General features: G+C 43.0%; 2 protein-coding genes, 1 non-coding gene and 1 pseudogene across 4 annotated transcripts; 1 reads left to right on the top strand and 3 right to left on the bottom strand.

The window, feature by feature from the left end:
* Positions 1-237,121: 237,121 nt before the first annotated feature.
* Positions 237,122-237,239, bottom strand: LOC126428552 (5S ribosomal RNA; annotated as a pseudogene).
* Positions 237,240-291,799: 54,560 nt separating this feature from the next.
* LOC126419073 (uncharacterized) lies at positions 291,800-535,381 on the top strand. 2 transcript variants are annotated; one of them, XM_050086158.1, is made up of 6 exons: positions 291,800-292,079; positions 458,051-458,262; positions 480,819-480,954; positions 494,668-494,801; positions 522,498-522,732; positions 534,499-535,381. In XM_050086158.1, exons 1-6 carry the CDS (start codon positions 292,022-292,024, stop codon positions 534,573-534,575), a joined length of 852 nt encoding a protein of 283 aa, XP_049942115.1. In that variant the 5' UTR covers positions 291,800-292,021; the 3' UTR covers positions 534,576-535,381. The 2 variants fall into 2 exon arrangements, with proteins under 2 accessions (XP_049942115.1, XP_049942122.1); XM_050086165.1 differs by having other exon boundaries at positions 534,456-534,583.
* Trnal-caa (transfer RNA leucine (anticodon CAA)) lies at positions 479,386-479,460 on the bottom strand. Its single transcript has one exon. It is a non-coding gene; the product is annotated as a tRNA-Leu (tRNA).
* Positions 535,382-546,617: 11,236 nt separating the features above from the next.
* On the bottom strand, positions 546,618-558,635 carry LOC126456668 (piggyBac transposable element-derived protein 4-like). The gene is made up of 2 exons (XM_050092413.1): positions 557,787-558,635; positions 546,618-546,737 (listed from the first exon to the last, which is right to left on the bottom strand). The coding sequence occupies exons 1-2, from the start codon at positions 558,633-558,635 to the stop codon at positions 546,618-546,620; spliced, it is 969 nt and encodes a 322-aa protein (XP_049948370.1).
* Between the last annotated feature and the right edge of the window lie 18,081 nt (positions 558,636-576,716).

Below are 576,716 nucleotides of genomic sequence, written 5' to 3'. Positions count from 1 at the left end.
ATACATTTTGCGCAGGCACATGTCACTTGATAGACGCTTGCATTGTGGAGGCAACTAGGTGCATCCGTTTTCCGTTGGAAAAACCTTTCATTTTCTTTTGTGTAAAGAAAGGTGTCTGAATACCATTTTCCTTTAGAATTATGCTTATGCGGTCAGTGACTCCAGAAACGAACGGTAACCTAACGGAGTGACAAGGCGGTTCCTCGTCATTCTTATTAGCGTTATTACTATTCCGCCTAAATAACTATCACAGCCATTTGCCTTCAATGTCCTCTTTAAAAAATTCAACTCCGATTCCAAGTTCTCGTCGTCACTGACACGGAAGACAAGTGAAGACAGAGTGTTGAGCACTGCTTGCTTCTGGGTTGGTTGGTGGTGCGAAGTGGCATCTAAATACCTGTTTCTGTAAGTCGGGTTTCCATACACCCCATGACCTACAGCGTTATCAGACCTTCTGGGTACCAACACATCTAGAAACGGAAGACCGACCTTACTCTCAACCTCCAAGGTACGTAAATTTGATTTTGAGGTGAATTCCATTTAAGAATTTGTGGAACGTATGATGTTCTTCTTCGCCGTGGGGCCATATAACAAATGTATTGTCCACATAGCCGAGCCAGCAAGAAGGCTTCAGAGGAGCACTAGTTAATGCCTGTTGCTCAAAATGTTCCACAAAATCGTCGGCTACGACTGGGGAAATGGGTGAGCCCATAGCAATGCGCCGGCCGGAGTGGCCGTGCGGTTCTGGGCGCTACAGTCTGGAGCCGGGCGACCGCTACGGTCGCAGGTTCGAATCCTGCCTTGGGCATGGATGTATGTTAGTTAGGTTAGTTTGGTTTAATTAGTTCTAAGTTCTAGGCGACTGATGACCTCAGAAGTTAAGTCGCATAGTGCTCAGAGCCATTTGAACCATTTTGAACCATAGCAAGGCCGTCAGCCTATTGACAGAATTCACCATTGCATTTAAAATAGCTCCAACGAAGACATAATTCAATTAAGTCACAAACATTTGGAGCAACATTCTCCGTTCCCCAGTAGGAAATCCAGCTCCTGATTTCATATTAAAGTGTCTAGAAGCTTGGATTGCAGAAAGTGGCGGCTTCAAAAATTGTTCAAAATGGTTCAAAAGGCTCTGAGCACTATGGGACCTAACTACTGTGGTCATCAGTCCCTTAGAACTTAGAACTACTTAAACCTATCTAACCTAAGGACAGGACACACATCCATGCCCGAGGCAGGATTGGAACCTGCGACCGGAGCGGTCGCGCGGTTCCAGACCGAAGCGCCCAGAACGGCTCGGCAACAACGGCCGGCCGTGGCAGCTTCCCATCGTATTGAATTCTAATGGTGAAAGTGCATGGACAGTTCTATCATTCTATCCATTTGTGTATTGTCATGTCCACAATCTGTGGTTGAAATTTCTTTGTAATCGCATCACTCAGCGGTGCTGCAATTTTCTCTAACAGTAGTGTTATTGTATGAAGCGAATACATTATAATTATATGTAAATGCGCAACTTGAAAGGTATAAATCATGAAACTGGAATAGTGGACACCAGATATGGAGAGCTGTGTAGCTGCAACAAGCTGTCGCTTAAAGAGTGGCAAATGTCTGTGCATTTACAGTTGCGCCAGTGCAACCTCCGCTATTAAGGGCGTTCGCTGCGGCTGGGCCTTTTGATCTCTGCCGTGCACCTTAGCGGATTTACGGCCCCTAGCAGAGGCCATTACCTAGTCCCCATTTCTTCCTCGAGGAAGCCGCGCAATTGTATTGTTTTGTTGGGCCAACGAAGGCTGGCAGCAGCCGAGACGTACCGCGTCTGTTTTCGGTGAAATTAAACCACTTTCGCTAATGACTGTGCTCGAATGTTTCTTGGCTGTGGGGGTGGCAGGTCGCGGGAGCGTCTAAGAGCTGCTGGTGGAGAGGGGGGAAAGGGAGGGGGGGGGGTGCGCCGAGCTCCCAAATTGCGCTGCGGACGAGCAGGGCCACAGTAATTCTTGGCGGAGCGGCACGGTGCAACTTCGCTTTCAATTTGCAGCTTGTGCTCCCTCCCCTACCTAGAGGCAGCACGCTTCCGGTTGCTGCAGCATCACCAAGGGTCTAAGTCACTTAACCACAACTAACCCAAACAGTTCACAGCTGTCGACTCTGTCAATATTTTGGAGAAGATACGGATTTTTTCATTCTTCACATTGTCCACGTTCATCATTATCATCATGGATTAAACCACGTTCGGTTTATTCTGCCTTAGGTATTCTATTCTCCGCTCTTTGCTTTGAACTAATCTTTCTTCTTCGTCATTTTTATTGATATTTCAGCGGTGACTGTGGTGCTCTGCATTCTCGTTAATGTTCTTTCCGTTTGTTCATGTAGTTCTCACTTCTTTCATTCAAATCAATCGTGCTGAATTCGTTCCTGGTGCTATTTACTGGAGCATCTTCTATGGGCCATGTAAGGAACTGCCAAACGCCGTGGGCCAAGATTTTGAGAAAATCGCGTGTAAGAAGCAAATACGACAAATTTTGCAGTGATTCACTGTTCGGTTTCCCTAATAAACAGGCACGAGAACATATGTGACTTAGGAAGTCGGGATTAGCATGGAAGGACAAGGCCCCTATAATGTCACTCCTTAAACACAATAACTAACAGGTCAATAAACTAACAATTTATTGAAGACCACATTTATAAAGCAGCTAACATATAATCAACACGCTGCCGTCTTAAAAACAATCCAAAATCACCAATAGCTTCCTTTTTAAGCAAGCAGAAAATTAGAATTACTTAATGAGCAATAAATCTAAAGTAATTTAAAAAGATGGCTCAGATTAAAATTTTTGAGCAGTAACACAACCAGCACAATACGTTACACTTAATATATGAAATTCATTGGCGAGCAAATTAAAATTTTTTTTATATGTTCATCAAATGGGCAGTGACTTAACTTAAATTCGAGATCAGTAGACCAGCCGCCGGCCGGGATGGCCGAGTGGTTCTAGGCACTACAGTCTGGGACCGCGCCACCGCTACGGTCGCAGGTTCGAATCCTGCCTCGGGCATGGATGTGTGTGATGTCCTTAGGCTAGTTAGGTTTAAGTAGTTATAAGTTCTAGGGGACTGATGACCTCAGATGTTAAGTCCCATAGTGCTCAGAGCCATTTGTACCAGCAGACCAGCCGTCCAAACAACACCTAAACGCAGGGACCCAACCGGGAGTCACTTCCCATTAGACGACACGTCACAGCTTCTGTGCACCGAAGCGGAACGTGGCGCCGCACCCACGCATCCCAACTCGCAGAAACTGGAGCAAAAACAGACCGCAGAAGTCACGGCAAACACCAACCAAACATCAACTCAAGAAATGGACAAACAATAAAATACAGAAACCAATTACTGTTGAGTGAGAGAGTTCAATAAGTACACGCATATGAGGAAGTAGATATAAATGACTAGCTTTACAAAATACAAGTTTTATTAACAGAATAACTGGTTGCAATTTTTTTTCTATTTTTGTTCAGTAATGTACCAGGGACGCCGCTTGACTGCAGTAAACCCAAAATCACACGCACGCCTTCGTGCTAATCTGGCTTTTACTAGTCATCCAACCAGCGGACTTCAAAGCAAATTGTAACTGCTGGTCTGCATGCAGTCACACAGACTCTGCCGGTTGCTCTTACTTCGACAACACGTACATTAGTACCAACCGACCAACAAGTTCACTTACTGCAACGCAAATCGTTTGACGAAACGAAGGCATCCAAAACACTTACACGTACGATGGAGAGCGTTGTTCGAGATGGTCTCCAGGGATGAGTCTCTCCGAGAAAACCGGCCTCAAAGCAATGCGTCGAGCAGCGCCCGGAGTTGACATCAGACAGGTCCACCACAAACTCGCGACCGTCTTGCAAGATAGACCGGCCGCGCCACCGCTGCCCGAGCCCGCGTGTTTGCTCCGTCGTCCCCCCAAGCACGTCCTAGCGCCTCGTAGCGAGTCCCACGACCAACTCCCCTACCGCAAATACCCGCCGCCAGATCACAACAGGGGCAAATATCGTAGTACAGCCGGGTAATCGATAGTACTGCCAAAGAGCTGGTGTGCCAGAAAAGGTCACCACGGCTCAACATACATCGAACGAATTTAAAGACTGCTAGAATAGTAACGGGTGAGTGTGATCCATACAAAAATATAACATAAATGCTCTGATACACTTAAATGGGAATCGTTGGAAGAAAGACGAAGTGCACTCCTGTGCAAAACTCAAAGACAGAAGTAACATTCGCCTGTCGTGTCACTGCCAAGTAACACAGCTCAGTGAAAATTGTATCATACACAGAAAGAACTGCTACAGTAAATTACAGAATGTAAATGAAAGAAATACACAGTCAGACCAATAGAAATGACACTTCTATTCAAAGCCAGTAATTACACTTGAGTCACCACACCTAAACACATGGACATTACAGAAGAGAGGCGGTGGTTTTTAATAGGGTGTGTCATCATCACGGATGACATTGGCTTTTTCGACGTGCTCCCATGTTGCTAACAAGGTTGGTAAGGAGTTCTTGTGGTAGAGCGTTCCATTCTGCCACTAGCGTTATTGACAAGTGCTGTATGGACGTTGGTACAAGTGGATGTGGTGTAATTTATTACCCCATTGCTTCAAACATATGCCCGTTGGGATGCAAGCTGCACGAAGGACCAGGCCAGTCCATTCAGTCCATTCACTGAAAGTCCTTTCGTTCAAACAGCTTCACCACCTGTGGTACAGTGTCACAATAACGGTGACTGGTCAGTGTACGACGTTCAACATCATACCTCCCCACACTTTAACACCTGGACCACCAAAACGATTATGTTCGACAATGTTCCTCGCTGCATTACATACCATTACATGGCGAGAAGTGGGCATTCGTAATCCACCGTGGAAAATTGTTGAACATGATCGTTTTGGGGGGGCCAGGTGTTGTGGTGTGGAGATGCATAACTTTGCTTGGGTCAACTGACTTCTAAATCCTTGAGCATGGTACTACCACCAATCAGTGTTATTGTGACACTGTACTCCTTCACCAGTGCGTCTTTTCAGGAATGCATCCGGTTCTAATCTCATTTATATGAATGGCAGTGCACGACCACGCTGAACTGCACAGATGGAGGAGCTAACTGATGGAGGGGTATTTGGTGAATGGTCTGGCCCACCATTTCTCCCAACAAAGATCCCAATGGACATATGTGAAATGCGTTTGAGAGACGCATTTCAGCAAGTACCCATGCACCAACAACCATCCAGCGTTTGTCAACTGCACTGCTGGGGTGAGTGGAACGCCCTAGCACAGGAACTCCTTACCAACTCAGTGGCCAGTATGGCAGCACATCGCAGAGCATGCATTGCTGTCAGTTGTGATCATAAATTTTTAATAAACATAGGACTAGTATAAATGGCATTGTCTTGGGTTATTTCTGTTCATCTCATTGCTTATTCTTTCCAGTTCTGTTCTGTATTATACTGTAGCAGTTCTTTGTATGTTTGGTTGAAGCTTCATCATGCTACGTTACTTTGCAGTGAAAGATCATGAGTGACACATCATGGAAAATTCTTATACACCAGCGTATATTTTGTACACCAATACTGGGTAAATTTAGGGAACCTACATTTGAAGAAGGCTGCAATGTTACACATGTCATTAACATATCAAAGGGTGCAGGAGGGTTATAAAATCGAGGTCAGGAAATCGACAGTTGACCACCTAAAGAGTGTGGCTATGTCACTCAGAGGATAGACGACTGTCTGATGCCTGAAGTCTTTATTAGAAATGCATTACAATATGAAAGACTTCTTGTCTACAAAGTCCAACAGTTGATATATTGACATTCAGGCAGCCAGCACTGTCAGGAGTGGGGGTGTGTTCTGCCGTGAAATATGCCAATCAGGACATGGCACACAGTTGCGTAGCACATCGATTCGGCTACCCGAAGCCAGTCATCTCACCTGAGTTAGCTGGCAGATGCGTCAGTGCCAAGTCAGCCTGCACACAACTTGTGGGAGATGGTGGACAGGGCTCTCATGATCCCGTTATAGACTGCAGATAGGGGGGGGGGCGTCTACCACCTCTGCTCAGAGTACATGTAGTTGTGCAGAGAATGGCTGTGGCCTTAGGTAAGGAGAAAGCGAGAGAGTGGTACCTTCAGTTTGCCACAGGAATGGAAGTGAGGGGCAACACTGGCACACCTCCATGACAATGGAAGATGATCTGCTCTCAGGTCCTGCTAGTTTGGCCTGCAGAAGGCCTGCTTTTGTAGTCAGCTACAGCTCCACATCAGCTGTCACTCACTTGTCAATGTGGCAGCTCACAGTAACCATGGTCTCAGGTGCATCAAAGGCAACTAGATGACCAGAGGGTCGATCGATATAGGCCTCCCTTCTGACAGGTCGGCTGCAAACTGAGTAGGAGTTCATGAGAAAAGAAGTAGCAATTATGCAGGATGGTCTCTTGTGCTCTGATACGGTGATGCAACAATGGTATCATTCACCCTCCTTTTATCGTTTGGTCAGCTCTCTTAGTCGCTTCAGAATTTCACATTTCAGGTACTCTTTCTATGGTCAGTATTCTGATTAGTTACTGTTGTGTCTGACTTAAGCTTTCACGTGTAACTTTGCACAGTCACCATGATGAAAATATCTCACAGTCAGGCCGGCCGCTGTGACCGAGCGGTTCTAGGCGCTTCAGTACGGAACCACGCGGCTGCTATGGTCGCAGATTCGAATCGTGCCTCGGACATGGATGTGTGGGTGATGTCCTTAGTTTAGTTAGGTTTAAGTAGTTCTAAGTCTAGGGAACTGATGACCTCAGATGTTAAGTCCCATAGTGCTTAGAGCCATTTGAACCATCTCACAGTAACCTTGATGTCACTTTGATTCATTGGTTTTGGGTACACAGTTCATTCAGGGTCTTCCAATAAATTCCATTTTCACTGCTGCACCGTACACAAATCTTTCTTGGTGGCATTCCGTCTGGCTATTGAATCATTGTGCTCTGCCTTTGGCGTTGCCAGGGAACATGTTTGAAATTTTTCTCGCTGCACCAGATATACTACTGTGCAGCAATTCATATAAGAGAATACAGCAATTCACAATATGCGTGAATTAACCTCAGAGCCAATAACAAAATTCGTACTGAATAACTTTAAAACCACGGAGTACTGAACACATACACAGTTGTAACAAGATTTTAAATTAATTTAATTTTTACACAGTTGCTTGCGATACTGCTATAAATTGGTTTGTCTTAAGACAGAATGTTTACTTTAGCAAACCATTCATACAATACACAATATTCGCTTATCATGGTCCATTGTTCAACAGCTGCAACTCGACTCCCACAACTCCCAGACAAAGTGAACTACAACTTTGTTCAATTACTACATCTCTGTATGTGGCTCAACTTGAGCACCAGAGCACCAGGATACCAACATTAACATCAAAAGCACTCTGACTGTGCTCCTTGAAACTTCTGAAACAACTTTTCAGTCTCCTGTAATGCTGTGTGTGCAACCTGAATAAACCACACCTACTGCAACAGGTTGGCGCCCACACACCATCGCCACTTGTGCTGACTGTGCCAATCCAATGTTGAGGTGCATGTCAGCTCGATGAGGGGCTTTGACTTGGCTTCCTGCAGAACTGCCTTCCGTTTTTCCTCCAGCAACTTCCATCACTAGACTGTCCACTCCCAAACCTCGACACACCAGTGGTCACAGTGATCACATGTCCAACAGCAGAGGCTGTCTGGCACTGCCAGTGCCACACACCCAAGAACAAGAGTGCTGGCACTCGGAACAATAGCCATACCATTGAACATAGCATATGATGACTATGATGATGAAGACTATGGCGATGACTACAACAATAGCTGGGAAGATATGACGATGAGTATGATAATGACTGTGACAATGACTATGACAATGACTACAACAAAAATTATGAAAACATGACAATGATGTTGATGACAATAATGATGACTATGATGATAACCATGCTGATAATGATGATGACAATGACAATGAAGATGATGATGATAGCACTGATTGTGATGATAATAATGAAGATGACGATGATGAGGACGACGTTGATCCTCCCTAATTTCTTGACAGGTCTGTGTAGTATCTTCACATCGAAACCACAGTCAAATAAAAATTCGAAGACAGGGTCATCAGTGCAGCACAACAGTTAAATTTGAAAGCACATTCATGACTGGCACTAACGCATAGCCAGAACAGAACTGAGCTCTTGCACAGAGATAGAGTGCAGCTGTTTATACAAGTATCGAATATTCCAGAATATACAAATAACAAATTGGTCCATTTATTGATTTCAATTCTCCTTTGATCGAATCCCCCTTGTTCAAGTCTTCTATGATTTTCAGCAGTGCTGGATCTTCCCTCTGTTTAGCAGTCATATCTTTTAGTGGAACGATGAATGAGATTCCAGCCAGATTTCTCTGTTTCGCCAGTAGATTCCCTGAAAGGCGATGGGCGTCTTTGTGTTTGCAGCCACTTTTGTATACCACTGTGACGCCATACTCATGAATGCCCATCGCGCCAGTCACCCAATGGGTCTGAGCCATTCATGGAACTTCTCTGCCATTGTTACCTGGAGGACTCGTCGCGACTGTTATGTAGCGAGTGTCAGCTGTGGCCAAGGTGGAACTGGAGCAGCGTTGGCTAGTGTGGAATCTGAGTAACAGTCCGCCTGTGGACGAAGAAGGCACGGGGGGCTGGGCTACCAATGGGGTCTGTGTATGTATGCAGTGTAGCGTCTGGATGGGTAGTACACAGATACTGGCAACGAATGCAGACTGTGTCCCTGCCATTTTTCGCTACTGCGTGTCGAGTGCAATGCCCAGACGGAGTCTGCGAATTGCAGGCAACAAATGCAGTCTGTTTGCCTGACATCTTCTCGCTGCCGTGTAATGGTATGGCGTTCTGGTTCGTGTAATGCTTGTCACGTTTCGGATGGATGTGGAATTGAAGAGCATATATCAATGTGGTTTGCGGCTGTGGTTGCTTATAGATAGCCACCACGCCAGTGATCGACAGAGTGAAGTCATCTTCAGCTTGTTGCATATCTTCTGTGGGAGGCTATTTGCCTGTGTTTCTCTTTACTGCCGTATGATTCTGCGGCAGTGTGCTGTGTACCTAGAGTGTGGGTTAACAGTGCTTGAGCAGTCATTTGTGGTAAAGTACTGAGTCAATTTACTTGCAAGGTACGAAAGTGTTTTGTACCTTGGTAATGCTGAGGTTTGATATCACAATGCTATTTAGATCCAAACTTTAATTTTATGGTCACCAGGTGACTATATTGTTACCATTCGGCTGTGTTAAGGCTTTTTAGACTGTTTCTTCCACTAGGATTATGAGCGGCATTTATGTGAAATAATTGTACAAAGTTTTTTAAAAAGTGTGTTTTAATTTGTGTGTAGAAGATTATTTGTTAAAAGCATGAAGCACTGTGTTGTAAATGTTTTTATGATTCCCAAGGTCAGAAATTTGTTTAATTTACTGGATAAGGTGACCAAATGCAAATTTTGATTAATTGTGGTCTTGATTGGTGATTACCTTTCTCCATCAAATGGAATATGGTTTTTATGTTCATTAATAAATCATCCAGCACCTTCCATTAACCATCTCAGGGTCCGCTATGACATGCAAAACTTCAAGCATGCACAGTGTGCTCTCTGTGTCAGGGCCTCGGCTCGGCCTGTCTCGCCAATAATGGGTACGTCTCGGCTTGGCTCAGTCCTTCTTGGTATAATGTGACAGTCCATTTAGAACTCCGATGCGACACTTTCTTCCGGCATTTGGTACGGCTTATTTCGCTCGGTACGACTTTTTTCAGTTCGCCAGGACCTTTGTTGTTATGATCTTCAGTCCAAAGACTGGTTTGATGCAGTTCTTCATGCTACTCTATTCTGTGCAATCCCCTTCATCTCCGACTAACTACTGCAACTTGTATCCTTCGGAATCTGCTTCCTGCATTCATTTTTAGGTCGCCCTCTATAATTTTCACCACTCATTCACCCCTGCTATAGTAAACTCTGACCCTTTGATGTCTCAGAGGTGTCCTGTCAACCGATCCCTTCTTCTAGCCAGGTTGTCTTACAAATTTCTTTGTTCTCCAGTTCCATTCAGTAGCTCCTCATTAGTTACGTAGTCTATCCACGAAATCTCCAGAATTCTTCTGTAGCACCACGTTTGAAAGCTTCTATTCTCTTCTTGTGTAGACTGTTTATCGTCGATGTTCTACTCCCACACATGGCTACATTCCGTGATGTGTCGACAGAAGTGCCGACACAGTGTTATTTTGAGGGGGCCGATACGCACGCTATAAGCTCACGCAGAATATCGGGAAGTCTGAAACAGGACGCTCAATAAATGCTATAAAGAAAAGTTCGTTGCTTTTGGGAATACTTAACTTTAATCCATCCTTGTTGTATACATCGTTCTTGTTGAAACATGCTTTAGACGATAATTATCAATTGCTATGTAAGGCTAATGGCGCCTTGCTAGGTCGTAGCCAGGGACTTAGCTGAAGGCTATTCTAACTATCTGCTCGGCTAATGAGCGATGCTTCGTCAGTGTAGTCGCTAGCAATGTCGTCCGTACAACTGGGGCGAGTGCTAGTCCGTATCTCGAGACCTGCCTTGTGGTGGCGCTCGGTCTGCAATCACACAGTGGCGACACGCGGTCCGACATGTACTAATGGACCGCGGCCGATTTAAAGCTACCACCTAGCAAGTGTGGTGTCTGGCGGTGACACCACATTCCTCCCCCGCAAATCGGCGAACGGTCGTGTGATAAGGCTTCCGCCCGCCGTGGGGAGGACCCCATGTTGACGTATGCGATGAGGTGGGGAGCCTAACAACAGGCGAGGCTGTGCCACCCACACCCGGCCATTCGGTCCGAGGGGAGCTAGGAAACGCCTGAAAACCTAGTCCAGGGTGCACGTCAACATGCGGTGTATGCGTCCGTAAAGAGACAGGAGGAGCCGAAGGGTCGACCTCCATTGCGTCGGGGTCTCCGACGCGCGAGGACGCCATGTGGTCCGGAGCGGGCAAGAGTTCCATGGCGGAGGACAGCTGGTCACGGGAAGCGATCGGCGGCGCGTGACCCAGGGAGGCGCTTGGCGGCTGCAGCGAAGCGTCGAATGCGGGCGGCGCCGGCGGGAGAACAGGCGGCGGCGGCGGCGGCTGCGGCGGCGCGTCGCCATGGGGCAAAATGGAAGGTATCGTCGGTAACACCTGGGGATGAGGCGAGCCAGTAGATGGGTCCCCAGGGCGCTGACCGGACGGCACCGTCGCTGAAAGCAGACGAGGAGCGGCAGAACCCGTGCGACGACAGAGGCGCAGCTGATTGAGATGCCGACGCACCTCACCAGAGGCCCCCAAAACCAAATACATAACGCGGCCGAGGCAGCGAAGAATGCGCCTTGCGAGCCAACGCCGTGAACATCGATAGTTGCGATAGAATACAACGTCGCCTGGAGCAAAAGCAGAAGTCTGCCGCTGCACAGGAACCTGATGTGGTGGGTGCGGCAAAGACATCAAGGTTCGATGCGGACGACCGTGGAGCAACTCAGCCGGCGAGCGACCATCTCGGGGCTGAGAGCGATACGATGACAAAAAGAGCAACAACGCGTCCTCCCGAGAATGCGACTCTTTCAACTTCAACATCTGTGACTTGAAAGTCCGGACCAATCGTTCAGCAGCACCGTTTGACTGAGGCGAAAACGGCGCGGATGTCAGATGTTGAATACCATTGGCCTGGCAGAATGACTGAAATTCTGCGGACATGAATTGTGGGCCATTGTCGGAAACAATAGTCTGCGGAAGACCTTCAATGCAAAAGATAGCAGACAACGCTTGGGTGGTAGCAGATGACGTCGTGGAAGACATCCGGACAACAAAAGGAAAATTACTGAAGACATCTACCAGAACCAACCACCGAGCATTCCAGAATGGACCAGCAAAATCGATGTGCAAGCGCTGCCAAGGGGAAGTGGCTTTTGGCCATCCAAAGACTTTCCGCGGCGGTGCGGATTGTTGTTCGGCACACGCAATGCAAGAAGATCACATATTCGTAATCGCAGCATCGATTCCGAACCAAGTACAGTGCTGACGAGCAAGTTGTTTCGTTCGCACTATACCCCAATGTCCTTGGTGAAGAAGCCGTAAAACAGAGGACTGTAACGAACGTGGGACCACGACTCTGGACTGATCATTATCAGAACGCAACAACAAAACACCACGTCGAACAAAAAGTCTCTCCCTGGGAGCAAAAAATCGGCGAACCAACGGATCCTCGATCCGAGACTTTGACAAAGGCCATTGCGTAGCAACAAAACGCAAAACGGTAGCAAGGACAGGGTCAGCAGCTGTGGCTGTAGCTACACGATGAAAATCAATCGGAAACGATTCGACCACGTCATCGGTTTCCGAATCAATGAACATGCAAGCAAGTTCGGAAGAAGCGAATGCTCTATCCTCAGCAACAGCCAAACGGGACAACGCATCGGCGTGTCCGTGCTTAGCAGTGGACCGATACAAGATATCGTAGCGGTACTGCGAGAGGAAAATAGACCAGCGAATGAATTTCTGCGCTGTACGCGGACGTACAGGCTTGTTCGGATGAAAAAGCGATGTCAAAGGTTTGTGGTCTGTGATGATGGTAAAGTGACGACCATACAAGAAATCACTTAGTAAGACCAAATATGAGAGCCAAAGCTTCTTTCTCTATCTGGGAATAATTTCTTTGCGCAGATGAGAGCAATTTGGACTTTGAAGGCAAAGTGATCACATCTTCGTCGCCATGTGATGTGTCGACAGAAGTGCCGACACAGCACTATGGGACTTAACTGCTACGGTCATCAGTCCCCTAGAACTTAGAACTACTTAAACCTAACTAACCTAAGGACAGCACACAACACCCAGCCATCACGAGGCAGAGAAAATCCCTGACCCCGCAGGGAATCGAACCCGGGAACCCGGGCGTGGGAAGCGAGAACGCTACTGCGCGACCACGAGATGCGGGCAAAATCCTAGGCTCATATGAAAATATGGGTGTATTTAGGCTCGTGGGGCACAGGTGTTCCACTTCACTAGTTTTCGCAGTCAGCCAGTTTTAAAATTTTGTGTGTGTATGTGTGTGTGTGTGTAGTGGCAGTGCACTATCGATCACAAAGGAAGACTGTTTTTCACCTTTATAACACCCTAATTACAGAAACCCTAATAAACAACCCTTTGTTGTAAAATAAGTAGGAAAATTAGTCATCCTGACAGTGACGGCAGCTACTGGCGACAAAATTTACACTTCTGATCCAGAATGAGATCTGCCAGGAAGTTTACACTTGTGATAATTTGATCAACAGGAATGTCTTGTGAATAATAATATATATCATGAAATAGAGACTGAATGAAAGAATATGATAGTATACGCAACAAAAACATCATAGAAAGAATTGCAAAATAATTAATAACGAAGTTTAAAGCCCAGATGGTAAATTGGCCAAATACAACATTTACCATAGAAGAGAGTTGTAGCCGCACCGAAAAATAAGTTCGAAGTGACTACAGTGCAACTCTAAAAAAGAAATATTAGCTTCAGTTGCTATCTAGTCGCTCTCTAGTACTATTGCGACAGTAGCATGCATGTAAGCACTGCTAGATTGTTTTAAGCTAATCGGAAGTTTGAAAGTTTTGCGATATAGACTGGAGTATTATTCAGAAGTCATACTAAAGCAAAGTTATCTTTACCGTTAGCAAGATAACGGGATACGGAGATTCGCGACGAAATTAAATCGTGTGAGATTTGTGATGGGACTTAGCCTTCGTGATACCGAATAAGTACGAACATTCAAGGACATTGAAAATGAAAGAACGCCGACAGAAAAACAATTATTAGTCTGGAGTAGGTAACAGGCAAACGCAAACACGAAGAACGTACAATTGCGCCGAGTTGTCTGAAGTTGTCGTCAACGACAGAATTACTGATGCAAACGGAAGCAATTCCCTGAATGAGAAATCGGTGTGCGTGCTCAGCGTAGATACAATTAATTACAAGATACAATAAAATTGGAATCAAACTTTAATTCTTCGTGTCACCTACATAAGTGAATAGACATTATCGTGTGTATTAGTGACAGTTAATTGACTATTAGAATATTATGAAGTGAAAAGTGAATTCACGGTTATTTAACAGTGGACAGTCATCGATTTGTCAGCAGATTACGACGCATTCTGAACATTGCTATGTTATCTCTGGAATTACGTCGTGTAGTTATTGAACACGCGACATAGCGACGTCTTGACGACGGAACAACAATTTATTAACTTAACATCCTCGCAATTCCATAATGTGGCCACGACTTGGGTGATGAATTGAAGATTCAAGACTTTATATTATTAATATTCAACATCCATTGTCTAACCGGGCATAATAAAAAGAAGAACACAGTTAGCCAGTTCGCGCAAGCTGGAAGTCTGTCGCGGACTCACAACAAAAGAAAACTGGTGGTCATCATTTCAGCTCAAACGAGTCATCGCGTCATCGATGGGAACAATTGCCGCGTTTATCAGTGAAGAAGCGAGAGCGGCTACACATTCTGACGCGCTGCTCTATCGAAATATTGACATTAATCACGAAAGACGGTATCTGAAATATGACCAAACCACTCAAGGAGTTTGCCGTTCAACGTCATACCGACTGGGACGACCATCAGCACCGAGTTGTGTCAACTCTAAAGAGACGCCGACGTCACACCTTTTATTTTCGAAATATATGCAACATAAATTTTAATTATGGAAGGGTTAAAGTTGGTACATGATGATGATGATGATGATGATGATGATAAGAGGTTTATGGGGCGCCCAACTGGGTGGTTGTCATCGCCCGTACAAATTCCCAGTCTTTTCAGTGTCCAGTCTCGCCACTGTTAACGAGTGATGATGAAATGATCGGAGAAAATCACCGACCCCACCACAAATCAAACCCGGGACCCCGTGACCCAGAGGCAGCATCAAAGTTGGTACATTGGCCCGGTCGGAGATTGTCTGTCAGCGTGCTCTTGCTTGTGCTTCTACTGAAGTTTTGGCCAGTCGCGGATGCTTTTATTTGCCTTGATGAAGTCACAGGAGACCGATTATGGTGTGAGACCTGTACGGAGGTACGGTGTACTCCGTGTCTATGCGACTGTGACCTTAAACGGGGCCGGCCGATAGAGCCGCTGTGTGCGCTGGAGTTCACGATTCAAAGTAAAACGAGTTTATTGGATTCAGTTTGAATAAATGGAGGAGTTTGCTAAATCCTGTCTTCATGGTTGTCGAGCATTCGCAGTTGTTGAGTAACTGACTCATGGGAGGCATGTATTTGTGGAGGCTGTATCGCTGCATTTTGGTAAGAGTGACCATCGACCTGTTGACATGTAAATGATTTCTTGCCTTCGACATGAGATAAGCGGTAGAAGGTGGTGCTCTCCCTTAACATTATCAGTGGTACGCTTTAGGTATAATGAGTGCTTAGGCACTTGCTTCCGTGTAATGTAATGGAACTCCATTGTGCCGCTTTTGCAGCGTTATTGGTTTTGAAACATTTTACTGTTCCTTTTGAAGTAGCAAATTAGCAGTGTCAAGCCGCGTGCAGCTTTATTTGTCTGCTATTAATTTAAAGTATATTCTGGCTTATTTAATTCACAACTGTGCGTACTCGTAAATTTATTTGAGAATAGAGCGGCTAAAAGTTAGTGCAGCTGTTTAAAATTCCAGACTGAGCCGTTAATTTTAATTGCTGCACTCGCTGACTTGGTTTAAAGTTTCATTCGTTTTACAGACAATTTTTATAAGCTCGTGCTACTTTCTGAACATCTGAGCAATATGTGAAGGCTCAAGCGATGTTTGTTATTTATCCATTTGTTGATTACAACTCTCTTATGGCCACTACCTCTTGTGGGTTATCTTTTAAAGCGGGTTTTATGTTAACTGAGTGTTTTATAGATATATTTCGTGTGTGGTAACTGTCTTATTTTATATGTGTTTTAGAAATTCCTGCCCATTGTGTTGTAAACTATTGTGTAAAGCCGATCACAGACAGCCGGTGTTGGCCTTCAGTGAGGGCCTGTAGCTGGTTGCTTTCGCAACTCGAATAATTTGTTGAATACAGTGTTGTAATGATTTAATTTCACGAATTTCCATTTTTAATTAATTTGCTAAATGTTTTATGTAATTCTTTTTGAATTCAAAGTTGGCTTCCTCTTGCTCGTATGCTTACACTACCGAGCCTGAGAATTTATTTCTTTGGCCATTTTCTGATTAACTCTTTGTTTCTGGTTATATGATTCTATAAAGTAATTTAGTTGCGCTTGTGATTAATTGAAGCAAGCAATTTGAGTCGAGTAATGTAACCAAAGCACAATGTAAGGTAATTCTAAACCTTGTAGCAAATCTCTAGCCGTGTAGTCGATTTGAGCTCTTTGATGTTGTCAACCACAATTAATACATGAAATGATAATTAAATCAAGACCCTACGTGGTCGACAGGCGTTATATACATCAACGGCGACAGCTGAAAATATGTGACCCGACCGGAACTCGAACACGGGGTCTCCTGCTGACATGGTAGACGCTCTATCCAACTGAGCCCCCGAGGGCACAGAGGATAATGCTACTGCAGGGACTTATCTCTTGCACGCTCCCCGTGAGACTCACATTCCCAATGTAATGTCCACACACTACATTCGTAGTGCCCCTGCCCATTACACTCATTACTCGCGGCAGACAATCTTACCGAGTCCCGTAAGAGTTCGCAAAATACGTGTGCATCCGCACAGAAGAAAAAGGTCAATGGCCGGTTAGCCTTAACTATCATCATCATCATCATCATTTAAGACTGATTATGCCTTTCAGCGTTCAGTCTGGAGCATATCCCCCTTATAAAATTCCTCCATGATCCCCTATTCAGTGCTAACATTGGTGCCTCTTCTGATGTTAAACCTATTACTTCAAAATCATTCTTAACCGAATCCAGGTACCTTCTCCTTGGTCTGCCCCGACTCCTCCTACCCTCTACTGCTGAACCCATGTCTCTTGGGTAACCTTGCTTCTCCCATGCGTGTAACATGACCACATCATCTAAGCCTGTTCGCCCTGACTGCTACATCTATAGAGTTCATTCCCAGTTTTTCTTTGATTTCCTCATTGTGGACACCCTCCTGCCATTGTTCCCATCTACTAGTACCTGCAATCATCCTAGCTTCTTTCATATCCGTAACCTTAACCTCGTTGATAAGGTAACCTGAATCCACCCAGCTTTCGCTCCCATACAACAAAGCTGGTCGAAAGATTGAACGGTGCACAGATAACTTAGTCTTGGTACTGACTTCCTTCTTGCAGAAGAGAGTAGATCGTAGCTGAGCGCTCACTGCATTAGCTTTGCTACACCTCGCTTCCAGTTCTTTCACTAGGTTGCCATCCTGTGAGAATATGCATCCTAAGTACCTGAAACCGTCCACCTGTTCTAACTTTGTTCCTCCTATTTGGCACTCAATCCGTTTATATTTCTTTCCCACTGACATTACTTCCCTTTTGGAGATGCTAATCTTCATACCATAGTCCTTACATTTCTGATCTAGCTCTGAAATATTACTTTGCAAACTTTCAATCGAATCTGCCATCACAACTAAGTCATCCGCATATGCAAGACTGCTTATTTTGTGTTCACATTTCTTAATCTCACCCAGCCAGTCTATTGCTTTCAACATATGATCCATAAATAATATGAACAACAGTGGAGACAGGTTGCAGCCTTGTCTTACTCCTGAAACTACTCTGAACCATGAACATAATTTACCGTCAACTCTAACTGCTGCCTGACTATCTATGTAAAGACCTTTATTTGCTTGCAAAAGTTTGCCTCCTATTCCATAATCTCGTAGAACAGACAATAACTTCCTCCTAGGAACCCGGTCATATGTCTTTTCTAGATCAATAAAGCATAGATACAATTCCCTGTTCCACTCACAACACTTCTCCATTATTTGTCGTAAGTTAAAGATCTGGTCCTGACAACCTCTAAGGGGCCTAAACCCACACTGATTTTCATCCAATTGGTCCTCAACTAACACTCGCACTTTCCTTTCAATAATACCTGAGAAGATTTTACCCACAACGCTGATTAAAGAGATACCTCTGTAGTTGTTACAATCTTTTTTGTTTCCATGTTTAAAGATTGATGTGATTACTGCTTTTGTCCCGACTCCCAGGCCATTACAAGTATCCTGTGTAGCCATTTAAGACCTGACATTCCACTGTATTTGATGAGTTCCGACTTAATTTCATCTACCCCAGCTGCTTTATTGCACTGCAATCTATTAACCATTTTCTCCACTTCCTCAAATGTGATCCTACTGCCATCATCATCCCTATCCCATTCTACTTCGATATCTGAAACATTACTGATCGTATTTTCCCCTACACTGAGCAACTCTTCAAAATATTCCCTCCATCTGCCCAAGGCATCCACAGGATTCACCAGCAGTTTTCCTGACCTGTCCAAAATACTTGTCATTTCCTTCTTACCTCCCTTTCGAAGACTGCTAATTACACTCCAGAATGGTTTTCCAGCAGCTTGAGCCATAGTCTCCAACCTGTTTCCAAAGTCTTCCCAAGATTTCTTCTTGGATGCTGCAATTATCTGTTTGGCTTTGTTCCTTTCTTCAACATAACTTTCTCTGTCTACCTGAGTTCTAGTATGCAGCCATTTTTGATATGCCTTCTTTTTCTTTTTACAGGCTGCCTTGACTGTGTCATTCCACCAAGCTGTTAGCGTCATCCTACTTTTACACACTACTGTTCCAAGACATTCTTTAGCCACTTCTAGTACTGTGTCCCTATACCTTGTCCATTCCTTTTCCAATGACTGTAATTGACTACATTCAACTAACTGGTACCTTTCTGAGATCGCTGTTATGTACTTGTGCCTGATTTCATTATCCTGAAGTTTCTCCACTCTTATCCTCCTACATATGGACTTGATCTCCTGCACTTTCGGCCTCACAATCCCAATTTCACTACAGATTAAATAATGATCAGTGTCATCAAAGAATCCCCTGAATACACGTGTGTCCCTCACAGACTTCCTGAATTCCTGATCTGTTATTATATAGTCAATGACAGATCTGGTTCCCCTGCCTTCCCAAGTATACCGGTGAATGTTCTAATGTTTAAAAAAAGGAGTTTGTGATTACTAAGCCCATACTGGCACAGAAATCCAAGAGTTGTTTCCCGTTCCTGTTGGCCTCCATATCCTCTCCAAATTTACCCATAACCTTTTCATACCCTTCTGTTCGATTTCCAATCCTGGCATTAAAATCACCCATGAGCAGAACACTGCCCTTGTCCTTTACTCTAACAACTACATCACTGAGTGCCTCATAAAAACTATCCATCTTATCTTGATCTGTCCTTTCACAATGCGAATATACTGACACAATCCTAATTTTCTTGCTAGACACTGTCAAATCTATCCACATCAGTCGTTCGTTTACATACCTTATTGCAACTACGCTGAGTTCCATTTCTCTCCTGATGTAAAGCCCTACATCCAATTGTGCTATTCCTGCTTTGACTCCTGACAGGTAGACCTTGTATTCTCCCACTTCCTCTTCTTTCTCACCCCTTACCCGAATGTCACTAACAGCTAAAACGTCCAGTCCCATCTTAATTGCAGCCTCTGCCAGCTCTACCTTCTTCCCAGAGTAGCCCCCATTGATATTAATAGCTCCCCATCTCATTACCATTTGTTTACCAAGTCGTATCTTAGGAGTCCCTGGTTTGTCAGTTAGAGGTGGGACTCCGTCACCTCCAAAGGTCCGAGGCATTTTGCTCTGATTGTTGCCAGCATCATATTTAAAGTACCAGGGGAGCAGGTTGCTAGCCTTACTTGCCCCGAGTTCCATTGGGTTTTACCCCTAACGGTTGAGGGACTAACCGGTGGATTTGGTAGTCTTTGCCGTATGAGCACAAAGGTGACCACGACTCAGAATATGTCCGAGATGCCCAGCCTTATTCCAAAGTAACTGGTATCCCGACTTTCGGGCCACTCATACGTTGCCCGTGGTTCATGAACTAGGACATGACTACAGGAACCCATCCCATGAAAGCCTTAACTGTATGAAGAAGATATCTGTGCTTTCGGCCAGATATCTGTGCTTTCGGCCATGTCCGAAAGAACAGATACCATCTTCATATACAATTAATACGTATCGCCTGTTACTGACAAAATCTAAGTTAAAGCATCATTATGGTACTCCTTGATCTAAGACGGACAGCACTTCCCTTGTAGGTAGGCAGAGGGATTACGGAAGTAATCTTAACATTATAGGTGATACTAGAACGAATACAAGAAGTGACCAGGAAGACGTAAATAGCTTTTTATGTTTCAAAAGGCTTTTAAAATGCTAAACTAAGTACTTGCTGTTTTATATCGTACACAGAATTAGAATTTATCCAAAAACATTCAGTCGATATGGAAAGGTTGCAAACAGAAGTACACTTAAACACAGTTTCTATTCACTTTACGGTACCACACCCAAGTGACGTCACGTAGTTATATATTTGATTGCCTAAACCTCTATTGTCTTTAGGTAGTCAGGTTACAAGCGAATATTGGAGTGTCTGATTATTAACATCAACTATCTAATGAAAAAATTTGCTTGGAAATGCTGAAACGTTACAGTAAAAAATTGCGTGGGAGTGCTGAAAACATTTATGTAAACGTCTGAACTTTGGAAGCATATTTACATAGGGATTCTCTAGAAGAATGATTTTCCCATTTCATAAATGATCGTGAAATAATTGAAGATGATCCAACCAGAAAAAGTTTTGACTCCAGTTAGAGATTCTCACACTCGGAAAATCAAGTGTTTAGTGTGCACCAGTCGCTGTCAGGCAGGAATCAGAATACGCCGGAATCACAAATGGTTCAACTCAAGATGTTAACCGAAAAAGTGCACATGTTTTGGGTGACAGCATAATTTCTTCATTAATCCAAGAACAGAGAAAATACTGTGTGAACGTCTATAAAATATAAGCCGTGATAAATGTATGATGGAAAACTGATGCAAGGATCATCACGGAAGACGAGGATTGGGCTTATAGATACATAGCTACAAAGGTGAAATCAGAATAGAGGGGTAGCAAAAGGTCACTACTCCCGATAGAAAAAGAAGAACGACGGTCTTCATCCACTGTTGTAGTTATGACCGCAGCTTTTTAAACCGATTATGTGTTTAAAACTCTAACCTCAACGTCAAAGTATTCCACGTCGTTATTGTACAGGTGTTTTGAAGGTTTTGGGGGAGAAAATTCGCACCGTTGGTTACAAAACAGTTCTGTGTTCTTTCACCCTGACAATGCGTCTGCCCGCTCAGCTCTGTCAGCTCACGTGTCTTGTGCCAAAAATGGGATATTTGCCTTCCACCACTCCTCTACCCTCGGGACACCGATCCACATGACTTTTCCTTGTTTTAAAATTAAAATCAGTGCTGAGGCAATTTCATTTCGACATTGTTATTGAGACTAACTAGAATTCGGCACTTGAACTGAAGGATACTCAAGAAGAAGCTTTCCAGGACTGCATAGCGAAATGGAGACACTTCTGAGACAAGTGAGGCCGTTATTTAGGAGACAACGAATAACATCGTTTTTCGCAACAAGTCTGATTATTTTCTGTACAGATCTAGTGCAGCTATAAATATAAGAAACATTAGAAACGCAGAGTTGTGCCGAAATGAGTCGCGTTAATTTAACTCTTTCATTGATGATGCTGCTCGCGACCAACACTGTTTTGCAATAATCATTATACGAGGACTTGAAGAGTCCTTATATTGGGTTCTATCTGGCGGTGTATCTCACAGTAATCCATTGGTTACACACATTTTGAAAGCACTTCATTGTGTAACCTAGTATTTTGTTTCCAGATAGTACATAAAATACGAATTTCATGAGAAATGTGAGTTGCTGGAAATTATGAATCACATAAATGTGACATGGTTTATGTCAGAAATAACAGGCAGTATAACTGCAACGTCATATTGTATTAAGAAAACTTAATGATCATTTACAAAATAATCTTTATCATGAGCACAGCAGAATGGCATCCGCACCTTACGAGACAGAGACGACGAAACACGAAACACCGAGAGACAAGAAAACATCCGAAGTACAAAAATATCACACGAATAAATTTAGTCCAGCAATAGATACGAGGTTTTAGGATACGATACACTCGTCTAAATGCGAAAATTTAAAGCAAGAGCACTAGTACATCGTTTGCAGAGTTATTTCACAAATACATATACAAAACATATAAACAAAATAGGAGGAAGTAAAAAGTAATTAGCCGCGCAAGGTAGCCGAGCGGTCTGGGGCGTCTTGTCATGGTCTGCGTGGCTTCCCCAGCCGGAAGTTCGAGTCCTCCCTCGGGCATGGGTGTGTGTGTCGTCTTTAGCGTAAGTTAGTTTAAGTTAGGTTAAGTAGAGCGTAAGCTTAGGGACCGATGACCTCAGCAATTTGGTCCCATCAGACCTTACCACAAATTTCCAATTTTCAAAAAGTAATTATGCAGACTGCGACTGTCCCATAAAATTTTCAAAATAATTTTTCAGTTTTAGTAGCCTTTATTTACCAGTATTTTTGGCACACTACGCTTCGGCAGCATGCTGCAATCATCAGCCCATTTACAATTACATCTACACTATTTTTTAATTAGAGATTCCTTTGCTGTGTCCTGAGCACTTTTGTCTGGTGTGTCAGAGAAGATATGTACCGAAATTTGTCCATTTTTGATGAATATATCCATATGTGACACAACAGAGCACAAGAACAAGATTAGATTAGATTAGTTTTTCGGTCCATAGATCCGTGCTGAGGAGATCCTCGTGGATGTGGAACATGTCAAATTTTTTTTATAGCTGAAATAACAACACTAATAATATAAATATATACAATACATCATTTGTTTATGTTAAAAAATTTGTCAATGGAGTAGAAGGAGTTGGTCACTAGTAAGTCTTTCAGACTCCTTTTAAACTGATCTTTATTTGTAACTAAATTTTTTATGTTTGCTGGCAAATTATTGAAGAAGAGTGTTCCTGAGTAGTGGACCCCTTTTTGAACTAAAGTAAGTCCTTGTGCAGATCACTTTTGTTCCTGGTGTTGTATGTATGAACTGCGCTGTTTGTTGGAAAAAGAGATATATTATTTAGGACAAATTTCATTAAGGAGTAAATATACTGAGAGGTAGTAGTTATTATACCCAGTTGTTTGAAGAGATTTCTACATGACGTCCGTCAATTTACTCCACAAATAATATGTATTAGACGCTTTTGGACTCTGAAAACTTTTGTTTCACTTGAAGAGTTACCCCAAAATATTATACGGTATGACATTATGGAATGAAAGTAGGCAAAGTATGCAAGCTTTTTCATTTTTATGTCGCCTATGTCAGCTAACACTCGAATTGCAAATATAGATTTGTTAAGGCGTTTCTGCAGTTCTGTAGTGTGTTCCTCCCAACTGAATTTATTATCAAGTTGTAATCCCAGGAATTAAAGACTGTCAACCTCAGTGAGTTGGCTTTAAACCATTTATTAATATCCATGAAAATATCATTAGCAGATCTTTCTAGAAATACACTCGACATACTATTTATTGCAATACTTGTGTCATCTGCTATAGACCATAACTTCACACATACACATACAGCTGCTTGTCTTCAAATATTCTACAATAAACGCTATAATAATATTTTCTCATAATTTTAATATAGCAAGAATTAAAGATTTACCTGTAAGTAATGGCTGAATTAGTATGCCTTGTTTAACATTTTTCGCTTTCCCGTCACAGATGTCACAGATATAAACTCCTCGTTTTTTCTATCAACAACTGGTGGCGTTAACATGCTTTGAAGCTGCTTTCTGATGGCCGTTCACATTCAACGAACTACAAAAGAATGCCGAGATTGCGACTGGCATTTTGATATTTGAGGTAATACTAACATTCCAGATTTTCATACCTTCAGTGTGGCTTTAGTGATGTTCAAACTGAACGTTCTTTGTTCAGTGAGACGTATAGTATTCGACAACGTGATACAGAATCGAGTTTTCATCAACCCATTCGAATAGTAGGTGTGTTGAGCGTAGCACGTTGCCGTTTATTTAAATCATTCCATAATTTACTAATGTATCTAGATATCTTTTTTGTCCAGCACTTTCTTATGTGGTGGCACAGTATACCATGTACGGACACCTAAAGTCGTTCTTGTATCGGCTATTAAAGTCTGATTCGAAATAGTTAGCAGTTGAAGTTAAGATTCTGTGATTCATTTACATTATACCGTCACTGATTTCATGTTTAAAGGTACGACTGCTTACGTGGCAGTGTATGAATTTTGGGCTCTGCACTTCGAGTAAGAGCTTTCATCCGTATTCTGTCTTCAATAGAAATTCTAGTATATGCGAGCCCAAGCTGCGTTCAGCATAAACTTTTTCGAAACTGAGATCTCCAGAAACCTTTTGGTATTCTTTACATAATTAAAGTTTTCTAAGGTAAGAAACGGCGTGGAGACTCCGGGACGGCTTGCTGCCAACACACGTTCTTGAACGTGGTTGCTTTTGGATCTTCATATATCAGGTTTTTTTTGTAGAAAAGCGTTGGCTCATGAGACAGAACCATGCATGCTCGCTGAACATTATTCACCTACAAGGTTATCATCTATACGTTCGAACCAGCGCATGGACGTAGTAGGAGTAGCTGCGATCAAAGAATTCATTGACGTACTCAGTTTTTATCGTTATGCAAAGTGAGCACTAACTGCGCTTGAATATGTCTAAATGGCTCTGAGCACTATGGAACTTAACATCTATGGTCATCAGTCCCCTAGAACTTAGAACTACTTAAACCTAACTAACCTAAGGACATCACACAACACCCAGTCATCACGAGGCAGAGAAAATCCCTGACCCCGCCGGGAATCGAACCCGGGAATTGAATATGTCTTTTAAAACACGGTCAGAGTGCATTATAAAGCATGTCTTAGGATAAATTTTTTTTCAGGAAGTAGCACTTATTCAGGGCATTTTCCTGGAGGTATGCGAGGGTTGAAAATTTAATAGTGGTAACTATTTGTTTACATCGATACCAAATAGACATATGTGTCACAGTGTTACTGCCCTTCAAAGTACTCACTGTGTATAACCCGTTGCCAACGATGTGGAAATCATAGGAATCGTAGGATACCCTCAGCAGAGCCAGTTGTGTCGATGATTTGAGAGGAGCATTCTATTACCAGAGGGTCCTCACCCGGTAGCTGAGTGGTCAGCGCGACAGACTGTCAATCCTAAGGGCCCGGGTTCGATTGCCGGCTGGGTCGGAGATTTACTCGGCTCAGGGACTGGGTATTGTGTTGTTCTAATCCTCATCATTTCATCCCCATCGACGCTCAAGTCTCCGAAGTGGCGTCAAATCGAAAGACTTGCACCAGGCGAGCGGTCTACCTGACGGGAGACCCTCGTCACACGACATTATTACCAGAGGAATTTTCGCAACAGTTCTGAAGTGAATGTCATGAGGTGCTTCCTCCATTTTAGGAATCAAAGCCACTAGCTCGTACGTGTGGGGAGTTTAGCGGGTGGTACAGCGCTTCCCAGCCCCATCGATCTAACAAACGATTCACAGTTTCCGCTATATGCGCCCGAGGAAGATTATTGTGCAAAATAATGGGCGACTCCTGCAGAAAATGTCACTTCTTTCGCTAAACGGGTGGCAGGCTGTGTTCCAAAAACGAATGGCTTAGAGGAGGAACGGGTGAAACTTATTGCGGAACCCTCCCAGCATTTTGCAGGATAATCCTCGCGCATATGTCGCAAGTTGCTGACTGAGTTGTTCGATCGATTTGGCCGGGAAGTACTTACTGTACCATCTAACCAACTCAACGGACTTAAACGATTGTGACTTTACCTTCATTCCGGAGATGAAGGATGCACTTGAGGGAATTCGCTTAAGAACTGTTAGAGGGAATCGTCGCAATAAATAGCTCCACTCGAACTGTCAACGCAAGGGGCACTGCTAACGGTATCTTACGAGTTGCATTTCGTTGGCAACGGGCTACACACAATGGGAAGATTTATCTCTTTTGTTTAGGTTGTAAAAAAATAGTTGCTGCTATTAAAATTCCACCCTCGGACTTTCTTATACTCAGAGCAGTATACGAAAAGAGTAGTTGGCTTAAAAGGTCTATTCCAGAGATAAGTTAAGGCATTTTCGGTGAATGTAGAGGCCGCAGTTTGCACGACAGGTGACAACAGTGTTGGTACAGCGCTTGCCCACATTTTTCCTTTACAGAAGGGCTTAAGGTACGGTCGACAACGTGGTCATTACGGACCGCGCCGTACACGAGTTCAGGGTCAGATCCGCCGCGAAGGCCGCGCGCCTGGCGGGAGACTTACGATGAGCAGGGCCTTATTGCTCAGTCACTCGAGAAATAGGTGGCAGTAGATAAAGGCCTGCGATACGGGGCGCGCGATACTACCCGCCCGTAATAAACAAGGATATTGGCTCAAGAACAACTTATTGGCGTTCCCTTCCTATTGGCTTGTCCGCTATTGATGGCTCCAAATCCTCTTATCTGGCCGGGTGCTCAGGAATTTTCCGCCCCCTGTCGGAGGGGGTTCAGGAGGGGTGGGGGGGAGGACGGGAGGGGATCACGAGAGGCCGGTATCAGCCAGTCAGCAGCGCACGTGGAGCCCACCGTTACGATTTCTTTTACTGCGTCCAGCAGGTATTAGCGAACTCAGTACAGGCAGCCGCCGTCGATGCCGCTTCCTGTCCACATAAACTGCTGCTGGTGCTTAGGACGGCAGTTCCCTTCGGAAACACGGTACGGAATGGTCTTGCCTGGACCGAATGGAATAAGATCTGCCGTGGCCGAAATTCACAGTGTACGATGCGATACTTACACACCCAGGAGAGTGTTTCCTGTTTTATATTTGTGTGTACCACAAGCAGTCAAAAGACTGTATCACCTACGAAATGATGTTAATGCATTTATATATACACTATCAACTTATTGATGAATATTAATGTGAGATGAGTCCATCCATCACCTTGAACTCCGATAGCGACTGTTTCATTGTGATTTCACTTCCTCCATCGTTGATAGCAGGGACGATAGGACGACTTTCGATAAACAGGATGATAATTATTGAACTAAATAAATTAAAATCGTCATAACTTCTGAATGGTTTGTGTCAGGTCGTTTGAACTGTACGGTTGTCATCACTTCTGTCTGTAAACTGGTCGTGGGTTGTGTTCCAAAAATGAACACCGGAGAGACAGAAGTGATGACACTTTCTGCAGGACCTGACCATCGTTTTACAGGAGAATGCTCAAGCACGTACAATGCAAGCTGTTACTGATTTGTTTGACTGACGTGGCTGCTAAGTACTATAACACCTACTGCACACCCCTGACTTAAGCCGTCGTGATTTCAGCTCGATTTCTAAACTGAAGGTAACACTTCACGGCATTCGCTTCAGGACTGCTACAAATTCGTCGGGCAATAGACGGCGCCGCTCGAACTGTCAACACAAATGGCACTGCAAAAAGTATCCTCTGACTTCCACATCACCGGACATGGGTTATACACAATGCTGGTGACTACTTTGATGGTCAGTAAAACTTTGAAACATATATCTATTTTGTACGAGGTGTAAATAAATAGTTGCCACTATTAAAGTTCCGACCCTCGTATATATTGCCAGAGCTATCACGGAGCCTGGAACATCAGAATCCTGAACCTGGTAGCAGTTGCAGCGCAGGAGTAACAAAAATTCTGTTTTCAGTATTTTGCATAAAATTTTAAATGCTGTAATGAACTATTCAGTGAGAGATATAACCTTAAATTAAAAGTTTAACACGGTACGACAAATATTAGTTAGAAACTGGTGTATTTAACTTGAGGCCGAGTAGTTCACTGCACACGAATACGCGCACTTCATGCATACAATGTTAGAACACGACAGCGTTTAGCGGCTTGCAACAGAGATTACACGTAATTTGAAATCGTTACGGAATTTAGCGCGCAGATACTTGCCACAAAATGATGAAAGGAAAGAAGTTTTCGCTGTTCATGCAGTCAAACTTGAACATCAGAACATTATAATTTATTGTATGTAATACATCATTGAATGTACCTGCAGGATTATATCATTGTCCGACCCATAGTTCAGGTGATATGACGTCATAAGCATTAAGATGTGAGAAAAACTAGCTTTTTCTTCAAATAAAGCGAAAGTCAACCAGATTTATCGAGTGTTTCATTAATAATAGAACTTCTCAATCTCGAACAGACTTAAAGCACAATTATACATCCTTCCTTAGCTTTTTCTCGCTTAATTGCTCAAAGGCATAAATTTAACATAGTAACTGATTTGTAATTAGACTTTAGAAGCTGTTTTATTTGCATGAAATTTGGATTGTTTAAGAAACCTACGGTGCACTGGTGGTGTACTGAAGTGCGTGACTACGTTAACACATACTGGAAGAAAGAGTGAGAGTCACACATTAAGGCAGCAATGGACATGTATCGACGAAATGATTATGAAAAACATATACAGCTCCGTTCTGTGTGCCTATTCTGCAACACAAGGTAATGTGTCTCTTTATTTTACGACCTGCCGAGCTATACTGGAGCAATGTTGTTGCTTAGGCGATGTTATGGAATGAGTAGAAATGTGACAGTAGAGGCTACGACCAATTAATAACAATGAAGTTAAAAGAAAATCTCGTGATTTTATTGCTGTTTCGTTCACTTTATCAATTTTATTTAAATGGAAGCTGTTTTTTCAAGATGGTGGTGTTGGGTAACCATGAGGCTTGCACTAATGTTTGTGGAGAGGTAATTACAGCGCTTTAATTCTATCGAGATTTCAATTGGAGGCACTTCTGCTCTCACCTAATAGTTCAGATGTAAAGCGTTTCTTACAAATAGTAAATTATCTTCAGATTATGGAAGGCAAGTTTGCGTCTAGAGTTTCTTGATAGCAGCTGCTTCGTCACCTCGGTATTGCGTTCCGTGAAAACGTTATATTACTAGGTCACAATCAATAGTAATATACTTAAGATGCAGAAAGAATTTAGGCTGCGTTACGTGTATGTTTCTGTGACGAATCATTCCTGGGGACAGTCTGGTCGCGGAGTAATATTATTTCCTTTGGTCTCTATTGATTTTGCAGAGAGGCCATCATTAACGGCACATTCTCCTGTCAGCCCACAGAATAAGCAGTTCTTACGATTTTTTTGTAGAAACTAACGAACAATCAACGTACATCTTTTTGCACATTATTTATTGATTCTTGCCCAATGTTTTCTGATTCTTTTTTCAGAAATTCAGTCATCATTAAGCCTCATTTGAGGAGTGAAAGTTGCTCAGTAGAAAACAAGGTGTGTCCAAGAAGAAATTCCCGTATCTGTAAATATTATCTGAAATCTAAAAACATACAATTTTATTAATCTACAATGTATTGCAACGAAGTAATAGCATAATTTCTTGAAATTAGGAGAAAAGGTAAAAAAGTGGCGGACGTTTTAAACAAGAATGTAGTTTTCTCTTGTATTTTCCGTCACCATCTTCTGCAATAACTAATGAATAAATCAAAATAAAAATGAGTCTATTAATCCTTGCAGACAGGCCCAAGGCGTAATTCAGCCAAGTTTCAGAAAGATATCTTTATTATTGTGCTCGCAGTCCATTCTGTCAGCTTGAGACACAGTTTATCTCAGTGTGATGGAACCGGTTTATAGTATTTCGTGACTTTAATTATTTATAAATGGTATTTCAGGTAGATTATATATATATATATATATATATATATATATATATATATATATATATAAACCAGTTACCTATTGTCAGCGTAACAATTCGTTTGATCTCCAAAATGATTATCCCGGCTAATATTTGTCACTCTGCTAAAGAAATCTCCACTTGACGTTGTGCAGAAATGTTGTCTGTAAAGTCGTTTGAGTGGCACTAAATTGCACATCATTTATCAGATTTTACACAACTGTTACTTAAGATGGAAGCACTTTCCTCTGGCAAAAGGAACATTTAGTCACAAAATACTGCCCGCGCACAACACTGACGTATGTCTCCTATTGAAATATTTCATGTAAATCGTCAGAAATAATAAGGCTTCATACGTCAGCAAATAAGAAATAGATATTACGTAACGAGCTGTGAACACTATTTTTAAAGATTCAATCTGACTTGAATTGTGTTTTTTAAGGTAGATTCGGGACCATCGGTGCACATTTGTTTCCATTCATTTATATATAACAACATTTATGTTTGTTAAAATTCTCGATTCAAAACTGCCGCGGAGATATTTTTGCTAAGATGGCGGCAGAAAGACTATAGTCAATTTGTCTATTGTTATTCTCGATTTATTTTATATCAAGGTAATATATTTCGATAAAACTCTTTAAGCCTTTTATCTCTATTCTTTAGCATTTAAAATCATTTTCAGTGATAAATACCGTCATATTTTTTATACGAGCTACTAGTAAACTCTGCTGTAAGTTACCAGCGCTAATGGCTGCGCTCCTAATTGCGGAGGCGAAAATTAACTCTTAAAAACGTTAATTAGATTGGATTGCAATTGAAATAAATATAAATCCACGTCTAGACAAAAGCCACTCTATTTTCAAATAATAATTAGCAATATATAGTTACAGGTTTTCTCTTTACAGACCTTACACGTCTCACGTCCGAACTGTTCATCGGTTAGCACAGGAAGAACAATTGAACCACAATTATCACAGATAAAAAAAAAAGATTATAATTGTCGTTGACCATGAATGTAGTTCTCTGATAATAGTTTTAATTCACAAAGAAATTAAATTATTACAGAAATAATGAAATAATTATCGTAATTTTTACACGATACAGTCCTTTTATACGTAGTATCGATAACATTAGTTGAAGTTTGTACACTTAGTTCATTTTAACATCTTGTGGCTAGAACATAGTGTCGTGGAAATTACATCAGCTTGAGATGAATTGTTAATCAGAGAAATTTCAAATGGAACTTTAATGTCCACTGCTACTGCCGAAGTCACTTGCAGTTTAACAGATAACACACGAACTTCTGTTAAAGGGATGGCTAGAGGCGGAAGTATGAAAGATGTACAGGTGAACACTATTCCCTACTCAATTTTTATACACGTAGCTACGTCTTTGTCATTAGGTAAGTTTGAAGCTAAAAATAGGAGATAATCAGCATCTATACTACAAGAGAGAAGACAGTAGTTCATTTAAAAGCAGAAGCTTTCTTCCTAGCTTTTCTTGATTAAATTTAGCTGACATAAACATTAAAAGCATTAAGCAGTATAGTTATAGACTATTGTTAATATAGCAACCAGATTAAGTTCCTAAGATTTATTTCTCTTTTGTTATTGCAATCCTTAACTCGCTCCAAATTCCTGTAGCATCTACTACTGTTTGGTATCTGCAGAACATCAGGAATGGATTAATGAATGAACAAGTCAGTACTTTTGTTTTACTGTTCTCCTCCATTTAATTTCGTTAATACTTGATTTATATGACTCCAAAGGAAATGGAGTTCAGTGGGACATGTAACTGGGCAAATGGATAGAAGATGCATGAAAGAAGAGCTTTGTTGGATTCTGACGCAAAGGGGAAGACTGACACGATGAGCTAATGAAGGTAGAAAACATGACGCAGCAACATAGATCAGTAGAGAAGAGTACTAATGATTATAATGATGATTATGACCATAATGATGATTATGAAAACGATGATGATGATTTCATACCGACTACGCGTGAAATTGGAGAGTAGGTGTGCTAGAGCTTCTTGACAACTAAGTTTAGAGACTTTGTCACTGCAAACCTCAGAGGGATATAAATGTACTATGAGATGTTCAGTACGGTGACGCCTAAAATACAAGCCACGACTCTACCTTGCCGTCGGAGAGGTGTATAAGTATAATATTACTAAACGGAGAACAAGGTTAATGAGGTGCAGTCACATTAAGTCAGGTGATGTGGCTGGAATTAGATTAAAAAAGAAACACTGTAAAGGTAGTGGATGAGCTTTTATTTGTGGACAATAAAGTAAGAGGATGTGCGAAGTAGACAAGATATAATAGGCAGACTTGCAGTTGCAAGAAAAGTGCTTCTTAAAAGGTGTAATTTGTTAACTTCCGAAATAAATTTAAGTTTTTGGAACTGTTTCTCTGATGAAGTTTAGACCTGTACAGAAGTGAAATGTGAATTGTAAGCAGTTCAGACAGGAACAGAATAAAAGATTTTCAAATGTGGGACTACAGAAATACGCTGATCGTTAGATGGGTAGATCGGGTAACTGTTGAAAGGTACTGAATAGAAATGCGGAGAAAAGAAATTTGATGTGTATGTTCTGTACATGGGTTTTTCACTTCATGCGAAGTATGTACGCTTCAGTGGTGCTCTTTACATGACACGTATTTATTTGTTTGACGAAATCGAAATGAGTAATAATTTTCACTGCACCATCACATGTAATGGTGCGGTATTTATAATGGAACACGTTTCTACTCAGGTCTGAAGATGCTCATTACCGACTGATATTAATTACCAAAAGAGATTAAAGAAATTGCCGAAATACACTTAGTTAAAAAGGCAGCTAAAAAGTACCTGTTATGCAATACATTTTATACATTGAAGGATTACTTAGCTAAAATAGAGTAGGGGTTTGATTAAAAATGTTATACATATAAACAATAATAATAATAATGATTATAAATATCCAACATTCCACATAACATCTTCACTATATGTTTTTTCCTTCTTTTCTAGAAATACTGACCCCCAAGCTATGCATAACACAATACTAACACCTCTTCCTCTTTCTGATCTCAACATCTCACTCATTATGGAGGGATGCTGACTCAGTTTTTCAGGATAGCAAATGGGAAGTTGCGGTACAGAAAACAGCCCAGAGATCAGCAGTGTGTGTGTGTGTGTGTGTGTGTGTGTGTGTGTGTGTGTGTGTGTGTGTGTGTGTTGTGAGTGAATTGTTATGAAACAATGTGTGTATAGTGTGTGCAGTGACTGATAGTGAAATATGAGTGAACAATGTGGCATTAAATTATTTAATAAGTTATTTGTAAAAAAAGTGTTGTATACCAGGAGTAAATCTAATGATTGTCTCTAACTAGAAGTATGTAAATGTATGTGTATACGAATTAGCTGTCCGCAGCTCGTGTTCTTGCGGTTGCGTTCCCGCTTCCGCGCACGAGGCCCCGGGTTCGATTCCCGGCAAGGTCAGGGATTTTCCCTGCCTCGAGATGACTGAGTGTTGTTGTGTTGTCTTCATCATCATCATTCATCCCCATTACGGTCGGAGGAAGGCAATGGCAAACCACCCGCGCTACGACCTTGCCTACTCGGCGGTGCGGGTCTCCCGCATCGTTCCCTAAGCTCCTCGGAGTATGGGACATCATCATCATCATCGTCATCATGATCATCATCACGAATTAGCTTATTTTAAATTGATCTAAATTTCTAAGTACTCTGACATGTCCTATATGCTCCTAAAAAGAGATCTACGGATGAATAAAGCTCTTACTACTACTACCGCTACTACTACTATTACTAGATAAACATGTGATCCAAGACTGGAATTACAATAACGAAAAATTGAAATCGATGGCATTCCTGCCATATAAGGGACGCCTATCGTCAAAAATAGAACAGTTCCTACCAAGCACTAAGTAAAAGTGATTTTTCTTCCCTCACCGAAGACCGCAGCGCTCTTGGGTTCCTTTAAAGATGGTGTGACGCCCCAAAAGGCTGGGGTTTAGAAGAGCCTCTGTGAACGTGGCGTCTCATACATCGAACAGACGTTTCGTACAGTCCATGAAAGTTGTACGGCGTTCCGCAGGTACACTTCTCTCTTACAGCCAAGTAAATCGGATGAGGCAGAACAGTGGTCACTCTGTGTTATACGAAAACGTTGAAATTTTAGCGTGTGTATCATCTGCCTGAGACTCGGCGATGAAAAAGTGAAATTCTCTTGGCGACGAATTTAATTAACGGATATAGCAGTTTCGGCTTGTATCCGGTGCTTTCTGTAATAAACTTAGAAAGACGTCGCAGCAATGCAGCTCGAAGTGATACATCGACACCCCAGAGTGGATCGACTGCGCAGCCGCAGATATAATTCATGCACACGGTACTACTTTGCGCCAGTCAATGTTCAAATGGTTCAAATGGCTCTGAGCACTATGCGACTTAACTTCTGAGGTCATCAGACTCCTAGAACTTAGAATTAATTAAACCTAACTAACCTAAGGACATCACACATCCATGCCCGAGGCAGGATTCGAACCTGCGACCGTAGCGGTCGCTTGGTTCCAGACAGTAGCGCCTAGAACCGCACGGCCACTCCGGCCGGCGCCAATCAATGTCTCTGGCGCCCTTGTATCTGTGACTATATGTCCAGTGGGGCGGTCTGCGAGTTTAAAAGGAAGGAGCATGTGCTGAAGCGTCAGTCTTCCGGCTCACTCTGAAGATGGCTGAACGATATGCACCGGAAATATTAGAACAAGAAGCTGAATTTATGTTGCTGCCCACCCGAAATTTAATGGAGCAGTTTTAAATCAGTCTTCGTACTGAAGACTACAACAGTATATGGTACAAATGACTCATGCGACGTGTAATTAGACTAAAGTAAACTAACGTACAGGCCCTTAGGGATTCGGTGTAGCCCTTCCGACTTGACTCATTTCCTCGCATGAGCTGAGGTCGTGTGGCGGGCCTCCCAGCTAAAGATAAAACTCCCCTCCGGCGAGTGGGAGCGCAAGGGTAAGCAACTTGCGGCCACTGGCTAAATATTTGTAAGACCGCACCAAGTCAAACAGCCGAGACTTAATTGATGCGCCAGCGGGGAAAACAAGGGTAGGGGGGGAGGGGGGGGGGGAGTGTTTTCCGGCGCTTGGTGTTTGTTGGCAAATGCAGCGTACACGCTTTATTTAAACGGCGAGATGAGATGTCCGGTAAGGCGGCGCTAAAAATAACGGCCGTCGCCTGTGTCCTGCCATCGGAACGACATCGTCTTCGGAGGACTCACCTCGCTCCAGACCACCGAACGAAAACAACAGGCAGCTTCGCGAGAAGCGTTCAGTTAACTCGTAAGCGAGAACTTACCTGCTGAAGTGTCAGTAACACTCTAAGTGGTGTCACCGCCAGACACCACACTTGCTAGGTGGTAGCGTTTAAATCCGCCGCGGTCCGTTAGTATACGTCGGACCCGCGTGTCGCCACAATCAGTGATTGCAGACCGAGCGCCGCCACACGGCAGGTCTAGTCTAGAGAGACTCCCTAGCACCCGCCCCAGTTGTACAGCCGACTTTTCTAGCGATGGTTCACTGTCTACACACGTTCTCATTTGCAGAGACGACAGTTTAGTATAGCCTTCAGCTACGTCATTTGCTACGACTAGCAAGGCGCCCTATTCTGTTACTATAATTACCATCTTCAAGAATGTATTCTGAACAGATAATATTGTGAATCATGTACCGTCAAGAGCGACGTTCATCATTAATGGATTACAGTTAAGTATCAAACTAATTATGTCCGCTTTTTGAATTCTCATTCCTTGTCATGTTTCAGACCTCACGTCAGTATAGTTCTTCCCTCCTCACGCCAGCCTGCGTGAGCTAAAACGCGTACATTTCGGCCTCCACTCGTAACACGGTGTTGGCTCTTCTGCTAACAAAAAACTCTAAAAAGCTTTCGTTTTGCGTAAGATCAGTGCACGAAACACAGTGATCTGTCACAGTGTTCGTTGACCACGATGACGCAGAAACGGGGCTTTAGCTGCAACACGTGCGTTAGATGCAATTCTGCGCTTACATATTCATTAAGAATGTTGGGTGCTGTGTTGGTTCGATTAGGATACTTCTCAATTTCTAGCCATGGCCTGGAATTAATTAATCTGCTTGTCCATAAAAAAAAAACAAAAAACAAAAAAGGCGTCTTTCCCATGTATCGGGGTTATATTCAAGTTGAAATACGTGTTCATTATGGCAACAAATGAGAATTAACTGGACGCACACACAGTCCAAGATATGGAGTACAATATAGACACACGTTTAGAATTGGCAAAAGTGTGTAGAAATCACTATTATTGATTTTAAATATATCTGCGATCATTTCACAGCGTGAATTTTAATATATACCACAGTTTTTTGCTCCCAAGGACGAAGATACCCGTTACAAGGGTAACAACCGCTTGCCTTTTGAACCTTGACTCCAGGAAGCATGGACCGCTATGCGCTGCGCTCATTTCACACAGTGAACCAACATGAGCAAACAGCTGTCATACCCTACTCCCATCACCCCCTTCCAATTCAGTCTATTTGTTATACTGGACTTGGAATAAACCACATGCTACTGAAAGTGGTCTCATGTGTACAAAAGCTCTGCTCAACGTCCCCAGCACGTGCTGTACGAACGCAGTGGGTAGAGAAAAATGGCTTGGTTCAAATGGCTCTGAGCACTATGAAACTTAACTGCTGAGGTCATCAGTCGCCTAGAACTTAGAACTAATTAAACCTAACTAACCTAAGGACATCACACACATCCATGCCCGAGGTAGGATTCGAACCTGCGACCGTAGCGGTCGCTCGACTCCAGAGTGCAGCGCCTAGAACCGCACGGCCACTCCGGCTGGCTGGCTGGGTAGAGGAAGCTGAAGTAAGATGGTGTTTTAGATATACACTTCTGTGTTGGAATGTGGTGACCACCTGATTAAAGTCTACAAAATTGTGTGTTGGGATCACACTTTATCTCTTCATATAGATACAGGGTGACAATTATTGAACTATATGAAAAAAAGTAAATTAGTTACAAAATATGGCGTGCATATACTTTATTCAACATGTAAACGTCACTACAGATATTTGGATTTAGATTATGACATGTTCGATATCCTTGCCGCTATTTGCAATGGTGTGGCGCAGACAAACAGCGAAATTCTGCATGACCCGCTGAAGTGTCGGAAAATCGATGCTGTCGATGACCTCTCGAGTGGATGTTTTCAACTGAGCAATGGGAGGCCCTTGCCAGTGGCTTCCGGTTGCCCCAGGGCCAGAATGCGGTCCTCAAAGTGCTCCTCCAAGACATTAGACACTCCCCTGCTTCGATGGGGTCGAGCTCCTTCTTGAATGAAGCACATCTTGTCACTTTGGATAATGGGGATGAAATGATCTTCCAAAACCTTCACGTACCGTTCGGCAGTCACTGTGCCATTAAGGATTATCGCACCGATTATTCCATGACTGAACATTGCACACCACACAGTTCTATAAACAGCAGTGATATGCAAATGGACTGTGATAGGCGTGCGCAGAGCCACACTGGTTTGCGCGTAACTTAGGTGCATGAACTAACGCTCTTCGAACTTATTACCCTGCGTTTAACTTAATGACATGCTGCGCGCTAAACCATTAACTGTCGCCGTGAAGATTTTTGACTGTTTGTTTCTTGTGGTACCGTTTTTCGCCAGAACTGTGATTTCGCGATCGTGGTTACCCAAAAAGCTGATGGACTCTAATGTCTCGATCAGCGAGTAAAAGTAGATTACGTCTGTTTTAAAACTGTGTACAGGACGTTAGAAACAGAAATGTGTGTGTGTATGGAAGATTGTCAATCGCGCACATACGAAACTGAATCAACGTAACAACGATTACGTCCGACCAGCCTGTGTTTAAAGGAATGCAACGGAAAATAATCTTACCGCCAGGAGAATCATTTTCTAAGCAAGAGTATGTATTAGTTGCGGTTTCATGGCTGATGGAGATACTTCAATTATGCCGTCAGCGCCTAGGACCCACCAAAGATGTCACAACACATCACCTACAAAAAAATAAGCTGCAACGCCAAACACTCTCGCCCTGTAAAGACACAAAGAATTTCAAATAGTTTCAAATGTAATTTCTTTCTCTTTTGCGACAAGCTTTTCTCAGTGTTTGCTTTCCTTAGAAATAATATGGAGCGTGTTTACTATCATTGTTGACATTGTCAAGTCCACCATAAATGGTAGTTTACTTTTTCTAAATAGTAGTTATTACTGTTTACTTTCGCTGGATTATTCCCGTAATATTTTGTAAATGTCATGGTGTTTTACGTGCTCTTTTGGAGGGTTGTGTATTTGTGTATGTGAACGGTGTTATTACCAGGCGCATTTTACGTGCTTCGCTATGGTATGTGCCAGCCCGTTCAAATGGCTCTGAGCACTATGGGACTCAACTTCTGAGGTCATTAGTCCCCTAGAACTTAGAACTAGTTAAACCTAACTAACCTAAGGACATCACAAACATCCACGCCCGAGGCAGGATTCGAACCTGCGACCGTAGCGGTCTTGCGGTTCCAGACTGCAGCGCCTTTAACCGCACGGCCACTTCGGCCGGGTGTCAGCCCGTGTAAGTTGTGGTGTCCGTCATTAAATTGTGAACGCCACAATTGGGCGGCTCGTGCACTATTGGTGCAAGGCTTTCTACAGGTGAGAATTTCGAATTTGACAGCTGACAGCTACGTCAACTGTTTTTACATGCAATAATACGTCTTATTTTGACATACTCACGATCTAGTGCCAGGTTGTTTGTTCTTACAATCATATACAATTTTGGTAAACATTTTTGGAATACAGTGATCAGTAGATTATTATATTTTAACTAAAGTTCAGTCTTGATCACAACATTTATGTCTCAATAACACAGGTAACCGGTTTCGGTTATTTTTACATAACCTGCAGGGGGCTCCCGTCTTGGGAGTATGTGGGTGGCAACCACACGGGCCCTTAGCTAAGCCTGGCATTACTTCCACTTACTTGTGTCAGGCTTCTCCTGTTTCCTTTCCTATCCGGCCCCCCTCGGCCAACTCTTGGTTTCTTCGACCCCAACTGTATTAGGTTTCCGAGGCCCAAGGGTGTCTTTCACTTTCCTCTCTAGTATCTACTATCTACCCTTCGACCCAACGGCGAAGTGAGCGGAAGAAGAATCTTATATCCCAGGTTCTCAACGATCGTGGAAGCGGAAGAGGTCATGCCAGACGAACTGGCTGTAAAGGCGCCGCTCAGCCATCATTGAGCTCGCGGCAGTTCGTTGCAGTTCTGGTACCGGAAGTCACATGTCACATACATATGTACCGTGATGAATTGTTCCAGAATCATAGTGTGTGTGTCACTTCCTCGCAAGCTGTAATCCACCTTAAACAAATTCACGCAAATGGCAATTTCTCCTGTCATTTTCTCTAAAGACCAATGGCGATGGGATAAGGACGATGGTAGCAGGCTCCGAGTGAGGCTGGAAGCTACTAGTCTGGACCTGCACATTGGCGGCAGGTGTGTGATGGTCGCCTTCCTGAGAACCCGTGTGACTACTCGGGAACCCGGCCCTGCATCTGCGACTGGGCAGGCCTATTTAGGATGACCGCTACCCACCCTGAATGGGGAAGGCCCTAGAAAAGTGGGGTAAACATCTGAAGTCACACTTGAACCTGGTTGGGAATCCGCACCCAGTAGGTCACTCCTTATACTGCGGACGTAAACAAAAGAAGAATGAAATGATTATGACTATAGGGACATGGAATGTCAGGACCCTCCTGGACGTGAACAATTACAGGCCTGAGAGAAGAACCGCTCTTATCACCCAAGAACTAGCCCGGCTAGATATAGACATAGCTGCCTTGAGTGAGACAAGACTCTCAGGTGAGGGACACATTAGTGAGAAACGTTCGGGGTACACCATCTTGTGGAAGGGAAAGGATGCAGGAGAACCACGCATCCATGGTGCAGGATTTACCGTAAAAACGAAAATAGTGAAAGATCTTCGACTTACACCTGTCTCAATTAATGAAAGACTGATGACTCTTAGAGTACCCATTGGTTCAGACAGATTCATCACCTTCGTCTCTGCATATGCCGCTACTTTAGACAGTGATGAAGACACAAAGAATCAGTTCTACCACCAACTGAACAGTACTCTGTCTAAAATACCCATTCATGATAAATTAATTTTACTTGGTGATTTCAATGCCAGAGTGGGAAGGGACAACCGTTTTCGGAGAGAGGTCATGGGTAAACAAGGGGTGGGAAACTGCAATGCAAACGGGTTGTTACTTCTTGGTCTATGTGCTGAGCACGAGCTTTTCATCTCCAATACCCAATTCCGTTTGCGTAACCGCTATAAGAGCACTTCAGCTCACTGTTAAACCGCCCTTCTACTGCCGCTAGAGATTTTCTCAAAAATGTCCCACAGCACCCTCCAAAACCCTGGATGGCTGATCCTCCAACTTTTCAAGAATTCTGCAAGGCACTCAAGAGTGTGAAACCTGGGAAGGCTCCTGGACCTGACAGCATCCCGATGGAGCTTATTGAGGGTGGCGGCTTGCCTCTAAAAACTAGACTCTTCTCACTCACTCTATTAATGTGGGAAACCCGCAAGGTACCAGCTGACTTGAAGAACTCCACAATTGTCACCATCTTCAAGAAGGGCGACAGAAGCGTCTGTGGTAACTACCGGGGAATATCTCTACTCTTTGTCACTGGCAAAATTTTTGCAAGAATCCTTTTAAATCGCCTCCAGACACTTTCAGAGACTATACTACCTGAGTCTCAATACGGGTTTCGACCTTCAAGAGGGACAATTGACATGATTTTCTGTGCACGACAACTACAGGAGAAGTGCAAAGAACAGCAAAAGCCTTTACTATTTGTTTTCTACGATCTACGGCCTTTGATACAGCTCCCAGAGAATCCATGTGGATGGTCTTAAAACACTTCGGCTGCCCTGAACATTTTGTTGACCTGATTGAAGCTCTCCACGATGATATGACTGGACAGGTCCTCTGCCAGAATGAAACGACTGGTGAATTCCCAATAACAAGTGGGCTTAAACAAGGATGCGTTCTTGCACCAACATTATTTGCACTGTATCTGGCAGCTATGCTTTACGAGACAACCGTAAACAATGCAGGAATAGAACTAAAGTACAGGTTTGATGGAGGATTATTCAACCAGTCCAGACTCCATCCAAAAAGGTTCACCAGTACCACTCGTGTGACAGAGCTGCAATATGCTGATGATAATGCTTCTCCAGCTCATTCACCTGCAGAGTTGCAGCTGTCAGTTGATTCCTTCAGCAGGGTGTACGAACGATTTGGTATCTCCATCAATATTCCAAAGACAAAGGTGATGGCGCAGCCAACTCCTGGCTCCTCTGTTCCTGACTTCAGCTTATCCATTTATGATACACCCTTGGAACAAGTGGATCATTTCCTCTACCTGGGAAGCATACTGTCATCTAACTGCTCATCTGGAAAAGATGTAGAGAATAGATTACGTGCTACCCATGTAGCATTTGGACGTCTTACAAAGCGTGTCTTCCTGAATAAAGACGTAACACTGTACACCAAACTGATGGTGTAAAAAGCTGTAGTCATTTCCACCCTGCTATATGGTTGCGAAACCTGGACGTTATATCGCTGTGATCTGAAGAAACTAGAACGCTTCAACCAACAGAAGCTAAGATATATTATGAACCTGAAATGGGATGGCTTCATATCCAACACGGCTGTTCTTGAGAAAGGAAAAATGTATAGCATGGAAGCTCTTATCAATGGGCATCAACTCAGATGAGTTGGACATGTCCAGCGGATGAAAAATGACAGACTTCTACGCCAAATGCTGTACAGCGAAGTGAGCACAGGTAAAAGGCCACGAGGTGCCCCTCTCAAACGTTATAAGGATCAGTACAAGAAAAATCTGAAAAACTTGAACATCGATCCGAGTAACTGGTCCACAATAGCAGAAGACCGAAGTCGCTGGCGCTCAGTTACCTCAAATGCTCTTCAAAACTTTGAGCTAGAACGTCGAAGAATGGAGGATGAGAAACGCCGGAGACGTAAACTCCTCCAGGCTCAGCCACGTCCTCCACCTTCCATCAGCTGTAATGTCTGTGGCCGCCTGTTCCACGCTAGGATTGGATTGCTAAGCCATCAACGACACTTCCACGCCTGAACCGTGACAAAGGAAATCTCAGGAGAGAAATGAAAACTCGGATACGAGTATCAGCCGACGACATAACCATCTTCAGACCTGTGAATTAATTTTAGGAAATACTAGAAACCAATCTTTAAATAAAATGAAAGTGTCAATAATGACGTCAAAATTTTTTTTAATAAGATAAAATAAAATTAATTATACAGATGGCTTCCTTGGAGGATGGTAGGCGGAGCTCTCCTCAGCTGCTATGAAGTCAACTGATGGTTATGAGTGCTGAGCACGAGCTTAAATATGCAGAGGCTCCGCCCACTTCCTGTCACACTGCTTCACAACTGCCAATCAGCGTTCATAATATGACGCCATCGTCAAAGTATAAAAATAGGAAATACACTAATAACATAAAAATGATTCATTTAAAATGTCTGATTAACAGATAGTTAGTATGTGAACAACTTATTTATATTTTAAATAAAAACGGTAGACTACGATGTGTAATAGCTGTGCCCTCTATGGGCAACCTTAATACTATTACAGTGTCAGTTACATCAAAGATGTGAAAGTCCTTGGAGTTGTGGTATATATCGATTATACCGAGTCGCCTGCATCACAATTGCATCTTTGTTGGATGTTGCAGAATCGTCTTACTTTAACTGTAGTGTTCATAGCAACATTCTTTATAGCAGTTGGGTAGCATCCAAGAGTACGTTCCGCTTTATGTACGTCTGAATAACTGACGAGACCGCTGATTAAATATTTAGAACTCCTCGATCTAATAGTTTTTATAATAATCAATGTCAATTTAATAAAATTTTTATATGTTGTACAGCATATTTTACATACATAGCTTTTGTTATGGGTATAACTAATCTTACATTTTAAAACGAAAGAGTAGGTTCTTTTTATTATAAAATTTCGTCAAAAAGTCGTAAAAATATTTTACGCGGAAATCTAATTGTTCATTGAGCAGCATTGATGATTTGGTTTTCAAATGAGCATATATCTCGATTTCTTCTAAGATATTCATAAGTAAGCCTTTATTTCATAATGAAGAACTTGTAAATTCTGCTCTACTGTCCCCTCAGCATGATTATTGAATGCTATATGAAGGCCAAATACAGACTTTGTTCGTGAGGTACCCGACGTATGTTTTTTGTACCTTACTGCAAAATTTCGACCTGTTTGACCGATGTATATTTTCTCACAGTCACTACATTGGATCTTGTACACTCCTGATCTGGTAAATTTTCCATTATATTTACTTACGGTATGTCTTAATTTTTGTTGTAAAGTATTGTCAGTTGTGAATGTATTGTTATTCCAGAATTTTGAATAAATTAGTAATTCTATCTGATATGTTTCCCATATATGTCATCTTCATATATTTTGGATTAATATATGAAGATGACATATATGGGAAACATATCAGATAGAATTACCAATTTATTCAAAAATTCTGGAATAACAATAGACATAAATGTTGTGATTAAGACTGAACTTTAGTTAAAATATAATCTTACAATCATAACTGAACAAAATTATAATCATTTTCTTAATTATTTACGAACTGATCTACGAAAATTTTCGTGATTTATGTTCTTTTGGTGTTTATTACCAAACTTTGACTTCGTCATTTTTGTTACGTTCGGAAGTAAAACGAGGTTTTTTAGTTTAAATAATCAAAATTCACCGCCAAAATTAAGCAAAATATATCTCTGAGAACCGTTTACTTCACATATGGCTGAATTCGTGACACTACTAGGTAACACAACATATTATGCTTTAATTTCACTACACTACTGTCATTTTCTTCACTCTGTCTTCCATTATCAACTCATTAGTGGCGTGTTGATCTAGCTTTGGAAGGCAATACAGCAGCTATTCGCGATGGCACTGATACGACATGTTGTGGGTAGATTTTCGGAAGTAAGTGGCACTAGACATCTAAGCAAATGTCACTCAGTTCCCGTTAATTACAGGCCTATGTTTTGTGAGCTAGGGGTTGGCGTCTGATAGCACCCAAAGGTGCTGAGACAATGTGAGGCGAATCCGGTGGCCAAAATTTCAACGTGAGGTTACTGCCTTCGATTACTCGCGCAGGTCCCACGGAAACACAGGTGATTATTCCCCATAGCATGAAACTGGCCCAACCAGCCTGCGTCCCCGAACATCCGTTCGGCTGATTGGCGACGTATCCGGACACAATCTTCGACCTGGTGTAACAAGGAACCTAAGTAGTGCAGCCAGCCCACTCGTTTGTATTGTTCCACCGTCCAGTTTCGATGATCCCGTTATCTCGGCAATCGTAATTGAGTATGTCGTTGAGTTTACATGGCAGCACGTAGGTGACATCCTGTCCAGCAACGTGCGCTGAACGGTGTGCTCTGAAACGCTAGCGTTGTACTCTGTCGTCAGATCTGCCACAGGTCGCCACCTAACCCGCTTTGTACAACGAGCAAGCTTTCGACCTCTGTGCTGTGTGTTGAGATGTGGACATGCAGAGACGCGTAGTCTACTCGAGGTTTCATTGTCCTTCAACCACTCACAATAGATGCTCAGGACAGTAGCACGTGAAGGGCCGACCAGCCACGTTAGTTCCAAGATGCTCATTCCCAAGCATAGGGCCATAACATCTGCCCTTTGTCGAAGTAAGGACGCCCATATTCTCTGTTTCATTTGCTGCATTTTTAATTTTTCTCAACTTGTCAGTGAAATTCGATATACGAGGGTTGTTTTTTAAGTAAGCGCCGTTTTTATTACTTTAAAAAAAGATACAAATACTTTTGTAAAAAAACTTTTATTTTCTGATTCTACACACTTTTACCTATTTGTCTACATAGTTGCCTTATTTATTTAAGCACTTGTCATACAGTACAACTAAGTTTTTAATTCCCTCTTCAAAGAATTGGGCCGCCTGCTCCGACAGCCGAGAGTTCACGGCCGCTTTCACTTCATCGTCGTCATTGAAGCGCTACCCGCCAAGATGGTGTTTCAGGTACCGGAAAAGGTGAAAATCGCTAGGAGCAAGGTCGGGGCTGTATGGTGCATGGTCCAAAACTTCCCAGCCAAAAGAATCAATCAAATCCCGAGTCTTTTGAGATGTGTGAGGCCTAGCGTTATCGTGCAGGAGCAAAACTCCTTTTGTCAGCATGCCGCGCCTTTTGTTTTGAATTGCTCTGCGGAGCTTCTTTAGAGTTGCACAGTAGGCATCTGAGTTGATTGTCGTTCCTCGTGACATGAAGTCCACTAGCAAAACACCGCGCCGGTCCCAGAACACAGTTGCCATAATCTTGCGCTTTGATAGCGTCTGTTTGGCTTTGACCTTGACGGGTGAGATTGTGTGGCGCCATTCCATCGATTGTCGCTTGCTTTCGGGAGTGATATGGGATACCCATGTTTCATCTCCAGTGACAATTTGACTCAACATGTCATCCCCTTCTTCCTCGTAATGAATCAAAAAGTCCAATGAAGTGGCAAATCTCTTCCCTTTGTGGCCCTCTGTGAGGAGTCTGGGTACCCATCGAGAACACAGTTTCTTAAAGTTTAGGTTTTCAGACACAATTTTGTACGAAACCGATCTTGAAACTTGTGGAAATTCCAAAGAAAGAGTGGAAATTGTGAATCTTCTGTCCTCACGAATCTTTGTTTCGACTGCAGCCACCAAATCATCAGTGATCACAGAGGGCCGGCCAGAGCGTTCTTCGTCATGGACGTTTTGACGGCCATTTTTAAACTCTCTATCCCATTGACGCATTTTACCTTCACTCATTGCATTCAAACCATAAACTTCTGTTAACTGACGATGAATTTCTGCAGCTGATAGGCTTCTCGCGATCAAAAAACGTATCACTGACCGTATCTCACACGCGGCGGGCGATTCACTAATCGTAAACATTATAAAGTAGCACAGCGATGTGTACACGTCAGCTACAGAGCTGCAACTTGCATCAGTGTGAACGGTAAGGATGCGGGCAAGTGGCGCGGTGGCTTGTTTCGGCGTCCGCGCGAACTACGGGACTACACGCGCGAATGGCCCTTACTTAAAAAACAACCCTCGTATCTTGTCCTTTTAACTATTTTATCTGAGCCGTGGTAAAAAATTGCCGCAGTGCGTAGTGTGAAGCAGTCGCCCTCCGTTTCTAGCGGTGGCGCCGCTGTGGAAATCGCAACTTCGGTGTCTCCCTCTGGTGGGAAAGGGGAAAGGTTGCCTGTTCACGTGTATTTAAGGGGCGCTATGAGCTCGCCAGTAAATTTTTATCTCCTTCTGTATGTATCATTTTACTCTTGTTTTAGTTGTCATGTCACCTGACTGAAGAGCGGGGGATTGTGCCGCTGACAGCCCTCCCCTGCCCATATGGGGCAGGGGCATAAAATCACAATAAAGAAAAAAAAGACTCGCCAGTAAACAGTCTGGGGTCAGTCTGGGTCAGTCTCTCGTCCGCATTTGTGAGGCAGTGTTTGTCTGTCGTTCGGATCAACCTTTAAAGCCGGCGAAATGAGAGTATTTCCACTCCACCAGTAAGAGACCTCAGCTAGTGGTCGCCTGGTCGGGGCTTAGTTCCTGCATCTGAGTCTGCACATTAGGCCGCCAGTCTGCTCGAGTTTGCTCAGGCAATGGTCATTGGCGGTTGGATCGGTCGGTTGGTCGTTCGCGCACTGAGACACAAGATGACTGGTCCGTCTTGAGCGTCGGCGCATGTGAGGTCGTCACGTGAGTCCAGTGGGCCGCGCCATATAGCGAGGGGTAGTGGCTTCGCGGTCGACACGAGAGTAACGGGAGTCAACCCACGACATCGGTCTGGCCGATGCGAGCTGCGACGCCGTGAGACGGGAGATTGGCGCGCCTTCCTGCGTCCGTTGAAGCGGCTGGCAGCGGACAGTTCGTGAGAGTGATTTGGGGGTGCTGCGCCAGGTTTTCTCGAGAAATTGCAGTGTATTAGAAGTTAAGTGATTCGTGATATCTTGTTTGATTTACTCTTGTTAAATTATACTTGTTTTCTTGGTGAGGTCACCAGCCGTTTTGTTTTGGGGTCGTCCCACCATTCTTCTCCGTTTGCCCACCCGCGTGAAGGTGGTTGTTTATAAATTGGATGGTCAGTTTTTCCCTTGTGGAGTTGGGGCAGGTTAGAGCAACCTTCGGTTCGGGTTGTTCGGTAATCTCCCTATCAATCTACCGTACATTAGTAGCTGCCTCTGTCATGTTTGTCGGATTTGGTGTGTTAATGAATTTATTGCTTGGAGTGTAATGGCCTAATACCTGAAATATGTTTTGATTTTTGGAAACTTTGATATTATTGCCTATGTTCTTGAGAGGCGGTATCTGTGTACTGTAGAGCATCTTAACTATTGTTTGGCCAACCGTGTAGAATTTAATATAAGATTGCGTTTCATGGGCATTTATTTAAATGATCATTTTAGTATATAAAGTTGCCACCCTTTCACCGTAAGACTTTCCTTAGAAGTTAAAATCAAGTTGCACCTTCGGTGGCAAAGTTAATATTTTAATTTTTATCCCTCCTACGGGGTGCATAGTTTGCGTCCTTGTGTAAATTGTTAAAACTTTTAGTTCAAAGTAATCTGGCGTGTTACAGATTTGCACCAGTGTAGTCTTTGACAGGCTGTTGTGAGCGGTCGTAACTAAGGCCGTGTCAAAAGGGAGCAGCAAGGTTCTCTGCCCAAAAGCTCATACAGTCAAAACTTGTTTCTATCTGCCTCTGAATAAATTGTAACTAGATATTTGGAGGGTGTTTTCTGATTATAATTTTAAATCTGTTTCTTTTAAAAAATGCTTTTTGGAATAAAATTCCCCATTTGTCAAAAGGAATTTGATTATGATTTCATCAGTTACTCCCTGGAAACTACTTCCACGCTTACATAGTTTGATCAAATGTGTTAATCTTCTTGATGAATCGCTAGTAAATAAAATAAATTTTTAAGAATATTCTTTGAAAGTAAATCACAATTCAGTATCCAATTCTACTATCATTGTTTCATTTAGTTTTCTCTTTATTCCTTTCCGTGTAAAACATGTCTAATCCCAGCTACTCCTACCGAACTACAACATAATCAGCTTATTTGCCTATAATTCCATTTACTTAACTTCTTGATATCTGATGTTCTTGAATGACGTGCTGCATAATTTCCATCTGTAACAAAGTCTAGAATCTTCTTACAGAAGGAGCGATTCGTCAAGTTAATCAGATCAAAATGATGTGGCCGGCTTTAAGAGAAATCTCGATTATTGGACGGCAAAGATAACGTAACATTGACCCTACCAAAGCTGGGCAATACTAGCCACACCTCGGTTAGCGTCGCTGGTTCTTGTATATGTTTTAACAATCACGAGAACATGAATTGTTTTAAACAGATATTTTGAAGTTTACAATTAGAATTTGATTTCTTTTCCAAAACAGGATACAAAACTTGGAACTACCATTGGTTAAAAAACTTGTAAACTAATTAAATGCTGAAATATAACGGTTATTAATGCCAAATTACGTGAAATGCGTTTCTACAGTAGCGTTTGAATTATATATGGTTATAAATTTATAAATACGGCTTTGATTTTGATACTAACATGAAGCATGTGTTTTTGTGACTGGCTAAATAAAAATTACTATTGCTTTTCTATGTACGAATTTTGTAAGTACTAGTTGAGATATTTGTTTACAGTAACGTTTATATATTATCAGTTACTGATTAGATGTCATGATCTCTTAGTTATATTTCGTCTTGAATACATTCTAATTTACTGAAATTTATCAATACAGTCGACAAATACCATTACGATGTATGTTCATACAGTTACATAGCTCCATGTAAACTTCGATAGATGGCATCGCATTCTTCAATTGGCTAGGACTCACAGTTTTCGTTAGGTACTCTGCTATTCTGCTACTTTATGCGTGATTCAGCCAGTCTTTGCCTAATCATCCGCATAAATATCTCAGTAACCTGTTGTTATTTCAATTTATGTTAATCCTGTCTTGGTAATTTCTTATCTTTATGTAATGTATTGAGTTTCAGTTTTCACTGTATTAACAATAAATTATGATAGTGTCTACATCCACTCTTGAAAATGTTTTGCATATTAAAATACGGTTCTGAAATCGCTGTCTTAAAACTACAGATGATGTTTCAAAAAGATTCGTCCGATTTCACTTGGCTGTTATATCTTGTACATGAGTAAAGGTAGAAACAAGGGGTAATTTTACTGATAGGACTATAAAACTTTTATTTTTAAAAGAACCATCCGACTCTGCTGTGGTATATCGTTCATATCCCTGCACATACAGTTTTGAGGTACTTCTTACTATTATCTTACGGATCAAAGTTTTGATTATCATTCAGGTATCGTAAAGGGATTATTAATATTTAATTCCGCATGGTTTGAAACTTAAACGGCGCTCTAAAACACTCCATAAACATGAGGAATGGGCAACTCTCAGCTGGTATGACGATTAGACTTCCATGCCCCATCTCGGATACACTCTACACTTTGATTGAGCATGCGAGTATGACTGTGAATTTCCCCTTATCCAGGGTGTTAACTAGTATGTGAGAGATCTTTAGTACAAGGATAGAGGACTTCAAAACAAGCAGAATAATTCAGGTATACATATGGTCAACATTTTTTATTTTATTGGTTAAAACACTATTTCCTGTCGCATATTTGCTTCATTTCCATTTTTTTTCAAATTTTCAGTTAGAGTCTACGAGTATTTTTTTTATTTTCAGTGCTGTTTGGTATGGGAACTATGAAGTCAAAAAGCCTTTTTCTGTTAGTTGTTATGATACTAGTAAATAAGCAAGTCATTTTAGTGTTGATAACACAATCAGCAGTGTATATTTACTCTACAGTACTGGTGTTTGGTGTGTACCTAATATTCTTCTCCCAACAGCTATCGAATCGGCTATTTCCGAGAGGGATGTCATTGAACAGTCGTGCATTAGAGGCCACATCTGCAGTGTATGATTATTAGTCACGGGCGTGACGCCTGTTCAGCCGTATTCGTTCCTACCTCCTGTCTCTCTCTCTCTCTCTCTCTCTCCCTCTCTCTTTCCCCCTCTTTGCACCCCACCTGACCCAAACTCTATCCCAACTTAGTCCACCTGCCGAAATGCTCCATGTATGGATTTATGATGTGTTTTTTGTGTATGTGTGCGTATGTGCATGCGCGCGTGGATATATATATATATATAGTGTGTGTGTGCGTGTGTGTGTGTGTGTGTGTATACTCTACGTCGAGAAAGGGTTATTTCGACAGCTAGCAAATATTCTTTTTTGTGTATAACTCTCGGCTACGCAGCACTTCTGCTTTATGCTGAGTGGTCATCTTTACTCCTACAATACAAAAATAGAACATGTATATGTCTATTATCTTTTTTTGCTTCTTTTTAAATTCTCTGTAAGTTCCCCAGAGATTTCCCATGTGTTCATTAACATCCTGTACAAACAGCCATTGCCTTGAAATTATTCGTGCCATCATCGAATGGTTTGAGCTGTAGGAGGTGAAGTGGCATCCTCTCAACGAAAGTAACGCCACCTGTAGGAAAAGAGAGCGCAGAATGGCTTTTAAGTTATGTTACTGCCATTTCGTCTCGACGCACTTTCGGCAATGAATGAGTGACGGAGAGATGTAGCCTCGCCTTGGAAATCGTTACCGGGAACCATATAAAACAGAGATAACTGGCGCAAGGGTAAACGTTTAGTTTCAATGCTTCAGTTAAAATACACTACAGATTTCAATCTTCATTCCTGCAGAAGATTCATTCTTGTGAAATCGAAAGAATCGCTTAGACATACCCTGAGTAATCAACCTGAAACTTTCTGCCATCATTTGCACATATGCAAAATTTTTTTCCGGTTGTTCAACCAAATTTGCCAAAGATTAGACTTTTCTGTGAGTAAAATTGTACCAAGCGGCTTTTCCATGCTTTCCTTTTTTTCTCCAGTTACTTTAAATCGTCATTTTCGTAAGCTTCATCGTTAATTCCACGAAATGAATGGAGCAGAGGTCACAATCCCCTTGTCCGATATGAGCTCGAATAGTTCCTGACAAAGCGAAATCAGAAAAACTGCTTCTGATACGAAAGCTGGATGATCCTGAGGCTCATTTCGGAAGAGAAAACTGACTCTGGAAACTAAATGGTAGGTAAAACTTTGGCGGTGTTGTGCAGGAGGGCTTTGTTTCCAGAAATTAATATCGCGTGCCGCGGTTATTATGACACGATGTCAGAAATTCCGCAGTAACCGAACACGCGAAATGGCGTGGTCTTTCTACGTTTCTCTGCGTGCTTGATAATTGATTGTTACCGCATTTTTAATTCTTTTTCGTGCCCCAGTTTACGGAGCATAAAGAATTTAACAGAGCTCAACGCTGTAAAATTTAGTATAGCATCGAATCTAATAAAAACAGCTACGTGTGGAAATTTCATGGCAAATGCTGCTTCCGGATGCAGTTCGTTCAGAGTCCCACGTAAGTCTTATCTTGTGCGTCTTCTCTTCAGGGCTTTCTCCATTTTCTGTTGTTGCAGTCTTATTCGTCTGTACTCCTTCATCCTTCCACCACGTGACTTTTTCCAGCCGGCCGAAGTGGCCGAGTGGTTCTAGGCGCTTCAGTCTGGAACCGCGTGACCGCTACGGTCGCAGGTTCGAATCCTGCCTCGGGCATGGATTTGTGTGATGTCCTTAGGTTAGTTAGGTTTAAGTAGCTCTAAGTTCTAGGTGACTGATGACCTAAGATGTTAAGTCCCATAATGCTCAGAGCCATTTGAACAATTTTTTTTTTTTACTTTTTTCTCCTCCTTTGGTTACGCTGCTGCTATGTTTCTGATGTTTCCTACATTCAGATATTTCCTTCCTAAAAGTGTGAAACTGTTTGTCAATTACACTGAAGTATCCTTTTCTATAGCTTATGTTACAAATAGTTTTTAGATCGGACGACCGAGGTTTTAGGATTCTACCAAATTTCCTACAAAAATTTCATTTTGCTCGGTGTTAATATAACAACAAAGACGCATTATATGAAACAGAAATGAAATGTTCACGTCTATATTACGCTCTTTTGTATTAGACGAAGAAAAACAGCCGGCCGCGGTGGTCTCGCGGTTCTAGGCGCGCAGTCCGGAACCGCGCGACTGCTACGGTCGCAGGTTCGAATCCTGCGTCGGGCATGGATGTGTGAGATGTCCTTAGGTTAGTTAGGTTTAAGTAGTTCTAAGTTCTAGGGGACTGATGACCACAGCTGATAAGTCCCATTGTGCTCAGAGCCATTTGAACCATTTGAAGAAAAACAACTCTATAATAAGGTCGAGCTGGATAGGGGAGTTACTTGGACTAGTTAAAAGCAGGTACTTTCGCATGCTCGTCGCTGATTGGCCGTAGCCCCACAAGAGTACATTCCGACATTTGGTTATCTGGAAATTTTTGCTCGATTCGAAGCCGCCTACCCTGAAGTTATTATGAGGTTCCTTTTCTGTACCCCGTAGGCTGAAGTGCAAAGTTACACTGCTTTGGTAGTGCTATAGTAGTTAAAATCTCTAGAGACGAGTATATGTACTAGTGGCCTGGGCCGGCTTCTCATGGCTTGCGCCCAATATCTAAGACAGAAGACTTGTATAGCGGAAATAAATTATATACACAAACATACCCGGTGAATCTGTCTATCTATTAGTGAAAACCGTATTAAAATCCCTACAGTAGTCATTGAGATTAACTTTGACATACAGACTGAAAAACGCGGAGGGGGAAATTAATTCATAGTGTATAAAGATAAAATGCATCATAATGACAGTCCACCAGTGTTGCTTTTTATATCGTTTTTTTTTTTTTTAGTTTCATGCGGTACCTGAATATAATCCAGCTGCCGTGTGCATATATACAAGGTTGTCCATTGATAGTGACCGGGCCAAATATATCACGAAATAAGCATCGAACGAAAAAACTACTAGATGGCTCTGCCATAGGTCAAACGGATGTCAACTGCCTTTTTTTTTTTTAAATAGGAACCCCGATTTTTATTAGATATTCATGTCGTACATAAAGAAATATGAATGTTTTAGTTGGACCACTTTTTTCACTTTGTGTTAGATGGCGCTGTCACAAACGTATAAGTACGTGGTATCACGTAACATTCCGCCAGTACGGATGGCATTTGCTTCGCGATATATTGCACGTGTTAAAATAGACCGTTTACCAATTGCGGAAAAGTTCGATATCGTGTTGATGTATGGCTATTGTGATCAAAATGCCCAACGGGCACGTGCTATGTATGCTGCTCGGTATCCTGGACGACATCATCCAAGTGTTCGGACCATTTCACCGGATAGTTACGTTATTTAAGGAAAAAGGAAGTGTTCAGCCACATGTAAAAAGTCAACCACGATCTGCAACAAATGGTGATGCCCAAGTAGGTGTTTTAGCTGCTGTCGCGGCTAATCCGCACATCAGTAGCAGACAAATTGCGCGAGAATCGGGAATCTCAAAAACGTCGGTGTTGAGAATGCTACATCAACATCGATTGCACCCGTACCATATTTCTATGCACCAGGAATCGCATGGCGACGACTATGAACGTCTCTGGACACAAGAGAAATTACGCGACAATGACGGATTTTTTGCACGCGTTCTATTCAGCGACGAAGCATCATTCATCAACAGCGGTAACGTAAACCGGCATAATATACACTATTGGGCAACGGAAAATCCACGATGGCTGCTACAAGTGGAACATCAGCGACTTTGGCGGGTTAATGTATGGTGCGGCATAATGGGAGGAAAGATAATTGGCCCCCATTTTATCGATGGCAGTCTAAATGGTGCAGTGTACGCTGATTTCCTACATAATGTTCTACCGATGTTACTACAAGATGTTTCACTGCATGACAGAATGGCGATTTACTTCCAACATGATGGATGTCCGGCACATAGCTCTCGTGCGGTTGAAGTGGTACTGAATAGCATATTTCATGACAGAAGGATTGGTCGTCGAAGCACCATACCATTGTCCTCACGTTCACAGGATCTGACGTTCCCGGGTTTCTTTATGTGGGGAAAGTTGAAGGATATTTGCTATCGTGATCCACCGACAACGCCTGACAACATGTGCGAACGTTACGGAACGCGAACTACTCGCTATTGAGAGGAATATCGTTACACATATTGCCAAATGCATTGGGGTTGAGGACATCATTTTGAGTATTTATTGCGTTAATGTGGTATTTACAGGTAATCACGCTGTAACGGCATGCGTTCTCAGAAATGATAAGTTCGCAAAGGTACATGTATCACATTGGAACAACCGAAATAAAATGTTCAAACGTACCTACGTACTGTATTTTAATTTAAAAATCCTACCTGTTACCAACTGTTCGTCTAAAATTGTGACCCATATGTTTGTGACTTTTACAGCGCCATCTATCACAAAGCGAAAAAAGTGGTCTAACGATAACATTCATATTTCTTTATGTACTACACGAATATGTAATAAAAATGGGTGTCCATATTTTAAAAAACGCAGCTGAATTCTTTTGACCTATTGCAGCGCCATCTAGCGGGCCAATCATAGCGCCATCTGGTTTACCCCTTCAAGCTAGACAAGTTTCGTTCTTTGTAGTTTTTTTCGTTTGACGCTTATTTCGTGAGATATTTGGCCTGGTCATGATCAATGGACCACCCTGTATGCATAGAGTAAACCATAATAAAACCGACCAACTGCATGGACGGATTCCTGACTGAAAATGGAGGATCAATGGTCCTATGAACATGTGTCCGAAAATACATCGTTGCTGTGGTGTCACCGCCAGACACCACACTGGCTAGGTGGCAGTTTAAATCGGCCGCGGTCCATTTAGTACATGTCGGACCCGCGTGTCGCCACTGTGTGATCGCAGGCCTAGCGCCACCACAAGGCAGGTCTCCTGATACGAACAAGCACTCGCCCCAGTTGTACGGACGACCTAGCTAGCGACTAGATGTACGAAGCCTTTCTCTCTCATTAGCCGAGAGACAGAATAGCCTTCAGCTAAGTTAATGGCTACGAACTAACAAGGCGCCATTAGCCTTACAGTGATTGTAATTAAAGTCTCCTGTGTATCGTCAAGAGCGATGTACCACAATGATTGATTAAAGATAAGTATTAATCCAGCTACGTACTTTTCTTCATAGCATTAATTACGTAGCCTGTTCCAGTACTTCACGCCCGTCTGCGTTAGTCTAGCGTGCATTTTCAGCCATCTCGATCTACAAGGTGTTGGCCCAGCTGCCGACACATCAGTTGCCACGGTAGATGGCGCTGGCGAATGCAAGTTCCTATGACCACGTGCCGTGTGTTGCTTGTATATTGCAAGTTGTGTGACTGACGCAGCATGCTGTAAGCAGCAGGATGGTCCGGTATTCATGTCGGAAAGGAGCCGAGATGGTGTCTGTGTACGGTCAAGCAGATGGAACCGGTCGAGAGGCAGCACGGCTACAGCAGTACAAGACCCTCACAGAGAGCAACCACATAAATCAACATTTCAAGCCTTTTTTGGACGTGAGTCCTTTCAGACAGACGAAAGTGCAGGGAGGCGGTGGACCGTGTTTAGTGCAGATTTTGAGGACTGGGTTCAAATCAAATGGTTCAAATGGCTCTGAGCACTATGCGACTTAACTTCTGAGGTCATCAGTCGCCTAGAACTTAGAACTAATTAAACCTAACTAACCTAAGGACATCACACACACCCATGCCCAAGGCAGGATTCGAACCTGCGACCGTAGCGGTCGCTTGGTTCTAAACTGTAGCGCCTAGAACCGCACAGCCACTGCGGCCGGCGACTGGGTTCTACAGGACATTACAACAAATCATAGTACAAACTGCAGGCAAGTGGACCGCCAACGCGGTATAAGCCAAAGTACGATTATGTGTATCCTGCATGACAACCACTACTGTTCCTATCACCTGCAACAAGTGCAAGGGTTATCAGCAACTGGTTTCCCCATATGAGGAAGGGTTTTGTCAATGGGTTTTGCACCAGACCTTCACAATTATGGGATTCCTCTCCACCCAACGTTTAGCAGAACTGGCATTATAAATAATCGTCATCTATGGGCTACAGACGACCATAGGGGAATGGTTGAGGTATCTCATCGGAATCAGTTCAGCATCAGTTTGTGGGCAGGGATCTGTGGCGACCACACGCCTGGACCGGTTATTATTCCACAACGCCTCGACGGAGGAACGTACCTGGACTTCCCGCGAGTTACTCTGTCAGGTCTGCTTGAGAACGTGCATTTGGCAATACGACAGGCTATGTAGTTTCTGTACGACGGAGCACCACTCCACTTCCGCATTCGCACTTCTACTTCTGTTATACTATAACCTCAAAGCTGGAGGCAGTTCGTATAGTAAAATTATTTTTATTAAAGCAATTACAGCATAAAGAAGCAGAGCAGTGTTACCCTCTGAAAGGAATTTTGTTATGTTGACCGTGACGTACCTAATTGAGACGTCTTATCGAAAGAGAAAGTCAGAATTACGTAAATATTTAAACAGTAACAAACAATATTTTGCCTACCCACACAGTCCAAATGATAAACAAAACGGTCGCCATTCTAGTTATGCTAAGAATGAGTAACATTTTTCGTTCAAAAACTAAATATGAGTAGCTTTAATGGACAGACACGGCCTCTGCTTTATCACACGAGAGTGTAATGAACTTTGCCACTAACATATGTTGACGTTAAAGAAAGAGCCAACAGTTATGGAAGAACAAGGCTATGTGCATAAGTGCAACAGATCATGACACACACTACTGCCTTCAGTGCTTAGTCGAAATGAACGGTTTCAATAATATTACTATTAATATTTACTATAAAATTATATATTTGACATACATTTAGTATCACTTTGCAAACACTTTCCTATCTGACATAAAATGTGAATAAAGTTCACAGCAAAAATATAAATTGGACATAGGTTTAGTCTCTCTTTTACCAGTTACTTTTCTGTCTGACATGGGAATATATAAAAAAAATTCACTAGCAAACTATTTCTCATTTTCCTCCGAATAAAAGAAGTTACTGTTTTCATAGATACTGGTCTTTCTGTTAATTGTTATCTATCATGAGCACAATGGACAAACAGTGGATCCTGTTACACAATACATATCCACTTTCAATACACAAGAGAAACAGGCACTTAGCAAGCATGAGTATATAACTTTCCACAGTTGCAGTTCTCAACTTATACTGCAATATAGCAACAAAACTGACATTTTTGTAATGTACTGACTCACCTTTTGCAGTTTACAACAGGCAGCACTATAATTATTAACCAATCAAAAGTTTATTGGTCTCAGTTTTAAAAACTTCAAATTTTTAAAAGTAACAGAAAATTGTTTACTGAGCAGAATATTTCATGCCAAACTTAAGTAATATTTACTTTTGGAACTAATCTCAGGATGGGTTATTGCCTGTCTTTATTACCACAGTCTTCTACTTTCAAGTCAATGATTAAATAGGTAACTTTGAGAGTCCACAAAACTTTAAATTGGACTGTTTCAATCACTGGGAGGCTTTCACAAAGCTACATTTACTACCTCCCACAATTTTACCAAATCCATCTAATGAGCTGATCCTTCACTTTACATTTCTACGATTCTTCTATTTCGTTACAGTGATTGCGCAATGTGGTGGCGAGTACGTCCTGGCAGGTGGATCAGCAGTTGATAGTGATAAAGCTCTGTCATTTCTTGGTGGCGACGATAGATACCATTTCCAAAGCAGAGCTAGCTTACACATCCATCCATCCGAGGCCTTAGCACATTGGAAAATGGCACAATCCCCTGTTCTTACATGAGCTGTTGGCGGTTCAGTAGCTCGTCTCCGAGTAACTATTGGTTCCACCTTTCTATCCATGCCATCCACATTTTGCGCGCGCTGCATGATTCTGTTCCCGAAAGGAACCACAACACCATTTATACATATAAAGAACTAATGACCCTAAGTGATGGTTAGAAAATACAGAGTAGCTACAAGATAATTTGAACAAAATACATCGTTTGCATATATTGACAATTGTACGAAAAAAAAATTTACACAAATTACAGTTATATATGATAAGTTTTGTTTCCCTCCAAGTGAGGCAAAGTGTTTAACTAATAAAGACAATACATTGCGTATGTTTTTACCAGGACATCAAAGTTTTTACAAAGAATAAAGCTAACACGCTCATGGTATCGATTCAATCCAACAACATTTACAATATCTTAATGACAGAAGGTAGAACTGACAGAAAAGAAAAATTTATGACAGTAGAGCTATAGAGCTCTGGAATCACAACTTCGTCAGCAACTCAACATCTTCCCAGGACGTTGGATAGGATGAGGAGGCCCTGTAACATGGCCTACTAGATCACCGACCTTAATCCCCCTGAACTATTAGCTCTGAGGGCACCTGAAAAGCGTTGTGTACGCTGAAACTGTTCCTGATATGCGGACCCTTCAACAGCGTGTTCACAAGCCTGTAACGCTTTTCGGAGAGAGGGTGGAACGCTCTAAAGAGTGCAGCAATCCGTGATGCGACGTGTGAATGCGTGCATTGCAACCCATGAAGACTAATTTGAACATGTGTGTGAACTGGATGCGATGCAGCTCTGTACTGTGTTCCGGGACGATTTTTTGTCATTCGACGCACACCGTCCATTGCCGGACACACGTTCAAAGGACCTCTCTTCCTCCACTTCCTCTCCAGAAACCGTCCTTGCCGGTTGTCCATTTTATTAACGCTCACTCTGTATATGTGTAATATTTGGTTGTATGACTATTCCTTACTTACTCAAAAAAAATCTTAAATCATCTTTTTCAAACAATATGTGTTTTTGCACTGTTATATTAGTATATGGTCGTTATATTAACGATCTGTGAGCTAGGGATAAGGTTTGTTTTTAAATTTTATGTTTAATCGAAAAAAGATTTATATTTTCCGTTATATTTAGGTCTGTCTTTTGTTATGAGTTATTTGTCATCGATATAAATTTTATCGAAGTTCTCAAGATACTTTTTATTTCTGAGTTCTCTTTGTTCGTTTACGATATCACTCGTATTTTTTTGCCAGACTCAGGAATAAACAGTATAGTTAAAAACACGTTTAGAACTTGGACAGAATTCTTATCACTGTCCAGTCGATGTCAGATAATTCAGAATAAAAGACAATCCTAAATATTACGTGCGATATAAATCTATTTTCATCAAAGATAAAATTTTAAAATATTGAAAAATAACGTTTACGATAGTGTTGCGTGCGTAACATATAATAGCTTGATTATGTTTAGGTACCGCTTGATAATCAGCTGTTCTCGAAACCAGTAGCAATAAATAAACAAAAGACATAAACACCAGTTGTGGTGGTCCATCATTGCAACGCATTTTACACTGTTTGTAGCTGCAGAATAGGATAAAAAGGAAATATTTATACATAATCATCACACATGACGTTAGTAATTGAAACATACTTCATTAGCTTAATCTGCTGTTTAATTATTATTACTTTTCTTGATACTTCTCATGTACATTGCTCAGCGAAACTGCAGGATGAGACAGACAAAGTAACTTAACATATTAGCAGATGGGTGGAAATGAATTAAAGTGTGGGAGCAAGTTGCCAGAGATCTCCCAACCGTGTACAGAAAGCTGGACATCGCGTAACGTGTGTTCATCGTGATTGCAACACCACATGGGGCTGGCCCGGCAACACGAGGAAGGGTACTGAAAGGAAAAAGACGGTGTCTGTCAATCAGCGAACAGTTACAATGCTGTTCAATACTACATGGCCGGGAGACAACATTTGGATGACTTCGTACGGGGAAGACAATAACCCGGGAACTGGAAGATGGACGAACTGTGACTAGTAAACCCAAGGAGGGGGCAACTGAAACCACATCTAGCAGGACTTCAAGGCGCGCAGTCTCACCCTCCATTGTGGCTCGGTGACTGCATGGGGATGGGATCTTTGCCCGGCGACCAGTACGTTGTGTTTCGCTTACACCTGCACATCGGCGACGATGGTGCTAAGAGAGTAGGGACTGGACCAAATAGGATATGGGACGAATGCTCTTCTCGAATGAGAGCCCATTCAGCCTGAGTAATACACTACTGGCCGTTAAAATTGCTGCACCACGAAGATGAGGTGCTACAGAAGCGAAATTTAACCGACAGCAAGAAGATGCTGTGATATGCAAATCATTAGCTTTTCGGAGCATTCACACAAGGTTGGCGCCGGTGGCGACACCTACAACGTGCTGACATGAGGAACGTTTCCAACCGATTTCTCACACACAAACAGCGGTTCACCGGCGTTGGCTGGTGAAACGTTGTTGTAATGCCTCGTGTAAGGAGGAGAAATGAGTAGCACCACGTTTCCGACTTTGATAAAGGTCGGATTGTAGCCCATCGCGATTGCGGTTTATCGTATCTCGACATTGCTGCTCGCGTTGGTCGAGATGCAATGACTGTTAGCAGAATATGGAATCGGTGGGTTCAGGAGGGTAATACGGAACGCCGTTCTGGATCCCAACGGCCTCGTATCACTAGCATCGAGATGACAGGCATCTTATCCGCACGGCTGTAACTGATCGTGCAGGACGTCTCGATCCCTGAGTCAACAGGTGGGGACGTTTGCAAGACAACAACTATCTGCACGAACAGTTCGACGACGTTTGCAGCAGCATGGACTATCAGCTCGGAGACCATGGCTGCAGTTACCCTTGACGCTGCATCACAGACAGGAGCGCCTGCGATGGTGTACTCAACGACGAACTTGGATGCACGAATTGCAAAACGTCATTTTTTCGGATGAATCCAAGTTCTATTTACAGCATCATGATGGTCGCATCCGTGTTTGGCGACATCGCGGTGAACGCGCGTTGGAAGCGTGCATTCGTGATCGCCATACTGGCGTATCACCCGGCGTGATGGTATGGGGTGCCATTGGTTACACGTCTCGGTCACCTCTTGCTCGCATTGACGGCCCTTTGAACAGTGGACGTTACATTTCAGATGTGTTACGACCCGTGGCTCTACCCTTCATTCGATCCCTGGGAAACCCTACATTACAGCAGGATAATGCACGACCGCATGTTGCAGATCCTGTACGGGCCTTTTTCGATACAGTAAATGTTCGACTGCTGCCCTGCCAGCACAATCTCCAAATCTCTCACCAGTTGAAAACGTCTGGTCAATGGTGGCCGAGCAACTGGCTCGTCACAATACGACAGTCACTACTCTTGATGAACTGTGGTATCGCGTTGGGGCTGCTTGGGCAACTGTATCTGTACACGCCAAACTCAATGCCCAGGCGTATCAAGGCCGTTATTACGGTTAGAGGTGGTTGTTCTGGGTACTGATTTCTCAGGGTCTATGCATCCAAATTGCGAGAAAATGTAATCACATGTCAGTTCTAGTATACTATATTTGTCAAATGAATACCCGTTTATCATCTGCATTTCTTTTTGCTGTAGCAACTTTAATGGCCAGTAGTGTAATTCTGGAAGAACCTTCATTGGCCGAGGGGGAGGGGGGGGGGGAGTGGGGTGGAATGGGGGGTGGGGTGTGGGGAAGGGCACGTTATGCACCGAGGATCATAGACGAACATGGTGGCCCAGGTGTTGTGGTGTTGGGAGACATTTATTTTGCACCTTTCTCCTCAAAGTTATTGTGATGCCACACTCTTTCTCCATGTGGGAGAAGCTCTTGGAACGAGACAGTATTCGGCAAATGGACTGGCCTGGCAGCTCACACGACTTAAAACTCATTGGGAATGTGTGGGATGCGTTGGGGAGACGTACTGCAGCATGTCTACATTCACTGAATAACGTCCAGCGGTTGGCAACAGTGCTGATGGATGAGTGGAACGCAGTAGCAGGAGGACTTCTTACCAACCTTATGGCCATCATGGGAAAACGCTGCAGAGCATACACTGCTGTTCGTGGTGATCACAGCTTTATTAAACAGCATATTCCGTCTTTTATAATGTCCAGGGGGACATCATAAATCGCATTGACTATAGTGTAAGTATTGTTTTTTTAATAAAAATGTCGTTGTTGTTCGTCTCAATGCGTTATTCCTTCAGTTATCTTCTGCACTATAGCAGTCCTATGTATTGTCCACGTTTAATCGAGTTATGTTGCTTGGAAGTATAGATCTTACGAAAGCTACTTTCGTTTTACTCGCCAGTGTAGAATACTAAATTTCTACTGATACTACTGTAACTAACATTAACTCGCCTTAGAAGGTGAGACGTTAGTGGTGGTAGACACTGGACTACCATTTTGGAAGATGGCGGTGCAAGTGTCCTTTTCTACATTCAGATCTAGGCTTCCATAACTTCGCTAAATCACTTAAGGGGCATCCTGGGATTGTTCTTTTGAAAAGCATCTAGCCGACCTTCCCATGCTTCCCAAATCATACACTGCACTCAGTCCCTAATGACGTCATCATCTACGAGACATTGTAAGCTAATCTCCATTTCTCCTTTATAGTTCCTTTGCTCAGCAACTGCTACAAGTAGTTATTTCATCTTATCGCTCAATATAACAACCATTTGCTTGTATAAATAAAACGTTTAAACTCGTTCATGTTTATTTATTACCAAATTACACATCCCGACACTATCCTTGTCAACAGTTACTCTCTATAGGGTTTCTTGAACTAAGTATGACTTGTCACCAAGATTTTCATAATTCAAGTAGATACTGCATTTCACTGCAGTTTTTAGGTCATTATCTTGCTTGTCGACGAGCTCTATTATCTTCTCTACACATGTTCGGAATGTTAACTGCTCGAGAAGGTAACATACTCATTGCTGTTGAATCTATTATGAAGTTTTCCCTGAAAGTCCTTGTCAACACTATGGCTGCAGTATTGTGAAGCTCTGTAAGTTCGACCGGTTCCATTGTTAGTTTGGGGTAGGTAGACGGGAGCAGATTGTCAAAAGTCTCGTGTCTCAGTCGCTATTGCTTCTTAGCAGTCTAAAACCAAATAATAGCGTGATCACAATATTCTGAGTAGATTATACACAGTGTACCTTCCCTGTCGACGCTAGAAGCAGGGGAAAGCACGTCATACCCTAAAAACCAGGGTGAGTTTCAACGTACAGAATCCGCTGGTAATTTAGATACTACTGATGCACTGTCGCGCCGATTGCAACAGACCGCATGAGCTGGACGGACCGAGACGCCAGTGCACCAAAACAACAACACAGGTAGAGAGGTGCCGCGATAATGGTGACCACACATGATTAGGTGATGAGACGTAACTCATACGCAAGAGTTTTCAGTATACTCAACTGCAAAATACGTCAGCTGGCGCGCGGAAAGTATGAAGCTGGGACATACGAAATGCTCAGGAAAGCTTATAAGACGGGAAAAGCAGGCCAAATGATGTCACTGTTGGTCCCACAGTAGCATAACAGAAGTGAGCTACATTGATTCCCGGCGGAAGTATGCTAGTTTGCAGCTGTCCAGGCTGAAGGAAGGATCTATATCTGTTTACCATCTGCTCGTAATATATATATATATATATATATATATATATATATATATATATATATATATAATAAATAAAAAAAATTTCAAATGTGTGTGAAATCTTATGGGACAACTGCTAAGGTCATCAGTCTCTAAGCTTACACACTACTTAACCTAAATTATCCTAAGGACAAACACACACACCCATGGCCGAGGGAGGACTCGAACCTCCGCCGGGACCAGCCGCACAGTCCATTATCTGCTCATCGAGCCGCCTATAAGACCGTGGGTTGGCGAGTACCACACTGGCGACTCACAACCACATGATGTCGCTGCAGTTACCGCCGCCGGGCCACGTCTTGGTTAACGCCTTCTGCCAGTGCAACTACCAACGCTAGCGGCCAGGGACCTCGATACATCACCTGTTGTACTTTGCGAACATTAAATGTTTGGTATCTTAATACTGTTTTGACACGACCCGCCGAGCGTCCAACAGGCATCGATCCACTCCACACTGCACATTTGCAACACCTGACAGTAAAGGTCACACCCCCCTGCCTCTGCAACAATTTCTAAAGGAAGGACGGATATTAGACTTTAATGTTCCGTTGACATTGAGGTCACGAGAGACAGACACACTCGGAATGTTTCAAGGATATTTCAAAGGAACCATCACGGCATTTGCCTGGAGCGATTTAGGGAATGCACGAAAAAACTAAATCTGGATGGTTGGACGATGTCATCCTGAATAAAAGTCCAGTGTGTTAACCACTGTGTCTAATTACTGGGTACAGCCATCTGGATTTTACTGGTGGCTTTGTTGTTTTCTTTCAGCTGAAAGTATCCATATACTGATATTAGTCTCATTATTCATTGTGTAGTCAGTAAATTTATATCCCAACTGTTTTCCATTATTTTTAACCATTTTGCTACATCTAAATGATTGTTCTGCAATTCACAGTTAAGTACCTGGCAGACGGTACATAGAACAACCCTCAAGCTATATGGAAGAAGGGTTAACTCGTAGAAAAGGACGAATACCGGTATTTCTTGTTTTAAATATCTTCGAAGTTGCCACATCAGTCGAAAAGTTAGTTCCCTTCTTTATGTCTCATCCCTAACTCTGACCAACTGCCCAGCACGTAAGCACCTTTATTGTACTATGAGAGGAGCAATTTTCATTTTGGTACTGTTTATAAACAACACTGGCTCATATTGATGGGCGATTTATGCACACAACTCGGTTACAATACTGACTAAAAAAAAAATTTAAAAAAAGTTTTCCGTAATATAATATCACTGGATTGATTATTTTACACCTTTTCAAACAGCACAAAGAAACGAAGGGTGGGTCGCTTTTTTATGGTTGTTCTCCAGCGGGAATGGATGTCATAGTAATCAGGAACAAGCTTAGTAAATTTCCATCACTGTCGTGTCTGTCATCTTTTAAGCAGCTCAGTGTTAGCCCCTTATGTGTGTGTGTGTGTGTGTGTGTGTGTGTGCGTGTGTGTGTGTGTGTTTGTGGTCTTCAGTCCAGAGACTAGTTTGATGCAGCTCTCCATGCTACTCTATTCTGTGCAAGCGTCTTCATCTCCCAGTACCTACTGCAACCTACATCCTTCTGGATGTGTTTAGTGTATTCATCTCTTGGTCTCCCTCCACGATTTTTACCCTTCACGCTGCCCTCCAGTACTAAATTGGTGATCCCTTGATGCCTCAGAGTATGTCCTACCAACCGATCCCTTCTTCTAGTCAAGTTGTGCCACAAATTTATCTTCTCTCCAATTCTATTCAATACGTCCTCATTAGTTATGTGATCTACCCATCTAATCTTCAGCATTCTCCTGCAGCAGCACATTTTGAAAGCTTCTATTCTCTTCTTGTCTAAACTATTTATCGTCCACTTTTCAATTCTATACATGGCTACACGCCATACATATACTTTCAGGAACGACTTCCTGACGCTTAAATCTATAGAGGACAAATGTAAGGATGTAGAGGCGCATATCACTAGCGGTAAGATAGATACTGCCTACAGGAAAATTAGAGAGACCTTTGGAGAAAAGGGAACCACTTGCATGAATATCAAGAGCTCAGATGGAAACCGAGTTCTAATCAAAGAAGGGAAAGCAGAAAGGTGGAAGGAGTATATAGAGGGTCTATACAAGAGCGACGTTCTTGAGGACAATATTATAGAAATGGAAGAGAATGTAGATGAAGATGAAATAGGAGATATGATACTACGTGAAGAGTTTGACAGAGCACTGAAAGACCTAAGTCGAAACAAGGCCCTGGGAGTTGGAACACGTGAGGCAATACTTACCGTACGACTTATCTTAGAAAATAGATTGAGGAAAGGCAAACCTACGTTTCTAGCATTTTTAGACTTCGAGAAAGCTTTTGACAATGTTGACTGGAATACTCTCTTTCAAATTCTAAAGGTGGCAGGGGTAAAATACAGGGAGCGAAAGGCTATCTACAATTTGTACAGAAACCAAATGGCAGTTATAAGAGTCGACTGGTATGAAAGGGAAGCAGTGGTTGGGAGGGGAGTGAGGTAGGGTTGTAGCCTCTCCCCAATGTTATTCAATCTGTATATTGAGCAAGCAGTAAGGGAAACAAAAGAAAAATTCGGTGTAGGAATTAAAATCATGGAGAAGAGATAAAAACTTTGAGGTTCGCCGATGACATTGCAATTCTGTCAGAGACAGCAAAGGACCTGTAAGAGCAGCTGAATGGAATGGACAGTGTCTTGAAAGGAGGATATAAGATGAACATCAATAAAAGCAAAACGAGGATAATGAAATGTAGTCGAATTAAGTCGGGTGATGCTGCGGGAATTAGATTAGGAAATGAGACGCTTAAAGTAGTAAATGAGTTTTGCTATTTGGGGAGCAAAATAAATGATGATGGTCAAAGTAGAGAGGATATAAAGTGTAGACTGGCAATGGCAAGGAAAGCCCATTATGTAGTGTTACCTTAAATCTTGAAGCTTACCTCACCTAAGGTGGGCTCCATATTGTCTTCATAACAGTCGTAGAAGATATTATTCGCAGAGGCGACCTTTCGGACAAGTTCCTTATTTATAAGTAGCAGAATTTTAATTTACATATGACTGTATCGAAAATGTTTGCACTTGTTAAAGGCATAACAGATCGATTCAATCAGTGCCTAAAGATCCTATCGTGGGTCACTAATAACATTACAAGAGAAGACAAGTAAGAGAGCAAGTAAAGATAGAAAAGGCACTTGCAGATGACTGGATTGCATTTAACCTCACACGGTCACTTGAATTCGTTCTTGAAATAGTCTCGAGTTACTAGCTTTCCACAAGATGGAAAGAAATAGATCTACGTGGCAAGCTAGTCAAACACTCAAGGGAATCAAAACATTCGTATTTTTATGATTCCAGCAGAGATACGGAATATCTTTGCTGAACAAACAGAGTCCTAATTAAAAACAGAACGCGATGAAAGCAAAATAAACATTTGGTATTTGTAATGTAATATTTATTTTGTTGCTCAGCTCTTATTTAGCCCGTCGACTAAAATAACGAGAGCGGTTTCTCATTAATAGTTGTACGAACACTGTCTGAAGCTGGGAACCATGAGATCAGCACAAACTGCTATACTTCATTAGAAGAGTCTCACACAATCCGAATTATTTTATTCTTCTCATAAGTTACAAATTTTCCAATCACCCTTGTGGTTCTGTTCCTGCAAACGGTAACAGAAAATGTAGTGCTCTAAAAATATTTCAGTGCTTTGTGTCTTTACTGTGTGTATCCTGTAGAGAATCGACAAGCAATTGCAACACTATTCCCGGAATGCACATCTGTCTCCTTTTACATGTCTCTGTTGTCAAAATAAAACACATTTAGTACACAGAAGTACATGTAATCTTCCTGAAAACAAGAATTTCATAATAGCCTACGAGAGAAATACATGTTCGTAACAGGACATAATTACTGGCAGCCGATGCGATTCTTGAAATATCAAGTGTGTAAAAGTATTCTCTTCACGCTGAGAAGCAACTGCCCTTACACATTCTAATATGCTTACACTTAGTGAGTGCTTTTGACAATATAATTCTCCTGGGTGTGTGAGTGAGTCATAATGAGACGAAGTGTCGGCTGCCATTGCAGAGAGCCGTCATCGGGTTTTTATCACAGCACAACGCGACCATACACTTGGAAGAACTTGACTAAAATGCACTGTGACCGCCAAAGCTGACTCTCTTAAAATTACAACTTGCGTATTTGAGTTATCGGTAGTAGCATGTCTCGGCAAACAATGTCAACTTAGTACAAGAAACATTTACTTTAAGGCACTCCATAAACAGCTTGCAGTTGTCGGTATACTTACCGTCTACAATGATTAAGTGTACCTAGTTACTGGGGAAGACATCAATTCCGAAGAAGAATAAAGGAAATGATGAAGGAAGTGTACAACTATTCGTTAGTATGGCACGTAGATATGTTGCCCTGATAAGGATCAGGAAGTGTACAACTAATCGTTAGTATGGCACGTCGAAATGTTGCCCTGATAAGGATCAGGTGGAAACATGAGTAATTACAAAGATTATTAAGCTATTCAACTATGAGAACAACGAAGTACAGAGTGAAGTAATATGGTCGCCAGTCCTAAACTGAACATTAGTTTTTGATACAGAGTGGGTTACACTGAATCTGAACTTAAAATGTCACTTTCTTTTGAAAAGTGACATTTCCTATACGAATGTGGAAGGCACTTACTATTGTCATTCGCAAAGTAAATCATAACGCAATTATCTTTCAACCAAATCAAGAACAAGCAGTTTGAAATTCTGCCGAAAGAAACTGAGTGTTAACCAGCTCAGTTAATTTCATGCCAGATAGAAAAACAAATACATCACACCATATACTGTCGTGACCACTAAAATTTCTTTTCATGTTAATTACAAATATTCTTGAATAATGATTATTAGGATCAATGGTTCAGGTGTAGTTCTAAATAAGCACAAAGTAATGTATGAATTCAATCTACAATAAGTATCTATTCATTGGAAGACAATATGTATAACTCGCATAGTTGGTTATCGGGCAAACAACAGCAAAAACACGGAAATTGTAAGTTGGCCTTTCACTTTATATAGTATTCTTCGTAGTACAGCGAGGAGGGTGGCAAAGATTTTAAATTATGCTCAAACAGCATCTTGGGATTCTTGTGCGACCGTGGAAAAACATCCCAAACAACACAAACGAAGACACAATATACTACGATGCTTATAATGGGGAAACACTTTATTCACTATGTCTCCTTTCTGATTTCATTCGCTTCACTAATAAATTTCTTGTCATATTTTCCTATATTTTATGAGGAACAAATTCAATTTCATGTAATTTCTTGCAGGTTGATTTCTGGTTTTCCTTTGGTTTATAAAGAAGATATAGATGGCAGCATTGGGAAATAATTGTTTGTCAGTTTTCTCATATTTATGCATACATAAATGATTAACATTGGTATAAATAGTGACCTCATAACAGCAAACCATAAAGATGTGTTTAAAACACAACGCCCATGAGGCTATATGGAACATAGTGAAAGGGAGACAGAACAACTAGTCACAGAATAAGACAACATCACTACTGAATTGAATGAAAGAACTATAAATGTTGAATCACGGATGGAAACTGTATTGAATAATCACTTCTTAATGTAGTAGAAAGTATAGGGACAAACAGCTCAAGAGAAAAAAGACAGCACAAACAGTTAAAGAGAAAAATGTCAGCAGCGCGTTGAAAAAGCAATCCTCATGGAACTCAGTCATACGAATGTATCACTAACTTCTCCTTCTGAAATTAAGGGATTTATATAAACTCTAAAAAGTAAAAACTCATTTAGTTTTAATGGTTCCCATATAATAAGCCCAGTCTCAGCACTAACTTAAGGCATTTTTCTAGAGAGACTGAAACGTGCCGTTGTTGAACCCCTCTTTAAGGAAGGTTGTATAAGAGATTCAATAACTACCTACCTGTTTCACTGCTGATATCATTTTCCAAAATTTTTGAGAACGTTACGTGTTCTAGCATAGCCGGCCGCTGTGGCAGAGCTGTTCTAGGCGCTTCAGTCTGGGACCGCGCCACCGCTATGGTCGCAGGTTTGAATCCTGCCTCGGGCATGGATGTGTGTGATGTCCTTAGGTTAGTTAGGTTTAAGTAGTTCTAAGTTCTAGGGGATTGATGACTTCAGCTGTCAAGTCCCATAGTGCTCAGAGCTATTTGAACCATTTGTTCTAGCATAGTATCTCGCCTGAGCAACAATAATATCAACGGCAAATCACAGTTTGGACTTCAGAACTGTTGCTCTGCTGAGAATGTGCTTTACAGGTTCACTTACTCACCAAAATTTGCAAGCATTAAATAATAAAACAGCGCTGGTTGCTATTTTCTGCAACCTATCTAAGACGTTTGACACTCTGAATCACTGTATTTTACAAGAGAAATTGAATTTTTATGGAACTTATGGTACAGCAAACCAATGGATAATGTCATATCGAACAGGAAGCTGCAGGAAGCTGTACTTAGTAATTCAACCTATGTAATCCAGGGATCTTGTTCTGGCTGGTGAAGATACCCAAGGATCAGTGTTAGGTCCACTATTGTTCCTCATGTATGTAAATGATCTTTCGTCTAATATACAACAAGCAGAATTAGTTCTTTTTGCAGATGATACTAGTACTGTAATTAATCCAAACATACATACAGAAACGAAAGAAATGGTACACGTTGTTTTTAAAATTATAATTGACTGCCAGAATGAGATTTTCACCCTGCAGCGGAGTGTGCACTGATCTGGAACTTCCTGGCAGATTAAAACTGTGTTCCGGACCGAGACTCGAACTCGGGACCTTTTATAATTGACTGGTTTTCTGCGATTAGTCTCACTGTCAAATTCCAAAAGATACAGCATATTCAGTTCTTCTCGTCTAGGGGTACAACACCAATGGTAAGTGTAACACATGGTGAAGGTAGAACGTTCAAAATTCTTCGGTGTACATACTAAAGAAAATTTAAACTAAAAAAAGCACTTATTAGGACTTCTAAAACAACTCATGTTGGCTACAATTCCACTTAAAATCATTTCAAATCTTGAGGAGAGTTAAACATGTGAGGTTGTATCTAGCCTTGCACTTCATTCTAATTATGCACATTTGTCGAATCAGTGAGAGGATAGGTAGATTTCGTTCTCGAGAATGTAATATACATTTAATGTAGGGTTTAATTCTAATGGGGAAAGTGTGATGATTGCTGAGGTTTTCCATTCCTTATTGTAACACATCTTGCTGCACTGAATCTGGAGGCCAGGTGAGCGCCCAGGGAACCATTCGCCTCCTGCAAACCATTTTATAGATGGTGGCGGCGAACCGTTTCACCATGGTCGTTGGAGTGTACCGACAGTTTCTTTGCTTCTCGAACTGGTGTCGCCTGGGCCTGGTGTTGTCCGCCAGCTGCCGCCCCCCCCCCCTTTCACGCCATCGCACTTCGACGAGGCCGCAATATTTTCTAAAGAGCGTCCCCAAATGTCTATTGAACACCCGCATAGTGAGTGGTTGGATGGTGGTAAAAGCAGGTGAGTTCGGGCGCCATGGCAAGATAAGATCGTTTCAAAACGTGGTAGGAGCAAAATCCCACCGTCAGGGTCAGCGTTGCAGCTTACCGACGCCTCTCTGGGGCCGCTATTAAAAACGCAGTCCACGTGGAGTATAGGTGGGAAAGTAAGGCTGAGTTACGATTAGACAGCGTTCGCAAACTATGGAAATGTTGGCTTACCATTCGCTGGCTCATGGAACTTCCCGAAGAAAGTCGTAATATTTTTCGTAGGGATCCATTGTCGAGACTAGGTTTCCCACTGGAAGCGCTAGAGACGTTCCCTTACACTGGCTTACCAGCGGTTTGTGGGGGCATCGTGAAGGCAGTAGGGCAGAAGCGGAGAGCCCTTGATTTTAGAAACAATGGAGGCTGAGTCTTCTTTAGAGAACAGTGACGCAAGAGTCTTCTTGAGAGACAGGAGGTCGTCTGTTTCAGAGACTCTTGAGGACCTTCTGCATTTCTTCTTACCTCAGCTCCGTTTAGCAAGTGTAAATTTGCGCAGCAATTTGGCAAGCAGGTACCACTTGCGAGGAAATGGGTGCATTTTCATCTAATGATAATAATTGGTCAGTCCCTGTTCTTGATCTTTGTCGATGGCGTTGTTGAGGTTCCTCGCATGCTTATCCATCTCAATTTTCAAATCGATGCAATGATCGTGCTCAGAATGACCCTGCAAATAAATAAAATCAGATTCTGCGTGAAGCTTTGTTATCAGAGTAATTTCAGTTCCTTTTTGAGCCACACCGATCACTCCAACAGTTAAAGTGATTACTTCACAACTTAAGGTTCAGCACTATTTTTTTTTCGATAGAGAGATTACTTGTTTTTCTTTTCCAATGCTAATTTAAATCCGACTGAATTATCCATAAATCATAAAGTTTCCCGTTTCATTCCAGTAAAATCGCCACCGTCATACGTGGGTGGTTTGGTAATTCTCTTAAAAAATGTAAAAAAGTCTTTCCTTCGGAAACAGTTCACCTTACTTCTTCGACACAGTCTCCTTTGCGGGATATATACTTAGTCCAGGGATTCTCCTGCTTTTACATTCAATAGGAAAAACAGGTACTGTCGAAATCTGCAAAATACTCATTGACTGCTACCATCTCTTTCCCATTTGATGAAAATTTCTTTCCAGAAACCCAATGGTTCGGTTAGGCAATAGAAAGAAGTCACTTAGGCCTAAGACTGGTAAATAGGGTGAATGAGGAACCAATTCGAAGCACTTTCGTCATGGGAGAGCCTATTTGACGTGACAGCCTTCGTCTTTTTTCAGCCAATATATGTTTCAAACGAGCCAGCAATGAAGCGTAATAGGATCCAGTTATGGTTCTGCCTTTTTCCAATTTATCTATGAGGATTATTCTTTTGGAAACCCATAAAACAGTGGCCATCACCTCACCAGCTGGAAAATTAGTCTTTGCCTTCTTTGGTGAACTTTTACCAGCCTTTATCCATTGTTTTGATTGCCATTTTGACTCTGGAGTGTAATGATTGATCCACGTTTTATCAACAGTCACAAATCGTCGCAAAAAGTCTGGCAGACTCCGATTGAACATCGCCAGATATTGTGTTGCAATGGTGTGCTAGATGAAACTTTGGTCGACAGTGAGAAATCGCGCGCCCACCTAGCAGATGATTTTTCATTGCTTATTCTCCGTGCAGGATGTAATGGACTTGCTCAGTTGAGATGCCTACAGCGTCAGCCGTTTTAAGAATTTTTGGCCGTTGGTCTTGCATTAACATATCATGTTTTTTGTCAGTGGTTTCTCTTGTCGTGACCTTAATTGGACGACCAGAGCACTCTTCGCCTTCGGCACTTGTCCGACCAAGTGTAAATAATGGTGCAGAGTCCATGTGAACTTCATCCAGTTCTGTTGTGACTTCGTATGGGGTTCCAGTCCTTCAAATGAAAATTTTTAATAACATTTTTAATGGCTGTCGACACACTTACCAATTGGGACAACTCTCAACAATGAACTCTATGCTGTGCCTTGATGAAATTCTTTACACAATCCTTGGAATAATCAAGCCTACAAACCATGAAGGTGCAACAAAAATGTTCCCTTCTTTCATGGACGTTTACCAGGCTTATCAAACCATCCTTGTATTTATTAATTTCATACAAGACCTACAGCTATGGTTCCTGTATCAGGGTCATCCTTCCGTTCTGTTTCCTTGTGTTTACATCTTTATCACACCTTTGAATCGTAGTGTGGTGATTTATATGTCTAGAGGGGATATCTGGTGCATATGAAAGCCTCATCTAGTAAACTAGAGCCATAACCCAGGCGTGTCTTGCAAGAGACAAATAAGTAAGTTGACATATTTTGCATATTTTCGTTCAGTAATGTCATATGGAATAATGTTCTTGGGTATTTCATCTTTAATGAAGAAAGTCTTCATTGATTCAAAACGTGCTGCAAGACTAGTATCTGATGCTCACCCACAATCATCTTGTAGACATTAGTTTAAGGAGTTGGGATGGCATTCTAACTGCTGACTCACAGTATATTTATTCATTCAACAAGTTTGTTGTAAATAATCCACTGCAGCAGAAAAGGAACAATAATGCACATAATTACTATACCAAAGGAAAAACGACATTCATTACTCCACATTAAAGTTATCTTTGGTACCAAAAGGTTTGCACAGTGTTCTAACTAAAATTTCTTATAACTGACCCAGGGCAGACAGTAAAGTAAAATTTGAAAACAATCTTAAAATATTTCTGCTTGAGAACTCCTATTCTATAGAAGCATTTCTATTATTATTATTTGTGAAAGGTGATGAGTAGGAATTACAATCTCACACCATACTCAAGAAATCAACATATTTACAAACAAATTTGCAATATGAATGTAAAATGAATTGTACTACATCATTATGATTTATTGTGAAAATGATCTGTCGAATATGAAACTAAGTAACTAATGCAAGAATATCAGTTGATAACTCTTCTGATATTGAATACTGTTTTGCCGAAATTTCTAACACCAGAACCTCATGCTCCTATAATTTTTTGGCCTAGTCGAAAGACATATCATCTTGTTTTTCAGAAATTATTTCAGGTTGTATAGCGTCCTATTTTCGTGAAATATCTTCATGCTCTAAACACATACTGTCCTTTTTTTGTGAAAATTCAGTCTGCTTCTGAAAATCACCTCCACGATTTAGCGCCACTGACATTGTCATAGACAAATTATAATATTTAAGGAGTTCAGTTTATGGATCGGCCGATTGACATCCTTGAGCGGTAGATCTTCCACTGAACGATTCAATTCGACGCGTTTCTCTGTTTCTCTATTTTCACCATAACAAGAATCGAACCAAACTCTCGGAAAAAGTTTCCTGTCTACTAGAATATTTATTGGCAACATTATTATTATATTCAGTGACTGTCATCAACGCTAGCTGGATTGTAATAAGCCTGCAACAACTTAAAGACAACTATCAGGCTGTGCTCTAAGCTACTGCAAGAGATCAACTTGGTAGCAAGTAAGACAGTATAAGAATACGTAAATTTTTCAAACTTGCGGTTGAGCTCCACTGACGAACATACTCCTTCTCTCTTCCGTTTTATCTCTTCTGGACTATGTTCACATTCAGATTTACCATCACATGAAAATCATGGAATGGCAAAAATACACCCACGTTTAGTTGCAAGACAGATCAATGGCTTAAAACATTTGCACTTCAGAATATATGAAAATTAGTTCTGCCACGGCCGCTAGGTATAAAGTGCAGTCTACTTAAAAGATGAGTAACTGATTGAATATTTGCTTAAACAATCGGATAGCATGTGGCACTAAAGCATGTCATTGAAATTGTACGTCGCAACGAAATGGTCTTTTAAACAAAATCAGTTGCAGGATCGGAAAGCAAACGATTATTAACCGTCTCAGTTAATTGTATGCCAGATAGAAAGGCAAATACATCACATATTACAAATTTCCTGAATACTAAGATTCCTTTCCAGTTAATTAAAAATTTTCATGAACAATGGTTATTAGGTTCAGTGATTCAGGGGAACTCTAAAGAAAGCAGAAACTATTAATGAAATCCAGCTACAATAATTATTTCTTCATTGAAAGACAATGCATGTACCTTGTACAGTTGCTTACCTGATGATTGTATAACAGCTGTTTACCCATTTTATATAATATTGTTCGAAATGCAGGGAACAAAAGAGAGCGGTGGCAAAGATTTTAAATTTCGTACACATAGCGCCCTTGGATTCTCACGCGACTGCAGGCAAAGAGAATGATGAAATCAAGATATGATATTCAAACTTAAGTAACAATTTATGATGTGTACGTGGACTGCAATGGTCATTAGGTATGCGGGAATTCAGCTGAATATGCAAGCCAAAGCCAAATTTGGTTCCTCAAGTATTATTACTTTCAATAATTCACAATTGCTTGAAAATAAAAATTGACAGATTTATTGTCTGAATCTACTGGGTAATAATTATGTAGAGCGACGTTAAAGTAATGTTCACCATCATTGAGACTGGCTAACCACTATTTCAATAGTAAAATTTCATTACGATAAACGTATTTAACTATGAAATAGAAGCACTGTACTAAGGTATTGCCGAAATAAAACGGCCAGAAGGTCGATACACGAAATTACTATACACATGAAATTGAATAACATACTAGAATAAGAATGTATAATTACTCTAGTTTGTCAGATTGAATGACTTTATCATTTAATGAACTTTATTTCCAAAAACATAAAGTTATTGTAGTACAATATTTATATAATAATTTTAATTAAGCACAACAATGATTTTTCAGTGTAAGAGAAAAAAATTAGCTTTACTTTCTGGCACAGTTAACATTTTGAAATTTAAGAAGTTCTCTTTTTCATAGTGTCATACTCGGTTGTTATCGTGATAGTCTATGTATCCTGCTTGTCAGTAATGAATTGGGTTAATAATTACCATAGGATCAGGATTAACTTTTACATAAACGACGTACTGTTCAAAAAATAATTCTACAGCGCTATCCAGTCTTTTACAGTAACGGTTGACTACAGTGATACAATCTTACTTGAGGTGAAACAGCTAGCACGTCGTGAAAGTTCGGCGGCAACAGTTTCCTTTACCCAGAGTCATCGTCCACTTGTTGATAACCTCGAACGTGCTGTACTCTTCCGTTCATAGTTTTCTTGAAGCCTCTACTTTAACTAACATTATAATATGGGCCAAAATTTGCATATCCATCCAACCACAAAGCCTTGACAGAAATACACACTCACTTGCGCACGCTATTTCGCGAAGCTACGCAGCGTCCATTCTTTTTCACAGCTAACGTCCCACTCTCTCTCACCTAAGGCCGTAGTTTTTTATCATTTAGCTTATTATCTTTGAGAAAGCAAAGTTCTTGACACTGGCAATGTGTCTACTTTACAGAATTTATAAAAATTGCCTTCAGTTGTTTATAAGGAACTAATATCACATTATAACATTTTGGTTGTTTCGCTAGTAAGTATTTCACTGCCTACGTTACGCGAGACTCTCGCGCATTACAGTAGTGCCCTCTCTCGTTAGATGTTCCAAGCGCAAGCTTCATCCGTTTGACACTAGGACACAGGTAAATTTGGTTCTATATTTCTAGTTTACATAAATGTCTTTAATTGGCGTGATACGCTTTATTTATTAAGACAAAGTTTGAATTAACACAACCTTTAATAATTTTGATGCGCTTATGTATGTATTTATGGATTGTAATATGCGCGAGTCTGGCACATGCAAGTGCCCTCTCTCGGCGAAACAATCTACCTTAGTGCCTTCACACTCGTGTCTCAACAGTTCATAGGCGAAGTAACATTGTTAAACTGTTCGCTTTGATCCTGTACCCATTACACATGTCGTACAAATGGAGATGATATTTTAATTACTGACGACGCCTTTTGGCATAATTGTTTCATTATTCTCCAGTGCATGATGTAATTTTAGTAAGTAGTAAAGATTGTGTGCCTGTATTACTTTAGCAATTTCACCGTTATTTAAGCTTCTGTTTCTCACTTTCGTTGATATGGCTTTTCTAATGAATGTGTCTTTCTATTCAGGAAATGTACTTCTGATGAAGGTATATTTATATGTACCGAAACCTTGGTCAAGAATTTTAATAAAAAAATTCTATCCTGCAACTGTTTTTGGCTGCCATCCTATATTGTGAAGAATTTTAACAGTTGCTGCTGCAGCCATGTTTAAAATCTTGAAATATCACAATATTGTAACTCATCATATACAAAGAAACAATAAAAAGCATTCTTTGTAAATGAAAATCATTGAAAACTAGTAAAGAAATACTGTACCATAATTTGAAATACTGTGTTACAACTTGATTTTAATAATGACATTTATTTCAAGGATCACATATACTTCGCAGTTCACCTAATACGGTACCTAATGTATCGATTTCTACAGCACCTTGTGGAGCTTCTTTGCGCGAGAGCACAGTGCATGCGTAAAGTATAGGTGGAATATACGAGAGTCAGTTTTCTCGTCTGTCTCTTATTGCGAGGATCACGGAAGAGTTTTGAAATAATACTACGGAACTGTCACCATTCTTTTACGTTCCACTAGCTTTGAAGAAGTTAATTGTTCTCCAAATATCTGGAGCATCCGATCTAATTTTGCCTCAAGTAGGAGCAGAATTGGAACGTATTTCTCTTGCATTCCAGCGACACTTAGAGGCAATCACGAAACAAACGGGGTTCTTTCGCCGGCACCTCAGACATCTGCAGTTCGACATCCATCTCAGGCATAAGCCACTGACACAGCCTCACAGAAGTATCTGGGACAGTTCTCACTTTCTGCAGCACAAAGACACTGTTTTCACTATGTGTGTTTAATGCAGTCATCCTTACCTACATAAATCGGAGCACTTTTCAGAAAAGGTCTCGAGGTTCCTTATGAAATTTGGTAACAGACTGAGAGTAAAACAAGCGAATAATTTCTGGTAGTAACACCGAATACGCACCCGCCTCACCACTGCATGCATAAGCTGAGCATTAAGCACGTTTAATTCAAATTACTTGAAGTTAAAATTTTCCAAAGTCATTCTGGTTTGCAGCAAAAGATAATATATTTTATTCTTAATATTTCATTAGCATAATGTATTCAAAGAACTCAGTTATTAAAAGAGCCCAACATAGAGAAAGTTTGTGGACGTCATAAGGAAATTTCGTATACGGAAGCATTTGCGCAATGTCTTAAAAACTCATACACCACCGTATCACTAAATGCAAAATCTTCATCTCTTGTACGTCAGCCATATGGTTCTACTAGTTACACTTTACAACAAAATTTTGTGGACCTGACTTTTGACCCTATTCATGCAGACATTCAAATATACTATTTGTAAGTTAATGCTGAAAAGATGCCCAACTAAGTTAGTTGATTGGAATTAAAATTTCACTCTGCAGATGAAGGTGCACTGTTGTGGTTAATCTTGATAGATTAAATCTGAATTTTGGAAAGTAATTCGAAAAAATGGCTTTCACGAACAACGCTCTTATTGACTAAGTTAGCCAGGCACAACCCATGGCCCGTAACTTTGTTAATGATGCGTTCTTGTTACAATCCATCGATTCTTGTGTGTTTCCTCTCAAATTGGACAATAGTTTATTCACTTCTTTAATACTGTATTGGGACACTGACCATTAGTATGAATAACTCTGTTCCTTAGAGGACTTACAAGGAAAAAAATTTTTTTTTCGTATTTTCGGATTTTTATCTTATTATAAAATTAGCATTTTTCCGAATAAAATGATATATGTATCACTCATAAACTCACATGGGAAGTATTTTATTGTTTAAATATAATCTACACAAGTTGAAAATGTTAAAATTTTTACGTACGTTACTTCAAGATCTAATAAAATCGGTAGTTTTTTTTTTTTTTTTTGTATAGAAGGCTGTGGATTGCTGTGTTATGAAAGTCATGTCCAGAAGAGGATGGACATCAGGTTGAGAAAGTTGAAAAAAAGTTTGAGAAACAAGAAACTTTTTGACCATAAAACCATAACAGGCTGGTTGACTGACAAAATGATTGATGAACTACAACAGTATTATGGAATGGTCATTAGAAATAATACTGTGAGTTTGTTGAAAATGAAGCACATAGTATGGACTACCTTCTTCCAAGGACTGCCAACTGATGAAAGAAAAGTACACCACCTTTGTCCTCCTGGACCTGATTCATGGTGCAATTACCGCAATGCCCAGTACTCATACAGCCATAAACATTCCATCCCAGCAGTAGTCATGGATATCATAAAACAAATGTACAGAAAATCTTGAATTATTGAAGAAGTGTCTGTATGGTCAGACTCAAAATCCCAATGAGTCGTTCAATAATCTTATATGGACTCGATTACGAAAAATGTTATTACTACAGCATATGGGGATTGATCCTGGAGTGAAAATTTCATTCTAATCCTGGACCAAACCGTATCAGAGAACTTGAACGGATGAACAAAGTTCACATTGATAGAGCAGAGTATGCGGCACAATTGGCAACTAAGGAGTACAGAAAAAAGAAAAGAAGAAGAAACTTGGCAAAATATCCAGAATATGGTGCAGGGTGCTTCTGAGTGACTGAAAATAAAAAAAATAAGCAAATATTAAGTGAGTTACAGCCTTTTGAAACTTTAGAAGCCGTTCCCAAAAATTTGCATTTTCTTTTCCATTTTTCCCTAAATCTCAGAAACCACTTCGAGTAGAGTACTAAAATTTTCAGAGAGTAATAACATACATATCCTGAGTCTACTGAACTAAAACAAGAACATAATGTTACGTATAATTAAAATTATTTAGGATAACGTACAAAAAAGTACACACAATTTTAACCGTGCAGTTAAAAAATTGTATTTCCGGAAGCAATGGCTGAAATGCAATTATTGTGGTTCAGTAGATGCAGAATATACAGCTTAATGTCCTGTAAAAGTTGCATGTCAATGGCTACAGTGGTTTCTGATATACAGGGAAGCCAAGTCACTAAATTTAACATTGTCGGGATAGGGCGTTCCAACTTCCCTTGAGATAGAGAAAAGAATGTATTTCCAGGATTGAATGTCATCAAGAGAGTTTGGGAACGCCATATGGCCCTGAAAACTACGCTAGTGGAGTGACGAGCTGTGGGTAACTGAGAGAGTGGCTCCAACTCGATGAAGTTAAACGACAGGGACCAACCACCATTTAGGCATGAAACTAATTTCTATATGAAATATTAATCATTACAACACACTTTTGGCGTTTTAAATGCTAGGAGAGACTGACTATCATTGAAATTTTTCTATCATTATTCTGCCGATCAGTAAATTATTCATGTTGAGAATCCAATAACAGTTATATACAGTGTGAGTCACTAACTATTGCCACCAAGAATAACTCCGAAAGTATGATAGGAGCTGAAAAGTTTGTAGGACAAAAGTTGCATGGGGCAACGGAGGCCTTCATATAACGTTGGTTTCTTTTTGCTAGGTGGGTTAACTTCAGAGATATAAAGGTCAACTTTTTTTTTTTTCAATGAGATGGTCGAGTTTGGTACTTATTTTCTGATAGCGGCTATCGAGACGAATCCAATGATGTGTAACAGTAAGGTCTTTGAAGGTCAACGAAGGTCACAAATGTGGCATGAACGTCCATTTACAGAGGGGGTTCGAAGTGATGACCACTGGTATCAATGCAGTGCTGCAATATTTATCATCGATTGAGTGGTATTCCTTATCACATCGGCACTTACCGAGGCACATGCTCTCACAAGTCTCTCTCGCATGTCTTCATGTGTAGTTGAAACATCTTTATAAACAATGTCTTTTACGAATCCCCAAAAGAAAAAATCCAGAGGCGTCAAGTCTGGTGAAAGAGCCGGCCACGACACATCTCCGCGACCAATCCAACGATTTGGGAATTGTCTCTGCAACACATTCCTAGCCATCAGTGAAAAATTTGCCGGACGCCCATCGTGTTGATACCACATTCTGTTCCTTGTCCTTGTTCCTAAAAGTTTTTCTTCCAATAACAGACCTAGTTTTTCTTTCAGGAGTGTAGTGTACTTCCTACCATTAAGATTTCCTTCGATGAAAAAGGAGCCTGTTAATCTGTCCTCCGGAGTCCCACACCATACACTCACCGACCTCGGCTTTTGGTGTGCAACTTGCCACAGCCAACATGGATTTTCATTAGCCCAATAATACACTCACGAACCTTGGCTTTTGGTGTGCAACTAGCCACAGCCAACATGGATTTTCATTAGCCCAATAATGCATGTTATGAAAATTAACATTTCCATGGTTCGTGAATGTAGCCTCGTCAGTAAATAAAATCAAATTAAGAAATGTGAATCTGGAGTTCAGCCTATCGGCAGAATTCAATGCGACGCATACAATCTCCACCGGTTAATTCTTGGTGGAGACTGATATGTTATGGATGATATTTATGGCGACGCAGAACACGGACATCCTACTCTGGTTCATGCCAGATTCCCTTGCGATTTGACGCGAACTAACACAAGGATATAGAACCAAAGTGGCAAGAGTATCAATTACCGTTTCCTCGTTAGTAAATTTCCTTTGCCAGATATGTTTCCGATGCGTTAAAGATACACTTGTTCTCAGTTCATCATTGACTCTAGCTCTCACGGAATTTCGTTGGCATTCTCCGTAGATTGGAAGCATATGGACTTGTTCTTCGAAGGAATACATCATTCACATTCACTTGATTCGACGGCAATGGTCTTACCGCTCCTATTAGTGCTGTATTGCGAAAGCGTCGAATGGTGTTTACATGTCAATTGCACGCTAGATGGATACGCCGTTTTCGGCGAATATTTACTATTTGCATGATATAGGAGAGAGAATGATCAGAGCATATGCTTCGATAAGTGCCGAAGTGATAAGGAATATCACTCAATCCATGATAGGAGGATTGCAGCACTGCATTGATACCAATGGTCATTACGTCGAGCACCTTCTGTAAATGGACATTCATGCATCTTTTTGACCTTCGTTGACCTCCAAAGACCTAACTGTTACACATCATTAGATTCGTCTCGATAGCCGCTATCAGAAAATAAGTACCAAACTATAAAACTGCAGCATCCATTTCAAGAATCAAAGCTGACCTTCATATCTCTAATGCGTGACCGGGCTAAATATAACACGGAATAGCATCAGACGAAAAAACTACAAACAACGAAACTCATCTAGCTTGAAGGGGGAAACCAGATGGCGCTGTGGTTGGCCCGCTAGATGGCGCTGCCATAGGTCAAACGGATATCAACTGCGTTTTTATAAATAGGAATCCCCTCTATTTATTACATTTTCATGTAGTACGTAAAGAAATATGAACGTTTTAGTTGAACCAGTTTTTTCACTTTGTGATAGATGGCGCTCTAATAGTCACAAACGTATAAGTACGTGGTATCACGTAACATTCCGCCAGTGCGGACGATATTTGCTTCGTGATACATTACCCGTGGACCCGTGGACCGTTTATCAATTGCGAAAAAGGTCGATATCGTTTTGATGTATGGCTATTGTGATCAAAATGCCCAGCGGGCTTGTGCTATGTATCCTGGACGACATCATCCAAGTGTCCGGACCGTTCGCCGGATAGTTACGTTATTTAAGGAAACAGGAAGCGTTCAGCCACATGTGAAACGTCAACCAAGACCTGCATCAAATGATGATGTCCAAGCCGGTGTTTTAGCTGCTGTCGCGGCTAATCCTCACATCAGTAGCAAACAAATTGCGCGAGAATCAGGAATTTCAAAAACGTCGGTGTTGAGAATGCTACATCAACATCGATTGCACCCGTAACATATTTCTGTGCACCAGGAATTGCATGGCGACGACTTTGAACGTCGTACACAGTTCTGCTACTGGGCACAAGAGAAATTACGGGACGATGACAGATTTTTTACACACTTTCTATTTAGCGACGAAGCGTCATTCACCAACAGCGGTAACGTAAACCGGCATAATATGCACTATTAGGCAACGGAAATTCCACGATGGTTGCGACAAGTGGAACATCAGCTACCTTGGCGGGTTAATGTATGGTGCGGCATTATGGGAGGAAGGATAATTGGCCCTGACTTTATCGATGGCAATCTAAATGGTGCAATGTAAGCTGATTTCCTACGTAATGTTCTACCGATGTTACTACAAGTTGTTTCACTGGATGACAGAATGGCGATGCACTTCCAACATGATGGATGTCCGATGCATAGCTCGAGTAGCGGTTGAAGCGTTATTGAATAGCATATTTCATGACTGGTGGATTGGTCGTCGAAGCACCATACCTTGGCCCGCACGTTCACCTGATCTGTCGTCCCCGGATTTCTTTATGTGGGGAAAGTTGAAGAATATTTGCTATCGTGATCCACAGACAACGCCTGACAACATGCGTCAGCGCATTGTCAATGCATGTGCGAACATTACGGAAGGCGAACTACTCGTTGTTGAGAGGAATGTCGTTACTCGTATTGCCAAATGCATTGAGGTTGACAGACATCATTTTGAGCATTTATTGCATTAATGTGGTACTTACAGGTAATCACGCTGTAACAGCATGCGTTCTCAGAAATGATAATTTCACAAAGGTACATGTATCACATTGTAACAACCGAAATAAAATGTTCAAACATACCTATGTTCTGTATTTTAATTTAACAAACCTACCTGTTACCAACTGTTCGTCTAAAATTGTGACCCATATGTTTGTGACTTTTACAGCGCCATCTATCACAAAGCGAAAAAAGTGGTCCGTATATTTCTTTATTTACAACACGAATATGTAATAAAAATGGGGGTTCCTATTTAAAAAACGCAGTTGATATCCGTTTGACCTTTGGCAGCGCCATCTTGCGGGCCAACCATAGCGCCACCTGGTTTCCCCCTTCAAGGAAGACAAGTGTCGTTCTTTGTAGTTTTTTCGTTTGACGCTTATTTCGTGAGATATTTGGCCCGGTCACGATCGATGGACCACTCTGTATATATATATATAAGTTGGGGTGTTAGGTGTATAAGTGCAGATATTGTGATCATTGGTACCTCAGTATGTATCCGCTTCAGTGTCTTTGTTATTTTTGCGCTGCATCTAACAGTCTTCCAGCAAACACGTCACATAATTTACTAACTGATGTCTTGGGACGGTCATAATTGCTCCATTAAATGGTCTACACGTTTCAGTACAGATTAACTATTTGCGTCCACGTCTCCACACATCAACACCGGACCTGCTGCGAAGGGGAAAATCAGCCTTGACGGCTTGTTCCTGCCACATGTGCTTGGAGCTACTAACCAACCTAAAACACACTACGGCGAATAGCTGTAAATATTAGTCTGCAAATAAAGACTGATGTAATGTTGTTCAATACACTATCCTCAGACACCAATAAAAATATCTGCATTTATACGCCTGTAGCAAGAACCGAAAGTGTAGTTCTGCACAACGCAAATTTATATACGAATGCCTTGACTGTTCTTCTTAAAGCAAAATAACACAACGAAGGACAAGACACAAATAGCAGCAGACGGTGGAACTGACAGTCCTTCATTAGAGTTGAAAGCTTGGGTCGTTACTTGGTTGCCAGACGGAAAAATAAAATATTCACTGGACGCTGTACGAAAATAATAACCGTTATCGAAGCACTTCGTCGAAAACGTTTTTTTGTGTATAACGAAATAATCGTCTTCTACATCAAAAGCTTCTGGTGGAAATATGAAATAAAAAAAAAATCATAAACTGGCAGCAGACATTCTCGCTGACATTCGAAGTAAATGTTCACCTCCAGAGTTTACATCCTACTTGGAAATAAAATGCACCTTACATAAAGGAAAGAGAAGTTTCTTTCAGTTGTTAGTCTTAGGCAGTTCATTCAATAGGACAGCCACCTGTTTCCAATTCATAAGGAGACATGTATTGGAATGTGCACCATATCAAAAGTCGAAAACACTCATGAGGCAAATTGCTATGTCTATTTTTCTGTCAGTGCTCTTCTAAAAAAGTGTTACACAACAAAAAAGTCAGCACATGGAGCATAGAAAAGTAAATAACGAAATGAAGAGAAAAAGAGAACACAGATAGTTCCTTATTGCCATACACTCTTTGCAATGGTATTCCCAGGAAATCTGCAAGGGTTTCGCCGTATTTCTCTTGCGTTTATTCCTGACCATGATGAACCGTGGATTTATTTTTCAAAGAATATTTTAAAGAATTTATTTTATTTTCTAGGGATTCATCAAGAACGTTAACACATTTAATCACACTATGTGAGCGTGGAAGTAGGTGCCAGCGAGTAACAGATGAAATCATAATCAAATTGCTTTTAACAAATGGGAACTTTATTCCTAAAAGCGTTTTTTTTTAAAGAAACGGATTTAAAATTATAAGCAGAAAGCACCCTCTAAATATCAAGTTACAATTTATTCAGAGGCAGAAAGAAACAAATTTTTGAGTGTATGAGCTTTCGGGCTGAGAACCCTGCCGCTCCCTTTTGACACGACCGTACTCACTACCGCTCACAGCAACCTCTGAAAGGCTACACTGGTGCAAATCTGCAACACACCAGATTAGTTTAAACTAAAAGTTTTAACGATTTACACCAGCACACAAACAATGTACCTCGTAGGAGGGATGGAAATGGTACAAAACACTGAAACTAAAAGATTAACTTGCCACCGAAGGTGCAACTTGATTTTAACTTCTAAGAAAAGTCTTCCGGTGGAAGGGTGGCAACTTTATATACTAAAATCACCATTTAAATAAAAGCCCTTGAAATGCAATCTTATATAAAATTATACAAGGTTGGCCAAACGAGTTATGATGCTCTACAGTACACATATACCGCCTCTCAAGATGATAGGCAAGATAAAAACATATTTCAGGAATTAGGCCGTTACACTCCAAGCAGTGAATTCGTTGACACACCGAATACGACAAACATGACAGAGGCAGCTCCGAACGACAGACAGACAGTAACTGCCTAACAAATGCGGACGAGAGACAGACGAGCAAGCTGCGGACGAGAGACTGACCCAGACTCCACTCTGCTCAGACTGACCGACTCGAGAGCTCATAGCGCCCCTTAAATACACATGAACAGGCGACCTTTCCCCTTTCCCACCAGAGGGAGACACAAAAGCTGCGACTGCCACAGCGGCGCCACCGCCAGAAATGGAGGGCGACTGCTTCACACTACGTGCTGCGGCGCGCATTTCAAAACAGCAATTTTTACCACGGCTCACATGATGCACTCTAAATAAAATCTTCCCGTATCACCCGGCCATTTCCAAGTATACCGCATCCTCTTGTGATTGCTGAACGGAGTATTCGATGTTGGTAGCTGAAATGTATTACCTATTGCTAGCTGAAATGTACTACAGACCTCAGTTATTCTCTCTCCTCTCCAGTTCCTTGTCCAAAGCCCATATTCTCTTGTAACCTTTTCGTCTACTCCTGCCCCTGCAATTGCATTCCAGTGCCCCATGACTATTAGATTTTCTTTTCCTTTTCAATAGTTTTACTTATTTTCTCCATCTCCTCATCTTCAGCCTGCGACGCCGGCATGTATACTTAAACTACCGTCGACGATGTTGGTTTTCTATCGATTCTGACTAACTGTTCACAGTAACACACTCATCTGCCCTACCTTCCTATTCATAACGAATCCTACTCGCCTTATACCATTTTCTCCTACTGTTGATATTACCATATACTCATCTGACCAGAAATCCTCGTCTTATTTCCATCTCACTTCACTGACCTCTACCATATCTAGACTGAACCTTTGCATTTCGCTTTTCAGATTTTCTGTTTACCCTACCATGTTGAAGCTTCTGATATTCCACGCCTCGACTGGAATAAGGTTATCCCTTCGTTGGTTATTCAATCTCATGGCCACCTCCCCCTTGCAGTCACCTTTCAGAGGTCAGAATGGGGGACTGTTCCGAAATCGTTTGCCAGTGGAGAGATCATCATGACACTTTTCAACTTTTCAATACAGGCCACATCATCACGACAATAGTGTGCCCTGAGTCTGTCCGCTCCTCCGCCCTGTTTGAAAAGGCCGTTGGCAGAATCAGGGTAACCTTTGTGCCAGAAGTATTTGGTCACCAATGCTGATTATTAATTAAAATTTAAGCAGTGCCGGCTCTCTATCCCGGGGTCAAGGATGTTTTAATGAGCAATCCCAGACTCTACGCCTAGAGCACGGCTGCAGAACCACCTCTTATGGATTTGGAATCTTCCATCGGGCTTTCACCGCCGCCGCGACACACATCGCCAACAGAGTCCACGAAATCGCCACCGAGAGGTCAGCTTCTCCTGTCACGGATGGACACTATCTCCATCGCCTGATTATTATAGGGCGACCAAGGCGTCAAATTGAGGACATCGTCCCGAACTCCTGCCACAACAAATGCAGCCGCAATCTACCGCAACCCGGACAACAACAAAGGTGACAATTACCTGTCGAACGTTCGACAACATTATCGCCCCTCCCTCCAACCACCGCGCCGTCACCGTCAGCTCTCCCAGCCACATAATCGCCAGCAACGTCGTCAGCCGCAGCATCTGCAGCATCAGCAACAGACAGACTCTCACCAGGAGCAGCACCAACACCACCAGACACAACACCAGCTATGACACATACACTGATACCAGGACGTAAACATTCACTACCCCCAGTCATCCCACAACCTTCCTTCGAACCAAAAACCATCACTTAAACCAGCAAAAGGCCGAGTACCCGTGATCGACAGCGTGAAACTAAAAAGATCCAGCTAACTCTCCCAGATGCTGACAATATGCAGGTCGAAATCATCCCAGAACAATAACTCCTAGCACATTCTTCTTCCATTTCACTCAGCAGATGTGACTCTAAATTTCTCAGTTCAAAGAGACTCCTAAGTCACATTCTCCGCTACGTGCCAGCTATGCAAAACCAGCAACTCAACCCTAGGAGAGATTCCATCATCCTTAAAACTAACCATCGTTATTGCCATTGATCCGTTTTCGGAATTAACCCCCTTTTTTGGAGGAAATGTTACCATTATGACCCTTACAAGCCCACCGTCTAAGAAATCCGTCTACACGCCATAACCCACACTCATAACACTGATCAAAAAGGTCAGCTTAGAGTACACCGATGAAGAGATCGAAAGGGTTCTCAACTCCCAATCGGGAAACAATGTGCGAAAGGCACTCTGTATTCAAGGTGATAATTGACATCGTTTCTTACTAAGAGAGTTCTCAGAATCACTCAACACCATTGACACACTTATCAAATATGTGGCCTTTATTTACTGCAGGAAGCATCTTGTAGAAGCATCTTGATACACTACACAAGTGTATGGATTTCAGTGAAGCCTGCAATACGATAACTACCTGACAGATACTGTAGGAACCCATCCACCTGTCCTCTGTGCAGGCAAAACCACCTTCAAAAATAATATCCGAACCTAAGCTCCCCAACTTCCCACAGCATGTGCGACCAACCTCTCCCCATCTACTCCCTTAAAAGCAACTCCAAACCCTTTGCCCAAAAGTCTGAACTCATCGTCCCCACATGCACAGTTAATCAACCAATCCACACAAACAACTCCATCCACAGTTGAAGATATAGTCCGTTTCATAACATTCATCCTGAAAAAAATATATCCCTTCAGAAGACCTCACATCCTACAGCAAATAACTCTCACTACCCATACCGATTTCTGTCTCAATACCTACATAATCCAAAAATCAAGCCCATTCCATTTTCGGTCTTCTCGAAACGCTACTGTAACCTACCCCTCGAATTATTCCACGTTTCACTGAAAATGGCGCAGCAGACATAGAACATCATCTACCCATCCCCTGTGCTCCAATAAACGTCTTCTTATCCATGCCATCCAACAACACGAAATCCATGCCCTCTTCCTGAACGATACCATTCTCCAACCCTACCATTCGATTTTCCTGTCTCCTTACATACCTCATCACAATGATAACCCCCATCGTGTTGCCCACAGCAGAGTAGCCATCGCCCATCTCCAAAATATTCCCTCTACTCCCCAACTGCTGCTAAATGATCCACCTGATCTTTTTCCCAGAACTCACTTTAACTCTTGCCACCATTTACATCCGCTCTAATCATCTCATCCCTTACGATTTCCTGAGCCATGTAGATTGAACGTTTACCACATCCATAATTGTCGCCGACCTTAGCTTTCACTCCCCACAAACGCCGAGAAACGGCAGTGGCGTCAGTTTATCAACGTCCTCAATGGCCACGGTATCCATATCCTTGGCCACAGCCATCCTGACACAGGTACCTCCCCCAATCCCTTTATTATCTTCCCCAACATCAACCGATATTCTGACACAGACTCCACCTCCAACGCCATTATTGTTTTCTCCAACCTCTTGAGGTGCACCGCAGTAGAGAACCTAGATCCAGTGAGGAGTGATCACCCACCATTGGTGATCCCAAATTTGATTACCAATGGACCCTTATCTGTATAAACATACCAATGGAACTATCCCACCTCTCGCACCAACCTTCTAATACTTACACAGCACTTCATGAACAAGATTAAAACCGCTAATAACAGCTGAAAACATTTAACTGCGCCCAGTCACGATACAGCTACGAGATATCCACACCTGTCAGCATCTGCTCTCTTTAAAACTGAAATTATGACATTCCTCCTGAAGTCTGAGAGCTATTCATCTGTCTTGCACAGCCTGCGCATCAGGTGACATAGTTTTGTCATAGCTGGCTCACCCAAAGATGGAAGTGGCTTTGTCAGAACGTCGTCTGCTCCAGAGGCGTTGTTTCGACATAGGCTTTCCAGTGTCAAATTACTCTCGAATTATCATCTCTCCCATCTCATCTTCATCTATTTCCAATTTCAATTCTATAATACGAGGATTGTCCAGAAAGTAAGTTCCGATCGGTCGCTAAATGGAAGCCACAATGAAAATCAGAAACATTTTATTTACAAGAGTTAGCTACACTTTCCAGATACTTCTCTGCATGGTCGCCGCTCCGACTTAGACATTTGTCAGAGTGTTATACCATATTTCCAATACCATCGTCATACAAGGCAGCCGAATGTGCTTTCCAATAATTCTCTATGCTCGACTATACCGCGTAGCCTGCATCCAAGTGTTCTTTTTGTATCCAGCGTTTCATGTGAACAGAGATGATACTGAGGACGAGCCAATTAGGGCTGTGTTGTGGGTGATCGAACACTTCCCATCAAAAAGGCTGCAGGAGCGTCTTCACTGCCCCTGCAGAGTGCAGCTGAGAAATGCCCTGCATAAGGAAGTGCGTGGCAGTTGTGTTAGGTGGGCTGCATTCATTACGGCGAAGCCTCTCAGCAAGCGGGAGACACAGTTGTTTGAGGCACTTTTACTCGCTTACAGTGCGCTCACAACTGAAAAGAGCGTCTTGTTGCGATCGACGATCATACTAGAGACACTACTGTAGCCTCCCTCTCACTTATCGACCTTAATGAGAGTGAAAAATTAAACCGCATGCACCTAATGGAAATTTGGGAAAATCGTCAACGAAGTTAATTTGTCGGTAAAGAGGGAGGAAAGGGTTACATCTAAATGAAAGGAAAAATACAAATGAAATTGGTGGAAATTAATTTTGAGAAATGAGTGAAATTAATAAAGAAAGCAAATGTGCGGTCATTACGTTAACAATTAATTGGCGTTAATTAGATACTTGAGACTTGGAGAAAATTACGGTCGCCAGTCCTATGGACAACTACTATAACAACTGAAAATGAAAGATTAATGCACATATAATTAGCACTAAAAGTGTGGCAACTGACAGCTGACACGTGTTGTGTGAAAATTGAATGTTCGTCAGATGTAATAAATTTCGCTACACTCTGACTTAATTTAGCAAAAGAATTAATAAAACCGGAAAATTGAAAGTTAATGTAGTGACTGAAATTAATAGTGAGCTTTGTTTCTGAAGCACTACGAAATTCAATAAAATAAGGTTAGCCTTGGGCTACCTCAACAATCATTTCAAAAGTTACTTGAATCCACGCAATTTAGAAATAAGAGATTTAACTTTGAACTTGAATTAAATGATTCTGAACAATTAAAAATAGTAAAATTTAGTACGCACCAATGTGAGCTGCAGTCACAGGTAAGCTAAAATATGGTAACAAAACTCGCACTCTTAATTTGTGCTTGTGTAATCTAAATGTTGTAGCCAGCTATGAATACTTTAACTTTTAAATTAAAGCAGTGAAATGGAATGATATTACTTTAATGCTGGCGTTTGAATTTCAATGACACTCGGGTTCATTCTGGAAAGGGAAGGAACCCTGCTTGGTAATGCAATTGGGACATTGAGCAACAAAGGTTCATGCTACGTTGCTGTAATTTTGTGAGGCAAATTGAACAGTTTGAAAAGCTGAGTTCTGCCATACAGTTCTAAGACCTTACGTGCTTCCAGTCTCCCTTGTTGGTTGATTGAAGGTCTGAAGTCGTCGATCGAGGAGGTGGCGACAGTCACTCATTGTCGGCCGTCGCTGTCGCAGAAGCTGGATATTGGCGCGCCTTCTTCTCGACACGGTCACCATGCGAAACGGGCACTTGATGTGCGCCAGCTAATGCTTCCCGTCCACGACACCGTGTCAGAAACTATCATAGCAAGTCGAGCGCAATTACATGCTGCCAAACCCCGAAAGCACGGCAACTCGCGGGAGCGTCACACAACACACCTGCTCCACTGCCCTACTCCAGCCAGACTCCCTCCGCCCGCGCTCCATGCGGTAAACACTGCCAAAAATCCTAAACACTTTGGTTCCCCACACGACCTATGGATGTAATCGTTCGATAGCATAGTTTGCCCTAGGCCAGACCCAGTGTAAAAATACAAATAATATTTACAAAACAAACCAATTATACATCGACATATATATATATATATATATATATATATATATATATATATATATATAATAAAACAATTACTGTAAATAAAGACACAGAAATGTCATATCTCATATATTCAGGTAACGAAAAAAAGGACAAAAATTTATAGTACAATATATGGAAATAGGAGGATATGCATTTCCGGCGTTGCACTGCCCCCGACATATCTGTGCAAAGCTTCATCGGGTTTTCACTGTGGCGTCCATCCCGCAACCGATTGGGGCTTACTTTCTGCACAACCCTCGTATTACCTACAAGTTCATTTCCTTTCCATAAAGGGTGTCTCTCCTAAGAGTCGTCAGAAGCATAATCTCTGGTTCCATTTTTACGTTGTGTATCTGGTGTCAGTCCATACCAACAATGCTCATCTCGTCCTTCTACATCTACACCATACTCCGGAAGCCGCCTAACGGTGTGTGGCGGAGGGTACCTTGAGTACCTCCATCGGTTCTCCCTTCTATTCCAGTCTCGTATTGTTCGTGGAAAGAAGGACTGTCGGTATGCCTCTGTGTGGGCTCTAATCTCTCTGATTTTATCCTCATGGTCTCTTCGCGAGATATACGTAGGAGGAAGCAATATACTGCTTGACTCCTCGATGAAGGTATGTTCTCGAAACTTCAACAAAAGCCCGTACCGAGCTACTGAGCGTTTCTTCTGCAGAGTCTTCCACTGGAGTTTATCTATCATATTCGTACCACTTTCGCGATTACTGAATGATCCTGTAACGAAGCGCGCTGCTCTCCATTGGATCTTCTCTATCTCTTCTATCCACCCTATCTGATACGGATCCCACACTGGTGAGCAGTATTCAAGCAGTGGGCGAACAAGCGTACTGTAACCTACTTGCTTTGTTTTCGGATTGCATTTCCTTAGGATTCTTCCAATGAATCTCAGTCTGGCATCTGCTTTACCGACGATCAACTTTATATGATTATTCCATTTTAAATCACTCCTAATGCGTACTCCCAGATAATTTATTGAATTAACTGCTTCCAGTTGCTGACCTGCTATATTGTAGTTAAATGATAAGGGATCGTTCTTTCTATGTATTCGCAGCACATTACATTTGTCTACATTGAGATTCAATTGCCATTCCCTGCACCATGCGCCAGTTCGCTGCAGGTCCTCCTGCATTTCAGTACAATTTTCCATTGTTACATCCTCTCGATATACCACAGCATCATCCTCAAAAAGCCTCAGTGAACTTCCGATGTCATCCACAAGGTCATTTATGTATAATGTGAATAGCAACTGTCCTACGAAACTCCCCTGCGGCACACCTGAAATCACTCTTGCTTCGGAAGACTTCTCTCCATTGAGAATGACATTCTGCGTTCTGTTATCTAGGAACTCTTCAATACAATCACACAATTGGTCTGATAGTCCATACGCTCTTACTTTGTTCATTAAACGACTGTGGGGAACTGTATCGAACGCCTTGCGGAAGTCAAGAAACACAGCATCTACCTGGGAACCCATGTCTATGGCCTCTAAGTCTCGTGGACGAATAGTGCGAGCTGGGTTTCACACGATCTCCTTTTTCGAAACCCATGCTGATTCCTACAGATTGCTAGTCTCCAGAAAAGTCATTATACTCGAACATAATACGTGTTCCAAAATTCTACAACTGATCGACGTTAGAGATATAGGTCTATAGTTCTGCACATCTGTTCGACGTCCCTTCTTGAAAACGGGGATGACCTGTGCCCTTTTCCAATCCTTTGGAACGCTACGCTCTTCTAGAGACCTACGGTACAGCGCTGCAAGAAGGGGGCAAGTTCCTTCGCGTACTCTGTGTAAAATCGAACGGGTATCCCATCAGGTCCAGCGGCCTTTCCTCTTTTGAGCGATTTTAATTGTTTCTCTATCCCTCTGTCGTCTATTTCGATATCTACCATTTTGTCATCTGTGCGACAATCTAGAGAAGGAACTACAGTGCAGTCTCCCTCTGTGCAACAGCTTTGGAAAAAGACATTTGGTATTTCGGCCTTCTGTCTGTCATCCTCTGTTTCAGTACCATTTTGGTCACAGAGTGTCTGGACATTTTGTTTTGATCCACCTTCATGCGACGCACAGTGTCGGCAGAAAGAGGCTGTTTTCTTCCCGTTACAAGCAAAACGATTTTTATAGCGGAATTTTACGTGCCCATTCGATAGAGTGGTCCCAGACTACTATAGTACGATATTTGTTTTATCGATATGTAGTAACAAGGCCTGTATATCTTGAAGAATAACCTGCACCCCAGCTGCGAGGGCATGGACGTGGCCCGCCAAGCACGCAGCGCTACTGAGTCGCTGCTGGAGTGCTAGTTAAATTTCGTGTTTTACTGGCCCTGTTAACATATATCGATAGAAACAAATATCGCGCTAGACTAATCTGTGGCCGCTAGTATGGGCACGTGAATTTCCGCTCCGAAAACAATTTTTTTTGTAGCAGAAAATAAACTGACGCTTTCTGTTTACAGTTGGCGTCGCATGAAAGGAGTCATGAGCACTGTTTGTGTGGGCGACTCTAGCTGCACAATCCAATTGCAGATATCTGGCGAAACACCAAAGAAAGTGCTTCTCTCGACTCTTAAAGCAGACATTCAGTTTCCTTTCACCTTTCAGCATTCCCTTTTTTTCTTCGCTCTTGATATTTGTATGGCTGTATCTCGTTTCTCCACAGATCTCTCTAATATTCCCTCGTCATACATCCGTCGATAGTCTTGAATTTGTTCTTTAGAAGTTACTGATTTGCCACTTTGCTTTTTCTGTCAGTATTTCAGATGTCTGCATTCCCTTTACTCTGGTTTCATTGCTTATTTTTTTATATTTTTTCCTGTCATCAATTAAATTCAGTATCTCCTGTGAGATCCAGGAGTTTTAATAGACCATGTCTTTTCGCATATTTTGATTGGTTTGTTTTCTTATCTGTCTGTCTGTCTTTTCGGTACAAATTTTCCCATTGATTTTAAAATATATTCTCGACGACTTAGAGTATTCGAATTTTGAACGTATCACTGGTCAGAATGGCATTGCATTATTAACTAGCTTTCTCGTCTGGTGTGTTATTTCGTGTACTACTGCCGTCGCCCCCTTTTCCTGTTCAATTCGCAACCGTTTTTTGAGAAAAATGAATGTTGATAAGTCTTCGTGTGAGTGTTTTTACGAGACATACATAGGAGGCACTATCTTGGTTGACTCAGCTGAAGAGAAGCTGAAATAAAACTGAAGTTTCCAGAATTCTGGAAACATCCCCCCCCCCCCCCCCCCTGCTGTGGCTAAGCCATGTCTCCGCTATATCCTTTCTTTCAGAAGTGCTAGTCCTACTAGGTTCGCAGGAGAGCTTCTGTGAAGTTTGGAAGGTAGGGGACGAGGTACTGGCGGAAGTAAGGCTGTGAGGACGGGGCGTGAGTCGTGCTTGGGTAGCTCAGTCGCTACAGCACTTGTCCGCGTAAGGCAAAGGTCCCTAGTTCGAGTCTCGGTCTGGTACACAGCTTTAATCTGCCACGAAGTTTCAGAATTGAAGTTTATCACATCTTTGTTGTAATCTCACCAGAATGAAATTGTCTAAAAATTTCGCACACAGAATACCAAATAGCAGAATATAATTACTGAAAGGAAGTGAATGTCTTAAATCATGCTAAAGAGTGTAAAATAATTTCTCCTGGTCCCTTGCCGATTCCAAACCCCATGCACATAGTCTTGAAAATTTGTGATTGTGAATTTTTAATAGCTATGAAGATATATGTGAGATTTAAAACAAAAAAGTGGGGCACATGCAACACAAGAATAGTTCACCAGCTACTGTTATACTACTTACTAACTGATGCATGAATAATTCACCTCCCTTCTACTATCTACTCAATGCTTCCCATATTTGCTTTAAATCTTACTAGCATTTTCGGAGTTATTAAAAATTCACAATCAGAAATCTTTATAACTACCTGTATAGGGCTAGGAGGAACTGTTTTATACTTTTTAATACGATTCAAAAAGTCATACATTAAAAAGTTATTTTTATTTAAATACTAGCTTAGTGCCCACTGCTTCGCTCGCGTAGGCAGTATGGTCTGCACAGATTTTGTTGTTTTCCTTTGTCGGATTTTTGTTGTTCACAGATTACAATAAATCTAAACTTTTAACGCGTTTAAAGCCATAGAAGCATGGTCTTTTCCGAATGCACTTCTCACCAAAAGTCTAAAGTTTTTCTTAATCAAGCCTATTGCTTTCTTGTGGTTATATTTCCATAGAAATTTTCGTCCCCTAACATATATTTCTTTATATCCAGTCAAGAAAAGAAATTCGAATTTTTGAACATTAAGCTTTAAAATTTTGTTAATGTAACGAAATAATTTCTTAAAAGTTTTCATACCCTGTGTCACCGCATTAGGGACTAAATTTCCAAAATCTGCGAAACACGTATGTTTTTGTTCCTAACAGCGAAGCCAAATACAAATTTTCATACGTATAGCTTCAAATTTCCTTGCATAATGAAAAAGTAAAATAAAAATATCAGACCCTGTTTCGCCCCCTTAGAGCCGAATTTCCAACAGTCCCTTCCTCAACGCTGCCTATAGTACGATTTCCACACCCCTTCCTAAATTTTAAGTTTCTATCTTTAGTTGTTTGAGCTGGACAATGGTCAGCCAGTGAATCACTATGGCGTTATTTCTCCCCCTTAGGGGCTGAATTGCCAAAACCAGTGAAATCGTGCTTTCTCATTTCTAACTTAGAAGCCAAATACTAGTTTTAAAAATGCTTAAAAAACTAAATATTTTCATAAAACACTTCACCCCCTCTTTTACCCACTCAATGGCTGAATTTCCACAAAAAGTATAACACGAACTCTTTTTATTACTAACAGAGAATCAACATACAAATTTTCGTAGATTCCTTTTCGAAAATGCTTGTAAAATATTTCCATAAAAGCTTTCATCTTCTGTTTCAGCACCAAAATGGCTTGAATTTCCAAGAAGAATGAAATCCTGCTTTTTTTTATTTCTAACTGAGAAGTGAAATTCAAATTTTCACACCTTTAGCATTAAAAATCCTTGCACAATGAAGTATTTTCATGGAACACTTCCTCCACTATTTCCAAAACCAACACTACTATTTTTTTATTTCTAATGGAGAAGTCAGACACAAATTTCCATAGATTAGCTTTAAAAATACCTTAGTACTTCTTTAATAATGATTTATTTCAAAAACTTTCAACCACTATTTCACCCCTACGTGGGTAAAATTTCGAAAAATGCTCAAATATACGTATTGATTTATTTATTACCGAGAAACCAAATACCAATTTTCTTAGGTCTAGTTTCAAAACTGCCTTAATAGAGACATATTTTCAAAAACCTCTCATCCCATCTTTACCCCTTATGGATGGCAGAGGTTGAAAATACCGCTTCAGTTGTAAATTACTTTATTTTCACACGACCGGTTTCGGAATGTTATAAGCCCATCCTCAGGTGACCACATTACAGCTACGAAACCCGAGGATGGGCTTATAACAGTCCGAAACCGGTCGTGCGGAAATAAAGTAATTTACAACTAAAGCCATATTTTCAACCTCTGATATAATGCTCACTTCCAGATGTTCTTTCAACAGGATTGTTTGCCTTAGGGATGGAATTTCTAAAAATTTAGCGGTTTGTGCTGAGCGATAATGACTCAGTGAGTCAGCCAGCCGGGACATTGTCTTTTATATGTAGAGATTAACTATATGATCCTCTGACACCTTCGATATTTAACCTACCGATTCGTCCTATACTGTCTTTCCTCTGTTTCAGTCAATCGTTGCCTAGTTATTCTTTTGAAACTCTGTACAACCGCAACTTATGCAAGTTCCATCTCCTTCATTTCCTAAGTTTTTGCAGTTTCTTCAGTATATATATATATGAACTGCTTTCAACGTCCACAGTTCATATAACTATCCATCTGTCCATAAGACAGTCATATTCCCATGAAAAAAAGTTAATAGATGAATTATCTGGCCTGTCATTTGATATTGTTTTGTTCTGTATTGGTTAAAAACAGTCTTGGTTGCAATTTTATTTTTTTTATTTTTCTACTTTTATAAAAATAAAAAAATAAAATTGAAACCAAGACTGTTTTTAACCAATACTGTTAATGACTGGTTTGCCGTATCCCACATATGGATTGGAAGAATTTCTATTGTTCTGTTCTTCCGGGTTGCCACACATTGTATGAGGACATGCCCCCAACTTTTGGATGTGCAAACCACAGGTTGAACATATTCGCAGTACGGTACTTGACAACTCGACGGCTACCCGTCTCCAGCTCATACATACTCCCATCAACTCGTTGTGACGCTACCTAGTGACTGAGTGTAAAGGAGGCCCTCCAATAAAGTGGGTAGCGCAATGAGCTGTTTGTTAACAGTAAATCATCTGAAATTTATTTCATCGCTCACGTTTTTCCCCTTGGGCCATCAATCTGCTAACCGTTCTGTTGCGAGCAACCGCGGTTTTCTTACCTGTGTAACATTTTCACCTGAGACTAGCGCTTACACTTAACTGGGTGTATTCCTATTCGTTGGAGATATTCTAATCTCACACGGATACTGAATTTAGTTGATGAAAGTAGAATAATATGAAAATGCAGCAAATTAAGCAGGCAAAATATATACAGTTATCTGAAAAAATGAGAGCGGCAGAAAGTGCGAAATGACAAAACGTTAATAGCTTGAAAGAAAATGCAAAGTTGTAGCAGCCTTCATGACTATGAGAAAGAAAGATGGCGCTTGGAAGAAAACTAAAGAAACCTTTGGAGAGAGGGAAAGCCGCTGTATAAATATCGAGAGATGAGACGGGAAGTCAGTATTAAACAATAAAGTGAAAGCCGAAAGAAATGTATGAATTAGTTATTTAATCCATTTTGGATATGTTAAACTCTGCGGTCGTTAAGGATTGTTGGTGAAGAACGAAACTAACAGCAAATACTTTTAATAAAGCTTTATTTCAGTGCCTTACGTTTTCAATTACATGAATGTTGTTGCCAGCAATATGTGTCCTCTCCGGCAATGCACAAGAATGTTTGAATATTTAACACTATATATGTTGTTTCGATAGTAAAAACGTGCTGAGGTGCCTACATTCGATTACCCAATAAAACAATACCAATCGTCCTTAGTTAGGTTTTATTTTTAGGCTACCAGTTTCGACGATACTTTCCGTCATCTTCAGGCATGCTTCAATCGAGTAACTTTTATGTTACAAAATACAGCAGCACTTTTAAATGATCTCGCAACGATTATTATCCGTGCTCCTTGGACCATATCAGCAACTGTCCAAGGAGCACGCATGTCCGTCATAATCGTTACGAGACCAGTTAAAAGTGCTGCTATATTTTGTAACACGAAGATTACTCAACTGAAGCATGCCTGAAGGTGCCGTAATGTATCGTCAAAATGGTAGCCTAAAAATAAAACCTAACTAACGGCGACTGGTATTGTTTCATTGGATACTGATCAGCCGTAATCCCATATTACAGACAGAAGATGGAGTTACATTCACTACATTCTATTAGGCAGAAGGTGAAACAGTTGTACACATATACGTTACATTGATCCGTCCGAGGTTTCTTTGAGTAATAGTTCAGGAGCCCACTTGGCGTGTAAATGATTGCGAGAACCTACTTGACCTCTTAGCAGCAAATAATCCAGAGCATCACGACGGACAACGGGAATGGTGACGACAAGAATGATATAACAAGACTGAGTATCGTAACATCCAAACCCACCAAAAATCAAATAAAAATTCATTGACATCTTCCTAAGAGACAGTCTCAACAACTCAAAACTGATAAGTAAGTATAGCCCAGATGCGGCTTGGGTTCGAGGAGACAGTATCTACAGTAATTAAGATATATATCCCCATGGTGCACAAAACAGGAGATTGCACTGTTGCAGGAGCGACGAAGAAAGCATGACACATTTCAAAGAAAGTAATATCCACAATGTTGGCCATGTTTTACTGAAGCACTAAATTTAGCGTGGACTTCAGTCGATAGGATTTTAACAGCTTCCTTTCTGTCTCGATATCTGGCAGCAAATATTTAAAGAGATTTTGGTGATATGTAATGTACACGAGCGAGAAGGCGCAATCAAAAATTCTGCAGCACGATAGCAACGATGATGCTAGCGCTGACAGTGCCACTAAGATGGAGATTCTAAACTCGGTTTTCCGAAATTCCTTCACCAATGATGACGAAGTAAATGTTCCAGAATTCCAGTCAAGAACAGCTCCCAAGATGAGTAGCTTAGAAGTAGATATCCTCGGTGTAGTGGAGCTTCAGATTACCTCCATAATTAGCAACCATATACAAGAGCTTACTCGACCGGAGATGTGTACACAAAGACTGGAAAGCTGCACAGATCACACCAACACTCAAGGAAGGAAACAAGAATAATCCGCTGAATTACAGACGCTTATCACTAACGCAGTAGGATTTTGGATAATACTCTGTTCGAACATTACGAATTACCTCGAAGAGAACAATTTATTGACTAATGATCGGAAAGGATTCAATAAATGTCGTTTTTGTGAAACACAAGTACTTCTTTACTCACATTGAAGTAATGAGTGCCTTCGGCAGGAGATTTCAGATTGATTCCATATATCTAGGTTTTCGAAAGGCTTATGACACCATTCCTGACAACAGACTTCTAATCAAACAGGGTGCCTACGGAGTATCGTTTCAGCTGTGTGACTAGATTTGTGCTTTGCTGTCAGACAAGTCAGAGTTCGTAGTAACTGACGGAAAGTTGTAGAGTCAAACAGAAATGATACCTGGCGTTCACGCAAGATATCCCTATGGTGCGAAACGTGGCAATTGACTATAAATAATGAAAAGTGCGTATTCATCCAAGTGAGTACGAAAAGGAATCCTCTAAATTTCGGTTACAAGATGAATCACACAAATATAAAGAGTGTGAACTTTACTAAATACACTTTTTTAGTCTCAGTCTTCTGACTTGTTTGATGCACCCGCCAGGCATCCTCTCCTGTGCCAACGTTATCCTTTCATGGTTGCAACTGCAACCTGCGTCCTCAGTTATTTGCTGGATGTATTCCAGTCTCTGTTTTCCATCACAGCTTGTATCCTCTACAGCTCCCTCTAGTACCATGGACGTTATTCCCTAATGCCTTAACAGATGTTGTCATCCTGTTCCTTCTTCTTGTTAGTGTTCTCCTTACATTCTTTTCCTCACCGATTCTGCGGAAAATCTCCTCATTCTTAACCTTATTAGTCAAACGTGTGTAAATAATTAAGGATTGCAACTACGAGCCGCGCGGGATTAGCCGAGCGGTCTTAGGCGCTGCAGTCATGGGCTGTGCGGCTGTTCCCGGCGGAGGTTCGAGTCCTCCATCTGGCATGGGTGTGTGTGTTTGTCCTTAGGATAGTTTAGGTTAAGTAGTGTGTAAGCTTAGGGACTGATGAATTAGCAGTTAAGTCCAGGATTTCACACAAATTTGAACATTTTTGCAACTACGAATAACTTGAACTGGAACGAACTCATACATAACGTTGTGCGGAGAGCTAACCAAAGACTGCGATTTATTCGCAGAACACTTGCAAAAAGCGACGGGTATACCAAAGAGACTGCTTACACTACGCTTATCCGTCCTCTTATGGAGTACTGTTTTGCGGAGTGGGTTCCACATAAGACAGAATAGACGGTGGACACCGAAAAAGTTCAAAGAAGGGCAGCTCACTTTGTATTATAGCGAAATACGTGAGAGAGTGTCGCAGATATGATACGCTAGTTGGGCTGGCAATCATTAAAACAAAGGCGTTTTTTCAGTTGCTGCAGAATCTTATCACGAAATTTCATTGAAGAACTTTTTCCACCGAATACGAAACTATTTCCTAGCCATCATGTAAGTAGGGAGAAATGGTGATTGTAATAAAATAAGAGAAATCAGGGCTTCACACGGAAAGATTTAAGTTTTCGTTTTTCCAGCGCGATTTTCGAGAGTGGGACGGTAGAGATATAGTGTGAAGGTGGTTCGATGAACCTTCTGTCACGCACTTAACTGTTAAATAAAAATATGGCGTTTCAGTCTTTGATCGCTATTTTTTATATTCAGTGACCGGTTTCAGGGTAGCTGCCCATCTTCAGATCATAAGTCATAAGTCATAAGTTACTACAGCGAACCGATAGTTATTTACTGACAAGTTACTCTGTAACTGCAATATATGATCTGAAGATAGGCAGCTAGCCTGAAACAGGTCATTGAATATAAAAAATAGCGATTAGAGACTGAAATGCCATACTTTCATTTAACGAACGATCGCGACAATCCCATTAAGACAATCATGTCCAGTTTTGATCAACTTAACTGTTAACTGTAGAGTAGTCATGAACACATAGATGTAGATGTGGGGAACGGAGATACTGTTCACTCCTACAAAGAGTTACGTGAGAGGAGCTGAAACTAAACGGCATGTAGAAGCTGGTATTCAGTAGTGGTACTGCGACTGACGCGGCCGCGGCGATGCCGCGCGATGCCGCGGCTGGAAGTCTACTGACGATTCCAATACTAGCAGCAACAACAGTCGCATAAATTGAAGCTTATTTAGGAAACAGTCTGAGGTATTTTACTGCATACCGACCATCCATTCCCGAACGTATTCTCATATAAACTTTTTGTTCCTCTTCCCGTCAGGCATCACCTCCCGAGGGCTGTCCTCTTGCTTAATATTCACCCTATATATTGTAAGCGCCAAACGTTGAAATGTAACAACAATATTTTCTGCTGTAACATAGTTTCTCTCACCACACAAAAAAAAGAAAAACAAGAGATTATTACTAGAGAGCCAAAGTGAAGCAATTTTTAGCAGGTAGGTTATTTCCTAACCCACGGACTGGAGAAACAAAAACATTTGCGCAGCGGCCCACGCAAGCGCGCTTGCCCGCTGTACGCGTTTCCAGCAGACGGGCCGCGTTAATTGAAAAGAGCCGCGCCCAACATTTATTTGGGCGATATGCTTTTATTTGGTACACTTGTCGTTGGTTATTTACGGCCGTCGCGGCGGCTCATTTCTCTTCATCGCGACGCGTCCCACCGCCGAGCAGCTGACAGGCCCGGCCGCAGGCGATCCGCCCCCGCTGGGGCCTCCTGCGGCCTAATACAACTTGAATTAACTTCCGCCATTCACTGCCGCTGATTTCCCCTGCGACACGTCCTGCAAGAAAATTCCTGTCTACAGATCTTGGCCTCGATCGACGCGGAACAAAAGCCGCCCAGCGTAACCGCAGATTGGCGGTTTTTCGGAAACGTTGTTCGGCTTCTCGCGTGTCATGTAAGGTTACTCAAGAAATAATGGCAACTGTTAGCAGAGGGGTTTCCCTCCAAGAGGCAGGTACATACGCGACCGAATGAGCAAATACTGATGCCCTGAGAACGTGCACAATAGAAACCTATAGGGGATTGACAAAAATGTGGAACACCGCGAGAAATGAATGCTTGAAAACAAATGCAGGTGCTAGCCAAGCCTGCAAGTTGCACTATTGTATACTCTAAGACAAAACAACGATGGGCCACGAAAAAGCTATATAAATTGCTCACAGATTGATACTCATACAATTACCAACGGAAAATGTAAAATTGTAAACTGTACAGTGTTTGTTACCAATGGTGACGATGTGTTCCAAGCCAGCTGGTCCCCTGTTGACACAGCTCAACTCATACGGGGGGATGCATCGTCGCAATTTCCCTGGACACCATGGTCACCAGATCGCACTATTATTCAGCCTTAATGGTATACTTTGCAGCGAATGGTGTGTTCAAATGTTCAAATGTGTGTGAAATCTTATGGGACTTGACTGCTAAGGTCATCAGTCCCTAAGCTTACACACTACTTAGCCTAAATTATCCTAAGGACAAACATACAGACCCATGTCCGAGGGAGGACTCGAACCTCCGCCAGGACCATCCGCACAGTCCATGACTGCAGCGCCTTAGACCGAATGGTGTGTGATTGCTATCCACCTCCATCGTCGTTCTCTGGACTTGCCAATATTTTGGAGGAAGAACGGTGAGACAACCATACAGAATCCGTATTTATCCACTGCGAGGGGACTAGGAGCTATTTTTAATGCCAACGGGTTTCCTGCACCTTATCAGGCACGATAATGTGTTGTGCTTTGGTATTTCCATACTTTTGCGGACACGCTTTGCATGTCAGCACGCGGTGCATAGTGGAGGTCATCACTGGTAGTCATGCCCTTCCCTTTTCCATCGGCAAATAGAGCAACGGAAAAGTGATTGTATGTTTCAGAGGACCCCTGAATTCCCGTGTCTTTATGGTCATTACGTGAGATGTATGTTGTTGGCTGTTCCAACATTCCGCAGTCTGTCGCAAATGCTGACGTCATAATTACCATACGGAATGACAATGGCATCCTCGTCTCATTTCGGGTGCGTACAATGACGTGGGAGATTCGAGTGTGAACCAATATTTAAAATAATTTTATATCGAAACGGTATATCGCTGGACATGTGTTCCTTATCGGCTAAATCCCTCTAACAACCCCCGCCCCCAGAACCGTGTAGTAGGAATCGTGAAACACCCTCTATAAAGGACATGAGTGGTCCTGTCACACTTTTCCGTGGCACTCCTAACGATGTCCGCCCCAGTAGCTGAGTGGTCAGCGTGACGGATTGCCGTCCTCTGGGCCCGGGTTCGATTCCCGGCTGGGTCGGAGATTTTCTCCGCTCAGGGACTGGGTGTTGTGTTGTGTTCATCATCATTTCATCCCCATCCGGCGTGCAGGTCGCCCAATGTGGCGCCGAATGTAATAAGACCTGCGATATGGCGGCCGGACCTGCCCCGCGAGGGGCCTCCCGGCCAATGACGCCAAACGCTCATTTCCATTTCCACTCCTAACGATGCCCTTGTGTCCCAAAAGAGAGTTACAAATGGCTCTGAGCACTATGGGACTTACCTTCTGAGGTCATCAGTCCCTTAGAACTTAGAACTACTTAAACCCAACTAACCTAAGAACATCAAACACACCCATGCCCGAGGCGGGACTTCAACCTGTGACCGTAGCGGTCGCGCGATTCCAGACTGTAGCGCCTAGAACCACTCGGCTACCCCGACCGGCAAAGAAAGTTACGAAATCAGTTTGTTTGTTTTTACTAATACTTAATTTTATGTTCGCAGCTCGTGGTCGTGCGGTAGCGTTCTCGCTTCCCGTGCCCGGGTTCTCGGGTTCGATTCCCGGTGGGGTCAGGGATTTTCTCTGCCTCGTGATGACTGAGTGTTGTGTGATGTCCTTAGGTTAGTTAGGTTTAAATAGTTCTAAGTTCTAGGGGACTGATGACCACAGATGTTAAGTCCCATAGTGCTCAGAGCCACTTCATTTTAGGAGCTAAAATAACGGAAATCAGAGTTCGTACGGAAAGATATAGGTGTTCGTACTTTCCGCGAGCTATGCGAGATTGGAATAATAGAGAAGTGTGAAGGTGGTTCGATGAAAGCTCTGCCAGACATCCAGAGTATCCCTGTTGATGTAGGGATTCGTTGAACTGTGACATATTGACGAGAACAGCACGTAGCACATACCAGTACACAAACAGCAATAGTAATCTAGCAATAGCAATTTCATATTACAGTTCTGCCCACTTATCACGATTCACGATTCCCCGCCAAATTAGCCAAGAGCGCTAATGTGCTGCTTCCTGGTCTCGGGTAGGCGCGCCGGCGCCGGATCGATTCCGCCCGGAGGTTTAACGACGAAGGCCGGTGTGCTGGCCAACCTGGATGTCGTTTTTAGGCGGTTTTCCACATTCGCCTTGGTGAATACAAAGCTGGTCCCCACATCTCGCGTGATTTACACGACTCGCAGACACTTGAAACACGTTTGCATTATTTCATGATTAACAATAGACACAGACAGCTGGGATACACTGATTCTGTCATGGGGGAACGAGTTGGCGGCATGAAGGCCATCCGGCCACCCCTTCGAAATAACCATGCCAGATCCGATTGTAATATTGCAGACCCTGCGGAAACTGCGGGACAAGGCACAAGAAAAAGAATAAGAAGAAGATCACGATTTATGTACTAATTGCTCAATAGCTTAAATAATTTCACAACAGGACAAACATTCTTAATTTTACGCAAGAAAATTCACAAAAGCAACTTCAGCTACACAGCATGAAACGTCCCCTTTGTAAAATTATACAAGACTGTGCTTAAACTGACACACAATATTTTTAGCGCAACGCAATCTGACTTTCAATAATCCCTACAAAAGAATGGCCCTGACTAACATTAACCTATACCTTTCACAAATCACTTACCTCACAAAAATCTTCGTTACTCGAACTACTGCAATACAGCGAGCGCCACTACTGCCAGCTAAATGAAAGATTCAAACTACTGAAGGCACTAACTACTGATAGGCACAGTTAGCAAAAGAAAGATTTTGGTAGAGAACAAACAATGTATTAACTTAATATTGTTCAAAAGTCATATTATATATATCAGTTCATGACATCCAGTCTTACAAATGTACCGTCTCTGATGGGCACACGTCCAGATCATCCGCTCTCAAAAAATCCGCCATCTCAATTCCCCACATCCACCAATGCTGGCGGCTCACCTCCAACTGTGCAACGCTACGCACTGTTAACAGCCAACTGCCCAACACTACAATGGCAGACAACAATGCAAACTAGCCACAGACTGCACACAGCAAAGCCAGTGATTTTCATACAGAGCCCTATGTGGCGTTACCAATAAGAAAATCTAAATAGCCTACTTACATAGCCCCCATGCTCCCCACAAAAAATTTTACAAATTGTTTTGGGCACTGGCCAATACATATTTGTTAAAATTTTTTCACAATTACAATAACAAAGAAATCATATGCACACACTTACTGATACAATGTTCGTCAAAAGCTGAAATTTTCTCACAGTCCATAAAGACAGTCCTGATCGTTCATCACAGTAAAATAGCAGTGTTTTTCTCAAAGTCTGAGCAGTAGAAGAAAATGCACACGGAAGTAGTGGATTTCCATGCAGTCTTGAAGAAGTAGTGTTGGCCTTCGAACGGAAAGACAGTGCTGACTCTCGACATGCAGACAGGTAATGGGCCACAACAGAGCAAACCCACAGCAGAGTCACTCGAAGTTTTGAAGAATATTGGTAGGTAGGTCATCACAGAGCAGACCCACTGTAGTCCTGGTAGAGATTACGGTATTGTTGGGCCACCAGTGGTGCAGACACACTGCAGTCCTTGTAGGAATAATGGTATTGGTGGGCCATCAAAGGTGCAGACCCACTTCAATCCTTGTAGAGACGGCCAGCAGCCATCTGTTGCGACTGTGCAGGTGCACAGTCACCATCGACGAGTCTTGCGGACAATACAGCAAATCCATAAACAACCACTGGTGCACTCACAAAACTTTTTGGAATGTCCTTAGAACCAACAATCCTGTTAACCAGTCCCTTGCTGAATTATCAACAAACGTGCAAGCACTAACAGTCCTTTTTTCACATATTGTACATATACTATGACCAACAGAAATGTGTGCAGTGAAATGAATGCTTACAAGTTACTTAATTTGATGAACTGGTGTCAATTACAATTTTAAATTTATGACATGAGAATACAATTACAACGGTACAAAATACATCATTAAAAACATAATAATACAGATAACATTTGTAGTAATACAGGCTTTACAAAAGAATAGAAATAATCATATACATCAGTGTTATAGGAATTATGACATAAGTAAATATATAAAATAATGACAATAGTTTTCGAGACATTAATTTCACATATGAGCACTGAAACAGAACAGAATAAATATGGTCTAACCATATTTACAAAGTAAATAACATATTATTAATGCAAATTATATTTGAGGATAACAGTATTCCTCATCATAGTGAATGTAGCTGAGTATTAGAAAAATTCTACAACATAAGTCTTATCAGATAAACACATAAAGACAGGAAAAACACAAATACACAAGAGTACACAAACACATAGCAGAATAACACAGGAGGAAAGGTCAGGGTTTGTTTTCAGTGTAACATTTGGTACTGCAGTCCAACCCAAAACTTCATTCCATAGATCTTTCGTCTTATTTCAACATTTGTTTCCACCAAAAATATCCTATCCAAGCATGCTTTCTGTATTTATATATTCACATATTTCTTACCTCATTATTTATTTTCCATTATCTTACCTCATCATTGATTTCCAAGAAAATCCTACCTAAACCTGTTATCCCTAAATCCTACTTTTTTGTTCATATTCTCTTTCAAAAATATTTTTTTGGCCAAACCATTTTCTTATAGCTTCTCAATGCATTTCTTCCAATTCATCACAACTTGTTCTCTTATATAGCCTACCCGATCTTAAGGTAACTTAAATCTACTGAGCTCAGATATATATACTAATTGATGCAGCAATGCAGCAGTACAAACCAATTAACACAAACAGCAATGACAAAAAAAGTACAAATTGGCAAAGCAAGCTACAGTAAATCTAAATTACCAAGCAAATGCAACATTACAACTAATATGAGCCAATGTGCAGCAACAAGAAAAATAAATCAGTAGTAAAACTGGCTTAACAGAGTAATACAAAGTGAAATTTAGTAGCACTATGCCTGGCACACAGCAGCAGCAAATGCAATAACTTATACCTAAACATGACAAAGCTCAAGCAGAAAATATATTAGAATAAAGATGCCCAATACCTATGTCACATCTTAACACTAGAGTGATGCATCACCTTGACTTACTCTAGCAGACAAGTTACCAAATCGTTAAAAAATTAATTTGGCAATTCCTGTGAAGGGAAATGTCTATTTGTGCTCTCTTTTCTAAGAAAGTATATGAGAAATGTATTCTTTGCTGGGTCTGTAGACAGAAAATAGTGATATTAGTACATCTATTAAATTTTATTTTAACCAATGCTGCAGTGCAGCTAGATACTAGATATTAAATAAAATGAGCAATCTCTCAACTACAAAGACAATAGATGTAAAATGTTTCTCACCATTTCATTAGGCATTTCAGTAAATATCATAAATTAAGAGCTCCACAGTGAAATCATATGTTTTCAAGTTCGAGCGTGTCGTATTTGCGCTGCTTTCTACAAAGGAATATCAATAGTGAGGTTAATGTTATCTTTTTTTCTCCACCTAATGGCTTCTCCAGGCGACTCCCACAGCTGGTCGCCCATAACGCATTACATCAAGGTCACTTAGCTTTCTTGCCGAAATATTTATGACACCAGTTTGCACTACAGTGAAAGTCTCATATAAAAAAATTCACAGGTCGAGAATTAGCGTTGCAAATGTGTAGAAACAAAATCATATGAATATAACACTGTCCAAAAAATTTTCGCCGGCATTGTGATTCACGCATATACATACATTTCATAACTCTTAAAGTACGATTCTTGGTTTCCAACATCCTTTTTCACAAGTCAGAGTCCCTAACCACTACTCATTACTGCTTACCTTATTACACATATACATATTCGTCGACACGTCAATCTTGCGACGACACTTCAATATTTCATCATAATAAATACATAGCATAATCAAACTGCTCATATAGCATCAGCTTATTGATCATAAACATACCTCAACAGCATAATACACATTGTCATCATAATAATAACATCATAAAAACTCAGCCAAATCTCCAAAACGTCGTAGCTTTCGCAGTAATTTCAAACCCTAAAAAATATTCTTTGCTCACTTCAATAGTGTCATCTACCTCAAACGTACTTTAAAATCATAATCCCATACAAAACACAAAACACATCATTCAAAGCTCTCATAGTATCACAATGGTTCCGAAAAAATATGAACAGTTCATAAAGTACAAACAAAATACAATTTCATAAGTGTGAAGTTATCCAACTGTGTAATTGCATAAACATGTGTCACTGACGTAGCAAAAAAAATGTTTGTCTCTCTCAGTTAAATGATCAGATAGCTGTGTAATTTATGTTAGAGAAATATGGTGCCGATGTATAAAGTTGTATAAGCAAATACCATATTAGCTAGGGCTCCTTGTGCTTGCCAAACACATGGTACACAAAGCAGGCGTGTACCCCCCTGAGGATTAAAGTAATTATACCCTCAGGTGTTACAGATTACAGCAATGGAATGAAATGTATAACGGAAACCTTTGTGTCGTTGTAATTCAAAAATCTTTAAAAATAAATGTTTTAAGTACAAAATTAATCACTCAAATACGTGTACTGTATCGCTAACCTGTGCGTCTTGTTGTAAGATAATCTCTGTGGAAGTGTCGTAGTTATCGTCCTCCGAAAGCTAAGTTCTGCAGAAGTCAATGTATTTACCTCATGATAAACAAAAATGGAATGCTTTGCGTATAGATATCTTACTTATTACGCTTATTGCCGTGATGAAGAAAGTACTTAAGCTGTAACATATTGTCATGCTACAGAAAAGGCTGTCTCATTGTAGCTATACCACAAATTTACTACTAAAACATGTTTTCCTTTCCAGAAGAATTCAGAAAAACTGTGCAGATATAAAACAGAAACACCGCAAAAGCAACATTGTAAATTGTCACTCAATAGTAGCGTCGTGATAAAATCGTGTAGCTGTCACATAAACTAGCCACTGTGTCATCTGGTATCTCCCAGGAAGCACTTTAAATCCATAATGTATTTTCAAGTAAACCAAAATGTTGCATTACAATGTCTTTAGCAGTACCAGTATATGTTCTAAGTATGTGAGCCTTATAGTCGTTACGTAATCGTGCAACTAACAAACAAGAATGTACACACACAATATCACTGTGTCGTGTGTTCACTATAACAATGGATTCGAAATTACTGTCTAAATATGTTCCATAGGTTCTAGACTGTATAGTTAACTTCAAAATATTGTTGCATGTTAACAATTTCTAAGTCTGACAAAGCATACTAGTAACGTGAAGAGAAAAATATTATGGCAGTGACTAAGTTAAAAAGCAGATTATCTTTCAATAAACGGTTTTACATGTGTAATGTGGTGCAAGCCTTTACCCTTCCTACTATACAGAGCTCCAGCTTCAACGGAATTATCCTATGGTATATGGTACATCGGTAAAGAATGCTCAAATTTTCCTCAAGGTTAGCGTCTATGTTATTTTTCTCTGAGCCAGCTGGCACACGTGGCTGCCTGCGGTGCGAGTCATTGTCTGCTATCTCTTTGTTGCCGTGCGGCGTTATTGCGGTTGGAGACCTAACTTCTACAAATTCAACTTGTCGAGAGGGCCCTGCCCTGTTTGAATCCCGCCAGTTCTGATGAAATTCTGGTCTGTCATTACGATAATATCGTCGTCGTCATGTCGGTAAATTCCATAGTTTCTTTCTTGCCGGTCACGTGGTGGAGAATTTCTCCCTGAATAGTAACTGAACGCTGAACTGTTGCGCCTGAAGTTATTCTGTTTCCTTTGATAATAATTGTTTTGGTTCCCATATTGTCTGTTTCTCTGATTGTCTCTGTGATAGTCATTACCACGGAGAGGCGATCATTCCCTGTAATTATTACTACTCTGCCAACAGTTGTCATACGGGTGGTGTCTGTATGGTCACGATGTACGTTGTAAGAATAGCCTTGTCGTGTATTATTTCTGTCATCGAGGAATTGTGACAGATGTGACTTGTAATTGTTGTGCTCCTGTTTTCGCGTTCCGCGATTGTCAGTGTCAATTTCTAATTCTTGTAAGAGTCCCTGAAAACCTTCAGTGTCGTCTTTGCAACGTCGTGCCAAAGTAATATGTCGTAAATGTTCAGGTAATTTGATTAAGCAAATGCGAATGAGTTCTGAGGGGCTGTATGGGTTTGACAGGTACTGATTCTTGTGCAACATGTCTTCAAAATATTTCACAAGACTGGAAAATTCAGATTGTTCAAAATGTTTCATCATTATGATGCTGTGTTTTACTCGGTCTTGTGTAGCTTGAGACCAATATGCTGAGAGGAAGGCATGAGAAAATTCTCCTTCACTGTGGCAATCGTGTATGACCGATCGCATTCTTTCAGCTGGTTCATTCTCTAAGTAGCCACACATAAATTCTAATCTGTGCTCTAATGACCAGTTGGGAGGAAAACAATGAGAGAATTGATGGAGCCACGCTTGTGGATGAATGTTGTTGCCAGAATTCTTAAATGTTTTGAATTTACGTGTAGTAATGAACAGCTTATAGGCAAAATCATTGTGTCGTCGAGTAGCATATCGGTCATTGTTACGTCGTGTCGGCGGTTCCATCTCAAAATTCGGTGCACCTTGCCAATTTCTTTCATAATTTCCGAAATGCCCTGTGTTATTATTTTGTGGCCTTTCCGTATTTCTAAGTCCCTCTTCCCGTGTTGGAGCGCGAGTGTCCTTTGAAATATGTAATTTTTGTATTACTTGTGCCAACTGATCTTGCACTTCCCAGATTTCTCTTTTGTGTTGCGTATTAATTTGATTCTGATTTTGTTTGAATTTCTTAATTTGTTCATACTCTTCTGTGTCACTGATGGCTACAGGTCTTGTGTCATTCAGATCATCATCTACCTTTGCAGATAAGTTAGTGACCTGATCCGTAAGTTCGGCTACTTTCTCCGATAGTGTACGTATTTCCTCGGTGTGGTTTTCTGAACCAAGTTTCAGAGTGTCCATTTGTGTTGAAATCGTATCTACTGTGTCCTTTAAGTTTTCCTGAGTTTTTGCAACTTGCGTAACCGAATCGGTAGGTGCAACTGAGTCAATTTGGCTTGCAAGGTCTCATGATTTTCATGAACAATACTTTGCAGTTCTTTTATGGCTGCTTCGTGATTCTGTAATGTATTTTCATGCCGCGAAAAAATAGGTTGGAAATTCTCACAAATTTGTGTTTTTACGTCATTACAGACTTTTTGACATTTCGAGTCGATTTTATGTAACTAAGTAGTTAAATCTTCACGTGTTTGTTCAAGCATATGTTCCACTGAGTCTAACTTTTGAAGCTTTTGTTCCATTGCGTCTAACTGTTGCTGTGTTTGTCTCTGGTGTTGTTCCATTGTGTCTAACTTTGGAAGATTTTGTTCCATTGTGTCTAACTTTTGAAGATTTTGTCCCATTTGTTTCTGATTTTGTTCAAGCGTTGTGTCCAACATTTGTAGCCTTTGTCCCATTTGTTGCATTAACTGTAATAACAATGAACTGGTGTCTGAAACATGTTCCTCAGTGCTTTTCGGCAGTGCAGTTGCACCGGCAACATTCACATTTTGACAAGCAGAAAATGTGTCTTGACTTAATTGAGAAAACGGTGAGGACCCAAAATCTGAATCTGCAGTATTTGCAAGATTGTGTCCTGTCATTCCCGATTCCTGAGGCTGGCTGTTGCCGACCGATCGATCGATAACGCTTCCCTTTCACTAATTGTTTCACTGTCTACACCATTGTTTGCCGCCCGCTCCATTTCCCTATGCACAATTACCAAATTACTACGTTGAACATTAGTTAATTCATTACGCGGCTGTTCTAACACACTGCTTTCGTCTTCACTGTCATTTCTCATTTTGCTTTGGACCCTAGTATTACATTTTTCACACACCATAATTGTCTCAATATTTCACACGATAACACAGAAAAGCACAATTTGAAGAGCAAAAATAAGAAAACACATTAACATAGCACTGAAAATAATATCTAGTTAATCGCAAGTGCAGCTGCGAAATACTTCGTGCAAATCTACATCCATGCCACAACTGTTTTACTGTACCACAATGGAAGACTGCAACTACAAAGGAGATTCTCTCTACAATTACACGCTAGCAATAAACAAAAGCTACACTAATTACACAAACTACAAAAAAAATCAGAAGATTCCAGTGAGGTATCCTCGGCTAAGGGTCGACATATGAAACGTCCCCTTTGAAAAATTATACAAGACTGTGCATAAACTGACACACAATATTTTTAGCGCAACGCAATCTGACTTTCAAAAATCCCTACAAAAGAATGGCCCTGACTAACATTAACCTATACATTTCACAAATCAGTTACCTCACAAAAATCTTCGTTACTCGAACTATGCAATACAGCGAGCGCCACTACTGCCAGCTAAATAAAAGATTCGAACTACTGAAGGCACTAACTACTGATAGGCACAGTTAGCAAAAGGAAGGTTTTGATAGAGAACAAACAATGTATTTACCTTAATATTGTTCAAAAGTCATATTATATATATATCAGTTCATGACACCCAGTCTTACAAATGTACTGTCTCTGATGGACACACGTCCGGATCATCTGCTCTCAAAAAATCCGCCATCTCACTTCCCCACATCCACCACTGCTGGCGGCTCACCTCCAGCTGCGCAACGCTACGCCATGTTAACAGCCAACTGCCCAACACTACAATGGCAGACAACAATGCAAACTAGCCACAGACTGCACACAGCACAGTCAGTGGTTTTCATACAGAGCGCTACGTGGCGTTACCAATAAGAAAACCTAAACAGCCTACTTACAAGCAGATCCATCTAAATTGACGTAATTTACGTACCTAACTAATTGTATAAATATCATTATAACTCTGTATTTGTATCTTTTTGCGTATATGTGACTGTGTTATTTCAGGGGCAGAAGTGAGGCATTGCCACATACATATAACTCGTAGGTATTTGTGCAGTCTTATTTGTTTTAACACATCGTAGCGAATGTGGAGGTTGTAATGGCATTGAATGCTTGTGTGCAATACGTTTGTGATGTACGCTATGTCGACCGTATCACTCCTGTCTAAGAACAGTTGTTGTGGTTGCGTTCCGATAAGCGAAGAAACTATCTTAACCAGTGTCTTCCGTATGGTCTTCTCAGTCATTATACTCCTTCCTACTTATCTTCAACCCTTGCACTATTATCTGAACAAAACAGCAGAAATGCTCGTTCCCAATAAAGCATAATCCTCTCTGTGCTAGTACACAATACTGCCACGTTCTCCAAATCATTTTCTGGACCAGGAACCCGGCTTTGGAAGAATCTCCCTCAAAATATTACAGAAATTAAAATCCTTTCAAATTTCATAAGACAGCTAACGGCCCACCTATCACAATAGGTATCTGCTCTTGCAGCTGAATCTCGTCAACCCATCCTTCCACCATCATTTTTTCCCTTCCCTTGTCTACACAGTTCTTTATTGATGTTCCCTTATTTCCTAGCAACCATTAGCATTTTCAGTTCAATGCCCTGTTCTTTCATTATCATATGGTTCAAATGGCTCTGAGCACTATGGGACTTAACTTCTAAGGTCATCAGTCCCCTAGAACTTAGAACTACTTAAACCTGACTAACCTGCGGACATCATTCACATCCATTCCCGAGGCAGGATTCGAACCTGCGACCGTAGCGGTCGCGCGATTCCAGGCTGTAGCGCCTAGGACCACTCGGCCACCCCGGCCAGCTCTTTCATTATCCCTTCCACTTTTTCTAATGTCAAACAAGGTTTCAGAAAGTGCTAAATTAATTAATATCATTAATCATATTACTGCACATTATCACTTTTGTTAAAAATGAAAATTATTATTATTGAGTTTGTTACATATTAACTAATTATTATCATTCTTAATTCCTCCATTTTTATCATCAGTATTAGTGTTACTATTATTGCCATTACTATTATTATTATTATTGCCAAATATTATTTTTATTAACAATGCAATTATTATTATTGTGACTGTTACGTACTTTTTTTGTATTGTTGCTGGTCAGATGTAACAGAGGGTCATAAATCCCTAATTTGGTCAGGCTAAATAAGCAATAAATAAATAATACGAGTGTTGGTCACTGACAGTGACAGCAATCCATCAGTCATTTCTTGCTGCCTCTACTACTGAATGAAGAGCGTTAAAGCATACGTCAACGATATTTGCAATGTTACGTAGTCAGTCAAAGAGTCCAACAGTTTTTATGATTCCAGAAACAAACAAAATATGAGGGTTGGAACTTTATTTACACCTCAATAGATACACCAAAATAGATACTTGTTTCAAAGTTTTACTGACCTTCAGAAGTAGTCACCAGCATTGTGTATAAGCCGTTGCCAGCGATGTGGAGGTCGTAGGATACTCTTAGCAGTGCCAGTTGTGTTGACAGTTCGAGCGGTGAGGTCTGTTGCCCGACGAATTTGTAGCAGTTCTGAAGCGAATGTCGTGAAGTGTTTTCTTCAGTTTAGAAATCGGGTTGAACTCACGAGGGCTTAAGTCAGGGGAGAGCAGTAGGTGGTATAGCACTTAGCAGCCCCATCAGTCAAACAAATCAGTAACAGCTTGCACTGTACGTACTTGAGCATTGCCTTGCAAAATGATGGTCCAGTCCTGCAGAAAGTGTCATCACCTCTGTCTCTATGCTGTTTATTTTTTAAACACAACCTACGACCAGATTAGAGACAGAAGTGGTGACACTTTCTACAGGGCCCGACCATCAATTCGCAGGAGAATGTTCAAGCACGCACAGTGCAAGCTGTTACTGATTTGTTTGACTGATGGGGCTGCTAGTACTATATCGCCTACTGCCCTCCCCTGGCTTAAGCCCTCGTAAGTTCAACCCGATTTCTAAACTGAAGGAAACACTTCACGGCATTTGTTTCAGAACTGCTACAAATACGTCGGGCAATAGACCGCGCTGCTCGAACTGTCAACACATCTGGCATTGCTACGAGTATCCTACGAGTTACACATTGCTGACAAGGGGTTATACACAATGCCGGTGACTACTTTAAAGGTCAGTAAAACTTTAAAACACGTATCTATTTTGTACGCGCTGTAAATAAATAGTTGCCACTTTTAAAATTCTAACCCTCGTAATTAATGACTTATTTCTTCGGGGTGATAAATAGAACCTTATCACTACCCTTGATAATGACGGCATTATCCTGATCCTCTTTCCGATACTCCGTCGCACTTTTGTTTTCTTACCAGCAGAGCGTAGAACCGTCACCTGGCGCCGCTCGGCAGCCGCCCCCGCAGGGAGCGGGCCTGGAGTCTGGAGGCGGCTTAACAGCCTGGGGGCCGGTGTTGACTCAGCGCCGGCAATTGTTTCCAGCAGCCCGCTGACGCTGACGCCACGCCGCGCCGCGCCGCGCCGCGCCGCGCCGCGCGGGCTTCATTATGCCGCATCCTCTGCCTCTGCGGCGGGGCCTCCAATTCCTAAAACTGCGCCGCTGAATGGCGAATAAGTGGGCCGAAAGAACGCCGAGTGCTCCTTACGTGACTGGAATCCGTCAAGCCCGTTACGGGCGCCGCCCGCGTTCATCAGCGCCAACGCCGCCTACCGGGGCCATTGTTCCCCACAAAAGCGCAGACCGCAGCGCCGCAAAACTGCCAAAGTGACAGCTCCGCGCCTCCTCTCAGCTTGTCACTCCATTTCTTCATTGTGTATTACTTTCCCGCAATGCAGACAGATTTCTTAACACATTAAAAACACAAAGAACACCCATATACACCCTTATCTCTCTCTACTACGAACCCCTCCTTCTCTCTCTCTCTCTCTCTCTCTCTCTCTCCCCTCCACCCACCCACACACGCACCCGCGCAGTCGCGCACACACATCGAGGCTACTATCCCCTGGCTGTGAAATCTTAATTTCGATCAACAAATTACTTGCAAGAGACTATCGTGCTTGGTCATTTCACACATATTCGGGGAGCAGTAGGCCTCTTAGACAACCCATTCCAGTTACATCGAGAACGAGTAAATACACTACTGGCCATTAAAAGTGCTACACCAAGAAGAAATGCAGATGACATTGGACAAATATATTATACTAGAACTGACATGTGATTACATTTTCACGCAATTTGGGTGCATAGATCCTGAGAAATCAGTACCCAGAACAACCACCTATGGCGGTAATAACGGCCTTGATACCTCTGGGCATTGAGTCAAACAGAGCTTGGATGGCGTGTACAGGTACAGTTGCCCATGCAGCTTCAACACGATACCGGAGTTCATCAAGAGTAGTGACTGGCGTATTGTGACGAGCCAGTTGCTCGGCCACCATTGACCAGAAGTTTTCAGTTGGTGAGAGATCTGGAGAATGTGTTGGCCAGGGCAGCAGTCGAACATTTTCTGTATCGAGAAAGGCCAGTACAGGACCTGCAACATGCGGTCGTGCATTATCCTGCTGAAATGTGGGGATTCGCAGGGATCGAATGGAGGGTAGAGCCACGGGTCGTAACACGTCTGAATTGTAAAGTCCACTGTTCAAAGGGCCGTCAATGCGAACAAGAGGTGACCGAGACGTGTAACCAATGGCATCCCATACCTCACGCCGGGTAATACGCCAGTATGGCGATGACGAATACACGCTTCCAGTGTGAGTTCACCGCGATGTCGCCAAACACGGATGCGACCATCATGTTGTTGTAAACAGATCCTGGATTCATGCAAAAAAATGACGTTTTGCCATTCGTGCACGCACGCTCGTCGTTGTGTACACCATTGCAGGCGCTCCTGCCTGTGATGCAGAGTCAAGGGTAACCGCAGCCATGGTCTCCCAGTTGATAGTCCATGCTGCTGCAAACGTCGTCGAACTCTTCGTGCAGATGATTGTTGTCTTGCAAACGCCCCCATCTGTTGACTCAGGGAGACGTGGCTGCACGATCCGTTACAGCCATGCGGATAAGATGCCTGTCATCTTGACTGCTAGTGACATGAGGCCGTTGGGATCCAGCACGGCGTTCCGTATTAACCTCCTGAACCCACCGATTCCATATTCTGCTAACAGTCATTGGATCTCTACCAACGCGAGCAGCAGTGTCGCGATACGACAAACCACAATCGCGATAGGCTACAATCCGACCTTTATCAAAGTGGGAAACGTGATGGTACGCATTTCTCCTCCTTGCACGAGGCATCACAACAACGTTTCACCAGGTAACGCCGGTGAACTGCTGTTTGTGTATGAGAAATCGATTGGAAACAGCACGTTGTAGGTGTCGCCACCGGCGCCAACCGCGTGTGAATGCTCTGAAAAGCTAATGATTTGCATATCACAGCATCTTCTTCCTGTCGGTTAAATTTCGCGTCTGTAGCACGTCACCTTTGATGTGTAGCAATTTTAATGGCCAGTAGTGTATTTCGAGAACCTGTTTTCACAACGTTGTAATGGTCAACGTGGCGAATTTTTAACATTTATTGCTGTCGAATTGTGACAATTGCATTTATGTGCTTAATGTAACCTTACCTTACGCTACCTGATCTAAGCGTAAGAGCACCTCCACTTCGTTGTCGACTTGTGAATCGTAGCAGATTTGTTGTTGACAGCAGGTATCCTTTGGATTTTTGTCTTCTCCCTGCTGGAATGTTCTCCGGATGCCGTCGGGCTGCAGGCTCATCCAAGTGAACGTGCTCCTTATGCAAGCAACTGAAAAGTATGCTGTTCTAATCATAGCTTGCCTCTTTCAAGACTCCGAGTTTTCGTTAAGCACCAGTCCCAAAAAGTTAGCTAAGAATTTCGGTGTTAAAAATGTAAATGTTTTTATGGGAATGTGTTATGGAAAGGCCGCGACGCCATGATACCTCTCCCTGCCCCACTGCCTTCGCGCCTGGCAATAGGCTGTGTAACATTCCAGCATCGAAAACCAAGTGACGAAAACTGGTCATTTGCCGTTAGCTGATAAGCGGAATGGATTAATTACTAATAATTTTCTAGCGCGCCAGCTACTGGATGGACGAGTTGGTGGTGGAAATCATACAGCGAACTGCAGCGTCTAGCAGCACATTGAACTGCGTAAGGAACTTTTAGAACAGTATCAGGCGCCCATGCGCACACAGAATGTAAAACTTATTTCAGTTATAAATAATTGTATGTGATTGGCGTTCTCAGGAAACGGTGTGTAGTAGATCACTATAGCCACATTTAAATTCTTTGGTTCTTTAGTTCATCCATTAAAGGGTAAAGATTGTAAAGAACCTTCATTTCAAAGTGGAGTTTATCTAACAAAGTTTTAGAGTGCCACGATACGTAGAACTACTTTTTTATTTTTGAAATGAATTGAGATGAAATGAAATTAAATGATCGTACGTCGTTGTTTGCCCGGAGACACCATCTGGGGCCATTTGCTAGCCAACTCTTTTTATTTGACGCCACGTCGGGGACTTGCACGTTGATGATGACATCACACACAACACCCAGTCCCCAAGCGGATAAAATCTCCGGCTCTCCCAGGAAACGAACTCGGGGCGCCAAGGTCAGGAGGCACCCATTAGTTGCCACGGACGGTAAATTTACATAATTACATAATTAACATAATTACGTAATTAAAAATCTAAATCTATGTTTTCAGTAACACATGAACCAACGACTGCAAATTTGCTGATGGTTCCAAGCGAGAACTTAAAAATTTATTTGGAATTGCAGAGCCTTTGATGATTACTATTGTAAAAGAAGCAGCATATGTTAATTTCTCATATTTTCTGTCCTCTCCCACTGTACCGTTTTGGTTGGTGATCTGACAGCTCTCAACTACATTACCTATCTTTACGAAGTATTTCCAACTTGTACTCTCTGCCACGTGCCCCGAGATAGCTTATGGAGTACCGATTGAGAAGTAGATGTGGACGTAGTGCTTAGTGCTTCTTCTACAATTTCCAGCCTCTAGTTGGAGTCGCTTAGAATACAAGTCTCATCATCTTTTCCTGGCCTGCCTTCATATTTCTCTCCCCACTCTGTTCCTATCTTCTCCTCTCTTCTTCACACACTCCTCCATTCTACCGACCCATCTCTCGATCGTCCTCTAGACCTCTTGTCTCCTATTGTCATTTCATCAGCCTCTCACGATGTCCTACCAACTCCCAATGTTTTAGAATGTCCATATCATCTCGTTTCAGTCTTTTCTATCGTCTTCTGCATGAGCTTCCATTTCAGTGTTTCTCTCACCGTGTCATTCTGTCCATTCCAGGAAGTCCTATCCTGCTTCCTCGTATGCCTGTATCAAAATGGTTCAAATGGCTCTGAGCACTATGGGACTTAACTTCTGAGGTCATCAGTCCCCTAGAACTTAGAAATACTTAAACCTAACTAACCTAAGGACACCAACACATTCATGCCCGAGGCAGGATTAGAACCTGCGATCGTAGCGGTCGCGCGGTTCCAGACTGAAGCGCCTAGAACCGCTCGGCCACACCGGCCGGCATTCCTGTATCCTACTGAACTGTATTTCTTTCATTAACTTCGTTCATATGCATGCAGGAGTACTGGAATATAACGTTATAGTATATCGGCGATATTTTTTATATTTGTCATATATTATATTTCTTCGCTTGATGCGCTTAATTTGGGTCGTTGTCATCCAATAGTGCGGTTCACTGGTTGCTAAAAATTACTATAAAACTTATAATGGCCATTTTAAGTTCCCGCTATTGTGTTACTTTCTTCCATGGCTGAAGAAAATTAAAGGTACATGTTTTCACTGAGTGATAAGTGTGAACTTCCTTCGCGCATTGCTTATTCACTACGTATTTTCCCTCGCTACGATATAAAGAAATCACGGACCACTAAGGGATTATTCGACTGGGACGGAAGTGATTACGATTTCTGAAGAATTAGATGATTTATTCAAGGGAAAGAGCTCCACAAATTCAGCAAGTCAATAACGCGTTGGCCATTATACAAGCAGTTATTCGGCCTGGCATTGAGGGATGCTGCGCCAAATTCTGTCCAACTGGGGCGTTAGTCGTCAAAATTCCGAATTGGTTGGAGTACCCTGCCCATAATGCTCCAAACGTTTTCTGTTGCAGAGAGATCCGGCGACCCCGCTGGCCGAGGTAGGATAGGACAAGCAAGAAGGCGAGCAGTAGAAAATCTCACCTTGTGCGGGTGGGCATTGTCTTGCTGAAATGTAAACCCATGATGGCTTCGCTTGAGGGACAACAAAACTGGGCGTAGTATATCGTCGACGTACCACTGTACTGTCAGGGTTATGCGGATGACAACCAAAGGGGTCCTGCTACGAAACGAAATGGTACCCCACACCACCGCTCCTGGCTCACGGACCGTATGGCAGAAGATATTCAGATTGGCATCCCACCATTGTGCGAGGCGTCTCCAGATGCTTATTCGCCCAGGAATCCGAATAGAGCAAAATTGTCTTCAGTAACAAGTCCCATTTCGAAATCAACTCCGATGACTAACGAAGACGCGTGTCGAGAAGTCCTGGACAGCGGAGGGATACGAAGACGAGTATCGCCCGCCACATGGTGCGACAACGAAGAGTGCTGGTCGGGGGCGTCATTTCACTTCATAGCGGCACCATTACAGCACAGCGGTACTTCGACAATATTCTACGTGCATTTTAACTGCAGTTCATGGCAAGCCATCCTTGGCTTCCATTTCAGCAAGATAACGTGTGCCCGCACACACTGACAGTTTCTACCACTTGTCTTCGTGCTTGCCAGCTCTACCTTGGCCAGCAAAGTAGCCGGGTCTCTCCCCAGTTGAGAATACTTGCAGTATTACGGGCAGGTGCTTCAAACCAGCTTGGGATTTCGATAACCTAAGGATCCAGTTTGACAGAATTTGTCACCATACCCTCAATATAGGAGGGTGAGTCAAATGAAAAAATTAAATATCTTTTTAAAAATATTAGTTATTGTACAGAAGTGGTACAAAACTGTATCACTTTTCAAAATATCTCCCCCACGCTCAATGCAAGTCCTCCAGCGCTTACAAAGTGCATAAATTCCTTTAGAAAAAAAATCTTTTGGTAGTCCTCTTCATCAGAACGAACTTCATTCCTCGCATTGCGTCTTTGAGTGGTCCAAACATATGGAAATCACTTGGGGCAAGGTCTGGTGAGTATGGTGGATGAGAAAGACACTCAAAATGCAGGTCTTTGATTGTTGCAACTGTTGTACGGGCAGTGTGGAGCCTTGCACTCTCATGTTGCAAAACGACACCTGCTAACAGCAATCCACGTCGCTTTGATTTGATTGCAGGCCGCAGATGATTTTTTAGGAGGTCTGTGTATGATGCACTGGTGACAGTGGTGCCTCTAGCACGTAATGCTCCAAAATGACGCCTTTTTTGTTCCAAAAGAGAGTCAGCATAACCTTCCCTGCTGATGGTTCTGTTCGAAACTTCTTTGCTTTTGGTGATGAGGAATGGCGCCATTCTTTGCTCGCTCTCTTCGTTTCCGGTGGAAGTGAACCCAAGTTTTGTCCCCAGTAACGATTCTTGCAAGGAATCCATCACCTTCTCGTTCAAAGCGCCGAAGAAGTTCTTCACAGGCATCAAAACGTCCTTCTCTCATTTCAGGAGTCAGCTGCCGTGGCACCCATCTTGCAGACACTTGTGAAACTGGAGCATATCACGCACAATGAGGTGTGCTGACCCACGACTAATCAGTAAACATGCTGTAATGTCATTCAGTGTCACTCGGCGGTTTTCCTTCACTATGGCTTCAACTGCTGCAATGTTCTGTGGAGTCACAACTCGTTGTGCCTGACCTGGACGAGGAGCATCCTCCACTGAAGTCACACCATTTGCGAACTTCCTACTCCATTCGTAGACTTGCTGCTGTGACAAACATGCATCACCGTACTCGACCTTCATTCGTCGATGAATTTCAATAGGTTTCAAACTTTCACTACGCAAAAGCGGAATAACAGAACGTTGTTCTTCCCTGGTGCAAATCGCAGGTGAGGCAGCCATCTTTATACTGATACTGCGACGGTATGTGTGCATCTGCACTATGCTACCACGTACAGGCCATTCTGCACGCTGTTTGTAGCACGCTTACCAACTTACAGGATAACGGCGGGAAATTTCGATTTGTTACTACCAATTTAAGGTTTTCATTTGACTCACCCCCGTAATACGTCAATGCCAGCTGCTCGCGTAATGGTCAAAGAATGACCAACATGTTATTGACTTGCTTAATTTTTTGAAGCTCTCAGTCTTGGATAAATTATCCACTGTTTCTGAAATTTTAGTCATTTGTTTGTCTGGAAATTTACATCAAATCTGCCGAACTCCCTTTCAATAAAATAAGTCTTTCGTAGTGCGTCGTCTTTTCCTGTACAGTGTTGTGTTTATCATATGTAAGTGAAATCAAATACCAACGAAAGGCAAGGCTCAAAATCGACTGATAGTGTACTATATATTCCTGTTGTTCAAAAAAGATTTCGGGTTTGCAGCCGGTCGTCGTAAACTTCATTCAAACACGAACTCTTTTTGAACAGTTGATTCGCCGGAAAAATTTCAAATTTTACATGTATTCCTGTTCTTATCTGGAAAGGCAGTTACTAGAAAAGGTATACCCTCAGTTTAATTATGGCAACAGTTTTAGCCTGCAGCTTAGCCATCTATTTCAGAGATTACCTTTCACAATGACTTGCGAAAACATCCTTTAAATTTTTGCTTTTTACCACAATATGAAAGAGGCGATTACAATATCTGCTATTTTTGCTTGCTGAATACGTGTGCACATTATCACCTGGCGTAAAAGAACGTATTTGTAAAATGATGCAATTTGTGGAAAGTATTAATGCGGTGCGATAAACGAGTTATATGTGTTTTCTGCGCTTCATGAACACTCGACTGAAGAGCAAACTAGAGGGATACAGAACTTTAGCACACGTAGAGAGGGTTAATTGTCGTCGGTGGAGCAGCAGAGGCAAATTAAAATTTACGTACATCGTACTAACTTGCTTGAGACCAAACCACCGCTTAGAATAGTTTAAAGCTCAGCCCAGGAGTTTTGGAGTAGTTGTTACAGCACATGTACGTAGTAATTAGTAATGTTCTGGAGTTTGTGAGCGAGATCGTCTCACCGACGCAACTATGAGGCTAGCCACCTTTACACTGTTTATCTTTTATGTAAAAATATTACGGCGGATTATTGCATTTTAGCGAATCACATATTAAGTCATACTGTTAGTTATTCTAACATTAAAACTTCTTTCACTTTCGAGCTTTTGACGAGATCCAGTTATGGAAAAGACTGAGAAGCTGAAAACTACCCATCCTGGACAGAGATGCCGAGTCGAATCATGACGTGGAAGAAACTGTCACTTAGGAAGTATGAGCGATAGATCTCTTAACAGAACTTTATCAGAAATTGAAATTGATGTTCTTGGTGGAGATCGAAATTTAAAAAGACGAGTATGATCTGTACTCCGAAATGTCAGAAAATTCAAAAAAAGCAAAATGCTATGACGTACGAAATCTTGGGAATGTGTTCTGAAATACCGAAAATATCAGAAATCGCGAAGAAAAAAGATACACTCTGTCTGAAATTTCTGAAAGGCAAGATACGGCTATGTCCGCTGGAACATCAGCGTTGAGAAGACCACATGCCTGTATACAGAAGGCGGTGCAGAAGCTAACAGACGAGATTTTACGCGTAAAACAAGCGCATTCCGTACTCTGTGAAAATGTTTCATAGGTTGCCTAATATTGCATAACGTTGTTGTAGAGCATCGAAAGAGCTCTGCACGAACTATTTCAGACACAAAGGAATGGGTTTGTAGAAAAGTTCACGGTCCTGGCGTCAGAAAATGACACCCAAATAGCAGAACTGTTAGACAGCAAGGTACAGAAAGCCATCGGAAAAATTTCGAATGAAGGGACTGCAGCTCATAACCGTTCCAGTCGTCAAAGTGAAGGTGAATTGCGTAATGCAACTGACAAATTAGAACAGGATTTATCGTTAAGGCGAAATGCTGTGAAAGAAAAGACCGAGAATGTTATTGTGATTTTGTTGCGTATTAAAAGTGAACGACTAACACGAACAGAATTAGAAAATACGAACATGCATAAACTGACTATCATTGTCATTAACCAGAATGAGATTTTCACTCTGCAGCGGAGTGTGCGCTAATATGAAACTTCCTGGCATATTAAAACTGTGTGCTGGACCGAGACTCGATTCGGGACCGAGTTCGAGTCTCGGTCCGGCACACAGTTTTAATCTGCCAGGAAGTTTCATTGTCATTAACAATTACTTTAATTTCCATATCAAACAGAAAGCTCACGAAGTGAACACTTTCGGCAAACTTCCTTTAACATTCAGTACTTCAAGAAGAAAGGGGAAGAGACTGACTGAAGATTTCCCGAGTTCATGCGTATTACGAAGTGCTTAAACTGACAGTGTCCTAATAGACAAAACACGAGCAACAATACTGAAAAAAGATTAAACTGAAAACACTCCCTAATGACAACATTCGAATGCATAGCCAGATGTTACCTCATTTGATGTGTTAGAAACTGTGGCAACTGCATTCCGAAGTAAAGTTTCCACACTAGCACGGCTAAAACAAGATGACTGTTTGTACCAACGTTCGACAAAGCGCGGGCTGACCGCGAGACAACAATATAAACCGTATTATCCAAAGAGTCTACTCTGTAATTGTACTCATGAAATAAGCTCTCCGTGGAAAATATTATAAACACAAGTGCCACCTCTTATAACGCAGAAAACTTACAAAGTAGTGCGGGCAGGCAGAAAAGATACAAACATGAAATTCATGATTGTAAACATCGTAAGGAGATAATTTCAGCTTCCTTCGAAAACAAGCAGAGGACAGCACCAGTTTATATTACGAGTAATATCAGCTGTAGGAATTGAAGTAAGCGTTTGGGCTCATAGACCACGGCAAGTGATCAGAAGAAGATTTCAGTTCTACTAAGACTAACGGACGCCTACTGTATGACCCTGAATGATGCATTATTTGTATGGATTGGAAATCAAGAAAAGAGGAGACCTAATTTGATTAAAGAAAGGCAGTCCAATGAAGGTACGAAGAATACTGGGAACTGAGGCAAACGAGAAAAATTTATTAGAAGATCGCATTTTACAACTATTGCAAAATGAATGGAACATTTCAGGCAGAAGCAGAGTACATGAATTTCTACCAAACATCGGGTGCAGACTGAAAATGGGATGTTCAGTCGTCAGGTGGACTGACACATTGCCTGACGGGTCACGTCCTTTATGCTACGCATCTGTAGAAAATCAAGAGAGAGTTAAGTGATAGTTGCGCTTGCGGCAGTGTAGGGACTCGGGTGCACACTTTTTGGGACTGGGCGCGCTTGGAAGATCCAGCGGGTAATCGTCATCGGACATTAAGGACACATTAAATACATTGCCAGTTGCGGATGCGAACAGCCATCAACTGTGTGACGGAATGACAACAGTGGAAATTAGTGCCGTACCGGGGCTCTGGAATCCGGATTTCATCGCGATGGCAATCCGTGCACAAGTCACGGGCAGACCCAAACTTCCATTTGTCGTGGATTCCGCCTACAGCCTGTACTCGTATACATTTTATGTAGTTTCGAAACAGAGGAGGACTTCTCAATTGAAAGGCGCTGCCTGGTATCGGCGGATAAATACGATATTACAGTGCCTGGGTTGTTAAGAAGAACGATGTAATGTTCCTTCAAACAGTCGTGCATATACGAGAATTACATAATGTGTGTGTGAGTACAGGCTGAGATGCGTGAACGATGACACATGGAAGTTTTGGTCTGGTCGTGAGTTGTATATGGGTAGCCACAGCGCTTAAGGCGACTGCTTGCGTAAAGTAAGAAATCTTGGTTCGTGTCACGGTCCGGCACAAATTTTCACTATCGCCACACACTTATACAGCTGAAGGTTCTTTGTACTCGTATTTGCAACTGCGAATGCATGTCACATATTTCAAAACAGCTGTAGCCGCCACAGCGCCACTTCCTTCAGCCATATGTGCCTGTTAGCAGGAACACTGCACTGTTCTTATTAACAATACACGCACTGCAAAATCGTGGACATTAAGGACACTGGATCCCAAAGCCCACCTAGTCGACCTGTCGCTTTTTGGATGATACTGCAACCACAGTATCAGCAAGACCAAGGAAGACTTCAGGAGGCATTTAGTCACAGGATAGGATGCTGCCGTTTGTAACGCCGGAAATGCATATCCTTCTATTTCCATCTATTGTACTATAAATTTTTTTCCTTATTTTGTTACCTGAAGATATGACGCTTCTGTGTCTTTATATAATGTAATTGTTTTACTATTTGTATATATATATTTATGCATTTATGTCGATGTATAATTGGTTTGTTTTGTAAATATTATTTGTATTTTTACGCTGGGTCTGGCCTAGGGAAAACTATGCTATCGAACGACTACATCGATAGGTCGTGTGGAGAAGCAAAGTGTTTAGGATCTTTGGTAGTGTTAACTCTGCCGCGTGGAGCGCGGGCAGAGCAGAGGCAGTCTGGCTGGAGTAGTGCAGTGGAGCAGGTGTGTTGTGTGACGCTCCCGCGAGTTGCCGCGCTTCCGGGGTTTGGCAGCATGTAATTGCGCTCGAATTGCTATGATAGTTTCTGACACGGTGTCGCGGACGGGAAGCATTAGCTGGCGCACATCAAGAGCCCGTTTCGCCTGGTGACCGTGTCGAGAAGGAGGCGCGCCAACATCCAGCTTCTGCAACAGCGACGGCCGACAATGAGTGACTGTCGCCACCTGCTCGATCGACGGCTTCAGAACTCCAATCAACCAACAAGGAAGACTGGAAGCACGTTAAGTTTTAGAACTGTATGGCAGACCTCAGCTTTTAAAATTGTTGCATCACAAAATTACAGCAACTTAGCATGAACCTTTGTTGCTCATTGTCCCAATTGCATTACCAAGCAGGGTCCCTTCCTTTTCCGGAATGAACCCGAGTGTCGTTGAAATTCAAACGCCAGCATTAAAGTAATATCATTCGATTTCACTGCTTTAATTTCAAAGATCAGTTAAGGTATTCATAGCTGGCTACAATATTTAGATTACACAAGCACAAATTAAGAGTGCGAGTTTTGTTACCGTATTTTAGCTTACCTGTGACTGCAGCTCAGCTTGGTACGTACTAAATTTTACTATTGTTAATTGTTCAGAATCATTTAATTCAAGTTCAAAGTTAAATCTCTTATTTCTAAATTGCGTAGATTCAAGTAGCATTTGAAATGATTGCTGAGGTAGCCCAAGACTAACCGTGTTTTACTGAATTTCGATGTGCTTCAGAAACAAAGCTCACTATTAATTTCAGTCACTAAATTAACGTTCAATTTTCCGGTTTTATTAATTCTTTTGCTAAATTAAGTCAGAGTGTAGCGAAATTTATTACTTCTGACAAACTTTCAGTTTTCACACTAAACGTGTCAACCTTCAGTTGCCACGTTCTAGTGCTAATTATATGTGTAATAACCTTTCTTTTTCGGTTACTATAGTAATTATCCATAGGACTGGCGACCGTAATTTCCCCCAAATCTCAAATATCTAATTACCGCTAGTTAACTGTTAACGTAACGGCCGCACATTTACTTTCTTTATTAAATTTACCCCTTTTCAAAATTAATTTCCACTAGTTTCATTTGCATTTTTCCTTTCATTTAGATGTAACCCTTTCCTCCATCTTTACCGACAGGTTAACTTCGGTGACGATTGCTTTTCCCAAATTTCCATTAGGTAAACGCGGTTTAATTTTTCACTGTCATTAAGGTCGATAAGTGAGGGGGAGGTTACACGTTCCGGGAAGATAGTATTCCATACAGATGGAGACAAGACAAGTGCTGTCGGCGATCATCGATTGAAACGCTTTTCAAGACTGACCATCGCCTTAATGCAAGTAACTACCGAAATGTGAATTTTGTAATCCATTGGCACAGCTAGAATCCCGCTGACATACAGTCTTCCGCTTAAGGAACTCAGCAGACAATGACTCTTCACTGGGGCATTTTGAGAGCGGATTCAGTAGCGGAAACAACATTCTACGGATTAGATGTAGTATAATGAGAAGCAAACGTGGAAGTTTACTGATTTTTGTCGTCGGATCGATAGGACCAACAGTAGTATAAGTAGCTGAAAAATTGATTAAGAGGTTAATAATATTACTGTAGAGGACAGATTTTTTCTTTTTATTTCTTTGTTGTGGTTATAGGTTTCCAGTAATATTATGAAATATGTTTTTTACTATATACACAAAAGTGATTTGTATGGATTATGTTAGCTTTCCATGTAATAGGGTGCAATCGTGAAGAACGCGTGAATAAATGAGTAACAATAAAATAATAAAAATTGTTTTTCAGCAAAAATGAGCAGGTCATGAAACGACGCAAGAGATGAGCAACACACTGCTCGACTGTGACAGGTGGCTTCATCTCCAAGTCCAGAATGAGTTCGCAAAACTGTGCAAGCTTCATCAACTAAGGGTTTCAAACAGTTGATTCCTGTATTGTTTAAAACCTCAATGTAATTGCAAAACACCAAGCAGGCTAGCCGCGCGGTTTAGGGCGTCTTGTCACTGTTCGTGCGGCTCTCCCCATCGGAGGTTCGAGTCCTCCCTCAGGCATTGGTGTGTGTGTCAACCATAGCGTAAGTTAGTTTAAGTTAGATTAAATAAGTTAGATTAATAATGTTGGGAGGGTGATAAATTCTAATGAATGGGGAGTTATCACAAAGGGAGTCCCACAGGGTTCAAGTTTGGGTCCTCTGCTGTTCCTTATTCGTGTGAATGACCTCTCACTTAACGTTCAACAAGCATAACTAGTGCTTTTTGCAGATGACACAGGTGTTATAATAAATCCCAGTCCAGAAAAAGCACCTGAAGATACTGTTAAGGATGTCTTTCGAAGAAGTGTTAGTTGCCTCTGAGATTGGTCGTGGTGTGTTGATGTTAGTCAAGAATACCTTTACGCCGACAAAGACGCCTTTATCAGCATCTTATTGGCTTTGAAAGAGGCCGTGTAAGTGGTCTACGAGACGCCGCGTGTTCATTCTGCGATGCTGAAGAAAATGTTAGCAGGTACATAGCCACTGTACACTCATGTTCAGGAAAAAGACAGAACACCTTGAACAACTACAGATAGGACATGTACATTAGTATATTCTGCAGATATGATTAGCCGGCCGCGGTGGTCGTGCGGTTCTAGGCGCTCCAGTCCGGAGCCGCACTGCTACTACGGTCGCAGGTTCGAATCCTTCCTCGGCATGGATGTGTGTGATGCCCTTAGGTTAGTTAGGTTTAAGTAGTTCTAGGTTCTAGGGGACTGATGACCACAGCAGTTGAGTCCCATAGTGCTCAGAGCCATTTGAACCAGATATGATTAGCATTTCAGTCGCCACGGTGCACCATGTGTCTTGTTGCGTGGGGTGTACAGTTTCCGCCATGGGCCTTGGTAACTTTTTCCATGTGTGGCGGTACCAACGTGTAGAAGGCGCGAGTGGTGTCCTGTGGTATAGCCATCCATGCTGCATTGACCTGGTTCCAAAGTTCATCTGTGGTTGTTGGCATTGGGTTACAACACTGCACCTGTCATTTCACCATATGTCACTCATTTTGGATTGGCGGCAAGTCGGGTGATGTGGTGGTCCAGGGGATAAGGCTGACATCCCTTGACACCAAGAAGGAAGTTGTTGATGCAGTAACATATGGTCTTGAATTGACTTGTTGAAAAGTAGTGCCCGCATCTCGTGGTCGTGCGGTAGCGTTCTCGCTTCCCACGCCCGGGTTCCCGGGTGCGATTCCCGGCGGGGTCAGGGATTTTCTCTGCCTCGTGATGGCTGGGTGTTGTGTGCTGTTCTTAGGTTAGTTAGGTTTAAATAGTTCTAAGTTCTAGGGGACTGATGACCATAGATGTTAAGTCCCATAGTGCTCAGAGCCATTTTTTGAAAAGTAGTGTCTCAGGTGTTGTGCACAAAGTCTCGCAGAATATCATTCACGGAGATAACACTGGTCGCAGTGTCCTGGACACGCACCAGCTGTGATTTGTGGTTGCACCCAAAAGCACCCCACACGATAAATCTTTGAGCTAGCGCTGTATGTCTGTGTGAACGCAGTCAACGTAATGTCATACCCACTGCATGCGGCCATCATTTTCAAACAAGCAGAACCTGGATTCGTCTGAAAACAGTATCAGATGCCATTCCTATCCCCAGTGATGCCCTTCAAGACATTATTGCCGTTTAGCATTCGTCAATGGTAGGAAGAGAAGTGGACGAGGCGCACTAACCCATGTCGTAATAAAAGGCCACCCACTGTCAGCTCTGACAGTGTACGATGTGTTATATTTGCGCCAGAGTCGTGGAGGACGCAGATCCACCCTGCAATGCCATTCGGATGAGGTGTCGATCCTTTCGGGTATGGTCTACATGGTGCGACCTGACCCGTTGTTCTACGACCTTCCGTGAACCATTCTGCACAAATCCGTTGCGCCCCGAAGCATTTCGTCACACACGAGCAGCAATTTCCTGGATGGGTGCATTACAGTCTCTCATGCAAATAACGCGCCCTCTTTCAAAGTCTCTGATTTGACGATACGATTCATGCATACGTATGTGTCGCATCCTGCATGTCTGCTCAAGTCACACTGATCTACTAATTTTGGTTTGTAGCGACGAGAACCGTCGGCGTCTGTGTGGCATACTGCACGTCTGATGAAGTATCACCGATCCATTATCTTTCATTAGTAGCGACAAGCGGAGCCATATTCAACCGATAGATGATAATTTATCTCTTGCGGGTGTACGTTACTGATAAATCGAACAAATTTCCAATGGTTAATGGTATAAAGTTAATATACTTAAATCGCAAGGTGGCACGTTTCGCCTGCGCGAGAGAAATATTTATTCCTTGACTTAGCGTTGGTCCATGGCAAACGAAGAAAAGTAAGAAAATCAGAATGTGACGGGACTTTGTTCCGAGACAGGATAACGAGAGGACGTGTAGGAAGTGTGTGCAATGAAACAGTCATTGTTAGCCACCATATCGTATAATTTGTGTTTTTTGAGTTTCTCAAGCGATATGTAACGTCAATGTCGAGTTTGGTATCGGCCATAATACAGTCTGTTGCATTTCTAAGGTAACTGCGCGTATTTAATTTTGATCAAGGGAATATGCGATGAACTGTACTACAAGCTTGTATAGGACTTCGAACATCTGGTGGTCGATGTTTGCTGTAGAACCTGCTTCAAAAACACGCTCAAAAGCATAGAGAAAGTTTTCTCTGCTAAAACGAACTCATTTCACTCACCGACAATCATCGAATGACCAAATGCGAGTGGCAGTGTTCCAGTTCGAGAAAATCCTATAAAAGTTTTCTTTCTCTTACATTTCAAGATATTTACAGGCAACAGTCGGAGTCGGCAGCTGCTTCCACCCCACGTGAGTAACTGATCTATGTGTACGAAATTACATATGCTGTGGGGGTAGTGAACGCCGCTCGAGATATTGTCCTTCACAGACATACAGGCAGAGACACTACACACATTAGTTCAATAACATCGAGTTCAATATTACCAGCTTAAAACATTAATTTCTTCTTTTGAGCTGTACTGTTATAGTGACGTTGCAACGTGACATCGATGTAGACCTTGAACCTGCGGGCCACGTGGCTCAAATGCTAATAATTTCTGCAGAACATACTAATGTGTATGTCTTGTGAATATGAACATCTCTAGTCGTTTTTCTGAACATACTTAAGTGCACATGGTTGCTGGCAGCGGCAGTCACGAGTACGTCCGCTCGCAAGAATACCGGGCTACAGACGTCCAGGTGACGCCATCGTGTACAGCATATGGCTCTGGCGCATTTTACTGCGTCTGCAGCAGCAATTTGCGCAGCTGTTGGCGCAAGAGTGACACAACGTCCTGTAGCGTGCTTCCCGCCGATCGCATATCACCGCCGTTTGAGACATCAGTGGTGTCAGGCGAGAGCACATTGGAAGGTCTTTTATGTTTTCTAATGAAAGCTGGTTCTGCCTCGGAGCCAATGATGGCCGCGTGCTGGTTGGAAAGAGGCAAGTTGAGGACCAGCACCCAACATGTCTGCAAGCTACACACACCGGGCTTGGAGTAACGGTCTGGTGTGCGATTTCGTACGACGGCGAGACCACTCTCCTGGATATCCTTCGCATCCTTAACTGCTAATTTGTATCTGAGTCTAGCGATTCGACCTATTGTGTTGCCGTTCATGAACAGTATTTCCACACTGGACTCGCATTCGGGAGGACGACGGTTCAATCCCGCGTCCGGCCATCCTGATTGAAGTTTTCCGTGATTTCCCTAAATCGCTCCAGGCAAATGCTGGGTTGGTTCCTTTCACAGGGCACGGCCGACTTCCTTCCCTAATCCGATGAGACCGATGACCTCGCTGTTTGGTCTCTTCCCTCAAAACAACCCAACCCAACCCAACAGCATTTCAGGGGGTGTTTTTCAACAAGATAACGCTAGCCCACCTGACGTTGTTGCAATTCAACATTCTCTACGGAGTGTCGATATGCTGCCTTGGCGTGCTCGATCACCCAATCAGTCTCTAATCGAGCACATAAGGACTTAATCGGAGCGTCATCCGCAAACAGCATTAACCGTCCCTGTATTGACCGACCAAGTGCAACGGGCATGGAGCTCCATCGCACAAACTGACATCCGGCACCTCTTCAACGCAATGCCTGCACGTACGCATTCTTTGATGCTACACTCTGGCGGTTACACCGGTTATTAATGTACGAGTATTTCATATTTGCAGTGGCTTATCTCGCTCTTACCTATGATCTTGCAATGTTAATCACTTAAATATGTTACCTAGAGAAATGTAGTCCCGAAATTTCATTAATCTGCATTAATTGATTTTTGGTGACGCAATTTTTTCTGCTGTGTGTAATTCAGAGTTAAGAATTACTGCCTCACAAAATTAGTCGCTCCATTTGTGCAAGTGGAACTGCTAGTACACCACTTGTAAAATGTTGCGGCCAATTTTAGCTTGCAAATCGGGCTGTCCCCCCCCCCTTTCTCTCTCTCTTAAAAAAAAGGAGGGGGGCTATGTAGTGTGCCGCTTTTGCAAGGCAGAAATGTGATTCACACCTGTGTTGTCTGTACGTGGATGGCGGGAGTGTGGGTGCAACGGGGAAGTGGGATGAGGGAGGGGAAAGAGGGGAGAATGGAGGGAGCGTTAGTTGCGCAGGCAAACGACGTGGAGCAAAACGCGAATGCCCTGGCTGCCCGCCTTTGACGAGCTGGCCGGTGTGTCGAGCGGAGATTGCAGCTGCGGAGGACGCACAGTGTGTGTCGGTGAATGGGCGGCAGAGTCAGTGGGCAGCCCGCGCGATAAGCGGACAGGGGGGCCCGGCACCAGTGCAGATTGTCGCACTTGTTGCGAGCTGCGCCGGCGTTAAGATCACGCCTCAGATAGCGGCGGCAATCAGCCGGAGAGAGGCGCCCATTCAACCCGCCTGCTAATATTTCATGGCGGCCGCTCGTCTGCGTTCTTTGTACCGCTCGCTGCACGTGCCGCCATCGCGGCGATCCGTCCCTCTCTTTAGGGAGATTTCCACCCGGATACTACCTTGTCGCTGACTAAGTTGCACAGAATAGAACCTGGAGCGCAACGTTTCGGTGCCCGTTACCATCATCAGTGATACAAATGGGAGCAGAGATCGTTACAGTGATTATAGCTGGCAACAACCGGGAATCGGATAGCCTTTGTCTAAGCTCAAGTAATTAATTAATGAGCGTCCCCTAAATCAGTAACCGAATATAACTGTACCAATTATTTGGTAGTAGGAATAGGCTGATCACATGTAATGGCATTCGATTTCAATTGCTAGTGACTACTTCACATGGGAACGATGTTCACGATGAAGATGAGGTAGATGTACATGCGGAAACGACATTTGATATGAAAGACAGGTTTCCGGATACTTTGAACATGCTGTTGCAAGAGAAAGCAAATAATAGCGGAATAATCACAACAGATACATACTGTTCTTTTGTAGAAGACTTTAAACAAGCCAAAGCAAAGCAGAGAAAAGAGAGTGTTGACTATCGTCGTCTAAGAAAATATGAGGTTACTGAAGTTGACGGGAAAGAAAAGCGTATTGCACCTTAACAGGAGACAATGGCGCTATTTTGTACTATTTCCATACAGAAGAACTGTTCGAAACACTGCACGATACTCGCTGGGAAATAGGACATGGAGGTTGCACACAGACGGAAAAAAGAACTGCTGTTGAAGTCCAAAAATGTAACCAAAGAGTTCATTACTTTCTATCTCCGCTTATGCAAACCTTGTCAGACTAATCCAAAGAAAGGTATAGTTTCCAAACCTCTAATGTTTAAAGAATTTAATTCAAGACACCAGGTACATCTGACAGACATGCAAAGTAGCTCTGAGGGAGGAGTACAAGTCCATACACAATTACTACGATCACTTGAACAAATTTATATTTTTGCGACCACTGAAAAGCAGAAAAGCAGAAGAAGTTGCTTAACATTTTCTTGACAGCTTTATCACTATAGGTGCTCCAAGTGCGATGCAGTCAGGTAATGGTGGAGAGTTTTCGAACAAAGTTATAAATAAGCTGAATAACATGTGGCTGGAACTGGTACATGGAAAACAAAGACGTAGCTGAAGTCAAAGTTGCATCGAACGGGCCAGTCGGGGTGTAATAAATATGATAATGATGTGGATGTTCACAAATAACTCAGCACATTGGGCTGAAAGTGTTCGATTCATCCAGTTAATGAAAAACTGTTCTCTTCATCAAGGAATTCAGCAGTCACCACACGAAGCAATGTTAGGGTTGGGGCTGAACGCTTCAAAACTGCCTAAAGAAATTACTGATAACATAGTGACAGACGAAGACCTTCAGAAAGTCCAACAAGCAGTGGAGGATGCTATAAATGTAGGGACTTCTCCCAACAATGAAACTGCCACCGTGGAGGTCGAACGATCGGAAAGTCGAAACCGCTTGCCTGACGGTAACAAGGTGAAAATATTCTGCGAGGTTTGTGAAGAGGACTGTAGTTCGGCTCACGTTGTATTTCTTGCGGCAAAGATGTGCACGCAATTGTGGAAGAAATAATGAAGGAGAGGAATGGTGCGGAGGGAAAATTATTGACAAACTGTGTTTTATAATAATGAGCAAGAAATCAAGAAGAAGAGGGCGTAGCTCACAACAGTTTGGAAGCAGAAGGTACAAAGATGCATAAAAGTTCAAACGCAAAATTTCCATCTGCAAAAGTTGGAGTCAGTGTTCGCATTTGTATACCGGATGTTGACAGAGTCCGCGGAGATCCCAGAAGCTTGCTTGCGGTTGTCCTGAAAGTCGAGGGCACTTTCTACGAGCTGAGAGCAGAACATGGTGTCCTCAAACCGTTGTAGTCCAGAAATGAGTTCTCTATCCTGCACGAGAAACTGCTCGTGCTGGAATCCGTGACCAAAGAAGAAAAATTATTCCGAATCATATCGTATTTTACAGTCAATGACCAGTGATCAAGGATACAATCGATGCAATTGCTCTACTAAATACGCCAAAAATCGCTACAAATGCAGAAATAAGAAAATATTGTGGAATTCCAAACGTCATAGAAGCACAACATGGTGTAAGAAATGAAAAGCTTACATTATTAATAAGTGAGATTGATAACATGAAAATAGATCGCGTACTGCTTGAAATTATACATATTCATCCACTATTTCAAAAATGGCTCTGAGCACTATGCGACTTAACTTCTGAGGTCATCAGTCGCCTAGAACTTAGAACTAATTAAACCTAACTAACCTAAGGACATCACACACATCCATGCCCGAGGCAGGATTCGAACCTGCGACCGTAGCGGTCACGCGGTTCCAGACTGAAGCGCCTTGAACCGCCACTTCTCAAACAGGCCGGCCAGATACCGAAAACCAAGAAAAGATTGCACATTGACCGGTCAATCTGTAGCGATGTTGGCCATTTCGTGACTTATACAGTTTGTTGTATCAAATCTGCTTTGCGTCTTTCTCTGGAGTTCGGCCGATCGGTGCCAACTGCTTCGCCAACTGCCCGGCCGAATCCCGAAATCAGGAAAAGATCGGACGTTGCCTGGCCAATTTAAAGCGACATTGGCCACTTCGCGACTTGCTCGGCTAGTTCTCGCTTTGGCCAATCTCGGTCTTTGACCGTAACATATGCACACTGTCACAGATGAACTATGCTAATTATGTGATGCGCATTTATCAAAGAAGTGGAGTCTCTGTAAAGACGATGTTGTGTATGTGAAAAAAGACGTACACAAGATGACGGGATGATTTGTGATAGTATGTCCGAGGTGTTCGAAGAGGAATAAGTTACTCATATTCTGAAATTAGAATTTATATTATTTTATGCTTTGCAAAAGACTTGTGGACATTTTATCAACCGAGGGACAACGAGAAACAGACTACGACTAGCAGTAAAAGCTAAGTGAAATACTACTTACTATTAAAATCGAGGACTTCCACTTATTGTTGACATGTACTACATATAAACTATTGACTTACGTAGGATTCATAACAAGTGGTTTTAAGTAATGATTCGCCAAGCAGAGAAAGGAAGGGACTCATTTCAAACGGATGAGGAGGCTGAAGATTTCGAGAGCGGCTCTATTGTTGCGTGTGATATTCGCGATTAGTTGACGTTGATTGTAAAAAAAATGGTTCAAATGGCTATGAGTACTATGGGACTTAACATCTGAGGTCATCAGTCCCCTAGAACGTAGAACTACTTAAACCTAACTAACCTAAGGACATCATACACATCCATGCCCGAGGCAGGATTCGAACCTACGACTGTAGCGGTCGCGCGGTTCCAGACTGAAGCGACTAAAACTGCTCGGCCTCAGCGGCCGGTGGCGTTGATTGTGGCCAGTCGGATGATAGTATACCACAGACATTGAAAATCGCTAAACCTAATGATTTCTTCAGGCGGAAGATACGAATTGACTGCATATTTTTTGGTATGGAAGCAGGTTCAAAAAATGGTTCAAATGGCTCTGAGCACTATGGGACTTAACATCTCTGGTCATCAGTCCCCTAGAACTTAGAGCTACTTAAACCTAACTAACCTAGGGACATCACACACATCCATGCCCGAGGCAGGATTCGAACCTGCGACCGTAGCAGTCGCGCGGTTCTGGACTGAGCGCCTAGAACCGCGAGATCACCGCGGCCGGCTATGGAAGCAGGAAGAAACGCAAATTTACTAACAGAATATTCTGTAGCGTAGCCCGAAGCCTAAATTTTGTCGAAAATAAAACACCCAGATGTGCTGACAATCTGTCTCATAGCGTATCCCGTAATCTAGGATAGGTTGTAATGTGACAGTTTGCTTGTAAGGTTCAGAAACCAAAGAATTTTAACTCGAAAATACGATTTCCATACTAGACAGGTATAGCGTAACTCGAGATATATGTTTCTCACTCTAATAACTTTTCTAGATATATGTTTATCACTGCAATAACTCAATTGTATGTCTTATTTCCGATTTTGTGATAATTCCGACGATGTGATGAAATTCTAACTTAATAAGACAAAATATCGGCTAATACTATTTGGGAAAGAAGAAAAGAAGGAAGATTGGCTTCAACATTCCGCCGACATCGAGGTCATTAAAAACGGAGCGCAAGATCGGATGGTATCAAGAACGGGGAAGTAAATCGGCCATGCCTTTTCAGAGGAACCATCGCGGAATTCGCCTGGAGCGATTTAGGGAAATCGCGGAAATGTTATTTACGAACCATAGGAAATTATGAATGATCGTTCTGAATGACTGCCGACAAACGACGATTTGACAATTCAATTTCCCATTATTGATAACACGAGTTGTTCCTGACATCGACAAGTAACGCAACAGCCGCAGATATCGACTTTTAGGTCGAGGTATATCACTGCCGTACTTAGAATACTTGAAGACTTTAAGCACGAATTCTAGGCTCATTATGAATCTATTCACTTCCCTTATTTCACTAGACTAGGAGGCTTATAGAGGTCAAATAATAACACAGCATTATTGGTCTCATGTAACAACTGTTAGTACAAAAAATAAATAATAAAAATGTGTAGTTCAGTCTTTCCATACAATTGCAGTAACTTCGAAAATACATAAATTTTCAATGATGTTCAAAGTAATACAGTAAATGGGAAACTATAAACACCGATGATATTTCAAAAACAAAAAAATACGAAATAAATTAAACACATAATTTCACAGATGTATAACAAACCTGAAATAGTTTGAGAATTAACTAAAAAAGTCTGGGAACTTACGTTAAGCCGGCAGAACGAAGTCTACATTGCTTTCGGAAATCATATGTTTCTTCTACAGCAGAGCCCTCTGATACATTTCGAGCTCCTTCACGATGAACGCTAGAAGTCCTCTCCTATCAGTACTTGAAGGACTCAATGATTTCACAATATCTTGTTCGGTAACAGTTCCTTCGTCAGCTAAATTAAGTCAGTAAAATTTTAACGTAATTTTATGACTATGTCGTAGCAACGTGGTATCATATATTGGCTCACCTTCGTCTTTGAGTGCCTTTTAAAAATTTACCGACGCGATATTTTACGGATTTCTTCACTTGAAACTGAATCAAACAACAATCCCCAATAGCCAGAATGCTGTCAGCATCTGGAGCTACCGGTACTGACTGTGATTCAGAGTCTACGAGACCATTAGTCGTATTCGGTGTTACCCCGTTTCAGGCTAGATAATATGATTTTCAGGTTTCGTAAATTTGATTCGATTTTGTAACCACTGAAGTTACATTCCATATCTTCTCTACCCTTGAAGTTTCATTTCGTTTCCTCCTCTTCTTCTTGCTTCCATTTTTTTTAACAGCTGATGTACATAAACAGGTTGAGGGATAGGGTGAGCAGCCATATCAGATTGTTTAGTGATGGTGTTGTTATTTAGGGAAAGTGTTGTCTTTCAGTAACGATAGGAGGACGCAGGACGACTTAGATAGAATTTCTATTTGGTGTGACGAATACCATGTTGCTCTAAATGCGTTAAGATACAAGTTAATGCAGATGAGAAGAAAAAGTAATACTATTATGTTCGAATATAGTACTTGACACAGTCACGGCATAATGTTGCAAATTAACAACAAATGTAACAGAATTCTAGATCAGTGTAGCTTGTCTACACTGCTGGACATTAAAATTGCTACACCAAGAAGAAATGCAGATGATAAACGGGTATTCATTGGACAGATGTATTATACTAGAACTGACATGTGATTACATTTTCACGAAGTTTGGGTGCATAGATTCTGAGAAATCAGTACCCAGAACAACCACCTCTGGCTGTAATAATGGCCTTGACACGCGTTGGCATTGAGGCAAACAGAGCTTGGATGGCGTGTACAGGTACAGCTGCCAATGCAGCTTCAACACGATACCACATTTCATCAAGAGTAGTGACTGGCGTATTGTGACGAGCCAGTTGCTCGGTCACCATTGGCCTGACGTTTTCAATTGATGAGAGATCTGGAGAATGTGCTGGTCAGGGCAGCAGTCTAACGTTTTCTGTATCCAGTAAGGCCCGTACAGGACCTGCGACATGCAGTCGTGCACTATCCTGTTGAAATGTAGGGTTTCGCAGGAATCGAATGACGCGCAGAGCTACGGGTCGTAACACATCTGAAAAGTAACGTCCACAGTTCAAAGTGCGGTCAGTGTGAACAAGAAGTGACCGAGACGTGTAACCAATGGCACCCCATACCATCACGCCGGGTGATGCGCCAGTATGGCGATGACGAATACACGCTTTGAATGTGCGTTCACCGCGATGTCGCGACCATCATGATGCTGTAAACAGAACCTGGATTCATCCGAAAAAAATGACGTTTTGCCATTCGTGCACCCAGGTTCGTCGTTGAGTACACCATCGCAGGCGCTCCTGTCTGTGATACAGCGTCAAGGGTAACAGCAGCCATGGTCTCCGAGCTGATAGTCCATGCTGCTGCAAACGTCGTCGAACTGTTCAAGCAGATGGTTGTTGTCTTGCAAAAGTCCCCATCTGTTGACTCAGGGATCGAGACGTGGCTGCATGCGGAAAAGATGCCTGTCATCTCGACTGCTAGTGATACGAGGCCGTTGGGATCCAGCACGTATTACCCTCCTGAACCCACCGATTCCATATTCTGCTAACAATCATTGGATTTCGACCAACGCGGCAGCAATGTCGCGATAGGATAAACCGCAATCGCGATAGGCTGCAATCCGACCTTTATTTTCTTCCTGTAGGTTAAATTTAGCCTCTGTAGCACGTCGTCTTCGTGGTGTAGCAATTTTAATGGCCAGTAGTGTACAAAGGTGACCACGTACAGAACACTTTTACCAACTCATCTTGAGTACTGCTCAAGTACATGAGATCCTCACCAGATCGGTAAAAAGGAAGCAAATCAGAGGCATACTGCCAGATATGTTACTAGTAAGTTCTATCAACACGCAGTTGTTACTAAAATTATCCTTGAACGCAAATGTAGCCCCGGGAACCAAGAAGATGTTCTTTTAGCGAAACTCTTTGAGGTCCGCGAAGACGAGGGAAGTCGAAGTGTATGCAGACCGCTTTGGATCCGACATAAAAGTTTTTTGGGTATGTTACCGCGCCATATTCTATAAAATAACTGCTGGAGAAAATCAACGTTTCTTCCACGGTTGCAGCGCCCTTCTTCTGGTGATCCATTTGCCAGTGGAACAGGAGATGGAACGACTAACAGTGGTACAAGGTACCCTCCGCTATCCACCATATGATGGCTTGCGCAAAACAGATGTAGATGTACTAACTGGTGCATCTGTAAATTGTTGTGCAACAGCAAAGGCGACACTACAACATCGATAAGGGGAATACAGCCTGGTATAGGATTCCTAGTTGAAAAATGTATCTTGTTAGTTTAAGTTTCAGTATTATAAAAATTGAATTAATAGTCGTGACACTTAACTATTACCGCAGAATTAGTTAAACGCCTTATTACTAAGTGACAGGTAGACACTGTTTGTTAAAAGTCAATGTTGTTGTTGTTGTTGTGGTCTTCAGTCCTGAGACTTGTTTGATGCAGCTCTCCATGCTACTCTATCCTGTGCAAGCTTGTTCATCTCCCAGTACCTACCGCAACCTACATCCTTCTGAATCTGCTTAGTGTATTCATCTCTTGGTCTCCCTCTACGATTTTTACCCTCCACGCCGCTCTCCAATACTAAATTGGTGATCCCTAGATGTCTCAGAACATGTCCTACCAACCGATCCCTTCTTCTAGTCAAGTTGTGCCACAAGCTCCTTTTCTCCCCAATTCTATTCAATACCTCCTCATTAGTTATGTGATCAACCCATCTAATCTTCAGCATTCTTCTGTAGCACCACATTTCGAAAGCCTCTATTCTCTTCTTGTCCAAACTATTTATCGTCCACGTTTCACTTCCATACATGGCTACACTCCATACAAATACTTTCAGAAACAACTTCCTGACACTTAAATCAATACTCGATGTTAACAAATTTCTCTTCTTCAGAATCGCTTTCCTTGCCATTGCCAGTCTACATTTTATATCCTCTCTACTTCGACCATCATTAGTTATTTTGCTCCCCAAATAGCAAACTCCTTTACTACTTTAAGTGTGTCATTTCCTAATCTAATTCCCTCAGCATCACCCGACTAAATTCGATTACATTCCATTATCCTTTTTTGCTTTTGTTGATGTTCATCTTATACCCTCCTTTCAAGACATTGTCCATTCCGTTCAACTGCTCTTCCAAGTCCTTTGCTGTCTCTGACAGAATTACAATGTCATCGGCGAACCTCAAAGTTTTTATTTCTTCTCCATGGATTTTAATACCTACTCCAAACTTTTCTTTTGTTTCCTTCACTGCTTGCTCATTATACAGATTGAATAACATCTGGGATAGGCTACAACCCTATCTCACCCCTTTTCCAACCACTGCTTCCCTTTCATAACCCCTCGACTCTTATAACTGCCATCTGGTTTCTGTACAAATTGTAAATAGCATTTCGCTCTCTGTATTTTACCCCTGCCACCTTCAGAATTTGAAAGAGAGTATTCCAATCAACATTGTCAAAAGCCTTCTCTAAGTCTACAAATGCTAGAAACGTAGGTTTGCCTTTCCTTAATCTTTCTTCTAAGATAAGTCGTAAGGTTAGTATTGCCTCACGTGTTCCAGCATTTCTACGGAATCGAAACTGATCTTCCCCGAGGTCGGCTTCTATCAGTTTTTCCATTCGTCTATAAAGAATTCGCGTTAATATTTTGCAGCTGTGACTCATTAAACTGATAGTTCGATAATTTTCACATCTGTCAACACCTGCTTTCTTTGGGATTGGGATTATTATATGACTCTCGAAGTCTGAGGGTATTTCGCCTGTCTCATACATCTTGCTCACCAGATGGTAGAGTTTTGTCAGGACTGGCTCTCCCAAGGTTGTCAGTAGTTCTAATGGAATGTTGTCTACTCCAGGGGCCTTGTTTCGACTCAGGTATTTCAGTGCTCTGTCAAACTCTTCACGCAATATCATATCTCCCATTTCATCTTCAGCTACATCCTTCCATTTCCATAATATTGTTCTCAAGTACATCGCCCTTGTATAGGCCCTCTATATACTCCTTCCACCTTTCTGCTTTCCCTTCTTTGCTTAGAACTGGGTTTCCATCTGAGCTCTTGATATTCATGCAAGTGGTTCACCTTTCTCCAAACGTCTCTTTAATTTTCCTGTAGGCAGTATCTATCTTACCCCTAGTGAGATAAGCCTCTACATCCTTACATTTGTCCTCTAGCCATCCCTGCTTAGCCATTTTGCACTTCCTGTCGATATCGTTTTTGAGACGTTTGTATTCCTTTTTGGCTGCTTCATTTACTGCGTTTTTATATTTTCTCCTTTCATCAATTAAATTCAATATTTCTTCTGTTACCCAAGGGTTTCTACTAGCCCTCGTCTTTTTACCTATTTGGTCCTCTGCTGCCTTCACTATTTCATCCCTCAAAGCTACCCATTCTTCTTCTACTGTATTTCTTTCCTCCATTCCTGTCAATTGTTCCCTTAAGTTCTCCCTGAAACTCTGTACAATCTCTGACGCTTTCAGTTTATCCACGTCCCATCTCCTTAAATTCCCACCTTTTTGCAGTTTCTTCAGTTTTAATCTACAGTTCATAACGAATAGATTGTGGTCAGAGTCCAGATCTGCCCCTGGAAATGTCTTACAATTTAAAACCTGGTTCCTTAATCTGTGTCTTACTACTATATAATCTATCTGATACCTTTTAGTATCTCCAGGGTTCTTCCATGTATACAACCTTCTTTTATGATTCTTAAACCAAGTATTAGCTATGATTAAGTTATGCTCTGCGCAGAATTCTACCAGGCGGCTTCCTCTTTCATTTCTTAGCCCCAATCCATATTCACCTACTATGTTTCCTTCTCTCCCTTTTCCTACTGATGAATTCTAGTCACCCATGACTATTAAATTTTCGTCTCCCTTCACTACCTGAATAATTTCTTTTATCTCATCATACATTTCATCAATTTCTTCGTCATTTGCAGAGCTAGTTGGCATATAAACTTGTACTACTGTAGTAGGCATGGGCTTCGTGTCTATTTTGGCCACAATAATGCGTTCACTATGCTGTTTGTAGTAGCTTACCCGTACACTTATTTTTTTTATTCGTTATTAAACCCACTCCTGCATTACCCCTATTTGATTTTGTATTTAAAACCTTGTATTCACCTGACCAGAAGTCTTGTTGCTCCTGCCACCGAACTTCACTAATTCCCAATATTTCTAACTTTAACCTATCCATTTCCTTTTTTAAATTTTCTAACCTATCTACCCGATCAAGGGTATATTCCGGTAAAAGACGAGTGATGAAAAATGAAAAAGAAAAAAAGAAAAGGAATGTGCTAGTTAATCTGTGTAAGGTCTTTTAAAACAGTAGATCCAGGAAAAATTGCTGCTGTTTTGCTTTGAAATTTCGCGCCGTAACTTCTCCATCCCAGTGCTTGCTATGTAAGCAGAAGAGGCTCAGATGACACAGTAATTACTACGCCTTTGTTTACGTGCCCTGTGGAGAATCTCAGTGTCTCTTTCGCAGAAGACCGCTTGTTTGCGTCAACAAGTACTTAAGTCCCATCTACAATGATCCATTTGACTAACATGGGGGAAGCGACGCGCAGCTATCGTTTTCCACTTGTCATGTTTCAAGGGGCACAATCGGGCGTCCAGCAGATAGGTTTCATGACAGGCGGCTGTCGTAAGTTTCGCGACGGAGTTATTTGGCTAATAAGCGAAATGAAGATGATAATATCGAGTTCGTAGAACTTCATAAGGAAAAGGAAAGTACATGAGATTGCAGCTACGGCTACTATAACAGTAGTGATGCACAGAGGTACAACAAGTCTCTCAAACGCTTATGTGCAGGTTATAAGGGTAGTCCATTTAAATGTTTCAGCGCAAATGTATCTGGAAACAATACAGGTGTCTAGTCACACACAATGAAAAATAAAGGGTCTTCTAGTTCCTGTTTTATTGATCTTTACTACAGTACTGGAATGAACGTAAGGGCAAGAGTATACGTAATTAATGGGTGACCAAGGATGTAACAGAGGAGTAAACGGTAGTTGTACGTAGTTGTGTGACTGGACGTATGTATTGTTTACCGTCCACTCAATGATAGCAGTGTTGTTGTTGTTGTTGTGGTCTTCAGTCCTAAGGCTGGTTTGATGCAGCTCTCCATGCTATTCTATCCTGAGCAAGCTTCTTCATCTCCCAGTACCTACTGCAACCTACATCTCTCAGAATATGCTAAGTGTATTCATCTCTTGGTCTTCCCCTATGATTTTTACCCTCCACTCTGCCCTCCAATACTAAATTGGTGATACCCTGATGCCTCTGAACATGTTCTACCAACCGATCCCTTCTTCTAGTCAAGTTGTGCCCCAAGTTTCTCTTCTCCCCAATTCTGGTCTACCCATCTAATCTTCAGCATTCTTCTGTAGCACCACGTTTCGGAAGCTTCTATTCTCTTCTTTATCGTCCATGTTTCACTTTCATACACGGCTACACTCCACACAAATACTTTCAGAAACGATTTCCTGACATTTAAATCTACACTCGATGTTAACAAATTTCTCTTCTTCAGAAATGCTTTCCTTGCCATTGCCATTCTACATTTTATATCCATCATCAGTTATTTTGCTCCCCAAATAGACAAACTCATCTACAACTTTAAGTGTATCATTTCCTAATTTAATTCCCTCAGCATCACCTTTTTTAATTCGACTACATTCTATTATCCTCGTTTTGCTTTTCTTGATGTTCATGTTATATCCTCTTGATGTTCATCTTATATCCTCCTTTCAAGACACTGTCCATTCCGTTCAACTGCTCTTCCTGGTCCTTTTCTGTCTCTGACAGAATTGCAATGTCATCGGCGAACTTCAAAGTTTTTATTTCTTCTCCATGGATTTTAATTTCTACTGCGAATTTTTCTTTTTTTTCCTTTACTGCTTAATCAATACACAGATTGAATAACATCGGGGATGGCCTACAACCCTGTCTCCCTCCCTTCCCAACCAGTTTTTCCCTTTCGTGCCGCTCGACTGCCATCTGGTTTCTGTACAGATTGTAAATAGCCTTTCGCTCCCTGTGTTTTACCCCTGCAACCTTCAGAATTTGAAAGAGAGTATTCCAGTAAATAGCAATAGCAATAGCAATAAGTACAGCGACTGTCGCACCGTAGAACGTCAATTACATCGCGATTACGAGTAACGTGGGGTTTACACTTTCATATCAGGATACGCAAAAGAGGAGCGTTTCATTCATTTCAGGCATTTCTTGGTAAGCAACTGAGATGCAACCAACGTCATTCTTTTTCTGATTTTTCGTGTTATTGATTGTGTTAGAAATAAGGCGGGGTGTCCATTTGAAATAACGTGAGTTGGCGTCGAAAACAGTATATGCTTTCGCTTAAGAATGTCTCATAGTATTTACTTTCACGAACCCCTGCCTTGCTTTCATACACGTGAAAGTCGTTTTTCAATATCTATTTTTGTTCCAGAGGTATTTGCACTGAAAAGTTGATGGTAGGGGCTCCTAATCTAAGTATTGAATACGGGGATTCGAGCGGTGGAAATGGATATATAGCTTTACTGACATCTCCAATTACGTCTTATAACAGCAACTCATTGATCATAGCTACTTTTCAAAGTAACAGCCCCTAGTTTCAAATTATTTGAATCAAATACATTGATGAAGCAAGATATTACGACCACCTGCTGAACAGCATGTTGTTCCACATTTGGAACTCAATAGAGCAACGATTTAGCGTGCTTTTTCATCAAATCCTTGGTAGGTTTCCGGAAACAAAGGACATCAGATGTCCACACACGGATCAAATGGCTCAAATGGCTCTAAGCACTATGGGACTTAACATCTAAGGTCATCAGTCCCCTAGACTTAGAACCACTTAAACCTAACTAACCTAAGGACATCACACACATCCATGCCCGAGGCGGGATTCGAACTTGCGACCGTAGCAGCAGCGCGGTTCCGGACTGAAGCGCCTAGAACCGCTCGACCACAGCGGCCGGCACACACGCATCACACTGTTCTTGTATACTTCGGGCAGGTGGTCTGTGGGTGCGGAACTGGGTCCCCATAAAGTCCCAGATAATTCCCACAATCTTCAGATCAGGCGAATTGGCGGCAAAGACATCAACGTGAGTAACTATAATGCCTCGAAGATCACTGTACCACTATTCAAGGTTCCAGACCCTGACATTTATTCATGTCTCCGTCATCGTGGATAATGTTGACGTAGTCCACAGCAGTCACAGTACCGTCGATTATTACCACACGTCCCACTGAAAATCAGGTGAATATACCCCAGTATTATAATACTACCCATACTGACAGGCATCAGCGGCCCATTGTGTTTGGAGCAGCAGTTTGCCTAGGTGACCATGTAGCCGGGCACGACCAGCGACATTGTGTACACGAGAAATGTATTTCATCCGACCAGGCGACACGATTCCATTGATCTATCGTATAATCTCGATGGTCCTGTGTCTCCTGAAATCATAACTGACCACGTCGTCCAGTCAACGGTCACTATGGATCGCCGAACGGTGCTCCAAAACACTTGCGCCCACACCGGAATTCTACTCTGTCGTCAGGGCCACACAGTTCGCCACCTTTCCTGCATTACAGGTAAGTTTCAGACCTCTGGGTTATGAGATGAGATGTAAACGTCAGAACAACTTGCCGCCTACTCGTGTTATAAACGCCCTTTAGTCATTTTCTGCTGTTATGTCACTGCCTTTCAAACTGGCGTCTGCAACATGGGGTCCAGAAAACAGATAGCTGTACCCTGTAATAAGATGCAACAAGAAGCTGTAGAGGGTCCGAACTGACGTGACGAAAAGATCTATCTTGGTATTAAAGCGAGAGTGGTTACCATACATCCGTCCCCAGTTGCTGATTACATCCGAAAGAGCAGACACCTCGCATTCATATAACTGACTAAGCTCCATGGGCAATGAATCCACCACCTTAACTGCGCATACACAATCATGTTCGACCTCCTGTGGAAAGCTCAAACTAGTGAGCGTGGGACATGGACGAGGCACTGCGGATAGATGGCCCTAGGTGGGAATGTGGGTCGGTGGAGGGGGGTGCCACATAGTCCACGCAATTACGATAAGTACTGTGTCTGATTGGTGAAGTGGTTAACGCAGCTGTCGAGTAAGCAAGAGATCCCGGGTTCGGATCCCAGTCTGGCATACATTTGCACTCATCGGCGCTGATTCCGCATCAAGTTCCGGTGCATCTTAATCCCCTCTATTTCCTTTTCTTTCTCCCTCCTACACCTTCAGTTTACATAATATGTATCACAACTGCCTATTCCGCATGGTGTCTGTTCTTTTTTACATGTACGAATGAACAGACACCACACATTCACTCAACTGATTAGCCTCGACGGGCAGTGAATCCACCACCTTCAGTGCGATTGCACAGTTACTACCGACCTCCTATGGAAATCTCAAAAAATGGTTCAAATGGCTCTGAGCACTATGGGACTTAACTACTGAGGTCAGCAGTCCCCTAGAACTTCTACTTAAACCTAACTAACCTAAGGACATCACACACATCCATGCCCGAGGCAGGATTCGAACCTGCGACAGTAGCGGTCACGCGGTTCCAAACTGAAGCGCTTAGAACCGCACGGCCACACCGGCCGGCGAAATCTCAAAGTAACGAGCATGGAAGACATGGAAGAGGTACTGAAGATAGTTGGCGCTAGTTAGGAATGCAGGTCGATCGAGGTGCCGAGATAGTCCGCGCAATGGCGATAAGCACTGTGTCCAGATGGTGCTGTGGTTAATGCATCTACCTAATAAGCAGAAGACCCCAGGTTCAAATCCCGGTCTGAGGCAAATTTTCACTCGCCGCCGCTGATTTCGAATCAATTCACGCTACAGCTGATGTCAATAATCCCTTCCCTTTTCTTTCACTTCTCCCCCCTCCACCTTCGAGCTACAGGTTATGTATCACAGCTGCATATTCTGCATGGTGTTGTTTCTCAAAGTGTGAAGTTCACAGTCATGATGGGAGATGCATATTGGATTATCTTATCCTACAAGACCCTAAATCATCTCAAGTTCGACTCTGAAAACAGTTCTTTGACAAGAACTTCGACCTAACTTCGGTCGCGAAGCGATCTAGTTTTCCACAAGATTCAATTGCCGGCGATAAATTTCTTCCAATTAGGATGATACCTGTTGCACCTTTTCTGCGTACATTTCTACGACTTTATGGGCGTAACATCATATTGAACTGTACATTAGCTGACGTCTGTAACTTCTTGTAACGAGTGTTATTCCATCTTTCGCAACCACTCATGAACTGTAAACTGTGGTGAACTTCGCTACCAAACGAGGTGGCGCAGTGGTTAGCACACTGGACTCGCATTCGGGAGGACGACGGTTCAATCCCGCGTCTCGCCATCCTGATTTAGGTTTCCCGTGATTTCCCTAAATCGCTCCAGGCAAATGCCGGGATGGTTCCTTTGAAAGGGCACGGCCGGCTTGCTTCCCCGTCCTTCCCTAATCCGATGAGACCGATGACCTCGCAGTTTGGTCTCCTCTCCCAAACAATCCAATCCAATCCAATGAACTTCGCTGTGGTCACATAACAGCCGATGATGTGTTTATTCTGAGGTAGTACTACCAAACTTGATGATGAGAGCAACTATGTATTACGAGACCTCAAACACATTGCTAAACTTGATATTTCCTGAAATACTCATTTTGTCTCATTGGGTCCTCATCTCAAAACACTCAGACCATGGTCTTCTCTCATCTTTGTGACTTTTGACCCTACTGTAATGGGATTGACTGTAGCAGTGCTCAGAGCTAATTACAGAGCGCCAGGACCCGGGCATTGAACACCATTGATCGATGCCCTACCTATTCAGCAACTTCAGCAACAGTGAGCCACTTCTCCTTCCTTAGATTTTTGCGTGTCATTGGCCTAGGACATTGACCAACCTGCAGGAAACTTCTACGAGTTGACCGAACAGCGCGTAACAACGGCTGAACCTCGGTCATAGGCCTCTGTCCCACATAGTTCCACGTGACACACGAACATAGCCTTATCTGCAAAGTTAGCGAACAACAACTGCATTTAAATCCGCTGGTCCAGCACGACATCATTGAACGGCTGGGCATCAATATAGCGTCAAGTATGTGCTAGTCAGCGCCGTGCGGATGACACCGACGTCTCTACCAACACCAAGCCTCAAATCTAAGTCCACCAGCTTAGCATTTGGCCGATAGGGTACCTCAGCGCCCTGCTGCCCTGTCAGGACCGTGACACAAGGGATCCAGAAATCCTCACCTCTGCTATGGTCTCAACGGATGGCCTCTTCGTCGTGTGCCACTGCAGGCGACACAAAGCCGAATGTATTCACAGTGACAGCCCTCTTTGCCAGGACGACCAAGCTACTAGCTGACGCTAATGTGAGACTACTACGACTCAGCCCAAGCTATAGCAGTGTCGCTCTGTTGGCACCATCACCTACAAGGCCAAGCGAGAGATCGGCGTACTGGGAAATGCCGTTACAATTTGCCTTGCACGCCTTCGGCACTAGCAACATCGAAGTCTAAAGATGTAAACAAGCAGTAACAAACGGTTTCTTGTATCCAATAGTTATCTCCTCTGCTGTACTTGCACTCGTATGTGGTAAGAAATCATGGCCCACAGCTAACCAGCCTAAACAGCACCGTTTACTATAGATACATAACAGTAAGGATGAAATCTGTGGCGGAAAGCCCGTGAACGGGATAGTGGGCTGACTACAGGCAGAGTGCGGCTCATTTCTTTGCAGCATTAGTGGAGGGGGAGAGGGGGAGGTGAAGGGGCCCATCGCTTGGCCACCTTTTTCCCCGAGAAAGATCCCCAGTGCCTATTTGATAGCAGGCTGAGTGGACCGGGGTCTATGGCTGTCCCGGAGGAACTGGACGAAAAAGTTCCTGCTCGTATCTGGAACTGAAACCAGGACTCCAGTGCCGGTTCTACCAGTCTGCCTGCTAGAGCGTAAATACGGAATTTGATGAGTTGTTGATGAAAATGCTCTCCAAGCGGAATGGAAGTACACAAAAGAGATACACCGTGAATGACCAGAAAACTGTTGTGAGGAAACGGGAAGCAGATGAAATTTCAGAAGTAAACCAACAGTTTTAATATATAACAGGAAAAGTAACAACATATTCCAACAGCTTAAGAAACGAGATCGAGACAGGGACCACGAACTGTATATGATCCTCATAAATAACGAGAGAACATTATATTCTGATTTTAATGCTGAATTCCCAATCTCTTCCACAGCCGGCCGCAGTGACCGAGCAGTTCGAGGCGATTCACTCGGGAACCGCGCGGCCGCTAGGGTCGCAGGTTCGAATCCTGCCTCGGGCATGGATATGTGGATGTCCTTAGGTTAGTTAGGTTTAAGTAGTCTAAGTTCTAGGGGACTGATGACCTCAGATGTTAAGTCCCATAGTGCTCGGAGCCATTTAAACCATTTGAACCAATCTTTTCCACATCATCTCCAACTTCTTCTATCACGTCGTCAGGCAATTCTTCCCCCGTATATAGGCCTTCAATACATTCTTTCCACTCTCTCCTCTGCGTTTATCAGAGGAATTCCCATTGCACTCTTAACGTTGCCACTCTTTTCTTTTTCATTTCACCGAAAGATGTTTTCACTTTTCCATTTGCTGAATCAGTTCTTCCGCCGATAATTTCTTTTTTAATTTCTTCACTCCTTTTCTACAGCCATTTCGCCTTGGTTTCCCTGCACTCCCTAGTCATTTTATTCGTAAGTGATTTCTAGTCAATAGAAGTCTACTACTACCAAGCATAGGCCTAAATTTCGGGAAGAAATATCTGGGAACGCACGTTTGGAGCACAGCATTCCATGGTAGTGAAACATGAACTCTGGGAAACCCAGAGCAGAAGAGAATCGAAGTATTTGAGAGATAGCGCTACAGAAGAATGTTGAAAATTCAGTGGGTGAGGAGGTTCACCGCTGAAATGGCGAGGAAAGAAACATATGGGAAAAATAACAAGAGGAAGGGACAGGATGATAAGACCTTTGCTAGGACATCAGGGAATAACTTCCATTGTACTAGAGGGAGCTATAGAAGGTAAAAACTGTAGAGAAAGATAGAGAGTGGATTACATTCAGCAAATAACTGAGGACGTAGGTTGCAACTGCTACTCTGAGATAAAAAGGTTGGCACAGGAGAGGATTTCGAGACGGTGCCGCATGAAAGCAGTCAGAAGACTAATGACTCAAAAAAAAAAAAGAAGTTATTTATGTTTCAGTATTCTTGTCTTTTCCTGAACATTTTTGTACTTCCTTGTTTTGTCGATCAAATGAAGCATTTCACCTGTCACCCAAGGTTTCTGTTTGTCCATCATATGTGACTGATCTTTTCAGAGACGTCTAATCCTCTTCAACTGAACTGCCTAATGCGGTATTCCTTATCGCAGTATCCACATTTCTGATTATTCTTCAGTATTTCCTTCCACGCCGATTACCCATACAATTCTCTTAAACTCGAGTCTATTCTTCATCGTTACTAAATTGTAATCTTTGTCTGTATTTGTTCCTGGGTGCTCCTATTCACTATTAATATCTGATATTTACTGCTCAACTCAGTCTTTCTCCCCTCTCAGTCATGGTACTAAGCCCATATCTACCCCAACTCTTTCTTCCACTGTTTTTCTTACAGACGCATTCTAATCCCCCATGAATGTTCGATTATCATCTCCCTGACATACTTAATTACTCGTTCAGTATCCTCATACACTTGTTTATGTTTTCATCTTCCGCTTGCGACGTTGCCATTTATATCGTAATTAGTGTTGTCGGTGTTGGTTTGCTGATGAGTACACTAGCACTGAAATGTTCACCGTAACTCACTCTTTCCCTTAGTTTGCTATTCATAAGTAATCCTTCTCCCGTCAAACTGGACTCGCATTCGGGAGGACGACGGTTCAATCCCGCGTCCGGCCATCCTGATTTATGTTTTCCGTGATTTCCCTAAATCGCTCCAGGCAAATGCTGGGATGGTTCCTTTCAAAGGGGACGGCCGACTTCCTTCCCCATCCTTCCCTAATCCGATGAGACCGATGACCTCGCTGTTTGGTCTCTTCCCCCAAAACAATTCAACTCAACTCTCCCGTCAAACCATTTGCTGCTGCTGCTGCTGATATTACCCTATGTTTGTCTGACCAGAAATCCTTGTCTTATTCCCATTTCACTTGACTGACCCTCACTACATCTACACTGAGCCTTAATATTTCCCTTTTCAGATTTTCTAGCTTCTCTTTCTCGTTCAAACTTCTGACGACTCGTAGAGTGTCACCCTTTCGTTGGTTATTCCATCATCTTCACATGTTCTCCTCCTGGTGGGCTTTCGGGTTCCCCTAAGTAGGTCAGGTGTTCACTACACACAGGAGGCGGCTACACGGGTAGCAGGGGCTGTGTGGCGTGGATTGGGCAGTTTTTTAGGTTAGACAGTCTTGAGAAAGATCAAAAAGGGCTCCAGTCTCAAAGGGCACAGGGCAAAGAAACGACGAGAATCGACCAAGCAACAGTCGGTATTGTAATTGTAAATTGTAGTAACTGTGTTGGAAAAGTACCAGAGCTTCAAGCGGTGATAGAAAGCACTGAAGCTGAAGTCGTTATAGGAACGGAAAGCTGGCTAAAGCCGGAGATAAATTCTGTCGAAATTTTTACAGAGGCGCAAACCGTGTTCACAAAGGACAGATTAAATAAGGTAGGTTGAGGTGTGTTTGTGTCTGTTGGTAGTAGTTTATCTTGGTAGTGAAGTTGAAATAGATAGTTCCTGCGAATTACTATGGGTAGAGGTTATATACTCAACAGCCGTACCAAAATAATAATTGGCTCCTACCGACCCCCCGACTCAGATGATATAATAGTTGAACGCTTCAAAGAAAACTTGAATCTCATTACAAATAAGTACCCCACTCATATAGTTATAATTGGTAGAGACTTCAATCTGCCCTCCATTTGTTCACGAAAATACAAGTTCAAAGCCGGTGGTAGACAGAAAACATCTTCCGAAATTGTACTAAATGCTTTCTCTGAGAATTACTTTGAACAATTAGTTCATGAGCCCACAAGAATTGTAAATGGTTGCGAAAACACACTTGACCTCTTAGCCACAAATAATCCTGATCTAATAGAGAGCGTCATGTCGCATACAGGGAGTAGTGAACACAAGGTCATTGTAGCGAGACTCAAAACCATATCAACCAAAACCACTAAACGCAAAATATATCTATTTAAAACAGCAGATAAAAATTCGCTTGATGCCTTCCTAAGGAGAGTCTCCATTCCTTCCAAGTTGATTATGTAAGTGAAGACCAGATATAGCTCAAATTCAAAGATACAGTATCGACAGCAATAGATATATTCATACCGCATAAGTTAGTGAGAGACGGGACTGATCCATCATGATACACAAGACATGTCAGAACACTGTTGCAGAACCAACAGAAAAAGCATGCCAAATTCAGAAGAACGCAAAATCCCCAAGACTGGCTAAGTTTTACGGAAGCTCGAAATTTAGTGCGGACGTCAATGCGAGACGCTTTTAATAGTTTAAACAATGAAATATTGTCACAAAATATGCTAGAAAACTCAAAGAGATTCTGGTCGTATGCAAAGTACACCAGTGGCAATAAACAGTCAATACAGTCACTGCGCGATACCGATGGAAATGTTACAGATGATGGTGCCACTAAAGCGGAGTTACTAAATACTGTTTTCCGTAATTCCTTCACGAAAGAAGAAGAAGTAAATATTTCAGAATTCGAAACCGGAACAGCTGTTAGCATGAGTGACATAAAAGTAGGTATCTTAGGTGTTGCGAAACAACTCAGATCACTTAAGAAAGGCAACTCTTCCGGTCCAGATGGTATACCAATCAGGTTCCTCTCAGAGCATGCAGACACAATAGCGCCTTTCTTAGCAATCGTACACAACGGCTCACTTGACGAAAGGTCTGTTCCTGAAGACTGGAAAGTAACACAGGTCATTCAAGAATGGAAATAGGAGTAACCCATTGAATTACAGAACCATATCACTGATCTCAATTTGCAGTAGGATTTTGGAGCATGTACTGTACTCGAACATCATGAATCACCTTGAAGAAAATGAGTTGTTTGTACATATCCAAAACGGATTCAGAAAATATCGTTCTTTTGCAACACAGCTAGCTCTTTATTCCCATGAAGTAATGAGTGCTGTCGACAAGGGATCTCAGATCGATTCCATATTCCTAGATTTCCAGAAGGCCTTTGATACCGTTCCTCACAAGCAACTATTAATCATATTGCGTGCGTGTGGAGTATCGTGTCACCTGTGTGAATGGATTCGTGATTTCCTCTCAGAGAGGTCACAGTTCGTAGTGATAGACGGTAAATCATCGAGTAGAACAGAAGTGATATCTTGCGTTCCGCAAGGTAGTGTTATAGCCCCTCTGATGTTCCTGATTTATATAAATGACCTAGGTGATAATCTGAGCAGCCCCCTTAGATTGTTTGCAGATGACGGTGTAATTTACCGTCTATTAAAATCATCAGACGATCAATTCCAATTACAAAATGATCTGGAGAGAATTTATGTATGTTTCGAAAAGCGCCAATTTGCACTAAACAAAGGAAAGTGCGAGGTCAGCCACATGGGTACTAAAAGAAATCCGATAAATTTTGGGTATACAATAAATCGCACAAATCTAAGGGCTGTCAATTCGACTAAGTACCTAGGAATTACAATTACGAACAACTTAAATTGGGAAGACCAAGTAGGTAATATTGTGGGGAAGGCGAAACAAAGACTGCGCTTTGTTGGCAGAACACTTAGAAGATGCGACATACCCACTAAAGAGACAGCCTACATTACACTTGTCCGTCCTCTGCTGGAATACTGCTGCGCGGTATGGGATCATTACCAGGTAGGATTGACGGAGGACATCGAAAAAGTGCAAAGAGCGGCAGCTCGTTTCGTGTTATCCCACAATAGGGGTGAGAGTGTCACTGATATGATACGCGAGTTGGGGTGGCAGTCACTGAAACAAAGGCGGTTTTCTTTGCGACGAGGACTATTTACGAAATTTCAGTCACCAACTTCCTCTTCCGAATGCGTAAATATTTTGTTGACACTCATTTACGCACGGAAAGATTTAGGTGTTCCTTTTTCCCACGCGCCATTCGAGAGTGGAATGGTAGAGAAGCAGTATGAAATTGCTTCGGTGAACCCTCTGCTAGGCACTTAAGTGTGAATGCAGATTAACCATGTAGATGTATATGTAGATGTAGACACTTGGCAGTCCTCTTCCGTAGATCTGAATGGAAGACTAATCTGTAATCTCTTCCCAAAGTAGGGATCATCATGGCGGTTTTTCAACCTCAGGCACCAAGAGCAAGACGCTGCCCTTATCCTGTGTCCACTTCTCCGCTCTCTCCGACGAGGCCGCTGGCAAAGCGAGGCTGGCTTCTTATGCTGGAAGTCTTCGGCCGCCATTGCTCATGATTTTCTGTTCGAATGGCTAGGTTCGAACTCTTGGACCAACAGTCACCGACCATTGTACGCCATTGGTTTCAACCCAATACTCACAGCCACTGTTCTTGTTGGACCGCTGGCTGCAGTTTGGAACTCACGAATGATTCGTTCCGTTGACTTCAGGTGACTTTCTACAACCACCCTCCGCAGTACTCGACAGCCGTTGTCCGTTGGTATAGGTGGTATGACTGGTATCTGTGGCCGTTCCTTCGGGTTAACTTCACAATTACATCACTAAATCGACTTGGACAGCTTTACGGCGATCCAATGTGGCCGATAGATTTGTTGCTCAGGTGAGTTTTAGTTCACACTCTCCGCACCAACCTTTCCTGCTGTCTCTGCTTCTCTAGTGAAAAAACAATATTCACCCCCTCCTTTGGCACTGGCGGTATCTGGTGGTCATTTTTGGATTTGACCACGTAGTATATGTGGGAGTATGACATAACTGTGAAACCAATGAGAAGTTCACTGTATGTAGCTATGACATTCTGTAATGCATACGTGCATTTCCTTCACGTGTTTATGCTAATTATATGCTAATTATTACGCACATTTCTGAACCTTTGTGAGATCTAAAAGCTCGGGAATGCTCTGTAGCAACCAGGATACATGGCCACCTGACATCTATGCGTCAGCATGGAGCAATAACGATAACATCATAAGAGGCAATGTTGTGCAACCTTAGTAGGGACAAGATCCGACTATTTGGGAGATTCGGGAGTAGGATCTTACAATCTGAGAAAGTATTCCGAGGAAAACTTGCGTCATACTGTCCGCAAACGTGAAGTCAGATCTGTATGGCCACTGCGATCTGAATGCCCATTGGCTGAGAGTTCTGATATCTGTATGCGTAAGAGACGAGTGGAGTATCCCTACTGGCTGAGGCAGAAAGATGGGGTCCCTCTTGTGCGTCGGGAAGATGGTGCGAAGTTAGTAGCAAGGCGCCACTCAAAACGCACACGTCCAGTAACCGGAGGTTGCTCCAAAGGCACCACTGACCACAAATATAGACGTGATAAACAAGATGCAAAGTTAAAGTGAACGGTATTAATTATCAGTGAACGCTACGTATTGTGGGCAGTATCTATAACGAGAATTGAAAGTGATAAAGGTGTTGTAAAGTGTTGAGTGTAACGGTGGCAGCCAAGAGCTGCCATATTGGAAAGTCTGTGACGCGTGTTTTAAAGTTTTCTTCATTAAAACGGTTATACGAGGGTCAATCCAAAAGAAATGCACACAGTTTTTGTAAAAATACAGGTTTCATTCTGCATGGGTGAAAGTTTTACAGTGTGTAGATACATCCTTCCCACTTGTTTTCAAACTTAGTTCAACCTGTTCCCATGAGTGACGCCGTCACAGCATGTCTTCAAGATGGCTGCTACACTTGACGTTCGTCAGAAGCAACGTGCTGTCATAGAATTCCTGTGCTGTGAAGACGAGATAGTGGGAAACATCCACAAGAGGCTGAAAAATGTGTATGGCGATGTTGCTGTCGATCGCAGTGCAGTTAGTCGGTGGGTAAGCGGGTTACGTGATGAAAGCAGGCAAGGCATTATTGAGGATTGTCCTCGCAGCGGCAGGCCTCGTACTGCACACACTCCAGACAATGTGCAGAGAGTTAACGAATTGCTGATTGCTGACAGACGCATCACAGTGAACGAATTGTCACGCTACAGTGGGATACGGGAAAGAAGTGTTTGCAGAATATTGAAAGTGTTGGCGTTAAAAAAGGTTTGTGCCAGGTAGGTTCCCAGGATGTTGACAGTGGCTCACAAAGAAACAAGAAAAACGGTATGCAGTGAACTTTTGGAACAGTACGAGAATGGTGGAGATGAATATCTTGGAAGAATTGTGACAGGTGATGAAACATGGCTCCATCATTTTTCACCAGAGACGAAAGCAATCAATAGAGTGCCACCATGCAAATTCACCCAAGAAAAAAAAATTCAAAACCACACCTTCTGCTGAAAAAGCTATGGCTACGATGTTTTTCGATTCCGAAGGACTCTTGCTTGTCGACATCATGCCAAGTGGAACCACCATAAATACTAATTCATATGTGACGCCACTGAAGAAACTACAAGCTCGACTGAGTCGTGTTCGACCACATCGGCAAAAGCAGGATGATTTGCTGTTGCACGACAATGCACGGCCACATGTCAGTCAAAAAACCATGGAAGCGATCACAAAAATCGGATGGACAACACTGAAACACCTGCCTTACAGTCCTGACCTGGCTCCATGTGACCATCATCTCTTTGGGAAACTGAAAGACTCTCTTCGTGCAACAAGGTTTGAAGATTATGACTACCTTGTACACGCTGCCAAACGGTGGCTCCAACAGGTTGGTCTAGAATTTTACCGTGCGGGTATACAGGCGCTGGTTCCAGGATGGTGTAAGGCAGTTGAGAGGGATGGAAATTATCTGGAGAAATAAAAATACTGTTCCTAAAGGATGTATCCACCCACTGTAAAACTTTGAAACATGTAGAATCAAAGATGGATTTAAAAAAAAAAGTTGTATGCATTTCTTTTGGAGTGACACTCGTATTACAAGACACTGTTAACCTTTAACAACTGGCATCCCGACACACCCCTTTTCAGCAGGAGCACAAACCTACAATGAACGTGGCGTCTGAGCGCTATTACTGCGACGAGAGACAACCGAAGCAGCAAAACACCAGGTTTGTAACAAACAAACCAGAGAAGTAAGGCAGAGTCGCTTCCTTTTCGCTACAGTGCCACACATAAGAAGGAGGGCACTGTAGTTCGCATGTATCTTTTCGCGAAAGCACACTGTTCTGTATTTTAATTCTGAAGGAAGGGAGTTACACTACTGGCCATTAAAGTTGCTACACCAAGAAGAAATGCAGATGATAAACGGGTATTCATTGGACAAATATATTATACTAGAACTGACATGTGATTACATTTTCACGCAATTTGCGTGCATAGATCCTGAGAAATCAGTGCCCAGAACAACCACCTCTGGCCGTAATAACGGCCTTGATACGCCTGGTCATTGATTCAAACAGAGCTTGGACGGCGTGTACAGGTACAGCTGCCCATGCAGCTCATCAAGAGTAGTGACTGGCGTCAGTTGCTAGGCCACCATTGTTCAGACGTTTTCAATTAGTGAGAGATCTGGCCAGGGCAGCAGTCGAACATTTTCTGTATCCAGAAAGGACCGTACAGGACCAGCAACATGCGCTCGTGCATTATCCTGCTGAAATGTAGGGTTTCGCAGGGATCGAATGAAGGGTAGAGCTACGGGTCGTAACACATCTGAAATGTAACGTCCACTGTTCAAAGTGCCGTTAATACGAACAAGAGGTGACCGAGACTTGTAACGAATGGCATCCCATACCATCACGCCAGGTGATACGCCAGTATGGCGATGACGAATTCACGCTTCGAATGTGCGTTCACCGCGATGTCGCCAAACACGGATGCGACCATCATGATGCTGTACACAGAACCTGGATTCATCCGAAAAAATGACGTTTTGCCATTCGTGCACCCAGGTTCGTCGTTGAGTAGACCATCGCAGGCGCTCCTGTCTGTGATGCAGCGTGTAGGGTAACCGCAGCCACGGTCTCCGAGCTGATAGTCCATGCTGCTGGAAACGTCGTCGAACTGTTCGTGCAGATGGTTCTTGTCTTGCAAACGTCCCCATCTGTTCACTCAGGGATCGAGACGTGGCTGCACGATCCGTTACATCTATGCGGATAAGATGCCTGTTATCTCGACTGCTAGTGATACGAGGCCGTTCGGACCCAGCACGGCGTTCCGTATTACCCTCCTGAACCCACAGATTCCATATTCTGCTAACAGTCATTGGATCTCGAACAACGCGAGCAGCAATATCGCGATACGATTAACAGCAATCGCGATAGGCTACAATCCGACCTTTATCAAAGTCGGAAAAGTCATGGTACGCATTTCTCCTCCTTACACGAGGCATCACAACAACGTTTCACCAGGCAACGCCAGTCAACTGCTGTTTGTGTGTGAGAAATTGGTTGGAAACTTTCCTCATGTCTGCACGTTGGAGGTGTCGCCACCGGCGCCAACCTTGTGTGAATTTTCTGAAAAGCTAATCATTTACTTATCACAGCATCTTCTTCCTGTCGGTTAAATTTCGCGTCTGTAGCACGTCATCTTCGTGGTGTAGCAATTTTATTGGCCAGTAGTGTAGCTTGTAGAAATGGTAAGTAGTTGTCTGTGCGTCAAACAGGCAGCGCGCTCCGCCCTGCAATTAGTATTATCGAGCTACGTAGACAGAAGCGAGCTAACAGACCTATCTGAAAATATAATTCGAAGCAGGACATCCGATCCAATTCCTTTTTTGGCCGATACTTGTCTCGAAGTGCGGCGTGCGGCCATTAAACAGGCACATTCTCCATGCGATAGTCCGCCTTCTCTCGTCGCGCTCGCTTTTGCCCCGTTACAGGTTTTAAATGGCGGCGTAAAGCACACTGCCGGGGAGTTGGGAACTGCTATAACATGCAAGGGGCAATCAAAAAGTTGGCCGACGTCGTTGCGTCCGCAGGAATACTTGTCTGCGAACGTGCGGTCGCCGCCCGAACTTTGCAGAAACGTTATCTTAACTACAGATTACATTCCTGGCGTCCTGTACGCCTCAGCTATTGCACCTTGTCGAGAGCGGCTCGCCCGGGTGTAATTTCGTGAGACGTTTCGAGCTGGAATACACTTACCTGTGACCCAGTTAGAATGCTTTTGAGATGCGTGATTCGATTCCAAAAAAAGAATTGCGATATCCGGATAAGCTACAGCTTGTGTAGCACAAAAACATACCACATTTCAACATAAATTACTGTCAGAGAAGTAAGTGCGACTTGTATACTCCAAAGCAACAGGTTCTTTACGATGTTTGTTAGTTCTGTGTTCGTAATCATATTCACGATAAACGTTATCTGGGAAATGTTAGCTGAACATCAGTGCAGATATTTTTACTGGAGACTGTGGACAATATTATGGTCAGCATGAAATCAGTATTTACTTCGTTTCCAGACTAATAACAGGGTCTCTTAGGGGTAGTGTATTTTTAGGTTGCTTAATACGGTCAAGTAAGGCTGGCAAGAACAACGCACTAATGCTTATTTTCTCGTGGGAATCAGTTAGGACAAAGCACAGGGAGTACCCACTGATACTTAGTGGTGCAGCTATGACCTTCCATAAAATATCAGATAGTAAATTATTTGACGCATATGTGGAAAGACACTTATAAGCTCAGAAAAAACAAGTAACACATTAAAGTGGGTACATATTAATATCTGCACTAACACCTGGATTATGTATAGTCCACGGTACAGAAGGACTTGTATACACAACTTTAATTTTTGTTCAAAAACAATAAGTCTGTCAGGCATTTCATTCCAGTGGGCGGTTTATCAAAGAGGCTACAGCTGAATATTACACCCGTTTCTGCCTCAAAATTAGATTATTATTTTGTCAATATCTCCGTTATTCGCGTATGGCAGTGGAATTTCGACAACAAATTGCATCGGTAAATAAACGTACTGTGGTTCATATTCAAAATTTCTTTTGTGTAATGACTATTTGCGCCTAGGAGTATCATACCATCGTGCCAAAAGTAGCTGAAGTTAAAGGTTTCAGCAGGTCTACAAGCTTTTCCAGATTAAGTCTACGTAATAGTAGCTTAATTCATCCGTAGATTTCTTTGTACAACGATATAGGACATGTCAAAGTATTTACAAGTATAGACCAATTTAAAATAAGCTAATACTCATACACATACATTTATTGATTTCTAATTAGAAAAAATCATTACATTAACTCGCAGTAAACAATACTTTTTTTACAACTAACTTATAAATAAGGTAATGCCACACTGTTCACTCATATCTCACTATCAGTCACTACACCCACTACACATACGTTGTTTCATAACAGTTCACTCAATACACACAAAAATTCACACACACCGGTGATCTCTGGGCCATTTTCTGTACCACATCTTCCCATTTGCTATCCTGAAAAACTGAGAGCATCCCTATATAGTGAGCGAGATGTTGAGCTCAGAAAGAGCAAGAGGTGTTAGTGTTGTGCTATGCATAGCTTGGGGGTAAGTATTTATAGAAGAGGAAAAAAGAAGGGAAAAACATAGTGTGAAGGTTTTATGTGGTATTATTGTTTATTTGTATAACTTGTTTTTTACCAAGCCCCTACTCTGTTTTATCCAACTAATATTTCAATGTATAAAATGTATTGCATAACAGGTAGTTTTTAGCTGACTTTTTAAATAAGTGTATTTTTGCAATTTCTTTAATCCCTTTTGGTAATTTATTGTAGAGTTTTATTCCTTGGTAGAAAATGTTGTTTTGAGCTTTATGATTATTTTTCTTTGTTAATGTAAGTTGAGTCTAGCTCTTGTTCCATGGTCATAGACAGAGCTGATTGTGCAATAATTACTAATATTATTTTTGTTGTGTACAACTGACTGGTAAATGTATTCAGATAGTGCAGTTAACTACTATTTTTGGTTATTACTCTTATGGCTCTTTTTTGGAGTTCGAAAACAGTGTTCATATTTTGAGACTTTGTTCCCCAAAACAGAATGCCATAGCTAAGAACTGAGTGTGCATATGAATAGTATGTAACTAAAAGACACTGAATGTTACACACTGATGATAGGGTTCTAAGGGCATAACATGCTGATGACAATCTGTTTGCAAGTACCTTTGTGTGTCCACACCATTCAACTGAGAATTAATATTAATTCCAAAAAAATTTGCATTTCTTACACAGTTTATAGAGGTGCCATCTATATTTAATTTAACATTGTCATTGTCCCTCTTCCAACTGAAATTCATGGCATTAGTTTTCTTTATGTTCAATGTCACTTTATTGCTTATTGACCAATCGTAAACTTCCTTGAGAATTTCATATTTCCCTGCTAGGAGTTCTCTCGTTTTCTCAGTGACTTTAATATTGCTGTCATCAGCAAAGAGAATTTTTTCACCATAAGTAACAGTACTGGGAAAGCCATTGATGTATACCAGGAGTAGTATTGATCCTAATATGCTACCTTGCAGAATTCCTATATTAATGTATTTTGCTTCTGATAAGTGTTTTACTAAATGTTTGGCTCTACTTGAAATATGTGTTATCTCTACTCTTTGTGCCCTGTCTGCTAGGTATGATCGAAACCAGTCATTAGCTACCCCTCTTATTCCAATTGCTTCTAATATATTTAATATAGTTTTGTGGTCGACTGTATGAAAGGTCTTACAAAAATCTATGCCTGTGACACACTCATCTTTATCAAGAGCATCAAGCACAACTTTAGTGAATTCTTCTAAGGCTGACTCCTTACTTTTGCCACTTTGGAATCCAAACTTTGATTCACTTAAAAGATTGTGTTCATTAATCTGTCTTTCATAATTCCTTCTATTATTTTTGAAAAAGGTGATGGCAGGGAAATGGCCTGGTAATTTTCTGTGTCTTCTGCATTACCTTTCTTAAGCAAAGATACAACTCTTGCCTGTTTTAAATGCTGTGGAAAAGTCCCTGATGTGAAGGATTCATTTATTATATTTGTTAAGGTGCCTTGTATAATTTCTATGCATTGATTCAATACACACATTAGTGCTTCATCTAAGCCTATTGACTTTTCAGTTTTTAGTTTTTTTACTTCATTCTCTGTGGTTGAAAGTAACATCATTGTATTTATTGCAATATTATTTACTGGTATTATATTTGTTTTGGGCAATTTTTTCCGTAACTTCTCTGCAATACTTGAAAAACGCTCATTTACATAGTTCGCTAAGTGTTGTGGCTCATTTATTACCTCCCTTAGCAGTATGGTATTCTGTGTTTGTTTGCCTCTCCCCATTTCCTTTTTTATAACATCCCAGACTGTTTTGCTTTTATTCTCTGCATTATATATTATTTTGTCATTAAATGACTTTTTTGCAGCAATTAACACCTTACTAAAGATCTTTTTGTATCTATGATGGAAATTTAAGAATTATGGATCATTGCGACTCTTTTGCATGGAAGTGAGGTATTTAAGTGTTTAGGAGGACTTCTTAATACCTGCTGTTATCCATCTGTTTTTGTGTGATGTTGATACAGACATGCATAATTTTGCTAATGCCTTTTCAACGTTCAGTTTAAATAATGTGGAAAATTTAGAGAATTTCTTATTCATATTCGTTTCCTTATACACTTCATACCAGCTTTGTTTTGCTAGTTCTTTTGAAAACTCTTATTTTGATTTCTGATATATGTCGTTTGTAGGCTTGTAGTTTAGGGAATGATTCGATGTCCGATTTTACTGTTGTTATTTGAAAGAGATGGTCTGATAGTCCGAGATCTTTTACAGATACATCAAATTTTTCCTTGACCATATTTGTGACCACATGGTCAATTACTGATGCAGTCATTGTAGTAACCCTTGTTGCACTATTGACCAATAGGGAAATTCCAAATTTTTGAAGAATATTTATGAGGGTGCTGGTGGATTCATTTATGGTATTAGTATCGATGTTAATGTCCCCACACAAAATCATGCTGACCATTGTACTTGAGTCTTTATCCAGAACTTCTGTTAATTCATTGAAAAAAGTGTCCACGCTACCACTAGGAGATCTATATACAAACGAAATGATTAATTTCTTGGTGATATCAACCCCTGTTAATTGAACAGGTGATATTTCAAAGTGTTGTCTTTTACTTACTGTACTGTACTGAGGTCAGGTCTTGATTTGAATTGCGTTCCTTTTATGATATAAATGCATGATCCACCACTCCTTGAAGCAGTTCTGCAGTAAGAGTTTGGCATTTCACACAGTGATAATACTAGATGTTGGATTTCATTGTCTCTACACCAGTGCTCAGTAACACAAACTACTGTGCAGTTCAGAGATTGGAGCTCAACTTCTAATAGTTGTAATTTATTTTTTATTGATTGCATGTTTTGATAGAGGATTGTTAAGTCTGTGAAGTTCTCCATGTTATCCCTTCCAATGGTTTGTTTTTCTTTGCTACAACTGGTATGTGTGATAACTGAAGTGTTAAAATCTGTCTTATGAGTGGTTATATATGACAGTAGTATCTGTTCCCGAAAGAACAGTTGCCGTGGATGACCATGCAGCTTTGCTAGAAATGAAATGATAATTAAATGGACACCCTAGCTGCAAACAGGCGTTGATGTACTTCATTGGGGACATGTTGAAAATGTGTGCCCCGACTGGGGCTCGAAACCGGGATCTCCCGCTTACATGGCACACGCTGTATCCATCTGAGCCACCGCGGGCACAGAGGATAGTGCGTTTGCAGGGACTTATCCCTTGCACGCTCCCCGTGAGATCCACATTCCCAACATGTCCACACCACTACATTCGTAGTGCGCCTAATAGATGTTTGCCCATCATACTCATTACTCGTGGCAGATTAATCTACCAAGTCCCGTACGAGTTCGGGCATAGCGTGTGCGTTCGCACAAGAAGGTCAATGGCCAGGAAGCCATATTTTAACTATATATGACGGTAGTATCTGTTCCCGAAAGAACAGTTACCGTGGATGACCATGAAGCTTTGCTAGAAATAAAATGATAATTAAATGGACACCCTAGCTGCAAACAGGCGTTGATGTACTTCATTGGGGACATGTTGAAAATGTGTGCCCCGACCGGGGCTCGAAGCCGGTATCTCCTGCTAACACGGTAACTGTTCTTTCGGGAACAGATACTACCGTCATGTATAGTTAAAATATTGCTTCCTGGCCATTGACCTTCTTGTGCGAACGCACACGCTATGCCCGAACTCGTACGGGACTTGGTAGATTAATCTGCCACGAGTAATGAGTATGATGGGCAAACATCTATTAGGCGCACTACGAATGTAGTGGTGTGGACATGTTGGGTATGTGGATCTCACGGGGAGTGTGCAAGGGATAAGTCCCTGCAGACGCACTATACTCTGTGCCCGTGGTGACTCACATGGATAGAGCGTCTGCCATGTAAGCAGGAGATCCCGGGTTCGAGCCCCAGTCGGGGCACACATTTTCAACATGTCCCCAATGAAGTACATCAACGCCTGTTTGTAGCTAGGGTGTCCATTTAATTATCATTTCATTATGAGTGGTTGTTTCAGTATTCTTTAAACTGCAGGGAAACCTGTTTTCTGGATTTATCCTAAAAAAAACGCCTACTTCTCCTACTCATGACAACAGGTATTTGATCATGTATGGCCCGAGGTCCAACCCCTATACTTCCTTGAATCAGCTGTACCAATCTTGCTAAGTTTAGGTGTAGGCCACTCCTAGTGAAACCCTATCTGTTGATAGTCCCGACAGGCACCAGAGAAACATAAGCAAAGTTGTTCGCCCTCAGAGCCATCCCTAACCCGACGTTGATTTGCCTCACAGCTCCGTCACGCTGTGGTCGACCATGACGCCGGAACGCCTCTAGAAAGTGTAGATTGCAGCCATGAGTCAGGGAGACTACATTGTCCAGGTCACCAACTATGTCATATGCCCATCCCTGTCCAAACTGTTTCCCACCGCACCCACTATCACAACATGGTCCTCTTGTGTAAAGTCCATACGTAAAGACCATAAGTCCTCAATCACATGACTTAGCCCTGGATTTGGCTTAAAGATACTGGTGGCCTGGTACGCTGCCCCTAAACTTTCCAGCAACTGATGGCCTACACCTCGCCCATGGCTACTACCTAGCATCATCCCTTTCTTCTTTCTATATTCCTATGCTTCTTGGCCTCGGTTGAAGTGTGCTGCACATTTCTTGCTCCTCGTTCTATCTGAGGCTCTTCTCCACCTAACCCCTGCTAAGGAGAGCTTCTGTAAAGTTTGGAAGGTAGGAGACGAGGTACTGGCAAAAGTAAAGCTGCGAGGACGGGGCGTGAGTCGCGCTTGGGTAGCTAAGTTGGTAGAGCACTTGCCCGCGAAAGGCAAAGGTCCCGAGTCAGAGTCTCGGTCCGGCACACAGTTTTAATCTGCCAGGAAGTTTCATATCAGCGCACACTCCTCTGCAGAGTGGAAATTCTCATTCGACTTCAATAATTGTCGCCCTGTATTCACCGAAGTGACCAAAGTCATGGAATACCTCCTAATATCGCGTCGGACGTCCTTTTGCCGGCGTAGTAGAGCAACTCGAAGTTCCAGGGACTCACCACGCAATTAAAAGTCCCCTGCAGAAATATTGAGCCACGGTACCTCTATAGCCATCCATAATTGCGAAATAGTTGCCGGTGCAGAATTTTTTGCACGAACCGAGATTTTGCCACATAAAGGTTCTTTGGGATTCATGATGGGCGATACGTGTGGTCGAATCATTGCTCGCATTGTCAATTATGTTCTTCATGCCGATCGCGAACAGTTGTGGACCGGTGAAATGGCACATTGTCATCAATAAAAATTCCATCGTTATTTGGAGAATCCATGAATGGCTCTAAAATCGTCTCCAAGTAGCCGAACATAATCATTTTCATTCAGTGAACAGTTTGCCCAGACAATTATGGAGCCACCACCAGATTGCACAGTGCCTTGTTGGATATTTCAGTCCATGGCTCCGGGAGCGAGTCTGTGCCACACTCGAACCCTACCATCAGCTCTAACCAACTATCATCGGAACTCACCCGACCAAGCCACAGTTTTCCAGGATCCTATCTGTATGATAACGGGCCCAGGAAACGGGCCGCAGGCGATGTCGTACTTTTATCGAAGGGACTCGTGTTAGGTGTCTGCTGCCACAGCCCGTTAACGCCAAATTTTGCCGTACTGTCCTATTCGTGCGTCTCACATTGATTTCTGCTGTTTCTTCTCTCGTATGACTTGTCTGTTATCATTGACACCCCTACGTAAACGATGCTGCTCTCTGTCGTTAAGTGAAAGCTGTCGGCCACTGCGTTGTCCGTGGTGGGAGATAATGCGTGAAATTTCTCGGCACACTCCTGACACTAAGGATCTCGGAATATTATTACTAATGACTTCCGAAACGGAAAGTCCCATGCGTCTAGGTCCAACTTTTATTCTGCGTTCAAAGCCTGTTAATTTCTGTCGTGCCGGCATTATCACGTTGGCAACCTTTTCACAAGAATTACGTGAGTGCAAATGACAGCTGCGCCAGTACACTGCCCTTATACCTTGTGTACTCGTGTACTCGGCGTTACGCCCATCTGTTTATGTGCATATCGCTATCCCATGGCTATTGTCGCCTCAGTGTACGAAATGCTGTAAGGTGATATTTGAAAGATAAATGCTGATTTAGGAAAATTTCCCCGTTTCGCATACAAGCAACATACTGTATCACCTTCCGTCCAATATTCACTTCCACACGACACAGTGTGCTTGTGTTGTTTGTCAACCTCTGTGAGCCGCATTCTCCGCAAGTTTCCGCGCGTACTGCGATGCTTGGCGACGCTGAAGTTGAGGGCGGAGAACTCTGTGTGATGCGAAAGTAAACGCCGGAGCACAGCGAGAATAAACACGTGCGCGGTTCGCACAACAAACACAAATGAATTATCACTAAACAGGAGTCGTAACCGAGACCCCCGCCGGCGCCCTACCGCTGGCTTATAATATTTGTGTGTTTATTGTTCCCGGTCTGGCTGGCAGGGGAGTCGCTGTTTATTTTGCAGTGGCGGTGGCGACGCAAACGTCGCTTGACTGTCTGGCTTCTGCTGGTAAAGCACCGTACAGTCGCATGTCAAGGAAAAACAAAGTACAGAACTCGTGTGTGGAAGTCCGGCATTGGATAGGTGACTGTGCGTTGTGTTGAGGCACGAGCAACGAATGGAACTAAGCTGTTTCTCAGCCTGGTAGAACAGTTTGCCCTTCGCTGGGTGTGCCTTTTCACGAGTGTATGTCACCGGATTTTACACCGCAGTTATTAGTTCACATTTTTCCGTTTTTGCTGGGAATTTGTATTTCTCGGAAAGCATAAACGAACGCATAGGGGGTCCGCAGCTCGTGGCTTATTTGCTAGCCTTGCTGCCTCTGGATTACGGGGTCCTAGGTTCGATTCTCGGCCGGGCTGTGGATTTTCCCTGCACGGCGACTGTATGTTTGTGTTGTCCTCATCATTTCATCAACATCATTCGTGACTCTGGCTAGGCTGGACTGTGTAAAAAGCTGTGATATTTTGCGGGTACAGCTGAGCGCCTCACAAAACCCAACATCATCATCATCAAATGCATAGAGAGTCTAAAAAGTTTGCCACGTTTCCTTACACAGCAATACTGGTTTCCTCTGCAGAAGTTTGAAAGGCAGTAGCCACTACACCTTTAATACAATTTTGACAATATTGTGAAAAGCATAGACTGCTACTCATTGTGTTGAGGAGTAGCAGACAAGCACAATGAAAAGACTTCTTTCTGAAATAGAAAACACGCACTCATAACCAATGTCTCTATCCACTGTGGCCGGACTATGCACTGCAAATGTGTGATGGGAGAATCAATCTGGAATAGACGCTCGGGGTAAAGAGGCGGCATGGGGTGGGCATGGGGGGGAAGATGTGGAATGTAAATTTGTGATTTTGTCCTGTTCCGCGAAGAGTCTCTTCTCTGCCTGTTTTTTCTCATATTTATCCCATTCTAGTGAGGAAGATCATGCTGGGAACCGAAACTGTGAGTGTTTTATACTCATTGTCATTATATATGAAATTTACCACATCATGTAGCTGTAAACTCGGTTCCTATACGTGGATGATGGCAGGATTGAATGAATGTGGGCGTAATTGCAAACGCACGCAATAAATTCGGGTTTACTTTCTTGGTTCAGCTTTGGAGCAGTGGCGTAAGAACGGCAGCTGAGTTTAATTTTCAAGGTTAGCTTGCGGCACGTTGTCTGTGTGGTCTTCCTTAATGAGTGACCTTGCGTTTGGTTCTTTCAGACCAGTTTAAATTTTAGACGTTTTGAACCGATGGAAAATATTGAGCAAGAGGAAACAAGCCTTGTCTCTCCTGTCTTCTGATAGGAGGAGACGCCTCCTACCACTAAAGAATTCGTCTTGTTGATTGGTCAGTTCGCCCCCTCCAGAGTTTTATGGTCCCGGGCACGGAAGTGGAGAGAATGGATTTTAATGGAGGTAGATAGTCGCGGAAAAATCGCAGAAGAGTTGCTGATTTGGAATGGAAATTAGTTCATGTTTCTCGAATTAGGAACTTCCTGTACTTTAAGTCATCTATTAGAAGATCTGTGTGGTTCTCGCTAGTGATAACTGTGCTAGGACGTAACTACATTCAGATGGTGTCTAACTTGTCCCTCATCTGGTCACAGTGCATTTCATGTATCGTGATGCTCACTGGGTCTTTTTTTTCCTTTCCACTGTGAGTTACAAGCTACTATCGACTATTCAAATTTCTCTAGAATATTGTGAATATAGTTTTAGAAAAATGCTTCAAATGGCGCCGGCCGCGGTGGTGTCGCGGTTCTAGGCGCTCAGTCCGGAGCCGCGCGACCGCTACGGTCGCAGGTTCGAATCCTGCCTCGGGCATGGATGTGTGTGATGTCCTTAGGTTAGTTAGGTTTAAGTAGTCCTAAGTTCTAGGGGACTGATGACCAAAAATGTTAAGTCCCATAGTGCTCAGAGCCATTTGAACCATTTGGTTCAAATGGCTCTGAGCACTATGCGACTTAACTTCTGAGGTCATCAGTCGCCTAGAACTTAGAACTAATTAAACCTAACTAACCTGAGTACATCACACACATCCATGCCCGAGGCAGGATTCGAACCTGCGACCGTAGCGGTCGCGCGGTTCCAGACTGAAGCACCTAGAACCGATCGGCCACACCGGCGTGAATATAGTCTTCCATTATCCTGTGAATGTGTGTGTGAAGACATGGGCTTCCATACTACACCCATGACTCACCATAGTCCTCACTGAATAACGGTGATTAACACAGTTTACCTTATGGGACCATAGTGCTAGGATTCAGCGCATGTTCCATGTTTAGTGACGTTCTGAAGTAAGCTCCATTTCGTGAATAAATTTCCATTAAACATAAATTTATTTCGTTAATCTAGCCCTCAATGTGCATACCAGCACGCTTTCCCTCCTCATGTGCCCTGTGAAGGGAAGTTACTAGGAAGTAATTAGTAATGTTCAATCCCTGATCGGTCGATCTGAGATCCGGTAGTTGTATTTCCGTTGCTCGTTTTCTCCGTGGCAAAACTTAGGGCTAAATTCACTTAATATTTCTGGGAATTGGGAGAATTTGGTAAGCAGGGAAAGCTGGAGGTAGTTAAGGACTGCTTTGTTTATTAGGAAGCTCGAGGGTACAAAAAAACCGTGTTGTATGGCAAAAGAGAGTCCCACGCAATAACCAGCTACCAATATTGAAACTTTTTAAGGTGCTGAATAAACAATGGGCGACTTTTAAGTTGTTTGAGTATTAAGGGTTTGAAATAAAGTTGCTGTGTTGTGCTAGTGCGTGCGGATTCCATCGCCTGCGGAATATAGTGGTCTGAGTGTAACGGTAGCACCGACCACCGTAAACGGCAATCGATGCTAGCGTTATAGCTCTGCGAGAAATTTTTGAGATGTGACCGTGAGATAAGCTAATGGAAACAGAACAATCGAACTGGGATTCGTTTCTGAAGCAGTCCACCAAAGTATAACTAACAGTAAACGATGGGGCAGGAATAGACGTTCTCCCAGCACAAAAGCAAGTTGTAACATTACATATTAAAACTGATCGCCAGCCTAATTAGGCATTCTTGTGTCAAGCAAAACGATAAAGCAGAAGGCAGTGGTAAGGCTAACCTAACTTTCCTTGACACACACACACACACACACACACACACACGCTAAACTCTCCTTCAATCTGTTGTTACTACAAAACAGTAACCTAACCCTGCAGATAAATGTGCTACTAACAAACAAATTGCGAGTGAGATACTAAACAGTAACATATGCCTCTCAACAATACGTACCTTAAACGACCTAGGTGTAACAGTTTATAAAGCCAATTACCGGCACACATGAAACTAGTAGCAATACTAAACAGGACTGAAATGATTCTGAATTTAAATCAGAGGGTCCACTAATGATCACAAGCTATAACTTCATTGCTTAATGGCTCTGAGCACTATGCGACTCAACTACTGAGGTCATCAGTCGCCTAGAACTTAGAACTAATTAAACCTAACTAACCTAAGGACAGCACACAACACCCAGCCATCACGAGGCAGAGAAAATCCCTGACCCCGCCGGGAATCGAACCCGGGAACCCGGGCGTGGGAAGCGCACGACCACGAGATGCGGGCTAACTTCATTGCTTAGTACAGCGTCTCTATGTCTGTGCATTAACCAACGTGTGTTACTAAGGATATCACAGTAAATAATTCTTTCTTAAACTCGGTTTGAAGCAACTAAACAGAATGCAAATCTAACCACACTGGCTCTGAAGAAGCCTTTGCATTTCTTCATTAACTAACTAGCCTAGTACATGAGGGCCCTTAAACTTTCATGGTTAGAAGAACCATGCTCATTAATAAAACTACACCAGTATGTATGAAAATTGGGGGAGTGTTCATATCATTAATTATCAATTAAGTAAAGCACAACAAACTATAGCTCTTTAAATAACAAATGTGCTTTCATAGCCAGTCTTTTGATCTACTCAAAAGTATAATTGGCTGTGCAAATGACAACACAAAATCAAGTTCAACCACTTTCTCATAATGAATTAGGACACTCAGAATTAAATTCACTAGGATAGTATTCCGGTCCAGTTTTGTGACTTGGGATAATCACTTGTGTACGATAGAGATTATAGCAACACCACAATTATTATTACAAAATCACCCAAATGTCACAGATACCTGGTCCATTTACAGAGTACCAAATATAAACAATTTAGTGGAAGGCTGGTGGTACTGATGGCGTAATTTGCAGTGGCTATTAACCTGGTGGCGATGCACTCACAGCAATACCGTTGGCCTCGCTCTGTTACATACGTTCTTGGCCTCGGAATTATATTTATAGGGTCAAAGCCATACCAAGATAATGGTATCACCAAACGCAGCATCTGAGGTCCATAACTACTGCCTTTAAGCTCTTCTGGTCTGAACACTCCAGAAATGTGAGCCACAATGATCCGCTCCTGCTAGCTACGTGTTAACCACAGCACTGCCCAGCCCAGACTCCTTACTCGTCACAAAGGACAAGTTGCGCCAATCACTCCGCCAGGCTACTTTGATAGCTGCGGAGCTTCCCCACATCTTTTACATTCAACCTTGTGTTCCCTAATTATGCACCAAGTATATTACATAACAATTATTCTATTAGTTATATAAATCCACAAGCTTAATTTAAACAACATCGTTCAAAAGTTTCACGTAACTGAAACATTTACACATAGTCAAAGAATTTCCATGACTGATGCAACATTATACATAAGCAATAATACAAATTGAGATAGAAATATCGATACAGATACAAAATAGGTAAAAAATTGATGTTACATGAGGTGTGTTTGGTAATGCTCAACCACAGCTGTCCCCAACTTGTACCTTCATCTCTGTGCCATGTTGCATAACTATTACATCCAACATCCTGTGTGCTGACGTAAGCTGTCAACACCTCACCGGTCAGTAGGTTGGAGGAAGAAGATCGATAGTAGGCGCTCGATAAAGCACGCTTATCAGGAGAGAGGGCCAAAGACAGGCTCGCAAGCAACGCACCACCAACTCCCTCTCGACTGCTCCTGCCGGGATAGCCGAGCGGTTCTATTGCGCTACAGTCTGGAACTACGCGACCACTACGGTCGCAGGTTCGAATCCTGCCTCGGGGATGGATGTGTGTGATGTCTTCAGGTTAGTTAGGTTTAATTAGTTCTAAGTTCTAGGGGACTGATGACCTCAGAAATTAAGTCCCATAGTGCTCAGAGCTATTTGAACCATTTGAACCTCTGGACCGCAAGTATTTAGATCGTCGCCATGGACGAGAGGGTTCAGTCTCAGTGACTAACTCAGTCTCATTCTCAGGCTCAATCTCTCAGTCATTATCCTAGTTGCCGTCTGTCAGTTCACCTCATTGGCTGCGAGGGTATACCAACTGGAGTGGTATTTGTAGTGGGACCTATACTTCATCAGCAGTGAGGCTAACTTGGACTGTTATTTGAAGAGCTTGTACCACGACACATGGACTCTCTTAAAGATAAGTTGTTTCATGATCTTTTAAACAAACAACCATGTTAATACATGTGTGTAGTTGTGTTGCAGAAAGAGGATACTGGCCACCATCCTCTCCCTTGCTTCCCATGGAACAAGTCTCAAGAGTGGCGACGAGGATAATAAAGTGCAAATCGAAGGTAAGCAACATGGTAAAAGATTCTGCTTGCTTCTCTTGTGTTTTAGCTTGCAGGGTTGTTCATTTCTATTTGCACAAATTGTTGTGTTCTTGCATGTATTCCAGTGCTGCAGAACTAATCAAATTTCTCTTTTCAGAGGCTTTGCTTGCTTTTTGCTATAACGTATTTGTGTAAACCATGGATGCCCCGCCCCCTCCTTCCCCTTCCCCCACATCTCAACCGCAGACAGCCAATGTGATGGATATAACACAAGCTTTTCAGTTTCGCCGTGCTGGGTGACGCCTTGTCACGGTCTGCGTGGCTTCCCGCGTCGGATGTTCGAGTCCTCCCTGGGGCATGTGTGTGTGTGTGTGTGTGTGTGTGTGTGTGTGTGTGTGTGTGTGTGTCGTCCTTAGCATAAGTTAGATCAAGTAGTGTGTAAACTTAGGGGCCGATGACCTTTGCAGTTTGGTCCCATAAGACCTTACCACAAATTTCCAATTTCAAATTTCAGTTTCAGAACCAACTACCTTGCTGACAACGGTAAAACTACCGGCTGCACAAGCTGACTCGGTCGTACAACCGACCAACCCACCTGCCCAACAACTGCCCCGACCAGCATACCGACGTTCCAGCAATTTAACGATACTTAAATGGAATGGTTCGAATACCTGACTCAGTTCAAAGCACATTTTCAAGTTCATCATGTTCACGGTACTGTAAAGCTGCAACACTTCCTTTTGATAGCGTGTTCCTTAGTGTTCAGGTCAATACAAAAACTATTCTCAGGCGCGTCTCCCTATGAACTCAGCTATGACTTAGTAGTTATCGCTGCACTAACTCAATATTATGGCCAGCAAGTCCAAGAAGCTGCAGCTAGATATCAATTCTTTCGCTTGCAGAAAAAGCCAGAACATACGTACCGTCAGTGATACACAGAACTAACGAGCATGACTAGAAAGTGTAAATTTAAGCTGTGGTAACATTTAAAGTTGTTTAATGATTAGGGGTGCAATTACATTCAGTGTCCCAGACAGTAAAATACAGGAACAGATCTTAAAGTACTCAAATCCATCACTCCAACAAGTACTGCAAATCTGAGGGCAATATGATTCAGGTGCCATAGCGGCCGATAAGTTTGACCAGGCCCCGATTTGTCGGGTCGAGTCGCCCCTTGCTCGCGACCACCCAAGCAGGTACAACAACGAGCGCGTACACAGCCACCCGGGCAGCCATGTAGAGATGTAAACAGGCCCGTGAATTTAGTGAAGTCTTACCCTAGGTGTTTTGCTCGCCATAAAAGACAGGACTGCCCGTCACGTAACGCAACGTCTTACACGTGTGGAGAACAAGGCCATGTACAAGCCGTTTGTTTGCAACGGCGCAAAACCACCAATTTTTATCGCTCCCAGAGAAAACAGGATCGTGCACATGCAGTGAACTCTGTTTTTTTCAAAACCTGCAACAGGTTCTGACAAAAGAAAGATTTAGGCTGTGCCTTCTTTTCGCCCAAGTATTTTAGTATTGATAAGAGTGTAATAAAATTGAAAAGTACTATGATTGATTTCCAGTTTATTAAGACAGACATTCAAAGTTGATCATTACTGACTCTGAAAGTTAACTAAACAGTTGTCACTGTTACAAATAAACACAAACTGTTTCTTTTGAGTGCCTCTAATGTGACTTCATGTGTTGGTCTTGAGTTTTTATTCTTAGAGTGATTCAACACCATGTTCTAGCCTTATGTTTAGCTTAAGCCATACTTAGGGTATCGAATGAGTAGTTTGAGGTAAATGTTCCACGTTGTAAGTGCAAGTTTATTGTCTTCTTATGTCGTATCAGGTGTCATTTGAAGCACACGTATTACTGTACGGACACCTTTAATTGTTTATAAGCAGTTAATTGAAGCTAAGCATGGAGAGCTATTGTCTTGCGTTGGGTGAAAGATTCTAAGTTTTTCCTGTATTTTTGCCCTTAACCACGGGGTGAAGAACTTTTGTTTTTTTTAAGTCATTTTAATGCAGAATATAACTATGCATATGAACATTATTTGTAAATAACGTAGTTTAATGGTTAGGTGATCAGTGAGTGTGGTGGAACCATGGTAACATTTTCTGTGGAAGTGCGTGAGTAGTTAACTGGCAATGAGTCCTACACAAGTGAGCTCATTAGTCAACGAGAGAGTGAGTTGTGTGTGCTACGTGATGCGTAAACGAACAGAGTAGACAAGGTATCGTGGGGAGAAGGAAAGCAACCAATTTGTGAAGAGTGAGGACAGCAAGCATGTAAACGAGAAAAACTGGTACTTACGTGGCTAATGAGTTCATACTGCTGGGAAAATATTTCCTCCGGAGGTTTCCTGTCTAGCTGTGATATCATGCAGCAGAGGTAGCTTCAAGGATATAGCGCATGATCACGATAGTAAACAATGTCTACCCCTATCTAAATGAGCTGCGCATTTGAAGCAGCGTGGCAACCGCAAAGAGTTGCTTCAAATGGCTCTGAGCACTATGGGACTTAATATCTGAGGTCATCAGTCCCCTAGAACTTAGAACTACTGAAACCTAACTATTCTAAGGACATCACACACATCCATGCCCGAGGCAGGATTCGAACCTGCGACCGTAGCAGTCGCGCGGTTCCGAACTGAAGCGCCTAGAACCGCACGCCGCAAAGAGTGAACACCGACTAATTCTCGCCAAATCCAGACACTAGTACGGCGGTATTCTGGACAGTAACGGTCATGTGATCTTACAGTAAAGATAAATATTTGTCATTGATGGACGCTCTTGCAGCTCATTGATAATTTATTAGCACAGTGATGCACGAATGAAAGACATTTAATAATCTCTTAAAAACGGAGACAATGCATCATGGAACATTTCAACGCTAACAGACATACATAAACGAAACTTACGTTAATTTTGTGAATATAAACGTTATGTAAATGGATGATATGTAGTAGATAAAATGTTTCCTCCGGCACAAAATCTCTATTGTGCTATGCTGGTTTGTTCTAAGTTTAGCAAATGTATTTTTCGTATCCCAGTACCGACGAGCTACTGATTAAGAAGCAAGGATGCCATAGGCGTTTGGAATGGAGTGTCCTGATCAGTGCCACTAAACCATGTCACTGACTGGTCAGTAGGTCTGTTGGTAAACATTTATACAGAATTATCTTTCTGTTACATCAAATGACTAACTACTTTAATACGATCTCTACGTGTGTGGTTATTGAACTGCCACTATTATCAGCTATACTTACCGTACTTGACGCTTCATTGAGGTAACAGACAATTATTCATTGAACTGATCAGTTAATTTTCTATCAGGCTTTAATATAATGAAGTAGATGTATGTATTGTCGAAGTTTCAGTGCCAAACGTTGTTGAAATTGCTTTATTATGCATTACATATCTTTTGTTCTTTGACATGTGTGTGGCACACCACCCATTTCAGTTACTTGCGCGTACCATTCAGTAGGTCTGATGGACTGTAGGGTCCTGTCACAGGTTTTTCATGTTCACTAAGGTTTTTCTTGTTGGCACTGGACAACTGGGGGACTATGCTCGTCACGTTCTTTCCTGAGTTTCGTAACTATTTTCGGGCTATTAAAGTTAAGGAGATCCTCGTGTGGTTACAATAACACTAATGCAAAACGTATATGACCCTATAATCATTACCTAACTATTCTGATTGTCGATTGTATATACCACACATTCTTGATATGAGTCTCTGTGAACTTCACTAATCCAATAAAAAGCGAATTACCGTATAAAGCACAATAAACTTTGCAACAAACACTCAGTGTAATGGTGTTACAATGCAACTATTCGAATGCCTATCAACAATTTAGATTCAAGTAGTATTCATTTAAAATCCATGGTCCTTTCATCAAGAGGGGTCTGTGTAGTAATTCCTCGTGGAACGGTATCCCATTATTCCGGGAACTTTTCACAGTTGAATGATAATAAAACAGTTTCATTTTCACAATGAGTGTATAGTTTTCACATTCGTTGTCATCTCTGAGTTGTCGTAGGCTCCCCACTTTATATCGAGAACAATTTGGACAAAGCAGCTATTGTAAGAAAGTTCTTACATTTTAATCTCAGGCGTGTAGCAGGTACCATGCAGGCAGTTGTATCTCATAGGCTACGTTTATTGGATATGAAGTCTGTCTTGGCTAAGCCTGTAATATATTTAAGTCTGTCTGGTGTTTACAGGCGAAACACTACCGGTAATTTGTCACGGTGGCATTAACTTAAAATCGTCCTCTACCTGATATTGAAGTGTACTCTAAAATACAAAACTCGATCACTATTCCGTGAGCTCGGCTCCTCACTTGCGACTGTTTTATATTCCTTAGATAAGACAACATTAAACTAGCTCTGCGAATGGCTACGATAATATTTTGGAGCTAACATAAATTCATTTTTGTTGCCACAGCAGGTAAAACTATCAGACAATTTGTGCCATAATGTATGCTGCTTGTTCTGTTGGGAAATGAATTTTTCCTTGACTCTACTCTCTCTGCCGTGTCAGGAAAAGTGGTAGCGAAATCCATCATTCAGTATTTCACTTCTCCTAGCTACTTCCTTGACAAGACTTCCTAGATGCATTAACTTCACGTTGATTACCTCGACTTATCTACCAAGGTGCAGAGGTACGTGCTTCACATCCTCGGAGTGAGTGTATGATGCACATGCAAATTCATCCGTAATGCACTGTCTACTGAAATAGTTCTGTGTTAGTTCACTACATTATAAGCACAAGCTCCTAGAAATTGCATCTATATCGACGTTCTCTCGATTTACTCATTTTATCCATTTCCAGTAAGCCATATTAAGTGTGATTCCTGCAATCCCCACAAATGCTAACAAATTAATTGAACTTCATGTCGGTATCTCATACGCCTGTGCAAATATGTTTTAAACTGATATTGTCTTTTGTGGACTAACTGCTTAGGAATCCAGGAACATGTCTGGTTCAAAAAATGACATCGGTTTTCATATGACAACCAAGACAAAAATGTTTGTTTATCTGAATCTGGTCTTCCACTATGACATCTACATCTAAGTGATTAATTCGCTATGCCCAATCAAGTGCCTGGCTGAGGGTTCAATGAACTTCAAGCTGTCTCTCTACCGTTCCACTCTCCAACGGAGCGCGGGAAAAACGAGCACTTAAATTTTTCTGTGCTAGTCATTATTTCTCTTATTTTATCGTGATGACCATTTCTCCCTATGTAGGTGGGTGCCAACAGAATGTTTTCGCAATCGGAGGACAAAACTTCATGAGAAGATCTCTCGCAACGAAAAACGCGTTTGTTTTAATGAATGTCACTCCAATTCGCGTATCACGTCTGTGGCACTACCTCCCCTATTTCACTATAACACAAAACGAGCTGCCCTTCTGTGTACTTTTTCGATGTAATCCGTCAGTCCCACCTGATGCGGATCCCACACCGCACAGCAGTACTCCAGAATAGGACGGACAAGCGTGGTATAAGCACTCTCTTTAGCAGACCTGTTGCACCTTCTAAGTGTTCTGCCAATGAATCGCAGTGTTTAATTTGCTCTACCCACAACATTAACTACGTGGCCGTTCCAATTTATATTTCTTTTAATTGTAATCTCTAAGTGTTTAGTTGAATTTTCAGCCTTAAGATTTCTGTGACTTATCGTGTAATCGAAATTTTGCGGATTTCTTTTAGTACTCATGTGAATAACGTCGGACTTTCATTTATTTAGGGTCAGTTGCCACTTTTCGCACAATACAGATATCTTATCTAAATTATTTTGCGATTTGTTTTGGTCATCTGATAACTTTACAAGACGGTAAATGACAGAAAACATTCTAACACGGCTACTCACATTGTCTCCTATGTCATTAATATACAATAGATCAGGAACAACAAGGGCCTATAACGCCTCCTTGTGGAACGCTGGCTATTGCTTCTGTGTTACTCAATGACTTTCCGTCTGTTACTACGAACTGTGACCTTCCTGACAGAAAATCGCGAATCCAGTCGCACAACTGAGGCGATATTCCATAGGTACGCAGTTTGATTAGAAGACGTTTGTGAGGAACGGTGTCGAACGCCTTCTGGAAATCTAAAAATATGGAATCAATTTGATAGCCCTTGCCGATAACACTCATTACTTCATGAGTATAATCGACTAATTGTGCTTCACAGGAACGATACCTTCTGAATCAGTGCTATGTGTCAATAAATTGTTTTTTTCGAGGCACTTCATAATGTTCGAATACAGTATATAATCCGAAACCCTACAGCAAATCGACGTCAGTGGTATAGGCCTGTAATTAAGCGGATTACTCCTATTTCCTTTTTTGGATATTGGTGTGGTTTGAACAATTTTCCAGTCTTTAGGTACGGATCTTCCTGCGAGCAAGCGGGTGTATATAATTGCTAAATATGGAGCTATTATATCAGCATACTCTGAAACGAACTACACTGGTATTCACGGTGGTCCGTTGATAGCCACCGGGCCAAATATCTCACGAAATAAGCATCAAACGAAAAAACTACAAGGAACGAAACTCGTCTAGCTTGAAGGGGGAAATCAGATGGCGCTATGGTTGACCCGCTAGATGGCGCTACCATAGGTCAAACGGATATCAAGTAACTGCGTTTTCTTAAATAGGAACCCAAATTTTTTATTACATATTCGTGCAGTGCGTAAAGAAATATGATTATTTTAGCTGGATCACTTCTTTCGCTTTGTGACAGATTGCGCTGTAATAGTAACATAACATTTCGCCAGTGCGGACGGTATTTTCTTCCTGATACATTACCCGTGTTAAAATGGACCGTTTACCAATTGCGGAAAAGGTCGATATCGTGTTGATGTGTGGCTATTGTGATCAAAATGCCCAACGGGCGTGTGCTATGTATGCTGCTCGGTATCCTGGACGACATCATCCAAGTGTCCGGACCGTTCGCCAGATAGTTACGTTATTTAAGGAAACAGGAAGTGTTTAGCCACATGTGAAACGTTAACCACGACCTGCAACAAATGATGATGCCCAAGTAGGTGTTTTAGCTGCTGTCGCGGCTAATCCGCACATCAGTAACAGACAAATTGCGCGAAAATCCGGAATCTCAAAGATGTCGGTGTTGTGAATGCTACATCAACGTCGATTGCACCCGTACCATATTTTATATGCACGAGGAATTGCATGGCGACGACTTTGAACGTCGTGTACAGTTCTGCCACTGGGCACAAGAGAAATTACGGGACGATGACAAATTTTTTGCACTCGTTCTATTTAGCGACGAAGCGTCATTCATCAACAGCGATATCGTAAACCTGCATAATATGCACTATTGGGCAACAGATAATCCGCGATGGCTGCGACAAGTGGAACATCAGCGACCTTTGCGGGTTAATGTATGGTGCGGCATTATGGGAGGAAGGATAATTGGCCCCCATTTTATCGGTGGCAATCTAAATGGTGCAATGTATGCTGATTTTCTACGTAATGTTCTGCCGATGTTACTATAAGATGTTTCACTGCGTGACAATGTGACGATGTACTTCCAACATGATGGATGTCCAGCGGATAGCTCGCGTGCGGTTGAAGCGGTACTGAATAGTATATTTCATGACAAGTGGATTGGTCGTCGAAGCACCATACCATGGCCCGCACGTTCATCGCATCTGACGTCCCCGGATTTCTTTCTGTGGGGAGAGTTGAAGGATATTTGCTATCCTGATCCACCGACAACGCCTAACAACATGCGTCAGCGCATTGTCAATGGATGTGCGACCATTACGGAAGTCGAACTACTCGCTATTGAGAGGAATGTCGTTACACGTAATTCCAAATGCATTGAGGTTGATGGACATCATTTTGAGCATTAATTGCATTAATGTATTTACAGGTAATTACGCTGTAACAGCATGCATTCTCAAAAATTATTAGTCCAGAAAGGTACGTGTATCACATTGGAACAACCGAAATAAAATGATCAAACGTACGTATCTTCTGTATTTTAATTTAAAAAACCTACCTGTTACACACTGTTGTGAGCCATATGTTTGTGAATATTACAGCGTCATCTATCACAAAGCGAAAAAAGTGGTCCAACTAAAACATTCATATTTCTTTACGTACTACACGAATATGTAATAAAAAAATGGGGGTTCCTATATAAAAAACGCAGTGATATCCGTTTGACCTTTGGCAGCGCCATCTTCCGGGCCAACCATAGCGCCATCTTGTTTCCCCCTTCAACATAGACAAGTTTCGTTGTTTGTAGTTTTTTCGTTTGACGCTTATTTCGTGAGATATTTGGCCCGGTCACGATCAGTGGATCGCCCTGTACAATCTGGACCGTAGGTCTTGCCTTTATTAAGCGATTTAAGCTGCTTTGCTAGAACGACGATATCTTCTTCTATGTTTCAAATTTTTTATTCAATGTATTTTTTGAACAAACAGACGGTGTGGCTATGGGGAGTCTGTTTCCCCTATTGTCGCCAATCTTTTTAGGGAAGATTCTGAATATATCGCATCCTGGACTTCTTCTCTTCAATTTACATGTTTTTGGAGGTACGTGGATGATATTTTCATTGTTTGGCCACATGGAATGGAAGCTCTTAATTGGTTTTTAGATAATTTTAACTGTTTTTATCCACGCATCAAATTTTCGATGGTAATTGAAAAAGATGACATATTACCTTTTTTGGATGTTCTGGTACACAAAAAAGAAAGCGGTACCTAGGGACATGGCTTATACCATAAGGCCACACTCACAGACCGCTATCTTTATGCTACGAACTGTCATCCACTACATCAGCACATGGGAGTTCTATGTACATTGGTCAAGACAGCTTATGCATTTCTGATTCCGAAAATTTGACACAGGAACTGAATCATCTTAAGGCTGTCTTCAAGCTCAACGGTTACAACCATCATCAAATTAATCGTGCTTTTGAGTTTGAGCCATCAAGTGAATCTGCACCGGATAGTAGTCAGCCAGTTGCTTTTCTATCCTTCATTGGAAGTAATTCTTCAAAAATTTCTAAAATTCCCAGGAAATATGATATTAAAAGTGTTGTTTTGCCATTGGCCAAGCTAGAACCCTGTTTGGATCTGTTAAAGATTATTTGCGATTGGGAAAGCCTGGACTTTATGAAATTCCCTGTGATTGTGGAATGGCCTATATTCGACAGACAATTCGCACTGTTCATAACCGATGTGTGGAACATCAGCGTCACATTCGTTTGCTTCAGCCTGAAAAATCTGCTGTCCCGGAACATTGTCTCAGTGAAAGGTATAAAATGTCGCTTAAAGAGAAGCAAATTATTGCTCCGGCTTCTCGTTAATGGGATTGTGCTCTCAAGGAATCCATCGAAATACAATTATCTGATGACATTATTAATAGAGATAAAGGTTTCCCTTTACACAAGACATGGAACCCTATTTTACCTTATTTCTGGTTTTCGACCCACTGCATCTTAGTTTGGGATTTATCACTTTCGCCCGATTCTACCGACGGCGGCGCTGCAGTTCTTCGCTTCGCAAGGAGCAGCTCTTCCGCTTTTCGTGCAGGCGCAGTTGCCTAGACCCGGGGTATAAAGGAGCCGCCATTTCAGATGTTCGTTTACTTCCGGCGTGATTGTGTACTCAGCGATCGCACCTGATGATGGTGGCCAGATGGATCGCTGAAATATCGTTTAGTGTAGACGATCATATCCGGCAGCATATCCATGAAGAGCATAAACATATAAGAAGCCGGGAAAATAGAGGGTGATTCAAAAAGAATACCACAACTTTAGGAATTTAAAACTCTGCAACGACAAAAGGCAGAGCTAAGCACTATCTGTCGGCGAATTAAGGGAGCTATAAAGTTTCATTTAGTTGTACATTTGTTCGCTTGAGGCGCTGTTGACTAGGCGTCAGCGTCAGTTGATGCTAAGATGGCGACCGCTCAACAGAAAGCTTTTTGTGTTATTGAGTACGGCAGAAGTGAAACGACGACAGTTGTTCAGCGTGCATTTCGAACGAAGTATGGTGTTAAACCTCCTGATAGGTGGTGTATTAAACGTTGGTATAAACAGTTTACGTCAACTAACCGAGGCGATGGATCGGCCGCCAGGCAGCCCGTGACAGAGCACTTCATCACTGGCCTCCAAGAAGCCCTGATCTTACCCCCTGCGATTTTTTCTTATGGGGGTATGTTAAGGATATGGTGTTTCGGCCACCTCTCCCAGCCACCATTGATGATTTGAAACGAGAAATAACAGCAGCTATCCAAACTGTTACGCCTGATATGCTACAGAGAGTGTGGAACGAGTTGGAGTATCGGGTTGATATTGCTCGAGTGTCTGGAGGGAGCCATATTGAACATCTCTGAACTTGTTTTTGAGTGAAAAAAACCTTTTTAAATACTCTTTGCAATGATGTATAACAGAAGGTTATATTATGTTTCTTTCATTAAATACACGTTTTTAAAGTTGTGGTATTCTTTTTGAATCACCCTGTATACGGAATCTCATCAGAAGCATATACTGGGAGAAGATGGTAATCGTTGGTAAGAAGTTTGACAATTTCGCAAGAAGAATGGGATGTTGTTGAGTTCATTCGTACTTTTATTGAGATTCTGTGATGAAGGTATTGTTCCTAAATTTGCTAAATTTTCTCACTTTATTGAAACTAAAATGGCAAAAAGGATAAAGAAACATGCTGGTTTGGCGTTAGTGCGGGCAGAATTCGTTTCAAACACCTCGATCTGATATGCGAATTGTATTTCTTGCATTTAGAACATTCTTCTCGTTTTTCTCCCGCTTCCTGGAAGTGGATTGATGAAACTTCCTGGGCCTATTCGTATTCTACTTGGAAGAATACTATTAAGAAACAATCCTCGAAATTTCTTCGACTTCGCCAACGACCATCCACATCCCATGACATCACTTGTCGTCGGACTGTTATTAATTTAACCGACATGTAATTGGATCATGCTATTTTGTTGGTTTTGGAAAAAGTACGAACTTTGTTCCTACAACAAGGAACCTGCCTAACATTGTTTTTAATTAGTGCGGTTGAGCAGGCCAATGCTCCGTTTCCTGAAGATCTGGCAGAGGAAATTAGGAAATTTCTTATCATCTTCGTCGTACACCGCCACCACAGAGGAATATTTCTTGCAGTGAAAGGAAGGCCATTCGGTCATTGAGGCAAGATAAGGATCTTTTAGTTCTTCTGCTGAAAAAGGAGTAGCACTGTTCTTTTGTCTCGTGAAGTTTATTTGGCTAAAATGACCCGCCTATTGGATGATTCTGCTTACCGTAAATTTTGGAGCGATCCTACAGACTGGATAAAGCGGAAGACCATTTCACGTACTCAGAGGAGCTTCCTGCCAAAGGACACCACCAAGATACCTCATCTAGGGGCGCCAGTACAATGCAGGTTGTATGGTGTACCGAAGGTGCATAAACCTGGAATTCCCATTCGTCCCGTCGATAGTAATGTGGGCTCTCCTACTTATAATTTAGCTAAATATCTTGCTTCCGTCCTCAGCCCTTACGTTGGGAAATGTGAACATCATTTATCCAACTCGACTGATTTTATTCAACGGTTGAAATCTTTATGCACTGAAACATCTGAACTGTTAGTTAGTTTTGATGTAGTTTCTCTTTTCACCCAGGTACCTTTGGAAGAGTCCTTGTTAATTGGTCAATTTTTGGATGATGAAACTATGGAGCTGTGTCGCCATGTGTTGACTTTGACATAGTTTTTATTTAATAACGTATTTTTTTAACAAACTGACGGTGTGGCTATGGGTAGTCCTCTTTCCCCGTTGTCGCCAATCTTTTTATGGAAGATTTTGAGGATATCGCATTCAGGACATCTTCTCTTCAACCTACATGTTTTCGGAGATACGTGGATGATATTTGCACTGTTTGGCCACATAGAATGGAAGATCGTAATCGGTTCCTAGATCATTTTATCTTTCTTCATCCATGCATCAAATTTTCGATGGAAATTGAAAATGATGACAAGTTATCTTTTTTGGATGGTCTAGTTCACAAAGGAAACGGTACCTAGGGACATGGCGTATACCGTAAACCCACACCCACGGACAGCTATTATCATTCTACGAGCTGTCAACCACCACATCAGCGCATGGGAGTTCTACGTACATTGGTCAAGAGAGCTTATCCATTTCTGATTCCGAAAATTTGACACAGGAACTGGATCATCTCAATGATGTCTTCAAGCTCAACGGATACACCGATCATCAATTTAATCGCCCATTTCAGTTTGGACCATCAAGTGAACCAGCGCCGAATACTAGTAAATCAGTTGCTTTTCTATTCTTCGCTGGAAGTTCTTCTTCAAAAATTTCTAGAATTCTCAAGAAATTTTATATTAAAAGTGTTCTTTTGCCTTTGGCCAAGACTAGAACTCTGTTTGGATCTGTTAAAGATGATTTGGGATCGAGAAAGCCTGGAATTTATAAAATTTCCTTTCATTGTGGAAAGGCCTAAATTGGACAGAGTATTCGCACTGTTCATGACCGATGTGTGGAACGTGAGCGTCACGTATGTTTGCTTCAGCCGGAAAAATCTGCCGTCGCCGAACATTGTCTCAATGAAGGACATAACATGTCTTTCAGAGAGACCCAAATTATTGCTCCGGCTTTTCGTTACTGGGGTTGTGTTCTCAAGGAATCCATAGAAATACGATTATCTGATGACATAATTAATAGAGATATAGGTTTCCCTTTAAGCAGAACAAGGAACTCTATTTTACTTGATATCTGGTTATCGACCCACTACATCTTAGTTTGGGATTTATTGCTTTCCCTCGTTTCTATCGACGGCGGCGCTGCAATTCTTCGCTTCGCAGGGGACAGCTCTTCCGATTCTCAGGCAGCTGCAGTGGCGTGGACCCGGAGTATAAAGGAGCCGCCGTTTCTGATGTTCATTCCGTTCCGGCATGATCATGTGCTCAGTGATCACAACTGAAGATGGCGGCCTGATGGATCGCCGAAATATCATGCAGTGAAGACGATCATATCCGGCAGCATATCCTGAAGAGCATAAACATATAAGACGCTGAGGAAAATCTACGGAATCATATCTTATTTCTGGTTGGCTGAATTCCAAAATAGTCCATTAGATTTCGATATTGATTCACACAACCATCTTTAACTAATCCCTATTCCAAGTTGTTGTTGGTGAAATTATCAAATAACATGGTTCAGGAAATAAATAAAAGCAAATTATCTTTATGTTTAAATACCTAGAGAACTAAAAATATGTTTTTAATTCCAAAATGTTGTAAACTGGCTTCTTTACAATCCACTGTTTTCCCTGTGTATGCACTCAGAATCCCACGCCTATATCTTTCACAATTATGCTGACAAATATGGCACATACATACCACAATTATTCCCTGATTCACTCATGCAGTAAAACATGTGAAATGAATATTATTTATCATAAATTATAGTTTTACGAAAAGATAAAGTTATTACGTAAAATTGAGCGTTTTCAAAGAAACTTGTTTTACTGTGTTCTTTCATGAAGGAGGAGTTTTACTGCGTTTGTTTTCGAGAAGTTACATAACTAAGTAAAATTCCTGTGTCTTCAGTGGGTGGCAAGCGTAGTCAGATAATAAATGTAGTATCCCCTCGCTAATGGTGGAGAAGTAGGGTTATTGGCTGAAAATCTTGTGGCTACCATTGTGCACAGACAGGGCTATTGAACGAAATATTACTGATACTAAAAGGAATGATGAGGAACCACCTCCTTACTGTGTTACGTTTCATGTTGTTTCTGGGGTTACTGACCGCATTAGCAGAACTCCACGGAAACAAGTATTTACATACCTCTCCCTTTCATCAAAACAATATAAAAAAACATTTTTCGACGCAACACCGAAGCACCTGAAAACCTTCACACAGCAGGTGTTTATGAAATGACGTGTGGCTGTGGGAAAGTGTATGTAAACGAAACGGAAAAGACCGTTAAAGGAACACGGACGATGGTTGCGACTGAGTTGGTGTGAAACTGAAGAAGCGGCAGGTAACGGGAAATGTGACCTTGGCGTTAATTTCATTGGCGTCCTGTGCTACATAAGAAAGACTGGTTTGATACGCCCTGCCATGAACTCCTCTTCCGTGCCAAACTCTTAAACTCTTCATCTCAGAGTAGCATTTGCAACCTAGATCCTCAATTATTATTTGCTGCTGTATTCCAAAATTCGTCTTTCTCTATAGCTTATGCCCTCTACAGCTCCCTAACTACTATGGAAGTCATCCCCCGATGTCTTAACAGGTGTCCTATCATCCTGTCCCTTCTCCTTGTCAGTTTTCCATATATTCCTTTCCTCTCCGTTTCTGCGCAGAACTTCCTCATTCCTTACAAGTCTGTCTAATTTTCAACACTCGTCTGTAGCACCACATCTCAAATGCTTCTATTCTATTCTGTTCCGGCTTTACCGCAGTCCATGTTTCACTACCATTTTCAGAAATTTGTTCCTCAAGTTAAGGCCTATGTTTGATACTAGAAGAGTTATCTTGGCCAGGAATGCCCTTTTTTTCCACTGGTAGTCTGCTTTTGATGCCATCCTTGCTCCGTTCGTCATTGGTTATTTTGCTGCCTAGGTAGCAAAATTCCTTAACTTCATATACTTCGTGACCATGATTTCTGATGTTATGGTTCTCGGTGTTCTCATTTCTGCTTCTTCTCATTTCTTCGATTTACTCTCAATCTATATTCTGTACTCATTAGACTGTTCATTCTATTCAGCGTATCATGTATTTCTTCTTCACTTTCACTCAGCGAATCGTATCATTGACAGCCTTTCACCTTGAATTTTAATTCCCCTTCTGAACCTTTCTTTTATTTCCATCATTGCTTCTTCGATGTACACATTGAAGAGTAGGAGCTAAAGACTACATCCTTGTCTTATACCCTTTTCAATCCGACCACTTGGTTCTTGGTTGTCCACTCTTATTATTCCCTATTGGCTCTTGTACATATTGTATATTACCCATCTCTCCCTATAGCCTACCATTAAATTTCTCTGAATTTCGAACATCTTGCACCATTTTACATTGTCGAACGCTTTGTCCAGGTCGACAAATGCTATGAACATGTCTAGAATTTTCTTTAGTCTTACTTGATCAACCGCAACGTTAGAATTGTCTGGTGCCTTTGTCTTTACTAAACCAAACTGATCGTCATCCAACACATCCTCAATTATTATTTTCAATTCTTCTGTATGCTATTCTCGTCAGAAATTTGTATGCACGTGCTTTTAAGGTCATTGTGCGATAATTCTCGCACTTTTCGGCTCTTGCAATCTACGGTATTGCGTGGATGATGTTTTTCTCAAAGTCAGATGCTAAATCACCTGACTCATACATTCTACACACCAACGTGAACAGCCCTTTTGTTGCCACTCCCCACAATGAGTTTAAAACTTCTGAAGGAGTGTTATCTATCTGTAAGAATACGCTCTATCATATAATAGAACAGTGCAATTCTTTAAACGTCCCGTTTAGTGTTTTAAGTGTATTTTGATGAAGAAAAATATTACGTTTCCAACATTGTGGCGTTTGTCTAAAGAAGATGTTTAAAGAAACTTCTTAGCACCCATGGGGTCGTAAGAATGAGAAGATTGTTACCAGAATTGTCAGAACTTTACTTCAGTTAATAGAATGTTCGACGTCTTCCTTCGTGTCGTCCTTTTCTTTTTCCAGCAAAAGTTATTTTTTAAATATGACTGCAATTTAACATATACAAGTTCAGCCTCAGGATAAGTTTCGTAATTAAATAAGACGTTGACATGAGAAAGCATGTAAATCAAAAAGTAGAAAGAAATGGAGTCGTTCAAGAGATTAAAGATACAGTAAGCTACGAATAATAAGAAATGGCATTTGTCATATGCGATTTTTCCACGAAAGTTTTGTGGTTCTTATGAAGAGGGTCCTGTGTCACAGTAAACGTACCGAAAATGGTTCTGTAGCTATAATGACGAGTCCTAAACGGACAGGGAACTGTTAGTGTTTCAGTGTATGTCAAGTATACAGTGAGTATATTCACCTATTTCCTCGTTCGGAATTACTGAATATAAAATACGTGCGTACTATAATGTATCTAAACTGTATTTGAATCAAAAACAGCGTAGGGAATGGGTATTTGGGACACTATTAACATATCTATGTTACTTGTATGTGAGTTCTATCCCCAAACTATATTCGGATTAACTTTAATTAAATGTGGAACCGATAATACTAATGCAATTTGGATCGGAGTAGACGGTAGAGGCTTATACTTTACTGTCCGTATTGCGAATGAAACTAGTTACTACTATATTCTGATTTCAACAAAGACTCTCTGGAGGGTCTCCTCAACTCGTAGGGAAAATGCCAGAGCTCGATATCCTCCTCTTACAAATAACCCCATTGGAAAGCGACTGTCTCCTGTTAGGAGATTGCTGTGATGCCTGGGAAAGAGACTTCAGAACGTAAGTTACACATGTTGTCCCTCACAAAGACAAACACGCAGGAGTAGTGGTATATTATCACAAGAGATTACGTATTTTCTGATTTCTGCAGACACCGTTCTCCTACGCTACGGATATCAAGTGTGGAAGTAAATGACTGGAAATGCACTGCAAAGTTAAAGTATGCGGAACATTACGATTTTTGTGGATAAAACGTCTAAGCTGCACAGATGAACCGTGAATTTTTGACAGTATATGGACCAACTCCAATGTCCAGCCGTCATGAAATGGTGCCAACAGTTTGACCAAGGCCGCATAGACGTGGGTGATCCCCATATGTAAGGAAGAAAAATCTCGTACCGTACAATGTCCATTTTTTCGGCAAGCTGAAAAATCATATCTGGGGAAAGACGGTTTTGCACAATGAGAACGTTCAACCAGCGGTTCTTGAATAGCTCTGTGACCAAGGAGAGGATTGCTATCTCTGAGGAACTGAACGACTGGTAAAACATCCTTACCGTAGTTTACAGAGTTATGGTGACTATGTGGGAAAACATTTTGAAGCGTAATGCAGCGTTCAATGAATGTTACTTAGTCTTCTGTAATTATGTGTAACTTACTTTTTGAAGTCCCCAAGTAGCCCCACAAGGAGCTGTTTTCCAGTGCACCAACTTGCTTACGTGAACAATAAATCCATACATATTATAAGACTGGATGTACATATATATGTATGGAATGTATAAATTCTCTACAGACGAATGGAAAAACTGGTAGAAGCCGATCTCGGGGAAGATCAGTTTGGATTCCTTAGAAATGTTGGGACAAGCGAGGAAATATTGACCCTACGACTTATCATAGAAGATAGAATAAGGAAAGGCAGACCTTCGTTTCTAGCTTTTGTAGACTTGGAGAAAGGTTTTGATAATGTTGAGTGGAATACTTTCTTTCAAATTTTGAAGGTGGCAGGGGTAAAATATAGGGAGCGAAAGGCTGCAGCCAATTTGTAAAGAAACCAGAAGGCAGCTATAAGAGTCGAGGGGCATGAAACGGAATAGTGGTTGAGAATGGAGTGAGACAGGTTTGTAGCCTGCCCTCAATGTTATTCAATCTGAATATTGAGCAACCAGAAAATAAAAGAATAGAAAAATTCGAAGTAGGAATTAAAATCTACGGAGAAGAAATAAAAATTTTGAGGGTTGCCGATAACATTGTAATTCTGTCTGAGACAGCAAAAGACCTGGAAGAGCAGTTGACCGGAATGGACAATGTCTTGAAAGGATGATATAAGATGAACATCAACAAAAGCAAAACGAGGATAACAGAATGTAGGCGAATGAAATCCGGCGATGCTGAGGGAATTAGATTAGGAAATGAGCACTTCAAGTAGTAGATGAATTCTGCTACTTGCGGAGCAAAATAATTGATGTAGACTGGCGTTCCTGAAGAAGAGAAGTTTGTTAACATCGAGCATATATTCACGTGTCAGGAAGTCTTTTCTGAAAGTGTTTGTATAGGGTGTAGCCACGCATGGAAGTGAAACATGGACGATAAGTAGTTTAGACAAGAAGAGATTAGAAGCTTTCGCAATGTGGTGTGTAAGTAGGCTGTTTATGTTTTCTTATTGGCAACGTTACGTAGCGCTCTGTATGAAAATCACTGGCTGTGCTGTGTGCAGTCTGTGGCTAGTTTGCATTGTTGTCTGCCATTGTAGTGTTGGGCAGCTGGATGTGAACAACGCATAGCGTGGCGCAGTTGGAGGTGAGCCGCCAGCAGTGGTGGATGTGGGGAGAGAAATGGCGGAGTTTTGAAATTTGTAAGACTGGATGTCATGAACTGATATATATATAATGACTTTTGATGACTATTGAGGTAAATACATTGTTTGTTCTCTATTAAAATCTTTCATTTGCTAACTATGCCTATCAGTAGTTAGTGCTTTCAGTAGTTTGAATCTTTTATTTAGCTGGCAGTAGTGGCACTCGCTGTATTGCAGTAGTTCGAGTAACGAAGATTTTTGTGAGGTAAGTGATTTGTGAAAGGTATAGGTTAATGTTAGTCATGGCCATTCTTTTGTAGGGATTATTGAAAGTCAGATTGCGTTGCGCTACAAATATTGTGTGTCAGTTTAAGCACAGTCATATATAATTTTTCAAAGGGGACGTTTCGGGTGCTACAGAAGAATGCAGAAGATTAGATGGGTAGATTATGTAACTAATGATGAGGTACGGATTAGAACTGGGGAGAAAAGGAAATTGCGGCACAACTTGACCAAAAGAAGGGACCAGTTGGCAGGACACGTTCTGAGGCATCAAGGGATCATCAATTTAGAATTGGAGGGAATCGCGGACGGTAAAAACAGTAGAGGTAGACCAAGAGATGAATACACTAAGCAGATTCGGAAGGATGTAGGTTGCAGTAGGTTGCGCAGCATAGAGTAGCACGGAGAGCTGCATGAAACCAGCCTCTGGACTGAATTCCATAACAACAACATGTACGTTCCATTTCTCCTCCTGTAACACTGGTCCTATTTCAGCCAAACGTGGCACATGTATAACTTACTGTGTAAAAAGGATCGGTGTGGGGATAAGATTCGCCCACCTACAAAGGTGTATCGGTGGCAATGAAAAAGCAGTGTAGCCCAAGAGGTGCGAATACCCTCACTTTTGCTATCCAGCACTTGAGAATGAGTGCACTTAGTGTCTTGCAACTAACTTTGTTCATAATTTCAAATCCTTAAGAAAGTTCTTCTCGCTGACTACTAAAATTATGAAAGGAGTGAAGTTTACCGCTTGCTATATTTTCGCTGATCGTGCAGCAAAACTCCAGCATGAAAAATAACGTTTTAATTTGTTACTTCTTCACTAATGACTGTATTCGCGGCATATTTCGCAGACTGTATTGAAATATTTCACTGAATGTACCAGAAACAGTATTTCATTGTACAACTGATAGTTCAGCAGATATGTCGTCATAAACACTGAGATGCTTGAAGAACTGCTGCATATTGCACGACTTTTTACACTACTTGCCATTGAAATTGCTACACCAAGAAGAAATGCAGATGATAAACGGGTATTCATTGGACAAATACATTATACTAGAACTGACATGTGATTATATTTTCAGGCAATTTGGGTGCATAGATCGTGAGAAATCAGTACCCACCTCTAGGCGTAATAAGGGCCTTGATACGCCTGGGCATTGAGTCAAACAGAGCTTGGATGGCGTGTACAGGTACAGCTGCCCATGCAGCTTCAACACGATACCACAGTTCATCAAGAGTAGTGACTGGTGTATTGCGACGAGCCAGTTGCTCGGTCACCATTGACCAGATGTTTTCAATTGGTGAGAGATCTGGAGAATGTGCTGGCCAGGGCAGCAGTCGAACATTTTCTGTATCCAGAAAGGCCTGTACAGGACCTGCAACATGCGATCGTGCATTATCGTGCTGAAATGTAGGGATTTCGCAGGGATCGAATGAAGGATAGAGCCACGAGTCGTAACACATCTGAAATGTAACGTAACTGTTCAAAGTGCCGTCAATGCGAACAAGAGGTGACCGAGACGTGTAACCAGTGGCACCCCATACCATCACGTCGATGATACGCCAGTATGGCGATGACGAATACACGCTTCCAATGTGCGTTCACCGCGATGTCGCTAAACACGGATACGACCATCATGATGCTGTAAACGGAACCTGGATTCATCCGAAAAAAAAATGACATTTTGCCGTTTGTGCACCCAGGTTTATCGTTGAGCACACCATCGCAGGCGCTCCTGTCTGTGATGCAGCGTTAAGGGTAACCGCAGCTATGGTCTCCGAGCTGATAGTCCATGGTGCTGCAAACGTCGTCGAACTGTTCGTGCATATGGTTGTTGTCTTGCAGACGTCCCCATCTGTTGACTCAGAAATCGAGACACGGCTGCACGATCCGTTGGAGCCATGCGGTTAAGATGCTTGTCATCTCGACTGCTAGTGATACGAGGCCGTCGGGATCCAGCACGGCGTTCCGTATCACCCTCCTGAACCCACCGATTCCCTATTCTGCTAACAGTCACTGGATCTCGACCAACGCGAGCAGCAATGTCGCGATACGATAAACCGCAATCACGATAGGCTACGATCCGACCTTTATCAAAGTCGGAAACGTGATGGTAGGCACTTCTCCTCATTACACGAGGCATCACAACAACATTTCACCAGGCAACGCCGGTCAACTGCTGTTTGTGTATGAGAAATCGGTTGGAAACTTTCCTCATGTGAGCACGTTGTAGGTGTCACCACCGGCGCCAACCTTGTGTGAATGCTCTGAAAAGCTAATCATTTGCATATCACAGCATCTTCTCCCTGTAGGTTAAATTTCGCGTCTGTAGCACGTCATCTTCGTGGTGTAGCAATTTTAATGGCAAGTAGTGTAAGTCAGTACTTCTGTACTACTAATTCCATTCACAATACATTCCGCAAACAGTAGCCACATATACCACTGAGTATAACTGCAAAATTATATCATTGTACGACATAGTTCAGGAGGTATGACGTCATAAAAATAGAGCTGCGTTAAAATGAAACTACAGGGCGTAATTCACTAGAGAAACACGTAAAATCTGTGTTCAGATATGTATGACATATGTTAAATAAATATTAAATATATCTAAAATGTGTGTACATAGGCAAATCCACTGGTAAAAAGGTTATCCTAAATCTGTGTAACGATTTCAACCAAATTTGGTACACATGTTATATACTATCTCATAAGAGATACTGTGGGGCTAAGAACTGCCAGCCTCCTTCCGGGTTGGTGTTGATAACATGAAGAGAAAAGGTGAGAATAGGAGATGGACAGACAGAGTGAGAGAAAGAGTAGATGGGGACTGACAAGAGGGAGGAAGAGCTGGACTGAGAAAGGGCAAGGGCACATGGATTGAGAGAGGAGAGAGGAGGAGGTAATTAGAGAAAGAGATGGACAGATACAAGGGGAGGAAGAGACAGGAAGAGAGAGAGGAGAGGAGGTTCAGAGACAGGGGAGGAGGAATTGGAGAAAGAAAGCGGAGCAGAAGTATAGAGAATGGGGAGAAGAAGAGACAGACATAGGAACCAGAGAGTAGGAGATGGACAGGGAGAGGGGCAGAAGGAAATGGAAAGCGAGAGTTGAAGGAAGACACAGAAAGAGTGTGGGGGAAGAGAAAATGGACAAAGAGATGGGGGAGGAGACGAACACAGGTTGGAGGAGCAGATGGACTGTGAGAGGAGCAGACAGACACAGAGAGGGGGTAGAAGGACAGAAGAGAGGCTCGAGGAAATGGAAAGAATGTTAGGGGTGGTCGAGAGTGTGAAGGGTGAAACAGGAGATGGCCAGAGGCAGGCTGAAGGAGAAGACAGATAGATGGGGAAAGCTGAGACGGATGAAGATGGACTAAGATTGAAATACATGCATACTCAGGCGACACTGGGCACTAAGCTGGTAAAAGATAATGAAAGAACAGCGACACAGGGCGTTGGTCGATCACCAAACAGTAACAACGAAGTGCACAACAGGAAATAGGTTCTGAACCACAAGACACAGATGTAGCTTCAGTAGGTATTATTAAATCGTTTCACATGCAAGGTACATGCATTGAGCCTAAAAATTGTTATGGGACAACCATAGCCGTCCGCAGGGGATGTGGATGGGTGAGAGAGGGATTTTCGACCCCCTACCCCTATGGAATCTAGAGTAAAGGGTATTTATTCATATACTGAATGGATAACCATCAGTTTTCTGGGATATAATAATTTTTGTGTCAGCTGTAAAATATACTTCTGATCACTCGACAACTCTCGTATTTGACCACCTCGTTTTTATGAAAAATAGCAATTTTTTACGTGTTGCCGTCCTCCGCTCCCCCCATCCCCAAGGAAAAATTTCTGTGAACGCCCATGGTAAAAAAACCAACTGGATTATATCCATTCTTTCGTTTAGTGGGCTTTTACTCGAATAAAACTAGTCTCTAGGGCTGGGACATTTCCAGAGAAGTTAAAACAAGGCAAGGGTTGTACCTCTGCTTAAGAAAGGTAATGCAGAAGACATAGAAAATTACCATCCCATTTCCCTGCTGTCAGCATTCTCAAAAATAATTGAAGCAATTATGGAAGTCAGATTAATGAGTTACCTGAATAAATACAACATTTCAAGCGAACCACAGTTTGGTTTCCGAAGTGACAATAATACAATGTCAACCATAGTGGAATTCGCTAAAGTTTTACTTGATGCTCTTGATTAATATATGTTACAGGCATATTTTTGGATCTTTCTAAGGCGTTTGATGCAGACGACCACAAGATTCTGTTAAATAAATTAGAAGCATTAGGAATAAGAGGGGTAGATAATGAATGGTTTCGATCATACATAGCAGATGGGGTACAAAGAGTGGAGATAACACATACTTCAAATAGATCCAAACACTTAGTAAAGCACTTATCAGAACCAAAATACATTACTGTAGGGTTTCCTCAAGGTAGCATATTAGGACCAATACTATTCCTGATATACATTAATGACTTTCCCAGTAGTGTTAATCATGGTGAAAAATTCTCTTCCCTGATGACAGCAGTATTACAGTCACTGAGAAAACAAGAGAACTGAGAAAGCAAATGAAACACTCAAGGAAGTTTATGATTGGTCAATAAGCAATAAATTGAGATCGAACATAAAGAAAACTAATGACATGAATTTCAGTCTGAAGAGGAAAAATGACAATATTAAATTAAATATATATGGTACATCAATAGACTGTGTTACAAATGCAAAATTTCTAGGAATGAATATTGATTCTCAGTTGAAGTGGTGTGAACACACAAAGGTACTTGCAAACAGAATGTCATCAGAATGTTATGCTCTTAGAATTCTATCATCAGTGTGTAACATTCACTGTCTTTTATTTACATAATATTCATATGTACACTCAATTCTTAGCAACAGCATTTTTATGGGGATCAAATGCATGAAATATGAACACAATTTTCAAACTTTAGAAAAGAGCCATGAGAATAATAACCAAAAATAGTAGTCGAGCTCATTGTAAAGATTTGTTCAAAGCAGTGGGGATATTAACTGCTCCATGTGAATACAATTACCAGTCAGTTGCACACATCAAAAATAACATTAATAATTGCTGCACAAACAGCTCTGTCCATGAGCATGGGGCAAGAGCTCGACTCAACTTACATTTACCAAGGAAAAAGAAACATAAAACTCAAAGCAGCATTTCCTACCATGGAATAAAACTGTACAACATATTACCAAAAGAGATGAAAGAAATTGCCAAAATACACTTATTTAAAAAGGCAGCTGAAAAGTACCTGTTATGCAATAAATTTTATACATTGATGGATTACTTAGATAAAACGGAGTAGGGGTTAGATAAAAAAAATGTTAGACAGTTAAATAATAATGATTATAAATTATCCAAAAATCCACATAGCACCTTCACTTAATGTTTGTCCTTTTTTCCTTTCTAGAAATACTTACCCCTAAGCTAAGTGCAGCACAGTACTAACACCTCTTCCTCTTTCTGACTTCAACATCTCACTCATTATGGAGGGATGCTGACCCAGTTTTTCAGGATAGCAAATGGGAAGTTGTGGTACAGAAAATGGCCCAGAGATAATCAGTGTGTGTGTGTGTGTGTGTGTGTGTGTGTGTGCGTGTGTGTGTGTGTGTGTAGTGAGTGATGTGTTATGAAACAATATGTGTATAGTGTGTGCAGTGACTGATAGTGAGATATGAGTGAACAGTGAGGCATTACATTATTTAATAAGTTATTTTTTAAAAAAATATTGTATACCAGGAGTAAATCTAATGATTGTTTCTAAGTAGAGTTCTGTAAGTATATGTGTTTACGAATTGGCTTATTTTTAATTGGTCTAAACTTCTAAAAAGAGATCTAAGGATGAATATAGCTACTACTACTACTACTACTACTACTGGTACAGCTATGAATGTTCGATGTCTCTTGCAGTTACAGCAGACGTATGGATGTTTTCACCTAGTCTCTAGGTTTGAGTGATTTTATTCACCTACATTTTCAGCCTTTTAGGTTAAATGGTTCAAATGGCTCTGAGCACTATGGGACTTAACTTCTGAGGTCATCAGTCCCCTAGAACTTCGAACTACTTAAACCTAACTAACCTAAGGACATCACACACATCCATGCCCGAGGCAGGATTCGAACCTGCGACCCTAGCGGTCACGCGGTTCCAGACTGTAGCGCCTAGAACCGCTTGGCCATCCAGGCCGACCTTTTAGGTTATATGTGAACCATTATGAGGGCTGCCAACTTCCTCAGAAACATACAACCTATCGTATTTCAACGAGAAATGAATAAAAATTACATTTCTAAAAATGAAGTATTTACAAAATTTATGTTTCTGTTTACTTAAGTACCATCTTTTTCATACCTCTGATATTGAATGTGGATCATTGATGATTTTGAAAGGTCAATAACTGGAGCTATATTGTAAATTTATGTTTAATTAATTCAAGAATACTGAACAAATTTATTGCAGTTCTTTCGCTTGTGGTAGTTTGAACCCCTTACTAATTCTCGCCTTTTAGCAAATGTTTTTTTAGCTATTTCATGACATAATCACATTCTCTGTGAAAATATAAAGCCAAACGTTAAGAGCTTTTTCTTGGTAGGTATATTTGTCTCTATTCTTCATTAATATGCTTCCAATATCATCGGTTAATGTAGATTTCTAATATGATTCATCTCTGCAGATACTGTATTTTGCAGTGAATTTATTATGATGATCAATTTTTGTCCTTTACTATGACTTCATTGAATCTCATGCAACTGAGCGTTTCTGCATTTCGGTTCCAACACAACGTTCACTATAAAGAAAACGCCTATTCTTAATCATGAACGATATAGTGAACAAAAAGCCACATATTAGCGCTCAATGGAAAGCAAATAACGGAACGGCAATAACAGAGACGAAAGGCGATTACAGCGTTCAGTCAACAATAATGATTTCAAAATGGCAAAATGATCGATTGCTTCTGCTCAGAACTGAATGTGCCAGACTGAATCCCACAGACAAGCTTCAGTCGAAAGACGTTGATACACACAACCACAACCGACTCATCTGTTTACGTTCTATTGTTCCGACAGACTCGTTTCGCTCAAAAGAATGAATGAATAGTGCAGCCGATGCGTAGAACTACGACCGACTAAATAGACTGACTTCATTCGTCTGCTCCCATAAAGTGATCGCCCTCAGAAGAATGAGTGAATTATGCATCTGAAGGAGTCGGTTGTTTTTATTCGGATGTTCCCATCAGAAAATATAGAGCGTCTCTGCTGGCTGATGGGACGTTCTCACCCGAAACAGCTCGATTTTCGCTTTCCCGTGATCTAGCACGGAGCGCTAACGCATCAGCGCGGAAGGTTGGCAGCCGTGTGAGGCGGACTTCCCCGGCGCGGCATGCACATCTCTCACTGTCGCTGTTGCCTCGGGGCGTGCCCACGCGATCCGCAGCGGTCGCCGATATTTTACGTCTGGAAAAATGGGCGCCACCCACACCTCCGGCCCCTCCCCTCTCCGCCCCACCCCCTTCTCGCCCTCCTCTCCTCCGCTGGGGCGGGCCACTCTGACGCACACCATGAATCCGGCGTCCTGCGAGTGAGCTCTATGATTTATTTAGCGGCGGCCGGAATCTCGTTCCTTTCTGTCAGTAACGAGCAACTCGACCCGAAAAGATTAAAGTGTCCGACCTCGCGGGCAGAGCTCCGTGAGGCCCCGTAGGAGAGTGTTGAGCTCTGACGAACGGGAGCCTCCGCGTCTCCAACAGCGCCTAGCTGAAGCGGACTATCTACATCACTGGAATAGAGGCCACTGCACGAAATTCGAGTTAACTATCTCACAAAGCTTGTAGGAGGTACGTGACAAGTTTTTACCGGCGAGCAGTATTTTGCAACGGCACTCATGAACAAATGGATGGGACGAATGCTGGAGTTGACATGTTTCTGTTTCAAACCACTTGTTGACACTGACTGAAATAACAGCATCATAAACCATAACTACCATCAACTCATTTTAATCTCTGTGGTCAATAGTAGTTTCACCGTGAAGAGTAAAAGCGATTTCTGCAGTGAGTACACAGTATAGCTGGTGTTATAACAGCATAGCTCCCCTCGATCCTTCCCATCATTCCTAATCCATTCACGGAAGCGTAGTTAATTTCTACTGCTGTCACTGGTAACGATTCGTCAGACAAATTACCTTACTTACTGGTGGTAATTTTTGATATAAAACTAAATAGAATTTGGCATAAAATGACACACTGTTGAGTGATAATGATATATATGACTTTTATTTCACTCTCTTGATAGCAAAATTTCTTGAATAAAATTACCGCTTTGTACGAGGGTGAGTCAAGGGAAAATCTTAAATATTTTTTAAAAATATTATTTTTTGTGCAGAAGTGGTACAAAGCTGTATCAGTTTTCAACATAATCTCTCCCATGCTCTGTGCAAGTCCTCCACCACTTACAAAGCGCATAAATTCCTTTAGAAAAAAATTGTTTTGGTAGTCCGCGCAACCACTCATGCACCGCGTGGCGTACCTCTTCATCAGAACAGAACTTCTTCCCTCCCATGGCGCCTTTCAGTGGTCCATACATATGGAAATCACTTGGGGCAAGGTCTGATGAGTATGGTGGATGAGGAAGACACTCAAAATGCAGATCTGTGATTGTTGCAACTGTTGTACAGGCAGTGTGGGGCCTTGCGTTGTCATGTTGTCATGTTGCAAAAGGACACATGCTGACAGCAATCCACGTCGCTTAGATTTGATTGCAGGCCGCAGATGATTTTTTAGGAGATCTGTGTATGATGCACTGGTGACAGTGGTCCCTCTAGGCATGTAATGGTCCAAAATGACGCCTTTTTCGTCCCAAGAGAGAGTCAGCATAACCTTCCCTGCTGTTGGTTCTGTTCGAAACTTCTTTGGTTTTGGTGATGAGGAATGGCGCCATTCTTTGCTCGCTCTCTTCGTTTCCGGTGGAAGTGAACCCAGGTTTCGTCCCCAGTAACGATTCTTGCAAGGAATCCATCACCTTCTCGTTCAAAGCGCCGAAGAAATTCTTCACAGGCATCAACACGTCGTTCTCTCATTTCAGGAGTCAGCTGCCGTGGCACTCATCTTGCAGACACTTGTGAAACTGGAGCACATCATGCACAATGTGGTGTGCTGACCCACGACTAATCTGTAAACATGCTGCAATACCATTCAGTGACACTCGGCGGTTTTCCTTCACTATGGCTTCAACTGTTGCAATGTTCTGTGGAGTCACAACTCATTGTGCCTGACCAGGACGAGGAGCATCTTCCACTGAAGTCACACCATTTGCAAACTTCCTACTCGATTCGTAGACTTGCTGCTGTGAGAAACATGCATCACCGTACTGAACCCTCATTCGTCGATGAATTTCAATAGGTTTCACACCTTCACTAAGCAAAAACCGAATCACAGAACGCTGTTCTTCACTGGTGCAAGTCACAAGTGGGATGGCCATCTTGATACTCATACTGCGACTGCATGTGTGCATCTGCACTATGCTGCCACCTACAGGCCATTCTGCACGCTGTTTGTAGCACGCTTAACAACTTACAGGATAACGGCGCGAAATTTCTGTTTGTTATTACAAATTTAAGGTTCCCATTTGACTCACCCTGGTTGTATGCCGTAGCCATCTTCAGAATCTACAATAAAAGTGAAAGAAAATATATTACTAGCTACTATAGTAAAAGTTTAAAAGGAAGACAGTCGTTACAAGAAAACGCAATATATCTCTCATTCTGTTGCACTGTAACAGGTGATGGCATGTAAAAATAACACAAGCCAAAACGGTCATGCGTACTTTAGGCAGCTGTAAATGGGATGCAAAGTGATCCTAGAGATCACTGGTTCATGCATAACGTGGATCTACTCTCTCTCTCATTTTATTTTATTTAACTTTTTTTATTTTGAGTCATTAGCCTTCTGACTAGTTTGATGCGGCCCATCACGAGCTCCTCTCCTGTGCAAACCTCTTCATCTCAGTGTAGCACTTGCAACCTGTGTCCTCAGATATTTGCTGGATGTATTTCAGTCTTTTTTTTCCCTCTACAGATCCCTCTAGTACCATGGAAGTTACTCATTTCCTACCAACCTGTCCCTTCTTCTTGTCAGTGTTTTCCATACACTCTTTTCCTCGACGATTCTCCGGAGAACCTTCTCAGTCCTTACCGTACCGATGCTCCTAATTTCCAACATTTTTCTGTTACACCACATCTTAAATGCTGAGATTCTCTTCTCTTCCAGTTTTCCCACAGTCCATGTTTCACTACCATGCAATGTTGTGGTCCAAACGTACATTCTCAAAAATTAATTCCTCAAATTAAGACTTATGTAGACTTCTCTTGGCCAGGAATGCACTTTTTACTATTGCTAGTCTGCTTTTAATGTCCTCCTTGATCCGTCCTTCATGGGTTATTCTGCCATCTGAAATCTTCCCGAATGTTCCAGACTATTCATAAACGTTCCGGAACATTCCGGATCATAGTGGAATATTCCGGAACATTGTGGAATGTTATAGAATCCTCTCGAATACTCTCGAATGTTCTAGAATGTTCTAGAATACTCTCAAATGCTCCTGAATGTTCTAGAAATTTATATAGGGCGTAACGTCCAAGTCCTTATATCTTCAAAAGCACGTCCTTCTGGTAAAAACGAGAACCTTCTTCATGGATGGGGGATAGAAGGCTACATCACCACATGACTCCTCTGATCGTACCGTGACTCGTTTCTGAGTTATACTGGCACGTACGTTGTACACTTACTTTTCTAATATATATTCTTTACCCTATAATTTACCCAGTTTTTCCCAGAATTTCGAACATGTTACACCACTGATCACTGTCGAACGCTTCTTCCATATCGACAATCCCACAGAAAGTGTCTTGATTTTGCTTTAGTCTTCCGTCCGTTATCAACTGCAGTTGCCTCTCTGGTGTCTTTATCTTTCCCAAACCGGAATTAACCCTCACCTAATACACCTTCAATCTTCTTTTCAGTTCTTATGTATATTGTTCTTGCAACAACATAGATGCGTGAGCTGTTAAGCTAATTGTACGATAATTCTCCCTCTTGTCGGCTCTTGCAATCTTCGAAACTGTGTAATGATGTACCTCCGAATCTCAGATGGTATATCGCCAGACTCATACATTCTGCACACGAACGTAACTAGACGTTTTGTTGCCACTTCTCCCAATGACTTCAGAAATTCTGATGGAATCTTATCTATCCTTTCTACTTTATTCGACCTTAAGTCTTCTAAAGCACTTTTAAATTATAATTCTAATACTGGATGCACTGTCTCATCTACATTGACTGCTGTTCCTTCTGCTATCCTGTCAACAGGCAAATATTCCTCCTCTTCCCTTCCTTCAGTGTACTCCTTCCACCTATCCGCTCTCTCCTCTACTTTTTAACATGGAATTCCCGTTGCATACATGATGTTGCCTCATTTACTTTTAATTCCATCGACGGTTGTTTGGGCTTTCCTACACGTTGAGTCAGTCATTCTGATAATCATTTATTTTTCGCTTTATTCGCACTTTTATGCAGCCATTTCTCTTTAGCTTCCCTGCACTTTGTCTTTATTTCATTCCTAAGTGGTTGTATTTCCGTGTTCCTGAAGTACACTGAATATTTTAGTACTTCCTTCTTTCGTCGAACATCTGAAGTATTTCTCATGTTACCCATATTTTCTTCGCTGTTACCTTTTTTGAACCTACTTCTTTTCTTTTCGACTTCTGTTATTGCCCATTCTACGGCTGTCCATTCCTCTTCGTCTGAACTGCCTACATAGCTATTCCTACAGGCTCAGAGAACTTCAAGCATGTTACTTCATTCCTTAGTACTTTTGTATCCCACTTCTTTGCGCATTGATCCTTCCTGGCTAGTCTGTTAAACTTAAGCTTACTCTTCATTACTACTAAACTGTTATCTGAGTCTGCTCATGCTACACTTTACAACTCAGTGTCTAATTTCGGAATCTCTGCCTGACTGATGTAAAAAAAAAAAAACCCTCCGTCCGAACAGGTCTTGGAAGGCCCAACGGTACCGACCGGCCGCCGTGTATCTTCAGTCCACAGGCGTCACTGGATGCATGTATGGAGGGACATATGACCAGCACATCGCTCTCCCGGCCGTGCCTCAGTTTCCGCTGCTTCTCAATCAAGTAGCTCCCCAGTAGCCTCACAAGGGCTGAGTGCAGCCCGCTTGCCAACAGCGCTCGGCAGACCGGATGGTCACCCATCCAAGTGCTAGCCCGACAGCGCTTAACTTTGGTGATCTGACGGGAACCGGTGTTGCCACTGCGCCAAGGCCGCAGGCGCCTGACTGATGTAATATAACTGAAATCTTCCCGTATCTCCCAGCCTTTATTACGAATATCTCCTCCTTTTGAGATTCTTGAAAAGAGGACTCTCTATTACTAGCTGAAAGTTATTGTAAAACTCAGTTAGTCTTTCTCCTCTTTCATTCCCACTACCAAGCCCATATTCTCCCCTAACCCTTTCATCTACTCCTTCCCCTACAACTGCATTCTAATGCCCGATCACTATTAGACTTTCATCTCCCTTTACGTACCGAATTACGTGTTCAATATCCTCATATACATTCTCTATTTCTTCATGTTCTGCTTGCGACGTCGGCATGTATAGATGAACTACTGAACTATCGTTGTTGGTGTTGGTTTGCTGATGATTACAATACACTGAACTGTTCACAGTAATTTACGCTATAACCTACCTTCGTATTCATAATGAATTTGATACCCGTAAGACCATTTTCTGCTGCTGTTGATATTACCCTATACTCATCTGACCATGAATACTTCTCTTCTTCCCATTCACTTCACTGACCCCTACTATATCTAGACTGAACCTTTTGCATTCCCACTTCAGATTTACTCACTTTCCTACCACGTTCGGACTTCTGACATTCCATGTCCTGACTCGTAGAACGTTATCCTTTAGCTGATTGTTCAGTCCTTTCCTCATGGTCACCTCACCCTCGGCAGTCTAGTCCTGGGGATCGGAATGGGGGACTAGTCCGAAATCTTTCGCAAAATGGAGAGATCATTATGACACTTTTCAGTTACGGGCCACATGTCCTGTAGATACACATTATGTACCTTTAAGTCAGTTTTCTGCCTTGCGTTGTGTATCCTCATGCCGCTGTTCATTGCTGATTCTTCCGTTTTTAGGTGCAGTTTCCCAGCCCAAGGGGAAGAGACTGCCCTGACCCTCTCTCCACTACTCTGCTGTCTTTGACAAGGCCGTTGGTTGGATGAGGCTGACTTCTTATGCCGGAAGTCTTGGGCCGACATTGAAATGATATTTACTCAAAATCTAAGCCACGGCAGGGTTCGGGAATCGGGACCGAGGTCCTTCTGACCACTAATGAAAGACCAAGGGTGCTTTTCTCAAACATTCATTCATAAATGCATATTTTTAAAATACATTCAGTTGTATGTAATCAAGCAGGATTAAAAAAAATTGTTTAATCGTATGAAACATGTTTTCGACTTCTGACAGTTTAAAGCTGGGCAGTGTCTTCAAGCAAAAGTTTTATTTCGAAATTTATGAAGAGCTTATTTCCTGACATTTGAGTTCTTAGTCAGAAGTGTTACTGCGCACCATCATAAGCTTGCAAAGACCGGCAGTGCCGTAGTCATCTACAGAGCTTTGTGGACGCACGACACACTGGGCAGTGGGCCACTCCTTGCGGGTGCGTCCGCTACCTTGAATAGTACAGCGAGAACTGTAGTCAGGAGAAAGCAACATGGATCTACGATTAACCGGCGCCATCTATCACCCAACAGCTGCATTTCATTATCTTTCTATTATAAATTATCCTTCCTTTTACTTATTTTAATGAAACACTCTTGTAATCTACTTCTTTTCGTTACTTTACTTCTGTTCCCGTTCGATTTCCATTTTTATCACTTACTGTTCGAATCAAACTCTAAAATGGAGTATGAGAAGCAGGATAATATGTACGCCCTAAAGATTTATTCCGTCTTCTTCCTTTACAAACTACAAGGGTTGGAACTTCAATAGCGTCAATTGTTTATTCAAAGCTCGTACAAAACAGATATGTGTTTCAAAGTTTTACTGACCATCAAAGTAGTCACCAGCATTGTGTATAACCCGTTGCCAGCGATGTGGAAGTCGTAGATACTCTTAGCAGTGCCAGTTGTGTGGACAGTTCGAGCGGCGCAGTCTATTGCCGAGGGATTTGTAGCTGTTCTGAAGCAAATGCCATGAAGTGTTTCCTTCAGTTTAGAAACTGAGTTGAACTCTCGAGGGCTTAAGTCAGGGGAGTGCAGTAGGTGGTATAGCACTTAGCAGACCCATCAGTCAAACAAATCAGGAACAGCTTCCACTGTACGTGCTTGAGCACTGCCCTGCAAAATGATGGTCAGGTCCTGCAGAAAGTGCCATTACTTCTGTCTCTATGTTGTTCATTTTTGGAACAAAATCTACGACCAGCTCAGAGACAGAAGTGATGCCACTTTTCTCCTCTGCAGAAATTCTGGAAATAATTTTTCAGCCTCCTTTATATGTACATCAAATGTCGAACTGATGATGAGGGTAAGATGTTACTAATATATGCCACATAACTTTTAGAGTAAGGTTTCCTAGAAAAGAAACAAGTAAAAAGGGAAGAATGAAATATAATGTGGAAGTGTTATGTGAAATGATAGTTTCCTTATTATTATTATTAGTATTAGTGTTGTTTACCTATACATCAGTTTTTACTACACTCATACTCTCTGTTGTATAAGTAATTCTCCCTTGTGTATTAAATTTCTTCCTAACTGCCTTTTTAAATAAGGATTTTCTAGTAATCTCTTCCAACGCTTTGGGAAATTTTTTGGTAGCTTTATTCCTCGATAGAAAATGCTGTTTTGAATGTTATTTTCATCCTTTTTTGTTAAATGAAAGTCTGGATTTGTTTCATGACCATTGACAGAGCTGTTTGTTCAGTAATTATCAAATGTTATTTTTATGTGCACAATTGACTGGTAAATGTACTCATGTTATATTAAATGTCCAGTTATTTGCAGAGACCTTTACAATGAGCTCAAACACATAGCCTTTCTATGTAACTTGAAAACTGTGTTCATATTTTGTGCATTTGATCCCCAGCAAACAATTTTGTAGCTAAGAATTGAGTGCACACATTAATAGTAAGTAATTAAAAAGACAATGGCTTAGAACTCTAAGGGCAAACATGTTGATGCCATTCTTTTTGTAATTATCTTTGTGTGTTCATACTACTTCAACTGATAATCAACTGATAATCAATAATCATTCCTAAAATTATGTTTTTGTTGCGAACCTTCATTCAGATCAAGAGAGCTATTTTACTTCTTGAAACTGAAATTCATAGCTTTTTTTTCTTTATGTTCAAAGTCACTTTACTGCATACTGAACAATTTTGGCTTCCTTGAAGCTTTTATTTCCTTTCTCAGCAAATATTTATCTTGTGTTCTATGCGATATTGTTGTCAACACCACAAAGAACTTCTGCCCCATGACGTAAACTATCGTGAAAGTCACTGACTTATAATAGGAATAGTACTGGTTCTAATATGATATCTGAAGAACATTTACGTTGCTGGATCTGTTTCTGATAGATGTATATCTCAAAGTTTGGCCTTATTTGAGATTCGTGTTACCTCTACTCTTTGTACACTGTCCTCTAGGTACGATCAGAAGTAGTCATTAAGTTCGCTTCCTATTACTATCTTCTAAAATCCTTCGGTCAACAGCAGTAAAAATCTTAACAAATCTAAGAATATTCCTGTGATGCACTCATCCTTGTCAAAAGCATGAAGTATCAGGTTTATGAATTATATTTTGTCTGATTCTAAGGCTGATTAACTTACAAATCTGTATTTCTTCACATAATTCTAAACCTATTTTTCGTAATTGATTGTATCATTTTTAAGAACGGTGTCAGCAGGAAAAGGCTTCTTCTGCATTACCATTTTTTAGCAGAGGCACCACACTTGCCTGTTTGAAACACATTGTAAATTTCCCTAATGCGAGTAACTCATTTACTGTGCCTGTTAAAAGAATTTTTATACACCATATGTACTTTTTTGGCACACACATTGGTGCTTCATTTTGTACGTTCGGTACAGTTTTACAGAATTCCTGGTCTGCACTTGGTAATAACATCACTGTATTTAGTGCACAATTATTTGGGATTTTTGTGTTAAATTTTCAGCAATAATTGTAAAACGCTCTTTCAAACTGGTTTCGAATATTAACTCATCACAGAACTAAAGGAATTAGTTACAAACGGAGACAGTCACTATAAGCTGTGTATTCATCTTAAAACATCTACTACGAAGTGATCAGTTAGCGATTTCGTTCCTTGATCCGTCCTCTTCATTTGATGATGGGTGACGTCCGAAATCAGAACCCCCCTGTAACGTTACGAACTAAAATGTGATCTTAAATTCTTGTCCAGCAGAAAAAATGTTCTACGTTCAGACAAGACTTTAAGCTCATTGAAATCTGAAAGAGGCAACGCTTTGTATTCAGCGTAATCCAGTGGCTATGTTTGTGGAACACAAATTGTTGTGCGTTGTGTGGTCCTGAAGATAGCTTCTCTCTCTCTCTCTCTCTCTCTCTCTCTCTCTCTCTCTCTCTCTCACACACACACACAACACACACACACACACACATTCTATACGTGAATATACATCCCTCCTTTTGCCTTTCTGTCTTTAATTTTTTTCTTTTACTCTTCCCCGATTTTCGGAGTGAGGTAATTTTGACTGAAACACGACTTCTCTATACTGTTAATAAAACTTATGTGTACCGAGATTGTAGTGCAATTCCGTCAGGCTCTTAAATGGTATGGTGTAAAATATCTGTCGATTTACTGTTCCTGTGTAGGGAGGAAACGCACTGAAATAATGTTTTGAAATGGAAACAGTGCCTTAACATTAAAATTTTCTAAGTTTTGATACTGGACCTTTGGAACTTAAAGAAGAAAATGATTCTCCTCCACATTCTCACAGCAGTGTGGCTTTAGTCCAAGGTAAGAATACTGTCACTCCCTCGCCCTTGCAGCAGGTGGGTGGTGCTGCAAAGGTTAATACATTTACATTTTGTGTGCAACATTCTGGTGTAAGAGACACTGTCACATACCAAAACATTCCTCCGTTCTGGCCAAAGCTGTTCCGTCCAGTACTACAAAGAGGAATCTAGCGTATGTTGCGTGGGACCTTGGTCTTCATTTGGCCGTGCTCTGCTACAGCTGAGGCAATTACATGTCGTAGTGGTTGTGCTCGGTCTCTCAGAGCAGTGTTTCGCGGAAGCGCTTGCAGGCCAGGTCCCTTCCTGAGCACCTGTTTCAGTGGCTTCCGTGAATTCTGCTCCTCCAGACACACCTGTTGCCTTCAAGCGCTTGCAGATTGTTTCCTACAAGATATGGAATGTCATTCTGTGGAAAACGAATAGCGTATGCGTTATTTCTGTCACTAATGCACCTGTTCTTAGCTGTAAGCCCGCTTTCATTTCTCTAAAACTGTCGTCTTTGATCTTCAGTTGCTGATATCATTCATACGTAGCTTTCCAAATGGAATTTAACCGTAACTGCGGCGGAACTAGACTGACCACAAAGGACAGGATAAACTATATTTCTGTCCACGAAGCTCACTGCAAACAACCCTTGTCCCCTGATTTCTTAAAGAAATAGAACTCCCATGAATAAAGCAACTAATTTGTTTAAATGAGATAATGTGTGAGTATTCTGCGCAACCTACTGTATATGGCTGAAGTTAGTAAAGAAGTAATAAATTAAAATAACGTACCTGATACTGAAATTCTGCTGCATGAACAGCGAAAAAGTAGCAAGTTACAAATATTTTTAACATTATTTTGTAGAAGATTTCAACGAGAGAAGTTTCGAAATTATTTGAAATTACGGGGCGTATTCGGAAAGTAAATTCCGATTTGGCACGAAATGGAAACCACTGTACCTGATACTGAAATTCTGCTGCATGAACAGCGAAAAAGTAGCAAATTACAAATATTTTTAACATTATTTTGTAGACGATGTCAACGAGAGAGGTTTCGAAATTATTTGAAATTACGGGGCGTATTCGGAAAGTAAATTCCGATTTGGCACGAAATGGAAACCACTGTGAAAATCCGATGAATCTTTGCATAGATGTGTTGGGCAGTGTCTCTAGTTTGCCCGCAGATGCCGCAACGTTACTCTTTTCAGTTCGGGGCACACAATGATCGCGTAGAAATGCCTACAACAACAGTGTCTACCACCAAGTATGTGGATCTGGTGAGAGATTTCGCCTGAAGCTATGCATCCCACATAACATAAATGTCAGCGTTTCTTTCTTCATGAAAATTCTCAGCCGCATTCTGTAGGGGCAATGAAGACACTTCTGCAGCATTTTCGATGGGAAGTGTTTGATCACAAACAATGCATCCCTTAATTGGCTCCCTCCAGCGTATATCTCTGCACACATGATCCTCTGGCTATGAAGACAAGATTTTGGCACAAACAACGAACGGCGGACCAGCACAGAGAGTTGACAGAAAGCACAGGTAGCTGCTTTCTGTGATGAGTGTACTAGAATGTATGTACGACGCTACCACGAATGTCAAAGTCGGGGCGACAACTGTTTACATAGGTGGCTTGAAGGTGTGGCTAACTATTACGAATAAAAAATTTCTGAGGCGTCTTGTCACGGTTCACGCGGCACCCTCCGTAGGAGGTTCGAGTCCTCCCTCAGGCATGGGTGTGTGTGTTGCCCTTAGCGTAAGTTAAAGCTAGATTAAGTAGTGCGTAAGCTCAGGGAGCGATGACCTCAGTAGCTTGGTCCCATAAGACCATACCACAATTTTTTTTTTAAATATCTGATTTTCACTATGGTTTCAATTTCGCGACCAATCGGACCAGATGGAAGTAGGTAAGTAATTTCACTCTCGAACACTGGATGAATATAGTCTGGGTAATGAGTTATGCTGTCTCAAAACGTATTAACAATTCCCAACTTGATAGTGGCTTATTCTGTTAAACTTTTAATGCAAGGTTATACCCTTAATGAGTAGATTACGACAGCATTTGAAATTTTTAAATTCGATGAAAAATTATTTAAAAGATACTGAATATCAAATTTTTATTGCCCCTGGAAGCAGTTACATAAGCTACTTTTTCCTTGACCCAGATGGTGTATCCGTTTAGTAATATCCTATTTTTTCCATGGTTTGATCTGTCGCGAAATGGAAACCACAGGGAAAATCAAGAATGTTTTATTTGCAACAGTCAGCTACACCTTCCAGCTACTTCTCGACATAGTCGTCTCTCGGACTTAGACATCTATCGTAGCGTCGTACCCACTTTCCAAAACTCTCTTCGAAGAAGGCATCAGGCTGTGCTCTCCGCCGATTTTCTACGTTGGTCTACAGCGAGCTGTCTGTGTCAAAATGTTGTCTTCATAGCCAGCGGTTCATGGGAGCAGAGATGAAAATCAGAGGGAGCCAAATCCGGGTTGTAAGGAGGGTGATCAACCACTTCCCACCGAAAAAACTCCAATCGCATTTTTATTGGCTTTGCAGTGTGCTGCTCAGAATTATCATGAAGAAGAAAACGCATGACAGTTACGTTATGTGGGAGCCACTATTTTCGAGTCATCTTTACGTGCTCACTGCACTGCAAAAGAGTGACTTTAAGCGATCAAAGGGTGTACTAGATACACTGTCCAACACATCCGCGCAGAGGTTCATCGGATTTCTCACTATTGTTTCCATTTCAAGACTGATTGCGCCTTAACATCCCCATACATGTGTTGTGTAGTGGTGTTGTGATATTACCAAGGAACTATATAAAGAGGCACATGCAGTAACTGGCGCTGTGACAGTGAGTAAAGGTTTGTGTACGGGATGAAGAAAAATTCACTCTGGTTTTACAGAGTGATTTCACCCAACACGAATAAAAAATTTCTCAAATTTTCTAACCGTGCATATTTTAGGCAGAAAATGGACGTGAAAGGATGACAATGTGGCAAGACTATGCGACAAAAAATTGTTCAAATGTGTGTGAAATCTTATGGGACTTAACTGCTAAGGTCATCAGTCCCTTAGCTTACAACCTAAATTATCCTAAGGACAAACACACACGCCCATGGCCGAGGGAGGACTCGAACCTCCGCCGGGATCAGCAGCACAGACTATGACTGTAGCGCCCCAGACCGATCGGCTAATTTAGAGCGACACACTTTGTGACAAGTGTGGTGTCACCGCCAGACACCACACTTGCTAGGTGGTAGCTTTTTAATCGGCCGCGGTCCGGTAGTATACGTCGGACCCGCGTGTCGCCACAATCTCCAGATGTACTGTCCGAATTTTATAGCTTACAGAATCGCAGACCGAGCGCCACCACACGGCAGGTCTAGAGAGACGTACTAGCACTCGCCCCAGTTGTACAGACGACTTTGCCAGAAGGGGATCACTGACAAATACGCTCTCAATTGCCGAGACGATAGTTAGCCTAGCCTTCAGCTACATTCGCTACGACCTAGCAAGGCGCCGTATTCAATTGCTAATTAATATTATGAAGCATGTATCATTAAGAGCTATGTTCTACAATTATGGATTAAAGTTAAGTATTCCAGAAGCTACGTACTTTTCTTTATAGCATTCATTACGTATCCTGTTTCAGACCTCACGCCAGCCTGCGTGAGTTTAAGCGCGTGCCTTTCGGCTTCCTCTCATTGTGTCTAGGCTGTCTTGCCTAGACACAACAACAAGTATCTTCATTCAATACAGCACCCATTTAGCGCAGTGTGTAGAGTTTGGGTTCGAATGCTCAGCTGTCACAGGAGGTGGACTTAACCACCGTGTCTTGCTTCTGTTGATAGAAATACCACGCCCTATGACACGCCGGCGTGAGGCACTTGGCTGAGAATACTGTAAATACAGGGCGGCCAAAATGAAACTAACCCAGGAAATACACTCATGTTCAGAAAAAGCAGACACATTACACGACTATAGATAGGACGTTCATATTCACAGGGCAAGTGCATTAGTATGTACTGCAGAAATGATTACTATTTCAGTCACCTCGGGTCAGCATGTGTCCTGTTTCCCACAAGGCTCAGAGTTTACCATGGGCTCTGATAACTTGTTCCATGCGTGATGGCATCGATGCGTATAAGGTGCGAGTGGCGTCCTGTGGTATAGTCATCATGCTGCATTGTCCGCAGCTCGTGGTCTTGCGGTAGCGTTCTCGCTTCCCGCGCACGGGGTCCCGGGTTCGATTCCCGGCGGGGCCAGGGATTTTCTCTGCCTCGTGATGACTGGGTGTTGTGTGTCTTTCATCATCATTTCATCCCCATCGACGCGCAAGTCGCCGAAGTGGCGTCAACTCGAAAGATTTTCACCAGGCGAACGGTCTACCCGACGGGAGGCCCTATCCACACGGCATTTCGATTTTCCATCATGCTGCATTCAGCTGGTTTCAAAGATTATCTGTGTTGGTTGGCAATGGCTCACAGCGCTGCACCCGTAGATTCACCATATCCCATACACTTTCGACTGTCGTCAAGTCTGGCGACTTGCAGGGCCAAGGCAAAACGCTGACACCCTGTGACACCAAAAACTCAGGTGTTCGTGCAGCAACATGTGGTCGCGCATTGTCTTGCTGAAAAGTGGCTTCTAGGGTGTTGTGTAGAAAGGATATGGTTACGGGTCGCAGGATGTCATTCACGTAGACCACATTGCTCACAGTGCTCTGGACATGCACCAAATGTGATCTGGGATTGTATCCAATGGCGGCACACACCATAAGGTGTGGCGCGAATGCAGTCACTGTGGTGCCAGCCCCCTGTCTGCGGCGAACCAAAACGCGGCCATCGTTTTAAAACAAGCAGAACCTGGAATCGTCAAGAAACACTATCTGATACCATTCCTGTCTCCGGTGACATTTTTCCAGTCACCGTTGCTGTATAGCATGTTTCTAAACATTCATCAAATGTAGGTAGAGAAGTGAATGCCGCACACGTAAGCCATGCCGCAATAAACCGCGACGGACTGTCATCCCTGATAGTGTATGATGTGTTACACTTTTCCATTGTTGTGCCAGAGCCGATGAGGACGCAGATCTGTCCTGCAACGCCGCTCGGATGAGGCGTCGATCTTCTGGAAGGGTGATCTGGATGGCGCGACCTGACCCATCTCGTTGTATTCTGTGGTCTTCCGTGAACCATTCTGCACACACCCGTTGCACTGCCGAAACACATCGACTCACACGAGCAGCAATTCCCCAGGAGAATACATCGCATTCTCTCATACCAATAATGCGCCCTTTTTTAAACTCACTGATTTGATGGTACGGTTCTCGTATATGTCTACATTCTGCATGTCTGCTCAACTCACGCATTACCTTCCGTTTATAGTGACAACGAGAACCACAGGTACATTTTATCGGTAGGTGGTGTTGCGCCGCGATATTAATGTTGACATTGAAACCAATGGCCGACGTCGTTCAAATGCTAATCGTTTCTGTATATGTATGTGTTCTGTGAATATTGATGTCCTATTTCTTGTCGTTCAAGGTGTTCTGTTTTTCCTGAACATGAGTGTATTTCATGAATCTTAAGGTAGGCAACCCAATTACAAGGTGTGTAAAGAAGGTGATAATGCTGACAGCACAGCGAGAGATCTGGCAACGTTGTGTTATTCTACTTGTGTAGATCGATGTGTTCATCCCTTCCAGATTCTGAGTTCGTGTTTCAGATCCATAGAGCCATCACGTGAGTTTCGAGCACGCCATCAATGAAGTTGTGTGTTTGTTGTGTGTTACGAATATGGAACAGCGAAATTTAGAGCAACGTTTGCCATAAAGTTTTATGTTAAACTTGGGGAGTTCCTCATAACGGAACAGAAGGACAACTGAAGAAACATCTGCGTTGAGGATTGCTAATGGTCACGAATAAAAAAAATATTCAAGTATGTGTGAAGTCCTATGGGACCAAACTGCTGAGGTCATCGGTCCCTAGCCTTACACACTACTTAAACTAAGTTATAATAAGAACAACACATACACCTTTGCCAGAGGGAGGACTCGAAGCTCCGGTGCAGTCCGTGACATTGAGCCTCAAACCGCTCGGCCACTCCGCGCGGGTGGCCACAAATGGTTTAAGTTTGTAATCAAAGGTGACGAATCCTGGATTTTTGAGTAAGATCCTGAAATAAAGCGGCAAAGTAAGAAATGGCACACTGAGACATCTCCTCGAGCGGAAAAAACTCGAATAAGCAAATCGAAGATCAAAACAACGGTGAATCAAGTGATACCGGACGTTGAGGACAACGTCCCATTTCACACGGCCAATTTCATTTTGGAATTTTTGACCGCAAAAGGCATTCTTGTTGTTCCACTCCACGCCCCTAATTACTCTGCTGGCTGCTGTGGTCGACCTGTTCTATCTAGGCGCTTCAGTCCAGAACCACGCGACTGCTACAGTCGTAGGATCGAATCCCGGATCGGGCATGGATGTGTGTTATGTCCTTAGGTTAGTTATATTTACGTAGTTCTAAGTCTAGGGGACTGATGACCTCAAATTTAAGCTCCATAGTGCTTAGAGCCACTTGAATTAATCTGATATGAATCGTCTGACTTGACTTTTTTCTTGTCTTCAAACTAAAATTGTCTTAAAAAGACGTGATTTTGGGGCTCTGGAGAATATTCAAAAAAATGTGACTGGATGTGTTAAAAGCCGTATCAGCTGAAGCCCTTCAGCGATGATCCCAAGACTGGGAACACCGACTCTGCCGGTGAATAGCTGCCGTAGCGAACTACCATGTAGGGGACAATATTGTTGTTTGAAAAGAATTAAAAACTTTCGTTGATAAAAACATCTGTCTCGTTGCTTTTCAGTCCGCAGCTCGTGATTTAGTGGCTAGCGTTGCTGCCTCTGGATAACGGGGTTCCGGGCTCGATTCCCGGCCGGGGTGGGGATTTTTCTCAGCCCGAAGACGGGGTGTTTGTGTCGTTCTTATCATTTCACCATCATTTGTGAAAGTGGCCAGATTCGACTGTGTAAAGATTGGGACATTGTAGGAGCGCTGATGAACCACAAACCAGACATCATCATCAGTATTTTCTGTGACACCTCATATGCCACATGCTAGCGGGGTAGGTGATGTAAATGTGGTTGTCTGTCTTAAGGTGCATGAAATATTTTCCACACCCGTTTTAGTTTGCTCACCCTATAGAACTCGAAATCAAATGTTCAAATGTGTGTGAAATCTTATGGGACTTAACCGCTAAGGTTATCAGTCCGTAAGCTTATACACTACTTAACCTAAAGTATCCTAAGGACAAACACACATCCATGCCCGATGGAGGACTCGAACCCCCGCCGGGACCAGCCGCACTGCCCATGACTGGAGCGCCCTTAGACCGCTCGGCTAATCCCGTGCGGCTATGGAACTCCAAGACCTTACTGAATGTCTTCTCTAATACCACCAAGTTCGGTTTTTCCACACAGCGCTGGCCGCGGTGGTCGAGCGGTTCTAGGCGCTTCAGTCCGGAACCGCGCGACTGCTATTCGAATTCTGCCTCGGGCATGGATGTGTGTGACGTCCTTAGGTGAGTTCGCTTTAAGTAGTTCTAAGTTCTAGAGGACTGCTGACCTCAGATGTTAAGTCCCATAGTGCTCAGAGCCATTTGAACCATTTGAATTTTTCCACACAGCCTACATACGCCGAGAATCGTAGTAATTGACACACTCCTACAGGAAAGGGTAGGTTAGGAGGACAAGGATGTGGCATGTTTACAAACCCTGTCAGTGTAAAAATAAGAGATATCGAGACTCGCAAATGGATCCCACAGCAGTGTAACGGGAAGTACAAGTCATGGCCCATTGTAGTGAAATGTTAAAAATTGACGTAGCTGAGCTGCAAATGAGAATAGGACGACCGTTTTTTTTTCAAAAGTGTCCTATCGTTTATTTAAAACGCAAAAGAAAGAGTCAAATCAAATCAGAATACATTAATCTCCATTGATAAACGACGTATCAAGCAGTACCAATTATTACATGCACACCTAAATGAGAAGCCACTATAAATGCATGTTGCACTTGGCTGTGGAAGAGAGGACACGCTGGGAGGGCAACAGAATCGGCAAGGAACCAGCGGGATTCGCGGTGGCACCGCGCGCTCATGTGCAAACGACCACGCCAGACAGTCGGGCCGGACCGTACTTCGATCGAAGTCATAATGCAGATTATATAAAAGCCAAACGTGCCCGGTGTAAATAAAACTTTTGTTACACTCGCGAAAGATGGAATATTTCTCAATATTACATACGACACTTATGTGGCACTTAAATTAAATGAGATATTGTTATACAGTAAATTTTATATGAAATTTAGGTATCTTGTCCACATTTAATTCTCAACATTGTGGCAACTAAAATGGACCATACGGAAAGTATACTCTATGAACTTTTACCTCCGCAAACTCTTCAAAATTTCGTGCAATGGTTAACTATATTTAATGCTGCATAATAACTGCGTTGAACATCGAAACAAAATTAAGTCATTTATGGGGGGAAGGTATCAGTCAAGAAGATGTGTAAAAATCTAATTTTTGGGCCAAATAGTTTTTGTGGAATCGAATGATAACGAGTGTCAAAGCAGTGGGAACACCATGTGTCAGCACAGGCGAGCAGTGCAGTGACAAAGTCGCGCACAGAGCGGAATGCAGGGAGCACGTCTTTGTAGCAGCGAAAGGGTTAATGCGGCCGTGGTGGCTTTACTTCGCGCTCCCCCCTAAACGTAAGTTTGCGAACTATGCTATACTATGGCGCTGCTTCTCTTGGCGCGTGCGTCGCGTGCAACTGGCAACGCAGCCATCTCCCGCGTCTGGGCGGGCATGCGCGAGCCGCCAAGATAAAAGAATTCAACTATAGCACAACGCAATCTGACTGCTCAAAAAAATTACAACCTGACTTCAAATAATTAATTCAAAAGAATGACCCTAACTAGAAAGAAATCTTAAAAATAACCTATACATTTCATTAAGCACTTACTTCACAAAAATCTTTATTACACGAACTACTGCAATACAGCGGGCGCCAATACTGCCAGCTAAATATAAGATTCTAACTACTGAAGGCACTAACTTCTAATAGGGATATGGTTAGCAAAGGAAAGATTATGTTGCGGAGCAAATAATGTATTTACCTTAACAATGTGGCAACCTGTTCAAAAATAATATAATATATAATCGCCCCTGACATCCAGTTCCAAACGATTATAAAATCATTGACTAATTACATTTCCATGACGGACACACGTCCAGATCATCCGCTAGAGCTAACACTTCAAACCTCTAACCTTCATCACCTCTGGCTATTCTCTCCCCACATCCATCACTGCTGGCTGTTCACCTCCAAGTGCCCAACAGTACTTCCATCACTGCTGACAACTAACATCCAACTGCCCAACACCACTGGCGATTAACTTCCAACAAGGAGTCCAACCAGCCACAGAGTCTCTTACAAAGAAGAGCAGTCAGAGATCCAATGCAAAGCGCTACACAGTGCTGCCAACACAGAAGTAGCGCACTTTCAATTCCACACCACAATATCACCCTTTGAGGGTGAAGAGACTTCTTGATCGCGAGATGCAGATTCTCAGTCTCCCAAATGCTCCAGTTGTGCTTACCCAAATTAAACTGGGCTTCATCGCTAAACCAAACCATATAGCGCATACTAATTACTATCATGCTGCGGACCAACCGTGCAGTTTGAACGTCGTAACACAAACCGTTCAGAAGTAATGACGATTTTATTTCATATATTTCAATAATTTTCACCCAGTAATTTATACATTGACGTGGTACAACACCCAGAATAATTTTAATCGAGAAAGGGATATAAATGCATAAGAACTGTGACATAAAACTGATCACTTATATTAACCTGTTATTACAACATGCGACTAGAAAACTCAAAATTTTTATGAAAAGTTTGAGATCAATTTCGATCGACATAGTACCAAGATATCGATCACAGCATGAACTACTTGCCGTGACTACATAAACTTGCCGTTGGTTTTTTAAGGACGTAAACTATTTCTCTGCACAGAAAATGGCACTCGATTGCATATCAAACTGGCTTAATCAAGGTTAAGTGACTGTCACATTACATCTAACGGTGTTTGAATACCACTACATCTAATGGTGTTTGAATACCACTACATCTAACGGTGTTTGAATATTGGATTCAAGACATTACGCTACAGCAAAATTATACTGTGTCGCTGATTGATAGAAGTTTTCCTTTTTCCAAGACGACTCTTCATCGTTCTACGTTAAGTTTCTGCTGCTTGTGACCTACGACGACGAATTAGAAGTCGCAGTTTAAGCCACTTCTTCTCTCTACGTCGTATAAAACGATCTTTTGCAATATATTCAACGTAATGCTGAATAACAATATTAATATAAAGCAAAACTGAAGAAGAAATAAAACTTCGTATGAGGCTTCGTCCCACTCCTATAAACACGGTCAGTTTCGTCAACTGAAGAGTATTCTACGAAGGAAGGCAGCTTAAGTGTTAATATATCATATAACGAGACGTGATGAAATGTAGCTTCCTATGAGAACACAAGCCTAGCTGTGAAATCAGCCACTCCCATCCGAGCTTGCAAAACTATGTTTAATTGTCTCCGGTATGGTTTATTGGCTGGTTTCGGCGCCTGCAACATTTGAATTCCGTAAGCCTTGAATTGTAGATGCTTGTGCAACACATGCCACACTGTGTTACATTCACTTCTCTACTGAGACGCTGCGTGAATTTTCTGGGGCTTCTCTCGTAGATCGTACGGCTGTTTACCGCCATTCCGTTTTCGATAAATGGCCGCCCTGTCAGTCTTCGGTAGCTGGCGCGCTGCCAAGATGGCCTTGAGCCGCCTTATCGGCGGGGTCAAAGGTCACGCGCTCAGTGAGCTGACGTAACATGCTGTTGCATACTCTATGTCGACAGATCCTAGATGTACCCTTGTCCGTTTTTAAGCTACGCTACAGATCACTTTATTTGTGAAAATACAATGTACAATCTCCAACAAATTTAACATATTCACAGGTACCTTTACCTTTAATCCGTATAAAAACAGTTTCATTAACTGATATCTTACGTCTACTACGTGTATACAAGGAAAAGGGTGAGGGTGACATATATGTTGATTTGTCAAAGTCTTTATTTGCATTTTCGGTGACATGATATGTTCGATAGGCTATGATGTCACGATCAACGAAGCTTTCCAGTCCGGATACATTGGGTACGCCTGTACCACCACGTACAACAGCGACTGTTAACCATCCGTTACCGTGGGTAAACGAATCATTGATGTCAATGCTGAAGTTCAGTCTGCAACCACAAAACACTGCGGGTCCGTCCAGTAGAGAGTGTGCAGCGACAGATTTGATGGTATTCTTTTTCTTGTCGGCGACAGATGTGGTCATGCATCCTGTCTCCTCGAATTGCTGTCCAGTCTGACAATGTTGTGACGGTGTAGTGCCACTTTACCAAATAGTCTTTAAACTTATTAATAATGTTTCTGTATATTCTATGAAGAGATATACCTTTTCTATTGCAGATGCCACCATTTTGATTATGAACGCCAGCGATGAACATCAGTGGCGACTTCCCATTGTTTCATTATTGCCAACCTAAAAAGTGAGAGTTAACTTTCGGTTTATATGTGTATTCCTACAATAATGTTATTACTGGAGTCACAGGAGTACTTTATTTCGTTCCATTTATTTTCAATCTCCCTGTATCTAACCCTAAAATAACCCTTGGAAAATTTACTATTCCACTAGCGTAGGCTGTGTGAACACGACTTAAACTGCTAGAGCAGTTTACGTCACTGTTCGATCTTTTGATCTGCCTGCGATCTAGCGGCTTTTCTTGGTACTGTCAGAGAGACCTGTCTTAGCGTTTTTAATGCGTTATGCATTTTAATAATAAAAATAACTTTGAATCGGAAACTGAAACATCTTTTAGGGTGCGATCATGCGTAATAACGGCAGTAAATAAATAAATAAAATACTGCATCATGAGCCAGTTTGGTTGTCGAGGTTTCTTTCGTCCTGTGATCTAGAGAGGTCTGACAGAATTTTCTCCAAGATGGGCCTCGCCGCTGAAATTCATTTTCGGGACGAAAATTACAGTGACATCATTACGATACATTTCGTTTGTTCGGCATTTGATTCTGGACTGTTTCATGTGATTGTTACCGTCTTGTTTTTAAACTGATTAAAGTCTGGTAGAGTTTCTATCTGTCATACTTGTAATATATGAAAAGGGATTGAACTGCTCATCTGCAACTTGTTTGGTAAATCATTACCACCTATCATAATGATGATTGTTTCATCTGAATATCGCCGTCTTGTTTTTAAATTGATTGAAGTCTGATAAAATTTTTATTTGTTATATTTCTAATATGTGAACAGGGATTGAATTACTCTTTTGCAACGTGCTTGGTATATCATTACCGCCTCTTATAAACAAATAAAATATCATACTGAATATCATTGTCAAGTAATATTTTTTAAAAGAAAAAGTTTTCATCTTTGTCTGTTATCCTTACTTAAAAATCGATGTAAATGTTTATTATCCACACGTACAGGTACTGTATGACAATTCGTATTGTAAATTTGTTCTGACACAATAAGATTTTGTGCAGTGGTAGGATTTTATTCTGTTTCCTCCACTGTTTAACGACATTGTCAAATTTTAGGCAGAGCTATAGCTCATTGCTGTGGTTAGCTCGTAGTTCCTTGTGTATCCCTTGAACTCGCGCCGCTCGAGTGAAATGTCACGTGATTGTTCAAACAAGCTCTATACTGTATCGAACGCTGTGGCGTATCGGGAAAACTCGAGCCCGTTCAAACGCTTCGTTTGCCCAGTCCTACAGCAGGGAATAAAACAGGACGTTTTGTTCAAGTGGCTTTGAGAACTATCGGACTTAACATCTGAGGTTATCAGTCCCCTAGAACTACTTAAACATAACTAACCTAAGGACATCACACACACCAATGCCCGAGGCAGGATTCGAACCTGCGACCGTAGCGGTCGTGCGGTTCCAAACTGAAGCGCCTAGAACAGCTCGGCCACACCGGCCAGCTTTGCATTTAATTTGATATGTAATATACCAATGGAGATTAATAATGGTAATTAACTAAAGCATAACCCATAAATTACCACTTAGTTTGAATAAAATGTAGAGTAGTAAATTTTGCGTTGATTTAGAAGCAATGTAACGTTTTATCCTCTTTTAGGTTATAAATTGCATTAATGATCATGACGCTAAATCAAAAAAAAAGGTAGAAAGCTGCTGCTGGTACCGTGATAAAATGAGTCTATAGAGAAGGTGCACTCTGCCTATGACATATGGTAACTTGGCGTTCAGTGTTGTAGGTGTGGACGTATGTAAACGATCTTCAATTGGATATGCTTTAAAACAATTATCACTGAATTCAGTTCCTGGGGAGTAAATTATGCTGCGTAACGCTTCCGTGTGAAGTGTCCATACCAGAGCATTTTGAAGTGGTGTCGTAATGTCGGCACAAACAAGTTACTTTGATGGTTGCGTGTTATTTCTGTTCCAACGAACACGGCCGCCAAGCGATTAGAGCGCCACGCGGCTAACAGCGGTACTAGCGGCGATGTAAATGCTACCCTGATTGCACCAATGGGCGAGCCCTTTGTGACTGCGCTCTCTCCGCCAGCCATTTCACACGAATCTCGTAATTGTTGCTATTACCGCGGCGCTGCTATACAAACTCTGCGGAAAGTGCTGCGGAAATGCCAATTCGCAAATGTCCCGACAGGCGTAAACTGTTCTGCAAGACCCGAGCGTCGGTCGACGAGCTAACTGCGAAATGCAGCAGCTCGGTGTTAACTCTATATAAACGTTTGTACTCTTAAGTGACCCTCATTATATCGCCTTCAGTATGTTGCTTTTAGGGTTTCGCTATGAAATTAACCAGTTCTGTTGGCATTACAGTAAATCACGGTCAAGACTAAACAATCTGTTGATTAATTAATTTTTTCAATGCTTTCCTCTACTCTCCACTGGTTTTTAAATAAATTATTTTTCTAGATTTTATTTTATCACTAAGGAATTACCTGACGCCATTTTATTTGTTTCAGTCTTGCGTTAGAAACAACAATTAGACCAGTTTATCATGTAAAAACAAAAATGATTAATGGCATGGTGTCTACTACGGTGGTAAAGTCACATTAACGTGACCACCGCCTATAATCGAAACCAGCCTGTAGTAACGACTCACAGACTGTATGTGGCAGCACTAGCAATGGAGAGTATATAAAATGTTTCGGTGGGACGCGGAAAACAGTGCAGTCACTATCGTAATGCTGAAACGGAGCGATATATTTGAGGTCCAGAAGGGTATTATCATTGGCTTTCGGGCCAAAGATGGAAGCCTTTCCGAAACGTCGAAGATGGTTAACTGTTCGTGTACCGCAGTGTTTTAAGTACACCGTGCATGACAAAATGGCACTTACCAAAATCGGCGCCGAGGCAGTTACTGTCCACCACGGGCTATAGATGGCAGTGTGGTGGAAGGCGGCTACGGAGATGTGTACAGGCAAAAAAACGTGCAACTGTTGAGCTACTGACAGATGAACCAAGGGATCAGCAACCGTGTCCCCTCAAAGACGGTTCAGCGAACATTGTTGCGTATGGGCCTCCGCAACAGTTGCTTAGTTCATGCACCCTTACTGACGAAGACGAAGACTGGAATTTGCTCGGCTGAAATACTAAATACCTTTTTCCAGAGCTGTTTCACAGAGGAAGACCGCACTGCAGTTCCTTCTCTAAATCCTCGCACAAACGAAAAAATGGCTGACATCGAAATAAGTGTCCAAGGAATAGAAAAGCAACTGGAATCACTCAACAGAGGAAAGTCCACTGGACCTGACGGCATACCAATTCGATTCTACACAGAGTACGTGAGAGAACTTGCCCCCCTTCTAACAGCCGTGTACCGCAAGTCTCTAGAGGAACGGAGGGTTCCAAATGATTGGAAAAGAGCACAGGTAGTCCCAGTCTTCAAGAAGGGTCGTCGAGCAGATGCGCAAAACTATAGACCTATATCTCTGACGTCGATCTGTTGTAGAATTTTAGAACATGTTTTTTGCTCGAGTATCATGTCGTTTTTGGAAACCCAGAATCTACTATGTAGGAATCAACATGGATTCCGGAAACAGCGATCGTGTGAGACCCAACTCGCTTTATTTGTTCATGAGACCCAGAAAATATTAGATACAGGCTCCCAGGTAGATGCTGTTTTTCTTGACTTCCGGAAGGCGTTCGATACAGTTCCACACTGTCGTCTGATAAACAAAGTAAGAGCCTACGGAATATCAGACCAGCTGTGTGGCTGGATTGAAGAGTTTTTAGCAAACAGAACACAGCATGTTGTTATCAATAGAGAGACGTCTACAGACGTTAAAATAACCTCTGGCGTGCCACAGGGGAGTGTTATGGGACCATTGCTTTTCACAATATATATAAATGACCTAGTAGATAGTGTCGGAAGTTCCATGCGGCTTTTCGCGGATGATGCTGTAGTATACAGAGAAGTTGCAGCATTAGAAAATTGTAGCGAAATGCAGGAAGATCTGCAGCGGATAGGCACTTGGTGCAGGGAGTGGCAACTGACCCTTAACATAGACAAATGTAATGTATTGCGAATACATAGAAAGAAGGATCCTTTATTGTATGATTATATGATAGCGGAACAAACACTGGTAGCAGTTACTTCTGTAAAATATCTGGGAGTATGCGTGCGGAACGATTTGAAGTGGAATGATCATATAAAATTAATTGTTGGTAAGGCGGGTACCGGGTTGAGATTCATTGGGAGAGTGCTTAGAAAATGTAGTCCATCAACAAAGGAGGTGGCTTACAAAACACTCGTTCGACCTATACTTGAGTATTGCTCATCAGTGTGGGATCCGTACCAGATCGGTCTGACGGAGGAGATAGAGAAGATCCAAAGAAGAGCGGCGCGTTTCGTCACAGGGTTATTTGGTAACCGTGATAGCGTTACGGAGATGTTTAATAAACTCAAGTGGCAGACTCTGCAAGAGAGGCGCTCTGCATCGCGGTGTAGCTTGCTCGCCAGGTTTCGAGAGGGTGCGTTTCTGGATGAGGTATCGAATATATTGCTTCCCCCTACTTATACCTCCCGAGGGGATCACGAATGTAAAATTAGTGAGATTAGAGCGCGCACGGAGGCTTTCAGACAGTCGTTCTTCCCGCGAACCATACGCGACTGGAACAGGAAAGGGAGGTAATGACAGTGGCACGTAAAGTGCCCTCCGCCACACACCGTTGGGTGGCTTGCTGAGTATAAATGTAGATGTAGATGTAGACGCTCAATATGGCTCTAAGCACTATGGGACTCAACATCTGAGGTCATCCGTCCCCTGGACTTAGAACTACTTAAACTTAACTAACCTAAGGACATTACACACATCCATGCCCAACGCAGGATTCGAACCTGCGACCGTAGCAGCAGCGCGGTTCCGGACTGAAGTGCCCAGAACCGCTCGGCCATAACAGCTGGCAATTGGACGTCCATTGAGTGGTGACAGGTGGATTTTTCAGATGACTCACGCCATTTGGTCCATCGGTGTGAAACGTTGGGAAGAAAACAGCCTGCAACAATCGCCGGAAGGGTTCAGGCCCGAGGAGGGTGTGTCACGATCTGGTGAATGTTTTCGTGGCTTTTCTTGTGTGATCGCTCCATCCTGCAAGGCGTAATGGAGCAACACTAGTATGCAGTTACCCTTGAAGACCATGAGTACCTCTACATGCAGTTTGTTTTCCGCGGCACGATGGCATCTGCCGCCAGGAAAATGAAAGGTGTCACACAGCTCGTAGTGAATGCACGTGGTTCGAAGAGTACCATGATGAAACTACCAACTCGACCCCCCTCCTCGCCACAAAACTCTCCGGATTAAACCCAACCGAGGATCTGTGGAACCACCTCGATAGGACTGACTGTCTTCCTGCACGTCTCGCAAGAGTCCGCACTGGAAAAGGTAGTTTTCAGGCATTTGACAGATGGTCCAACGCATGTGACTGGACAGTGAACATTCATTAGCCACAGAATTAAAAATATCCATTATTTAATGGAAGTTCTCATTTCTAGCTGTAAGATGGCCATTTAGCCCTTAACAATTTCAAATTGTGTTAGTTATGGGAAAAAAGCTATATTAATTGCTTATTCAGCAATATACGTCACCAGATTACAAAAAATGAATGGCATTTTTACCTCGTCAGAAGATTTGACAAATTGCAGTCGGTTTCGATCATGTATCTAATTCCTTCCCACCTCTATTCTACCGGAGAGGAGTAAAATGTTATTGGGACTGTCACCAATCACACCAGCGAGCCAAGAAATTATGTATTCGACGCTAACGCTGTTTTCAATTATTTTCACATGTCATCCACTTAAACACGAGTTCTAATCCAAAGGGTGCTGTGGTATCTTACCCAAATAGCATTTTTAGCAGATTTGCCGTTTATGGACCAACTTTTACATAATTACTGCAGGCATTCGTGAGATATGCTACCATGTAAGAGAAAGAAAGAGTAACGTTTTACATGTCTTACTATACAGAAAAAAAAGAGAAATCGTGCCGTATCTAAATCTGGATGGACGGACGGGGATTTGAAACGCCGTATTCCCAAACGCGTCGAATGTTATACCTAAGTGATAAGAGGCACTCGCTTAGTCTCACTAGCCCTGCAAGCGCCTCCTCAAATCCCCCCTCCCCTTCCCCCATCCCCGCCACCATGCCACCAATGTATCCAAACGCCGTATGATAGGTTCTAAACAGCTCGTTCCAGATAGAAAGGAATTTTGCAAGCAGCATGGGATACATTTAATATCATAATACCGACCGTGGGTTGCCATCGCTTTCGTCGCTTCTTACAGGGGAGTCCTTATTAATTAAGAACTGGATAGTGGAGACGGGATTCAAAACTAAAAAAACCGGTTGAAGATTAACAATAAGATGTCCGCCCCGGTAGCTGAGTGGTCAGCGTGACAGACTGTCAATCCTAAGGGCCCGGGTTCGATTCCCGGCTGGGCCGGAGATTTTTCTCCGCTCAGGGACTGGGTGTTGTGTTGTCCTAATCATCATCATTTCATCCCCATCGACGCGCAGGTCGCCGAAGTGGCGTCAAATTGAAAGACCTGCACCAGGCGAACGGTCTACCCGACGGGAGGCCCTAGCCACACGACATTTCCATTTCCAACAATAAGATGTACTGTATCAGAATTCACAGACCTCGTAGAGCCGAGAGCAGCCTTCACTGGCGTCCTAGTATCAGTTATATGTGAGGGAGTCACTGAGAAAGATACCATTCAATGAATACAGCATCAACATATAAAATTACGAAATACCTTAGACACCAATATGCGCTATTAGGTTCTAGAAAGAGGTGCAGTCTGCCTTCGGCAGTGCTACGGCACGGACGTCTGTTTACGTCCCTGCCGGACACGTTCGCGCTCGCGCAGTTTATCTCTTCGGCGTACTCGCGCGTTTAGACGACTCGATATAGAATGGCGCATGCATATCGAAAGTCGACTCTCAAGATTAGTTTTTCGAATGAATACGCGAGACCGAAAGCCTACGAAATCGAAAGGTTCCTACGAGACGATGTTAAACTTGACTACAACGAACTTATCGGAATACACCTCTCCATAGTGAGCAGTGTCGTTTACGTCAAGCTGATTAACGATGCAGTATGTGACAGAATCATCCGAGATACTAAACATGGCCTCAAATTTCGTCACTCTGATGGACATGTTGGAGAAGTAACTATTGATCACGCAGGACTGGGCTTACGAAACATACGTATTTTCGAACTTCCCTTCGAGGTTCCGTCTGACTTGGTCGTTGACGCCTTACGCCCATATGGAAGAGTGCTCAGCCACGTTGAGGAAAAATGGTCCAACTTCACGACTTACCCAGTTCTCAATGGGGTGCGTCAAATCAGAATAGAACTGACACAACATGTACCCTCGTACTTGTTCATCGGCGGATGTAGAGCTATAGTCATCTACGATGGACAACCCAAAACATGCTCAGGCTGCGGGAAAGAGGGCCACGTCCGTTCCGAATGTCTGCAGCGGAGGATAGTCCAAGTTCCAACCGGCGAACCCGTGCCTCAGTCCACGTTGACGCCGCTGCCACTAACGTACGCGGACGCGTTTCGAACTGATCCCATCCCGAAGAATGACCAGCTACTGAATACTGACAGTTTACGGCAACCGACTGCAGCAGAGACCGCCTCCAGTGACGAAACGATGCACACTTCTACCGCTCCGGGGACGACGACGCCCTTAACTGAACGGAAAGGATCGGTAGGAGATATGGAAATTGATCCTGCGGTTGTGCCAACAGCTGCTTTCGTCCCTGAGCACCAGGAGTCACTTCCGCACTCGAATACGGAGGCGCACACGCGCAAACAACGATCGCCGAAGCGCCACAAGAAACGACGACTAGCGCCGTCGGATACCTGCTTACTGTAGCCCAAGTCAGACGGACTTGGGTGTAACGTCGATGCAGTGCATCCGGATGCGCAACGAGAGGTTCTACCTCCCACACAACTGTACGACGCGAAGCATGCTAGACAGGTGTTGAATACAGACACACCGGACGAAAAGCCGACGGAAGGAGTCCCTCCACCCACCGGAGCAACGCCACCGCCTTCGGTCAGCCAGGCCGGAGAAACACGGCGGGAGCTGGAACACCAGCACAGGAACTGGGCCGACGAATCCGATACTGACCCACAGACCGACGACGCACCCGCAATGGCGAGTGCTGCGTCCACCGGATGTTAACCACGCAGAAGATGCAGACTGCCGCACAGACAGCATGTCGCCGAGCAGCGGCACACCAATTCACATAAGCGTTCATGTGCGCTTTACGCACTGAGGAACAGCGGCAGGCATATCGAACGGCCTCTATTAATATTAACACGATCAGAACGCCTGTCACATTGCAATTACTACGAGACATGTTGCGTGCGTCGGACGTCGACATCGTTCTTCTGCAGGAAGTATATGTCGAGAGCTTCCCCGAGATATACGAGTACGATACATACATTACACCTACTACCGACGGCGGAAGCGGAACAGCGATACTTCTACGTAGCGGCATAGTAGCCGAGGACGTGGTGTACCTGGCGTCAGCGCGAGGACTGGCGCTCACAGTGCTGGGAGTACGGGTCGTTAACATTTACGCACCGTCGGGGTCCGACAGACGGCGCGAGCGATCCCGATTTTACGCAGAGGAGATTGCAACACTATTTTTAGGTCGGTATGAACATGTCTTATTTGGAGGCGACTTTAACTGCGTGCTCGCACCAAGAGATCAACACCCACGTTACACTTCATGCCCGGAGCTGCGGCAACTCATACAGGACATGAATCTCATTGATACATGGGAGACGATACATGGCGACAGACGTGGATACACCTATGTTACGAGTCACTCTGCCAGTCGTCTCGATCGCATTTACGTAACACGTCGTCTCGAAGCTGCGATCCTCGATGCGGAATTGTGGCCTGTCGCCTTTTCAGATCACATAGCATATATATGCACGGTCTCCCTGAGTCGTCAACAAGTGTGGAGGAGTCGCAGTGTTTGGAAACTGAATACAGCACACCTCAGGGAACCTGAGTGCAGACGCTTAATCGAAGACACTTGGCACGTGTGTGAACGACGCCTCCCGACATATCCGACGACATTGCAGTGGTGGCTGGAATGCGTTAAGCCTGCATTGCGCCGAGCGTTAATTGGATACGGAAGAGAGCAGGTGATGTGGAGGCGACACACGACGGAATTTTATTTCACGATGCTCCACGAGCTTTCTGTACAAGCACCTTCACAGGAGCGTCGTGCCGGTATACAACGAGCACAGGCTCAAATAATTTCAATAACGCGCCGCCGTCTGGAGGGTGTCGCAATCCGTGCAAGGGCCTTTGAACGAGTCCATGGAGAATCACCGTCGATGTATCACATTATCAGAGAAAAACAACGTAGCCGCAGCACCTTAATACAGACGGTCGTACTGCCGGATGGACGCCGTATGACAACGCAAAAAGACATTGCCAACGCTTTCGTGGAACACTACGGTCATCTCTATGACGAAGCGGAACACGATCAGGCAGCCTTTCATGAGGTCCGACGAACGCTCTCTGCGTGTCTCGACGAGTCGGCCAACCTGGAGTTAACAGGAGAAGTCACAGTTGACGACGTAATGGAAGCGATTGATAAGGGAGCGTCGCACAAATCGCCGGGGCCCGACGGGTTTCCGTTAGAGTTTTATCGTACATTTAAAGATCTTATGACTCCACGATGGACTGCCATGTACTGCGAATTGATGTCTCCCAACGTGCCTCTTCCACCCTCCTTCATGGAAGGCATGATCATCCCCATCCTCAAACCATCTGGCGGCACAGGGATACAGGCCTACCGGCCACTGACCCTTCTTAATTGCGACTACAAGATCTACGCCAGGATACTTGCAGCACGCTTTAAACGCGTCATACGCCAAGTGATATCACTCGACCAAACCCAGCTAGGAGGAGATAGCAATATACAAACGGCACTCAGCGACTACCGCGATGTTATCGCACTGGCATCAACATGTCGTCTCCGGTGTGCATTGGTATCGATAGACTTCGATCGCGCATTTGACAGGCTGAGCCATGCTTACCTCACGGACGTGATGAAGCAAATGAAGTTTCCGGAAAGTTTTGTCACCGTCGTCATGCGACTACTCCACGGAGCCGCATCCAAAGTGCTCATCAACGGACGCTTGGTGGGGCCCATCACCATCTCACGATCGGTCAGACAAGGGTGCCCGCTGTCAACGATATTATATGCCATCGCTGTCGAGCCGCTGCTCTGCGGGCTCCGGAATCGACTCCAAGGAATGACCATAAGGCACAACACGTTTATATGCAGAACATACGCGGATGACCTAGTGTTTTTAGCACGGTCAGGCGACGAGGCAAGAGTGGCCTTGCATTGGATTAATTTGTATTGTATGGCTACGGGATGTCGCCTGAACATGGCAAAGTCGGGAGCGATGAACATCGGGAGAGGACTCCCACCAGGAAGTGTAGCACAATTACAGCCGATTAACAAGATGAAATGCCTAGGAATTATCTTCACTACAGACGTTCGATGCACGGCGGCACTGAGTTACAGACATCTTCTGCAAACAATTCGTGCGAGTGTCCGAAGTCACAGGTTAAGGGCACTGGATATGATACAACGGATCACCTTTGCCAACACTTATCTAGCTTCTCGCATCCCCCACCTGGCACAAGTTCTTCCTATGCCGGTGGTGTTGGCCCGTCGAATCCTGGCGGCACTGGGATATTTTGTGAGCACAGATCTGCTTTTTAAGGTCGGATACGAAACCCTCACGCTTCCTCGTGGTCGTGGAGGTCTTGGACTAGTCCACGTACGCGACCGATCAGTGGCTATTTATGTAACCACAATGAGAAAGATGTGGACACGACACCAGACAAGTCTGACGGGCACCTTGATAGATGAACTCGCTCCACCATCACGTTCGGCTCCAGTAGCGGTGTCTCACATCTCACCATCGCTTGCCCATATGCGAACCTTCTTTGTGGAACACAGTTATCTACATCTGGAACTACCGACAACCAGGACGGCAACGGCTCGTGATATATATCAAATCTTAACTCGACGACGGCCGAATAATGCCGTAGAGCGCCGCCAACCATCAGTTACGTGGTCAGTGGTATGGCGTACAGTGCACCACCCACACCTTGATACGGGAACGCGCGCACTGTGGTATCAGGTGGTAAATGGGAAATACGTGACTCGTTCCAGGTTGCATACAATTCATATGGCGGACGAGCCACTGTGTCCGCAGTGCAATGTTATAGACACAGAGGAGCATCGCCTGATATGCGGACCTTCGGCGGACGTATGGTGTTTGGTCAAAAAAATGATGGCCTTCCTCCTTCGGGTGGGGCCGCAAGCAATAGAAAAACGGATACTACTTCTCCCAGATAGGACATATTATCCCCGAACAAAGACAAACGCAGTGACCTGGATTCGAGGTTTGACTGTGCGTTATCTTTTCCGAGACGGCAGTAAGAATGTGCTCGACTTTTGGGCCTTACTACAAGATCATCACTCACAGCTTATGAGACATCCGAGATATCGAACATATTACGCAAATTTTTTAGGGAGTGCCTTGCTTGATCCCCCACCCAGTTGGGGTGTCCCGGGTAGGAGAATGTAATTATTGATTATCAGTATCAGAACCAGAAAGGACCAGGACAGTGGAGAGGATCCATAACCACACGTGAAGACGTACCCGACACCAACGAGAGGTATAACGGGATTAGCGAGGTCCGCGCCCAAAAGAGGAATGTAGACCGTCATTGTTTTGTACTGACAGAAGCAGGATTTTTTTTTTTTTTTTACTATTATGTAAAAAAAAAAGTTCACATATTTACGTTTCCCAGAAATATTTTATTTTATAAAAGTCGTCTTCCTATATATTAAAAAATAAATGCTAGAAGCAGTTTATGTTTGTTATTGCTACAGCGGGCTGCAAACAAAAAAAAAGTCCACTTATTAAAAAACTAGGGGAAAAAAAAAGTTGGTAGAGCACTTGCCCGCGAAAGGCAAAGGTCCCGAGTTAAAAAAAAAAATTGTGGTCAGCGTCAAAAAAAAAAAAAAAAAAAAAAAAAAAGTGGTCAGCGTGACAGACTGTCAATCCTAAGGGCCCGGGTTCGATTCCCGGCTGGGCCGGAGATTTTTCTCCGCTCAGAGACTGGGTGTTGTGTTGTCCTAATCATCATCATTTCATCCCCATCGACGCGCAGGTCGCCGAAGTGGCGTCAAATTGAAAGACCTGCACCAGGCGAACGGTCTACCCGACGGGAGGCCCTAGCCACACGACATTTCCATTTCCAACAATAAGATGTACTGTATCAGAATTCACAGACCTCGTAGAGCCGAGAGCAGCCTTCACTGGCGTCCTAGTATCAGTTATATGTGAGGGAGTCACTGAGAAAGATACCATTCAATAAATACAGCATCAACATATAAAATTACGAAATACCTTAGACACCAATATGCGCTATTAGGTTCTAGAAAGAGTTTCATGCGTGTGTCAATTCTAAGTCGCTAAACAGAGAGCTGAAACCATGAGAAGCAGATTCCATATCTGTAGATTTCTGGAAAGTGTTGATGCAGGTGCCCCATTGTTGACTATTAATGAAGATCCGAGCGTGCCGAATAGGTTCCAGATATGGTTCAAATGGCTCTGAGCACTATGGAACTTAACTTCTGAGGTCATCAGTCCCTTAGAACTTAAAACTACTTAAACCTAACTAACCTAAGGACAACACACACATCCATGCCCGAGGCAGGATTCGAACCTGCGACCGTAGCGGTCGCGCGGTTCTAGTCTGTAGCAGCTAGAACCGCTCGGCCACTCTGGCCGGCCTTCCAGATATGTACATCTACATGTGCGTCTACATAGATACTCCGTAGGCCACCGTACGGAGCGTGGCGGAGGGTACCATATACCACAACTTGTCATTTTCCCTCCTGTTCCCCTCTTATCTCTCCTCTAGAACAGACCATTAAGGCCCAAAGGTACCGACCGGAATCTCTGCCTGACTGAAAAAAAAGTCTGTCTGAACAGGCCTTGGAAGGCCAAACGGTACCGACCGGTCACCGTGTCATCCTCAGTCCACAGGCGTTACTGGATGGGGATATAGAGGGGCAAATGGTCAGCTTACCGCTCTCCCGGCCGAATGTCAGTATGCGAGACCGAAGCCGCTACTTCTCAAGTAGCTCCTCAATTGACCTCACAGGGGCTGAGTGCATCCTGCTTGCCAACAGCGCTCGGCAGACCGGATGGTCACCCATCCAAGTGCTAGCCCAGCCCGACAGCGCTTAACTTCGGTGATCTTATGGGAACCGGTGTTACCACTGCGGCAAGGCCGTTGGCGCACTAGTATGTAAGCGAGGTAAAAACGGCTGTCTGTACGCCTCCGTATGAGCCGTCATTTTTCGTGTATCTTCGTGGTCCTTACGCGCGATACATTTTGACGGCAGCAGAATCCTTCGGCAGTAAGCTTCAAATGCTCTTTCTCTAAATTTTCTCAATGGTGTTTCTCGAAAAGAACGTCGACTTCCCTGGACTAATTCCCATTTGAGTTCACGAAGCACCTCCGAAACAATCAGGCTTTATTCGAGCCTACGGGTAACAAATCTAGCAGATCGCATTTGCTTCGATGTCTTCCTTCAATACGACCTGATACGGATCCCAAACACTGGAACAGTACTCTAGAACAGATCGCACCAGCGTCCTATATGCGGCCTCATTTACAGGTGAACCACTCTTTCCTAAAATTCTCCCAATAAACTGAAGTCGACATTTGCCTTCCGTACCACAGTTCTCACATCACCGTTCTGCGTCTTATCACTTTGCAACGTTACACCCAGATATTTAAACGACTTCATTGTGTCAAGCAGGACGCTTGTAATCCTGTATCCGAACATTACAGGTTTGTTCTTCCTAATCATCCACATTAACTTACATTTTTCTTCATTCAGGGCTAGCTGCCATTCATAACATCAACTGGAAATTTTGTCTAAGTCGTCTTTTATCTTCCAACCGTCACTCAACTTCGACACCTTATCCTACACCACGGCATTATCAGCAAAAAAACCTCAGTCTGGTGCCCACCCTGTCCGCCAAATCATATACGTATATAGAGAACAACAGCGTTCCTATCACATTTCCCTGGGGCACTTCTGATGATACCATTGTCTCTGATGAACACGCGCCGTCGAGGTCAACATACTGGGTTGTATTGCTTAAGAAGTCTTCAAGCCATTCACATGTCTGTGATCTTATTCCATATGCTGGTCCCTCCGTCAACAGCCTGCAATGGGCACTGTGTCAAATATGTGTCAGCGGTTCGAAAACCTCTTAAGTAACAGAACCCAGTATGTTGTCCTTGACGGCAGATATTAATCAGAGGCAAACGTAAGGCCAGGAATGCCCCAGCAAAGTGCGAGAGCATGGCTCTTGGTCTCTCCTGATTTTACGAATAGAGTCAGCAGCAATCTGCGACTGTCTGCTGATGTTTAAGTATAGAGAAAAGTAGCTTCTTCCAGTAACTGTAGGAGAATACTGGATGACGTAGACAGCATTTCTACAAGGTGTGACGAATGGTGACTTGATCTAAATGTAGGAAGCCATTATCTTGGTTAAAAATCTATAAGAGGCAGTTAAAAAGTTTTCGTTTCAGAGCGTTGCTGAGTGTTCATTTCAATTGAAGACATTGAAGAATCTCTAAAACTGCACATCGTATCAAGAAAGTTATAATTCAAATTTATTTGTCTCGGAGGGGGGACTTCGAACGACACTACACTCGCCCCGCCACCCCACCTGGTGCGTGAGTGGCGGGGGGAGGGGGGGGGGGGGGAAGGGATGGTGGAGCAACTTTGATATCTTCAGTGGGAATCCTCGTTTTTCTTGTTGCTGGTTACGGCTCCACAGCAGAATCTCTTTTGTGATTCGATAAGTTCCTCAAAGACCATATTGACTATCCTGTCTGATTCAAATGCTGTTTGTTCGCACCAACGCCTATGGGCAGTGTTCTACATTTTATTTCATTTTGCCTATATAGAATTAAGTGATCAGTAGCCCCTAGTGGGTGTATATTCTGTACCTTGTATGGAGTTGCATATAATATGCTTGGCAGTGAGCTGCAGCAGGGACAGTTTGCGTTCGCTTTTTCGGGACAGCAGCAGTATGGCTCTCCCCACCCCAAAGAACAAACAGATGGACCCCCTACACGTTCCTGAGCGGCCCACGTGACGCTTTCGGCGCACACAAGGCGAAACTTAAATGTGGATTTCCGCTTGTTTTAAAGACGAAACGTTTCATCCGCTTCTCTGGGTTCTTTGTAAAACTACAGCAATTTCTCGTATGTTCTGTAAGGAGGATGGAATGACTTCCCGCAACGCTTTCTCCCAGGCGCTCACTGGTTCCAGCGCATCACCCTTTCGGAGCACAACTACGGATCAGTCACTTAGGACCTACCCAAAAATTTCAGTCGCGGCACTTTGCGTCCTGTGGATTCTAGTTGAAGGCAGTTGGGAAAAGGACACAGGATGGGCCGGTCATGCAGAGGACTTCGGAGAATCGGTCGTGAAAAAGTATTGCTTGTGGGAGATACTAAGTGTAGACGTAAATGTAATCGTAATTCATGTCATGTACGATATTGGGATGTGGTAAATCCTGATGGAATCAACGCGTTCAGGGATATGGAGTGTTCGTTGATATTCAGATTAGCTTTGCGTGAGAGATTAGCCTTTTCGAGTCAAACTTGGTGCCGTGACTTCAGTAGTCGAAAGAAACCACTGTCCACTCGTGTGCAGATTCTTGGTTCATATAAGTCCGTCATTATCTTGTGAGTAGACGTTAAATATAACAGATCTCCGGAATTCCCACTCAAGTTAAATTCCGCGTTCATGCAACCAGAACTCATCCTATTCCTTTCTGCTGTTTAATGTGAATGCATAGCTTCTGCACGGCTAGAAACATATGGTCCATTGGCCGATTGTTCCTTCAGTGCACGGAGACGCACCATTGCCGATCACAATGTAAATTCTGTTTACTTTTCACAATAAATGGGTACTGAACAATCACAGTTACGAACACAATGAAAATCATGTTATTTAATTTTCTTTTTAATGTTCATCATATGTTAATAAATAATTATCTTCACTTTTACTTTATTATTTGCTAGATTCATTCATCTTGTTCCCCCTCCTACTGCCACCTTAGCTTGCTGTATCTGAAATGTTTTGCATTTGAAACTGAATACGAAACCAAGCTAGTCGTCATCATAATGTCATACCGAGTTCGGGCAGTTTCCTTGCACCGGATTTCTTTGTGTATGTATCAGTTTTCCTTCAGAGCTTAGATGCTACATGAATAATTTTGAACGCGTATGGTCATGGCCGGGGTGAACGAACGAACAAGTATACAAGAGAAAAGTATTTGTCGTGAGAGTAGCTTACTAGATACGGAGCAAATATGCAAGTAATCAATGAGAGGGGCAAGCCCCCTTCTTATAATTGGTAACTGTAATCTTAATCTTCTTACGGGTCCTCCCATAGTCGAGAAAATAAAACTGAGTAGACACCTTTCAACATTATAAATAATTTTATTGTCTATTTACTAATAACTTCAGGCAAAGGCTACATTTTATTACGGTATCAATTTCAGAACACCCCAACATTAGCAAATTAATTTGATGATATTTGAGAATCAAATCCTCACTTAGTAAATTAATATTTTCAAAAATTATTCTCATACTGTTTACGGTCTCAGGGTCACTTTTCCTAAGTGTAAATTCTTTTTGGCTTTGAGAGACTCATGTTTATGTTTCTGCATTTCGTCACTACACTGAGAGTGGTGCTGTCTTTTTACGGTTGACAGATGGCTTCCACATGGCATTCCTGCGGCTGACTGTTGGAGACCTGCACACGACACTGAATCTGATAGTCTATCAGCAAAGCGTGACAGTTGCCTTACCAAAGCTCACGACCACTTTTGAAGTGTGAATCAAGCCACAGTCTTCAAAAATTTGTTGGAATGGGGTTTCCATTCCCTTTATTTGAACAAGAACATTAGTTACACGTCGACTGTAGGCTGACATTTCAGCCCATGACAGCATCATCTGGCTGGCTGCTGCTACACAAAGAATGAACACTATGGAGTACTACAAGTCTGTAAATAAAGCTCAAGTCAGTCGTATTCCTCTGAGAAATCCAGCTGGAATCAAACACCAAATACAGACAAAGCTAACATCGTAGGTGATCAACGAGAAAATAGCCAGTGCGCACATTCTAAGCTTGTGGACTTAATACTTTAAGTATGTGGACACTGGCTTGTTGTCACTGCGTGGGCAGCTTGATATCGCTCTGGAGACTTCTAGATGGCTCCACGTCACCTTGTAACCTCGCCCATCCTGATCAGCCTACTGGCTTGCGTTATAACTGACCGTGTTCGCATTTTACAGCGAATAACACTGCTTAGTTGGATGTAAGTGTGCAACAGACTGTTCTGAAGAAAGAACCTAATCTAAATTTAAGCTAAATTTAGATTATAACTTTGAAATGGGTTGAATATAGTGTAATCGCTCTTTAACCACACAGAGGGGAAAGGGTACCACGTAATGTTTACTAGAAAAATCACTGATAACACGAAGGAAACACTGATTAGCTAAAAAAGGGATAATTAAACGATCGCCAGTCCACTGAGGCAATGAATCTCCAGAATCTTGAGAAAGGTAATGACGAAAAAGTTTAAGAAAGTAATCACTGGCGTTGCAACAGAAAGATGCCACGCTTTTCCACAGCACAACAACAGTTCACGGTAAAATAAATGAATCAGAAAGCATTGAGTTTGCAGTTACTTATTCCGAAATACTAAATTTTGAAAGTAACTTTAAATGAAATTACTGGTTAAATAAGTGACTGCTTAACTTGAACTTTGTTCAGTAAAAAAATAACTTTCAGAAGCCTCAGTATAGCTTAATCCAAAATGTAGAAAAAGGCAACAATTTGCTTTTGATTACTGAAAGACTGATTTGAATTTCCTTTAAGCAAGTGAGCAATTGGTTTAACTTTCAAATAACAACTATAAAATACATTCCAAAACAGTAGAAGCCACTCTGTAAGCTGAATACAGAATAAATGAATTTGCGGACTCTTAATTTGTGCTATATCTTTAGTTATTAGTTTTGCCAGTGAACTTCTACTTTAAGTAATCTCTGAACAGTTACTGAGGCACAAAATTTAGACTGAAACTAGTCAGTACAAAATACACAAGACTGGCAGTAAATATTTAATCGATTTTCATGTTCTTACGACACTCGGTGGCCGGCCGCGGTGGTCTAGCGGTTCTAGGCGCTCAGTACGGAACCGTGCGACTGCTACTGTCGCAGGTTCGAATCCTGCCTCGAGCATGGATGTGTGTGATGTCCTTAGGTTGGTTAGGTTTAAGTAGTTCTTAAGTTCTAGGGGACTGATGACCACATATGTTAAGTCCCATAGTGCTCAGAGCCATTTGAACCATTTTGACACTCGGTTATTCCATGGGAATGAAAGGGACCGTGCTTGGTAATAATGTCCCAGTACAAAGAGAACACAGATGCCCTAGTACAAGTTTTATCTATTGCAAGTTATTATTCCAGTTATTCATACTTTATGAACGAAATGTTGCTGGGCAAAGCCTCTAAATTACTGTAGTTGTCAGATGACAGTCTTACGGTGTTGTAGCTGTGCGGACGACGAAGAATGTAGCCAACGATAATGCTGAGCTGCAGTTGTTGCTGCTGCTGCTATTCGGTAAGAAGGACGCCGGGTCGTCTCCAGAGCCACGGATAATTACGGGACAGGCAGTAGTTGGAATTGCAGCTTCCTCCACCTGTCCACTCCTACCGTTCTCTCAATGCTCGCGGGTTAACAAATCAGACGTGTCTATATTATAGGGAGCATAGCTGCAAGCCGCGGCGGCGGGAGCGGCCAACATACACTTCCGTACTCTTTCACGAGCCAAGCCGCTCGGCTTCCTCTCTGCTCGCAGCGCGACAATGACTCTGCATGAGCAAAGCTAAACAACAGCACAGCTAATACCATTGTGTCATTGCTATCGATAAAGTTCTCTTGGCTATTACCCATCAATTTACTATATTTTCATTATAGTTACAATCAGTTATATACAGTTAAAACTAAGTACACTAGCACATCGATCACGTATTAAATATAGTTTCTGTAACAGAGCTTGTGGCTTCACAATTAAAAAAAAAATAAAAAAACATTGCAAGTTATCAACGAATATTGAACGGCGAAAATTTTGGATGTTTTATTTGCATTATCGATGTGCTCCTTGACGTGGAGGAGGAGGAGAGGAGGACATTTCTCAGTTGTGGTCTGGTCGTTTGTAATACCTATATTGATCAGAAGTAGGTTTATACTATGTAACTGTGTATCTGTGATTATGAAGAGTTGGTTCTTTGTTACTTCAGGTCATTGAGTAGTGACAGGAAATTTAAAGTATGTAATTTATGTATAGAAAAACTAAATAATGTTTAAAACAATAAAATTTTATAATATGTGTATGTTTATAAAGAAAACATTGCATATTGGAAGCTGGTTCGTGCTTAGGACACTTGTATAACGTAAAAGATGTAGGGAAGTCCTTCCGCAACGGAAGTGACTTGGAGCGATGTAAAAGGTGGTTTTGGCGGTCGAACTGGGCGGCTCCTTGTTGGGAACGGTAGGTAGTCAGTGGCTAGCAGTTGCACGGTACACATCGAGGGTGCCAAGGGAAGCCTCTGGAAGACAGCAGAAGGTCATTTCCCACAGTGCTGAAAACGACGATGACATGTGGTCTGAGCGGGGCACAGTTAAATGGGGGATGCCCCCGGGATCAGTACTGGGGCCACACCTGTTCCTTATTTATATAAATGATATGCCATTTAGTGTTACAGGTGACTCTAAAATATATCTGTTTGCTGATGACACTACCTTGGTACTAACCGATGTTGTGTGCAACGTTGGCGCTGTTTCAGATAGTGCAATTCATGACATAAGTTTATGACTAGTAGAAAATAAACTAACGCTAAATCACAGTAAGACTTATTTTTTACAGTTTGTAACACACTCTAAAAAACCAGACGTTTTAGTGAAACTGAACAGTTCAGATTTCTAGGTCTGCAGATAGATAGTAAAACGTCGTTGGAAGTCCACATTCTGGGTCTTCTTCAAAGACTTAATGCTACCACTTTTACTATTCGAACGGTATCTAAAGTAAGTGATAGTTCGTCATAAACTGTAGTCCACTTTGCTTATTTTCATTCGCTTATGACGTATGGTATTATATTTTGAGTTAACTCTTCCCATTCTCAAAGCATATTTTTGGCTCAGAAACGGCGGTTCGGGCAATAAGTGGTGGAAGTTCGCGAACCTGTTGTCGAGCCCAGTTCATAGATCTGGGTATTCTGGCATTGGCCTCTAAATACATATATTCCTTAGTGCCGTTTCTTGTTAACAGTATCACCTTATTCCCAAGATTTAGCATCTTTCACTCAGTTAATACTAGGCAGAAATCTAATGTGCATTTGGTTCGCCCTTCCTTGACTCTTGTGCGGAAAGATGTGCAGTATACTGCTGCATCCGTTTTCAGCAAGCTGCCACAAGAATTTAAAAATCCTAACAGTAATCCACGCGCTTTCAAATGTGATTTGAAGAGTTTTCTCGTGGATCACTTGTTCTATTCTGTCGAGGAGGCCCTTGATAAATTAAGCTGATTCCTGTGTTATATTGTTGACTGCGTTTAGGTAAACTTATGACTTTTTTTTTGGAGGTTCATAAACATTTTATTACATCTGTTGTAACTTTTATGTTGCAATTTCATTTACTGACACGTTCCATGACCTATGAGATTTGCTCCTCAGTTTATTGCTACGGAACTAGACGTGTGGAAAAAAAAATAGATAAAACGAAATAAAATAAAACAAAGAATGGGAGCTGTTAGATCGGACGACGTAGACGAAAACTAAGTGCAGATCCGACTTAGCGTATCACACGGAATACGAATCAGTTAATCAAGGCGACTTGTCTGTCGACGAACATACAAAGAAACCGGCGCAACACAGCCCTACCACCTGGGCTGCGTAAGAATAAAGTTCTACTAACACCGATATTTGCGGCAGGTTCAATCGTTTTGCAGGCAAAAGTGGAGAATCTATTATGGCTGCGGCACCGACGTCGGGCACCATCGATCTCCCAGTAATGGCCACAGACCTGTAACTGAGATCAGGGTAAGAACCACGGCCCAACCAGAACGTCACCAACCTTTTGCATACCTCAGGAAACACAGTATGAGTGATGAATGTAGAATGATAGCACCAGATTCTATCAGGAACGTTCAGAAGGGGCGTTCTCTCACAAGTTTCACAAATGCAACGGTAACAACACTGTACAGACTTAAAACATTCAAAAACACATAGTCTCATTTGATAAAAAACAATTCAAATCTAACTTCAGATTTTGTAATACTCAAAAGATTAAACTTTTATCATAGAGTATTAACAAAATATTACGCCATAAATAAAATAATAAAATGGTATGATCTCGAAGAAATAAAATAATTAAATAATTCTTCAAAAACGACAGACTCTCATTAAAAAGAAGAAATTTCAAAACTGCCTATAAATGTTATCACGACTCAAAAGACTGAACTTCAATGAAAGTGCACACTCAACACTATCTGGAAAATAAGGTCCGATCGGGCGCGAAGTGTAAACCACAGTGAAAATCTGATGTCACCTGGCACAGATGTGTTGAGCAGCGGTTCTAGTATGCCTGTTGATCACGTCACATCGCTCTTTTCGGTTCTGAGCTCAGAGTGAGCACATGAAGATATCTAGAACAATAGTGTCTCCCGCCAAGTATGAGGGCCTGGTGAGACATTTCGCCTGATGTCATGCAGCCCACATTACGTAACTGTCATTCGTTTCCTTCTTCATGACAATCCTCGGCCGCACACTGCGGGGGCAATGGAGACGCTCCTGCGGCGTTTTCCCTGAAAAGTCTTTGATCAGCCACAACACAGCCCGTAATTGACTCCGCCTAAGTTTCATCTCACATACACCATTGGCTGTGACGTCAGCTTTTGGCACAGACAACGAGTTGTAGCCCAGGGCAGACAATGGCGGAAAGCACACGCGGCTGCCTTCTATGACGAGGGCATTTGAAAGTTGATACAACGCTACAATAAATGGCTTTGGCGGAGCGGAGATTATGTAGAGAAGTAGCTGGAAGATGTAGCTCATTGCTGCAAATAAAACATTTTTCATTTCTACAGTGGTCTCCATTTCGTGACCGATCGGACCTTAGTTTACGAACAGCCCTCGTATAACATAGAACTATAGTGCCCAGTGCACGGCGCTGGATATATGACGTTACGAGCTACTGTCTCTACATATCCCAAGGCATCAGCAATTGATATAAACTTAAAATCAGGGAAAAGTCCTACTGAGGTGCAAAAGAAAATTCTTATGAGAGTGCTTACAATTAAATTAAATACGACACTCAGAGTGCGTGGCACAACCATGAGAGTTCTCCTGCTGTCATATGAAATCGCTCCCCAGGCCATAACAAAAGGTGTAAGCCCAGAGTTTTCACTACGACCACAGTACCCGCTCATACAATAATAGCTGGTGGTGACTTCAATCTACTCTCTATATGCTGGATAAATTATACGTTTAAAGCCGGCGGCAGGCATAAAACGTCATCCGAAATGGTACTGAAAGCTTTCTCAGAAAAATTATTTGGAACAATTAGTTCACGAGCCCACTGGAAGCGTAAATGGTTGCAAAAGCATATTTGATCTTTTAGCAACAAATAATGATGGACAAATAGTGTGTATTGTGACGAACACAGGGATTAGCGCCCACAAGGCAGTTGCTGCTAGGCTGAATACCGTAACACCTACAACCATCAAAAACAAACGCAAAGTATATCTGTTTAAAAAAGCTGATAAAAATGCTCTTAACGACTTTTTAAGAGACATGCCTTCACTCCTTCCGATCTGATCATGTAAGTGCAGAAAAGTTGTGGAATGTTTTCAAAGAGATAGTATCGACAGCAGTAGAGAGATATATGCCACATAAATTAATAACTGATGGTACTGATCCCCCATGGTACACAAAACGGGTCAGTCGTTGTTGCAGAAGCAACGGAAAAAGCATGCCAAATTTAAAAGAACACAAAAGACCCATGATTGGCAATGTTTTACAGAAGTTCGAAATATAGCGCGTACTTCAGTGCGAGATGCTTTTAATAATTTCCACAACGAAATTCTGTCTCGAAATCTGGCAGAAAACCCAAAGAGATTCTGGTTATACATAAAGCACACCAGTGGCAAGACGCAAACAGTACCTTCACTGCGCGATAACAGCGGTGAGGTCACTGATGACAGTGCCACTAAAACAGAGTTATTAAATACGGTTTTCCGAAATTCCTTCACCAAAGAAGACGAATTAAATATTCCTGAATTCCAATCAAGAACAATTGCCAAGACGAGAAACATGGAAATAGATAGCCTCGGTGTAGCAAAGCGGCTTAAATCACTTAATAAAAGCAAGGCTTCCGGCCCAGATTGTACACTAGTCAGGTTCCTCTCAGAGTATGCTGATAAAATAGCTCCATATTTAGCAATTATATACAACCACTCGCTCACAGAAACATCCGTACCTAAAGACTGGAAAATTGTTCAAGTCACACCAATACCCAAAAAGGAAAGTGGGAGTAATCAGCTGAATTACAGGCCTATGTCACTAACGTCGATTTGCAGTAGGGTTTTGGAACATATACTGTATTCGAGCGTTATGAAGTACCTCGAAAAACGATTTATTGATACATAGTCAGCACGGATTCAGAAAATATCGTTCTTGTGAAACACAACTAGCTCTTTATACTCATGAAGTAATGAGTGCTATCGACAGGGGATATCAAACTGGTTCCAAATTTTTAGATTTCCAGAAGGCTTTCGACACCGTTCCTCACAAGTGTCTTCTAACCAAACTGCGTGCCTACGGAGTATTGCTTCAGTTGTGCGACTGGATTCGTGATTTCCCGTCAGAAAGGTCACAGTTCGTAGTAACAGACGGAAAGTCATCGAGTAAAACAGAAGTAATATCCGGCGTTCCCCAAGGAAGTGTTATAAGCCTCTATTGTTCCTAATCTACCGGGTGATCAAAAAGTCAGTAAAATTTGAAAACTGAATAAATCACGGAATAATGTAGATAGAGAGGTACAAATTGGCACTTATGCTTGGAATGACATGGGGTTTTATTAGAACCAAAAAAATACAGAAGTTCAAAAAATGTCCGACAGATGGCGCTTCATTTGATCAGAATAGCAATAATTAGCATAACAAAGTAAGACAAAGCAAAGATGATGTTCTTTACAGGAAATGCTCAATATGTCCACCATCATTCCTCAACAATAGCTGTAGTCGAGAAATAATGTTGTGAACAGCACTGTAAAGCATGTCCGGAGTTATGGTGAGGCATTGGCGTCAGATGTTGTCTTTCAGCATCCCTAGAGATGTCGGTCGATCACGATACGCTTGCGACTTCAGGTAAACCCAAAGCCAATAATCGCACAGACTGAGGTCTGGGGACCGGGCAGGCCAAGCATGACGAAAGTGGCGGCTGAGCACATGATCATCACCAAACGACATGCGAAAGAGATCTTTCACGCGTCTAGCAATACTTTGTTTTCCTTTTTGGTTCTAATAAAACCCCATGTCATTCCAAGCATGTGAATCAATTTCTACCTCTCTCTCTACATTATTCCGTGGTTTATTAAGTTTTCAAATTTATACTGACATTTTGATCACCCGGTATATTAATGACATAGCAGACAATCTCAGTAACCGTCTTAGATTGTTTGCAGATGATGCTGTCATTTACCGTCTTGTAAAGTCATTAGATGATCAAAACGACTTGCAAAATGATTTAGGTAAGACAATTACAAATAACTTAAATTGGAACGATCATATAGACAATATTTTGGGTAGAGAAAACCAAAGACTGCGATTCATTGGCAGAACACTTAGAAGGTGCTACAGGTCTGCTAAAGAGACTGCTTACACCACGCTAGTCCACCCTATCCTGGACTACTGCTGTGCGGTGTGGGATCCGCATCAGGTGGGACTGACGGATGACATTGACAAAGTTCAATGAAGCGCAGCTCGTTTTGTATTATGGCGAAATAGGGGAGATAGTGTCACAGACATGATACGTGAATTGGAGGGGCAACCATTAAAACAAAGGCATTTTACGTTGCGACGGGATCGCCCCATGAAATTTCAATCACCAGTTTTCTCCTCCGATTACGAAAACATTCTGTTGGCACCCACCTGCATAGGGAGAAATTATCATCACTTATAAAATAATAAAAATCAGGACTCGCACAGAAAAAATTAAGTGCTCGTTTTTCCCACGTGCCGTTTGAGAGTGGAACGCTAGAGAGACAGTCTGAAGGTGGTTCATTGAACCCTCTGCCAAGCACTTTATTGTGAATAGCAGAGTAATCACGTAGATGTAGATGTAGGTTGGTTGAAAGACATCAGTTGGATTCCAACTAACCAACACGCGGCCATCACTGGCACCGTGGTACAATTAGCTTTCATCAAAAAGCGCAATGACCTCCAATGACCCTCGTCTGACACCACTGAAGTCGCAGACGGTGGTTGTTTGGGGTCAGTGGAATGCGCGCTACAGGGCGACTGGTCCGGAGATATCCTTGAGGTAACCGATTTGTAACATTTCGTTGTGTCAGTGTGGTGTCCACTGGTGGTCAAATTGCTGCTGCAGAGCAGCTACGGTCGCAGGTTCGAATCCTGCCTCGGACATGGCTGTGTGTCATGTCCTTAGGATAGTTAGGTTTAAGTAGTTCTAAGTCTTGGGGGAGGAATGACCTCAGACGTTAAGTCCCGTAGTGTTCAGAGCCATTTTGCTGCTGCAGATACTGTACGATGCGACGGAGCCATACGCCTAACACGACGGTTTTCCCTTTTGGTAGTGCCAGGTGGCCGTATGGAGGCAGGTCTTCTTTTGATCGCACATTGTCGTGACCACGGCTGCCAGCGACCATGTACAGTGGCTATATTCTACAATACCGCAGAAGGGACATCCAGTTTCTCATAGGTCTATTACACAACTTCGTTCAAAGTCACTGAAGTACAGATAATGGCGTATGATAATGTTTGAAGTGATTGCTGTGTCAAGCAGAAATCTACAGATACCAGTCTTTGATTGCTGGCCCCCAATTTGACCGGAAACGAGCTTCGACCTGTTCTTGACCTGTGTTGCTGCGAACAACAATTAGTATCATTGGACTACGGTAAGTTGTATTATTTGTTCGAATCTATCAAGGGAATAATAAATTATAAAACCGATTTCGATTAATCGTCATGAGAGAAATATTATTTCACGTCTTCACGATGTTGGGTTCACTGCTCCACAGTTTCAGTCCGAGTGACATCAGAAGACGTGAACAGCTGACACAGCTTTGTGAAGGCGTCAAGTACACTCATACAAATGAACATAGGCTACAGAATAAACTGAAAGTGAACATTCCTTCAATCAATTGAACATTTAGCTTATGAATCTGTCTGAGTATTCTGAGTCACAGTTGTGCCAAACATAGCTAAGATCACCTTCTGCGCATTCTTCGTGAGCCCACTGTTTACAAGTGGTGCACTGAAACCACTTCCCTCCGGGTAGTGCACCATAAGAAGTCACTAGATCGTGGGACGAACGAAAGCTCGAGAATGGGAGAATCATGATTCCAGTCTCTTATTAGTTTATAAGTCGGCGTTCTCACACGTGACATGCACGTAGAATTACTTTTACCATTTAAATGCATAGTGCATTACAACCTATAAGACTGCTCATGGACGTAGTACCAATAACAGTCACCATTCGCGGGCTATTTGAAAAATCGAACAGGTCTCGAACTGTGTGGTAATCTCTTCGAACAGCTCCAGTCGTGTTCGAATTCTGTCCTAGCTGTTTCGGTCACGTAAAATGTTTGTTTGAAGTCTCATTCCCCCAATTTTTTTCCTACACAATTCCCTCGAAACTGAATTATGGAAATAAAAATCCTCATAGGTGATACGACTCAGTTTCTCTCATTCCACCTACATCTACATCTACATGGTTAATCTTACTTACACTTAAGTGCCTGACAGAGGGTTCATCGAACCATTTTCATACTACTTCTCTACCATTCCACTCTCGAATGGCGCGAGGGATAAAGGAACACCTGAATCCTGCCGTTCGAGCTCTGATTTCCCTTATTTTATTATGATCATCTTTTCTCCCTACCTAGGTGGGTGTCAAAAAAATATTTTCGCATTTGGAAGAGATAGTTGGTGATCGAAATTTCGTAAATAGATCTCGCCACAAAGAAAACTGCCTTTGTTTCAGTGACTGCCACCCCAACTCGCGTATCATATCAGTGACACTCTGACCACTATTGCACGATAACACGAAACGAGCTGCCCTTCATTGCACTTTTTCGAGTCCTCCGTCAATCCTACCTGGTAAGGATCCCATACCGCGAAGCATTATTCCATCAGAGGACGGACACGTGTATTGTACGGTGCCTCTTTAGTGGATTTGTCGCATCTTCTAAGTGTTCTGCCAACAAAGCGCAGTCTTTGTTTCGCCTTCCCCACAATATTATCAATGTGGTCTTTCCAATTTAAGTTTCTCGTAATTGTAATTCCTAGTCGAATTGACAGCCCTTAGATTTGTGCGATTTGTCGTATCCCTAAATTTATCGGATTTCTTTTAGTACCCATGTGGATGACCTCGCACTTTTCTTTGTTTAGAGCTAATTGCCACTTTTCGCACAATACAGAAATTCTCTCTAGATCATTTTGTAATTGGAATTGATCGTCTGATGATTTTACTAGACGGTAAATCTGCAAACAATCTAAAGGGGCCGCTCAGATTGTCACCTGGATCATTTATATAAATCAGGAACAACAGAGTCCCTATGACACTACCTTGCGGAACGCCAGATATCACTTCTGTTCTACTCGATGATTTACCGTCTGTCACTACAAACTGTGACCTCTCTGAGAGGAAATCACGAATCCCGTCACACAACTGAGACGTTACTCCATATGCACGCAATTTGATTAATTGCCGCTTGTGCGAAAGCCTTCTGGAAATCTGAAGGAGATGGTGGGTTGTAGTACAGTATAGCCCTCTTCAGCCATTTGTTATACTTTGTGCTGTTGGAACACCATTTACGTAGGACAGTTGATCGATTATTTTATTTTGTAGGAATTTTAATTGCATATGGATGAACAGTTAAGAGGAAGACATTGTTCATTAAGTTTCCTACGTTCCAAATCCCGGCATTTGCCTTATGGCTGAGGGAAAAACATCTCGGTTGAAAAAATCCCAGCCGGGATTGATTGCCCGTTACAGTGAAATGAATACTCCGCAGGGACTTATCTCTGGCACGCCTCCCGTGAGACCCACATTCGCATCTTATTGTCCCGCACTATATTCGTAGCGCCCCTTTCCATCATACTCATTACTGCCGATTCCCGTAAGAGTTCGGGCACTGTTTGTTCATCTGCACAGACGAAGATGGTCAAATGGCCGGTGAGCCTTAACTGTATATATTGTCTGTTCTTTCGGACATGTCCGAAGAACAGATACCATCTTCATATGTATTGATTGCCCGTTGTTCGGCTTTTATATATCTTCATGTGATCTCAGTGGTACTAATAATGTTATGTGTGTGATCCTGGAATTTTGTTTACATAGAAAACTTCCGTCTAATTCTGTGGAAGATGAAAAACATGAAAATCTAGAGAAAAAATGTTCAAATGAGTGAGAATTCCTATGGGAGCAAACTGCCGAGGTCATCGGTCCCTAGACTTACACACTACGTAAAGTAACTTAAACTTATGCTATGAACCGCGCGGTCACTCCACGCGAAAATGTAGTCGATGTAGTGAACACTGTCTTCTTCCATAGGAGTTGACTGAAGTACTTTTGGTAAATAAGATGTTCTTTCTATATGAAGGCAGCAGAAACACGTTCAAAATCCAGCTCCATAATACGACTCCTCACTGTACAGTCAATAAAGAGTTGCAACTCCCCTATAGGTGGAGGCTCGGCCCGCTTCGTACACGTCTGCCAAACAGATAAGATGAGCGACCACAACGGTTCTCAGTTACAAGCCGATTTACTAAAAATACGCGAGGCTTCACGAAAACAGCTGAGCCCCAGCATATCGCGTGTGAGCTGCCTACGCACTCAAATCCCTTGCCGCACCAAGATGACGCCAGCGCTCTAGAAGGCAAGGAAACGGTAGCTACGGAACGCTACGCAAAGAGTTTCTGCAAGCACAGCAATCGATATAGCCTTGCGCACGGCTGTGAATACTGATACTGTTCTTTACGTGTGGTGCACCTAAAGAAAATGTTCAGTTAGGTGTTTGTTTTGTACGATACAGCAATACAGATTGCAGCAGACTGTTGATAACTGAGTCTTAGATGTAGCCTACCACGCGATAACCGCATTGTGGTTCTCTGGCGCCAATAATCTGCTGTCCTTGGATATCGGCGAGCAGCTGCGAGATGGTGATGGCGGTTTTGTTGATTTAGAAAATTGATCACCACACTCGAAATAAAATTTTGTGATTTCTCCGGAGCGTCGTTTGGAAGGAAACAACACTGTAATTAACCTTTGAACTGTTTCTCAAAAGTGTGCGATGGGATAAGTCTGGTTAATGGTACGAACAGATCTCTTCGCTTCGAACACTGTATTCGGATAACAAGTCATCAGTTTATTTCTCTCATTCAAACTCGGAAGCCTGGTCCTCAGACACTGTTGTACACACTTTTGAACGACAAGATTCGCAGTTCGTAGCACTTGACACAACAGGTCAAATTTCAGTTTTAAATGCGTAGGATAGTAAAATAACCCATCTCTAGACCGCCTTAAAGTTCTCAACATTCGTTTTATTTGCCGCCCGAATGAACTTAGATGTAACAACGCTCTTGTAACTCGCATGTTTCTGGTTCTAGGAAGCTATGAAAATTCTTCCTCTTAAAGTATTAGCAAATTGTAGCCAACATTGTGCAGCAGTCGTCTTCTAGAATGTTCCAAGTTCGACTCGTCTTTCCTCGCAAATAATAATGTTCTCCGTCTCACATTTACTGTTCCCGATCTCTTACAAACCTCCCTTACTTGCAACCCCGCAAAAATTATTCTTTTCTGCACAATTTAAATAATTTATCAGCAACTTAAACACTGCGGTCGCGATCGATCGTCTCAACACTTCCACCGTCCCGCCTTGAACTAACTGCTCTTCACCCAGACTGCAAATTCTGTTTTTCCTAGTTCGCCTTCCGGGCAGTACTACCAAGAAACACTTCTCTTTACAAAATATGCCTGTCTTTTAAACCAATAACACTTCTGAGTTCTTCTTTGAACTAACTCACTCAACAGTTGTTCTCTGGCGGTCGTAAAACTTCTATGCAAATATCTTTTTCTGTACTCGGTCGAAGCTTCCAGAAGTAAATAAACGATATACACATGTGCCTTCAGATAAGTATTACAGTTCAGAACAACGCTATTATTTTACAAAAATAACTTCATATGACATTTTACGTAAACATATGGTCAAAAATGACAAAAAAACTTGAAATAAAGAAAACAAAGGAAACACGTACGGCTTTACACTGTTTCCTATTAGTGAGAAAGCATGTTCCACAAGCATCAAAAGGACTAAAATATGCCAGTCTCAATTTTTCGTCAATCTGGAATCCTTACTAAGTTGGATTGTTGTTGTTGTGGTCTTCAGTCCTGATACTGGTTTGATGCAGCTCTCCATGCTACTCTATCCTGTGCAAGCTTCTTCATCTCCCAGTACCTACTGCAGCCTACATCCTTCTGCTTAGTGTATTCATCTCTTGGTCTCCCTCTACGATTTTTATCCTCCACCCTGCCCATCAATACTAAATCGGTGATCCCCTGATGCCTCAGAACATGTCCTACCAACCGATCCCTTCTTCTACCCAAATTGTGGCACTGACTCCTCTTCTCCCCAATTCTATTCAGTACTAAATTGGATTAACAGAGTGGATAGAGAAGATGCAAGGAAAATCAGTGCCATTTGACACGGGTTCATTTGGTAAATGCAATATCATTAGATGCTTACCGAATTACAGCGACGAACGGAGAGGCATCGTGCATCACGAAGAGCTTTACCGTTGAAATGTCGAGTGCACAGATTCCAGAAAGTCAGACTGCGTATTACCTCCTCGCACTTACAACTCGCGAAGTGACCACTGCGGGAAACGAGAAACGCAACCAAGTATGGAGCTGTAGCGACAGTTGTTTAGTCCTCGCGTCGTTCGCTTCATTTGGCATACGAAAGGGAATAAATTATACTGGTACCAGAAATGTCTTCCATCACACCCCGACTGATGGGTTTCAACACGTAGGTGAAAATGTCAGAGTTGCTTAAGATCTTCGCTTGTTTCTTTAAACAGTGGGACCATGACAATGTGTGACATCGTTAACTTCCACTGTTTTTGTCACAGTGGGAATTAACACACACACAGAAAGCGTTCAGAGGAAATTACTGGTACCTCTACTACCAGAGACCGTCTAGCCTATAACACTGTCTCTGTGTGTCTGTTGTGAGACCATCGCACTCCTCTGTTTTATGATGCAGAACTGATGAAGCCCCTGCGTAAGCATGAACTCTGCTTTTTCCTATATGTTTCTCTTAAAATATTAGTTGCCAAACATTTGACTTCGGTTCAAGTTTTCCTCTCGGCATAACACAGAAATTGGGTAGAATACTCGAACACAAATTTTGCTGCTGTTTGTTGCTTGCAATCATGTTCAGACCTCTCTCTACAGCAGTTTGTTGTGTCTGAAATATGCTTTCATGTAGAGCGAGACATCACAGCAACAGACAAGTGATTATGAAAGTCGCAGTGTCCAGAAACAACAATGCAACGATTGTTCAGAGTTGTGATACAAGGAATTTCCGTCAGTGAATTATGAAAGTATTTCCTTAAATTTATGATTCGAGGGGTGCAAGCGAGAGAGATTATAATAATTTACAGAAAAAACAGAATACGAACAGAAAGCAATTTTTATGACCGGATAAACTTGATTTGAATGTTTACATATCACTCTCGGCGGCTTAGATAGATGGGCTTACAAGTATTTGTGTGAACCTCAAGCATAAATATTATTTAAGAGGTGATACATTGTGTGATATAATATGTGACGAATGGTAATAGATAGATTATCTATTATCTGCTGTAGAAGAGAGCTGCAGACAGTAAAACGTGAAACTTGGTACCTATCACCTACAGCATCGCGTCACCAGTATGTCAACTCCTGGCTTAAAGGATATGTAGTTATCGGTATAGAACCATTATTTTAGATGTGAGAGATCTTCAAGTGTAACAACTGCTTCGATTTGGAACACATTCTAAGACCATATTATGCACTGTAAAGTAAGGAAAAGAAGTTGGTGACGAACAACGAAAGAGACCACTGTCACAAGCAGTATATTACACTCCCTGTACCAAACTACCCGAAGACATCGACAACACAGATGGACGGAAACTTCAGAGAAGAAGTGACAGTTCAATTTGAAAACTACGACAGTGTTTTTTTTTTTCATGGACGTGCACCCTGCATACCCGTAAAAGAAACTATACGTAACAAACAAAGTCCGAAAGTTCGATTTCAGAGAGGAATAAGAGCTTGTTGAAGAGGAATAAACATGAGAAACGAAACTTACAACAGGAGATACAAGCAGATCAAATTAAAATTAGATTAATAAATACCCCAACAACTGGTACGAACATATAACAATTCTCAAATGAAAATTAGTTTATGAAGTGGCAGGATGGGGAAATGTTGGATGACATAGAGAAGGATGTGCAGATAATTTGCAAAAGCTAAGCAGGCTTAAAGTACAGGGTGTACCAAAAAGAATTAGCCGACTTTAAATAGAATTATTTATTACGAAAAAGGGCTTAACATCAATAGACTGCATACTAAATTATTCAGAAAAGACAGAAGTTTATAAAAATCCATCATAAATGTTCAATATTTCCTCCATTGGCTGCATGGAGGACTTGTGTCACGAGGTAACGGAGGAACGAAAACACATTGTTTAACATATCCCCACAGGAAGCAATCGAATATGAAACGCCGGCTGAACTGCAATCACTCACTGAGTACGACTAAATTCCATAACACAATACGCCTTCTGTTGCACGGACGCCATATTGCGCGAGACTGGCTGCACACTCCAGATCAGCGCTCGTAGCGACATCTAGCGGATTTTTTCTGAAACTCTAGAGATGCCGATTACATCTTGCGCTGTTCCAGTTACCTAGAGACATTTGTTTCAATATTATTACAAGTTAAAATCGGCTCATTATTTTTGGGACACCCTGTATAACTCTTGAAGTAGAAGGAGAAGAAGAAGAAGAAGGGGACAACACATTTTGAATTATTTCCTGACCTACAATACAAAAGGAATAAGATTTAATATGCTACTGTATGTGATACTAAATGTGAATGGCTCTAAAACAACTATGGAAAATATGACAATGAAACTCTGTAAAAGTATTTCTTATTATCCTGAGAGTAATATATCAGATACTCTTCGACTGGAATATAATGTATCGGATTCGATTGCCATCAAATTTTCGCGCTGAAAGCTCTCTTCCGTAAACGCAGTGAACGAGTGTCGTGGTTAATACAAGGAAGTTGCCTTTTCCAGGACCAACATTCCAATTTCCGTCAATGTGATTAAAATTTTCCGTCGAGCTCCCCGTACGGATGAGGTCCCATAACATGGTCACAGTCAATTTTCTTCCTCGCCTCCTACATCTGAGCTACGGCTCCGTCTTTAAAGGCCTTGCTGTAGACGAAACGTTTCGGTTAAACTGCCTTCGTACCATGTTTTCTCTAACGTGCATGCAACGAGCTGCTACGTTTAGATCAAACTGTACAGTGACCTTTAACTCAGTGCCATAAATTGTGCAGCTCAGACACAAGTGCACGCTCAGGTAATTTAAAGTCCACGGACGTGGCTGCTAAAAGTCATAACGTTAAGTCCTTTATAGCCATTAGCTTAAGTGCATACGTTTCTGTCAGCCATATACTGTCTGAAGTCACGAAACATACAAAATCTGTTGTTGGTGTTATTCTTTCGATAGTTTCGTGACACTAACGTCAAATAGGGGGAAGGGTTGTACTTTTAGGATAATGTAACACGTAGACTATTAAATGCAATGTTGACAAGATATTCTCGATTGCAAAACTTATAAATTCTGGAGGTACAGGACTAACTTGTATCTTGGAACAGTTTCCCACATTTGGAAAAACCTTACTTTTCTGGACTAATTTTTGTACTTTCAGCGAAAGACTGCTGCGCACTTAAATCGAATGTTATTATTTTAAAATGGAATAATAAATGTATTTAAATCCGTTTCAAGGCTAGCAACAGTCAAACGACTGAAAAATATTCCAAAAGACCACAGTCTATCCTAAGTTTTGTATACTGTCTAGTTACATTAATGTGAACACCTATCAAAAGCCTGAATAAATCCCTTTTGCGGCCTGGACCGCTACGAGAAATTCAGGAAGAGAGTCATTGAGATTCTGGAAGTTACCGACGGGGATGTGGAGCCATACAGACTCCAGAGCCGTGGCCAGCTGGACCAGCGTTCTCCGATGAGGAACCATGGCACGAACAGCACGATCGATGTGGTCCGACAAATTATTGATTGGGTTGTAAGGTGGCTATAATTTCTCACCTAATGAGCACCCATCGACATACTTTGCCGTGTTCTACAAACAAAAGTAAGTACCATGCGACAGGTCGTACATCGTATATATGAATATACAGGGTGTTACAAAAAGGTACGGCCAAACTTTCAGGAAACATTCCTCACACACAAAGAAAGAAAATATGTAGGTGGACATGTGTCCGCGAACGCTTACTTTCCATGTTAGAGCTCATTTTATTACTTCTCTTCAAATTACAATAGTCATGGAATGGAAACACACAGCAACAGAACGTACCAGCGTGACTCGAAACACTTTGTTACAGGAAATGTTCAAAATGTCCTCCGTTAGCGAGGATACATGCATCCACCCTCCTACGCATGGAATCCCTGATGCGCTGATGCAGCCCTGGAGAGTGGCGTATTGTATCACAGCTGTCCACAATACGAGCACGAAGAGTCTCTACATTTGGTACCGGGGTTGCGTAGACAAGAGCTTTCAAATGCCCCCATAAATGAATGTCAAGAGGGTTGGGGTCAGGAGAGCGTGGAGGCCATGGAATTGGTCAGCCTCTACCAATCCATCGGTCACCGAATCTGTTGTTGAGAAGCATACGAACACTTCGACTGAAATGTGCAGGAGCTCCATCGCGCAAGAACCACATGTTGTGTCGTACTTGTAAAGGCACATGTTATAGCTGCACAGGTAGAGTATCCCGTATGAAATCATGATAACGTGCTCCATTGAGCGTAGGTGGGTGAAACTAAAATGAGCTCTAACATGGAAATTAAACGTTTCCGGACACATGTCCACATAACATCTTTTCTTTATTTGTGTGTGAGGAATGTTTCCTGAAAGTTTGGCCGTACCATTTTGTAACACCCTGTATAAAGGAGACTGACATTGTCATGTAAGCATTCTAAATAATTGTTAACGCTTATTGCATGAAAGGTGACAGAGTGTTTTTATTATCAGAATGGCGTAATGAAAGATCGCATATACTACACTACTGGCCATTAAAATTGCTACACCACGAGGATGATGTTCTACAGACGCGAAATTTAACCAACAGGAAGAAGATGCTGTGATATGCAAATCATTAGCTATGCAGAGCATTCACACAAGGTTGGCGCTGGTGGCGACACCTATAAGTGCTGACATGAGGAAAGTTTCCAACCGATTTCTCATACACAAACAGCAGTTGACCGGCGTTGCCTGGTGAAACGTTGTTGTGATGCCTCGTGTAAGGACGAAAAATGTGTACCATAACGTTTCCGACTTTGATAAAGGTCGGATTGTAGCCTATCGCGATTGCGGTTTATCGTAACGTGACATTGCTGCTCGCGTTGGTCGAGATCCAATGACTGTTAGCAGAATATGGAATTGGTGGGTTCAGGAGGGTAATACGGAACGCCGTGCTGGATCCCAACGGCCTCGTGTCACCAGCAGTCGAGATGACAGGCATCTTATCCGCATGGCTGTAATGGATCGTACAGCCACGTCTCGATCCCTGAGTCAACAGATGGGGACGTTTCCAAGACAACAACCATCTGCACGAACAGTTCGACGACTTTTGCAGCAGCATGGACTATCAAGTCGGAGACAATGGCTGCTGTTACCCTTGACGCTGCACCACTGACAGGAGCGCCTACGATGGTGTACTCAACGACGAACCTGGGTGCACGAATGGCAAAACGTCATTTTTTCGGATGAACCCAGGTTCTGATTACATCATCACGAGGGTAGCATCCGTGTTTGGTGACATCGCGGTGAACGCACATTGGAAGCGTGCATTCGTAATAGACATACTGTCGTATCACCCGGCGTGATGGTATGGGGTGCCATTGGTTCCACGTCTCAGGTCACGTCTTGTTCGCATTGACGGCACTTTGAACAGTGGACGTTACATTTCAGATGTGTTACGAACCTTGGCTCCACTCTTCATTCGATCCCTGCGAAACCCTACATTTCAGCAGGATAATGCACATCCACTTGTTGCAGGTCCTGTACGGTCCTTTCTGGAAACAGAAAATACTCGACTGCTGCCCTGGCCAGCACATTCTCCAGATCTCTCACCAATTGAAAACGTCTGGACAATGGTGGCCGAGCAACTGGCTTTTCACAATACGCCAGTCACTACTCTCGATGAACTGTGGTATCGTGTTGAAGCTGCATGGGCAGCTGTACCTGTACATGCCATCCATGCTCTGTTTGACTCAATGCCCAGGCGTATCAAGGCCGTTATTACGACCAGAGGTGGTTGTTCTGGGTACTGATTTCTCAGGATCTATGCACCCAAATTGCGTGAAAATGTAATCGCATGTCAGTTCTAGTATAATATATTTGACCAATGAATACCCGTTTATCATCTGCATTTGTTCTTGGTGTAGCAATTTTAATGGTCAGTAGTGTAGTAGAGTTTGGAACGACAGTGTAAATGAAACGGCAGGCGGAACTTACATCCTGGGTGGAAGGCTCACACAGGGCTGGTGGTTCAGTTCCACATAGGAAGTGGCAATACGGACAGTCTGGACACCTGGATGCTGCCTCGTCGATGGATGTGTGTCATTTACTTAGGTTACTTAGGTTTAAGTAGTTCTAAGTTCAAGGGGACTGATGACCTCAGCTGTCCCATAGTGCTCAGAGCGATTTTTTTCGACACCTGAGCGCGAAGACACAACACAGGAGCCGCCGGCCGCTATCGGCCACTATTGTAGTAGGGCCGGAAGGAGAACCGGATAATACTTCCGAACTCTGGAAATCTTGGACGGAGGTGAGAGGAACGAAGAAGCGACACCTCGGAAACCACGCAAGATGGGTTATTTCGAAGGATTTTTACTCAGAAGCGTTCCATTGTACGAGTATAGGTTTTTCCTCGCAAACTTTCCGCGCTGGACGACAGAAGACTAAAATATGGTTGCTCGGCGTTATGAAGAATAGGTAGAGAGGAAGAATATTCCGTGGTTTCGGGAATGTGATCAGTTTTCGGAATTACGACGGTGGGGAGGCCAGCAGTGGGGAGACGAGGTCGGTTTTTCCTCGCAAACTTTCCGCGCTGGACGACAGAAGACTAAAATATGGTTGCTCGGCGTTATGAAGAATAGGTAGAGAGGAAGAATATTCCGTGGTTTCGGGAATGTGATCAGTTTTCGGAATTAGACGGTGGGGAGGCCAGCAGTGGGGAGACGAGGTCTTCCGTTGTGAGCACCCGTGTGTGACGGTCGCTCGATATCAGTTTTGTTTGTACAGACGGACTTGCTGTCTTTGCTCTCAAGAGAGTTTGCAGTTAGAATAGTTAGGCACTGTACTGTTGCGAACCTATACGAATCTGGACTTCACTTCCGGGTTGGAAGTTGTCGTTGAGTACGCAGCGTTCAGTAATTGAGAGCACTTCCTCTGCCTATACTTACGTTGAAACGTTATCTGAACTCCGTCCTTGTGGCTGGGAGTTCACGTTTCTGCTCTGTAGAACACAGAGAGGAGAAGAGAGTATCAGAGTATTTTAGTCGGAGGACCACCTTCGGCCGTCCTAGTGTCTGAAAGAGTTTATATGCGACTGGAGTTCCTCCATCGTTTTTACAGCTGATCACGTTGATTTCCACTGAGATTCCACACCACTGTAGATCATCTTTGAAAGTAGTGTCTTCTAGTTTTTGGTACGTGGATGATTTCAGTCATTTCGCGTTATTGATATTAGATCGCGCAGTCATAATAAGGGGCAGAATTGGGCAATTGATTAGTAATTTTACTTGTTGTTCTTATGGTCTTCAGTCCTGAGACTGGTTTCATGCAGCTATCCATGCTACTCTATCCTGTGCAAGCTTCTTCATCTCCCAGTAGCTACCGCAACCTACATCCTTCTGAATCTGCTTAGTGTATTCATCTCTTGGTCCCCCTCTACGATTTTTACCCTCCACGGTGATCTCCAGCGCTAAATTTGTGATTCCTTGATGCCTCAGAACATGTCCTACCAACCGATCCCTTCTTCTAGTCAAGTTGTGCCACAAACTTCTCTTCTCCCCAATCCTATTCAGTACCTCCTCATTAGTTACGTGATCTACCCACCGTATCTTCAGTATTCTTTTGTAGTACCACATTTCGAAAGCTTATATTCTCTTCTTGTCCAAACTAGTTATCGTCCATGTTTCACTTCCATACATGGCTACACTCCATACAAACACTTTCAGAAACGACTTCCTGACACTTAAATCTATACTCGATGTTAACAAATTTCTCTTCTTCAGAAACGCTTTCCTTGCCATTGCCAGTCTACATTTTATATCCTCTCTACTTCGATCATCATCAGTCATTTTACTCCCTAAATAGCAAAACTCCTTTGCTACTTTAAGTGTCTCATTTCCTAATCTAATTCCCTCTGCATCACCCGACTTAATTTGACAACATTCCATTATCCTCGTTTTGCTTTTGTTGATGTTCATCTTATATCCTCCTTTCAAGACACTGTCCATTCCGTTCAACTGCTCTTTCAAGTCCTTTGCTGTCTCCGACAGAATTACAATGTCATCGGCGAACCTCAAAGTTTTTACTTCTTCTCCATGAATTTTAATACCTACTCCGAATTTTTCTTTTGTTTCCTTTACTGCTTGCTCAATATACAGATTGAATAACATCGGGGAGAGGCTACAACCCTGTTGTAGGGAAGCAGCCTACTCAAGCTGTAGTAAATTCACATCAGTTTCCATTGTGTGCCAGCCAGTCTGCTGTAACTAGCTCTGACGTCATAAATGTTGCGCAATACCTTAAAAATCAAGCAAATGAACTAAAACTTTTCTAGCATGTCAGAAATAATACTACATTAATGTGTGTTAAATATCAGTTCGATAACTTCAGCCATTTTCGAAATTTGGACGTTTTTCTGAAAAAATTATTGGCGCAACAGAAAAGAGCTAGAGACTTCAAAATTTATATTTAGATTCATCTTTCATAATGATTTAATAAAAATAGTACTCTGGATTTCACAAATTAAGATTTTAGTAGAAATTCATGATTTTGTGGTTTTCGTCTCAAAACTGAAGGAAGCAAGATAGATTAAGTAGGCTAGTGAATAAGGCTAGGATGTTTAGATTTAAATAGGTTGGAGGTCCGCTATGATTATGAAGATGTGTAAAGTTTCTTTTTAATACCTATAAAATTATAGCGATAGCGGATCTCAACAGGGCCTGTTCAGAGCTCATCTACTGCGTGCAGGGCAATTAAATTAATTCTCTCGCCTAAAGTATTTAACTTAGCCACGTCAAAATTTTATTATCAATACTTACCTGCGTGCTGAATGCACGTTTAAATTAAGAGCTTCCTCGGCCATCAGCAAAAGAAGCTATAAATTATTATGTAACTTGAAGTGGTGCGTTACTAGCCCAGCGGCTAGTTGGGAGAGCGGATAAGATCAGGCGTTCCCTTCGCTGTCCGCACCGCGGCTTTATACACTCCTGGAAATGGAAAAAAGAGCACATTGACACCGGTGTGTCAGACCCACCATACTTGCTCCGGACACTGCGAGAGGGCTGTACAAGCAATGATCACACGCACGGCACAGCGGACACACCAGGAACCGCGGTGTTGGCCGTCGAATGGCGCTAGCTGCGCAGCATTTGTGCACCGCCGCCGTCAGTGTCAGCCAGTTTGCCGTGGCATACGGAGCTCCATCGCAGTCTTTAACACTGGTAGCATGCCGCGACAGCGTGGACGTGAGCCGTATGTGCAGTTGACGGACTTTGAGCGAGGGCGTATAGTGGGCATGCGGGAGGCCGGGTGGACGTACCGCCGAATTGCTCAACATGTCGGGCGTGAGGTCTCCACAGTACATCGATGTTGTCGCCAGTGGTCGGTGGAAGCTGCACGTGCCCGTCGACCTGGGACCGGACCGCAGCGACGCACGGATGCACGCCAAGACCGTAGGATCCTACGCAGTGCCGTAGGGGACCGCACCGCCACTTCCCAGCAAATTAGGGACACTGTTGCTCCTGGGGTATCGGCGAGGACCATTCGCAACCGTCTCCATGAAGCTGGGCTACGGTCCCGCACACCGTTAGGCCGTCTTCCGCTCACGCCCCAACATCGTGCAGCCCGCCTCCAGTGGTGCCGCGACAGGCGTGAATGGAGGGACGAATGGAGACGTGTCGTCTTCAGCGATGAGAGTCGCTTCTGCCTTGGTGCCAACGATGGTCGTATGCGTGTTTGGCGCCGTGCAGGTGAGCGCCACAATCAGGACTGCATACGACCGAGGCACACAGGGCCAACACCCGGCATCATGGTGTGGGGAGCGATCTCCTACACTGGCCGTACACCACTGGTGATCGTCGAGGGGACACGGTACTTCCAAACCGTCATCGAACCCATCGTTCTACCATTCCTAGACCGGCAAGGGAACTTGCTGTTCCAACAGGACAATGCACGTCCGCATGTATCCCGTGCCACCCAACGTGCTCTAGAAGGTGTAAGTCAACTACCCTGGCCAGCAAGATCTCCGGATCTGTCCCCCATTGAGCATGTTTGGGACTGGATGAAGCGTCGTCTCACGCGGTCTGCACGTCCAGCACGAACGCTGGTCCAACTGAGGCGCCAGGTGGAAATGGCATGGCAAGCCGTTCCACAGGACTACATCCAGCATCTCTACGATCGTCTCCATGGGAGAATAGCAGCCTGCATTGCTGCGAAAGGTGGATATACACTGTACTAGTGCCGACATTGTGTATGCTCTGTTGCCTGTGTCTATGTGCCTGTGGTTCTGTCAGTGTGATCATGTGATGTATCTGACCCCAGGAATGTGTCAATAAAGTTTCCCCTTCCTGGGACAATGAATTCACGGTGTTCTTATTTCAATTTCCAGGAGTGTATATAAGGACGCTACGCGAGGAAGCAAGGCCCCAGTTCTCTCCAGACGCTGAATGGCACGCCATCTGTGTCGGTAGTCGCTTCGCATCAGTGTATCTGCTACAAACAGCCTCGGGTGCCGTATTAAGTTACTAGAGATACGCGGAACCATGAAAACATTTCATGTGAAGTGTTAATTCTGGAATGATTTTCATTATCTAGCTTCAGTTTGCGTATTGTCGTATTTTCACGTGTCGTCGCGGGACAGACATTCTACCAAATACACTCCTGGAAATTGAAATAAGAACACCGTGAATTCATTGTCCCAGGAAGGGGAATCTTTATTGACACATTCCTAGGGTCAGATACATCACATGATCACACTGACAGAACCACAGGCACATAGACAAAGGCAACAGAGCATGCACAATGTCGGCACTAGTACAGTGTATATCCACCTTTCGCAGCAATGCAGGCTGCTATTCTCCCATGGAGACGATCGTAGAGATGCTGGATGTAGTCCTGTGGAACGGCTTGCCATGCCATTTCCACCTGGCGCCTCAGTTGGACCAGCGTTCGTGCTGGACGTGCAGACCGCGTGAGACGACGCTTCATCCAGTCCCAAACATGCTCAATGGGGGACAGATCTGGAGATCTTGCTGGCCAGGGTAGTTGACTTACACCTTCTAGAGCACGTTGGGTGGCACGGGATACATGCGGACGTGCATTGTCCTGTTGGAACAGCAAGTTCACTTGCCGGTCTAGGAATGGTAGAACGATGGGTTCGATGACGGTTTGGATGTACCGTGCACTACTCAGTGTCCCCTCGACGATCACCAGTGGTGTACGGCCAGTGTAGGAGATCGCTCCCCACACCATGATGCCCTGTGTGCCTCGGTCGTATGCAGTCCTGATTGTGGCGCTCACCTGCACGGCGCCAAACACGCATACGACCATCATTGGCAACAAGGCTGAAGCGACTCTCATCGCTGAAGACGACACGTCTCCATTCGTCCCTCCATTCACGCCTGTCGCGACACCACTGGAGGCGGGCTGCACGATGTTGGGGCGTGAGCGGAAGACGGCCTAACGGTGTGCGGGACCGTAGCCCAGCTTCATGGAGACGGTTGCGAATGGTCCTCGCCGATACCCCAGGAGCAACAGTGTCCCTAATTTGCTGGGAAGTGGCGGTGCGGTCCCCTACGGCACTGCGTAGGATCCTGCGGTCTTGGCGTGCATCCGTGCGTCGCTGCGGTCCGGTCCCAGGTCGACGGGCACGTGCACCTTCCGCCGACCACTGGCGACAACATCGATGTACTGTGGAGACCTCACGCCCCACGTGTTGAGCAATTCGGCGGTACGTCCACCCGGCCTCCCGCATGCCCACTATACGCCCTCGCTCAAAGTCCGTCAACTGCACATACGGTTCACGTCCACGCTGTCGCGGCATGCTACCAGTGTTAAAGACTGCGATGGAGCTCTGTATGCCACGGCAAACTGGCTGACACTGACGGCGGCGGTGCACAAATGCTGCGCAGCTAGCGCCATTCGACGGCCAACACCGCGGTTCCTGGTGTGTCCGCTGTGCCGTGCGTGTGATCATTGCTTGTACAGCCCTCTCGCAGTGTCCGGAGCAAGCATGGTGGGTCTGACACACCGGTGTCAATGTGTTCTTTTTTCCATTTCCAGGAGTGTATTTAGCGTGGCGTTTGATGAAGTATTTTCATCAAATTATGGCGAGCATTCTTTTTAACATTTAATTCGGACATTTATAGTTGCATTAGCGCATTAGACTCTGAACTGCTCTGTTAGTTAGGTTGTAGGGATACTTGTGTTTTTTATCAGTGAATTTCAGAATATACTCAACTATTTTGGAAAACCGTTTTTGATTAGAAATCCCGGACAATCTCCTAATTCCTCAGAGCTATAAGCTGCAGCTATAATGGTATCTCAATTGAAGTGGGCACTAGGATCTCTAAATACTGGCTCCATGTTTTATTAAATCACTTTCTGGGTGCCAAGAAGTAAATAGAGAGCCAGTGTTGAGAACGGCGAAAGACAGCATTAACAACATTCTAAAAGCTAGAAACTGATTCAACTTGCAAGCGTTTGTTACAGCAAATTTATTTTTACAAACTTACACTCGCCGCCCCACACTGTCTCACTCCTTTCCCAACCACTGCTTCCCTTTCATGCCCCTCGACTCTTATAACTGCCATCTGGTTTCTGTACAAATTGTAAATAGCCTTTCGCTCCCCGTATTTTACCCCTGCCACCTTCAGAATATGAAAGAGAGCATTTCATTCAACCTTGTCAAAAGCTTTCTCTAAGTTCCATGATGTCTTGACAGACGTCCTACCATCCGGTCCCTTCTTTTTGTCAGTGATTTCCATCTGTTCCTTTCCTCGCCGACTCTCTGGAGGTCCTCCACATTCCTTGTTTTATCATTCCACATAGTAATTTGCAACAATCTCCCATACCACCGCATCTCAAATGCCTCGATTCCCTTCTTTTCCTGTTTCCTGTAGTCCATGTTTCACTACTATACAATGCTGTGCTCCAAAATTCCGTTCTCTGAAACGTCTTCCTCAAATTGAAGCCTGTTTGAAGCTAGCAGTCTTCTCTTGGCCAGGAATGGTCTTTTAAGAATGCTAGTCTGCTTTCTATGTCCTCCTTGTTTCTTCCGTCATGGGTTATTTTGCTGCCCAGGTAGCTGAATTCTTTAACTTCAACTACTTCTTGGTCACCAATCCTGATGTTAAGTTTCTTGCTGTTCTCATTTCTGCTATTTCTGATTACTTTCGTTTTTCTTCGATTTGCTCTCAGTCAACGTTCTACATTCATGAGACTTTTCGTTCCATTAGAAAATCCTGCAAATCTTCTTCAGTTTCAGTGAGGATAGCAATTTCATCGGCTAATATTATCATTAATATCTTTAGATCTTGAGTTTTAATTCCACACTTGAACCTTTCTTTTATTGCCGCTGTTGCTTCTTCGACGTGCGGATTGAGCATTAGAGGCGAAAAACTACATCTCTGTCTTACACCCTTTTGAATCTGAGTACTTCGTTCTTGGTCTTAGACTATTATTGTTTCGTCTTGGTTCTTGTGTATATCATATATTAGCCGTTTTACCCTACACCTTAACCATACTTTTCTCAGAATTTCTAAAATCTTTCATCATTTGACACTGTCCAACGCTTTTTCCAGGTCCGCAGATCTTATGACTATGTCTTGATTTTTCGTTAGTCTAGCTTACAATATCAGCGACAACGTCAGAATTGCCTCTCTGGTGCCTTTACCTTTTCTAAAGCCAAACTGGTCGTCATCTAACACATTCTCAATTTTCTTTTCCATTCTTCTGTATGCTGTGCTTCTCAGCAACTTACATGCCTGAGCTTGTAAGCTGATTGTGCGATAATTTTCGCACTTCTTGGCTCTTGCTGTCTTTGTAACTGTGTGAGTGATTTTTTTTTTACGAAAGTCAGACGTTGTATCACCAGATTCCACACATCAATGTGAACCTTCGTTTCTGATGGAATGTTATGTGTTCCTCCTACCTTATTTGATCCGAGGACTTACAAAGCGCTTTTAAGTTCTGACTCTAATACCAGTTCTCCTACCCCTGTAGACTCCTGTTTCAATATCTATCAAGTCATCAGGCAGGTCTTCCTGCTGTAAGAGGAATTTAGTGTGATATTTCCATCTATCCGCTCTCTCCTCTGCATTTCACAGTGGAATTCCCTCTTGTTGTTACCGCCCTTGATTTCGATGTCACCCAAGGCTGTTTTGACTTTCTTCTGTGCTGAGTCAGTCCTTCCGACAGTAAGCTCGTATTCGATTTGCTTAAAATTTTTCATGCACACTTTTTGCCTTAGCTTCCCTGCGCTTCCTATTTATTTCATTCCCGAATGACTTGTATCTCCGAATTCCCGCATTTCTCTGAACATTTTTGTACTTCCTTCTTTCGTCTATCACCTGTAATGTTTCTTCTATTACCCATGGTTTCCTCGTAGTTACTTTCTTCTTACCTATGTTTATCTTTCCAACTTCTGTAATCGCCCTTTTCAGAGACGCCCGTTCCTCTTCAACTAAACTGCACAGTAAGCTATTCCTGATGTATAGCCTCAGAGAACTTCAAGCGTATCTCTTCATTCCTAAGTACTTCCGTATCCCACTTCTTTCCACATTGATTCTAGTTGAGTTACCTCTTGAACTTCGCCATACTATTATTACTAAATTGTAATCCTGTTCTACATCTGGTCCTGGGTAGGCCTTACAATGCAATATCTAATCTCTGTGCCTGAAATTTTCCCGTGTCTTCGGGCCTTTTCGAAGTACACCTCCACATCATGTGATTGTTGAACAGAGTGTACACTGAAATATTGCACATAAATCAGTCTTTTTTGTCTCTCGTTCCTGGTAGGAAGCGTAAGTGCTCCGTAACCCTCTCTACTACCAGATTAGATTAGATTAGTACCTGCTCCATAGATCAGGAATACGACACGTCGTAATGATGTGGAATGTGTCAGGTTAATAAAAGGTGTCTATACAAGATATTGCATTACACAAAATATTACATGACACTCAATATTTTTAATTTTTTTTGTGGGGATTGGGAAATTACCCACTTACTATATCCAAAAATTCATCTAATGAATAGAAGGAGTTGCCATTAAGAAATTCTTTTAATTTTCTTTTAAATGCTATATGGCTATCTGTCAGACTTTTGATGCTATTAGGTAAGTGACCAAAGACTTTTGTGGCAGCATAATTTACCCCCTTCTGAGTCTAAGTTAGTTTTAGCCTTGAGTAGTGAAGATCATCCTTTCTCCTAGTGTTGTAGTCATGTACACTGCTATTACTTTTGAATTTGTTCAGATTGTTAATAACAAATTTCATAAATGAATATATATATTGTGAGGCTACAGTGATGATTTCTATCTCTCTAAATAAGTGTCTGCAGGATAATCTTGGATGAGCTCCAGCAATTATTCTGATTACACGCTTTTGTGCAATGAACACTCTTTCACTTAATGATGAGTTACCCCAGAATATGATGCCATACGAAAGCAGAGAATGAAAATAGACGTGGTAAGCTAATTTACTCAGATGTATATCGCTAAAACTTGCAATTACCCTAATAGCATAAGTAGCTGAACTCAAACGTTTCAGTAGATCCTCAGTGTGTTTTTTCCAGTTCAGCCCCTCATCAATGCATACACCTAGAAATTTTGAATATTCTACCTTAGCTCCCGATTTCTGATCGAAGTCTATATTTATTAATGGTGTTATTCCATTTACTGTGTGGAACTGTATATACTGTGTTTTGTCAAAGTTTAATGAGAGCCCATTTGCAGAGAACCACTTCATGATTTTCTGAATAACATCGTTTACAATTTCACCAAGAGCTATACTTGTATCATCGGCAAAAGTATCAGCTTTGCATCTTCGTGAATATAGAATGGCAAGTCATTAATTTATATTAAGAACAGCAGAGGACCCAAGACCGAACCTTGCAGTACCCCATTCTTGATTGTTCCCCAGTTTGAGAAGTCACCAGTTTTTTTGCATATTATGTGAACCGTTTATTTCAACTTTCTGCACTCTTCCAGTTAGGTATGATTTAAACTATTTGAGCACTGTTCCATTCATACCACAGTACTTGAGATTATCTGGAAGTATTCCATGATTTACACAATCAAAAGCCTTTGATAGATCACAAAAAATACCAACGGGTGACTTCTGGTTACCCAGAGCATTTAATATTTCATTAGTGAAAGTATATATAACATTTTCCGTTGAAAAACCCTTCTGGAAACCAAACTGACATTTTGTTATAACTTTATTTTTACGAAGGTGTGAAGCTACTCTACAATACATTACTTTTTCAAGAATTTTGGATAAGGCAGTCAGAAGAGAGATTGGGCGGTAGTTGTTGACATCAGACGTGTCTCCTTTTTTATGCAGTGGTTTAACAATGGCATACTTCAGTCTATCTGGGGAAATACCCTGCTTCAGAGACCTATTGCATATGTGGCTAAGAATCCGAATTTCTTGGGAACAAGCTTTTATTATCCTGCTGGAAATGCCATCAATTCCATGTGAGCTTTTATTCTTGAGAGAGTTTATTACCTTCCTAATTTCAGAAGGAGAGGTAGGTGGAATTTCAGTCGTATCAAATGGCGTGGGTAAGGCCTCTTCCATTAACTGCCTTGCTTCTTCTAATGAACATTTAGAATCTATTTTCTTTACAACATTTAAAAAATGATTATTCAAAATGTTTTTGACGTCCGGCTTGTTGTTTATCAAGTTTCCATTCGCTCTGATGGTGATGCCATCATCCTGTACTCTTGGTTGCCCTGTCTCCCTTGTAATAATATTCCAAATTGTTTTGATTTTGTTATCAGAGGTATTGATCTCAGACATGATGCATATGTTTCTGGACTTTTTAATAACCTTTCTTAATGTAGCACAGTAGTTTTTATAATATTTGGCTGTTTCTGGGTCATTACCCTTTCTTGTTGTTACATACAGTTCCGTTTGTGGTTACAAGATATTTCTATTCCTTTAGTAACCCAAAGTTTTTGGCATAGTTTCTTATAATTCGATTTAACTACTTTCTTGGGGAAGCAGTTTTCAAATTCTCTTACAAGTGTATCATGGTTCAAATGGCTCTGAGCACTACGGGACTCAACTGCTGAGGTCATTAGTCCCCTAGAACTTAGAACTAGTTAAACCTAACTAACCAAAGGACATCACAAACATCCATGCCCGAGGCAGGATTCGAACCTGCGACCATAGCGGTCTCGCGGTTCCAGACTGCAACGCCTTTAACCGCATGGCCACTTCGGCCGGCAGTGTATCATGAAATGAGTTATTCCTTGTAGACCTCATCCCAGTCTAACTGCTGAAGATTTTCTCTGAAATTTCTTATTGTTGAGTCATTAATTGAAAGCACATTTTGGAGGGTAGTTTTGAATTACTGAATGGAGCTATGTCATATACTGTAACTAGCTGAGCGTCATGATCAGAAAGCCCATTCTCAACAGGACAAGAATTTATGTTTTAAACCTATCATGGTCTATAAAAGTGTTATCTATCAATGTGCTGCTGTCCTTTACTACCCGAGTAGGAAAATTAATGACAGATGTCAAATTGAAGGAACTGAGCATGACTTCCAGGTCATTCTTCCTATTAGACTCTTTCAGTGAATCAACACTGAAGTCCCCACAAATAACAATTTGCTTTCCCCTATCTGACAGGTAGCATAACAAGGCATCCAAGTTTTCCAGGAATAAATGAAAGTTTCCTGAAGGGGACCCTTATAATGTTACAATTATAAAAGAGCCCTCCTTCAGTTTAAGTTGACAGGCACATGCTTCTATATGTTGTTCTAGACAAAACGTTTTTGTATCTAAGCTTTCTACACAGTGATAACTTTTGACATATATGGCAACTCCTCCTCCCACCTTATTCTCTCTACTCATATGTGCAGCTATTTTATAACCACTGTTATTTACCTTTTCCATATCAAACACAATGTGATGCTCAGACAGGCATAGTATTTCTATCACATTATCAGATTCAATGTCATCTAAACAAACCAAGAGCTCATCTACTTTATTCTTCAATCCTGGAATATTTTGATGAAAAATGGTAACACTATTTTTTAATTTACTTTTGTGATAATCTCCTTTTTCTTTAATCCACCAATATTTTGGTTAATATGGTAACATTATTATTTACTTTCCTGTTGTGAGAATTTTGTGAGTTTTGGACATGTTTAGCACCTGCCTGCCTGAACTTCTCATTGGATACTGATATTAGTCTAAAAAATTAGTCTAAAAATGAGGTACATCCATGAGTACTAGTGCTCCCCCCCCCCCCCCCCCCCCCCACCGCTTATGGATTTCGCTAACAACCCTGCCAGTTTTCCACAGAACCGTACTGCAGTCCCCATGACTATTAAATTTTCATCTCCCTTTACGAACTGTATTACCCTTTCATTATCCTGATATATTTTCTCTACCTCTTCATCTTCAGCTTGCGACATCGGAATGCATCCCTGGGCTATCACTATCAATGTTGATTTGGTTTTCTTCTGATGAGAGGAGCGCTATCACTAAACTTTTCACAGTAACTCCATCTCTGCCCAACCTTCCTATTCACAACGAATCCTATTCCCGTTATACCATTTTCTGCTGCTGTTGGTATTAGCCTGTACTGATAAGACCAGAAGTCTTTGTCTTACTACCATTTTACTTGACTGATTCCATTTTGCTTGACTGATCCCCACTATATTTACAATGAGCCTTAGCATTCCCGTTTTCAGATTTCCTAGTTTCTCTACCACATTCAATGTTCTGACATTCTACGGCCCGAGCTGTAGAACGGTACCTTTTCATTGGATATTCAGTCTTTTTCTCATGATCAGCCTCCCCCCTACCGGAAATTCGAATGGGAGACTAGTCCAGAATCTTTTGCCAATGGAGAGACCATCAGGACACATTTATAACGACAGGCCATATGTCCTGTGGATACACACTAGGTATTTATAATGCAGTGGTTTCAGTAGCCTTTTGCATCCTAATGCAGCTGATCATTGCTGATTCTTCCGCCCTAGGGGCAGTTCCCCATCGCAGGGCAAGAGGGAGCCCTGAACCTCTGTCTGCTCCTCCGCCCTCTTTGACCAGTCCGTTGGCTGAATGAGGGCGACTTCCTACGCCGAGAGTCTACGGCGTCGTACTGCTAGTAATATTTTGTCAAAATTTAAGAGGCGGCGTGGTCGAAGCCGGGACCGAGGACGTTATGGTTACTAATGAAAGGCGCTACCTCTGGATCACGTATCGAATTGGGGTTGCCACTGATCACACGGATAGCTACTTTCCGGGTTCCTGGTTTGTGTAAAAAAATGGCTCTGAGCACTATGGGACTTAACAACTATGGTCATCAGTCCCCTAGAACTTAGAACTACTTAAACCTAACTAACCTAATGACATCACACATCACCCAGTCATCACGAGGCAGAGAAAATCCCTGACCCCGCCGGGAATCGAACCCGGGCGTGGGAAGCGAGAACGCTACCACACGACCACGAGCTGCGGACCCTGGTTTGTGTACACTAGCGTACAAAACGTAAGGGCGAAAGAAACTTTGACATGATGTGTCACTGCCAAGTAAAATAGCTCGATGAAACTGGGACCTATGTAGAGCGGAGTTTGAGGAGATCTCCCATTATCATCCGTAAGAATGAAGTCAGCGCTGAATGCAGTCGCGAAAAGACGCACATGGGGAGGGAACATAGTGTGAGAATAACGTTGACCTTTGAGTGTGTCCTGTTCAAATATTTGGATGTCATTATGCCCATGCAACACCGTCTCCCCGCACCAACAAGTGAACCAGCAAAACAGACAAGTTCGACAATATTCATGCGTGCATTACGTGTTCCCACCTTTCAGCATATGAGGATACGTCCATAATTATGGAAATTGATCCTTTTAGTGGTACAGGTGTCATGGTATTGGGAGGCATAATGTCGTACGAGAGTGCTGACCTCCAAATCTTTCAGCAAGGTGCTGTGATAGTTCTGCTTTATCGTGACATACTCCTTCCCAGTGTTGCATCTACATGTAGTAAACGTTGCTTCACACAGTGGAGAAGGCAAAACAGAGGCAGCCGGCGATCGCGGCATTGCGAAGTAGGCGCGGCACAGATAGCATTACTGGCAGTTGCAGTCTACCAACCGGTTGACGCAAGGACGCACGCAGACCGAGCGCCGAGCAAAGTCTGGAGAGTGCTGAGTAAGGGAAGTGAGGCCTGCACGCTAAGTTACGCTGCAATATACTGCGGGAGTAGTAACAAAAAGGTACCACCGAGGGTAAAAAACGTCCTCCTGCCGGATATAAATAGCGGAGCGCAGGCAGCAGCGGACAGAAGCCATTACGAAGCAGTTCGGATCTGAGGACGGACGTGGTCCGTGTCCGAATGTTCAATCTTCGTAGGTGACGATTCCGAAAGTCTGTTCCAGCTCGCAGGAGTCATCCGTTCGCCGCCAGATGTCAACGTCAGCTCTGGGGGTCGGACCGAGTTCGGTCGGCACCGTGGCTGAATAACTACAGCGAGAACTTGCAGCAGGACCGGCCACAGTGCGGTCTCGGTCACAGGCGCCGCCGGGGACTGACGCCCGGACTTCACGGCAACCTGGCCCCATGACGCGTGGTCCGTCCGTGACGGGAGCTCGCGGACATCGCGACTGACGGCTTCCCAGCCGCCGGTGCAGCAGGCGGTGGCAGCTGACCTCACGGCTACGCGGCTCCGTGGAGGTGCCATACTGGGCTGCTGAGCGGCGACTAGTTCATTAAAACCACAGGGCATCCTGACTTCAGCGGAGCACTGGTGGCGCACTACGCGCGCGTTGTCGGAGAATCTACACAGCAGCAGGCAGGCGGAAGGATCCGCAGGGCTGGGCAGCGACGACGAGGGAAAAATTGTAAAGAAAGTTCAATAAATAATTGTAAAACTCCACGCCGTCTCAGTCTTTCGCGCAGCCACTGTGCCTGCTGCTAAACAGTACAGCAGAAGTCGTAACAAATAGCAAATGGCCATAACAAGTACTGCAGAAGTCGTAACAAATGGCCATCTGACATAGCACCAGGTACACCTTTAAAGCTGTTTATTCGACCCTGACTTCATTTCCTATGGATAAAAAATCACGTCCGCAATGAACCATGCAGGTGGAGGAGCTTTTGGGACGAGAGGATATTCGGCGAATAGACTGGCCTACAAGTCCCACCGACTTCAATCCCATAGAGCGTCTGTAGGATGCGTTGTTGAGGTGTATTGTAGCCCGTCCACTTGAAACAACGGCCACCTGTTGTTAACCGCGCTCGTATAGGAATGAAACGCTATGCCATACGGACTGCTTAACAATCTTGTGGCCAGCACGGGAACACGTCGCAGACCATGCGTTATTGTCCGTGGCGAATACGAAGGTTACTAAGAACAATGTTTCGCATTTTTAAATGTGCAGGGGACCGTCATAAATCGCAATAACTATAATGTAACTATGGCCTTTGAGTAAAAATGTCGTTTCTGCTCGTCTCATTGTGTAATCGCCGGCCGCGGTGGCCGAGCGGTTCTAGGCGCTTCAGTCCGGAAACGCGCGACTGCTACGGTCGCAGGTTCGAATCCTGCCTCGGGCATGGATGTGTGTGATGTCCTTAGGTTAGTTAGGTTTAACTAGTTCTAAGTTCTAGGTGGCTGATGACCTCAGCTGTTAAGTCCCATAGTGCTCAGAGCCACTTCGAACCTCATTGTGTAATCCTTTTTACACTACTGGCCATTGAAATTGCTACACCAAGAACAAATGCAGATGATAAACGGGTATTCATTTGACAAATATATTATACTACATCTGACATGTGATTACATTTTAATGCAATTTGGGTGCGTAGATCCTGAGAAATCAGTACCCAGAACAACCACCTCTGGCCGTAATAACGGCTTTGATACGCCTGGGCATTGAGTCAAACAGAGTTTGGATGACGTGTACAGGTACAGTTGCCTATGCGGCTTCGACACGATACCATAGTTCATCAAGAGTAGTGACTGCCGTATTGTGATGAGCCAGTTGCTCGGCCACCATTGACCAGACGTTTTGAATTGGTGAGAGATGTGGAGAATGTGCTGCCCAGCGCAGCAGTCGAACATTTTCTGTATCCAGAAAGGCCCCTACAGGACCTCTAACATGTGGTCGTGTACTATCCTGCTGAAATGTAGGGTTTAGTAGGGATCGAATGAACGGTAGAGCCACGGGTCGTAACACATCTGAAATGTAACGTCCACTGTTCAAAGTGCAGTCAATGTGAACAAGAGGTGACCGAGACGTGTAACCAATGGCACCCCATACCATCACGCCGTATACACGCTTCCAATGTGCGATCACCGCGGTGTCGCCAAACACGGATGCGACCATCATGATGCTGTTAACAGAACCTGGATTCATCTGAAAAAATGACGTTTTGCCATTCGTGCACCCAGCTTCGTCGTTAAGTACACCATCACAGGCGCTCCTGTCTGTGATGCAGCGTCAAGGTTAACCGCAGCCACGGTCTGGGAGCTGATAGTCCATGCTGCTCCAAATGTCGTCGAACTGTTCGTGCAGATGGTTGTTGTCTTGCAAATGTCATCTGTTGACCCAGCGATCGAGACGTGACTGCACGATCCGTTACAGCCATGCGGATATGATGCCTGTCATCTCGACTGCTTGTGATACGAGGCGGGTAGGATCCAGCAAGGCGTTCCGTATTACCCTCCAGAACCCACCGATTCCATATTCTGCTGACAGTCATTGGATCTCGACCAACGCGAGCAGCATGGCGTGATACGATAAACGGCAATCGCGATAGGCTACAATCCGACCTTCATCTCAGAAACGTGATGGTACGCACTTCTCCTCCTCACACGAGGCATCACAACAACGTATCACCAGGCAACGCCGGTCAACGTACTTTTCAATTCAATACACTTTACCAGCAGCCTCACAATTTAAGATATTTTATTTTATTTGCTGTAACGCTATCGTATGAATCAGCTGCACAACGATTGGGATTCACGATATCCAGTTTTATGGTGCTACACGATAAGTTCGTTAATTCTAAAAAAAAAGCATATGGGGTTGTAACGCCGGAAATGCATATCCTCCTATTTTCATCTATTGTACTATTATTTTTTTCCTTGTTTTGTTACCTCAAGATATGACGTTTCTGTCTCTTTATGTATTATAATTGATTTACTGTTTGTATATATATATTTATGCACTTATGTCGATGTATAATTGGTTTGTTTCGTAAATATTATTTATATTTTTACGCTGGGTCTTGCCTAGGGAAAACTGCTATCGAACGATTACATCGATGGGTCGTGTGAAGAATCAAAGTGTGTAGGATCTTTGGTAGTGTTAACTCTGCCGCGTGGAGCGCGGGCAGAGCAGAGTGAGAGTCTGGCGGGAGTAGCGAGTGGAGCAGGTGTTGTGTGACGCTCCCGCGAGTTGCCGCGCTTTCGGGGTTTGGCAGCATGTAATTGCGCTCGACTCGCGATGATAGTTTCTGACATGGTGTCGCGGACGGGAAGCATTAGCTGGCGCACATCAAGAGCCCGTTTCGCCTGGTGACCGTGTCGAGAAGAAGGCGCGCCAACATCCAGCTTCTGCAACAGCGACGGCCGACAATGAGTGACTGTCGCCACCTCCTCGATCGACGGCTTCAAACCTTCAATCAACCAACAAGGAAGACTAAAAGCACGTAAAGTTTCAGAACTGTATGGCAGACCTCAGCTTTTCAAATTGTTCCATTTGCCTCGCAAAATTACAGCAACTTAGCATGAACCTTTGTTGCTCATTGTCCCAATTGCATTGCCAAGCAGGGTCCCTTCCTTTTCCGAAATGAACCCGAGTGTCGTTGAAATTCAAACGCCAGCATTAAAATAATATAATTAGATTTCACTGCTTTAATTTCAAAGTTCAGTAGCTGGCTACAATATTTAGGTTACACGAGCACAAATTTAGAGTGCGAGTTTTGTTAGCATATTTTAGCTTACCTGTGACTGCAGCTCAGCTTGGTACGTACTAAATTTTACTATTGTTAATAGTTCAGAATCATTTAATTCAGGTTCAAAGTAAAATCTCTTGTTTCTAAATTGCGTAGAGTCAAGTTGCTTTTGAAATGATTGTTGAGGTAGTCCAAGACTAACCGTATTTTACTGGATTTCGATGTGCTTCAGAAAGAAAGCTCACTATTAACCTCAGTCACTAAATTAACTTTCGATTTTCCGGTTTTATTAATTCTTTTGCTAAATTAAGTCAGAGTGTAACGAAATTTATTACTTCTGACAAACTTTCAGTTTTCACACTACACGTGTCAACCTTCAGTTGCCACGCTTCTAGTGTTAATTATATGTGTAATAACCTTTCTTTTTCAGTTACTATAGTAATTGTCCTTAGGACTGGCGACCGTGATTTCCCCCAAATCTCAAATATCTAATTACCGCTAGTTAATTGTTAACGTAACGGCCGCACATTTACTTTCTTTATTAACTTTACCCCTTTTCAAAATTAATTTCCACCAGTTTCATTTGCATTTTTCCTTTCATTTAGATGTAACCCTTTCCTCCCTCTTTACCGATAGATTAACTTCGGTGACGATTGCTTTTCCCAAATTTCCATTAGGTACACGCGGTTTAATTTTTCACTGTCATTAAGGTCGATAAGTGAGGGGGGAGGTTTCAGGGTCTGAAGATGGCAAAGTGAATTGGCGAATCTGGCTGCTTTCAAAAGAAAATAAAATATCTTGAAGCGTACGGGTGTTGGTAAAGTTTATTGAATGGAAACAACAGGTGTGAATGGTCACCTTGGTTATAATTCCCGCTTCAGCTGTATTTAGTCCTTTATTACTGGATCACTACCGATTTCGTGGCAGTAAAAGCCCCATTTTCAGCAGGAGTATAACAGAGCACGCAGCCGCGTCCCCTGTAAACGGTTCCGTATTGATCTAACAAACAGACGGATCCACTGTATTGGAAACCGCCTGTTTTATTCTATCCCATACTGCCTTCCAGCGGTGGTTTGTTCCCACGGACAGCGAACGTTGGGTAAAAAGGTTCCGAGATTTTGCGCTTTAATGTTTTAGTCATGTGTTCACTTGAAGAATGGCTTTTAGTGCGACGAAACCGATAGCGTTCCAATAATAAATGACCAAATACAGGTGAAGTGGTTATTAATACCCAAGAAAGCTTATATTTAGGGAGCTCCTTAAGACAGTCATGTCTACTTACCAAATTCCTTTTACCTTGTGTACTACACTGTAGCTTTTCTTCCTACGTATGATCCAAATTTCATCGAGCTATCTCACTTGACACAAACCTGTAATCGGAAAGTTACTTTCATCCTTATGTTTTGCACATCAGTTTACATAAAAAAAGGGGAGACAGCCCGGATTGCACAGTTGGACTCCACAAGTGGAAAGCTAACAGGTCATCCAAACATTCTACTGCATTCACGAATTTATTCATTTATGAACTAATTTCACATAGTACATACGCCAGTTCAAAATGGTTCAAATGGCTCTAAGCACTATGGGACTTAACATCCGAGGTCATCAGTCCCCTAGACTTAGAACTACTTAAACCTAACTAACCTAAGGACATCACACACATCCATGCCCGAGGCAGGATTCGAGCTTGCGACCGTAGCCGTTACGCAGTTCCAGACTGTAGCACCTAGAACCTCTCGGCCACTCCGGAAATTTGTATGGATGAACATATCTCCACAAGTTCACTATGTTTTTTTCTTCTTTATTTTGTCCGCCACACTTACCGCCGTAGCAGCAGCGCGGTTCCGAACTGATGCGCCTAGAACCGCTCGGCCACACCAGCCGGCAGATACGCCGGCCCTAATTTCTTTTCATCACGTTGAATTTATAAAAATGAGTGTTGTGTGACTATTTTTCACTTATTTTTGAGTCAGAACGCGGTACTGAGTTTATTATCTTGGGCAAGCACTACACCAGGGCACGTATTACACTAGAATCTCTGCTTTCTCACAATAACAGAATTCCTTTACTCATGTGTTTTCTGCATTCTGTAGGTACTGTAGTTCGTAGTAACAAAGAGGCTGCAGTAGAAGCGGTGCGTTTCATAAGAGCCAAGGCAGAAAAGTGCGCACAGCGCTAAAATTGTACGGTTTAGAGCCCATAATTGTTTAAGGGGCTCCGGAAAGGCTCAAAATCATGAAAAGTTCAATTTTTACTTTTTTGCGTTTTCTGAATCTGCAGACTATTACCTTTTAATAGATATATAATTTATTCAATTCCGAAGACTACAACTATTTTTAAATTTTTTTTGAAATGTGTTCTACATGGGCGTGACCCGCTGTGGCGCTGTTAAACTGCTGTCAAATGGTGTTATTATTAACGTCCGCGTTCATCAGGTACATTTTAGTGATGTGAGATAAAGTATGTGTTGTGGCTAACCTGTGATGGTTCAATATATATCGCTGGTGTGATTGTCGATTGTTTCATGTTTATTTACTCTGTCGTTATCTCGAAAATATTCGTAATTAATTCTGTTTCTTGAGTCTATGTTTTGTTGAAGTATAATAATGAGTAAAAGTAAAGTTATTAGAAATCCTCTGAAGGCTTTTAAGAAAAGGAGAAATGTTGGAAAGCCAAAGGTACGTGTTATTACTGTAAACAATAAAGACGATAACCAAGTGAGTGAACCTAACCTCTCAAGTACACCTGCCCATAGCAGTCAAAGTGGGAAAGAAAATACTTCACAGAAGAAGCTTGGTTCAATGAGTGAAAACTACGAATGTTTTATGGGCGAATCGGGTGTGAATGAAATATTTGATATGTCGGTTCTCAAAGGAATTTTTTCAAACTGTGTAAGATGTATTCATTGTAGTGAAGTTGGTCTGGAACTCTCCATAATAAAGCACGTAGGACTTGCTAGTGAAATACAACTGAAATGTGATAAGTGTTCATACATGACCACCTTTTGGAACAGTGTTGCAGTAACTGCAACTGAAGAAAATGGTAGCAAAATCAACGAACACAACAACGAGCGATGATTGCTTTAGACAAGGAACGTCTCCGGGCTGCAGACAGGGCTGTAAAGAGTCTAGAAATACAAGCAAGAGTACACAGGAGGAGGAACAAGAGGAAGCTGGAGGAGGAGTTTGCAGAGGATGAAGATAATCCATCCTATGGACCTGGAATGCACTAAAAAGTTAATCCAATCTTTGTCGCTCGATTCCCAAAACTTTTATTTTCTCATACTAATTACATGTTTTCTAAGGATCTTCCAAACATATTTGTTTCAAACTTTCAGTAAATGTTACACAGTACCTTATACATAATTTAACACAGCCTTTTTCCAAAAAGCTGTATATTTTTGAATACATAAACAAAAAATTGCAAAAAAAAGTTGTGAATTTTCATTACAATTGAAAAAAATCATCTTTAATAACTGAACTAAAATTTTGTAAAAACCCTGTGTTAAGTTGTAGCCCATATTTCAATAAATAATCTGTAAAAAGTTCAACTTCCTACCTCAAATACTTTGTGAGGAAATATGTAATTTGTAAGCGTTATTTTAACATTGCAAGTATAGGGCGTTCCGGAGCCCCTTAACATTGTTATCTTGTTTTCGGTCCATGCTAACACCTCTCAAAAAAGGGAAATGCCTGTTTTTAATACCCGGTATAAATGATATACAGGATAAATCGGAATCCCCGTGATAATTTCCTGCGTACGCCAAGGGAGTGACACACGGCCGCCAAATCAGTAATACAGTGCAGCGGTTCTCAACCAATGCGCCGCGGCCTACATGTTAGTCGCAGACAGTGTGGTACTGGGCCGTGACCGCTGGTTGAGTATCGAAGACAAGCTAAAGTTATAGAGAGCTTCAGGGTTTTCGGTCGTAAAGGTCAGTGAGTACTGAATGATAAAGAGCTGAAGACTTTCTCACTATACTGTTATGTGGAAACTTGCCCTTTTCTTTATACTCACGAAAATAACACATTAAAAGAAGCTGCCAGTATTTTTTTACTGTTGAAAACTACCAATATCATGTGCTACCAGGTGGCTGGGATTGTACAACCCTACAGACTGAGCTACAGTGCTCGCGTGCGGCCTTGGCCAGCGGCTAATGGCGTAAACAAACAACATGCCACAGGCCGACCGTAATTTGTCGAGGTAGTCTCCCGGACACAGCTCCTGACAAGAAGGACACGCTTTAATTTGCTCATTTAGTAACCAGACACAACAAGAAGGAATGAAGGGAGACTTGAGTTTTACGTCCCGTCCACAGCTAAGATTATTAGAGATGGAGCTTTTCTTGAAATTGTTGCTGCATGAGGGAGCTTTCCTCGGATTTATTATTGCTTGAGGGGAAGGATGCGACAATGGCCTTTTTAAGGAACCATCCCGGCATTTGCACAAAGTGTTCTGATTCATAGCAGGAAACCGATACCTTGATGACCAACCAGAGAACTAAACTTTGACAATGGGCTCAAAAAGTGGAACACTGTATCTTCGACTTATATTTGGTTATACATGATATTCTGGAAACCAAAGCAACAGCTGCAGCCGTAAAAAATTACTGCAAATCTTTGACCTCCAGGCTAAGGAAATTTAAAATCATCTATTTTCTTTAATTTTATGAAAATATTTTTAATAGGTCAAATTGAAAACACTAATTTTCTTCGAACAGTAACTGTTCCTAAAACAGCTCATTTTTTCTAACTCTGCGACTTTTAAAACTAACAGTAATTTATTTTAATTACTTGTCTTCTAATGTAACTATAGATTATTTTTCATTAATATGACTATGGAATCTACTAACTGTACTCACTAGAGCAGTATCGCCATTTCATGCGTCTTTCAGGATCTACTTCCCTAAAATTGGGGGCGAAATACAATGGATGAGATGTCCCTTTGAAGAAGATTACTTAAGAAATTACTTTAAACTGAAAAGGTAATCAAATAAAGAAGACTTCTTAATTAAACTCTCATATAGCAAGACTCTTAAATAATTTTATTTTAAACATCCAATGGTCCCATTCTGGACAAGTGATCGCAAAGAGTAATCAGCACCTGTCAAAATGCATAGAGACACTTGATGTTGTTGTCGATAACCTATCTATGTAAACGACCCTTTTCAACTTGAACTTTTTTGAAGAATAAGTGCAGGAATGGATGGACTGTAGACAGTGATTTGAGGATAAAACTAATCAGTTTTAGCTGCGCGGGATAGCCATGCGATCTATGGCGTCTTGTCACGGTTCGCGGCGCGGCTCTCCCCGTCAGAGGTTCGAGGCCTCCCTCGGGGATGGCTGTATGTGTTGCCCTTAGCGTAAGTTAGTTTAAGTTAGATTAAGGAGTGCGTAAACCTAGGGACTGATGACCTCAGCAGTTTGGTCCCATAGTCCTTACCAAAAATTTCCAAACTAACCAGTTTTAATTCAGGTATTGATTCTCCCATGAGAGACAAATTATGTCAAAAATGCAATTGAGTTCTTTTTAACATTGACCACTCGATTTGGAGTTTTCATATAACTTTGAAAGCTAAATGAATACAAGAAATATCTTTTCTTTACTAAAAAATATAAATATTTCTCAGTCCTTCTCAAGCAGTATGTTTTACTAATTAGGCTTGCTGACATATGTGCACATCAAATGGGGGGTGATTCAGCTAGACCTACCACTGAATGTTGTGCAAACCGTTAGTTCAAAAATGTTCAAATGTGTGTGAAGTCTTATGGGGCTTAACTGCTAAGGTCATCAATCCCTTAGCTTACACATTACTTAACCTAAATTATCCTAAGGACAAACACACACACCCATACCCCAGGGAGGACTCGAACCTCCGCCAGGACCAGCCCCACAGTCCATGACTGCAGCGCCCCAGACCGCTCGGCTAATCCTGCGCGGCGCAAACTATTAGTCGTGCAGAAAAAATGAACAGTACGTTTTTGTAGGAAATTTAATGCGGTTAAATTTTATACTGGAAGACGGTTTCTCTGGAGGTCACGGTTTTTATGTTATTCAAGAAAAACATGTTTTAAGGTTATTTTTGTTCGTTTTTCTTTAATAATTCAAAAACTACAACCTCTACCGAAAATGTATCTCAGCATGAAATTTTACTACGTTTAAATTCCTACAAAAAGGTCCTGTTCATGTGTTCTCTAGTACAAATAGTTTTCGCGTAGTGAGTGAGAGAACATGAAAATATTACAGGTGGTATTTGAAGGCGTTGTGGGTTGCATAAAGCACAGTAGAAAGGCCAGCTGAATCACACTGTATAAATAGTTACTTGCTGGGTCCATAATCGTACAAAATAACTGTCTGCAGGGCTGATCTAGTGGATAACGTCGAAATTTCCATGGGACTTCTTGCAGACGATGCTCTAGTCAATAGAAAGTTTGCAACGCCAGAGGACTGATGATCGATGACTGGTGCAGGGACTGGCTGTTAAAGAGTCAACAGCCAGCCTCACTTAATAGAATGTAAAATATTGCCCCTAAAAAGGTGAAGACGTCCATTATTGTTCGATAATTTATTGGTGAAAAATCCTTAGCAACAGTAGCTACCGTAAAATATCTAGGACTAACGTCTGGAACGATCTAAAATGGTATCTAGCTGCAGAAAAAGCAGATACCACGCTGATATTCATTGAAGGACTTACAAAACACTTGATACACCGGGTCTTGAGTATTGCTTATCAGCATGGGACTTTTACCAAACAGCATTAACAGAAGGGGTAGAGAGGATCCAACCAAGAGCAGGGCGTTTAGTATCAGGATCGTTCAGCAGGCGAGAGAGCGCCACAGAAATTCTCAACAAACTCTGCTGACTGTCGTTACAAAACGGGCTCAGTTTCTCACGGAGAAAGGTACTGTTGAAATCCCGAGCGCGTTTTCGAAGAAGAATCAGACAACACATTACTTCGTCCCATGTGGTCGTTGCGAAATAAAATCCACTAGAAAACAAAACCGCTCTTCTCAGGCACCTTTCTTGAGTGGAACAGAAATGGTAGAAAGTGAGAATGGTGTCATACGTACACTCTACCATATGCCGTAACATGGCTTGCAGAGCATAGATGCAGATGTGGATGGAACCTAAGATGGACAGCTCTCTTTTCAGTTGATGCATGGGGAGCTATCGTATTAACTGACTGATGTGGCCCTGTAACATTGTCCACCACGGCCTTGCAGCGTTGGTACTGTGAATCGCTGATGGCAAGATGTTCACGATAGTGATTTATATTTTCTCAAAAATTTAGCTTTATTACTCTACTAGCCTTTTCCTCATGGCTTAGCCCATGCCTGCCTCGACATATATACTGAATACATCTCCTGCTCTCCCTCTCCGCCTTCTCATATTCTTCCCTCAATATGTTCATCTCATCTTTCCACCTCTAATTATCTTCTCCTCCCCACTCATTCTGTATTTTAATCTCCTCCTTCCCCTCTCACTGCCGATTTACATCACCCCCTTCATCTGCCTGTATCCTCCTCCTCTCGCTCATTCCATCTCCACCTCCCCCTCATCCTTTCCCACCTGCCTATTACCCTTCTGCACCTTCCACCTGCCTCACGCATCTCCTCTTCTCTGTCTATTTCTCCCTCCATCTCTCTCTGTCCACCCCCTTTTCAGTCAGTCTCAACCTGCCGTACTCATGTTCATCATCATGTGTAGCACCTGGAATACAGTTTAATAAAGCAGGCCTATCCTACCCCGACAACACATCTGTCATTCAGGCCAGCCTACATGTTTGGGCCCTGAAACTTTTTTTTGCCACTGTCATATAGTTTAACCCGTTGTTTGATTTAGCAGGCCGATACTGTTCCCGCATACCTGTCGTGCAGGGCATCCTGTACGCCAGTGGATATAAAAAACACAAAAACACGTTTAGCCCTTATCTCCACTATTGGAGCTAGTAGGATATAAACATCCTACAGTGCTGACACTCATGGGGCCTGCAATTTCAATGCAAAATTTGGTTGAAATCGATCCAGGGGTTTGGGACGAAATCCCAGCCGTACATCTACATCTAAACCTACATCTATATGGATACTCTGCAAATCACATTTAAATGCCTGGCAAAGGGTTCATCGAACCACCTTCACACTAAATCCCTGTTATTCCAATCCCACACAGTGCGAGGAAAAAACGAACTCCTATATCTTTTCGTGCGAACTAAGATTTCCCTTATTTTATTATGATCATCGTTTCTCCCTGTGTAGGTCGGCGTCAACAAAATATTTTGCACTTGGAGCAGAAAGTTCGTCATTGAAATTTCGTGATGAGATTCCACCGCAACGAAAAAAGCCTCTGTTTTATTGATGTCCACCCCAAATCCTGTATCATTTCAATGACACTCTCTCTCCTATTTCGCGATGATACAAAACGTGCTGCCCGTCTTTGAATTTTCTCGATATTCTCCATCAGTGCTATCTGGTAAGGATGCCACACCGCGCAGCAGTATTCTAAACGAGGACGGAAAAGCGTAGTGTAGGCAGTCTCTGTAGTATATCTGTTACATTTTCTAAGTGCCCTGCCAGTAAAACGCAGTCTCTGGTTAGCCTTACCCACAACATTTCCTGTGTGCTCCTTCCAATTTAAGTAGTTCGTATTTGCAATTCCTAGGCATTTAGTTGGATTTACGGCCATTACATTTGACTGATTTATCATGTAATCGAAGTTTAACGAATTCCTTTTAGCCCTCGTGTGGATGACCTCACACTTTTCGTTATTTAATTTCAATTAGATATCTTAGACATCTTTTCTAAATTGTTTTGCAATTTATTTTGATCTTCTGATGACTTTGCTAGTCGATAAACGACAGCAACATCTGCAAACAACCTAGGACGGTTGCTCAGATTCTCTCCTAAATCGTTTATACTTACATGCGAAGGGCCTGTAAGACTACCTTAGGGAACGACAGAAATCACTATTCTTTTACTCCATGACTTTGCGTCAATTACTACGAACTGTGACCTCACTGACAGGAAATCATGAGACGATATTCCACAAGAACATAATTTCACTACAAGCCGCTTGTGTGGTACAGTGTCAAAAGCCTTCTGGAAATCTAGAAATACGGAATCAATTTGAAATCCCCTGTCAATACCACTCAACACTTCGTGTGAGTAAACAGCTAGTTGTGTTTCACAAGAACGATGTTTCCTAAATTCGTGTTGTCTGTGTGTCAATAGACCGTTCTCTTTGAGGTAATGGATAATGTTCAAATGGTTCAAATGGCTCTGAGCACTATGGGACTCAACATCTTAGGTCATAAGTCCCATTGAACTTAGAAGTACTTAAACCTAACTAACCTAAGGACATCACACACATCCATGTCCGAGGCAGGATTCGAACCTGCGACCGTAGCAGTCGCGCGGTGCCGGACTGCGCGCCTAGAACCGCGAGACCACCGCGGCCGGCAATAATGTTCGAATACAATATATGTTCCAAAATCCTGCTGGGTATCGTCGTTAATGGTATGGGCCTTTAATTTAGTGTATCACTCTTACTATCTTTCTTGAATTTTAATGTGACTTCTGCAACTTTCCAGTCTTTGGGTATGGATCTTTAGTCGAGTGAATGGTTCTATATGATTGTTAAGTATGGAGCTAGTATATCAGCATACTCTGAAAGGAACCTAACTGGTATACAGTCTGGACCGAAAGACTTGCTTTTGTTAACTGATTTAAGTTCTTCACTACCCCGAGGACATCTGTTTCTACGTTACTCATGTTTGAACTGTTCTTGATTCGAGTTCTGGAATATTTACTTCGCCTTCTTTCGAGAAGGAATTGCAGAAGGCTGTGTTCAGTAATTCTGCTTTGGCAGCACAGTCGTCGATAGTATTTCCATTGCTATGCGCATTCATTGTGACTTGTCGCTTGCATGCTGGTATTTCAAGTACGACCAGAATCTCTTTGGACTTTCTGCCATGTTTCGAGTCAAAGTTTCGTAGTGCAAACTATTATAAGCAACTCTCATTGATATCCGCACCAAATTTCGAGATTCTGTAAAAGATCACCAATCTAGGGGATTTTGCCTCCGCTTAAATTTGGGAAGTTTTTTTCGTTGTTTCTGCAACAGTGTTCTTACCCGTTTTGTGTACCATGGGGGATCATATCCGTCGTTTGTTAATTTGTTTGGTATAAATCTCACAATTGCTACTGATACTATTTCTTTGAATTCAAGCAACATCTGGTCTACACTTACATTGTTAATTTGGAAGGAGTGGCGACTGTCTCTCAGAAAGGCGTCAAGTGAATTTTTATTTGCTTTTTTGAAATGGTGTTATTTACTTTTGGAGGAATAAGTATAATCTATTTTTGGAGGATTGGGGGTTACAATCTTCAGTGTCACTATGACAACCCTGTGTTCATTAATTCCTGTACCCGTTTTTGTGTTTGTTATTAGCTCAGGATTGTTTAAAGCTAAGAGGTCAAGTGTATTTTTACAACCGTTTACTGTTCGCATGGACTAGTGAACAAACTGCTCGAAATAATTTTCAGAGAATGCATTTAGCACAATTTCGGATGATGTTTTACGCGTACCTCCGGGTTTAAACATGTATTTTCGCCAACATATGGAAAAATTAAAAACTGAATGAGTCGGGTACATGTTTGAAATTAAACTCAAGTTTTCTTTGAACTTTTCGGCAATTCTATCATATGAATTGGATGGTCGGCAAAAGGATCCCAGTATTATTTTATTCCGGTTGCCAAGAATAACCTCTGTCCATACTGGCTCAAAGGAATTCAAGATAAACTACTTCTAACAGCAACAAACACGTCACCGCCAATTGTGTTTAGTCTATCCTTTCGGAACACTGTTAGGTTCTTCGCAAAAACTTCGGCTGAACTTATCTCTGGCTTCAGCCAGCTTTCAGTGCCTATACCTATTTAAGCATAAGTGCTTTCTATCACCGCTTGGAGCTCTGGTACTTTCCCATCAGAGCTACGACAATTTGAAACCATATCACCTACAATTCCTGCATCTACGTTCTGCCTGTGCTCGGCCTGTACCCTTTGAAACTGAAGCCTTTTTGTGTTTTCGCGAGACCCTCTAACCTAAAAACCCATTCAGTCCACGCCAAGCAGCCCTAGCTACCCGCGAAACCTACTCCTGCGTGTAGTGGACTCCTGACCTGTTCAGTGGAACCCAAAACCCACCCACCCTATGGCGGACGTCGAGGAATCTGCAGCGTACACACATGATTACTTTATTCCAGCAGTTCACTGAGGCCCGGTTTGAAACCATCTTTGCACACAAGTGATTTATCATTTTTCCATCGTACATGTTCACTTGGGTCAGTTTTAGCTGCAAATTTTGATGCGGAATGTATACAAATCTGGCACTTGCATCCCTGGTGTCCGATTCGAGTCCAAGATGGCCGCTACTGATTGTGACCCGTCCCACATAGGAACCTTATAGTTGTTGCGCCCCTGGCAACCCTCTCAGCTTCGTGCGCCGAGCAACAGCTTTTGTCCCTAGGGCTTTAACACTTTCACGGCGGCTTGTGTCGCTAGCGGCTCACACTACAACCACCCATCGGCTCTTGCTAGATCCTCCCATTGGGCGGCGTATCCTACCGGTGGCTCATGCTCGACTCTACCAGTTACGCTACAAGAAACACAATAACCATGATGTACTACCTGTCATCCAGGTGCAACGAACACCTATGAATACAACATCGTGTGACCCTTCAGTGAGAGTACTTCTGAGTAAATGAGATGCCTCATAAGACTTCCTGGCAGATTAAAACTGTGTGCTGGACCAAGACTCGAACTCGGGACCTTTGCCTTTCGCGGGCAAGTGCCCTACCAACTGAGCTACCCAAGCACGACTCACGCCCCGTCCTCACAGCTTTACTTCTACTAGTACCTCGTCTCCTACCTTCAAAACTTTAGCTGTGAGGACGGGGCGTGAGTCGTGCTTGGGTAGCTCAGTTGATAGCCAGCACGGTAGCTCAGCGTGTTCGGTCAGAGGGTTAGCTGCCCTCTGTAATAAAAAAACTGAGTTAATATATCAACAACGGACTTAAAATGGTGTCTTACGACGTCCGCCCCGATCAGATTCAACGAACAAAAACGAACAAACTGAGATTTTAAAAAAAAGTTGGTAGAGCACTTGCCCGCGAAAGGCAAAGGTCCCGAGGTCGAGTCTTGGTACGGCACACAGTTTTAATCTGCCGGGAAGTTTCATATCAGCGCACACTCCGCTGCAGAGTGAAAATCTCATTTTCGAGTTATTTAGTGTAAAATAATTTTGTGTCATCTCCTGTTGTTTTAAAAGGTTGTACTTACGCTATTGTCAAAATAAAAGTTCAGTGTATTAAAATAGCAATCATTTGAATATGACCCTTGGAGCACGGTGATGAACAAGTAAAGCAGCGCTGTCAAATGAAGGAAAGCATGAACACCCACTCCGCCCCATAGCGAGAAACACAATTCTCAACGCCGGTGTGGAATTGTTAAACTGGCTCTGACCACACCAGCTCTTGGATGCCAAATGCCTCTTTGAGACAGTTGCTGCAACTGTCAGATAACAGACTACTTGTCAAGTATAGCGAGCAGAAACGCTAGATAGTAGGGGCTGGGTAGGAGGGGAGCCCGGTGGTGGGGAGAGCGTCGCGCATGCGCGTTTGCGCCTCCGACGGCGTCGAGGCGGCAGACTGCGTGGGGGCAGCGCCGCCAGTGTCGGTGCAGACACCGCCGTGAGCAGACGTGACGTCGACGTCTCCCAGTGGACGCCTACGGTCAGGCGGCGGCGGCGGGCTTCCGCGAGTGGAACGGGAAAAACCCGTGAGCAGCGGACCGGCGTCCTAGCGCGCAGATTTCGGGGGCGGACAGTTTAGACGCGTGGCGCCAGACGCTGAGGAGCCGAAGAAGTCGAGGAATGTGAGCGAAGGTCGTGATGGGACCCATGCTGTCGCCGATCGTCACAGCAGTAGTACTGCTCGCCGCGCTGCAAGGTAAGCACCTCTGCCTGACAGGTGCACCGGAGGGTACCTCTATTCTCTGCAGCTGCAAACTGCCTTTACAGATCGTGCAGGGATGTATGTAACACGACTATCAAGTGCTGAAAGTAAACTTTGATTGTTGGATCAATTAAATTACCTATACAGGTTAAATCAGCAGTGAACCACTGTTAATGATGCTATTCATTCAGAGCAAATAACGCCTTTAATGGTTTCAAACCGACAGATACATCGTCAGACCGCTGTTCATGTTTGAAATTCCATTTATCTAATGGAGTGTTGACCGTTTTTTGCTGTGGTGCAGGTTCCTTGTGGTGGTGCCCTACAACAGAAAACGATGGAAGAAAAGTAATTAAGTTACTGTAATTGAACCTAACCATTAATTAAAACAAAGCATATATTCAGTGTCGAATTGTTAAATCAGCTAAATTATCGACACAAAATCCAATAAAAAACTTCAATAATAATACGATATATTTAGAGCAATAAGCGACGTTACTGGTTTCGTTGTAAACTAGTTGATCATCAGGAGGCCGTTTACATTTAAGCTTACATCTGACTTATACCACGTTGGCTGTTTCTCCTGGCCTAAGTTCCTTGAGGGGGTGGATTACCTAACAGGGGAAACAATTAAAAAAAACACAAATGCAAGAAACGTTTGAAAATGCTATATTTTAGTGTAATTGCACCCGACGATGGATTAAAACAATGAAAACAACTTTCGAAGATAATAGGAGAGTTTAATATTCTCGGAACGAAAATCTTTCCACTTTTTATATCACTGTTGACTGTTTTGGAGCAATAACATACTGTGCGGTTTAGCAAAAAGGGTTCAAAACTTTCCAGAAATTTGAAGATACGTATAGTGCAGATCACCATTCACACACACCTAAATATTGCGATCACAAGGATATTTATGTACCAAGACGGCGATTTACAAAGACGAAACACTGCCAAACAATATTTCTGGCGGATAAGTTACAATACGTACAAAAATGTTAGAAAGTTCGCAAAGCATTAGAGTTTCAGTACATGCAATATACATTGCGTTATCATTAATTAAGAGTAATGTGAGCAAGGAACTTTCACAAACAGCAAAAATCGCGTCTACAACATGAACTGAGTAATTTTAAAGGTCAACAGCCCTTCGGAAATGAACCTGCCCATTGTAAACCGAGAACGGCGTTATTAACGTTCATTAGTCACTGTTTTTAATTTTTGTAAGCATTAACGTCTATTTTTACACGGCAACGGCCTTAAAAGGTCAATTTTCGACACAGTACGATCAAATTGTTATATTTAGATGGTGCATGAGCTGATTAATGGAATTCAGAACGTCAGCAGTTCAAACTGTACATAAAGAGTAGAGAGCCGTTGGAAACGTCGCAATCATAACTACAAACTGACGACGAACTGTAGCAATAGTCCAGTTCTCCATTCACAGGTGGCCTAGCGATATGACACTGTAGAAGAGAGACCAGACTCACAACCGTGTGGAGGGTGGATTTCAAATCTCCCTCCGATCGACAAGATATACTACCTTCCTCGAGTCCAAGAGAACTGTGATGATCTATTTTACTGCCAATTTTTCATTTATTTTCTGTACAATAGCAGTTTCAAGTACCGCGTTAATCCGTTTTCATAAGATCAATATCATATCTTCACTGCAGCACTTGTCAGCTAGTCTTAAACACGGACTAAACAACACACAACGTTTGCTAGGTGCAGTAGCTTAGCACCACAGATTTTTGATGACTCTACAGCCAACAAATGTATGCTGTAAGTTACCGCAACCAACATATAAGTGGCAGTCAAATGAAAATGACGCGCATGGAATAAAGGTAAATAAACTGTTACTTCAAAAGTAATTACCGAAACTCTTTATAGATTTGTCCCACTGTGAGACAACGTGGTCAGTGCCCTCACGGAAAAATGTTTGCGGTTACCTACGGAACCATGGCTACCCACGTGTGGTCCTCTTCGTTCGAGGCAAACCGACGGCCACGAACGTCTTCCTTTAAAGCTCCAGAAATGGAAAGCGTATGAACAGAGATCGGTACAGTATAGAGGATCTGTAGGGCTTCCCAGCGAAACGTCTGCAGCGTAGTCGAACCAACCGTGGCATCGTGTGGGTGGGCATTATTCTGCAACACAATGATGCCGCCCTGGACGTTTAGAATTTACAACGTGCTCCAATTTTTCCAGTGTGTCGACGTACCACTGTGTCTTAATTGTGGAAATGTTTTACAGAACGTCAGTGAGCGGTGGGTTGACGGAAGGCATCATTCGGTTGGAGGATAGTGCCCGCCCAAATGTCGCCAAAGTTGTTTCTGCTGTGCTGCAGACGTTTCGCTGGGAACACCGTACATATCCTCCAGACAGTTCTGATCTCTCCCCAGAGATTTTTATGATTTCGAAGCCCTGAAGAAATACATTGTGGCCGTCGACTTGCTTCGGACAAAGAAGTGCACTCCAGGGAACAATCATAGTCTCGTTGGCACCTGCAAACAATTTTACTTGAAGACATTGACCATCTTGTCCCAGAGTTTCAGAAATATATTAATATTTACGGCAATTACTTTTGAAACAAGTAACAGGTTACTAGCTTTTTTCCATCTGTCTGGTTTTCCTCTTCCGTGTAAATTGTGTTGTGCTTAGCGCCTGCTGGTAATTGATGTACTGAAGCACGAACATTGTTTAGGTAAAAACTTTTTAGCAGGGCGTTTGAGAAAGGCCATAGACCGAAATTGTTTGGTAGTACAGAAAAAAAACCAAATGTGTTAACAACTAGGGGACACTGGTACAAAGGAAACCATGTATTTTAATGTTTTGACAAAATCCTCGTGGTGGACGTACTTTCTTCATTCTACATACAGAAATTCTCATCTGTTGTCGTTGTTCCCACGGCTACAACGGCCGTTCTGTATTTTTATTAAAAAACACTATTATATGTTCTTCGTTCCACAATGCCGCTTGGATCGTAGAGCGCTACAAGCGTTTTAACAGAATTGCTGTGTAATGTCGCTTGATTACGACTGCTAATACAAACAACAATATGTAGCAAAATCTATTAAGCTGTGCTTCAACAGCTGTGCCGTTTTACATATACCATCAAGAGGCTTTATACTGCTGCCACTAGTTCTGACTATGTTTCCATTATCTGGAAGTCAAGGACACAGTCTGTACTACTAAACGAATATCCCGCAAAACGGGGTACGGTACCCTGAGGGAGTTGCAGGTTGCCGATCTGACAGCTTCCAGGGGCATCAAAAATTTTAATTTCAATATTTCGCGTAATTATTGACCAAATATAAAAATTTAAAGTATTTTAATAAACTACCTATCAAGAGGTATAACACAATAAGACAAGTATTACAGGTAGAAAACGTGTGTTTGTTTCGAGGCAAGGTAATTGACGGCTTGCCAATGCCCGGACTTTATATTTACCCCTTTTGAGAATGAAAGCACTTAGCGACTTCCAGCCAACTCTACACATAATTTCAAACTTTTTCTCGCTGATATCCCCTCATCTGCTCTCCTCGTCCACCAGCAAGAGACAAAACGAAAAAAGTTTATCGCTTACAGCTTTTCCGCCGTTCATTCAGTAAAACGGCAAGGTCAGGCATGACGATTTAATATATTACTTCTTTACTACTAACTCCATTCACAACAGTTTGCACATAGTATCCACATACATCACTTAATGTTACGGAAAAATAATGTCATTGTGCAGCACATAGTTCAGGAGAAACAATTACATGCTTGAGAAACTGGCGGCTGCTTGAAATGGCTGGAAAAACAGGCATGAGGTTTTAGCTTAATACTTCTTCATTACTTCTATTCGCAGCACACTATGCAGCCAGATCTACATATATCACTCAATGTTCCTGCAAAATTATATCACTGTACGACACATAGTTCACAAGTCATAAACACTAGGTTTTTCCTTAAAAAGGAGCGCAGGAAAACTTCAACATCAGGCATGACATTTTCACTTATTACTCCTTTTCGCAAAGCACTCTGCGCACAGTACCTACGTCTATCATTGAATCTACGTCCAAAATTATATCATTGTACGACACTTAGCTGAAGAGATACGACGTCATAAACATTGAGATTCGTGCTAAACGAGCTTTTACTTAAACTGCAGCGCAAAATAACCCAATTTGTATTCATCCACTATTTAATAAAGAGAAGACTTAGCGATTTCTGTCAAGCTTGATGCATAATTTTAAAACTTTCCTAAGCTTTTTCTTGCTTGCATGATTAATGCATATTTAACACTCTTACCCATTAGTAATCAGATGTCTGAAACAGTTTATACAACGGAATTCGATTCTTTAAAAAATCAGGGGTTTACTGATATACAATAAGAGGACAAGAAAAAGAGATAAATGGTTTATCATATATACAGTGAAACTTAGCGTGAGTGAAAGTCTGCGATAGTCGTAGTGTAACCTTTCTCTTAACTAAAGGTCGCCAATCCAGCTGTTTACGAGATAACTGCGGATGTGTCGTTACGAACAGTCACTAACGTGAGAAATTGTCTTAGTTAGTGCAAATACATTTTAAATATGAACTCTATGTCTCTATCTTGCTGGGTTCAAATTTTAATCATGGAACATTCTAGAGTAAAGTGGTAGATGGCATAGTGAGGTTTCGACATGTATCGCTATTGATGTAAGAAGATAATTAACGCACCAATAATGTAAACGATGGCTAGGTCTTCAGGTCCTGTCTCTTGTCCTCGAAGACGATATAGTGTTTATCCCTTACTTTTAAAATGTTCATAGAAGTACAGAAAGTAAATATCCTACGTCAAACTAACTATTATAGTGTTTTAGAAGTTTATATAATTTCATAAGGGCAGAAATATTATGTTAGCAGATACATGTTTCTTATCTTGCTACGGCTGTCTGGCTGTCTAGGATGTCGGTTCCTGTTTATGTCTTCCTATTAATAGATCCAAGGTCTTTTTGTTTCAGTAAAAGTCACTGAAATACTGTTGCTTTTTGACATCTTCTGTATTTATTCATAAATTCTTGACACTTTTTACAACACCGCTTGTTAAGTAAATGCATTATGCAATATTTCAACACAACACAAAGAGGAGGATGACCGGGAGATTAGTGCTTAACGTATTGACGACAAAGGTCGTTAGAGATGGAGCAAGAATTTTCATTAGAAATGGATAGTGAAGGAAATCAGCAGTGCCGTTTTTCAAAGGAATCATCCTGGAATTTGCCCTAAGCGATTTAAGGAAATCACGGAAAACCTAAGTCAGGATGGCCAGACGCGAGTTTGAACCGTCGTCCTCCCGCGTCCGAGTAGACTGTGCTAGCAACTACGCCACCTCGCCCGATACAAAACATAGAACTTGATAGTTACACTGACAAATATCGACAACAATAAACTATTTTGGCGAGTCTGGCGCCTAAAATTTCTATAAATATTGCTTACATAGCTTCGACACCCTTCTAGAACAGGATGTAGTAGAAATTACTTTTCTTATGATTGTCTTAACTGAAATTATTTTGTAAGTATAAGTTACTTAGTGTTTTCTGGTAATAATTTATTATATAAAATTCATATGCCTAATAATTTTTAAGTATGGCTGCAAATTTTGACAATATAAAAACTGTTACCTTCCTGTCTTTGTATAATTGTCGATTGCATTATTGATAGTAAATTAGCACAATTAAGAATGAAATCAGAAATTTAAGTTAACAATTGTGATTACTAATGTTCTTGGTTCAAGATCGATGTTGTTAAGTGTATGGATATGAAAAATAAAATTAATTTATTAGAGAAATTGTATTTTGATGATCAGGTATGCACAAAATTATCTTTAGATGTGGAATATATAATTTAAGTATAATAATTAACTTCAGTTAAGCAGCAATTTATAGAGTATCAAACATTTCTGTTGAATTACGAAAATCTGATGAGGTAAGAGTCATTACAATGTCTATCCTAAGGATTTTTTTGTTTGATGTCATGTCTGAGGTGATGCTCTCAGACCTGGCGTTGATTAAGTTGAACAACAAGAGCTAATTTACGGGATGATCCGTGTGGTGTTTGAAAGAACCCAGAGACGAGTACAGTTTTGCATTCAGATGCTAGAGCAGCTCTCTGAACAGTATGAGCGTGCGTGAATTGTAATTTGTAGCCCACTGAAGCACTATTGTATATCTTGATAACGTAAGGCATGGCTCCAATTTGAACCAAATTATATGGGCACTTTGTCGAAAAAATTACGTTGCAGTCACATTTGTGCTCAGTTGGGCAACATTTCATGTTGCAGTCAGTGATGACTCGTCAACACACATTGAAAGTTGGCTCACAAACGCCTCATTTGCAGATCCCTGTTGACTTGAAAGTTTTGCTTCTGTTGTATATTTACACTCATGTCACACAGCTTTCACTAACAATTACGAGACACTGTTTATATTGTACCATAATTATACTACATCATTAAGACGTACTGGAAAGCTTAAAATGGTGTACATCAGTGGTAGTCAATCTGGTTCCCTCCGCCCACTAGTAGGCGCTCCAGCTTTCATGGTGGGCCTAGATGGTAGTGGTTTCAAAACCATTTTAATCACGTTTCCGTAACTACACTCCTGGAAATTGAAATAAGAACACCGTGAATTCATTGTCCCAGGAAGGGGAAACTTTATTGACACATTCCTGGGGTCAGATACATCACATGATCACACTGACAGAACCACAGGCACATAGACACAGGCAACAGAGCATGCACAATGTCGGCACTAGTACAGTGTATATCCACCTTTCGCAGCAATGCAGACTGCTATTCTCCCATGGAGACGATCGTAGAGATGCTGGATGTAGTCCTGTGGAACGGCTTGCCATGCCATTTCCACCTGGCGCCTCAGTTGGACCAGCGTTCGTGCTGGACGTGCAGACCGCGTGAGACGACGCTTCATCCAGTCCCAAACATGCTCAATGGGGGACAGATCCGGAGATCTTGCTGGCCAGGGTAGTTGACTTACACCTTCTAGAGCACGTTGGGTGGCACGGGATACATGCGGACGTGCATTGTCCTGTTGGAAGAGCAAGTTGCCTTGCCGGTCTAGGAATGGTAGAACGATGGGTTCGATGACGGTTTGGATGTACCGTGCACTATTCAGTGTCCCCTCGACGATCACCAGTGGTGTACGGCCAGTGTAGGAGATCGCTCCCCACACCATGATGCCGGGTGTTGGCCCTGTGTGCCTCGGTCGTATGCAGTCCTGATTGTGGCGCTCACCTGCACGGCGCCACCCACGCATACGACCATCATTGGCACTAAGGCAGAAGCGACTCTCATCGCTGAAGACGACACGTCTCCATTCGTCCCTCCATTCACGCCTGTCGCGGCACCACTGGAGGCGGGCTGCACGATGTTGGGGCGTGAGTGGAAGACGGCCTAACGGTGTGCGGGACCGTAGCCCAGCTTCATGGAGACGGGTGCGAATGGTCCTCGCCGATACCCCAGGAGCAACAGTGTCCCTAATCTGCTGGGAAGTGGCGGTGCGGTCCCCTACGGCACTGCGTAGGATCCTACGGTCTTGGCGTGCATCTGTGCGTCGCTGCGGTCCGGTCCCAGGTCGACGGGCACGTGCACCTTCCGCCGACCACTGGCGACAACATCGATGTACTGTGGAGACCTCACGCCCCACGTGTTGAGCAATTCGGCGGTACGTCCACCCGGCCTCCCGCATGCCCACTATACGCCGTCGCTCAAAGTCCGTCAACTGCACATACGGTTCACGTCCACGCTGTCGCGGCATGCTACCAGTGTTAAAGACTGCGATGGAGCTCCGTATGCCACGGCAAACTGGCTGACACTGACGGCGGCGGTGCACAAATGCTGCGCAGCTAGCGCCATTCGACGGCCAACACCGCGGTTCCTGGTGTGTCCGCTGTGCCGTGCGTGTGATCATTTCTTGTACAGCCCTCTCGCAGTGTCCGGAGCAAGTATGGTGGGTCTGACACACCGGTGTCAATGTGTTCTTTTTTCCATTTCCAGGAGTGTATTTCTCATAAAGTATTTGGTAACTATTTGTAATATTATAATACGCTTTGGCTTACTGTAATTTCGCTTCATAATTTTTATAAAATGAATGTACTTCCCTATTATTATAAATCACCATTACTGTGGACCCATCGGGAGGTATCGAAATTTTGCTGTTAACAGGGATTCAAAAGTGGGCGGTAGTGAAGAAGCTGATTACTCCTGTTGTACATTATTGCAAATTGTGTTAATACATAGCCTGTAAACATAAGAATAATAATCGTCAGAACCAGAACCATGGCACTACACATAAATACCAGCTACATTTCATACTAAAGCAGGAATATGACTTCTTTCAAGGAATTCATATTTACTTTCCCTTGGGTTCCCTGAAGCCCTTCAGGCGACTGCCTGAACTGTTCCTCAACAGGTGATTTCTTCCCCAATTCTTTGTCCTATCTGTTTTCTTGCGCTGTCAATAACGACCCATACATCGACGGAACACTGAAACTTTGGCTTTCTCATTATTCAGAATCTCCCCATCATTTTGTAGGCAATTTATTATCCCTTGTTTGAAACTTTTAACTGGTACCACCCTGTTTGAGAGTTCTGTTTGCACTCTAATGCACAGGAACTTTCGTAAGAAATTATTTTCTGTGTTAATGGAACGAAACAAATGAGATGCTATCATCAGGATTTTTCATACTGTTATCGTGTTACTGGATACTTGTCAATCTACATTTAGTAGATCGATACGCCATGGTTGCTATCCGGAAATAGTGTTATACTGAAACTGCAATACTCTTATGTTGTTGACATTTTTTGGCAAAACAGCACAAAACTGTTTAAAATTATTTTTAGTAGACCCAAAGAGATGTCTTCGCAGACGAAGTATTTGTGAAGTAGCTCAAGAACAAAGGATAGTATACGTCGCCATATTATTGTGGGAATCACACGGGAGTTAGACTATAGCGGTCTACACGAGAAAGAACGTTGCAGAAAGTCGAGTCTAATACGAGGTGCGGCTAGAAAAAACCCGGACTGATGCTGGAAAAAACATTTATTTACAATTATTTACAATTTCATGTTATCTCCTTCAATGTACTCTCCTCCTCGGTCTCTACACCACTCCATACGAATTTTCCACTGTTCATAGCAATGCTGCAGATCATTTTCGGTAAGTCCATACATTACTTCCGTCGCTTTTTCTTTTACTGCTTCAACAGTTTCAAATCTAGTTCCTTTCAAAGCTGACTTGACTTTAGGGAAAAGAAAAAAGTCACAGGGGGCCAAATCAGGTGAGTAGGGTGGATGATCTAAGATGGGAATGTTGTGTTTTGCCAAAAACGTCTTCACTGACAACGCACTGTGAGCTGGGGCATTGTCTTGGTGAAGGATCCATGACTTTTTTCTCCACAAATCGTTCCGTTTTCTCCGTACTCGCTCACGTAGGGTAGCCGGGACGCTAATGTAGTAATGCTGATTCACTGTTTGTCCCTCGGTACCCAATCAATGTGCACAATTCCTTTGATGTCAAAAAAAAAACAATCATCATTGCCTTGAATTTCGATTTTGACATTCGTGCTTTTTTTTGTCGTGGTGAACCAGGAGTTTTCCAATGCATCGATTGGCGTTTAGTTTCGGGATCGTAAGTAAAAAACCACGATTCATCGCAAGTAATAACATTTTGTAAGAAGGTGGGATCACTTTCAATGTTTTCCAGGATGTCAGAACAAATCATTCTTCGGCGTTCCTTCTGTTCAATTGTGAGACACTTTGGAACCATTTTTGAACACACTTTGTTCATGTTGAAACTTTCATGAAGAATCTGCCTAACACTTTCCTTGTCAACTCCTGTTAACTCAGACACTGCTCTGATTGTTAAACGGCGATCTTGTCGAACAAGTTTACCGATTTTTTCAATGTTTGCATCAGTTTTTGCTGACAATGGTCTGCCAGTGCGAGTGTCATCACTGGTGTCCTCGCGGCCATCTTTAAATCGTTTAAACCACTCAAACACTTGTGTTCGCGATAAACAATCATCGCCGTACACTTGTTGTAACATTACAAACGTTTCACTTGCAGATTTTCCTAGTTTGAAACAAAATTTGATGTTAACACGCTGTTCTTTCTGTACACTCAACATTTTCCGACGCACAGACAAAACGTCAACTACTTAAAACAGACGCCACGGGCAGACTGAGTGCACGAGGCAGATGAAACTCGAGCAGTACGCGGAGCGAGAGTCACGTGACAGACCACGCGACTTTCAGCCTTATTGCATTCGTTTTATTGTTTCACCAGTACTAGTCCGGTTTTTTTCCAGCCACACCTCGTAGTTCGCGTGGTGACCGCAGTTCCTCAGCAGCGCACTAGCAAAGCGTTTCTCTTATCTTCCGCCTTGTCTGCGTTCCTTCAGTTTCCTGAACGGTCTTAGTATCCGTGCAGCAGCCACCGCACGTGGTTCGAGAGCACACTGGACGCACGTAACTTCTGTTGTCAGCTGCTATGTTGGCTTCAAATACGCATAAGCGTGTCGGCTTTCAGACCCAATACTTTCCTGGATAACATTTCAAAAATTGTTCAAATGGCTCTGAGCACTATGGGACGTAACTGCTGAGGTCATCAGCCCCCTAGAACTTAGAACTACTTAAACCTAACTAACCTAAGGACATCACACACATCCATGCCCTAGGCAGGATTCGAACCTGTGACCGTAGTGGTCGCGCAGTTCCAGACTGTAGCCCCTAGAACCGCTCGTTCACTCAGGCCGACGGATAACATTTATGAAGGGCAATGTCGTTGCTTGACATAGGCCGACGGTAACATATATTACTTGGTAAAGTGATGACAATTCTTGATCTTAACACAAACATCACATTCATACTTGATGATATTTTTATCAGCTGGAGAGGACTGAGAACTTTTCCTATCCACGTTGCTCCTCTGTGGCAGTCTGTAGCTACTCCGTATACCATATGACATGATGATGATGTCTGGTTTGAGAGGCGCTCAGCTACATGGTCCTCAGCATCCGTTCAAAGTCCCAATTTTTTCACAGTCCAATTTTTTTACACAGTCCAATCGAGCCACTCTGACGAATGATGATGATGATGATGATGATGATGATGAGGAGGAGGAAATGATGAGGACAACACAAACACCAGTCCCCGGGCAGAGAAAATCCCCAACCCCGCCGGGAATCGAACCCGCGACATCGTGATCCAGCGTCAGTAAAGCTAGCCCCTAGACCACGAACTGTGGTCAATACCATATGACGTAGCATTGTTATACACCAGAATATGAACCTTAAAGTGGAGTCTCTGATCGAGTTAAAGAAATACCGCTACTTTGGCCAATTGGACTGTTTCATTAAGTTTTACATTATAATAGTCTTAATACCTGCGTTTAAACACCTGTTGTACTGTACGAATTGTCAATCATGTACAACGTTAGTCGGACTATTGTGGGATTCAACCCAGCTAATGGAAATTAAGAGTTCCGTGTCATAAATCCATTGCAGCACAGCTCATTGTGAGAAAACGTGTAAATATTTCACAAGTAGCACTTAAAGGACTAGTTGCAAACGTACCCCTCATTCGTCAGAAAGTGTATTTCATTTTCCGTCGACGTTGTTTACTGATTTTATTTTAAGCTTATACTACAAGAAGTCTATTGAAAGTTTTAGCAGCTTGTCCCATTTCTGCTGTACCGGTTGTGATTGTACTTTCTTTTCTATCTTCTTTTCGCCTGTCGTCCGTGCTCTCAACAAAATTGTGTCTAGTGCCGTTTACTTCCGATGCTCCCTCGCTTACTTGCATTCTATTTCTGCTGTAATTGTGCAGAGAGGCAATTTCCTCTCAGTCTTGATAATACTGGCCCACTTTTCTGCTGGAAATCCTGCTCTCTATCGTGCACAACAAAATCCTTTTCTCTAACACAGTGACACATTTCTCCGCTCGGTACAGTCCAGAAAGTCCTTACTACTTCCCGCCTCGTCGTTTCTGTGCGAAAATTAATAAAGGGAGAACTGCAGGCGATTGTTCTCTCTGTTCTTCTGATTTCTTGTCTCTCGCTCCGTCCATAAACTAATTACTTGCAGCTACCTTTAGCGTCAGCGTCCGTGTTATATAACTGGTTTTTACAGGAACTGACCTTAACTGTAAAAACGATTTCATCGTCCGGATGAAAGAGATCATATCCAAGAGCAGGCGAGTCCATTCCTCCTGTGCCTCCCGCCCCCCACCCCACTCCTTCTTTTTCGTTTTCAGTTCGGCTTGTTAGGGTAAGCTAGTGAGTTGTGAATGTACGACAGCGTTGTGTGTGTGTTTACATATAGGAGAGCTGGTAAACGCAACCGTTATGTTATTTGGTGGAAAATAAATCTCCTTCCTTTTGCATCATAAGCCAATATTTCTTTGTTTTTCTTGGAACAACAGCTTCCACATCCAATCTGGTGAAGATAGGCACCTTCGTGAACTGGGGACCAACAGGACGTGAATAATTAATTCATCCCTGCTGCATATTATTTGGTAGGTGTATAAATTTATAGCTTCTTTCCATAAGGTTAATAAACACAACAGATACATATGAAAAGAGATCTTTATTCGTCGATAATGTACTCTCCTTCACCATTTACAACACTCTGCCAATGCTGGGGTAACTTTTAGATTCCGCAAGTTTAGAAATCACATGGTTTTGAGGTGAAGAAGTCGTCCGGCCACGTTCAGAGCGCTTTTAATACGAAAAAACTATATTGAAGCTGTTCGACAGACAGCGGAAAAGGTGAATAAGGTGGTTGCGGAATGACTTTCCAACCCAACTCCTGCACAGAGTGTTTTGTCAGTGTAGTAGAATGGTGGCGGGCGTTATCCTGGAGTAGCATCACTTCACTCAATTTTCCAGCTCATTGTTGTTGTATTGCATCTGTAAGACGTCTCAGTCGTTGACAGTAAATACCATTAGTGATCCAGAATGAGATTTTCACTCTGCAGCGGAGTGTGCGCTGATACGAAACTTACTGGCAAACTGTGTGCCGCACCGAGACACGAACTCGAGACCTTTGCCTTTCGCGGGCAAGTGCCCTACCATCTGAGCTACCCAAGCACGACTCACGCCTCGTCCTCACAGCTTTACTTCCACCAGTACCTCGTGTCCTACTTTCCAAACTTCACAGGAGCTCTCCTGCGAACCTAGCTGAACTAGCACTCCTGGAAGAAAGGATATTGCGGAGTCATGGCTTAGCCCCAGCCTGGGGGATGTTTCCAGAATGAGATTTTCACTCTGCAGCGGAGTGTGCGCTGGTATGAAACTTCCTGGCAGATTAAAACTGTGTGCCGGACCGAGACTCGAACTCGGGACCTTTGCCTTTCGCGGGCAAGTGCCCTACCATCTGAGCTACCCAAGCACGACTGAAAAGCTGTGAGGACGTGGCGTGAGTCGTGCTTGGGTAGCTCAGATGGTAGAGCACTTGCCCATGAGAGACAAATGTCCCGATTTCGAGTCTCGGTCTGGCATACAGTTTTAATTTGCCAGGAAGTTTCATCATTAGTGATTGTTACATCTCTGGCAAGCATTTCGCAGTACACCACACTGCCACTGTTCCATCAGATGCATAACATTATCTTTTATGGATGCGCGCAGGTCTATGCACGGGGAGTCGCTTCTTTCTTTCGGCTGAACTATTTCTTTCTGCTCCTTATGTCAGCATAAAGACACAGTTTGTCGACACCAGTAGTGATACGGGATAGGAATGGTCTTGCGTTACCAACACACCTGATTTTTAGCCTTCCTCATTGCACGCAAATGTCGCACGGTGATGGAATGATCAAAGTTCATCACATCTGCCAGTTCTCGAGTATATTGAAGTGGATCATTCCAGATTAGAGTATTTAATCTCCGACCCAGCCGGGAATCGAACCCGGGCCTCTTGGCGTCACAGACTATATGTGGCGTAAAGAAGGAATCATTTTACAAATTCTCAAGTGAAACAGAAAAACAAACGAAACTATGAGGGAGAGGGTTAAAGAAAAATCTCTTGTCTTGCCACTGTATGAGACTATCTATGCTCGATGACAGGAGTACTGACCAATGTTCAGTACTACATTGCTAGGGCACAGCCAAAATATACATCGAAAGTAAAACTGCTTCGTACAGTTCATTCCACAGCTAGTCTATTCTGGTGTTTCGACATGTTCTTGGATATTTATTTCTCAGGCATTATCTTCTTTAATCGAAACGCGTAGGACGCCAACTGTTAATGTACAAATAGTTATATAGTACGGCAGAACTTGATATCCTAATATTCAGGAGAACCGTGTTTCTATCCATATCTAGATTGAGGTGACAAAAATCATGGGAGACTTCGTAATACAGTGGCGATCCTCCTTTTGCCCAACATAGCGTAGCAGCTCGATATTCCACGGACTTAACAAGTAGTTGTAAACGCCCAGCGGATACACTGAGCCGCACTGCCCATATAGGTGACCATAATTGCGAAAGTATTGCCAGTTCAGAATTTTGTTCATGAGCAGACATCTCGGTTACGTACCATAAATGTTCGATGGGATTCATGTTGAGCGATTTGGGTGGCAAAATCATCCACCCGGTTGTCCAAAGTGATGTTCGTCCAGGCAACTGCGAACAACTGTGCCCCACTTAGACGGCGCGTTGTCATTCATAAATATTCCATCGCTGTTTGGGAATATGAAGTCTAGGAACGTCTGAAAATGGTCTCCAAGTAGCAGAACGTAACCAGGGGATCGAGTCCATTAGATTAAACAACCCATACCATTATGGAGCCACTATCAGCTTGCACAGTGCCTCAGTGGCAACTTAGTCCATGGCGTCGTGGGGCTGCGCTTCACTCGAACGCTCGACCAGGCCAGTCGTCTAGGCTCCATCCGCTATGGTCACGAGCTGTAGGCGATGTTGGCTGTTAGCAAAATGACTATCATTCTACCTGGGAGCTGTGCAAGATACATTAGCTTATTAGTCTCAGCTGTATATATTCGTCATGTATTATTGTTTTTCTGACATATTCTACATCCTGGAGGACCTCCTCACTACGGATCAATTGTAATGAAAGTAAATCTTATTGCTAAATTTCGCAGCACTGTCCAAGCCGATACTTTCGTCGTACGTCCCACACTTATTTCCGCTGCTATTTCACGCAGTGTTGCTTGTCTGTTAGCACTGACAACTACCCAAACGCCGCTGCTCTCGGTCGTTAAGTGAAGGCTGTCAGCCACTGCGTTGTCCGTGGTGAGAGGTAATGCCTGAAATTAGTTGTTCTCGGCTCACTCGTGACTCTGTGGATCTCGGAATACTGAATTCCCTAATGATTTCCGAAATGGGATGTCCCATGAGTCTAGCTCCAAGTACCATACTGTGTTCAGAGTCTGTTAATGCGGACATAATCACGTCGGGACAATTTCACATGAATAACCAGAGTGCAAATGACAGCCTCGTCGATGCACTGTCGTTTTATACCTTGTGCACGTGGTACTACCGTCATCTGGGTAAGCGTGTATCGCTATCCCACCTCAATGTACTTGATATTAATAATTTAGCGTTGATAAATGGTCTTGGTGCAAGACTTTCAATTGGACAACACTTCGACAACTTGCGTGAACATAATCTACACCAATTACCTAACCGGAGAAAGCGGCCTTACAGCTTAACATTGAATCTGAACGAGAAGTACTTCCTGGCGACTCGTCACTTCTACGTCATACGTAGGAAAAATGTTCACATGCGTGTGAATTCCTAAGGGACCAAACTGCTGACGTCAGCGATCCCTAGACTTACACACTATTTAAACTAACTTATGCTAAGAACAACACACACACACACCCGTGCCCGAGGGAGGACTCGAACCTCCTGCAGGAAGGGCCGCGCGATCCATGACATAGTGCCTCAAACCACGCGTCCACTCCGCGCGGCTATGTGTTGAACATTTCACATTTAACTTAAAAGTCGAGGACAGAGAATACGTCCAATCGCACCAATAACTAATGTTATAGCCTTAGAGATGTGATCTGTTTATTATTTGACTTCACAGAAGTATATAGCCTGTGCTATAGACAACTTACTTTTTCATATGTACAGTATCTCTTTTCCCTTCGAGCCAGTTGAAAAGACGTCACCTTTTTCTGCACTTTGAAAGGATTGCAACAGCGAGTAAGAAGTAACCCGAGAAAACCGTTAACTGGCTTACTTTTACTTTTTTCCACCAGTTTCGCGTAGTAAATTTCTTGGTTTGTTGGTATATTCGTAACAAAGACGTTTTGCCGTGTACGTTTCTTTCATGAATATTTTTCACAAATTAATTTATTTGTTTCGTATAAATATGTGATCTCCTAGACGCTCGAAAAACAAAGTAACGTTTCGTAAAATCTGTATCGAAAAGTTTTTGATCACAAATCGGAAGAAGTCACCCAAGAGCTTTTCATGTAAACACTGTGAGGTTGATACTTTACCAACACCGTCTTCATCGTCAGTTATTTCTATCATTAAATGATGTACTTTCTCCAGTACTGAACTTAGGTATGTCTACGACTTCTTCATCCATGCGTAACGATGTTCGACGATACTCAGTCCGCGTACTACAGCGATTTTCCGTAGGCCTCTGTCCAATGGTCTGACATTCTTCTCGTGGTCTTTGTCACTGGGACGTCATTCCTCCACCGCTTTTGCCAACCGACATCATTTTTTCCGGCAAAATCTTCGGTCTATTGCAGCTTAATAATGGCTGTTCTTTCCAGGGCGCCCTTTACGTCGTTAACTGGTCTGATGCCTTCTGCGCCTTCTTTTTGTCTTTCCTTGTAAATCTCAACATAGGTCTTTCCATACCTCGCTGTGCAGTTCTAAGTTAATGTCTCTAATGTTTATAAAGTGTCCAGGCCTCGCAGCCTAAGTTATAGGCAGGACACATTGATCACAAACTATTTTCTTTTTTTCCATTTCACTGCCGTCTTTTCCGTGCGGCTCCCCCCGTCGGAGGTTCGAGTCCTCCCTCTGGCATGGATGTGTGTGTGTGTGTGTGTGTGTGTGTGTGTGTGTGTGTGTGTGTGTTATAGCGTAAGTTAGTTCATCCAGATCTACATCTACATCCATACTCCACAAGCCACCTGATGGTGTGTGTCGGAGGGTACCTTGAGTACCTCTTTCGGTTCTCCCTTCTATTCCAGTCTCTTATTGTTCGTGGAAAGAAGGATTGTCGGTATGCCTCTGTGTGGGCTCTAATCTCTCTGATTTTATCCTCATGGTCTCCTCGGTAGATAGACGCAGGAGGGAGCAAGATACTGTTTGACTCCTCGGTGAAGGTATGTTCTCGAAGCTTCAACAAAAGCCCGTACCGAGCTACTGAGCGTCTCTCCTGCAGAGTCTTTCACTGGAGTTTATCTATCATCTCCGTAACGCTTTCGCGATTGCTAAATGATCCTGTAAAGAAGCGCGCTGCTCTCCGTTGGATCTTCTCTATCTCTTCTGTCAACCCTATCTTATACGGATCCCACACTGCTGAGCAGTATTCAAGCAGTGGGCGAACAAGCGTACTGTATCCTACTTCCTTTGTTTTTGGATTGCATTTGTTTAAGATTCTTCAAATGAATCTCTGTCTGGCGTCTGCTGTACCGACGATCAACATTATATGATCATTCCATTTTAAATCACTCCTAATGCGTACTCCCAGATAATTTATGGAATTAACTGCTTCCAGTTGCTGACCTGCTATAATGTAGCTAAATGATTAGGGATCTCTCGTTCTGCATTACACTTGTCTACATTGAGATTCAATTTCCACTCCCTGCACCATGCGTCAATGCGCTGCAGATCCTCCTGCATTTCAGTACAATTTTCCATTGTTACAACTTCTCGATATACCACAGCATCATCCGCAAAAAGCCTCAGTGAACTTCCGATGTCATCCACAAGGTCATTTATGTATATTGTGAATAGAAACGGTCCTACGACACTCCTCTGCGGCACACCTGATATCACTCTTACTTCGGAAGGCTTCTCTCCATTGAGAATGACATGCTGTGTTCTATTATCTAGGAACTCTTCAGTCCAATCACACAATTGGGCTGATAGTCCATATGCCCTTACTTTGTTCATTAAACGACTTTGGGGAACTGTATCGAACGCGTTGCGGAAAGCAAGAAACACGGCATCTACCTGGGAACCCGTGTCTATGGCCCTCTGAGTCTCGTGGACGAATAGCGCGAGTTGGGTTTCAAACGATCGTCTTTTTCGAAACCCATGCTGATTCCTACAGAGTAGATTTCTAGTCTCCAGAAAAGTCATTATACTCGAACATAATACGTGTTCCAAAATTCTACAACTGATAGACGTTAGAGATATAGGTCTATAGTTCTGCACATCTGTTCGACGTCCCTTCTTGAAAACGGGGATGACCTGTGCCTTTTTCCAATCCTTTGGACCGTTACGTTCTTCTAGAGATCTACGGTACACCGCTGCAAGAAGTGGCGCAAGTTCCTACACGTACTCTGTGTAAAATCGAACTGGTATCCCATCAGGTCCAGCGGCCTTTCCCCTTTTGAGCGATTTTTATTGTTTTTCTATCCCTCTGTCGTCTATTTCGATATCTACCATTTTGTATCTGTGCGACAATCTGGAGAAGGAACTACAGTACAGTCTTCCTCTGTGAAACAGCTTTGGTCTGTCATCCTCTGTTTCAGTACCATTTTGGTCACAGAGTGTCTGGACATTTTGTTTTGATCCACCTACCGCTTTGACATAAGACCAGAACTTCTTAAGATTTTCTGCCAAGTCGGTACATAGAACTTTACTTTTGAATTCATTGACCGCCTCTCACATAGCCCTCCTCACACTACATTTCGCTTCGCGTAATTTTTGTTTGTCTGCAATGCTTTGGCTATGTTTATGTTTGCTGTGAAGTTCTCTGTCCTTCCGCAGCAGTTTTCTAACTCGGTTGTTGTACCACGGTGGCTCTTTTCCATCTCTTACGATTTTGCTTGGCACATACGCATCCAACACATATTGTACGATGGTTTTGAACTTTGTCCACTGATCCTCAACACTATCTGTAGTCGAGAGAAAACTTTTGTGTTGAGCCATCAGATACTCTGAAATCTGCTTTTTGTCACTTTTGCTAAACAGGAAAATCTTCCTACCTTTTTTAATATTTCTATTTACGACTGAAAATATTTTGTTGAACCCAACCTACATAGGTAGGAATGATCATCAAAATAAAATAAGAGAAATCAGAGCTCGAACAGAAAGGTTTAGGTGTTCGTTTTTCCCGCGCGCTGTTCGGGAGTGGAATGGTAGAGAGATAGTATGATTGTGGTTCGATGAACCCTCTGCCAAGCACTTAAATGTGAATTGCAGAGTAGTCATGTAGATGTAGATGTAGATGCAGTAACCGCTTTATGATCGCTGATTCCCGGTTTTGCGTTAACTGTTTCAAATACACTCCTGGAAATTGAAATAAGAACACCGTGAATTCATTGTCCCAGGAAGGGGAAACTTTATTGACACATTCCTGGGGTCAGATACATCACATGATCACACTGACAGAACCACAGGCACATAGACACAGGCAACAGAGCATGCACAATGTCGGCACTAGTACAGTGTATAACCACCTTTCGCAGCAATGCAGGCTGCTATTCTCCCATGGAGACGATCGTAGAGATGCTGGATGTAGTCCTGTGGAACGGCTTGCCATGCCATTTCCACCTGGCGCCTCAGTTGGACCAGCGTTCGTGCTGGACGTGCAGACCGCGTGAGACGACGCCAGTCCCAAACATGCTCAATGGGGGACAGATCCGGAGATCTTGCTGGCCAGGGTAGTTGACTTACACCTTCTAGAGCACGTTGGGTGGCACGAGATACATGCGGACGTGCATTGTCCTGTTGGAACAGCAAGTTCCCTTGCCGGTCTAGGAATGGTAGAACGATGGGTTCGATGACGGTTTGGATGTACCGTGCACTATTCAGTGTCCCCTCGACGATCACCAGTGGTGTACGGCCAGTGTAGGAGATCGCTCCCCACACCATGATGCCGGGTGTTGGCCCTGTGTGCCTCGGTCGTATGCAGTCCTGATTGTGGCGCTCACCTGCACGGCGCCAAACACGCATACGACCATCATTGGCACCAAGGCAGAAGCGACTCTCATCGCTGAAGACGACACGTCTCCATTCGTCCCTCCATTCACGCCTGTCGCGACACCACTGGAGGCGGGCTGCACGATGTTGGGGCGTGAGCGGAAGACGGCCTAACGGTGTGCGGGACCGTAGCCCAGCTTCATGGAGACGGTTGCGAATGGTCCTCGCCGATACCCCAGGAGCAACAGTGTCCCTAATTTGCTGGGAAGTGGCGGTGCGGTCCCCTCCGGCACTGCGTAGGATGCTACGGTCTTGGCGTGCATCCGTGCGTCGCTGCGGTCCGGTCCCAGGTCGACGGGCACGTGCACCTTCCGCCGACCACTGGCGACAACATCGATGTACTGTGGAGACCTCACGCCCCACGTGTTGAGCAATTCGGCGGTACGTCCACCCGGCCTCCCGCATGCCCACTATACGCCCTCGCTCAAAGTCCGTCAACTGCACATACGGTTCACGTCCACGCTGTCGCGGCGTGCTACCAGGGTTAAAGACTGCGATGGAGCTCCGTATGCCACGGCAAACTGGCTGACACTGACGGCGGCGGTGCACGAATGCTGCGCAGCTAGCGCCATTCGACGGCCAACACCGCGGTTCCTGGTGTGTCCGCTGTGCCGTGCGTGTGATCATTGCTTGTACAGCCCTCTCGCAGTGTCCGGAGCAAGTATGGTGGGTCTGACACACCGGTGTCAATGTGTTCTTTTTTCCATTTCCAGGAGTGTAGTTCGGGTCTGTTTGACTCCAGAAGGTCTAATATGTTATCGCCACGAGTCGGTTCTCTTTTTATCTGCTCGATCACCAGATTGTCTCCAATCGAGCACATATGGGACATCATCGGGCGACAACGCCAGCGTTATCCACAAACAGCACTAACTGTCGTGTTTTGAGAGAACCATTGCAACAGGCATCGAACTCCATCCCAAACTGACATCCGGCACATGCACAACGCAATGCACGCACGTTTGCGTGCTTGCTTTGAACATTCTGGCAGTTACTCTTGTGGAAGACATTCACTCCTACGTCATACGTTGGAAAAATGGTCAAATGCGTGAATTCCTAAGGGACCAAACTGCTGACGTCATCGATCCCTAGACTTACACACTATTTAATCTAAATTATGCTAAGAACAACATACACACCCGTTCCCGAGGGAGGACTCGAACCTCCGGCAGGAAGGGCCGCGTGATTAGATTAAGTCGTGTATTGGCTTAGGGACCGATGACCTCAGCAGTTTGGTCCCATAAGATCTTACCACAAATTTCCAATTTACTGCCGTCTTTGACCATGAAGATAGTTGTATGCACTCCAAATGTCTGTCATTGTTTAGATTCATAAATCAAAAGATTTCCGATATTACGTCTCCCGTCTTATTTAAAAGCTAGCGAAAGTAGGTGTTATCTCTGACACTGCCCAGAAGTGTGATTTCGATTTGTACCTTTCCTCCGTTTTCCAAAAAAGGTTTATGCTCAGTCTTACTACCTGACATTCCGCAATGACATCCGATACCATCGTCTGCGGTTCTTCAAAACAATTTGCCATCAGTACGATGTCATGTGAAAATCTCAGGTTGTTAAATCTCTTCCCTTTGATTCTAAGTCCTTTTACTTCCCAGTTCAATTTTTACTTTGTCAAATTCAGAACGGCAGATAACAACTTGGGAGAGATACTTCGTGGCAGATTAAAAATGCCTACAGTGCCATAACTCACACTGGGAGCCCCTCCTTCCGCGGGCAGTGGTCTTACCGGCTGAGCTATCCAGGCAAGGCTCACGACCTGCATTAACAACGTCATTTATGTCACTATACTTCTCCGCCTTTTCGAACTTCACAAAAGCTTTAATTGCATAGCTTCCTGGAGTAGCACTCGTGGAAGAATCAATATTACTGAGAACTGGCATAGGCTCAGCCTAAGGCTATTGTTGACAGAACGAATCTTCCTCAGTGCAGACAACTGTTCGCTGTTTTGACATTCTCGGCCTCGTTCTATATCTCACCATACAGTACTGGTTGCGCTTGTTTACCATTGAGAAGTTAACTTCAATGGCACGTACTTCAGTTTGTTGTTGTGGTCTTCAGTCCAGAGACTGGTTTGATGTAGCTCTCCATACTTCTCTATCCTGTGCAATCTTCTTCGTCTCCAGTACCTACTGCAATCTACATCCTTCTGAATCTGCTTAGTGTATTCATCTCTTGGTCTCCCTCTACGATTTTTACCCTCCACGCTGCCTTCCAATACTAACTTGGTGATCCCTTGACGCCTCAGAATATGTCCTACCAACCGATCCCTTCTTCCAGTCAAGTTGTGCCACAAACGTCTCTTCACCCCAATTCTGTTCAATACCTCCTCATTACTTATGTGATCTACCCATTTAATCTTTAGGATTCTTCTGTAGCACCACATCTCGAAGGTTTCTATTCTCTTCTTGTATAAACTTTTACCGTCCACGTTTCACTTCCATAAAGGCTACACTCAATACAAATACTTTCAGAAAATACTTCCTGACGCTTAAATCTATACTCGATGTTAACAAATTTCTCTTCTTCAGAAACGCTTTCCTTGCCATTGCCAGTCTACATTTTATGTCCTCTCTACTTCGACCATCATCAGTTATTTTTCTGCCCAAATAGCAAAACTCATCTACTACTTTAAGTGCCTGAGCCGGCCGGAGTGGCCGTGCGGTTCTAGGCGCTACAGTCTGGAACCGGGCGGCCGCTACGCTCGCAGGTTCGAATCCTGCCTCGGGCATGGATGTGTGTGATGTCCTTAGGTTAGGTAGGTTTAATTAGTTCTAAGTTCTAGGCGACTGATAACCTCAGGAGTTAAGTCGCATAGTGCTCAGAGCCATTCGAACCATTTTTTTAAGTGCCTCATTTCCTGATCTAATTCCCTTAGCATCACCCGACTTAATTCGACTACATTCCATAATCCTCGTTTTGCTTTTGTTGACGTTCATCTTATATCCTCCTTTCACGACACTGTCCATTCCGTTCAACTGCTCTTCCATGTCCTTTGCTGTTTCTGACAGAATTACAATGTCATCGGCGAAACTCAAAGTTTTTGTTTCTTCTCCATGGCTTTTAATTCCAACTCCTAATTTTTCTTTTGTTTCCTTCACTGCTTGCTCATTATACAGATTGAATAACATCGGGGATAGACTACAACTCTGTCTCAATCCCTTCCCAACCACTGCTTCCCTTCCATGCCCCTCGACTCTTACAACTGCCATTTGGTTTCTGTACAAATTGTAAATAGCCTTTCGCTCCCTGTATTTTACCCCTGCCACCTTCAGAATTTGAAAGAGAGTATTCCAGTCAACATTGTAAAAAGGTTTCTCTATGTCTACAAATGCTAGGAACGTAGATTTTCCTTTCCTTAATCTATCTTCTAAGATACGTCGTAGGGTCAGTATTGTCTCACGTGTTGCAACTTTTCTACGGTATACAAACTGATCTTCCCGAAGGTCGGCTTCTAGCAGCATTTCCATTCGTCTGTGTCTTTCAGTTTCAGTTTATTTTTACTTTTTTATTTGCTGTACTCCGCTTCACTACTTATTTATCATAGGTTCCTAATCTCTTGATATTCCATTTAATATTCCCGCGTAGCGGAAGACATCGATAGCGGTTCGATGGCGTTACACCCCATGAGTGTAGAGCGCTACCAGAGGCATGAAAGACGTTTCATGTGGCTTCAAGCGCTAACAGCAACAGGCTGAGGAAGCATCAGCGGCTCGGTCGTAAATGGTACGCCCCACCCTACCATTCCTAGCTGCTTTACCATTTCCGACCCTGCCCTTGAATTTGACTCTCTGGGTTACCTTATTGGTATTCTGTCTGTGTTTCGGTCAGACGAACTTAGATCTGTTAACGTTTTACGCATTAGTTTCTCGAGTGTACATAAAATTCGTCTTCTGATATCCTTCAAGTTTAATATACGCCCGAAATTTTTTATGATGGCTACAATGTTAAAAATATGTAGAATTTTCATACATTTTAAATATTACGTCAGAAATTCTTAAATGTTCTCAGAATATGAAAGCACTCCGTCTTCAGGCCACAAGTGGCCCATCGGGACCATTCGACCGCCGTGTCATCCTCAGGAGAGGATGCGGATAGGAGGGTCGTGTGGTCCGCACACCGCTCTCCCAGTCGTTATGATGGTTTTCTTTGACCGGAGCCGCTACTATTCGGTCGAGTAGCTCCTCAACTGGCATCACGAGGCTAATTGTACCCCCAAAATTGGCAACAGCGCATGGCGGGCCAGATGGTCACCCATCCAAGCGCTGGCCCCGTCCGACAGCGCTTAACTTTGGTGATATGACGAGAACCGGCGTATCCACTGCGGCATGGCCGTTGCCCAAAAGTACATAGAATGATGCTGTTTTATTTTACACATCAAAACTATCGGAATGTCTGTTTTGGGAATGGTAGTCCATTGTTCCTCTAGAGCCGATGCCAGACGACATAATGATGCTGGACGCTAAGGCCTGGTCAAAAATCGAACCGCTTACTGAGCCCAGAAGGGTTCCATTGGGTTCACCTCGGGATTCTTGGCGGACCAGGCCTTTTCAGGAACGTTACTGTCCACAAACGACTGCCTCACAAGTTGTACTCTATGACAGGATGTTCTGTTGTGCTGATATTGACATTCACTGGCGCCGAACTGTTGCTCTACTGCATGCAGTACAAAACACACTAAAGATGTTCATATCCTTCCGCATTTAGCGTTTTCTTAAAAGCAGTAACAGGACCACTCTTTAGCCACGAAAACCCATTCATACGGTGATACCACCTCCTATTTACATCACTGCTGTCACTACGCGTGATGGTAGAGAATGTTCTCAAAGCATTCGCCAAACCCAAAATCTCAGATCGTATTGCCACAGGGTATAGCGTGATTCATCACTCCAAATACTCCATTCTTTTTAAAACCCTACACGCAATGACTACTGGCAGCACTTTGTGTTGTGTACATGGTTCCGCGTAGTCAACACGTACACAACCTTCCCAATAGAGCGCGGCCCGCTAAGCACAACAGCGCAGGCGCAGCGCTCGTCTGTCTCCGCACTACGAGATGGCGCTGTCTTAGAGACGGACCAAATTCTGCTTCCGCCGATCCGCGTATTAATATGTAACGCAGCCAATGAGATTGCTGCTAACGTAGAACCTTTTCTGCTCGCGGATCACACTCGCGCAGTGATACCTGAACGCTCGAGGTATTATAGCGAGTGTACAGACCTCCGATTAGTCAGTCTTCATCAGTCAGCATTAGTCTGCATTTGTCTGTACCAGTATATAGTCAAGTTTCAGTCTGCACCTAATAAGATTATCATATTCCGGTTCATAGCCATGAAGAGAAATGTATAGACACTTTGTCAAGTATCAGAGATATGTGAGAATAAGATTAATCTACCAAGACCAAAAAAACTTCAGATTGTCAATTGTAAACAGCATCCAGAATCAAGTTACGTAATATCCATGCTTGTTATTATTTTAATAAATGTGTGTGAAAATTAATCATGTTCTGTTTCAAGTTGGTCACCGTCAATCTGCTACTCTAAGCGTGCAGGTGGCAGTTCTATCGTCTGACCTAACGGCAGAAGATAAACACGCCACGATAAGACCACGAGACATATTGCTGACACTCGCCTACTTCGTTAGAGCGACAAGTCAAATAATCTGATGGTGTTTGTACTGAAGGTCTTACAGTACGCACACCACACTTTGCAACCCACGACTGATTCCATCCACTGTTTCAGGCGACGTTTTACAACCACCCTCTGCAAGCCTCGACATTCCCCGCCCTTCAGTAAACGAGGTTTGCCCGCTGTTGTTTTAACCAATGCTATTCTTTCACGTTTCCACCTTACAGTCGTATCCTCAACAGTCGACTTGGGCAGCTTTAGAAGGATTGAAATGGATCTGACATCCAGTTAATAGTCCACGTTCGATGTAACTGAGCTCTCCTGACACATTCTGCTATTACTGCCTCCCTGTTGATTACCACAACACTCCCCGCAAAAAAATGGTTAAAATGGCTCTGAGCACTATGGGACTTAACATCTTTGGTCATCAGTCCCCTAGAACTACTTAAACCTAACTAACCTAACGACAGCACACAAAACCCAGCCATCACGAGGCAGAGACAATCCCTGACCCCGCCGGGAATCGAACCCGGGAACCCTGGCGTGGGAAGCGAGAACGCTACCGCACGACCACGAGATGCGGGCACGCTCCCCGCCTCCTTTTATACTGTGGAGTCGGCCCTTGCTACTACACATAATAGTCAATTCCACACTACACTGGGGCGTGCAGATACTTTTCATCAGGTATTGTATACGTGTTTAAGTTCGATTTTCAGACTTACACACAGGCATACTGAATATTGTTTTACAACGAAAAGGATCGACACCAAATTTAGCGGTATATGAAAGATGCCAGGTTTCGGACAGAGACGTTTCAGTTGTAAGTATATAGGCCACAAATTTATCCTGTTGGTCTTAAAAGGACTTTATTCTAGATTTTTAGTTCCATTCCGAAAAATTCTTAATTTTTTATAGTATGTCGTGGCACACGTAAATGCAACAGCAGATTAATAGTTCGTCTTGTAAATGTAATTAATCCGTCTGACGGCGAAGATACTATTCGAACCAGTCTTCTTCTGTTTCTTCTTGGTTCTAAGCCGTGTTTCCATGGGCTTAGCATAATAATTCGTATTTAGCAAAGTCAGTGACAGTGAGCGACCGGATGCCCTTCCTGTCACCTCTTCTGACTTCCCCTCCCCCCACCCCTACACCTTCCCGCCCCCCAGATTGGAACTTATGTATCTCAATCTGTCTGAATAAAGTTTTATCTCACGTAGAAATGTAAAAACATTTTCTAAATGTTTTCGAATAATGAAACTGAGGCAGAACTTGGGTAACAGCAAGGTATTCACCTAGTCGGATGTGGGAAACAGCCTGGAAACCACATCTAGGCTGCCCGGCACACGGTTCCTCGGCGTTCAATCGCCAGGTGGATTCCATTCGAGACCAGCCCATCTCCCCGTATCCCAGAAGCTGCCGCTGTAGAACTCTCGGCTATCCGGGTGTGTAAGATTCCAAACTGGAAAAGGCTTGAAAAAGTAAGCCATTTTAGAAATACGTCATCACTTTAGCGGCTGGTATCTGCTTTAAATCATATCTTTACAGAAAACGATGGTCGCTTTGAATTGTCATCTATTGACAAAATACCATTAAACAGCTAGTGGTCGATTTTCTTCTGAATTTTTCTCCCTGTTTCTGTTGACGTAATGTGCATGCAACGTTATAACCCTCGATTAGTGGCTACTCCTGAAAGTGATATTTTCAACTCCATCCTTTAGTATTCCAGTTACCATTTAGCAGTACTATCCAAGTAACAAAAGCAAAACTTGCACAGTCTTTGTTCACTGTAGAGAATTTTTAATGATATTCACAACCAACCAACAGTTTTACACAATTGCTAGCTTCGACTGCGTAAAGGTTAGCTAGAGATCGTAGGCTATTGTAGCAGAATATTCAACTCCACCTCATGTTGAGGTCAGGGTATAATAAGTCTTATTTAAGTTGTGATCAACAGCTTTCATGAAACGAACTTTTACATGTAACCATCACAAAATTGCTAAAACCTTTCAATTTCTACAGTGGTTTCGACAGTAAATCATCTGCGAACGGATAAAACCATTTTAAAATTTTAAGCTCTGCTAGACGAAGACATACCGTTTGAACCCGTAGCCGAAAAACAAAAGATTTTGGCGGTTTTGGAGAGGGTATACTTCGGAAATTACAGAGTAAAAGTATTTGAAGATAGTGTCAATAAAGAAGAAAGAACGAAAGCTAACCAATCACAGTGGTTTCCGTTACGTCACGAGGTCATAACTTGCAAATCTGCACTGATTGTTGTTAGAAGTTTAATTGCTTCAGTGCTTCCGATTTCTTTTTGATTCTTACAGTCGCGGCTCTTTACTTGAACAGTTTTTTTGCTGTTACTAACTGCTGTTAGAAGTAGTCGATAGTCTCGCTGTAAGTCGACGTTCACATCCGTTACCTCAGAAAGGTTACTTTCCGGGAACACATCAAATTCCGTCAATGACGACGGGGTCCTCTCTGGGTAGAAAAGACATCTGCACGTAAACTGTGGATTAAGATAATTATCGTGATTGTGGGCAAACTGGGTACAACGTTTATCGTCTACTTCGAGCACGAAGAGCACAAACACGCCTCCGCGGCCGCCGCCTGGTTGTGGAACTTAATGAGGCTGCTGTTTAAGCCCCCACGTTTGTTCTCTACGTCAGACGTAATGACTGCTGTTACCCAGTACGTGGCCGCAATTTCGGCAATTAAACGACGACGCGGGGACACCCACGATGTGGACGTAAGGAAAAGCTTTTGAACTGGAGGAGCGAACGTTGCGAGTCTATTTTGTCGTAGGCAGTTAAGTGGCTCCCCACACGATACACATCAAACTTGCACCATAAAGTGAAACTCGTCGCCCTCCGTCGTTTTCTGCCTAAGCCACAACCTTCTCGGTTACACAGTTGATGAGAAGGCGAGTCGGAAGTCGAGCCACCTAGCGGTCTGAATATTAACGTGCCGGTGGATTCACTTACGTGTTCTTCCTTTAGGCCAGATTCTAGAAATGGAGTAATGTGTACAGGGTACTGGCCACGAAACGGTTTTCCCGGGGCGAAACTTTCGCCCCATTTCACCTCCGTGTGGCTCAGACTGAATAACGGGGCGAAGGATATTTCAAACACCCTTCCTCTGTGGTCTTTTATTTCATGTTCTGTAGTCCTGCTGTGTTGGTCTAGAGAGGATGGTGCCTTTATATTCACAGTACAGTGATTTTCACAACCTTATAACAATCATAGAATATCTGAATACATAACTGTATTACACTAGCGACCAATCCCAGCTACAGACGGATAGCGCTAAGTATCTAGCGGCTGTCGATTCGCGTGTCGCATTGGTAATCTATTCTGCTATATAAGGACAAGTCGTTGTTTATCGTTGCTACCAAAAATTTTTAAAAATTATTGACCTATTTACTTAAAATTTTTACACGACACACTTATAAACGTTTGGACGTACACACTACATATGTTTAAAATGTGTATCGTATATAAAGCGGACCCTGCCGCCAGGAGGGAAAAACGCTAAGGAAAAAGAACTAAATCGTATAGAAAGGGGAAACGCTGTTGGCAAAAATATCAACGAATTCTTCACGGTTTACTTCAAATTTTTATACAATACTCTAATAAATATTTGGACGGACATATGCTACCTATTTTTAGTACATAAATGAATATGTAATAAATATGTCAGAGAGAAAAGTTGTCAGCAAAGACCCCTAGATGTCTTGACCGACTTTTCTAGTGTAGTAAACACTCAAAGAGCTATATATTTTTTTAAACAACAGTGTACCAGTTTTTTGTTAAAACTGACTGTCATAAAGAAAATGCTGTGCTATGCTGTGCTGATAAAAAAGTGCGGTTTCGTTTTCTTTCACGCAGTCAGGTTCAGCCACGATAGCAGCGCATCTAAACGTTACTCCAGTACTGTCATTCTCCTTATTCACTGTAATATCAGAAATTGAGTCCTCCTTGATGCAAAACACCTTGTTGTTCGTTTATTTCTTTATTATCCCAAACTAGTTTCGGCGACAAATATCACCACCATCAGGTTTTTTTAAAATCTTGTTTATTGTATGTTACAGCATGCTTTAAGCAGTTATTGGCGCTGTTTGTGACATATTTTCTGTGCTTATACACTGTAGCACCAAAGAAACTAGTATAGCCATGCGTATTCAAATTCAGAGATATGCAAAAAGGCAGAATACGGAGCTGCTGTCGGTAACGCCTAAATAAGACAACAAGTGTCTGGTGTAGTTGTTGGTTACTGCTGCTGCAATGGCGAATTATCGAGATTTAAGTGAATCTGAACGTTGTAGTCGGGGCACGTTCGATGGGACACAGAGTCTCCGCGGTAGCGCTGAAATGTGGACTTTTCCGTACGACCATTTCACGAGTGTACCGAAAATATCACAAATCCGGTAAAACATCAAATCTCCAACATCCCTGCGGCTGGAGAAAGATCCAGCAAGAAGTGGACCAAGGACGACTGAAGAGAATCGTTCAACGTGGCAGAAGTGCAAACCTTCCGCCATTTTCTGCAGATTTGGATACTAGAGCATCAGCAAGTCTCAGTGTGCGAACCATCCAAAGAAGCATCATCGATATGGGGTTTGGGAGCCGTAGGCCCACTAGTGTACCTTTGATGACGACACAAAGCTTTACGCCTCACCTGGGTCCGTCAACAGTTAATGACCGAAAGCATGTTGCCTGGTCGGGCGAGTCTCACTTCAAATTGTATCGAGTGGATGGATGTGTACGGGTATGGGGACAAACTCATGAATCCATGGACCCTGCACGTCAGCAGGGGACTGTTTAAGCTGGTGGAGGCTCTGTAATGCTATGGGGCGCGTGCAGTTGAAGTGATATGGGATCCATGAACGTCTAGCTGCGACTATGACAGATGACACGTACGTAAGCATCCAGTCTGATCGCCTGCATGCATTCATGTCCATTGTGCCTTCCGACGGACTTGGAAAATTCCAGCAGGACAATGCGACACCCCAAACGTCCAGAATTGCTACAGAGTAGCTCCAGGAACACTCCTGTGAGATTAGAAACTTCCGCTGGCCGCCAAACACCCCAGACATGAACATTAATCAGTATATCTGGGATGTCTTGCAGCGTGCTTTTCAGAAGAGATCTCCAGCCGCTCGTGCTCTTACAGCTTTATGGACAGCTCTGCAGGAATCATGGAGTCAGTTCCCTCCAGTACTACTTCGTACATTAGTCGAGTCCATGCCACGTCGGTTTGCGGTACTTGTGCGTGCTCCCGTTATCCCCTACACGGTATTATGTAGTTGTACCAGTTCCTTTGGCTCTTCAGTGTACATTATTACAACCAGTTTACCCATTCTGATTTCATGTAATTTTCTTACAGCCACGCTCCACAGTGCTCGACAATCTCCGTCCTTCAGCAAAAAAGGTCCACCTGGTTTTAGTTTAAACGTGGTTGTTCTTTCGCGTTCACAGTCACATCATGAAAAGTCGGCTTGGGCAGCTTTTGAAAGGTTGGATTTGTCCCTGACGAGTTTCTTACGCAGGTGGCATCCAATGACCAGACCACTGAGCTTTCCTGGCCTTCCTTCTCTACTGACAACACAATACTCCCCGTCTCCCTTTATAATCGTAGTTCCGCCTTTCGTGATCTGTAGTGGTCTACTCCGCATTGCGTAGCGCTACTCCAATACTTATGATCAGACAAGGTATAAAGAACTTTTCCAAGTGAATTCACTACTTGATTGGGTAAAGTGTCCTAAAACGCAGAGTGTCGTGTCTGTCCGCTCTGTGTCCTCAAAAGACTGCCTCATCCATTTCCTCACCGCCTCCTACAGTAGTTGTGCAGACAACTATACGATGCGCACAAGACGGAAATTCCGATTAATCACCTGTTACCCGGAACCTCTAACAAGCAACCTCCAGGCGTCAGCTGGTCAGATTGGTACCATAGGTCAGACAGAGTGGCAACGAGAACTCAGATGTACTTCGCGCCATGTACTGTCGTCTAGAAGGACGAGCGTAAACGGTAAGTAATAAGTGACACATGACCTGCGGAGCACAGGAAAATCGTAACTGTGAGCGTCTGTCGCTCAGAGCTCCCGTGTGGAAGTCAGCAGCGAATTAGTTTGCCGTACAAAGGATCCTGGGTTCGAGCATTAGTCATTCTAGGTTTTGTACGTGAGAAACTGTTATACGGGACAATATGTTCCTGACATGTAAGAGGACTCACCAGAGCTTACAGCAATGTTCTATTGGAAATCGGCTTTCGCTTCGTTTACTTGAAAGCAGCAAACCTACACTGCTGGCACCGTAAATGCAACACCCTGAAGGAAGCATCCGAATCAAGTGAAATTTACACCATGGGTTTGCAGCGATGAGATATGCAACTGATTAGAATTTCAGCGCAGACGCACATCACGCGCGCCTGTGGCGCAACCTCATAGCGCCATTTAAGGCTTGGCGATTTCGACGAGTGTACGTTCGGCACGTGTGTTTACCTTGTGGTTGTTTCACAAGACGATCAGTTATGCCTCGTAGACAACAGCGAACATCGTTTGATCAAGTATCCGAGTTCGACAGAGGAAGGATAGTGGCTTACCGAGATTGTGGATTATCATACAGATAAATCGCTAGTCGTGTTGGACGAAACCAAACAAATGTAATGCGGATATGTGACCGTTGGATGCAGGAGGGTACGACGGACCGACGTGGTCGGTCACATTCACCTCGGTGCACCACTGCACGTGCTGATAGGCAAATTGTGCGCATGGCAGTGACGGATCGCTCAGTGACATCCCGAACCATAGCACAGCACATTGCGTCTGTAACGCATCATCCAGTGTCTGCGCGTACCATTCGACGCCGTTTACAGCAGAGTGGTCTGTCCGCAAGACGTCCATTGCTTCGTCTACCATTGACGCAGAACCACAGACGTCTCTGTCGCCAATGGTGTGATGACAGACGGATGTGGACGGCAGAATGGAATGACGTTGTCTTTACTGACGAGGCACGCTTTTGTCTGCAGCACCACGATGGTCGGATTCGAGTGTGGAGACACCGTGGAGAGAGGATGCTGGACAGCTGCATTATGCACCGCCATACTGGTCTTGCACCGGGTATTATGGTATGGGGCGGAATTGGATATTACTCTCGCACGCCTCTAGTACGCATTGCCGGTACTTTAGACAGCCGGCGCTACATATCCGAGGTGCTGGAGCCAGTTGTCCTTCCTTACCTTCAGGGCTCGGCCACAGCCATATTTCAACAGGATAATGCGCGACCACACGTGGCACGCATTGTCCAAAGGTTCTTCGTCAATAACCAGATTGAAGTGCTTCCCTGGCCGGCTCGCTCTCCGGATCTTTCGCCGAAAGAAAACATGTGGTCCATGGTTGCTCAACGAGTGACCCAGATTACATCCCCAGCTGCCACACCAGATGATCTTTGGCAACGTGTGGAAGCTGCTTGGGCTGCTGTACCCCAGGAACACATCCAACGTCTCTTTGACTCAGTGCCGAGACGTGTGGCAGCGGTGATCTCCAACAATGGCGGCTGCTCTGGCTACTGATTCTGGCAGGAGCCACATGTCAGAGACGTCTGTAAACGTAATCATTTGAAACTTGGTCAACATGTTACCTACAAAATAAATTTTGTTGTGCTACCTCCTGTCTTTCTTGGTGTTGCATTTACGGTGGCCAGCAGTGTATAATTCTTCTTTTTCTTCTTCTCTCATTATTATTATTATTGCCACTATTAATTCTTCTGCATATATGATGAAACTGCTTCTTTGTTCTTCTGTTCGGATTGTTAACGTCTATTCTATGAAACTACAAATGTACTCTGTAAATTTGCTACTTTCAAATAAACTTAGCAAAAGCCGACTGTCAATAAAACGCAGAGATCACTCCGAACAGTCCTTTTACGTGTCAGGAACATGTTGTCCCATTTAACTGTTTCAGGCATACTACAATACAAAAACTGGCATGACTAAGGCTGGAACCCAGGACCATTGGTTCGACAAACGAATGCCCTTCTAATTTCCTCAAGGGATCTCTTCGCGACACTCGCTCACAGTTACGGTTTTCCTATTCTCCGCAGGTCAGGTGTTCCTTATTACGTACCGATTACATACGTTCTCCTGGACGACAGCACAAGGCACAAACCATGTAGGAGTGCTGGTTGATACTCTGTCGATGTACAGTGTTTGGTACCGATCTGACTGCCTTGCATCTCGAGGTTTGGGTGTACGTAGATACACTGACGAGCGAAAACATCTTGGACCACCCGCTTAGAAGCCTGTCGGTCCACCTTTCGAACGCAATACAGCAGCTACTCTGCCTGGCGTGTTTTCGGAAAACCCTTCTTAAGATTCCGGAGATACGTGGCCAAGGTCAGGCAGTTCCCGGATTTTACAAGTCATTGTCTTGTGGCTGCTGAACTGTCTCCCAACAGCGTTGTGGATGTGTTCCATACGGTTCATATCAGGTAAATCTGGTGACTAAAAAACATGAATTCACTATCGTGCTGCTCAAAATACTTCAGCATGGTTCAGGCTTTGTGACATGGGCAGTAAAGCTACTGCATGATGCTTTCGCCGTCGGGTAAGATATCGAGCATGAAGGATTGCAGTATTGTTTACTGCAGTTCACAGCTCGCCTACAATTAACGCCACTACTAGCGCCACACTTATTGGACAGGCATGAAATCTGAACAGACATCATTTTTCAGATGTAGAAATATGCATACCAACTTTCGTTTATGTTGTACATCCCCGACTTGTTGTCGCGATTTTTCTTGTGGTAGTGTTAGTGTTGAATTCATAGAATCCTACAGTAACTGTGAAATTTTACTGTTATACGGATGTCAATTCCAAATTTTTGTATTTTACCACGAAACGAATCACTGTATTTTTATAGTTGTATGGAGTAACTGGTCTACTATCGAGTCTACTATCTTTCATACATAAATTCTGGTAAGTACATGTAGAAGGTCATGTATACTTAAACCGGGAGTGAATGATGTATAAAATACAACAGGTGAAAGTGACAGAGGCAATGTAATTCTTTAACGCTAGCAAACTGCATTTCTTTTCCTACAACGTGTGTATTTCGTTTTTAGTGTGACTCTCGATCTCCTCAGCTTTGAACTGTTAGCCTGTTTAGTCTTTCTGAAGATTTCGAAGGAAACTGAAACAATATTGAAAGTTTATTTTATCATGAATGCATTCAAGGAGAACTAAAGTTTATTAATCAGTTCTGTGCTCCTGACTGGAGTAATATTTCCTGGATCATTGTGCGGCCTTCTTGCAAATATGTCGCAGTTCGTGAATACTGAGTCTGCCGAATCTCCCAATATTTCCAACTAAATAATTATATATTTTGTATCATCAGTCATTAGCCGCCAATCGAACCGATGCTCGCGGCACTTCTTAGGACCTTTTTTTTTTTTTTTTTTTTTTTTTTTCAAGAAACAGCCTGGATCAGTCGATGATTCTGTGGTAGAATACATAGCATAACTTTTATCACACACCACACAAATCCCAAATCCGGGAGCGTGCAGACATCTTGCGGACCACCACGCCATCTGAGGACGGGACAAAGGAATGTTTTCAGTGATCCTTAACAAAATAAATCCGGCAATGGCATCAAAGACTCGTCATGAAGAAAATAATTTCCACAGTGTCCCGGAGGATGAGGTCGAGACTTGTAGTGAAACGAAGAAATTTCAGGAAGTCGATGGCCGTATGAAACAGTATCATGTCAATGAAACGATAAGCGTTTACGAAGAAAAATCAGTAAGTAAATGAAATTCTTTTGGCTCCCCATATTGAAAGCACTGACTCGACACTACCATATCTTCATTGTTGTTTTGTGCCAGCTGTGTTGGTGTAACGGATAAATCTATTCATACTGATTTCAGACTTATACTGTTGGTGCTCCGTTATCCCTATGCATCGTTACTTCTACATGGATAATCTGCAAATCACACTTAAGTGTCTGGCAGACAGTTCACCATACCGCTTCACAATAATTCTCTATTATTTCAATCTCGAACAGCGTGCGGAAAGAAAACGAACACTTATATGTACCTTTCCGTACGAGGACTCATTTCCCTTATTATATTACGATGCTCGTTTCTCCCTATTTAATTCTGCGTCAACAAAATATTTTCACATTCAGGGGAGAAAGTTGGTGACTGAAATTTCGTGAGAAGTTCCCGGCGCAACGAAAAGCGCCTTTGTTTTTTTGACGACCATCCCAAATACTTTATCATGTCCGTGACACTCTATCCCCTAGTTCTCGATAGTACAAAACGTCCTGATCTTCTTTGAACTTTCTCGATGAACTCCGTTAACCCTATCTCGTAAGGATCCCACACCGTGCAGCAGTACTTGAAAAAAGAACAGACAAGTGTAGTGTAGGCAGACTCCGTAACAGATCTGCCACCTTTCCCCTCTCGTGAGGAAAAAAAATTTTCTGTGTGTTCCTTCCAGTTTAAGTTGTTTGTAATTGTAATTCCAAGCCGGCCGGAGTGGCCGTGAGGTTCTAGGCGCTGCAGTCTGGAGCCGAGAGACCGCTACGGTCGCAGGTTCGAATCCTGCCTCGGGCACGGATGTGTGTGATGTCCTTACGTTAGTTAGGTTTAATTAGTTCTAAGTTCTAGGCGACTGATGACCTCAGAAGTTAAGTCGCATAGTGCTCAGAGCCATTTGTAATTCCAAGGTATTTATTTCAATTTACGACCTTTAGATTTGACTGATTTATAGTGTAACCGATGTTTAACGTATTCCTTGTAGCACTTACGTGGATGACTTCACACTTTCCATTGTTTAGGGTCAATTGCTATTTTATCACCATACGGGTAACTTTTTTAAATAGTTTTGCAATTTGGTTTTGTCTTCTGATGACTTTACTAGACGTTAAACGACAATTTCATCTACAACCAACCTAAGGCGGCTACCGAGATTGTCTCCTAAGTCGTTAATACATATAAGGAACAGCAGAGGGCCTATTACCCACCTTGGGGAACGCCAGAGATCACTTCTGTTTTACTCGATGACTTTCCTTCAGTTACTGCGAACTGTGACCTATCTGACGGGATATCACGAATCCAGTCGCATGATCGAGACAATATTCCATAAGCACGCAAATTCACTACAAGCCGCTTGTAAGATGCACTGTCAAAAGCGTTCTGGAAATCTAGAAGTACGGAGTCAATTTGAAATCCCTTGTCAATAGCATTCAACAATTCGTGTGAATAAAGAGCTAGTTGTGTTTCACAAGAATGATGTTTTCTATAACCGTGTTGACTGTATGTCAATAGGCCGTTCTCTTCGAGATAAGTCATAATGTTTGAACACATTATATGTTCCAAAAGCCTGCTGCATGTCGACGTTAATGATACAGTCAAGTAATTCAGTGAATTATCGTACTGCCTTTCTTGAATACTGGTGTGACCTGTGCAACTTTCCAGTCTTTTGGCACAGATATTTCGTCGAGCGACCTATAGCATCAGCATCAGCACCTGAAAGGTACCTAATTGTGTACAGTCTGGACCGGGTTTCTCGCTTTTATTAAGTGAATTAAGTTTTTTCACTATTCCGAAATTATCTACTTCTAAGTTATTCATGTTAGCAGCTTTCCTTGATTCGAATTCGGGAATACTTACTAAGGAAGAAAATAAGGAGAGTGATTCGTTTAGTATGAACTGATGGGAGTAAAGCTGCAGAGATTATTCGCAGAGTACTGCTGCAGTACGCTTATACTGCTAGTGGATATAGCAGAATACTAAGAGACAGAGAAAGTACAGGGTTATTACAAATGATTGAAGCGATTTCACAGCTCTACAACAACTTTATTATTTGAGATATTTTCACAATGCTTTGCACACACATACAAAAACTCAAAAAGTTTTTTTTAGGCATTCACAAATGTTCGATATGTGCCCCTTTAGTGATTCGGCAGACATCAAGCCGATAATCAAGTTACTCCCACACTCGGCGCAGCATGTCCCAATCAATGAGTTCGAAAGTATTGTTGATGCGAGCTCGCAGTTCTGGCACGTTTCTTGGTAGAGGAGGTTTAAACACTGAATCTTTCACATCACTACGCGTGAAACTTGCCCGCACGCGTTCAACCGTTTCTTCGCTCACTGCAGGCCGACCCGTTGATTTCCCCTTACAGAGGCATCCAGAAGCTTTAAACTGCGCATACCATCGCCTAATGGAGTTAGCAGTTGGTGGATCTTTGTTGAACTTCGTCCTGAAATGTCGTTGCACTGTTATGACTGACTGATGTGAGTGCATTTCAAGCACGACATACGCTTTCTCGGCTCCTGTCGCCATTTGGTCTCACTGCGCTCTCGAGCGCTCTGGCGGCAGAAACCTGAAGTGCGGTTTCAGCCGAACAAAACTTTATGAGTTTTTCTACGTATCTGTAGTGTGTCGTGACCATATGTCAATGAATGGAGCTACAGTGAATTTATGAAATCGCTTCAATCATTTGTAATAGCCCTGTATATGAGGTCACTCCACGTGTGATCTAATAATCAACGGAAAAGGAACTGAAGAAACAGTTTCGGGGAGAATGTGCGCTGGTAGTAGGAATGAGGAGAAAGACAGAATTCTGCTATGAAATTTAGCTATTAACAGCGAATATATTGTTTAAAAACAAAAGGAGAAGAGACAGGGGCTGACAACATCAAAAACACATTACTATGCCTACTACGGTGTAGGAAAACTGTGGGCATTCAGAACGGCTTTCAGTCTTCTCGGAATAGATGAGTACAGCTTCAGTATGATTTTCAAGGTATCTATCACCATTACTCTTACAAAATAGTGCCAAGTTGAGTTGATGACTATGGATATGGATACCGATCACCTCGTACACTCTCACGGCACACCATGGTCCTCTGTGCGATAGTATGTAGTGCGTAAGACTATTGTTATTCTGGCTTATAGCCTACAGCTTCTCGTATTACGTTGCGTGAGACCCTACTGACTTGGTGGTCAGCTGATGCAGTGCTCGCTTCGTCGTCAGCAGTTGCTACATTCAATTGTTTCCCTGCGCTGCTTTGCATCTGTATGGCAAATGAGTGACAAGTGAGAGCTGTGAAGTCTGTTGACTCTTAGCCTTGTGCCTTTGTTTAAATAGGATCGCAAGCCTCAAGCAAAGGAACAAACATATTGGTTTTTCTCTTGTTCATCACCGATCATAAAGTGAAAAGTATGGCACATGATGCCCGCACAAACGTCGCAAATTTCTGCTACTGAGCTCTTTGTAGGCAGGTGCCGACCGTGTATGTTTATTTCCCGCATGGACAAGAAAATTCTCGATCGAAATGTATACATCTCGACTAGTGTTGGGAGGAGTGATATCCAAACAATTGTTCAGATTTTAAATTCTCTGCAACTTTTGTAAATGGCTGTAAGCATGAGCGTCTTTTTCAATAGTTGTAGTGGCATCCCTGCTTCATCTTTGTCTTTATCACACTTTTTCGTTCCCTCAACATCATAATCAGATCCTTTATTATCGGTTTTCCAGGTATGATTTTTCACGATAAATCTTAATGACATAGAACGAGTCATTTTACATTCACATCGGAAATTAATTTGTAAATATGGCTACATGCTCAGCTTTTGCAAATTTTTATTTAATATACAATTGCGATTCTTTTTAAATATTCAAATGTGAGTTTTACGCATTACAATTATAACTTAAGTCTTAATTTACATAAGTGGTTTTCGACCCGGCCCAAAAGCATTGTGCATTTGGAAATGCTGTTGTCCTTGGTAAGGGACTTATCTTAAGGCCCAGGGTCCCAAAAAAAGCAGTCATGCATGTTTACGTATAAGGGCTGTTCAAAAATAAACGAATTGGTGGAATACTTACAGAAACCAGCACCTGTACGTAGAAGTATTGACCCTGGTTGTCTCAATGTGATACAAGGCGGTGAATGGTTGTCTGATAAAATTCCTGGTGCTGCGATGTTAACCAGTTCCGCACGTACAGCTGGACGTCGTCATCCGAGGTGACTCGTTTGCCCTCAGAGCATTTTAAGGGGACCAAACATGGCGTAATCACAGGGACAACGGTGAATGCCCAGCGCTACTCGCAAACCTTGACCACCCTTCGCCAAGGGATCAAATCAAAACTACCATGCAATCTCACCCGTCGGGCCATTCTGCTCCACGACAATGAAAAGCACATACGGCCAACACTGTCGCGGCACTCCTACAGAAATTCAAATGGGACGTTCTCGGCAACCCTCCATAGAGTCCGTACCTCCCTCCCTGTGATTAGGCCATTTTTGGTCCCCTTAAAAAGGCTCTGAGGGGCAAACGATTCACCTCGGAAGACGACGTCCAGCTGTACGTGCGAAACTGGTTAACATCGCAGCCCTGGGGAATTTTATAAGACAGCCATTCACCGCCTTATGTTACAGTGGGACAAACGCCTCAACAGCCAGGGTGAATACTTGTAACGTACAGGTACTGGTTTCTGCAATTATGTCTCCGGATGTTTTGTTTTTGAACGCCCCTTACATATCATAAACGAACAAAACCACGTTGTAGCCTAAAAAGAATTGGTAGTTGATGGTTGGCAACACAACATCGTTGTTACTGGTAGTCTGCCACAACCAGTTCGTAGATGTTGGCCACTGATGAATCGTGAATACGACTGGAGTTAACCCCCTAAATGTCAATTAAGGCTTGAAGGTGGTGCACTGAAGCACCGAAACAGGTAACCATTTGATAACGTCGTAAGGATGGCTGTAGGTGTTCCATTTTGTTGCATAAGTGAACGGCCGAAGTCCCTCCTCAAACCTCCAATCAGAAGGATGGACACACACACACACACACTAAGTAAGAAAAAACTGTTTGAGGGGATAGGAGTGCTACCTTATGGTAAAAAAGGTCCTCAATCTTCGCGCAATCCTCGTAAAAGAAGCAAGGAGAGAACCTTTCAAAATAAGGGAGCGAGAAAAAATAAAACAGTGTTTGTAGCCTCCACCCAGAAAACATAGGGTGAACGCATTTGCTCGCTCCGCCAGACTTTTCTTTAAGGTATGCTACTACTGGCAAAGGGAAGGCCACAAGAGAAATGCCAACTCCGTGCCTTACGGGCATACCGCTTGCAGCGGAGTTAGCTAATTTTATGCGTTCACTTTTGCAACGAAGATAGAATATGGTAATTCCCTCAGCGCAGATCAAGGAAAGTTTTTCTGTACCGGGCAATAAAAATAAATCTGGTAATGTGGAGGAAAATGTGTGTTCGACAAAGTTTCCACAGCTGCCTCTGGCAAGTTACCCCCAGCAAGTGATTCAGTATCGGTGAAACGAGTAACGATCTCTCGGTCGCTTCGAGCAGCAGTGTGAGGCGGAATGGGACTTCACGTAGAGTTCAAACTTTTTAACAGAATCTGTCCTTAGGCGCGTTTTGTGAGCTAAGGAAATCGCTGTGCTAAAGTCAGCTTTATTTATGACGTAGAGGCTGCAACGAGGAAATTTAAAATAACAATAATAAAGAACAGCTTAAACACTACCTGTTGTTCCTTCACTGCAACTCGTGGAACGATGTACTAGTAGTAATAAACTAACAGAGGCACCGCAGCTGAGTTAACGTCCTGTGTCCAGTGGGAGCAGGAGAGCTTTCATTCACAAAATGTTATACCAATGACATTGCGTACTGAGAAAAACCTGTACGTCGGAGAGAGACTAATGAGCCCCTGAGAAGAATGAGGATTATGTTCGGGTACATACGTGTAAACTACCCAGCGTGCAGAAACCCATTGTGTGTAAAGACCGTGGAAAAAGAAATTACGCATTTCAAAGTTACACGTGAAAGAAGCAGTATGAGACGGCAATAAAAAATTAATCGGAATAAATCTCTTTTTGGGTATTGGTGTGACTTAAGCAACTTTCCAGTCTTTAGGTACGGATCTTACTGTGAGCGAGCGGCTGTATATAATTGCTATATATGGAACTCGAGTGGAGAATCGGCGTTTAAAAGTCAAATTTTCAATTGTCTGATGACGAGTATTCATTCACGAAGGTACATTGTTTCAAAGTATCTACTCAAAACTGAATGTCAGTTCAACGCATTAACGCTAATAGGGTTTTTTAACACTGGACTTAACGGTGATACAGACTTTTAAGACACACCAATATGGCGGACAGACTTCGACTGACGTCTGTGCTCGACATAGATAACGTCGTCTCCCCGTTATTCTAACCTCCTTGGACATATCAAGTTCCCAGACCTCAGTCCGTGTGATAATTGGTTGTTCGATTAGCTGGAGTCGCAAGTCTCCCGCGATCGTCCAATCTCAACAGGAGTTCTAAGAGACAACATCCGACGGCAATTTCTGTCCATACCTACTGATATGCTGTACGCTGCTGTTCATACCATGTCCCTCGACTACAGATATTGCTGATGAGCGACGGCGGAGATGCTGAGCGTTTGTTTTAAAGAACATCGTCTTATGCTAATTATTGCTTCCGTATTATATGAAGCGCCGTCTGTTGGTCATTTTGCGCACATTTGTTTGGTTCCATCAAAAGGCCATGTCATTTCAGGAACGTGTGTCAGTTTTTACCTCTGTATCTTCATTAAATCGTGAAGTATTGAATTCTCAAATGTTACGGGACTTCTACGTCACCCTGTAAATGTCTAAATGGCTTTGTTTCAATGTTTTGATAGTTGATTTGACGTTTCGTCCTCGCTGGTTTCCCTCATAACATCTTCATTGGACTTACTTCTTGCCCAGCTGTTCCACGTTATTATTCTCAACAGACACATTTCTATCGACTCGAAGCGCCTTCTATCTGTCCTCCACCGTCCGGTGTCGCTAAACGATACAGCACACAAAGACCAGAATGTTAAGCCTGCAGCAATAAACTCGGAAACTGTAAATCGTTGTTCTCGTGCACCAACATAAATGGGACAAAAGTGCAGGGTACGTCCGCCATAGAGCATACTGTGTGTTCCCTGCTTGAGAACAAATGTGTCATAAACAATCGACGATTCCCATTCACAGCAGAAGATTTTGCCTGATACGAGTTGGCTATTTATGGCATGTGCGGCAAACTGGTCCGTCGTAAAGTAGTGCATATGAAAATTTTTACGATGTTTCATAAAACAAAAATCTTTATGTGCTAATAGATTGCAGTCGTGTCCACACAACCCGTGACGCTGTAATTTTCACTCTGTTCTTTATGGGATCCGTTACACCGTTGAAACTGAGCAAGCTAACGAAACGTCTCGTTTCCGATTTGAAGCTGACTGTAAGTTCTGAAACATTTCCGATCTATTACGTGATGGACGATGAATGGCCAGCCGAGTTTTAATCACGCCATAAACATTCACACTTGTTTGCGCTTTGTCTAAAGAGAAGCGTTTGAATAAAGGAAGCTGTAACACTCTCGAAAAGATGAAGAAGGTAATCATCTTTTCTTGGATGGGATTGCCGTCATATAAAACTTTTTCAAAGTCATTGGCATCTCTGACTACTAAAAAATTTCTTTGTGAAGTCCGTTATTACACTTTTGGCCTTTCGCCAGTTTCAAGCGCGCGCGTGTGTGTGTGTGTGTGTGTGTGTGTGTGTGTGCCTGTGTGTGTGTGTGGTACATCTCCAGTGGCTGTATATATAATGTTCATCTACATCTACATCTACATGATTACTCTGCAATTCACATTTAAGGTTTTGGCAGAGGGTTCATCGAACCACAATCATACTATCTCTCTACCATTCCACTCCCGAACAGCGCGCGGGAAAAACGAACACATAAACCTTTCTGTTCGAGCTCAGATTTCTTTTATTTTTTTTGATGATCATTCCTACCTATGTAGGTTGGGCACAACAAAATATTTTCGCATTCGGAAGAGAAAGTTGGTGACTGAAATTTCGTAAATAGATCTCGCCGCGACGAAAAACGTCTTTGCTTTAATGACTTCCATCCCAACTCGCGTATCATATCTGCCACACTCTCTCGTCTATTACTTGATTCTACAAAACGAGCTGCCCTTTTTTGCACCCTTTCGATGTCCTCCGTCAATCCCACCTGGTAAGGATCCCACACCGCGCAGCATTATTCTGAGGACGAACGAGTGTAGTGTAATCTGTCTCTTTAGTGGACTTGTTGCATCTTCTATGTGTCCTGCCAATGAAACACAACCTTTGGCTCGCCTTCCCCACAATATTATCTATGTGTTCTTTCCAACTGAAGTTGTTCGTAATTTTAACACCCAGGTACTTAGTTGAATTGACAGCCTTGAGAATTGTACTATTTATCGAGTAATCTAATTCCAACGGATTTCTTTTGGAACTCATGTGGATCACCTCACACTTTTCGTTATTTAGCGTCAACTGCCACCTGACACACCATACAGCAATCTTTTCTATATCGCTTTGCAACTGATACTGGTCTTCGGATGACCTTACTAGACGGTAAATTACAGCATCATCTGCGAACAATCTAAGAGAACTGCTCAGATTGTCACCCAGGTCATTTATATAGATCAGGAATGTTCTTGGCATCCTTTATATAAATAACAGCAAACTTAAGTATACGTTATATACAGCCATTAAATTGTGAAAAATATATGTAAAGGATTCAAATCAAATGTGCGTGAAATCCTATGGGACTTAACTGCTAAGGTCATCAGTCCCTAAGCTTTTTTTTTTTTTTTTTGGTCATCAGTCTACTGACCGGTTTGATGCGGCCCGCCAAGAATTCCTTTCCTGTGCTAACCTCTTCATCTCAGAGTAGCACTTGCAACCTACGTCCTCAATTATTTGCTTGACGTATTCCAATCTCTGTCTTCCTCTACAGTTTTTGCCCTCTACAGCTCCCTCTAGTACCATGGAAGTCATTCCCTCATGTCTTAGCAGATGTTCTATCATCCTGTCCCTTCTCCTTATCAGTGTTTTCCACATATTCCTTTCCTCTCCGATTCTGCGTAGAACCTACTCATTCCTTACCTTATCAGTCCACCTAATTTTCAACATTCGTCTATAGCACCACATCTCAAATGCTTCGATTCTCTTCTGTTCCGGTTTTCCCACACTCCATGTTTCACTACCATACAATGCTGTACTCCAGACGTACATCCTCAGAAATTTCTTCCTCAAATTAAGGCCGGTATTTGATATTAGTAGACTTCTCTTGGCCAGAAATGCCTTTTTTGCCATAGCGAGTCTGCTTTTGATGTCTTCCTTGCTCCGTCCGTCATTGGTTATTTTACTGCCTAGGTAGCAGAATTCCTTAACTTCATTGTCTTCGTGACCATAAATTCTGATGTTATGTTTCTCTCTGTTATCATTTCTACTACTTCTCATTACCTTCGTCTTTCTCCGATTTACTCTCTCCATTTTTCTGTATATTATTCTTGTAAGCAGCTTCGACGCATGAGCTGTTAAGCTGATTGTGCGATAATTCTCGCACTTGTCAGCTCTTGCCGTCTTCGCAATTGTGTGGATGATGCTTTTCCGAAAGTCAGATGGTATGTCGCCAGACTCATATATTCTACACACCAACGTGAATAGTCGTTGTGGTGCCGCTTCCCCCAATGATTTTAGAAATTCTGATGGAATGTTATCTATCCCTTCTGCCTTATTTGACCGTAAGTCCTCCAAAGCTCTTTCAAATTCCGATTCTAATACGGGATCCCCTATCTCTTCTAAATCGACTCCTGTTTCTTCTTCTATCACATCAGACAAATCTTCACCCCCATAGAGGCTTTCAATGTATTCTTTCCACCTATCTGCTCTCTCCTCTGCATTTAACAGTGGAATTCCCGTTGCACTCTTAATGTTACCACCGTTGCTTTTAATGTCACCAAAGGTTGTTTTGACTTTCCTGTATGCTGAGTCTGTCCTTCCGACAATCATATCTTTTTCGATGTCTTCAAATTTTTCCTGCAGCCATTTCGTCTTAGCTTCCCTGCACTTCCTATTTATTTCATTCCTCAGCGGCTTGTATTTCTGTATTCCTGATTTTTCCGGAACTCCTCTTGTTATTCTTGAACAGGGTATTTGCTATTACTAGCTGAAACTTGTTACAGAACTCAATTAGTCTTTCTCCTCTTTCATTCCTTGTCCCAAGCCCATATTCTCCTGTAACCTTTTCTTCTACTCCTTCCCCTACAACTGCATTCCAGTCGCCCATGACTATTAGATTTTCGTCCCCCTTTACATACTGCATTACCCGTTCAATAACCTCATACACTTTCTCTATCTGTTCATCTTCAGCTTGCGACGTCGGCATGTATACCTGAACTATCGTTGTCGGTGTTGGTCTGCTGTCGATTCTGATTAGAACAACCCGGTCACTGAACTGTCACAATAACACACCCTCTGCCCTACCTTCCTATTCATAACGAATTCTACACCTCTTATACCATTCTCTGCTGCTGTTGATATTACCCTAAACTCATCTGACCAGAAATCCTTGTCTTCCTTCCACTTCACTTCACTGACCCTTACTATATCTAGATTGAGCCTTTCCCTTTCCCTTTTCAGATTTTCTAGTTTCCCTACCACGTTCAAGCTTCTGACATTCCACGCCCCGACTCGTAGAACGTTATCCTTTCGTTGATTATTCAATCTTTGTCTCATGGTAACCTCCCCCTTGGCAGTCCCATCCTGGAGATCCGAATGGTGGACTATTCCGGAATCTTTTGCCAATGGAGAGATCATCATGACACTTCTTCAATTACAGGCCACATGTCCTGTGGATACACGTTACGTGTCTTTAATGCAGTGGTTTCCATTGCCTTCTGCATCCTCACGTCGTTTATCATTGCTGATTCTTCCGCCTTTAGGGGCAATTTCCCACCCCTAGGACAAGAGAGTGCCCTGAACCTGTATCCGCTCCTCCGCCCTCTTTGACAAGGCCGTTGGCAGAATGAAGCTGACTTCTTATGCCGGAAGTCTTCGGCCGCCAATGCTGATTATTTATCAAAATTTAGGCAGTGGCGGGGATCGAACCCGGGATCGAAAACGTTTTGATTTTGAATCGAAGACGCTACCCCTGAGCTTACACACTATTTAACCCAAATTATCCTAAGGACAAACACACACATCCATGCCCGAGGGAGGACTCGAACCTCCGCCGGGACCAGCCGCACAGTCCATGACTGCAGCGCCCCAGACCGCTCGGCTAATCCCGCGCGGCAAAAGGATTCTATGAACGTTATGTACACAGCCATTGAAAAAGGACTATATGATGATAAAGTATGCTTACTTCACGTGCTTTCCACTGTAAAGGGGCAAGCGTCACGGGGCACGGTAAGAGTAAAGTGTCCTATACACTAGCGCAAGACGATTACAGAAGTCCTGAAAGCAAGCATCGGTCATTTCTTTGTTGCTAGTAGTAACGTTGTAAGTGGGCCAAATTTCGTGCTTAACATTGCAGCGTCGGCGTCGATTGATGTATCTACCAGTTGCTGTGTCTCCTCGTGATAAGCGTACATTCATATTTGTTAATTTGGTCGTGTGTAACATATTTAAGTTCTCACAGTACTCCATTTCAAAATGGCTGATGACTTCAAGTGAAATCATTGACGTCATAAACAAATATTTTGTCCAAAGGGGCAATTACGTCGTTACAGTGAAAAAAGTTGTTTGTTTATTTTCCAGTTACATTTTCCATAACTAAATTACACGATACATCGTAATGGTGTATACTGATTCCGTTTACAACCATACGTTGGCAGAAACAGACCAGATGAATACGCACAATACTACTGTAGCAACAGTATAAACCTTTTTCTTTTGTTACGCCATGGGTTATGAAGACAGTAAGTATCAGAATTTGAATACAAAATTCAGTGACTGAAACCTACAGCACTCCGTCTTCCGGCCACAAGTGTCCCATCGGGACCTTCCGACCACCGTGCCATCCTCAGATGAGGATGTGGATAGGAGGGGCGTGTGGTCAGCACACCGCTCTCCCGGTCGTTATGATGGTTTTCTTTGATCGGAGCCGCTCCTCAGTTGGCATCACGACGCTGAGTGCACCCCGAAAAATGGCAACTGCGCATGGCGGCCCGGATGGTCACCCATCCAAACGCGGGCCGCGCCCGACAGCGCTTCACTTCGGTGATCTGACGGGAACCGGTGTATCCACAGCGGCAAGGCTGTTTCCCGAAACCTACATGGGTTCGTCAAAGTACGTGAAAGTCGCGAGAAATGCGTACTTGGACATAAATGCAGATGCTAGACAAGCCTGCAGGTTGCGCTTCTGTGTTTGACGAAGAACGACACATGTTCATTGGCCTCAATACGTTGCTAGTATCAGTCTTGGTCAGAACATGTTCTAAGTAGGTCTGAGTGCATTATATCGGTGCTGAGTGACTGTGAAAATCGGCAAATTATTGGAGCTCATATGGTGGGTGCTTCCGTAACGAAGGTAGCTGAAGCATTTGGTCTATAAAGAGGCTTCGTCTTGAAGATTTATACCGTATACAGGGAAAACGGAAAACGTTATCCGCTAGATCACAACTTGGACGAAGGTCTGTGTCGAGTGATCGTGACAGACGGTTGTTGAAGAGGACTGTGACGAAGAATAAGACGACAACTGCAAAGATCACTGCAGAAATGAATATCGCACTCACGAACCATGTCGCCATCAAAAGAACTCCGTAAGCAGAGAACTGCAGAGCGAGTTGGACTTCCAGACCGACTCATCAGTGATGTAAATGCACGTAACAAGAAAACGTGGTGCCGAAGCCGTACAAGCTCGGCTCTGGAGCAATGGCGGAAAGTCATTTGTTCAGATGAGTCGTGTTGCATGCTACTTCCAACTGGTGAACAAGTTTTTGCCGGAAGAGTCAAACGTGGCTGGGGGTTCGGCGTTGATTTGGGCAGCCTTACATTGACGTTCGAAGGGCCCCATGGGTACTCGGCAATCGCATTGTAGTCAAAGGTTATGTAGCCAATTAGCTTGATCAGCTCCATCGCAGCCTCTCCATCGCAGCCTCCAGACTTGAAGGGATGATAGAAGGGATATTGGGGGACTATCAGGCTGCATTTAGGAGGAACAGTTAGATAATGGATCAGATATCTTTATTAAGACAAGTGCTAGAGACGTTTTTTGAGTATGACAAGCAACTACATCAGTTATACATTGATTTTAAGCAAGCATACGACAACCTACACAAGAAGAAAATTACACAGAAACCCACTAAAACTGGTCAGTTTAACAGAAATGACAAAGAAAGCAACAACGTGTATAGTAAGAATAGAGCAAGAACTGTCTGGTGAATTTTAAGTACAGAGGGGGCTACGACAGGGAGATGTGATCTCTACAATGCTGTTTAATTTAGCTTTAGAAAAGGTGATGCGGCAAATGCCGATAAACCCAGGAGGAACAATACTTAATCGACAAGATCTAGTGGCAGCATATGTGGATGACGTACTATTAATGGCAAGGAGTGTAAGGGCACTCAAGGAAAACTACGATACTTTAGATGAAGTAGCGAGAGAAGTAGGTTTAGAAGTAAACATATACAAAACAAAGTTTATGGTGATGCGGGAGCCCAATATAAACGGACAAAAGAATTCAGTAGTAATGAATAGGGAAGAATAGGAAAGAGTGAAAACATTTAAATATTTAGGTTCTGTAATAACGGAGGCAATAAAGTAGCAGTAGAAATTCCAGAAAGGACAGCGAGTGGAAATCGTTGCTATTTTGCCTTTCAGAATGTATTTAATTCCAGGAATGTTAGTAGGAATACAAAAATCAAAATATACACGACCATATTAAGACCTATAGTACTATATGGATCAGAAGGCTGGGTATTAACATTAAAGGAGGACAACTGGTTATTGAGATGGGAAAGAAAGATACTGAGAAGGATTTTTGGAGCAGTGAGAGAGGAAGATGGCTGGAGAGTAAGGACGAATGTAGAACTACAAACACTTTTTGGACAGGTGTTAAAATTAAGTCGTGAAGAATAAGATGGGCAGGACATGTACAGAGAATGCCAGAAACTCGGAGTGTCAAGAAAGTTTTCATGGGAAAACCTGACGGGAGAAGGAGAAGAGGTAGACCCAGGAAAAGGTGGCTGGACGATATGGAAGAAGATCTGAAGGCGATGGGAATAAGAAATTGGAGAAGGAAGGCGATGGGCAGAGAAGAATGGAGGCAGGTGATACAGGAGGCCAAGGTTCTTGGAGAACTGTGGAGCCTACCACGAATAAGAAGAAGAAGGTCCATCTCAAGGTACAAGGTTTGTTCCTCAATGGTGATGCTGTGTTTTAAGACAGCAGGGCTCCTGCTGACGTAGCTCGCATCCTCCAGGACTGGTCCAGTGAGTGTGAGGATGAACTGTCGCATCTGCCCTGGCCACCACAGTCATCATATCTCAATATTATTGAGCCTTTGTCGTCTACTTCTGACAGAAGGATGCGTGATAGTTATCGACCTCCAACATAGTTACCTGAGCTTGCCACTTTTTTGCAGGAAGAATGGTAAGAGATTGCCTTAGAAACCATACAGAACCGGTCTTTACTCATTCCAAGACGACTGGAAAGTGTTCTGAATGCCGTCGGGCTTCCTACAGCGCATTAGTCATGGTAATATGTTGTGTCTTTGGTGTTTACATATTTCTGTTCACCCCATGTAGGTCGATAGTACAGTTCTTTATATCGCTTACCTGTTCTTTCACACCTGCCCGTGCTTTGTTAATAGGAAAAATGTGAAGCTGAAGAATCGTTAGAGATCTACGTTAAAACACAGATTCCCCTCTATCACTCTGCGTTATTTCAGTTGTAAAAGAATGGCAAAGGTATGCCATGTCCAATAGAAAAATGCCTAGTGAAACACTGTGTTGTATTCAAACCAATCTATGGATTGAGAACTTTCTTTACCCTACATTCTAAAATTTTGGTAAATGAAATTTCGTCAATGCAATGGAAGCAGATACGAGAGCTGGAACTTTAATAGTGCCAGCTATTTATTTACAGCTCGAACAAAATAGATATCTGTTTCAAAGTTTCACTGGCCTTCAAAGTAGTCACCAGCATTGTGTATAACCCGTTGCCAGTGATGTGGAAGTCGTATGATACTCTTAGCAGTGCCAGTCGTGTTGACAGTTCGAGCGGCGCGGTCTATTGCCCGACGAATTTGTAGCAGTTCTGAAGCGAATACCGTGACGTGTTTCCTCCAGTTTAGAAATCGAGTTGAACTTACGAGGGCTTAAGTCAGGGGAGTGCATTAGGTGGTGTAGCAATAAAGAGCTCCATCAGTCAAACAAATCAGTAAGAGCTTGCACTGTACGTGCTTGAGCATTGTCCTGCAAAATGATGATCAGATCCTGCAGACAGTGTCATCACTTCTGTCCCTATGCTGTTCATTTTTGAAACACAGCCTACGACCAGCTCAGAGTCAGAAATGATGACACTTAATGCATATCTGACCATCATTTTGCAGGACAATGCTCAAGCACGTAAAGTGCAAGCTCTTACTGATTTGTTTGACTAATGGAGCTCCTTAGTGCTATACCACCTACTGCACTCCCCTGACTTAAGCGTTCGTGAGTTCAACTAGATTTCTAATCTGAAGAAAACAGTTGACGGCATTCGCTTCAGAACTGCTACAAATTCGTCGGGTAATAGACCGCGCCGCTCGAACTGTCAACACAATTGGCATTGCTAAGAGTGTCCTACGACTTCCACATCACTGGCAACGGGCTATACACAATGCTGGAGACTACTCTGAGAATAAGTAAACTTTTGAAACCACATATCTATTTTGTACCAGCTATAAACATATATATATATATATATATATATATATATATATGTGTGTGTGTGTGTGTGTGTGTGTAAAACAAGAAGACAGAACGGTAACCCACCTATGACGCTAATATATTGCACCTGTAGGCAACAAACAGCTCTAATCTGTTTGATGATGTGCCAATGGATATTGAGATCAGTGATCGTGAATGTGATGTAGCAAGTATAATCACCACAGTGCAGTGGCTATGGCTACAACGAAACTAGGAATTTCGTGTTGTGTTGGCAGAAGAGCCAACACCAAGTTACTAGAGGAGAACGAAATGCACGCGGTTTAGCTCACGCAGGCGGACATGAGGAGGGAAGAACTGTACTGACGTGAGGTCTGGAACATGACAAGGAATTAGAATTCACAAAGCGGACATAATTAGTTTGATACTTAACTTTAATCCATAAATGATGAACGTCGCTCTTGAAGGTACATGATTCACAATATCAATAGTAACTGAATATGGCGCCTTGCTAGGTCGTAGCAAATGACGTAGCTGAAGGCTATGTTAAACTGTCGTCTCTGCAAATGAGAGCGTATGTAGTCAGTGAACCATCGCTAGCAAAGTCGGCTGTACAACTGGGGCGAGTGCTAGGGAGTCTCTCTAGACCTGCCGTGTGGCGGCGCTCGGTCTGCAATCACTGATAGTGGCGACACGCGGGTCCGACGTATACTAACGGACCGCAGCCGATTTAAAGGTCACCACCTAGCAAGTGTGGTGTCTGGCGGTGACACCACATTTCGTACGATAACTGAATTAAATAATGAGGTCACTTAATTTCTCAGAGTGGAAGTAGTGTCATTTAAATCATAGAAAGGGAAATCACAGTTACAACAGAGCATATTTAAACGAGTTATTGATTAAATTAAAGGACGTTGACTGTTTTAGTGGCAAGAAGAAAGTCTATCAACTGATGTTGTTTTATACTAACCGCTGAAAGTGGAACTCTCTAATTATTACATGTTTATAAGATGTACAACGCACAATAACCACGAGCTACGAGTATTTCAACGAGATGCATTTCCTGAATAATGGACACGAAATGTGTACCACTTTGAGAATAAGCCATCGTCGTTTGTATAGTGAACTTTACGGTCTCTTACAGCGTTCACGAGGTGAAACAAACACTTTAATTATTTTTCTAATTGTTTAAACACTGACCTACAAAATTTCCCCTTACAAAGACAACTCAAACTTAACCTATTCATTTGTTACCTACAGTATACAAGCCCAATGTAATCTGACTGCTACGTTTTGACAACATGACTTCCAATAATTAACACAAAACAATGACCCTAAATTGCAAGAAATCCTAACAATAATACAAATACAATAATACAAGTCCAAAAAAATGTGAAATTAAAGAAATATGAAATTACCTTCAACTCTGTTAATTACCTAAACTAATTTCAGTCACGAACCCCAGCAGTGCAAACCCCATTCTTTTTCATAAATCACTTACCTCAGCAACAACGACCAGCTAAATAAATAGTTTCTAACTACTATAGGCTCTAATTACTAGGAGGGATAGGGTTAGCAAAATGAAAGATTTTGTTGAGAAGCAAACAATGTATTTAGAAAATTTTACCTTATTCATGTGACACCCAGTTCCAAAAATTATGTAGTTGTCAATAATTCCACTACCCAAACATTATCAACAACAGCCATCGTCATACATTTCCTTGCGTATTCTCTTATAAACACATCATTTCATCTCACTTTACAATGCACAGAGTCTCCACTAAGAAAATCATGTCCATACACTTCCATATCCACTCACTAGCTGCTAGTCCGTCCAACCACAGAATCTCTTTCCGAGGACGCAGAGCGCAGTCAGCGATATTAACACAGTCTATAGCGCTGCCAACATACAAACAGGCTACTTACAAAGGCGAAAACGGTCTGGTGCCACGGACCCTCACGTTCGTTCTTTACAATTTTCCATTAGCACTTGTGCACACACGCCAAAAAAGCGAGTTGAAAAGCCGCTGGGAACGTGCGAGCTGGAAAGGTGCAAGGTAAACAGTTTTGTCAAATACATCCTTAACATAAAATACCTCACTTGTGTTCTACATGCATGTAGAATAAAAGGCTGTATATTTTACGTGCTCTCCACTGACACAGTTAGGGGCTGCCTGCGCTGTACACACACACACACACACACACACACACACACACACTCAACACCGGAGCTAGCACTGTGAATATACTGTCGCTTCTCTGCAGTTTAACGTATACAGTGCGCTCTCTTTATTCAGTAGTCCTGTTATACGCATCTTCTCGTACTTGTGGATACCAGAAATCGAGAAAGGAAAACGTTGTATGTTACCTCCACGAGCAGGCAACAGAAAATCGCGGGACGTAGGTGGAAAATTACGTCTTTACAATTTTTTGCAATTGATCACGTCATTAAAATTTTTAACGATCCGGAGTGTAAGTTTGATATTACATTGTGCATTCCACGGCTTATATTTGATATTTACTACCTGTATCTAGTCTAGACTTGTAACTTCTCAAGTTCTCTTGAAGTTTCGAGGCTTGTGTCATACGACCAACGAGGAAAATATATACTTTGCAGACCCGATATAGTTCCTTCTCTTCTTCAAGGCAAGAACAACAGCCATTATATATAAGCATGGATCCGACTGGTACAGGTAGTGTAGGCATTGCTCGCTAAAACAAGACTGCTAGAATGAAACGTTGATATCTATCTGAAACGTTTTTGTTTGTACCGGGCCGGGCTTGTGCGTCCCTTGATCTAGGTGAACTGGGAACCTAAAATCTCGATAGTGAGAGTGCATTTGTATTGCAGGCGTGTTAATTAAAACACGCAGACACACTGCATTGCCATCTATTGGAAGTTTATTCAAGCGAAACATATGTTGTTTGCTGATGCTAGTAGCTAGTCACTAACACAGTCTCTAAACTCGTACAAAAAAATGGTTCAAATGGCTCTGAGCACTATGCGACTTAACTTCTGAGGTCATCAGTCGCCTAGAACTTAGAACTAATTAAACCTAACTAACCTAAGGACATCACACACATCCATGCCCGAGGCAGGATTCGAACCTGCGACCGTAGCGGTCAAACTTGTACAAATTCCATTATAATTATTCACTGTTCTGTTACATGCATGTAGTCAATTAAGAGTTCAGTACAGAATATAGCCGGCCGTGGTGGCTGAGCGGTTCTAGGCCCTACAGTCTGGAACCGAGCGACCGCTACGGTTGCAGGTTCGAATCATGCCTCGGGCATGGATGTGTGTGATGTCCTTAGGTTAGTTAGGTTTAAGTAGTTCTAAGTTCTAGGGGACTGATGACCTCAGACGTTAAGTCCCGTAGTTCTCAGAGCTGTTTGAACCATTTGAACAGAATATAGCTCTCACACCACTGTCTTTATATTATCATAGTTCTTCATAACGCTGATAGTATCCCTGCGCTGTACCTTAGACATAGGCATTCATCTTTTACAGTAACGTATTCCGTACTCTCATGAATTTTCAGTGCGACTGCAACTGCAGAAACAAAGATACAACTGACTGCTCCCGTCTCAAGTTCGTCTATTTGCAACGTCGTCCTTCGGGAATACGTTATTGATCGTTTTTATTTCTTTACAAGAAATGAATATTAATGAATGATACAAATCCGAAAAATTACAAAAATAACCAACCCGGTTTTTTAGGATCGTTTACGTCACGAACCCAATGTTCTGTATACCTCTGTTCCATAAAACAAAAGGTACTACTTTTCGATATCGTAATAACACGGTACCTTCATTTTCATTACAAGTTCCCCGGTTTCACGTAGACCCGACATTTACGATTTATTTAACAAAAGTTTAAATTTTCAATATTTGCTGTAATTATCAAGATATGCAAATATCTACGAACATCACTGTGTTCGGAAAACTTCGCGCTTCACTATTATCAGAACATATCTTTGAAATACTGCAGGTTATAAAAGCAATAGGGGTTTTGAAATCGTATCTAAATTAACTAATAGATTTATAACTATGGTCAGTTAAGCAAAACTAATCACTTTCACAGAATCAAGGAAAACTGGTCTACAAAGTTAGCGAGGTCGTTGATTCTTCGGTTTCAATTTTGACACGTGAATGTTTGTATGGTGATACACATTATGATATCTGAAAAATCCTGATATCTGCTGAATTAATTAAATTTAAGTTAAAACAGTTTCACCACAATGGTCCTGGTTGGATACAATATAGCTGTGATATCAAGAGTATGAAATCATTTACGAAATGTGAAAGTTGACAAATTATTGTACATTTATGGTGTAGTCACGATTCTCTATTTGTGATAGCGTGATAATGAGAGGTAAACATCTGTAGCATGTTAATTCGTTGGAATAAACACGCTTAGTTTCATCGTCTGTAATTTGAAATGATACAGATACGGGTTCGCAGAGCTCCCATTAGCATATTCTCAAATCCACAACTCCCATGGATTAGTTTACCTTGTGGTCACGCGTTGTCCAGGGTTGCTGGTCCACGACTTCATATTTTCATGGATGTGATTTTTAACGTTTTAAATAAAAAGAGGGGGGAGGGGACAGGGATGCGGTCCTTCGTCTCTGGCGTTTAATCCGCACATAGAAGAAGCAATTACAAAAATAAAAGCAAGGTTCCAGTAGGATTAAAAGTTAGAGTGAAAGGATGTCAGTGATATGATTCACTCATGACATTGCTATCCTTAGTGAAGGTAAAGAAGAATTTCAAGACCGGCTGAATGTACCGTCTAATGGCCGAATGGATGCTGGCACAAGAACTCAGCGTTTTCATCTATAGAATGAGATCTGCACAAAATCAATGGCCAAAAAAATCCCAGAACGAACGATCAGAAACAAAAAAAGAAAAGGAAAATGGTTCTCATCGCTGCCTTCGGCGAGGAAGGACCCGTGTTCGATTCCCTGTACGTTCTCAGATTTATTCTGGTGTAGGGAAGTCTGGTACGGGATCCAGTCTGTTCTTGTGAGGCCATTTGAAGAGCTGCTTGAATGAAGAAGCAGTGGCGTCATCAGGGCTCATCCACTGGCAATAACGTCTGGACGGATTGGCAACATGCTGATCACGTGTTCCACGATCACAGGGCATTCCATCGTACTAGCCTGTAAGCAGCAGACGGCTAGTCAGAACAGGCCTAATCGGAGTGCTTTTCACGTTTACGTTTCTATGAGTGGACTGAACAGTCTAGTGAGTACAGAATTTGGAATGAGAGTAAAATGAAGAAAGACGAAAATAATGAGAAATAGCAGAAATGGAAATAGCGAGAGACTTAACATCAAAATTGTTTATCACAAAGTAGGTGAAACTAGGCAATTCTGCTACCTTGGAAGCAAAATAACACACGAGAGACGAAACAAGGAAGGCATAAGGAGCACACAGCACAGGAAAAGAGAGCATTGCTGCTCATCTACATGGTGTCAAGACTCCTGCTACTGCCCACTCTCAACTGAGACAGCCTATTAGAGAGGTCTGTGACGCCATTTTCAGGGCGTCAGGTTGACCTACCTCACAATTAGGATCTGTCTTCAGAATCAAAATGAGAAAATGCAGGCTTTCTTGGCGAATATCATTCACGGAATCTTCTCAGCTTATTAGCCAAGTCGTGGCGTCGGTTTGGGGCAATATTCCGACAGGTCTCCTAATCGTCATCTTAAAGGTAATGTGTCGCGTTTATGTCCAGTGCGTTCCTTTACAGCTGCTGGACCGCAAATCCCTCTGCCGAGGGCTCAACGAGTAGGCCAGTCGTGTGCCACCGGAAGAGATATCGCGGGTGGTGATGGCGGTGGTTGGGGGAAAGGGGGGAAGGGACAGTGGAGCAATGGATATACATGACTACCTTATGAACCGGCACAACGTTTTCCAATTGAGTTGTATGTGGGATGTGGCGCTAGCAGAAATACGTCAGGAATGCTTTGATGTGAAAGCGGCAGGGGTAGCGGATGGAACAGACAAGCAGTACCAGGACTCGACGCTCTGATGCCCCTCACTTCGCCTAAAGTTGAGGAGTAGGGAACTCGTCGAAACGTTGCGACACTGTGGCGGCACGACTTAGCTGATAAACTAGAAGATTTCAACAATGAATCAAATTAGCTTCAATATAATTTTTATCTACGCTGATGGCATATTCAAAACGTCCAAATGGCTCAAAGTACTATGGAACTTAATATCTGAGGTCATCAATCTCCTAGACTTAGAACTATTTAAACCTAACTAACCTAAGGACATCACGCACATCCATGCCCGAGGCAGGATTCGAACCTGCGACCGTAGCAGCAGCGCGGTTCCGGACTGAAGCACCTAGAATCACCTGGCCACAGCGGATGGCATATTATGCAGATAATTGAATGCATTAAAATGACTTTGGTAGTCCCAAACAAAATGCCGTCTCTGTTTGCATGCGTATCGTATTTACAATATACCGATTGCACTTGGCTGAAAGAGTTGTGGAAGTGCTAAAGACACATAAGAACAAAAACCACTGAAATGATTCCTTCTTATCAGAGGATTTCTAAGTTGAACTGAGGTTTTAAGCAAGCAAAGCTTTACGAGAATTTCCAATATGTCTCTATCTATGTTCTATTTAAAAAAACTAAACTCTTCCAGAACAGGACATGAAGGACCAACGGTACCAACCGGCCACCGTGACATGATCAGCTCAAAGGCGTCATTAGATGTGGGTATGGAGAGGCATGTAATCAGCACACTGCACTCCCAGCCATATGTTAGTTTCAGAGGCCAGAGCCACTAATTCCCACTCAAGTAGCTCCTCAGTTTGCCTCACAAGGGCTGAGTGTCCGCTTGCCAGCATCGCTCGGGCGACCGGATGGTCACTCATCTGTGCTGAACTTCGGTGATCTGACGGGAACCGGTGTTACCACTGCAGCAAAGCCTTTGGCCATGTTCTATTTAATTAGTAATAGTTAAAACATAGCATTTTAAGAAAGCCTATTTATCAGCTCGAGGTACCTTCACCCCGCGCTGTAACTGAAGTACCTCAACTGCTTCAAAAGATCTCTAAAGATAGTGTCAATATTAAGATAAGCAGTTGTAAGATGGCAGAATAAATGGTCAGATTCTCACCTCACATGAGACCTTTACAAATCGCAATGAGAAGGTGAAGATGACACCTAACGTAAATCGACAGTTATGAGAACATTTGCCTATCAATATGTTAGGCAAAAAGGGATGGCAGTCAATCTACATCTACATCTACATCCATACTCCGCAAGCCACCTGACGGTGTGTGGCGGAGGGTACCTTCAGTACCTGTATCGGTTCTCCCTTCTATTCCAGTCTCGTATTGTTCGTGGAAAGAAGGATTGTCGGTATGCTTCTGTGTGGGCTCTGATCTCTCTGATTTTATCCTCATGGTCTCTTCGCGAGATATACGTAGGAGGGAGCAATATACTGCTTGACTCTTCGGTGAAGGTATGTTCTCGAAACTTCAACAAAAGCCCGTACCGAGCTACTAAGCGTCTCTTCTGCAGAGTCTTCCACTGGAGTTAATCTATCATCTCCGTAACGCTTTCGCGATTACTAAATGATCCTGTAACGAAGCGCGCTGCTCTCCGTTGGATCTTCTCTAACTCTTCTATCAACCCTATCTGGCACGGATCCCACACTGCTGAGCAGTATTCAAGCAATGGGCGAACAAGCGTACTGTAACCTACTTCCTTTGTTTTCGGATTGCATTTCCTTAGGATTCTTCCAATGAATCTCAATCTGGCATCTGCTTTACCAACGATCAACTTTATATGATCATTCCATTTTAAATCACTCCTAATGGGTACTCCCAGATAATTTATGGAATTAACTGCTTCCAGTTGCTGACCTGCTATATTATCGCTAAATGATAAGGGATCTTTCTTTCTATGTAATCGCAGCACATCACAATCGATGGTAAATAACACACTATTCCTAAACGATGCATGTGTTGGAGCGGAAGGTAGAACAGGGAACGCGAGTCGAGTCGCTTTTAGTTTTGAAAAGCCAGCTGCACAACGGCGTAGCGAAACAGCGCTGTAGGAGTTACGCTGGCGACCACTAAGGGGGTGGCAGGACCCCGGGCCACGTGATTCAAGCTGGAGGGCCGCCTGTAGCGAGAGCATCGGTACAAGGGCAAGGAAGAAGCTTTAGCAAACTACGTTTCGAAATTCCAACGGGATACGAACAAAAGCAAGTGACGCATTTTCGTCTACCGAGGGCGACACACGATAAGGTCAATGTACTTTAGGCGACTAGAACGGGCACAAAACGTCCGATTGGTGGAAACTCACTAGGAACGAGAGAACTACTGAAGTTTCGATGCAGTTTGATACAAGGGACGTTGGAATAGGTAGAGGGTGTTTCTACAAAATGAGAGGAACGCTTCTATTGGTCGAAAAAAAGCCGTGACATGAGAAAGGAACCCACGTGGAGGGATGCAGTTCTGACATGAGAGGACAAGAGAAAAACTTTGTTGGAGGGACTCTTCTCTGATCTGGTGTCAAGTGCAGAACGGAGCGCTTAACGCTTCGTACGACGCAGAGAAGGAATTGGTGTGGACAGCGGCTGCACTCCAGCTAAAATTAGATGTAGCAACGTTTAGCTCCAACTGTGGAGAAACGAACCAGCCATATTAGTTAACTGTTCTTGAGAGAACTGAGAGGGCAGTATAATATGCACGCTGCTCCAACCATGAGCGTGTATATCGCCACATAATGAGACTAGGGCTGAGTAAATGTTTTTTTTTTCTCTTTTTTGCATAACGAGAAGCATAGGAAAAGTTTCTGTTGGAAAGTTCAGCAAAGGCCAGATTAATTTTGTAGGATTTTCAGTGGGAGAGAGCGGCCTTGCAGACAGCAGCACGTCGCGGCTTAAGGTAAATACCGCGTACAGAGGCGTAAACTTTGTTGGTTCACCAACTTGCGTCCACTGTCAACTCGAGCGGCCTTGGGTAATCTTATGATCAAATTTGACACTTGACTAACCATCCACCGTAGACTTGATTGTCATACTAAATAGTAGCGAACTTTGAACCAGAATCGGATGATTTTCGTAGTACTGACCAACATCATATCCTATATGTAGGAGCAATTTTGTAAAGAAACGTCAAATTAAACTTTCATATTATTGTGCTTAGGGTTAATGTAAAGAAACTTCCAATTAAACTTTCATAATATTTTGCTTAAAATTACTGTTCTTTCTGAGAGTTAATATTTAACATTGCTGTGTATAAACTTATTTTACTTTTTGAAGTTGGCAAGATGCGTTATCCATTGTGCTGTTTTTATGTTGGCGAGTTGAAAACTGTCTGAAAAGCTGTAATTTGGTGAGAAATACTGCAACATTAAACTTGTCATTTCACTTCACACAGTTGTTCTCAAATCAAGAATAAGCAAGATCAACATAACCCCCGCACCCTTGCACAGTGTTCTCAAGTCATACCATGTATGATCAAAGAGAAACCGAATTTCTGCCGTGACACTTTCATTGATTATTGAACGACATTATAAGCACTGTCCTCTGCAAAACAGTCCCCTCTACTGGTTTCTTTCCCTTTTGGATAATCTCCTGGAATGCATTTCCTTGGATGGCGTGCAGGGCTCTTGTCGCCTTATCCTGAATCTCCTCTATGGTTTGGAAACGACGTCCTGTCAACGTGGTTGTAAGTTTGGGAAACAAGAAAAACTCTGCTGGGTCTAGGTTCGCAAAATACTGCGGACGTGGAACAACGGGAATGTGATGTTTTGCAGACAGCTACCGACAAGGAGTCCCGCACAGTCCGGTGTATCCTCGTGATGTAACACCCACGCCTGCTTTTGCCATAGTTCAGGCTTACACTTTGTCAGCAGCTTCTCGAACATTTAAACGACGAGTTTCGTGAATCACAGCACAAACTCTCCCGACTTGGTCATCATCTGTTGATGTGGAATGTCGTCCAGATTAGGATCGTCACTGACCAGTGTTCTCTCATGACGGAAACCCTTAAATCAATCATAGCACTCTGTGCTACTCATGCAGTCCTACCCACATGCCTGGCTAAGCATTTGCAATGTCCTGTGAAAGGTTTGCAAAGTTTATAGCAAAGTTACACACACACAGACATACACGTAGACTCACACACACACACACACACACACACACACACACACACACACACACACACACACAAATGGTTCAAATGGCTCTGAGCAGTATGGGACTTAACTTCTGAGGTCACCAGTCCCGTAGAACTTAGAACTACATCATGCCCGAGGCAGGATTCGAACCTGCGACCTAGCGGTCGCGCGGCTCCAGACTGTAGTGCCTACAACCGCTCGGTCACCCCGGCCGGTGGTGACATTAAAGGAAAGGTTGATAACATTAAGAGTGCAATGGGAATCCGACTGTTAAATGCAGAGGAGAGAGCGGATAGATGGAAAGAATACACTGAAAGCCTCTATGAATGGAAAGATTTGTCTGGTGTCATAGAAGAAGAAACAGGAGTCGATGTAGAAGAGATAGGGAATCCAATATTAGAATCAGAACTTAAAAGAGCTTTGGATGACTTAAGATCAAATAAGGCAAAGGGATAGTTAAAATTCGATCAGAATTTCTAAAATCATTGGGGGGAAGTAGCAACAAAACGATTATTCATGTTCGTGTGTAGATTGTATGAATCTGGGGACATACCATACGACTTTCGGAATAGCATAATCCGTACAATTCCGAAGACGGCAAGAGCTGACAAGTGCGAGTATTACTGCACAGTCAGCTTAACAGCTCATGCATCTAAGTTGCTTACAAGAATAATATACAGAAGAATGGAATATTGAGGGTGCAGTAGGTGACGATCAGTTTGGCTTTAGGAACGGTAAAGGCACGAGAGAGGTAATTCTGACGTTGCGGTTAATAATGGAAGCAAGAATAAAGAAAAAGGAGAGAATCGAAGCATTTGAGATGTGGTGCTACAGACGAATCTTGAAAATTAGGTGGACTGATAAGTTAAGAAAGCCTGCCACTAAATGCGGTTAGTAGTCACAGCGTGCTCCCTCTGCCCGTCGGCGGCCCTGTTCAAATGTTCGGTTTCCTTATGAACACACCTCGCAGTTTTCAGATGCACATATTAGCTCAGTCTGGAAAGAAATACTGTAGGGGTAAGAACCAGCAGCCTACTACACGGGGCATCATGATACTGTGGAGAGAGAAGAGGGAAGAGACGGTAGGCATAGATAGGTGAGCAGAAGGAGATGGACAGAGAGAGGAGGAAGGGGAAATGGACAGAGACAGAGGAGAGGGGGAGATGGACATGTAAAGGAAAGTGGAGGAGACTGACAGAGAGAGGGAAAGGAAGAGATAGATAGAGAGATAGAGAGAGAGAGAGAGAGAGAGAGAGAGAGAGAGGGAGGGAAGAGGTGGAGATGAACAGGCAGAGGGAGAAGAAGAAACGGACAGAGAAAAGGAAGAATAGGATACGAACAGAGAGAAGGGTGAGGAGGAAATGGATAGAGAAAGGGAAGTGAAGGAGATGAACATGGACAGTGGGAGGAAGAGATGGACAGTGAGAGAGGGGAAGATTGACAAAGAGAGAGGGAGAAGGCGATTAACTTAGATAGAGGATGAGGGGATGGACAGAAGAGGATGATGGTGATGTTTAGTTTGGTGGGCGCTCAACTGCGGTCATCAGCGTCCATACAAAGTCCCAGTTTTTACACAGTCCAATTTTTTTTTCACTGTCCAATCTAGCCTCTTCTAGCCTCTGTCACGATTGATCATGATGAAATTATGAGGACAACACAAACACCCAGTCCCCAGACAGAGAAAATCCCTAAACCAGCCGAGAATCGAACCTGGGGCCCAGTCATCCAGAGACAGCGATGCTAACCACTAGACCTCGAGCTGCGGACGGACAGAAGGGGAAGGAGCTGGACTGAGGGAGGAGGAGCAGATTGATAGAAAGAAGAGGGAGGAGGAGATGGACAGTGAGTGGGAGGTGAGGTGGTGGATAGAGAGAGGGTGTGGAGGAGATAGAGAGGGAGTGAAGGAGCAGATGGACAAAGAGAGGGAAGGAGAAGATGAACTAATAGTAGATTGGAATAAACTTTTACCTGGATAGTGGTGGTACTCAGCTTGTGATTTATATAAATTAAGAATAGCAGAAGGCCCATAATAGACATAACATCTGTTTTACTCAATGACACTCCGACTGTTACTACGAACTGTGACCTCTGTGATAGGAAATTACGAATCCAGTTGCACAACTCATATGATAATCCGTCAGTACATAAAATTTTTAATAGCTGCTTATGAGGAGCGGTATCAAAAGCCTCCTGGAAATCTAGAAATATGGAAGCATTCAGAGAACCTCTGTCTACAGCATTAGAACTAAAGAACTATCTGTGTTGCACAGGAACGATATTTTACGAATCCGTGCTGACTGTGCTCGTTTCCTTTGAAGTAATTCATAATGTTCAAACATAATACATGTTCCGAAAACCTACTGCAAATCGGCGTCAGTGGTATGGGTTTGTAATTCAGCTCATTATTCCTATTTCCTTTTTTGAGTGTTGACTTGGCTCCTGCAACTTCTCGGTCTCCAGTTACAGTTCTTTCGTTGAACGAGCACTTGTGTCTGATTGCTAGGTACGGAGCTACTGTATCAGCATACTGCGAAAGAAAACTAACTGGTATGCATTGACTGTGTTCTTTCCCGTTATAGCTATTCCATCCCCCTCGCACCATGTGGGCGAGGGTGGGTCGTCAGCAATATTGTGCTCTTCAGCCAAGGGAATTAAAAAATGTAAATGGGGAAAAACGATATGACTGTGTTTCCATTTTAAATTAAAAATCGACGACGGCCAGCTAAAAAACGAAACTGTAAACACAATAAAGCACCCATCGTAGACTGGTGAAGTTCATCTTCCTTCACGTAAAATTTGAAGGACCTATATTGGGTGAGAAGTATTTCGGGAGTAGAGAACATGCTTCATAGGGTTGAGAAGTGTAGGTAGAAAAGATAGTTTACATAAGATCTGGAGTTGAAAAAACGAGTTGGTGTGGACAGTGGGAATGCAGATGAGAAAGACAGAGGATGAATTTGGTGTGTGGATAGGTTAGCAGTAACTGGAGGAAAGGAGTGTGTTGCATGGAGAGGGAAAGGACTCATGATGCGGATTGGAATGTAGTTGGTAAGAGGGAATTGGTTGAAGTTTCCTTGGAATACAATGAGGAGTGCGTGTGGATGTAGGGACTGTGAGATGTGATTGAAAAGGCTGTGGAGTATACCAGGGTTGTTGATCAGAGGGCAGACAGTGGGGTTATTGGAATCTAGTTTGCAGGTAGTATAGGAGATGCAGAAGTGTTCGATGTGGCTGGGGAGGAGTGGAATTTGATGAGATGGTAGAGCATCCCTGTGACAGAAGGTAAACAGATATGGAAAGCGAGAAGGAGTGCATGACGTTCAAGGATTTGGAGCTACCTATAGGATTTTGGTGGGGCAACCTCCACTGGAAGACTTGCCTTTGTTAAGTGACTGAGTTGCTTCGCTACACCGAGGATATCTACTTTTAAGTTACTGATGTTGGCAGCAGCTCTTGACTCTAATTTCCGAATATTTCCTTTGTCTACGGTAAAAGAATTTCGGAAACCAGCTTTTAGTAACTTCTTGTAATCATAATCCTAATGCACAATCGGCACGAAGAAGATGCTGTGATATGCAAATGATTAGCTTTTCAGAGCATTCACACAAGATTGGCGCCGGTGGCGACACCTACAACGTGCTGACATGATGAAAGTTTCCAACCGATTTTTCATACACAAACAGCAGTTGACTGGCGTTGCCTGGTGAAACGTTGTTGTGATGCCTAGTGTAAGGAGGATAAATGCGTACTATCACCTTTCCTACTTTGATAAAGGTCGGATTGTAGCCTATCGCGTTTGCGGTTTATCGTATCGCGACATTGCTGCTCGCGTTGGTCGAAATTCAATGACTGTTAGCAGAATATGGAATCGGTGGATTCAGGAGGGTAATACGGAACGCCGTGCTGGATCTCAACGGCCTAGTATCACTAGCAATCGAGATGACAAGGGATCTTATCTGCATGGCTGTAACGGATCGTGCAGCCACGTCTCGGTCCCTGAGTCAACATATGGGGACGTTTGCAAGACAACAACCATCTGCACGAACAGTTCGACGACGTTTGCAGCAGCATGGACTACCAGCTCGGAGACCATGGCTGCGGTTACCCTTGACGGTGCATCACAGACAGGAGCGTATACGATGGTGTACTCAACGATGAACCTGGGTGCACGAATGGCAAAACGTCATTTTTTCGGATGAATCCAGGTCCTGTTTACAGCAACATGATGGTCGCATCCGTGTTTGGTGACATCGTGGTGAACGCACATTGCAAGCGTGTATTCGTCATCGCCATACTTCGTATCACCCTGCGTGATGGTATGGGGTGCCATTGGTTACACGTCTCGGTCGCCTCTTGTTCGCATTGACGGCAATTTAAACAGTGGACGTTACATTTCAGATGTGTTACGACCCGTGGCTCCACCCTTCATTCCATCCCTGCAAAACCATACATTTCAGCAGGATAATGCACGACCGCATGTTGCAGGTGCTGTACGGGCCTTTCTGGACACAGAAAATGTTCGACTGCTGCCCTGGCCAGCACATTCTCCAGATGTCTCATCGATTGAAAAACGTCTGGTCAATGGTGGCCGAGCAACTGGCTCGTCACAATACGCCAGTCACTACTCTTGATGAACTGTGGTATCGTGTTGAACCTGCATGGGCAGCCGTACCTGTACACGCCATACAAGACATACAAGTTTGACTCAATGCCCAGGCGTATCACGGCCGTTATTACGGCCAGAGGTGGTTGTTCTGGGTACTGATTGCTCAGGATCTATGCACTCAAACTGCGTGAAAATGTAATCACATGTCAGTTCTAGTATAATATATTTGTCCAATGAACACTCGTTTATCATCTGCATTTCTTCTTGGTGTAGCAATTGTAATGGCCATTAGTGTATAATCTTGTGAAATTGAATTAATCTTGCTGCAAACTTTGTATCTTGAACACATGCCAAATGTATAACTTATCAAGAATCAAAGTGTTTCAATAACCAAACATTTTCAACGGTATAAGTAACTGCACGATCAAAGGTTATATGTAGATGCAGCGTTTTCCGAGGCGCGCAGTGAGGTTAATCTAGGAGTGACCGCGTGTTTACGTAATCGCATAATTGGGGAGAGGAGTACTTAAAGTCTAGTGGCAGGTTCACCACGTATGTGTACGTGAAAGCATAACGATCCGAAACACGTGAGAGCAAAGCGCCCAACATCATACGCGCAGGATAACATGGCGCAAGTACCCCATACGCTTAACGTGTTCCACATTATGGAGTCAGGCAATAAACGTAATGAAATAGCGGGTCAATAGCTCTCGTGACGGGCGGATGGCGCTTTCACTGCAACATCGCGCGTGACTCCGTGTGACAGCGTTCTGGCTTGATGCTGGCGGGCGCGTTTTACGAGGCAAGCGATGCAGACGGCTCTGGGGGAAACACTGCCGGTGCTTCATTTCGTCGTGGAGGTAAATGTTTTATGAAGTTCCTCCAACTCACTGAAGACAATGAAGACTGCAACTCTCACGAACAGAAGCGTTGCCTACGTGTCGTATCCGGAAAACCCCTCGTCGTCGTGCGAAACACCATTCGCGATCTCGGCTAGAATACACCCACGCTTAAGGCGTCAAAGATGTAAAAACATACATGGACGACGAGGTGGTGACGTCAGAAAGCGGACTTCCACGTTCCACTACATTGCGATGCGTGAAATGAAGAATCTGCCGTGTAAGATTTTTGCCTCGGGGAGAGGAATGTGGCTGATAAGTTGGAACACTGGTTTTGCATCCCAAGCCATATTGTATTAAGTCGTACGGAGTCGAACTCAGTTTTGTGGTTTTTGTATTAGAGCGTACGTAGTACGACTATACGCTTTTTGAAAGCACCGGCACATTGAGGATCTCTGTGGGTGGCCAAATCATTCGCTCGGACAGTCCAGAATCTTAGTGATACAAATCGCGAACAACCTTTTCCCCAGTGAGATGGCACATCGTTATCTATAAAAATTCCATCGCTTTTTGCGAAAGATGAAGTCCACGAATAGCGGCAGATCGTCTTTAAGTAGCCGAACCTAACCATTTCCGATTAATTACCGGTTCAGTTGGACCAGAAGACCCAATCCATTCAGTATAAACACATTTTGCACCAATATGGAGCCACCACCGGATTGCACGGTACCTTGTTGATATCTTCTGGCCATGGCTTCGTGGGGTCGGCTCCACACTCGAACCCTACTATCAGCTGTTACCAACAATCTGGGACTCATCTGACTAAGTCGTGGTATTCCAGTAGTCTAGGCTCCAACTGACGTGGTCAGGAGTCCAGGAGAAGGTGCTGCAGGCGATGTCATGCTGTTTGCAAATGTACTCCCTTCTGTACTAACACGTTTGTCGTACGTACCACACCGACTTCTGCAGTTATTTCAAGCAGCGTTACTTGTCTTAACACTGACATCTCTACGCAAACGCCCCTGTTCTCAGACGTTAAGCGAAGGCCATCGGCTACTGCGTTGTCCGGTCGTGCCTGTTCAACAATTTCAGTGATAGCAAGCTGCTTCTGTACCACTATTTATGGCCTGGGAACCCGACCATCCGTCAGGGTACTTCTGAAGTTGAATTAGTACGTGAGGCTGCCACTGTAGCTCAGTCACAGACACTGTTCAAGATCTGTCCGTTATAATTATCCGGGCTTTTATGCCGTGGTCGGTTGATGAATTTTGTCTCAATTCCCAACGTTTCGTCTCCGACTGCGGGAGACGTCTTCAACGGGGTCCGTAGGTCGATGTAAGGTCCAACACACCCACTGGCTCGCTACTCACTGCAGCTAAATTCCGTATCCACGCGCTCCTGCGCCGCGGTGTGACGTCACGTGTTTTAAAAACGTCAGTGCAATTGGCCGCTGTCCGTCGCCGTTGATCGCCGTTGCCATCACCCAGTAGTGGACGGGTGGTACACATCTTCTTTAACACCGGCATCCATATACCGTTTAATTTCACGCCCTCCTCCTTTCGGTTGAAATTATTTGGATGTTAAGCGATTTCGATTGCCTCCCTGTAGAGCCTTTCGTAGTATCCGCTTGTGGCCGCTAGTACTTGCGTCTCCTCGAAACGAATATTGTGGTTCCCTGGCTGGAAAGCATGCTCCGCAACAGCTGATCGTTCCGTTTCTCCTCTTCTACAATTTCCCTTGTGCTCTTCCAAACGTTTAGAAACAGTTCGTTTAGTTGTACCCACATAAACATCACCACAGCTGCATGGGATCCTATACACTCCAGCTTTTTCCAAAGTTTTGCGAGCGTCCTTGGCAGGCTTAAGGTATTCCTGTATCTTCCTGGTGGGCTTGTAAATTACGGTAATATTCCGTTTCGTCAAGATCCTCCCTATTCTTTCCGTTACATTTTCAACAAACAGCAGGAAAACCTTAGATTTTGCAGTAGCCTGTACGTCAGTATGATTTCTGCGTGGCTACCTCAACGCACGTTTTATTTCGGCGGACGAATATCCGTTCTTCATCAGTGCATGTGTGTGTGTGTTGGGGTTTATGGGCGCTCAACATCGAGGTCATCAGCGCCCTCATCAGTGCATTGTGGAGATGTTCCATCTCAGTGTCGAGCTACTCAGGTTTACAAATATTTCTAGCTCTGTCCGCTAACGTCTTGATAACATCCCGCTTCTGTTGTGGGTGGTGGTTCGAATCCCGGTGCAAATAACGGTCCGTTTGCGTGGGTTTGCGGTATACTGAGTGGCCCAAACTACCATTTTCGTTTCTAAAAACAAGCACATCGAGGAAATGTAATTTGCCGTCTACCTCCTCCTCCATTGTAAACTGAATTCTCGAGTTTATGCTGTTTAGATGTTCGTGGAATCGGCTTAGTTCCTCCCTACCATGTCTCCACAGCACAAACGTGTCATCCACGTATCGGAACCATACATTTGGTTTTTTTGCTGGGAGTACCTAAGGCCTGTTCTTTGAATTTCTCCATAAAGAAGTTTGCAATTACGGGACTTAGGGGGCTTCCCATAGCCACGCCATCCGTTTGCTCATAAAACTGTTCATAACACTTGAAGTATGTGGTCGTCAAACAACACTTAAACAGTTCTAAAATATCGGCAGGAAAAATTCGATCCAGCTGTTCCGATACATCATTAAGTGGAACCATTGTAAACAGCGATACCACATCGAAGCTGACCAATATGTCCTCCGGCTGGACCACTATGCCATTCAATATGCTGATTAAATGTGTCGAATTCTTTATATAAGAGTCCGAACGGCCCACATGTGGTTTCAACACCGTAGTCAAAAACTTGGCTGACGAGTAGGTGGGCGAACCAATGGCACTTAGTATCGGTCTTAACGGCACATTTTCCTTATGAATTTTGGGCAATTCATAAAGCCTCGGTGGTAGCAGAGACCTTTCTGTACACACTCTTCAGTTGGGAATTGAGACAAAATTCATCAACCGACCACGGCATAACAGCCCGGATAATTATAATGGACATGATATTTCCGGCCGTGAAAGTCTACATTTTAGTGTTCAAGATCTGTCCGTGTGACACAGGAATGCAGCTCCTTCTAAGTAGGCAGCACTGTGCTGCTGCATTCAAACCCCTGGGACCAGCCCGTCACAGATGTCGACCAGCTGGGCAATGTAACTGCAAACACTTTCTGTTGAATGCAGCCTTGGAATTTACGCCATAACTATGTCGCAGCCACCAACACTACTGCCGGACTCCGAATCAGGACCGCTGTCTGACTGTCCAGGACTTGGCAGGCAACACTCTCCTGCCACCTCTAGGGGGCCGCTTGCCATCTTGTCTGTCGCCACAGTCCGCCAGCCACAAGTCGCTGTTGTCCAGGCATCGGTCCACAGTTTTATTGTGGGGGACATCGCAACCTGCCGTTGATTGCCTCGTGCTAGCAGCAGAGACGCTTCCAGTGCCCTGGCCGCCACTGCCGACCCAGTACCCGCCTACGCCAAGTCAGTGCGCCGCGTACCGAACAGTGTGCGTATGCCGCAGGTTGTGTTTCAACTACCTCTCCCGCCTCGCCGAGAGGAAGTACTACGTGGCAACGCCAACCACGCCTGAAGAGGCCTGTTGTATTTTAATTTCCATCCACAGTTTGTCTGCAGCTGCCCTCAGCGCCAAACCCGTCTCCCAGCACATAAAAAGAACCCATGACGCCCAGGTGGGAGTCGAGCCCACACTGACGTACAGAAAAAAGACTCTCACCAACCAGTAGCCGTCGGTGCACAGCCAGATCATTACACTTTGTTTACATCCGTCCAACTAAACGTGTGCCTCTGTATTTTGTCTGGGTGAGATTAAGATATGTGAACACAAAATAAGCAGTCTTGCATATGCAGATGACTTAGTTGTGATGGCAGATTCGATTGAAAGTTTGCAAAGTAATATTTGAGAGGTAGATCAGAAATGTAAGGACTATGGTATGAAGATTAGCATCTCCAAAACGAAAGTAATGTCAGTGGGAAAGAAATACACTCCTGGAAATTGAAATAAGAACACCGTGAATTCATTGTCCCAGGAAGGGGAAACTTTATTGACACATTCCTGGGGTCAGATACATCACATGATCACGCTGACAGAACCACAGGCACATAGACACAGGCAACAGAGCATGCACAATGTCGGCACTAGTACAGTGTATATCCACCTTTCGCAGCAATGCAGGCTGCTATTCTCCCATGGAGACGATCGTAGAGATGCTGGATGTAGTCCTGTGGAACGGCTTGCCATGCCATTTCCACCTGGCGCCTCAGTTGGACCAGCGTTCGTGCTGGACGTGCAGACCGCGCGAGACGACGCTTCATCCAGTCCCAAACATGCTCAATGGGGGACAGATCCGGAGATCTTGCTGGACAGGGTAGTTGACTTACACCTTCTAGAGCACGTTGGGTGGCACGGGATACATGCGGACGTGCATTGTCCTGTTGGAACAGCAAGTTCCCTTGCCGGTCTAGGAATGGTAGAACGATGGGTTCGATGACGGTTTGGATGTACCGTGCACTATTCAGTGTCCCCTCGACGATCACCAGTGGTGTACGGCCAGTGTAGGAGATCGCTCCCCACACCATGATGCCGGGTGTTGGCCCTGTGTGCCTCGGTCGTATGCAGTCCTGATTGTGGCGCTCACCTGCACGGCGCCAAACACGCATACGACCATCATTGGCACCAAGGCAGAAGCGACTCTCATCGCTGAAGACGACACGTCTCCATTCGTCCCTCCATTCACGCCTGTCGCGACACCACTGGAGGCGGGCTGCACGATGTTGGGGCGTGAGCGGAAGACGGCCTAACGGTGTGCGGGACCGTAGCCCAGCTTCATGGAGACGGTTGCGAATGGTCCTCGCCGATACCCCAGGAGCAACAGTGTCCCTAATTTGCTGGGAAGTGGCGGTGCGGTCCCCTACGGCACTGCGTAGGATCCTACGGTCTTGGCGTGCATCCGTGCGTCGCTGCGGTCCGGTCCCAGGTTGACGGGTACGTGCACCTTTCGCCGACCACATCGATGTACTGTGGAGACCTCACGCCCCACGTGTTGAGCAAATCGGCGGTACGTCCACCCGGCCTCCCGCATGCCCACTATACGCCCTCGCTCAAAGTCCGTCAACTGCACATACGGTTCACGTCCACGATGTCGCGGCATGCTACCAGTGTTAAAGACTGCGATGGAGCTCCGTATGCCACGGCAAACTGGCTGACACTGACGGCGGCGGTGCACAAATGCTGTGCAGCTAGCGCCATTCGACGGCCAACACCGCGGTTCCTGGTGTGTCCGCTGTGCCGTGCGTGTGATCATTGCTTGTACAGCCCTCTCGCAGTGTCCGGAGCAAGTATGGTGGGTCTGACACACCGGTGTCAATGTGTTCTTTTTTTCATTTCCAGGAGTGTATAAACGGATTGAGTTCCAAATAGGAGGAACAAAGTTAGAACGGGTGGGCGGATGCATATTCTCACAGGATGGCAACATAGTGAAAGAACTGGAAGCGAGGTGTAGCAAAGCTAATGCAGTGAGCGCTCAGCTACGATCTACTCTCTTCTGCAAGAAGGAAGTCAGTACCAAGACTAAGTTATCTGTGCACCGTTCAATCTTTCGACCAACTTTGTTGTATGGGAGCGAAAGCTGGGTGGATTCAGGTTACCTTATCAACAAGGTTGAAGTTACGGATATGAAAGTAGCTAGGATGACTAGAGGTACTAGTAGATGGGAACAATGGCAGGAGGGCGTCCACAATGAGGAAATCAAAGAAAAACTGGGAATGAACTCTATAGATGTAGCAGTCAGGGCGAACAGGCTTAGATGGTGGGGTCATGTTACACGCATGGGAGAAGCAAGGTTACCCAAGAGACTCATGGGTTCAGCAGTAGAGGGTAAGAGGAGTCGGGGCAGACCAAGGAGAAGGTACCTGGATTCGGTTAAGAATGATTTTGAAGTAATAGGTTAACATCAGAAGAGGCACCAATGTTAGCACTGAATAGGGGATCATGGAGGAATTTTATAAGGGAGGCTATGCTCTAGGCTGAACGCTGAAAGGCATAATCAGTCTTAAATGATGATAATGATGATGATGAGGAGTCAAGTAAACTTGCCTGCTGGTTTTAGTTTTCAGTTGATCCGAAAACTTTACGTTTGTTTTGCACCATGAAGTCAAATTGCAAAAAATGGTTCAAATGGCTCTAAGCACTATGGGACTTCACATCTGAGGTCATCAGTACCCCAGACTTGGAACTACTTAAACCTAACTAACCTAAGGGCACCACACACACCCATGGCCGAGGCATGATTTGAACCTGCGACCCTAGCAGCGCCCGGCGTCCAATGTCAAATGGTCTAGGAATACAAGCTACAAGTGCAGGAAGGGGTTGCAAATTTGTATGCAGATGACAATTCCAGATGTCACTGGAAAACGAGACGAAAATGTAGCAAGTAAGAAACCACTTAAGTAGCTAGTGAAATGAACCATTTCTAGATCTAGAATCTAACCAAAATTGTGAATATATTATAGACTAATGACGATTAAGGCTGTAGGGCTGTTGTTGGGTTGGGAGAGGTAATTATCTGGTAGATGTTAAATAACATTTTATTTAATTTCAACAGGCGCCAATTTTTATTTCCACTTTGGTGTTAACAACATCAAAACAACACTAAGCCACCAAAACTACAAGTTAAACAATACAGTGGGCCCAGTTAATAAACTTCATAGATTAATCCAGAAACCAATGTTATCAGAAATAAAAGTTCAAGTATTAAAATACAAGTATTATCTACCTTTCATTCTTTTCATCCAGATGAAAGGTTGAATATACGTCAGAGATGACCATGCAAATTCTCGGAACCCACATATATGGTTTGTCACTAACTATTCCCACCAAGAATAACTCCGAAAGTATGATAGGAGGTGAAAGGTTTGTGGGACAAAAGTTGCATGGGACAACGTGGGCCATAATATGACGTTGGTTTTTGTTGCTAGGTGCGGTCACTTCAGAGATATGAAGGTCAACTTTGTTTTCTTAATTGGGATGCTACAGTTCCGTACTTATTTTCTCATAGCGGCTATCGAGACGAACCCATTGCTGCGTAACAGTAAGGTCTTTGAAGAACAACGAAGGTCACAAAGGTTGCATGAACGTCCATTTACAGAACGTGTTCGAAGTGATGCCAATTGGTTTCAATGCAGTGCTGCAATCTTCTCATCTTGGATTGAGTGGTATTCCTTAACACATCGGCACTCATCGAAGCACATGCTCTAACAGTTCTCTCTCGCATGTCTTCAGGTGTAGTTGTAACAGTTTTATAAACAATGTCTTTTACGAATCATCACAAGAAAAAATCCAGAAGCGTCAAGTCTGACGAACGAGCCGGCCACGACACATCTCCTCCGCGTCCAATCCAACGATTTGGGAATTGTCTCTGCAACTCATTTCTAGGCATCAGCGAAAAATCTACCGGGCACCCATTGTGTTGATACCACATTCCGTTCCTTGTTTCTAAAGGTATTTCTTCCAATAACGGACCTAATGTTTCTTGCAGGAATGTAGTGTACTTCCAACCATTAAGATTTACTTCGATGAAATAGCGGCCTGTAATTCTGTCCTCCAAAATCCCACACCATAAATTCACCGACCACGGTTTCTATTGTGCCACTTGCCGCACCCAACATGGATTTTCAGTGGCATGTTATGCAAATTAACAAATGCGTGGTTCGTGAATGTAGCCTCGTCAGTAAATAAAATCAAATTAATAAATGTGTCATCCCTCTTAATCTGAAGTTGAGCCCATCGGCAGAATTCGATGCGACGCATACAATCTGTATCATTTAATTCTTGGTGGAGAATGATATGGTAAGGATGATATTTTGGCGATGCAGAACACGAACAACACTACTCTGGCTCATGCCAGATTCCCTTGCGGTTTGACGCGAACTAACACAAGGATCTCGAACCACAGTGGCAAGGGTAAAAATTTAGGTTTCCTCGTTAGTAACTTTCCTTTGCCGGATATGTTTCCGATGCATTAAAGATCCAGTTGTTCTCAATTTTTTTTTTTGGTCATCAGTCTACTGACTGGTTTGATGCGGCCCGCCACGAATTCCTTTCCTGTGCTAACCTCTTCATCTCAGAGTAGCACTTGCAACCTACATCCTCAATTATTTGCTTGACGTATTCCACTCTCTGTCTTCCTCTACAGTTTTGGCCCTCTACAGCTCCTTCTAGTACCAAGGAAGTCATTCCCTTATGTCTCAGCAGATGTCCTATCGTCCTGTCCCTTCTCCTTATCAGTGTTTTCCACATATTCCTTTCCTCTCCGATTCTGCGTAGAACCTCCTCATTCCTTACCTTACCAGTCCACCTAATTTTCAACATTCGTCTATAGCACCACATCTCAAATGCTTCGATTCTCTTCTGTTCCGGTTTTCCCACACTCCCTGTTTCACTACCATACAATGCTGTACTCCAGACGTACATCCTCAGAAATTTCTTCCTCAAATTAACGTCGATATTTGATATTAGTAGACTTCTCTTGGCCAGAAATGCCTTTTTTTACCATAGCGAGTCTGCTTTTGATGTCCTCCTTGCTCCGTCCGTCATTGGTTATTTTACTGCCTAGATAGCATAATTCCTTAACTTCATTGACTTCGTGACCATCAATCCTGATGTTAAGTTTCTCACTGTTCTCATTTCTACTACTTCTCATTACCTTCGTCTTTCTCCGATTTACTCTCTCCATTCTTCTGTATATTATTCTTGTAAGCAGCTTCGATGCATGAGCTGTTAAGCTGATTGTGCGATAATTCTCGCACTTGTCAGCTCTTGCCGTCTTCGGAATTGTGTGGATGATGCTTTTCCGAAAGTCAGATGGTATGTCGCCAGACTCATATATTCTACACACCAATGTGAATACTCGTTTTGTTGTCACTTCCCCCAATGATTTTAGAAATTGTGAATGAGTGTTATCTATCCCTTCTGCCTTCTTTGACCGTAAGTCCTCCAAAGCTCTTTTAAATTCCGATTCTAATACTGGAACCCCTATCTCTTCTAAATCGACTCCTGTTTCTTCTTCTATCACATCAGACAAATCTACACCCTCATAGAGGCTTTCAATGTATTCTTTCCACCTATCTGCTCTCTCCTCTGCATTTAACAGTGGAATTCCCGTTGCACTCTTAATGTTACCACCGTTGCTTTTAATGTTACCAAAGGTTGTTTTGACTTTCCTGTATGCTGAGTCTGTTCTTCCGACAATCATATCTTTTTCGATGTCTTCACATTTTTCCTGCAGCCCTTTCGTCTTAGCTTCCCTGCACTTCCTATTTATTTCATTCCTCAGAGACTTGTATTTCTGTATGCCTGATTTTCCCGGAACTTGTTTGTACTTCCTCCTTTCATCAATCAACTGAAGTATTTCTTCTGTTACCCATGGTTTCTTCGCAGTTACCTTCTGTGTACCTATGTTTTCCTTCCCAAATTCTGTGATGGCCCTTTTTAGAGATGTCCATTCCTCTTCAACTGTACTGCCTACAGCGCTATTCCTTATTGCTGTATCTATAGCGTTAGAGAACTTCAAACGTATCTCGTCATTCCTTAGTACTTCCGTATCCCACTTCTTTGCGTATTGATTCTTCCTGACCAATGTCTTGAACTTCAGCCTACTCTTCATCACTACTATATTGTGATCTGAGTCTATATCTGCTCCTGGGCACGCCTTACAATCCAGTATCTGATTTCGGAATCTCTGTCTGACCATGATGTAATCTAATTGAAATCTTCCCGTATCTCCCGGCCTTTTCCCAGTATACCGCCTCCTCTTGTGATTCTTGAACAGGGTATTCGCTATTACTAGCTGAAACTTGTTACAGAACTCAATTAGTCTTCCTCTTCTTTCATTTCTTGTCCCAAGCCAATATTCTCCTGTAACCTTTTCTTCTACTCCTTCCCCTACAACTGCATTCCAGTCGCCCATGACTATTAGATTTTAGTCCCCCTTTACATACTGCATTACCCTTTCAATATCCTCATACACTTTCTCTATCTGTTCATCTTCAGCTTGCGACGTCGGCATGTATACCTGAACTATCGTTGTCGGTGTTGGTCTGCTGTCGATTCTGATTAGAACAACCCGGTCGCTGAACTGTTCACAGTAACACACCCTCTGCCCTACCTTCCTATTCATAACGAATCCTACACCTGTTATACCATTTTCTGCTGCTGTTGATATTACCCGATACTCATCTGACCAGAAATCCTTGTCTTCTTTCCACTTCACTTCACAGACCCCTAGGATAACTAGATTGATCATTTGCATTTCACTTTTCAGATTTTCTAGTTTCCCTACCACGTTCAAGCTTCTGACATTCCACGCCCCGACTCGTAGAACGTTATCCTATCGTTGATTATTCAATGTTTTTCTCATGGTAACCTTCCACTTGGCAGTCCCCTCCCGGAGATCCGAATGGGCGACTATTCCAGAATCTTTTACCAATGGAGAGATCATCATGACACTTTTTCAATTACAGGCCACATGTCCTGTGGATACACGTTACGTGTCTTTAATGCAGTGGTTTCCATTGCCTTCTGCATCCTCATGTCGTTGATCATTGCTGATTCTTCCGCCTTTAGGGGCAATTTCCCATCCCTAGGACAAGGGAGTGCCCTGAACCTCTATCCGCTCCTCCGCCCTCTTTGACAATGCCGTTGGCAGAATGAGGCTGACTTCTTATGCCGGAAGTCTTCGGCCGCCAATGCTGATTATTAATCAAAATTTAGGCAGTGGCGGGGATCGAACCCGGGACCGAAGACGTTTAGATTATGAATCAAAGACGCTACCCCTAGACCACGGCTATAACGACAATTTATCATACACATATTTAAATGTACTATGTATAATGTGTGTACGTTGAAGGCATCTTTCAGCGTGTAAGTCTTTATCTCTCACTGAATTTCGTTGGCATTCTCAGTAAATGAGAAGCATATCGTCTTGTTCTTCGAAGGAATACATCATTCACATTCGCTTGATTCGACGATACTAGTCTTACTTTTCTATTGGTGTTGTATTGGGAAACCGTCGAATGGTGTTTCCATGTCAATGGCACGTTCGATGGATACGCCATATTCGGCGAATATTTAGTATTTGCACGATATAGGAGAGAGAATTTTCAGAGCATGTGTCTCGATAAGTGCCGAAATGATAAGGAATACCACTCAATCCATGGCAAGAAGATTGCAGCACTGCATTGATACCAACGGTCATCAATTGGAACACCTTCTGTAAATGGACGTTCATGTCATCTTTTTGACCCTCGTCGACCTTCAAAGACGTTACTGTTACACGTCATTGGGTTCGTCTCGATATCCGCTATCAGAAAAAAAACTTGACCTTCATATCTCTGACGCAACCCCACCTAGGACCAAAAAACCAACGTCATATTATGGCCTACGTTGCCCACGCAACTTTTTTCCCCAAACGTTTCAGCTACTATCATACTTTAGTAGTTATTCTAGGTGGCAGTAGTTAGTGACTCTCACTCTCTATATACAGGGTGTTACAAAAAGGTACGGCCAAACGTTCAGGAAACATTCCTCACACACAAATAAAGAAGAAATGTTATGTGGACATGTGTCCGGAAACGCTTAATTTCCATGTTAGAGCTCATTTTAGTTTCGTCTGTATGTACTGTACTTCCTCGATTCACCGCCAGTTGGTCCAATTGAAGGAAGGTAATGTTGACTTCGGTGCTTGTGTTGACATGCGACTCATTGCTCTACAGTACTAGCATCAAGCACATCAGTACGTATCATCGACAGGTTAGTGTACATAACGAACGTGGTTTTGCAATCAGTGCAATGTTTACAAATGCGGAGTTGGCAGATGCCCATTTGATGTATGGATTAGCACGGGGCAATAGCCGTGGCGCGGTACGTTTGTATCGAGACAGATTTCCCAGAACAGGGAGACGTTCGAAGCAATTGATAGGCGTCTTAGGGAGAACGGAACATTCCAGCCTATGTCTCGCGAATGGGGAAGACCTAGAGCGACGAGGACACCTGCAATGGACGAGGAAATTCTTCGTTCAGTTGACGATAACCCTAATGTCAGCGTCAGAGAAGTTGCTGCTGTACAAGGTAACGTTGACCACGTCACAGTATGGAGAGTGCTACGGGAGAACCAGTTGTTTCAGTACCATGTACAGCGTGTGCAGGCACTATCAGCAGCTGATTGGCCTTCACGGGTGCACTTCTGCGAATGATCATCCAACAATGTGTCAATCCTCATTTCAGTGCAAATGTTCTCTTTACGAATGAGGCTTCATTCCAACGTGATCAAATTGTAAATTTTCACAATCAACATGCGTGGGCTGACGTGAAACCTCACGCAGTTGTGCAATCACGTCATCAACACAGATTTTCTGTGAACGTTTGGGCAGGCATTGTTGGTGATGTCTTGATTGGGCCCCATGTTATTCCACCTACGCTCAATGGAGCACGTTATCATGATTTCATACGGGATACTCTACCTGTGCTGCTAGAACATGTGCCTTTACAAGTACGACACAACATGTGATTCATGCACGATGGAGCTCCTGCACATTTCAGTCGAAGTGTTCGTACGCTTCTCAACAACAGATTCGGTGACCGATGGATTGGTAGAGGCGGACCACTTCCATGGCCTCCACGCTCTCCTGACCTCAACCCTCTTGACTTTCATTTATGGGGGCATTTGGAAGCTCTTGTCTACGCAACCCCAGTACCAAATGTACAGACTCTTCGTGCTCGTATTGTGAACGGCTGTGATACAATACGCCATTCTCTAAAGCTGCATCAGCGGATCAGGGATTCCATGCGACGGAGGGTGGATGCATGTATCCTCGCTAACGGAGGACATGTTGAACATGTCCTGTAACAAAGTGTTTGAAGTCACGCTGGTACGTTCTGTTGCTGTGTGCTTCCATTCCATGATTAATGTGATTTGTAGAGAAGTAATAAAATGAGCTCTAACATGGAAAGTAAGCGTTTCCGGACACATGTCCACATAACATATTTTCTTTCTTTGTGTGTGAGGAATGTTTCCTGAAAGTTTGGCCATACCTTTTTGTAACACCCTGTATACACCTTTAGTTAATTCGTCACTTTTTCAGCAACGTGCTATGTAAAGTAGAATCAGTAGGAAGCAAGAACGCTTCTTACGTCACAGGCAGAAAGCGAAACGCTATACTGTATTTGTCAGTTCGGCAGAAGTCTATATTCGGTGGTTTTTATGTTATATGTTTCACCCTATGAGTATACATTGTTTCTAAGCAGCAGCAGCACATTGAATGTCCTCGAGAACGAATTTCATTGGTACGATTTATTGTAATGAAATGACGGGAAACGTTATATTTGGGGTTAAAGAATATTCATACTAATTTTTTTCGCGGTTTAACTCTGTAGCTCAAGTGTTACGAGAGTAAGCCGTATTAAGGCAAAGACTCGTTGAAGATTCATGTAAACCTGTCGTTCTTGTTAGGATTTGTTTTAATTAAATGTCGATGACATTTCGGCGATTAAAGCCTTTAGTATACTGTAACATGAAATACCAAGTCGCTCGATGCAGTGTATCAGGATACGGTAGTTGGTTCAGCGCCAGGTTACAGAAATCGGGAGTGGATAGGTAGAGGGTTTGCGTCCTGCTGTATACAGATTTTTTCCCCGCCTTTGTGGTGTCTAAAATGTTGTAGGTCTTCCTTATGAATCAATAGAAACCATTTCTTTAATATTTGCTGTTCTGTAAATACTCTGAAGCTCCAAAGAAACTGATATGCGTATTCAAATACATAAATATGTAAATAGGCAGAATACGGCGCTGCGGTCGGCAACGCCTATATAAGACAACAAGTGTCCGGCGCAGTTGTTAGATCGGCTACTGCTGTTAAGATGGCACATTATCAGGATTTAAGTGAGTCTGAAAGCGGTGTTATAGTAGCCGCACGTGCAATGGGACACAGCATCTCCGAAGTAGCAATGAAGTGGGGATTTTCCCGTACGACCACTTCACGAGAGTACCGTGAATATCAGGATTTCCGTAAAACATCAAATCCCCGACATCGCTGCCGCCGAAACAAGATACTGTTAGAAAGGGACCAACGACGACTGAAGAGAATGGTTCGCCGTGACTGAAGCGCAACCCTTCCACAAAAATTGCTGTGGATTTCAGTGCTGGGCCATCAGCGTGCGAACCATTCAACGACACATCATTGATATGGGCTTTCGGAGCCGACGGCTCACTTGTGTACCTTTTAAGACTGCACGAGATAAATCTTTACGCCCCACCTGGGCCCGTCAACGCCGACATTGGGCTGTTGATGATTGGAAACATGTTGGCTGGTCGGACGAGTCTCGTTTCAAATTGTATCGAGTGGATGGACGTGTACGGATATGGAGACAACCTCGTGAATGCTTGGAACCTGCTTGTCAAGTTGGTGGAGATTCTGTAACGGTGTGTACATCTACAATTACATGAATACTCTGCAAATCACATTTAAGTGCCTGGGAGAGGGTTCATCGAACCACCTTCACAGTTCTCTATTATTCAACTGCCGTCTGCTTTACATCTCCTGTGCAGCAAGCTACATAAATTGAAGTACTATCTGTGTTTTTATAACTTGTCATTTCTTTTCCGGGGTGTTTTTGCTTTTAGGAAGCTTTAATTTTCGAGTACTAGTAATAGTGTTCCATAGATTTCTTGTTTGTTTTGAATACAGTCCAGAGAGAGTTAGTGGTTATTTTCATCGTTTCCAACAAGAAGTGTCTAGTAACCACAGTTTAGTCAGCTATCAGCCGCCGTTAATAAATTAGCAGTCTAGTTAAAAGTTGGTTACTTAACTCTCTACAATAAATTGTGTACGGTCTCAGGAGGAGCTGGCCACTGTTCGCGAAAAGCTGAAGGTGCTGATGGCCACGGTGAGCCGTCTTCAGGCTGCTGCCTCGGAGTGTAGCGGCACTGGGGAGTCTGGTGCGTCGCATAGTACACGCAAGGTGTTACGTGCTTCACCCACGGTCCCTGCTATCCAGACATCTTCGCGGGTTCCGGGCGCTGTTGGGCCATTCTCTCCCCAAGGAGAGTGGCGGGTTCAGCGGCGTTCGCGTCGCACGATGCGGAGGGTCAATGTGGAGGCTGGATGTGTGGCGTCGCCAGCTCTGTCTGTGAGTGGACATGTGGGCGCTGCTTCAGCAATGTTCGAGCAGGCACACAGGAGGAGGGGTTTATTTCTGATTTGGAGCTCCAACGTTATGCGGGTGATGGAGCCCCTTAGGGAAATAGCGGAAAGGTCGGGGAAGAAGGCCAGTGTTCACTGTGTCTGCTTGTCGGGGGGTCTCATCTGAGATGTAGAGGAGGCCCTGCCGGCGGCGATAGAGAGCACTGGGACGACCCGACTACAAATTCCTGTTCATGTCGGCACCAATGACTCCTGCCGTCTGGGTTCAGTGGTCATCCTCAGTTCATACAGACGGTTGGCGGAGTTGGTGAAGGCGGAAAGTCTCGCTCGCGGAGTGGAATCTGAATTAACTATTTGTAGTGTCGCTCCCAGAAACGATCGCGGTACTCTGGTTTGGTGCCGAGTGAAAGGCTTAAACCAGAGGCTCAGACGATTCTGCGGATATCTGGGGTGAAAATTTCTCGACTTCCGCTATCGAGTGAAGAAATGTAGGGTCCCTCTGAATAGGTCAGGCGTGCACTACACGCAGGAAGCGGCTACAAGGGTAGCGGAGTACATCTGGAGTGCACATGTGGGTTTTTTAGGTTAGAGAATTCCCTTCCTAGGCTCGATAAGACGCTTCCTGAGACGCGACGAGGTAGCATTAGGCAAAACGCAACAGGGAATGACAATATTAATCTGCTAATAGTAAATGCTAATGAAATGGGAGATAAGATACTGCGTGAAGAGTTTGACAGAGCACTGAAAGACCTGAGTCGAAACAAGGCCCTGGGAGTAGACAACATTCAATTAGAACTACTGATGGCCTTGTGAGAGCCAGTCATGACAAAACTCTACCATCTGGTGAGCAAGATGTATGAGACAGGCGAAATACCCACAGACTTCAAGAAGAATATAATAATTCCAATCCCAAAGAAAGCAGGTGTTGACAGATGTGAAAATTAACGAACTATCAGTTTAATAAGTCACAGCTGCAAAATGCTAACGCGAATTCTTTACAGACGAATGGAAAAACTAGTAGAAGCGGACCTCGGGGAACATCAGTTTGGATCCCGTAGAAATGTTGGAACACGTGAGGCAATACTAACCTTACGACTTATCTTAGAAGAAAGATTAAGAAAAGGCAAACCTACGTTTCTAGCATTTGTAGACTTAGAGAAAGCTTTTGACAACGTTAACTGGAATACTCTCTTTCAAATTCTGAAGGTGGCAGGGGTCAAATACAGGGAGCGAAAGGCTATTTACAATTTGTACAGAAACCAGATGGCAGTTATAAGAGTCGAGGGGCATGAAAGGGAAGCAGTGGTTGGGAAAGGAGTGAGACAGGGTTGTAGCCTCTCCCCGATGTTATTCAATCTGTATATTGAGCAAGCAGTAACGGAAAAAAAGAAAAATTCGGATTAGGTATTAAAATTCATGGAGAAGAAATAAAAACTTTGAGGTACGCCGATGACATTGTAATTCTGTCAGAGACAGCAAAGGACTTGGAAGAGCAGTTGAACGGAATGGATAGAGTCTTGAAAGGAGGATATAAGATGAACATCAACAAAAGCAAAACGAGGATAATGGAATGTAGTCAAATTAAATCGGGTGATGCTGAGGGGATTAGATTAGGAAATGAGACACTTAAAGTAGTAAAGGAGTTTTGCTATTTAGGGAGTAAAATAACTGATGATGGTCGATGTAGAGAGGATATAAAATGTAGACTGGCAATGGCAAGGAAATTTGTTAACATCGAGTATAGATTTAAGTGTCAGGAAGTCATTTCTGAAAGTGTTTGTATGGAGTGTAGCCATGTATGGAAGTGAAACATGGACGATAAATAGTTTGGGCAAGAAGAGAATAGAAGCTTTCGAAATGTGGTGCTACAGAAGAATGCTGAAGATAAGGTGGGTAGATCACGTAACTAATGAGGAGGTATTGTATAGGATTGGGGAGAAGTTTGTGGCACAACTTGACTAGAAGAAGGGATCGGTTGGTAGGACATGTTTTGAGGCATCAAGTGATCACCAATTTAGCATTGAAGGGCAGCGTGGAGGGTAAAAATCGTAGAGGGAGACCAAGAGATCAATACACTAAGCAGATTCAGAAGGATGTAGGTTGCAGTAGGTACTGGGAGATGAAGAAGCTTGCACAGGATAGAGTAGCAGGGAGAGCTGCCTCAAACCAGTCTCAGGACTGAAGACCACAACAACAATAGTAAACTGCAGGAGGGTCTATAGAAAGGTCCCGGAACTGCTCTCATTAATAAACGGTCACAATGACCACATAGTACTAGGGACGGAAAGTTTTCTGAAACCAGTTGTAAATAGTAACGAAATTCTAAACTGAGATGGAATGTATACCGCAGAGACAGGCTGGACAGCGATGGAGGAGGCGTGTTTATAGCGATAAAAAGTGCAATAATATCGAAGGAAATTGACGGAGATCCGAAATGTGAAATAATTTGGGCGAAGGTCACGGTTAAAGCAGGCTCAAACATGGTAACTGGATGTCTCTATAGGCCACCTGGCTCAGCCGCTGTTGTGGCAGAACACCTGAAGGAAAATTTGGAAAATAATTTGAGTAGATTTCCCGAGCGTGTTATAGTTTTGGGTGGAGATTTTAATTTACCAGATATTGACTGGGAGACTCAAACGTTTATAACGGGTGCCAGGGACAAAGAATCCAGTGAAATGTTTTTAAGTGCATTATCCGGAAACTACCTTGAGCAGTTAAACAGAGAACCGCCTCGTGGCGATAACATGTTATACCTTCTGGTGACAAACAGGCCCGAACTATTTGAAACAGTTAACGCAGAACAGGGAATCAGCAATCATAAAGCAGTTACAGCATCGATGATTTCAGCCGTAAATAGATATATTAAAAGAGGTAGAAAGATTTTTCTGTTTAGCAAAAGTGACAAAAAGCAGATTTCAGAGTACTTTACAACTCAACATAAAAGTTTTATCTCAAGAACAGATAGTGTTGAGGATCAGCGGACAAAGTTTAAAAGCATCGTACAGTATGCATTAGAGAGTATGTGCCAAGCAAGATCGTAATAGATGGAAAAGTGCCGCCGTGGTACAACAACCGAGTTAGAAAACTGCTACGGAAGCAAAGGGAACTTCACAGCAAACATAAACATAGCCAAAGTCTTGCAGACAAACAAAAATTACACGAATCGAAATGTAGTGTGAGGAGGGCTATGCGAGAGGCGTTCAACGAATTCGAAAGTAAAGTTCTATGTACCGACTTGGCAGAACATCCTGAGATATTTTGGTCTTATGTCAAAGCGGTAGGTGGATCAAAACAGCATGTCCACACACTCTGTGACCAAAACGGTACTGAAACAGAGGATGACAGACTAAAGACCAAAATACTAAATATCTTTTTCCAAAGCTGTGTCACAGAGGAAGACTGTTCTGTAGTTCCTTCTCTAGATTGTCGCACAGATGACATTACGGTAGACAACGAAATAGATGACAGAGGGATAGAAAAACAATAAAAATCGCTCAAAATAGAAAAGGCTGCTGGACCTGATGGGATACCAGTTCGATTTTACACAGAGTACGCGAAGGAACTTGTTCCCCTTCGAGCAGCGGTGTACCGTAGGTCTCTAGAGTAGCGTTCCAGAAGATTGGAAAAGGGCACAGGTCATCCCCGTTTTCAAGAAGGGACGTAGAACAGGGATGTGCAGAAATATTGACCTATATCTCTAACGTCGATCGGTTGTAGAATTTTGGAACACGTATTATGTTAGAGTATAATGACTTTTCTGGAGACTAGAAATCTACTCTCTAGTAATCAGCATGGGTTTCGAAAAAGACGATCGTGTGAAACCCAGCTCGCGCTATTCGTCCACGAGACTCAGAGGGCCACAGACATGGGTTCCCAAGTAGATGCCGTACTTCTTGACTTCCGCAAGGCGTTTGATACAGTTCTCCACAGTCCTTTAACGAACCAAGTATCAGCATATGGACTATGAGACCAATTGTGTGATTGGATTGAAGAGTTCCTAGATAACAGAACGCAGCATGTCATTCTTAATGGAGAGGAGTCTTCCGAAGTAAGAGTGATTTCAGATGTGCCGCAGGGGAGTGTCGTAGGACAGTTGCTATTCACAGTATATATAAATGACCTTGTGGATAACACTGGAAATTCACTGAGACTTTTTGCGGATGATGCTATAGTATAACTAGAGGTTGTAACAATGGAAAATTGTACTGAAACACAGGGAGATCTGCAACGAATTGACGCATCGTGCAGGGAATGGCAATTGAATCTCAACGTAGACAAGTGTAACGTGCTGTGAATACATAGAAAGATAGTTCCCTTATCATTTAGCTACAATATAGCACGTCAGCAACTGGAAGCAGTAAATTCCATAAATTATATGGGAGTAGGCATTAGGAGTGATCTGAAATGGAATGACCGTATAAAATGAATTGTCGGTAAAGCAGATGCCAGACTGAGATTCCTTGGAAGAATCCTAAGGAAATGCAGTCCGAAAACAAAGGAAGTAGGTTACAGCACACTTGGTCGCTCACTGCTTGAATACTCCTCACCGGTATTGGATCCGTACTAAATAGGGTTGATAGAAGAGATAGAGAAGATACAACGGAGAGCACCGCGCTTCGTTACAGGATGATTTAGTAATCGCGAAAGTGTTCCGGACATGATAAATAAACTCCAGTGGAAGAGAGACGCTCAGTAGCTCGGTACGGGCTTTTGCTGATGTTTCAAGAACATACCTTCACAAAGGAGTCAAGCAGCATATTGCTCCCTCCTACGTATACCTCGCGAAGAAACCATGGGGATAAAATCAGAGAGATTAGAGCCCACACGGAGGCATACCGACCACGCACAATACGAGACTGGCACAGAAGGGAGAACCGATAGAGGTACTCAAGTTGCCCTCCGCCACAAACGGTCAGGTGGCTTGCGGAATATGGATGCAGATGTATATGTATAGCGCGCGGAAAGAATGAACATCTATAACTTTCCGTACGGGCTCTGATTTCCCTTATTTTATCGTGGTGATCGTCCTTCCTATGTAGGTCGGTGTCAAAAAAATATTTTCGGAGTCGGAGGAGAAAGTTTGGAATTTCGTGAGAAGATTCCGTCGCAACGAAGAACGACTTTCTTTTAATGATGTCCAGGCCAAATCCTGTATCATTTCTATGACACTCACTCCCATATTTGGCGATAATACAAAACGTGCTGCCTTTCTTTGAACTTTTTCGGTTACTCCGTCAGTCCTATTTGGTAAGGATCCCACACCGTGCAGCAGTATTCTAAAAGAGGTGTGTCCAGTTGGTTCAAAATGGCTCTGAGCACTATGGGACTTAACTGCTCAGGTCATCAGTCCCCTAGAACGTACAACTACTTAAACCTAACTAACCTAAGGACAACACACACATCCATGCCCGAGGCAGGATTCGAACCTGCGACCTTAGCGGTCGCGTGGTTCCAGACTGTAGCGCCTAGAACCGCTCGGCTACCCCGGCCGGCTGTCCAGTTGGAATGATAAGGGATCCCTGATATGTTTAGATATGACTGTGACAGGTGATACATACGTAAGCATCCTTTCTGGTCACCTGCATTCATTCACGTGTATTATGCATTCCGACAGACTTGGGCAATTTCAGCAGGACAATGCGACATCCTTCAGATCAAGAATTCTACAGAGCGGCTACAGGAACACTATTCTCAGTTTAAATAGGTCCGCTGCCCACGAAGCTCCCCAGACATGAACATTATTGAGCATATCTGAGATGCCTTGCAACGTGCTGTCTAGAAGAGATCTCCACCGCCTCATACTCTTACGGGTTTATGGACAGCCTTGCAGGATTCATGGTGTAAGTTCCCTCCAGCACTACTTCAGACATTATTCGAGTCCATGCCACGTCGTGTTGCGGCACTTCTGCTCGCTCGCGGTGGCTCTACACGGTATTAGGCAGGTGTACAAGTTTCTTTGGCTCGTCAGTGTATTTTTTATACCAAAGACAGAACAACATGACTAGCATACGGTGGGTTGTAATGGAGCTACTGTCGGTATTATACGGACGTTTATTTTCATGAGGAAACTCTATGGTTTTGCCTGTGGAGAGCGCGGAGCACGACGTCACGTTAAGCAGCTCGTGCCGTGTGCCGACGGCGCTGTGTCTTGTAACATTAGACATCCCGTCTGTATGCACGTCAACATTAGCTGCCTTGCCCCGTGTGCTGCCTGATTTACACAAGGATGGCAGAACGATGTTTCACATGCACAAAACGAAACTCAAGTAATTAAATAAATACGTGTGTTTAGAATTGGCATAGATGGGTACGTAATACGTTAGGTAAGCGAATGTGTCAGTGTCGATACCATTACTGTTCTATGGAAGCGAGAGTTGGGTAAATAAAAGGACAGATGAAGTAAAATAAAGAAGCAGAGACACGGAACTTGAGGAAAGTGTAGTGCTACTCAGGTATAGACTTAATAAATAATGAAGCTGTTCGAAGTCAGTTTAATGTACTTGCATAATTGAATACAAAGACAGATGATGCGGTGATACGCGCTCCTTCTCGGAATATTGTCTTGGTGTAATGTATTAACTTCAGTGACACGTCGAAGTATTGTCCCACGTCCAGCTTCGTAGTTCTGCTAGTCGTATAACAAGCGCAAAGCTTGTATTTTTATTCAGTGGTTACAATACTTACTAATATTACGCAGGTGTTTAAGAGTGCAATATGCGCTGAATTTATCAAAACTGTTCATATTTCAGTTAGTTCTGGCATCATAGGAGATAAGAAAAATGTTCGTAATAAAAACGTAGCAGTTATGTTTATACTGCGAATGAGGATAGACACTGTCCCTTTTTCGCAACAATTTCAGTTACAATAGACGGATTATATTTGTTTTCATTTACATGATGAAGATAACTGGAGTAGCGATAGACAAATAATGGATGTAAACATTTGTAAAATTATGGCAGTCGTTTTTCTCACGTAATTTGCAATGATGTTTTGCTCTTGGAAAGACACCGTATGTATCAAAGTATCCGTCGACCGTTCTTCAATATCTGTTACCTATTAATAAATCCAAATCTGTAATTTAATTTTATTGTTTGTGTACATTCTAACTGATAATTTATCAGATTAACCTTTTGTGCTCCTTTCTGTTTATTTGGTGGCGAACATTTTTTTGCACTAACTCCATCGACAATGAATAGTGTTAATGTTTCATATGATCACTGTAGAGAGAGAGAGAGAGAGAGAGAGAAAGCGAGAGAGAGAGAGAGAGAGAAGGGGGGAGACTGTAAATATATGGGTGTGTGCGTGTGTAATCAAGAACAAAGTAAAATGTGTAGCTCCATCTCCGAATAGTTATACTATCCCTCGAAATTTACACTCACTAGATATAAAAAAAAATTACTGAATAAAGATCGCACTGTAGTTGCAAAAGCTGTACATTGTAAGCCAAAGTAGAACTGACCAGCATCTAATTACAACTGTATCTCATCCGCAACTTAGAGGCAAACTAACAGTAATGGAACGCGACTGCAAATCAATCGTTTCTATTAATTTTTGTAACGCAAAAGTTATTATTTCTAATCATTGCACAATAGGGATCGATCTTGTTCGTTGGACAGTAAACATGTGAAAATAACAAAAGAAGTAACGGCTCTCATTTTACAGAGTTTAATAAAAAAAAAAACACTCACTACTTGTTCTCATCGCAGTGCTACTGAACCTGGAGAAATAGACTGACGAAAAAAAAATCACAACGCCAAGAAGGAGTTGTGCACAGCTAGCGAAAGTTGGCAGCCGTGTTTCTAAATCTGAAAGATGGGTGCCTATTCAGATTTCGCGCCAGCCGCATAAGTGTCGCTAGCTGCGCCACGATCGTGAGCGTTAGTTACCTTGGGTACTGGACTTGGTGAGTTCATGTTAGTCAAGAAGTCTTTAAGGTGACAAAGGCGCCATTATCGTTACTCCACTGAATTTGAAATGGGTCGTGTAGTACGGTTAGAGAAACTCAATTTCCCTTCTGCGATACTGCAGTACATGATTGCTGCTAGCTGTAGTCACGGAAATGTACAATCGCAAGAAGACCGGTATTCAGACGGTCTCTTGTCGCTTCCGATAGGGACGACCATCGGGTTCGACGTTTGACTCTGGCTCGTCGTACTGCATTTGCAACAGCAACTTCAGCAGCAGTCGGTACTGCAGTCACACAACCAACTGTTTCAAATAGATTACTTCAAGGCAGATGCCCTGTTGCGTGCATTCTACTGACCCCAAACCAACTTCAGTGATGTCAAGCGAGACCTCATTGGAGGACAGGGTGCAAGTGTTTTGCGTTTTCTGATGAGAGATGGTTCTACCTCGGTTCCAGTGAAGGCCGTTTTTTGGTTAGATGGACGCCGGTTGAGGGCCTGAACCAAATTGTCTGTCTGCAAGACACACTTAACCTAAACCTGAAGGTATGGTCTGGGGTGCGATTTCGTATGACAGCGGCAGCAATCCCGTGGTTATTCCACGTACCATGACTGCAAATCTGGCGATTCGACCTGATGTGCTGCATTCATGAAGAAAAGTCCAGGGGGGAAGGGGGGGGTGTTTTTCAGGAGGATAACGCTCGTCCACATACCAGTGTTGTAACATGCTCTACAGATGTCGACACGCTATCTTGACCTGCTCGATCATCAGATCCTTTTCCAATCGAGCATATATGCCTCATAATCGGACTACAGCTCCAGCACCATCTAAAACCAACACTAACCGTCCCTGTTTTGACCGACCAAGTGGAACTAGCATGGACCTCCATCCCACAAACTGATACCCAGCATCTTTACAGTAAAACACCGCTTATAAACGTAACAGCGTTTCACATCTGCAATGATTATCTCGCGCTTACGTTAACCTGTCATCTTGCTATGTTAATCACTGAAGTATGATACCTAACCATTCCCGAAATTTTATTACACTACATGAATTATTTTTTGGTGTTGCGATCCCCATTGTCGCTAGTGAATGAGTGCGGTAGTTCACATTTTGTGACGCAACAATTTAAACGTGTAAGAAGAATTAGAACACAAAGTCTGCCAAAGAAAACCATGTGGACAGACGTAGGTAGACCAAGAAATTGATCGACATAAACTTCGTGCAGAAGGACCTGATAGATAGCTAACCGTTGTACGTAAGACGACGATGGCGACTACAGATCAGCCGCCGACGTAGCGACACAAATGAAGAAATAGGAAGTGAGCGAGAGTAAGGGGACATGTAGGAGAAATAAACTGGCTCGTCTTACGGGAGATGGGAAGTACGTGAAAGCTGTCAGCGGTCAGCGGACAGGATGTGGGTTTGTAGGATGGGGTGTGAGAGAGATGCGTTCAGGGTGAGAGTACAGAGGGAAGAGGGCAGGTCCCGCAGGGGGCGTGACGTCACGGGGCAGCCCAGTCGTACGGCGGGCAGCAGTCGCCAACGGAAAACTGTGTTACGTGTCTGTCGGCAAGCCCACACGACCGAAATGTCCATAAAACTTCTCGCTTCGCATACCTATGTACACCCATCAACTTCTTTACGCGTCATATTTGAGTAGATTGCAGTAATCACTGCTCATTGTGCTGTTAAACTAACAGCGATTGAAGCAGAGATTCTTAATTGCCCTTCAGCGAAAACATCTGTAACGTATTGCGCATAAACAGGAGAAAGACGTGTTATTGTGTTCCAGGCGAGTATGTCGAAACACACACGGATTGTGAACTTCCCATTAAAGGCAGCTCAGAAGATTACAAACTTCACTGTAAGGCGGAAGGCGGCGGGGAGGCGGGAGGGGGGGGGGGGGGGGGAAGAATTATCCTTCCGATTGGGATGCCATCTGTAGATGCGATGAACATGTACATCTACATTTACACAGATACTCGGCAAATACTACTACTTGGCAGAAGTTTCATCGAACCACCTTAGCCGGCCGGTGTGGCAGAGCGGTTCTAGACGCTTCAGTCTGGAACCGCGCGATCGCTACGGTCGCAGGTTCGAATCCTGCCTCTGGCAAGGATGTGTGTGATGTCCTTAGGTTAGTCAGGTTTAAATAGTTCTACGTTCTAGGGGACTGATGACCTCAGATGTTTGAGTCCCATACTGCTCAGAGCCATTTGAACCACCTTCGCAATAATTCTCTGTTTCAATCTCGCAGAGCGTTCCGGAAAACGAACATGTATATGTTTCCGAGTGAGCTCTGATTTCTCTTATTTTATTATGACGAGCGTTTCTCCCTATATAGGTCTGCGTCAACGAAACATTTTCGCATTCGGAGGAGAAAGGTGGTGATTGAAATTTCGTGAGAAGACTCCGCCGCAACGAAAGAAGCCTTTGTTTTAACCATGTCCACGCCAAATCCTGTATCGTTTCAATGAAATTCTCTCCACTATCCCGCAATAATACAAAACATGCTGCCTTTCTTTGAACTTTCTCGATGCACTCCGTCAGTCCTATCTGGTAAGGATACCACACTGCGCAGCAGTATTCTGAAAGAGGACGGACAAGCGTAGTGTAGGCAGTTCTTTGACAAACCTGTTGCGTTTTCTAAGTGATCTGTCAATAAAACTTCGTGTTTGGTTTGCCTTCCCGACAACATTTCCTATGTGTTTCTTTCTAAATGGTTCAAATGGCTCTGAGCACTATGGGACTTAACATCTGAGGTCATCAGTCCCCTAGAACTTAGAACTACTTAAACCAAACTAACCTAAGGACATCACGCACATCCATGCCCAAGGCAGGATTCGAACCTGCGACCGTAGCAGTCGTGCGGTTCCGGACTGAAGAGCCTAGAACCGCATGGCCACCGCGGCCGGCTGTTTTTTTCTAATTTAAATTGTTTTTAATTATAATTCCTAGTTATTAAGTTGAATTTACTGCATTTAGATTTGACTAATATATCCTGGAACCGAAGTTTAACGTATTCCTTGTAGCACTCATGTAGATGACCTCACACTTTTCGTTATTTAGGGTCAACTGCCAATTTTCACACCATTCAGATATCTTTTGTAAATCGTTTTGCAATTTGTTTCCATCTTATGATGATTTTATTAGTCGATAAACGACAGTATCATCTGCAAACAACCTAAGACGGCTGCCCAGATTGTCTCCTAAATCGTTTATGCAGATGAGGAACAACAAAGGGCCTGTAACACTATCTTAAGGAATTCTAGAAATGACATCCGTTTTACTCGATGATGTTTCATCAGTTAGTACGAACTGTGACCTCTCTGACAGGAAATCAAAAATCCAGTCACATAACTGAGACGGTACTCCATATGCACGTAATATCACTACAAGCCGCTTGTGTGGTACAGTGTCGAAAGACTTCTGGAAATCTAGAAGTACGGAATAAGTTTGAAATCCGTTACCAATGGCACTTCACGTGACTAAAGAGCTAGTTGTGCTTCCCAAGAACGACGTTTTCTAAATCAGTTTTGCCTGTCAATAGACCTTTCTCTTCGGGGTAATTCATAATGTTGGAACACAATATATGTTCCAAAATTCTGCTGCATATCGATGTTAATGACATGGGCCTCTAATTTAGCGGATTATCCTAGTACCTTTCTAGAATATTGGTGTCACCTGAACTTTCCAGTCTTTGGGTACGGATCTTTCGTTGAGGGAAGAGGTTTATGTGATAAGTATGGAGCATTTGGGTCAGTATACTGTGAAAGGAACTTAACTGGTATATAATCTGGACCAGAGGACTTTTTTTTGTAACGTGATGTAAGTTGCTTCACTACTCCGAGGATATATACTTCTCCGTTACTCATGTTGGCAGTTGTTCTTGATTCGGGTTCTGGAATATTTATTTCGTCTTCGCTGGTGAAGGAATTTCGGAAGGCTGTATTTCGTAACTCTGCTTCGACAACACTTTTTTCCGTAGTGTTTCTATTGCTATCACGCAAAGATGGCATTGATTATGTCTTGCCGCTAGCATACAAATACGACCACAACCTCTTTGGATTTTCTGCCAGGTTTCGATACACAGTTTCGTTGTAGAAACTATTGTAAGCATCTCGCACTGAAGTCCGCGCTATATTTCGAGTTTGTTTAAAAAATTGACAATCTTGGAGATTTGGAGATTCGGCGTCCTATTCAATTTGGCATGTTCTTTCGTTGTTTCTTCATCAGTGTTCTGACCCGTTTTGTGTACCAAGGAGGATCAGCTCCGTCGTTTGTTTATTTGATATAAATCTCTCAATTGCTGCCATTACTGTTTCTTGAATTCAAGCTACATCTGGTCTACACTTACATTGTTAATTTGAAAAGAATGGACATCGTCTCTCAGCTGTTTTGCTGAATAGGTATATTTTTCGATTATTTTTCTGGGATTTGGGGGTTACAATATTCAGTTTCGCTTCGCCAGCTCTGTGCTCAATAATCCCTGTATCCGTTTTGATGCTTGTTATTAGCTCAGGATTATTTGTTGCTAAGAGGTCAAGTATGTTTTCACATCCGTTTATTATTTGCGTGAGCTCATGAAATAACTGCTAGAAATAATTTTCAGAGAATGCATTTAGCACAATTTCGGTTGATGTTTTGTGCATACCTCCGGATTTAAACATGTAAAGCATGTATTTTCGCCCAACATATCGAGGGTAAATGAAAGTCACCACCAACTATAACTGTATGAGTCGGGTACGTGTTTGAAATTAAACTCAAGTTTTCTATGAACCTTTCAGCAATTCTATCATTTGAATTGGGAGGTCAGTAAAAGGATCCAATTATTACTTTATTCCAGTTGACAAGAATATACTGTCCCCATACTAACACACAGGAACTATTTACTTCCATTTCGCGACAAGATAAACTACTTCTAACAGCAAGAAACACGTCAGCTCCAACTGTGTTTAGCCTACCCTTTCGGAATATCGCTAGATTCTTCGTAAAAATTTCGGTTCAACTTATATACGGCTTTAGCCAGCTTTCAGAGCCTCTAACGATTTGAGCATCCGTGCCATCTATTAGCGCTTGGATCTCTGGTACTCTTCCAACACAGCTACGACAATTTACGACTGTTATAACGTTCTTCCTGTGTTCACCCTGCAACCTTTGAGAATGAAGCCTTTTCTGTGTTTCCCCGAGACCCTCTAACATAAAAAACCGTCCAGTGAACGCCACACATCCCCTGCTACCCGTATAGCCGTCCCTGCGTGTAGTGGACTCCTGACCTATTCAGCAGAAATCGATACCCAACCACCCTATGGCGCAAGCCGAGGATTCTGCAGCCTACACGGTCGCAGAACCCGTTTAAACCTCTGATTCAGACCCTTCACTCGGCTCTGTAGCAGAGGTCCACAATCGGTCCTGTCGACTATACTGAAAATGGTGAGCTCTGCTTTCATCTTGATAGGAAGCCTATACCACTTTTGTTCGCCGCTCGAAGCCAGAGAGAATCTCTTCTGTTCCAAGTGACACACATTGTTGGTAACGACGTGCGCCACCACCTGTTCTTATGGCGTCCGGAAGGAACCGTTCCACGTCTGGAATGACTCCTCCCAATACGCACGCGGGTTGCACATTGGCTTTCTCCCTCTTCTTGGTAGCCTTGTCCCTAAGGGGCCCCATAACGAGCTTAACATTGTAGCTCCCAATTACCAAGTATCCCACCCTCTGTGACTGCCCGGATCATGCGACTGGATCTGGCTGAGCGACAGTGTTAGCCACAGACAGCACCTGGAACCTGTTAAACAGACTAACATGGGGAGGCTTTACGTGCGGCTCCCTGGGAAGTCTTTCACCACCCGCCAGGCCCCGGGACGACCTCCCACTCGACCAGAGGTGAAGGTTCAATCTCAGTGCCATCAGTAATTGGGCTGACCACCGGTGAGAACTGCTCGGTGAACATCCGTTATATCCCCACGACTGGCCACAACAGTGATGCCCATCTACTGCAGCTTCAGGCTGTGTAACCTAAGCTATTAAAGCCTGGAACTGAGAGCGAAGTGTCACCAATTCGGCTCGCATCCACACAACAATCGCAATCCCTATCCATACTAAAGACCGCGGGAAAGTAATCTACTCAGTTAAACGGACTATCGACACGTGCTGTGGAACTCTACTGTAGACCCCGACGAAAACGCAAGAAATGTGTCTAACAAATTATATTAATCCGCAGAAATTCAAAACCGAACTACCGAAACATTCAAGTGAGATTAAATAATTCGTCCTGATTCGGAACTTTAATATGTCACAATATCAGTTTGCTTTCCGACGCAAACTAAAACCCGAACACTGTGTCTACTAGTTATTAAGTTAACACGCAGAAACTCAAGAAACTAAACTATCAAAGCACACAGATGAAACTATACAATTCGCCCCAATTTTTTTTTACTCATTAGTCCTCTGACATGTGTGATGCGATCCGCCACGAATTGCTCTCCTGTGCTAACCTCTTCATCTCAGACTAGCACTTGCAACCTACATCCTCAATTATTTACTGGATGTATTCGAATCTCTACAGTTTTTACTCTTTACAGCTCCCTCTGGTACGATGTAAGTCATTCACTCATGTCTTAACAGATGTCCTATCATCCTGTCCCTTTGTTTTCCACGTATTCCCTTCCTCTCCGATTCTGCGCAGAACCTCCTCATTCCTTACCTTATCAGTCCACCTAATATTCAACATTCGTCTATAGCACCACATCTCAAATGCTTCGATTCTCTCCTTTTTCTTTAGTCTTGCTTCCATTATTAACCGCAACGTCAGAATTACCCCTGTCGTGCCTTTACCTTTACTAAAGCCAAACTGATCGTCACCTAGTGCACCCGCAATTTTCCATTCTCCTGTATATTATTCTTGCAAGCAACTTAGATGCATGAGCTGTTAAGCTGACTGTGCGGTAATACTCGCACTTGTCAGCTCTTGCCGTCTTCGGAGTTGTGTGGATTATGCTATTCAGAAAGTTGTATGGAAGGTCGCCAGATTCATGCAATCTACACACGAACATGAATAATCGTTTTGTTGATTTTAGAAATTCTGATGGAATTTTAACTATCCCTTTGCCTTATTTGATCATAAGTCATCCAAAGCTCTTTTAAGTTCTGATTCTAATATTGGATTCCCTATCTCTTCTACATCGACTCCTGTTTCTTCTTCTATCACACCAGACAAATCTTCCTAGTCGTAGAGGCTTTCAATGTATTCTTTCCATCTATCCGCTCTCTCCTCTGGATTTAACAGTGGGATTCCCATTGAACTCTTAATGTTATCACCCTTTCTTTTAATGTCACCGCCGGCCGGGGTGGCCGAGCGGTTGTAGGCGCTACAGTCTGGAACCGCTACGGTCGCAGGTTCGAATCCTGCCTGGGCATGGATGTGTGTGACATACTTAGGTTAGTTAGTTTTAAGTAGTTCTAAGTTATAGGGGACTGATGACCTCAGGAGTAAAGTCCCATAGTTCTCAGAGTCGTTTGAACCATTTTTAATGTAACCGAAGGTTGTTTTGACTTTCCTGTATTCTGAGTCTGTCCTTCCGACAATCGTTTCTTTTCCGATGTCTTCACATTTTTCCTGCAGCCATTTCTTCTTAGCTTCCCTGCACTTCCTATTTATTCCATTCCTCAGCGACTTGTGTTTCTCTGTTTCGGAGTTTCCCGGAACATTTTTGTACTTCCGTCTTTCATCTATCAATTGAAGTATTTCTTCTGTTACCCATGGTTTCTTCGTAGTTAACTTCTTTGTTCTTATGTTTTCCTTCCCAGCTTCTGTGATGGCCCTTTTTAGAGATGTACATTCCTCTTCAACTGTACTGCCTGCTGAGCTACTCCTTATTGCTGTATCTATAGCCTTAGAGAACTTCAACCATATCTCGTCATTCCTTAATACTTCCGTATCCAAATTCTTTGCGTATTGGTTCTTCATGACTGTCTTAAACTTCAGTTTACTCGTCATCACTACTATGATGTGATCTGAGTCTATGTCTGCTCCTGGGTACGTCTTACAATCCAGTATCTGATTTCGGAATCTCTGTCTGACCATGATGTAATCTTACTGAAATCTTCCCGTATCACCCGGCATTTTCCAAGTATACCTCCTCCTCTTGTGATTCTTGAACAGATTATTTGTTATTACTAGCTGAACCTGCTTACAGAACTCAATTACTTTTACTTTTGAATACATTACTGGAAAGACAGTGATCAATGTCTTACAAATATTTACTATTATAAACAGTCTTGATCACAATTTATTTATCAATTTGATAAATAAATCGTGATCAAGACTGTTTTTAATTTTTAAAAAAATCAATTAGTTTTTCTCCTCTCTCTTTTGTGGACCCAAGCCCATATTCCCCTGTAATCTTTTCTTTTACTCCTTCCCCTACAACAGCATTCCAGTCACCCATTACTATTAGATTCTGATGTCCCTTTACGTACTGTATTATCCTTTCAATATTCTCACACACTTCCTCAATCTATTCATCTTCAACTTGCGACGTCGGCATGTATACCTGAACTATTGTCGTCGGTGTTGGTTTGCTGCCGATTCTGATAAGGGCAACCCTATCAGTGAACTATTCACAGTATCACACTCTTTGCCCTACCTTCCTATTCATAACGAATCCCACTCGCGTTATACCATTTGGTCCTGCTGTTGATATTACCCTATACTCATCTGAGCAGAAATCCTTGTCTTCTTTCTACTTCAATTCACTGACCCCTACTATATCTAGATTGAGCCTTTGCATTTCCCCTTTCGAATATCTAGTTTCCTTACCACGTTCAAGCGTGTGACATTCCGCGCCCCGACTCGTAAAACGTTATCCTTCCGTTGATAATGCAATCATTTTGTCATGGTAGCCTCCTAATTGGCAGTCCCCTCCCGAAGATCCGAATGGGGGACTACTCCGGAATCTTTTACCAATGAAGAGATAATCATGACACTTCTTCAATTACAGGCCACAAGTCCTGTGGATTCACGTTGCGTGTCTTTAATGCAGTGATTTCCATTGCCTTCTGCATCCTCATGCCGTTTACCATTGCTCATTCTTTTGCCTTTGGGGGCAGTTTCCCACCACTAGGACAAGAAAGTGCCCTGAACCTCTGTCCGCTCCTCCACCCTCTTTGACAATGTCGTTGCCAGAATGAGGGGCGACTTCTTAAGCCGGAGGCGATGATGATGATGATGATGTTTGATTTGTGGGGCGCTCAACTGCGCGGTTACCAGAGCCCGCACAAATTCCCAACCTTAGCTCAGTCCGTTCTCGCCACTTGCAGGAATGATGATGAAAAGATGAGGACAACACAAACACTCAGGCAGGTGAAAATCCCTGACCCCGCAGGAAATTGAACCCGGAACCCCGTGCTCGGGAAACGAGAACGTGACCGCGATTCCACGAGCAGCGGACTATGCTGGTAGTCGTCAGCCGACAATGTTGATTATTAATGAAAATTATGAGTCAAAGACGCTACCCGTAGACGAGGGGTCCCTGGTTAGGAACTCGTAAAAGTCCCAAACCGGTTACTTCGCTGTGACCACTTCCGTCTCGTCCGATTACAGCTGCCTGGCAGACTGACAGACTGACTGACGCCAACAAGCGGTAAGTAGCTTGCAAAACAAACAAATTACAAATGATTACAATTTTAGGAAGAGCGGATGGTTTATTCATTAGAAACATTTTCACAAACTCAGCTGGTCAATAATGCGTTGGTCCACTTACGGCCCTTACGCAAGCAGTTATTCGGCTTGGCACTGATTGACAGAATTGCTGGATGTCGTCCTGAGGGGTATTGGGCCGAATTCTCTCCAGTTGCGGCTTTGGATCGTCAGAATACCGAGGCGGTTGGAGCGCCCTGCACCTAATGCTCCAAACGCTCTCGATTGGGGAGAGGTGTGGTGACGTAGCCGAGCAAGGTAGAGTTTGGCGGGTAGGAAGACAAGCAGTAAAAACCTCCTGTGTTTGCGGGCGGGCATTATCTTGTTGTGAAGTAAGCCCAGAATATTTTGTCACGAAGGGCATCAAAATAGGGCGTAAAGTATCGTCAGCGTACCGGTGTGCTGTAAGGGTGTCACGGATGACACCGAAGAAGGTCCTGCTATGAAAAGAAATGGCACTCTAGACCAATGCTCGTGGTTGTGGTCCGTATAGCGGGCGAAAGCCAGAGTGGTACCTCACTGCTGACCTGGGTGTCTCCAGACACGTCTTCGGCCTGGAATCTCATTAACCGGAGTAGAATTGTATTCAGTGATGAGTCCCGCTTCGAAATGAGCCCCGGTGACCAAACAAGAAACTGTTATCATTTGTCTCTACATGTACATCACATCTATCGATTTCTGTCCCATTCGGAAAATTCCTTGTTAGTTTTTATAATTTTCTACGTATAACGCAACATCGTTTTGGAGCTATTGCGATTGATTCTGAGGCCTTTATTTAAAGTTGCTCCATGCGTCGTTGTACTTTCACTGCACGCGAAAGTACAGCGTCGTTCAAAAATGGTTCAAATGGCTCTCAGCACTATGGGACTTAACATCTGAGGTCATCAGTCCCCTAGAACTTAGAACTACTTAAACCTAACTAACCTAAGTACATCAGACACATCTATGCCCGAGGCAGGATTCGAACCTGCGACCGTAGCGGTCGCGCGCGTCCAGGCTGAAGCGCTTAGAACCGCTCGGCCACACGGGCCGGCTACAGCGTCGTCACCAAAACGAAAGTAGTTCCTTAATCTTGAGTTTCGTGATCTTTCATTAACAAGTATTCTTTCTTCATTTTAGGAGTTTAAGAATGTGAAAAGTCTCTCTGGGGATACTGAGAATGCTTATGGTTCTATAGAGCAGTAAAACTATTTAAATACTTAATGAGTTTACTGATTAGTAACTGTTTCGTAACTTACCTCCACCCCGTTTTTATTTGCAGTGTGCATTACTAAACTGATGGAACGATTAGTACTGAACAGTTATTTTAGAGAATTTACTCGATCGTTTTATAGCTAAAAGGTTTTCATAGAACAAGTGAATAGTATACAATACGTTACCTAACTCTACAAAGCTTTCATGTTTCCATGCACTTCATAGTACGGAAAGTGTGACGCACGTGACTCTCATAAATTCATCTCAAGACTCATAACGTAGTGTAGACAATATCGAACACTAGATAAGATCTTACGTGGGCACGCCATACGAACTGGTTAGTTCGTGCAGGGGTGCAGGTCAACACTACGAGGTGCATTCAAGTTCTAAGGCCTCCGATTTTTTTTCTCCGGACTGGAAAGAGATAGAAACATGCGCATTGTTTTAAAATGAGGCCGCGTTCATTGTCAATACATCCCAGAGATGGCAGCACCGTACGGCAGATGGAAATTTACCGCCAGCGGCGAGAATGAGAACTGTTTTAAATACTTAAAATGGCGACGTTTTCCTTACTTGAACAACGAGCAATCATTCGTTTTCTGAATTTGCGTGTTCTGAAACCAATTGAAATTCATCGACAGTTGAAGGAGACATGTGGTGATGGAGTTATGGATGTGTCGAAAGTGCGTTCATGGGTGCAACAGTTTAATGAAGGCAGAACATCGTGTGACAACAAAACGAAACAACCTCGGGCTCGCACAAGCCGGTCTGACAACATGATCGAGAAAGTGGAGAGAATTGTTTTGGGGGATCGCCGAATGACTGTTGAACAGATCGCCTCCAGAGTTGACATTTCTGTGGGTTCTGTGCACACAATCGTGCTTGACGACCTGAAAATGCGAAAAGTGTCATCCAGGTGGGTGCCACGAATGCTGACGGACGACCACATGGCTGCCCGTGTGGCATGTTGCCAAGCAATGTTGACGCGCAACGACAGCATGAATGGGACTTTCTTTTCGTCGGTTGTGACAATGGATGAGACGTGGATGCCATTTTTCAATCCAGAAACAAAGCGCCAGTCAGCTCAATGGAAGCACACAGATTCACCGCCACCAAAAAAATTTCGGGTAACCACCAGTGCTGAAAAAATGATGGTGTCCATGTTCTGGGACAGCGAGGGCGTATCCTTGCCAATTGCGTTCCAAAGGGCACTACGGTAACAGGTGCATCCTACGAAAATGTTTTGAAGAGCAAATTCCTTCCTTCACTGCAACAAAAGCGTCCGGGAAGGGCTGCGCGTGTGCTGTTTCACCAAGACAACACACCCGCACATCGAGCTAACGTTACGCAACAGTTTCTTTGTGATAACAACTTTGAAGTGATTTCTCATGCTCCCTACTCACCTGACCTGGCTCCTAGTGACTTTTGGCTTTTTCCAACAATGAGAGACCCTCTCCGTGGCCGCACATTCACCAGCCGTGCTGCTATTGCCTCAGCGATTTTCCAGTGGTCAAAACAGACTCCTACAGAAGCCTTCGCCGCTGCCATGGAATCATGGCGTCAGCGTTGTGAAAAATGTGTACGTCTGCAGGGCGATTATGTCGAGAAGTAACGCCAGTTTCATCGATTTCGGGTGAGTAGTTAATTAGAAAAAAAATCGGAGGCTTTAGAACTTGAATGCACCTCGTATATCTCTGGTTGTAGTACTGCTTGTCGGAACATTACTGGTCATGAGAGCTACTACCGTAATACTAATCGCGTTGTATTTACTTAAAACTAGACCGACCAGATTCTCTGATACGGCAATGACATTGTCTATGGAGGTGTATCCAATATTCAGTTAAGATATCGAACTTCATTTGGTGGAGATTGTAATGAAAAGCCGGCCGCGGTGGTCTCGCGGTTCTAGGCGCGCAGTCCGGAACCGTGCGACTGCTACGGTCGCAGGTTCGAATCCTGCCTCGGGCATGGATGTGTGTGATGTCCTTAGGTTAGTTAGGTTTAAGTAGTTCTAAGTTCTAGGGGACTGATGACCGCAGCAGTTGAGTATAGTGCTCAGAGCCATTTTTTTTTTTTTTTTTTTGTAATGAAAAGATACAACGACGGTTTCAGTCCATTTCACACTGCTATAAAAGGATTTGTTCCGCAGTAGCATGGTGAATATAGAAGAATACGAGCACACATTGGTTATGCCTGTGATACAACCACAGTCACAAGAACTGTGCTAATTTTAAAAAACGGTCGCCAGCCCAATTTGAACACGAACTTTCATTAATCATACGAATACTAAGAAAGCGCCAACTTACTATATAAATTTTAGCACCTGTTTCAAATGAAAACATTTCGAAAAGAACTGAACGGATGAAACTCTAGTAAGCTAATTTGAATGGTAATCAAATACTTTAATGTAATCTCCTATTCATGAAGACAAGTACCAGTATGAGTTATTAATATTTTAGCAACATACTTGTGGACATGAGTATTGATTTGAATGGGTAACAGCACAATAATAACGCTGATAAAGCTACTCGGTAATGGCACATTAAGGAAAGTCAATGTGTGTACATATTTCGATATTATTTTTAGAGTGTGAACTTGTTGAGAAAAAAAAAGGTTGGTAATTCCATCTTCTCCGTCTGTATCAATCCTATGTTTCATTTTACTTAAAGAATTTTCAGTGGTTAGTTTATCAGCTCCTACATTATTTCCATGTTCAAATGGCTCTGAGCACTATGGGACTCAACATCTTAGGTCATAAGTCCCCTAGAACTTAGAACTACTTAAACCTAACTAACCTAAGGACATCACACACACCCATGCCCGAGGCAGGATTCGAACCTGCGACCGTATTTCCATGTATTCTTCTAAAGCGTTCGAGTCTTAGCGCACTGCCCTGCACTGACGCACAACATTTTCTCGTTTGCATGTTTTTGTACATTCCGGTCACCTCGTGAACTCTGTGCACAAGAATTGGTTTTTTTTGCTTATGCTGTACTACGGCTTCAGTACATTGTGTAAAATGCCATTTTTACGTATTTATCGTACTAGACCTTTTTTCTTTTGATCGAGTTACTTCATAAATGTGACAAAGAAAAATAATGCCTCACTTCATAAATAACATTACAGATCCCGCACTTGTAAATAAATAGTATCAATACAATAAATGTTTGCTGTATGAGGATATTTATAATGGCTCGAATGTATAAATATATCATCGAAAAATAAGCAATGCTCGTAACTAACTGTGGAAAAATAAAATACGAAAGGAAAACAATAAATTACAGCTCTGGTGGAATGTACCATCAGAAATGCATTTCAAACATGACGTTAAGTAAACGTAGACGTGAAAGTTATTCACTCTCAGAGAGCTTTGTGTTACAATGGGGCAAGATGCCAGACAGTCGGGCTCTGCGAGTAGATCTCTCTTGTAGACGGCAGTCTCTATCTCTTTAGAGCTGCTCTCGTAGCTCTCAGACAAGAAAAACTATACCGGCGTTGCCGGGAGAGCTGACAGTACTCGGTGAGAGCTGAGTGGCCATACAGCGGTTCACGTCTGTGCCGTAGTTCACAGTTTGTGGACTACCGCATCGTGGTACTACACTAAAGAACCAAAGAAATTGGTACACCTACCTAATATTGTGTAGGGCCCCCGTTAGCACGTAGACGTTTCGCAGCACGATGTGGCATGGCTCGACTAATGTCTGATGTAGTGGTGGAGGGAAATGAACCATGAATCCTGCAGGGCTGTCCATAAATCTGTAACAGTACTAGGGGGTGGAGATCTCTTCTGAACAGCACTTTACAAGGTAACCCAGATATGCTCAATATTGTTCATGGCTAGGGAGTTTGTGGCCAGCGGAAGTGTTTAAACTCAGAAGAGTGTTCTTGGACCCAGTCTGTAGCAATTCTGGACGTGTAGAGTGTCGCATTGTCCTGCTGGAACTGCCGAAGTACGTTGGAATGCACGATGGACATGAACGGATGCAGGTTATCAGACAGGATGCTTAAGTACGTCTAACCTGTCAGAGTCGTATTACTCCAACTGCATACGACCCACACCATTACATAGCCTCCATCAGCTCGAACAGTCCCCTGCTGACATGCTGGGTTCACGGATTCATGAGGTCGTCTCCATATCCGTACACGTCCATCCACTGGATAGAATTTGAAACGAGAGTCGTCGGACTAGGCAACATGTTTCCAATCATCGAAAGTCCAATGTCAGTGTTGACTGGCCCAGGCAAGGCGTAAAGCTTTGTTTCGTGGAGTCATCAAGGGTACAAGAGCGGCCCGTCGGCTCCGAAAGCCCATACCGGTGATCTTTCGTTGAATGGTTCGCTCGTTGACACTTGTTGATGGCCCAGTATTGAAATCTGCAGCAATCTGCGGAAGGGTTGCACTTCTATCACGTTGAACGATTCTCTTGAGTCGTCGTTGGTCCTGTTCTTGCAGGAGCTTTTTCCGGCCGCAGCCATGTCGGAGATATGATATTTTACCCGATTCCTGATATTCACGGTACACTCGTGAAATGGTCGTACGGAAACTCCTCTCTTCGCCGTTACCTCGGAGATGCTGTTCCTATCGCTCGTGCGCCTACTAGACCATCACGTTGAATCTGACTTAATTCTTGATAACCTGCCATTGTAGCAGCAGTAAGTATAACAACTGCGCCTGCCGGGGTGGTCGAGAGGTTCTAGGCGCTACAGTCTGGAACCGTGCACCGCTACGGTCTCAGGTTCGAATCCTGCCTTGGTCATGGATGTGTGTGATGTCCTTAGGTTAGTTAGGTTTAAGTAGTTCTAAGGTCTAGGGGCCTGATGACCTCAGAAGTTAAGTCCCATAGTGTTCAGAGCCATTTGAACCATTTTTGTAACAACTGCGCAAGACACTTGTCTTACATAGGTGTTGCCGACCGCAGCGCCGTATTTTGCCTATTTACACATCTCTGTATTTGAAGACGCATGTCTATACCAGTTTCATCGGCGGTTCAGTGTATATTTTTTCCTGCCATTGCTCACATTAAATAAATCTACACACGAAACAGTGTACTTGGAGCTATAATATGTGGCCGTGGCGTGTTTCTGACAAATTTCCCATTTTACGTCAAAAGCCAACAGCAAGAGCAGTTAGCGTATTTCGAAAGTTGTAGACTCAAACAATCTTTGTCTCTCCGTCCGAACACGCCTTGGAAGGCCCAACGCTATCAACCGGCCGCCGTGTCATCATTAGCCCTTAGACGTCACTGGAAGCGTATATGGAGGTGCATGTGGTCAGCACACCGCTCTCCTGGCCGTATGTCAGGTTTCGTGACCGGAGCCGCTACTTCTCAATCATGTAGCTCCTCAGGTTGCCCGACAAGGGCTGAGTGCACCCCGCTTGCCAACAGCGCTTGGCAGACTGTGTGGTCACCCATAGAAGTGCCTTCTCGCTTCCCACGCCCGGGTTCCCGGGTTCGATTCCCGGCGGGGTCAGGGATTTTCTCTGCCTCGTGATGGCTGGGTGTTGTGTGATGTCCTTAGGTTAGTTAGGTTTAAGTAGTTCTAAGTTCTAGGGGACTGATGACCATAGATGTTAAGTCCCATAGTGCTCAGAGGCATTTGAACCATAGAAGTGCTCGACAGCAGTTAACTTCGGTGATCTGACTGGAACCGGTGTTACCACTACGGCAAGGTAATTGGCAGACTTAAGCAATGCTACGCAGCAAACAACATATAAAAACATCTTAGACATGTTATAAATAATTAACAAACGAAAATAAAAACATTGTCACCGTAGTGACTCAATTTCACGTTAATGAGAAAATATCAGTGAAAGGATATCGCACTATCCCCTGCGCAACATGAACACCGCGAGGAAGTCTGCACAAACGTGTAACGGCATCGTCAGACTCGTTGAAACTACTGACACGGTAAACGCACTGTGAATAAATGTTGGCAAGTGTCGGAAAAAAGTAGTTGGATAAAGCTGCCAGAAAGTGGATTCAGTACGAAGTCGTGCATTTAATTAGTTCGTACGAGGAACGGCCAGCATTATGGAATGCACAATTTACTGTACTAAAGGAACTGAGATAAGAAAGAAAGTTTTAACACTTCCACGGAAGAAATTATCCACAATTCAAGAAATCAGGCAAAGTAGTTTTATAATGTAGATTAATTAACAAGAGAAAGAAATGAAGTTATGTTTGAAAGTAATCATACTGGAAATCGAAAAACTGGATTCTAACTTCAGTTTATACAGTAGTATCTATAATTTTATGTGGTGTGGTATTTATTGGTTATTTAAATACACAAAAATGCAACCAGTCACTTTTGTGAATAGTTATTTATTATTCCATGAACTGGTTTCCGAAATTTTTCAGGTTCATCTTCATATGGTTTTCTGGAAGTTACATCACTGTTTCTAACATAATGCTGGGTGCTGGCTTGCGACGGTATGGGCGGCTTTTCCCATTAGTGACCATCTGCCTGCTTCCATTTTGATGACCAGTTGGTTCAACACACACTTTTACAGAATGACATCATTTACATTGTGTAAACGTATGTGAAGTGATGTACCAACTGACCATCATAATGAAAGCAGACAGATGGACACTAAAGAAAAATGCCGCCCATACTGTCGCAAGCCAGCACCCAGCATTATGCTAAAAATAGTGCTGTAACTTTCAGAAAACCATCTGAAGTTGTACGTGAAAAGGTTAGTAAACCAGTTCAAGGAATAATAACTGTTAAAAAAAGTGACTGGTTGCAGTTTTATGTATTTACGTTCAGTTAACAGTCACAGGTTCTAAAATATCCGTAGTGGATATGCTTAATTTATTGATTATATTATTATATTTGGTGTTGAAGAACAGACCTTCAGGCATTATCGAGTGATTCCTTAAGACAATACAAGTAAAGTCGTTCAAATAAATACATGTGTGGAATCGTTTCATTTGAGATATCCGCCATTTTCGGCTTTTGAACGTCTGTGGGTATCATGATGCAACTGGTCTAATGCTATTTCCTCATAATTGTACTTTACCAAATATTAAAGAGAAATACGAATGTCAAAAGCAGTCTGTGTTTTGAAACTAACGAATTTACGCGTAATAGTACCTAGATTGGCAATTTGGATCCAATTATAAAGAGTATTTCCTCCATCTCCGTCTCCGTCATTCTCGATATTGTAGTGGATTTTCCATCACAAGCTCTATAATGAGATTCTTGCATGCTGTAAAATCACCGCGTCGCTTAATAATGTTTCTTATCCAACACAAAAATGGTAGTTCACTTCGTTTTCTGTTCCACTAAAGGTATTAAAAGTGCAGCTGCCACCCGACGCTCTTCCACCGCTACCACACCCTACCCGCACAGAACTATGATAGCAAAATGACGCGGAGAGTGATCTCTCAGCTCTCACAAACACCCTCACCCTGCTCTGGGTAAACGCTTCCGACATGTACTCTCGCGAAGTACTCAGGAACCTACAGAAAATACTCGCAAGGAACTGTGAGCCACTATCACAGAAATTCACCCCTGGCACAAATAATTCTCCGAGTACTGTTCTAGAACCTTAAACTGTTTCAAGGCAAAAAGAAACTCACGTGCGTCCCAGTCTTAAAAATTGCCGTAGTTAGTAAGAAGTCATCCCCGTTCTGCCAACGGCCTTCTCGAAGATGGCGGTGGAGTGGACAGAGGTTCAGGCATCTCTCTTGCCTTTGGGGTGGGTAATTTTTTCTAAAAGACGGAAGAATGAGCATAGTGTTTATCCATAGCACATGTGACCTGTAATTGGAAAAGCGTCATGATGATTTCTCCATCGGCAAAACATTCCGGATTACATCCCCATTCGGATCGCCAGGAGGAAACTGCAAGGTGAGGTGATCATGAAAAATAAATGGAAAAACCAACAAACACGATAACATTTTACTGGTCGAAACATGGATTGTCAGATATCTGACCGCAGTAGGAAAGCTAGAAAATCTGAAAGGAGAAATGCTATGACTCAGTCTAGATAAAGTGTGGGTCAAGTGAGTGAAAAGAAAAGAAGACAAGGATTTCTGATGAGAAGAGTGTATGGTAATAGGAAGAGTAGCAGAAAATGGTATAATGGGAGAAGGATTCGTAGTGAATACGAACGTAGGACAGAGAGTGAGTTACTGTGAACAATTCAGTGATAAGGTTGCTCTCATCAGAATCGAGAGCAAGCGAACACCGATAACAATAGTACACAAACTGACATCGCAAGCGGAAGATGACGAAATAGAGAGAATATATGAGGGTATTGAAAGCGTAATTCAGTCCATAAAGAGAGAAGAAAATGTAACAGTCATCGAGGACTGGAATTCCACTGCAGGGGAAGGAGTAGAAGAAAGGGCTATGGGAGAATATGGGCTTGTTACTAGGAATGAAGAGACAAACTAATTGATTTCTGCAATACATTTTAGTTAGTAATAGCGAATATTCAGCTTAAGAATCACAAGAAGAGAAGGTATACTTGGAAAAGGCAAGGATATACTGGAAGTATTCAGTTACACCGCATCAAGCAAAGATTCCGAAATCAGATATTGGATGAGCGTACGCAGGAGCAGGTGTAGACTCAATTCACAATTGAGTAATCATTTACAGTAGGCTTAAATTTAAGAGACCTCTGAGGAAGAATAAATCCGCAAAGAAGTGGGATACAGAAGTATTAACGAATGGAAATATGGTTGAAATTCTCTAAGGATAGAGGTACCGCGATAATGAATAGCTCTAAAGAGGGCAATGATAGAAGTTGGAAAGAAAAATATGTGTACAGGGAAGGTAACAACGAAGCAACCTTGGGTGACAGAAGAAATACTTCAGTGGCTCAACGAAAGAAGAAAATACAAAAGTATTCAGGGAAATTCAGGAATACAGAAACACAAGTCACAGAGGAATGAAATAAACTGGAAGTGCTGCAGGAAAAATGTGAAGAAATGGAAAATATATGGTTGTCTGAAGGATTGACGCAGCAAATGGAAAAGTCTAAAGAACCAGCAGTGAAACTAAAAGCAAGAGTACAATAGAAAGTCCACAAATGCGGAGAAGGGAGCGGTTAGGTGGAAAGAGTACACTGAAGGCCTCTGTGAGTTGTTTGATGACATTATAGAAGAAGAAACACGAGTAGACAGGGAACAGATAGGGAATCCAGTATTAGAATCAGAATTTAAAAGAGCTTTGGAAGCCTTAAGATTAAATAAGGCAGAAGCTATAGATAACATTTTATGGGTGGGGGAAGTGGTAACGGAACGACTTTTCACGTTAGTGTGTTGAATGTATGAGAGGGCAAAATTCCTTCAGCTTTTGGGAAACGGCATCCACACAGCTTCGAAGGTAGCAAGAGCAGAAGAGTGCGAGAATTATCGCACAATCAGCCTAACAGCTCACGCAGCTAATTTGCTGACAAGGATAATATACACAAGAATGGGAAAGAAAAATTGGGGATCGCTTAGATGACAATCAGTTTCACTTTAGAAAAAGTAAACGCATCACAGAGGCAGTACGACGTTGCTTTTGATAATGGAAGCAAGACTGAAGAAAAATCGAGACACGTTCATAGGATTTTCCGACCTGGAAATCGTATTCGATATTGTAAAATGGTGCAAGATGTTGCAAATCCTGAGAAAAACATGGGTAAAGTATAGGAAAAGACTGGTAATATACACGAGGTACAAGAATCAAGCTGAAACAATGAGACTGGATGACAAAGAACGAAGTACTCGGATTGAAAACGATGTAAGATAGGAGTGTAGGCTTTCGCACCCACTGTTCAATCTGTACATCAAGGAAGCACTGACGGAAATGAAAGAATGGTTAAAGAGTGGGATTAAACGTCATGGTGAAAGGACACCATTGGAGATTTTCTGACGACATTGCTATCCTTAGTGAAAGCAAAGAAGAATTACAGAATCAGTTGAATGGAATGAACAGTGTGATGTGTGCAGTATATGGGTTGAGGATAAATCGAAGAAACACGAAAGTAAAAAGTAGTAGCACAAATGAGAAACATCAGAATTGGAGATGACGGGGTAGAAGAATTAAGGAACTTTGTACCTATGAAGGAAGGAGCCACAAGAACACAAAAAGTAGACTAGCACTAGCAAAGACGGCATTCGTGAAGAAGAGAAGTCTATTAGTATCACACATTGGTCTTAATCTGAGGAGTAAGTTCCTGAGAATGCACATTTGGAGCACAGCATTGTATGGTTGAGAGTTGTGGTCTGTGAGAAAACCGGAAAAGAGGAGAATCGAAACCCTTGACACGGGGTGCAACGGAAGAATGTTGAAAATTAAATGACCTGGACAAGGTGCAGGTTTTCCGCTGAATCGATGGTGAAAAGAACATATGGAAACACAGGGACAGAATGGTAGGTCATCTATTAAGACGTCAAGGAAAAGCTACCATGATACCAGAGGGGAGCTGTAGAGGTAAAAATTGTAAGGGAGGACAGAGATTGGAATACATGTAGCAAATAATTGGGAAGTACGTTGCAACTGCTACTCTGAGATGAGAAGACTGGTACCGGAGAGGAATTGTTGGCGAGCAGCATCACGACTAGTTCCTTAGGCTAATTCATACGATTTTTAACAACCACATACCGCAAAGCTCCACAGACCTTGCCCATCATTACATGACGTATGCGTGGTCTTCGTTTAATTGTGGTCGTTCCTTCGTGTTTCCACTTCACAGTCATATCACCAAAAGTCAACTTGCGTAATTTTAGAGTGTTTGTTATGCCTCAGGTGGATTTCTTACGCAGTTGACGTCCAATGAGAAGACCACATTCGAAGTCAGTGAACTCTCCGACTCACCCTTGTACTGCCGCTTCTCTGCTGAGATATCTAATGATCATAGCAGCATTACGTAGGGGGCAGGATGAACGTTTTTGATCAAGTAGTTAACGTAGAAATGATAGTAAACCACTAAATATAATTCTGTAGGAATCTTTGACGTATTGTTAACGACTTGTGGCTGAAGGCTGCTTGAATTTGAAATATAAGAAGCGACAACGAAGCTATTGGAGACTAAGTGCGGAATGGACTAAAATGGGATGGAATATTGGTCTTGTCGTTATTTAAGAACAACTTCGGCATTTTCTTGAAGATTAGATTAGATTAGTACTTGTTCCATAGATCATGAATACAACACTTCGTAATGATGTGGAACGTGTCAGGTTAATAAAAGGTGTCTATCCAAGATATGACATTACACAAAATAATACATGACACTTAATATTTTTAATTTTTTGTGTAGGGTATGGGGAAATTACCCACTTACTATATCCAAAAACACATCTAATGAGTAGAACGAGGTGCCATTCAGAAATTCTTTTAATTTCCTTTTAAACGCTATATGGCTATCTGTCAGACTTTTGATGCTATTAGGTAAGTGACCAAAGACTTTTGTCGCAGCATAATTTACCCCCTTCTGAGCCAAAGCTAGATTTAACCTTGAGTAGTGAAGATAATCCTTTCTCCTAGTGCTTTAGCCATGGACACTGCTATTACTTTTGAATTCGTTCGGATTGTTAATAACAAATTTCATAAATGAATATATATATTGTGAGGCTACAGTGAAGATAGCAAGCTCTTTAAATAAGTGTCTGCAGGATGATCTTGGATGAGCTCCAGCAATTATTCTGATTACACGCTTTTGTGCAATGAACACTCTTTTATTCAGTGAAGAGTTACGATGCCATACGAAAGCAGAGAATGAAAATAGGCTAATTTACTGAGATGTATATCGCCAAAATTTGCAGTGACCCTAATAACGTAAGTAGATGAACTCAAACGTTTCAGCAGATCTTCAGTGTGTTTTTTTCCAGTTCAACCCCTTATCAATGCATACACCTAGAAATTTTGAATATTCTACCTTAGCTTTACGGAAACCACGGAAACCTAAATCTGATTGGCCTATCAAGCATTTGATCCTGTATCATAGAGAATGCGAGTCTAGTGTGCTTTTTATTCGATAGTTTACGCAAGGTACACGGTCGTGGTTCTTTAAATCTTCATTTTTCTCTTCCCCGTAAGTTTCTTGCTGATGTAGCATGAACACTGTTCGACTCTTAAAGCGTGTTTTCACTTTCCTCAGGCAGTATGTGAAACTTTCAGCGTCAACTGTTATAGTTTCTAAGTGCTGTAAGTGCTCCGAACTTTGGTAATCGATACAGACAGTTTAAAAGCTGGTCCTACTTGCCGCCGTGCGACTTCGCTTCTTGAAGCGTGCAGAAGTTGAGACTTTTTAGGGTGGCTGAAGCGAGTTAAAAATCTGCCGAAGACGAGGGAAAATTGTAATTCGCTCTTAAAGAGTGGAAGTCGGCATTTGTGCGGTCAAAGGTAAAGCGATACGGCTTTGATTGCGTAGAAGCGTATGCAATGGAAGTTCCGTTATTCAAGTACAGTATGGGGTAGCTACGATATGTCACCCAAAATATATCTAGAAGACATAAATGCATAGAGGAGCGGCCTTCGCTGGGCTATAGCCAATAACGTGGAGAATTTTTTGATACCTGCGAGTAATTTTTAATATCTGTGGCTGCCGAATGTGTACCTCCGTAGCTGAGTGCTCTGCGCAAGTGACTTCCCTGCAGACGTTCTGGGCTCGACTCCAGGGACTGCCAGGGATTTTTGCTTTGTTCTAGGTCTGGAATGAGGTCCATTCAGCCTTGTGACGCCATTTGAGGAGCTACTCCAGTGAGTAGTAGGACTCCAGGTCACGGTGATGACAACGACCAGGAGACCAGTTACTGATTCTACGACCCTCCATACCGTATCCAACGACGTCCTTGGCTGGCATGGTGGTCGGTACGAACTGATGCCCACCCCCACCATTCCACCCAGCACCCGTGGACGAATTTTGCGTTCACCTTGCTGCCGAGTTATGACATCGATCTTTTCCGTATACTTTTTCTGTGGCACTGGAAAGAGCCTTAAAGGCACTTTAAAGGTACAATGCAACCTTCTCAAATAGCATCCAGAAACCAGCTTCACAAATCATTGCTCCCCCCCCATCGTCAGAAGAAGCTACCCAAAAGTCTACTATACCGTACAAAAGGTCAAAACGTCGAATAATCCAGAGCCATATGATGTTTAGTTTTTGTCAGTATCATTAAAATAATTGTTTGTGGATTTTGCTTTCTAATTTCTTTTGCTGCCGTTTATTTTCGTACGAACCAGGTCATGTATACAGCGCCGGAGATCATGTGGAAGTCTTGAGAAGGTTATGATGTAGGAAGGCTTAATTACTTTGTATTTGAAAAGATATAAGGTCTTACCACGGATGTAAGTCACATTGAGTCTTGTGAAGGGAACAGCTGGAACAAATAGGCATGAAACACAACCGCCAGCGTTTCGAAGTCTCGAAGCGTAATTTATTCACGTATTTCAGATGAATGTGGGACAGTAGCAGGCAATGAAGTTTTTCTCATGTGTACTGAACTGTTGAAATAAAATTCTAAATGTGGCAGGTATAAAATATGAGGGATTGTGGGAGGGACGGTGGAAGGTAACAGCATCCAGATTGCAATTAAGTTGACAGAGGAGATCAACAGAGTTGTACAGTCTATATCCGAAGTTATTCAGTCTGCACATTAAGCGAGCTCTGAAAGAAAAGAGGCAGAAATTTGTAGAGGGAATTAAAATTCACCGAAAAGAAATTAAAACTCTGAGGTTTTCCGATAATCCCATAATTTTATCATAGGCGGCAAACGACTTCGAAGAGCAGTTGAAGGGAATGGATTTCGTTTTGTAAAATTTATAACGTCAAAATTAACAAAAGTAAAGCAGTGGTAGTGGAATGTAGTCGAATTAAATCAGGGGATTCTGAGGGAAGTAGGAAATGAAATATTAAATGATACTCAGAAAATGAGTTTCGTTATTTGGGCAGCCAAATAAGTGAATATCGCAGAAGTGGAGGGCATATAAGATGCAAATTGACAAGAAAATCATTCTAAAAAAAGGAATTTGGTGACACAGAATATAAATTTTAACCATTTTTGGAAGGTGGCTATTAACAGTCGTCACCTAATGTATAAAATGCACGTTTGACCATCAACTGGTTTTTATTTAAAACCAAATATCGACCAGTTTCCGTCACAGACCAACTTCAAGGGTTAGGGTTAAATCAATTTAAGCCACATCACATCTGTCATTAACTCAAGCTTGTAAGTATAGTTCTTCCAGTTCTTGCTTTTTTACTATCCTCCATTCGTGTGACTGGATGTCCCTCTCGATGTCAAATATTTTTCTTAATATCTTTCTCTCGAAGACTAGCAATTTTGTTCATCCAATTTGCTTAATGTAAATATTTCAGACACATGTAGAGCTACCAGGTGAATTAGGCACAGTTATAGACTAATTTTAAAACACCTCGAAATTGATGTACTCCACAGCACGTCCCGCAAGCCTCGATATACTCGATTTACTGCTGTGATCCTTGCCTCGGTTTAGATTCTCTTCCATTCTGTTTTTGCTAAAAATGATTCCCAAGTATTTAAATATGTCTGTTCTTTTAAAAGTGACTTCATCAGCTGTCAGTTTTACCAGACGCGTTTTGCTTTATTGAGGTAAAGCATCAGCAGTGGTCCTTAATTGAAGATATTTAATACACACTGCTCGGTGTTGGTAATTACTGCACAAACAGTTCTGTCCATGACCATGGAACAAGAGTTAGACTCAACCTTCATTTACGAAGAAAAAATAAACATAAAACTCAAAACACCATTTCCTACCAAGGAATAAAACTGTTCAATAGATTACCAAAAGAGATTAAAGAAACTTCAAAAACACACTTATTTAAAAAGGCAGCTAAGAAATTCCTCTTATACAACACATTTTATAAGCTGAAGGATTACTTAGCTAAAACAGAGTAAGGGTTTGGTAAAAAAATGTTATACAAATTAATAATACGATTATAAAACATTCAACATTCCGCACAACACCTTCACACTATGGTTTTGTCCTTCTGTTTTCCTTTTCTAGAAAAACTTACCCAAGCTATGCACAGCACAATACTGACAACTCTTCCTCTTTCTGCTCTCAGCATCTCACTCATTATGAAGGGGTGCTGACTCAGTTTTTCAGGATATCAAATGGGAAGTTGTGGAACAGGCAATGGCCCAGAGACCATCAGAGTGTGTGTGTTTGTGTGTGTAGTGAGTGAAGTGTTATGAAACAATGTGTGTATTCTGTATGCAATGACAGATAGTGAGATATGAGTGAACAGTGTGGCATTTCGTTATTTAATAAGTTATTTGTAAAAAACGTATTGTATACCAGGAGTAAATTTAATGATTGTCTCTAACTAGAAGTCTGTAAATGTACGTGTATACGAATTAGCTTACTTTATTAAATTGTTCTGGCCGGCCGCGGGAGTCTAGCGGTTCTAGGCGCGCAGTCCGGAACCGCGCGGCTGCTACGGTCGCAGGTTCGAATCCTGCTTCGGGAATGGATGTGTGTGATGTCCTTAGGTTAGTTAGGTTTAAGTAGTTCTAAGTTCTAGGGGACTGATGACCATAGATGTTAAGTCCCATAGTGCTCAGAGCCATTCGAACCATTTTTTATACTTCTATGAGTAAGTGAGAATTGTGGTTTGTGTTTTAAAATGTTACCAACATAACATTGCCACTAGTTTGTCTTTGACCTGTATTGTTTTGTTCTTTGTATTTTAGTTAATTGTAAGTGTGTAATTCTATTTAATTATGTTGCCATGCATTTATGTACTGTGTTAGAGTAGTGAACGAGTAGTGATTTTTTTGTGGGGAAACCATGGTGAGTGGACATAAATGTATAGTAGTGTGATGGAAAGTGAGTTGGAGAAGGTGAGGAGCATGAAGTGAAATGAAATTGGGAGGGGGGATTCTTCCTCTTCAATTATATCGTCATCGAGCAACAGTTTGTTTCGTGTTACTACTTTGGAGAGAGAAGAGGTGTGTGTCTTTACTAATTCTTATGAAGTTCATATGTTTTTCAATACCGCTTGGTCTATGGTATTCTTGTTTTAGATGATCTGCAAATTTGTTCCCCATTGTCTTATATTAAATCACTTGTCGCAGCGGCATTACGTCGCTTCGGGTGATTTTAAACCTTAATGAGACTCACCCTGTGTATGATGGGAGCGATTAACATACAAAATGCTTTCTTTACCACCTGACAATGCTGAAGATAAACTAGTTCATCGAGCAGGTATGCACTTCTTGGCACTGGAATCGTTCCCCCAAAGTTCAAATTCAGCACTTCATACAACTCTGTCTTCTGTGCAGCTTCACAGTGCCGCTTCACTCGGCGGCTACGAAATCTCAACCACCACTGAGCCCGTCCAGCATCGCCGCAATTTGAATCATTCACCCCTTCCGGCAGTTTGCCCCCGAGAAGTAGGCAGCGCGCGCTCTGTGGTTAACACCGGGACGTCCAGCGCTCGCCGACCGCAGCGCAAACCGCACAGTAGCTTATACGAGCGGTGCCGCGTGCACTTGCGGTCCGGAACCGCCTGATGACGCACGCAGTAGCGGCAGGTGTAATGCGGGGGCAGTAAAGCCACCCCGCGGGGCGGCGCCGCCCATTCCGCCGGCGCTAAAGCTTTTATACGTGCCGCGCGCGCGGCGCCGTGTTTACAGGCGCCGTAAAAGAGCAGGTGACCGGCGCGCCGCCCCTTTACAACGGAGCGCAGCCCGCATCGGATCGCGGCCTTTCCATAATAGATTATCGGCGTCGAGATGGCGCCGGCGGCCGCTCCTCGCAAATGAAACGGCACGCCCGCTTTCTCGGAAGGCCCCCCGTCGAGATACCGTCCGTGCGGCGGAACCGCTTCGTAGAGCGTGGGCGCTACCTAAAGGGGAAGGCGGCGATGGCCGCGGTGATAACTCGGCGTCTGCGGGTGACCGCAGTATATCGCAGGTCCCTGGCGCGGTCGCCGCTTCCGGCAGCAGATGGACGCCTGGAGTGCCGCAACCCGCGCTGCCGGTGGATGCGGCTTCAGAGGGAGCGGACCCGCCTACGCTGTCTCTAGAAATCAACAACCTGGCGAAGTGCGACATCATTTGACGCTTTCTCTACAGAATACTGAAATGCCCAACGGGCAAGAAGTCTTAATAGACGTTGCTCGATTAGCAGTTTCGAGACATTTCTTGCTCTTATTTCATGTAGACGACGAACTTTCTGCAACCTCCAAAGAAACCGTGCTGACAAGTAATGCCTCCGAATTTTTCATATGAAGACTCTTACAGCTTTTTAAGTAAAACAAACATTATTAACATTACACACTTTTATTATTCATGTCTACTCACTTTAAGTCTGGGAGAGTTGGACCATTTTTTTCCTTCTGCGCAATATTTGTGTTTCTTTCGTTTTAGTTTACTTCTGGCAGCATTCGTGTAGTCTGTAATATAAACTTACTGGGGGGGGGGGGGGGGGGGTAGGACGTCAAACGGGCCGACTTGGGGCAGGAGAGGCATCACAGGACATTTTAATTTTCAGTGACTATACTTTTACAAATAAATTCATAAAACTTTGTCAGCATCACCACGAAGGATTCAGAATTCACAACTATTGCAGTGGAAGTTCGAAAACATAACAAAATAATTTTTTTTACGTGTGAAATTTAAGCATTTTTTCACTCACTAATGGCTGTATTTGTTGCTATAGGTACACTTTTCTTCATAAGTTAGAGAGATCCTCCGATGAATCTTGCACATCATACATACCATACTCACAGGTGTATGAAACTCTAGAATTTATTTAATTTGTGAAAAAACGAATGAACTGTTATATTTTAAACTTCATGTTTAGGAAAAGCACAAATTTTATAGTTACTTACCTCAATTTTTACCACAGTTTCTAATAGATTTCGGAAATTCTACAGTTTCATACACCTTTAACTATGGTTTGTATGTTGTGCACAATTCATCGAAGAATCTCTCTTACTTATGAAGAAAAGTGTACCTATGGCAACAAATACTGCCATTAGTAAGTGAAAAAAATGATGAAATTTCACATGTAAAAAAAATTATTTCGTTATGTTTTCGAACTTCCACTGCTATGAGTGTGAGTTCTGAATCCTTCCTGGTCATGCTGACAAAATTTTATGAATTTTTTTGTAAACGCATAGACAGTGAAAATTATAATGTCCTGTGGTGCTTCTCCTGCTCCAAGTCGGTCCGTTTGACGTCCTACCCCCCCCTTAAACTATGTATCTGATTCACTGCCACTTAGAATACAAGATATATAAAATGAAAATTTACATTGATAGTCCATCTCACCCATACATCTATGGCTGAAATGGACCAGTCTACCGGGAGAGATAGCTATACATGAAGACAAGAGTCAATCACAATTTCATATTTTTGTGTAGAATATGTTGTAATGCATACATAATTATACTATTAGATATTTTAGTTCGCAAACAGTTTTATCAGTTTATTATATATTTTGATTCATTATTGGCTTTCTAACGAGTTGTTGGTCTTGTTCAACCATTAGCCTGGTTTTCTCTCACCACAGCAATTAACCACATTACCAATTAATACTGACTATCGCGAACAGGCAACATCCCTAATCGAACTGTAATTTTTATTAGTTTCACTATAGATTTCACCGCAGCCAACACTATCATCCTCCTCTCATTCACCAAATTTATTTTCGTGATCTCCTACACTGTGTCTGCTCCTCAGGAACTTGGTGAGCTGTAGGGAGTATTTGTCTTATCCCTCTTGCTCTTTACAGTTTCAATATTTTCGGCAGAGCTTAGTTCTTTGGATACAGTTGCTGCCGTCCTCTTAAAATTCATAACTGAATCAATACAAAGAACAGCTGATACTTCTTCCAAATATTTAGTCTCTGTTGGCTTAGGTGCAGTTAGTTTTGAGGTGGTAGTCTCGAAAGTTTTAGATGTAAAGGGGTAGAGCTTTTATCTCTACCCTCTATCCTGTAAATGATTTTTCTCCAGACCTAACAAAAATTGTCGTCAACACCTGTACCATTTTTGTCCACAAAAGAGCTTTCTTGCTAATAGCGCATAAAAGCTGTACGGCAGACAGAGACTGGAATACATCATGCAAAGAACTGAGGACTTGTGTTGCAAGTGCTACTCTCAGATGGTGAGATTGGAACAAGAAAGAATTTCGTGGCGGGCTGTATCAGACCAGTTCAAAAATGGCTCTGAGCACTATGGGACTCAACATCATAGGTCATAAGTCCCCTAGAACTTAGAACTACTTAAACCTAACTAACCTAAGGACATCACACGCACCCATGCCCGAGGCAGGATTCGAACCTGCGACCGCAGCAGTCCCGCGGTTCCGGACTGCAGCGCCAGAACCGCACGGCCACCGCGGCCGGCCGTATCAGACCAGTCAAAAGACATAAAGAGAGACAGAGAGAGAGAGAGAGAGAGAGAAAGCTAGGTCTGAAGTTGTGTCAGTGAGGGAATTTGACTTGTGCAGAAAACTCTGCTTTTTTAGCGTGATTCAGATCAGTAGGTCTTTTGATAATATTTGAAATGGTTGGCTGGCCTGACTACAAGATTCTTCACTTCCATTTGTTGTCACAGACATTTCTTCTGACAAATAAGTATAATCTGAGGCTGCAGCCACCTTCAGTGAGATTATTGCACATGTTCAAATGGTTTCGATGGCTCTCAGCACCATGGAACTTAACATCTGAGTTCATCAGTCCCCTAGAACTTAGAACTACTGAAACCTAACTAAGCTAAGGACGTCACACACATCCATGCCCGAGGCAGGATTCAAACCTGCGACTGTAGCGGTCGTGCGGTTCCAGACTGAAGCGCCTAGAACCGCTCGTCCACAGCGGCCGGCTATTGCACATGTCTCGAAGCTATAATTCATTATTCTCTTGATTTTTATGCAGAACTAACACTAAAGTGACAGCAACTCTTCTGCGCCATGTTTGTTCACAAAATAGCTTCCGTGCAAGTAGCTGGAGCAGCTATCCAGCCACGTATTTGTGATGTGTGCCACTGGTCCGTCTCACTCGGCGACCCAACTCTCCAGGTCTTAACAATATTTATTTCTCAACTTCGTTACCATGATGACGAACACATTTCTCCGAACCAGAGACCAGTTTTTTGATACCGAGGAGCAATTGACTTTGTTGATGTAACCAGAAACTGACCTCTACATCTCTGTCAAAGTGAAGTCCTTGAAGGTGTTCTTTAAATTTTGGAAACAGTCAAAACCGGATGGGACCATGTCGGAACTGTATGGAGGATTGTCGATGACAGTGAATGCTAGGCATCAGATTGCTCCATATTTTTCAGCGCTTGTCTGCAGTCTGGGATTGCCATGATAAGGAAATAGTGCTCCATTTGTGGACGAACTGTTGGATTTCGAAACTCGATTAATGGACGCTGTTCCTCATGCTCCGACATGGTTACGTCACACAACGCCATGTTAAAGACACAGTTCCGAGTCCTCTAGCGGCAAAGGACTGCAAATACGCAGACAAGAAGAATAAACATGTAGAATTTTAATAACGTTCGTTTTATTTAAAAAGCTTTAAGAGTTTTCACTTTTCAACAACCCATCGTCCTTCGGTTATGTTCACATACGTATTGTCTTGGTACACAGGATGTTACATTTATCTTTCCCATCCAAATTAACTTTTTGTCCAGCAACAAAATCAAATTTTCTCTAACATGTTGTTTAACTGTCAGAGTGGTATTAACCAGCTTAATTGACTTTGTTGTAACTTTCTCCGTTACGAAGGTATGAGCAACAGTATGTCTTTTATTAAATAGCATCCTGTACTCTTTAATCAGAAATCCATTTCCTCTTCTCAAGCACTGTTCAAAACGTAGCACAGAGTACGATTAACGTAACCGTTACGTTATTAAAATCATGACTCAAAACTGAGTTTGACTCTTTTGTACCAGCACACTGCGCAGATACCAATGGTAATGTAACTCATCCACTTGCTTGAGTCGACAATAAACAAATAGAAACACAAGAAAGTGCGTAGTCGTTATTCAGTCAACTGTCTTCAGTTGAAAGTTTGTAAGTGTAATGTACAGCAACGAAGAGAAGTTAGGAATGCTATTGACCTGTGGACAATCTAAGTTAGTAGAACCGTACTGCAATAATGTTTTCTTATTTACAATATTTGTCAGTGAGAAAACCACTACTGAGGTCACAAAGCTCGAGTAGACAACACTGATTCACCCGTTCTACAGCCCTGATCTGCAACCGTATGATTACCATCTAACAGGTAAACTGCAGCAATCCCTTCGCAGAACGAGATTAGATCATTATGACTCATTCATGAAGGTTACAAAACGGTGAATCTGGTTGAAGCTTGTTGGTTCTACTATGACATGACGCAACACAATATGGCATGGACTCGACCAATGCCTGAAGTAATGCTGGTGGGAAATGACACCATGAATCCTGCAGGGTTGTCCATAAATCCTTAACATTACGACGGAGTGGAGATATCTTCTGAACAGAACGTTTCAAGGCATCCCAGATATATTCAATAATGTTGATTCCTGGGGAATTTGGAGACAAAAGGAAGTGTTTAAACTCAGAAGAGTGTTCCTGGAGCTACTCTGTAGCAGTTCTGGGCGTGTGGGGTGTCGCAGTGCCCTGTTGGAATTGCGCAAGTCCGTCAGAATGCATAACGGACATGAATGGATGCAGATGATCAGACGGGATGATGTCAGAGTTGTATCTAGACGTACCAGGGATCCCATATCACTCCAACTGCACACCATTACAGAGCCTCCACCAACTTTAAAAATACCCTGCTGACATGCGGGGTCCACGGATTCATTAGTTTATCTCCACATCCGTACACGTCCGTCCGCTCGGTACAATTTGAAACGAGATCCGTCCGACGAGATCCGTCCGACCCGCCAACATGTTTCCAATCATCAACAGTCCGCCCGGGTTCCCGGGTTCGATTCCTGGCGGGGTCAGGGATTTTCTCTGCTTCGTGATGACTGGGTGTTGTGTGCTGTCCTTAGGTTAGTTAGGTTTAAGTAGTTCTAAGTTCTAGGGGACTGATGACCATAGATGTTAAGCCCAATAGTGCTCAAACCATCTGAACCATCAACAGTCCAATGTCGGTATTGACAGGACCAGGCGAGGCGTAAAGGAATACGAGTGGTTGCAAAAACGTTTATTCAAAGACCGGTTTCGGTTCCTCTAGAACCATCTTCAGATCTGCAATTTCGGTTACAGGAGTGACCCGTCCACAATAAGCAACCTTCACGTGGTGCGTGACGTGTGACGCAGCATGTGAAGGTTGCTGAGTGAGGAAGAGTTACTCCTGTAACCGAAATTGCAGATCTGAAGATGGTTCTAGAGGAACCGAAACCGGTCATGTGAATAAACATTTTTGCAATCAAGACGGATTATAAGTAACATTGTATCACCAGTGATTGCGGTATCCCTGTAGACATTATGTCTGTTTTTTGCAAAGAACACGAGTGGGCCTTCGGCTCTGCAAGACCATAACGACGATCTTCCGTTGAATGGTTCGCACGCTGACATTTGTTGATGGCCCAGCATAGAAATCCGCAGCAATTTTTCGGAAGGGTTGCACTTTTGTCACTTTGAACGTTTCTCTTCAATCGTCGTTAGTTCCTTTCTTGCAGAATCTTTTTCCGGCCACAGCGATGCCGGAGATTTGATGTTTTACTGGATTCCTCATATTCACGGTACACTCGTGAAATGGTCGCACGGGAAAATCCCCACTTCATCGCTGCCTCGGACATGGTGCATCCCATCGCTTGTGGCCGGCCGCTGATGGCCAAGCGGTTCTAGGACTTCAGTCTGGAACCGCGCTACCGCTGCGGTCGCAGGCTCGAATCCTGCCTCGGGCATGTATGTGTGTGATGTCCTTAGGTTAGTTAGGTTTAAGTAGTTCTAAGTTCTAGGGGGAAAATTAAAGAGACCTTTGAAGAAAAGAGAACCACTTGTATGAATATCAAGAGCTCAGATGGAAACCCAGTTCTAAGCAAAGAAGGGAAAGCGGAAAGATGGAAGGAGTATGCAGAGGGTCTATACAAGGGCGATGTACTTGAGGACAATATTATGGAAATGGAAGAGGATGTAGATGAAGATGAAATGGGAGATATGATACTGCGTGAAGAGTTTGACAGAGCACTGAAAGACCTGAGTCGAAACTAAGCCCCGGGAGTAGACAACATTCCATTCGAACTACTGACGGCCTTGGGAGAGTCAGTCCTGACAAAACTCTACCATCTGGTGAGCAAGATATATGAGACAGGCGAAATAACCTACTTCAAGAAGAATATAATAATTCCAATCCCAAAGAAAGCAGGTGTTGAAAGATGTGAAATTACCGAACTATCAGTTTAATAAGTCACAGCTGCAAAATACTAAGGCGAATTATTTACAAACGAATGGAAAAACTGGCAGAAGCCGACCTCGGGGAAGATCAGTTTGGATTCCGTAGAAATGTTGGAACACGTGAGGCACTACTGACCCTACGACGTATCTTAGAAGAAAGGTTTTGTAGACATAGAGACTTAGAAAAAGGTTTTGTAGACTTAGAGAAAGCTTTTGATAATGTTGACTGGAACACTCTCTTTCAAATTCTAAAGGTGGCAGGGGTAAAATACAGGGAGCGAAAGGCTATTTACAATTTGTGCAGAAACCAGATAGCAGTTATAAGAGTCGAGGGGCATGAAAAGGAAGCAGTGGTTGGGAAGGGAGTGAGACAGGGTTGTAGCCTCTCCCCGATGTTATCCAATCTGTATATTGAGCAAGCAGTAAAGGAAACAAAAGAAATATTTGGAGTAGGTATTAAAATCCATGGAGAAGAAATAAAAACTTTGAGGTTCGCCGATGACATTGTAATTCTATCAGAGACAGCAAAGGACTTGGAAGAGCAGTTGAATGGACAGTGTCTTGAAAGGAGGATATAAGATGAACATCAACAAAAGCAAAACGAGGATAATGGAATGTGGTCGAATTAAGTCGGCTGATTCTGAGGGAATTAGATTAGGAAATGAGACAAAGTAGTAGAGGAGTTTTGCTATTAGGGGAGCAAAATAACTGACGATGGTCGAAGTAGAGAAGATATAAAATGTAGAGTGGCAATGGCAAGGAAAGCGTTTCTGAAGAAGAGAAATTTGTTAACATCGAGTATAGATTTAAGTGTCAGGAAGTCGTTTCTGAAAGTATTTGTATGGAGTGTAGCCATGTATGGATGTGAAACATGGACGATAAATAGTTTGGGCAAGAACAGAATAGAAGCTTTCGAAATGTGTTGCTACAGAAGAATGCTGAAGATTAGATGGGTAGATCACATAACTAATGATGAGCCATTGAATAGAATTGGGGAGAAGAGGAGTATGTGGCACAACTTGACAAAAAGAAGGGACCGGTTTGTAGGACATGTTATGAGGCATCAAGGGATCTCAAATTTAGCAATGGAGGGCAGCGTGGAGGGTAAAAATCGTAGAGGGAGACTAAGAGATGAATACACTAAGCAGATTCAAGAACGATGTGGATTGTAGTAAGTACTGGGAGATGAAGAAGCTTGCACAGGAGTGGTTAGCATGGAGAGCTGCATCAAACCAGTCTCAGGACTGAAGACGACAACAACAACAACAAGTTCTAGGGGACTGATGACCTGAGATGTTAAGTCCCATAGTGCTCAGAGCCATTTGAACCATCGCTTGTGCGCCGAATATGACACTACTTTCAGACTCACTTAAATCTTGATAACCTGCCGTTGTAGCAGCAATGACCGACATAATAACTGCATCAGACGCTTGTTGTCTTATATAGGCTTTGCCGACCATAGTTAGTTATTCTGTCTGTTTACATATCTCTGTATTTGAATGCGCATGCCTATACCAGTTTCTTTAAAACTTCTGTGTAAATGTTGTATAAAGTAAAGGCAGTCATGTCAATAGCACAGGAAAGGCCAAATCAGAAGACAGGATCACCAATGATGTGAAGCACTTAGAAACGAAAGTACGTTTATTGCTGACCCCAACTTACAACCACAACAGAACTGCACTCTTGGGCGGAAAGTGCAGCTATTTATAGAAACAGTGAACATTCCAAAATATTCACGTATTTAATGAACCTTCCAAATAAAGAAAAGCATAGGCTTTTGCGGTAGTTGTCATATCTTTATAACTAACAAAATTGCAAAAAAGGCAATAGTTAAGTAACATTCGCTTGATACCTTTTTTATTCTGGTTCTGGACAAAAGCCGGCCGGGGTGGCCGAGCGGTTCTAGGCGCTACAGTCTGGAACCACTCGACCGCTACGGTCGCAGGTTCGAATCCTGCCTCGGGCATGGATGTGTGTGATGTCCTTAGGTTAATTAGGTTTAAGTAGTTCTAAATTCTAGGGGACTGATGACCTCAGAAGTTAAGTGCCATAGTGCTCAGAGCCATTTGAACCATTTTGTTCTGGACAAAAAGGTATCTGGAGTTGTCAAGTACTGCGCTTCCCTCTGCAAGCATGAGTACGGTTCATGGCGGAGAATATATTTATTAACATTATCGATTTATTGTCCTATTCCAATACATCTACATCTACATCCATACTCCTCAAGCCACCTGACGGTGTTTGGCGGAGGGTACCCTGTGTACCTCTATCGGTTCTCTCTTCTATTCCAGTCTCGTATTGTTCGTGGAAAGAAGGATTGTCGGTATGCCTCTGTGTGGGCTCTAATCTCTCTGATTTTATCCTCATGGTCTCTTCGCGAGATTTATGTAGGAGGGAGCAATATACTGTTTGACTCCTCGGTGAAGGTATGTTCTCGAAACTTCAACAAATGCCCGTACCGAGCTACTGAGCGTCTCTCGTGCAGAGTCTTCCACTGGAGTGTATCTATCATCTCCGTAACGCTTTTGCGATTACTAAATGATCCTGTGACGAAACGCGCTGCTCTCCGTTGGATCTTCTCTATCTCTTCTATCAACCCTATCTGGTACGGATCCCACACTGCTGAGCAGTATTCAAGCAGTGGGCGAACAAGCGTACTGTAACCTACTTCCTTTGTTTTCGGATTGCATTTCCTTAGGATTCTTCCAACGAATCTGTCTGGCATCTGCTTTACTAACGATCAACTTTATATGATCATTCCATTTTAAATCACTCTTAATGAGTACTCCCAGATAATTATGAAATTAACTGCTTCCAGTTGCTGACCTGCTGTGTTATAGCTAAACGATAAGGGATCTTTCTTTCTATGTATTCGCAGCACATTACACTTGTCCACAGTGAGATTCAATTGTTATTCCCTGCACCATGCGTCAATTCGCTGCAGATCCTCCTGCATTTCAGTACAATTTTCCATTGTGTATCGAGCGGGAGGAAAATGTCAGTATATACAATGATCAGTCACAACATTATTCCCACATATCTTATAGCCGTTATGTCCACTTTGGGCGCGGATAGCAGCAGCAACGCGTCATGGCATGGAAGCAATGAGGCCTTGGTAGGTCGTTTGAGGGATTTGGCACCGTATCTGCATACACAGATGTCGTAATTCCCGTCTGTTCAATCACATCCCTGATGTGTTCCAACGGATTCAGATCTGGCGAGTTGGGGGGAGGGGGCGGGGATTCACCACAGTGTTCCTCGAACTGCTCCATCACACTGCTGCCCTTGTGATATGGCGCATTCTCTTGTTGAGAAATGCCACTACCGTTGGGAAACCTGATCGTCGTGGAGGGGTGTACGTGATCTGCAGCCAGCGTGCGATATTCCTTGTAACGGGAACTGGTGTGAGTTTCATCAACTACATCAGAGTCCGCACACCGGTCGTAGCGGCCAAGTGGTCAAAATAGACCCACCTTAAGCACTTAGGTGGTGGGTCGTAAAATCAGGGCGGCAAGTGAAAAAAAAAAAAAAATATCTTGTAAGTCACTTTGCCTTGCACAAGCTTCACTAGACCCATGGATGCCCACTTGATTCTTCCCCAGAGCATAATGAAGCCACCGCCAGCTTGTCCCCGTCCTGCAGTGTCAAGGAGCTGTTCCCCTGGAAGACGATGGATTCGCGCCCTCCCATCTGCATGATGAAGAAAGTATCGCGATTCATCAGACAGTGCAGCGCTCTGCCTCTGTGCCAACGTCCAGTGCCGATGATCAAGTTCCCATTTCAGTCGTAGTTGGCCATGTCTTGGTGTCAACATTGGCACATGCATGGGTCGTCGGCTGTGGAGGCCCATCGTTAGGAGTGTTTGGTGCACTGTGTCTTCAGACAAATTTCTACTTCGCCCAGCATTGAATCTTATATTAGTTCCGCCACAGTTCGCCGCCTTTCCTGTTCTACAACTATGCCCAGCCTTGTCTATGCCCAGGCTTGTATTAACGTCCGTAGGTAACAAGATATGTACATTCAGTAATTATACTTCGTTTGTACGAGTGTAATTTCGATTTGTAATGCATTGTTGTGCTTTTAATCCGACTTTCAATGAAAAGTGTTAATCCCATATATAGAGATATCAAGGAAATGCTAGCATTGCAATGCCCCCTACTGAAAATGTTGCTCTTAAGATGATAAAACTAATTATAAATCCAATGAGTAGTTTTGTTTGACCGTGGTGGGTATTTTTCATGCAGACTGACGATCCTAGCGCTAGGCCCCAATCATTTCTGATGCGCCGACGACACTTGTATGAGGTGACCGTATGAAATTCAACCCCAGTCCTCCGTTCTAGATAAGGGAAAATCACACTGATAGGGCAGTTGTGAGCAGAATCCACGTTATGTGGTGAAAGGGTAGGCCCTGCCATTCCCAATTCCTTTTAATGTGCAAGACATCTCTTTTAAATAGCAGCCCTGTTCCAGGATCCTACTGCTAGGAATCTTCTGATACTCCATAAGTACGGATAACCTAAATGTAATTAACTTTAATTTAATTATTCTTTTCATCAGGTATTGGGTTTTGCATTTCTGCTTGCAGTCTTGTCGTGCTGTATTGGGTGCAGCGCTGCACTCTTTTGATTTTTGTTTTTCTGTGTATTTTCGAGAGAAATATAAATTTTTGTTGGCAAATTTCTATTAGGTGAGCGTACTTGAATTTTTCGGCGCGTCTGTAATTAGTGGGATCCAGTGGTTTTTCAGTCAGTAGACAGCCACGGCAGGTCCTGGTAATTAACCATGAGTATTACCTCCCGCTCATGTACAAGAAAGTTAGTGCAGACAAATTTCTACTCTGCCCAGCATTGCAATCTTATGTTAGTTTCGCCACAATTCGCCGCCTTTTCTGTTTTACAACCATGCCCAGCCTACGACGTCCGACATTTGTAATGAGGACGTGGTTTCACCTTGATTTCTCCACGTGTTGAAGACACTCACCACAGCACTTCTCGAATTACCGAGAAGTTGTGCAGTTTACTTAACGCTAGTATGGAGTCGCCCGGCCATCTCAGTCTGCCATCGATCAAACTCAGATAGACCGCGAACCTTCCCCATTCTACACACGGACAGCACGCTCACTGATTTTACATGCGTAGTGAGTGTGTCTGATAAGCGGTCTTTCCTTGCCAGGTGATGCGCGTTGCTATCGCCTCGGCGGATTTATATCGATAGTAGGTGGGTGGTCATTAAGTTCCGGCTGGTCAGTGCATGTCCCTGTACAGGCCGTAACGTGGTCTATCCCATTCTTATGATTCTTACTCAAGACATGCCATAATAGCGCCCACATCAAGTACCTGACTGCTGACGCCGTCGCCTGGCTATATGTGCGGCAGTCAGTGTGTCAACGTTTACCTCGAATGTTGTCTTTCCAAGGTTTAGCAAACACTGTTTCTGGAGAACTACATCTTCTTGCAAGGATTTGAGTTCCCTGAGCAGCTCTGCTATAGTTTCGTATGGGCTAGACCTATGCCATACTATCCTAGCGATACGCCCCTGAATTTGCTACCATGTCTGCCTGATAAGGATTCAAGATATTGAAACAACACTACCGAACTGTTCGGAACAGTGCTTCACGGGATCTCCTTCAGGGGTCTACTACGTTTTCCCAGAGCCCTTCAAACATAGCCAGGTCTTCGACTCCATATCATTTTACATGATATCTGATTTCATAACGCTTCCCAGTATTACGTTTAAATTCTTAGGTGATGTCAAATGCTCAAGATGTTCATCAAACACCCAGATGCTCAAGATGTTCATCAAACACCCCTCCCCATGCCCCTTACACCCTCTATCTTTCTCTTTACATCCTAACGTCAACGCCAATAACCAGATTTAAAAATCTGCAATTATTTCAGAGTGCGTACAGTTCAAGTTCTAACCACTAGATCGTTTGTATTACTACTGCCCATATTAAAATTTCTATTTCTTGGGGAACTACGATATAAAGGAAGATACTGTATGTGTGAAACGCTGGTCTGATTTAAGAGAGGGCCTGTTGGTCCCAAAGTGATCAGGTGAAGTAGGAAAACAGATAAATATTGTAAGTGAACTTAATCAGTATACACATTCTTAAGTTATTAGCACTATGGTCAGAAACATTGCTGCATCATTTTGCAACGTAGAGTGCTCTACAACATAGAGCCATTTTGTAGAAATTGTTTATGGTATGGAAACCTGTTTTCATTCTTCATTGACATTGTCACTGGAAATAATTCCTTGACTTTTTCAGTCTTTTGGAAACTGACTTCTGTCACCAAATAAATAATAATTTTAAAATCTGGAATTATTTCAAAGATAATGGTTCCATTATTGCTAAATATGATTGTTCAGTTTCTTGATGTCGGTGTTACAGAGTGTGTGCATTGCAAGTTATAATCACCAGTTTGCATGTAACTTCTTGGCGTAAATGTCATAAGATAACTTAATTTGTGCACCAAACCTGAGCGAGCGATCTTGCGCGAGATACACATCAGTAGATTGAGCCACATCACGTCACAAGTCCGTAGAAAGGTCACGTAACAAAGGAAAGTTTGATTACTACTCTCCGTGTTTCCCCACAGTGTCCAGGAGAATTATGTGTAGATCGCATAAAATTTCAAAACGACAACGAAATTTAAATAATTTACTAATTCTTTTAGACCTATAGAACAGTTAACAACGAAGTGAAATAAACGTAATTATTGGGATCCAATACGTTATCCAGACATCTCAAGCAATCGGTCATATTTCCAGTTGTTATGGCATGGATCGAAGAGCTCTTTACCGCTCGGGAACAGGGAAAAAATCCAGCGCTGGAAGAGTTTTAGAAGTTGAAATTCTTCAGGCTTTTCCGGAGATATGTTCACATGTTCTGCTGACTGTCTTGTCGTTCTCGCACGTTATCCCTACAGCGCGACTCGCTGTCTTCTTCGGGTACTCCCTGAAACGCAGCTCCTGAAGAAGGAAGGCAGATTAGCCTTAACGAGCCGTCAACGTCAAGGTCATTAGAGACGGAGTACAGGCTCAGATTGTGACACGAATGGGGTAAGGAGATTGCGATTGCTCTTTCAAAGAAACCATTTCGGCATTCGCAATTTAGGGAAATCAACAGGCAACCTAAATCGGGATGGCCAGACGCGGCTTTGAACCGTCGTCCTCCCGAATGTGAGTTCGGTGCTCTAACCACTGCACCACCTCCCTCGGTGTTCCTGAGGAAGACAGCGAGAATGACGCTAAAACCGACAGACAGAAGACTCGATTATTTAACATGTCAGTAGTAATAATTTTTTCATAATGCGTGGGCCATAGTCATAATACAGAGGGGTCTAAAAAAATGTATCCACTGTTTAAAAGTCCATAACTTGCTAACTAATTGTCTCATTTTTGGTGAAAGTGTAGCTTAAAATCCAACTTAAAGATATCACTGTAGGTGTTCGAAATGGTCATCACTAACATCCACACACAAACGATGCCGCCGAACTGCAGCACGAACTATTGACTTCTACGTGTTCAGTTGGATATTTGCACAGGAATGTACGATGGATTCTCGAAGTTCATCCAATGTGCGTGGCTTTTGTCGATAAACGATGTCCTTTAGTGTTCCCCGCAGGTAAAAGTCCAGAGGAGTTAGGTCTGGGGAACATGGCGGATACTCCACAGCACCTCTACGGCCTATCCATCTTCCTGGTAGATTTTCGTCGAGATACACCCTAACACGATTTTGGTAGTGAGCTGCGGCACCATCGTGTTGAAAGTAAACTCTTGCGTATCCATACATGTCTCGGATCGTAGATAAAATGGATGTCTGAAGCTTCTGAAGGTACACCTCACCCGTAACTGTGCCGTCAAAGAAGAATGGCCGAATCAAGCCCCGGTAAGACAACCTACACCACACATTTACTCCTGGCAAATTCACGGCTTTGTCAACATGGACGTTCGGATTTTCGACGGCCCAGTAGATGCAATTATGGCGATTTACTGTACCACTGAGTTTGAACTGTGCCTCATCAGACCACACAATCATCTCTGCAAACTCTTCATCGTTGCGCACCATGTTAGTAAACCACTCGCAGTACTTCATTCTGCGATCTGGGTCGTCCTCGTTCATTGCGTGTAGCAATCGTGGGATGTAGCACTTCCACTTCGCTGTCTTCAAAATTGGCCGAACACTTGAGCGACTCACTCCAGTTTCACGGGCACACTGTCTCACAGACTTCTGTGGTGAGCGAGTGAATTGTTGTTACTGTTACAGGCCGTCCAGATCGTTGTCTGTGTACATCTTTAACACAGCCTTCGTCTACAAATTTGTCTCGAATGCGACGAATCGTTAAAAGTGTCGGTGGCTCTGTTTGATAGTCATTTCGACATTGCCGTTGAACCTCATTAATGTTTTCGTACTTAAAATACCACTTCAAAACTGACTTCCTTTCATGGAATGTAAGCCTTGCGCCAGCCATGTTTACTCGAGTGACTGGGTGCAACTAAGATCAAAACACTGACTATCAGGCGACTGTCATTTGACAAAACAAAACAACGCAATACAATGCTTCTATGGCGAATGCCGGAACTATAAACTATTAAAGATGAGACAACTCCGACAATTAGTTTGCCAGTTATTGACTTTTAAACAGTGGATACGTTTTTTGGACCCCTCTGTAAATTTCTTTAAAGTCAGTACCGCCATTAGACTGTTGTTTATTTACAGTGTTACATTTACACTTACACAATCATGATTTTGGCTTCTAAAGTGCTTTTATCAGGTGTTTTAAGTGTTATAAATTGCCTGAGATGGCGTACTGTCGTATTAAAATACACTATTAAACTCATTGTCTAAGAGTCGATATTTATGGCAGACCCTACTGCTTTGTTTCATTGCTGAGTACACCATCTTAACTCATCATTGTGTAAGTGTTAATATAACACTGTAAATAAACAACAGTCTAATGATGGTACTGGTTTTAAAGAAATGTCAGTAGTAGCTACAGTACAATTTCTACGACATACCCGTTGATACCCTTGCATTTAACGTGTTGTCCACCACTCAGTATGAACGAAAATTTTCACCCATAAGTAAGAAAGAACCGTAATGGCACCAACAAAGAGCTATTACATAAGCTCTAAACATTCAAAATATCATTCTAGAAGAAATGGAGCTTCATGTGGCTGTTGACGAAACGTATTTTAGGAAGATTGTGGTTGGGGGTGTAACTGTAACGAGACAAAACGTCTGGCGTTCTGGTGTGGGGTGGTTGCCCATCTCTCACCGACAGCCACTTGGCGCCCCAGGCCGCTGACAGGGCGTCACTGCCGCGGTCGCTGTCGGATAGGAGGTGGCGCAGGGGAGTGTGGGAGCTGTGTCCGCTGTTTTCATCTCCTCTGAAGGCCAATCAGGGGGACAGACTCCCGCGGCGTGGTTACGCGCCGACATAGGCAGCTCGCGTTTCGCATCAGTTTTTCTGGCGTCTCTTGGCCTGAAAATAGTGGAAGAGCTGTTTCGCAGTCTTTGAAGTGACGTATTTTCTTAATATGCTCTGCGTCTGTACCTTCATGACGTTAGGACGTACCAGCGAGTACTGAAAACTCCAGGGCGCTTCCTCTGCTGATAGGGTAAGGTAAAGTAAGGTAATTTCGCAGCATCTTGTTACAGGCTAGCAGCGATGTTCCAAATCAGTCTCGTGTTTCCTGGTTTTGCACATTTATTCTAGAGTAGCATTACAGCTACGCTCTCCCGCGGTCAGAAGTCTACGCTGACAAAACAAGTTACTGTAGTGTGGCACACTTCATTGTGGTAGTGAAGCAGCTATTTTCTCCATAGTTGTGAATCCATTTTAGGTCTGCAATAAGCACGAAATACACCTCTTATTTATACACGTTAGGTACTATGAGATATATAATGATACATAAATAATTTGGTTTATTTATTTAGCGAAATCTACATCTGCATCTACATCTACATTTATACTCCGCATGCCATCCAACGGTGTGTGGCGGAGGGCACTTTACGTGCCACTGTCATTACCTCCCTTTCCTGTTCCAGCCGCGTATGGTTCGCGGGAAGAGCGACTGCCTCCGTGCGCGCTCTAATCTCTCTAATTTTACATTCGTGATCTCCTCGGGAGGTGTAAGTAGGGTGAAGCAATATAATCGATACCTCATCCAGAAATGCACCCCTCTCGAAACCTGGACAGCAAGTTACAGCGCTATCCAGAGCGCCTCTCTTGCAGACTCTGCCACTTGAGTTTCCTAAACATCTCCGTAATATGTGAGCTCTTACGTCAGTTCTACGCCTTTCTGCAAGACGTTCATACCAAGCGTTCTTGGAGCAAGTATTGTACACCCGTTACTGACGTGAAGAAAGAAAGTGGTGCATCATGGACACAGTGGTCTTTTTGCTTCATACCCTACCATGACAGCTGCCGGAAACAGTCGACTAAGGAAGCTATCTACATGTGTGATAATTATTTGGACCATTCGGGTTCCGAAGACGAGGACTGATGCAGTAGGGTGAATGAAACGTGTTGTGAAGTTATGTGTTATGCAGAATGCCGGCAGGAGTAGCAGTGCGGTTCTAGGCGCTACGGTCTGGAACCGAGCGACCGCTACGGTCGTAGGTTCGAATCCTACCTCGGGCATGGATGTGTGTGATGTCCTTAGGTTAGTTAGGTTTAATTAGTTCTAAGTTCTAGGCGACTGATGACCTCAGAAGTTAAGTCGCATAGTGCTCAGAGCCATTTGTCTACTGCAGAATAGCCTTAGCTATTGCAAAAATACCTTCCTGTGTTTGCTTCAAAGCTACGTACAATTATGAACATTGCCAATAACAATAAGAAGAGTGTAATATGTCCATAACATGTAGCACACATATGTAGTTACTTAATAAAATGAATTGCATATTTTTTTGTTATTTTACTCTAATAAAACAATAGGTTTTTGAAAATACTGCCAAATTACCTTACGTTACCTGTACCGGGCGTCATCAAAAAGTAAGGGGAAATTTTCAATTTTTTTTTATCTTGTAGGTACACATGATACTGATGTATGTTTGCATTTTTAGCTGGTATGAATATTTAGTTTATTGTTGACAGTCTAAAATGTTGTACCTGCTTTCAAGTGTTCTGCGAATTTTTAATTTAGAAAAACATGGATCAAATAATTTGCACTAAATTTCGCTTGGAAAATGGAATAAAGTGTGACACCGAATTCGAAATGTTGGCTGTGGCTTTTGACGTGTCTGCTATGAGTAAGAAAAGAGTCGTAGAAACTTTTCAAAGAGGATCGAGAAGATGTTGAAGATGACAACTGCCTTCGCCGCCTTAGCATATCAATTACTGACGACAATGTAGAAGAAGTAAAGAAAATGGTTGTGGACAAACATCGAATCACCATCAGAGAGCTTGCTGATGATGTTGGCATATCGTTTGGCTCATACCAAATAATTTTTCAGCTGCTTTGGGTATGAAACGTGTACCAGCGAAGTTTGTTACGAAATTGTTGAAGTATGTCCAAAAACAAAGTCACCTAGACAGTGTTCAGGAACTGCTGAATGAAGTCGATAACGATCCAGAACCTCTAAACAAGGTTATAACAAGTGGCGAATCATGGGTGTAGTGGTACTACGTGGAAACAAAAGCCAAATCGTCCAAATGGAAACTGCCTGAGGACCCTAGAACGAAAAAAAGAAAATCGAGGTTTTCGATAACATCTGCAGGTTCTTCTCGCTGTCTTCTTTGAATACAGTGAGGTAGTGGATCATGACTACCTGCCTTATGGTCGTACGGACAATAAAAGGAATACTATACGGAAGGTAAGCGCCGTTTGCGTGAAACTATTCGAAGAAAACGACCAGAATTGTGACAAAACAGCCCATGGAACCTGCATTACAACAATGCTCCCACTCACACCTCAACGTTTTTTCGTGATTTTTTGGCAAAGAACAAAACAGTTATGTCGCCTCAGCCAGCGTATTCGCCGGATATCGCCCCCTGCTAGTTATTTCTACTCCCGACGATGAGGAGAACCATTAGATCACGTCCTTAGGCATCACTGCTGATGAGTGAGGTCACTGTTCATTGGAGCATTCACCCGGAAGACGTTTGCACATGTGAGAGGGAGAGATGTCGCCAGTAGTGTTGCTGCAGCTCCACCTATCGGTACTTGCACAATTATTCATTGTAGACATGCTGAGAGAACATGGCTATCCTGACCACAACCTGAGCAAGTTTTCCGCTGACCGTCGTAAATGATTATCGCTCTGCAGCCTCCAATTGTGAGATAAACTGGCACATGTTTTGATTCCTCGATCCGTATTTGTCTCACGCATCAAGTACCAGGTACGTGGTAATGTTTGACCATTTTTCTGATATATGAATGAGTACCCTACCAGAGGGTTGCAGCGCAGCAACCACGATGTCAGCCGGAACCTCAAGTGGTTGCTCGAATAGTCTTGACAGTTCTTAATCCATGCCCAACATGATCAATAGCCACCGCTCCGACATGGCCGTCACAATGTTTAAATTTTGTCACACACCGTGTCATTGATCAATTTGACGTAGACCACACTGCTTCTGATAAAGAAGTGAATTCCAGTCTTATCTTGTGGTTCAGGTTTAATTTCTTCGCATATAAATCGTTCCACTCCAAATGCCTTCGGTTGTGTAAATTCATTATTACAGGTGATCTTGATGGTAGACTGTCGGTACGAAAATGCAGGCACTGGCGAAGGCTAACACGAAGTAAACAACCACGTGCGCGCGAAGCTCCGCTGGAGGGTCGTGAACAGACGTCCGAGGTGCACGACTGCGGAAACCAGACTGACAGTTTCGGCTATCCGTGCGCGATTCATGGCTAAACCTAAACTTTCACACATTGCACTGCAGTCTCAAGCTGTGTAACCGAAGCCATCACAGCCTGAAGCTGAGAGCGAAGTGTCGCCAACTCGGCTTGCATCCGCACACAAAAATCGCAGTCCCTGTCCATACTAAAGACATAGCGGGCAATCAGCACATGCAGCGAAACTCTATTATAGACCTTGACGAAAACGCAGGAACTGCGTCTAGTAAATTAGATTAATATGCTGAGACTCAGAAACCTAGGTACCGAAGAACTCAGGTAAAAAATGATTCAAATGGCTCTGACTACTATGGGACTTAACTTCTAAGGTCATCAGTCCCCTAGAACTTAGAAATACTTAAACCTAACTAACCTAAGGACATCACACACATCCATGCCTGAGGCAGGATTCGATCCTGCGACCGTAGCAGTCGCGCGCTTCCAGACTGTAGCGCCTAGAACCAACTCAGATGAAACTAAATAATTCGTCCCTCATTAGGAACTTGTAATAAGTCACAAAATCGGTTTACTTTCCTACACAAGAGAACGTGAGAACTGTGGTTATTAGATATTAAATTAACATGCAGAAACTCAAGGAACTAAACTATTAAAGCACACAGATGATATTATAAAATTCATTCCTGGTTATGAACTCGTAAAAGTCACAAGTTCTGTTACTTCCCTGTTGCTGCTTGTGTCTCGGACAGCTACTGGTGCCTGACTGACTGGCTGACTAACGCCAACGAGCGGTCACTAGCTTTGTTATATATAGAGCTATACAGGGTGTTACAAAAAGGTACGGCCAAACTTTCAGGAAACATTCCTCGCACACAAATAAAGAAAATATGTTAATTGGACATGTGTCCGGAAAAGCTTACTTTCCATGTTAGAGCTCATTTTATTACTTCTCTTCAAATCACATTAATCATGGAATGGAAACACACAGCAACAGAACGTACCAGCGTGACTTCAAACACTTTGTTACAGGCAATGTTCAAAATGTCATCCGTTAGCGAGCACACATGAATCCACCCTCCGTCGCATGGAATCTCTGATGGGCTGATGCAACACTGTAGAATGGCGTATTGTATCACCGCCGGCCACAATACGAGCACGAAGAGTCTCTACATTTGGTAACGGGGCTGCGTAGACAAGAGCTTTCAAATGCCCCCATAAATGAAAGTCAAGAGGGTTGCGGTCAGGAGAGCGTGGAGGCCATGGAATTGGTCCGCCTCTACCAATCCATCGGTCACCGAATCTGTTGTTGAGAAGCGTACGAACACTTCGACTGAAATGTGCAGGAGCTCCATCGTGCATGAACCACATGTTGTGTCGTACTTGTAAAGGCACATGTTCTAGTAGCACAGGTAACCGTATGAAATCATGAAAACGTGCCCCATTGAGCGTAGGTGGAAGAAACTAAAATTGAGCCCTAACATGGAAATTAAGTGTTTCCGGATACATGTCCACATAACATCTTTTCTTTATTTGTGTGTGGGAAATGTTTCCTGAAAGTTTGGCCGAACCTTTTTGTAACACGATTTAGGAGATAATCCGGAAAGCCGTCTTAGGTTTTTTGCAGATGATGCTGTCGTTTATCGACATGTAAAGTCATCAGAAGATCAAAACCCTGCATAAATACGTTATTGTAGTACCTGTGTTTCTGAGTTGTACGATGCCTGCCTTCCATTCTACAGCTGGAGGTTAAACGTGTCGCAACTAGTCGCCGCAGTGTCTGTTGCCCCACACAAACTTACATGCACGTCTGACGGAATACAGCATAGTGCCTTTTACAAAGAGAGGTTCTGCGGTATCGTAAATCTCGTAGATTTCGGTTTCAAAAGAGGGAAAATTATTAAGGCATTACAGAAATGGTTCAAATGGCGCTGACCAGTATGGGACTTAACTTCTGAGGTCATCAGTCCACTAGAATTTAGAACTACTTAAACCTAACTAACCTAAAGACATCACACACATCAATGCCCGAGGGCCGGCTGGTGTGGCCGTGCGGTTCTAGGAGCTTCAGTCTGGAACCGCGTGTCCGCTACGGTCGCCGGTTCGAATCCTGTCTCGGGCATGGATGCTTGTGATGTCCTTAGGTTAGTTAGGTTTAAGTAGTTCTAAGTTCTAGGGGACTGAAGACCACAGATGTTAAGTCCCATAGTGCTCAGAGCCATTTGAACCATGCCCGAGGCAGGATTCGAACCTGCGACCGTAGCGGTCACGCGGTTCCAGACTATAGTGCCTAGAACCGCTCGGCCATCCGGTCCGGCGAAGGCATTAAGGAAACACAGTTCATTTACTAATATCTATGATAGAAGACCTACGATTTCAAGGTACAGGACGATAAACAACTGACAAAGTAGGGCTTAAGCGTCTGGATACTAAGTAATTAGTTTTAAAAAATATTTTGAATTTTGCTCGCCATAAAACTCAGTAACTGAAAATTAACAATATCCTTAAAACAGTTTTAACATATTATACATCACTTAGATATCTAGAATTTTTAATACTTATAAACGCTAAGCAAACAACAAAAACAGAAAATGCAGCGAACTTTCAAATGGTTAACAACAGTCCAAAAATGGTTCAAATGGCTCTGAGCACTATGGGACTTAGAAGAGGTGATCAGTCACCTACAACTGAGAACTACTTAAACCTAACTAACCTAAGGACATCACACACATCAATGCCCGAGGCAGGATTCGAACCGTAGTGGTCGCGCGGTTCCAGACTGCAGCACCTAGAGCCGCTCGGCCACACCGGCCGGCGCAGCGAACTGCTTGTAGCGGTCTGTAGTGTGCGTCACCTCATGCGATGCTAAAATCGGTCACTAGATTGAAGTGTAACCTGTAAGCGACGTGTGTTTCTCTGTACACTATCCTTCTGCCACAAGTCTCCCATAATACTCGTATACAAAAATTTCGATATTGCAGGGATTGTGGAAGAGTATAAACAGAATGCTACAAAGGATCAAATAGAGCAACAGCCAGAAAGGCAATATTGGAAACAACAGCAGCAGTCTGAAGCCGGTCGTAAGTGGGCAGCAATTAACTGTTCTGCGGTGAACGATACTAGTTATTGATACGTCCCTACTTTGTGGCGGAGCATCGAAATCAGTCGGTTTTTTTTTAGAGGACGTGTGCATCTCTCGTCTGCGCAGAGTTGCGCACCTGAACAGACTGCTGCGTCTGTGCCTTCCGGTGTACGAGGTTGCTGACCGTGCCTTTGTGTTCCGGTAAAAAAGAAAAAAAAAATGAAAAAGAGAGGGCGCGGTACACAAAAAGCCGTTATCCCGGCGGACTTGGCGCGCAAAGCTTTTCAGCCGCTTTGTTGCTAAAAGAGAGAAGGCAGGCGCGTCCACTCTTTGCAGTGTCGTCGCTCTTTCGGCGCGCGCAGCCGCGGGAATGCCAGACGCCTCCGCGGCGCGCGGAACGCAGCGCGGCCCGGCCGCTGCGGATGGCTCGCACCGCCCCCGCTACATAATTACCACGTCCGCAGCTTTGCGGGCAGCGCCGGCGACGCCAATTGCCGGGCGGGCCTTCAAAGCCGGCGGCGTCGCTCGTTTGGCCGCGCGCAGCGCAGTAGACGACGCTGCCAAAGGGCGGCGGGCGACCGCACTGCTTCCAGGAAGGGCCCCCGCTACCTGCAGCCCGCGCCCCTGTGATCGCCGCTGACGTAATCCAATTAGCGAGGTCCGGCGCCGCGCAAGCCTGACAGCCGATGCGATGCGATGCGGACCCGGCCAGCCCTCTGACCCTCGATTCCCTCAGTCTGATATCGCCGCCGGCGTCGCCACTGACAGCGGCCGGGACCTAAAGGTCGATTCGCGCTTAACTTCTTGGCGACCCACGTGTCGTATACGGCACTCGGATTTAATACCTCTTGTACAGAACCGATGTAACGCCGAAGATACACTTCCCAATACGTCGATCAGCTTCCTGAAGTTACCTCGACTTACCACAGCAAGCTTCAGCTCTGTGTGTTTTCAGTCATTGAAATTAGCAATTGTTTAGCTAATGTCCGCAATGGATGAACTGCGGAATGATGTCGAGTTATTCGTTTTCTAGCTGAGAAACCAGTGCTGCCCGTCTACTTATTTACTCTAATCTTCTACTAGCCCTTCTCCTCCTCTCGCGTCTCCCTGTCCAACTCTTCTCTCCCAACTCTCTATATCTACCTCCTACTCACCCTCTCTCTTCTCATCACCTTTCTTTTTTTCCACATCTCGTCCCTCCTCTCTCTGTTCATCCCCTTGTCCCTCTCTGCCGATCTCCACCATCTAATCTCTCTGTCCACTGCCTCCCCCCTCTCTCTGTCGATCTCCTCGTCCCCCTCTCCCTGCTCCTTTCATTTCTTTGTCCATCTCCTTCCCTCTCTCATCCATTCTGCCTCTTCGCTTTCCCTATTCCTCCTTCCCCTCTACCTGCCTGTCTCTTCCTCCTCCTTCTCTGTCCTCCTCTCCCCTCTGTCTGTTTCCCACTCCCCTAGTTCTGTCCCCATCCTCCTTCTATCTGTGCTTATCTCCTCCTGCACCCTCACTATCTGTCTCCCTCCTCGTCCTCCCTTCTCTCACCACTTTATCACACTGATCACAATAGCATGTTGGTGGATCTTACACCAACAGTATTTCTTTTCAAATTGTAAGTAATAAGTGTACCAAATCTGATCGAATTCGTTTCGGACGAGCTTTATACCCATGACTATGTTTGCATATGTGCATGTCAAATATATTTCACAGGCATTTGTACACAATTTTCACCTGTATGTCTACCGAAAATTTCTCCCTGCAATTTCCTTTCAGCAGATTAATGTTTATGCCGTCGGAACTACAAGGCTAATCCCAACAGTAAGGTCTCCTATTTTTTTATAAGTACATAGACTTGTTTATTTCCACAATGGTTTACATAAGTTTACAGCTTGAACATTTAGCTATTTTTCGACGTAATCACCGTATCTGTCGATGCATTTTTGTAGACTCTGTGGCAGTTTTTGAATGCCCATGTCATGCCAGCTCGCCGCCATGCTGTTCACAAAGTTATGAACCTCTTCTTTCACCTCGTCGTCGCAGCTGAATAGCTTTCTGGCCAAATGTTCTTTAGACCTAGAGAACCGGTGATAATCACTGGGCGCCAAGTCATGACTATATAGTGGATTTTGGATTGGATTGCTTTGGGGGGGAAGAGACCAAACAGCGAGGTCATCGGTCTCATCGGATTAGGGAAGGACGGGGAAGGAAATCGGCCGTGCCCTTTCAAAGGAACCATCCAGGCATTTGCCTGGAGCGATTTAGGGAAATCACGGAAAACCTAAATCAGGATGGCCGGACGCGGGATTTAACCGTCGTCCTCCCGAATGCGAGTCCAGTGTGCTAACCACTGCGCCACCTCGCTCGGTGACTATATAGTGGGTGGGTAATTATGTTCCACTGAAGCTGTTGCAGGAGAGCAACGGTTTTGCCGACCGATGTGTGGGCGAGCGTTGTCATGGAGAATGTGTACTCCCTTGCTCAACAAGCCGGCTGGTGTGGCCGAGCGGTTCTAGGCGCTTCAGTCTGGAACCGCGCCACCGCTACGGTCCCAGGTTCGAATCCTGCCTCAGGCATGAATGTGTGTGAAGTCCTTAGGTTAGTTACCTTTAAGTAGTTCTAAGTTCTAGGGGACTGATGACCTCAGATATTAAGTCCCAAAATACTCAGAGCCTACCCTTGTCAACATTCCTCTTCTCCGGTTCTGTATTGCCCGTTTGAGTTGTTTCAGTGTCTCGCAGTACCTGTCAGCGTTAATTGTTGTCCCAACGATTCACCTCCAACTACGAGGTGAAAGAAGACGTTCATAACTTTCTAAACAACTTAGCGGCGAGTTGGTATGACATGGACATACAAAAACTGCCATAGCGTCCACAAAAATGCATCGACAGAAATGGTGATTGTGTCGAAAAATAGCTAAATGTTCAAGCTGTAAACCGATGTAAACCATTGTAGAAATAAACAGATCTATGTACTTATAAAAAAATAGGAGACCTCACTTTTGGGATTACCCTCGTATGTTGTGTACAGTGATATAATTTTGCAGGTACATCCAGTGGTGTATATATCTATTGTCTGCGAAAATATTGTGAATAGCTTTAGTAGAAAAGAATTAATAAATTAAAACTTCATGTATGATGTGGCAATTTTTCTCGCATCTTAGTATTTGAAGTCATATTTACAAAAGTACGTGACATACGATACCATATTTCTGTAGGCACTTTTCGGCAGCTAAAGTGGATACTCCCTCAGAAATGTGTTGAGAGTGGAGTTAGTAGCAACGAAATAATAAACTTCACGTTTTGCATGATGTGATGGTTTTTCACACATTCACTGTTTATTACGTATCTACTGAACTAAGCGTTGTACAATGATATAATTTTTCTGCTAAATAATATATGTACACTGTTTGCGAAATGAGTGAGGACTACATTTTGTAGTAAAGAAGTACTAAATTGAAACGTCATACTTCCTGTGCCATGAACAGCGAAAATATAATAAGCGACAAAATTTTTCCTTTCGCCGTTTTGCGGGGCTCGTCGCGAGGAAAAGGTTTGACATTTTGTGCAAAGTTCGCTGTAAGTCTCAAGTGCTGTCCTTCTCAATTACTGCATAACTAAAGTATAGGTATTCTCGCATAGTGGGCTACACAGTTTTCCCATTCTCGCCCCCACGCCATTGATGAGTGAGTCGTTCTTACCCCCACAGTGCTTCATTGCAGACAGTAAATAATATGTGTACCAACTTTTGTTGGTTTAGGTTTGGATGTGGAACATACATACGTAGATATGTACATCTATTTTTGTAGTTTTTATGGATTCACTTGCTGACTACCTTGAACCAACGCAGTTTTGTTGTCAGCGGACTGTTAGTCCAGTATTAGCCCATTATAGCATTAAAACTGCATTTTCCAATATTTTTTTGGGTGCGTTTTATGTGTTTGTCAAATGCCACGGTTGATTTGTATCTCGCGATAAACGATTGCACATTTGTAGATATTCAGCAATAACTTGTTTTGACACATTTCTCTGTTGTTGAAAACTGCCGCTGGAGAGCACTGCAGTCGCAAATAACGAAAAGGAGCGCGTTCCGTGAGAAGTAGCAAGTCGTTTCAGAGTGTGCAGCAGCCATGACGGACACAACATCTGGCGCGCTTCGCGATAAGAAACACGTGTCGTGTGAGGATGGCTTTAGCGGATTCCATAAAATTGTCTGTTACTCATAGGTGCTTCTGGGGGTTTCAGAAGATGAGTGTTCGAAAACTACGGCAGACACAGAAAGTAGAGACATCAGGTAACCGCAACCATGGTCTCCGAACTGATAGTCCATGCTGCTGCAAACTTCGTCGAACTGTTCGTGCAGATGGTTGTTGTCTTGCAAACGTCCCCATCTGTTGAGTCAGGGATCGAGACGTGGCTGCACGATCCGTTACAGTCATGCGGATAAGATGCCTGTCATCTCGACTGCTAGTGATACGAGGCCGTTGGGATCTAGCACGGCGTTACGTATTACGCTCCTGAATCCACCGATTCCATATTCTGCTAACAGTCATTGGATCTCGACCAACGCGAGCAGCAATGTCGCGATACGATAAACCGCAATCGCGATAGGCTACAATCCGACCTTTATCCAAGTCAGAAACGTGATGGTACGCATTTCTCCACCTTACACGAGGCATCACAACAACGTTTCACCAGGCAACGCCGGTCAACTGCTGTTTGTGTGTGAGAAATCGGTTTGAAACTTTCCTCATGTCAGCACGTTGTAGGTCTCGCCACCGGCGCCAACCTTGTGTGAATGCTCTGAAAAGCTAATCATTTGCATATCACAGTATCTTCTTCCTGTCGGTTAAATTTCGCGTCTGTAGCACGTCATCTTCGTGGTGTAGCAATTTTAATGGCCAGTAATGTATATTCCAACGTACACAAAGATCATGAAGAGACAGATAATTTACAAGTTACAAGCAATGGCACTTCTGGTTCGTATATTTCTGCCACTAATAACATCTGCCAGAGAGCTTCACTTTGACAGCAGTGCCGTACATGGCAGGTGACAGTATTTCAAAAATATCAGAAAGCGTAACTACACGGACAGCAGATTTACTTGCCGAATACTCCCTACAGAAAAACTATGTGACTGTAAGTGACGCCAATAAAAAAAATACCGCAATTACATCTTCAATAAAAACGTATAAGACGGGGAAAATTAGGAAAAATGTGTATGCATAAAATGATGAAGTAATTTGGTTTAACTATAAAGTGTTTAATCAAAAATGGGAAAATGGTAGGCACTACTTTATGAGGTAATTTTTAATGTACATTGGGAATTCTGAAAAATTAAATTTTCTGACTGGAATATTTTGATAACTAACTCATTATTTTGCCAAAAATATAATCTTTATTTTTGGAAAAAAACGAAAATACAGGCTACAAAAATGCGCCGTTTGAATTTTTAATGGATTTCGTTTCAAAATTCGAGTAGTCTGGAATACAGGTATTTGCAGTAACAATAACTTTTGAAATATCAGCTTTTCGTAAAATGTAAAGAGTTTGTTTGAAAGAGGAGAATGAGGGTTTTCATATAATTTACGTTAATCCGTTAACGAGATCGAAATTTAAGGGCACATGTTTTTAGTGAATCGTGAATTTAGAATATTTCATCTTAGAAAATGTTTCTCCAGAAGCTAATTATACTATTACCGCCAGTCGTCTGAATATCTCGTATAAACTAAATAATACTCGTAGTTTTAGGAGAAGCACGGCGTGGGTAAGAAATTAGGAATTTTCGTAGTATATATATGGTCAAGTGTGTCCAGACACTTAATGGTGGACTTTAATATGGGGTACGTCTATACTTCGTCTTCATGTCTACTTGATCTCTGCTGTGGACGCTTCCAATGTGCTGTCTGCATCTCTGTGATGGAATGGCAGTCCAGTCTTCCTCAAGAGCCGAAACTAGCGGTGGTCCTGATGGACGCCAGGGTCTGAAGAAAGTTCGACGTTCTACCTATAATTCACGAGAAAGGTGTTGTATTGGGTTAAGCTCGAACTCGGTGCAATGCAGTCCATTCTGGAATGTTACTGTTCACAAGCCATTGCCTAACAGACGTTGCTTTCGGTGCGCTATCATGACAATGCAAACAGTCATCGCCTCTGAAGCTTTCCCACACTGTACGCAATGGACAATGCTGTAAGATGTGTTCACATCTTCCCACATTCAGTGTTTTCTTAAGCGCAATATAAGGGGAAAACAATCTTCACTGCTGGCAGCGCACAAGTTGTCATGTAACGTTCTCCACCCATTCACTAAACTCAGAACCCTTCCATCGGATAGCCACGGGGTATAATGCGATTCGCCACTCCAAATCACTAGTTTCCAGTCATCTACTGTCCCGCTGCATCGCTTTTGTACTACCTCAAACATAATTTCGTAATGACTGGTAAGGTGTGGGATTGGTAAGCAGGGCACATAGGCTACTGGAGTGGAATGCTAACTGCATTGAAGGATGCAAAAATTTATCGTCACCACGTTAATTAAAACAGAGCACTGATAACAATACAATGATTAACTAGCATTTGCAAATTGCGGTGATCCATACCTGTTATTGAGTTGTATAAATGCTAAGAAACTAATTCAAAAAACTTTAAAAGAGAAACAGCCTCATGGTCCCAACTTTAAATTAATAAAAAAATACTTTACACTAATACTAGTTGCGAAATTAAGTCAACTGGCTTGGTTCAAATCGCTCTGAACACTATCGGACTTAACATCTGAGGTCATCGGTCCCCTAGTACTTAGAACTACTTAAACCTACCTAACCTAAGGACATCATACACATCCATGCCCGCGGCAGGATTCGAACCAGCAACCGTAGCGGTCGCGCGGTTCCAGACTGTGGAGCCTAGAGCCGCTCGGCCACAGTGGCCGGCGAAATTAAGTCAATTGTCAGGCCTTGTGAATATGAGATTAGGTTTAAAAAATACTCAAATAAATACTTTAATCAACTATTATGTTATGATAGCCTGAAAGATCGACACAGCCATCAGCATATTCTCGACGTTTGGCGTTCACATGGGCCGCGAGTCTGAATTCCGTGCACGAGAGCTGAAGTGACAACAGGCAGGGGGGGGGGGGGGGGGCTGCACACACCAATAACGGCTTATGGAACACACAAACTCAGTATTAATACACAGTTGATTAAAATATAAAAACCAACAGCCAAGCACTGGGTAGCGCCAAATGCAGGACGAGATGTTGAACGTTATAACATGACAACCCCAAATACTATTAAAGCAATAGTTGAAGGTTGAATAACACTTAGGCTGTTTTTTGTTCTACTGATTTTTATTTGTGTGAACTACTTTTCGACTTATTAGGTCATCTTCAGATAACTATTGGCTGTTGTTTACAAGGAGCTTGTGTTCTTACGAACCAAACATTCTGGACTAAGATACAGCGCACTTACAGACGATCTTTAGTTGTGGTATTGTCTTTGGAATTGTCAAACGGATCTTTTGTCTTTTTGTTCTGTAAAACTGTCCTTTAACATAATAAATCACATTTTATGGTTTGTCAGTACCATGTATGACAACAATTGGAATTATTTAGAATACACATTACTACAAAATTACAATTTTTTGGTGTTTGTTGTGAACAGTTGCACTGGACTCTAATTGTTAGTTGTACAATAGCGATTTTTTCTTTAAGTTTTACATTTTGCTATTAAAGAAATTGTGCATTAATCTATACATATACACATTGTTGTTAGTACCCCCATCGGGCGCCTCCCCAGGTGGCGGATAGGGGAATGCCTCCTAGATATAGGTGGTACTGGGGAAATCAAATACCCAGGGCGGACCAAAAACTAACGAAATGTAGCGTCTGAACTCCTAGGGGAGCGGCTACAAACAGCGTCTGTTCTCCATGTTAGGAGCGGCTGAACACACACTCTGGAACTTACAATCCCAGTTTTAACCTCGGAATGGCCCAAAAAGCCATCTCCCCCCTGAATTTCAAACAACTATGCATGATGTCAATTTCTCTAGATAGAACTACTCCAGGAGGTAACCAATCCTCCGCCGCTAACAGCAGCGCAATCAGGCCTAAGGATTCTGGAGAGCCTGAAGCACCATGTCGTTCAAGAAATTCAAAATCCTCTAAACTGAAGAAAAACAACGTACATTTCTTTGGAACCCTAAATATTAACTCGCTCTTGAAGCCGGGAAAACTGAAGCAGCTCACCAAAGTCTTGAAGGTATATAAAATCCAAATATGTGCGCTGCAGGAAACCAGATTTACAGATGAAGATTTAATGGATTATGAAGGATACAGGATATTTAAAGGAAAGAAAGGCTGGAACCCATGTGGAAGAGGCCTTCCCCACCTTGGAACAGGCTTCATCGTGAAATCCAACTGGGTAAACTCAATAACCGACTTCCAGTCACCTAACGAACGCTTGTCTTTCCTCACATTCCGCGCCCTAAATAAAACCTATACACTTATTAATTGCCACGCACCCATCAACAATGACAATAAGAAAAACCCTCAGAAAGTAGATACATATTGGGAATCTCTAGACCACGAACTTTCTAAAATCCGAACATCAAATGTGAAAATACTGTTTGGGGACTTCAAGCACAAATAGGCCAAGAAAAAAATACAAAAAAACAGTAGGAAACTACCCGGCTCACAAAAGGACAAGCAGAAATGGAGAAAGATTAATAGAACCATGCAAGGGTCATAATTTAAAATTAATGTCTACAAATTTCAAAAAACCTCCTAAGAAACAGAAGACATGGAAATCACCAAACACAAGTATTGGAGAGTTCCAGATAGATCACATGGCCATCACACACTATAATCAAAAAGAAATAATGAATGTGAGAGTTCGGAAAGGGGCAAACATTGTAACTGACCACTACTTATCGACAATCAAATTAAATGTCATAGCACAAAGAAAGAAACAAATACAAAACAGGAAAACTCAAAAGATAGACGCAAACATCTTGAAAGAGAAAAGAGAAGAATTCTGTCAAAACATAGTTATATGTTCGGATAAATGGGAAGATATAAAAGAAGGAATGATAAGATCTGCTCACGAAGTCGCAAAAATGAAAAAGAGAAAGAAACACGAATGGTGGGATGAGATATGTGAGGAAGCAATAGAACAAAGGATGAAGGCATGGAAGAAATGGCACTCAACCAAAAGTGATAAGGACTACCTGGAGTTCAAACAACAAAGATCTTCTACAGCAAAACTCATTAGATCAGTAAAAAGACTATTTGAAAAGAACCAACTTATACAAATGGATAAAGATTTTAAGAGAAACAATAACAGATCCTTTTACAGCACATTCAGACAGAAACTACAAAAATATGTAGCACCAAATCTGTGTTTTAAAGATACCAGTGGAAAACTAGCAATGAATAATGAAGAAAATTGTGAAATATTAGCAAAATATTTTGAACAACTCCTCAACTGTCAGGAACCTATTGAAAAATTACCAACCAACACCCCAAACACAGTAAACAATAATTCTGAACCCCCATGCCTCATAGAAATCAGAGAAATCATTAAAAACCTTAAGAACAATAAAGCACCAGGGGAAGACATGATAATTGCAGAAATGTGGAAAAGTGTGGATAATACAACTCAAGAAAAACTACTGGGAATAATCAATGAGATTTGGAGAACGGAACGTATACCGGAAGAATGGAAAACTGCATTAATCCACCCCATCTTCAAGAAAGGGGATAAAACCGATGCAAATAACTACAGAGGGATATCTTTACTTCCGGTAACGTATAAAATTCTATCTAAGGCCCTACAATACAGATTGGAGAAACAACTTGATCAAGAAATTGGTGAATACCAAGCAGGCTTTAGGAAGGGAAGATCTTGTGTGGAGCAAATTTTAAACTTGAAGTTAATTATTAAATATAGAAGATTAAGAGGAAAAGACATCTTTATCACGTTTGTTGACTTCAAGAAGGCGTACGACTCCGTTGACAGAACAACCTTGGTTAACATCTTTAGGGAGTTTGGAGCAGACAAGAAAACAGTCGCAATCGTCAAAGAAACACTTACGGATACCTATGCAAAAGTAAAGTTCCGTGGTGAGGTATCCAGACCATTCAAAATCAGAACAGGATTAAGACAAGGAGATGGGTTGTCACCTACCCTATTCAACTGTGTGTTAGAAAAAGTTATTAGAGAGTGGAGGAAGAAAACGACTGAAGAAGGAATACAAAAAATCAGATTAGGAAGAATAAAGGATGGATTAGAAGTAGATTGCCTCGCTTTTGCTGATGACTTAGCGATTCTGGCAGGAAGTTTGGAAGAAGCAGTCAAACAGATCAATATTCTGAATGAAACAGCAGAAAGAGCAGGACTGAAAATCTCCTTTGAAAAGACAGAGTACCTAACCAATGTAAAAGAGGCACCGAACAATATGATTACAAAGTATGGCCAGATAAAGAAGGTTTCTAATTTCAAATATTTAGGGGAAATCATCCAGCCCAATGCTTCAGATAAAGAAGGAAATAAAACAAGAACAAGAAAAATGGAAGTGGCATTCCAGCTAACAAAGAATGTGTACAACAAGAAGTCAGTATCAATTAACGCAAAAATAAGGCACTACAACACTGTGATTAAGCCAGAGTGTCTGTATGCATCTGAATGTTTAGCAATGAACACTAACAAGGAAATGGAAGCTATAGCAAAAAAGGAGCGAAGAATCATTAGAAGAGTACTTGGGCCGAGGTTTGAGAATGGGACTTGGAAGCTTAGAAGTAACAGAGAAGTGTATGACAAAATTGAGAAAGTGGGAGATACTATGAGGAAGAGAAGAGTAAGCTTTTACGCCCATTTGAAAAGAATGAATGATGAAAGGCTGACAAAAAAAATATTCATGTTTTTTGACAAGAACCCCAGAACCCAAATTACCTGGTTCAAAGAAGTCAAAGCAGACTTAGAGGAGATGGGTATAGGAGAAGATGATATAACCAACAGAGACTTAATGAGAGACAAAATTCAACATTTTGAAGGATTTGAAGTGAAGAAGAGAAGAACTGGAGGAACAGTGTGGACAGAAGACCGAAGGGAGCAGCACAGAGAGAGGATGAAGACATATTGGCAGAAGAGAAAAGAGGAGGAGCGCAATAGGAGAAATGTACATTGAAAAATAGTTGTTTAACGCGGTCCCTAGACGGCCAAAATCGGAATAAAAAAAAATACACATTGTTACCGTTAAGTTACAGTTAGAAACGTAAATACGTAAGGGATATTACATTATATTGGGGTGTGAATTTGTTTACTCAAATGTGGCTTATTATGTTAAAGAACAGTTTTACAGAACAAATAGTCAAAAGACCCGTTTGACAATTCCAAAGAAAATACCACAACTAATGATCGTATGTAAGAGCGTTGTATCTTAGTTCAGAATATTTGGTTCGTAAGAACACAAGCTTCTTGTAAACAATAGCCGGTACTTATCTGAAGATTGCCTAATAAGCCGGAAACTAGGTCATACAAATAAAAATCAGTAGAAAAAAAAACCGCCTAAGCGTGATTCAACCCTCAATATGGAATTGTTCTATCAAGAAGCGACGGAAGAACCCATAAATAAAAAGCAATAGTTCATTGAACAATCTCCAGTGACGTGAAATATCACTTGATAAATTTATAAGCCACAACTAGCTCAAGGTGATAATGGCCAGATAATCCGCACACAACCTTAGATACCAAAGCACCGTTTGACGGTGCAAAGTTGTTACTATTATAGTTGCCATTAAAAGAAGCTCCGAATATCGGCCACAGTTGTAATTCAAGATAAATGCAATGGAACCGTGGCACCGTGCAGTTACGTGGACTTGCAATACCAAGTTCCCCGGACGCATGTCCAAGTGGTTTAAGGAATGACTATCGAAAATCAAAGCGGCTGCACGGAGCAATCACATCCAAAAGTGTCACCACAAAATAGCTGACCATTTAAAGTTAGTCCAGGAACACGCTGTCAACATGCACGCCAGGTTAAATTTCCCCGCGCTCTCCTCTGGATTCGAAATAGACACTACTTTTAAACAGAACCTATGTTGACCGGTGACTGATTCCGCACTCCAGTTCCGCTCGCCGCCAGACCCAGGCGCCGGAATGTCGGCACCGAACGTCCTCGCAGTACACCAAACGCCGACTGACTACTCGCTATGCTCCGTGCGCTGTCTTCCCTCTGTCAATAACTACAGAAATTTGTAGCATATGAAGAGCTCCTCGACCACTGTACCCCAGTCCTTTAATGACTGTAGTTCGAGAGAGGTAGCTCAGTGGTTCGCACATTGGATTCGCATTCGGAGGGACGACGGTTCAAACCTGCGTCCGACCATCCTCATTTGGGTTTCCCGTCATTTTCCTAAATCGCTTCAGGCAAATGCCGGGATGGTTCCTTTGAACGGGTAGGGTCGGCATCCTTTCCCATCCTTCTATAATCCGAGCTTGTGCACCGTCTCTAATGAGGTCGTTGTCGATGGGACGTTAAACACTTATCTCCACCTTCTCCTCCTTTTAAACCTCTACGGCCAGTCGCTGTGTTACCTGTACTACTGGTAGCCCTTTAGAACTCAATAATGATTTACTCTGCTGGTTTCATACGATTGTTCAGTAATACTCGACTGTGCCTCAGTATATGTTTCCTGCCCTATCAGTTATTGTATTAGTGCTTTTCCACTCACAACACAGTAGTCTCCGCATCCCTTTATAGTGGCAGGTTCGACTCTTGTGGCATCTAGTGGTCAAATCAGAATTACGCAAAAAGATTCAAATAGCTCTAAGCACTATGGGACTTAACATCTGCCGGCCATAGTGGCCGAGCGGTTCTAGGCACTAGGCTCTAGTTCTAGGGGACTGATGACCTCAGCAGTTGAGTGCCATAGTGCACAGAGCCATTTAAACCAAACTTACCATCTGAGGTCAGCAGACCCCTAGACTTAGAATTACTTAAACCTAACTAACCTGAGGACATCCCACACATCCATGCCAAAAGGAGGATTCTAACCTGCGATCGTAGCAGCAGCGTGGTTCCAGACTGAAGCGCCTAGAACCATTCGGCCACAGCGGCCGGCCAGAATTACACAGCGATGTTTACAAGCAGTATGTGTGGATCATATGACAGAAAAGAGAAAAAAATTATGGAGTGAAACATGGCAAGTATTACACCTTATGTGTTCCACAGTAACGAATTTCCAACCCTTCTTCCCCTCTCCCCTCATCCTTAGAACAGAACCCAGGAGCGGCACCTCATGTCAGCTGTACTTGGCCAATGCCTCGGCCTGTACAGAATCCCCTCGATTCTTTTTTTGTCGGCGCCTGTCCTCTTAATCCACGCGGCCTCAGGCCAGCGCCGTCGTCGTAGACACACGCCTACGACCGCACTGCTCTGCCCAGAGGAACGGAATTCGACAGCCGTGCGCCCGCGAGGCCCCCGACCACACGTTGCGGTATTCGCTGCGACGCATCGCCTGCCCGCCGCAATGTATGCGCATATTTTAAACCGCCCGGAATGCAATTAAGCACCCGTTCGGCCTTCGGCGGATTCCGTCGATCCGGAAGCGGCCCACTGCAAAAGCTGGTTGGCTTTACTGTGCCCTCCACCCCCTCCCCTGTTACAACAGCTCCACGATTCCAGCCCCCTTGCGAATGAAAACCGTGTTCTAATAGCGGGCAGCAATAACTACAGAAGCTGGTGTCCTGTCCACTGCTACACGGACATGCATTTTTTTTATATGAATGCACGGTGTGTGTTCTGTGGGACATGTCCGAAAGAACAGGCACCACGCATTCACGAAATTGATTCGCCTAGAGGGCCAACGGATCCACCTTCCTCATTGCGGATGCACAACTACGTCCGACCTCTGTGGTAGTCTCAAGAGTAGCGTGCATGGAGGAAATTGACAAGTACTGCTGATACGTAGCGGTCGGTGGGGGTATGGGTCGACCCTGAGGCATGCCGAGATAGTACTTGTGGATACGGTAACAGTCCGCAGCACGTGGCGTTCTCGCTTCCCACGCCCGGGTTCCCGGGTTCGATTCCCGGCGGGGTTAGGGATTTTCTCTGCCTCGTGATGACTGGGCGTTGTGTGATGTCCTTAGGTTAGTTAGGTTTAAGTAGTTCTAAGTTCTAGGGGACTGATGACCACAGCTGTTGAGTCCCATAGTGCTCAGAGCCATTTGAACCATTTGATATGGTAACAGTCTACCGGATGGCACAGTGGTTAACGCACCTGCCGAGTAAGCAGGAGATCCCGGGTTCGAATCTCGCTGTGGTACACATTTTCACTCGCCGCCGCTCATTCCATGTAATGTCTAGAAACACTGCCATCAGTAATTCTCTCCCTTTCCCTTTGTTTCTGCCCCTCCTCACCTTCAATACACATGTAATCCATTTCTTTGATCCTCAGCAGTGTAGTTAACACACTAAACGAATGACTGTACCTCGCCTATTTAATGGTACTTTAATATTTCATTCGCAAAGAAACGTTTCGGACATCACTCCAAATTCAAGCCCTTTTACCACAACACGTATGTATCATGATGGCCAGACTTTTCCTGTGCTTATAAGATGCGGTTTCATGTCGTAGTTTTTTTCTTATTACAACTTATATCCTCCAAGTTTGTTGAACACAGCGGAATAATACAGACAGCAAAGAATTTCAGCCAGTTCTGTATTCTCAGCTGCGTGCCAAAATTTCTTCTTTGAATAGTAGTATTAATTTTCATTTTTAGACTTTCATTTTCGGCTTTGTACACCGTGAGTAGGGAAAGATAATAGGAAACGTCATGCAGTAATGACGACTGTGATAAATTTTTAATATATTTGTTATCAACAACACACGTTACGTTGTCGTTGAATGGCGCAGATGTTTTATACACGGTTCAAACATCATCATCAATATCGTTTTGCAACTCCAGTTTCCCGGGTGTGGAGTACAACCGCTCGCCAGCTGCTTCTGTCTTCGTACACCTTCTGTTCCAAGACAGTTTCTCATTTGTGTCCTTTTTTCCTCCACATCTGACCTTACAGTCTCTTTCTTGGTCTTTCCCGTGGTCTTCTTTCTACGAGGTTCAGGTTGCTGTACCTTTTCGCAGGTCTTTGGCTGTTAATTCTCATTATGTGTCCATAACACTGAAGCCTATGTTCCTTTATGACACTGGTAAGAGGAACCTCGATACCTGCTACTTTTCTGTTCACCTCATTCCTGATTCTGTCCTTTCTAGTTATTTGGTTCATAGTTTTAATGAGTCTCATTTCTGTTGCCTGGATTCAGCTGAGGTCTTTGTTTAGTAGGGTAGAAGTTTCTAAACCATATGTTATAACTGGTACGAAATAAGTGCGGTGCATAATTGGTTTTGCTTTTCATGGCATTGTGTCACCCCAGAGAAGATTTCTGATGTGACTGTAAAAATTAGATTCTTTCTGCGTCCTACTGATTATTTACCGCCTAATGGTATTCTCTTTAGGTTCAAATATAACAAATCAAATGCTTTTCTCTCAAAATAAAATTCATAGGCTTAAATAATTCAGTTCTCCAAGCTGCAGCGTACCATAAATATTTTAATACGTCCTTCATACATATTTGCATCTCCTCCATAAAATTCAGTATATTCAACTCCAGAGCAAATATTTCTCCAACTTTCAATTTTCAACAAACATTTAACGCTATCATAAGCTTTGTATATTAAAGTGAACGAACGTTTCAGATCAACTGAACTCCACGCTATTGAGTTCCATTAACACAAAGTTGCGAATCACGTTAAAAGACTCAAGTAAAAAAAGGAAAAAATATGTGATCATTGCTCTGAGGCAACATGGCCTTCGGCACCTTACAGCTAGTGACCAGATATTAGATAACGAAGCATGTCTTGAATGGCGTCATACGTTCTCCCCACAATTACCCGCTACATGGAACGAGACAAAAACACAGTTTCTGTAGTCAAGTAGCATACATACATATAATTCAAAACATTACAAAAACTTGAATAAAATTTGTCCAAAATATATTACGTTTGCTGTTGCGAAAGGTAATTCTCACAAATAAGTTTGCGACATTGCAAAAAAATAGTGTCGAAGAGACCTCAGTCGTAGGACAACATTGAAAAATCTTTATATCCTGTCAACACTCATATAACCTACACTATGTAGTGTAACGATGTAAGTTTTTATAACCGATTTTCGTTTGATATATGACCATGTGCAGACTTCGTCACCTACGTCAGTTACAACCCACTTCAAAATGGTTTATATTCTTTTTAAATTGTCATAGAATGGTTCTTGAACGAAACTGTAAAACATCAGTTGAGTCGTATACAAAGAATTATATCACTTGGGCCAATTGGTTTTCGTAAACTTTTTCGATTTAAATTTCGTTTGTTTCTCCTCAGAAATTATATTGACACACGTTATCTTGATTTAATCGATATCAGAATCACACATTGAATAAACCTTTAAGATTCAAAGTTTCGATGAACGCTGTCAGAATTCAATAATCTTGTCAAATATATTATTAATCCGTTCACATAATTCTTCATAAATAAATCCTCAGAACACGTGTTTCAACTTTAGTAGCATCCACTATTTTATTAGCTTCCTACACATACAGATGTGAACTTGACCGTTGACAAACTAGGACTGACTTTTCAATAAGATTAAGCTCTCTATGACGTCATTGTTGTACAAAAAGAGTACAAAAAATTCATTTTTAATTTTTTAGAAGCACGACGCAACAACTCGGTTCCAGGATCTTCTGTTGCTCTTTGGCTGTCGACCCGCGACGTAAAGTGGCCAGCAATTTCCTCTCTGGTCGCGGCAGCGAAGATGCTGTCTCCGTTCGTTGCGCCGCCCTCTCCGTACATGAAACATAAAAAATACAAAACTTTTAGATAATTCACAGCTATTACAAATATTAAGAAAAATACATAACAAATTAAATTAAACTTATATTCACCTGCAAACTGGGCTGACACTGGTGGATGGGTGACACTTCAATTTCGTCCCACTACAACTACCAATATTCTCAAAAAGTAAAGTCGTCTTAATAAATGGTTCAAATGGCTCTAAGCACTATATGATTTAACATCTGAGGTCATCGGTCTCCTAGACTTAGAACTAAATAAATCTAACTAACCTAAGGACATCACACACATCCATGCCCGAGGCAGGATTCGAACCTGCGACTGTAGCAGCAGCGTGGTTCCAGGCCGACGTGCCTAGAAACGCTCGGCCACAGCGGCCAGCTCAAAGTCCTCTTAACACTTTGCCTTCCGCACGTCTCGTACAAATTTATTCGCTTGGCGTCGGCAGCGCTAATTCGGATTATAAGGCTTGTCGCCGGCCACTTGTCACCTTTCCGTTGATAACACTTGAAACGTCGCCTTAGAAAAATTAGTGAATTACTGTGCTGGTAAATCCCTTACGTTATTTGATTTTCAAACAGCTGACCAAAACTGAACGTACTCAGACATTTCGCTCTTTACCTATTCTGATCAACTCTAAACTGACACACAATATTTTAAGCGCTACGCAATCTGACTTTCAAAAATCCCTACAAAAGAATGGCCCCGACTAACATTAACCTATACCTTTCACAAATCACTTACCTCACAAAAAACTTCGTTACTCGAACTACTGCAATACAGCCAGCGCCACTACTGCCAGTTAAATAAAGGATTCGAACTACTGAAGGCACTAACTACTGATAGGCATAGTTAGCAAATGAAAGATTTAGATAGAGAACAGACAATGCATTTACCTTAATAGTGTTCAAAAGTCATAATACATATAGCAGTTCATGACATCCATTCTTACAAATGTACTGTTTCTGATGGAGACACGTCTAGATCATCCGCTCTCAAAAATCCGCCACCTCACGGAACCACATCCACCACTGCTGGTGGCTCACCTCCAACTGCGCAACGCTACGCGCTATTAACAGCCAACAGCCCAACACTACAATAGCAAACAACAATGCAAACCAGCCACAGACTGCACACAGCACAGCCAGTGATTTTCATACAGTGCGCTACGTGGCGTTACCAATATAAAAACCTAAACAACCTACTTACACATTCTTCTTACACATTGACCTTTACGCGCTTAAATTTTCCAGAAATCCTCTATTTTGCCATATCGTTCCACAAACTCGAATTTTCTTTTCAAGTAATTTCTCTGCACGTTCTACACTCTTATAATAATTATCCATGCAGAGGTGATGCCACTTTCCATCAGAAGGTGTCAATAGTTCCGTCACTCTTTTTGCTAAAGAATGTCCAGCGCCGGTATATAGCTTGAATGAGGAAATGTAGGCCGTACTCGAATCACACAGCATCAGAATGAGTATGCCGTATTTCGTAATTTTCGACGGATTTTAAACTTTAAAATTCAACCGTCCACGCCACGGTATCATTCCTTCATCAGTTGAGGTGTTTTGACTTATATTAAACGTTTCTTTAAACTTTCTGGAAAAATAATCAGTTAAGAATTGCACTTTGACAAGCCAGTCGGCGTTATCCGGTTTATTGCTGCTGTAGGAAAAATGTAAAAATTATAATATTTGTCTGAATCGGTTGCCAGACATCGTTTTGCGAAATATCGGTGTGTCTGTCACCGGATTCGATGACCAATAATCATCGATCCTTACTTTTTTTACAATTCCCATAAGGATAGGAAGCCCAAACCATTTTCTAAGTTCGGGTGCCTTAACGCTGACGAATTTGGCATTTTTTAAATCCAGTTTCCTTATATCGCAGTTATGACTGTAGTACTTCTTGGTTTCGTTGCTAATATATTTAAATAGATCGTTCCAATTATATAATTCTACGATATCCTCGACGCTCTGTGTATCTTTGGGAAATACGTTAAGACCTGGGGATCCTTCAAATTTATTATTTGTCCTCAGTAAATCAAAGTCTGACTACTGTGCAACTGTCTCCTTCGTCTGATTCAGCCGAATCAGTTGGCAACCGTAGCGTTCGCCGAATTCTTCTTGGATGTATTACACTATCTTCCTACGATTCTGCTTCTCTTTCATTTTTTTGATATCCAATGTCTTCTTCCCAATCGGCCAAGTCCTCCGGAAAGTCAGACAAGACGTCCACACGTTCATCGTAAATAATCCTATCGTCTCTCTCGTCCGCCATGAAGGAAGGCCACAAGTACCTATAAAAACAAAACACTTGTTGACGTGTGTAACTTATTGTTACCTAAAGAAAACACCAACAGAATGCAAAAGATACTGAAGTGCTGTCACCGGACACTGAGCGATACAATGCACACGACACCACTGTAGTGTAGCCGGCCGTTGACTGCTATTTCGCGCGCGACACTACTGTGGGTTCACCGGACGGCATGGTGTTACTGACCTTATTTGATCATTCAAGTATGATACTCTATCGGAGACGATCATAGTGGGCAGCCAACAATCTGTTACCGATACAAATGTTACTAAAAAAGCTACTCACACCACCATGGATCTGAAGGACAGAGTTCTTTGGGCTTGACTAGCGTCGTTCCGCATCGAATGGCTGCCATGCAAATTTAAATGAACGTTCCACTATGACAAACGTAAGAATTGTTATCTTTGGCCAGAGTCCATGCACATGCACTGGAAACTGACGGCCTTGAGGTAAGGAACAGTCCTTTCAACGTATATAAAAAAAACTACGTTCACCCGGCATCCACCTGAACACGTGGTATTACAGGGTGCTGTAATGTAGCACCGAAATTTATTGCAGATATAGTCTAGGAATTAAAATCCAGGGAGAAGAAGTAAAAACTTTGATGTTCGCCGATGACACTGTAATTCTGTCGGAGACAGCAACGGACCTGCAAGAGCAGATGAACGGAATGGACAGTCTCTTGAAAGGAGGATATAAGATGGACATCAACAGAAGCAAAACGAGGATAATGGAATGTAGTCGAACTAAATCGGGTGATGCTTCAGGAATTAGATTAGGAAATGAGAGGCTTAAAGTAGTAAATGAGTTTTGCTATTTGGGGAGCAAAATAACTGATGATGGTCGAAGTAGAGAGGATACAAAATGTGGACTGTCAATGGCAAGGAAAGCGTTTCTGAAGAAGAGACATTTGTTGTTATCGTGTTTAGAGTTAAGTGTCAGGAAGTCGTTTCTGAAAAAATTTGTATGGAGTGTAGCCATATATGGAAGTGAAACGTGGACGGTAAATAGTTTAGACAAGAAGAGAATAGAAGCTTTCGAAATGTGGTGCTACTGAAGAATGCTGAAGATTAGATGGGTAGATCACATAACTGATGAGAAGGTATTGAATAGATTTGGAGGGAAGAGAAATTTGTGGCACAACTTGACTAGGAGAAGGGATCGGTTGGTGGGGCATATTCTGAGGCATGAAGAGATCACCAATTTAGTATTGGAGGGTAGCGTGGAGGGAAAAAATCGTAGAGGGAGACGAAGAGATGAATACACTAAACAGATTCAGAAGGATGTAGGTTTGCAGTAGGTACTGGGAGATGAAGAAGCTTGCATAGGATGGGGTAGCACGGAGAGCTGCAGCAAACCAGTCTCAGGACTGAAGACCAGAACAACGACAACATAGTGTAGTTGGAAGTGCCAGCCCTAAAGCCCGTAGAACGGGACATAGTTTCATTATTACCTCTGTGTTGTTTTATGACGAGGTGGAAAATTAATTTTAAGATAAATAACTTACCATGACAGATTCATATTCTACCGCTGTGGACTTTACGTGGGCATCGACGGGCCAAAGACCTTGAAGTAGATGAACTTCAGGACATCGTGCGGCTACCGCCTTGTGATAATTAACAATAACCGTTGCTAAATTATAAATTTCAATGTTAAGTGTAGTGTAAGTAAAACTACATAGCTGAATTCGCCCTTATGACAGTGGATGCACGTGACTAGCCGTCAGTTCCATTTTCCGTCCTGTTTCGTAGGTGGGGACTTATGTAGTGTCCTTGCGCATTTTTCAATTTATATTTCTTTCTGTGCAGCATATTCTTAAGTTTGAAATGTGTCTATGACCAGTTCCTAGAGGAGGCCATCTTTTGTAGCCCAAGAAATTCCTCGGCGTCTTCCATGATCATTCGATAGTAAAAAAAAATTTATAGACACTGGCACGCCCCCACCTTTCCGAAGAGTAGGCAGGCAGAGAAATAACTCAGTATATTTCTCTGCTTCATATGTGTCTCACTCTCGGGGCACCGGTGAAAGCTACAAGACGCTGAACTCGACATTGTGGTTCCTCAGTCTGAACTACCACTGTGTTTACTATTCTTCATTTATTCTTTGATTTTGTTATTCTTCTTCGTCCGCCTGTCTTCTCCCTGGTTTGATACGCACCGCCACGAAATCTCAGGGTAGCCCTAGTGCATCAAGAGTATTCAGTTTTAGGATGATCTGAAGCAGCCTTCCTCCACAGCTTTTGCCCTGTACAACTCAAAGTTCCATGGAAGTTAATCCTTGATTTCTTGATACACGTGCTGCAGTCATGTCCCTTCTTCTTGTCAATGTTTTTCAAATGTTACTCTATTCGTCGATTCTGCTGGGAAAACCTCACTATCATAGCTGTCCACCTTCCTTCTGTAGCACCACAAATCAAAGGCTCCTTGTTTTCTCACAGCTTATTCACTGTGCTCTGAAACACTTTCGTCAAATTACGTCCGATAATTTGTAATAACAGTAGTCTTGTGGTCTGGAATGCTAGACTGCTCTTTATATCTTCTTTTCTTTGTCGTGCATTATTTTGTTTACAAAGTACCAGGATTCCTTCACTTCGTCTGCTTCATGGCATGGTTCCCAATTTTGATATTAAGTTTCTGGCTGATTTCATTTCTGCAGGTCATCGTTAATTTCCGATGTTGCAGTGCCTGTCCAAAGATACTTTGCATTGTAATTCGGAATAGCACAAGCACTGCAACATAGAAATTAATGATAATTTGCAGAAAGGAAACTAGCGAAATAGTTAACATTCATCCACCGACATCAAGAAAGTGACTTGCAAGTAAAGTGTCTCACCTATCCGGGAATATACATAATAGATGCATGAGTACTGGCTGTAGAGGCATGGTTGATGACATGTGGAAGTTTAGGAGTGGCTGTGAGTCGGGCACGGGTAGTCAAATTGTAAACCAACCGCTGGCGATAAGCGGGAAAGCCCCGTCAGGCACAAATGATCATTTTGGTCATTCCATTCTACAGCTGGTTCTCCATACTCGCAATTACAAATAGTTAATGTAGCTCATAAATTCCTTCTTTCTTCGACTTACTCTCAGTCCATAGATTGTGATGTTTAGACTGGTCGTTACACTGAACAGATCCTGCTGTTCTTTTCCATTTCCACTGAGGTAGAAATATTATCAGCAACTCATACCACTGATATCCTTTCACTTTGAATTTTAATCCCATTCTTGAACTTTTCTTTTACTCCCGTCATTGCATCTTCAGTGTATAGAATGAATAGCAGGGGCGAAAGACTACATCACTGTCTTATATTTTTTCCAATCCGTGCATTTTGTTCGTGGTATCCCACCCTTATAAGGGAAACTCCCCATCGTAACCCCCCCCCCCCCCACCCCCCATCAGATTTAGAGCTAAGGTGACACAGTGGATAGCGCTCAACAACTGAACACAGATCAAGCAGGAAAATTGGAAGAAGGTGTATTGAGCTGTGAAAACTGAAGATAAATCTAAACAGGAACATCGATCGGTCCAAGATCAAGATATGCAACATCAAGAGAATTTGTTCAAACTCGGAAACTCAGCATTGTGTGTGATTGCAAAGGGGGAGGCTCATGTTCAAATCTCGCCCAATCAATTTGTTTTTTCACAAAATTATGAACTGCCCGTCCGGTCATTGACGTGGTCTGTTCGCTGTATTCAAATCTGTGTCTGTGGCGTGGTGTAAAGAGGGATCCCCGTGCCTCCTACTTGTTCTGCACAAGTACAACATATGATACTTCTGTTCCATTTTTTAGGTTCTGACTCTTGTTGTAACGTAGTTCACACCTGTATACCACTTCTTGTTTTCCTTTCTGTGAGAAGTCTATATGGCATGTGGCCTTCTCTGCCTATTCATCACATTTACTTGCGATGGTAATATATTCTTAAGGGGAGGTTTACTATCTTTTGGTTCAAAAATCGATGGTGTAAAGAGGGATCCCCGTGCCTCCTACTTGTTCTGCACAAGTACAACATATGATTCTTCTGTTCCATTTTTTAGGTTCTGACTCTTGTTGTAACGTAGTTCACACCTGTGTACCACTTCTTGTTTTCCTTTCTGTGAGAAGTCTATATGGCATGTGGCCTTCTCTGCCTATTCATCACATTTACTTGCGATGGTAATATATTCTTAAGGGGAGGTTTACTATCTTTTGGTTCAAAAATCGATTTTTTAAATTGCATTTTTTGATCCAACAAAGTGTTTAGAATCCACCCCTGAAACGGTTTTTCCAAATATGGAACGGAAATGTTTGTTATTCGCGGTTGAACACGAAAATGCACCCGCCTGAAACCGGCCTTTATCACGCACCAGTTTTTTCCTTTCGGAGGACTAGTTATTATACCGGTGCTTGGGAGCAAACACACAAAATTCAAATGAAAGTTTGAACGCGTTTGTTTGGAAGTTAGCCCCCAAGCATTTGCATTCTGGTGCGAAGACTGTGGAGATTGCGACTTCCCTGGCAGTGAGCAGCCTCAACGAAGGGTATTCAGAAATTCTGAAGACCATGACAACGATGGACGTCACCCTGGGATTCTATTCGACGCAGTTCGCCAAGCATTCGGACGACCACCAGATTCAAGTGGCCGAAAACCGCTTGTCACCGGTCGTACGAGCGGCTCTGGAGCAGCGCAGGATGGCCCAGATCGAGCAGAACGCCCCCTCCGAGGAAGAGGAAGGAGTAGTTTATGGACCCGGAATAGCAGATTGAACGTACGTTGCATAATATTGCATTTATATGCAGTCCAAACTTCAAACGCGTTTTTATCGAAATGAGGATTTTTTTCTTTTTTTTTTTTTTTTACCGCGCGGTATGGTAACTCTACTGAACCGATTGGCGTGATTCTTTGTTTCTAACTAAATTGTCTAGAAGTTGTACCACTTTTATTCCTCTCCATCAACTATAAATATTTTTACTTGACCGACGAAGTCGAAAAATCGATTAAAAACCCTATTTTTTTTCAAAATGGCCGCCATTTTGTTTACTATGGTCCAAATAACTTAAACGATGTACAACTCCTAAAGAATCTCGTATACTTAGCTAATGTCAACTCAATTTTTATGTCAGACGAGCCGGCTGACCTGTGACATACCGCGCGTGGAGGTCTACATCGAAATTTTGTTTGGTCCCCACGGCACTTCCGCCTTTGCTCTTCGACATTTCCGGTTGAAAAACATCCGGTTTGTAGAGGAAATATCAGTGAACATTTTGACCCAATTTGACATTGATATGTATAACAGATCCCGAGAAAAAATTCTCAAAGAACATGCTTCTTTCTGCCAAAGATTGTAAACCTTCCCTTGACACGTGAATCACTATATATAACCAATGTATAAAAGGACAGTTTGCAAGAGTACAGAAGGAGAACAGCCATATGAATGACCGGATGGAAAGTTCATAATTTTATGAACTTTGTAGTCCAACATCGTGACCGCACAACCACGACTGCATGATTCTTGTAGTTTGTTGATGATCACTGTTTCTATTTTGCTTCCTTTCCCACAGTTCAGTACACCTTCCTCTTGTTTTTATGACTACTATGTGTTAAATTTTTGACGGGATATCAACTGGGGCATTTTACCACCTATCTGAGGGGAGTGCGGTAAGAAGTTTCCTCTTTGTTCGTGCGCATGTTGTATATCACCCACCTTTCCCTGTAGCTTACACCTGTTTTCATGAGAATTTGTAATATCAAGCACCATTATAGATTGTCGAATTCCCTCACACAGTGGACAGTAAAAGTTTGTTAACTGATACATATTGCCTCTATTTTATTCAGTAAAAGGGTTAAGTTCTCAAGGATACTAGTTAAAATTTACAATTCTCGTCATATTTCAAAGTTAACGGAATTTAGAGTTTGATTAAAAAAATTTATATTGGCAGCGAGGCAACCACCTGCACGTTTAAGCCCTCGTGAGTGCCGCCAGCTTGTCTAAGCGAACATATTGTGCGCAACGAAGCAAAGTAATTGCCCGGAAAATTGAATTAAATTTTTAATTTTTGCACGAAAATTAATTTTTAGAATCCAGTCGTTCCAGGAAGTTGGTAGACATACTCTCTCAAATGTTGCAGGTGCTACATTTTGCGCAGGGGTGTACTGAGTGCATTTCACGCTCCGCTGAAATAGGAGAATGCTGAACACTCTCTATTTTACAGTAGAGTGGATGGCGCTCCGGCTATTAAGCGCAGCGGAGTGCGGACGGGGTGAGCGCACTCATGTTTGATTCCTTTTTTTTTCTCCTTTTTTTGCAGCGGCCTGCGTGGGCGGACTGAAGCTGCTGCGGCTGCAGGTGCCGCAGTACAAGCTGCGCGGCGACCAGGCGCTGCTGCAGTGCCTGTACGACCTGGAGGACGACGCGCTCTACTCCGTCAAGTGGTACAAGGACGACGAGGAGTTCTACCGATACGTGCCGCGCTCACACCCACCGCAGCACAGCTACAAGATCGACGGAGTCAGGGTGGACGTAAGTAGTCTGCCCAGCGTCGCTTTTTCCTAAAAACAGGCACAAACAGTCACAACGGCAAGGAAATTCTTTTTTTATGAGGTTAATGGTTAACGGTCTGTTTTAGACCATCTTCAGACCTCATGCCATGATGGTAGATGGCTCTGAGCACTATGCGACTCAACTTCTGAGGTCATCAGTAGCCTCATGATGGTAGACAGTGGCAGCGAGCGGAGCAGGCGCTACGGCTCCACGAACGCTACCTGCTAAGCAGACTACCATCATGGCGTGAGGTCTGAAAGTGGTCTAGAACAGACCAAAACCGGTAACCTCATGAAAAAAAGAAGTTTCTTGCGGTTGAGACTGTTCATATTATTTTAAGTAATGAAAAAACAGTTGTTCTCCAGGATAAATGTACTCAAAAATGCCGGCCGAGGTGGCCGAGAGGTTCTAGGCGCTACAGTCTGCAACAGCGCGACCACTACAGTCGCAGATTCGAATCCTGCCTCGGGCCTGGATGTGTGTGATATCCTTAAGTTAGTTACTTTTAAGTAGTTCTAAGTTCTAGGGGACTGATGATCTCATAAGTTAAGTCCCATAGTGCTCTGAGCCATTTGAACTATTTTTCTCAAAAATTACTGTTACCTTTTCGTTTCTCTAGGGGTGGCAAAGCCAAGCTCAAACAGTGTGCGCAGGGTATGGCAGTGCAGTGCAGGAAAGCGAGGTCGCAAGGTCGTCGTAGTGGGACTAGCATCTGAATCCACCAAAAATTAATGAATTAGGTAACTGATTGAATTTTCTCATTTTGAGAATACAGCAGGAGCCACGAGGTCGTTGAAATAAGACTGAACGCCCTAATATCTGAATCCACCAAAAATAAGCGAATAGTGCATCTGAGTGAATTTTCTTATTTTGGGAATACAGAAGAAGCGATCTGTTTTACCTTCTGAAATATTTTCATCTGCCTATATCGCATAAAGTATATCTTTGTGTAAGACAACAGGTTTCAACAGAATTTTCTGTCCCGTTCGGGTCTTAAAAACTTTGTTGTTGCGAAACGTGTTTCCTTTACGTTATACCTCACACATAGTTGTCATGTGGATAAAAATCAGCGCATTACAAAAGGTTTGTCGTATCTAAAATATTTAAAAACATAAACCACCTAGGGCAAACGGACGTCTCTCTCTCTCTTTCTCTCTCTCTCTCTCTCTCTCTCTCTCTCTCTTTCTCTCTCTAAAAATGGTTAAAATGGCTCTGAGCACTATGGGACGCAACATCTGAGGTCATCAGTCCCCTAGAACTTAGAACTACTTAAACCTAACTAACCTAAGGACATCACACACATCCAGGCCCGAGGCAGGATTCGAACCTGCGACCGTAGCGGTCGCGCGGTTCTAGACTGTAGCGCCTAGAACCGCTCGGCCACTCCGGCCGGCTCTCTCTCTCTCACTCTCTCTCTCTCTCTCTCTCTCTCTCTCTCTCTCTCTCTCTCTCTCTCTCTCTTAACCTCATATGTTAAGTCCCATAGTGCTCAGAGCCATTTGATTTTGAACCGCCGACAGTTGAAGAGGGTCGTAATTTGAAGAGGGTCGTAATGTCGTAATGTGTAATAGGCAGACATCAATCCGGACCATCACACAGCAAATCCAAACTGCATCAGAATCCACTGAAAGTAATATGACAGTTAGGCGGTAGGTGACAAAACTTGGATTTCATGGTCTAGCGGCTTCTCATAAGCGACTACGGTTGGTGTTCGACTGGCTCTGAGCACTATCGGACTTAACTTCTGAGATCATCAGTGCCCTAGACCTTAGAACTACTTAAACCTAACTAACCTAAAGACATCACACACATCCATGCCCGAGGAAGGATTCGATCCTGCGACCGTAGCGGTCGCGCGGTTCGAGACAGTAGCGCTTAGAACTGCTCTGCCACTCCGGCGTGAACAGTGGACGATTGAACAGTGGAAAAGCGTTGTGTGGAGTGACGAACCACGGTACATAATGTGGCGATCCGGTGGCAGGGCGTGGGTATGGCCTGTTGAGCGTCTTCTTCCAGCGTGTGTAGTGGCAACGGTAAAATTAGGAGGCGGTTATATCATGGCGTGGTCGCGTTTTTCATGGAGGGGGCTTGAACCTATTCTTGTTTAGCATGGCACTATCACAGCACAGGCCTACATTGATGTTTCAAGTACCTTCCTGCTTCTCACTGTTGAAGAGCAATTCGGGGATGGCGATTGGATCTTTCAACACGATCGAGCACCTGTTCATAGTGCACGGCCTGTGGCGGAGTGGTTACACGACAATAGACGTCCCTGTAATAGACTGACCTGCACAGAGTCCTGGCCTGTATCCTATAGAACACGTTTGGGATGTTGTGGAACGCCGACTTCGTGCCAGGCCTCACCGACTGACATCGATACCTCTCTTCATTGCAGCACTCCGTGAAGAATGGCCTACCATTCCCCAAGAAACATTCCAGCACCTGATTGAACGTATGCATGCGAGAGTGGAAGCTGTCATTAAGGCTAAGGGAGGGCCAATACCATGTTGCATTCCAGCACGAACTTGTAAGTCATTTTCAGTCAGGTGTCCGGGTAGTGTACATATGTGCTCACCAATGCTTGTTATATCACAAAAACACAGTGCACAGCAGCACATGTTTACATATGCTGGACATATTCTAAACTCTGAAAGTCGACTTTACACGACTCTAACGTAGAACTAAAGTAGTACTGCATCTTTGCAATACTACCTGTCAGTTGTACCTTGTACGCTGTGTAAATTGGATTATCACCGTACGTTAATAGATGTGCTGCTGCATGCTGTGTTTTTGTGATGTAACAAGCATCTGTGAGCGACATATATATGGACATGGAGTTTTGCACAAGGTGCTACATGTTTTAAAAATATTGTAGTTATGACAGCCCTTTTATAATGCGCTGATTTTTATTCACAGCACAACTTCGCGTGAGATTCAACACTAAATTAAAACGTTTCACAAAAAAAAAGACTTTTATGAGCTGAAGATGACAGAAAAGTCTGTCTTAATCGGTTGACTTAAATTGAGAAATATTTCACGCGATCTAGGCTGTTGAATGTTTGTAGCGAATACTGTATCCATTTAAAATAGCAGATACAAATTCGCTTGACCCCTTTATAAGCGACAGTCTCCAGTCGTTTTAAACTAAGTATATGAGTAAAGAGCAGATGTGGTTTAAATTAAAAGAAATCCGCTGCCCAGTCATATTAAGTGACCACCGCTTATATTCGACGTCAACGTGCAATAACCACTCAAAGACGACAGATGCCAACACGAGAAGTGGTTGTTACGTGAAGCATGTGCGGTGAGGAGGCGGGGGGGGGGGGGGGGGGTAAGTGCAGTAGTCGTCGTAATGGCTTCCTAAAGGGTACGATCATTGGCTTTCGGGTCAAGGGTGGAAACATTTCAGAAACAGCTGTTTGACTGCCTAATTGGTTAGAGCATACAGTGCATGGCGAAATGGAGCTATCCAAAACGGGCGCTGAAGTAACTGTGCTGCACCAAGGGCCATAGAAGACAGGGGTGAACGACCGTTCCGAATATGTGTACGAGCGAATCGAAGTCCTATTTTTGAGCAACTGACCGACCAGATGAACGAAGGGCATACCGACAGTGTCTCCTCAACGGCCATTCAGCAAACGTTGCTACCTACGGGACTCCGTAGCAGGTGCCTGCTTCATGCACCCATGCTGACTGCTGTTTATCGGCAACGAAGACTGGAATCTGCACGCAAATACCGCAACTGTACTTCCACTGAATGGCAACAGGGGGCCTTTACAGATGAGTGACTTTTTTATGCTCCTTTAGACGGATCGGCGTTGGCGTGTAGGGCGTGCAATGTCTGAAAGCAAACGCGCTATAACACTCGACGCAATTGCAATCAGGGCATGTGTAGAGGAGAATATGAGTAGGTGCTACAATGATCGTAGCATCTACATCTATTCAGACAGCCAGGCAGCCCTGAAATCATTGGCAGCTCCTGCAACAAGATCTAAGATTGCTGCAGATTGCCACAGGGCTCTGTTGGAGTTAGGGGGAAGCAATAGGGTGTACCTAGTGTCGGTCCCTGGCCACTCAGGCATCTGTGGCAATGAACAAGCCGATAGATTGGCTAGGATGGGGGCAACAACTCCATTTATTGGACCGGAACCTGTCTTGACAATCACCAAGACTATGATCAAATTAGAACTACGGAACTGGATGAGGAAGCAGCACGTAGGATATTGCACCAAGGTCCATACACAAAAACATGGTAGCGTAATGATGCCCAATCCATGTTTTAAAAGAATCTCTGTAATCCTGGGATTGAACAGGAAAGAGATCAAACTCATGACTGGACTGACGACTGGCCAAGGAAACTTCAAAAAACACCTACACACAATGGGTATAATGGGAGAGGACCGTAAATGTAGGATCTGTGATGAGGGTGAAGAAACTGTATCACACCTAATCTTTGAATGCATGACAATGGAGAGTAAAAGATACAGAATCTTCGGCTAGACCTGAAGAAATTGTGTCTAAGAAAAAACTTGTAGAGGGACTCCTTGCAATATTTAAGGGCACTGGTTGGCTTTACTGGATATACAGGGAGCGATACCGCACAATAAATCTAGTTTCGGTGCGGGCAGTGGCGGGTTAGACCTAAGCTGGTTTAGCTCTCCCGTTAAAATCAAATAAAATGTTAGATTTATTTGTTTTCGTCAGGTTGATTTAAAGTCTTTAATTGCATATTCTTCTGTTGCTCATATAAATCAAATCAAACACTCGAAGGAAGAGTGCAGGTCGGAGGAGGGAGCGTTATGGTCTGGGGAATATTTTCCTGGCGCCCCCTGAACGATCTAGTCATTCCAGAAGGCATAGAAGATCAATACGAGTATGCATCTATCGTTGGGGATCATGTCCACTCGTACATCGAGTTTTTCCTCAGTACGGTAGTATCTACCAGCAGGACAACGCAACGTGTCATACAGCTGGCAGTGTACGTGGTTCGAAGAGCACAAGGATGAGTTTACTACCGTACACTCCTACTCCTCAGATTTAAATCTAATCGCGAATCTGTGCGACCAGCTCGATCGGGGTGCTCGTGCCGCGGATCCTCAACCGAGAAATTTACGGCAACTGTCCACGGAACTGGAGTCGGTACAGCTCCAGTTCCATGCCAGTAGCATCCAGAATCTCTGCCTCTCTTCCTGCACGTCTCGCACGCTGCAAAAGGTGGTTATGCAATACTCTGACAGGTCGTCTCATTAGTCTGACTGGACAGTGTAGTATAGACGGCAATTGGGAGATTTACACCTCAGTCCGGAACCGTGCTGCTGCTACGGTCGCAGGTTCGAATCCTTCCTCGAGCATGGATGTGTGTGATGATGTTGTGGGGCGGCAGGTGGAGGAAATTTTACTGTTGTATAAATGTTTGAATGTAGAAACATTTCCTATTATTTAGAATGTTATTTATGCTGTCTTTCGCCGTTCTCAACACTGGCTCTCTAACTACAATATTGGCAACCAGAAAGTGATTAGCAAAACGTGAAGCCTGTAATTAGAATTCCTAGTGCCCACTTCATCTGAGAATACACTCATAGTTACAGCTTATAGCTCTGAGGAATTAAGAGATTGTCTGGGATTTCTAATTAAAAACGGTCGTGAACAAATGTTCTGTATTCTGAAAGTCAGAGGTGAAAACAAAAGAATCCACACAATGTAGCTAACAGAGCAGTTCAGAGTCTAATGCGCTGATGCCACTATAACTGTCCAAATTAAATATTTAAATGAATGCTCGCCATAATTTGATGATAAGGTTCATCAAACGCCACGCTAACTAATGGTAGAATGTTTGTCCCGCGGCGGCACGTGAAAATACGACAATACGCAAACTGAAGATCGATAATTAAAGTGAACCCAGAATTAACACTTCACTCGAAAATGATTTCATGGTTACGCGTATCTCGAGTAACTTAATACGGCATCCGAGGCTGTTTGTAGCAATGATACCGACGCGACGCGACTCCCGACACAGATGGCCTGCTATTCAGCGTCTGGAGAGAACTGGGGCCTTGCTTCCTCGCGCAGCGTTCTTATATATAAAGCCGCGGTGCGGACGGCTAAGGGACCGCCTGATCAAATCGGCTCTCCCGACTAGCTGCTGGGCTAGTAATGCACCACATTAAGTTACTGAATAAATCATAGCTTCTTTTGCTGATGTCCGATGAAGCTCTCAATTTAAATGTGCATTCAGCACACAGGTAAGTAATCATAATAAAAGTTTAACGTTGCTAAGTTAAATATTTTGGGCGAGAGAATTAATTTAATTACACGACACGCGGTAGATGAGCTCTGAACCTGCCCTTTTGAGATACGCTATCGCTATAGTTTTATAGTTATTCAAATGAAATTTATCACATCTTCATGGTTGTAGCGGATCTCCATTCTACTTAAATATAAACATCCTAGCCTTATTTATTAGCCTACTTAATCTATCTTGCTTCCTTAATTTTTAAGACAAAAACCAGAAAATTATGAATTTCAACTAAAATCTTAATTTGTGAGATTCAAAGTACTGTTTCTATTAAATTATTGTTGAAAAGGAATCTATGTATAAATTTTTAAATCTCTAGCTCTTTTCTGTTGCGCCAATGATTTTTACAGAAAAACATCCAAATTTCGAAAATGGTTAAAGTTATTGAACTGACATTCAACACATGTTGATTTAGTATTACTCCTGACATGCTAGAAACATTTTAGGTTATTTACTTGATTTTTAAAGTATTGCGCAACATTTATGACGTCAGAGCTAGTTACAGCGGACTGGCTGGCACACAATGGAAAGACTGATGTGAATTTACTATGGCGTGAGTAGGCTGCTTCCCTACAATGTCCTTAGGTTAGTTAGGTTTAAGTAGTTCTAAGTCTAGGGGACTGATTACCTCAGATGTTAAGTCCCATAATGCTTAGATCCATTTGAACCATTTAGATTTATACCAAACAAATTATCAAGAGATGGTACGCAAAACAGGTCGGAACATATTTGCAGAAGCAATGAAAAAAGCTTGATAACGTAAAAAAAAAAGTCTTCAAGATAGGCCGTGTTTTACATGAGCTCGAAATTTAGCGCAGACTTTAAAGCGAGTTGTTTTTAATTGTTTCCACAACCAAATCTGTCTCGAAATGTGACAGAAAATCCAAAGAAATTCTGGTCATATGTAAAATACACCAACACCAAGACACAGTTAGTACCTTCACGGTGCGATAGCAATGGTAACTTAACGATCTCTCAGGTTATCTCAGCAGAACACCTGGAGACACACTATGTTACTGACGACAGTGCCACTAGGGCGCAGGTACTAAACACGGTTTTACGAAAATCCTTCAGCAAAGAAGACGAATGAAATATTCCAGAATTCGGATAAAGACCAGCTGCCAACGCAAGCAACTTAAAATTAGATACCCTTGCTGTAGTGAAGCAACTCAAATCAATAAAGGCAAGTCGTACGCTCCATATTTTACATCAATTACATTCCTTTTAGAGCATCCTGATGCAATAGCTCCGTACTTAGCAATCATTTGAAAACGCTCGCTCGACGAAATATCCGTACCTAAAGACTGGAATGTTGCACAGGTCACACCAGTAGACAAAAAAGGAAATAGCAGTAATCCACTGAATTGTAGATCCATGTCACTCATGTCGATTTGCATTAGGATTTTGGAACCCATACTGAATTCGAATATTGTGAGTTATATCAAAGAAAACAATGTATTGACACGAAGTCAGCACGGATACAGGAAATATCGTTCTTGTGAAACAACAATCTCTTTATTCACACGTAGTAATTAATCCCTCATAATTTTAGATTTCCAGAATGGTTTTCACACCGTTCCTGACAGGAAACTTTTAACAAAACTGCGCGTCTATGGAGTATCGCCTCATTCTCAGTTGTACGACTAGATTCGTGATTTCCTGTCAGAAATGTCACAGTTCATAGTAATTCACGGAAAGTCAGGGTCTTCTTTCCTCCAGGGATTCGCATCTTCACTTCACGAAGCATCTCAGTAACACTAGCGAGTTGATCGAACCTACTGCTAACACATTTAGCAGCACGGTTTTGAATAGCTTCGACGTCACCCTTTAGCCCGACTCGGTAGGTATCCCGAACAGTCAATGGTACTGAAGAACAGGTTGCACAAGTGTAGATGAGCTATACTTTCCTAAACTCTTTCAATAACAGAAGTCGACCAATCGCCTTCCCTACAGATCTGATAGCGCAGTGATTAGTACACTGTACTTCCATGTGGGAGGACTACGGTCACACCCGCTTGTTGTCATCGTGACTTAGGTTGAAATTGCCTGGCAGGTAGCGCCGGACCGAGACTCGAACTCGGGACATTTGCCCTTCGCAGGTAACTGCTTACCTTGTGAGCTACCCAAGCATGACTCACAACCGGTCCTCACAGCTCCTCCCGAGTTCGAGTCTCGGTCCAGTACACAGTTTTAATCTGCCAGGCAGTTTCGTATCAATGCGCACTCCGCTGCAGAGTGAAAATTTCATTCTGGAATCATCCCCCAGGCTGTGTCTCAGCCATGCCTTCGGAATACGCTTTATTCCACTAGTGCTAATTCTGCAAGTTTCGCAAGAGAGCCTGTGTGAAGTTTGGAAAATAAGAGTCCAGGTACTGGTGGAAGTACGGTTGTCAGAAATGGTCGTTAGTCGTGGTTGGGTAGCTCAGACCGTAGGGTACTTGCCCGTGAAAGGTAAATGGTTCAAATGGCTCTGAGCACTATGGGACATAACTGCTGAGGTCATCAGTCCCCTAGAACTGAGAACTACTTAAACCGAACTAACCTAAGGACATCACTCACATCCATGCCCGAGGCAGGATTTGAACCTGCGACCGTGACCGTACCGGTCGCGCGGTTCCATACTGTAGCGCCTAGAACCGCTCGGCCACTCCGGCCGGTGAGGTTTTTACAGCTACATATTTTAGTCTGTATGGAAAAATACCCTGTGCCAATTATGTACAACATGTGTCACTTAGTAAATTGGATCAACTTCTCAGGAATTTGGCCGAGGTTCCATCAACATCACATAAGATTTTGTTGTTTTACAATTTTTATAATTCTACTAATTTCAGGGAAGGGGGTCGGTGCTACTACTATTTATTTACAGTTTTACTTGATGACTTTTCTGTTTATTCTCCTGCTCCTTCAAGCGAAGCACTTAATTCTACTTGTCTTGTTGTATTTAGAAAGTGATTGTTAAAAGTACTCGTTACTTGCGGATTATCAGTCACAATATTGTCATTTAGTTTAATTTGTGTTTTGTGCAGTGACTGGCTGTCGGGTCTCCCATTAATATCCCATATACTTTTAAGCTTATTATTCGTATTGTTTCTTTCTGTCATGATGCTCATACTTCTGGACATTTTAAGGTCTTTCTTTAAAATTCTACAGTATTTTTTTTTTTTTTTTTTTTTTTTGTAGTACGCGGATGATGTCGGATCTTGACTTTCTCTGGTGTTTGAGTAATTTTCCGTGTTCCTCTTTTAGTAATCCAAGCATTGTTTTTTTTAATGGGTATTCTGGATATTTTTTGGGAAAGTAATTTTCAAATATTGACACAGACTTACTGTGGAATAAATTGTACTTGAAATTAGCCTCTCTATTATATACATCATCTTATACACCTATTCTAATCAACAAGCCTGTCTCCTTTTTCCTTAGGGTTGTAAGGCGCCATATCGTCTATTTTCATTAACTGTGCATCGTGATCGGATATTTCATTAACATTATTGTGTACACATTACTTGTTTCGGCTTTAACACTGTCTATAAAATTGTTGTAAGTCGGTGTGTACAATCCCGCTACACACAACTTGGAAAATCGACTACCGAAATTAGATTGAGGCACCTAAATAATGATTCTAGTTCATTGCTCCTGCCTTATCTTTTAACAAATCTGGACTGAAATCTCCACAGACTACTAACTGTTTCTTCTTGTCGTACACATAGCTCAATAACATATCTAGATTTCTCATAGCTGAAAGTTTCCTGGTGGTGATAAGTAGACTGTTACAATTATCAGAGAAGCATTCTGCAGTAATAACTCACAAGCACATGTTTCTAGGTTCTGACCAACACAAAAACTGTTTCAAGGTTTTTGACTTTGTGTCCAACTTTTACATGTGTTGTAACTCCTTTTTTTACGTTAACTCTAGACAAAAATGATGCTAATCCATAATTTCTGACATTTTTCTCCAGCCCTATGGGCACAGGTTGTTCATAGACCCACAGACTACCTATCACTTCATAATTTTGCACATAATTTTCCACGTCTTCTAGATAGATATGAGTTCATAATCCCTGACATTTTTCTCCAGCCCTTTGGTCACGTGGTGTTCATAGACTCACAGATTACCTATCACTTCACAGTTTTGCACATAATTTTCCACATCTTCTGGGCAGACAAGAAGCTCATCTATCGTGTTTTTAACCCTGTATGTTATGGCGATACAGTTTTGTTTCATTTTTATCTGGACACTGTTACACATATTACGGTCCTGTTCTGCTCTAACTTCTTGCAATACTGCCGTTCCTAACCTGACTCTGCCGGCCGGGGTGGCCGAGCGGATCTTGGCGCTACAGTATGGAACCGCGCAACCGCTACGGTCGCAGGTTCGAATCCTGTCTCGGGCATGGATGCGTGTGATGTCCTTAGGTTAGTTAGGTTTAAGTAGTTCTAAGTTCTAGGGGACTGATGACCCCAGAAGTTAAGTCCCATAGAGCTCAGAGCCATTTGAATCATTTGAACCTAACCCGAATCTAACATAAAAAACGTGTCTCTTTGACTCCAGTAATCACATGGAATTTGTTTATGAGTTTGTAGCCCCATTTACACCTATTGCACGATGGCTAGCTCTTACTTCTCCTATTCAAGTGCAGGTCCTGATTTGTGTATCCACATCACAATTGCAGCAACAGGCACGGAAAGAATATGGAACTTTGTTTCAGTCAAAAGCAGTTCATTCAGCAATTTGTTCTCACTGCTTATAGCTATGTTAACCCCGGACTGGTAATATCACTGCAAAGTATCCACAAAGCTCACACGAGTGTGTGCTGTTGCTGTTATTTCCTCCAGGTCACCTTTAATGCTGGCTGTTTCCTGCTCCTCCTACTATAAGTACATTATCCTCTCCATCCAAATCTCTGCACAAGGCCCCTGTATTTTGTCTCCTGACTAAGCCTGGCGTTTCATGATGCTTGCGACATGATATTACACATGTAGCTTTTCTTGTAGCAGTTGGTTTACACCTATCCATTGACTGTTCCTTAATAGGAAGACTCTTCTCTTTCTACATCTACGTCTACATAGATACTCTGCAAATCACATCTAAGTGCCTGAAAATATTCCTCTATTATTCCAATCCCGAACAGCGCGCGGAAAAAACTAGCACTTGTATTTTTCCGGGCGAGCTCTGATTTTCCTCATTTTATTATGATGATCGTTCCTCCCTATGTAGGTCGACATCAACAAAATATTTTCCCATTCGGAGGAGAAAGTTGTCCATTGAAATTTCGTGAAAACATTACGCCGCAACGAAAAACGCCTTTGTTTTAATTATGTCCACCCCCAAATCCTGTATCATGTCAGTGACACTCTCTACCCTATTTCGTGATAATACAAAACGAGCAGCCCTTCTTTGAAGTCCCTCTAGGTAGTCCGTCAGTCCTACCTGGTAAGGATCCCACACTGTGCAGCAGTATTCTAGAAGAGGACAGACAAGTGCACTAAAGGCAGTCTCTTAGTAGTTGTGATACATTTTCTAAGTTATCTGCGAATAAAACATAGTCTTCTGTTAGCCTTCCCCACAACATATTCTGTATGTTCTTTCCAGTTTAAGTTGTTCGTAATAGTAATTCCTAGGTATGTAATTAGATTAGCGGCCTTTAGATGTGACTGATTTATCGTGTAATTGAAGTATAACGGATTACTTTTGGCACTCATGTGGAAGACCTCACACTGTTCGTTATTTATTGTCAACTGCCAATTATTGCATCATACAGATATATTTTATGAACCGTTTTGCGATCGGTTTTGAACTTCCGATGACTTTACATGTCGATAAATGACAGCATCAACTGCAAATAAACTAAGACGAATGCTCAGATTATCTCCTAAATTGTTTATGTTGTTGTAGTTGTGGTCTTCAGTCCTGAGACTGGTTTGATGCAGCTCTCCATGCCACTCTATCCTGTGCAAGCTTCTTCATCTCCCAGTACCTACTGCAACCTACATCCTTCTGCATTTGCTTAATGTATTCATCTCTTGGTCTCCCTCTACGATTTTTACCCTCCTTCAGAATTTGAAAGAGAGTATACCAGTCAACACTGTCGAAGGCTTTCTCTAAGTCTACAAATGCTAGAAACATAGGTTTGTCTTTTCTTAATCTTTCTTCTAAAATAAGTCGTTGGGTCGGTATTGCCTCACGTGTTCCAACATTTCTACGGAATCCAACCTGATCTTCCCCAAGGATGGCTTCTACTACTTTTTCCATTCGTCTGTAAAGAATCCGCGTTAGTATTTTGCAGCTGTGACTTATTAAACTGACAGTTCGGTAATTTTCACATCTGTCAACACGTGCTTTCTTTGTGATTGGAATTATTATATTCCTCTTGAAGTCTGAGGGTATTTCGCCTGTTTCATACATCTTGTTCATCAGATGGTAGAGTTTCGTCAGGACTGGGTCTCCCAAGGCTGTCAGTAGTTCTAATGGAACGTTGTCTACTCCCAGGGCCTTGTTTCGACTCAGGTCTTTCAGTGCTCTGTCAAACTCTTCACGCAGTATTATATCTCCCATTTCATCTTCATCTACCTCCTCTTCCATTTCCATAACATTGTCCTCAAGTACATCGCCCTTGTATAGACCCTCTATAAACTCCTTCCACCTTTCTGCTTTCCCTTCTTTGGTTGGGACTGGGTTTCCATCTGAGCTTTTCATATTCATACAAGTGGTTCTCTTTTGTCCAAAGGTCTCTTTAATTTTCCTGTAGGCTGTATCTATCTTACTCCTAGTGAGATAAGCCTCTACATCCTTACATTTGTCCTCGAGCCATGCCTGCTTAGCCATTTTGCACTTCCTGTCGATCTCATTTTTGAGACGTTTGTACTTCTTTTTGCCTGCTTCATTTACTGCATTTTTATATTATCTCCTTTCATCGATTAAATTCAGTATTTCTTCTGTCACCCAAGGATTTCTCGTCTTTTTACCTACTTGATCCTCTGCTGCCTTCACTACTTCATCCCTCAAAGCTACCCATTCTTCTTCTACTGCATTTCTTTCCCCCCTTTTTCTGTCAATTGTTCCCTTATGCTCTCCCTGAAACTCTGTACAACCTCTGGTTTAGTCAGTTTATCCACGTCCCATCTCCTTAAATTCCCACCTTTTTGCAGTTTCTTCAATTTTGAACTACAGGTCATAACCAATAGATTGTGGTCAGAATCCACATCTACCCCTGGAAATGTCTTACAATTTAAAACCTGGTTCCTAAATCTCTGTCTTACCATTATATAATCTATCTGAAACCTGTCAGTATCTCCAGGCTTCTTCCATTTATTCAACCTTCTTTCATGATTCTTGAACCAAGTGTTAGCTATGATTAAGTTGTGCTCTGTGCAAAATTCTACCAGGCAGCTTCCTCTTTCATTTCTTAGCCCCAATCGATATTCACCTACTACGTTTCCTTCTCTTCTTTTTCCTACTGCCGAATTCCAGTCACCCATGACTATTACATTTTCGTCTCTCTTCACAATCTGAATAATTTCTTTTATTTCATCATACATTTCTTCAATTTCTTCGTCATCTGCAGAGCTAACTGGCATATAAACTTGTACTACTGTAGTAGGCGTGGGCTTCGTATCTATCTTAGCCACAGTAATGCGTTCACTATGCTGTTTGTAGTAGCTTACCCGCATTCCTGTTTTCCTATTCATAACTAAACCTACTCCTGCATTACCCCTATTTGATTTTGTGTTTATAACCCTGTAGTCACCTGACCAGAAGTCTTGTTCCTCCTTCCACCGAACTTCACTAATTCCCAATATATCTAACTTTAACCTATCCATTTCTGTTTTTAAATTTTCTAACCTATCTGCCCGATTAAGGGATCTGACATTCCACGCTCCGATCCGTAGAACGCCAGTTTTCTTTCTCCTGATAACGACATCCTCTTGAATAGTCCCCGCCCGGAGATCCGAATGGGGGACTATTTTACTTCCGGAATATTTTACCCAAGAGGACGCCATCATCATTTAATCATACAGTGAAACTGCATGCCCTCGGGAAAAATTACGGCTGTAGTTTCCCCTTGCTTTCAGTCGTTCGCAGTACCAGCACAGCAAGGCCGTTTTGGTTAGTGTTACAAGGCCAGATTAGTCAATCATCCAGACTGTTGCCTTTGCAACTACTGAAAAGGCTGCTGCCCCTCTTCAGGAACCACACTTTTGTCTGTCCTCTCAACAGATACCCCTCCGTTGTGGTTGCACCTACGGTACGGCTATCTGTATCGCTGAGGCACACAAGCCTCCCCACCAACGGCAAGGTCCATGGTTCATGGGGGGATGTTTATGTAGATAAGGATATGTAGATTGTTTATGTAGATAAGGAAAACAAGGACCTGTAACACTACCTTGGGGAACGCCAGAATTCACTTCAGTTTTACTCAATGAATTTCCGTAAATTGCTACGACCTGTGACCTCACTGGCAGATAATAACGAATCCAGCCACATAACTGAGACAATATTCCATGATCACGCAATTTCACTACAAGCCGCTTGTGTGGTACAATGTCAAAAGACTTCAGGAGATCTAGAAATACGGAATCAGTTTGATATCCCTTGTCAGTAGCACTCAAAACTTTGTGTGAGTAAAGAGTTAGTTGTGTTTCAGAACAATGTTTTCAAAATCCGTGGTGACTGTGTGTCAATAGACCGTTTTCTTCGAGGTAATTCATGATGTTCGAACACAATATATGTTCCAAAATCCTGCTGAGCATCGACGTTAATGATATGGGCCTGTAATTTAGTGGATTACTCCTACTACCTTTCCCGAATATTGGTGTGACCTATGCAGCTTTCCAGTCTTTGGGTCGGACCTTTCGTCGAGGGAACGGTTGCATATGACTGTTAAGTGTCAGCATACTCTGAAAGGAACATAACTGGTATAAGTCTGGACCGGAAGACTTGCTTTTGTTAATTGATTTAAGTTAGTTCACTACTCCGAGGGTATCTGCTTCTACGTTACTCATGTTGGCAGGTGTTCTTTATTTGGGTTCTGAAATATTTACTTCGTCTTATTTGGTGAAGGTATTTCGGAAGGCTGTGTTTAGTAACCCTGCTTTGTCAACACTGTCTTCGATAGTATCTCCATCGGCATCGCTTAGCATTTTCTGCCAGGTTTCGAGGCAAAAGTTTCGTTGTGGAGACTATTATAAGCATCCCGCTTGCAGTCAGAGCAAAAATTTCGAGCTTCCGTAAAAGATCGCCAATCTTGGAGATTTTGCGTCCGTTTAAATTTGGTGTGTCTTTTTCGTTGTTTCCGAACAAACTTCTGACTTGTTTTGGGTACCAAGGAGTATGAGCTCCGTCGTTTGTAAATTTATTTGGTATAAATCTCTCAATTGTTGCCGATACTGTTTCTTTGAATTCAAGCCACATCTTGTCTACACATACATCGTTAATCTGGAAGGAGTGGAGGTTGTGTCTCAGGGAGGTGTCAAGTTAATTTTTGTCTGCTTTTTTGAATAGCTATATTTTCGTTTATTTTTGGAGGGTTTGGGGTTACAACATTCAGTATCACTACGACAACCTTGTGTTCACTAATCCCTATATCCGTTTTGATGCTCGTTATTAGCTCAGGACTATTTGCTGCTAAGAGGTCAAGTGTGTTTTCACAACTGTTTACTGTTTGCGGGGGCTCATGAACTAAGTGCTCGAAATAATTTTCAGAGAATGCATTTGGCACAATTTTTGATGATGTTTTACGGGTACCTCCTGTATATGTTTGAAAGAAACTCAAGTTTTCTTTCAACCTTTCAGCAATTGTACCATCTTAAATGGGCGGTCGTTAAATGGATCCAATTATTACTTTATTACTGATGCTAAGAATGACCTCCATACATACTAACTCACAGGAACTATCTACTTCAATTTCGCGATAAGATTAACTACTTCTAACTGCAAAAAACACGCCACCGCCAACTGTGCTTATCTTATCTTTTGGAACACCTTAAATTCTCCGCAAAAATTTCGGCTGAACTGATCTCCGGCTTTAGCCAGCTTTCAGTGCCAGTAACGACTTGAGCATCAGTGCTTTCTATCAGCACTTGGAGCTCTGGTACTTCCCCACCACACCTACGACAATTTACAACTGTTAAACCGATGGAGCCTTTATCTACGTTCTTACTGTGTTCAGCCTGTAGCTATCGAGACTGAAACACTTTTCGTGTATTTTCGCGAGTCTTTAACCTAAAAGCCGCCCAGTCTACGCCACACAGCCCCTGCTACCAGTGTAACTGCTTCCTGCGTGTAATAAACTCCTGAACTATTCAGTGGAACCCGAAACCAAACTACCATAAGGCGCAAGTCCAGGAATCTGCAGCCTACAAGGTCGCAGAACCGTCTCAGCCTCTGATTCAGACCCTCCACTCGGCTCTGTACCAGAGATCCGGAATCTGTCCTGTCAAAAATGCAACACTGGCAGCCCTTGCCACTTCTGTTAGCCGTTCGAAACCAGAGAGAATCTCTTCCGATCCAAAGCGAAACACACCACTGGTACCTACATGAGCCACCACCTGCAGTTGGCTGCACCCTGTGCTCTTCACGGCATCCGAAATGACCTGTTCCACATCTCTAATGACTTCACCCTGTATGCACACGTAGTGCACATTGTCTTTCTTCCCCTTCTTGGCAGCTGTGTCCCTAAGGAGCCCCATAACACGCCTAACAGTGTAGTTTCCAACTACCACCAATCAGACCCTCTTGGATCACCTGGGTCTTGCAGGCTGAGTGGTATCCTCTGATGTGGGGCAGGTGACTGCATCTGGCTGAGCGACAGTGTCAGACACAGACAGCATCTTGAACCTGTTCGTGAGACTAATCGGGAAGGCCTTACATCCAGCCCCCTAGAATCCCCACTGGCAGCCCACAACAGTGATGCCCATCCACTACATCTTGAAGCTGTGTAACCGAAGTCATCACAGCCTGGAGCTGAGAGGGAAGTGTCACCAACTCGGCTTGCATCCGCACACAACAGTCACAGTTCCTATACGTACTAAAGACCGTGGAAAACGACACTACGAAGACAAACGAACTATCGACACGTACTGCAGAACTCTACTGCAGATCCTGACGAAACCGCAAGAACTGTGTCTAATAAATTAGATTAATACGCATAGTTCCAAAAACCTAACTAACGAGGTACTCAGGTGAGACTAAATAATTCGCCCCAGTTTAGGACCTTGCACTATGTCAAAAAATCGGGTTACTTTCCGACACAAACAAAAACACGAGAACTGTGTCTATTAGATAATAAATAAACCCGCAAAAACTCACGGAACTTAGTTATCAAAGCACACAGATGAAATCATACAGTTCACTCCTTGTTAGGAACTCGTAAAAGTTACAAATTGGGTTGCTTCCCTGTTGCTGTTTCTGTCTCAGCCGGCTGCTTTCTATTGTCCTATGAGTCTGCTACACTCTACTTCGTTCAAAAACTGGTTGGGGCTCTCCTTTACTTCAGGTAGCAAATCAAGCTGATGTTAACTAGAGTTTGAAATGTGATTTCTGATGTTTCTCTTCTTTTGTCTATTACTTATGAAATTCTTCCAGCTCCCATTGTGTCTTCCTACCTCCAGCCTATCTAATGCAGAATATGCCATTTATAATTCTGCCTGAAGCGCACCAATTCATCTTCCCTGTTCCATGATTTTCTTGTCTCGACTATATGATAAGCAACACCATTGGAGAGCTTCTCTTACACTTTTTCAACTACCCTGCTGCATTTTCCCCCATTAAGGGCCAACTTACAATGACATAAATAGTTAAGGCACAACAATATCCACATTTTCACATATGACTTAAAATGTAGACTGTTATTTATTAATTCGTATGGCTAGCCCCCCCTCCCCCTCCACTCCCCCCCCCCCCCCGCTCCCCCCCCCCCCTCCCTCGTCGGGCAGACCATTCGCCGGGTGCCTGTCTTTCAATTTGACTCCACTTCGGCGACCTGCAGTCGATGAGGATGATGATGAGAACAGCACAATATTACTACACACATCCTCAAAAACAGTTGCACAACATCTTTTAAAAAACTGGCCTTTCAATAGCCACTAATAACAAATATAAGTATAAACCTTTACAGTCTTGGTAAGATTATACGGAATGAAACGAGTTAAGTAAAGATCCTTCCTTTTAACTAAGTACATCTACATTTATACTCCGCAAGCCACCCAACGGTGTGTGGCGGAGGGCACGTTACGTGCCACTGTCATTACCTCCCTTTCCTGTTCCAGTCGCGTATGGTTCGCGGGAAGAACGACTGCCTGAAAGCCTCCGTGCGCGCTCTAATCTCTCTAATTTTACACTCGTGATCTCCTCGGGAGGTATAAGTAGGGGGAAGCAATATATTCGATACCTCATCCAGAAACGCACCCTTTCGAAACCTCGCGAGCAAGCTACACCGCGATGCAGAGCGCCTCTCTTGCAGAGTCTGCCACTTGAGTTTATTAAACGTCTCCGTAACGCTATCACGGTTACCAGATAACCCTGTGACGAAACGCGCCGCTCTTCTTTGGATCTTCTCTAACAAATAGTCCAGATAAATATAGATGACAAGCATAACTGCCCACAAATTGAACAGTAATTTACCGGCACTAAATCCGCATTGGTAAACCAAGCAATAATACAGAATATTAAATAACAAATTTTGGGTAAAAGAGAAAATCCCAAAGGGAATCTTAAACCAATAAACAGATCATAGAACAACGGAATTCCACCAATTATATAGTGACGTATTCTACTGAACTCATTCGTGTAATCCCTTTCAAGTATAGCAACAATGTTTAGCAGAAAAAATAGTTATCTTAATAGTCAGTTTAAATTTCACGCAACAGTGGGCACAGCCCAACGGATGACCCACCCTAAAACAAGAGTGGCCAAACTACTAGCAACAGGAGACGCACCTTGCCACAGCCCGGAACACATTAACGAGATGAATCTCCAATAATTACGACACAGAATACTGAACTTCTGTCAACGACTGGGACGAGCAGCGACTCTGACGGGATACAGCAAAGTAGCGCAGAGCGTAAGACGTAGCTGGCCGAGCTGATGCCGTCCGAATATATTTCAGTCAAGGCGCCGCCCCCTGTATTGGTCAATCCGAAACTGATTGTGCCCGCCGCTCGTAGTACACTGTAACGTTAAAAGAAAACAAAGGACGGGCAACGAAACCAAAGGACACAACGCAAACTCCCTCATTTCAGAGTTTTGCCCCCTCCCCCCTTTACATTTATTACCCGTAACACATGTAAGACCTCAAACAAATAGCATGGAAAACTGTTCACGTCTTACAGTTCATAATTCTTTACGCTTACAGCTCAGATCCCAATAACAACCATTAGCCTGGAGAAGTAGACGGCCGGCCGAACCAAGAGGATAAAAGCCCGCAAAACAAGACATCAGAGTCACGGGCCCTTCAAACGGAGACCACAGAATCAATTATAAGGCACTCAAGTAACGTTACAAGAACATCGTCTTAAAACCAAACATATCCTGTGCAGTATCCTAGAATGACTCATGCAACCTTTACGTTATTCACGCTTAGTGCTTCCGCTGCTCAGCAATACTTCACAATCTTAACAGCACTCCTCAACATATATCGGAACCAACAGTGAATTCCTTATTCCCCCCATGCCGGGGATAATCACATACAAATCACTGTTTCCGCCTGTGAACACAAATGACGATCAGATTGATCACAAAACCCAAACTTGAAAGAAACAGCAGATGCCCACTGTCAGTAGCAGGCCATCACCACCAGCCCGCCGCCGACACACTCCTCAATCCATAACACAGCGCCGCGAGGAACCAACGCTCCTCCGTAACGGTCATTCTAAGGCTCGCCAACATAACATATGCCCAAGCAACGGGCAAGCACGATCACTACGGCGGAAAACCAAGACAACCATAGTCAGAAATGCCACGCTTAAATAGCGACCAGAAGAGGAAAACCAAAGGGAAAACGATCGCGCCAGCTCGAACGGGATTACTGCCCCTACTACACTCATGCTAATAAATTAAGGATAATGGCAGAATGTGGAACTACACAACGTGGCACTACACAAAACGGGCGCTAATAGCATAGGCGCATTGGGAACACACACGACACAGATCTGTAAATCCACGGTATTGGCGATAAGTTGAGAAAACCGCCCCGAAACACATTTGCTACAAAACGCCACTGTTTCCTGCGCATGTACCCCGACATCAGTGTGGGATATGATCATCATGCACATGTACACAGGCCACATAACTGGTTGGCGTACTCTGGATCAGGTGGTCGAGTAGCTGCTGGGGTATAGCCTCCCATTCTTGCACAAGTACCTGTCGGAGCTCCTGAAGTATCCTAGGGGTTTGAAGACGTGCAGCGATACGTCGACCGAGAGCATCCCAGACGTGCTCGATGGGGCTTAGGTCTGGAGAACAGGCAGACCATTCGCCTGATATCTTCTGTTTCAAGGTACTCCTCCACGATGGCAGGTCGGTGGCGCCGTGCGTTATCATCCATCAGGAAGAAGATGGGACCCACTGCACCCCTGAAAAGGCTGACATCCTGGTGTAAAATGACATCTCGATACACCTGACATGTTACAGTTCATCTGTAAAAGACATGCAAGGGTGTATGTGCACCAATTATAATCCCACACCACACCATCAAATCACGACCCCCGTACAGGTCCCTTGCAAGGACATTAAGGGGCTGGTATTTGGAATGAGATTTTCATACTGCAGCGGAGTGTGCGCTGATATGAAACTTCCTGGCAGGTGAAAACTGTGTGTCGGACCGAGACTCGAACTCGGGACCTTTGCCTTTTGCGGGCAAGTGCTCTACCAACTGAGCTACCCAAGCACGACTTACTACCCGTCCTCACAGCTTTACTTCTGCCAGTACCTCGTCTCCTACCTTCCATACTTTACAGAACCTCTCCTACGAACCTTGCTGAACTAGCACTCCTGAAAGAAAGGATATTGCGGAGACATGGCTTAGCCACAGCCTGGGGGATGTTTCCAGAATGAGATTTTCACTCTGCAGTGGAGTGTGCGCTGATATGAAACTTACTGGCAGATTAAAACTGTGTGCTGGACGAGGCTCAAACTCGGGACCTTTGCCTTCGCGGGCAAGTGCTCTACCAACTGAGTTCGAGTCTCGGTCCGGCACACAGTTTTAATCTGCCAGGAAGTTTCGGGTTGGTATCTCGTTCCTGGTTCACGCCAGGTGAAAACCCGGCGAGGTTCACTGTTCAGACTATACCTGGACTCGTCCGTGAACATAACCTGGAACCACTATCACAATGACCATGTACTGTCTTCTTGACACCAGGCTTTACGGGCTCTCCTGTGACCAGAGATCACTGGACTGCACCTTGCACGTCTCCAGGCAAATAAACCATGTCTGTTCAGTCGTCTGTAGACTGTGTGTCTGGAGAAAACTGTTCCAGCGGCTGCGGTAAGGCCCCGAGTGAGGCTACCTGCAGTACTCCGTGGCCGTCTGCGGGCACTCATGGTGAGATATCGGTCTTCTTGTGGTGTTGTACACTGTGGACGTCCTTTACTGTAGCAACTGGATACGTTTCCTGTCTGCTGAAATCGTTGCCCTAATCTTGAGATCACACTTTGCGGCACACAGAGGGCCCGTGCTACGACCTGCTGTGTTTGACCAGCCTCCAGTCGCCTAAGTATTCTACCCCTCATAACGTCATCAAGATGTGTTCTTTGAGCCATTTTCAACACACAGACACCATTAGTACGTCTGAAAACGTCTGCACACTTACTGGCTGCACCGTAGTCTGACATGCACCAACAAACCTCTGCCTATGTGGACTGCTGCCAGCGACACCGTGCGACGACCTCAGGTCAAATGCACCACATGGTCATACCCCGAGGTGATTTAAACCGCCCACCAGAGCGTTGTTGCACTATGTATCAGCATTATCCTTATTTTATGAGCATGAGTGTAGATGAGAGACTCCACCACTTATATCCTCATATTAAGAAAGGTTCTGATTATGCGAGTATGATCTGGTTACAGTTGTACGCCAAATGCCTACTGACTGCGCTCTAGATCGTTCTGTAGCCTTCTCGACATCATTTTCACGACACATGATCTCATTTCTTGATTGTGATCAATCTGTTGCCAGTAGTTTAACAGTAGATCTTTTCCGTGTCATATGTTTTGAAGTGAGTAATGTGCATGTACGGTGTTCGCAGCACCAGCGCTCGGACGACAAGAAAGTGGTGCTGCACAACCTCAATCTCAAGTCCTCGGGCGACTACCGGTGTGAGGTGTCAGCCGAGGCGCCGTCGTTCGCCTCTGCGCAGGCTGAGGGCCACATGGACGTCGTCGGTAAGTGCTCCCTCTTCTACTCTAAACAGTCATAGAGCTGAAAGAGCTGGTTGCGAAGTTTAAGTGGCTCACACACCGATGAGCGAAAACATTACGACCACTTGCTTAATAGCTTGTGTGTCCGTCTTTGGAAAGAAATACATCAGTGATTCTGCATACCAGGAGGCCGGCAGTTTCTTGATAGATTTGTGGAGGTATTTAGCATTAGATGTCTACGCAAAGCTGTGTAATTCGCCTAAAGAACGGAGCGCTGATTTGCGTTCGTGGCGCCCGATAGCGACCCATATGGGTTCTATAGGATTTACATTAGTCGAATATGGTCGTCGAGACCCGGCCCCGGATCGAATCCGCCGCTGCTGACCTCGATCTTGAGCGCCCATAAACCCCCCCTCGAATGCGCCTGGCGGATTAACGACGACGGCCGGCGTACCGTCCAGCCTGGATGAGGTTTTTAGGCGGTTTTCCACATCATACTAGGTGAATACCGGGCTGGTCCCCACGTCCCGCCTGTTACACGACTCGCAGACATTTGAAACACATTCACACTATTTCACGATTTACACTAGACGCAGACAGCTGGGGTACACTACGTCTGTCCCGGGGAGGATGGGGTGGCGGCACGAAGGGCATCCGGCCACCCCTTACAATTAACCATGCCGATTCTGCACTTAACCCTGCCGACCCTGCGCACAATGGGGGATAAAGTCGGTAGCAAAAGTAAGAAAGTAGAAAGAAAGAATACGGTCGTCGAGACATCGATGTGAGTTCACTATAATGCTCCTCAAACCACTATCGCACCGTTCTGGCTCCGAGAAACGGACATTTACACTGATGAAAGATGACATCGCCGCCGGGGAAGACATCAAACATGAATGGATGCATGTGGTTTGCACCTAACAGCACGTCTTCTGTTTCTAAAACAGGTCCCATGCAAGCACAGAAGAATGTCTCCTGCAGCATATTACTGCTCCCACCAACCTGCGTCCGTGGTACGGTGCATGTTTTAAGCCGCCGTTCACCTTGATGACGCCATTTGTGAAGATTACCATCGTCTTAGTGTCGCAAAAATGTGATTCACTTGAAGAGCCGACACGTTTCCATTGACCGACGGTCGAATCCCGATAGTCACTTGCCCACTGGAATCGTAATTGACGGCGTCGTTTGGTTGACATGTAAACACGTAGCCGTGGTTTGCTGATGAGCTCCTTGTTCAAAAATGTACGATGAACGGTGTGCTGTGCAACACTTGTGCGTGCACCAGCATTGTGCTCTTTCGGCAGAGATGCCACATATCACCATCATCCTACTTTACAAAACAGACAAGCCTCCGTGAAGCTGTGGACGTCCAACCATTTACTGCCCAGTGGTAGTTTCAGTGTCTTACCTCTTTCCGTAGATGTCCACGAGATTAGCACACGAACTTTCAACAAACTTCGCCGTTTTCGAGAGTGTAATAATAATCCACTCTTTGTCGAAGTCATTTATCTCAATGGATTTCCCCATTTTCAGTCCCATCTTCGCTAGGGTGATCCCCTGTCCGTGTCTGCTGTGCTTACAAAACTCTGTAACCTCATCAAGTGTCCGGAATGTTACTAGGCGGCATCAAAAAATGGCTCTGAGCACTATGGGACTTAACATCTATGGTCATCAGTCCCCTAGAACTTAGAACGACTTAAACCTAACTAACCTAAGGACAGCACACAACACGCAGTCATCACGAGGCAGAGAAAATCCCTGACCCCGCCGGGAATGGAACCCGGGAACCAGGTGGCATCCAACGTCATGGTGGGCTGTGGTCATAATAACTCTTCAGGCTTTTTCGGCGATCAAATGACATCTTAGGTAGTCGGATGTTCTGCCACATATCAGCATCGTACTTGCATTAGGATTTTTTTTTCCGCTTCTTGAGGATTCCTAAGCTGAGTGCTTAGGAGATGAGCACTATTCAGCCACGGGATTTTTGTTGTTCTGTTGGGGCTCCATTTATTTCTATTTCTGTGTGGGAGGAAGGGGAGAGGGCTTATGTCTCCCAATTGGGAATTTATTTGCAGGGAGTTTTGAGCTCCGGTATTCACCTTATGGCCTTAGAAAAACCTTCAAACCCCGGCTGGAGCTGCTGCTAGTTTAGCACCTTTTATGTTGCGCACTTTATTAGTGCTTGTCATCTCGCTGGTCGCTCGAGCCGTAGTCTTCCCACTTCTTGTGTTTATCTCTCTTCCAGTATGGGATGAGGGAGATGGCTTCGAATTTCTGTTTCTTCCAGGCGATGCTTTGTTGCGACTGTAGTCTGTCGGAGATATCGAGGATCTCCTCCGTCATGACTACCTGGTCCGTTGTTTGCATCTCTGGGCGCTGTCTGCCTAGTTTAACCTTTCCAGAGGCATCGGTTTGGGACGCCAGGGCGTCTTTTTGTCATCGCGTGCTGTCTGTGTTGCCCGTTCGGTAGTGATCTGGTGTCCAGTTTGTGTGGTTGCCACAATGACCGCTGGTGCGTCCACCTCCGCGGCCCTCGACTCCTCGCACGGCTGGGGGCGGGAGGCTTGCCTCAGCATGAGGCAAACTGCCTCTAACTCTGCCTCCGTCAGGACAAGGTCGATGCCTGCGCTTCGGATATTGTTGGTGCGCCGTCTTCTGCCACTGTGGCGACTTGGTCCACTCGGCGATTCTGAGTCGTTTGCCGTCGTCCGTTCGTGCGCAGCCGCTCGCCACCCCCACCAGTCTCACTGTCGGCGGTGGAGGCAGGCCGCGTGGGAGGGCGGCTCGCAGTCGTCTCGCCCATTGTCTTCTCTGGAGATGAGGCCACGGTTTTCTCTCGTCATTTTCTCCTATGTTTTATCTTCCTGGCACTATCTGCGGTGGCCTGGTTCGTCGTTGTCTTTCTGTACGGCGCCGTGGGCGATGAAGGCCTTGAAGCCACGCGAGCTGGCCACGTGTGGCCCACCACAGCAGGAGCACGCTGGTGGGACTTCTAGCGTCATTGGGCAGGTGTGGCTGTCGTGATTGCCAGCACATTTTACACAAGTCGCGCAGTTGCGGCAGTGTTTTGCCACATGCCCCTCTTGTGGACACTGTGGCTTCGGGTCGATCTCTGCTGGGAGAGGCGTCACTGTTACTTTGAAGCCCATGAGCTTCCTCAGCTCATAGACTTTCTCAGCGCGCCGCTTCTGCTGACCCTCAGCCTTTTCCACAGCTAGAATTAAGTGCGGTGGTCTCTTCTTATTTGTCCCATTATGTAGCCAAAATTCCACTCTCTCTAACTCCCGCAGGTACAGTCCTTATCTGACAGTGTCTTGCATAGCCAGGGCAGTCCTTTCGCGAGTACTCCGTCCATGGTTCTGCGTCGTTCGTCGGTGCTGCGACGATATGTGGCGCGAGGTAGCGCGAGTTTCGTCGCTTCGCACTCGCACTTGGCTTGTACCACAAGTAGCGAGTCATCATCCAAGCTCTTCACTTCTATTGCTGCGACTCGATCGAGGTGGTCCGCGAACTGCGTCCAGTCCTCACCCTGCAATTTGATGTAGACCGGGAGAGTCGGCGCTTCGAGGTTGCAGCGGTTCTCGGTGTGGCAGTGGTGAGAACATTCGTTCCTCCTTGCAGCGTGTCTTTTTCACTGGTGCTGCGCGAGGTGTCTACCACCAAGTGCTGGTTGTCGGAGCTGCCCAGCTCTTCAGCCGAGGTATTACATCCTCTCGCTCCGTTGGCCCGGTTTTCTGTGTCTTCCGAGTTTTTACGCTAGAAATAAGGGGCACCCGCCAGACCCGCCCCTGGGTGGTCCAACATCGGTCTGGTGCGTTTGGATTTCTGTCGTTTTCCGTCCGCTGCGGTTCAGGGTGTTGCCTGAGGCCGAAGCGGTTGCGTAACGGAGCGGACCTGTATTCGAGTGCGCTCTGACACAAAAACCTAATTTACCAAGGACAGGTTTTTGGGCAAAATTTTGTGTGTTCTCTTTTCACCACATCCGAATTAGGAGCAGGCTAGTGGACCGGGTTAGCCGATCTTGCTAGGATGCTAGGATTAGGGGACACCAGTGTGCCAGTGCCCCTCCCGAAGGTGGAAAGCTCCCGTTCCCCTCACCAAGGCAGTAACTGCAGGGAAAGAACAGATATCGGCAGCAGGACCATCTCAGGTACGGACAATAGCCAGACACACACAACAGAAAATGCAGAAAATACATACAAAACTAGATACCACGACGCACCACAACAGGATAATTCACGTCACAATGCTACTGAGCATCCTGTCACGGCCGGCCGCGGTGGTCTAGCGGTTCTAGGCGCTCAGTCAGGAATCGCGCGACTGCTACGGTCGCAGGATCGAATCCTGCCTCGGGAATGGAAGTGTGTGATGTCCTTAGGTTAGTTAGGTTTAAGTAGTTCTAAGTTCTAGGGGACTGATGACCACAGATGTTAAGTCCCATAGTGCTCAGAGCCATTTGAACCATCCTGTCACGCGCCAGGAAACTCAGAAAAATATCGCTACACCAAATGTTCTACACCCACCAATATGAACTCATCACCCAAAGAAACCGACCCTGCCTCGTCTGGAGAAGTGGAAGACGCCGATTGGCCAGAATAAAACTCGAACGGAAATGACGAACAACACTTCACAACAGTAAATTATAAAAGACAACACCGAAACACACATCAATCAACCGAAGAAAACGCCACGCTGAAATAACTACAAGCAACATATCTGAACCGATCTCGCCCGCAGACACTCATAAGCCAATAGCAGAGAGCAATGCAACAACCAATCGTGAACAAGCAGCTCCGGCGCCACAAATGAATTACCAGATTCCACTGATAACAATCTACTATACTGAAAAATATACCCTACTCAACAAAGCTTTAAAAAAACAACTTAAAGGAACTCTCAAAGCTCTGTATCAAGGAGATCGCGTAGAATACCACTTTCACTCGATTGAAGATCATGCAGCAGCACTCCAATTTTTCCGACATTATCATATCCCGTTCTTCACGCATCAAGCACATGAAAATAAAGAATTGAAGGTCTTCATTAAAAAATTACGAGCACAAATCACGGTGGGAGAACTAACAGTTGTGCTACAAGAGAAAGGATTCACATAGGCTATAGTTTACCAATTAAAAAAACGAGACGAAAAAACTAAGAACCTCATCCCACTTCCTAACCACTCCGTTATATTACCCAAAGGAAGAGAGAGTCACAAAATTTATGAGCTCAACTACTTACGACACACAAAAATCAGAGTAGAAGATTACGATCCTAAAGACGGCCTGTCACAATGCAAAAAATGTCAACGTGCCGATGACACAGCTAGATACTGCGAACTCCCGCCGCGGTGTGTCCGTTGTTGACAAACTGTACTGTACCACGAACATCTCCACCAAAATGTGTGAACCGTGAAGAAGCACAAAAAAATGGTTCAAATGGCTCTGAGCACTATGGGACTCAACTGCTGAGGTCATTAGTCCCCTAGAACTTAGAACAAGTTAAACCTAACTAACCTAAGGACATCACACACATCCATGCCCGAGGCAGGATTCGAACCTGCGACCGTAGCGGTCTCGCGGTTCCAGATTGCAGCGCCAGAACCGCGCGGCCACTTCGGCCGGCCCGAAGAAGCACATCCAGCATCCCTCCTTGGATGCAAAAAATACCAAGAACTTCTCAGAAAGTATAAAATTTGTAAGAACATGTCTCAGAACAGACCAAGACAAACATGACACATACAACAAGCTGCTCCTAAACCGCCATCCAGTTCACAATATGCCACAACACCCCGACCAGCAACAATCCAGCAACCATCCACATCACAACCAACCACCTGCCACTCATCCATCGGACAACAGAAGATCTGGACACAGAAGAAAACATCAATCAACGTGAGACTGGGACGGAACGATCCAACCTCTCCTGATCCACAACGCAAGAACTATTCATACTATTCAGATGCAGCTGCAAGCTCACTGACCTCAGCCACCATCATACAGCCCTTCTCATAAGCTCAACAGACATTGCGACACCTCTGACCAATCTCCAACAGAAAATCACATCTTTCCTCAGCCTAGTTGAGGGAGTTATAAAGGATTTCGTAGCGCCGTAAAATGGCATTCGAAATATCAACAGGACACTTTAAATTTTGTAACTGGAATACAAATGGCTGAAAACCTAAACAGACGGAACTAAACGAATTTAACGCCCGATTTAGACTCTACGTTATAGCAGTTACAGGAACGCATTTTACAAAGACGACGACCTCTGGAGTGCGCAATATGCATAACTATAGAACAGACAGAAAAGAGCGAAGCGGTGGCGGAACTGCTATATTCATTAAACGAAATATCGCGCACCATTACAAAACTATACCACCATTCCAGTCGTTAGAAGCCACCGCAGTTACAGTACACACAGCTATAGGAAACATCACAATAGTTGCAGCATACATTAGCCCAAATAAACAGGTAATAAAAGACGATCTCACTGCAATATTCCATCGTTTTCCAAAAGCCGAGCGGGGTAGCCGTACGGCCTCAGGCGTCTTGTCACGGTTCGCGCGGCTCCTCCCGTCGGAGGTTCGAGTCTTCCCTCGGGCTTAGGTGTGTGTTGTTCTTAGCGTAAGTTAGTTTTAGTTAGATTAAGTAGTGCGTAAGCCTAGGGACCGATGACTTCAGTAGTTTGGCCCCATTGGCCTTATGACAAATTTCCAATTTCTTTTCCAAAATTTTAATGATAGTAGGCCTGAACGTAAAACATGATTCCTGGAACTCGGTAAATACGAACCGAAATGGACGACTATTATACGACATTCAGAACGAATTTAAATGCACAATTCATGGTCAACATCAACCTAAAAGAATTCCAAGACGTTCCAAACCAAACAGCAGACGTCTTCGACATAGCCCTGGTCAGAAACGTCAGTCGTAACCTTCACTCGTCACCGTCAACGATGTCTCTTCCAACCAGTCCTAGGAATGATCCACCGGGCAGCTCTACGCATACCACCACCACCACAGCAAATACAGATAAATTCGGAACAATAACAAAGACATCTAACCAACAACTTCCGACAAACAATGAATGTAGAATCTAAAACCAGAATAAACAAAGCAATAGAAGTCTTAACCAACAAAATTAAAACTGCTGAAGAAAAGACCTCAACAGCAACCACAATTCCAGAAGCACACCACGGGACATTTCCACCGCTATTAGAAAATCTAAAAACAGAAAGAAATAGATACAGAAGAAGATGGCAACAATTCCACAATCCACGAGACCGACACGAGATGAAAAAAATATCCCGCGAACAGCGTAAGAGAGACATACACTATGTGATAAAAAGTATCCGAAAACCCCAAAAAATCATACGTTTTTCATATTAGGTGCATTGTGCAGCCACCTGCTGCCAGGTACTCCATATCAAAGATCTCAGTAGTCATAGGACATCGTGAGAGAGCAGAATGGGGCGTTCCACGAAACTCACGGACTTCGAACGTGGTCAGGTAATTGGTGTCACTTGTGTCACACGTCTGTATGCGAGATTTCCACACTCCTAAACATCCCTAGGTCCACTGTTTCCGATGTGATAGTGAAGTGGAAACGTGAAGTGACACGTACTGCACAGAAGGGTACAGGCAGACCTCGTCTGTTGACTGACAGAGACCGCTGACTTGAAGAGCATCGCCAGGTGTAAGGGGCGCAAAAATTGGATGACTGAACAGTGGAAGAACGTTGTGCGGAGTGACGAATCACAATCCGATAGCAGGGTGTGGATATAGCGAATGCCCGGTGAACGTCATCTGCCAGCTTGTGTAGTGCCAACAGTAAACTTCGGAGGCGGTGGTGTTATGGTATGGTCGTATTTTTTATAGAGGGGGGGCTTGCACCCCTTGTTGTTTTGCGTAGCGCTGTCACAGCACAAGCCTACATAAGCCTACATTGATGTCTTAAGCACCTTTCTGTTTCGCACTGTTGAAGAGCAATTCGGGGATGGCGATTGCATCTTTCCACACGATCGAGCACCTGTTCACAACGAACGGTCTGTGGCAGAGTCGTTACACTACAATAACATCCCTGCAATGAACTGGCCTCCACAGAGTCTTGACCTGAATCGTACAGAACACGTTTGGGATGTATTGAAACGCCGACTTCGTACCAGGCCTCACCAACCGACATCGATACCTCTCCTCAGTGCAGCACTCCGTGAAGAACGGGCTGCCACTCCAAAAGAAACCTTCCAGCACCTGACTGAACGGATGTCTGCGAAAGTGGAAGCTGTCAACAAGGATAAGGGCGGGCCAACACCATTGATCACATAGTATAGAATTGGGACAGCAAACCCGGAAGGATAAAATGGCAGCCTTCGTGTTACACACCCAAGACGAGTGGAAATTAATTCGAAATACCAAACAACCACCACCATCCCACACAGCAATCGACGGACCAGACGGCTTAATATTTGATGTACTAGAAAAAGCAGAACATTTTGTAGAAGAATACAATCAACAAATGTCATTACCGGATAATGATCTAATCGAAACTAAATAAACTAAATAGAAAACGAAGACGACAGAATCTAATACCTCCTACACCTGAGACATCAAGACCACTACTCACAACACCAGCAGAAATAAAGAAAATTATGTCGTAAACGAGAAACACAGCTCTAGGCACAGACTAAATCTCCAACATTCATCTCAAAAATTTACCAAGAAAAGCAATAGTCTTACAGACACGTATAATCAACAGTTGATTACTATTCGAAGACTTCCAGACACGTGGAAAATAGCTAAAATAATTCCTATACCAAATCCAGGAAAAAAACCATCAGAACCGACAAACCACAGACCAATAAGCCTCCTACCGACTTTAGCAAAAATCCTGGAAAGAGCCGTCCCAAAACGATTACAATTCTACCTAACAGAGGAAAATATTATGCGCCCAGAACGATTCGGCTTCACATGTAAATTATCGGCAGAATTACAACTAATTAGACTCACACAGTACATCCAGAAGAACTTCAACCTCAGTAAGTCAACAGCAGCGGTATTCTTCGACATAGCTAAAGCTTACGACAGAGTCTGGAAACAAAATTTAACATTTAAACTTTATCAAGCAACTCCCATTCTGTTACATTAAAGGCATAGACAATATTTTACAAAACAGTTTTTCGTTACTATGCTTGGCCAAAGATCACCTATCAAGACACCAGAACCAGGAATGCCCCAAGGTTCCGTCATTTCGCCTATATTATTGAACCTAAAACATCAATGACTTACCTCCTCTCCCAAACGTAACACTAAGTGTATACGCAGACGACACAACCTTATTAACATCTGGCCGCAGTACCGACATAATAATAATAATAACAGCCCAGAGACAGAAGGATATTATGAAAACATGGGCACAACATAATACAATCACTTTCAATGCAACAAAAACTGCAGCAATATTTATCACTAAAAATGGAAACAAAGACTACGAACTCAGCTCCAAATAGCAGAGCAGAATATCCCATGGTCCGAAGAAACGAAATATTTAGGAATTCATCTCGGCAAAGCACTAACATTGAAAGGCAGCACAATAGATCGAAAGAGAACAGTTAAAAAAATGATGAACGCGCTCATACCATTCTTCAAAAGCAGAGAGTTAAACACAGAAACCAAAATAAAACTATACAGATCATCAATCCAACAGACAATCCTCTACGGAGCAGCAGCTTCTGGCAGTACTTACGTAACGAACATCAAACAACTCCAACTACTACAGAACACCTGCCTGAGATGGTTTCTCGCGGTACCTTGCTAGACAAGAGTCGCCGAAATCCATCAAGAATTAAATGAAAAAATACATTAAGGAAAAAAATCAAAGACCATGCAGAACAAAAATTCCAAAAAATTGACACTAACAGAGACAGAACATGCAACTCGCAGATGATGCCACAGTAGACCCACAACCACGGCACAGATAGAGAGTCTGAAAATCTATAATATCCAGATAACACTACAAAATTGTACCTAAGAAGACATTCCATCTGACGACGATAACTAACAAGTTGGGCGAGAACTTCAAGAAGAAAATCAAATAGACAAGACTTCGACAGAGAACAGAATAACAAAACCGAAAATCTAACAATAAGAAACGACAACAAGACAGAAGAACCAAGGACCCGTAGGAGAGCCGAAGCGCTTCTAAAAGTGCTAAAAGCGACAGTGCAACACCTATTCTTCCTCACTACATAAAAACAAGTAGAAACCGGTAAAGCTGGGCGCACCTGCGCACAACACATGACGAAAAAAAAAAAAAAAAAAAAAAAAGGCGGCAACGCTCCAGCAGATGGCAGTGTGCGGGTGTGGACTGCAGGTGAACGCCTGGTACCTGAGATAGAAATCCAAACGCACCAGACCGAAGACGGAACACCCAAGAGCGGGTCTGGTGGTCGCGGGCCACAGAGGGAACACCCAGAACCGCAGTGGACGGAAAACGGAACGGCAACGATCCAGAAGATCGCAGTGAGCGGTCGCGGGCCTCAGAGGGAACGCCTACAAACGCCGGTGGAGGGGAGAAAGGTAACAAACATAAATACTGGACCAGATCCACTCGAGGATTAGTCTAAGGTCGCACCTGATGAAAGTTACGAACTACGTCACCGAAATATCGCGCAAGTACGACGCTGATATCCGGCAGAACACCCGAAAACCCAAGGTGTCAGTGGTCATGATGTTTTGACTCACATGAGTAGGTTACGCGTGCGTGGAGCTCTCTTAGGAAAACAACGTGAACTGATTGATTTTTCGTCTCACTAGAAGCAAAAACGTTCAGTTGTATTTACTGGTTTCGATTGTCGCAGGAACAATAGAGCATTAACGTAGCTTCATCCATTTGTGCTTTACTGAATGATGGGACAACAGCCGATATGTATATTAAAAATATGAGGAATACCGTCAATCGTAATTTCATTTCCAGTTCATTTGCCACCTGTGCCCGCCGTTCAGTATGCCATCTTGAGGCCCCTCAACCGCTGTCTGGTATAGAGGATATCAAGACTGTGTATTGTAAAGCGGAAACCGGTAGCCAATATACTGGAGATGAAATTGGAGATGCCGGTGTTCTTGACGTTTTTAACGGTACTGGGCTATTCATAAGCGCCTCCAAAGTTCAGTAGACGACTGCGCAAAACCAAAAAGGCTTATAAACGGATAGGACATCTCTCGAAGTTTCCTAATTGCACTACAGGTGCAGAATAGAGCCGCAATTGCGGTGCTGAAAACGTCTATATGATAGTCAAATTCTCTCCAAACACGTCCTAACACGCATGGTCGATGTCAGCGACCGCACTAATTATCTTTCCTTCATCTCTTCCAGTGTAAGTGTTAGTGGAGGTAGGATCACATGGTCTGTGTCCTAACCCTGTACGAAGAAATCACATGCAGACGACAGTAAGTGCCACCGAAGAAGAGGAGATTCATGATGCGAAGCACGTCAGATTCAATAACATTCAGATAATCACGAAAGTTTGTTGGTTGGTTTGGGGTGAGGGGACCAAATAGCGAGGTCATCGGTCTCATCGGATTGGGGAAAGGATGGGGAAGGAAATTGGTAGTGCCGTTTCAAAGGAACCATCCCGGCATTTGCCTGTGTCGATTTAGAGAAAGCATGGAGAGCCTCAGTTAGGATCGACGGACGCGGGGTTTGAACCGTCGTCCTCCTGAATGCGAATCCAGTGTGCTAACCAGTGCACCACCTCGCTCGGTCCTCGAACATCTGAAAGAAAGTATGGTGGAGCAGCGTCTTGTTTGCAAAATAAAGTCTTCACTGTCTTGATGTAATTGTGGCATAACTCATTGTTCCAGCATATCCAGGTATGCAATACCAGTTACAGGTTCCTCTGCAAAGAGAGCTTTTACACAGAGTATAGCACAGAAGATGTTAACTCTGTATAAATCACAAATGAGTTCATGTCTCATGAGGATCTCTCGAGCATGTTACGAAGGTTCACCTTTCTATACAAATGAAACGTGACTTCATCACTGAATACCAACTGATGTGGAAGGCCACTACTTTCTCCCATTTTTGGGGCAGTGTACGAATCCAGCGTCGAAATAATTGTTCATCTTTTGAAGCGATCCACGCATCGCTCCAATTTGTGACTTCTTCATGAGATCGGAAGTGTTGGTCAGTCAGGCCATGCGCCATTGATCTAAACAGGTGACAGTCAGAGGGAGCAATGTCTGGAGAATACGGCGGGTGGGGTAGGACATCCCATTTTAACGTTTCCAAGTACGTTTTGAGCTCTTTAGCAAGGTGGGGTCGGTGCTGCAAAATCACTTTATCTTGCCTCTCACTGTATTGCGACCGTTTGTCTTTTAATGCTCTGCTCAGACGCATTAATTGCGTTCAATAACGAGCACCCGTTATTGTTTCGCTTGGTTTTAACACCTCATAGTACACGACGCCGAGCTGGCTCCATTAAATGCAGAGCATGATCTTGGACCCGTGAATATTCGGTTTGCATGGCCGGGATATCCTCACAATTTTTTGTGTTTAGGGTTATCTTAATGAACTCATTTTTAGTCCCCTGACACAATGCGATGCAGAAATCCCTTCCGTTTTTTCCTTTGAAGCAACTGTTGACGAACACACAAACGCCGTTCTACGTCTCTTGGTTTCAGATCACACGGGACCCAAGTTCCTTTTTTCTGAATCATACGCATAGCCTTGAGACGTTTTGAAATGGGTTGCTGTGTCACTCCCACTAATCGTGCCATTTCTTCTTGAGTTTGACGCGAATCTTCACTCAGCAATGTCTCCAATTCTGCATCTTCGAAAACGTTCTATCTTCCATCACTATGCCGGTTTACGACGTTAAAATCGCCGTTCTTGAAGCGTTGAAACTACTCGCGACACGTTATTTTACTAATAGTGTCCTTACCACACGCACTTGAGAGCATTCGATGAGGCTCAGCCGCTGTTTTCTTCATATTGAAACAAATCAGGAACACCTCTCGCAAATGACGAGAATTAGGCTCGTAAACTAACATTTACAACCAAGAACACCTTTTTGATGCAGACACAAATCGAGTAATGTTTGAACGAGGATTTGTCGACCGAGGTCCAAGCTAAGTGCCTGACGTCTGCGATCTGTTTCTTTCGACCGCTCCTTACCGTTGTCGCCACCTATCGGCAAACGGCGGAAGCAAATCTGTACACCTTCAAATTTTTTAAATATTTTAATTTTCAAATTAAGAAAGGTGTTCCATCAGTATCAGGATTCTAAAAGTGTTCTGTCAGAGGAACCATTGCTATCGATCCACCCTATGGTTGTCATGCTCAACGTTATACCGGAGGACGATGACGCCGAAGAAGAGAAGACACGAGTTGCCTCTACATACATTGTGAACTTGAAATGCTCATGAATATTGTGCAGGTGTTTCGAGATCTCTCCTGGTTTTTCGCGGCCATGCATAGCGACATAAGCAGACAGGCTTTTCTGGAGCGGTAACCGACGTACATCCCAAGATTTCTCTGTAGAACAACTTTTTTTGGCTAAAGTTAATCGATTTCCCGTCGCAACGGTTTCTATTAGTGAGAAGTTGTCCAATCTGTGTCTAGTGGTCCCTGTTCTTTCAGAGTGTCTAGGGGAAGAAAAGAGTAGTTGTAGAGACCAATACTGTATCAACTGTTCCTTAGCGTAACTTCTGCCGGCGACTAACAGATGACTCTATCCATCTGCAGCTCTTCCCAAGGACGGGCCGCACATCTACGGCGAGGAGCGGCTGTACCAGGTGGGCGACGAGATCAGCCTCAACTGCACATCCGGCAAGTCGCACCCGGCGTCGGAGCTGAAGTGGTTCATCAACGACCAGCAGGTGACTGCACAGCAGACTTTATTTCGTACTATGATACTCACTCATGGGAAGAGGTATTGTAGACGACAGAAACTGACTATACAGAACCATTAAGCAGAAGACACTACCACTATGTACTATAAACCTTTTATGGTTTTCATGTTTTAGCTATTACCGCTTATTTTTTTATTTATTCAAATGAAACTATGTTGTTCCAGAAACCTTTTCAAGTTTCAAACATCTGTGATGAATATACGCAGACGGAAGCGCCGAATGCAAATTTCTACCAAGACCGGGATTCGAAACCGAGTCTCTCGCTCAGTCGTCAGATGCGCTAATCAGCTACGCTACGCTGGCAGATTCGCATTGTACAACTGCGTGACATACCCTGTCATGCCTCCCTCCTCAATCAAAATTCCCATCCACGCTTCATTCGTCGTTTCAGTCTGCATATACAGAGTATTTCGGTACGAGCGGGAAAAACTTAACAGTACCAATTGAGGCAAGGATCCTGGAGTCGGACAAGCCTTCTAAAAGGTGTAATAGGAATAAAATCACATTACTGAGTACTTTTTTATTTATATTTGAAACCTGGTTGGTAGGTACTCAGAGAGCGCACAGTATAAGGTTACGATTGTGGATGGGGCCTCAAACAGTCACTGTGAGTTGCACAATCAAACATACAACTTTATTTTTCTAAGAACCTCTAATTTACACATGGCTTTAAAAGACCACAGTTAGACAATACGGCTAAGGGCCTAGTTAAAGAAAACTTGAGATGCTTTCTGTGCTGAAGACCCAAAACCACACCAACACACCAAAAATAAGAACGACTGAAGGCCTGGCTTGGAAATCAGAAGCAATTAAAAATATGAGGTAACAATTTTTATTAAAAAAAAAAACAAGCAATTGAAAACAATTAGCGGCTGAAGGCCGACACTACATGTTTAAAGGACAACTATAATTAAAATACGTTAACAAACAATTTTTTTCTAACCAAGAAACTTCTTTTTAAACTTGCAACAGAATGGCCAAAAGCCAAATTAGAGAAACATTAACTTATTGCATGGCTGAAGGCCACAAACAAATTTGAAACAACGGCTCAAGGCCTGAACAACAAGTCAGACAAACAATTTAAAATGAAGCCCTTCCTTCTTATAAAAATTTTTCCTTTAACGTATACACACGGCTGAAGGTTCAAATGGTTCAAAGGGCTCTGAGCACTATGGGACTTAACATCTGAGGTCATCAGTCCCCTATAAATTAGAACTACTTAAACCTAACTAACCTAAGGACATCACAAACATCCATGCCCAAGGCAGGATTCGAACCTGCGACCGTTGCGGTCGCGCGGTTCCAGACTGTAGCGCCTAGAACCGCTCGGCCACACCGGCCGACGGCTGAAGGCCTTATTAAAAGGGGTTCACGTAAATCCTCGGCTGAAAGCTACACATGACACATAAAACAACTAACGGTTTAGGGCCTGGATTACAAAGAATTTCAGATAGAACAAATTTTAAAGAAAAATATTTTTAAAAAATAAAATTAATCTTCAAAAATTTTGCACGGCGAAAGCCTTTATGTAAAATTTAAAAAGAACTGAATTAATACACGGCCGAAGGCCTCGCACAATATTTCAAACTAAAATGAAAATCCCAATATAAAACAAACAGAACAAGTGGTGCTCAGAAGTGTTCCAAGACTCGCCTGAGAAGGTAGCTCAAACATAAGGTGAGGTGAGACAAGAAGCCGAGAGTTGAAGTTAAATAATCGGATGGCGAGCCAAGCTAGGGACGGCCCAAGGACCGACCAACAATTTAACCAATTCCGTTCCGTTCGACCAACGACACAACGATGAAAAATATCGGCCCAGGACGAGGATACGAACAGCACTACGTTTTCAGAAACTGGCGTCTAAAAACAGCAAAGGGAACAATTACCACTCTAAGAAAAGTATGAACCAAACAACTTAAAAGGCTGTCGAACTACACTCCATGCCAGACAGAATCAACACGATGAGGAAAGGCACACTGCCGGAAAACTACACTAACGACCAGGGCAGGTAACTAGGGCGTTAACGGCCACAGGGCAGCAAGTACCGCTGGTGATTTAATTAATCACAATATAGGAAGACCCCTGAAAAAAGTATGGGTAAGCTATAGGGAGAGACGGGTTATATACAATATGTACAACAACCAAGAGGGAATAATAAGAGTGGACGATCAAGAACGAAGTGCTCGTATTAAGTAGGGTGTAAGACAAGGCTGTAGCCTTTCGCCCCTACTCTTCAATCTGTACATCGAGGAAGCAATGATTGAAATAAAAGAAAGGTTCAGGAATGGAATTAAAATGCAAGGTGAAAGGATACCAATGATACGATTCGCTGATGACATTGCTATCCTGAGTGACAGTGAAGAAGAATTAAATGATCTGCTGAACGGAATGAACAGTCTAATGAGTACACAGTATGGTTTGAGAGTAAATCGGAGAAAGACGAAGGTAATGAGAAGTAGCAGAAATGAGAACAGCGAGAAACTTAACATCAGGATTGATGGTCACGAAGTCAATGAAGTTAAGGAATTCTGCTACCTAGGCAGTAAAATAACCAATGACGGACTGAGCAAGGAGGACATCAAAAGCGGACTCGCTATGGCAAAAAAGGCATTTCTGGCCAAGAGAAGTCTACTAATATCAAATACCGGCCTTAATTTGAGGAAGAAATTTCTGAAGATGTACGTCTGGAGTACAGCATTGTATAGTAGTGAAACATGGACTGTAGGAAAACCGCAACAGAAGAGAATCGAAGCATTTGAGATGTGGTGCTATAGACGGATGTTGAAAATTAGGTGGACTGATAAGGTAAGGAATGAGGAGGTTCTACGCAGAATCGGAAAGGAAAGGAATATGTGGAAAACACTGATAAGGAGAAGAGACAGGATGATAGGACATCTGCTAAGAAATGAGGGAATGACTTCCATGGTACTAGAGGGAGCTGTAGAGAGGGCAAAAACTGTAGAGGAAGACAGAGATTGGAATACGTCAAGCAAATAATTGAGGACGTAGGTTGCAAGTGCTACTCTGAGATGAAGAGGTTAGCACAGGAAAGGAATTCGTGGTGGGCCGCATCAAACAAGTCAGTAGACTGATGACCAAAAAATAAAATAAAAAAAAAAAAAGGAAGACGGCTGCACGATTTCGCCGACTCCAACACATCATACATTGCTGCTAGTCCGAACGGCTCAGGGAGCGACAACCCGCAAATGAATGAAGAGATGTCACAATAGCTGAGGTTTCATAACAGGTTAACTGATCACTCAACTTCAGCGTCCAGATTCAGTGGGCAACGAACTTTGTCGCTCTCGTAGTTAGCGCCTCATGATCTGACAGCGCGTGCTGTCATACGAAATCGCACCCCATACCATAACTTCAGGTGTATGTCCAGTGTGTCTAGCAGACAGACAGGCTGGGTGCAGGCCATCAACTGGCTACCTTCGAACCAAGACGTGGCCATCACTGGCACCGAGGCAGAACCAGCTTTCATCACGAAACAGAACAGATCTCCGCCCTACCCTCCAATGAGCTCTCACTTGATACCACCTGCCTGGGGTCAGTGGAATGGACGCTACAGGGCTTCTGGCTCGGAGCTGTCCTTGAAGTAACCGATTTGTAACAGTTCGTGGCGTCACTTGTCCTCTGTAATTACTGCATGGGCTTTTATCTCCTTTTTAAATAATTGATATCAGTCTACCTGAGCCGGCCGGGGTGGCCGAGCGGTTCTAGGTGCTACAGTCTGGAACCGCGCGACCGCTACGGTCGCAGGTTCGAATCCTGCCTCGGGCATGGATGTGTGTGATGTCCTTAGGTTAGTTAGGTTTAAGTAGTTCTAAGTTCTATGTGACTGACGTCCTCAGCAGTTAAGTCCCATAGTGCTCAGAGCCATTTTTCAGTCTAGCTGTTTTCCAGTCTTTGGGAATACGCTTCTTCTTCCAACATTCGTTGAAGAGATGTAGCAGTCGTTGGTGTTGTATCATTCCTCCATATTTTAATAATTCAGCATTAATGCCGTCTTTTCCTGTTGCTTTTCGGTTCTTAAGCGATGTTAGTGCAGATGTTAATTCGTCAGAGTGTATTTCATGTAATCCTTTCTCGTCTAGTTGTTCAATTTCAGTTTCTTGTACTGTGTGATCATATCACAGTTTGCTGTAATGATTCATCCACTGTTCTTCTTCAGTACTATTTATTGGTATCTTCCCTCTTTCTGTTGTGTTTAAGATTTTTAAAACCTTATATGCCATTTGTTGTCTACTGTGGATATCACGTTCGATATTAGAGATAAACCTACCTCATTGTTCCTGGTGTGTTTTCCTTACTACGCCATTTAGCGTTATTTCTTTTCTCCTTATAGTATTATTTGTTCTCAGTAGTAGGGTTGCTTTAGTATTTTATATATACATCCTGTTTTTCTTTGACAGCTTATATTATATCCTTATTCCAAATTTTTTGGCCTTTTCTTTTCCGTATTCTTTTCTTTTTACCGAGAGCTTCTCCTGCTACTCTGCATACAGTACTCTTCAGAGTTTGCCATTCTTCTTCTGTATTATCTTTAGTTTGAAAGTTTGCTAGTTCGTCATTTAATCTCCTTTGGTACAGGTGTCTGATACTGTCCTCTTCAAGCAAGTATACCTTACCTTATTATCAGTAAAAAGGTATGGTGCATTTTCTAGTCCTAGATGGGCCAAACTGGCGCAAACTTTGCCAATAAGATCGGACGGGATATGGAGTGGCATGTGCTCACCACACCGCTCCCTTGGTTGTTGTCGGGTTTCTTGATCTTGGAACCCCTATTGATTTCTGAAGCATCTCCTCAGTTGTCACGAGGCTGAATGCATTCCAAACAAGTCCTCTCACCAAGGAAAAGTTGTTGGCATTACAAAGAACTGAACCCGTGTCCTCCGTCCATCTGTCAGTCACGCTGGTCACATAGCTACGGAGGTAGACATTCGTCTCACTCTTGTAGTGGAAATACCTGCAGGGCAATGGAAATGTCGATGGTATGGGCTTTGTGTCTCGTTTTGAAACGAACTTGTTCCAATCATTCAAGGTAGTTGCTTGTTAACAACAGTCCAAAAATGGTTCTAATGCCTCTGAGCACTATGGGACTTAACTGTTGTGGTTATCAGTCCCCTAGAACTTAGAGCTAATTAAACCTAACTAATCTAAGGACATCACAAACATCCATGCCCGAGGCAGGATTCAAACCTGCGACCGTAGCGGTCACGCGGTTCCAGACTGTAACGCGTAGAATCGCACGGCCACTCCGGCCGGCTTAACAACAGAAATGCTCACTTTTCGCTCTGATGCCTGCATTCAGGTCTGCTCATTTCTATCTCGGGTTTGTTTTTCCTGTATTGTTGGTTGTACATTAGGTGTGATACACAGCTATGTGTATGGTATGGTATGCGCCTCGTGCGTGGATTTACTGATTGCGACGGACGAACAGTACAGTGTTATACTGATCTTTTCCCGCAGTAACTGGAGCCACATCGCAGTACGTTCTTCATTGTCTGAAGCTCGTTGCGTTGTACTACAGTTTGTGTTGTGCCGTTTGGTGACTAAATATTATATGCTTTTTGTGTATTGTGAACGTACTTTCACAGGAACAACGATGATCAGGATTGCTAATAAAATAAATAATAATTGCAGTGATACTGAGTAAGGAGCTACTATAGACCGTGGGTCCCCTGTACCAAAATACTCCCAAAATATCTCCGAACAGCCTCTGAAATTTTGTCTTTGGAGTTCTGGTTCACACTGTATAAAATAAACGACAGCGACAAATGGAAAATTTGGAAATTTGTGGTAAGATCTTATGAGACCAAACTGCTGAGCTCATCAAATGGTTAAATGGCACTAAGCACTATGGGACTTAACATCTGACGTCATCAGTCCCCTAGACTTAGAACTACTTAAACCTAATACCACACACATCCATGCCCGAGGCAGGATTCGAACATGCGACGGTAGCAGCAGCGTGGTTCCGGACTGAAGCGCCTATAACCGCGCTGAGGTCATCGGTCTCTAAGCTTACGCATTACTTAAGCTGACTTACGCTAATGACAACACACACTCCCATGACCGAGGAAGGACTCGAACCTCCGACGGGAGGAGCCGCGTGAACCGTGACAAGACGCCTGAGACCGCGCGGCTACCTCGCACGGCTCAGAGAAAGGTGTAAAATTGCAGTTACTGCTAGTAAAATTGTAATACTGCACTTCGTTAATGAGTCTATTTCTGCTTCCTAATAGTGTATCTTTAACGTTTGACACATGCGAGTTTGTTTTATTTTCTTTAATTCAGGATTATTACGGTCAGTCATTTTCTTTACATCTTTCATTCCCAACTTCGCTCCTGCGATTCACACTTTTTCTTATGTGTCGTCGAAGTCTCACAATCTTCGGGGACGTTCACTTCTTGTTTGCATGTGAAGTGAGGGTTTGGTTGTACTTTTTATATCACAGTTTGGAGGAGAAATGGAGGAACTATATGATGGTGGGGGGGGGGGGGGGGGGGGAACGAAGATCCAAAAGACTCGCCTTACATCGTCGTAGTAGACTTACATCTTCGTAGTAGATAACGCTACTGGAACTCTCGATCTATTCCGAGGGCGTGGTTTCTTCTTCCGGTTTGTCGCAGTTGTCTTTGGTTACATTGACCTGATCCTTCCTGGTGTTAGAGGTGTTGACCGTTTCTGTATTACTACGTACATACGAGGGTAGCTGTGTAACTTGATATTCTCGAATGCCGGGTTGCTTTCAAAATTCATCGTAAGAATTTATTCTGGACTACCCGTATTTTATGGATTCTAGTCTTAATTGTACTCTTATACACTCGAATCTTAGTTGCCACTCGTAATTCGTAGCTCATCACGAGGGGTATGAGGTTTTTTGCCTTAGCTGCAATTAAATTTTAAGAACCTCCACATATTTCTGGATGAACAAGTATTTCTCCAAAATTACATTCAGGTACCAGACACTGGTGAAGCACGCAGGTACCAGACACTGGTGATGCACGATGTGTTCCTATTTTGAAATCGCAATATGTCCCGCACCGTTCGTCGTTTTTTATGAAGTAGACAGAGTGTACATGTACTTCGTGTTGTCGACACCATTCGCTACACAGATTGAGTTGTCGGTGGTTGTTGGTCACGGAGGACGCCGTATCGTCGGCGAGCTGAGCGGTCTGCACCAGCGTCACATCCGGGTGTGTCGGTGACAAAAGTTGTAAACTGGAGAAGAGACACAACTGATCATTGTTTTAGGCCGTCGGTAGGAATTTTAACGTGTAACCGTTCTCCTTCGATAAAAACTGCGAAACGGCTGTTCTGAAGAAAGCTGGGGTTAGGCGATGGTAGCTCTCTGGTATGCTGTGTATTTTCTTCAGCAGGTTCTCTTTCCAGACATTGTCGTAGTCGCGTTGGCGTAGAGCTGCAGTTTTGCGGAGACGTTCGGCTGGAATTCTAACTGTTCCGGTTGTGGTTAATCTAACGCAATAGGTTCAGCGGTCGTCTTTACGCTACGTCCACATGCTTCGCTAACGACGCTTACAATGCATGACTGCTGGTGATTGACTTGTAATTCTCCTGACGACATGCATGTGTACGTTACTTGTAATTAATTTTTATATTCCATAGTCACATACACAACTTTTTTGTGTGACTATAATACATATTTATATAATTATGTCTGCGAGAATGTTTCTAAACAAATAACTAGTTTCACAAGATAAGAAAAGTAAGTTGTTACTGTATATTACTTCGAAATATAGATATGTTACTATTCATTTTGTTCTCTTTGTGTTCATGTCAATGTTTTCCTGTGACCAAAGAAGATAACAAGAAAGCTTCTCTTACCAGGTGACGTATGTATGTGCTGACAGTTGCTGCAGTCTCCAGTCCCGTTGCCTCTGCTTCCGGTCCGCTGCTTCCAATACGGGCGGCTATTGTTTTTACTGTAATTCGGTGTTAGAATTTTTGACTGCTTGTAAACGAGAACACCAATACAGTGGGCGAAAATAATAAGAATTTCTTTACAATTTTTTTTACAATTCCGTTATCGACTAGATATTCATAATAAGTTCAAGAACTTGCTACATGAAACACACTACTGGCCATTAAAATTGCTACACCACGAAGATGACGTGCTACAGAAGAAGATGCTGTGATATGCAAATGATTAGCTTTTCAGAGCATTCACACAAGGTTGGCGCCGGTGGTGACACCTACAACGAGCTGACATGAGGAAAGTTTACAACCGATTTCTCATACACAAACAGCAGTTGGCTGGCGTTGCCTGGTGAAGCGTTGTTGTGATGCCTCGTGCAAGGAGGAGAAATGCGTACCATCGCGTTTCCGACTTTGATAAAGCTCAGATTGTAGCCTATCGTGATTGCGGTTTATCGTATCGTGACATTGCTGCTCGCGTTGGTCGAGATCCAATGACTGTTAGCAGAATATGGAAACGGTGGATTCAGGAGGGTAATGCGGGACGCCGTGCTGGATCCCAACGGCCTCGTATCACTAGCAGTCGAGACGACAGGCATCTTATCTGCATGGCTGTAACGGATCCTGTAGCCACGTCTCGATCCCCGAGTCAACAGATGGGGACGTTTCCAAGACAACAGCCATCTGCAGGAACAGTTCGACGACGTTTGCAGCAGCATGGACTATCAGCTGGGAGACCATGAGTGCGGTTACCCTTGATGCTGCATCACAGACAGGAGCGCCTGCGATAGTGTACTCAACGACGAACCTGGATGCACGAATGGCAAAACGTCATTTTTTCGGATGAATCCAGGTTCTGTTTACAGCATCATGATGGCTGCATCCGTGTTTGGCGACATCGCGTTGAACGCACATTGGAGGCGTGAATTCGTCATCGACATACTGGCGTATCACCCGGCGTGATGGTATGGGGTGCCGTTGGTTACACGTCTCGGTCACCTCTTGTTCGCATTGGCGGCACTTTGAACAGTGGACGTTACATTTCAGACGTATGACGACCTGTGGCTCTATCCTTCTATCCCTGCGAAACCCTACATTTCAGGAGGATAATGCACGATCGCATGTTGCAGGCCCTGTACGGGCCTTTCTGGATACAGAAAATGTTCGACCTCTGCCCTGGCCAGCACATTCTCCAGATGTCTCACCAATTGAGAACGTCTGGTCAATGGTGGCCGAGCAACTGGCTCGTCACAATACGCCAGTCACCACTCTTGATAAACTGTGGTATCGTGTTGAAGCTGCATGGGCAGCTGAACCTGTACACGCCATCCAAGCTCTGTTTGACTCAATGCCCAGGCGTATCAAGGCCGTTATTACAGCTAGAGGTGGTTGTTCTGTGTACTGATTCCTCAGGATCTATGCACCCAAATTGCGTGAAAACGTAATCAAATGTCAATTCTAGTATAATATATTTGTCCAATGAATACCTCGTTAATCATCTACATTTCTTCTTGGTGTAGCAATTTTAATGGCCAGTAGTGTACTTATCGTCTTCTCGTACAGTCTGTATTACTTCTTACAGTGACACGTTGACTAATACTGGATAATTTAACAGAAATTCTATTAATTCGTCTCAATGTATAGTTTCTCTTCTTTTTTTTCTTGTAATGGAGATGTTTGAAACCTTTACTAGGAGACAATTGATGATGTACGCCAAGTATCCCACGAAAGCCTTCTTACAAGTTTCCAAGTTTCAGTGTGAAGTGAAGAATCTGGCAATATATTACAGCCTCGTACGTATCGCTTCCTAGAGCCAAATCACCTCAGACTGGACTTTGAAGGCGATCAGCCATCACTGCAGTACTTCTGACACATGTATTGTTTGGCTCTCCGCGATGCCTTTGTCTTCATTAAAATGCATTTTTGCAAATGGTAATAAAATCAGCAGAGCCACTTCGTACATAGCCTTGCGTGCTGTTCATCCTGTTCCGGCCCACTACTGTAGCCCACGCAGGCTTGAGGATGTCGGAATCTGCTTCTTTTTGAATGGACGATTCTAGTGATGACGAATAAGAACTACATACAGTATATGCCCATTCTCATACAATTAGCAATACCCCTTAACCGATCATAACTCTTAAATGCAATTTGTGTTAATCGTCAAAGTATTATTTCCATACCGCCAAATGAGCTTTAAATATAATTGTGAGGGACCGGCACAAATATATCATTTCTTCGACATAATTGCCGTATGTTTCTATAATTTTCCTTTTACTCACTGTACGTGACTGGCCCCACAAGTGCACAAATTAGTTTCATATGCTCGGACATTCTCATTTGTTCAGAAACCCTGGACTCGTTCTTCAAATACACGTCCCATTAACGCGGCATTTCTTTATACAATATCCAAGCTGTAATTTGTTTTCAACAATTGAACGTTATATGATTCAAGAAATTTCTAATCGCCAAAACAATGAAACATAGACTTTACATAGTACATTCATATTTTTTGCAAAAATTGGATTGTATGGAGTTTCATTAACATATGTCTGGCACTGATAATGTCACATGACGTACTACATACCATGGGAACCAGTCATCTGAGACTTTCTCCGTACGCTATTTGCACAGGCCCAAGATGGCCTCTGCAACTGAACTATGCAGGGTGGTCCATTGATAGTGACCGGGCCAAATATCTCACGAAATAAGCATCAAACGAAAAAACTACAAAGAACGAAACTTGTCTAGCTTGAAGGGGGAAACCAGATGGCGCTGTGGTTGGCCCTCCAGATGGCGCTGCCATAGATCAAACGGACATCAACTGCGTTTTTTCAAATAGGAATCCCCATTTTTATTACATATTCGTGTAGTACGTAAAGAAATATGAATGTTTTAGTTGGACCACTTTTTTCGCTTTGTGATAGATGGCGCAGTAATAGTCACAAATACAAGAATATTTTTGCAAAAATTGGATTGTACAGAGTTTCATTAACATTTGTTCATTGAAAGAAAACATTTTTATCACAGTATCGCACTGATAATGACACATGACGCACTACATATCGTGGGAACCAGTCCTCTGAGACGTTATCCATACGCTTTTTGCAAGAATATTGTATTCAAAATTTTTACGTGGTATCACATAACATTCCGACAGTGCGGACGGTATTTTCTTCGTGATACATTAACCGTGTTAAAATGGACCGTTTACCAATTGCGGAAAAGTTCGATAGCGTGTTGATGTATGGCTATTGTGATGAAAATGCCCAACGGGCGTGTGCTATGTATGCTGCTCGGTATCCTGGACGACATCATCCAAGTATCCGGACCGTTCGCCGGATAGTTACGTTATTTAAGGAAACAGGAAGTGTTCAGCCACATGTGGAACGCCAAACACGACCTGCAACAAATGATGATGCCCAAGTAGGTGTTTTAGCTGCTGTCGCGGCTAATCCGCACATCAGTAGTAGACAACTGGAACATCAGTGACCTTGGCGGGTTAATGTGTGGTGCGGCATTATGGAAGAAAGGATAATTGGTCCCCATTTTATCGATGGCAATCTAAATGGTGGAATGTGTGCTGATTTCCTACGTAATGTTCTACCGATGTTACTACAAGATGTTCCACTGCATGACAGAATGGCGATGTACTTCCAACGTGATAGATCTCCGGCACATAACTCGCGTGCGGTTGAAGCGGTATTGAATAGCATATTTCACGACAGGTGGATTGGTCGTCGAAACACCATACCATGGCCCGCACGTTCACCGGATCTGACGTCCCCGGATTTCTTTCTGTGGGGAAACTTGAAGGCTATTTGCTATCGTGATCCACCGACAACGCCTGACAACATGCGTCAGCGCATTGTCAATGGATGTGAGAACATAACGGAAGACTAAATACTCGCTGTTGAGAGGAATGTCGTTAAACGTATTGCCAAATGCATTGCATTAATATGGTATTTACAGGTAATCACGCTGTAACAGCATGCGTTCTCAGAAATGATATGTTCACATTGGAACAGCTGAAATAAAATGTTCAAACATACCTACGTTCTGTATTTTAATTTAAAAAACCTACCTGTTACCAACTGTTCGTCTAAAATTGTGAGCCTTTTGTTTGTGACTATTACAGCGCCATCTATCACAAAGCGAAAAAAGTGGTCCAACTAAAACATTTATATTTCTTTGCGTGCTACACGAATATGTAATAAAATGGGGGTTCCTATTTTTAAAAAAACGCAGTTGATATCCGTTTGACCTATGGCAGCGCCATCTAGAGGCCCTACCATAGCGCCATCTGGTTTCCCCCTTCAAGCTACTCAAGTTTCGTTTGACACTTATTTTGTGAGATATTTGGCCCGGTCACGATCAATGGACCACCCTGTATATTCGCTGGTGCGCAAATCTTCAGGACCAATGCAACTTTCGCATGGTGTACCATTGTCACGTAACACAGCTCGATGATACTTTGACCATGAAATAACTGCTACAGTATAGTAAAGAGGGAAATTGAAAGAAATTCGCAATGAAATGAACAGAAATGCCATATTCAAAGACAATAATTACAGTGAAATCAGCGCGTTTCATGATGGTCTTATGGACGTTACAAACGGCCGGACATGGTTCGTAGCCGCGCGGGATTAGCCGAGGGGTCTCAGGCGCTGCAGTCATGGACTGTAAGGCTGGTCCCGGCGGAGATTCGAGTCCTCCCTCAGGCATGTGTGTGTGTGCTTGTCCTTAGGATAATTTAGGTTAAGTAGTGTTTAAGCTTAGGGGCTGATGACCTTAGCAGTTAAGTCCCACGAGATTTCACACACATTTGAACATGGTTCTTATAGACTGTGTAGTGACCACGGACACGAATGCATACTCTGCAAAGTGCTTTCATACTACCACTAGGTTGATAAGAATATCTTGTGGCAGAGTGTTAAATTTGTTCACGCTCGACAACAGCACTCTGAGAGGTAGTGCATGCGGACGTGCTGCTATGCTTCTCCCCAACGCATCGCACACGTGCTTGATGTGTTTTTAGTAGGGCAGAGGAGCAGGCTATTCCATTCGCCGAAAATCCTCTGGTTCTATGAGTTCTACCTGCGCTGTTCGATGCACTCGCGCACTACCATCCATAAAAATAAAGCCACGGCCGAGTGCATCCCTTAAAACACGAGCGTGCGGAAGGAGTACAATACCACAATAGCGGTGACCATTGAGTGTACGCCCATGCAACGTTATGCCACCGCCCACCATAACACCTTGGCCATGAAAACAATCACGTTAGACAGTGTTCCTGGAGCATTACATGATCCCACTTTTCCACATGTAAGTGTACATCCAGCATTCTTAACCACGATCGTTTTAGTGTTCCAGGTGTTAGGGTGTGGCGCAACGTAGGATTACTTGGGCGTACTCCCTCCAAATCATTGAACACGGTGAACTCACATGTCAACGTTATTGTGACACTGTAGCCCTTTTCCGGGGTGCCTTCGGCCCTAGCTCCATTTCTACGGATGAAAATGCGCTGCGGCGTCTAACAGAGCAGGTAGCGATGCTCTTCGAACGAGAGGATAATCGGCAAAACGACTGGCCTGTCCATCTTCCGTTTTCAGTGGCGTCGAGCAGGTGTGGAGCACATTAAGGAAACGTATTGCAGGAATCCACATGCACCAACGACCGTACAGCAGATGTCAATCACGCTGGCCGAGCAGCCCTACCATAAGAATTGTTTACCAGCATTGTAACCTCCCCCGTTAGCTGAGTGGTCAGCGCGGTGGAATGCCACGCCAAGGGACCCGGGTTCGATTCCCGGCTGGAGCAGGAGATTTTCCCCTCTCAGCGACTGGGTGTTGTGTTGTCCTGATCATCATTTCATCCCCATCTCCGACGCACAAGTCGCCCAATGTGGCGTCGAATGGAATAAGTACTAGCCCTCGGCGGTCGAACTTCCCTGAATTGGGGACTCCCGGCCCTCAATGTAGTACGCTCATTTCCATTTACCAGCATTGTGGTCAGCATGGGAGCAAGATGTGCGGCATGCAGTACCATCTGTGGTGATCACACAACCTGTTAAAAACCAAGTATCGCCTATGGGTAATGTCCAGGGAACCGTCATGGATCGTGGTGACTTCAGTGTAATTACTGCCCTTGAATACAACTGTAGTTTATGTTCGTCTTGTTGCGTATTTCTTTCAGATAGCTTCTGTTCTATACTGCAACAGTCCTTTCTATGCGTGGTCGAAGCTATTCGAGATATATTACTTGGCAGTGACACATTATGAGAAAGTTACTTTCGTCCTTAATGTGTTCAAATGTGTGTGAAATCTTATGGGACTTAACTGCTAAGGTCATCAATCCCTAACCTTACACACTACTTAACCTAAATTATCCTAAGGACAAACACACACACCCATGCCCGAGGGAGGACTCGAACCTCCACCGGGACCAACCGCACAGTCCATGACTGCAGCGCCTGAGACCGCTCGGCTAATCCCGCGCGGCTTCGTCCTTAAGCTTTGCACATCAGTGTATATTCCCACGCTACAGAAGGTACATAGGTAACACGGGAAACGCTGAGCCTAACGACAAAACTTGACAAAGATTAGAAAATTACCTCAGATTTGTAAAATTCATAAAGTTATTGACAAAGAGAGTACTAAAGTACCTGTACGATTCGTAAATTTTTTACAGATACAGCTGATCCTATGGGAAAAAATAGTAAAGTGGAATATTTCTATTCGGGACAGACGGTGGCAAAGGAAGAGACGCTTCAGACGCAGATACGCCTGAACTTTTTCACCCTAAAAAAATAAAGGAAAACAGTTATCTATTGGGGTGTAGATATAGAACTGAGAGAGACGTTCCTAAAACGGGAGACAAGGAATGAATGGGCGAGATGCTCCATGCGGGGAAGTCCGGTCACCGTAGTGCAAGTTCCTTTTACTTGACGCCACTTCGGCAACTTGCTTGCGCTAATGATGATGTTGAAGAACACACAACACCCAGTCATCACGAGGCAGAGAAAATCCCTGACTCGGCCGGGAATCGAACCCGTGACCCCGTGCGCGGGAAGCGAGAATGCTACCTCAAGACCACGAGATGTGGACGGGAGACAAGGAGGATGAATAGAATGGTAATGTGGACTTGGCAAAAGCATAGATGATTCCGGTGTGTCACTATTCGTGTGTGTGTGTTTTCAGAACTGAGATGGACCTGAAATTCACAGCAGGAATTCAGTATAATATGGAAATAATGTGTGATTTGAATACTTGTGAAGTGGGGAATGAAGGGCACCTTTAAAAAGGGAGGACCACTGACGAGATTATTCAACAAGTTTGATAATTGTGCTACTCGACAGCATCTATCACTGAGTTAGGTAAAGCCATTTTCATTCTTCCAGTATGGTTATTCCAGATAATTAAGCAGAAAAACCTTGGGAGTTAGGAGGCAGGGGTTGTGTAATGTGGTACCAAGGGGAAGACAATCAGTGCTCAAGTCCTCCTGAAGATGATAACAAGTTATCTTGCAGAAATATCGCACCATCTGAATGACACTATCGTGCTGGATTTCCGAGAACATTTAAAAAAGTGTTTCATTAACTCCTTATTTCACAGTTTAGCAAAAAGTCAACAAAAACTTGAGTTTTATTTATAATTGCACAGGGTTATACGGCCAGAGTCAGTTGACGTAAGAGATTTCTGAATATCGTACCGCGTCATAATGCAGAAAGCTATACCGGAGAAACCAACGTTTCGGCCACTGATGTGCGTAAGGTGTGAGAAGTGGCTTATATTTTGTCAAGCCGCTCTCTGAGCATGACTTTACGTTATAATTTTAAAAGTTCGTAGTTCTGATTGGTCACTTGAGGCAAAAGGAGCGGTAATTTTAGTACGCTGATAAACCAGAATATTATCACCAACATCTTAATACCTCGTTTGTCCATCTTTGGATCGAAATAGGCCACCGACTGCATATCAGGGATCCGACAGTTGGTTGGTAGGTTTGTGAAAACATGTGGCACTAGATGTCTAAAATGGTTCTGAGCACTATGGGACTTCACTTCTGAGGTCATCAGGCCATTAGAACTTAGAATTACTTAAACCTAACTAACCTAACGACATCACACACATCCATACCCGAGGCAGGATTCGAACCTGCGACCGTAGCGGTCACGCGGTTACAGACTGAAGCGCCTAGAACCGCTCGGCCACTCCGGCCGGCACTAGTTGCCTACGTACAGGTCATGTAATTGGTGTAACTAATGGGCCGCTGATTTGCGTACGCGGTGATGGCACCCGATAGCTACACATATGCGTTCCATAGGATTAACGTCAGCCAAATTTGGTCGCCGAGACATCAACGTGAGTTCACTATAATGCTCCTCAAACCACGGTAGCAAGGCTCTGGCTCCGATACAAGGACAATTGTGCTGCTGAAAGATGACATAGCCGTCGGGGAAGACATTAAGCATGAAGGGATACAGATGGTTCGCAGCAGTCAGCGTGTCTTCGATTACTAGCACAGATGCTACACAAGCGCAGATGAATGTCTCCTTCTGCTCCCACCAACCTGCGTCCGTGGTGCGGTGCGTGTTTTAAGCCACCGTTCACATTGATGACGCCATTTGTGGACATGACCATCGTATTAGTGTAGCAAAAGTGTGATTCAATTGAATTGCCGACACATTCCCATAGATCGACGGTCGAATCCCGATAGTCATTTGCCTGCTGGAATCGTAATTGACGGTGTCGTTTGGTCGACATGTAAACACGTAGGGGTGGTGTACTGCAGAGCTCCATGTTCAACAAGGTATGCTCCGAAACACTTTCGTGTGCACTAGTATTGTGTTCTTTTGGCAGATATGCCGCAATCACCATCTATCCTTGTCTTCTTTCTATTACACTTCAGTGACTCCACTATATCTACGCTCATGGTTTCAAGATTCTGATGAAGGTATATTTATATGTACCGAAACCTTGGTCAAGAATTTTAATAAAAATTTTTATCCTGCAACTGGTTTTGGCTGTCATCATTTCATTGTGTACACTCATGGTCATAAATTAAGGATAATGCTGACACATGGTGAAGAAACGCTCTGGTGGCCGGTTTGCGGGTTTAAATCACCTTTGGGTATGACCATGCGGTCCTTTTGACCTGCGGTCGTCGCACGGTGGCGCTGGCAGCAGTCCACATACGCAGAGGTGTGTCGGTGCATGTCAGAGTACGGTGCAGCGATTAAGTGTGCAGACGCTTTCAGACTTGATAATGATGACTGTGTGTTGAAAATGGCTCAAAGAACACATATTGATGACGTTATGAGGGGTAGAATACTAGGGCGACTGGAGGCTGGTCAAACACAGTAGGTCGTAGCACGGGCCCTCCGTGTGCCACAAAGTGTGATCTCAAGATTATGGCAACGATTCCACAGGCAAGAAACGTGACAGACGCTACAGTACGGGACGTCCACGATGTACAAAACCGCAAGAAGACCGATATCTCACCATTAGTGCCCGCAGGCGGCCACAGTGTACTGCAGGTAGCCTTGCTCGGGACCTTACCTCACCCACTGGAACAGTTGTCTCCAGACTGATGACCATCGATGTTATGTCCCATAGTGCTCAGAGCCAGCCAGCCAGTTGTCTCCAGACACACAGTCTACAGACGATGAACACACATGGTTTATTTGCCCGGAGACCTGCAAGGAGTATTCCATTGACCTCTGGTCACAGGAGAGCCCGTAAATCCTGGTGTCAAGAACACAGTACATGGTCATCGGAACAGTGGTCTCAGGTATGGTCTTAACAGTGAGTCTCGCCGGGTTTGATCTCGCGTGAACCAGTAACCAGATACCAACCCTGTAACATCCTTGAAAGGGACCTGTATGGAGGTCGTGGTTTGATGGTGTAGGGTGGGATTATGATTGCTGCACGTACAAACTGTAACAGGACAAGTATGTCGGGACGTCATTTTGCACCAGTATGTCCGCCTTTTCAGAGGTGCAGTGGATCCAACTTTCTCCTGATGGTTGATAACGCACGGCCCCACCAAGCTGCTATCGTCGTGGAGTACCTTGAAACAGAAGATATCGGGCGAATGGAGTGGCGTGTCTGTTCTACACACCTAAACCCCACCGAGCACGTGTGGGATGCTCTCGGTCGACGTATCGCTGCACGTCTTCAGACCCCTACGACACTGCAGGAGCTCCGACAGGCACTGGTGCAAGAATGGGTGGCTATACCCCAGCAGCTGCTCGACCACCTGATCCACTAAGATGCCACCGCAGTTTTTAGAAGAGGAAAGCTAACATGAAACTTCACCGTCTTCCAAGAACTTTGCGGCGGTGTCCGTTCAATAGGCGCCGTACAGTCGACTTCTCGACCATGCATTAACAAAATTTTGGTAGTAAGATGCTTCATCTGTAGAATATCACTTCTCAAGTAACTGACACCAATATAAAATTCAAGGACATGTTTTAACCGGAAATTCATCGACCAACATCGACAGGCAGTGCAAGACTGACGGCCGCAGACAGTAGAACAACCGAGACGTGAATGTGTTTATTAAGTAGAAGAAGCTCATCGCAGAAAAATTGGTTCAAATGGCTTTGAGCTCTATGGGACTTAAATGCTGTGGTCATCAGTCCCCTAGAACTCAGAACTACTTAAACCTAAATAACCTAAGGACATCACACACATCCATGCCGAGGCAGGATTCGAACCTGCGACCGCAGCGGTCGCGCGGTTCCAGACTGTAGCGCCTAGAACCGCTCGGCCACACCGGCCGGCCAACATCGTACACTGAACAAACAACACAGATTATTTCCTTACAATATCGGGAAGTCTCAAATCCCCTGATGAAACGGCAAGCACAACCGCCTTGTATCGTAATCGAAAAATATGATGCTTTAATTAAAAAACGACTTGACAGTTACTTTAATTTCCTAGCCACCATCGCGGGAAGGGGAAAAATCTAAGCGATATAAAACGCTTTACAAAAGACACAAATATCCTGGATCCGAAATTTATGACGCAGGTTAAGTTAACACCGTTCATGTTCCACGATAACTCCTCGTATTTTCTCCTCAACTTACAATTAAGTACAGCCACTTGGAGCGGAGATCCATCAGTTATGACTCCCATAATATTTCTATCGACGACCGTCGTCAACGAATTGACAGCATTACCAAAACCACATAATTTAAAAAAATGGTTCAAATGGCACTGAGCACTATGGAACTTAACTTCTGAGGTCATCAGTCCCCTAGAACTTAGAACTACTTAAACCTAAGTAACCTGAGGACATTACAACAATCCATGCCCGAGGCAGGAATCGGACCTGCGACCGTAGCGGTCGCGCGGTTCCAGGCTGTAACGCCTAGAACCGCTCGGCCGGCTCACGTAATTTCAGCAACCGACGTTTGCCTTCGTTGATGCAGGTACCAAATACAAGGCAAAGAATTTCGGAAATGAATTTGCGGAAAGCACAGGCGGCTGCCTCCTATAACGAAGGTACTGGAAAGCTGGACAACGTTACGACAAACTTCTAAGTCGTAGCGGTGACTATTTAGAGTAGTAGCTGGAAGGTGTAGCTATCTGTTGCAAATAATACATTTTTGATTTCCACAGTTGTTTCCATTTCAGGAAGGACTAGACGATCGGACGTTACTTCCCGAAGAGCTCGCATGTAACCCAGTTCCACGGAACCATCACGATGCTCAAAGGGAAGTAGAGAACCTTTCTACCGGCTGTAGATCCAAAAACATAATGAAGGAGACTATTGTAATCGTGGCCGAATCGTTGGTTTCTCCAATTATGTTTTTTTTTAAATTATGACGTAGCACAATTCTCAGAAAAGTTTTATGCCTACTTACTCTGGTCGCGGAAGTCTACACAGGTACTCAGAAGATGTAGTTATTAGTGTCAAAGTAGGCAGTACGAACCTGATCAAATTTCTTCATTTTATTTACACGTGAAGTTCCGCAGGACCAAATTGAAGAGCAAATCTCCAAGGTCATGGAATTACAACATAAAAGTAATAAAAGGTAAAAATAAAATATTTAGGAACCCCAAAAAAGTCAGTCCATAAATTTAAGTAAAAGAAATCAATAATACAACAAGAATCAGCCTAATTTTTCAAGGAACTCCTCGACAGAATAGAAGAAGTGACCCATGAGGAAACTCTTCAGTTTCGATTTGAAAGCGTGCGGATTACTGCTAAGATTTTTGAATTCGAGCGGTAGCATATTGAAAATGGATGCAGCGGTATATTACAGACCTTTCTGCACAGGAGTTAAGGAAGTCTGTTCCAAATGCAGGTTTGATTTCTGCCGAGTATTAACTGTGTGAAAGCTGCTTATTCTTGGGAATGAACTAATATTGTTAACAATAAATGACAATAAGGAATTACATATTAAGAGGAGAATGTCAGAATACCCAGACTCGTGAGCAGGGGTCGTCAAGAGGTTCGCGAACTTACACCACTTATTGCCCGAAACACCCTCGACTGAGCCAAAGGCCGGCCGAAGTGGCCGTGCGGTTAAAGGCGCTGCAGTCTGGAACCGCAAGACCGCTACGGTCGCAGGTTCGAATCCTGCCTCGGGCATGGATGTTTGTGATGTCCTTAGGTTAGTTAGGTTTAACTAGTTCTAAGTTCTAGGGGACTAATGACCACAGCAGTTGAGTCCCATAGTGCTCAGAGCCATTTGAACCATTTTGAACTGAGCCAAAAATATCCTTTTGGAATGGGAAGAGTTACCCCAAGATATAATACCATACGACGTAAGTGAATGAAAATAAGCAAAGTAGACTAATTTCCTTGTCGAACGGTCACTCACTTCAGATACTGTTCGAACATAAAAATGGCAGCATTAAGTCTTTGAATAAGATCCTGAAAGTGGGTTTTCCACGACAGTTCGCTATCTACCTGAACACCTAGAAATTTGAACTGTTCAGTTTCACTTATCATATGCCTATTCTGTGAAATTAAAATGTCAGGTTTTGTGGAATTGTGTGTTAGAAACTGTAAAAACTGAGTCTTACTGTGATTTAGCGTTGGTTTACTTAGAAGCCATGAACTTAAGTTATGAACTGTACAATTTGAAACTGGGCCAATGTTGCACACAACATTCCTTACTACCAAGCTAGTGTCATCAGCAAACAGAAATATTTTAGACTTTCCCATAATACTATAGGGCATATCGGTTATATCAATAAGGAACAGAAGTGGCCCTAACATTGATCCCAGGGGTACCCCACACTTGACCATACCCCACTCAGACCCCACATCACAGCCATTTTCAACATAGTGAATGATGACCTTTTGCTGATAGATATTGAGCGATCACAGGCCCTGCAGACCACACACTGCTTCCACAAACTGCCTCCATTCCTTCCTGTTTTGTGCCCGGTTCCTCTAGGTGTCTTCAGTTCCAAGATTGGTGTCTGTTGCTAAAGTACAAGGTGAAACCATTGTGAGCTACTCCCCGTATTCCGTAATGGTCGAACTTCTAGAGCAATATTTTGTGATCAACACAATCAACCGCCTTGGTTAAATCAAAAATATGCCTAGCGTCAGAAACCTTTTGTTTAACCCATCCAGTATCTCAGAGACAAAAGAGAATATTGAATTTTCAGTTGTTAAACGACTTCTAAAGCCGAACTTTACGTTTGATAACAAATCGTGTGACATAAAATGATCAATTATCCTTGTATTCACAGCCTTTACAATAACTTTAACAAACACTGATTGCATAGAAATAGGTCTAAAATAGTCTACATTATCCTTTTCTCCTTTTTCATAATGCGGCTTTACTACTGAGAATTTCAATCGCTCAGGAAGATGACCATTCCTAAAGGAAAAGTTACAAATATGGCTAAATGCAGGGCTGACCTGTGCAGCACAGTACTTTAATATTCTGTTAGGCACTACATCATATCCATGAGAGTCCCTAGTCTTGATTACTGACTCAATCTCCCTCTTGTCTATATCACAGAGTACTTCAAACATCAATCTCGGAAAGGCATTTGCCAAGAAACTAAACTTTTATTTAATTCACCAGTAATGCTCAGAAAATAATTGTTAAATACTGTATATATACCTGATTTATCAGTAACAGACATATTTTTACTACAAACCGACTTTATATCGTCAACCTTGTGCGGCCGACCAGACACTTCCTTCATAATTGACCACATGCTTTTAATTTTATCCTGTGAATTAATTATTCTACATGCATACCACATATTCTTTGCCTTTCTAATAACATTTTTAAGCACCTTACAATACTGTTTGTAATGGGCTGCTGTAGCTTGATTGTGACTACTTCTAACATTGTGATATAATTCCTGCTTTATTCTGCATGAAATATTTATCCCACTAGTCGGCCACCTGGGCCGCCTATTACTGCTAGCACCCCGTTTAGAACGTTCTAATGGAAAGTAAATCTCAAAGAGCATGAGAAATGTGTTAAGGAAAGCAATACATTTATAAATTTTATCGGCACCGGAAACACCCTGCCACTCTTGTTCCTTGACAAAGTTTAAGAACTCTCTGTTGTTGTTGGATTAACTTACATGTATTGTATCAGTGAGCCAGTCAAAAAGCTCCAAAGATCATGCCCTCATGGAACACATTAATTTGTCGAAACTGAAGCTCACTGTATCTTTTCTCGGTAAACAGTTGAAACCCATGGCCGACATTATGAGCAGACTACGCCTCTTCTAACGGACACACACAACAACTCACACTACGGGCAAAACACCGATGTGACAACCTCGAGGGCACAAGCAACGCTGAAGAAAAGCTGTCAAGGTGCGTGCGACACAGCAGTGGGACCGGTAAACTACGTAGCAGCTTTCCCGCTCGGCGCTGAAGGCGTAACTGCGTCCACTGCGCTACGATATCTCTATATAGTTGGAGATTCAAATTTCCTGTAAATATCTCACTACAATGAAACACGCTTTGGTTTTAATGATTGCCAACCCTACGCCCGCAGCTTATCCCTGACACTTTCTTCCCTATTTCATTTCTCTGAACTTTTGCAATGTCCTCCATCAACCATATCTAGTAAGAAACTCATGCCGCAAAACAGTGCTCTATCAGAAAAGTGACAAACGTAGAGTAGGCGGTCTCTTTAGTAGATTTACTGCATCTTCTAAGTGTTCTTCCACTGAAGTTCAATCCTTGAATTGCTTCCCCACAGCAGTATTTATGTGGTCGTTCCAATTTAAGTTGTTTGTCATTATAGTTCCAAGGTATTTAGTTGGATGTGAAATTTACAACTTTTTTTGATTTCTGCGGTTTATAGCGTAACCGAGATTTAACGGAGTCCTTTTAGGGCTCATGTGGATGACTTCATATTTTTCATTATTTATAGTCAGTTGTCACTCTTGGCATCATACAGATATCTTTTCGAGGTAGTTTGAGAATTGATTTTGATCTTCTAATGAGTTTACTAGACGGAAAGTGACAGCATCATCTACGAGTAACCTAAGAGGGCTGCTCAAACTGTCTTCTAAATCTTTTATCTATCTTGGGAATAACAGATGGCCCATATGCTTCTCTGGGGAACGGTAGACCTCAATTTGGTTTTACTCTATGTCTTTCCGTCGATTGCTACGAACTGTGACCTTGGTACTTCCTGGGAGATTAAAACTGTGTGTCGGACCGAGACTCGAACTCGGAACCTTTGCCTTTCCAGGGCAAGTTCTCAACAGAGTGAGCTACTCAGGTACGACTCACGACCCGTCCTCACAGCTTCAATTCTGCTAGTACCTCATCTCCTACCTTCCAAACTTTACAGAAGCTCATCTGCCAAGACAATTTCATTCTAGAAACATCCCCCAGGCTGTGGCAAATTCATGTCTCCGCAATATCCTTTCTTCCAAGAGTGCTAGTTCTGCAAGGTTCGCAGAAGAGCTTCTGTGAAGTTTGGAAGGTAGGAGACGAGGTACTGGCAGAATTGAAGCCGTGAGGACGGGGCGTGAGTCGTGCTTGGGTAGCTCACTCGGTTAAACACTTGCCCTCGATAGGCAAAGGTCCCGAGTTATAGTCTCGGTCCGGCACACAGTTTTAATATGCTAGGACGTTTCATATCAGCGCACACTCCGCTGCAGGGATAAATTTTCAGTCTGGGAGCTGTGACCTTTCTAACATGAAATGCATGGCAACGTACATCAAAGTTCATTGGCACTGATCTGTCTGTAAGCTCTGGTATAGTCTTAGATCTAGTGAAAAATGACTAACATCGGTGTTGGTGTCTTTAGTACGGCTCTTGTAAATGAGCCATGGGATACAGTCTTCAGGTATTGTCTTGAGGTCCTGCCCGTCTTCAGGTACTCTCTTGAGGTACCACAGATGGCAGAGGGGAGACACCTCTGCGTCAAGTCAGGCTAGCTGTTGGGAACCAGAGAAGCCTCTTCGACGGTAATAAAATAATATCAGTGTTCACTTATTTATTAACAATTTTGACGAGTCGTCATTCTTCCACAGCAGCCTATGCTGTTGCACATTCAGCAGAGTGTTCGATCCTAGCTGACGTCTGTCAGGTCACCTCATCGGCTGCTCGTCCGGGAGAAGTGTCGGCTACCCGGGCGCCGCGGCGGACTGCCGGCGAGCAGGCGCTGGAGTGTACTCGGTTCCATTCCCAGTTTTACGGTGATCCTTGAGATGACTCATCCACGATGTAGCTGGTGTCGGCAATCGTGTGGTGGTTTGATCTCCTCCCTGTCCTCGGCAGGCGTCAGCATCCTAAGGTACCTGAGTGTCGAACAGGAACGTGGACCCCAAGAGGTCCTGTTTCTGGCTTCTGCATTGAAAATCGTTATTGTCAGCAATCTTTGCTGTGATGGTGCCGGAAGAAAGCTTCCATCAGTAGGTGGCAACCAGAGAACAGCATGATGTTCATCATTTTGAGTACATCTTTAGCTAGTCCGGAGGCTTCGCTGAAGAATCTAGGACGTGTACTCACAACAGTATCGCAATCATTGGATCTGTTGCTATTACTGTGAATGCCATTGATTCTAGTGATCAAATCATGACGAGAGCTGGAGAGCTGGAATATTTATAGTGCTACGACAGAAGGCTCTGTTCGTAATAACCAAATGTGTCCTCCTTATTCTGCTATATTCACTAAACAGGCTGTCAACTACTCCGTCGATCTCACGCCATGTGCTCTTATGAAAGAGATGGAGTCTCTCGCACGAGGTAACGAATATGCTTCCCTCGCTTCCTTTTGTTTTCTGCCGCGTCTGCTTCCTGCTAAATACGTATCCTTACTCGGCACGTAGTGTCGTCGACTTGACTCACTTACGACATACTCGCTCACTTTCTGCTTCCGTTGCTGTCTCTGGCGTGACTTGAATTTGCCTTGGGAATGTCAGTGAGTTTTCTTAATTTTTTTCTAATTTCTACCCTTTACTGTTTTGTGCGGTAGCCGCACGGGGTAGCTGCGCTGTCTAGGGCGTCATGTCACTGTTCGCGTGGCTACCCCCATCGGAAGTTAGAGCTCTCCCTCGGGTATGGGTGTGTGTGTGTGTTGGCTTTAGCGTAAGCTAGTTTAAGTTAGATTAAGTTGTGTGTAAGCTTAGGGTCCGATGGCATCAGCAGTTTGGTCCCAAAAGACCTTACCACAAATTTCCAAATTTTCTGTGCCGCAATAATATTATCTAACAACTGCGTTGACCAACGGTCATGCTTACAGGGTGTTACAAAAAGGTACTGCCAAACTTTCGGGAAACATTCCTCACACACAAAGAAAGAAAATATGTTATGTGGACATGTGTCCGGAAACGCTTACTTTCCATGTTAGAGCTCATTTTATTACTTCTCTTCAAATCTCATTAATCATAGAATGGAAACACACAGCAACAGAACGTACCAGCGTGACTTCAAACACTTTGTTACGGGAAATGTTCAAAATGTCCTCCGTTAGAGAGGATACGTGCATCCACCCTCCGTCGCATGGAATCCCTGATGCGCTGATGCAGCCCTGGAGAATGGCGTATTGTATCACAGCCGTCCACAATATGAGCACGAAGAGCCTCTACATTTGATACCGGGGTTGCGTAGACAAGAGCTTTCAAATGCCCCCATAAATGAAAGTCAAGAGGGTTGAGGTCAGGAGAGCGTGGAGGCCATGGAATTGGTCCGCCTCTACCAATCCATCGTTCACCGAATCTGTTGTTGAGAAGCGTACGAACACATCGACTGAAATGTGCAGGAGCTCCATCGTGCATGAAACACATGTTGTGTCGTACTTCAAAATGGTTCAAATGGCTCTGAGCACTATGGGACTTAACATCTGTGGTCATCAGTCCCCTAGAACTTAGAACTACTTAAACCTAACTAACCTAAGGACATCATACACATCCATGCCCGAGGGAGGATTCGAACCTGCGACCGTAGCAGTCCCGCGGTTCCGGACTGAGCGTCTAGAACCGCTAGACCACCGCGGCCGGCGTGTCGTACTTGTAAAGGCACATGTTCTAGCAGCACAGGTAGAGTATCCCGTATGGAATCATGATATCGTGCTCCATTGAGCGTAGGTGGAAGAACATGGGGCCCAATCAAGACATCACCAACAATGCCTGCCCAAATGTTCACAGAAAATCTGTGTTGATGACGTGATTGCACAATTGCGTGCGGATTCTCGTCAGCCCACACATGTTGATTGTGAAAATTTACAATTTGATCATGTTGGAATGAAGCGTCATCCGTAAAGAGAACATTTGCACTGAAATGAGGATTGACACATGGTGGGATGAACCTTTCGCAGATGTGTACCCGTGGAGGCCAATCAGCTGCTGATAGCGCCTGCACACGCTGTACATGGTACGGAAACAACTGGTTCTCCCGTAGCACTCTCCATACAGTGACGTGGTCAACATTACCTTGTATAGCAGCAACTTCTCTGACGCTGACATTAGGGTTATCGTCAACTGCACGAAGAATTGCCTCGTCCATTGCAGGTGTCCTCGTCGTTCTAGGTCTTCCCCAGTCGCGAGTCATAGGCTGGAATGTTCCATGCTCCCTAAGACGCCGATCAATGGCTTCGAACGTCTGGAAACCTGTCTCGATACAAACGTACCGCGCCACGGCTATTTCCCCGTGCTAATCCATACATGAAATGGGCATCTGCCAACTCCGCATTTGTAAACATTGCACTGACTGCAAAACCACGTTCATGATGAACACTAACCTGTTGATGCTACGTACTGATGTGCTTGATGCTAGTACTGTAGAGCAATGAGTCGCATGTAAACACAACCACCGAAGTCAACATTACCTTCCTTCAATTGGGCCAACTGGCGGTGAATCGAGGAAGTACAGTACATACTGACGAAACTAAAATGAGCTCTAACATGGAAATTAAGCGTTTCCGGACACATGTTCACATAACATCTTTTCTTTATTTGTGTGGGAGGAATGTTTCCCGAAAGTTTGGCCGTACCTTTTTGTAACACCCTGTATATCCACTTCTGGACGACGCATATCGGCTTGGTAACTAATTCCGTAACCTAAGGCGGAAGCGTAATATAGTCTTTGTCTTGTATGTCCTCTCTTGAAGTGTGATTTTGTGTATGTTGGGCATTAGTAGTATTAAACTTGGTGCTCTTGTATGTAGGTTGTGTCCCGCATCTCTTGGAGGATTGTTTTCGAACATAGTGGCATCTTGTAAGAGAAAGCTGGAGGGAAGTAGAGTTTCGAACGTTTTCCGTCCTCAGGTGCCCGACGACGACCCGCGGCTTGAGGCGTTCCCGGATGAGCGCGACGCGCACGGCCTGGTGTCTTCATCGCTGGGTCTGCGGTTCGCGGTGTCGGGCGCGCACTTCGTGTCGGGCTCCATGAAGCTTCGCTGCGTGGCGGAGGTGGCGCCGGTGCTGTGGCAGGGCGACAGCGAGAGCGTCGTGCAGAGGGTCACACCGCCCCCCAACACCGTGCGGGAAGCGCTCTTCCTCGGTAAGCTCACATGTCGACTTCGAACAGGTTGGCTGATGCATCTACATTGCCTGACTAAAAAGGTGAAGTACCCAGAAGGAGAAGAGAAAAACAAACGAAGCTTCCGATTTGAGGGGTACGTCTTTACAAAATAGAATCAGTTGAGACAGTTCTCATCAACTGCTTCGTCTCAAAGTGCTCATTTTTAATTAGATTACATGTTTTGATCACTCTGCATCATTTTCAGCTCCAAGTAGTTGCATCAGCAACCCTTCTTGTCTTTCAGAACCAGTACATCTGGTTCCGAATGGACAGCACCAGTTGCTGGCGCAACTGCTTGGATCTGAAGATGATTCACGGTGATCGAAACATGTAATCTACTTGAAATGTGCAACTGAGGCAGAACAATAAACGGGAATTATCTTAACTATCTAAACAGTTGCTGAATCAACTTGAACTGTGATTGGTCTGATGACGGCAGGTAGGAGGCTTTTATTTAGAGAATGAAAGCTTGCTGGTTAATGATGTTTTTTAGTCGGACCTTTTACTGCTTCAATGCTGTATTCCATGTTACGTATACATAACTACATACTGTACATGTGTGACTCGAATGGGTGGACGGTTAAAGAATCTTCAAATGTAATGTGATGTAAGTTATAATATTAGCATTCATTAATCGTTTATGTTCTTAGAAGATGTAAACTAGCTCTTATCGGGATGGCAGTCAGTCGTGATGTCTCGGTGAATTAAACATGTAAGTCTATCTTGGTAGAAGGTGCACCCTGCTAGTAGCTAGTAATCATCCCGCGTGTGCAGTTTTCACGAACTTAAAACTAAACAACAGCTGTTTTAATGACGACTTAATCAATTTTACCATTTTCAGCTATTTTCAATTTTGGAGTGAATACTGTTTCATTTAATCATTCAATATCAGCCGAATTTGTCATATATTATGAAGTACTTCACGTACGATAAGATCAAAGGTTCACTCTAGAGGTACATCAAAAAGTCGTTGAGCTTAAAATGTCACTGATGTATTGTGAATATAGTAGGTGTTTGAACGAGGTTGAGAGGTGAGCAGGGACTTTTATTTGTAGACTTTTATTTGTATTTCCTAAGTCGGGCCTTATAACTGCTTTAATGCTGTGATCCATGTTGTAATTGACGGAAAGTCATAGAGTAAAACAAAAGTGATTTCTGGAGTTCCCCAAGATAGTGTTACAGCCCCTTTGCTGTTCCTTATCTATATAAACGATTTGGGAGACAATCTGAGCAGCTGTCTTCGGTTGTTTGCAGATGACGCTGTCGTTTATCGACTAATAAAGTCATCGGAAGATCAAAACAAACTGCAAAAAGATTTAGAAGAAATACCGGAATGGTGCGAAAAGTGGCAGTGGACTTTAAATAACGAAAAGTGTGAGGTCATCCACATGAGTGCTAAAAGGAACCCGTCAAACGTCGGTTACACGATAAATCAGTCTAATCTAAAAGCCGTAAATTCAACTAAATACCTAGGTATTACAATTACGAACAATTTAAATTGGAAGGAACACATAGAAAATATCGTGGGGAAGGCTACCCAAAGACTGCAGGACACTTAGAAAATGTAGCAGACCTACTAAGGAGACTGCCTACACTACGCTTGTCCGTCCTCTTTTAGAAAACTGTTGCGCGGTGTGGGATCCTTGCCAGATGGGACAGACTGAGTACATCGAAAAAGTTCAAAGAAAGGCAGCATGTTTCGTATTAGCGAGAAATATGGGAGAGAGTGTCACAGAAATGATACAGGATTTGGGCAGGACATCATTGAAAGAAAGGCGTTTTTCGTTGCGACAGAATCTTCTCACAAAATTCCAATCACCAACTTTTTCCTCCGAATGCGAAAATATTTTGTTGACACCGACTTACATAGCGAGGAACGATCACCAAGATAAAATAAGAGAAATTAGAGCTCGTACGGAAAGATATAGGTGTTCATTCTTCCTGCTCGCTATGCGAGATTGGAATAACCGAGAATTATGAAGGTGGCTCCATGAACTCTCTGCCAGGCACTTAAATGTGATTTTCAGAGTATCCATGTAGATGTAGATGTGATGTTTTCGTAACTACTACCCCAAAGTACCACAACGCGTTTCTCATATTCTAGCCTTTGTCATCCCTTACTTTATTTCTCCTCTTCTACATTTACATACTACTCCGCAAGCCTCATAATACTGTGTGGTGAGGGTACTTCTGGTACCAATATCTGATCCCCCCCCCCCCCCCTGGCCTGTGCCACTCGCGAATGGCGCGAGGGAAAAATAATCGTCGGTAAGCCTCTGTATTTTCTCTAATTTCTCGAATGACGTGGTTGTGGTCATTTCGCGAGACGTTTGCGGAAGGAAGTAATATGTTTTCTGACTCTCCGCGGAAAGTTTTCTCTCGAAATTTCAATAGCAAACCTCTCTGTCATACTCAACGCCTCTCTTGCAACGTCTGCTACTATAGTTTGCTGCCCAGCATCTCTGTAATGCTGTGTAATCCATTTCCAACGTCGATAAATTCCGTGGAAGTGTCTTTGCTAATAAAGCCTTTATGAAATTACTGCACAGCTTTACCGTAGGTATTTCATACAACGTTATGCTTCGTTTGGGTACACAAATCGTTCTGTAGAATTGTGTCGCAGACCTTCTCAAAATCAACACGAGCAGATCGTGCAGGCATTCCTAACAATACTCGAGTCAATTAGGATATGCCACACATATTGCACAATGCGCAGAACAGCCCTTTTGCAGTTCGTCCATTAAGGTAAGCATCGAATGTTTGAGCGACGCGTGGCCGTCCCATTATGCGAAGTTTGCCGGCGGACACTGCGAGCCCGCGCCGCCACCCCAGCTAAAGCACTAGTTCAACGCCATTAGAGCAGGCAATCAATTGTACGGCCGTGTCGGGCGGGCAGCCGAGCGCGCAGGCTATTGTGGCCGCCTGGCGCTTTTGTATCTGCGGGTATCGCGAGGGCAGCATGCGCCCGCAGCGGCACTGTTCAACCTCACGTAGACGCCTGTTTGTCGAATCGGAGCAGTGGTTCCCTACTAAATTCCTGTAATATAGCACTATAGTTGGGTGATATGTGTCTCCCATTAAAATCGTTTTGTCCGTAGGTCGTGGTCGTGCGGTAGCGTTCTCGCTTCCCGCCCCCGGGTTCCCGGGTTCGATTCCCGGTGGGGTCAGGGATTTTCTCTGCCTCGTGATGATTGGGTGTTGTGTGCTGTCCTTAGGTTAGTTAGGTTTAAGTAGTTCTGAGTTCTAGGGGACTGATGACCACAGACGTTAAGTCCCATAGTGCTCAGAGCCATTTAAAATCGTTTCCAGATCGTAAACAGATTATGTAATCCACATTTGTTACTTAAAAGGTCATCGGGCAAAATACGTGGCCCTGAAACGCTTGATGTAAGCCATAGCAGTGTACTGACGTGTATGTACCGGCCATTGTAAAGTTTCAACACAGTAAGCAGGGTCGAAATGGAGATGTGAACAATTGGCAGAAAGAAAATGTCATTTTTTGGGGTGGTCATGACTGCACCGTGAACGAAGTATCAACGTGGACTGCAACGTGATCCCGCATGGAATGAGACACCACTCGCATTCATGTAACGCGGCTTAACAGTCGTCATTAACAGCCTAAGGAATAGGGTCCAGAGACGCCTTTTCAATAACAACCGCGAAACGAATTGGTACTTTCTTTGAACTCAGGCCGAGGTCAACTAGTTTCCGAGCCAACATTTCGAAGAGAACTGTATGCAGTGAAAGCCAAAGAGAATTTCCTGAAAGCGTATGTCTGGAGCACACTATTGTATGGAAATGAAATATGGATGAGAATATTGAGGAAAGTGCTTTTAATGCCTTTTAAACGTATCGCTTTTCTGGATTGACTATAAACACCTCATGATGCAAATATAGTTTGTGAAACCGATCGCGTGTCTGAATAAAAATTTTAGTCAGTCGCAGTGGCCCCTTTTATTCCACATAGATTATTTTGACTGTGGATGCCCTTAATATTAGGCCTACAACTTTACTTCCACCGTTTTGCAATAAACTGCAGTAGCGGCAAGTGGTTGGTCATAGGTGTAATATAATAAGCTTAGATATCTGTAAACGTAATGCCATAAAAATGTTAGTCGACTTGTGATTGCATCATAAGGTTATTCTCGATTAAGTACGTCGACGTACGTACCCATTTTTCGCCATTTGCGGGAAGTTTTAGTTTTCTGCTTTAACATGAAGCAATCTGCGGCTGTGGCTCTTAAAATGCTGGGTAAGACCAATGGTGAGGGAACTGTTAGTGGAAGAACGTGTGGAAAATGTTTTCAACGCCTTAAGAACGGTGATTTTGATGTCGAAGCCCGGCATGGCGGTGCAACACAGAACGTTTCCGTAGCTACTGAAACAGACGAAGACAGTCACAGGATATCACAGCAATTGATGCGTTCGAGCCCACCACTGAAACTCAAACGGCTACAATACAGCGATGGACACGTAAAGGTCCAGCAGATCAGTGCTCGACCTCATGTCGCAAAAACCGTCAAAATATACATGGAAACGTTGAGATTAGAAGTCCTATCCCTCCCTCCGTATCCTCCGTATGTTGCTCTCTCTGACTACCAGCTTTTTCGACCAATGCATACAGTTTGGCTGACCAGCACTTCCGATCATATGAACGAGTGCAAAATTGAATCGATTCATGGATCTCCAAAAAGACGCCCGGTTCTTCCACCACGGGATTCGTATGCTACGCGAAAGATGGGAGAATGTAGTGGCCAGCGATGGGCAAATCTATGAGTCATAATTTTTTTGTAAGTTTTTCACAATAAAGCTCCGAACTTCGAGAGAAAAAGCGGACGCAAAGCTGTAGACCTAGTACGAAGTGTTATGTTCAGAGGAAAGACGAACAGGGTGTCTGAAATCCTAATAAAATTAGGCATACTATGGCTGCCTCTTAATTTTTAACAAAAACAATGAAAAACCATTTTTACTAGAAACTTATTTTTTGTTTGTTTTGTCAACAGTGACCGCAGACTTTCTGCAAATCATGCACCCATCTATAGCGAAGTACTGTATGAAAACAGATGCACTAATATTTTGTCAGATCTTGATAAGCTTGCAAAGAGGTACAGTGATTGGCCACTTGCTTTAAAATTTCAGCAATGTAAACTTTTGCACTTTACAAAACGGAAGAAAGATAGTATACTTTAACGTTTAGAATCGATCGACTCATGCAAATACTTTGGTGCAACAATTTTTAGGGGTGTGAAACAGGACGATCGCATATTCTCAGTCGAAGGTAAATCAGGTGACAGGCGTCGCTTGACTGGACGAGTACTAGAGAAATGCAATCAGTCTACAATGGACATCGTTTACGAATTGCGAACTATTCTAGAATACTGGTCAAGTGTTTTGGATCTGCTCAAGATAGGCCTAAAAGGGGACTTCGAAAGTATGCAAAGAAAGGCAGCACGTTTTGTCACAGGTTTGCCTAGGTCATGGAAGATCGTCACGGAGATACAGAAAGAACGGAACTAGCAGACGCTTGAAGACAGACTCAAACTATCTAGTGAATGGCTGCTTAGTAAGTTCCTAGAACCAAATTCAACGGACTAATCTAGGAATACATTTCAACCCCGTATGTGTCGCTCCCGTTGTGATCGCAGTGCAAAAATACACTCATGCTCATAAATTAAGGATAATGCTGATGCATGGTGAAACAACTCTCTGGTGAGCGGTTTGCGGGTTTAAATCCCCTCGGGTATGTCCATGCGGTGCATTTGACCTGCGGTCGTCGCACGGTGGCTCTGGCAGCAGTCAAAAAATGGTTCAAATGGATCTGAGCACTATGCGACTTAACTTCTGAGGTCATCAGTCACTTAGAACTAATTAAACCTAACTAACCTAAGGACATAACACACATCCATGCCCGAGGCAGGATTCGAACCTGCGACCGTAGCGGTCACGCGGTTCCAGACTGAAGCGCCTTTAACCGCACGGCCACACCGGCCGGCTGGCAGCAGTCAAAATAGGCAGAGGTGTGTTGGTGTATGTCAGATTACGGTGCAGCGAGTGGGTGTGAAGACGCTTTCAGACGTGCTAATGGTGACTGTGTGTTGACAATGGCTCAAAGAACACATATTGATCACGTTATGAGGGGTAGAATACTAGGGCGACTGGAGGCTGGTCAAACACAGCAGGTTGTAGCATGGGCCTTCTGTGTGCCACAAGTGTGATCTCAAGATTATGGCAACGATTCCAGCAGACAGGAAACGTGTCCAGGCACTACAGTACAGGACATCCACGATGTAAAACACCACAAGAAGACCGATATCTCACCATCAGTGCCAGCAGACGGCCACGGAGTAATGCAGATAGCCTTGCTCGGGACCTTACTGCAGCCACTGGAACAGTTGTCTCCTGACACACAGTCTACAGACGATTGAATAGACATGGTTTATTCACCCGGAGACCATCAAGGTGTATTTCACTGAACCCTGGTCACAGGAGAGCCCCTAAAGCCTGGTGTCAAGAACAAAGTACATGGTCATTGGAACATGGTCCCAGGTTATGTTCACGGACGAGTCCAGGTACAGCCTGAACAATGATTCTCTCCAGGTTTTCATCTGGCGTGAACCAGGAACCACATACCAATCCCTTAATGTCCTTGAAAGGGACCTGTATGGAGGTCGTGGTTTGACGGTGTGGGGTGGGATTATGATTGGTGCACGTACTCCCCTGGATGTCTTTGACAGAGGAACTGTAAGAGGTCGGTGTATCGGTACGTCATTTTGGACCAGTATGTCCGCCTCTTCAGGGTTGCAGTGGGTCCCAACTTTCTCCTGATGGATGATAACGCACGGTCCCACCAAGCTGCCATCGTGGTGGAGTACCTTGAAACAGAAGGTATCAGGCGAATGGAGTGGTCTGCCTGTTCTCCAGACCTAAACCCCATCGAGCACGTCTGGGATGCTTTTGGTCGACGTATCGCTGCAGCTCTTCATACCCCTACGACACTTTAGGAGCTCCGACAGGCACTGGTGCAAGAATGGGAGGCTATACCCTAGCAGCTACTCGTCACCTGATCTTCAGTATGCCAACCCGTTGTGCGGCCTGTGTACATCTGCATGTCGGGGTACATGTGCAGGAAACAGGGGCGTTTTGTAGCACATGTGTTTCGGGACGGTTTTCTCAACTTATCACCAATACCGTGGACTTACAGATCTGTGTCGTGTGTGTTTCCTATGTGCTTATGCTATTAACGATAGTTTTGTGTAGTGCCATGTTGTGTGGTACCACATTTTGAAATTATCCTTAATTTATGAGCATGAGTGTATAACTAATTACGGCAAGGAAGCAAATATACTTCCCGAGCTACATGCGTCAACTGAAACAGAAGAAGCCCTGGCAATTGGTAAAATGGGAATCATGCTCTGCCATGAACTTCATTGGTTTGTAGAGAATGGATGTAAACGTAGATGGTTTTTCAAAATATTTACCTTTAATATCTCTACATATCTGCGTATGTTCGAAGCAACTACTTTTATTATAATGAAACTCCTGTCAAGTGCTATGAATATTGATCTTCAGCACTGATACAGGTTAGAAATATATACGGTGCAGACGGTACTCGACGTTTTGTGTCATCTTTACTAATAGCAGCGAAGGTGCTCGTTATATGGAATTTATGTCTTCTAAAGTGATCGCTGTTCTTTGAAGACCGATAGTTTTCAGTTTACCCAAATCCAGTGACGTTACGCCTGGTGAGCGTGCAGGCCGCTTTGCCTATACCGAACGACGAACCCAACAAGCTAAAAGTATTCTGTTAAGAATCTAATCAAATGCCTGGAGAAACGGAAGGATCACAACCATGGTGTCGGTATCAAATGAATTACCGTGTGTCCAATAGGAGGTCTTCCAATATTTGCGGCAGAATATCTGTTACGAACAGTTGATACGTACGCCTATTTGAAGTCCCGAAAGTATAACAGGGAAAAATAATGCTATTATTAGAAAGAACGTACCTCATTTTTTTCTGACGAATGTCGTTGTTTATCTGCTTAATTTAGCCAGAGTGAATTTTCAACTGAGCAGTAGTGAAATTTTGCGAACATTGATTTTCTTATGCATAATCTGTGGATAAAATTTTGCTTCGAAACAAGATACCACTTACCATACTGAGAACTATAACCAGTTTTCAAAGTCTTTCGCGTGAATATGTTATGGATGAAATGCTTAGGAATGTAATATTTGCAAAACACTAATTTGGTTGATTAGTATCGCTCGTTCAAGCTGCCTCATAGCAGCATATGGATTATATGTTACTGTTGCTTAAGTGTTAGTTGCGTTTATATCATCAGTTGCTGTTCTTCACAATTTCCTTCTTTTGAATTTTTAAAATAATTATTATGCAGACAGAACTTGAAGGCTGGGCACAGCCAGGGTACCTTTTAGCATAGAATGACATTACCGCTCTTATAGATTGGCAACATTGGCCATAAAAGAAAACCGTATCTACGGTTTTGACTGTCGTATTGATTTTGAAGAGTAGAACATGTACTGATGTACTTACGCATACTGATGGCCTTCACGAATCGTAGCTCAGTTACGTGTTTGTGTACTTACGGTACAGTAATGCAGATGTATGTGGGATCTCCTCTTCTGACAATGGTGGACCCGCTAAGTTCATATGAGGCTGTCATTGCTGGATTTGGTAAACCTATTTCCCTATACCGCTTCTGACTGGTCACATAAACACTCAAGTACAGTTTCTGAAAATGTCCTGCTGACTGCCATAATTCCTCTTCCTTAGTCACTTCCTCTTCCACAGTCGATTTCCGCTCCTACGTAAACACACAACGTTTTGAAACATGCTTCTGTTGACAGGTTACGTCTTTTTTTAAAAGATTTACGGCAAATCTGGATGGACAGATTTTTTATATTTATTTTATTTTATTTCATTTTTTTTTTTTTTTTTTTTTTTTTTTTTTTTTTTTGCGGTGAAGGAGAAATAGAAATATTAGTCTGAACATGAAGTTGTCTGCCCGCAGTATTTAACTGAAGAGAAACCGGCTTTGTGCTGAATAAACCAGGAACCAGACGTTCCAATTTCCAGAGGTCATTTGTGATATCCAGCGTTACTGTCAATGTTTGTTCAACTTAGGCACGTTTTTTTCACGTGTCTGTGTTGCAGTTCAGGAGATGTAAATCTTCAAATTACTTGTGTATGTCAAAAACTTCGTCACATTCTCCGCTACAATGTAGTGAAAGCTACACACATCAAAAAAGTTTTGCATCACCTCGGTTCCCAGAACTCCTGAAGGTAGTCGTTGACTGTGAATATTGTATCACAGGCACAGTCCCCTGGACTGTTCAGAGACGTCACTAAACCCACCCAAAGATGTAAAGAACCATGCATGAGCAGCACCTATTAGACAGAGGGGGTCCGACACCCGATCAATTCCAGTCATTCCACCAGGAAAGAGGTACACGGATCGTACTGTCTGTAGTTCAGACATGCCTAGACGGTCAGTACCGCGATTCGATCCCGTCTGCATTGTTACTTTGTGCACGGAAGGGCTTTCAACAAGGGAAGAGTCCAGGCGTCTTGGAGTGAACCAAAGCGATGTTGTTCGGACATAGGGGAGATACAGAGAGAGACAGGAACTTTCGATGACATGCCTTGTCCAGGCCGCCCAAGAGCCACTACTTCAGTGGATGACCGTTGCCTACGGATTAAGGCTTGGATGAACACTGACAGTAACGCCACCTTGTTGAATAATGCCTTTCGTCTAGCTACAGGAAGTCGCGATTATGCGCAATAGGCTGCATGATGTGCAACTTCACTCCCGACGTCCTAGTCGAGGTCCATCTTTGCAACCACGACAACATGCAGCGCGGTACAGATGGGCCCAACAATATGCTGACTGCACCGCTCAGGATTGGCATCACGTTGTCTTCACCGACGAGTATCGCATATGCCTTCAACCAGACAATCGTCGGAGACGTCTTTGGAGGCAACCCGGTCAGGCTGAACACCTTAGACACACTGTCCATCGAGAACAGCAAGGTAGCGGTTTCCTGCTGTTTTGGGGTGGCATTATGAGGGACAGACGTACGCCCCTAGTGGTCATGGAAGGTGCCGTAACGGCTGTACTTTACGTGAAAGCCATCCTCCGACAGATAGTGCAACCATATCGGTAGCATATTGGCGAGGCATTCGTCTTCATGGACGACAAATCGATCCCCCATCGTTCACATCTTGTGAATGACTTCCTTCATGATAACGACATCGCTCGACTAGAGTGGCCAGCATGTTCTTTCGACATGAACGCTATCGAAGATGCCTGGGATAGATCGAAAATGACTGATTATGGACGACGTGGCCTACCGACTACTCTGAGGGATCTACGCCAAATCGCCGTTGAGGAGTGGGGCAATCTGGACCAATAGTGCCTTGATGAACTTGTGGATAGTATACCACGACGAATACAGGCATGTACCAATGCAACAGAACATGCTAGTAGGTGTTAGACGTACTGGTGTGTACAGTAATATGGAACACCAGCTCTGAAGGTCTCGCTGCTGTATGGTGTTCCAACATGCAATGTTTGGTTTCCATGTACAATAAAAAGGACGAAAATGATGCTTATGTTTATCTGTATTCCAATTTTCTGTAAATCTTCCGGAACTCTCGGAACGGAGGTGATGCATACCTTTTTTTCTTATGTGTGTACATGTTTACTAGTTCTGTCTGTATTTCGGGTGGCGTGTCTTAGTTGTATCACCATGTATAATTAATGTTAAAATGCCGTCTATAAGAAACGAATCTAGTAATGTTTAAGAAGGGAAAATTTAGGGTTAAAATTGTTAAATTGGTGATTTGTGGTAAGTTCGTATGGGACCAAACTGCTCACGTCGTCGGTCAGTAGGCTTACACACTACTTAAACTAACTTAAACTCACTTTTGCTAAGGACTACACACACACCCATGCCTGAGGGAGACAAACCTCCGACGGGGCGAGACGCGGGAACCGTGGTTAGGCGCACTAGACCGCGCGGCTACCCCGCTCGGCTAAAATTGTGATTTGGGGAAAGATATATTACATAAACAAACGTAAGCAGTTTCAGGCGCTAGCACAGAACCTCAAATATACTAGATGAAATTCGTTGGGATATAGTTCATCTAGAATACAGTGACTACCTACCTGCTAATCATTCGGTTCAAAAATGATTCAAATGGCTCTGAGCACTATGGGACTTAAGCATCTGAGGTCATCAGTCCCCTAGAGCTTAGAACTACTTAAACCTAACCAACCTAAGGACATCACACACATCCATGCCCGAGGCACGATTCGAACCTGCGACCGTAGCGGTCACGCGGTTCCAAACCGAAGCGCCTAGAACCAAATCTTTCAGCAATAGGTCAACATTACATAGTAGTGATTAGCTGCAGCTCCATTTTACCGACTTTTTTAAGCTTATTGTTTTAGACGCTGTACTCCAGTGGGCTTAGAGCACTGTGGTGACATGTCACTGTGCTGAAGAATATTTTGATCTGACAAACCACCTTCTACAGAACTCTAATAACTTTGGTAAATCACTACTGTATTGGCCAGAAGCAAGGAGACACCCGAAACAGTTGCACTTTCGTGTCAACTTTCTTTATCTTACTACAAGCTTTCGACTTCGCCCTTCATCAATGTGACGCACGCATGTTTCAGCCAGCAAGCAGCGCTAACAGCTGGCGCCCTCCCACTGTTGCAGTGCGCGGTCGGTCGTCGCGACCCCTGGCCGCCGCCGCCGCGGTGCTGACCTCGCTGCTCATCAGTGCCGTCACGTGACTGCTCGCAGTTTCGCCGCCGTCGGCGCCACCGCCGACGCGCCACTGTCGTCTGTGATAACCCCCGAAAACAACACCCTCTCGTCTCACGCGACCTGTACCTTGCTGTTGTCGCCTACGTTCTCCGTGCTCTTCGACGTCTAGCCTAAAGACACCTTGTGCGTGTATATATGTGAGTGTGTGTGTGTGTGTGTGTGTGTGTGTGTGTGTGTGTGTGCGTGTGTGCGTGTGTGTGTGTGTGTGTGTGTGTGTTCATGTGCGTTTGTGTTTGGGAGTGTGTGCGGTGTGTGTGTGTGCGGTGTGTGTGTGTGTGTGTGTGTGTGTGTGTGTGTGTGTGTGTGTATGTGTTCATGTGCGTTTGTGTTAAGAGCGTGTGCGTGTGTAAGCTAATTTTATGCGAGCGATATTTTTTTGATATATGTGTGTTGTGTTCTGATCGTGGTGGTTTGTAACGTCTTGTACTGCGAGAAGAAAAATATGAATATATATATAAATGTATATCTAATTGTTAAATATTTTATTCGTGCTGATCTATAAAGTGCTATGACTTTCAAAGTACTAGTTGTTGCAAAATGTTTTTATTATTTACTCAGAATGTTGAAGCTTTCAGGAACAATTGTTTGTAACCGTAACTATTTTACCACACTAACAAAACATTAATTTGAAATATGCATTGAAATAAATGTTGAGACGATTAATAATGTAAGTGTTTCAGGCTTTTGTGTGAATCGATGTGTTACAGTTATGGAATCACACTCTATTGTATGTAAAAGAAATAATAACTTTAATAAATTTTCATGGAACAAACTTTTTACCTTTTCCAGACTGAAACTTTCACTCATTAGTGGAGCGTGACCTTTCATTAAAGACTACAACAGCTTGCTGTATAAGGAAGGAATGGAAATATTTGTTTTTTGTGGGCAATTTTCTACAACAGTCATTTGAGTATTCCTCACTGCGCAGTGCAAAACTGCAGTCTGTCAGTAAATATCTCCTTGTTTTCCATCGCTACAGGGAGACCTTAATAGGTATAAATGAAACTGGTGACTGGAGGTTCAAATGCTTCAAATGGCTCTAAGCACTGTGGGACTTAACAGCTGAGGTCATCAGTCCCCTAGAACTTAGAACTACTTAAATCGAACTAACCTAAGGACATCACACACAGCCATGCCCAAGGCAGGATTCGAACCTCCGACCGTAGCGGTCGCGCGGTTCCGAACTGAAGCGCCTAGAACCGCTCGGCCACACCGGCCGGCGCGACTGGAGGACAGTGAAACAAGCAAATAATTCTAGTAAACATAGTTCCGGAACCAGTGGTTTTCCCACTACGAGTGTGACAGTCCCTGAGGATCCTAACTGCAAGACATACACCTGAAGTCCCAAATATTACAAGTGTTCCTCATGGCCACTGTTCCTCATCGATACCGGCACACACTATAAATCCGCGGTATGTTCTGAATGTATTGATAACGAACCGCAGTGCGTTCCCAGAGGTGGTACGGAGTGTTCAAAAAGTCTCGCAGGAGTGCCATATGATTGTTAGCCGCGCGTGCCATATGATTTTTCGCCAGCTTCTGTTATTGACCTTCAAGTGAACTCTCCCAACATTCCACTGTTTCGTTTACCTCAACCAACGTCAGTATTATCGATGGCGTGTGTCGTTACGAGTTGACGTAAACGTTTAAGTTTAGGTCATTGTTCGTTTGTCTCGTTTTTGTCACTGTTAAGATTCTAACCGCTGAAGAACGTGTGTTTTTAGTCGAACAAGTGTCCAAAGCTGGCTGTAAATACACAGTTTCATTTCGTCGAACATTTAATCAGTTTTCCAGGAGACAACACTCCCACATCGCGATTCTGTGCGAGATTTCATTGACAAATTTCGAAGTACGAGTTCAGTGATAAATACACCGAGAAGCGATCGTTTTAGCGTTTTGTCTGAGGATAAACTACTCGATATTTCCGATAAAATGTCCATGAGTCCAAACAAGTCAGTAAGAAAACTCGCCCAGGAAATCGATTTAGTGTCAGAACGGCCCACACAGCTGTAAGGAAAAAATTAGAACTTCTCGCATACAAAGCGACAGTCTTGCAAGAACTGAAAAATACTGATCATGGCAAGAGACTGAATTATTGCCAATGGTTCAAAAATTTCGTTCAACAAAATGGAAGGGATATTCTTAATGAAACGTTTTTCACTGACGAGGCATGGTTTCATTTGTCCGGGTACATGAACTCGCAAAATTCTCGTATGTGGAGTACTGCAAATCCATGTATATTCATGAGGAACCACTTCATTCTGTGAAAATAGGAGTTTGGATTGAAATTTCTAGACGTCGGATTGTGGGTCCTAAATTTTTCAACGAAACAATAAACGCACAACGATACTACAGTGATATTCCGTACCCATTCGTGGGAAAACTTGCGTAAAGTGAAATACTGAACGGTTATTTTCTACAAGATGGTGCAATCGTGCATACAGCTTGCATTTCAATGTCACTGCTTGATGATGTTTTTTGTGATCGCATAATTTCATAGGGACTTTGGCCTCCACGATCGCCTGACCTAACACCGCCTGACGTTTTCTTCTGGGGTGCAGCGATAGCAACTGTTTATAAAAACCGTCCAAAACCGATCGACGAATTGAAAACTGCAATATCCACTTTCACAATGTTACAGCTTGTATTTGGAAACATGATTAGACGAACTGAATTGTGTATTCAACAATAGGGGGCCCAATTTCCACATTAAATATGAGAATTTGTAAGTAAAAATGCATATTCAATAAATTAATAACTTGTACCGTATTTCACTGAGTTTCATTTCGGTATGTTCACTGCGGCATACGACACGCGCTGCTAACAATAATACCTCACTGCAGAGAGAATTTTTGAACACTCCGTAGAAGACCAAAGCTTTTAAATATCTCCACAAAAAAAAAAAAAAAAAAAAAAAAAAACAATGGGTGCAAATCGGGGCATCTAGGAGGCCATGGGATTGGCAAACCGCGAGCTGTACACTTGTTGCTGAAATGCTATTTACCAGTACTGAAGTACACGGAAGGATAATAAAATCTAACGACGTTTATCATTTCGTAAGGTAAGATTTATTTGCGGTGTTTCGATATAAACGTAGTCCTAGGCATTAACAGTGCTGTAACGTGGCATGACTGTACTTGTGCATACGTCGTACTGGAAAAACTATTGGCATAAGGGCTTAAGTTAATTAGAGGAGGAGGAGGAGGATATTGGTGTTTAACGTCCCGTCGACAACGAGGTCATTAGAGACGGAGCACAAGCTCGGATTAGGGAAGGAAGTCGGCCGTGCCCTTTCAAAGGAACCATCCCGGCATTTGCCTGGAGTGATCTAGGGAAATCACGGAAAACCTAAATCAGGATGGCCGGACGCGGGATTGAACCGTCGTCCTCCCGAAAACGAGTCCAGTGTGCTAACCACTGCGCCATCTCGCTCGGTAGTTAATTAGAGTTATTTGCTTATTTCATTGCGCTCTATTCGCCATTTTCATTTGTACCTATTATAGTCAAACAACCTGAATAGCGGCTATTGTGAGTACCCTCCTTGTGCTGCAGAAGACTATGCGGACAAAGAATAATCATTAGCGAAGTGATCGAATTCAGAGTACATCGGAAACGGTAAGTGTTTGCTTGGGAGGGGCGCCGACAGAGGAGGATGCGTGGTTATTATATACTGTAATTACCAGTGTTTAATGGCGCATTTACGGGGAACTATGTCACAGGAATCTAACAGAGTTACAGGATCGTCGCTGAGCAACCTACCTGTGTTGTTCGACATATCACTTGTCCCACTACGTCGCTGGTGGGCTGTACTAAACTGAAGTACCAATTTCTAAAGCGTGTTACATCCAAGTAGTTAAAATTCTCAGGAAACTCAAAGTTCAAATAATCTGCATGGTTCTTATTCTCGACGACTACTTCTTTGCAGATGGCTCGACTCTTATCCTGTAAATACGAACAGAATGGAGAGTAAGGCACAAGTTCTTAGGATATGTCAGATAATTTACTTTGGAGTTTGGATTTCGAAGACACTAAGACACGGGATATATTTATATTTAGAATTAAAAACAAGTATGTTTACTCATTTAATGTGAAAAAGTCATGCAGCATTTCCTCGAAACAGCACTCACTTAGAAGAAAACACATGAGGTGGCTTATCGTAAAGCCCACCATCATCTATTTCTAACATAAATGCTGATTCCAAAGACCCTAAGTAGGCTGCTGAAGGTAGCACAATCTTTACTTTATCCCAACAGCATGTTCGAACAAAAAATGCTACTGAAAATTATCACCGCTGATTGTTATTCCCTTTCTCTCTACAGCAGTTTCTGTAGCAGAATGGCACTGATGTTTACGCGACAGTAAAACAAAGCATGCATCATCATGGGTAACCTTACCACTGCAATTTAATAGCCTGGAAATTTCCATCATTATTTTACTATTCTGGGCAGGCTGATGATTATAACAATCCCCACTTGATTCTTCTACGTGGTATCTTTCTGATATATTGACGTCATACGTCTTGTACCTTCTCCCAACTTGGCGATATTATACACATTCTTCTGTTATAAAGCATCAGAAAACTCCTTTACTCATTATCGCCTACCCAGTAAAAAATGCCATAACTCTACAATACACCGAGAGCATATACAGGGTTATTACAAATGATTGGAGCGCTTTCACAGCTCTACAACAACTTTATTATTTGAGATATTTTCACAATGCTTTGCACACACATACAAAATCTCAAAAAGTTGTTTTAGGCATTCACAAATGTTCGATATGTGCCCCTTTAGTGATTCGGCAGACATCAAGCCGATAATCAAGTTCCTCCCACACTTGGCGCAGCATGTCCCCATCAATGAGTTCGAAAGCATCATTGATGCGAGCTCGCAGTTATGGCACGTTTCTTGATAGAGGAGGTTTAAACACTGCATCTTTCACATAACCCCACAGAAAGAAATCGCATGGGGTTAAGTCGGGAGAGCGTGGAGGCCATGACATGAATTGCTGATTATGATCTCCACCACGACCGATTCATCGGTTTTCCATCTCCTGTTTAAGAAATGCCGAACATCATGATGGAAGTGCGGTGGAGCACCATCCTGTTGAAAGATGAAGTCGGCGCTGTCGGTCTCCAGTTGTGGCATGAGCCAATTTTCCAGCATGTCCAGATACACGTGTCCTGTAACGTTTTTTTCGCAGAAGAAAAAGGGGCCGTAAACTTTAAACCATGAGATTGCACAAAACACGTTAACTTTTGGTGAATTGCGAATTTGCTGCACGAATGCGTGAGGATTCTCTACCGCCCAGATTCGCACATTGTGTCTGTTCACTTCACCATTAAGAAAAAATGTTGCTTCATCACTGAAAACAAGTTTCGCACTGAACACATCCTCTTCCATGAGCTGTTGCAACCGCGCCGAAAATTCAAAGCGTTTGACTTTGTCATCGGGTGTCAGGGCTTGTAGCAATTGTAAACGGTAAGGCTTCTGCTTTAGCCTTTTCCGTAAGATTTTCCAAACCGTCGGCTGTGGTACGTTTAGCTCCCTGCTTGCTTTATTCGTCGACTTCCGCAGGCTACGCGTGAAACTTGCCCGCACGTGTTCAACCGTTTCTTCGCTCACTGCAGGCCGACCCGTTGATTTCCCCTTACAGAGGCATACAGAAGCTTTAAACTGCGCATACCATCGCCGAATGGAGTTAGCAGTTGGTGGATCTTTGTTGAACTTCGTCCTGAAGTGTCGTTGCTCTGTTATGACTGACTGATGTGAGTACATTTCAAGCACGACATACGCTTTCTCGGCTCCTGTCGCCATTTTGTCTCACTGCGCTCTCGAGCACTCTGGGGGCAGAAACCTGAAGTGCGGCTTCAGCCGAACAAAACTTTATGAGTTTTTCTACGTATCTGTAGTGTGTCGTGACCATATGTCAATGACTGGAGCTACAGTGAATTTATGAAATCGCTTCAATCATTTGTAATAGCCCTGTATAAGAAGAGAATACCTAAATGGCTGCACCGAAATGCAAATAACTGAAAATAAATAGCATCAGCATATAAGCCATTTCGGAAATATCGTCGGTTTTTAATACTGTTTTTAAACGATATAAATGCCGCTTCGCAAAGAAAATAGACATTAGGATTATAGAAAAACATGTAGTCAGTATTTTGGCAATACAGACCGAATAATTGTCTGAGATGGAAATAAGTCCGTTTGGGTATTTGCTTTTCAATTGCCCTGGTGGGTAAATCGCCCAGGGAGCAGCTGCCGTTTTTTGAATGAAGCTCTTACTTCCATCCACATCAATACTCCAAAGGCTACCTGGTGAGCTGTGTGAGAGAGTACTTCTCGTACTATTAGGTGTTCTTCACTTTCCTGTTCCATTCATGAAGGGCATGTAGTAGAACTGTTGTCGATAAGGCTCTGTATGAACTCTAATTTCTTGAATTTTATAGTTGTGGTCATTCCGCGAGGCGTATGTGAGACCAAGTAATATTTTGTCCGGCTCTTCTCGGAAAGTACTCTCTCAAATTTTCAATAATAAACCGCTCCGTGATTCATGATGGCTCTCTTGCAGCGTTTGCACTAGAGTTCGGTGAGCATCTCTCTTCCGCCAACTAAACTTCTTCCTGACGAAACACGCCGCTCTTTGGTGGATATTCGCTCTCTCTTCTATAGTCCTACATGGTACGGGTCCCAGGCTGATGAACAAAAACTGGTCGAATAAGCTGGATAAACTGTACAGCCACGAGGGAATTGCGCACCCCGACATCCGCACGAGAGGTAGCAGCAAAAAGTAAAAAGAAAAAATCAGAAACTTCTGAAGCTCACCCCCGTATGGCTATCAACCAGCAAACCCACGACTAAAATCCAGAAAGAGCTTCCTCAGATCTACCGAGGCTCTAGTTGAGGCACCATAGCAATGCCGAATCGAACTATGGCGTCCAAGGCGTACCAGTACTGTGGAAAGGATTACATCAAGCGAAAGACTACCACCCGGCTACACAGAGAATTGGAGTACATGGGGATCCCTCAACAGACTACGCTCGGGTGTCACGAAATGTAAGAGCAATCTGACCAAATGCGGTTTCCTAGAGGAGCCACCACTCTGTGAGTGTGGAGCAACGCAGGCGACCTTCCACCTGCTCCAGTGTACCCCATGTCCAGCAACATGCACAACAGAAGACCTGCTACATGCAACGCCAAATGCAAATAGAGGTCGCTAACTTCTGGGCGGCAAATGTGTAAATAATTGTCTTGTAAATATATATACACACGACATGTAAATATTGTACATTATTATACATCGAAAATGCTTCTGACATGAATAAATAAATCAATATATTACATTTTCCCTAATGATTCTTCCTGTGAATCTCACACTCGCATCTGTTTTTCTTGCTATTTGTTTTACGTGGTCATTTCACCTAAGGTCGCTCTGGACAGATATTCCTATATATTTTAGTGTCATACAGTTTCAAGCAGTTTGTCACCAATAGGGTAGTAGATTTCGTTTCCTATGTATGCGAATTACGTTTCGTTTATTGAAGTTCAGGGCCAACTGTCAAAGCCGACATGATTTATCAGTCCTCTGCTGGTCCGTCTCTATATCGATGCGGTCACACGGCGTTGCTACCTTCTTATAGACAACTGCATCATCTGCGAACATCCTTAAAGAGCTTCAAACACTTTCTACTAGATAATTTATAAATACGTTGTAAACAGTAAAGATGCAGTCAAAGTTCCTCGAGGTACACTTGAAGTTAGCTTTACATCTGTCAATTTTGTTGTTAAGAGCGACGTGTTGAGTTCTGTCTGCAAGGAAGTCTTGAATCCAGTCGCAAATGTGGTCCGATACCAGGTAAGCTCACATTTTTTTTTCTCCAAACGGCAGTGCGAGACAGTGTCAAATGTCTTCCTGACGGCGAGGAATATGGCATATATTTGAACGGCAGTATCTACAACGATGTGGATCTCATGGAGGAAAAGAACAAGCTGAGTTTCGCTAAAGCTCTGTTCACGGATTCCATGTTGAATTTTAGAGAGGATTCTTTCGTCCTCCAAAACGTCATAATATATGAACGACAACATGTTCCGCAATTCTGGAACAGACTGACGTCAACAATATAGGCCTATAATTACGTGCATACGTCCTACCACCTTCCCTATAAGTGGGACGAAATGAGCTTTTTTTCAGTCGCTAGATACCCTTATGTGCTTCTGTAGAATCTTACTGATACCTCATCTGGTCCCGATTTCTTCCACTACAAAGCGACTGCAACTGTTTCACTTTTCCACAAGTACTTACCTCAATACCTGACATTTCGAGGTTATTACGATGATGGAAAGGTGAGACCTTGCTACTGTCTTCTTCCAGTTTCGGAAGAACGAAAAGTATTTCGGCCTGTACTAAACGGTGAAGTTGAGTCCGATCTCCGCGACATACATGTCACTCAGCTCATTACTCCTTGTTGCTCAAAATAATGTTCCGCGCATGTGATTGACGAATGACTAGTTGGGTGTAGTGCAGTTGTCTTAAATAATAAAAAAGGTTGCGACTGATTGATAGTTATTCGCCGCCGCTAAAGTACTGTACTGAATTGGAGAAAAGGTAAAAGTTCTCGTTACTTCACCTATCATCACTATGTACACTGACAAAAACATGTACCGACACCAAGAAGCTGTCCGACATAAAAGTTGGTAGTCATCTTTCTACGCCAGAAAGAGGATGTCTATTCAAATTTTGCACCAGTCACATAAGAGCGGTGCTAGTAGCTACATCATGAGGATGCATACGAGGTTTGCTTTAAATGCGAGCTGTAAAGGTCGTGAGCAATGGATATCTTTGAGATTCGACCTAATGATGTTAGTCAAGAATGCCTTTAAGATGACGAAGACGCTATTATCAACAGCTCACTACGTTTAAACGAGGTCGTGTAATAGTGACAGAAGAAGCCAGATGTTTCTTCCGCCTTACTGCAGAGTGTCTTGGCAGGCATCGGTGGCCAGAGAAATGCGCGGTCGCAGGAACGCAGGGCTTCAGACGGCCACGTGGCGCTACCGGGAGGGAAGACCATCGTGTTCGGCGTTTGGCTGTGGCTCATCGTACTGCATCTGCAACAACATCTCTAGTACCAGTTGGCACCGCAGCGACACAACAAACTGTTACAAATCGATTACTTCAAGGACAGCTCCCTACCAGATGCCATGAAGCGTGCTTTCCGCTGACCCCAAACCACTGCCGTTTACGACTTCATTGGTGTCAAGCGAAGCAGGGTGCAGATTTGGTGCGTTTTCTGATGAAAACCAGTTCTCCCTCGGTGCCAGTCATGCCGTGTGTTGGTTAGGAGGAGGTCGTTGAGGGCCTGCAGCCAACCTGTCTAAGTGCAAGACACAATGGACCCACACTTGGAGGTATCGTTCGGGGTGCGATTTCTTATGAAAATGATCCCACGGACCCTGATGGCAAATTTGTAGATCAGTCTGATGATTTGATCTATCATGCTGCTATTCCTGGGGGTATTTTCCAACAGGGTAAATGGTTGTCACTTAAATACGTCGCCTACAGAAATGTAGTCTCGATATTTCATTACTCTACATTAATTATTTCTTGACACTGGGATTCTTTTTCCGTCATTGTATATTACACAAATGTCCGTCATAATCTGGAAACTGAGAGGCCACTGGATCGAATCCTGGCTGGAGTACGGACATTTCCCTTTAATCTAGCCTTCACCTCTCAACCAAATGAGGAGTGACCAGGAACGACACGTTAAATCGTAGGTCCCCTTTCTCCGATTGGATAACTGGGCTAGACTGGAGACATACCAGTTGCTGCGTCCACTTGAAAGAGTTGCACTCCGTTATTAAGCTACATGCAGCCTCAGGTAATGAGTAAAATAGCAGTATACAAAGCGAAAGTATAATCACAAGTTCGTCATAAGCAGCACTTAATGTGCCCAAGACTAAACCCAAGCCAAGACTGACTTTACATGGTTATTAATTTCAGTACTAAAATATATTCAATCTTAGGGACGTCATCGTCTATTTTCACGTAACCACGAACTGTAAGATAGTCGCAAATGAAAGCTGTGATCCATGAAGTGTAGAATCCAGTCCATGAAAACAAAAATTGTCCTCAAAATCTCAATTTCGGCCAGTGGTAATCATCTTCGTATCTGCAGAAAAAGGGGAAGCCAAGTACAAATAAAAGACAGTCTACAGATTGTAAACAACGAACTATGACATAGTAAAAGTATTACGTTCATATACATAAAATATATGAACTTAAACACGCTTAGAACACATCCTAATAAAATAAAGCCAGACTGGCATGGGTAAGAGATAGAAAATCAGCTAGGCATCGTCGAACATAACTACAAATATGGTGCGAACTAAGCCACAGTACTTGCAGAACCACCATGTGGATGCTGGTGCTGTACCCATTGAACTGACGTACAGTCACCATGAAAAACATGGTCGTGTCGTAAACTCGCCAGGTGTCGCTACTGTAACATATTTCACCAGTATACCATTACATAAAAATGCAGTTGACTGATAACCTCCAGTTAAGTAAAAACTACTCTTGGTTTGAACAGTGTTCCAGGTTTGTACAGTGATTAAATCAGCACATTGAAAACACAAATGATATAAATTTTTAAACTTATAAAAAGTTATTAGAAAGGAAATGGGTATGTGTCAACATAGTATTGCGAAACGCTGTTGCTGAGATTTTAGATAACCAATAACGACATACCTGAGCAACAATCTTAAAGGGCTCACGAAATTCCATATATATGATAAAATAACCACTGGAAAGAGATCATAGATATAAAACTTATAGACTAGAGATAATAATCAGTGTCCTTTGTTGGCTTAGCTGCCAGAATGTGGAATATATATTTTATCACTGCCTGCCGATGACTTTAAAACCAGAATAATGTGCTGCATCATGCCGATTTGCAAATTTTACATACAATCGCTAGACTTTTCAGAGATTCAGTATGCTGGTGTTTCTGTAGTATGTTACGCAAAGGCTCCGCGTCTGGCAGCAGAAAAATCATGAGACCAGTTTAGCTGTGAACGTCACATCACAATGACAGAAGAAGCCACAGCGCTGGGGTGGTTTGATTATTTTGCATTAGTTGCTGTAAGTAGATTATACTGACTGCACTGGAACTGTTTCTGAATGTCAGACTTGCTACACCGACATAGCACAGCCAGGGCTGTGAAACCGCTGATACACAGGAGAAGATGAGGAAATGATATCACGATTACTCAATGGCCACGCCTTGCCCCACGGTTCTGTTGTGACACAAAAAACAGCGGACCAAGTTCACAAGTGTATTGCCCATTCAAACAGGCGGGAGATTCCTCGCGAGTAGCCAGCTACCAGGGCAGATCTACACTTGTCTGTGACTAGAAATGGGTCGTCAAGCTGCCACCGCCAGACACTTTCCACTAGTTGTGCTGCAGATTTGCTGCCTTCCAACTGGCGGGCCACCTGCTGATTAGCTTTCATCCAGTGCTGGTCACCTGCACTGGGGGTCCATGGTTCGTTCCTGGGCCGGCCGCGGTGGTCTAGCGGTTCTAGGCGCTCAGTCCGGAACCGCGGGACTGCTACGGTCGCAGGTTCGAATCCTCCCTCGGGCATGGATGTGTGTGTGATGTCCTTAGGTTAGTTAGGTTTAAGTAGTTCTAAGTTCCAGGGGACTGATGACCACAGATGTTAAGTCCCATAGTGCTCAGAGCCATTTGAACCATTTGGTTCGTTCCTGGCTCACCTGGCTACCCATCTGCTTTAGCCTGTTTGGACAAACTGTAGGTGTTCGCCATCGTTATTTTGGGCAGCTGTGTTGCTATTTGCTATCACCTGCGTGACAAAACGTCACTGCTGTGATCCACTGCTGGCGGCGCGGGGTCCACAGTAACATTCTGCACGCTCCGCATTGAGCAGTGTATTCCTGCCACTGCATTGGACTGCTTACTCTGGCTGCCGCATATCGCTGATCATGTAAGCTCATCTGACCGCCGCCCCACGGCCGCCTGCTGATCCCAACACACTTCATCAGTCGTCTCTGTCCTTTGCCTTGGGGGCGTTGATCGGCACCTACCACCACGATCAATGTACTTTGACATGGAATAAAAGATTACGTACAAACCCTGTTACCATGATGGGATGCCAGGCACCCACCTGGTACCTACCCACCGCACTGTTGCTACTACACCTTAGGTGGTGAACCACAGACCTCTGAACACTTGCCTCCCAGCTCCAGCACCCACCACAGAGGTCATTCACCCTGATCTGTATAAGTGGTGTCAGATGTGTTCCTGCCACAGGCAGCTGCATCAAGATAGCCTTCGGTGACGACAGCGTCCAACGTTAGAGAACGCACTGGGGTGAGTAGATTCACCGTTTTCCTCTCTCACTCTCGTATTTTCTCTGCAAGTGTTATGATTTTGATATTGGACTGCCATATGCCCTAGAGGGTGGAGCTTTTTAGACCTGAAGGACAGTCGGTATTCCACAGTTCTCTCATTCGTCCACTGAGGTGCACCTCGTGTAACCTCTTAGGCCACATTACAGTCAACACCAGTTAAGTGTCACATGTGCCATATGCATGACCGTTTTGCTAAACAGTGTACCGAGTCGATATTGCTCATGGTTAGACATAATGAATGGGGGTCTTGATTGGGGGTGTTGCGTTTCTATTACAGTTGCCTGAACTGTTACTATCTGTGTGTTCTTTTTCTGATGTATTTTTGTTTACTGGATAGAGGTCCCACAATGAGAGAGTCTGAGACACAGGGTGGTATCAGGCCAGCAGCATTTGAAGTTACATTCAGCTGCCACTAATTTGCTCCTCTTTGGGTAACGCGTCGGAGCATGCGTTGGCATTTATAGATAACCCGTGTTCAGCTGCATGCCTGGGTTTCTGGACAGATGACTAGCTGCTGCAGATGACGAGGCTGTGCTTTACGGAAGGAGCAAACATATACGTTATGTATCTCGAAGACTTGAAAAATGGGCCCCTAATCGGGCAACTTGAAGAAGATCTGGATCAACGGTCTAAGTAGAAGATTAGCTCTAGATTCATTGGTAAACAGCTAAGTGGGGTATCAGAGTCGGAAATAGTTAGTAGAAAGTTATGTGGATAGAACAAGAAAGATTATTGCGAATAACCATGAACTGACAGGGAGTGACAGAGAGAGTAAAGTTATTCGTCAGTAGGATGCCTTTCTCGTAGCGATTCCGCCCAAGTCAGTGAAACTAGCTAGAACAGATAGTCCGGAGCACTACTTATAACGCAAATCTATTACATCTAATTACAACAAACAAATCTGAACTCCTTGAGGATGTCCACTTAAAACCTGGTATCAATGACCATGAGGCAGCTATAGCGACGGTGAATACCAAACCAAAACAAGCTGAAAGATTTATATGTACTGCAAACTAGACAAAGAAGTAGTATTGTCATATCTCAATGACAGGACAGGTATGTACCCAACACAACAGTTCACCATGGGAGGGGCCATCAATTAGCATACAGTGACTGTAAGGATTCCAATACCGACCGTAGCAGAATATTTTCAAATGATCGTCCGCAAAAAACAAAAAAAATTTTAGTCGGACGTAAAACTGTTTTTGTCATCAAACTTAGTGTCCAGTCACTAACGTGCGAGACAGGAATTGAAATTTGGAGCAACAAAGCGGTAGCAGAAACGATTAACTCTGTTTCGAAAAGTTCTTTTACAAAGGAAACCCCAGGTGTATTGCCTCAGTGTAATTCTGGTACCACTAAAAAGAAGAGTGAAGTAGATATTAGTGTCAATTGCTTCGAGAAACAGCTGAAATAGTTAAAATCTGACAAAGCTCCAGGGCCAGATGGAATTGCTACCAGATTCTACATCCAGTTTGCGACTGAGTTATCGCCTCTGTTAACTACAATCGCTCGAACAAAAAATCTGCCCATTAGATGGGAAAAATCACGTCACAGCTGTTTACAAGGTGGATAGCAGAAGTGACCACAAAACTGTCGTTCAATATCCTTGACATCCATTTATTTTAAAATTCAGAACATACTCTGAGATCAAACATAATGAGGTACGACTTCCTTCATGACAATCAACATGGACTTTGAAACTACCAGTCATATGACAGCAAACTTGCAATTTCCTCACGTGGATGTACTGAACACCATGGGGCGAGGCAGTCAGGTAGATGCAGTATTTCTCAATTTGCAAAAAGCATTTGACTCCGTACCACACTTAGCTTTATTATAAAAAGTGCGTTCGCATGGTTATGAAGAGAATTTTTGACTGGATTGGGGATTTTTTCGTAGTGAGGGCGCACAAAGTTATCTTAGAGGGAGAGTCACCGTCAGATGCAGACATAACTTTAGGTGTACCACAGGGAAGTGTGTTGGGTCTCTCGCTGTTTATGTTGTATATTAATGATCTTGTGGGTAATGATAACGATAACGATAAAAACTTAGTGTTCTGTGACTACAGTATCAATTACACACAGCTGAAATCGGCAACCACTAACAAAAACTTAGGAGAAGTACTTTGTAAGGACATGACCTGGAACTCACTCATGGATAAAGCAGATGACACACTTCGCATTATTGGTAGAACACTAGAAAAATGCAACAAACCTACTAAGTTTTTTCCGTACAAATCACTCGTCCGAACCATCCTGGAATGCTGATCAAGTGTATGGGGCTACCAACAAGTAGGCCTAACGGGGGAAACTGAACGTATACAGAGAAGGGCAGCACGAATGGTCTCAGGTTTTCTTGTCCTGTGGGGGATGGCACAAAAATGTTCAAAGAATTCAAGTAGTAGAGACGTGCAAATAGGCGTAAACTGTCCAGAGAAAACCTACTTACAAAGTTTCAAAAAACCTCTTTAAATGATGAATCTAGTAATATACTATATCCCCATAAATACTAGTCTCACGGGGATCGTGAGGACAACATTACATTAATTACAACGTTCACAGAGGCATTTAAACCATCATTCTCCCCATGCTCCGTAAGTGAATGTAACCGGAAAACGCCCTTATAACTGGTGGAAAGGGATGTACCCTCTGCCATGCACTTTATACTGGTTTGGAGGGGCCGGTGTATGTGTAGATCTAGAAGATTTCAAGAAGGTTATATGCCGAAAACGCAAAGGATCTGGCTGACACCTTCTGTGTGGCCTCAGATCTCAAAGAGACAGCTGTGGTATAAAAGGAGTGTGTTTTCTACTGACAGAGGGGTCATCGAAGTATACATTCGCGTCACATTCAAAGACAATGTTGTCAACCACAGTGTAAAAACTTGGAGTTGTTGTGCAAAATGGATACAATGGCTCTGAGCACTATGGGACTTCACATCTGAGGTCATCAGTCCCCTAGACTTAGAACTACTTAAACCTAATGACCCTAACGACATCACACACATCCATGCCCGAGGCAGGACTCGAACCTACGACCATAGCAGCAGCGCAGTTCCGGACTGAAGTGCCTAGAACCGCTCGGTCACAAACGCTGAGCACTGAGAGCACGATTGTAGAAGTAAGAGGAAAAAGGGGGAAGGACAAACTGCTTGTAACCAATCACTGAACATCCATCAGGCAGCGTTCCCAGTAACGGGCAATTCTGCAAAGACCTATGTAGAGGCCAAATGTTGCTTAATTGGCGTAGTAGACTGTAAAGAGCATACATTGTTGTTGAAAGGTGGGGAGCGTGAAACTGGAAGTGCCATGAGACCAAATAACATCAATCAACCAGAGTGAAGATTTTAATTTACTTAATCTAGGATTGCACTGATTGAATGAACAGACAAATACACAAATAACTGCCAACAACAAAGACGCAGAAGGAACCAGCCAGGTCCTTCACAATAAGCTGATAATGCGCCCAGCAAGAAGTAGGCGCTGGTCATCAGTACTGGATGTGCCCCCCCCCCCCCCCCTCCCCCTTCTCCTATACAACTTCTGTCTAAATTTATGAATCCCGTGCCTGTAATACAGTAGCTCATTAGATAGCATATGATAAATACGCTCGATAGCCAGGGCGATTTCTCTGCTGATTATTATGCCCGAGTGATTAACAAAATGCAAACAGCCAAAAAACACTGGCAATGCAAATAATTCCACAGTATGGCAATTAAAAAAAAATGTTCAAATGTATGTGAAATCTTATTGGACTTAACTGCTAAGGTCATCAGTCCCTAAGCTGACACACCACTTAACATAAATTATCCTAAGGACGAACACACACAACCATGTCCGAGGGAGGACTCGAACCTCCGCCGGGAACAGCCGGACAGTCCATGACTGCAGCGCCATAGACCGCTCGACTAATCCTGCGGGGCTATGACAATTAAACCAATATAGGAAATAACAGAGCTTAAAACAACTTAACAAAAGGAATAAAATAGCAATCTAACGTCTAAATAGGGCAGCTATTTGCTATTTATGATCCAAGAACTTCGTGAAAGCCATAAAGAAGTTTAACCTAACATGGAATGATACACTAGCAAAGACATCGTTGACAATACCCAAGTCAGAGTTCAGGATTCTGTCCGCGGCTAAATCACCTGTGTACAAAATTCTGTTTAGTTTACCACATAACTTACAACCAGTAACTGAACAATGTCAAAACAGAAGAAAATACTTGGCCTGGGGAGTACCAGCCATTATTGAAAAGAAGTCATTGGACAGTACAAAGAAATATAGATTCTGTTGTGATCATGGCAACCTAAATAGTATACCGATTACAGATGCGCTTCTGATACCAAATATTACATAGAACCTGGAACACTTAGGACAGTGTAAATACATGTCCACAATACACCTAAACCATGGTTACCATCAGCTGGAATTACTGTCAGAGGACTGACCGAAAACTAAATTGGTAGGCCCTTGCGGTCAATACCTATATTGGTGAATGGAGTTCAAATGGTTCAAATGGCTTTGAGCACTATGGGACTTAACATCTGAGGTCATCAGTCCCCTAGAATTTAGAACTACTTAAACCTAACAAACCTAAGGACTTCACACACATCCATGCCCAAGGCAGGACTCCAACCTGCGACCGTGGCAATCGCGCGGTTCCAGATTGAAGCGCCTAGAACCGCTAGGCCACTCCGGCCGGCAGTGAATGGAGTTAAGTTTAACAAATGCACCTGGCATGTTTCAACAGCTGCTGTATGGAGTATTAAATGGTGGCAACGCATGGTGTACCTTGATGACATTTTCATGTTTTCAAGGGATATGGAGGAACATGTACAACAGTTAAATGAAATTTTTGGGAGATACCGTTCCTCATATACGACTGTTACCATAGAGAGCTGCCATTTTGTGTTAAGGGAACTGAACTACTTAAGAAACAGAACTATCCAGGAGCGTAAAAACGGATCCCAGATTGAAATATTCAGTGAAATGCTTCATAGCACCACAGACAAAGCCGGCCGGAGTGGCCGTACGGTTCTAGGCGCTTCAGTCTGGATCCACGTGACCGCTACGGTCGCAGGTTCGAATCCTGCTTCGGGCATGGATGTGTGTGATGTCCTTAGGTTTGTTAGGTTTAAGTCCCATAGTGCTCAGTTCCATTTTTGAACCACAGACAAATAAAAGTTACAGTCATTTTTAAGGTTTTATAATTACTATGGAACATTTATGATGTGATTTGCGGACATTGTATGAACACCTATGCATCTTCTGGAGTCGCAATGGATAGTAGTATGTCAAGTTGCTTTTGAAAACTGAAAGAGGTATTAACAACTATCATTGTGTTGGTCTTCCCAGATTAGAAATAGGAATTTCTTACGTTGTGCGATTCAAGCAACTACGTGTTGGCTTGTTTTCTCAGTCAAGAAGCTCGGGGTAACGAACATCCAGTTTCTTTTGCTTCATGAGACTTAAACAAGACTGGGATAAATTACTGTACCATTGAGAAGGAGATCTTCAGCTTCATATACAGTGTGAGACACTTCTGATGTAATCTGTGTGATAGGAAATTTAAGGTACTGGCTGTTCATGCGGCATTCATATGTTTTTAGGTTTAACAGATCCATCAAGTAGACTTACATACAGAGCTCCGAAACTATGTGAGTTTCACTTCTAAGTGATTCACGAAACAGGTAAGAAAGGTTGTGTTCCTAATGGGCTTAGCAGGCAGACTAGTGTAGAACAGCCACTGGATCATAGCCTCGTGGAACAGCAAAAGGTAAAAGCTCCTGATGCGGATTATTGATGTTCATTGTTCTTGATACTTTGGTAGTGCCTGTTGCACTGCAGGAAAAAAAATGTTAAAGGAATCACATGATTCTGTCTCTTTGGGCCTGGAGAAGGTAGGATGACAGACCAGAGGGTATCTGAGCATTATTGGCAGAGGAAATGGAAGTGAGATAGCAGATCTGTATGCAAGAACTGTGTGCCATGTGCACACTGTGGAGATTGAAGTCAACAGGTGCCACTGCAGAGGTTACCAGAAGCAATCAAACACTTCATGATGACTGAAAGGGACATTTTAGAATCTTTCCGTCAGATACCAGTCGGAAACCACTATTTTCTGATTATTACACACATAAAAAAAGTTTTCCATCACCCTGGTTCCCAGAACTCCTGAAGATTGAAGTTGACTGTCCGTTTGACTGTTCAGAGATATCACTAAACCCACCAAAAGAGGTAAATAACCATGCATGAGCAGGCAATTGGTTCCAGTCATTCCACCAGGAAGGAGGGACACGGCTCATGTTGTCTGTAGTTCAACCATGCCTAGACGGTCAATACCGCGGTTCTGTCGCGTCCGCATTGTTACTTTGTGTCAGGGAGGGCTCTCAACAAGAGAAGTGTCTAGGCGTCTTGGAGTGAACCAAAGCGATGTTGTTCGGACATGGAGGAGATACAGAGAGACACAAACTGTCGATTACATGCCTCGCTCAGGTCGCCCAAAGGGTTACTACTGCAGTGGATGACCTCTGCCTACGGATTATGGCTCGGAGGAAACAGCAACGCCACCATGTTGAATAATGCCTTTCGTGTAGCCACAGGATGTCGTGACTGGGCGCAGTAGGCTCATGCGCGACTTCACTTCCGACGTCCATGGCGAGGTCCATCTTTGCAACCACGACACCTTGCACCGCCGTACAGATTGGCCCAACAACATGCCGAATGCACTGCTCAGGATTGGCATCACGTTCTCTTCACCGATGAGTGTCGCATGTGCCTTCAAATAGACAATCGTCGGAGACGTGTTTGGGGGAAACCCGGTCAGGCTGAACGCTTTAGACACACTGTCCATCGAGTGCAGCATGGTGTAGGTTCCCTGACTTTTGGGGTGGCATTGTATGGAGCTGATGTACGCCGCTGGTGGTCATGGGAGATGCCGTAACGGCTGTACGATACGTGAATGCCATCATCCGACCGATAGTGCAACCATATCGGAAGCATATTGACAAGGCATTCGTCTTCATGGACGAAAATTCGCGCCCCAATCGTGCACATCTTGTGAATTTCATTCAGGATAACAACATCGCTCGACTGACGTGGCCGACATTTTCTCCAGACATGAACCCTATCGAACATGCCTGGGAAAGACTGAAGATTATGGACGACGTAACCCACCAACCACCTTGAGGGATCTACTCCGAATCGCCGTTGAGGAGTAGGACAATCTGGACCAACAGTGCCTTGATGAAGTTGTGGAAAGTATGCCACGACGAATACAGGCATGCGTCAATGCAAGAGGACGTGCTACTGTGTATTAGAGATACCGGTGCGTACAGCAATCTGGACCACCGCCTCTGAAGGTAACGCTGTATGGAGATACAACATGCAATGTGTGGTTTTCATGAGCAATAAAAAGGTCGGAAATGATGTTTACGTTGCTCTCTATTCCAATTATCTGTAGAGGTTCCGGAACTCTCGGAACCGAGGTGATGCAAAGCTTTTTCGAAGTGTGTTCAAACCATTTTTCACGATATGTTGCGATTGTTGCAAGTTCAAATCAACTGGTGGACAAGTAGCACATGCAATGTGCATATAGCGACCCTCACACAGATTTGCTACAACACATTGTATTCACAACAGGGTAAGGGTTTACCAGTAATCAAACTCGCATTGTATCTTTCACTACTGATACAGCAATTCTGTTCGCACTGTGTCTTTCACTACTGATGCAGTAATTCTATACCCATACACATCACCACACTCAGACGCCCATCAAAAACCGGCCACGTTCCACCCACAAGCTGCAGCTGGAATTGTGCCTTCAGTAGGCAACAAACAGCAGTTACATTTGCTGAGAACTGCAATTCACCATTTGAACCGAGCCAAGAGAATACACGCCGAGTGAAAATAAGAAACCACTGTGTACTACGTTCCAACCAGCACATACAACACAGCTGCATAGAGTACTATTAGTGCCTCGCTGACTCCTTCACTCACAGCAAGGAAGAGTGTTCACATTTCAGTCGCGCCATGCACATTCCATCTGCACTCAGTATCTCCTCCTGCGCCACAGGGCTCAGTATTTTAAGTAGCCGAGCCAGTGTTTAGTAATGAGAACCACAAAATTAGAGCGAAATGTCGAACAAAGATTACTACGAACGCCGAAGCAAAGTCAACCGCGCCACGGTTCAAGATTAAGCTGACACCACATGAACTGTTCCTCAAAGGCAAACCTGCTCACCTACACGGAACGGCCAGGGCTGTGAAACTGCTGGGGCAGTGATGTTACGGTTGACCAACGACCACGCCTTGCGCCTCGGTTCTGTTGTGACTAAGGAGAGAACTGCCACAATAGCGGACCAAGCTGGCACATATACTACCATTTCTAGACACGCAGGTGCACTCGCCAAACAGCAGGTAGCTACGAGGCGAGATCTACACCAGTCTACGACTGGAAATAGGTCAACAGGCTGATGCCGTCGGATGCTGTCTCCAGGAACTGCAGGTCTACTGTCTACACTAAATCCGAATGCTACTGACACGCTTCCGAACCAGCAGGCCACTTGCTGGCAAACTATCCTCCACTGCTGGTCACCCACCCTGGGGGATGGATCGTGCCTGGGCCACCTAGCCATCCAACTGCCAATGTCTGTGTGGTTAAACTCTTTTGTTGTTCGTCAGCGCCTTTGGGAGGCTCTGGTTGCTAGTGTGAGTGCGACCATCCGCGCTGGGGTCAACGGTTTGCTTCTGCATGCTGTGGTGAAGCCCAGACTGAGCTGTTCATACCAGAGCGAGCTGGCTGACTACTCTTAAGCCGTCGGCACACGGACCGTGATTCCGAACGTTGAGCGTTGAGCGTGCCGAGTTTCTACGTCATAGCGTGGAATGGCACGGTTGGGGGTCTTTCCGAACGTGCAGAGCAATATCCGGCATGTCAGATATTCTGAACGTGCGTCTGAGCGTTGACCAATTAGATGGGACACCACCACTTACGTCACACGCACGCCATCTCCCTTCAGTACAGAGTTGTGAGGCGTCATATTGGCATTCATTTCAAGTTTATATGTAGATATGCTGTTTCTGAGGACCAGGAAATTGAGAATCACTGGAAAACCCGTTGTTAACTGTGTGATTCGTTCCAATAAACTGATGAGAAGCAACATATTCATGGCAAACGAATTATTGTAACTTGCGTATTATGAGAGTAGGCTACTTGAAGGCAACGACAAACTGAAGATACACCCAAAACGCATTGTTCTTGGTACAATTTGTTATAACTAAATTTCAATTGGTAACATATCTACGATAAGGTTTTCTGCAAGAGGTAACATACTATGATTAGTGGCATAAGTTGGTTTGCTGGTTTAGTGTAATGAGTAGCATCGCTCTCTTGCTTTGGGTTGTTAGTTGGGGCGGTGGTTCGAGTCACGAAACTCCTGAATTTTATTTCCTGACATTCGCGTTTCTATTAGTTTCTGATTCTTTATTATTAGTTTAATATAAGTATATACTATAATATGTGATGTTATGTAAATATAACTTCAACTCTTTGATGCACAGATTTTATGTTTAATTAATTTTTTAATAAAACATGCATTTTCTATGTCTGGTGGGGTTGCTAATAAAGGAAAACATGAATTAAAATTTTTTATTGTATTGATTTTGGTTTTAGATGGTGGTATATATAATATACCACCATGCCACTTAGGGCCGTACCTAAAGTTTTTGAGATATCTTGGTTTGTGCTTGTAACTCACCTTTAAATTCTACTCTAAGCAGTAATAATTAGTATAATTAATGTAAAATAATTTTATTTCTGGCAATTGGTCATTTACAATACAAAATCAAATTACAAACCTTACAAATAAAATATGTTTCTTATTCCTTTTTGTGAAAATCTTGAAAGCACCTTTTTGTTTTGCTAAGGCACAAAGGCACTTTGCATTCAGCGCACATCCAGAAAGTGCGCACTTGCTTCTTTTTTGTACTGCATTTCGCACAACGTCTGGCGGTAGTACGCTCTGGCTGGTGGGATGAATTGTCGAGACGCTGGCGTGAGGAAACATATGGCTTGTTTTTCTTTACGTGGACTTGACTCTCATGAAGTCTAGATGGCCTCAATGGTGTTTTCTGGGTTACTAAGCTTTGCAGGATACTCATCCTGAAGACTTTGGCAGTCATTTTTTCTCTATCGCCTAGTTCCTTCCAAATTATATAGCTGTTGACGATACTGACATCAAGCAGGTGAAAGAATATTCGGTGCCACCACTTTTTACTTCTCCGGCTTATTTCATATGATTTTTTCAGTTGGTCGAACTTGTCGACATTGTTCATGTGTGCATTGTAATCCATCACTGCTTGAGGACAAGGTAGCTCTATGCGTGAACCATCTCTTTCACGGCGAGTCACTGTAGTAACTTCAGGACTGTGAAAATTTGAAAGGAGATGAACAGCTCTCTTATCTTTCCACTTCAAGTAGAGGATGCCACAGTTGCTGACCCTCCAGTCAAATTCACCTCTGCTTAATTCTTTGTCTGTTTTTAATTTGGGTAAATGTTTCCTTGTTGGTTGAACTGTCCCACAGGCATATATGTTTCTCTGCTGTAAACCAGCCAACAAGTTATAGCTATTGAAATAGTTGTCGAAATAAAGATAATGGCCTTTATTTACGAGTTCAGAGGACAAACTCAGCACTACATGCTCCCCAAGGCCTGTTTGCACTGTGTCACCTACTTTTCCGGTGTAAATATCAAATTTCAAGTTGTAAGAGGTCTTGTCACACAGCATCCACACTTTGTAACCACGCTTTATGGGTTTATCTCTCATGTATTGTTTCATACTGTTGCGGCCTTTGAATTTGATCATTGACTCATCAATTGCTAGGTGTTTGCTGGGTTGGTAACACTTGGAAAAAGATTCAGATAGTATCTTGATCACTGGTCGCAGCTTGTACAGTTTGTCATAACCTGGGTGTCCTTTTTCTGGATGCAATGTGTTATCATTCAGATGAATGTTCCTCAGTAACCATCCAAACCGATTTACTGCCATCAGAGATGCAATATAACGATCATGAAGTTCTGGGGCACTAGACCAGTAGTCTCTGTATGCTGGCATACGCTTTATACCCATCAAAATGTTGATTCCCAGGAAAGTTCGTATTTCATTGTCAGTTGTTGGAGTGAAAGACTTGCCAGATTGCGTCGCATATAAATTTGTTTGGAAAACGATTAGCTGAACTAGCTCTTTTGGAAATATTTTTTCGAATATATCGATAGGTTCTGGATCATCAATGTCCCTAATAAAAGCACTTGGTCCTGATTCACTGTCGAACTGCATTCCTGAGGTAGCATTGAATTGTTGTCCCCAAGTTGGCGCTGTGTCAGCAGCGCGTTTTGGCGGAGTGGACTCACTTTCTTCCTCGCTCTCTGAAACTTCGCCTTCAGACGACACAATAGCCTCCGCAACAATGCTTGCTTCATAATCAGATTCGTCATCTGTGGTGTCAACAGTGGAATCCTCGTCTGATGGAATTTCACACAATAATCGTTCGATTTCTTCATCTCGTAAGCCTCTTCTTGACATTTTCATTTTCAAACAACAGCCTGAATCCAAGTAAAGAATACGTAAGCAAAACAAAATGGAGAAAGAGCTAAAATAAGTCACAACACAATTAAAAACTAAACTTTGTAGCGGAGGATTTCGAATTTTATACTAGGAAACGAAATGCAATAGAATACTGCTACATGCACGGTGGTACAAATAATATACCACCAAAATAAATTGTATATAAATAACGGAAGATTGTGCATATGAATGTATACATGGGTTCATACCGTAGCTGTGACGTCCAAGATATGGAAAAAACACAGGCGCAACAAGAAATTCGTTATAAACCACTATTCACACGCAAAAACCATGCACAACTCAGCACGCAGCTTTCACAGTTGTAATCTATGCAATTCTTGGCGGGAACTGATTCCTTATAGGCAGTGAGTGCCATCTGTCTGATAAGTAGAGAACTAGGTGAGCATATTAGAGTGGTGGTCGTGCAGTTAAACCACTGTGCAAAGAGCCAAGAAAATTTTCAAAAGGTGGTATACTATGTATACCACCGTGCTCCAAAGAGTTAACTCTCTGTGCCTTCATAACTGAACCTAAAATATTATCTGTAGTTGAAATTTTATTCTGACCCAAGTGCAATAACGATCTTGTATTTTACAATTTGTTGAGTGGTATTATTATTTAGTACTGGCCGTCGCATTTACTAAGTCGAAGATTTACGAAGGTCAGTGGGCGTCATTAACAGTTCCTGCCTAGACAGGCGTTATATTTGGAACCATGAGTTTCAGTGTTTAGCAATTTTTATTTTATATGTTACAGAGAGTTGCTGTCATGCCCTATATGGACGATTAGCCACGATGGTGAAGTTTCTAGTTGTTCTGCTGGTCTGTGCCATATTGCTAAAGCAGGCGGTCCTAGCACAGCTGATTCTAAATTTTTCCTAGTGGTGAGGAGCACGGGCTGGTTTTAAGTGCTAACTCACTAACTTCAACCATTCTCAAATATTTATTACTACTGATATTCTGGCCCTTCAGGCCGAGTGGCGACGTCACTACCCCTTTTTGGTTATTAATTTTATTTTGTTAGCTTGTTTCATTAAAAAAAAACCTTTGGTGTATGAATTTGTCTTTTGGTCTTTACTGCTCCTTCTGACGAAGTAAATTAACTGTTGATTTTGCATTCTTGTAGCATTATCAAACAGTATTTGTGGTTATATTTGATTGGCCCTTCTGGCTGAATGATTAAAGTCAGTCCTTTCAGTAACTTATGGTATTGGTCAATAATTAATCAAAGGTATTGGGTCCTTCAGACCATGATTATCTCCTTATGTTGAATCATAAGGTTGTCATTCTGTCATTACAGTTGTGAATGTTCAGCGGCCCTTCGAGCCTGGAGTTTAAATTTTTTTACTGTGTTTATATATATATTTGTACCACTGAACAAGTGTTTTTTAATGTTTAATAAAATTAAATTGTGTTTGAAACTGTAACCTCATTTGGGTCTACGCTTTCACTCCCTACAGCCTTTGACCTCTGCTTACCTTACGTTTTGGTTAAGTTTTTCCATACCACGACGTATCAGTAACAAAAGGCTTTTCGAGAATGTATAAAAAACAATCAAATACGGTATCCTCTATCCGTGTCACCGAGGAAGTCGAGTGCGAGGAGAGCGTGTTCAGGTTGGCATATACGATGTTTTTGGAATCCAGACTAACTTTAATGGGTAAATTCGTTTTGTTACGCTAGTTTATGAAGTCTAAACTCAGACAATGGTCTAATATTCTGCTACATTTAAATGTCAGTGTTGTAGGACAGTGGTGCTGTGGATAGTTCTATTTTCTTTTTTTATCGATGACTGTGACGTATGCAGCGTTGTTTAATACAAGTGTTCTACCACTTATGGTCACCTTCGAGGTCCAGTATTACCTGATTGTGAATACAGACTCTTGGAATGTGAACATATATCTTAGACAATTGTGCATATATCGGTATTTGACAAAGGATTCTCAAGTTTAGTATTTTACTCATCTTCAGGAACTGTAGCTGTATATATCAAAATAATCAGTAACCATCTGCATAAAAGAAATTTTATTTCTTTAACCGATTTCACGCACTTAGTGACCTTCTTCAGAAGGTTGCAACTGTCGCATTATTTGCGAGCGTCAACACCAAGACGCATGCAGCTTATTGCTGTGGTCATGTGATTCACAGAGCCGGAACAAAAATAGTATAAAGAAGCCAAAATAACAAGTCGTACATCAGGTCAGAACTGGGGCTAGTCAAATTATGACAATAATATGCCTGTCGTTAGCTGATCAGCTCCAGTTCTGCCATGATGTCAACACTTTTTTATTCTTGTTTATACCATTTTCGTATAGGCACTATGAACTACATGACCACAATATGCTGTATGCATCTTACTGTTGACACTCGCAAATAATGCGCTGCTTAATTTTATCTTCTGAATAAGGGCACTAAGTGCGTGACACCGTTTAAACGAATAAAATTTCTGTTATGCAGCTGGTTGCTGATTATTTCGATATGAACTTCAAATTATTGAACTTCCACCATCTCATGGAAAACTAAACACATATTCATAAGACAAATATTTGTATTTAATGGAAATCGTCGAAAAATCCTCCCTCTCCTCGATGTATTTAACACTCCTCCAAATGCGCCAACAATGGCAGGAACATTAAGGCCATCATATTACTGTTTGTGGAACATAAGGCGACCTAATTGTCTGACTGTATTCGTCTAGTCACTCTAGTCAATTCTAAAAGAAATAAATTAAAAAATAAGTCTTGTAATATCATGCAATTCCGGACATTCTCTCTCTCTCTCGCTCTCTCTCTCTCTCTGTCTCTTCCTCTCTCTCTTTCCCTTGTTCTTTTCCTCTCTCTCTCATTCTCTCTGTCTCTGTCTCTCTCTCTCTCTTTCTCCGTCTCTCTTCGTCTAATAACAGCGTATGCGCATCCACCCACCCACACACACACACACACACACACACACACACACACACACACACAGAGGACATTACTTGCTTTATTGCTCTCTTTTTAACAAAGCAACACCGTTTTCCAGATTTTTCTTTCTGTCCGTAGTGAGAAAACAATCGCAAGAAAAGAAATAACATACATTATCTTCTGAAAAGCCTTCTTGTATCTAACCTTTCCTTATACTTAATGAACCGTGTAATTCAGCAGTTTGAACTTTTATTCTAGTTTCAGCAAATATAGAGGCAGAATCTTAGTTTTCACACCGTACTGGATTCTTCATAATGAATTTCACCGTCGAGCAGACATCATGCAAAATTAGCTCACCCTCTTGCTTAAACAATTTCCTTTGTGGACAACAAAAAAGTAGTACATGTTGCATGCTTCCTAGCAATGCTCTGTCTGCTTAATTATTGGTAAGTGTGGAAAGTTCACTTGATTGAAAATTGAGGAAAGTGTACAGATGCTGGGACGTTATTTGGAGAAGTAGCCGCAGTAACTGACCCGAAAGAGTACGCTAGAAAACTGTGAACTTACACTATGAACAATATCCTATTTAAAAGAAAACTAACTCAATTCCTAAGCCGGCCAGAGTGGCCGAGCGGTTCTAGGCGCTTCAGTCTGGAACCGCGCGACCACTACGGTCGCAGGTTCGCATCGTGCCTCGGCCATGGATGCGTGTGATGTCCGTAGGTAGTTAGGTTTAAGTGGTTCTAAGTTCTAGGGGACTGATGACCTCAGATGTTAAGTCCCATAGTGATCGGAGCCATTTGAACCAATTCCTAAATACCGGATAAAATTTAGAGGAGTCATGGTAGCGTTTAACATTGATACATGCTAATTCAGGCAATAAAAGGCTGCAAGGTCCAACACTGATTTCATGATATGACTTAAGTCCAGAAGAGAATACACAGACACTGGCATGCAACTCGTAATGAAAAATAACATTTTCATAGGAACGGCTCTGCACGAAGACTGCAAAGCTACTGTTGAAAGATACTACCGAAAATTATGGGAACTTGTGATCTTATGTGAAGTCAACGAATGCTCCGATCGCTCTCGTGGATGAAACTGGCATTGAAACTGAAAGTAACAGAAAGTCAAGCTACGGAATTCTGCATTTAAATTATTATTATTTTTTATTTCATTTAATTTTTTTCGCTTGAGAATCCTACTGCCGTACCACAAGCTCACAAGCGGCTGAAATTGAAATATACTTTCCTGGTTCTAAAAAACAATTGAAACGACTCAGTGTGAACAAGACACCTGTTTCTGTTGGTATACACATTAGATTTTTCCACTGGATGTGCTTCCTTTATCAACTGATACGTATGGAAGTTATTTAGCGCAACGCGAGGTTACAACGAACCAGAAAAAAGCGCGGATAAAGAATATTCACAAAAACGATTAAGAAACAGAAACACATGAAGAATCAAGAGCCGAAAAATGCGACTGTTTGAGTATTCTAAAGCATGATGTAAGCTCGAGAAATGTCACATTTCTTTAGAAAAACAAATACGAAAATAGAAAGTAGGAGCAATGTGGATCATGAAATTTGCTTTAGAATGAGAGCAAGAAAATGAACTTAACTTCCTTGAGCTGTCTGTCAGAAAGTAGAACCACTACCACACATCCGAAATTTTTAGAATACCTGCAGCCGCAGCCTCAATAGTTAGTGCAACCTTCATCTATGCTGAGAACCACATACAATCTACAGTAAGATATATCTTTAACAAACTAAACAGAACACCTCCCCCCCCCCCCCCCCACACACCTTGTCTGTTGGCATTAACAACTAGATATTGCAAAACATTTAGCAGTACCAAAAGAATACAAATAGACAGAAGTAGAAAGAAGCATACGAAAATCTGGCAGAATTTAAAAGTAAACCAATCCAACACAAACACGAGAACACAAAAAGGAAAACAGATTAACTTGCTGTATCGATAAAGAAAATGAAAAATTAGATGCAAGAATGCACACACTGACATATCACGATAAATACATACACTGAAAACAGGCGTGATTTTCAGGTAAAAGTGACATAATTATTGCTAGTACAACAACCAATACAGGACAATCACACAGTTAAAAATGTAAACCAAAGGCTGCTAGGACTGATAAGGAATATAAACATGATGACTAGCAGGTCGTTTGACGCCAAGTGTAAGGAGCAGATCAGATCATAGAGATACAGAATTTTATGTTTTAAGTCGAAATTGTTTGTTCACATTTGATACTATCCTTTAATATTTTCCCGCGCTATCCTTCTTATCTCTACGTGAATACCTCACCAAAACCCAATAACATCTCGTTTATATGGTCTAATTTTTCTGTCCCACTTTTTTCCCGCTCTACTACTTAATCGCACGAATTACTTCCAGAAGAACAGAAAAGCTGAAAGAAGATCAATTTGGGTTCCGAAGAAATTTAGGAAGATCCAGGTAATACTGACCCTATGACTTATGGTAGAAGGTAGGCTGAAGAAAGGCAAACCTAAATTTAAAGTTTTTGGCAATGTTCGCTGAAATACAATCCAAAACTTTTAAGTAGCAGGGATAAAGTACAAAGTGTGAAAGGTCATTTACAACCCGCACAGAAATGTGGCTTCAGTTGTGAGAGGTTAAGGACCTCAAAAAGAATCCATAGTTGACGAGTGAGTAAGGGTTGTAACCTATCCCCGATCTTGCTGAATATGTACAATGAGCAGGCAGTGAAGACAAGTAAAACAGTAAAGCCAAATTTCGCATTCGGGCCCGACCGACCGCTTTGTCATCCTTTGGTGGTGGGATTGTTGGATGCGATATGGAGGTGCATCCGGCCAGCACACCGCTCTCCCGATCTTTGTCAGGTTTATTGAACCTGTAGCCGCCACTAGTCTGTCGATTAGCTCCTCATTGGTTCTCACGAGGCTGACGGCACCCCGTAGCAGTCCTCCCAACAGAAAAAAATCTCTGTCAGTACAGGGGCTCGAACCCTGGTTCTCCACGCGGATCGTACTAAAAGTGGTACAACTCCTAGATAATTTAGTTAGGTTCGTCAGAAACAAAGAATTATGCCAATCGGTTCAGTAGATTTGAAGGTCCCATACCGCGCGATAAAAAAAAAAAAATCGTATAATGCAACTTAGGTTCAATCTGCTATTCCGGGGCCATAAAATAGTCCTTTCTCTTCTTCATAGATAGCGTTATGCTCGATCTGGGTCATCCTGCGCTGCTCCAGAGCCGCTCGCACGGCCGGTGACAAGCGGCTTTCGGCCTCTTGAGCCGGTGGTGGTCCAAATGCTTGGCGAACTGCGTCGAATAGAGTCCCAGGGTGACGTCCATCGTTGTCATGGTCTTCAGAATTGCTGAATACCCTTCACTGAAGCTGCTCACTGCCAGGAAAGTCGCAATCTCCGCAGTCGTCGCACTAGAATGCAAATGCTTGGGGGCTAACATCCAAACACACGCGTTCAAACTTCCATTTGAATTTTGTGTGTTTCCTCCCAAGCACAGGTACAATGACTCGTCCTCCGAAAGAAAAACACTTGTGCGTGAAAATGACAGATTTCAGGCAGGTGAATTTTTTTGTTCAACAGCGAATAACAAACATTTCCGTTCCGTATTCGGAACAACCGTTTCAGGGGTATATTCTAAACACTTTTATGGATCAAAAATTGCAATTTGAAAAAAAAAAAAATTTAACCAAAAGATAGTAGACTGCCCGTTAACGACATTTTGGACTAAAGGCATTTCACCACTTCCAATCTCAAAGGTAAGTAACTTTCACGACCATTACAGCGTTTATTTAAAGATAATCTAGTTTGCATTCTCTTAGTGAAGCTGCTAGCGCCACTCGTATGCGACTAAAACAAAATTTGAGTAGACATCAACCTTTAGATGACACGGCTACTGTACACACCGGTACCTCTAACACCCAGTAGTACATCCTCTTGAATTGATAAATGGCTGTATTCGTCGGTGCATTCTATCCATAAGCTCATCAAGGCACTGTTGGTCCAGATTGTCCCACTCCTCAACGGCGAATCGGCGTAGATCGCTCAGAATGGTTGGTGTGTCACGTCGTCCATAAACAGCCTTTTTCAATCCATCCCAGGCATGTCGATAGGGTTCATATATGGAGAACATGCTTGCCACTCTAGTCGAGCGATGTCGTTTTCCTGAAGGAAGGTATTCACAATATTTGCACGAAGAGGACGCGAATTGTCGTCCATGAAGACGAATGCCTCGCCAACATGCTGCCGATTTGGTTGCACTGTCGGCTGGAGGAAGGCACTCATGTTTCGTACAGCCATTACTGCGCCTTCCATAACCACCAGTGGCGTACGTCGGCCCCACATAATGCCACGACAAAACATCAGGAAAACTGCACCTTGCGGCACTCGCTGGACAGTGCATCTAAGGCGGTCAGCCTGACCGGGTTGCCTGCAGACACGTTACCGACGGTTGTCTGGTTGAAGGCATATGCGATACTCATCGGTAAGAGAACGTGATGCCAATCCTGAGCGGTCTATTCGGCATGATGTTGGGCCCATCTGTACCGCGATGCATGGTGTCGTGGTTGCAAAGATGGACCTCTCCATGGACGTCGGGAGTGAAGTTTCGCATCATGCAGCCTATTGTGCACAGTTTGAGTCTGACCGCGGCGTCCTGTGGCTGCACAAAAAGCATTATTCAACATGGTGGCGTTGCTGTCAGGGTTCCTCCGAGCTATAATCCGTAGGTGGTGGTTGTTGGGATGTTTAAGGGGGACTAAACAGCGAAGGTCATCAGTCCCCCATAATCCGTAGGTAGCGGTCATCCACTGCAGTAGTAACCCTTGGGAGGACTGAGAAAGGTATGTCATAAACAGTTCCTGTCTCTCTGTATCTCCTCCATGTCCAAACAACATCGCCTTGATTCACTCGGAGACGCCTGGACACTTCCCTTGTTGAAAACCCTTCCTGGCACAAGATAACAGTGCTGACGCGATTGAACCGCGGTACTGACTATCTAGGCACGATTGAACTACAGACAATACGAGCCCTGTACCTCCGTCCCGGTGGAAGGTTAAGGTTTGTATTATCGCGAAATATGAGAGAGAGTGTCTCAGAATTGATACAGGATTTGGGCTGGACATCATTAAAAGAAAGATGTTTTTCGTTGCGACGGAACCTTGTCACGAAATTCCAATCACCAACTTTCTGCTCCGAATGCGAAAATATTTTCTTGACACCGACCTACATATGGAGGAACGATCACCACGATAAAATAAGGGAAATTAGAGCTCGTACGGAAAGATATAGGTGTTCATTCTTTCCTAGCGCTATACGAGTTTGGAATAATAGAGAATTGTGAAGGTGGTTCGATTAACCCTCTACCAGGCACTTAAATGTGATTTGCAGAGTATCCATGTAGATGCAGAAGAATGACTGGAGCTGATCGGCTGTCGGACGCCCTCCGTCTAATAGGTGCTGGACATGCATGGTTGTTTACATCTTTTGGCGGGTTTAGTGACATCTCTGAACAGTGAAAGGGACTGTGTCTGTGATACAATATTCACAGCCAACGTGTATCTTCAGGAGTTTCGGGAACAGGGGTGATGCAAAATGTTTTTTGATGTGTGTTTATACCTTATATAACTGTGAATCATATTCTGAACGCAAATATAATGAGGTGTCTCAACTAAAATGAATTCCTACATGCCAATAAGAATGAATACCAAACACACTGATCATGTGAAAACGAACACGATTTTTTTCGCGTGACTGCCTGAAAGCCACAGATCAAAGCAGTCAGGAGCATGCAGTATTTTTCAATTTTCGAAGAGCATTTGATACAAAACTTCACCTTCACTTACTAACAAAACTACGATCGTATGCACAAAATTTGTGACTTCACTGTCACCTTCACTTACTAACAAAACTACGATCGTATGCACGAAATTTGTGACTTCACTGTCGATTTATTGGTACGAAGGACGCAAAATATTGGACTATGGAACAATGGGAGTTTTTGTCCCAAGAGTGTGTCGTGGCGCTGGTTCGGTGATGATTTGAGGCAGCCATATCGAGGAGTTGCATGGGATACTGTCTACTCTGTAAGGGCGAAATAATACCAAGAATTATGTGAACAGTCTGACTGATTACGTACGCCCCTTAGTTCAGTGTTAGTTCCCAAATGGAGACGCTCCCTCCAAGACAACAGAACCCTGTTAATAATCCTGACTTTGTCAGTACGTGGATGAATTATTGCATCTTGCCTGGCGACAAAAGTCACCAGGTTTCAATGTTGTTGAACCTTTGTAGTCTACTTGAGTGAGAAGTGTGCGTGACAGCTGTGTGGCTTATCCCGCCGAAGGTTCGAGTCCTCCCTCGGGCATGGGTGTGTGTGTGTTTGTCCTCAGGATAATTTAGGTTAAGTAGTATGTAAGCTTGGGGACTAATGACCTTAGCAGTTAAGTCCCATAAGATTTCACACACATTTGAACATTTTTTTTGTTTGTGACAGCTACCTATCTCCAACATAGTCACCTGAACCTCCCACTGTTTCGAAGCAATAGTGATATAAGTTTCCCTTGGAGGCCATACAGGACCTGTACTTATTTATTGGATGTTGCTTTGAATGGCAAAGGTTTTCCTACACAGTACCTGGCACGGTAGTGTATCGTGCTTGTCGTGTTTCTATATTTTTGTCTACCCCCAGAGAATGCTTCGCAGCGTAACGTCAACAATCTAAAGTATTCACTACTCGTCTGAAGTCGAATTACGCCAAAATTCGCCAGGGAGTGTGACTTCCAGTGTATCTGTCTTACATCCTGTAGAAGGATGTTGGGAAAGGATTACTTTATCAACGACATTTTGATGGTAGTGCTAGACAACACTTACATTATTCACAAGAGACATATTAAGAGAACCAAAGTTAGATTAATAATTATTATTATTTTCTATTAGTTCCGATCTTAAATCATCACCAGGTTGATAAAAATCACCAACATAACGTGAGAGTGGGGTTCGTTGATATCAAAACTACAAATAGGGAAGACGAGTATACGGTGTTAAGTTGTTAACTATCATGGTCTTACAATGTAGTTGAGTGGTCAGCGTGACGGATTGCTGTCCTACGGGCCCGGTTTCGATTCCCGGTTGGGTCGGGCATTTTCTCCGCTCAGGGACTGGATGTTGTGTTGTCTTCATCATCATTTTATCCCAATCCGACGCGCAGGTCAGCTAATGTGGCGTCGAATGTAATACGACCTGCACCAAGGCAGCCGGATCTGCCCCTCAAGGGGCCTCCCGGTTATTTCCATCATATCCACTTCCACGGATTAGGCTAACCTCCGGTTTCGTCTTGAAAGATCATTATTGAACTCACCTCATTTTGGGTCTGCCAGGTATCCTTCTTCCTCTTGGCCTGTATTTCAACACTTGTTCCGTTAGTCTTTTTCCTGGTGTTCTGCTCTTTCCGCTTGCTTCTATATTTCTCTGTTGTATTGTTTATCCCTTCAAGTTCTTCTCTAGTTTTTTCATTCCTAATCCGGTCTCGCCGCGTGCAGTTGTTCATTGTTCTTAGCAATCTCATTTCAACAGTCTGTTTTCTGATCTTATTCCTCTTTGTCACCGAGCGAGGTTGCGCAACGGTAGCACACTGGACCGCCATCGGGAGAACGACGGTTCAAACCCGCGTACGGCCATCCTGCTTTACGTTTTTTCGTGATTTCCCTAAATCGATTCAGACAAATGCCGGGATGGTTCCTTGAAAGGGCATGGCCGACTTCCTTCCCCATCCTTCCCTAATCCGCTGAGACAGATGACCCCATTGTTCGGACCCCTCCCCGAAATCTACCAACACTCATTGTGAGAACCCAGATAATACTCCCGTACAGTACGAACTTCACAGCTTTTGTTTTATGAAATTAATTTTTGTTTCCTTTCTAACTCCGTTCTTTGTTGTTCTATACTGGTAACTTTGGCTTAATAATGAAAATTAATTATACTGTTATTGATTACAATGTTGGTTTTAATGTGCTCAGACCCTTTAAATACAATTTTCTTAATTTTATTAAGATTTCCATATTGTATGCTAAGCCCAGCAGGTGAAATTTATGTATGACTCCTTGTAATTTATTTTTGTCGTGAGATACTCCGCCCCTGGTAGCTGAGTGGTCAGCGCGACGGACTGTCATACCCAGCGGCCCGGGTTCGATTCCCGGCTGGGTCGGAGATTTCCTGCGCTCAGGCACTGGGTGTTGTGTTGTCATATGATCATCATTTCATCCCCATCAACATGCAGGTCACCGCAGTGGCAACCAATGACGCCAAACGCTCATTTCCATAATGTTGTTTAGTTTGTAAAAGCATGATGTTTCTTGTACTGGACTCTTGTATTCTGCTTATACTTTTGATTTCAGTGAGCCAACCTCCCACATCATATTGATAACTTTTTGTTGACATTTTGGTAATTTGATGTCGACGCTGTTCGATAGTTACGAAAATTATTAATGCAACAGTATTTGGCAGTTTTTAGGTATCTTTTTTTCATCAAAGATCTTAGTATAATCTACGAACATTGTATGTACTTCTTCGCTATACTCCCAGCTTTTTATCAGATCCATTGTGAGGTAAAATCAGCTCTTTTTGGTGAGTGATGAATATCAGCATACGAGACGGAAACAACGAAGCGCTAATAATAGTCCTCCATATATCAGGTATTAATATGTTTCATTTACACTACGTTTTTCGACGTCCATTAAAAAAAACTTAAAAGCTTGTTCTTGATTAGCGAAAGCGAGCTTACATTGGGAACTTCAATTTCGTTAGCAGTATAACACAATTTGAAACGTGGCGAGTGGAGAAAGTACTAGATCACTCGGGGAGCCACGTGTAATGAGTGAGCAGGGGTAGTGATTCGGCGTGGCGCCCGTTAACGACCTCGTTGTGATGTTAAAAACAAGTGGCCATCCGCTGCTGTTAGCGGCTTCTGCGCTTTTTGACGTTCCAGCGGGTCGGTCATTAACGACCTTGCTTGTTAAAATTAAAACGTGGTTACGTATTACAAATCGATTAAACGACGGATGATCCGCGGACCAAAATAGGAAGCAAAAAGCAGTCCCGCTATACATTTCTGTACGTTCATTCTTCACGTCATCACGTTTGAGATTATGTTTGTTCATTAATTTTAAAGATTGAAACTCGCTAGTTCGTGGCAAAGTGCAGTATAACAGTCAAAATTTGACATGACTCCATTACTTCGAGGTTTCTGATTTGTTTGATTGATTCAAAAGCGACTATACTCACTTCTGTTCCGATATTTTCTTGTGAGCTGATCATAAATACTGCGATATTTTGGTTAGAACGCACGTTTCTAAACCAATGTATACCTTCGATTTTATTAAGAGGACTTTTGGAATCTTTTTGTGTGGTGCTGGAATTATTGTACTAACCCGATTGAGAAGCTAATTTGTCTACATCCACATTTAGATCATACTCGACAGGGCACCCAATGGTGTGTAGCGGAGGGTACTTCTGGTAACACTAACGGATTTCTTCAGGTTGCCCGCATCTCATGGTCGTGCGGTAGCGTTCTCGCTTCCCACGCCCGGGTTCCCAGGTTCGATTCCCGGCGGGGTCAGGGTTTTCCTCTGCCTCGTGATGGCTGGGTGTTGTGTGCTGTCCTTAGGTTAGTTAGGTTTAAGTAGTTCTAAGTGTTAGGGGACTGATGACCATAGATGTTAAGTCCCATAGTGCTCAGAGCCATTTGAACCATTTTTTTCTTCAGGTTACCTTCCATTCGGAAAGTGGGTGCACTCAGCTACTATTATGTGACTTATAAATTATAGCGTGCAGAAATCAGTCGTCCTTCTTTTAGATTTTGTTACGCAAATCCTGATTTCGGCTAGTAGCTAGCCATTCTCAATGCACTATTTTCTATTTGCAATGCATGTAAGTCCCTGTTGTTCGGGCGTCAGTCACAGATCTTTGAATACTAAGAACTGTGACTGACTCCTGAACGACAGGGAGGTAAATGCATTGAGAATAGAAAATAGCGCATTGATAGTGGCTAGCTACTAGCCAAAATTGAATTCGCGTAATAAAATCTAAAAACAGGACGACCGATTGGTGCTCTCTATAATTTATAACTAACGGATTTCCACGTCCCCCTGCCATGTTCCACTCGCGAATGGCACTTGGAAAGAGTAACTGTGGGTAAGCCTCTGTATCAGCTGTAATTTCTCAAATTGTCGTATCGTGGTCACTATGTGAGATATATGTGGGGGTAAGTAATATGTTGGCCGACTCTTCCCTGAAAGGGCTCTCTCAAATTTTGAATACTAAACTCTCCGTGATGCACAACGCTTATCTTCTAACGTTTTTTTAAATATGATACCAACGTAGCTTCACTTGAGAATAGCTGCAAGCCGAAACTGGCCAGTAACGTGCTGTAACACACCATGCAAATAAAGATCATCCTGTATGAAAAACCTGGCGGACACCGACAGCGGTCGCGCAAGACAACGCAGCTAGAAACGATGCTCGCTGGCAGGGTTTGGCCTCCGCAGGCTGTGCCGACAAGAGCGAACTCTGAGGACGATAAAGGATAGCCCCTTGCCAGATATACTTCAGTTGGTCGTGGGTTGGTGACCAGACTGCCTTGCTGACTGTGTGTTTCGTGTTCATGTACACTCTAGCATAAAGGAATAATACCGACGCAAGAGAAGGAATTATCCGAATGGGCCGGAAATCGGTAGATGTGATGCACATGTGCAAATAAACAAATTATTAAAAATCCAGAAAAATTGGATAATTTATTCAACAGAAAGAGCTTCACAAATTCAGTAAGTCAATAACGCGTTGGAGCACCTCTGGCTCAACGCAAGCAGTTATTCAGCTTGCCATTTATTGCCAAGGTTGTTATATGCTCTTCTGAGGGCTATCGTGACAGATTCACTCCAATTGGCGCGTTAGATCGTTAAAATCCCGAGCTGACTGGAGGACCCCGCCCGTAATGCTCCAAATTTTCTCAGTTGGGGTGAGATCCGGCCACCCAGCTGGCAAGCCCCAAGAGAAGCTGTAGAAACTCTTGCTATGTGCGGGCGGATATTATATTGCTGTAATGTAAGTCCAGGATGGATTGCCATGAAAGGCGACAAAACGGGGCGTAGAATATTGCAGACGTACCGCTGTGCTGTAAGAGTTCCACGAATGACAACCACAGAGGTCCTGCACGTATGAAAAGAAATGGTAGCCCAGAACATCACTCCTGGTTGTCGGTACGTAAGGCGGGCGATAGTCAGGTTATTGTCCATACACTGTCCGCGGCGTCTTCGGATTTTAATCTCACTGAGTGAAGGAGAATTGACTTCAGTGATGAGTCCGGCTTAGTAACGAACCCCGAAGACCAGTGAAAACGTGTGTGGAGACGCCTCGCACAGTCGTGGGGTAGCAACCTGGCAGCCGCCCTCCATACGACCGACAGCTAGGAGTGTTAGTCTGGGGTGGCATTCAATTTCATAGCAGATATTCTGCACAGAGCATAACTTAATCATATCTAACACTTGGTTCAGGAATCATAAAAGAAGGTTGTATACATGGAAGAAACCTGGAGATACTAGAAGGTATCAGATAGATTATATAATGCTAAGACAGAGATTTAGGAACCAGATTTTAAATTGTAAGACATTTCCAGGGGCAGATATGGACTCTGACCACAATCTATTGGTTATGACCTGTAGATTAAAACTGAAGAAACTGCAAAGGGGTGGGAATTTAGGGAAATGGGACCTGGATAAACTGACTAAACCAGAGGTTCTACAGAGTTTCAGGGAGAGCATAACGGAACAATTGACGGGAATGGTGGAAAGAAATACAGTAGAAGAAGAATGGGTAGCTTTGAGGGATGAAGTAGTGAAGGCAGAAGAGGATCAAGTAGGCTAGTAGAAATCCTTGGGTAACAGAACAAATATTGAAAATAATTGATTAAAGGAGACAATATAAAACGCAGTAAATGAAGCAGACAAAAAGGAATACAAACGTCTTAAAAATGAGATCGACAGAAGTGCAAATGGCTAAGCAGGGATGGCTAAAGGATAAATGTAAGGGTGTAGAGGCTTATCTCACTAGGGGTAAGATAGATGCGGCCTACAGAAAAATTAAAGAGACCTTTGGAGAAAAGAGAACCACTTGCATGAATATCAAGAGCTCAGATGGAAATCCAGTTCTAAACAAAGAAGGGAAAGCAGAAAGATGGAAAGAGTATGTAGAGGCTCTATACTAGGGCGATATACTTGACGACAATATATGCAAATGGAAGAGGATGTAGATGAAGATGAAATGGGAGATACGATACTGGGTGAAGAGTTTGACAGAGCACGGAAAGACCTGAGTCTAAACAAGGCCCCAGGAGTAGACAACATTCCATTAGAACTACTGATGGCCTTAGGAGAGCCAGTCCTAACAAAACTCTACCACCTGGTGAGCAAGATGTATGAGACAGGCGAAATACCCACAGACTTCAAGAAGAATATAATAATTCCAATCCCAAAGAAATCAGGTGATGACAGATGTGAAAATTACCGAATATCAGTTTAATAAGTCACAGCTGCAAAACACTAACGCGAATTCATTGCAGACGAATGGAAAAACTTTTAGAAGCCGACCTCGGGGAAGATCAGTTTGGATTCCGTAGAAATGTTCGAAAACGTGAGGCAATACTGTCCCTACGTCTTATCTTAGAAGAAAGACTAAGGAAAGGCAAACCTACGTTTCTAGAATTTGTAGGAAAGCATTTGTTGGAAAGCTTTTGACAATGTTGACTGGAATACTCTCTTTCAAATTCTAAAGGTGGCAGGGGAAAATACAGGGAGCGAAAGGCTATTTACTGTTTGTACAGTAACCAGATGGCAGTTCTAAACGTCCAGGGGAATGAAAGGGAAGCGGTGGTTGGGAAGGGAGGGAGACAGGGTTGTAGCCTCTCCCCAATGTTATTCAATCTGTATATTGAGCAAGCAGTAAAGGAATCAAAGAAAAATTCGATGTAGGTATTAGAATCCATGAAGAAGAAATAAAAACTTTGAGGTTCGCAGATGACATTGTAATTCTGTCAGAGACAGCAAAGGACTTGGAAGAGCAGGTGAACGGAATGAACAGTGTCTTGAAAGGATGGTATAAGATGAACATCAACAAAAGCAAAACGAGGATAATGGAATGTAGTCGAATTAAGTCGGGTGGTGCTGAGGGAATTAGATTAGGGAATGAGACACTTAGTAAAGGAGTTTTGCTATTTGGGGAGCAAAACAACTGATGATGGTCGAAGTAGTTTGGATATAAAATGTAGACTGGCAATGACAAGGAAAGCGTTTCTGATGAAGACAAATTTGTTAACATCGAATATACATTTAAGTGTCAGGAAGTCGTTTCTGAAAGTATTTGTATGGAGTGTAGCCATGTATGGAAGTGAAACATGGACGATAAATAGTTTAGACAAGAAGAGAATAGTGGCTTTCGAAATGTGGTGCTACAGAAGAATGCTGATAATTAGATGGGTAGATCACATAACTAATGAGGAGGTACTGAACAGAATTGGGGAGAAGAGGAGTCTGTGGCACAACTTGACAAGAAGAAGGGACCGGTTGGTAGGACATGTTCTGAGGCATCAAGGGATCACAAATTTAGCATTGGAGGGCAGCGTGGAGGGTAAAAATCTTAGAGGGAGGCCAAGAGATCAATACACTAAGCAGATTCAGAAGGATGTAGGTTGCAGTAAGTACTAGGAGATGAAGAAGCTTGCACAGGATAGAGTAGCATGGAGAGCTGGATCAATCCAGTCTCAGGACTGAAGACCACAGCAACAACAACAACAACAACAACAACATCAGGACGCTTTTGGTTGACTTACAGCACATAGCTACGTCGACGATTTTCTATGCCCCGTTTCATTGCTCTTCATGTCAAGCCAACTTAGACTTACATTTCAGCTAGATAACGCACGGCCGCACAAGGCGAGAGGTTCTGCTGCTTGTCTTCGTTCTTGTCAAACCTTACATTGGCCAGCAAGTTCGCCGGATCACTACCCAGTCGTGAACGTTTGCAGCATTACGTCAGATCCCTCAAAACAGCTCGGGATTTTGACGATATAACGTACCAATTGGACGGAAGTTGGCACTATATTCCTCAGGAGGGCGTCCAACAACTCTTTTAATCAATGCCAAACTGAATAACTGCTTGCTTAAGGGCCAGAGGAGAACCATCCAGGTCTTGACTTGCTCGGTATGTGAGGCTCTATCTCTTGAATAAATCATCCTATTCTACTGAAAATGTAATCATTCGTTTGTACGTATATGTACATCACATTTACGGACTCCCGTCCCATTCTGATGATGCCTTTGTGGTGGGTCGTACCTTTGTCTTAGAGTACATTTTGTTGTGAACCTTGTGAAATGCGATAGGTAGCTGGTGTTGAGTGGTAGGATACTGGTCCTTAATTTTATTAATAAATTTAGTAAAAAAACAAATTTATTTATACATAAAAATGTTCCAGCAGAATCTTAGCTTATAGCAGCAGAATTTACTACTTACTTTTTTCGTTGTAAGTAAGACAAGAGTGATAGAATTTACAGAGCCTTTGAATCAACATTTAAGAGAAAATATTAAGAAAAGAGCCTCGAGAAATGTTTTTCTGAAATCTTGAAATTAAATTCAAGCCTTAACGCATATGTTTAATAAGATCAACAATGTGGCGTTTAACAGTACATTCAAAATTTAAGCTTCAGGAATCTACAGAAACGATTAACAGGCAATAAACATCCGATATCCACTGGCAAGTAAAGCTGATCGCACGTAATTTGAAAAAACAAGTGAACAGACCGATGAAAGTTTACATAAACTATAATCAGTTGGTCATGCAGACAACGTGCCCATGTAGATTTAAAAGAAGTTCTTTCTTTTGTTTTTGTACAAAACTCATTGAAGTTGGCCAGCTGAGTTTTCGGGCTCTCGCTTTAGTACGGTTAACAGAGACAGGAACCACTTTAGGATTTAGCCATTTCTTTTACTCAAGACCCTTACTGGATCTCAAAATATTAACCAAAAGTGTATTCAAAGTATCTTGCAACATAAAATAATACTATTT

This window comes from Schistocerca serialis, chromosome 1 (assembly GCF_023864345.2).
Source record: "Schistocerca serialis cubense isolate TAMUIC-IGC-003099 chromosome 1, iqSchSeri2.2, whole genome shotgun sequence".
Taxonomy (NCBI): domain Eukaryota; kingdom Metazoa; phylum Arthropoda; class Insecta; order Orthoptera; family Acrididae; genus Schistocerca; species Schistocerca serialis.
The sequence above is the reverse complement of the archived record's forward strand: the minus strand, read 5'-3'. Positions and strand labels throughout refer to the sequence as shown.

Bases quoted from the DNA above. Each gene is read 5' to 3' on its own strand.
- LOC126456668 (XM_050092413.1), bottom strand. From the start codon at position 558,635: ATGTCAAGAAGAGGCTTACGAGATGAAGAAATCGAACGATTATTGTGT. The intron at 546,738-557,786 runs GTAGGTGACACA...TCCATGTCAAAG, and splicing joins TTGATATTTACACCGGAAAA to TACATTGATCGTGGTGGTAG.
- LOC126419073 (XM_050086158.1), top strand. From the start codon at position 292,022: ATGGGACCCATGCTGTCGCCGATCGTCACAGCAGTAGTACTGCTCGCC. The intron at 480,955-494,667 runs GTAAGTGCTCCC...ATCCATCTGCAG, and splicing joins GGGCCACATGGACGTCGTCG to CTCTTCCCAAGGACGGGCCG. The intron at 522,733-534,498 runs GTAAGCTCACAT...CCACTGTTGCAG, and splicing joins GCGGGAAGCGCTCTTCCTCG to TGCGCGGTCGGTCGTCGCGA.